The following is a 475,750-nucleotide window of genomic DNA, read 5'->3' on the forward strand; positions in this document are numbered from 1 at the left end:
TAGACTAAACAAAAAAGCTCCTTCGGATTCTTAAAAAAAATAATTAGAGACTCATCTCAACAATGGACCATATACAAATGACCCTTGACCATCAGATCTGCAAGAATAAAAAAGTCCCACCTTTCCGGCAAAGGGCCTACTTGGAAGTGTGTAAGAGACGTGAAATGTGAGATGTGTTATTTTGTGTACAGAAACGGTCCTGCTCACTAATTTTGTGGCGTAAAAGAAACCCAAGAAAGACTTCATTGTAATGTTGTCAGGTCCCATTACAGTGTGGCTCTGTGAGTGTTCTTCTCACACTAAGTGCACAGAGGTAGCAGGGACACATCTGACTTTCCCGGTGCCGTGGGACGCTGGTAGCCCGTGTCATAGGTATAGTAGGAGTTGAGGGTTTGAGGCGCAAGTGGGCATCCCAGCTGATGTCTCCAGTGCCGGGGATGGTCCATCCACTCGGGGATTAGCAGCTTTCCGGACTAATAGTGTGGGTTAAGTGAGGCCACGGCGAGGGCTTCTTGGGCAACGTGCTCTGTCTTTCCTCTCTGGCTTTGCTTCCTGTTAGAGAGGGAGCAGGAGAAGGAAACAACCAAAAAGTTATTTGTTACAAATCAAAGCTTCCCTGTCACAAAGACATAAATAAGTTCCATACAACAGCCGCTTTAAATTAAACAGAGCCTGGGGCACATAGGAGGAGCCTGAGGCTGCTCACAGAGCCGTCCCTGGTACCCATGGGTGCTTGACGCTGATTCCTCCCGGTGATCTGAGTCCTGAAGCCGAGTATCTCAGTATTGAGTGCAAGCTGCTGCTTCTGCCATTTTACCTGTCAGGTCCGTGTCTGGAACAGAGTGGGGGAGCGCTGCACCCCACTCACTGTGTGAATCAATTTGATTTAAGGCTCAGAATGTAATAAAACGCCAGCACCTTTGGAGATTTGTGGCTATAGGAGTCTGTTTCTCCCTCCCTCCCTCCCTCCCTCCCTCCCTCCCTCCCTCCCTCCCTCCCTCCCTCCCTCTCTCCCTCTCTCCCTCTCTCCTTTCCTCTCTTTCTTCCTCATGAAAGCTAGACTTGTAATACCTGCTTTTCGCACCAGGTTGTCAAGATTTCTCATGGGGTGGGATTGTCTCCAAGCTCGTTTTCAGATAGAAGTTGTGCAGTACTTCTCCAGGGTACCTGCTCCTCCAGAGGCTGTAGTCAAGCAACCCCATCAATATAGTCAACCCAAGGTTGTCTGTAGCCTGTGAGCAGTGAGCGTATGCGAACACTGTGGAGGCTCAGGAAAGAGAAGGCGTCACCATCTCTGAAGGGAGAATGTAAAACCCAGTGACCGGGGTACTTTTGTTTTGGTTCAATTAAGAAACCTGTCAGACATTTGCAGGCTTCAGTAGTAGGATGACCCTTCTCTTCCCAGCTCTTTCCCATTGGTGAACTGTCTTCACGATGCAGTCTCTTTGAATCTGTCTTGCTGTCTTTTATTATTTGTGAAATTTCTCACACTCAGTGCTTCGGACTTTGTTCTGTCCCACTTCTTCCCTTCTCTCCTCTGAGATCCCAGCTAGCATGCATTTCCCTCCTGTGAATTATGATAAATACATCCATTCGTGCTGCATTCCAGTTTGCAGATCCAGGACTAATCTGATCTTAAATTATTAAGTTATCACTTCTACAGTTTCTGTTGCCAACTTTTATATACTTCTGATTTTTGTTAATATTCTTCCTTATTATTTAAATTTTGAAATATACTAATTATTGTTGTTTTGTTTGCTTGTTTGTTTGAGACAGGGTCTCTCTACTTAGCCCTGACTGTCCTGGAACGCTCTATGTAGATCAGGATGGCCTCATACTCACAAAGATCCGCCTGCTTCTGCCCCTTGAGCTGACATGCAGATTAAAGGTGTGTGCCACCACACCTGACATATTATGGTTCTTTTAACAGTCTTGTGAGAACCTAAATGTTTTCTACAAAGGTCTGTTCCTCTGTGTGTGTTCCCTCTCTCTTGGTCTTCTGACAGTTGTCTTCTTGTGCACCTGGTTTGAGTTGTGCTGACTGCAGAATATCATACAGAGAAACCGAACAGACAGCTCGAGACTTAGATGATGCTGTGTCACTCACAGAAGCACATTTTTACTGCTAACAATCAAGATGAAACGGTATCACCTTAATTCAGACAAGGTTTGGATTAAGTGGTTCATTCTGGGTAGCGACGGCTCCATTTCTTGTCTACCACACTATTCCTAGGTCGCAGTCCTTTGGGAACCACTGATGGAAGTCTTATTGAGTCCTCAGTGTAGGTCACTGTGTGCCCTGTCGGTGAGGCCATCAGAGTCACTGTGCAGCTGATTGGTTTGCCCAGCCCTGGCTCTCTTCTCAAAGCTACAAGGAATAGCAGCTCTGCTCATCAGCCTCACCTCCCTAAGCTTCCAGTCCTTTCCACAACTGTGAGCCGTTAGGACCCTGCTGCTCCCCATGGTCTGGCTTACCTTCAAACAGGGCTTTAAAGATATTTTTACCACTTTTTTCTTGTTCGTAGCAGGAGTCGGTCTGAAGCAAGCTAATCCACCATTGCTGGGAAACGGGATTCTGCCGAAGATATTTAGATCACATCTCAGACATTACATCATTTAACACAAAACAGGTGGACGTTCCCTTAATGCTCAAATGCCATCGCTGCTCAGATTTCCTTCGATATCTGAGAAAGGCCTTCTAATCATTGCTCCGTTTGAATCGAGATACACCAGGCCTGCATATTACATATGCTCGTTACATCTCTTAAGTCTTTTTAAATCCCAACTGTTCTCCCCTGTCATCTCTTCCTTTTCCTTCCATGACCTGTTAAGGACCCTGCATTGAGTGCTGTGGGTTCCCACAGCCTCAGTGCAGCCAGCTGCTTCTATGCCCTCCTTTATCGCTTGTGTTTCCCATAAAATGGAATTTAACTTTATGGGCTCCATTAGATTCTGTTTGGGTTTGTTGGTTTCTGTTTGGTTTGGCAAAGATGCTGTATAGGTAATGCCAAATAATTTTAGCCGCGTCCCATCAGACAGCACCCCATGTCTGGCTGCCCCACGCCAGTGACTGATCAGTGGGTTCAGATTGCAGCAGTCTAACCCACCACTGGAAGATTCCCCCAGCATCCTTTCATCTAGCAGATTTATCTAGTGATACATTTTCTCCCTGAAGTGGATTTTCAGGAGTTGTAAGCTGGTCTTTCAAGCTCTATCACCAGTCCACATTTCTCAACTAAAACCCATACAACTAGATCTATATAGTCATGCAGATTCAACAGGCAGGTTAAGCTCTCCTCTAAGAACCAGCAAATGCTTTGCGTTCAGGTTTTAAAAGCAGGCTCCCTGTAAATGGCAAGCTCAGCCACTACTGAAGCTAGGTGAGTGTTGCTGTCTCACATGGAGAAAACCGGGTACGCAGCAAAGGCAATGCATGGGCTTCTTTTCTCTGTGTCCTTTGAATTCTCGGCTATGACCCTCGGCCATTGCTTAAACCTGAGAGCAAGACCTTGTGTGCCTACACTGGGAAACAACTGGAATTAAAGCTATTCATGTGTGTGGCCCCTTCCTTCTATCAGACCCATGCCCTCCGAGTACTTCCTCACAACAGTCCTGGGAACAGTTTTTGCATCATAGGCCCAGCCTTCTGGGGCATGGGATTGCTTGACACCTTCTTCTTCTTCTTCTTCTTCTTCTTCTTCTTCTTCTTCTTCTTCTTCTTCTTCTTCTTCTTCTTCTTCTTCTTCTTCTTCTTCTTCCTCCTCCTCCTCCTCCTCCTCCTCCTCCTCCTCCTCCTCCTCCTCCTCCTCCTCCTCTTCTTCCTCTTCCTCCTCATCCTCCTCCTTCTTCTTCTTTTTTGTTTTTGTTTTAGATTTTTCAAGACAGGGTTTCTTTGGAGCCTGTCCTGGAACTCTCTCTGTAGACCAGGCTGGCCTTGAACTCACAGATATCCCTCTGTGTCTGAGTGTTGGAATTAAAGGTGTGCAGCACCACCGCCTGGCCCACTTTTGCCTCGTTCTTATAAAAAGAAAATGTGTAATACTCAGGTGAACACAGTGCCTTGTAAGCTGACCATGGTGTTATATGCTTCTCACGTGCTTTTGTTGAGGTGTTTCGGAGTCTGGGGCTGTGTATCCCAGCAGGCCCCCAGGTCCTGTTGAATCAACTCTATGACCTTGTTTGTCTCAAATCCTTCTTTTTTTGAGACCAGTTTTAACCCTAGTGTCCCTGACATGAGGGCTTCTTTTCCAGTTCTCGGTCTTCCCTATCTGGTGAAGCTTTCTTCACACCCTCGAGAGAGTGCCATTGATAGAAGATGTGGGAGCTGGGCATGTCTGCAGTGGACAGCCTGGCCTCAGGCCCCTCCCTTCCAGATCTGCATCCAGCCTCCCAACCATGGGCAGAGTGGCTTGCCCTACCCCGTGCCCCACAGGCTGAACCCAACACCCCATCTTCTCAGTCTAAACTAGCTCCCTCTTGCCTGCTCCCCAAGTCACTGTAGTCCTTGCTGCTCCCCAAGCACCAACGTCTGTGATGTGTCTGGGGGAGGGAGGGATACTCATGCCCCTATCTATGTTGTGACGTAATCCTTACTTATCCAGCTTAGCTGTGTGTCCACCAAGGGTAAGAATGCAGAGGCCTGAAAGTCCTGGACCCAGAATCCGGCATCTCACAGCTGCGCTGCCCCCCTCACTTTCACACCCTCATTCCCTTTCCTCCCCAGCAAACCTTCAGGCTCTTTTTGTAGCCTTGATTGACATCTGATAGGCCTGTAGGTGACGACCAGCAGACTTCTTATCACTTCCCTGTGTGGGAGGTTCATGGAAAGCCCACAACTCAGGTGGGCCACCCAGCATGAGTGAGCCCCCCTCCGAGCTCCCCGGGGTGCTGCTCCAGCCAGTAATCAGGACTCCGGTTCCACATGTCAGCTGGGAGACCTCCAGGAACCAAAGTCCCTGGCAGACCCCAACTAAGAGCCAGCTCATTGAAATTTTGTGTAGGCACCCCCGCCGCCGCTCCCCACAGGAACCTCCCCTTCGCCCTCCCTTAAGAAACTCCACTCAGTTTTTAATCTTCCGGTGACCGAGGCAGGTACCTGTCACGGCGTAATTATGCGCCACTTTCTCCGCCACCGCCGAACTGAAAGATTTTCTTTCCTCCTGCTCTGTGACATGACAGACACCCACTTAGCGGAGAGATTATTAGTATAAAATTACTTTTTGGCCTTTAAATTTAACTATACCATATTCACAGCAATAAAATAAAATCCCAAATCCAGGTGTGCTTTCCGGGGAACGTGTCTGGGGCAATTACCTTCTGATAATGGCGTCCTGCACTTAAGCCTTTTGTCTGAGGCTCTCGAAATCATTTCCATACAACTCCATAATGATGCTCATTCTGGAAGGGACAAGAGGTGAAATGGGTGACCCCGTAGCATACACCGGAGATGAAGGTGATCAGGGACCCAGGTGTCTGCTTTGTTCCCATTCTCCTCCCTTTCTGGGTCTTTAAAGAGGCATGGGCCGCCTTCTGTGGCACCGTGCTTGCCCCGGGGTTGGCAATCTCCCTTTGTAAGAGCGTGAATGGATAGGTTTCTATATCCGATTTCATGGGGAGGGGCTGAAGCAAGTGGGGGAGGTGCAGAGGAGCTGTTACACAGGAGAGCTTTCTCGTGGATTGAGTGGGCTCACAGATGAAGGGCAGCTGAAGCAGAGGCACAAGGGGCCAGCACTGTCAACAGCTCCTGGACTGTGTGTGCCCGTGGGCTATAAAGACAGGTACCTCGGTCTCCACATTGGGAGTATGTCCTGCTTACTCATCCTGGTTCCCTAAATGCCCATCCTCATTCCTCTAGCACAGACATTTCAAGTTCTGGGTACCAGCTTACTGCACACGTCCTTCTCCAGTCCGCCCAGCTGCCAGTCACTTCTCTCCACTGGCCACTCTTATCATTTTCTCCCTCCACTCAGGCCAGCAAATTGGAACTGTGTATATGACTCGCAGGATTTGAGCACTAAATTACTCTCCTTCCTGTAATGTTGTTTTAACTCTCGTATAAATGTTTCTCTGTGTCTGGTGGGATCACTGGGCCTTGAGAAAAACACTCATGTCCGGCCAGAGTGGTATTTCCCCTAGAGGCCAGACATGATCCTTCATAGACATCAGAAACTTGGCGTTCACTTAGAGCAGTGGTTCTCAGCCTGTGGGGCCACAACCCCTTTGGTGAACCTCTGTCTGCCAGAAACTTATACATTACAGTTCATAACAGTAGCAAAATCGCAGGTATAAAGTAGCAATGAAAATAATTTTATGGTCGGGGGTCACCACACAAGGAACTATTTTGAAGGGTCGCAGTGTTAGGGATGTTGAGAACCACTGGCCTAGAGCCTGTTGGAGGCAGAGTAGAAAATACTGTGGGATCCAGTATGATACGACACAGTGCTGAGTCCTCAATCTTGATCCACCACGCCCATCCTATGCTGTGCTCTGTGCCTGTGACAGTCGGTATTAATTGCTAACTTGACAGCCAGGAGACATGCCCCTGGGCCCCTCTGTGCGGGGCTGTCGACAGGTCAGTCTCTGAGAAGGGCTGTAGGGAATTGTCTTGATTGTGCTGATGTGGCAGAGGGACCCCCTTAATGATGGGCAGGACCATTCCCTGGGCTCGAGCTCCCATGCTGTGTAGAATGGGGATGGCAAGCTGAATAGCATCATGGGTGCGTTTATTGCTATCCTCTTCTGAGTGTGGATGGGCTGTTGCTTGGAACTGTCAGTCAGTGAATCCTTCCTCCTTTAAGTTACTTTTGTCATGGCATTTTATTACAGAAACAGGAGAAGAAACTGAAACAATACAAAAGACCTTAAATATGAGTTGAGTTCTACATGTTGGGTGTGGTGACAACACATACAGACTGGGGTACCTTAACCAGTGGCGAGACAAAGTGAGCACGCAGGAGCTGGAGAAAGGTGGACCATGATGAGCGCCACAACTGAGACTCAGTCAAAGGGCTTTGTAGAGGAACTGTGGCAGCTTCTATTTGTTTTTGTTTTTTTTTGGGGGGGGGGCTTTTTTTTTTATTCTTTTTTACTTAAAATTTCCAACTGCTCCCCGTTTCCCATTTCCCTCCCCCTCCTCCCACATATTGCCCCCTCCCCCTGTTCCCCTCCCCCTATCCCCACTCCACTTCTCCTCCCCCTAGTCCACTCCCCCTCCCTCTCGATACTGAAGAGCAGTCCAAATTCCCTGCTCTACATGAAGACCAAGGTCCTCCCACTTCTATCTAGGTCCAGGAAGGTGAGCATCCAAACAGGCTACGCTCCCACAAAGCCAGTTCATGTATTAGGATCGAAACCTAGTGCCATTGTCCTTGGCTTCTCATCAGCCTTCATTGTCCGCCTTGTTCAGAGAGTCCAGTTTCAACCCATGCTTATTCAGTCCCAGTCCAGCTGGCCTTGGAGAGCTCCCAATAGATCAGTTCCACTGTCACAGTGGGTGGGTGCACCCCTCGTGGTCCTGATTTCCTTGCTCATGTTCTCCCTCCTTCTGCTCCTCATTTGGACCTTAAGAGCTCAGACGGTTGATCCAAATTGGGTCTCTGTCTCTCTCTCGATCCATCGCCAGATGAAAGTTCCTGTGCCATTCTCCTTGGCCTCTCGTCAGCTCTCATTGTCCACCACATTAAGAGAGTCCGGTTTTATCCCATGTTTTTTTCAGTAGCAGTCCAGCTGGCCTTGGTGAGCTCCCAATAGATCGGCCCCCCTGTCTCAGTGGTTGGGTGCACCCCTCATGGTCCTGACTTCCTTGTTCATGTTCTCTCTCCTTCTGCTCCTCATTATAACCTTGGGAGCTCAGTCCGGTGCTCCAGTGTGGGTCTCTGTCTCTATCTCCATCCATCGCTAGATGAAGGTTCTATGGCGATATGCAAGATATTCATCAGTATGATTATAGGATAGGTTCATTTCAGGTTCCCTATCCTCAGGTGCCCCAATGAGCTAACTGGGGACATTGCCCTGGGCTTCTGGTAGCCATTCCAGGTTCAAGTCTCTTGCCAACCCTTAGGTGGCTCCCTTAACTAAGGTATGAGTTTCCCTGCTCCCCCATCCAACCTTCCTTTACCCCCAATCACCCCGATTCCCCCAGTTCCTCTCATCCTCTCCTTCACACTTTTCTCTCCCCATCTCCCCTCATCCCCATCCCACCCCACCCCCCAAGATTCCCATTTTTTGCCCATCAATCTTGTCTATTTCCCATAGCTGGGAGGATATCTATATGTTTTTCCTTGGGTTTACCCTCTTGTTTAGCTTCTTTAGGATCACAAATTATAGACTCAGTGGCCCCTATCCATGGCTAGAAACCAATTATGAGTGAGTACATCCCATGATCTTCTTTTTGGGTCTGGGTTACCTCACTCAGGATCGTATTTTCTATTTCCATCCATTTGCATGCAAAATTCGAGAAGTCATTGTTTTTTACTGCAGAGTAGTACTCTAATGTATATATATTCCACACTTTCTTCATCCATTCTTCTATTGAAGGGCATCTAGGTTGCTTCCAGGTTCTGGCTATTACAAATAATGCTGCTATGAACATAGTTGGACAAATGCTTTTGTCATATGCTAGGGCATCTCTTGGGTATATTCCCAAGAGTGCTATTGCTGGGTCCAGGGGTAGGTTGATCCCAATTTTTCTGAGAAACCGCCACACTGATTTCCAAAGTGGTTGCACAAGTTTGCAGTCCCACCAGCAATGGATGAGGGTACCCCTTTCTCCACAACCTCTCCAGCAAAGGCTATCCTTGGTGTTTTTGATTTTAGCCATTCTGACAGGTGTAAAATGATATCTCAAAGTTGTTTTGATTTGCATTTCTCTGATCGCTAAGGAGGTTGAGCATGACCTTAAGTATCTTTTGGCCATTTTAACTTCTTCTGATGAGAATTCTCTGTTCAGTTCAGTGCCCCATTTTTTAATTGGGTTAATTATCCTTTTAAAGTCTAGTTTCTTGAGTTCTTTATATATTTTGGAGATCAGACCTTTGTCTGTAGCGGGGTTGGTGAAGATCTTCTCCCAGTCAGTAGGCTGCCTTTTTGTCTTAATGACAGTGTCCTTTGCTTTACAGAAGCTTCTCAGTTTCAGGAGGTCCCATTTATTCAATGTTGCCCTTAATGTCTGTGCTGCTGGGGTTATACATAGGAAGCGATCTCCAGTGCCCATATGTTGTAGGGTACTTCCCATTTTCTCTTCTATCAGGTTCAGTGTGTTCAGATTGATATTGAGGTCTTTGATCCATTTGGACTTGAGTTTTGTGCATGGTGATAGATATGGGTCTATTTTCATTCTTCTACAGGTTGACATCCAATTGTGCCAGCACCATTTGTTGAAGATGCTTTCTTTCTTCCATTGTATACTTTTAGCTCCTTTATTGAAAATTAGTTGTTCATAGGTTTGTGGGTTAAAATCCGGGTCTTCTATACGATTCCATTGGTCGACTTCTCTGTTTTTATGCCAGTACCCCGCTGTTTTCATTACTGTAGCTCTGTAATAGAGTTTGAAGTCAGGGATGGTAATGCCTCCAGAAGTTCCTTTATTATATAAGATTGTTTTGGCTATCCTGGGTTTTTTGTTTCTCCATATAAAGTTGATTATTGTCCTTTCAAGATCTGTGAAGAATTTTGATGGGATTTTAATGGGGATTGCATTGAATCTATAGATTGCCCTTGGTAGAATTGCCATTTTTACTATGTTGATCCTCCCAATCCAGGAGCAAGGGAGATCCTTCCATTTTCTGGTATCCTCTTCAATTTCTTTCTTCAATGCCTTAAAGTTCTTGTCAAATAGATCTTTCACTTCCTTGGTTAGAGTTACCCCAAGATAGTTTATGCTTTTTGTGGCTATCGTGAAAGGTGATGATTCTCTTATTTCCCTCTCTGCTTCCATATCCTTTGTGTATAAGAGGGCGACTGAGTTTTTGGAGTTGATCTTGTATCCTGCCACATTACTAAAGTCGTTTATCAGCTGTAGGAGTTCTTTGGTGGAGTTTTTGGGGTCGCTCATGTACACTATCATATCATCTGCAAATAATGCAAGTTTAACTTCTTCCTTTCCAATTTGAATCCCCTTTATCCCCTTATGTTGTCTTATTGCTATTGCTAAAACTTCGAGAACTATATTGAAGAGGTATGGAGAGAGTGGACAGCCTTGGCGTGTTCCTGATTTTAGTGGGATGGCTTTAAGTTTCTCTCCATTTAATTTGATATTAGCTGTCGGCTTGCTGTATATAGCTTTAATTAAATTTAGGTATGACCCTTGTATCCCTAATCTCTCCAAGACTTTTATCATAAAGGGATGTTGAATTTTGTCAAATGCTTTTTCAGCGTCTAATGAAACGATCATATGGTTTTTTTCTTTCAGTTTATTTATATGATGGATTACATTGATAGACTTGCGTATGTTAAACCAGCCCTGCATCTCTGGTATGAAGCCTACTTGATCATAATGGATAATTTTTCTAATGTGTTCTTGGATTCGGTTTGCCAGAATTTTGTTGAGGATTTTTGCATCGATGTTCATGAGTGAGATTGGCCTGTAATTTTCTTTCTTGGTTGGGTCCTTGTGTGGTTTTGGTATCAGAGTTACTGTAGCTTCATAAAAGGAATTTGGCAATGACTCTTCTGTTTCTATATTGTGAAATACCTTAAGGAGTATAGGTATTAGGTCTTCTTGGAAGTTCTGGTAGAATTCCGCATTGAAACCATCTGGTCCTGGACTTTTTTTGGAAGGGAGGTTTTTGATAACTGCTTCTAATTCTTCACGACTAACAGGTCTATTTAGGTTGTTCACCTGGTCCTGGTTTAACTTTGGTATATGGTATTTATCTAAAAAAGTGTCCATTTCTTTTACATTTTCCAGTTTTGTGGCATACAGGCTTTTGTAGTAAGATCTAATGATTCTCTGAATTTCCTCTGTGTCTGTGGTTATGTCTCCCTTTTCATTTCTGATCTTATTAATTTGCAAATTCTCTCTCTGCCATTTGATTAGTTTGGATAGGGGTTTATCAATCTTGTTGATTTTCTCCAGGAACCAGCTTTTTGATTTATTGATTCTTTCAATTGTTTTCTGTGTCTCTATTTTGTTGATTTCAGCCCTCAGTTTGATTATTTCCAGTCTTCTACCCCTTCTAGGTGAGTCTGCTTCTTTTTTTTCTAGAGCTTTCAGGTGGGCTGTTAAGTCTCCAATGTGTGCTTTCTCTGTTTTCTTTAAGTGGGCAGTTAGTGCTATGAACTTTCCTCTCAGGACTGCTTTCATAGTGTCCCATAGGTTTGAGTATGTTGTTTCTTTATTTTCATTGTCTTCAAGGAAGACTTTAATTTCTTTCTTTATTTCTTCCTTAATCCAGGTATGGTTCAGTAGTTGACTATTCAGTTTCCATGAGTTTGTAGGCTTTCTGGGGGTAGCATTGTTGCTGAATTCTAGCTTTAATCCATGGTGATCTGATAAGATACAGGTGGTTATTAATATTTTTTTGTGTGAATGTTTGCTTTGTTACCGAGTATGTGGTCGATTTTTGAGAAGGTTCCATGAGCTGCAGAGAAGAAGGTATATTCTTTCCTATTTGGGTGGAATATTCTATAGATGTCTGTTAAGTCCATTTGATTCATTACCTCCATTAATTCTCTTATTTCTCTGTTAGGTTTCTGTCTGATTGACCTGTCCATTGGTGAGAGAGGAGTATTAAAGTCTCCTACTATTAATGTGTGCGGTTTGATGGCTGCCTTGAGTTTTAACAATGTTTCTTTTACGTACGTGGGTGCTTTTATATTAGGGGCATAGATATTCAGGATTGAGATTTCATCCTGATGAATTGTTCCTGTTATGAGTAGAAAATGTCCCTCTCCATCTCTTCTGATTGATTTAAGTTTGAAGTCAACTTTGTTAGAAATTAGTATGGCCACACCTGCTTGTTTCCTAGGTCCATTTACTTGATAAGCCTTATCCCAGCCCTTTACTCTGAGTAGGTGCCTGTCTTTGTGGTTGAGGTGTGTTTCTTGTAAACAGCAGAATGTTGGATCCTGTTTTCGTATCCAATCTCTTAGTCTGTGCCTTTTTATAGGTGAGTTGAGTCCATTGACATTAAGTGATATTAATGACCAGTGGTTGTTAACTCCGGTCATTTTTTTTTTAGTAGTAGATTTTGTGTGTTTCCCTTCTTTGAGATGTGCTGGTAAAGGGTTTCTAGATGTCTGAGTTACTGTGGTCATTGTTGGACTCATTGATTAGTGATTTTCCTTCTATTACTTTCTGTAAGGCTGGATTTGTGGCTACGTATTGTTTAAATTTGTTTTTATCCTGGAAAATTTTGTTTTCTCCATTTATAGTGAATGAAAGCTTGGCTGGGTATAGTAGTCTGGGCTTGCATCCATGGTCTCTTAGTTTCTGCAGTACATCTATCCAGGACCTTCTGGCTTTCATGGTTTCCATAGAGAAGTCAGGTGTAAGTCTGATAGGTTTACCTTTATAAGTAACTTGGCCTTTTTCCTTTGCTGCTCTTAGTATTCTTTCTTTATTCTGTATGCTTTGTGTTTTGATTATTATATGGCGAGAGGATGTTTTTTTTTGATCCAGCCTATTCGGTGTTCTGTATGCTTCTTGAACCTTCATAGGTATATCTTTCTTTAGGTTGGGAAAGTTTTCTTCTATAATTTTAATAAATATATTTTCTGGACCGTTGAGCTGCGCTTCTTCTCCTTCTTCTATTCCTATTATTCTTAGGTTTGGTCTTTTTATTGTGTCCCATATTTCCTGAATGTTTTGTGATGAGAATTTGTTGGCCTTGCTGTTTTCTTTGATCAGCGTGTTTATTTTCTCTATGGTATCTTCAGAATCTGAGATTCTTTCTTCTATCTCTTGTATTCTGTTGGTTATGCTTGCTTCTGTAGTCTCTATTCGTTTACCTAGATTTTCCCTGTCCAGCTGGCCTTCTGTTTGTGTTTTCTTCTTTGCCTCCATTTCAGTTTTTAAGTCTTGAACTGTTTCCATTATCTGTTTGATTGTTTTTCCTTGGTTTCCTAGGGTATCATTCACTGATTTACTCAATTCTTCAAACTTTCTGTTATACTTCTCATCCATTTCTATAAGGGCATTTTTTACATGCTGTTTAAGGGCGTCAATCACTTTCATAAAGTCAATTTTATCTACTTCTTCATGAATAAGGTGTTCATGTCCTCCTGTTGTGAGGTCGCTGGGTTCTGGTGGTTTCATATAGTTTTTCAGATTGTTGGGTGAATTCTTGCATTGGCGCCTGCCCATCTCTTTCTCCGAATGCTCCCCTATGGATCTTCTTTTACCGGATCAGGGCTCCTTGCCTACTGATGTACTTTCCCAGTGATGGCACCCTGCAGTGATAGCTCTCCTGGTGCTCCAGTGATGTCTCTCCTGGTACCAATATCAGATCTCCGTGCCCAAAGACGGCAATCCTGGTACCCAGATTAGCTCTACCACTGATGGCTCTCCTGGTGCCAAGATCAGATCTCCGTGCAGGTTGGATAGTTCGTAAACAAAGGCCTTACCTTGTTTGGTGCAGGCAGGCCAGTGAACCAAAGGAAGTCTCGCCTGCCTACTTGCCCTGAGGATTTGCCCCCAGCGCCAGACAGACTGAGCTGGATGGTGTTATGTGCCCAAAGAGGAAAGGGGGCAGAAGGAAGAAGGGTTCTGGATGCAAGCTGGGTGGGACAAGAAGAGAGAGGCAGTATGCAGGGTGTAGAGCCCCTGCAGGGAGGCAAGGGAGTATATGGTGGGGGATGAGGAACTTCAGAGTTCCCTGTCCAGGGCTGCTTCTGCTGCCGCCGCCGGTCAGGTCACAAACTCACCCCGCTGCTGTCTCTCCTGGTGCCTAGATCAGATCTCCATGCAGGTTGGGTAGTTTGTAAACAAAGGCCTTACCTTGCTTGATGCAGGCTGGCTGGAGAGACAAAGGAAGTCGCGCCTGCCTACTTGCCCTGAGGATTTGCCCCCAGCGCCAGACAGACTGAGCTGGATGGTGTTATGTGCCCAAAGAGGAAAGGGGGCAGAAGGAAGAAGGGTTCTGGATGCAAGCTGGGTGGGACAAGAAGAGAGAGGCCGGCAGCTTCTATTTGGAATCAGAGAAATTTTCACTCATTTAGTCAGCAAATACATAGTGGTGGTATGTGGGAACACCCCCAGTGCTCTTCTCCAGAGGAGGGAGGCCCTGCCTGGATGGTCATGTGGCCATCTTTAGAGCCATCTCTTAGAAAATACTGGCCCTGTGCTCTCCCTGCTTCCGCCACTCCTCATCTGTGAGCCCATGCAGCCTGTGGTTAAATGCTCCTGTGTAGCAGATTCCTTTTATTTATTTTATATATAAATATATATTGGAGCCAGGCTAGTGTTGGAATTTCATGTAAAGAGGACCAGGATCAGATTCATATTCCAGAATGCAGTGCGGGTTCCTCTAGATGTAATTGCAAAGGTCCAGGTGGATTTCTCTTTTCTAGTGTTAACCATAAAGCCCTCCGGTTGTCTCACCCCACCCCATTCCCAGTGCATAAGGATTCTAGGGATCTGAGGAAAGATTGTTATGTATCAGTTCCTCTCAGCACTGGCTTCTGGATCACACACACTAGTTTCCCTTCAGGAGCTGATTAACAGCCACAGCCAGCTATTCCCTTGTTCCCCAGTCTTCCAATGCAGCACTGGCTGTGAAGGTGAGAGCTACTGACACTGTTTGCCCTTCTGATCTCTTGCAGGATCTTTTTCCCCGGAAGCCACCCCGTCCGAGGCGTGCAAGTGATGAAAGTTGGCAAGCTGCAGCTGCACCAAGGCATGTTCCCCCAAGCCATGAAGAATCTGAGGCTGGTGAGTGTGCCAAGACTCGGGTTCTGCCTGGTGGACCTTCCTCTAGCTGTTGCCAGGCCTCTGCTTGGTCATTGCCAAGCTCTGTTTTAGTGTGCTAAAACACACACGCGCTCACCCATGTGAGCTGGTAAATGTTTAACAACCATCTCTAAAAACATTTGTAACACTTGCCAATTTCCGTGGTAGGAATGTACCCAAATGTAATTCATTTTACACTCCAGTACAGAATCAATCTACTTGTGTATTATGTGTGCATGTGTACACACATGTGTGTAGGTGCTTGTATAAGTGTGCGTACATGCATATGGAGGCCGGAGGTCAACCATCTGTCTTTCCTCAAGAGCCACCCACCTTATATGGGGGAAACATAGGATCTTTCTGACTTGCAGCTCATTGATTGGACTAGGCTGACTGGCCAGTGAGCACCAGGGACTTGACTGTCTCCATTTCCCCAGCTAATTGGGATTACAAGTTCACTCATCTACACCCAGCTTCTAACATGGGCTCTAGGGCTCAAACTTAGGTCTTCATGCTTGCTTGACAGACACTTAACCTACTGAACCATCTCCCTGGGCTTCTAATTATGATTCTCATAGTCACTCTTATAAACTGGTGTGAGTCTCAGAACACCACAACACGTGTGCCCTTACCTACAAATCCCCCTTTTTCACATTCTCTGAACACGGTGTGTCTCTTCTTATGCTAGGCAGGACCTGGTCCTCTGTCTCTAGACTCTGCATCTCCCCTTTCCTCTCCCCACTGCTAGAACGGTTGCCCTGTGTCAACACTGACTCTACTAAATGTACCGCCTAGGCTCCAGGGCCCGGCAGGACCCTACTGGTCCTTCAGGGCTCAACTCCAGTGTCTTTGTTTCCTTGGTTCCTACAACTCTTTGCTGGCAGTGCGCATGGAGCACTTCCTACATTTCGTAGGGGGCCACTGTCCCAACCCCAGGAACCTGGAAGTCATTGTTTCTCATCCCTGTAACTAGCTCAGCATCAGGCAAAATACTAGAACTAAGAATGCATTTGTTGTTGGAGGAAAAGGAAGGGTAGGAGGGAGAAAGTTCATACAGTCTTAGCAGGAAGTGTTGGAAAATGCAGTGAAGACCTGGGTTATTGCTGGACCACATTGCTGGAGTCGCGTATTTTCACCCTCTTAAGGAGTTTCTCTACCCAGAACAGCCCCTGGCTCTCTAGACTTGGCCTTCCCATACTTCAGACTGCCTCTCCACAGTCCGTGGCAGTCAGTTGCTTCTCTGGTCCCTGCACTGTGGGTCGTAGGAGACCTGGACTATGGGCTTTCTTTGGGAGCCTTTGACACCTGAAGGGTCTTCTGGGACCCAGTACTCATGTGTCAGAAAAGCAGTGGTAGGAGGATTGAGCACCCCTGCAAGGATTCCCAGGGAGCGTCTACAGGTTGACTGAGCCCATGCCATGGCCTTTTTAGCCAAGAAAGCTGATAAATGCCTAAGGGATTATTAATGCCAACTTGTATTGCACGCCAGCCACCTTGTCTACTCCTGCTTCCTAACCAGCATCAGCCGTCAGCCAATAGGAACAGCACTGGGGCTCTTTGGTGGTTCTGCTCTTTTCCCCTCTTTCTTTGGCATCTTCCTGAGATGAATGCAAGGACAATCTCCTGTAGTCTTGGGGAGAACTTTTCTTCTCTTGTCTGGTCAAGTATGCATCAACCAGTCGATCCAGCTAGACAGAAAACACTTCCTTTAGTCTGCTGAATGAAGACTCCAATGGAAAACAATACGGAGTGAAAGCTTCCCACATATATCATGTACCCAACCCAGGGTTGCCACGCATGTAAGTATTTCATAAGTGATCAAACTGGCCCCTCAGTGTATATGGGACTTATCCATACATGGCTATACTTGGTCCTCATGACAGATGACAGCTGAAGGCAAGATGGGTGTTTCGGTTCATGTTTGGAAAATGAAACACTAAGTTGGAGATGTGCAAAAGCCCATTTAAATCTCTTTGAAGCACAGCCAATTCTGTGCATTCTGCTTAATTCAATGTGAGTTGCTGATTAAATAACACTGCTACTTAGAAAGAGACCCATTATGGTCCCCACAGTTTAATGGAGGAGACAGACATGTGAAAAGGTTTTAAGAATCCACACTAGAATGCAAGACTCCTCCCTTCTCTCAACTGCCCCTTTTAAGGAGATGATGCTTTCTGGAAACACTCAGTATTCAGAAATGCCTTCAAGCCTAGCTGAATTTCTGATGCCATTGTGGAGGCAAGCTGGGGAGACATGAGAGCATGTCTGGCCCTCTTCCGCTCTTCACCGGGGGCTGAATTCTTCCCATCATTGTAGAGCTTCCGCTGGGGGCATTAAAAACCCTCGGCTGTGAAGACAACCGTGAGCCATGCAGACAGCGGGGGGCGGGGGGGGGCTATGTGTGATATGGCTTGCGTGGAGGATTCTTGCAGGCCATGGCCAGATCCTTCTGATAGCCTTCCTGTTGCTGTAATACTTCTACCCTCTGTCATGCCTGTCCCCTTCTTGGGAGATTGCCACACCCTATCCAGAAGTTTCTGTTGGAAGTCTGCCTGGCATTCCCTGCTCTTAGCACCAGAATAAGCCCAAGCGCGAGTGCTGAGGAAGGCCAAGTGAAGGCTGTTCTGGGAGGGACCTGGGGTCATCGGCCATGCTTCTGATTTTAGAACACGGTCTCACCCAAGACAGCCTGTCTCACTCTAGACAGGCTCAGGCTTCTTCTGAACACTGTTTGACTTGAGATAAGTTTCCAAGCTTCTGGTATGTTCTTATGAGAATCCCAAGAGTAAATATGTTCCCTGGCAACTTGGCAGAGCACCAAGGGTGCCAGGTTTAGAGTCACGGGCTCAGGTTCTAGTGCGACCATGTAGCTTTATAACTTGAAGCGAGACACTTAGTCTCTCTGATTATGATTTTATTTTTTAGATGAGGATAACAACTCTTCTATGGAGTTGTTTAGATATGTGGTTGAGGCAGTGTTAAGGGTGGGCTTTCCAGTCTCAAGCATTTGAAGACTATGTTCCTGTTGTCTGGAACCTTTATTAATTGTGTTTACAGCTTGGGGTCACAACCGGTCTCCCTTTTGAACAACTACATCCTTCATCTTGGGGTGTTACCCCAAGGGGAATGAGGCTTCCTCAAGGGACTGATGTGTCTTATGTGTCCCCTGATGGTGTCAAATACAGACACATGTGCCGTCCACCCTGACAAATTTGTGCTGGAGTGAATGACTTTCTTAGTGAGCAGAAGCCCCAGCAGGGCCCTGCTCTTAAAGGGGAGTCTGTGTGTAGCAGCCCTCCTCTTGACTGTTTCTGAGCATTTCCTAGCAGATGAGCCAAACTTACACTGGCCCGTGAGAACATGCATGGCCTGCAAGTGTAGGTGCAGGTCAGGGGCTTCCAGAAGAAAGCCTTCCTCCCGAGTTCCTTCAGGCAGTCTGAAAAGCAGGAAGGAAGCCATCGGCTTCACCCTTTCAAACAGAGCCACCCTCTTCAGAGAGGCGCCCTGGCTAAATCCTGGGAATAATGAAACAGCTTCCATATGGCTTCAAAGCCCAAGCACGACACAGATCTGAGAGTGTCTTCAGAAACAAGAACACGAATGTGTCACAAGTTCAGCTTGGATCCAGCGCCCTGTAGGCGGAACCTGCTCGTCCAGCTCTGATGTCGTTTGCTGTCTGCTCATTGCTCAGCTGAAATCCACTCCTCGTGACTGCTCACAGCAGCCCTGCAGGCTCTGCACATTGCTCCCTCCGCCTTCTCTCCTCTCTACCACTCTGGTTTCTTCCCGTATGTTCCTCCAAAGGCTTTTATTACTAATCTGACTTCTTGGCCATCAAGGGCCACCTACCTTTTCCTAGACAACTTTTGCTACCCAGGTTCACTGTGTTTCTTCTCCTCTTGTTATGGGGATCTGTTTAGCTTTTCCTGGTCCTAAATAGGAAGTAGAGGCCTCAGGTCCCAGAAGTTGTTCCTAGGGCTCATAGAAGCCACACTTGTCAGTGGCACCCACTCATCCAGGACGATCCCACAGCACAGCCATGTTGGTCTCCGCTCCAGAATGCACCCTACTTTCCTGCCCAATCATGCCATTTTACTCTTCCTGTTTCTTAGCTCTCTGCAGTAGTTTTTAATCTCTGTGCTTATGGTCACATTCAGGAATCTGATGCAAGCCCCTGCCCTGCCGGAGGAGACTTGTATAGAAACCCACAAAGCCTTTCTAAGACTCTTTAAGCACTTTAGGCCCCTCTGCACATGTAAGGTCACAACTTGGCATGTGGTTAGGAGGGAAGAAAAGAAGACAAGAGGGAAAAGGACATGGTGCCATAAATGTTACCAGTGCCACAGATGACAGATTTTCTATGTTGAAAACGCACACGCACGTGTACACACACAGACACCCCCACACACATTATAACTAGTAAATTAGTATAATCTAAAGTCAGCATTCATAAGCCATTTGTGAAATATACTAACAAAAATGAAAATGAATATTTTCATTTATAATACCATAACATACTTTAAAAAATAACCTAAGTAATGAAGGAAAGATATTAAAATATAAACAGTGACATCCCATGCTTATGAATTGGGAAACTGAATATATTAATATTGCTCAAAATGATATACACATTTCTGTCAAGTGATCTATTTATTTTACAAAATAGAAAAATTAATCTTAAAATTCACATGGAAACTTAAAAGACACCCTCATCCCCAACAAAATAGCCAAAATAAATCTTTAAAAGGGAACCAAGTTGGAGAATGCCAATTCCTGATTTCAGAAAAAAAAAAACTTATTACAAAGCTATAGTAATCAAAACAGTATGTTACTGGTATAAAGATGGACACATAGACCACTATGTACACAATAAAAATGCAGAACAAGACCCTCACACATATGGAAAAGTAATTTTCATCAGCACCGCTCAATAAGGAAAGGACAGTCACTTCGACAGGTGGTGCTGGAGAAACGGATGACCACATGCAAAGGCATCAAGCAAGACTCACCTCACCACATGGAGAAAGTAACTTAAGTGGATCAAAATCCTAAACATAACAGCTAAAACTACAAACAGATTAAAAACAATAAAGAAAACCTCAAGACCTTGGATTTAGCAATGATTTCTTTACTATGAAAAAGGCCTGGGCAATTGAAGACCTAGTGGTCAACACAATGAACCTCATCAAAATTATAAATATTATACAGCAAAAGGCAATTCATCAATGGAGTAAGAATGTAACTATAGACACACAAAAGCATATTATTTGGCCCTAAAAAGAGTGATACTCTGTAAACAAAAGTTTATGTTTCACCCAGACCCACAGCCTTTCAGTCCCAAGTAAACATACAGAGACTTATATTAATTATAAAGTGTTTACCTATTGCTCAGGGTTAATACTAACTAGCTCTTACAACTTAAATTAGCCCATAATTCTTATCTATGTTTAGCCGCATTACTTTGTACCTATCCTCAGTAAGGCATTCTCATCTTGCTTCCTCTGTGTCTGGCTTGCAACTGTGTGTCTGCCTTCCCTCTTCCCAGAGTTCTCCTAGTCTGGTTGCCCCACCTGTACTTCCTACTTGTCTACTAATCAAACAGTGTTTTATTAAACATTACAAGTGATCTTTACAGTGTAAAGCATTATCCTACAGCAAAACTCTCACACATGCTATGCCATGATGAGACATGCATTGCTATATGATTCTGCATTTGTGAGGCATTTAGAACTGCTGCACACAGCGGCAGCAAACAGAGCAGTGCTTACCAGGGCCTAAGGGGAGCTCCTAGGGTAGGTGCTCACTATGTAACAGACACAGCCTTTCAGCATGGCATGGTGCAGATGTTCTGCACGTGAATTGCAAGCATGGTTGCCCAATAGTGTGAATGCACCTGTGCCACTAGCCAGTATACCTAAAGATGGCCAACATGGTGTCTTAGTTAGGGTTCCTATGGCTATGATAAATCACCATAACCAAAAGCAACTTGGTAAGGAATGGGTTTGTTTCTCTTTACAGTTTGTAAGTCTATCACTAAGAGAAGCCAGGGCAGGAATTTAGGGTGGGAACCTGGAGACATGTGCTGGAGCAGAAGCCATGGAGGGATGCTACTTACTGAATTGCTCTTTCTGGCTTGCTCAGTTTGCTTTCTCAGGATCACCTACTGAGGGTTGACACAGCCCACAGTGGCCCTTCTGCATCAATCATCACTTAAGAAAGTGCCCCACAGGCTTGCCTACAGCCCAATCTGGTGGAGGCATTTTTTCAATCGAGGTTCATTTTTCCCAAATGACTCGAACTTTTTACCAGGCTGACACAGCCGACAAGCCGGCTAACCTGATAAAGTTTGGGCTAGAACTTACATATTTTACTGCAATAGTTTTCTTAAATGATGGAGAACTACCTGAATTTGGCAAAAGTAAATCCCCCGAATTAGACCTAAAGACATTCACACCGAGATCCGTTACTCAAATAGAACTTAAATCCCAAGCCAATCCTCAGAGTAGCGAGAGAATAAAATGAGTCCTGTCGATAGGGGAAGAAGAACCTGAATCAGAGTGGTTCACCAGAAAGCCTTCAAAACGGCACTGTTTTCAAGTGTACTGGGAGGGAAGAATTGACAACCCCCAAACCCAGATTCAGTAATAGCCTCTGCCAAACGTTGAGAGGGAGATCAAGCAGTTCACAGTCGCAGGGAAATTAAAAGACCTCATTACCATCCGATCTCTCCTAAAAGAACTGACACCCAGATCCTCTAAAACAAAAGGAAAACAATAGAAGAAGGAATATCAAAGCATCGGGAAGAAGGACTGCAAGAAGCAAAAGTGTGAGTAAGCAGATTGGTCCTTCTTCCCTTCAGTTTTCTGTGCTGACAGTCAAAGCCAAACTTCTAGTGCCGTCTGAGGTGATTCTAGAAGTAAGTAGTGAAAACAGCTGGATAATTACACTCTAAGAGAGAGAAGAGGAAGGTCTCTGTACCAGATTCCAACTGCTAAAAGTGAGGACACCACTAGTCTGTAATGAGAAAGGAGGCGGGGGCTTAAAGCAACCGCTTCTTAAAATGCTGTGTAAAGGAATGTACTCAAAGACACTACGGACGGGTGCCGTAGCTCAGATGGTAGAGTGCTTGCCTAGCATGCATGAGCCTGGGGTTCGATCTCCAGCATCTCCTTACAGGAATGTGATGGTGCACCCATGTAACCTCAGCAGTAGACTGAGAAGTTCAAGGTCATTCTTACTATGCAGCAAGTTCAAGGCCAGCCTAGACTACTACGTGGGGATTTGTCGCTACATAAATAAATCTTTAAATGACAAGTTAAAAAATATGTATGGGAACACAGGGGGATTCAAAAAAGAAAACAAATACCAAAAAGGAAGAACAAACAAAAAATAAAATTATATATTTAAATTCTAATGTAGTAATAACTACATTGTGAATGATATAATCTCTGTAAGTTATCTAAATACTCTAAAAGACAAAGATTAATAGAACAGATGTATTCGAAAGTAACCCAAGTATGTACTGTCTATAAGAAACTCTTTTAAATATAATGATATGGACAGATTGAGAGTAAAAAGATAGAAAACACATCATGAAAACATAATCAAAAGATAGCTGGAGTAGCTATATTAATATTATATAAGTAGACTTCATGGCAAAGAAAACTTTTCTAGAGACCAAGGGCATCACATAATGGAAATGTAGTTATCTACTTAGAAGCTATAATAACACCAAACATGCCTGCCCCAAACCACATGGTTTCAAACAGTGAGGAAAAGCTCTGCTATGGAGCCCGAGACAGGAGGATTACTAGGTGGAGGCCAGCCTGTGCACCCTAGCAAGTTCAAGAGCAGTCTGGGTAGCACAACAGATTCTGTCTCAAACCCCAACCAAACCAAACCTATGGATCTGTCAGAAACGAGAAAGACACAAGGAGAGAAGCAGCATGAAGCCTCGCTGTCTACAGTTGACGGGAACGACTAGGCAGAAAACCGACAAAGACGGAGGAAAATTTATTACTCCCACTGGTCAGTCGGACCTTCGTGATGTTTATAAAATGCCCTCCTCAACAAGGGAGGGATAGACGTCCTTTGCAAGTGTGTAAAGAACTAGGTAGAGTAGAACACATGCCATCTTCCAGGTCATTAAACAAGTACCTATAAATGGAAAGGGTTCATAAGTGTGAGAGTCACACAAAGTAAACTCTCTAACCCCAGTGGAATCAAAATAGAAATTAAAACAATACTTGGAAACAGACCAAATATCTGCTTCCCCTTCTGTCTGAGGGAGTGTCTCACCACTACTGCAGTCTGAGTCGTGCCTTGAATGTATTCATTTGATGACACCAAGGTCCTGGGAATGTGTGTGACTCCTTCAGATCCCTCGGGGACTATGTTAATGCTTATTGAGTTGATTCTGGAGAGATTCAAGGGATCTCCGTTCAGTTCCCAGCACCCACATGGTATCTTACATCATCTGTAACTCCAACTCCAGGGGGTCCTTTGCCTTCTTCTGGCTTCTGAGGGGACTAGACAAGCATTCAGTGTACATACATGCATTCAGGCAAAACACTCAACTCATAAAATAGAAATAAGTAAGTCTTTTAAAACATTATTATATAAAGATAGTATGGCAACTCTGTGTATGTGTGCATGTGTATGTGTGTGTTTTGCCTGAATGTATGTGTATGTACCATATGCATGCAGTCCCCATGAAGGCCAGAAAAAGACATTAGATCTCTTGAATCTAGAGTTACAGACAGCTATGGGCTGATTTGTGGGTGCCAGGAACTGAACTCAGGTTCTCTGCAAAAGTAATGTCATTCAGTGTTCTTAACCACTGAACCATCCCTCCAGCCCCAACAATAGCACCTCTTCCTGGCATGTTCTTTCTGCTGCTGACGGGCAGCCCTGAGCTCACCACACCTGTAACCCTCTGTTCTGTGGACATCTGAGCACTTTGCCTTCACCGTGATGACCTCATAGGTCCAAACTGACAGGGCCACAGCCCCTCCCACCCCTCCACAGCAGGAACCCAGACTCACTGGAACTGCCTGCCAGTACAGGGTCAATAAGTAGACAGGTGGTCTCTCCGAGGATAGGCTGCCTCCCCCAGCGCATTCCCAGCAAGGGGAACGGACACTTGCAGTCAGTCTTTAAGGGGCAGAGTGGATTGGGGTCTGGAGGGAGGCTGCTGAGCTCGCGTGGGTCCTCAGAGACTTTGGGGTTTCTTGCTGCCCATTGCAAAGGGGCTCAGTGGCTCTGGTCTGGGGTGGCCTGTGGATGTAACTCCATTGCATGTCCGTTCCTGAATGCCCAGGCCACCTCCCCCGCACACACGGCTTTCTTCCCGGGATGGACAGAAGGGGAGAGCTCGCTTCAGTGTCCCCTGGGGTGACCTGATCTAAAGGCCCTTATCTTGCACATGTTTCTTTTCCTTCTGATTTTTATGTCCATATTTAAATCATGCTTGGGGAAGTCATTTATTGCATTCCCCAGGCTCACAGTAGAAAGCATATGAGCTCCTTGATGAGCTTGATATATTTATATTAAAAATTAATAAGAAAGCCATATTGTTTCCAACTTTAAATCATAATTTGATCTCATTCATTTTATTTAATACATGGCCACAGTTCTAAAATTACTTTAAAAAAAAATAGGATGAGATGGAAATCAGTTCTGGGGCCCTTTTCTTTATTTCTCAGCAGAGAGCCCTGTGCCTCTCATGTGGCAGACAATCTACATTGCCATTTCCGGTGTGACATTTAGAATCCGTGCGTGGGTGCAGCACATCCCACTGGAGGCTGCAAATGAATCCTCCGTGCCTGGTTGCATGCAGGCTCCCTTTAAATGCTGCCATTAAAAAATAAAATTTAATGGAAAGCGAGATGCTTTCCCCAAACCGAACCTGCTCCAATTTTATATTTCCTTAATCTGTTTTATACGCCACTGCAGGAAATTAAACTGGAATTGTTCTCTCTGATGCGCACATGTGTAGCATTTGGGAGGCACTGAGCGCAGGGAGACTCAGAGCTCCCGGCAACAGTTGCTCTGGCTTGCCCAAGATTTACGGCAGCTTCCTTTTGGGGGGCGAGGTGAGAGGAAGCAGTCTCCTTCCAGCTAGGCTGAAGAGGTGTCCCGAGCACTCAGGGCTGTCTTCTGTCCCAGGCAGGTGTTTGCCTGGGGACCGTGGTAGACACAAGTGGCATCCAGGACAAGGACCGGATGTTCTCCTCCATCATCAGGTCTTCCCTGCTCAGCATGTTACAGCGTTCACGCTGCAAATACGTGAAAGTCGCTGGCAGGCTTAGCATTCTGCTTTCTTTCCATTTCTCTTCCATATAAGACTACCCCTCAGGAAAATCTTGTTTATTTATTTATCTAAGCTCTGGTTTCTACACAAGTGATGCACTTTTGGCCTTTATCCCCCACCCACCCGCTACTATCACTGCGACCTTCACGTTAGTCCTCTGTCCCCTCCCTACACTCCTGTCCTCTGCTTTTAGTAATTGTGGTACAGAATCCTGGAACACTAGCGCCCCATTCCCATATGACCCTAGTGTTGAGGTCCCCAGAGCACAGCCAGCATCACTTGGCCTGGGCCGCGCCCAGGGTCCTCAGACTGTCTAAAAGTGGTATCCAGGACACTGTGTTTCTTCGTGGTCACTGCACTGTCCACAGCTAGAGGCTGTGCTGGACAGGAAGAGAGGACACTGGCAGGTTGCTGAGAGCTAGGCAATCCCACTCAGCCCCCAGTCAGGCCAAGTGAGTTGGAGTCGTTTCTTCTGATCAGGGCTTCTGGCTAGAGATTTTTGCCCTGCCTTCAGGAAGCTGTCTGGGCAGTGGGGCTGTGAGCTCAGGTGGTGGCAGCTTCCCTGTCTTCTGGGTCCTGCAGCCCCAGTGTGGTCATAGGTTCCCAAGTCTCCAGCAGAGCGTGGGCACCTGCCCTGCTACCAGATGGCAGCTCTGCCTCTTCAGTGGACAGGAACATTCTGGATAGGACTGGAACTGCAGGAGGGTAGTGAGGAAGGAAGACTGGAAGCAGAAAGATGCCTGTGAAAACACAGATCAGCCTTCCACTGTCGGGGAGACAAGAAGACAGCCTTGCCATTTGGCTGTCTCAAATCACAGAGAGGCCCAAACAACCCTGAGGCCAAGACTTTGGTCTGCTTAGGAGCTGTGAGAACATGCCAGCAGAGGGCACTGTGCCAGGGGAGCCCTCAAGTGGATGCAGGGCCAGGTCCTGTTTGCAGGGGGCTCTCCCAGAGAACAGTCACCCTCCCCTGTACAACACAACCATAGCCAGCCCCAGGTAAGCAAATGGGGGCAGGACAGCCACACTGGCTTTCGAGAATTCACCATGAAGGATCTGATCCAGGAGCCTCTGTAATGACACCAACATACAGGTCTCTGCCTCAGACCCCAGCATGTCCAACACAGCAGAGGGCCCAGGGCGGTGCAGAGAAAAGAGAATAAAACATGAGGCTCCAGATGTTGGCTTTTAATCTCTTAGAGTTGGTGGCCTGCAAGGTGGGACAGCTCCTCCCCTCCCCCTCCTCCAACAAGCCCTGCCTCAGGATATGTGTGCAGTAACTGCGGCAGGACAGACCTGTGCAGATTTTAACAAGAAACAAGTTCCCTCATCTGTCCCAGCCCCTCCTGTAGGCCTGACTGCTGCTGCAAGCCCCGAGCATCAGGACTTTCTTTCAGTTTTCCTTTTTCTTCCTACTTACATCTAAATGTAACCCACCTCCTTCCCCTCTAACACAGAGAGAGAGACAGAGAGAGAGAGACAGAGACAGACAGACAGACAGTGAGAGAGAGCCTACTTGTTTTCTGTTCTTTAACCCTAAAGGGAACACCCCTACAGAAACATGAAGAGAAGCCAGGAGCTCAGGCTGGCAGCAGCCATCAGTCAGAGAGCTTAGTTGCCCTGCCTTCGGTCTTCCCCTCTGTAGAGGCAAGAGTGTCTGTCTTGATGGATGTAGCGAGGACAGAGTGGTCCCACTGCGAGACCTACTCGGTGCTTTCCAGCCCCAAAATCTCTATGACTTTAAGGTGCGTGAACCCAAGAACTCCACCCCTAAGGATTTATCTCAACAAATACTTAACAAAGGGGGGGGAGGAAAGGGAAAATACATACACACACAACAATAACAACAGGAAACCCATAGCTGGAAGATCTGTGTCATGTCATCAAAAACAACTGGAAGTGACCTAAATTTTCAAGAGTAGTTTATGAAATAATGTCTGTAAACTAAACGTGGTGGAGTTATACATACCTGTGAAGTGGCAATCGTGCTGACTTTAGATTAACTCAGAGTGGTGGCCAGTGGCTGATTGCTGGGAGTCACGGCACTTGTGCCCAGTGGGATGCATGTGTGTTTCGCAGGGTGCTTTGGTTGTCCTGGAGCCCATTCCATGGTGCTTCCCAGCCACCAGCCATCTCGAAGGTCTTTAGAACACAGTCACACTGGATGCGGTAGCTTTGGATTTCCTTCCCCTATTCCCACCCTGCCTCCCATTGAACAGTGTGTAGTGCTGCTGTTTGAGCCATTCATTGCTCGTGCAAACCATCTAAAGACTCAGTAGAGCAAAGAACAATAAGATTATGTTCACAGTTCCGGGTCATGGAACTGAGCATGGTGGGAACGGTCCAGCCTTTCCTCGGTGCCTGCTCGGCTTCTGCCTGGATGCTGGAGTCAGCTGAAGCCTCACTGGACACAAACCCGGTGACTGGGCTCTTCTGTTAGTCATCCAGAGCCGCCACATGTGGCCACTGCATGCAGCGCGGGCATCCTTACAGCTTAGAAGCTGGTGTCTCAGGAGCAAGCACTAGAGACCAAGTTAGCCTTTAAGTTGCTAACTTTATTTCTTCTGGACTCTCATACTGGAGTAGCCACAAACTCAGCCCAATTTTCAAAGTAACCTAGGGGTGGAATGTCAAGATTTAGTAACAGACCGAACATGGAGGCTGAAGGAAGGGATCGTCCACGTGCTGCCACTGCGCTGGCACACACCAGGAAGAGAATGTAAAATGTGTGTGCACAGTACATAGTGACTCAGATTAAAAAGAAAAGTGTCACGGAGCAGCAGGATGGCACAGCAGATGGAAGAGCTTGCCACCCAAACCTGGCAACCTGAGTTCTATCCTGGGACCCACAGGGTAAAAGAGACCTGGCTCCCTCACATTGTCCTCTGACCCCCCCACAAGCACACTGTAGCACACACATAGCCCCCCCCCAAAAAAAAACAAAATACACGGAAGTTTTAAAACCTTTTGTTAGGAGGAAGCAACTTACCGTTTATTCTTTTGTGTGACTGACCTGTCTCAGTGAGAATTAATGAACCCCTACACTACCCACCTAAACCTGTGCATTCGTATAGTCACTGAAGATCATGGCTGCCCCAGGGTGCCCAGTGTGGAGCCCACTTTCTAAGCACCCAGGCAGCACCCATGCCACCTGTATTATGACTTAATGAGCCATGGTGTTGCCAGATTCTTAAAGACCACATGCCCACCTGTGGGCCACAGGGCCCCTAGATCGTTGGGAAACAGTGAGAAGCCAGGCAGGGGCTTGTCTGTTTTGAGATATTAATCTGTCACCGAAGCAGGGGCATGTCTCTTTTGAGATATTAACCTGTCACCCAGGCAGGGGCATGCTTGTTTTGAGATATTAACCTGTCACCTTTTCCTTTATCTTTAGGCCTTCGACATTATGAAAGTGACCCATGGCCGAGAGCACAGCCTGATTGAAGATTTAATTCTTCTCCTGGAAGAATGTGATGCCAACATAAGAGCCTCCTAAGGCGAGCCAGAGGGACAGGGGAGGTGGCGCACCCTCGTCGAACGCCTTATTGAGGTCACACACTCTTGTGATGTTTGCTATGTGAACCTCCTGTAGAAAATGCCATTCTGTGTTTGTGTGGGTAACTGTGTTTCTGTGGTGTGTTGTGAGAAGACCCATTCATGGTCAAGCAGAACCATTACAATGAATACAAAAGTTGAAAAGAGTTGAAAATGCCATCTGGCAGCTTGGCTTTGCCTACTCATGGGTGACTTTGATGTTTAAAATCTCAGCATTGGAAATAGGAACTTACCGAAAAATAGGATGAAAGGCTGGGTGGTGGTGGTGCACAACTTTAATCCCAGCATTCAAGAGTCAGAGGCAGGTGGATCTCTGTGAGTTCAAGGCCAGTTTGGTCTACGGAGTGAATTCAGGAACAGCCAGAGCTATGTAGAGAGAGCCTGTCTCAAAAGACAAAAGAAAACAGAAATAGGATGGAATAAGCTAAACCTTCCTCTTTGGATGAATATAGAGGCCGTTGGACTAAAGTAATCATTTCACCTCTACTCCTAACACAGTGTATGTCCATTTTGTCAAGAAGCAGATGTTTTATTACTGTTCTTTTGTTTTTATTGACATGTATTAATTGTACTAAATAATGTGATTCGCTGTGATATTGCAGTGCTTGAATACACGTGTCTAATGTGCACCTACCAGGACAAATCTGGCCTCCCTGTCTTTCCCCTGCCTCTACAGTTCACGATTCTCACATCACCCACCCTGACTTTCACACGCGAGGGAGAAAGGGTCACACTCATCTCCGTCCCCGGCTTACTTCACTTCGTACAATTTTCTCCCGTTCTGTTCATTCTGCTATAGATAACAGGATCTCACTCATCTTTACAGATTAATAATATTCTGCTATTTACCTGTTCTTCCTTTTTCCTTGTGCGTGTTGATGACGGCCTATGGTGATTACAGCCTCGGCTATGATGAGTAGCTTCACAGTAGACGTGGACAGACAAGTATGTTTGGGGGTTACAGAGTTCATTTCCTTTCGACATGTACCTGGAAGTAGGATGGCTAGATCCCATGGGGTCCTGTTTTCATAGGGCCATCTGTCATCCTGATTTCGGTTCCCACCAACAGTGTTCCTTTTCTCCATGGTCACACCAGCATTTGTTACCTGGGGGTCATGCTTGCTTTGTCGTTGGCTCTAGTGGCATTGTTAACTGCGCACCTGATATTTCACTGTAGCTTCAGTTTCCCCGATGACTGATGATATTATTGTGCCTCATGTGCTTGTGACTGCTCAAAGCAGCTGCTCATTGTGTAGTCAGAATCTTGTTTTTTAAATTCCCTATACACTATAAATATACTATGTATCATAGCTATGAACCAACCCTTCATTGGGAGGATAGTTGGCAAACAGTTCTCTCAGTCTATAGATTGACTTTTCCTCTGTTGTTTTGTGTGCTGTACAGAACTTCCATATAACCATTTGTCTGTCTTTGGTTTTGTTTTGTTCACTTTCATAATAATATAAAAAACCCATTGCTTATTACAGCATCTGAGCATTGCCCATACTGACATGTTTCCATGCGTGTTTCCAGTTCAGATCTTGCATTTGGTCTCTGATCCATCATGAACTGAGTGTTAGGCCAGAATGACAGATGAGAGTTCGGTTTCCATCTCTTGCATGTGGTGCCCACTTTCCCTGCATACCTTGCTGAAGGGGCGAGTCACTCAGCCTGCACAGTTTGGGCATCTTTGTCGAGAATAAACCAATTCTAGGTGTGCGAGCCGACTTCTGGGCTCCCTGTTCTGTCCCACTGGTCCTTGTATCTCTTATTACTCTATGACCACACTGCTTCTGCCATCACGGCTCTGTAGTACATCCTGAAGGGAGGCCCCGTGTTGCCTCTGGCCTCGTTCTTTTTGCCAAAGATGGTTTTTATCTGTTCTGAGTCCTTAGTGAAGAAGCAGAAGTTTGAGGTGTTGTATTTACTCCTCTGTGGTAAATAACTACACACGTTTCTTTCTTTCTGAATACCTTTGAGTCTTTATCTCAAAGCCCAGTTCTAGGTCATTTTAGACGTTACCAGAAAAGGGATGTAAGCCTCACACAAAAAGAAAAAGATACGGAACTCAGATCTTCGTGTAAACCTTGTGAGCATTTTATAATTCTTTATGTATGTTATTATTTTCTTGAACTTTGTTTTCTGTAATTGCTTGAATCTGTGGTTCGGTGTGTTAATGGGCAGAGCAGAAAGCTCTATTGCCCTCCAGTAAACTGTGTTCTCACCACTATTCAAATGGACTGGCTTCCTCTGTTATTGTTGTCTTTTCTATTTTCCAACCCTTTGGCCTGTGTCTCTGTCTTTCTGCTTTAGATGAATAACAAAAGTATTTTCCTTGTCACCCCCCCCCCCAAAAAAAGTTTGAGCCTTGTATGGTTCCCTGGTCCCGGAAGTGTGGTCCTTCATGTTTCAGTGAGAGTCTAGTAGTAAATCAGGCCGGTGGGTTGTTGCAGATGACCTGGTCCTTAGACAGCAGGCCTCCATCCACACCTTATGTTACAGACATACAGATGCAGGGGATGAATGCAGAACCCAGAATGGTGACCCTCAGAGGGAGGGAGGCGGGCCAACACTGTCAGAACGACACACGGTTGTCTTACTGAGCCTGAAGGAACAGACCATACTTTCATGACAGAGAAAACTGACAGCTTGAAGCCAGGGTCCACCTGCCAAACAACCACTGGCCGTGGAAATAATGAAGTGTGCAGGATGTCTTATGCTCACCCACGAGCTCCAAGGCCATTTTCTACAGGTGCTTCTGCTCATGCCCCAGCCTCTATGCACTCAGCACATCCATAAGGCACATGCAGTCTCTACTAACCACAGTAGCATGCAAGGTGGTTTCACGAGTGAGGAAACAAGCCTCAAGTCAGATGCACTGGAACCCCCACCCCCCCAGATTTATTAAGTAGCTCTGAGATGACCTTGACCTCAGCCTTTTTGGAAGGACCAGTTCTACCCAGTTCAACAAATATGTATTAAATGATTCTGATGTTTTCCAGGAAAAGCTAACACAAAGGCCAAATAAAACCCATATGACCGCAAAATGAACCCTGTCTAGGAGAACATGTATCAGTTAGATTTACTGTGTAACAAACAACCCCAAAACTTAGAGGCTCAACTTAATTTTGTTTAGCTCATACTGCTGTAGGTCAGCATTTTGAACTGGACATTTCTGATTTGTCCCAGGAATCATGGCTCCACATAGTTATTGGTAGGTTGCTTGGAGAATCGGAGGGGCTAGGTGATGTAGCTCCTCAGGTTGGCTAACCAGCTGTGCCCACTGCCAGGAAAGTTCCGAGAACTGTAAGTCTGTCGACCCCCAGTCGACCAGGGCTTTTCAAGCCTGCTGCCGTCACATTGGCTTTAGTCCCAGAGGTCAATGCCAACCTCAAGGCCAACCTCAAATCATGTTCCCTTCATTGCAGAAACAGCTACAGTCCCACTGCAGGGCACAGGCACAGGGATCGGGGGGGGGGGGGGAATAGAGCCATCTATGGCGTTCACCATAGCAACCCTGAAACCATCTTTATGTTACTGAACATTTAACGAATATGATGAAATCTACGCTCTATCCTTTCAGAAACAGACCAGAATAATTTGTTATTAGGATCCAGATTTTTAGAACATCCCAGAGCCCGTCAGTGAACTCTTTGTCATTCTCACCAAATAAAAAATAAACTTCCTACATTTTGGAAAAGAGAAAACCAGGAGAGAGTTGCACTATTTATTCCCTTTAAATTCGCTGGGGAAATGCAAAGGCCCCAAGAGAAAGTCAGGGGAATAGCTTACGTGACCCATGGGCAGAGTTCATGAATAGATTGCTGTACTTGCCAACATTCTGAGTGAAATTTGTCAGTCACTGATGATCCTGGATTAAGAGATTTGTCTTCACGCCTCCTAGAGAAAGTCTGATGGGCTTTGAAATCCCTCTCGGCCGGCTTGTAATGTGTGAGGATGAAGGCGCCCTGCATGCATCCAGTTTTAATAAAAAGCAAATATTTGAGCAGAGGTAAACATTTACCCAATAAAATTCTAGCAAAATAATTTTGGCAAAGAGGGAAATGGTCAAAGAACACAATTTAAAATCCGTGTCGCCAGTGGCTGAGGATTGATTGCGGCCCCAGCCTCCGCGAGACTGTTTCATTAATCCATAGTCATTGTAGCGGCCGGCTTTTTTCACATCAGTAACTTGACGCCATTAGTCGCTCCTCTGGGATGAGAACACATTCAAACTGAAAATGAACACGCCGGGCATAATTTATAGCCGTGCCACATGAATGCCAAGAGTGTGGGGAGGAAGCTGCTTGGGAACCCACTCGCAGTGGCTACTCAGACCTCACTTCCTCTGAGCAGCAGCTGGACAGCTGCAAACCACAGCCCCCAGTTAGACTAGCTGCAGGGAGGGCGGGAAATTCCATACAGGAGCCAGATGTCTTGAAAATTCCTTCTAGTCCAGTCAGGAGTGGATGTTAGGCTCCCACAGGGGAGCCCACTGGGATTCTGCAGGGAGAAGGTTCTGGACCTTGTCTGTGGAACACCGTGAAATCCTCATGACGAGCAGTCAATCACTGAAGAAAGCTTCTGGATGGCGATGACCCTCCTTTCCTCTGAGGTCCAGAAGCCATCAAGCTGATGGAGGAACAAGCAACGCCCCCAAATCAGGACACCTTCTCAGCTCTTCGGGCTTTGTAAACATCAAGTTGATGATGCATACAGCATGTTCACTACTAATCCAAAGCAGAGGGAGACACGGCTCTTCCTCCTCCATCTCTTCCTCCTCCATCACCACCTCAGGACTCCATCTTCCCTCCATTCAATTACTGACTCTCCCTTCTCCTCTACCGAGGGAATACATCCTATCCATCCCCTGAATTACCTTTGAAATCTCTTATCCATTCCCAGAAACTTCCCAGGCTCCAGCATCGTCCCTTAGCTGCTGGAAAGATGCCTCGTTCCTCTCCCCTGTTATCCTCCCCTTCCTCCTCCCTCAGAGCTGCAGAGGCGCCTCTCAGAGGAGCCTCCGGTCATCACTTGAAATTCTCTGCTCCTAAAGAGGCCCACCATTGCTGCCCTGGATCTAGTCTTCCTGTCCTTGAGAGAGAATTTTCTGTCCTTCTGGAGTCTTGTGCGAACGTAGCCTTCCACTCCAGCTCCCAGGCCCAGACCCCAGTCTTTGTGTGTGTGTGCGCGCGTGCACTGTAGAACATCACTGTGGGATCTGAAACTAGAAAGGAGGGGGGACATGGAGATCTGAGGGATTGTAAGGAGAGAGTAATAGAATATTTTTGACATACGAGTAAAAAGGGGAGAGAAGTAGAAGAGATGGGCCCGTCCACAAATGTATTAACCTAAATATAAAAATGCCACAACGAAGTCTGCTACTTTGCATGCTGATTGTAAGCAACTTTTAAGCAGTAAATATAGGGGCTGGAGAGATGGCTTAGAAGTTAAGAACACGGGCTGCTCTTTCAGAAAACCCAAGTTCAATTCCCAGAACTTATAATGGCAGCTCATAACCATCTGCAACTTCAATTCCAAAAGGTATATTTCCTGTTCTGACCTTGAAGGTGATGCACAGACGTGCATACAAGCAGATGCTTACACATATAAAATAAAAATAAATTGCTTTTTAAATTATTTTCCCTTTTAAAATAAATGTAGACTAAAAACTGTAAGTCAACTTTCATGCCTATTTATACTCCCAGATTAGGCAATTATGTGGCTTTATTTATTATAGAATATTATTTTAAGATGTGTTGCTTTTGTTTATGCTACATTTGTTTAACTCTGTGAAGCTGTGATTCTGTGCCTGTCTAAAACACCTGATGGTCCCAATAAAGAGCTGAATGGCCAATAGCGAGGCAGGAGCAAGGATAGGTGGGGCTGGCAGGCAGAGAGAATAAAAAGGAGAAACAAGGAAGAGGTGAGAGCAGGGCAAGGGCACATCGGGGCGGGTCTCCCAGCCAGCTGTGGAGTGAGAGTGAGGTGACATAAGGAAGAGAAGGAAAAAGCCCAGAGGCCAAAGGTAGTCGGGGATAATTTAAATTAAGCTGGCAAGAAGCAAGCCAATCTAAAGCTGAGCACTCCTAATCAAGAGTAAGCCTCTGTATGTGGTTTATTTGGGAGATGGATAAAGGCCCCCCCAAAAGCCAAAAGAATAAAACATCAACCAACGTTTAGTTCTCTAGTGTTCCTTGTGTCTATATTTTTGCTTAACTCTATGGTAGAGCATCTTTATTTTAACATTTTCCAGGACTCTTTCGGTTCCACTGCTGTTGCTGTGAATTTACAAGAATCCTTGCTTACCTTTTGTTCACTAAAGGATAAAACTAAAGGGGAAACACAGATTTTTTTTTAGTGTTTTTAAAAGGTGTTGTCCTAGTCTCTGATCTCAGTGTATTACCTCTCTGGGAATATTAAAGATGGGAGAGAATTAATTTTTCCTTGCTATGTATTTTTCTATCAGATTGTCTTATTTTTTCTTGTGCTAGGCTCCAGCTTCCACATCTGTCTTTTCCCATGTCTCTGTTCATAATTTAAGGTAGGATCCCATACACCTGCTCTGCACTTCATGGCTTCCTATTGTAGAGCAGGGTGTCCTGCAGCAAGGCTTTCCATCAAAACAGTGGAAAGGGAACCGTGAATTTTGAAACACTGGAGAAATTTAAGGGCAGTGGAGGAAAATCTGGGCTGATATAGAGATAGATGTCAGAGTGCCAAAACTGTCCCCAAAGGTGTTCGTCAGTGCCGCAGACTCGGACATCAGAAGCTTTCCTGGGAAGGAGTCAGTTTCTATGGCATCCCTGAGCCAGTCAGACCTAGAGGAGAGCCTGTTCCTATCTCACTGAGATCTCACGTGGCTCAACATTTACTGTAAGGGGAAATAGCCATGCTGGGACATGTGAGAAAGGAGTGGCAAAGAGCACCTGTGCCACCAGCACATAATGACAAGGCTGTGTGAGCTTGCTGTCTCGGCAGGCAAAGCTGGGTTGAGCAAAAGACATCACATTTCAAACCGATTCAAAGTTGTCTCCTAGCAGTGGGCTTCCCAGGGCTCTACGAGAAATGGATAGACGGCCTCACACACACAAGCCTGCCACCACCCAGACCTCAGGAATCCCAAAAATCATCATTCAAGGTCAGCAAATGACATTGACCATGGTAATCAGGAACTTGAGATCCAAAGCAGCTTGAATTCGAGCCAGGAGAAACAGACTTAGATTTCACATAAGGGGAATAAAGTAAATTAGAATTCTGGGAACTTGAGAATAACTTTATATCATGAAAGTGAGAAGGGGGGGCTCATGAGCACCCTCCCACACTTGAGGAACTACTGACAGTTAATGTCTGCTGTGCAGGGGGAGAGAGCTAGTTTGTGGTTCCTGTTAGGTCTACCATGCCACAGCCAAGTATCTGGGCAACACAAATTGGACCCAATGGGAAGGAGAAGGAGGCTTGAAATAGGGACCAGGTGGGGAAGGGGCAGAGGGAGATCTGTGGGGAGTTACACAGAGAAGTGGGGCTTATGAATATGATCAAAATACACCATGTGCATGCCTGGAATTCTCAAAGAATTAATAACTTTAAAATGACAGTCTGTATTTAAATAAGAGTCATGCAGAGTCCAGAGGTGAAAACATATTTCTGAAATCAAAGTGGCAATGGATATCCTTGTCAGAAGACTGATCATAGTGAAAAAAAAAAAAAAACAGGGTGAGCAGGAAGACAGCTAGAAGGTGTCCCTGACAGAGTTCAGAGAGAGGAACACATAAAAAAAACATAATAAACACAAAGATGTGGGAGATATTTAAACAAGAGTTATAGTTTGATCAAAGAACCAGAGAAGGGTGAGGATACAGAAGGCAACCTGAACACACAAGGTCACAGATTCCTCCAGCGTGACACAGGCATTGACACACAAATCAGAGGTCAGAGGTCTGGTGAACCCCAAGTGTTGGGGACTGTGGACCCCCAGATCTCGAATATCCTGTAAAAACTTGTTTTCCGGGGCTGGAGAGATGGCTCAGAGGTTAAGAGCACTGGTTGCTCTTCCAGAGGTCCTGAGTTCAATTCCCAGCAACCACATGGTGGCTCACAACCATCTGTACTGAGATCTGGCTCCCTCCTCTGGCGTGCGGGCATACATCAAGGCAGAATGTTGTATACATAATAAATAAATAAATCTTTAAAAAAACAAAAAAAAACAAAAACAAACAAACAAATAAAAAACTTGTTTTCCTATGCTTGTAGCTGCTCTGAGCAAACAATTTGTTTTCCTGTGTTTGCGGCTGCTCTGAGCACAAGACGGGAGTGGTTTTTGGTGGGCTTGCAGCTGAGAGTTATTAGTCAAGGAGGCCCTATATAAGCTGCCCTGGAACACAATACAGTGGCATTCTTGATTCAAGGGGGCATTCTTGGCGTTCTTGTTTCAAGGATGATCTCTCTCTCTCTCTCTCTCTCTCTCTCTCTCTCTCTCTCTTTCTCTCTGTGTGTGTGTGTGTGTGTGTGTGTGTGTGTTTCAATCTCCAGCCCCTTGCCTGGATCATAAACCATAGTGTGTAGAGCAGGTGTTGCACTCCACCAGAGCACAATGAGCAAAAAATAAAAAAATATATAACAACAGAAATATCATTATGATTTAGATAAAAGCTAGAAAAAAGAAAATCTTAAAGATTTCTAAGAGGGAACAAAGGCAGTCTGCCTTCGAGCAGTTGCCAGGTGGTGATTCTTATATTAACTTTATCTGTATTACAATGCAGAAGGAATGGTGTTTTTAGATAATGTAGGAGAAGAACTGGTTCCTGGACTATGATACCCAACAAAACTATCCTTCAGGAATGACGGTAGAATGGAAGCATTTTAAAGCACCACCTCAAGAGGAGTTATTACTCACAGACCACAACCTGAAGGATGTGTGCCAAGCCTGGGGGTGTAGCTCAGTGGTAGAGAGCTGCCCTAGCATGGGAAGGCCCTGGTTTCATCCTCACTACGGCAGTGCACACCCACCCTAAAGCACACACCATCATAGGATGGGAAAGGAACCACTAGTAAAAGGTCAGTATGGTAAGAGAAAGTGGAAAAGAAAGCAACCAACAGCTGGCATTCCAAGCCATGCAGAGGCTCCTGACCTTAGCAATGGCACTGACCTCTCCATATGCTTCTTTCACCATTAGAAGTGGTAGCTGCTTTCTATTGTTACTAAATTTGGGATTATTTTCCTGTTAAAAGCTTATTTGTTTTTATTTGTATGTATGTGTGTGCTTGTCTGTTTGTGCACCACACACATGTGAGTGCCACACAGGCCAGAAGAAGAAGGCATCAGAATTCTTTGAGCTGGAGTTATAGTGGTGTTGAGCTCCCTGGTGTGGCTCCTGGGAACTGAACTCAGGTCCTACGCAAGAGCGTGCTCTTAACCACTGAGCCATCTCTTCAGCTCTGGGTTGACTTCTTGGTCTTTCTGCTCATCCAGTGTTCAGTTCCCTTTCTGTTATCCAGAATGTACTTTAACATAGGGATTTAAAAACTCCAGTGTGGATGGGGAAGGGGCAATGGGGACCCCATCCCAGCTGAGGGGCTACCAGCTGATAGGGAAAGGGGAAGTCTCTTTCCTTTGGGTGTGTCTGCTGGCAGGTGGCACATTCCCCAGTGGATAATCCCATACCAATGTGCATATGGACAGCATCAACTGGACTCAGTGAGATAATTAATAATAATAATAATAATAATAATAATAATAATAATAATAATAATAGGGGTCTAAAGTTGGGAGGGAGATGCACTGGGGAAGTATTAAGAAACTTTGGAGGAGAAAGTTAGGAAATAAAATTAAATTGCATATGTGTGTGAAACTTTCAAAGGATAAGTAAAAAGTATTCTTTAATGATCATTTATTTTGTTCCCAACCATGTTGCCGCCATCCCCCAAACAGCTTCATCTTCCCAAGATGCAAACGCCCTATAAACAGCAAATGCCCACCACCCTGAACCAAAGCAACCTCTTTGTTTTACTGTGCACTGAGGACTCTGTTTTCTTACAAAGCGGACCCAGATGATGCTCATCTTTCTGGATTTGCCCGATTTTCACTTAGCACAATGTCTGTGGAGTCAGCCATGTTGTATCACATGGCAGAGTTTCATTTTCAGGCTGAATGTCACGTGTATGTCTACGTCATGTTTCCCAGGTCCATTCACTTGTCGGTGGATTTTTGAGCTGCTCCCAACTTTGGGCAGTTGTGAAGAGCCCTGCTGTGAGGTCTACTGAGTAAATATCCCAGGAAGCTTTCTGCTTCCTGTGTGCTTCCAAGTAGTCTCCAAGTTCTTTTGGTTGCACGCTCAGAGCTAGAATTGCTGGGTCACGTGGTCAAGCCAGGTTTATTTTCGGACGAATCTCTACGCTGCTTTGCACAGCAGTCAGACTGTTGGAGGTCTGTCCTTGCAATATACAAGGATTCTCATTTCTCCACACTATTGCCAACACTTGTCTTCCTTTGTTTCGTTTGAAGTGGGAGTCTTAACTATGTAGCCCCAACTTCCCAGGCAGCTAAGATTGTAGATACATGCCACCTACGGCACAGGGCTTATTGTTTTCTGGGGTCTTGTTTTGTTTATTCTGTTGTAGCCACCCTAATGGATGTGAAATGGAATTTATTGTGAATTCGATTTCCATAATCATTAGCTAGACTTGACATCTAAACTGCTTCTTAAAGATCTGGAATAAGTATAAAATATTTTTCTAGGATACTTAGGAAATTTTGTTTTAAAAGGTAAGACTCACCAAAATTCACCAGAGATGCTACCAGGAGTCTGAGCTAGAAGACTAATCTGTTTGAACCTAGGACTTCTGAAGCCAGCCTGGACAACATAGACTAAGTATCAAAAAATAAAATCCAATAGAGGGGATAATAGCTGAGCCGCTGTGCCGTGCAGTGCTGTGCAGTGCTGAGCCTCTGTGCTGGGTGTTCTTGCATCCACTGGGCAGGCCATGCTCTTGTGCCACGAGGCCCTGCAGGCGCTGTTCAAGGATGCAAGCAGAGGAATCTTCATCCCTCACATCTCTAAGGATGCAATGAGACCACATCAGACACAATGGCTAGTGCCTTTTTACAGTGGGGAACTGTCTGACACTCGCTCCCATCTTTCAGTTCAATGTGTTTCATGGGTCACATGATCTCCGATTATGAAGGTGACACTTAGGACAATTTCTATGGCAAATTGAGTCCCAAAGTACAACCCCCAAGGGGCCTGCATTAATAATGGCCCATAAGAGCATCAGCAGGGGGCCCGAGCTGGGTTCCAGCGCAATGAGATGCGGTTGCTAATGTAGCATTTCAGGAAGACACAGACAGGAATGTGTTATTAAGATGTGTGCAATGTATTCTCCTTTCAAAAAGGGATGCTCACATTACCATAGACACCACCGGATTACAGAATAATGAAGACAGAATTCTTTTTGCTTGAATTGAGATTTCCCTGTGGCTGAGTTAAGAAGCATGACCCAGCACCAGTGAATTGGAATGACTTTTCTTAAGGATCAACCACTCTGATTGCTTTGTTTATCCTCTAGGCATTCCTGGGCAGTTTACTTTGTCAACACAGGAGCCAGCGCCTCCAGTACATGTGTGTGTGTGTGTGGGGGGGGGGGTGCCTGGCTGGCTGGTGCATAAGTAAAACCTGTGACTATAGCAAGTCTGCCCAGCAGATACTTCCCTGAGATGTCAGGATCTGAGTAGGCCTGTGCAGGACATATCAGAAGACACTGCTAGCGTCTGGGCTAGGAGATCGCACGCTGGGTAGAGTCGCTTGCCACGTCAGCCTGACGACCTGAATTCCATCCCGGAAAACTATGGCTGGGATGAGAGAACTGGAAGGTGTCCTATTATGCGCCACTCACCGTGAGCCTGGGTTTGGGGGGCTCCATGTGTAGGCTTTACCATGTGATAGCCAGATTCTTAGGGTGATACGAGGAGTGCTGACTCAGCACATTGCAAACTCGCAGAAAGTGGAGAGAAATAAACAAGAAACTGCCCAAAGCAAACAAACAAAAAAGAAAGGAAGAAAGAAACATAAAAGCAGAGAAAACTAAGGGGAAAATGCATTGCATGCACACAGTCTCGGGACTTTGCTGTGGGTGGACTTCCGCCATGCAGGACATGAATTTTTAATTAACATTAATGATTAAATATTATCTAGCTCTTTGATTTTCTGGTTTGCTTTACTTGTAAACATTCTCTCTCTCTCTCTCTCTCTCTCTCTCTCTCTCTCTCTCTCTCTCTCGTGTGTGTGTGTGTGTGTGTGTGTGTGTGTGTATCAGAGGCCGCCCTGCAGGAATCGGTTCTTTCCCTTCATAGGTCCGGCAATCCGACTCAGATAGTCAGTCTTAGCAGCAAGTGCCACCCCACTGAACCATCTTCCCAGCCCCCTGGCAGCTGAATTCCACACCCACTGAAAGACTACATCGAAAATCTGTTCTATGCAAGCCTAGGTGCTGGGAACCAGGGAAGCAGACATTGTCCGCCCAACGAGAGCTTCCGGTCTATCTGTAGATACGCATCCTGGCATGAGAAAGCATCACTATGAATGGATGATGGATGGGTGTTTCCCATCCTCCAGGGCCTTGAGTTGCAGCTGTGCTAGTTGCTTTTCTATTGCTGAGCTAAAACGCCATGACTAAGGCAGCTCTCAGAAGGAAGGATTTATTTGGGGCTTATGGTTCCAGAGGGATAAGAGCCCCACCATCACGGTGGGAAAGCATGGCAGCCAGCAGCAAGCACCTCAGCAGGAACAGCTGAAAGCATCCAATCCCACATCACCCATCCCAACCACAAGCAGGAAACAGAATACTCAAAATGGCGCGAGCTTAAGCTCTCAAAGCCTGCCTGCAGTGACATACTTCCTCCAGCAGGGCCACACCTCATAAACTGCCCAAACAGGGCCACCAAGTGAGGACCAAGCATTCAAAAGCCAGAGGACAGCTATCATTCAAGCCACCACTGTTTCTTATAGAGAGTCCTCACTGAAGGCCCCACAAAAGGAAAGGGTACCAAGAGGCAAGTGAAGGACAACTGAAGGACTGGGTTGAACTCTGTCCCCTTCTCAACTCACCTGTTGAAGCCCTAACCGTAGGCGCCTCCAGACTTAACTCTGTTGGGAGAAGGGACTTTTAATTTGTAATTAAATGCAAACCAGGCCAATAGCATGGGCCCCACTCCAGTCTGACGGGTGTCCTTCTACGTAATGAAGGACACAGACACTGAATGTTGTGGGAAAGGACAGGGTGACAAGACAATGAGGAGGTGGCCTCTGCCAGCCAATGAGTGCAGCCTGAGAGGGTCCTGAGCCAGCCAGCACCTGATCTTGGGCTTCCAGCCCCCACACTGTAGGGAAATCCATTTCTACACTGCCTTCCTTCCTTCCTTCCTTTTTTAAATTTGAAGCCTAAATAAACTATATTAGAGTATATTATTTACTTCCCTGTAGCTGTGAAAAAAAAAAAACCAAACCACCTTAGAGAGGAAAAGATTTATTTTGACCTCTCCCTTTTAATTTTTTAATTTTTATTCCATAGTTCCCGCTCCTTCCTTGACTTGTTTCTCATAGTCCATCTTGAAGGAAAGTCATGGCAGGAACCTGGAGGCAGAACAGAAGCAGACACCGTGGAAGACGGCGTTTCGCTGGCCTTGCGTTCACCATGGTTTGCTCCGTGTCTTTTATTACACAGCTCAGAACCACTGTCCCAGGAGTGTCACTGCCCACAGCAAGCTGGGCCCCTCACATCAGTCATCAATCCAGAAAATAGCCCAAGCCCACAGGCCAGTCTAATGGAGGCATTTTCCCAATTAAAGGTCCCTCTTCCCAGATGACCCTGGCTTGTGTCAAACTGAAAAAAGAAAAATAAACTTAACCACGTACAAACTAATTCTGACTATAGACCACGATGTCTGTTTGACTTTTTTTAAATTTTTCAGGATTATAGAAAAGTTGAAAGTAAAGACCATTTTTTCCCCCGCAAGTTTCGAATTATGTTTCTGAGCTGCTACAAGTTCTTCAGTCTTTCCTACTGGTCAGGCGCAGACGCCATATGAGGCAAATGGTTTGGAACAGGGGATTGATGCAATTCTTTGGGAGGAAATGAAAGTACAGGCTCTGGAGAGTACAGGAGACACAGGAGGGGTGAGGAGGTGGGGGTGCGGGGGATACAGGAGGGGAGAGGAGGTGGGGTATGAGGGGATACAGGAGGGATGAGGAGTTGGGATGCGGGGGATACAAGAGGGGTGAGGAGGTGAGGGTGCGGGGTGATACAGGAGAGGAGAGGAGGTGATGTGATATGCAGTTTGGACAACTTGCTTTGTCTCTGCCAGACACTTGCAACCTTGGAGATATCACCTCCGTGTCTGGTGAAACTGGGTTTCTCCCAAATGGACCACTTGTGATTTTATGTCTGAGGGGTTTTTATCAATTTGTTTATTTATTTGAGACAAGGTCTCAGGCAGCTGAAGATGACCTTGAACTTACTATGACCTCAAACTTCTTCCTGCCTACACCAGGGGGGCTCCGGGGTTTCAGGCGTATGGCACCACACCTGGTTGATGTGGTGCTGGAGATGGAACTCAGGGTTTTGTGGATGCTAGGCCAGCGTCTACACTCCATCCTGTCTGCTTTAAGGACTGAGGACAAAACTTTTACAGTCTAATGGAAGGCTCCATGTTTACCGGCTTTCCTCTTCAACATAGCTCTGTCTCTTACCCTTGGTTGCCTCCTCCAGGTGTGTCAAGGCTGCAGGCCAGATCTAGTCCCTGCAGGCCTGTCTCTTCCTCCACACGCCTGGGACACATCATCCATTCTCCCAGATCTGTCCACCAGGCCGTCCTCTGTGCTGCTGGACATCTGCCCCATGCCCTGGAAGCTGAGCCCATTAAATTACTGTTCTTTTTAAATTACTGTTCTATCTCTATGGGCTCCAAGCCTCTGGGGAAGGAGCCTGGGTCTTGCCTCTCTGTCACCGCAGGCACTGACTGAGGGGCTCACAGTGGGTCGTCAGTGGATACACTTTTCTGCGGGTCAGATGAGGAATGCCTCTGAGGTGGCCTCAAGCCAGCAGGGGACAGGTGACACACAGTCCATACAACAGGAGGGGAGGCTGAGGGTGTAACCGAGTTCTCAGGAGGGGCAGCTTTCGAAATGGATTTCCATCCATGGAGCCAAGCATCACCACCGTGCCTTGGCCAGGGGCAGGGACTGAAAACATGTTGTAGCTCCACAGAGGTTTGCACAGTGTCTGTCTCGTCTGCTGTTGGTTCTTTGCTTCCAGAACCATGTGTGGCACGTTGCAGGGACCGCCAACACTTGAGCAGTGAGCACATGAGTAGCAGAAGCAAGTCCTGGAGTTTCCATGGCCCTCTCCAGCTATTCTTTCTCCCCCGCATCTCCCTACACTAAGCTCCCAGCTAACCCTCCTGCCAGTCCTCAGGATCAGACTGGGACAGGCAGAGCCTCCACCCCAGAGGTCTACTCTCAGCGGGCACAGGTCAGCTGAAGCCGGGCCAGGCGGGATGTGACCAGGGACCAGTTGCCCTCAGGACCTAGTTATGCTCTTGCCAGTGCAAACAAGACTCCTGTGTTTTCGTTTTGCCGTTCTTAGGAAGCTCCGTGTGTTTTTAATAAGGACCTTAGAGACGCCCTCCTTTGCAAGTGGAAGAATAATTCAGGTGCAGTAATTAGGGCCCGTGCAGTGGCCATCCAGGTGGAGGGTCTTAATGAGGGCTTCGCTTCCCCTCCACCCTCTTCTTTTCGGGGCTCTCCCACAGGGGGTTTTTACTAGAGAAAGAGCAGATCCACTGTCAGCGAAGGGAAGTCCTGTATTACTCAGGGTTCCCCAGAGAAGCAGAACCAATAGAATGTGTATGTACAGAGCAGGGAAACCATGGCCCTGCACTCAGTAATAGACTGGCCCAGGAATCAGCGGCAGACCATGGCACAGAGGCTGGGATGCCACTCGGTGGTCAAACAGATGCTGACCATGGACAAGGTGTAGGCCTGCATCTCCAGCACCACAAAAAAGTAAAGAAATAAAATGACGGCGGGGGGGGGGGCAGTCACCAACCCTCAAAGAGATGTCCCTGGAGGCTATGGAGAAGGGCATCCTACCATTGACAACGTCAAACATAGTACCATGGAAAGGGAAGTTCCTGCCTCTCCCAGGGCCCCCTGAGTTGTCTGGGGTCAGGACTGTCATGCATGGCCCTTCTGTGTTACGGAAAACCCTGAGGTTTCTGAAGTTGTGGCCTCTCTAGCCATTGTGGCTCTGACATACAAATTTCCTTTTCATACAGCTTCTCTGCTCCCCACATCAAGCCTGTAAACTTGAGTGGGTAGGTGGGCAAAGGGCAGGTGGTTAGGATGGGAGTGTGGCCTCTCTAGCCCTGACTAACGGTCATGCCCAAGGAGGGGGGAGTCAATTGAGAATGAGGAGTGCTACTTAAGTTAGCATTTCAGGATGTCAGAAAGGGAAAGTCATGGCACGGGAACCCAGGAGTGGTGGAAAACTTTGATGGTGGTAAATCCATAATTTTTCAGAGAATGTAAGTAAAGAATCAAGGCAGGCCGAGCCTCTTGGACAGGACTCCTCTGCTGCCGCTAGAGTCAAAACTTCCCTTCTCCGAAGCAGCTTCCCGAAGGACTGTCTTTCCTTAGCCAGCCATGCAAGATACTCAGACCAGGAGCGCTCATGCCTCTTGCTTCTCCCACTTAGAGTTGATTTGGAATTGCATGTGTATGGGTGGGACATTCTAGATGACACTGAGCCAGACCTCAGCAATATGTAGCTGGACTCAGCTATGTCCACTCAATGCCACAACATTCTTTTTTGGTGGAGACCCAGAGCTGAGGTCCCAAGCTGGGACAGAGCACAGCTTCCTTCTCTTTTCTTCCCTGGGAACTCTCAAGAAGTGAGCTCAGGAGCCCCGAGGTAGGCTCCAGTCTACAGGGCAAGAACCCATCTGTTCACTGACAGTAGAGCTGTCTGTCCTTCCATCCCCCAGACAGACAGGCAGATGTGCATTAGCACAGCAACTAAGGGGCACAGTTTCTCAAAGAGTATGAAGTAAAGACTCCCCAACTGGTTATTCAAAGTGAAGACAGTTCTGTAATGTGGGTGGGACTAGCCTTTAAGAACTCCTTGTGAGCAATGCTTTGTGTGTGTGAATGAGGGACACTGATCTTGAGATGTTCTGCAGGAACGGCTCTGCGGAAAGGAGCTGGAATCCAGGAGTCCTGAGTGTTAGTGTGGGTTCAATCTGCAGGTCTCTGAGCAGGGACTCACAACCAAACACTAAACCTAGCCCAAACCCAAATATTATCCCCAACATGAGCCCTAACACTAACCCTACCCTAAACAAATCCCTAACCCAAACTCTAACCCTATCCCTAACTAAAACTCTAACCCTAACCCTGAGCCTTAACCTACTGCTAACCCAAATCCTAACCCTAACACAAAACCTAACCTTAAGCCTAACCTAATCCTAACCTAAACACTCACACAAACCCTTACCCTTAACCTAACCCTAACTATACTCCAGAAGTCCCTACAGAAAAACCTTCAAGTTTTGTTACTGCTAAAGTTTAGATACTAAGTGCTCCCTGCCAGGTCTATGTGGTAAGGGGTTTGTCCCAAACCTGGCACTCTTGGGAGGCCTTTAAGAGGTGAGACCTAAGGGAAAGTTTCCATGTCATTAGGATGGCCCAGTGTCCTTTCTCAGGGTACCTGTCCTGCTCCTGTTCCCCTGCCCTCCCCCCTCCACCATATAATGACTGTGTAAGACTTTGGCACTGTGATTTTGGACATACAGGCTCCTGAACCATAAGCCAAATTGTTTCTCTTGCTGATAAACAACTCATATTCTGTCAAAAGGTCAGAAAATGAACAAAAACCACTGTTGTCTTAGGCCTGCTGAGCAAAGACCAGATCACAGCACACCCTGCCCACTGCCTACCTCTAACCACTGAAAAATCCCCAGGGGAAACCAGATGGGACAGACCATGCCTTGGCTCTGACACCTGAGAACCCAGACATGCCCTGCAACCTCCACTACAAGCCGTGGTTCTCAAATCAGTACCTGGCTTCAGGACTCCTCAGCCCAGCCCAGAGTCTAGGGAGAGAGAGAGAGAGGGAGAGAGGGAGAGAGAGGGTGGGGGTGCATGGCCTTTGTTAAGATGCGTAGAAGCATGGGCCAAGAACCTGGTTCATCTTCTAAGGGAAGTGCTGAGCCATGTGGAAACTCCTTTTTGTACATTTGTGGAATGAACGGGCAAGCATTTGTGGGATGAGGAGGCAAGTGAATCCAGGAAACAGGTAGAAGGAGGAAAAGCCAACTCTCTTTGGGGCCATCAGGGGATCTTTTATTCATTGTTCAAGTGGACAGATGAAAGTGTGGCTGCTTGATGTGTGAAAAACTCCTTGTAACAGTGTTTTATTCCTCTTGTTATGGCTAGTTCACAACTAGGAATTTATGCCCAGGGATGTGTCAGAGAGTAACAGAAGGGATTTACACTCAGTGTTTGTGACAGTGGGAAGTGAGCACAAGCTCAAGGTCTGTGGCTGGGAACCCGGCGTGTGGATGGGACCCGGCCCAGAGATGAAAGGCTCTGCAGCTGGCCCAGAGTTCTATTGTTAGGGCATGCGCTGTGCTGATTCAGGAAGTGCACAAGGTGGGACTGAGGAGGAAACAGACCTGACAGGGTCGTATTCAAGGTTATTTGGAAAGAGGCAGACACAAAGAGAGAAACAGGTGCACACGCATGCGCGCGCACACACACACGAGAGAGAGAGAGAGAGAGAGAGAGAGAGAGAGAGAGAGAGAGAGAGAGAGAGAGAACAAATTAATGGCAACAGCAGCATTTCTCATCGGTGTGAACTAAAAGGTGATTTTTATCTCTTGGCTCTAGCTTGTCCAGTCGTAAAAAATCAAAGATTAAAGGTGCTTAGTAGTAGCACACCTGTAATTCCAGCCCTTGGGAGGCTGAGGAGGGCAGGGTGCTGTGACTTCAAACCCAGCCTGCACGATCTAGCAAGTTCCAGACCAGTCTGGGCTACCGAGTGGGACTTGATCTCAAACCAAACCAAACAAAAAGTGAAAACATAAAAAGCAAACCGAGCTCCTGGGTCCCACCATGGAAGAAGGAACAGGGCAGTTCAAGCATTTTAGCCACGAGAAGTGTGTGCCCTGCAGGTAGACTGGCCCTACACAGCCGCTCCCCCAGGATGGCAGTCACCTCCTCCAGGCAGGTGGACAATGCTCGCTGTGCCATCGTCTCTCTCCTCCTCCCTCCTTGTGCTTCAGAACACTTCCCAGCTGAGACTTGGCCCTGGGCCCATGCTGGAGAAACAGGCAGAGGCCTTTGCTGTTAAGATAATGGTGTATATTCTCTTGTTCATCATGGGTAACTGTGTGTAGTCAGGCAGAACTCTGGAAGCCCAGGATTTATTTTGTCCCAGTGACCAGAGGGGGCATCCATAAAGGTTTATTCGATGCTTGCTTCTATAGAGATGCCACAAGACTCAGAAACACTATGCGCTTTCATGTCTTGGGGAGCATTGTTAGGAATTCAGAAGCCAGGGCTGGTCAGTGGTTGCAAGGTCTCGGCTGTGCTGTCTATAAAAGGCCCCAGGCCTAGGTTTGACATTGGCACCTAGCACTGCTGCCCTCTTCTGTGCACTATGGACTTTGTGTCAGCTAGGGGGTTCCAAATTCAGGCCTCAGGCACCTTCCTCAAAGGAGCCTGGAGTGTCTGCACCCCTATTCCTGGCTCTCCTGCTGCATCGTCTCCCTGAGATGGTGGGTTGACTCATTCATAGCTGGTGTTGGCTGAGTGTCAGTGAGCTACGGGACTGGTTCTGGAGGCTAGGAGAAGGGACTAGGAAAACCTCAAGCAGCAGCCTCCCAGCAACCAGCTAAGTCTTTGTGGCCACACTCCAAGTGTTCCACATGTTTATAAAGATTTTTAAGAAATGCCTTCTTCAGCATTAGGGTCAGGGTGAGGCTTAGACTCATACTCTGGCAGCCCCTATATAAAACACAAAGTTTCCCTGGTAACAGGGATAATCTGACCTGCCAAGTCAAGCTGAAGGGCCCTGGCATGGCTTTTCATGATGCCTTAGTCCTAAAGGCATCTAGCTGACCATGGGCATCACAGTACTGTGGTAGACAGAATAGTAACAGGCAGGTTGACGATGTCCTCCCTGAGATGAAGGTATAGAAAAGAATGATGTCATGGGTTGGACATGAAACATCCCCACAGGCTCTTGTGTTTGAATATTTGGTTGCCAGTTACTGGCATGATTTAAGGAGGTGGACTTGAGAACATAGAACCTGTGTACTCAAGGCCACCAATGGGCCTGGAGGGCTTCCTTTCTACTTCCCGGTAGGACCAGCGGCTGCCTCAGAACCACTGCGGATGAGCTACCCTACCTGGTGGGTCCACCATGATGGCCTGTATACCATGAAGTCATGACCTACAATGAATCTTTCTTATCTGAGGATGCTTCTGACAGATACGTGGTTACATGTCTGAAACACACGGAAGGAGACTAGAAAGACGGCCACTCAGCAAAGCGCTGGCCACACATTTTGATCCCCAGAACCAACCCATGCTTTTAAAAAGCCAGGTGTGATGGTGTGTAGTTGCAATGCCGGCACTGAGGAGGCCGAGAAAGGAGGATCTAGGCCAGTAAGAAATCCTGCCTCGAAAAATGTGGTGGACGGTGCCCAGAGAACAGCATCTGAGGTTGACCTCTGCCCCCACACTTAGGTCACACACATGTGTGCCCCATACATACATACAGACACACACACACACACACGGATAACAATCTAGAGACTGTGACTGTGCAAAAGACAAAACTGTTTCTCATGATGACACTCGTTGTCCTGGCCAGTGCTCATCAGTGGGCCGGTGTGAACTGAGGACAGGCTGAGCTGACAGGCCATGTCAGACCCCTGGAGAACGGAGGGATGGGGGTCTTCATGGAGGAGTGGGACGACTGGAAGCAAGCCCCTCCATACCAGGAGTTCCCTGTTCTCCCAAGGGACTGAGCTGTACACAGCAATCCTCGAGCGTCCGGAGAAGGTGTCACTACTACTAAGACCCCTGATTTGGTTTTTATTTGTGGTTTCTTTGGTGACCTTTGGGGGAGCCCAGGAAGGTCTTGTCTAGGATCTGAGGAGAAGAAAAATGAGGGGTCTTAGGGACCCACACTCCAGGCAAGGTTGTCAGAGCAGGCGTCCTGGGCAGGAGCTAGAGCATGCGTTTGTCTTGGTGGCCACCCTGCCTGTCCCCTAAGCACTGGCGCATCCGATGACTGGAGGTGCCCATTGCTATCTGTGCGGATGCCTGCCCTGGGAGGGCAGGGGCTGCTCTAGGAGATGTCTGTACAGTCCTGATCTTTTTTCTCCTCCTGGAATATGCTTAGACATAGTTGACACAAATTCCAGTGTAACGAGTAAGCCTGTGTCTCGGCTTAAGTTGTTCACAACCACTGCGTACACCCTGATTCTGTGTAACAACAGAGATGCTGAACTGAGGTGGACTCTATACCATGCCAGTTGACTCTGGGACAGAGGACCATTCCTGGGATTCGGTGGCTCACCTCCATCCATTCCTGCCTGAGTCTCTGATTCATTGGAGGACAGCCCCACAGTGGAACTAGACAGGGGAATCCCAGAGAACCCTCGCCCCACCCCAAACGGGCTAAGGTGACCCACCTTGGTCCTTGAATGGAATACCCTTGTGCACAAAAGAACCTGCTGGAAAAAGAAGGAGGCATGATTCTGGGGAGAATAAAAGTGAACATTTAATGCCACCATAGTTTGATTCTTTTAAACACCAGATTTTTTTTTTTTTTACAACATTTTATACCTCATATGCCACAAAGTCAGAGACCGTAGCCAGCAAACAACATCTTCACACCAGGAAATCGCACAGAGCTTAATGGTTTCGTGTCACCAGCTGATGAGACTATAGAATTCAATTCTTTTCTGGACTGTTCTCCAGACAGTCTGTTCATATTTACCATGATCAAGCCAACAGCTAACTTTTATATAGTTATGTAAAAGCCCACACACAAATCCCAGCCTGCATACAGATTGCTGGGGACCTGCCCAAAGCAGAAGAGTTAAAATTTTGACTATTGAACAAATGACCGTGTTTGAAAAATTAACAGCAAACACTCGAGAGCTAAGAACTTAATTTTTAAAACAGCACCAATCCTCTACCCAGTTAAAACAGTGACTCTGAAACATCTGACTTAAAATGAAGGCGTATGGACTTGCGAAGTCACCAATTCTGATACAATCGATGCACCTGGGCAGGTCTTGTCTCCAATTCCCCAATGGGCCCATTTCTACAGATAAGCATATTGATATATACATACATACATCACTCACGTGGACTCTCACAGCCAGAGCTGGAAGAACGGCAAAGATCCTGTACCACAATGTCCTCATTTTACAACTTAGAAAATCCGAGTTCTGGAAGCGTTGCTTGTGTGTCCCAGGCCATAGGTAAGTCTACTGTTGACAATGGAATTAGACTCGGGGCGTTTGTCTGAGGCCCCTCATCTGTGTTACATGTGCTTTGCACAAACACACCCATATTTACACATACTGGCACAGAGGAGCAGTGTGTGTTCATGTGCACACTCTGGGTGTAAGATGGTCTAACAGAGAGAGTCCAGGCGTCTGGGCTCACGTCCCAGGTCTGCTGTGAGTCCCTTCTGTGACCCGGGTCAGTTAGTGACTGTGGATGTCATTTTCTTCATCTATATATGTCCTTCCCCACGCTGGGGAGAGCTTCCAAACCATGTGCCACCAGCCACACCATCCCTTTCTTTCCCAACTATCCCAGGAGGGTAGCTTTTATGACTCCTACACACAGTGCCTAATACAGGGGGACCTGAGGCCCAGCAGAACGCAGCAGCCTACCCAAGGTTTATGGCTAGTGATGGCACCAGCTGTGGCCCTGGCTCCCCGCTTCCTAGCTCCATGCTTTTCCTGCCAGTTCTAGCTGCCTCTCAAATGAGACCACTGGCCCAAGCCCCTCTCTGCCTTTCAGAGATCCAGCGAGGGGACACATGCCATACGTTTTATGGGTTGTAAGACTCACTAAAGTGCTTTGGTTTCTTTAACAAATACATCGTTACAACATCTATCCAAGGCGAGGACCTCTTGGGGAAACAATACTGTCAGCACTTTCCTCAGGAGCTGTGTGGGGACCCAGTTGGAGGAGGCTCCTGCATCCTCTGCTACCGAGGCCCAGGGAACCTGCTTTCCAACTTCGTCACCACGCCAGCTTGAAAGGAAGAACTCGGTCTCAGTCCCTTTGGCTGCCTACTAGAGAGACAGCCAAGCAAAGCTCTGCGCTTGGAGGAGGAGATCCCACCCCTGGCCCTTCCCTGGCCCATGTCTCTGCTAATAGACTTTGCTGGAGTAAAGAAAACAGAAGAAGACAAATACAGACTGAGCAAGCACATGCTCCAACTCAGAACATGGAGGGCGTTCTTGACCGGGGTGCATACATAGATCCAGAAACACGAGCGGTGCTACGGACAATTCTGAGGAGACAAACCAAGGATGATGTCACTGCAAATCAAGCCTGGCGGTGCAGGAGGCTGGCAGTGTGGAGAGCAGAGACAAGACGACTCCTCCGGGGAAGGCCACTCTAAGTGTACCTAAAACGAATGCGTGACTCTGGGATCGGAACGCTCGCTCCCACAACTGTGACACCGGAAATTGCTGTATGTGGAGAATGTTAGGCCTGGGCCCTACCCACAGTGCCACACTGTGTCCAACACTGTGACGTCAGCTCAGGTTTTGCATACGTTCCCCCATCCCCACCCCAAGTAGAATGTGTTTGTTTAGGGATGGATAAATAACTCATAGGAATTTTCAAAAGGCTTTTTTTTTTTTTTGAGAGGATATGTAGGATTTAAGAGAGTTTCCTGGGTTAGAATTCTGCTTTTATTCTTATGGAAATGATGCAGAACTTGTCATTTCGAAATATGTTCTGTCTGACACACCAGGAAGATGTCTAAAGGATACAGTTTATACATTGTTTTACAAACAGCTTTGTAATGCCATAAAGTGGTTACAGATATTGTTCAGAAGACGAGAGAGGTATTCTGTGGGATGTAAAAGAACTGTGTTTCTGTCATTTAAAAAAAAAGTAGACCCATTCACCAATCATGTCTGTGAAACTCGCCCTCCACAGTTTAGCTTGGCATAGAGACCAGTGAGCTGGGCCAACCTCTCCCACTGTGGTGCTGTCCCACCTGTGTTAGCACTGAGGACATTTCTTTCAACATGGAAAGCTGGGCCAAGCTGGTGGGTGGTGGCAGGGATGTTCCAGGGGCAATGGCAGTGGACGGCTTTGTCAGCTTCAACTCCTAGAACACAGGGTTTTCAACCTGTTCCTAATGGGCCCCGGCTTTGGGTTTCAAAGATAAACTCCGCTAAAAGGGAGGAAATGTTTTTGCATTATGTCCAAGGAAAGAACAACATTTGGGAAATCTGTTTTCAATTCTGGAAGGAACTTGTTTTTAGTAATTTCTTTTACAGACCAGAATTCTTGATGGAATAAGGAGCCCCAAAAGGCAGTCACTTCGGGCTCAGGGCTCAGTTACAGATCAGCAAAGGTCATGTTTGCACTGGGCAAATTGTGGGCTCTTGCCAACCTCACCTTCGCTATGGGGAAGTCAAGGTCAGACAGCAGCTTCAAAATACAAATCTACCAGGGAGGCGTGTGAATGAGCTCAAATTAATGAGAATCTGAAGACCAGAGAAGGTGGCTGTTCCCTAGACCTGGCGTCCATGCCCAGATGCTTTTCTGGCTAGAATGGAAATCAAGCACTCCCTGAGTGTGTAGGTCCTTTTGAAGCAGCTCCCTACACAGTCTGAGTGCTTCTTCCTGGACACAAGGCCCCAAGCTTCAGGCTGAGTCCCGACAAATGGGACCTGCTTCCTGCCTGTTGAACATTTCTGTTGCCCACCCCCTGCCTCTTTCTTGGGGCTGTGTATGGCAGTCTTTACCCCAGGCTCTAGCTCAGGAGCCCTTCTCCTGCTTGGAGGTCATGGCTCGGGGTCATTGCTGCAGCACCAGGGGACCCACCTCTGCATTTGCTTCGTCTGCTCCCCGTGTTCAGAACATCATACCTGCCAGTTTCAACTCTGCCAAGATGAAAGTGAGAGACGGCTTCCTGGGGTGTCCGGGAGGGTTCAAGGAGGAGATCAAAGCCTCCAGCTCTGAGGGGAGCCTTGAAAGCCAAAACAAAGCAGCAAGGCAGGCTCCCTGGGAGCAGCAGTACTCCTCCCCACCCCCAGATGAGATGAACCAAGTGGTGGTTTCCCCCTGGGAGAATGATGCCCCCGTCTCAGATTTTTACTCAGCTATTTCGTTTTATTTTTTTCTTTCAGTTTTACCTGGCTGCAAACGCTTCTATCTCACATTAAATTCGTTGAAGCAGGGCTAGAGTTGGGGGGGGGGGCGCGGATGGACAGAATTTAAGTAAGGCCTATGTGCCTAAATATTCATTTTAAAGGAACAATTCCTGCCCTTCTATGGACAGATGATGAAACAGAAGTGAGTTTCTTGACGTCCTCTTTGCCCTCTTGTCCCCTCCCTTTGGCCTCCCAGTGGCACTGGCTTCAGATGGTAGGCCTACTTCTTTGCGCCTAAAGATTTGCATTCCCACAGGCAGCTCATAGGCAGGGTGGGAAGCAGGTGTATCATGGGAGACAGGGGTTCTCCACAAGTTATCAGTTAAGATAATGCAATGCCATGCGGTAGATTTGAGATGTTCACAGTTTACTTTGGAGGGGGACAGGATATGAGGACAAACAAGAGATACACACTATTTCACACAATATCTCCCCGCACCACACCCTGGTGGGTCCTGGGGGATGCCCTGCCACGTGGATGTGGCCTCCTAGGAGGCTTACCTGGCCCGGTGAAAGAAGCCTAGGGACACCGCCAACCCACCGGTGCTGTAACATGAAGTTGCTTGGAATGTATGCGAACAGGTCTTCATGGAGGCAGCTGAGGGCCTCTCCCCCAAGAGAACCTGCTGACTGCCAGTCTGCTCTCTGTGCATGAGTCAGCCTGGTCTCACTCCAGCAAAGGCACTGGGCTCTGTTGGCGGCCGGCTAAAGGATTCCCCGAGGCCTGGTGACCTCAGGGTTGAGGGAAAAAGCAGCAGGGACTAAAGCCAAGCTCATAGATGACTAACCAAACGAACCTGCTCTGGAGAAGGGAAAAGACATCCAGACGTGCTCACTTTTAAAATCTTTCCCAAACCAAGGCCTTTCATGAAAAACAAAACGCAGAAGTATGTTTGAAGCCAGCAATCAAAACAGATGTTCATAGTATTGGCATCCCTATGAGTCAAGAAGCTTCCAAGAACATTGCTGTTAAGCAGGCCCATGCACCCATGTGTTAGGAAGCTAAGCTCGGCCCTGAGCTCAGGACTCCTGGAGAATGGCACTGGGGAGGAGCTGTGGAAGATCTGGGGAGGCCCTGCTTCCCCAGGACACAGAGGGGGAAATGTGCTATTCCAGAGCTCAGGCCATTCAGCCAGCAGCTTGGGACCCCTCTTCATAAGAGTCAGCTCTTAGGAATGTGTGAAGGGGTACCTGTGACCCGTGGGGCTGTCTTTCGATCCACAGGGCTGACCTCTAGAACAGTCAAGCTGGTGGTCTCATCTGAGCCACGTTCTGGGTAGAGGATTAGGTGCCATGGCACTCACGTGACCGCAGCTTCTATGTGGTGTGTTCTGTTGACCACATACCATGCTGCGCTGGGATACATGTGTCCAGAGAAAGGGCTGGTCCAGAAATACAAAGTTCTTTCTCTTTGGGGAGCATCTGGGTTCGAGAAGTTGGTTAGCGGGAGGGCGTGGATGCAAAGTCCTCTTTCCAAAACCCCTGAGCATGTATATACACAGGCAGGCTGCGTAGGCTTCTGGAGAGAGAATTCTTGGTTCTCCTGGGATGCTCAGTTTTTCCGGCAGCCTATTGGCAGCCAATGCCTGGCTGTTCCATGCCTCAGTCCTACATCCCTAACATGGTCCAACAACCCTGAAGGCAGGGGAGTAATTTGAGAATGAAGTCCTCAGTTTTAGTGGGGAGCAAGACCTAGGTCTCCCCATTCATTCAGCTCTGACCTGCACATCTGGGGTCCTAGAATTTAGAGATGTGATTCCTCTCAGTGCCTCAGGACACCAAGGCCGCAGGGACAAGCTACAGAGGCTTTAGGATAGGTGAGAGCTGACCTCTTGCTAATGGACAGGATTTTGGGTGACAAAAAGCTATTCAACCCCAACCCCAAGCTTCCTTTTTCTAAATGGACGTCAAGTCCCTGAACCCGTGTAAGCCCAAGAGAGTCTCAACACAGACCACCTCCACCCTGTGTAATAATACCATATTACATGAAGACAAAGAAACAGGGTTCTGCTCAAGTTCTCCAAGCTTTCCATCCACAGGCTTTGGACTAGAAAGGAGCATGAACTTGTTTTGAGGGCCACAGATACATGAAACAAAGAACCGGTCACCCTGAACCCTTCCCCTTAAAGACATCCCTCTTCATCACTAATGCTCATGCGCACCCATTCCATGCCCGACCCTGGAGCTGACCTGCTGTTCATGGAAGGTGGCGTCTTCTGTCCCCTGCCCTCCTAAACTTCCCTGGGAAACACACTGGCTCATGCCAATGGAGTCTCCATGTTCTGAGTGGCCTTACCGGAACAACCATGAAAGACAGTTAACATTTATTCAGCTGCAATACTGATTAGGAAATAGCACAACAAACACAACTTCTTGGGAACAAACAGCAAGTCAGACCAAGAGAAAACAAGCTGCAAATGCATTTCAAAAACTGGGTTGAATTTTCGGGTTTTGTTGATTTCTTCTTGACTAGCACCATCTGGACACAAGAAAGAACGAACACAAATGTTTGGATAATCATAAAGATTTGCAAGGCACTTAATCCATCATTCTGGGTCGTCTTGTTGGTGTTCTGCTTTCAATGGCAATCCCGCGTCACCCTCCCCTTCCTCACGACTGCAAGGTAAGAATTTCTTGACTAGCAGTCCTTATGTACAGAGTTCTTCAAGGTTCCTCAAAGTGCTTTCTCAGTCCCACGGGTTTTCCCATCACTTCCTCCTTCCACGTGTTGGTGTCTTTACCTTTCTTCCCTACAGAAAGCAAAGGAAACATCACCTTTCGCTCCTCGCTCACTCCAGACTTGCCACCATCCTTCATCTGCATCCTAGTATCTTGAGCGTTGCCAGCACAGAGGGCCTGGGAGGGTGGTGTCCTGCTGAAGTCCTAGGGAGCGAGGGCCTGACGGCTTGGAGCCCGCTGGTCCTTATCGGCGCCTGGAGGTGATGTCAAAGCAGGTGATCATCATGAGATGGGCCTTGCAGAAGTTGACACGGCTCTCCAGGCGCTCTGTCACGCCCTCCAGCGCCTCCAGGTACTCCAGGGAATCCAGCTGCAGGACCTGCTCCAAGTCAACTGAAAGAGAAGGGAGCTCCTGGAGATGGGACAGCTACTCATAGGAAGGGCTACCTCCCCCTCCTCCCCCCGGGCTAAGGTCTCCTGAGGTGAGAACGTGAATATTCCCTCCTTCCTGCTCCTCAGCACCTGTCGGGGAATGGCACACACACCTATCGTGGTTTCTAGCTCCTAATATTCAGAGACGGTTCTGAGGAACAGGGAGGTGGTCTAGAACCTTCCTATGTTTGCCCCAGCTGCCTCCAGCACAGATCTGTTAACCAAGGCAAGCAACTCTAGGGTGCTATGGCAGCAAGAGTCTGCCTTTCAGGAGTGGTGTTACCTGAGTGACATGCACACCCCACCTCCCTAGAGAGAGCAGGCTCCCATTCCTGTACGATCTTACTCACTGGTCACTGGGGAGGGGGGGATATGATGTTTAAAACACATGTATTAATAATTAAAATTCCCTTGAGCTCAAAAAGTCAGGTTGAGTCATATAACCATGGTGCCTTGCACCCAAGGTCTTTGTCCATTCCCTTCCTCAGGGCAGAGGTCTGGGGTCCCTTTGCCCCATTATGACTTGGCGGAGTGGTAGACGGCCTGGTCCCTTGTTCTAGGGGTACTGTCAAAGGTCCACATGGGAATGAAGCATGGACAACAGTGTGGGTGGCCTGGCATGGGCCACATCACCTCAGCTGGCATCATTTCTTAAACAGGAACGCAAGGGGAGCAAGTGACAGGATTCCTGCCCTCTCCTCCTTGAGTTTCTGACAAGAATGGCACTACAGATGAGATGACGTGCAAACCTGCTACAGACACGTGTGGTCTGTGGTGGAGTGGGGTTCTCTCTACAGGGGCAGCCTCCATCTAATCAGAAAGGGTCCCTGTTAACGGTTATATTGCCAGTGCAGACTGCAGCTAGAAACGGACCCAGGGCCCTGCATCTCAGCCCAGGGTACTGAAATCAGAACCTCACCCTTCCGTAAACACATCAGGCGACATCACAGGCCCTGGGAAGAGGCAGCAGGAGGAAAAACTAAAACTGGAGGTGGATCTCCACACATGGCCGTTCTAGCACGGTCTGCAGCCCATCTGAGAGCATCAGCACGCAGTCTCCTTGATTTTTTTTCCAATTCCTGTTTTAAATTTATCTTTTTTTTAAAAAAAAAATCTGTATTTCCCCCTTTCATGTAAGCTTCTATCCATTGTTTTTCTCAACATCAAAAAAAAAAAAAAATTACTGACTCTTGACATGGACCAAGGCAGGAAGAGAGCAATCGCCCCCTCCAACCATCTGAGGCCCACGTGTACTGATAGGCAAACTCATTCACATCCCAGAAAAAAAGAGGAAGTTTGGAAAATGAAGATCATTTTCAAGCGTGCCTTGGGCATAAGCTGCTTTTGAAAAACAAAATTCTAAGAAGCTGTTGAAAATGTGGGTTCTGCCTAAGGGAAGCCCCTGTGGTTAGGAAGGACCCGGGGACCCATGGGAGAAGTGAGTGAGAGCAGAGAAGGGGAAAGAGGCATGGGGTGTGTGTTAATGTCTCAGTCACATTTTAGCTCATGTCCTTGTTCCTATGCTGGTCTCGTTCTACCTTAGATGAAGACACTGTTGTCGGGATGGTTGTGTCTTCGTCCAAATCCCCCACCAAGGAATTAACCATGTACCATGGAAGCAGGCATTGAAGCATCTACGGCCAGGAGCCGCCAGCTGACTGAACTCTGAGATAACTGCAGCTCTTCCCGCCAGATGCCAAATACCCTCTCTAGGCCATGCAGCCTAAGCACTCATTCCGGCTTAGAATCACCTTGTGAGACAGGCTTGGCCACTCTTCTTTTTTACACTAAGGAAACCAAGACCCAGAGAGTCAAACATTCCCCAAAGTCACACAGTCAGCATAAAGCAAAAAACAAAAACAAACAAAAAAAAACCAACCAGTATCCAAATCAGGTCTACGGGACCTTGAGCAGAGCCACAGATGCAATGACAAAAAGTAGGACTCTCTGTCCCATAGGCTACCCAGAAAGAGGCAGTGTGACAGTGGGTCATTGCTCTCAGTGGGTACCATCAGGAACTGGTAGAACCTGGCCCTTCTGTACCGCTCTCATTTCCACTCTGGTTTTAAACCAGCTCTTTGGGACCCAATCCTAAGCTGCTGGGCTCTACCTGTGAGTTGCCTGTGAGGGAGCACCAGGAGGGGGTGACCTTAGGAGAAGAGTGTTCCATAAGGGGTGCAGGTAGCTGAGGGTTGGTGGGAAGAGCTGAGCAGGAAAGTGGGGGAGAGAGTGTTTGTAATGCTGCTGACATATTTTACCCACGGACAAGTCTTCCAGGATTGGTCCCAAATCAATGTACTAGCCAGGGCAAAGTTAAGCCTTATTTTGCAGTAAATGGAATGGCGAGGAACAAGTAAATTAGAGATAATCCAGTCTAGCCCTCAACAGGAACAGTAGCATTGTGCAGAGTTACCAGGCGGTTAAGAGCACCTGGGCTTTTGGCTTAACGGACACAACTCCAGGGCCGGTCCCTCAGACTTACATTCACGAAGCCACTTGTTGGGGTCCAGCATCAGGTACTGTTTGGTTGCTTCCAGCTCCTTCATCAGCCACTCGTACTTGGCTCGGACCTCAGCGATTCTCTGCTGCCGATGCTCCAGGATTTTCAGCTTGGCGTTGAAGCACATGACCTCCTGCCCACAGAGGAAGTGGGGGTTGGAGAGGGAGAGAAGCAGAAGGCCATCCCTCTTCTCTGACTCTGTTCCACAGCCTCCTCCAGAAGGGAGGACTGGGAGAAGACCAATGACAAAAGCCCAGCTTCCCAGAAGCATGGCAGGGAGCCTTGTGGCCTCAACAGACAAGACACTCAACTCCCGGGAGACCAGCGAAGGCTGTTCTCACCTAGAAGGCACACGACCCCTCAAAATGTTGGTGTTCACTAGGGTGTAAAACCTCAAAACAAGAAACCAGAGAAGTCCCTGAGCCCATCAGGCCACAGCTCACTAACACTTAAGGTGTTCCAGAGAAGGAGCATATAGCGCCTATCCCACAACCCCCTGCTGCCACCCACTGCCCACACTGAGCCTCCCTGAGAAGGCTCTCGTGAAGTTCTACTCCTTAGGGCAGGAGCTGCCAGGAACTGGGACCCTTGGGAAGGAAGTGGCCTCACCTTGCTGGCGCCCCCTCTTCGTCGCTGAAGTCTCTCCACATCATCAATTTCATAGACTTTAATCTCAAAAGGTTCCCCAAGCCCCCTCTGGGTGCTCCTCAGGGGGCCATCCACCCAGCGGACCCCTGTGCTGCTGGCAGTTTTCCTCACAGGTGATGGGGTGTCGAGGGACAACGCCGGAATGAGCCTCCGCCTCTGAGAACCTAAGGCAAGAAGAGGAGATGCCGGTGAACTTGACCAGAAGGGAAAGCATAGGGTCATGATGAACATCCCTCATTAGCCACACTCAGAATGGACAACATCCTCCATCAGCTTTGGAGCCGTGTGTGAAGTCCTCCAGCCTCCCACTACCCCTTTGACCTCTTAACCCATCGTTTGCTTCATCCCCAGGTGAACAAAATCCTTGTTTGGCCTTTAGGGCCACCTCCTACCAGGCACTCCCAGCATCCCCCAGGGTATGCAGGGAAGGACATGAGCCAGGCTGGCACAACCCTGGCAGGGCTGGGTGTTCTGATGAAGTTATAGGTGTCCCGGCGACGGGAACAATGTCCTAGTGTTTGGTACTGTATCCGGAGGCCTGCTATAAGTGATGATGTCATAAACTACCCAAGAAGCCTTCTACTCTGTGGAGAAGACTGCAAGCTGCACCCCTCTCTCAGTTGTCCTTCTCTACGTGGGGGAGGTGATGGGGGAACCTCTGGCCTCACACACAACGGAAGAGAGCTCTGCCATCACACATGGAGCTCCTCCATGTGGAGAAGCCTAATCTGGTGTCTCAGATCCCTGCATGAGATGAGACAGGTACAAAGATGGCAGGCACTCTTCCTGAGTCTTCTCTTTGTGTGTGAAGGTTCATGTGTGAGCACAGGTGCTCACACGCATGTGGACAGGTGTGCGGTGGCCAGAGGTCACTCTTCAGCCATCATCCACCTTGGTTTTTGAGACATTGGCATGGATCTTGCAGAGTAGACTAGGCTGGCCAGCCAACAAGCCTCAGCGATCCACTTGTCTCTGTGACCCCAGCACTGAGATTACACACATCTGACTTTTTCTTTATTTTCTCTCCCTCTCCTCCATTCCTTCCACCCTCCCTCCCTTCCTTTTTTATCCCTTAATGTAGGTTCTGAAGACTGAATGCAGGTCCTCATACCTATGTGGCAAGCACTTTATTATGCCTGCTGCCTCCTTAGACCCAGAATTCCTTCACACAGATACATGAAGGGCATGTATTAATAGTCATTAATTGATTGCTGGGTTGTGGCGTGACAGAACCATTTCCAAGAGGTGACAGACCACTTTGAAGAGGTTGGTCCTAGTGGCAGAAACTTAGGTCACTGGGGAAAGTACCTTTGACATATCTCAAAACACAAACTATAAATTGCTAATAAATAGCTGGGTGATGGTGGTACACACCTCTAATCCCAGCACTCGGGAGGCAGAGGCAGGCGGATCTCTGTGAGTTCAAGGACGGCCTGGTCTACAGAGCTAGTTCCAGGACAGGTTCCAAAGCTACAGAGAAACCCTGTCTCGAAACAAAACAAAGCAAAGAAAAATTGCCAGGTTGCTGGTGGGATCTGGGGTAAGTGTCAGCAACAGAAAACCACAAGAAGTAGAAACCGCCAGCTAAGTAGATATCCTAAAGCATACTGCCCCTTCATCAGCCAGCACATGGTCAAGACAAGTAGACATTCGGTGCATAAACACAACACTTGGGTTGATAACTCTCTTTCTAAATTTGTATCATGAATGGGTCAGGTTTGGTTTAAGAAGTGCAGAACGGGCTGGGCAGACATTGTTCCCCACTAGGCCAGGTTATCTTCACTCTAATTCAGAGCTTGAGGCTACACAGTGGTGTGTTGCCTACCGCAGAGGGCTAGCTAGGAACTGTGAAGAATCAATGGAAATCTACTCACACAAGTTCCTCTTGAGAGTTTATAACGACTTTCCGTTGCTGACTACGCTCTATTGTGTGCTTTTAGTACAGTTCTAACTCTACAGAATGCACCTGTTCCCACGTGCTCAAGGGGTGATGCCACCTGGCTGTACCTTTTCCAGGCTCTCACTATGCTCACTGAGAATGTGCCCCTTGAATGCACCCCACTATGTTGCAGCAAGTGGGCCATACACTTGCTGCTCCAAACCGGGGCTCCCATGATTTATTTTCTCAGCCTCCAAAGCCATCCACTCTATCTGTCTGTGTAAGGACAGGCCCTTCCCCCATAGCCGTCTTCGCTTGCTTTGATTTGCAGGATCTTGCCTATGGCAGAAAGCTTCCTGCGCCGCTGGTCGGCAGGATGTGCCCAGCACGTGGCCGTATGTCTCTGTTCGCTGCTCCCTTTTACTATTTTGCTTACTCCTCTCTCTGAATATTTCACACCTCTCAGAGTTGTCTTACGCCCCACGAGGCTGCCCATCCTCCCACATCACCAGCTCTGCGATCAGTGTCTGGCAACTGCTGCAGGGCAGATCCCGGGTGCTCCAGAGGCCGGTGTCTTACAGGTGTGCTCTACAGAGCGACACTGTTAGGAAGAGATAGAGCATTTGGAAGATGGGGCAGAGTAGGAGGTCTTGGGTAGCTGGGGACATGACTTTGAATGGAATTGTGGGAATGCAGCTTCTTTCTCCCTTTTCACTCCCAACCACCATTGCGTCACTCTCTACTCCTTCTGGGATGTGCTGCCTCAGCACTGGCCCAAAACCAAGAAGGTCAACGGATCACGACTGAACCCAGAACATGAAATAGCCTCTCTCCTTTCTAAGACGATCATCTCAGACATCAGTTTGTAGTAACAAAAAACTGTCTAATGCAATAACTAAAAATGAAGTTCACTAACATATGGTTTTTCTATGGAAAGAATGTCAGACTATTGCTCTTAGTTTTATAATAATAATATGCCCAGCATTATTTATCAAACCCACCATTTTTCTTGTACATAAGAAAATTGAGGCCCAAGAAAGGCAAAGTAAAAGTCACTAAGCTTATGGCCCCAAGTTTAATCTTTTCCATACGCCGTGCTGTAAGCCCAACCTCACGTGCTGTTCGTCAGCGTGGGTCTCTAGGAAGGGCTTGAATGGTGGTGACACACGGCAATGCTGGATGAACTCTACTGCTACACACACATCACATGGAATTCAGAGGGCTCGTGGCTATTTCCCAGCAACACAATTCTAATTCTTTCCCAGTAAGAAAACAACTAAATCACCGCAGTTCTCCGGATGCAAAGGCTATCCCAGATAAAAGATAACTGCCTTCTTTGCAATTCTAAATCCCAGACATCGCCCGTGACTTAGGACTGGCCGTCTAGTTAGAAGTACCCTTTGAGGAATCTTATGGCTTCTCTTAAAGAAGTTGTTTGTGATTTATGTTGATCGTGTCTGACAGCCAGCATCTCTCTTAATAATAATCATAAATAAGCCAGACAAGGTCACCTAACCTGAAATGAGCCCATCTTCCCAGCCGTATCCATCACCGAGCCCTCAGTCCACGGTGGCTGAGCACAAAGGTCTAATGCTTGGGATACTCCGTATTAAATCCCATCTCCAGCCCCTTCCCTGGCATTTTTATGTCACCCCATTTTCCTTCAATAGCTTCTGAGAGGAGTCCCTCGGAGGGCAGCGGCTACGAAGGGAGTTGGCTCTGGGCAAGGAGAGATGCAGCGTCCACCGCCTTGCTCTGAGCAGTTACGTACACTTTGCTTCCTTTCGTTCGTTTGCTTCCCTGCTTCAGTCCAGTGTCACAGCCAAACCAATGTACTAAGAAGCCTTGATTAGAAAGTTTAAGGCAGTGGAAGAATAAAGTAACTGGGTTGCAAGGCACTAAATTAGAAAACAGAAACACAGTCCACCGGGAAAACACAGGTGAACCTTGAAGCGAGCCTTGCGCTGTTCTGCAGGCTTTGAAGACTAACACTGAGCAAGCAGTAATAACAATGCCTGTCAATCAAGTACTAGGAAGGCTAGCATGTTTATTTCCCATGAAGGCTGGTGTTTTTAAATATCTTGCTATTTTTAGCAACTAACACCAGTGCGTTTCAGGGTTCCTGACCCCGGGGATAGGCCACAGTGGCTGCCTTGTTTGCGCCAAGCGCTTGTCACTTGTCACCCCATCTTACATGGGGGTCGTCTGCAAAGCTGGAGACAGGGATGAAATAAGAGCTGAGTGTGAGCATAGCAGACTCAGAAACACACAGCCAGGAAATGCAGAAGCCACAGCGGCAGCAGCCACAACAGCGCCTGAGCATGCCCGAAATGGAGGGCCCTCACTGCTGCCTCGTGACATGATCTACAATGGCTGGACAGATAGATGGGCCTCTCTAGATCACGGCATATGGTAATGGGAAACCATAAGCTTACATTGTCCCTTGAGATGGAATTCTGTGATCCCAGGAAGACAAATGGTTTATGGTGGGCATTGATCTCAGCCCTTATGTGGACCAGTCCCTTGTAGAGCCTGGGGGTTACAGCTGGCAGGAAACAGGCAAAACCAATCCCATGGCCGGTCGTGGAAGCCCAGGGGCTGTTCCTGAAGCAGCTACCATCGAGAGAAGGCTCCGTTTATGCATGTCATCCCGTCTCTTAATCCCGGCCAGGCTGGTGGCACTGACACACAGGGCAAAGGATCAAGAAAGCTCTTGATTGCAGAGCCTGGCAGGGCATACAGGACAGTGAACAGGCAAGACAGGCCACGAGGACATTATACTCCACTGTCCTCACTCAGCAGAGGTTCAGGAGTATACACAGGGCAAATGATTTTATTTAGTTAAGAACAAAAATCAGAAGCTTCTGCACTGAGGACAATTTCTTTAGCATCCAGTGAGAGACGGATGGTTTCAGGAAAAACTCTCATGGTATCTATATTCTCAGTACCTTTGCCTTTGTCTCTGAATTTCCCTCCTGACTGTCCTCTGAGTTCATGAACTCCATGGCATCTGGGCCACCAGCTCTGACCTTGGTCTTTTTTTGTCCGACATAACTTGCTGTCCCATGTCCACCCCAAACTCCAAGGAACCCATCAGTAGCTCAGATGTAAGGTACCTTCTGACGGCATACTCTGGATATGGCAGAGAGTCACACTACAAGCAGGTGGGCAGGACAGCATGGACACCTACTGCCTATCACTTAGGGAGGGGTGTTGCAGGAAACCTGTGGTTGTTCTGTGTTTTGGGTGCAAGTGGAGACTAGCCCTCTCCCACCCCACTTTCGATGAACTGACGTGCCCCATATCTCCAGGAGGGGGATCTGTAGGGTCTTGGAGGCCACCAGACTCACATATGGGCTTCTATAGTCAGAAGGGCAGGGGCTCTGACCCCTCAGAAGGTTCTAGACTGCAGTAGTCTCAGCCTTTGAGTAGAAACACGTGCACGTGAAGGCAGAAGTGACGGAAAACAGAACAAGCAAGAATGAGCTCCCTCCTGACACCCCCACAGCTAGCATCCCCCAATACCCAGGCCCCCCACAGCCTGCATTTCCCAGTACTCAGGCCTTCAGGAAAGTCTCTGGGGATTGTGTCCTCAGTCAAGGTTCCAGGCAGCAGGATACTGAGGAAAGACTCCAGTTCCAGTACCTGGACACACTCCCACGGCTGGTCAAAAGCAAGGGAGACGAACCTTGCTTCCATCCCGGAAGCCTGATGCCTCTGTCCTTCTAGCCCATGTCTGGTGCCTACCTGAATTGGACCGCTTCTTTGGGGTCTTGAGGCTCCTGCACCTCCCTCCTACGGAGCTGCTGTTCTCACTCATGGAGTCCTGGGCCGAGGATGCGCTGCCGGTGGCCTCGCTGTCCCTCATCATACTCTCATAGCCACTGCTGCCGCCGCTGTGGTAGAACAAGGCTGTCTTCCCCATGGCGGGCGGCAGCTCCCCACTCAGGACGCTGCTGTTGTCACTGCCATGCCCGCTGCTGCAGCGGTGAGGCTTCCGGGGAGGGGTGATCTTGCTGTAGGGTGAGGGCAGAAGGTGGGCGGCTGCAGGCTTGTCCTCCGTGGGAGCTCCACTGCGCTCCTCTGCCTCTGCCCGCAGCTGTGCGCTCCTGGGGCCCACACTGCCCTGCAGCAGCTCGGAAATGCGCCCATTGACAGCTCTCAGGGGCAGTTTGGAAGCCAGCCCAGAGCCCCGGCTTCTGCTGAGCGACTGTGTGGACCAGGACATGTGCTTTCCGCTGGGTGGCAGGTTGGAGCTCTGGCCCACAGACTGTGGCAGGGACTTGGTAGAGAAGCTGAGGGTTTTGGTGGTCGAGGTGGACAGGCTGCGAGATTTGGGACTGGCCAGCAGGAGCTTGCTCACTGCAGAGATCTTAGACTGGCTGGCCTTGGGAGAGGCCCCTGCAGACTGGGTGATGCCACAGCTGGGTGGTGAGGCCCCTGTGCTGCGACCCAGGCTCCTGCCAGTGCGAGGCATGGTGCTATCTTTGCCGGCATGCATGCGGGAGCTGACGGATGACAGACTTTCCGCCCTTTCCAGGGACAAGCATTCATAGTGGCTGACTGTTGTCCTGCCAAGAGAGTTGGTTCTGCTGGCCAGCTGCTCCAGCTTGGCGCTGAAGAGCTTACTGCTGCTACTGGCATCCTTGGTCTTGCTGTTGGACTCATCAGGGAAGCAAGCCAAGAAGGTAGCCGGCTGGTTCAGTGGGCTGCCGGTGCTGCTGCTGCTGCTGCCACTGTGTTGAGGGCTGGCCCTGTTCTTCTGATCCAAGCTAGATTTGCGGACAGGAGGCAGAGGCGGTGTTCCTTTGGGCCGTGCCAAGACACAATGCTTGGGTGATGCCACCTTCCTCTCCAGTGTTGTCTTCGAGGACTGGATACCCAGAGCCCCGCTGAAGCCATTGCTGTCTGCCAGGCAATGGTAGAAGCTGTCCAACGCCTCATGCCTGTCAGCTTTCTGAAATGCCCTTGGGAGGCTGCTTGACTTGAGGTTTTTGTTGGAATGTATGGGACTTTGGGTCCCCAAGCCAGGCAGGGCCATCTCACAGCCATCCACAACTCTCCTGATGTTGTCAGTCACCTGCAAGGTAGACGCCTCTCCGCTGCTGATGCTGAGCCTGTCACTGGAGCTGGGCCTGCCATTTGGCTCCTGTTCTGACTTACCTTCAGTCGTCAGGGAGCTTGTGACTGCCTCGCCCCTCACCCCTTCCTCACCGGGGTAAGCGCTCTCCTTTTTCACCTCTTCTTCTCGTTTTAGCCAGGGATCCTCAAACTTCATCTCGCTTCTTGCATTGGCTTCCTTGCTTTCCTGGGACTGGACTGTTTTGGGGGCTTCCTTTGGGGTGGCAGTGGAGGACTCAGACTCTTGCACATTTCGGGGGCTCATGGCAATGCAGGGGTAGACTGTGATGTTGGTCTTCATGGGGATGTAGCCTTCACAGCTACTCAGGTTGGCCGTGTTGGAGATGGTGACCATGGCCTTGCCTAGTGTGGAGATTTTGCAGCCTTTGACGGGAGTGGCTTTGTTGACAGATTCTTCCCCCGTCTCAGACAAGATGAGTAGATTGTCAGGGCCCACCTCGGGCTTCTCTCTGCATACCACAGCGGTGTTCTGGATGGTGTTGACGAACTCTGCAGCTGGGGGTTCTGCCATGGCTTCCCCATGCCCGAAGCACGTCTGCGCTATGAAGCTGTGGCAGGACTGCTCCCCATCGCTGCCCGTGCTCATCTCACTTAGCCAGGAACTGATGGAAGAACGCCGGCTGCCTGCTTCCCGCGTCTTCTCATCCAGGCCCAGCTTGGGGAGTGGCAGGAACTGCGTGATGCTCACCTCTGAGACGGGGGCCATGCTGGAGTAACATTCCAGGTCTTCACTGATGCTGCTGATGATGCTGACGGGCCGGGAGCCTGAGGCCAGGGCCTGAACGGAGCAGTCGCTGTTGAAGCTGATGATGCTGGTGGGACGGCCACTGTCAAGCACCCCGCTGATGGTCAGCTCCTCCACCAGTGTAAACACCAGCTCATCCTCCCCGTTCAGTTCCAGTGGCTGCTGCACGGTCACCATCGTGGTGCTCAGAATCTCCTTCTTGGAGTCTGCAGGAGCACCTTCCTGGTGCCCATCTTCAACCAGGGTTCCTGAAAACCCTTCACTCCCAGCAGACATGGATTTCTTCAAAACCTGGGGACTCATTCCAACCGGGGGAGTACGGACGTCAGGCTGAAGCAAGGACTCGCTGGAGGCCATGCCAGAGTCCTTGCTCAGGGAAGGTGGTGGGGCAGAGGAAGGCAGGACCCCCTTCTGAGTATAGACTTTGCATCTCTGGGAGGGAGAGCTGGGGGGTTTGTACTCTGAGGTCTTGGACAGGCTGGCAACGCCTAGCCGTGGGGAGCCCATGGGTCTGGGCTTGCCCTCCACAAAGCCACATGAGTTCAGACTCTCCCGGCTGCTCTGGAGACTGGGACTCTGTGTGAGCTGGGAGGTACTGTGCTGGCTACTGCTGCCCGGGATGCTCCGAGGTGAGGCGGGACTAGGGCTTCCGCTCCTTGTCACAGTAGGCACAGGGGACCGTCTCTGCTGCACCCTGGAGGCTGGAAGCTCCGTGCTTTCCCTGTCGGTGGTCAGCTGGCCATTGTCTGACCCGTTATCTTCTTTATCAGACTCAGAGAGTGTATCTGGCCCTGCGCCTTGGCTTAAGGAAACACATCTACCTGCCTGCTCTGGCCCGAACTGGATGGGCAGCTCTTCAAAAGGAAACTTGTTGGGTTCTTCGCTGCCGTCAATGCAATCTAGTCTTTCTTGCAGCTCGGCAAAGGTATTGCACTTCAGACAGTCCCTTTCCGACTTGTTGGCTGCAGCTTCTGTTGCCTCCACAGGGCGGCTGTCACCCCTAGTCTTCTGTAGGGCCGGCACGATAGGCACAAAGTCTGGGGGGCCCTCGTTGTCAGTAAGCTCCTTGTCAGACAGGGCTGTGCCGTTGGGCCCGATGTAGATGACAGTGTCGCAGGACTGCTCACTGCTGGAGGAGTAGTCAGGGTCACTGGACAGTGGGGCGAGAGGGAATTCGGGATCCACCGAAGCCCGGGCATGGAAGGGTCTCAGCTGGGTAGGCCTGCGCATTCTGCCTTCCTCACAGGAGCTTTCTCCCCCGGAGGAACTCGATGTGTACTGCAGTGTGGGCAAGAGAATCATTAATGGGGGTTCTCTCGAGACAGCCCCCCCTCCTAGGCAGCCTGCGTCATATGGCAGGTGCAAGCTGCTAACTGGTCCTAGGCTCTTGAAGATCTGCCCGCGGAGGGGCCAGTATTCACTGGGCTGTGCCAGGACAACGTCCAGTTCCACGCCATGGCATGTGTTCCCATTTTACACCGGTGAATTAGCTTGAGAAAGGTGGTGACCTGTCCAGCACCACCTAGCTTCCTCAAGGCTATTCCCCTGCCTCAGACCACTGACCATGAAGACTCACTTGCCTTGTATATACATAAAAAGAATACACAAAGGAGAAGAAAGGATAAAGTCCCAAGCATCACTAGTTGGCCCATACATGTTTTTTTTAAGCTGTCCTAGCTTTGCTTCTGCCAAAGGAAGCGAACCTACCAACATCTATCAACTCAGCACAATGCAGAATCCAACAGATTAATGTGAGAACCCACAGCCCGAAGGCTCCTGAACATTCAAGGGTGGCAGAACCACATGAGTGGGCATTAACCATCCTCTCCGGAGCCAGCTCACTGAATGCAGCCCTCACCCCTGTAGGGCCACAGAGAGGACTGGTTCCTTCCTACCCCTAAAACAGTTTTCCTCTTGCAGTGGCAATCTATTAAAATAGTCCCTATCGGGCGTCAGGGCAGATAACTCAGGACAGCATCAACCATGAAAAGGAGACTCAACTGTCTCCTGTGTTGGTCAGAAGGCTTTTCTCTTCTGAGACTCTGGCTGCAGCTACCACACTTGCACAGTCCCTGGCGCTCAGAGAACAGCGATGCCGAAGGGCTTTCGCGATTCTCTTCTTATCCCCAGCGTATTCTCCCTCCCACAGAAGGGTCCCTTACCTTAGTCTTCTTCTTCTTCATCCTCAAGACCCTTGATGCAATCTGGATGGTGGACAGGGTCTCCGCGTAGCTGCTGGCTGCGGCCGAGATATGTGCTATCATGGTGGTGCGACAGTTCACGTTCCCCAGAGACTCCCTCAGGAGCATGGTGAGCTTGCTCTCCCTGCCAAGCAAAGTGGATTAAGGCTGCATTAGAGGGCCATGCCTCATGCTGGCTGTCAGGGCAGGACTTCAGGTTTGCGCGTGGCTATTTGGTTGTGGGTGGTGGTTTTCTTCCTTTTTTTTTTTTTAATGGCATACTAATTAGCATTGCTTTGCAGCATGGGGCTATTTGTAGTTGGCAGCTGAGCAAGTGCTTCTAACTCCAAGGATGGGATTCATGCAAACACCTCCCTTGGCACTTCTGTCCTGGCCATGATGGGCTGTTTTAGTGTGTCTGTTTGTGTGTATCTGACAGCGCACATAATGAGGCCTGGGAATAGAAACAAGGAGAGGGGATCAGGAGAAAATGGCTTTGTGACCAGTGATCTGGCATGCTATCTGCACACAAAGTCCTTTGTAGCAAGTTTCTGCACACTGGCAATCCCTATAATAGAAAACGATACTATGAACTTGCACTGAAGTCCCAAGTGTTTCTAATACGTACAAAATCCCCTTTATAGCATAGTGGCATGCTACAGTCATTGTCTCCCAACTCTGCTATTTGTACCCAGGATCACTGAAGGAAAAGACATCGGTATTCCCGATAAGTAGAGAAATGCAGACACAGTCCAAATAGTCACTTAGCAACAGCAGAACTTTCTAGAAAGGTTTCCTCTGGGAACTTGGCAGTTGCTATGTGGAATCACTATCTTGGTTAGTGATAACAAGGCCCAGGGCATTTCAGAGGCTTTCTAGGCTCTTTAAGAATTGACCCAAAAAAATGGCTTGTGTTTTTCCCTTCCCGAACTTTCCAGCGAGATCCTGCCCTGCTCCCTGAATCCTCCCCATGCATGAACTCTGACTAGGTGAAATGCCATTTCATCCCTGGAGCATCCCCTCTGGAAGGCCAGGGTGATCTCTGGGTTTCCTATGCTGTGTTTCCTATTCAGATGGGCGGGGTCCTCCTCAAGAGCATGTCCCTGCAGAATCCCCTAGAGAGGGACCATTCAGCTCAGCAGACTGTGTGGGAAGCTGGTCACTGTCAGCACAAAACATTTTATTTTATTTATTTTTCCATAGGACTTACGTCTGGCTTCAGGAAGAGAGTTGGTGGCACAATTGTTTCTTTTCATACCTGGGACCAATTAAGTTGTTCATTTGGGAATGATGGGCTGCCATGTTCCAGATCCAGACAATTTATAAATAAAACAGGGCAAAATGAACAGGGATAGGAGCTGTGAAAGGAAGGGATCGGGGGTATCTGATCATATTTGACTCCCTTCAAAGGATACCATGCAGGGATGTCGCAGGAGGAAGTTTGAGGCCCAGTCCTAACAGACACTTAGCCGAGATGATGTACCTGAGTGAACCACAGGAAGGGGAAGATGGATTCCATTTGGACTAGGCTGTGATCATATGCAATAAGCTCTGATAATTCATGGCAGTGACACACTATAAAATACCATGAACTGTGAATTTCGGGACACTGAGCCATGGCTGGTAGATGAAAATACAGTTTGTATTCCTGGGAACCTCTATGGGAATGACAATGTGGTCAACTGTCAATAGGTTACCTTGTTTTAAGCAAAGTTTCTATTGAAAAGCACCTTATTTAATATTTAAATTTTCATAAATAATGATGTTTATACAATATGTCTTTATGATAAAATACTACCAGGAGTGTTCAATAATTCCTCGGCTCTGAGAGATACGACAGTAGGTGTCTGATGGTCAGTCTCCCAGCGCACTGCCACTGTTCTCCTCTTTAACTGTTCATCAGCTGAGGAGTCTACAGATTCTACCTCTTCACCTTTTCATAGCTTCATCAGGACCTGTAGATGTGCCCTGCACCATCTCAGGAGAGGCTTCACATACAGTGAGCATGTTCTTCCTTCTCTCTGGCTGCATCATACTATTGATGCATTGACATTGGACTTGCAGCCAAAAGCATATTAACTCATACCTGAACGAAGCTTCTCTAAATCCCTTATTTTCTCCACGAGGCACCGTGCATCCTTTTGTTCTCTGTTCTATCAGAAAGCACTTCAGTGACAAGCTAGGGAATTATTTGAAACAGTGAAATCTAGCTGGAGAGATGCCTCAGTGGTTAAGGGCACTGACTGCTCTTCCAGAGGTTCTGAGTTCAATTGCCAGCAACCACATGGTGGTTCACAGCCATCTATAATGAGATCTGGTACCCTCTTCTGGCACGCAGGCACACACAGAGGCAGAGTGTTGTATGTATAATAAATACCTAAGTCTTTTAAACAAAAGTGAAATTATAAACAGAAATCATAAAACATTCAAAAGCACAGAAGGCAGCATTCACCCTGTGACATCTCAGTGGGGAACATATGCGTCAGTGTCTCAAAAATTTCCCCCACCCTGTGCATAGTTCTTAAGTCACCATGAAATACACCAGGAATATTGACTTGGAGATTGCGAAGAAATTTTATCAAGTAGGCAATGTGCAACTATGGAATCTACAAATGTCCCCCCAGATGACTAAACTATGAAGTTCCTCGTGGGAAGTCTTGCTAATCAATGCACACGGCCAAATGCACACACTCCCGGCTCTTCATAGACTCTGTGTCAGGGAAAGATCCCAAATCAAATAGCATGATACAGCATTCCACCCCCACTGTCCCTGCTCCACATCATCCACATGTGGGATACAGCTGTAGATAAATATCTGTGGCTTTTTAAAAAAAGAGTCCACATGGCTGGAGGAAGCCATGACGTGTGTGTTGCTTGGCAATCGATATCTTTGCAATCTTGTGGAAAGTCAGCAGAACTGCTAGCCAGACTGGCACAGGTCTCTAATCACGGGGGAGTGCAGCAGGCAGCTAGGAACTGTGGTCTGTTCAGCTTCAAAGTGATGCCTTGACTTGGAACAAAGACAACTGAGAAGGCAGGTGAAGAAGGAGTAGGTACCAACCATCACCAGCTACAGGCTAGGCAGAGCATTCTAGAGGGGACTCAGAAGGCTCTGAAGAGTTTTCAGGATGACAGTCACCACTAGGTCAAGACTGGAGTGACAAGAAAAGAAGCCTGGAGAAGCTTGCTGCCACGGCTCCAGCGTCAGGCTACCTGGACAGAGCAGCGGTATGGGGTCCCAAAGCCCTGGAGAACTGATTGGGTAGCAGCAGGAAGAGCCGGTGATGAGGCAGAGCTGAACACACCTGAGAAGGGACTGGATCACTTTTCCACGTAGTTATCTTTTATGAACACAGGTCCCAGCTCTTGCCTGTCCTGGCCATGCATATCTTTTCAAACGACTAAGAAAAACAGTCTTGTTTTCAAAAGAAGATAATCCTTTTATTAGATAAAAGGGTAGGAAGAGTGAGGAATAATTAACACATTGATGTTTTCCACTGCTGGTGATGGAACCCGTGGCCCTGAACATGTGGCAATCATTGAAATATGAACCCCAAGCCAAAGAACATATTTAATTATGAATAAGCTTTTTGAGCTGGAATCTCACTGTGAACCTCTGACGGTCTTCAAACTCACAGAGATCTACTTGCCTCTGCCTCATGATGTCTGAATTAAAGGCACGCGCCTCCACGCCTGGTCAGTAATTCTTCAAGAACACATACTTTAGAACAGGTGCAAACAAACCAGTGCTATGCAAGGCAAACTGGGTTCACTTCCTGTTCTCATAAGGAACTCTCATAGAGTGTTATCATCTAGTTGTTCATGGGTGCTATACAAAGCTCACAAGTATTTACCTCAGCTTTGTAGAAGAATGTGTCTGTTCCTACTGTGGAGTAATGACACATGGTAGCATCATTACTTAGACAGAATTATCAGCTACTGAATGTGCCTTGGGTTCCATAATATTCTATAATCTGTATTTGATAGATAGCAGTCTGTGTTGCCCCTGTATCTATCTAGATGTTCCATGGAGGAATAGCTAAAGTCAATTCCACAGAAATGGACAAAGAGAAAGTTCTACTTAGCTTTAGAAATCGCTGGAGCACTAGGCCCCAGCCATCATCACAGCTCAAACCGCTTCCTGCTCCGTGCAGAGGCGATCTGAGCTCTCTAAGGGACTGCTTGGCTCTTCGTGTCCAGTGAGCTAATCATCTCATTAGGAGTGTGGCTGCTCATTTAAGGAACATTTGTGGAGCCCCGACTGACTCAGGTAAGCGAGATTGACTGTACTTAAGGAACCCATGATTCAACCAGACAAATAGACATGTAAAACCTCGTTATGACAGTATTCAATAAAGGCTAACGACAACTGGTACCAGCAAGGTGGCTGACTAGATGTCCCTACTGTACCCTGAATGAAGTCAAGGCCACAAATAAACAACTATATTTTGATTTAAAAAAAAAAAACAGCTAAATGATGGTGCCAGAGCGTAAACATTCAGGGCAAACACATAGCGGGAGGAAGGGCTCACCTGGCCCCAGCATCGCTGCCTAGAACTCTAGTCAAAATTAGCTTAGACACACTCCTTCCCACAGGGACGGTAGTCAGGAGGGCTATGCTCACACCTTCACCATCCGGGTCAAATGAAGTCCTCACCACAGAGGACCCCTGCAGTCCTTACAGGCACTAGGCCATAAGTGGGGTCCCCTGCTGAGCTACTCCAGAGAAGTCAGCACTATGCACCCCATCCAGCACCTGAGCTGACTTGGTGCCCTGCCTCGCAGGGAACCAGTGTCTGGCTGAGCCAAGCATCTATATCACTTGGGGTTGAGCTGATGGTGCAGCTCAGTTAAGGAAACAGTGACCTCTCACTACCTGCCCTCCAGACCAAGCAGCTGCAGTGCTGTGCTCCCTTGGAACTGAACCCCTGAAATGTGAACTGTTGAAGCCGCCTGTTGTGCTGCATGATGGAGGAAACATTGTCCTGCTCCTTGGGCCCTGAGCTTCCAGCCACTGCTCTGTCCTTTCTGGGCATTGCCAGTGTACCATCACTCCAGGATCTAGTGACTACCACGTGGCCTCAACTCAGGGCCTGAATCACCGCTGTGTCCTGTTGACTCTGGATCCCCAGTTACACCCGTGAGCTGGAAGCAGGCTGTTGTGTGCTGTGCACCTCACCCCCAGCCCAGTCAGAGGCACAGACTACAGCCCACAGCTCTAGGTCTAAGAGATGCCTCGGTGCCATCAACAGCTTTGTAGCCAATATGTATTAAACTATGCCTTAGAGAGTGTGCTGTGCCCAATCCCAGTTACTATCGCAGGTCTGTGGGACCCGGAGTACAGAACTATGGCTCTAAGCCCCTCTGAACTCTCCTAGCCTGGAATCTCAAGCTATTGCAACCACTTGCAGGATGTATCAGACCTGATACCGCAACTCCTCATTTTAGGGTAAACAACAGCACAAAGACTCCAAAAGCAAAAGGGTGGACATTAATATGTGCCCAAACAACCAACAGGTCAAAGAAAACAAAATGAATGATAGAAAAATATCTTAAAACTGGTAACAGTGGGAAAACTTCCCACCAAAACTGAAAGCAGTTCCAAGCACAGATTTTAGAGCAATAGATGCCTACACTTAACAGAAGAAAGATCCCTGTCCCAGCAACAGCCTGACACAGTGCCTCAAGGATGAAGAGGAGGAAGAGGGGAGGAGGATGAGGGAGAGGAAGAGGAAGTGGAAAAGGAAAGGGAGGAGAAAAGAGAGGGGGAGGAGGAGGAATCTCCACAATTAGCAAAAAGAAGGAAAAAGTCAACTTCAGGACAGAAATTAGTTAGAAAAAGGCTATAAAAGTTACAGGGCAAAAAAAGACACATTGCTTTAATAATTATTAATTGTTAAAATTCTCAAGTATATTATGTGAGAGGAGAAGGGGAAAGAGAGATTAAAATAGTAATTAAAATCTCATAACAAAGGAGCCCCAGCATTGGGTGGTTCACAGCTGAATTCAAAGGTTTCAAAGAAACACAATGCTCACATGTCTTTAGCTCCTGCAAGAGTTTCAGCTACAAGGAACACCTTACACATATTTTACAGATTCTGTCACTTTAAGGTAGACAAACACATTGAAGAAAACAACAGGCTATCATCTCTGATCAATAATAATGTAAGAACCTTCAAGGAGACATTAGTAAACTGAATTCCACATAAAATTTATAAATTATGATCAAGAGAGATTTGTCTCTCGCATGCAAGGCTGTTTCAACCTCTGCAAGTCAATCAATAAGACATTCTATTAATAGACCAAAGGGGGAAATTCTCACCATCATCCTAATTAAATAATAAGAAGCATTCCATAAAATTCAACAGCATTTTTAATTATAAAAACTCTCCACAGTTTAGTTATAGCGTCCGTGGGAAATCCACAGCTAACATACTCAGGGGGGGGAAAGACAGTGTTTCCTCTAAACTCCATGATAGACAAGGGTGTCTGTCTTGCCATTTCTACTAAACACAGTCCTACAGGTACAAACATCAACTTTCAAGAATAAAAAATGAAAGAAAGAAATGAATAGAAATGATCCCAATCTGAATGGAAGAAGTAAAATTCTCTCCATCTGGAGTCGATGTGGTCCTGTATGTAGGAAGCCCAGACAACTCTGCCAAAGGAACTACCACTGAGTCCAGGGAGTTGAGAGATGAGATCAACACAGATCCCCCTTGACATCAGAGGGAAAGCAAAGGTGTCTCTTCCCACTACGGCTTTTTAACCCATGTAGGAAGCCTTAGACAAAATGCAGAAAGAAAGAAAATAGAAAGAAAAGTGGACTGGCTAGGGAGGAAGAAATAAAACTGTCTTTATTCATAAATGAGAAAATTGGTGAACAGAAACCGGTGGCATTTCTATACATAAATAATGAGGTATTTTAAAAGAAGTAAATCCACTTTAAGATGACAGGAAAATAAAAACTAATTTAGGGATAAATTTCACCAAGAAGATAAAAGACTTTTACACCAGAAATTTTAATAATCTATGAAAGAAATGAAAGAGGATTCAAATGAATGGGAAAGATACTCCAGAATCATGGGCAAAAATAATTAATACTGTTAAAATGTCTATATTACCCCAAATATTATACAGGGTTGATGAAATACCTATCAACATCTCAACAGAATCTTTACAGAAATAGAAAAAAAAATCCCCAAGCCCTAAGAAGCTAAGCAATTACAAGAAAGAAAAATAAAGTTGAAAAACTCATACTTCCTGATTTAAAATTCTATTGCAAAAGCATAAACAACAACAGTGTGGCCCTGGCATAAAACACACAGACACCAGCAGAACCGAATCTTGAGTGTAGAAATAAACCCAAGCATATATGGTCAACTGAGTTTTGTCAAAGGTGTGAAGAAGAGTCAATGAGGGGAAAGACGATGTCTTCAATAAATCATGGAGCTGAGAAAACTTGGTTGCCACATTTAAAAGGACAAAACGGGGTCTCACACCATATGCAAAAACAAACTAAAAATGGATAAAGACTTAAAACTGGGACGTTCTTCCCAGACACTGACCCAAAGCCTTTAGGCTGCTCAGTCATGGGCTGTAAATCCTGAGACTCTTAGCCCAAATAAAGCCTTTTTTCTTTCTCCGTTAGTTATCTCAGGCATTTTGCGATAGTGACGAAAAGCTAGCGTAGACAATAACTATGCACGTGGTGAGAACTTAAAGACTTCCCTGAGGGGTTTACTAAAACACCTATCTGGAAAGAGTTTATATAGCTATGATTTCACATTGCAGGTATAAGTCCGAGTCCATGAAATCTGAGCCACACTTCAGCAGTTTACCACTGTGTGTTAGGGAGACAAAGCCTGTGTGAAATTTGGGCCATGTGAATCCATTTGGTCCTAGACACTGCTATTAGACTTACTCGATTAGTTTATGCTAATCAAGCTTCTTACTGTAAAAGACTAGCTATAGATAGCGAACAGCCTCAACCAAAGAAGCAAATACAGTCTAACTCGAATGTATAACCAACAGAAGCTTTCGAGTTAAAAATGTACCCTACAGTGATGGTTTTCAATAAGATTTCTATCAACTAGTGTGTTTATCCAGCGTGGAGCTGCTCAACAGATTGCACACATTGCACAGAGACCTTCCACTGTTTATCTAGAAGGCCATTCCTTCTCACAGGTGCAAGAAAAGTCCGCTCAGTGACGGCAATGGCGTAGAACCTAAGTTACTCTACATATCGTAACTCTCCATTCTGCTCAGGGAACCATCCATTCCATAGCTCTAGCACCCAGGTGCCACATCAGAAATTTGAAAGAGAACCCACACACTCAGAATCAGTACATAAAGAGCCTACCAACTCCAGGATACAGTCCTGCATCGAGACTGAAAAATATTAATTGAACAATAAAGTGATAGAGTTGAAAAGATTCTTGGAGGGGAAGCCGTTGCCTTTCCTAAGGAAAGGATTGCCATGGTGATGGGTGAGAGGCTTCATGCGGTGATGTCTTTTAACTTGGGAAGACTTACTGCCTTCCCAGGGCAGTCTGGAGATTTTCAGACAGCCTTAATTATTAAAAATCTCTTCCTTATATCCTTATATTAAACTTCAATCTTTACAGCATCAACCGAGGGTCACTATCTCTGCCCTCTAGGATTGTACAGGATAAGAACAAACTCATTGTTCACACGGGCTCGCTTTTCACATTTTCAGAGGTATTTATCATGCCTTCCCTAAGGGTTCTGTTGCTTAGGAACATTCAGTTTTCTTTCTATTGCTCTTTCAAATGTTTAGTTGGTCACTGGAGCTCACAGAAATCCTCTCCCTATCACCCAAATGCGTGTGTGTGTGTGTGTGTTTACATGTGCAGTGAGTATAAAAGCCAGAGGTTCATGGTGTTTTCCTCAATTCTCCATCTTATTCTTAAGACAGTCTCTTGTTAAACCTGAATCTTACTGATTCATCTATACTAGATAGCCAGTGATATCCAGGGATCTGCTTGTCTCTGTTCCCCTTAGCTTGCGGCGGTGGTTCCAGATGTGTGCTGTACATGGGTGCTGGGGATCTGAACTCAAGTCTTCATGCCTTTGCAGCAAGCACTTTATTGACTGAGCCACACTCCCCTGCCTCCCAGCCACTCAGTTTATCACCTTTTCTCTGCTCAATCTTAAGTCAAATAATTTAGCCTTGCCCCTAAAGGAGCGTCCCTTTGCTGGAAGCTTTGGGAGACAAACTCTGTGGCAGTTGTTTGTTTAGGGTGGAGGGTGTCCACATTGATTTCAGTGGTGAATGAGCTGTACCTGCCATTCTTAAAAATCAACTATAGGGTTTAGAATCATGGCTTTGGGTTACAGGTATCAATCACTCTGGGACTGGGGTCTATCATGTGGGAAATTGCTCTATCTAGCCACAATAACAGTTGTAGATATCATGGTTTATGCCAGCATCACTGGTGGTGATATTCATTGCATATTGGCACATCAGGTGTTGGGACAGTGACATATCCTGAGGGAGCTGGAAGGCTTACATCTGGAACCTTCTCAGACACCGTCCCATAGGTCTCCTCTGAGAGCTGATTAGAGACTTCAGCCTTCCCATGAAGTGAGTGAGAACTATGAGCACTTTTACTGAATCTGGGAAGTTCTTCCCGTGAAAGTCGGTGGCTCATGGTGCATGCCAATCACACAGCTGGTGCCAGAAGTGAGGTGCAGACTCTTCCCTGTCTCTTGTGTACTCGAACCCAAATAACCAGAAACCTTGGGCAGAGCCGCATCCTGGGGACTGTGCCCTCAAACCTAGAGCTCTGTCTGACCTTTGCTGAATTTTATAAGAATACTCTAAGCACCTGCGTGATGGGAAGGAGCTGGACTTTCATTTGACCTGTATTCGCTCAGACAATGCATATAACTTAACAGCTTCAGGGCAGAATGGAAAAGATTATAATAATTCATTAATATTCACTTCAGCATAACCAGGAACTAGGAGTGTCAACACATTAAATAAATTGGTCCCAAAGAATAAAAAAGATAACCAATACAGCAAATTTGTAGACAAACAGGATAAGAGGTGCACAGCTATCTCTCGAGTCAACGGACTACCAGAAATTACATCCATTAACAAAGCAAGGACTGTCGCGAAGGTGTGCTTAGTGATTCAACAAGACCCGCGGCAGGCATCGAGCATGCGACCGGCTCTGACGTAGAGAAAAGACTGTCAATCAGCCCACCTTAGGACCAGATTAAAGGTTACCCCCCACACACACACACACACAGCTAAAGTGTAAATACAGCTTCCACACCAGCTCTTCACTCCCTTCAGAAACCTTATTTAGTCCAAGCCTTATTATCACTAATGGTCAAAGACTGGCTGCAGAGACTTTTATAGTCCCGACACTGTGGGCTAGCCTCTGCAGTGGTCAGCGGCAACTCTACCAAGGGGCAGGACTAGGAGGCATGTCACTCCTGCTGCAGTGTGGCTGTCGTAGCCTTCACAGTAAAGAGGACATCACTGTCCTCTATGGAAACTGTACTTTCTTCCCCCTCCCCGTCATCCTTAGGTCAGAAGTACACGCTCTTGATGTCAGAGACCTCTGATGGTACCCAAACTGGACTTAGGGATTGGCGAGGCATAGAGAGGGTGTCAAGAATCATGTTGTCATGGTAACCTAGAGGCACTTTTCTGATTCTATTCACCACTGACTTTGCCCTTGGTTGAATGCAACAAAATCCTATCCCACCCAGGGTCCTCTCCCAGGTGTCCTCACCATTTTGCTTGCTACCTTGCCTCATGATCTCCTAGGTCTCCTTAGTTCTAAACTTATGTATCTGGAGTATTTTTATTCTTATACTTTCCTTTGAGCTTCAGTGTGGGTTTCAGGTAGCAAAAGCATATGAAGTGTGTGTTGGAAGTGCATTTGCACTTCACTTGTGATCTTCCTTTTCAGGGTTGACATCAGGACTATGTGGAGTTGGTAGGGGGGCTGGGGAGATGACACTTGATCTAGTTGTTGCTGAACAAACACAAGGACCTGAGTTCAGACCCTCATCCCCACCTTCCTGGATAAAAATGCCAGGCACTGTGGTAATGCATCTGCAATCCCAGTCTTGGAGAGGCAGAAGCAGTGGATCCCTGAGCTCCCTGGCTGGCCAGTCCAGACTGATCAGTGAGCTCTGGGTTCAGTGAGAGATACCGTCTCAAGAGTAAGGTGGCCAGTGAGTGAGGAAGACAGCGAATTTTGACCTCTGCCCTCAACCCCCCCCCCCACACACAGAGGAAAACAAACAAACAAACATGAGACAGAGAATTCCAGGCTCTGTATGAATGGTGGCTGATTTACTTTGGAGTTCCAGGAACTCACGCCAGTCCCTTTCCTGGCATGTTCCTTATAAAAGGCTGACAGGAGGTTGATTTGGGATAAGCAGCAAGGCATGGGGGCTCCATTAGAGAAGGACCCTGACTCTCTTTAGTCTTCAGAGTCCACTTAGCCCATTCTGTGCTTCCTATGTATGGTTAGCAGAGAACACGTGAATGTGAATCCCCAGCTGTCTTCATTTGCAAATGCTTGGCCTGGTTCTGACCTCCCTGCACTAGCCACGCCCTCTCCTCTCTGCCCCCACCAGGCTGCACATCCCTGGGCTCCTGGCACATGGTCACTCACGGTGAGAGGCCAGTGGTCAGTGACACGTCTTGTCAGGAAGGGCTCAGCCAAGCCTGAAGAAGGGGTGATACAAAACTGTGTGTGCATTGTGTGTGTGTGTGTGAGAGAGAGTGAGTGTGTGAGTGTGTGTGAGAGTGTGTGAGTGAGTGTGTGTGTGAGTGTATGTATGTGAGTGTGTGAGTGTGTGTATGCATGAGTGTATGTGAGTGTGTGAGTGTGTATGTGTGAGTGTATGTGTGTGTATGTGTGAGTGTGCATGTATGAGTGTGTGTGAGTGTGTTAGTGTGGGGAGGGCGAGTGCCCGAGTGGTGCTGGGATGGAGCACACGCTACACAGGTACTAGCAAAGCATCCTCCACTGAACTAAGGCCCAAAGGCCCACAAATGCCTTTTCTATGAAGTCAGCCTTGGAAGGCTTTCAGGAGATCATATGACATTCAGGGTTGGAATGAGCCTTGTCTTGTTTCCCCAGCCTGGTTCCTGACCAATGTCCTTTGAAGCATTTAGTTTAGGGATGTGGTCACAGGGGACATCCTGCTGCCATAAAGCCCACCACTTTCTCCACATTTTTACCTACCATCTGCTTTCACTTTTTTCCCTAAGCAGTGTGGACTGGGGTCTTATTGAGGTTCCTAGCGACCAGTGCTGTGGGGTATGTTTTCACGCACTCACTGGCCATTTGCGCATCTTCCACGGAGAAGCTGCCATTAAAGTTCTTTGTCCATCGTTTAGTTGCTTTTGTTGTTGTGTTTTGGGATGGCTTTATAAGTTCTGAATATTAACAGGGCGTCTCTATGTAGTCATGGCTGGCCTGAAACCCGTTATGCAGACCAGGCTGGCCTTGAACTCATAGAGATCACCTGTTCTGCCTCCTGAGTGCTGGGATTAAAGGTGTGCACCACCATGCCTGGCCCTCCCGGAAAAATTTTTCTTCTCATTCTGTCCATTGTTTTCAACCTCTTGGCAGTATCTTCTGGTCTGTAAGCAACTCTTCATTGTTATGTAACATGTTTCCAGACTCAGATTTTAATTTTTGCATTTATGCCTCAAAATCCTTCCAATATGTGGTTTAATTTTGCTCAAGACACTTGTCCAGTATGGTCTGTGTTACTTGTAAGCCACTCCCAGACTCTAGCCGGGGAACGTGAAAGGCCATTTTCCACACATGCGCCATGGGGTTTCCTGGCTGCATCCCTTCTGAGATCAAATAGAACTTATTTCGGGAGGTAATGAGGACAGCGCTTGCTAGGATGCCTTCTGGGTATCACGTGTGGTTTAGAGAAACACGATCCCACGGTACTCACAAGATGGACCAGTTTCGCCGGCATGAAGAACAGGCTTCAGTAATTGGTAGGAAAAAGGAAATTGGGCTGCAGACTGGTTTCTGCCACAGGTACAAGTCTGAGGTAAGGTGACCACAGACGGCCATTCACACACTTTAATAACTTCGCGGAGAGCCTGTGAATCTTCAATGCGGAGTGACAGAAAGGAATGACACATCTAAAACATGTCTTGTATGGTAAGATTACATTTCCCTGGGGTTCTAGTTTTGTTCGGACATAAGGTAGGCTGTCGTTGCGTGAGTTTTACATTTTACTAAAATCAGGGAACAAGTAGTCATTGTTTCTGGGCTGGGACTCTATCTTAGCGGCAGAGAACTTGCCTAGCACACACGAGGCCCTGTTTCACGCACAGAACCAGAAGTTACTCGCTTTTACAGTACAGAATAAATGCGATCTGAGTTCAGGATGGCAGCCACTCTCTTTTCTTCTTTCCAGAGGCAGGAATAGAACCCAGGACCATACACATGCACAGCCAGGGCTCTGCCTCTACTCTTCCCTCCCAGACCCCATGAGAAAGCCTTAATGGGCCAGATGACAGGGGAGTCATAGGTTAGGGGTTAACCACCCCTTCCTTCCTTGGGCACTTTCTTTTGGGGGACAGGGGTTGGGCTGGAGAGAGGGAACTGCAAAGGGAGGTTGGCTTTTCTGTTCAAACTCAGTGCTTTCCCATAGGCCATGAAGGGCCCTCCATGGGCTGGCAGATGTCCCAAATACCATAGAGGATGCCAGATTCTGATAGAATGAGGGCAGAGGTCTATTTTTGCCACAACCAGACCCAGCATAGGGTCTAACAGAGTTCTTCCTATAAACATTCAAATAAGTATCTAATGGTTAAACTTATCCATCAGAAGAGGCCTTTGCCCCATGAAATTTCTTTCTTTTTTTCTTTTTTTTTTCTTTTTTTCTTTTTTTTTTTGGCTTTTCGAGACAGGGTTTCTCTGTAGCTACGGAGCCTGGCCTGGAACTACCTCTTGTAGACCAGGCTGGCCTCAAACTCACAAAGATCCGCCTGCCTCTGCCTCCCGAGTGCTGGGATTAAAGGCGTACACCACCAACGCCCGGCCCCATGAAATTTCTTAAGTCCACAATTTCTAAGACAGTGGGTCTCAGTCCGTGGGTATCCACCCCCACAGGAGTTGCATCTCAGATAGTTACATTATGATTCATAACATTAGCAAAATTCCAGTTGTGAAGTAGCGTGAAATTTTATGGTTGGGGGCCACCACAACATGAGGTATTAAAGGGTCGCAGCCTTAGGAAGGCTGAGAACCACTGATATAAGATATCTTTATGTCTTTTCTCCCCTTGTTGCCCACAGGAGCCAGCGTCACAACAAAACCAAAGAAGATATTCCCGAACTGGGACTCCAGGGAATGCCTCCCACAAAGCTCAGTCTCTCACATGCAGTGGCAGAGTGGCTCTTCCCGCCTCCAGAGCAAGCTGGCTGGCTCGGGTGCACACACGTCACAGTCCTTGATGGCATGTGGCAGGAGAGACATCTGCACCAAGGCTCTCCTCTTGAGGGGTGTGTGCAACAGTGTCCTCAGAGAGAAACCAACAGACCACTGTTGTGGCTTCAATCCGATAGCAAGATTCCAGTCAGCTCACCAAGCCCATTGTCAGGGGGTTATGTTATGATCATGCTATGACCACTAAAAAAGCTGGTTGGTATAGTCTAACACCTTTGGCATAGAGAATAGGTGTTTGTCCCAGAAAGGGTGACAAGTATCACCCTGGCTTTGAGTGAAGTATAAGCAAAGGGAACGGCCACCTGTGTGGTGGGATTTGGGATTTAAAAGTTTTTTAAAAAATTTACGCGGCTGTGTGAGTATATGCCATGCATGTGCAGCATCCACAGAGGCCAGATGAAGGCGCTGGACTCCTGGAGCTGGATTTACAGGAGGTTTTAAGCCACCTGATGTGGGTACTGGGAACTGAACTTGGGTCCTTTGGAAGAGCAGCAAGCAAGCACTCTTAACTGCTGAGCTATCTCTTCAGCCCCTGGTGGGATTTTGGAATACCTTGTTAAAAAGCTCCAAAGGGAGCTTAGTCCCTTGCACTGGCACACAAAATGCCGTGCTTAGACACATAGGTAATTTTGGAGACATTTGCTCAACAAACATGCAATGATAACTGGAGATACGGTAGACTCTCTATCTGTCCTGGAAAGACAAACATATGTGAGACAGACAGGACTCCATTAGGCAGCTCCTGTGTCCTGATATGCCAGAAGTCTTGGTTTTGTGATGATTATCCTGTATTTCATTTGCTTATGGGATCCTAGATTTCTTACTTGAAAAAATAAAATAAACCATTATAATTACCAGACTGTATGGCAGACCTTCTGGCCCACTCTTCTCAGCTTGGCAGACACACGTGAGAGGTGTATATTGTACAAGAGGTCGCCCTTTACAGTACCAGTCCTGCTAAACTAAGAAACGTCTTCTGGTGAATGTCTTCCTAACTGATACACTCAAGTAATGTGCTGAGATGCAGTTCTACACAGAGAACTATGAGTTTTAGTTGTGACAATTTATTAGATTCCATCAGAACACAACTGAATGGTAAAATGTCCATGAGGAAGCTTGGTTGGAGTTTGATGTCCCCATTTTATCAAGGGAGCACACAGTTCTTTTTTTGTTTCCTGTCATTGGTTGGATTTGAAAAAGTATTTGCGGTTTTAAAGAACAAAACGGAATAGCATAAAATTGCTGATAGCTATTTTATTTTGGTTGATAGCATCAACCAAACAAAGCAGTCTTCATGGCTCAATTTGAGTGTTCAAGTTTTGGAAACAAGTCATCTAAATTAGAATTGAATTTTGTCCAAACTGAATTGTAATCTGCAATCAAGCGCTCAATAATTGAAAGAGGAAAACCTCGGGTTTTGAGGCTGGTCATGAATTGCAATTATTAAAAACAAAACCTGTGAACAGAGGACCCTACCTTATGAAGGATGAGTGTTCAAGCTACATAAAATATTCAAAGTGAGAAAATCTGTAGTGTGTTTTTATTTTCTGGGAATTAATGTATATTTTTTCCTACTTGAAAAACATATCCTATTGAAACAAACATATCACAGATTATGGGGCACACAAATTCCTAATTACTTTTAGCTAAACTATGATAGTCTACCAAGAGAAAGGGAAGCTGCAGTTATCAAACTACACAGATAATTTTATATGTTATCACATTTTTTAAAAATCTATATTTTAAGGTCTTAAGGTAAGAGTTGAAAACACTCGGTGTTCAGGATAATACCACTGTCACGGATTTGCACTAGCTACCTTTGAGGGACAAAAGCAAAAGTACGGTAATCATCTCAGAGCAGAAAGGTTCATTTGAGCTCACAGTTTCAGAGCTTTCAGCCCATAGTCCGTTAATGTTGGTAAGGTCAAATATGGTGAAAAGGGTGTGTGGGTGAGCAAGGTTCATCACCCTTTGGGAGCCAGGAAGCAACAGATAGTGACAGGGGACAGAATCCCCAAACCCCCTTCAAAGGCACTCCCCAGTGACCTAACTTCCTCCCATTAGGCCCACCTGGGAAAGGTCCCACTACCTTAGCACTGTGGCCTGGGGCCAAGCCTTCCACACATGGATCTTTCAGGGACATGAGTTATCAGAATCATCACAAAATCCAAGCCAGATAAGATGAAGGCAGATCAAAGTACATAAAGCTATAGCTGGAATAATTCTTCTTATTTACTTTAACATTCAGCGAAGCAATCAAGAAGTTTGAACTGTTTTTCTTTAGTGTGCAGAGATATTTTTCATTTTGTAAGAATGTTTGAGAGTAAATTTTGCACTTCACTTTGGCCACCAGGCTGAGAAGTATAGCACAATTAATAAAAATCCAGAGACAGAAATTTGGGTTCAACCTGAAGGTCAGAAAAGCAAAACAGCCAGCCACTGGCTCTTACCTTGACCTCAGTCTGAACTGGCGATCCTGCCTCCAGGAATCTCAGAATGAGACTGTGTGTGAGCTGTTTCCTCCCATTTTATATTCCTCTCTAGGACTGGGATTAAAGGCATGCATCACTAGTGCCCGGTTTCTATGGCGAACTAGTGTAGTTACTGGGATTAAAGGTGTGTGTCACCACTGACTGGTCTGTAAGGCTGATCAGTGGGACTGTTTTATTCTCTGAACTTCAGGCAAGCTTTATTTACTAAAATACAAATGAAATATCATTACAGAGGAGTGGCGAGAGTAAATCCCGAGAGGATGGACTGTTTCAGTGGCTCACCAGGGTTCCTAAGTTTTTGAGAAAATACTTTAAAATGTTAAGTCGCACGGAACGTCCTTTTCATTCTGATAACAATCAATTACACGGTCCCTTTATTCAGAAGAGAGAGAGAGTGTGTAAGTGACAAAGACAAAGAAGGATGTGCTGCTTGGGTCCTACAGCGCCCTTTCCAAGCACAGGCACACAAGGCAGACAGCTGTTAAAACCATATTAAATGCATTGTTGAGCTTGCAAAAGAGTAAAGCAAGCTCAGTCAAAGGCGCAATTGAGGTTGGGGACTCGGGGGAAGCAGTGTAGCACCAGGGGCCATCACCAGGCTGCTGCTTGCCAGTCAGGTGCTCTCATAGGCTTTGGTGTTTATGTGGCCTGGGGTGTGGGTGGGGTTGGTATGGGAAGCAGGAGACGGAGCCCCAGACCTTCAGCAAATGGTCTTCTCACATATTGAGAACATGATTTTCTTGAAACAACAAACAAACGAAGAACCCAGCACTAGGGACAAGAAATTGCCCTAAGAATTCGGAACCTTGGTCTGAATCATAGGCAGCCTGCTCATCTGGACTCTCAGGTTCTGGGTGGTCCAAACTATTTCAAGCTGATAATACAATTTAGACTACCCTTAACTGGCACCTCGTAGAACTAGATACAAACACTCTGTAAAGTCCACCCTCCTTATCCAGGTCTCACGAATACAATGCCCATGCCATGGAGCAGTCCCCAGACAAAAATAAACACACGAAGATTGGAGGCGCCATGAAACAGAAGCAGCGGGAAACGCAGATGGCAGCCGAGATGCACACACGGATTTCAAGTAAACAACGAAGGGTTGATTAACGTCTTCAAGGCAATTAAGATGCTCAGAGAAATAAACAACAACAAATTGACCAGGAATGACCAATTTCTACTTTGGGCTATGTTTAAAAGGGCAGAGCTGGGTTTAGCCTTTAACTTTAAATAACTAGACAGCCCGACAAACTATAAGAAAAAAAGGGGGGCATGGGAATTGAATAACAGGTACCATCTATGTGAACAAAAGTTCTCAGAAAGGTTGCACCTTCCTACAGAAGCTCCTAAAAAGCTCGTTGACGGACCAGATCCTTAACGCTGGTGGAACGCTGCAGGTCCAGGGTCTGGTTATAATTTATCTCCGGCTATCTTTAGCTCCCTAAAGAGCCATCCCTAACCCACTTCTGTGTTGTAACTAACATCCCACAGCTAACAGATTCAAAACCTTTTGGAATGCACTAGCTAAAGAAAATCCTGGTTTTCACCATCCAAAAGGCCATGAGTTTTCAGATAGCATCCGAGGCCTCCAGCTGAGATTTCTCAACTTTTCTTTAAGTGCCTATTAAATGTTCCCACCCAAGTGTTTAGAAAGTGTTTTGATTTATGACTTTCTTTGAGCTGTTACTATAAAAACTTCATGAGACTGCATCCACATTGGAAAACAGATCTGTGTTCATGGTCATTCATATCTGGCTTCAGAATAAACTACCTCTTATCCTCCGAGTTGAGACTCGTGGCGTTTGTGTCGACATCTAAAAGTAGAGAACTCATACTGAGACAGCAGCAGCATCGAGCCATCACTGTAACACCCAGTTCACAGGCCATGGAGCATCCGTAACAATCTCCGGGACGCATCACCTCCCCTGATCCAGCCCTTGACTTTCTCTTCTGCTGGACCCAGGTCTGTGACAGGGTCCTTAAAGCCTTCGCTAACTACACGCAATGTCTCTCCTCACGTCTGTATCAGCTCCCAGCTCTCATCTTCAGGAAGGCCTCTTTGTTACCCTTCTGTCACCACTCTGTAACACACACATGTACACCATTGTGTGAAGAGTCATTGTGATCCAAAAGTTCATCACAATAATAAAGCCAGGAATAAGAGGACCTATGATTGCCAATGACCAGTCAATCAGGTAGAACAGTAGTATAAGTGAATAAAAGCCAAAGAAATCAGTTCAGCCTGAGAACTTGCTGTTGCCCACTAGATTCTGACCATGTGGAAAGTGGCAAGTGTGTCTAAGCTTCTGAGAGTGTGCTTGTTGCACGGAGTGACACTAATCACTATGTTACTGGGGAGCTTTTTGGTTCAGCCCTGATCTTCACACACAAGAAAAAGCCATCCAGGCCTCAGAAAGACATACAGTCAGGCATTCCTAGGAGCCAACTGGGCACGGATACATGTGTATAAGCAGGCAGAGTGGGAAGACCTGCTGATCCACGGGGCATCAGACAGAGAGGGCTTAACAGGGTGTTGCTTTGATCACGAGGCACATCTGTCTGGTTGGTTCACATCTGTTACTAAAAACAGAGTTTAAGATACAGTTTGGCCAAATGGGTCAAACCAATTGGGAACCCGAGGGAGAGGCTGTCGTTATCGTGATGAGTTCATAGGCTTGGGGACTGAGCAATGTCAACAAACAAGTGAAACACAGCACGAGTGACTGTGAGGTGCCTACAGAGACAACATGGCTGTGACAAGGTAGACAGATTGTTCTGGAACAACATACTGGGAGAGATGATCTTTGAGAAGGCTTTGTAGAGGAGATGGTTCCCAGGTAGGCCATGGGGAACATGAAGGAATATACATTAAAAAAAAAAATGTGCATGTGTTTGAGGGCATGTGTGTGGAGGCCAGTGAACAACCTCTATTGTCACACCTCAGGAGCTGTCAACCCCCCGTTCTGTGTGTGTGTGTGTGTGTGTGTGTGTGTGTAAAACACAGTCTCTCATTGGCCTGGAACTCACCAAGTAGGCGAATATACTAAACTCTCAAAAAGGCTGGCATGTCGGGGTACTAAGCTGGAGGATGTATGTTTACAAATGGTGACCACCAAACTGAGAAATCACTTCCTGAAAATTTATATTGACTCTGCTTGTCAGTAGCAATAAGAGAGACACAAAAGTGATAACACCTGAGGCCACAGCTCTAAAAGGTTGAATGGACATCATCAGGTGTCTTCAGGTACACTGCTCCTCAAACCTGTAATGGGTGCCCTGAACCCATCTCTGTCCCGTGAGGTCTCTATTGTGCCAGAAGGAAACTGGGCTTTGCTTTGGTTAAAGCACCACGAGCTACATTAGACAACTTAGTACTATTTAACTGTTCCCATGAATAAATCTATTTGAAGATTATTCAATTATACAACAGAATGAATTATCACCTCATTTGCATGGACCAAAAAAAATCTATTAATGCTCAATTGAGCCTGAACCAGTTGCGAAACAGGTGAGAATTTATGGTTGGATACTCTGATTGAAGCTCAATTAATGTTCAAGACAGTTTCTTAATGAATTAAGGCCTGACTCATTTGTATGCTCTGTCCCTTCCAATGCCTAATTGTGCCTAAATCAAGCTATCCTTGAGTAACCACAGAGCCCTCGGGGTGCCTAAGGGCATTTGGGGCTCCTCTGTGCACTGGCCCGGACTAACCCCAAGCCATCCTCCTTCAGCTGTTTGCCTTCTGTAACAAACAGGACTTGTGGTGTGACAATTCGTTATCATTAAAGAGAACAATAAGCTGTGGGTTTGGAGTCTCATTTAGCTCAGCAGTTTATCACGATGGGTACCAGCCAAACTCTCCATCAGTACAACACATGGCAGAACAGCTGTGGAGGGTGCAGGCTCTGACGGATGGGTGGTGGGAAGACAGGAAAACACGGTAAGCACCAGTAGCAGCAGTAGGTAGGTAAGGAGAGAGAGGGCGGCTTAGCCACCAACATCTGAGGCTACAGATTGCCATGGCTCCTTCTTCCCTCCTCCCTCCCTCTTTCCCTTTGTGCAGGCTAGGGGCTGGTGTGCACACGACTATCCTGTAGCGTACTCGGGGGTTTCATGTCTGGCCCCCCTGTACTTCTGAGTTCTCCGTGCCCCTCCTGTTTCCAAGGCCTGGTGAATACTTTTCAATGAAGAAGTGATTGAAATGAGTAAGTGGGTTAAAATAAAATTTGTACTTAGGCTCCACATTTCTCGGCATAGGGCATATGGGCTGGGGCTGAGGGCTCCAATGTAATGAAAGGAATTTATAATCTAGTTGGCCAAAAGAAAGGCCTGCTTTACCTGCTAGAGTGGATAGAATGGGGCCAACTGAACCCGGATCACTGCAGAATATGCTTACACAGTGGGTGGCCTTTCCAACGATAAAACAGACATTCTCAAAGGGCCTCTTAGACATCTTATCCATGGGATCTAATTTTGTTCCACAAGGGAAGAACACAAGAATGAAATCCTAGCTAGGTGCTGGTGACACACACCTTTGATCCCAGTACTAGGGAGGCAGAGGCAGGCGGATCTCTGAGAGTTTAAGGCCAGCCTGATCTACAGCGTGAGTTCCAGGGCAGCCAAAGGTACACAGAGAACCTGTTTCAAAAAACATTTTTTTTTTAAATAAAACATGAAATCCTGATTTCAAGGTGGAAGATGAGGATTGAAACGGTTCCTAAGTACCAGCAGTGGTGCTGGCATCTGTGTTCCCTGGCTCTGCCAGCCCAGGTGGCATCGTCTCTTTCGGAAACCACAGCTGGCCCCCTCTACCCCATTTCTTTGGGAGCTCAGAGTAAAGAAAGTTGACAAATTCCAGTAGTGAGAGTGACTGTCTGATTTGGCACCTGGAGCCGTTCCCAGAGCTGCTCCTGTCAGTCGGAGGCTTGAGAAAGCTCGTTAGTGTGGGCATGGCGAACCTGGCACCATACACACCTCCTGCCTATTCCTTCGTTACACAGCCAACATGCAGCCAGACTTCAGGATCCAGAGGATCATAACCTCGCCTACTGACCAGGGCCTGGGAACCTTTCAGGAATCCTCAGAGACACTGCCATCCCAGGGAAGGAAACCCACAGTTGTGGTCCCGTCTGTCAGCTGTGGGCAGCACCCAGCTCTCCAGTTTGAGAAGAGGACCCTCTTTTCTTGCTGAACCCCAAGGCAAGGCAGGAGGGCGGTGTGGTAGAGGTACCATGGAGTCATGCGGCTTTATTCCTGATGGGGATGAGAGAAGGCTGAAATTGGCTAAGTTCCTTCATAGCCAGTACTAAGTGGGACACTCAGGCCACTGGGCTCCACTGCAGAGTTTCAGAGCCTGTTTCCCTGCACACAAGCTCTAGGTCAAGGGCATCTTAGTGAATGTGGCTTTGTGTGTATGTGTGTGTGTGTGTGTTGTTGTTGTCGTCATCACTAGGGGTTGAGTTAGACCTGCTCGTGCTAATCAAGCCCTCTACCACTGAGCCACTAAACCTTAGCATTCCTCCCCCTCTGTCATTTTTACTCTTTATTTTGAGACAGCATCTAATCCCCCGCCTTTACCTCTAGAAAAGCTGGGATTACAGGCCTATACTATTAGGTTCATCTCTTAACACTGTCATGGGACATTGGATTGATCCTGGGTTTATGGCGTGGGTCTGGAATGAAGGACTTCTTTCCCTTTTTCTTCTGGATTTCGTGTTCTACCTCACCGCTGGCACCTTGCCACCAGTCTCAGCTCGGCCATCATAGAAGCAGGTGAGGTCAAGGAAGCCATATGGATGCACACACTGGACTCTCTAGCCCCTCCCCAGACCACAGCTCACTCATAAGCCTCTAAACTCAGGTTATATGAACACATGGACATCTCATATCTGTTGACAAATATTCACTGCGTATCAATAACCTTCCAGGCACATATTAGGCAGCAGGGACACACGGGGAGACAGTGACACGGCTGTATTACCTACCAGCCGTGCGAACTTGGATAAGGAACTCAATCTCACTGTGCCTCAGTTTCCCAGCTTTTGCCGTAAGATTGATGGTTGAGTCATAGTCATAAAATGACACCCGTGAAGCATTCGTAATAGCCTTAGCAGCGTAGTAAGAGGTATCATCACTGTGCTCCCATTTAGAAACACGGAGAGCCAATTTATTCGCCGTGCTAACTGCCTGCCACGTAGCTGAAAAGCCAGAAAATAAGTATTGGAAACAATTTTCTCCTCCTTCCTCTGATCCAGCAGTTCATAAATTAGTTTCTATTCCCTTGGAAAGGTTGGAGAGGGGGAAATCCTACTCTTGTTTCTGCCTCTTTACTCACGGAAGTGAGAGAGCCTGGCTATTGGGATAGTAAGTGTGAACTCAGGAATGAGCTGCTCAGCTCCATCTATCTGTCTCCTTCTACCTTAGACCTTCCTCTCTGGACTACCGTGGCTGTCTGGAGATGGGACCCAGTGCTTCTGACCTGAGTCTGAGTACCGGGGGGGGGGGGGCTCTGTAATGGGGGGGAGAGTTCCCTCTGTCCTGCTGGGACTGACAGGATATGGGGTTTCAATTCCTAGTCCACTCTTGAATCTATTGCCAGTTGACTCAGAATCTGGAAGGAAGAGACTTCCACTGGCAACTTCAGAAGTTAAGCTAAGGGAAGATAAGGTTGGAAATGAAGACATCTCCTGGCTCCCATCTGGTTCTCAAACCATCATGCTTCCGCATCTAGGAGCAGCTAGTGGCAGTGAGCAGAGAAAAAGATCACCGGTGATGGCTTTGCTGCCCAGAGGTTCTGGCCGCACTGGGGGCCCAACACTCTGCTCCTAGTTCAGGAGAGCAGTTCTCCAGAACAGGAAGGATGAGCCAAACTTGGGCCATAACAACTGATGATGGAATCCAGGCTGCAGTCTGGTACAGCCCCACATCACATCATTTCTCTCCTAACGACTTGCTCGCAACCGGCTGGGGGAGTTAATCAACAGACAATTGCTGCCTGGACTGTTAAGAAAATAATAACCGTCTCTGTAAATTCTGTAATGAACTATGAAAATACCGCCGGCCAGGGAAGAGGCAAGGAGGGAGGAATAAAAGAGAGTGGCATGCTGAAAAATCTCATAAAAAAAAAACAAAACAAACTTCTTTCTGTGTCCCAGAGATGCTCTGAACTCACTCTCCTTGCTTCCTAACAGTCATTAAAATGTATAAAAATGAATGTTTTTAAAGCAGCAATACTAAGAATTATCACTGCTGCGGTTGCCTGGCAACCTGAGACTTTGGTTATTTTATTTCTAAACAGGGAATGCTATAAACTGGTATCCGGAGTTTGTGCAAATAGTTCTAAATTGACGTTCTCCCCGTAAATCAGGAGGAGATAATCCAGCATTAATGTGCACTTAGAGGAGGTTAAAAACGCACATGTGCGCTGCTCTCAACACAAAGATCCTTACACGGAGCTTCTCCCCAATTTCATGCTATCTCGAGTCAATCTTCCAGCTGACATTCTTTTGCATTTTTTTCTCCTTGGCAAATATCTATTTAATTTTATGGTACCTGTAAGTAATCTACATTCAAATCCACGGGACCAGGACTGTGTGACACCAGGGGAACAGAATGTCACTGCTAACAGCAGTTCAGGACACTTCTCCCTGTTTCCCACACCACTTCCAGTTCTGAGAAAGCGGAGAGGCCCACATCTACCCAGACACTGGGAGGATGAGTGATGAGGATTTTAAGGCCAGGTGGGGAAACGTCTGTGCACAGCCATGGTGGTTCTGTGAGGCCCAAACTGCAGACCTGCAGCTGCACCTGGAGTCTCCAGGTATCTGCCCCCCACTGCCTTCCAAATGAGCAGACATTAACATTTTAGGAAAACTTGGCTCCCCCACTGCCTGAGTCACTGACTAGAGTTTGTTTCTAGTGTTGCCTGCTGGTCTGAGTGCAGAGCTGTGCTCAGGTGCTCCCGTGTCCTCAAGATAATGTTGATTCCTTACCCTACTAGAGCCTGAGGAGGCGAGTCTTCTCCCCACAGCCTGCGCAAGGAGGCTCTGGCACATCAGTAAGACGGAGGCTTCTGGAAGTAGATCCTGCCTGGGGGGTGTTTGCTTTATTTGATGTTTGAGATTAGAGACTGGCCCAGACGCAAGTCAAGCTTGGTGGAGCCCTTCAACCCTAAAGAGCGAAGAGGAGCAAGCCTGCTGCAGGAGCCCAGAGCTTACTAGTGACTGCCATGAATAAATGGGGATCGCAGGCCCACAGCAGCACAAAACAAACCTGCAATGAGGGGGCACGGGGACGTAAGCAGGGCTTACGCCACAGGTGGCTCTTACGCCACAGGTGGCTGTGTGGCACCATTTCCCAAGGTGCCAGAGAAGAGCAGCAGAAATAGGCACAGCCTGAGAGGGTCAGAACTCCAGAACCTCCCACACAGACTGTAACTCTCTCAGGACAGAGACAAGACTGCTGAGGATCCATAATGATCCTCTAGGCCTCTAGTGGTTTTCAACCTGTGGGTCACGACCCCTTTAAGGTTGACCGACCCTTTCACAGAGTCGACCAAGATCATCAGAAAACATAGATATTTTCATCGCAATTCATAATAGTAGCAACATTACGGTTATGGAGTAGCAACAAAAATAATTTTATGGTTGGGGTTCGCTACAACACGAGGAATTGTATGTAAGGGTCACAGCCTCAGTAAGGTGGTCTAGGCCCACACAGGAGTTCTCGCCAACATCCTACCCCCTTCTCACTATCCAATCAACAAGCACTTGGTCCTCCTTCCCTTCACAAATATTCCCAGTTGCCAAGTCATGAAGGAATTGTGAGAAAAAAAATCTCTTGTCTCTTTACCAGTCATTTCTCAATGAAAAGCTTCATCATTTTGAAGAAGCCCAAGTGCACAAGTTTGGCTTCTGCAAGGTCTATAACAAGCCCTTGCTCGTATCGGATTGTGAGGTTTATTAAAGAGATGGTTTCTCCAAATGCAGTACTACTCACAAAAGGAGTCAACAGGCTTTCTGGACTCGAAGGACCACTGTGTGAAGGATGTGCTAACTTGGGGCTGGTACCCACCCCAAGACAACATCAAAAAGGGACCAAGCTCCCTCCTAGGGAACTGGCTTGTGATTAGAGTTTCTGAGTTGCTAGAAAGTCTGGGATCCTCCAAAGGGCTGGGACATCCAAGAGTGAACACACAGGACACCGGGTTGCGGCATGAGAATTTATGCCGGATACCTCTGCTCCCCACCCCCCTCCATCCGTGGTGGAGATTCCTAGCAGCTCGCTGCACAGGAAGTGCTGAGGATTAGCAAACAAGTATAACGAATGAGCGTGCAAGGAAATTTGCAAATGTGCTGTCAGAAACCTCATCACGCGAACAGGTTTCCCTGGGTGTGAGACTCTCTGAAGTTAGGAGAGAGGAATTTGTTCTTTCTGTCATTGAGAAGCTGACTAGGGGGCTGGAGCCCCTGCTGATCTCCCTGCCGCCCCCACATGCTTTTCTCAAAGGTGACACAATTTAGGATTGATAAATGAACGGCAGGCACTGGGATTGGCCAGGCAGCCTGTGCTGAGTAGTGGCTGAGGCGGGGCACTGCCTCCACACCTGCCCTTGCCATCTGCAAAGGCAATAACATCTGCAGAGTCAGAACCACCCAGGGCACATCTAGGGTGCCTATGGGAGCACCCAGGATGGGTAATGAATCCCAGCTCACTTTCTGGCTTGCTCACATGACAAATGGTCCAGTCCAATGATGAAGAGAAATGGAGACAGGCTGTAGCCCCTCCGTGCACATTCCAGTTAATTTCCCAGAAGCCAGCACAAGTAATGCTACTTTTGAGCAGAGTTGTCTAGGGTGATAGATGAAGACCAGTGGTGTTTTGTGTTTTTGGAGAGATGGGGGAGGGCAAAGAATATGAAATTTGATTTTCTGGGATTTTTTCCCCTGCTGAAAGTGAACGGAATGCTAGGAAATCATGTAGCCAAGAAAGATCCCGTTGTCTGGGAAGCCAAGGCAAAGACAAGGATTGATGCCCAGAAAGGTTAGTCTGTTTACATAACGTGGCAAATCACAACTTAGGAGGGTGGTGGTCTGACGAAGGGAATGTGGACCGTCCCGCTGGGCTGAATGTGCCACTGTGCACAGGCAGCCTATAGATGTCAGGCAGAGCTGGGTGAGAGCAGGCACTGGCCATTCCTGTGGTCTCAACTGCCAGGGTCTCCCAAACTAGGAAAAGCCAGACAGTTTGATCTCGTCATCAGTTGCCTGGCAGATTTGAGTAAATCTTCATCTTACCTTTCTTTGTTCTGGGAGAGAATAGTAGCTAGTTGATTAATCAGTGTGCAGATGAGATTCACAGACACCAAACACTAAATCTATGCTGTGGTTGAGAATCCAAGAAAATGTCAGAGCAAAAGTCTTGCAAAGTTTATGCACAGAGACAGTCATTATGGACCAGAGGTTGGCAGCACAAATGCTCCAGTCCACAGACGGCTGGCCAAGCCACCATGCTTCCTGACATGGAGCAGTGGGCAGCCCAGCAAGCTCTTGGTGATTTGTGAGACAGAACCAGGGTCACTGAAGGAAGCTTGTGTTAGGCTGTTAGGGTCAGGGAAGAACTCCATGACAAGCTATCATGTAGACGCAACATTTATGTTAAGTCTGTGTTTACATACACTACAGAAACATTTTGTTCATCACCTGTGTGGCCGAAATGTTGGGAAGGAACTCCTGGAAGCAAGCAGGAGGAAGCCTGGAAAGGCTGGTAACATTCCATCACAGCCTATCAACTCTCCCAAGAGGGCAGGTGGTTGGCCATTAGGACCAACTGACGCTAACAATATGTTTAATCTAACAAGAGACCTTGAGCTAGTAATAAAAACAACTCGCTCTGCTTCCCTAGTTGTTTACAGTGGAACCAAACTGCAGACTGAAAGAAGTTACTTTACTTAATCAAAAAAATTTCATACGCTTACATTTATCCAGCCCTCCCACCATCAGCTCAACAGTGTGCACGGATAAATATTTATTGAAATCATAAAGGTATTCCACTCTTCAGGACTAAAACAGGAGTGATCTACTAGCCTGTCAGTGACCTCATAACAAGGTGGCATTTGGAACTGTATCTGCATGATGACCTAGGAAATTATCAGGTTCGAAGACATGATTCTCATTTAATGGAAGCCAATCAAGTCCTATATTCTTTTTGTCTTTGGAGGATCTTCCGCCTCAATTGTTTAAACCACAATAACCTTTTGCTTTGCCAACTCCTCAACCTCCTGTGCTATTTCACAGCAGAAAATATAGAGAATGAAACTTGATAAACCCTTACTTTGACATAGTTCTCTCACAGGAAATGTTCCTTTCAAGGGCGAAGAATGTTACTTTGGGGCTTATCTATCTGGGATACCAAATCTCAAGAAGGAATACAGCTAGGATCTAACTACCAGGTAAACCCCGGAAGACATCCAGAATGCTCCTCCTGGTGGGGAATGGTGCCTGGGGTCTGTGATCAACTTGGAGCAGAGGAATGGAGAAGGCAAGGACTTTCCTTGAACCTTAGGCACTATGAGGACACCCCAACTCTCCTCTTCCTCCCATAGCAGTAATTTGCATTTAAAGAATTTTTATTGATTGAAACAAGATATCTTCTACATATTTACTCATGGCAACTCTGTAAGACGAATCCTGTCTCCACTTTACTCTGATAACATGGAGCTAAACCATTGACCGATCGCCATTGGTCACTGGGGACAGCCTTGTTGATTCGATTTTCCCCCTCTTCTTTGTCTTATTGCCCTGTGGTGCATATAGAATACAGAGGCAGAACCCTCATTTTAAGATGAGTAGAGGTTCCTATGACTAGTAAGATACACAGCTATATCTATGTATGGTCGTGGGGGTAAGTAAGTAAGTCATGACATGGCATGTTTAGGGCTATACCAGAAATGGAAGAAGCTCTAACCTTATCTTCCTGGAGCGGTACTGGTGAAAAGGGAAGGATCGTGTATATGGAGTGAACATTTGCGCAAGATGAGGTATGGTAACTCCCCCAGGCTTTTAAATCTTTCCTAAGTAGGGCTATGGGATGATGTACAGGAAGCCTGTAGTACCCATGCAATAATAAATAGGCTCATACTTAAACTAAAAGGTGTGGTTTACCTGAAATACATATCTAATGAGTAAGCTGTATTCTTGTGTGTGGCTTTAGCCTGGCTGACCCATTCCTCTTTGGTCATTGCTTGCAACACCATGGGACAGACACACTGATGTGATGTTTCCAGAAACCCAGAAAGGGTAATTACAACTGGAGGCCTCCTTTGGAGTACTACGACTGTGCTGGAGTTGATCATTCGCCACGCTTTGCCATTTGGAAGACGACGCATGATGCCATCATTAGCTAAAGCAGGTCTCTGTCACTGGACTCAGAATTCCATCCAGGCTGCCCCTTAGCTGCCCCTCTCCCGGGGTATCCCTCCTGCACAGAGACCCACTCCGCTTCCACCACCTTGCTGCTCAATGAGAGAGCCACTTACTTGTACGGGATGTGTTTGCTGCCATTGACAAGAGCCAGGATGACGTTGCCCAGGGCAGACAGCGAGAGGCACAGCCCCGAGCCTCCTTCTCGGTTTTTGGTGAATGCTTTCACACAGCTGCCCAGATCGATGAGATGCAGGCGGCTGCGACCTCCAGACACTGGCACGAGGGAGGAGGCAAGAGGGAAAAGAGAGAGTGGGTAAGTTCAGGTCTGCACATTTTCTCTTCTTCGTGTAGCTCTTTGGGAATCTCGGAGAAGGGAAAGGATTAACATTTGGTGACAGGAACAATTCAAGCTGGGGTTTCAAACAGAACCAGTGCTCTTAAATTCTGTATACCACATCGCACAAACCTACTGTTACTTATTTGATCAATAAAGGAATGCGTTCTGTAGACTGGATGGGTCACTGAAGGAGGGTAAGGGCCTTACCCCACTGACCTCCGAATAACAGTTCTGAAAACTGTTTACCAAGTTAAAATCTGAGCAGCTCACGAGTGATTATTTACTCTAGTTTGTCATTGTCAGGTAGCCAACCTAAGGCTCAGCCAGGAATCAGGTTGGTAACCCCAGGAGAAATCTGGAAGATGTAAGATCCAGGTGCAGAGACAGGAAAGACCCAGCTATTTGCTGAGTGCCTGCCAACTGCCAGGTGCACAGACAATCCATCTCATTCAGTTCCTACACAAAGTCATCCAACACTATCATCCTCTTCTTGTAGATGAGAAAATTAAAGCTCAGAAGAGTTAAGAATTTCCCTCATGAATTCTGGCTGTGTTGAAGTAACCGGGACCAGGCTAGGTCTTGTATCCAAAGCAACCAAAAATCAACAGAATGTATAAAATAGTTGGTTTTAAGACACCAGACACTAAACGGGAAGAGTGACTCCCGAGACGCACGAAACAAACAAGGCGAACACTCCTGGTCTCACTAACTGTGCTGAGAGAGTTCCCAGGCTCAGGACAAAGAGCCCAGGTTGAACCTGATAGAGCCACCGAGCTCAAGAGAGATAGAATCCAACTTCTAGGGAAACCAAGACAGCAGCCATGCACAGGACAGAAAACTAGAAAGGCAAGGCCTGAGGGATTTGCAGTCTCTGGTTTCAGCTGAGTGCTCGGCAGCAGATACATGCGAGAAACAGCTAACGAAAGGCTGGGGTGCCTGCTCCCAATACCCAGAAAACCTGAAAGTTCATGTGCAAAGACAAATAAGCATAAAAAGAAGCAGGTAAACAATCCCCACCATGAAGAAGTATTTGGAATAAACTCCAAAGCATAGCTATTAGAATCCACAAAGACGGTGATGGAAAACAGTTACTGTGTCAATGTTCAAAGGCTTAAATACAGACATGGCCACCCTGGGTTGTATAACAAGATGTCTCCATTAAAATAAAAGTGTATATAATAATCTCTAAGAGATTAAAACAAATGTAAAATTGTGTCTGAGAGTTTATGGCAGGTTACACATTAACACAGGAAAGATTAATAAATTTGATAATATATCAATATAAATCTTCAAAATGAAATAGAGAAAAATATAAAAGCACACAACAAAAATAAACGAGAGAGAGAGAGAGAGAGAGAGAGAGAGAGAGAGAGAGAGAGAGCAATGTGTAGGAAATTAAAAGGGCTACCGAACAAGCTCAGCTGTCTAAAATAGACATGGTTGGATTTCCAAAGCATGGTACAGATGCAATATTTGAATAAATAACGGTCCAAACTTTCCCCAAATGATGGAAACTATCAACCCACAAATCTAAAAATTGTCAAATGAGCAGCCAACATCTGGGTTAAGCAAAGGGGGGAGAAATGACACTTTTTCCCCCTTGATGTGGGGCTGGAAAGGTGGCCCGTTGGGTAAGAACACTTGCCATGGAAACAGGAGGGCCAGAATTTGAATCCTTGGCAGTCACATAAGAAACCAGGCATGGCTATGAAAGCCTGTATGCACTGTAGGGTGGTGGGGTGCGGGGCAGGGGGAGAAGCTCTCTGATCAGCCAGACTAACAGTGAGCTCAGGGTCACTGAGAAAGACCCTATCTCAAAGGAGCAAGGCAAAGAGCAACAGAGGCAGAGGTGACATGTTCCTTTGGCACACATAAAAATATACATATACTCTCCACACCCACCCCGACATACTGGCTTCATGCAAGGGGTATTCAGGTAGCACCGGGGTATACACTTCTGGGTACCTCAACACCTGCAGGAAGAACTCAGAGACCACTCATGAGGGTAGCATATGGATTTGCTGTTGGATAAGAACTGGATGAAATCACCTTGGCGCCTTCCATTCGCATGCCTGCTGCTGGGGATGAACATTCCAGGAAGGGCAGCACAGCCCTTCAATGTATCCAGCTCGGTGCCACACTTTAGACACGAAGGAAGTTCCTTTTGCTTATTTTCAACTGTCCCCAGGGGCAACCCCTTAAAAGGAAGGCCGCATTACCTCTCCTATCTTGTTTCAGATCATGCAAGATTGGCTCATGGCAGTGATGTGCGAGGGGAATGGTTATTTTTAAACAAAACACCATCTGTATTTTTTGCAGCCTTATTATACAGACAAGAGCAGCTTAGGTATTCCTCACGCATCTCAGATGAAAGGGCAGAGACAGGGACCAATTTGGACTTCCAGACTTAATAGTCCATTTGATGTAATGGAATAAAATGTATAATGCACACGTAGTAACACAGAACACAGAGAACAAAAGGTGGCTTAGATGGTGCTGGAGAGCTTTATAAAACACCTGTAATTACCTGCATGAGTCAGGACGAGAGGCACCCTCACACAACGGAGAAGGCTGCTCTCCGACCTATACCCACTGGTGTTTGGGTGGTCAGAGAATCTGATTTGCACAAATGGTGCTTAATCTAAACCGGTGCGAAGTCAGTGGGCATGGGCTGTTTGGTAGCGTTGAGCATCTCCACCACTGCAAGTGGCCAGCGAGACAGGAATTTCGCAAGGACTAAGCAGAAGGGGTGATAGTACAGGCAAGAAGTAGGTTCCTTATCCGCTTCTCAGATTTCTGAGACCAAGGACACTGGAGTTAAAGGAACGTAGTTGAATCTGTCTTGAGCAACTTCATTTTTTTTTTTTTAAAAAAGAGAGTGTCTCATGTATCCCAGGCTAGCCTTGGACTCGCTATATTTCTGAGAATAATTCTGAACTTCCGAAGCCTCTGTCTTTGCCTCCTATGTGCTGGGATCACAGGCATGTGTCACCGCACACAGTTTATGTGCTGCTGGGGACCAAACTTCAGGCTTCGTGCATGCTAGGCAAACACTATTCCAACTCAGCGACAGCCTCAGCTCTAAATTCTTTATAGTTTAAGTCTAGAGTTGGACCAAACCAAGTTCCCCACACGCCTTATTTTCCCTATAGGGAGTAATTCTCCTATACCACTCAATGCCGACATTATGCATAAATTGCACTGAAATTATAGATGAGAAAATTGAGATTGAGATACACACATGCTAAAAAAAACATCCATGATTTCATTGAAAATTAATCCTGAGTCAGAGGGAAATCCAAAGTGAACTCTAAAGCATACATAGCCCCTTACTCATCTTGCGTCCAAGTGGCTTCCAGAGCAGCACTGGACTGGATGCACCCGGGACTCACATCAAAGTTCTCCAGACAACTGTCATGTGCTGCAAAGTCAAGGGACCACCATCTTCCCCCTGGCTGAGTTCGTCACCCTCTCCGTCGTCCAGTGAGACACTGACTGACAACCACAGCACAAATGTGTGCGGCTGCTTTGTTAAGCACTTTGGTTTCTAAAGGACACACTGTCTGTCAAAAGGTTGGATATTTTTGATGCTTGCATTTATTATAATTAAATATAAATAATACAGAAACCAATAAATATTATTTTGTAGGGAGTTTGAACATTTATATATAAATTAAGTTTAATGTTTTGGGAAGGCATTTTAAAGAAAAGATTCAAGTTAAATTAGATGTACGTAAGAAATTAGAGTTGGGAAAAAATGAAAAGGAGCCAGAAAAAGGCAGGATCCAGTTGGCAACAATGGATCTTTTAAGTTCTTGAATCTCTTTGAAGAAATTAAAGTAAAAAAAAATGATTAAAATCAGCATGGTTCATGAAGTTAGACCTTTAAGTGAAAAACTCATGTCTAAGCAAGTCCACATTGCCTGCCCCTGAGATCCGTGAATAAATACACATTTCTTATGTATCTTTTGATATGATTCCCTCTCCTTAGCGGACTATCTCTGTGAACTCATGTTCTGGGCTTTGAGGTGTCTTTAACCCAAGCTTCACTCAGTGTGACAATGAGACCACTTCCTGTTGCCTTCTGATCAAGATGTAGCCAGCACCGTGTCTGCCTGCATGCTGCTCACTGTGATGATAATGAACTGAACCTCTGAAACTGTAAGTGAGCCACCTCAATCAATTGCTTTCCTTATAAGAGTTGCCATGGTCATGGTTTCTCTTCACAGCAATAGAAACCCTGACTAAGACAGGGGCTCACCCCATTAGAAGCATGTTTACAAGACAGATGATGGATCTGTAGAACCGTGTAACTACACAGCTCTGGGTAGGGCATGGGTGATTGAGGTCATCATAACCTTGGTAAAGACAGTGTTTGACCCCTATCAGAAAGCCAAGATGATGGAAACTGTCTGATTATTCTGGTGTCCAGATGAGTGCAGGTGCAGGTGCCTGTGTAAGTACATTCATCCATTTTCATGTGGCCAGCCTTGCCCAAGGCGGTTTCCCAGGAGGAAGCAATGAGAATGAATATATCAGAGGCCCAGTGTTAGCTGTCAGTGGACACTAGATGTTTACAAGCTTGTTCGTCAAAATGTCATTACAGAGATGCTTTGGAATATTCTATTTTTATTATGTGTATGTATGGTACATGTTATGAGAACAGTTAGGTGCAGGCTGTGGCATGTGTGGAATCATTTCTCCCTTCCACCATCATTTCTGGGACAGGAATGCAGGTCATGTTTATGTGGTAAGCACTTTGACCTGCTGAACCATCCCACCAGCCCATACATGAATGCTTTTAAAGATCACGCTTACAAAGAAGACAAGGAAGACTGGTTTCACTGGCTCACTTGTGGAATATTTAACTATGCAAAGATGTGTTACATTTGTTTCTGGTGCTGAATATTTAACTCTGTGAAGGTGTGTTACATTTGTTTCTGCTGCCTTTGCTGGTGATGTAAAGGTGTGTTACATTTGTTTCTGCTGCCTTTGCTGGTGATGTAAAGGTGTGTTACATTTGTTTCTGCTGCCTTTGCTGGTGATGTAAAGGTGTGTTACATTTGTTTCTGCTGCCTTTGCTGGTGATGTAAAGGTGTGTTACATTTGTTTCTGCTGCCTTTGCTGGTGATGTAAAGGTGTGTTACATTTGTTTCTGCTGCCTTTGCTGGTGATGTAAAGGTGTGTTACATTTGTTTCTGCTGCCTTTGCTGGTGATGTAAAGGAGTGTTACATTTGTTTGTGCTGCATCTGTTTAGTTATGTGAGGATGTGTTGCATTTGTTTCACCTTGCCTGCCTAAAGCACCTGATTGGTCTAATGAAAAGCCCAACGGCCAATAGCTAGGCAGGAGAGGGATAGGCAGAGCTAGCAGGTGGGGAGAATAGGTAGGAGGAGAGATCTAGGCAGAAGAGATAGCAAGGGGGGAAGAGAAGAGTCCTGACCAGGGTCAGAAGACAGGCAGCTGCCAGCCAGTCAGTCATGGAGACAGCAGGAAAGTAAGATATACAGAAGGAAAGGTAAAAAACCCCAAGGCAAAACATAGAGAAAAAGAAACAGATTAAAATAAAAAATAAATAAAATAAAATAAATAAAAGATAAGGTTGAGCATTCATAACTAATAACAGGTCTCTGTGTCATGGTTTGGGAACTGGTTCGTGGTCCAAAAGAAAGCCTGCTACAGTTCACCACTCCGAAGTAACACGGTATCCGTTATGAGGAGTAGCACTTGCTTATTTGGGGCCTCTCACCAGTGCTGAATTTGCATGGAGCCTACAAGCCTTTATAGATTCAACAGTCAAGACTTATCGGTGGAGAGAACTAGCTCTGCTAATATTCCAAAAGCCTTGGCAGCTCGAGAGCTATTTTAAGCTCAACCTGATGCTATCTACAAAAGAGCTTTACATCGACAAAGAATACTCTTTTCTATCCTGACCAGACGGTTCAAGTCATCTACCTGTGTGTGTGTGTGTGTGTGTGTGTACATACACTGCAGAGATAGGTCTACGATGCTGAGCATATTCGCACACTATGTTTTTAGTTCTTGCAGCAGATATCGCCACTGAATCCATCATCAGGCTAAGCCTGTCCCAGTTGGTTAACAACCCTGCTTCCTGCTTCCCCGCAGGGTGACTAATTAATAAACCTTCCCTTAATTGAGTTCTGGCTGCCAAGTCCACAGGGATTATAACTTATATATATGTAAACAAAATTTCCATTTTAAACAACACTCCAAATCTTCTCATTATGGGTTAGCCACATAAATCCACTGAAATCCTGCCGGGACTGAAGGCAGGGTCTGATCCTTTGCCTCTGAGATGATGGGGCCCTGGCAGGTGGAAGGGGTTTGTTCTTGACCCGTTGCAACCTAGATCCTCCCCTTCTCTCACCTAGTTTTCTGCAACACTGGACAAGCCCCTGAGAGGTTTGGAAGCCATTAGTGGCATCTGCCTTTTCCTTTGGCCTGAATTTATTATTTAAAAGCAATTTTCGTGCACAGCTTAAAAATAAGAAGGTGAATTGGATGCTAAATATTTAATAAGTGCTTAGGATTTGGTAGGACCAATCTGGGAGCAAGTCTTCAGTTTTAGCAAATGTTCTTTTAAATCATTGTGGAGTCAGAAATTCAAATTTTTACATTTGAAGTACTTCAGGGAAATCTTTCTGCATGTTCATTGTTTGCTATAGCTTCCAGACTCTAAGTTGCAAACAAGACCAAGAAATAAAAACTGAAAGACCAAGAGAGTTGCTAGCTTGGTGTACAACTTAGAAGGACATTGTTCCACACCCTGGGTCCCTCTGCTTGGTACCTTTGGGAGCCCTGGTCTCGGGACCCAGAGCTGTTGGGAGTTCCCATTGCTGACCATCTAAGAACTCACTGAAGGCTATGATGATTCTTAGTATTGACAGCTGTTTAAATGGCTAAACTAGTAAGTGTTCCAACTCTCACATCAACTCTGCTAAGACATTACCCAGAACAAACAGCAAGGGCAGGATTTATAGCCAGCTCCCAGGACTGCTGGGAGAAATGCAGTTCAGCTGCTGACTTCTGAGCTCAGGGTCTCCCACCTCCTAATCCCTGTTTCCGGCCTCAAGAATGTTGTTCTGAATGGCAGTGCTTGACATGGTGCGAACTCCCCTTTGAGAATTAGTGTCCTTTAAAGGCTTCCCATTCAACACGTCCCTCTTGATTTAACCCCAAAATAGAGGGCATACCTGTGAGGGATTTCTGCTTATTTTGAAGAAGGGAGATCTATTTTTAATAGATCTAAAGATCTAACTTGGATCTTTGAGGTAGGAAGACAAAGCTTTAATGCAGATATTTAATCCAGATCTAATCCGAGCCACACCTTCCGCTGCAAGCCTATACAAAGACGTGGAAGAAGAAAGTTTTGCCCTTTGCCTGCTTGCTCTCACGTTGCTAACCAGTCTGTTCCTTCACTAGCATGGCAGCCTACTTCTCCAGGGTTCCAGCTTTAATGCAGCTGGGATATCTAGCCTTGCGGACTGAGCAACTACCGGACTCTTGGGCCTTCCTTCAGAGGCAGCCATTGTGGGATTAGCTGGACCACAGCCTGTAAGTCCCCATTTTCTCTTTCTCTTGCTATATGTATATATACACACACATATACATATATATTCATTCTATAAGGTCTGTTATTCTAGAGAACTCTGATTAATACAGGTTGTGACCCCTTTGCAACTGGTGAACAGAAAGATCCAGTAGACGTTTTTCTTTTTTAATTCCTTTTCGCACACATCCAAGGCAATGGCATTGGTAAATTATTATTGCCAAAGCCAACCTTTTGCCTCTATACAACTCAAAAGTGAACTTGAGCCTAGAATCTACAATTCTCTTGAATTCCAGACCACTGAGCTTCTGCAAGTGGGTGCCATACCCTCTGCTAGGGAAGAGTGTTGCTGCCTTAGGTGAGGGGTGCTGGCTGGCCAGAGCCAGGCATGGAGTCAGCTAAGAGGGACTTACTTCCGCCCTTCCCACTCTTCTCCATCCGGTACTGGTAGATGTGCAGGGTGAAGAGCATGTGGGAGTTCCGGTGGTCATCCTCATCACAGTCCTGTTGGTTGCTCCGTCGCGAGGCAATGGCAGCATCCAGGAAGAAGGCGGCCTTCTCTGCCGTGGGGGCCCGCAGCTCACTCTGGTTCTGCAGCTGGAGGACAGAAAGCAAGAGCTGAGACTTTCTATACACATGGGCGATTCTCAGCATAGCCATTTTTTCTTTCTCCATTTTCGTGTATGTGGTATACACGTGTACATATGCATGTTTGCATATATGTGGGCACACTTGTGTACATGTAGAAGCCTGAGGTCAACACTGGGAATTATCCTTGATTGTTTACTGTGGCAGGGTATCTCAACTAATTCCAGAATTCCAGATACAAATAGTCTCTTGGCTAGCCTGCTCTGTCTCGCTTTAGAAAAGTGGTTCTTAACCTGTGGGTCTTGACCCCTTGGGGCCGAATGACCCTTCCACAAGGTCGTTCTACGACCATTGGAAAACACAGATATTTTTACATTGTGATTCATAACAGTAGGAAAATTGTAGTTATGAAGTAGCAACAAAATAATGTTACGGTTTGAAGTCACAACAACATGAGGAACTGTATTAAAAGTCTGCAGCCTTAGGATGGTTGAGAAGCACTTTCGGGTTAGAATCAGAGGCAGGCTGCCACGCGCACCCAGTGTTTACATGGGTTCTGGGGATCCGAATGCTAATTCTCACGCTTTTGTTGCTAGCTCTTTAATGGCCAAGGCATCCCAGCTTAGTTGATTTGCTTCTGAAAATGAATATTGACCGCATTTATTGGCTGTAACCTGGTTTTAGTTATTTTACAGCTGGCAAGTGGCCATACGGGGCATTAGTGGCAGCACATGCCCATCTTTAGGGACTGCCATCCTAGGTCGTTCATCTACTAACAGAAGAGATGCAACTAGGTCTTGACCTTGGAGATTGGAGACAGGCGCTGCGAGATGTTTTTATATCTGACAGGGAAGAGACTTGCTTGGTGTTCATTGCTGACCTCTCGGTTATTTAACAAAAGCGAACTTGAGGTCACATTTACCAGCATAGTCCTGAACAAGAAGTACATTCTGATGTGTTTCTTGACAATTATGACAATCCTAATTGTCAACTTGACAGAATGTAGAATCACTTAAGAGATGGGTTTCTGGGTATGACTCTTAGGGCTATCTCAATCATCACATAACTGAGGTGGGAAGACCTGCCCGTATGACTGTGACCAGCTGCCCTGGTGATGGCCTTCATCTGGGAGTCATAATAAAGACTTTCTCTGTCAAGTTGCTTTTGTTAGGGTATTTTATCATAGCAACGGGACAATCTCTAAAAGGCATGCAGAAACACTTAGGTAACTTGAAGGTCTCATCTGTATTTAAGAGACATCTGTCTTTGTTTTAGTTCCTGATCCTGAATTTATGCTCAGGGCAAACTCACAAGTGATTATCAAAGACGTGGTGGGCGCTGTGTCAAAATCTTGTGAGAACCCTGGGTCTGAATCCCGGAACTCCCCTTTGTGGTGGAAAAGGAAATCCAGTTTTTGGTTTAGTTGAGACAAGCTCTTGTTCTCCCTCACACTCCCCATCTTCTCTCCATAGCAAGTCAAATGCTAGCATGGCAGGTGCACGCCTGATTTAGCTTGAAATTTTCAAGGAACTGATTTGCAACATGTCTTAGGATTGATACAAATTACGACAATTTTCTACTCCGACTTCAACCACACCTATAATTTCCAACTGTGAGAAGCCATATTTGGTGCTGGCAGGATTTGCAAGCTAAGACCATCTTTAAAAACTTTGAACTTCGAAGGGGTTTTTAGCAGATGTATGTGCTTTTGAACTTACTATCCAACCTAAACTAAAAAAAATCACAAACACTTTGAAGAAGAGTTTCAAGAGACCATTACTTTCATCTTATTTACCTTCTATTAAACAGATCTTTACTTAAGAGAACTCACAAATAAATCTAAATTAAAATGTGTTTGATTGCCCTGTCATGCTTGCAGCAGGAGCAGTAGCCAGGGTGCTCCTGCCTCCATCATGGGGCTGTGCATCAACATCTGGGTGCTCCTGCCTTCATCACAGAGGCTGTGCACCAACATCTGGGTGCTCTTGCCTCCATCATGGGGGCTGTGCATCAGCATCCGGGTGCTCCTGCCTTGACCATGGAGGCTGTGCGTCAACATCTGGGTGCTCCTGCCTTCATCATGGAGCTGTGCATCAACATCAGGGTGCTCCTGCATCCATTAGGGAGGCTGTGCATCAGCATCAATACATATGTTATGCTTCAGAGTAACAACTCACTGGATCATAGGGAATTCACTAGAAATGCGTATTGAGGGGCGATAAGCTTTACCACATATGGAATCAGACACTCTCTAGACAACTCTGGTGATACTGCAGGGGTTTCCAAAGGAGCCTAGAAGGTTCTGAGTACCTCTAACAGGGGCTGAGCAGGGCCAGGCTTGAAGAGATGAGTGTAATACTGGCTCTGGGGCATTCCCACCCACAGAAATGATCCACCTGAGAGGAGTGGGTATTTATCAAAGAGACACATTTCTGAAACAGGAAGCACTTGGGATGCCTACTGCAGGGGACTGGCAGAATTGACTTTCTGGATATGAACCATAGGAGCCATGAAGTCATCACATGTTACACAGCCAAAGACAGAGGCGCTCACTACAGGCCTGGCTTCCTGAAAAGGCGAACGAGAGCTTCTCTTGGCTTCCATGGTTCTTGCAATTATATCACGGTTCTAATTAGAAATCAGTTATTAGTTTTCCCACAGCACTGCTAATCCGGTTGTAAAACTGTGCCAGAAACACGGTTTATAGAGCCATAAACAGCCCCAGGAATGGCTGCAGCTATGTGTGCAGAGCAGTAAATATTTCAGTTTGTTGTTAAACAAAAGGAAGATTGTACTTCCCCCACCCCTTCTCAAAAGGCGTCAAGAAAGTGGAGGCGATTTCCCCCAAATGCTATGACAATTGTAGTTTCTGCTCATTGTCAATTAGATTCAAGGTACAAATATTTAGGTTGGGCGAGCAGATGGCCCCACAGCTGCAGGCCATAAAGTTCCAGTCCACTTAAAAGTAAACACTCATAAGCCTTTCCCAGTTTGCATGGTACGTGACTCCAGGGCTAAGATGTCCCATCCTCCAAAGGGGAGACGAACCACCCACACCTAAGCCAAGTTTCCAAAGTTGTCACCTGTGTGCCACAGATGGGGTCCTCACAGAGGTACACGCCCGGAGACTGTCCGTCCTGGAGGCTCCCCGTGGCCACCTCGGACAGCAGGTCCCGAAGGTTCTCCTCTTTGCCCCACACCTCAACAGCCGAGATCCGGACTGAGAATCGGGCCCCGGTCTTTTCTTTGCGCTCATTAATGAGCTTGAAGAGCCAAGAAATAGCACATGGAATGATGCCCAGGTTCTGCATCGAGTCGTCCCTTCCAATCATGGTGTAGGATTTCCCTGTGGGAGCCGGGGAAGAAAGTGACACAATTGGAGAGGCCAGACATCACTCTCTATAGCTGCAAGAAACAGATGCCAAGGACGCAGGAGGAGCGTGTGGGGAACTGGGAAGAAGGCAAGAGTGAAAAGACCAGAAAAACAGCCAACATTTCCTTGTTCTGGTGATGAAACAGCTATAGGAAAACGTGAGAGCCCAAACAAATGACAAGATGAAATCCCATGGTATCTCGCAGAGGACCTCAGACATGGCAGGCTATGTGCTTTCTCCATTGTTCCACACGAGGGAGGAAGCTAGGGCTTTCCATCACCGTTACAATCCTTTTTATAGCCACCCCACAGATTAAATCCACACACTCGGGCTTCATATCCTTTCTCAAGTTAAATGCTGTATTTTTTTTTTATAGTGTGAGCAAATTCCATTAAAATCAGGATCCCTGCTTTGATCTGTGATCAAGAAGTGAAGAAAAGAGAGGGGGGGGGGGCATGTAATAGGCTCTCTGATCACAGGGGATGGGTCCCTGTGCCCTCTGCAAGGCCTCTGGGATGATCCCTTCTACCGGGGACCACTTTTTTGAGCTTCCCAAATTGCTAACTCATTCTGCATGTCAGACAAGATCTGAAAGCAAACAGAGGGCTATAGGTGAGGACAGGGAAGAGGGTGTGGAGGGGATTTAAGTCAGTCCTATGCCGGGCTAGCTGGTGGCTCTCTTCCACATGCACAGACAGGGAGGACCCCTCGCAGTCTGAATGCTGGAGGCAAGGACAGCTTTGCTTCTCCCACTTGAGGCTCTGCTTGGAGATGCCTCCATTAGCTCCGCCCACCTAAAACCTGCTCCCCAGACACCCCTTGTTGAGGACATGCACACCTTTCCTGCTCACCTTCTGGGACTGCCTGTGACCTAGACCAAGCAGGAACACTTTTGCTACCCCGTTGTTTCCCCTCTTGGACTTGAAGCTGTCCTACATGGATAGGTGTCCACTCAGGACCGACCCACCCAAGTCAGGCGTGGTTGTTTGCTATCATTCTGTTTGGCACCAAAAGGGGACTTAGCCTTTCCTTTCATCGAAGACTCTAGACCCAACCCCGAAACACAGATGAGATGACAGAAAACAACGCGCCGCACAAGAAGTGGAGTTTTCACTCACCCAGCTTGGCGTGGCCAAAACAGAACACACAGCCATCTGCCCCATTCACCACCGACTGGATCACCTCAGCCACTGTTCCAGCACATACTTCAGCCTGGAAGATACAAGAGGAGGCACAGGTGGTAAATGCGCCATGCAGCACACTGAGGCGCCGTGATGACACAGAAGTGAGTCTACCTTTCCGAGGCTTAGAGTCTAAGTGCCACCATATTCCCAGATGGTCCAGCCTCTGCCACAGAATTCTGAGGGAACTCGGAAACCTTTGGGATCTTCCATTCTTTGCTAGCCTGCGTGTCAAGCACATTGGCTCTACGCCTCCCTTCCGCTAACTGACGGTGCTCTCCAGCCATAGCTAGATAAAGTAGGTATGGCTTGCAGGGGGAGAATGAGATGGTTCTGGATCCTATTCCCCTCTGTCACCTATCACTCTGAATTCCAGCCTCCTGGGCAAGGCACTCAACTCTCTACTAACCCTCTGCCAACTAGAATCTTACCCCACACACACACATGCATGCACACACATCTCTGAGACAAGCTAGTCATACTAGAGGGGAAAACATGACTGTCATTTCAGGATGGAAACCCCAAGGAACATTTGAATTGTAACAGATTTGAGAATTTCCAGACGTACATCTGCTTCCTCTCCCTCCCTCCTTTCTTTGCTCATGTGCCACGTTTGAAAACCTCTCTTCCTATCCAAACACTCACTGTAAACAGCATCAATTGCCCACACCGGTGTGTTATCTGAAGCACTCTTTAGCTGAGTGCGCCTCGTCTTCAGGGTGCTTATTACGCTCTTTACACAGAGACCAGGTTCTCCATCCCTTCTTTGCCCCCTCTCTCTCCTTTAAAGCCAGATGACAGTGCATGCAGCAAACTGGAGGCATCCGACCAGGTTCGTGGACCACCTCAGAGATTCGGAAAATCCCCAGTTAGCATCTGAGGCTTTCACAGCAGCAGGAGGACAGAATTATTTTCCCTGTCTCGGTGCCTCGCCTTCACTTCTGTCTCAGGGCTGGCGTCAGAGCCCACAGAGGCCCCGAGAGCCGTCAAACGCTGGGGCTCTGCAGCCATCAGAGCAATGTGCCTCCCAGTGGGAATCTGAAAAGCAACAGTCTGGGCCATGAATGTAGTTATTCAGCTCCGTGGCGCAGCTGCGCAATGAATCTAAGTATCTGGAAATCAATTTTCTCTCCCAAACTGAAATTGAAAAAAACCACACTCCCAACAATTGTCAATTGTTCAGGGGTGGTCGCCTCAGCAGCTCTTCAGCGGTCCCCCTCAGCCAAGGGGATGGAGGGATGGGGCTATGTGAGGACCATGAGATCTTATACAAGTCCCAGAACTGAGGCAACAAGAGCCAGGACAGCATTAAAGCCGAGACTGAAGCAGTAGAAGGAATTGGCCAGGGTTGTCTCCACAAGAGCAGGGAAAATCTACTGCTCAGGAACCTGCCTTTGAATATGAAAGGAGGTAGGGGTTGGGAGACTGTCAGTTGCTGGGCCACACATAATATGAACTATGAGAGTCTTCAGTCACCTAGGAGAATCTGGACTGTGTGTAGAACAAACTGACATTGGAGTCACCAGGTCAGAGGTCAAGGGACAGTGGAGACACAGGAATGGTCTCATAGAGGGCTGAAGGAGCAGAATGTCCGCACACTGCCCTGTAGGGCTTCTGCCTCGCTGTTCACAGAGAAGAGAATGATGAGAGATTTGCTTATGTTGGATGGTTAAGGGATGACAATGACCTATAGAAACTCCCTACTGTCCTTCCCCATACACCCAGAGAAGCAGAAGGCCTCCTGAGCACACAGCTATGACAGAGACAGCTCTGCCCAAGGCCCTGCTCACTCACCCACAGGTCTGAGTCCTCCCCACTTAACCCTAAGTCAGATCCAGCGAGGTTTGTACCAACCGTGAGTAACCATGCTGCCAAGGCTGTTTTGGGGGAAACAAGGATGGTTCCTAATGGCAAGAAGGAATAGGACCAAACTTATCGTTACTCAGTGCCAAGGAGATGGTGTTCTTAGAAAGAGGAGAATAGAGTTCATAGATGCCTGGGGTCACCACAGCGACAGCTGATGCACAGGCAAGGACCCGAGAGTAGCCCTTGATTCTTGACCAGTGGAATACAGTGCTAATGATGGTGCCTCCACTCTAAGTCAGCACAGCTAGGCCCTGGACACTGCCATGTCCTCAAACCCAGGCTAGCCCGCTGGACAGAGCAAGACAATACAGATACAAGAACAGGTGACCCAGACAAAGCTACTTCTCATACTTACTCATTTTGTGCCTTGAGGCTTACGGGTGCCGAACCTATGGGGCTGAGCTGGCTATAATGGCTATAACTAGTGGTATCAGATTAATGATTATGGTGTCGTCTTAATAAAGACAGACAACACCTACTGAGCGCCCGCTGTCCTAGTAGCCAATGAGGCATATATATTTGTCATATAAGGACACTGAGACCCAGTGAGTTGAGCGGCTCGCCCAGTGATACACTGCTAGAAAATGGTGGCTCACATGCTGACAGGTCAGAGACCTGGTGTACTGAGCAGATGAATACGGGTGAACGAGGAGGTGGAGGGACCCAGGGAGGAACTAAGGTGACAAGGGTCACTGGTGGAGTCTCAGTTTCCTTGTCTGTAGTGTGAAAAGAGTCAGAAACGCCCCTTTCTACCCAAAAGAATCCAAGGGAGAGTCCACGGCCTGGTGCACATGGAAGTTCTTGGAAAGCGCAGAATCTATACTGTTAGACTCCTGTGGAAAGCAGAACATTCTGAAGTCTTTGAAATTGCAGCTACGAGCATCCTGAGCCTGGGAACCAAGCGAGAAATGTAAACAAAGACTAGCAATAAAAATGGCTCCTTTTTTTTTTCCTGGAATAAATCTAAAACTCGTTAATAGTTCAGGTTTAATTTAGGGTGTGCTTTGGAATCCTTACAACTTCCCCAGATAGCTCTTCAAAAGTTTTACCCCTGTTAATTAAATTATTTGTAGGCCATTTATTAGCCCCGGTGTCAGGTTTAAATTACCCAACCCATTGGGTGGTACGACATAAAAAGTGAAATGAACAGAGAAACTGCAAAACTGAATCACCAAGGACTTTATCTTCCTGTGGGAAAACCTGAGAACCAGTCTTCAGCTTCCCAATGGATGGCGCCTGTGTGCCCTAGTGCCTGCTGGTGGAAGGCGGGAGTTATGTAAACACCAGTAGCCTTGTAATCACATACAACACTGACTAACAGGCTGCAAATGGGACGGCGGGAGCTAAGATCCTCGGTCAGCTACAGCCTTAACTCGCGTACTGTGAAGAGCGCTGCATAAATCTTGGGAAGTGCCTAAAAGTTTCTCAGAAAGGTACAGGTCCATGATGCCTATGCAGATGAAGAGGCCCCCATTGGTCTATACCATGGTTTATTCACATATGGGCCTATTCACTGATTTTTGGTATTGAGGACTAAACCCAAGGCTGGGTGTGCAGCAATATCTGATTGCTATCCCAAGCTCTCCAATTCCGTGTTTCTCCGCTGACCCTGGCTGCAGGATACACACCAGCTCCAGTTCCCCTACTGAGCACTCCACATCCTTACTGGGACTATCGTTCTGATTTCCACTCCCCGTGGGTATAAGACATTGCCTGCCTTTAATTCGGTTTCCTGAAACATTTCCCTTGTTACAACGCCAGGCAGGAGTACAGCTCTAATGAATCAGTCCCTAGAATTTTATTGCAGTTTCCCCCATGACATTCAACTTTTCCTGTTAGCTGCCTTGTTTCTTCTCCCCAGGCATGAATTTCAAGGTTTTGTGTGTGTGTGTGTGTGTGTGTGTGTCTATGTAAATGAGTATGTGTGCTTGTTAGAGGTTGGTATTGGTGTTCTCTCTCTGTCTCTGCCTCTCTTTGTCTCTGTCTATCTGTCTGCCTCTCTCTCCCCCTCTTCCTCTCCCTCTCTCTCTCTTCTCTCACTGACCTTGGAGCGCATCCATTTGGTAAGACTGATCGGTGAGCTTCAGAGACACTTTCTTTACCTCCCCTGCACTAGGATTAACCATGCCAGTAACTCAGAATATCTGGGGTATTCTGGGAAGCTCAGAATGACTTCCAAACATGGTGATATGGATGGAGAGCTTGTCCATCAGAGTATCCCAGGAAACACCCTCCCAGTTCACACTCCATTAACCAACACTACGTAGCCCAGAGGGGACTTTTGCCCACCTGAGAAGCATCTTGTGGGAAAACCGCATCAAAGGCAAACATCTTCGGAGGAACCTGGCTGCTTCTTTTCTGGAAGGCATTTTGGCCTCCACAGGTCAGGGGGTCATACAAGGTGATCTGCTTCTTCCGTGGATCCACCTTCAGGAAAGAGCTGGATTCTGAGGTCTCTCGAGCAGATGTGGGACAGATACGGAGCATGACTTTCACCTGTTAAAAACCAAACATGGCAACAACATGGATGAGAGAGCTGGTTATTTAACAGCGGAGTGGTCTTCTGCATGCGATGGTATACTTATTCATGGTAGTAGTGAACATTTTCATGATACATTATGATGAAATACACAATGAATCATCCACCTAATCCTCACTGGGTCAAGGGAAGGATGGTTTATTTATAATTACCGGGTAGAATATTTTGATATGTCCATTAATGCAGAGAAGGCACACTATGTTTTTTGTCTTCCTATTAATATATATTAAAAATTAACTGTGCCCTGGTGGCCCAATTACATAGATGAAAAGCTAATCTGGACTGTCAGGCTATAGGGGCTGGTGCAGTTCCCTTGAAGCTCAAAGATCAATAAACCATGCACATAAAAGTTAGCTTCGTAATTTACTCCCCAGCTCAGCTCATCAGGGCTCTGGGAGACAAAAATCCACAGTTATTAGTGTCATCATTAAAGCCCCATGAAACGGCCTGTTTTTAATGGCCAGCATTTGAAATGCATTCCAAGGGGCAAGTGTGATAAAAGATTTCGTTTGCAACACGTTATTTGGGATCCCATTACATGAGCAAGGAGAAGCTTCATTTGGGGGGGATGATAGCGTGTCTCCGTCGAAATCAGGAGTCAGTGCACGCTCACCCACCTTCAGAGTCACGGAACATAAGCATCTCTAGTGCTTATGACCAGTTCAGCTCCGCCCCATGGATGAGGGCAGCGGCAGTCACAGAAATGGACCACTGCTTTGTAGTCCTAAGATGGGCAGAAATCAAACAGAAGGCTAACAGCGATCTGGAAGCTACAGTCCTGGGAGATTGATTTAGCTCTGTTCTCTGCGATTTTTTTTTTTTGCTATGTTGTTTATTGAGTCCAGCATGTGAAAGGCACATAATGCAGATGTGTGGGGCAGACAGCTGCAGAGACAGGTGATTTTAGTAATTTAATGTGGCAAGTAGTGGATGCCCAAGGATGATGCGTCTGGTTAGCTGTTTGAACTGATGTAACTCCCATCATTCTTTGGGGGCAAGGCATGGTTATAATTTGTGCATGCGTGCGGGTGTGTGTGTGTGTGTGTGTGTATTGCAAACACACATGGGTTCCCGTGTGTGAGTACACATGTATGTGGTTGCACATGTGCATGCGTGCATGGCCAAAGGTTGATGTCTTAGAAGTCTTCCTTGATCACTCTCCACCATAGATATTGGTAAAGAGCCTAGCATTTGACCGCAGAGCTTGGCAATCAGGCTGGTGCAGCTAGGCTACTTGCTCCAGGGATCCCCTATCTCTGCCTTCCATGTGCTGGGTTACAGGCGGGCCTGCACGGCCCACCTAAAATTTAGCCGGATGCTGGGGATTCAAACTCTGTTTGTTCCAGCCATCTCCAAAGCCCCTGGCCATCCATGTTTTAATAAAACATTTCAAACATACAGGAATGTTCAGAGAATAGTGCACATCATGCGCACTGGAGTAAGGTCGTCCTCTTGCGCATCTCAGCCCCGTTTGCTGAGACCTGGGAACTAACCTTCAGTGTACAGAGTTCAAGCAGGAATAATTCCAAGGGTACCAGGCTCATCGGATGTCTAGTGCTATACCCTATCTATGATTCTCTTTATAGTCACCATATCCAGTGTGGAATGGAGGTCAGGGGTCATGATGAAAGGGTGCCGTTGGCCTCCCAGCGTTAAGACTGTGCTTCTCCTATGTGAGACCATAAAATACTCACTGCCATTTGGAGGTGAGGGTCTGTGTTATACACCCGGCCTGTGCCATCATCTGCGTGATCTTATTTAGTCCTCCTGGTGATGCAGAGCATTGGCACACTTACCCAGACTTTACGGTGGAGAAAATGGATACCACATACCGCTGTATTATAGCTACATTCTGTTGCTGTGATAAAACATTCTGCCTAAAAGCAACCTGGGGGAGGAGAGGATTTATTTGGCTTACACTTCCTGGTTGCCGTCCATTATTGAGGGAAGGAAAGGCAGGAAATTGAAGCAAGAACCTAGGAGCAACACTGCTGCCTTGCTTTCTGAATCACGTGTTGGCTCACTCTTAGCTAGCTTTCATACATAGGCCAGGACAACCTGCCTAGGGATGGTACCACCCACAATGCTAGGTCCCTTCTGCATCAGAAAATAAGACAAGCCCTCACAGACATGCCCACAGACCAACCTGACAAAGATATTCAATTGAGGACACTTTATTTGGGTTATTCTAGGCTGAATCAGGTTGACAGTTCATACTAACAAGGCCACACACCTTGGCCCATATTGCTGTAGCTGTAGAGGGTAGGGCTGAACCAGACTTATATCTAGGGCCCCATGCTTTCTCCAGCTGGCTTCTACCTCCCACGGTCAAACTTCTGGGAGCCTCACTTTCCCCACCTGTTTAACAATGCCTGCCAAACAAAACTGCCGCGGGACTTGTAAAAGTTGCTGTGTGAGGCACTGAATGTGGAGCAGAGAGCACAGAGAACTTGATTCCTGTTCTCTCCATGACTTACTCCCTTTACCTGCCTTCCTCTGGACCTGACAGACTATTAGTTTTCAATGACGATGCTGATGATAGAGCTACACAATGCCTTGACCTGGTTTGTGGGTACCATGTCACACAAAGAGGATCCCAGGACAGATACTATAAATATGGATAGTTACTAAGCACAAGATATGACTAGGATCCTACCAGGTCATCACCTTCAAGTGCCACAGCCACTGTGTGCTGGCCAATAGCCACGATGATTATCTATCTGCCATTGGGGCATGTCCTTGTTCCCCATCGCTCTCTATAACCTGATATTTTAACTCCACTCATGAATAGGTTTGTCCCCGTTATACCACAGTATGCTCCAAGCAGGTGTCCACAGAGCTGCTTCTGATAGGTGACTGGGTCCCCCATGCTTCCTGCGAGTGTCTCTCCCCATCCAGCTATGAACCACACAAGTCAAGGATGCTGCAACTCCAGGCAGAACTGATGGAGCCCCACGGCCCGTTGCTTTTTCTATTTTGCAATTTTGCATGTCATTCCTAGGTAACTAGAGGTGCTGAATGTGAAATGTGAGCTGGGCTAGGCAGAAGCCCACGTGGAGAAGGCAGGCAGGCAGGCACTGGCTCAGTCAGCTGTTTGAACGGGAAGCATATGCCTGCATCTTAATGAAGCACACGGCCCTTTTTCTGCAGATGAGCTAAAGTCCCAGCCTGAAGTCTAGCTAAGGAGATACACAGTTCCTTAAAATCCCATTGAACTCAGAGCTGGGGAAAACGCCACACTTCATTCTTTTCTCTGCAATTCATTTAAATAAATGGAGGGCTTTCCCCCTCCTAGGAAGGAAATTGGGTTTTTCTGCTTGGCCTCCTTTTTGTCATTATTCCTTTAGTCCTGCACTCCACTTCCTGCTTAATCCTCTGTAATTAAAGAGCTTAAGAGACACCACTTATGATCAAGAAAGTTCCTCGGACGGCTTGCCAGGAGCCCTTGCTTTTGTTGCAAACACTGTTAGATTCTTGGCAACATCTTCGACCCTGCCCTCTGCCCTGCTCCTCCTGGAGAGTAAGAGCCACCATGCACATTCAGAGATGAGCTCAGCTCTCAGGGTCAAGACCACAGTCACTTCCAAGAGTGGACCTGGGACAATGGGATCAGATAGCTAAAAGGACAGTCTGAGTGGTGGAAAGGAGGGGCAGACGCCCAGAGGGGAGACCGGCAGTGGGAATCAAAGCCCTCTCTGCCTGGGAGCCACTTTGCCTCATTTGTCTAATTACTCCGGGGCTGGTGCGAGACAGCTGTTGCTCAGGGCAGCCGTGGTCTTTATGTTTGTTCATTAATCTTTTCAACACTTCAGGTGAATGGCATCCTGAGGCCGGAGAGAAAGGGATTGTGAGATACACATTGAGCAGGACTTAGCGCCACTCTCCCAAGCTGCACACACATCAACGAGGAGGTGACAGCCGGCTACCACCCATTGTATAGAAGGCTGAGTGGGCCCTGTGATTGCTTGCTGCCGCCACCGGCACATATGGTCATGTTCAGCAGACACTGTTGTCGGTCGCTAGTTATCACGGCACAGACCTAGTAAGACTCTTTGTTGTCTGTTTCTCTCCCCAGAATCTGTTGACCTGGAGGACTGGGTTCAGCTATACACACAGGAGGGCTTTGGGCAGGCTGACAGATCAAAGGGTCTCTCACCAATCAGAAAGACTAGACAAGGCAATAAGGGGCAAAGAATTCTGTGTTTTCTCTCATGTAGGAGCTCACTGAAGCTCCTTCTGTGAACACCCACAGTGAACGCCCCTCAAGGACAAGTGCTAGACCAGGGACTGCTCAGCCAGTTGGCTGTCATCAACGCTGGGTAAGAAGGTGGCTTTCCTACTCAGAGTCATGGCGTACAGCATTAGATGAACCACTGCATCTTTCCAACCCTTCCTACCTCCGTATTCTAATTCCCTTAACACGGATGTTTAAGAATCAGCTAAGTAGAAACCGGTCAAGGTGTAGATGCAGCAACCGACTCAAATTGATGTTTAAAGTCATTTTGGTCTCATTCTGAGCAGGACTGTGGTTTTCCTTAAGACATCACCTCTGTGAGGTCCTGAGTCATGTGTGAAAACTTGCCAAAAAGGAAACAGAGGCAAACTGAACAGACTCATTACTAAGGTGTGGTGATACACGCTGGCGGTTCTAGTCCTCAGGGGAAGAGGCAGGAGAATGCTGGAAATCTGATGCCAGTCTGACTAAGATTGTATGGCTAAGACTGTGTAGTGAGACTCAGTCTCAATGAAGATAAGCTGCTCAAAAGCCACCACAGGAAGAACTGTGATGAAAAGAGGGAAGAACACTATATGAGGACCTAAAAGCAAAGGTTACTGGGTATTTCAATAGTTAAATGCTTGCCTAACATAAACAAGGGTCACAACACACATGTACGTGTATGCATGTGCATATGCATGCAGAAACACACACACCTGCATGCAAACACTCATATACACACTAAGAGGTCACCAATTTAGACAACACGACCAAACTACAGAGCTGAGCAGTAGCTAACGCCAACCAAGGATCCAGTTTCCTCTGCACTGGAACAAATGGCAGGGATGGGATGCTAGGTGACGGGAATACTGATTGTGCTACCCCCAGTCTCACTTGTGGGTTGAAGGCTGTGCTGAGGGGACCAGCTCCTCCCTAAAGGAAGGAGGTGGAGGGTGAAAGTCAGGACGATGGTGTCCTTGGAATAGATCGGGAGGCCTTTCCTGGGTACCTCCTATTTTAGGTAAGATCCTGATGTGTGGATAAAAACTTGGCATCGCAGAGGAGCTCACTGTCTTTAATGGACGCATGCATTCCTCACAGGTGTAGGCTTTGTGGGCACAGAGCAAAGCAAGGGTGGGCCTGGATTCTCACTCGGGCACCGCCATTGATACCTGCTGTGCGGGCCTTGGCGTCCTTATCCCTGAGATAGATCTGCCGTGCTACCTCCCTTGACAGACAGATGTGGAGATCAAAGACATAAAAGCTGAGTGTAAAGCAGCTCACGACACCAAATAGTTCAGCTGGCTCCTCATACCTGCAGTGTCCACCTGCACTTCACTAACCACAGACTGGGAAGACCCAGGGACACCACCACGTGTGCCCTAAACACCAAGGTTTCTTAGCATATAATCAATTCCCAAATGCCAAAGAACCACAGTTACACAGTAACCATCTACACAGCTGGTACAAGAGGCCATATGTTATAACCAATGCTACAGAACCACAGCTATACAGTAACCGTCTACACAGCGGGTACAAGAGGCCATATGTTATAACCAATGTTCAGGAGGATTGGGTAGGGTATGTGTAAATATTGTGCCATTTTATTTATGGGACTTGAACATCCATGCACTATAGAATATGCAGGGCTTCCCAGGCTCAGTCACCCAGAGATACTGAGGGATGACTGTATGCTCTTCAGAGAGGAAAGTAGAAATTCGGGGTTTGGGGGGGGAGGGAGGCAATAGGTTTTTTCCCCTCAGATCTACTGATGTAAAATAGACTGTGTATATCAAATTAGCCCCAGATGGGTTTGGGGCAACGGCTCAGTGAATAAAAGTACTTTTTCAAGTATGAGAACCTGGGTTCAAATCCCTGCCACATTGTTTAAAAAGTCAGGCATGATGGTTTGTCCCTCTATAACTCCAGTGTTAGCACACGTGGGGTGGGGGTGGAGTGGGGTGCCAGATCTGGAGAACTCCAGAGCTCACTGGCCAGGCTAGCCTGAGTCCACTTTTAGCCTCTATGTGCTTGTACACCTAACCCCATGGATACACCCCTCCACCACATTAAAACATTATAAAGCGAAATAAAGCACACACATAAATAGATACAATAAAAAGGATGTCTCTGCTTCCTCCTGTCAAAACTACTTATGTATACTTACATTATTTTTTTAAGGTGACTATGCAAACAAAGTTTGATCTGGGCACCTAAAGGCTCAATGAGTTATTTCTTAAACTTTATCCCTTTCTTCTCTGTCTTGATCAGGCAGAGGGATGGGTGTGCTCACCCCATCTGATCACAGCGCCTTTGTCACATTCTGGTGACAATCGAGAGAAGGAAGATCTAAACAGTGTGCACTTCCCAATGTGTTCTTCTCGGCTAGAAACCTAGCAACCTCCACACTCATCCACACTATGACAATCTGATAAACACATGGTCAGAGGCCTTGATGGAGTGCCCATTTCTGAAAACCCACGGCGAGGGTTTAAGGATGCAATTTTCCAGCCATCATTTAAAGAGCTCCCTTCTCTTTCAATATCATAATGTGGGATTATCTTGCTAGCCTGACAAGGGCTATCGTTCTTCACAAATAGGAGTTTCTTTCTTCATCTTATTTATTCGAGATGTCTCCTTAGCTTTACAGATGACAGTCAATAACATTAAAGCAAATCAAAGTCAGGTTTTACACAAGATGAAAGTTTATATACTTCCCTGATAAAATTTCTAAAAGGGAGATAAAATTTGTTCTTTATGTTCTGTGTGTGTGCGTGTGTGTCTGTCTGTCTGTTTGTAGTCATGACCACAGGGAACATGGGAGGACGTCAGATGTCCTCAATAACTCTCTACCTTGTTCTCTTGAGACAAGGTCTCTCACTGGACCCACAGCGATCATTTTTCAGCTAGCGTGGCAGTCATGAGACCCCAGAGATTCTTCTGTCTCTTGTTTCCCCCACCTCAGCACCTAGGTTACAGGCATGCGTGGCCATGCCCAGCTTTTCTACAGATTTCAGGGATCTGAACTCAGGGGCCCAGGCTTCTGCGGCCACCATTCTTGGACCCCGAAATGGCTTTCCCTGGAAGCAGATCTCTATGGTGTCCTGAGGCTGAAAGGATTGGAACGGAAGAGACCAGGATAGTCCTGTTGGACTTAGTTGTGCTTGTAGGTGTCTGATAACGCCAACACTAGGCAATGCGGAAGAGAACTGAGACAACCGTACTCCCCGGAGTCAGAGCTTTGAAGCAATATCTCACAAGGGCTCCACTGGAGCATGGCTACCATTGCAGGATCACAGAGCCACACCTGAAGAGACCTCGGAGATTGGAAGGAAGCACAGCTCAGTCGCATGCTACAGAACCCGTTGCATTTAATTTCTTTGCATAAAATGCAGTATCATCCTTCATGAAATGGCCAAGAGAGTGGGGGCTTTGTTTATCCACGGGGAGAAAGTCCAGATCTGGGCAACATCTTGGGAAGGTGGCGGCTGAGGTGAACTCGGGCTTGCTGTGGGACGGTCTGTTCTGTGTTAACAAGAGCACCTCAGTACCGTCACCCTGGCTGTGACTTCTTCACAAGTGTCTAGTGACCTTCCATGTGTTTTCCCCAAACAGCTCTGCCAAAGGAGTTACCACTGGCCTTATAACTACCATCCTCCTTAGCTCCGTGATGAGCTTCCTTGTCCGGGTACTCCAGTGACTGCCCAAAGCCAACCGCCTGGCTGTGCCCTTGATCTGCTTCTCTTCCGGGATGCAGGCAGAACTGAAGCATCCTTGAGGACACGGTGAGGAGCTGGCCAGTTCCTTCTCTGGGGAATCGGCTTTTCAGAGGTAAGTTCGTGTGACGGCAGACAGCAAGTATTAAGCCGCCATGTCATCAGAGGGGAGATTTACATTATTAAAAGCCAGGCTGGGGAAGGTGACAAGTGGAGGCACAATAAAGCTAAGTGTGAGGGAGAGTGTGAGAGACCAGAGAATTGAGTCTGCTAATGACATGTACTCCATAAAAAAGTGCTTCGGGGAGTGGAGGGGGCCTAGAAGATTCCATAAAGCTCTCCATCAGCAGGTATCTGTCACTAGGCAGGCCCAGCCAGAGACTGCGAAACGGGGGGGGGGGGGGTGCAGGGGGAGGAAAAGCCCCTCCTTGTGAAACACTGCTAATGGCTGGCAGCCTTGGGAACAGAGTCCCTCACACCAATTAGCAGACTTGGGCGAAAGCAGGCCATGCAGCTGAGGATGGAGACAGACACATCTCAGGGGCCAGTCTGTCAGAAAGGACTGGAACTCTGACAGTAGTCTATTTAGAAGACACTCCAACCCCTAGCTCATTCTGTTCAGAAAACTTATTTTAAATGCATGAGCCGGTGCTGACGCCCTGCGACAGGCATCTTTATGCCCGGTGGAGGTCGGCCGTGGGATGCCGAGTTTTCCCTGGAAGACTCGCTCCAATGTCAAAGGCATTCACTGTCAGTTTCCTCCCTGTGATGTACGTGGTGCAGAGCTGGGTGCCTGGTGCTGGAAAGGAGCTCGGGGTTTGAGATCGCGATTGTTTGCTGATATGTGCCTATGGACACGAGATTTAACCTCTTTGGTGCCTGGCATCTAAACTGGTCACAATAAGGATGCTAGCCTAGCAGGGCTCTGTGACTACTGTGGAGCCATGGCTACAGAGGACACACTTGGTACCATTAATCATTTCTGAGGTAACTGGGCCACTGACAAAACCATGAACTTTGAAGTCAGACAGATTCTGGCTCTCAGTAGCCATGTGTCTACCAATATATTGTTTAATAGTCTCCCCATCTCTAAATGAAGACAATAGTCCATTTTGAAACTAGTTAATGGCTGAACATATTTAGGCATAATGTCCCAAATAGCCAAGTTCTCAGATTGTTATATATATATATATAAAAAACTCTTCCATAATTTATTCAAGGATGCCTTAAAACTGGATTTTCAAGAATGGGCACAAGCAGAAGGAGCCAGACCCTTGAGTTTTGATAGTAAGGACTCAAATACCCTGTGCAGAATGTGATAACCGTACCGGAACATCCAATGGGAGGAGGCAAGAGGAGCAAGGACCCCTGAGCTGCTTCTCGACAGCCAATCCCAGGAGGCCCCTTTCCTCTCTGGTCTGCAGAAACTCTGAGTCAGCAGCAGATAGGGAGTTAGATCTCAAACTCCTTGTTGGATGACAACACACCAAAATTATCACTCTTTGCAAAAACCTGGTCCTGAAGCCATTGGCTTCTGTACACTTTGGGCTGCGAGCCCTTGCTCCATGTCACCTTCATACGAGTTTTCATGATTGTTAATCAAATCACCGTGCAAAACCCTGGGAACAAAGATCTCACCAAGTAGACACCATCCCGTAGAACTCCATCCATGATGTGGTGGAAGAGCCCGCCCCTTGCCTCAGGAACCTTGCAGGTACCCATCTCTTCTCCCTTCCCCTAGCTTATCTAGGCGTTCAGCAGGCCCAAGTCACTATCAACTAAATTGTTTGCCCAAGGTTACTATTTTTGGTTTTGCATACGGAATTTTAGTGAAAACTGAAGAGTTCTATGACATAGTGTATGGATCAATATTTACGCTTAAGTACATTGTTCTCAAAGGTGGTTTGTCTTTCTTTCCTCTTCGGCTTTCAGTCAGTTTTTAAGAAGTTTATTTTTATTAATTTTGAGAATTTCACATAGGAGTATTGTATTTACATCATTTCTCCCTTATTTCCTCTTCTCCAACTTACACTGTGTCCCTCTTCAACCTCATGGCCTCTTCTTTAGTATTATATATATATATATATGTGTATATATATATGTATATATGTGTGTGTATATATGTGTGTGTATATATGTGTGTGTGTGTACATACATATATACGTAATATAGCCTGCTGAGTTCATGCAGTGTTGCTCATGGTATATGAGATTAGGGCTGACCACTAGGATTGGACACCCTACAGGGGGTCACCCCTGGAGAAGACGGACTCTCCCTAAGTAACCATTAGTTTCCTGGACCTCTTTATCAGGAGCCGTGTGAGATTCCCCATCCACAGTGTGCTGTGATCATTATACAGCTCTTGTTTAGGAAACCATATTATTACGATTTCATGAACTCATCCAGTTTTTATAGAACAGAGACCTTCCAGCTCCACCTCCTCTGTCCCTTACCGGATTTTTAATAAATGGCTGGTAATCATTGGAAAAATTCTGAACATTAGGTAGAAAAGAGACCATTGCCAGAAATAAGAGATACCTGTGGTGTAAGTTTGTAATCTCAGCTCCTGGGAGGTTGAAGAGGGAGGACAGCAAATTCAAGGTCTCATTAGGCTACAGAGTGAGCTCACAGCCATTCTCCATAACTTGGTGAGGAAGACTCTGTCTCAAAATGAGAAGGAAAAAGTGGGGCATGGGTTGTGGCTCCATTGTACAGTGCTTACCTAGACGTGAAAGACACTGGTTTTAATCCCTAGCAATGTAACACACACATATACATATACACACACCTTACCACATGCACACACACACACGCACACTTACCACATGTACACACACACACCTTGCCACATGTATACACACACACATACACACCACATGTACACACACACTTACCACATGTACACATACACCTTACCACATGTACACACACACATACACCTTACCACATGCACACACACACTTACCACATGTACACACACACCTTACCACATGTACACACACACACCTTACCACATGTACACACACACACACCTTACCACATGTACACAAAACAGCACTGAAGAAATTTTTTGAGAGAGACAACAATCGCTACTTCTTAAAGACAGAATTCTTTCAGATGTACCCAGCTTGGGTTTTGGGCATTTGCTATCAATAAAGGGCTTGTTTCCACCAATGCTGATGTTACCTCTGAAGAGGTCAGTGGCGAATCTGTTGTTGCACAAACAGGACTTGAGAAGAACTATGTCTGCTAATACGGCCTGGGTTGTCACTAGAGAGCTGCTGTTCGGCTTGGACAACAATAGGCAGGACAATGGGAAGCCATTTTTCTTTTCAGAACCCTCCATAGAAATGGGAAACTTCAGTTGCTACAGGACACTTGCTTTGCTGTCTCTAATACCTCACTGCTGGGTTCTTCCGGATCCCAAGCATCTCAGTGTCTCATTGCTTCTGGCCTTTGACCTAGACAAACAAATTCTATTATAAATAACTTTATTTACCTAAAATAAAAATGTCAGCACACATGACCATGTATAAGTCAGTATAACTCTTCCTTGCAGGCATATCTTTAGTCCATTTCTCTTATGAATCCATCTTAGAACAATCTACTCACTCACTCCCAGGCTTTCTTACATGGGTAGCTTCCAGGAGACAATCTTGTTCCTGATAGTGACATGAATGAACCATAGCAGCACTGGATCTGGCGTCAGACCAGTGGGAAGGGGAAATTAGTCTGGCTTCTAAAGGCTGCCCGGGGACAAAGGGCAGCTAATTTAGCATGAAATTCACTTGATTCACCATCTCCAGCCTGGTGGCAGAGAATAGACTTCTTTCTCGGGGCTTGCTGGGAGACTGGGATCCAGAAGGGCTGGGGAACCTTCCCTTAAAAGGCCAGGGGTACGTGTGCTCACAGAGGCTCTGTCTCTGGAGCCTGGGACTCTCAGCTGTAGTCTGAGGGAGGAGACAAGAACCAGGACCCACCCCAGGAAGAAAGACATCAGAAGGAGCCTGAGGTCAAAGGGCAGAACCTAGAATTATCTAGCGAGAGCTTTGGGTTCCAGATAAATTTTCTTCCCACTGAAACCTGATATGCACTCAGTAGACCACTGAACAAAGTCTGCATTCACATCTCCAACACAGCTACAGAGAGAGGAGGTGGAGAACTAGGAGCAAGAAAGAAAGTACAGCATGTCCTGGTCCCAGATCCCTGTTCCTTGACAGGTCCTGGAGTTTCAGCAGTAAGGAAGAGTAAGAAAGTCTAGTAACTAGTCATGGGTCATAAGTACCCTAATTCTTTCTCCTGCAGTGCCTCACAGAGGGCCTCACATTGAGAAGGGCACGTGGTCCATCCACTAAAGCACAGGCTGGACACATGGTTCTCACAGCAGCAACGGCAGGGCTGTAAGAGAGAGGGGCATGGTCAAAAGGGAAGGGGACACTACCGCTTCTGTTTAGGGACTTTCTAGGTGTCATCTTGGATCTAAGGCATCTCCAGTTCTCAGTTTAGCTCCAGCAAGCCCCACACAGACTGCTGCCATCTTGTCTGAAGGGATCACATGGGGTGGGGGGAGGACATGCTGGTAAGAAGAACTGAGTGAAACCCCAACTGGAAGACAAGAGCATATTCCAGTGTGACTCTCCTGTCACCTCCCCTGGGGGCCAACTTCTGATCCCTGCAATTCCCTCATTGCCCTCTGCCTTGGCAGAGGGACCCTTGCTGGAAGCAGGAGACAGCAGGTTCTAATTTGCAGTGTGTTTCCTGATGTTCCTTTAACCATTCCTGTGAAAGATCTGCTTGAGACCAGGGAGGGAAGTCCCTAGGAAAAGGTGCCATTTGCCTCATCATGATCTGCTCCCTCTCCCCTTCCATGTTTGCTAAGGATTGAAGCTAACAGCAGCAACACCGAATTCAATTACCACCCTGCTTCCAACAGTGAGGATCCTCCACACCTGAGAGGCTGAGCCCATCGAGTTCTACCTTAGAACAAATGTAAGGTAGCTCATCAGAAGGCTGCCTCGTACTTTGAGAATTCAATAGCCTTCCTAGGACCCAGGTTTTGAAGGAAATGTCAGACGCAAATGTCCCCCGAGGGGATGGGTGGTCTGCAGCCACGATGGCATACCATGAGTGCTAACTTCTCTGGCAGGTTTGCTTACACCACACAGAATCAGCTTCTTCCGCAGCAGGATGTAGATGCGGATGGAGGCTTTGTTCATCCCCTTCTGCCAGGGAAACAGTGAGGCAGTGTGACCTGGTGGAGAGGGCAGGCCCTTCCTCTGGGTGCCAGTCCACACCTTCAGGTGTCATGATTTCTTCCTCTGTAAAGCAGCGCTTACAAGGCCATGGCTTTCCTTCCAGTTTGGGCAGTTATGCAGGTAAGCGTGAAAGTGTGCAACTTACACTTTTAAAGCCCAGGATTGGAGTGTGTGGACTGAGTGATGTGTGGATGCCTGCAAGGCTGTGGAGCTGGCACAGAGTCATGGGGTTGAGTCTTGTGGAGATGCATGTCTGGATGCTAGCAGCAGCCACATGTGACAAGGTATGGGGTGAAAAAGCAATCAACCGACAGATAAACAATTGGAAAATGCTGATGAGCTAGCCATTCTCCTTTACCTAGGAAAGCTAAGTATAACAAAATATTTAAGTTCGAGGAAGAAACCCGAGACAGATCTGCTTCAGGACACACAAGAAGAGAATGCTTGTCGTTCGTGAACAAACCCACAGGATGGTAGGTGGCTCTGCCCTAACCATGGCAACAGAAATGTTGATAGCTAACATGCAGGCTGATGCACATCTTTTTCTCCACTGGAGGGGACAGTGGCCCTGGCTCCTCCATCAAGGGGCACAAATAGGATGCTTTTCCACTTGGACTCTGATCCACTGGACTTGCATCCTGAATATGCAGTAAGCATATTCTTGACTTTGTCCATCTTTGGAAGGTAACGGCCTCAGGCCCTGAACTCCCTGGAGAGACATTTTTGTTTAAGTAAGCACAGGCTTCAGGGAACTGTTTTCGTAGATATACACAAAGGGGATTCAAGCTCCCTTGTTTAAGAAGGACTGTTTAAGGCTTCACCTCTGAGTTGAACTATTACTGGGTCCCCTCTCACAGTTTCTGATCCAGGCGATCTTAGGTGGAGCCCGACAATGGGCATTTCCAGGCCGTTTTCACCCAAGGTGAATTGTGTGGCCATAGAGACTGTTGTGAGAACCACTGTCCATGAGGCAGGCCAGCCTCATTCTGAAGGCCTCTGTGCCTCAAACTTCACTGTCAATCAAAACCACAAGGTCTGCGAGTGTTACATCCTTGGAAAGGACAATCTTACCAATGTTTAGGATCCAAGTAGCTAAGGAAAGAACTTCCCTAGTCAGGGCTGTGGGTGGCCTTAGAAGTAGGTAGCTTGTCTAGCACGCAGATGGCCCTGGGCTCCCCTAGTGTGGCAGAACAGCAGAGTTGTAGTGGCTTCTCTCTGCTCCTAGCTTTGTTTGAGGGAGACTGTGTGAAACTGGGGTCAAGTGTTAGCACTTGAAGGTATGGCCAGGTTCAGAAGCTTTCTGGTGAAGGTGGTGCAACCCCTACAACACACTTATTCTTTCACCTTTATTATTATCGTTGTTGTTTGTGTTGTTGTTGCTGCTGTTATTATTAATGAAGCATAAATGCCCTACAATAGAACCCAAACCAATTTCTCCTACAGAGTCTTGTCTTTTTCTCTTTCCTTAAATAGTTATTTAAAGTTCTTACTAAAATAATTCACAAAGGAAATCAATATTAAAAGAAACTAACAACTGTTTGAGACTATCCTTCCTCTTGGCATTGAAATAATGTGTGTGTGAGAGAGAGTATATGTGTATGAGGACACAAATTTGACTGTGTGCGTGTGTGCATATGTGCATAAAATGTACACAAATGTACAGTGAATGTATGTGTGTGTGTGAAGAGTGAGTATGTTTCAGACACTGTTTAATGATTTTATCTGACAATGTTTGGAATAAATATGCATACCTGGTTGAGTAGGAGTGGGTGAGGATTAATCTTGGTTGTCAACTTGATTGCATCGGACATTAACTAAGCCACAAGCCACTGGGCCGCTCCTGTGAGGTAGTTTCTCAGTCAGACCATTTGAAGCAGGAAGACCCACCCTAAATGTGGGTAGCACTCTCTGGCTGCAGCCTGGGTAAGAGGACATGGCAGAAGGAAACTGCTCGTGTCCGCTTGCTCTCCCTTCTGCTGGCCAAGTCCGCTGTCCTGCTGCACCGCCTTCCTTCACCGATAGCAGAGTCTACTTCTTCAGGCCTCCAACAGTGGTCAGAAGACCAACGGCTCTCAGGGGAGCCTCTAGACCTTCAGGGCCACATTGGAATTGCAGAGAAAAAACAATACAACTGGCTTCTCCACCTCTCCCATGGGAGACAGCCTACATGGATTGCATCCTGTAAGGCAACCTAATACATCCCTTCTAATATATCTGTCTGTCTGTCTGTCTTTAGATGTAGATATTCATTCTATCAGTTCTTTTTTTTTAGATTGATATGATATTCAATTCTTAGTCCATGTGGAATATAGATTTTAAAAGCAGGGGACTTGGGATAATTTCACTTGGTCATAATTCCTCCAGACTGGTGTGTGAGTTTGATGGAACCTGTCACTAAAAACATATGCTTCCCTGGATGAGGCTGAAGCAGACAAAATATTATGCAGTGTTGGATACATAAACTCTGGCAACCTGCCAGTGTGTCAACACTGAAAATAAAGACGATGTAACCCAGGTCTAGCTTGAGGCCCAATCAGGTATCAAGGATCTTATTATGATAGCAACCACCGATGACAAGATCCAGACAACAAAGAACCCCCAGGCAGCACGGAAGGGGCTTCTGGCGACCTCTACTCAGAGGGAACTGATTGAATAAACTCTCATTCGTGATAAGAAACATTTGTCTTTTAAAATGGAGTACCGCAGGCTATGATGAAGGTCAGGGTTAGAATGGAGGTGTGTAGGTGGGACCAGAGGCAGGTGGCTTAGGCTGGAAACGTATTCAGCGGGCTGAGCCCCGTGGCTAGGATTCATATTTGATGATTACATATGACAGTTGGGCTACAAGGGAAGCACCCATGTCCAAATTAGTAAAGGTTGGTTTGGGAGGGTACAGAAGCCTGCCACTTGGACATCTCTACAGCCTACTATCACGGATGGTGCCTTTCACACAGCAGGCATTCAGACCTGCAGCTCCAGAATGTTCTTAAGCTGGGGGTGAGAAAGCATGGGTGGAAGAGTCAGAAATGGATCTTTCCTGGAAAGGTTCTGGAGATGAAAAGAGGTGTGAGGGGTGAGCGCTCTGTCACTAACGACACCTTAGATCCAAGACTGGGGGCGTTGTGAAAGCAGCCTGTTCAGATGTAGCACTTCCATTCCTGGATCTCTACAGGTGGGTGACATGGGAAGGATGGGCATCTTCACTGGGTGAGCATGGGATAAGGAGCCCGAAATACAAGACATGAAGGGAAGCAACTTCTCATTGTGGCTCTCTCAGGGGTGCCTTGAAGCTCCTGGGGACTTTCACACTTGGTCTCAGCTCATGCCTGCGGTTCAGACACAACCCATATCCACAGATGGCTAATCTCCGCTTTGCTCACAGAGGGAGGCCCTTTCATGGAAGAGAGGCTAGAAAGGAGAACAAAATGGCTTCCTGAAATTTCAAGGAAGATGATTCAAGCCGAGCTGCAGCTCTATGATCTGTGCATTTGCCCTTCTGCCATACTGCCTACTTGCAAAGAAGAAGTAATACAGGAGCATAAATCCTCTCTCTCAAGCCAGCCAATTGCATATAAATTGTACACAAAACAGACCTCACCATGAATATATTTACGGCTGCCTTGGCAAGTTTTATGGAACGCTCTAGAGTCATTTTTTTACCCTCGTGCCCTTGTGGCTTAGCACGCTGAAACATATTTTAACCTAAAAAAAAAAAGCCTAGGCTCTAATTAAGTATAAACGACTTTTAATTTTAGACTAATGATCTGATAGGGTGTAAAACAACTCAAAGTTGTGTAAATTGGTATTTGGGGACTTTTTTTTCTAAAATTGTAAATTATCGACTTGATGGATTATAACAACTCCATTGAAACTGCTATGCTCTGTTACTCAAATCTTCACAGTGTAGTTCAGTGACAGGTTGACGCACACAATGACCCCCTTGGTGGCCACACCATAAACTCACAACTGGTGGAGCTCTCTGCAAGCAAGACCTCAGCAGACTGAGGCAGGCTAGCACTAGGTGACATGAAATTTGCTGCCCTTCTTCGTGTGTCTGATAGATTTGACTTCAGAAGGTCATGAAAATCCTTGTTCAAGTCTTAGTAGAACCAGCGTATAGCCGTGCCCACCGGTATCCTAGATTTGCCTCAAATTCACAATCCTCCTGCCTCCGTCTACTGGGTGCTGATGTAGCAGTGTAACAGGAACTCTTAAAACCACACTTGAAAGGATTCTAATTTCTCTAGAAATCCCATGGTGGTGTGAGTCCCATGTCTCTGGGCAGTGAATGTTCATCTCACGATTCTGGTAACTCGCCTCACAGTAAATCCACTCTGACCCTGGCCTTTGCTTCATTTTTTCTATAAGTTATCACTGCAGTCGGAACAGCAGAGAGAAACTGCACCATTTCCTCTCCCTGGTTCCCAAATTCCAAACAAGTGCCTTATTCTTTACTGATTCCTGACTTCCGGTTTTCCTTTGGAAGGCAGCAAGCAAAAACAAGAGTTTCTAGTATTGAGATCATAGAATCCTCTATCCATTTTCATCATTATGATGATTGATAATGATCCTTCAACAAAACCTAGTGCTATTCTGATCAAAGGCAAAGCCACCAACAGTTTCTGGTTTGAAGTTGGGTGTGGCCAGGCCAGGATGGGTAAAGAGCCTGGTGAATATTCTTCAGACAGACCTCACTCTTGCAGGTCTCCTGGGGTTGATGATGTGTCTGAAGAAACAAGGTTCTGAATGTTACTCAAGAGACCTACCCCCTTAACACATCGCCTCTGTGAGTTCGAGGCCAGCCTGGTCTACTTAGTAAGTTCCATACCAGACAGGGCTGCATAGTGAGTCCAAATCCCAAAAGGTTAACACTCAGAAGTATATAGCTGTTTCTCTTCTCATGTGGAATCGTATTTAAAACCCAGCTGGCAAGTGGGCCACAGTAATGACTATGTCACTGTGTCCCACACAGCCAGAACTGTCAGATGGGGGCTACGGAGAAAGATGGTGTGCACTGAGGAAAATAGAAGAAAATGAACCCAGGGATTTCCTCCTCCTGGGCCCATGTCACTCTAATGGCAGAACAAACCTCATGTTGTCAGTGGCAAAAGAGATTATTTGAAATAGCCTCGAGCCGCTCTGCCCATTATTACAGCATGGCAGAACGAGGAAGGAGGTCAGCGTGGAAAATGATGGTGAGGCTTCTCCCCAAAGGATGAGTGTGGCAAGGCTCCGACAAGGAGATCCGTGAGTCCCAGGGAGTGAGGAGGGCTGTGCTAAGAAACTGGCTTGGTCTGCAGTGGCCAATGTCTTCTATGCCCCCCAGATTCACTCTCTACTTTCCATCCCCCTTGGTACCTGGGGAGGCAGGGATTCTGGGCTCTGCTATTGCCAGCCCTGGAGTCCTAGCTTAGCCCATTTAGTTCTCTACCCTATCCATACATTTATAAATCGTCCCTTTACTAATCTTGGTGGGATACCACTTTCCTGTCCTGATCCTGGATGCTCTGCTTTATGCTTCTGGGGGTTGATGGGTAGTTATCCGAGCAGTGACCGCCCTTGGATGGGAGAGAGGAAAGGGAAGACTCTGTGGTCTAGCCCACTGGCAAGTGATGGGATGCAGGTTATGGAGCGGAGGGTGGGAGGTGTGCGACCCTGTTCAGCCTGTCAGAGCTTTTTCCTACTCTTAGTAGCTGTGCTCAGAGCATCGCTGTGGGCTGGGTGACTGAAGTCTGACACTGTTTTTATTCCCAGACCCCCCCCCCACTAGGACAAACATGGCGGAGGAAATGAGGGGCATATGTGTGAGGATGGGAGAAGCTTCTGTTACTATGGGAGCAGATGATGTGGAAACCCTGTTTTTTCATCAAATGGTTCAGGTTCTTCCCTCATTTGTGGCCATCCTCTGACAGGAATGGCACACAGAGGAGATCACCTCAGACTTCTTAGTGAACATCAAGATTCCTCTTGGACCCCACTTGATGCTTTCTCCTTATCCCCTACAACTTTCCAACTGTAGAGGTAAACACAGCTTATTTATTCAATTAATTAATCATCTGCTTATTTATTTTGTGCAAAGGTTCTAGAATGTTCTTCTCTAATCAGGTAGAAAATAGGGCATTATGATCCATGGGCCAATGGCAATGAATCAATCTAATTTGTTTTTCCCCTGTGGATTATGACCTGGTGCCTGGGAAAGAAATAAAAGTCAGAAACATAGACAATACTGTTCATTCAAAGAATTATAAAAATGAAGCGGGGTAGAAAAGGTTTATGTGAGTTCTTTCGAAAGAAGTGATTTATTAGAGTACAACCAGTTTCTGGTAACACAACCAGAAATTCTTTTTCTCTCAGTATGGTTTTTTTTTTTTTTTTTTTTTTTTGTCTAAGAGCTTCTATTTCCTACCCAAAGTAACTTGGTATAAAAGTTCAGTTTGCTTCAGTAGGGCTGGTGCCATGGGACAAAAGACACGGAGTTAAATATGACCAGGACAGTGGTGACCCAGTCACGGACAGGTCTGCAGACAAACGTTAGAGCAGCTCCACCTGGAGCCCCCAGATTTTTTTCTGCCATCACCCAAAGGGGACGTGGGTTCACACCTGGCGCCAGAGTCTGGCTTAGCTTTCAACTCTTGATGTCTCTGCTCTGAGGCCCCTGCTAACTCTGCTTTCCATGGTCCATCAGAAAGTACAACGGGCCAGGCACTGCTTGGCTTCTCACACTCAGCGGACTTCTATGACCTCTAAACTGGACACTGACAGGGGAGATACAGAAGGACCTTTGCATAAACTAGGGACTTCAGTTCGAATCAAGACTGAGGGGATTGAGTTCAGGGAGCTAATAACTATGAGGCAGGTGGAGCTTCTGCCCTGGAGCTGATACCGAGATGGTCAGCTTCCTCTGACCCTGGTATTCTCTTCCTCAATCTGCTCATCCTGAACACATGTGTCACAAGACTCCGAAGCACATCATAATGTAGATCACCCATAGATGTTGAGGCCATGTGACCTTGTGGTGACCTGTCCTGTGATCTAGACCTCTGCCCCAGAAGTATAGGGGATATGTGACAATGTCAGGGGATGCCTCTGATCCCAATTTGGTGGGTCCTACTGGCTTCTGGGGGACATATGTTAGACATGCTACTGAGCATTTCCCAAGACGCCAAGCACCCCTCCCCCGTCTCCACTCCCACCCCCACCCCGTCACACAGTTACTACCTGGCTCAAAGCATTAACAGTGCCATTATTGAAAAGCCATGCTTGGGACCTCTGTTTTCTCATATACTAAAATGAAACTTTGAAATTACGTCATTAAAAACCATTTCGAAGACGAGGATCTGGAATATAGATGAAGTATTTGGGAAAGTATATAATTTTACATTAAGCTGGATGATGTGAATCACATACCACACATGATTCTGAGAAGCAAAAATTAATTTTCTGAAATACATAAACAGGATCACAGTCACTCATGCTAACAGTAAGCGAATGTCCCGATGGCTCAGGCAGTCCCTTGTGTAATAAAGACACGAGGAACAGTACCGTGTTAACAAGGTATCCAGCAAGGCGTTCAGTTAACAGGCAGAAAAACAACCCCAGGTTCCAAATCCCAGGCTTCCACTTGAAAGAGTCTGGTGGGACATGATACATACAAAATCCCCTTTGTCTAAGCCATGTGCCAAAAAGAAAATGGCCAATGGTGATTCATGAGGAAATGGGTTTCTGGAAGAGCCCTTCCCCAGCCCTCCAGAAGATTCGGCTGTCCAGAAAACAAGGAGCCTGGGAGACCCCAGGGAAGCCTCTTGTCTGTCCATACACAGAGCGCAGACTTCAAGGTGGACAGCAGGTGACCAGTTCCCACCAGGATACACGACAACCAGAAGCTATTGTGTGGGCAGAGATCCCCACTGAGCCACCACATGGGTGGCAACATGTAAGGATGTAGGGGAAGCCACCCTGGCTCCCTGTCGTCCTGTGCTGGTCCCAGAAGGTGGTACCTCTTTGGCCTTTACAAACAGAGGCTGAAGAAATGAGAGCACCCAATGACCCCATCACAAACAAGAGGGACGAGTGACCAACCTCCAGTGAAATCCAGAACCTTCCAGGGGAGATGCCAACCCTAGTGTAAATGGGGGTAAGGTGGGCTCCTCTAGGGCAGCTCTGGGGCCGTTTGCACGCCCTCGCCCTCCTTGTTTGGGTACCTATTTGAGTTGAATGAGGTCTGATTTAAAACTGGCCAACGTAACATGTGCCGGCCTTCATTTCCCCAAAGAACACACAGGAGTGCCGTGTTTCCCCCTCAGCCAATGGCCAAAAGCACAGGACAGAGAGGACCAAACCCCACAAAGCAGAGCAGAGCAGTGAGGTGAGCAGAAGGAACTAATTTCGGGTGGAGACTAATCTCCATCCATTTACTTAAGAAACATTGTGGCTTATGCAAACTTTTAGGCTTTAATGCATAAAAACAGCATTCTACTATTCTACTTCAGATTAAATCTGCACCTAAGCATTTTGCACACACCATCAGGGGCCCTAGTCGGATGGATTCCATCATTTCCCATAAAGTCCTTGCAATTTCTTTCTTGTTCCTGCTCCTTATTCTGTGTGTGTTCCATTTCGGTGAGAAAGGTTTTCTTCCTCTTCGGGTCTGGGCAGAATGTCAAGAACTCTACCGACGTGTATATTTATAAAGAAATTCACACCACCGAACCGAAGCGTTCTGAGCAGGTGGCAGGAACCACGGGATCGATCCACTTTCTGCTTCTTGTCTAGCAAGGGCGCTTCCTGACGTAGAGACCTGGGCATCTGAGCTGCATGGGGGTGACTCAGTTAGCTTTCGTCCAGATGGGGGGTTTCATAGGTCATACTAAACAGAAAGAAACAACATGCTATATGGCAAGCCTTCTATCTTGAGATGAACTCGGGAATTAGCATGTGACAGACACAAAGAGCAAGGAGAAAAGATGCTGGATCAATTCCTCCCAGGAAAGAGGAACTGTGTGGTTAGGTTTGTATTTTTAGTTTACTTTTATTTTTTAATATTTTTGAGACAAAGCTTATACAACATGAAATCTCCCACTTTAAACAAAGTGTGTGTGTGTGTGTGTGTGTGTGTGTTGGGGTGTGTGGAGGACGGAGGACAATCTTGAGTGTCTTTCTTCAGGTACAATCTACCTTTTGTTTTGTTTGTTTGCTTTGAGTCCGTGGTCTCTCACAGGCCTGGAACAATCCAAGTAGCTTAGGTAACAATCCCCAGGGACCTACATGCCTCTGCCACTGAGAAAAGAGGCAAATGCCACCATGCCCAGCATTTTTACATGCATTCTGGTGACCTGAGCCAGGTCTTCACGCTTGTGCAGAGAGCACTTTCTCAGTTGAGCCACCTCCCAAGCCTCAAATCTTGTGTGTGTGTGTGTGTGTGCGCTTAAGTATATTTAAATATACAATCATCAATACAATGGAGATTCCACAATATTCCCATCAGCCCCCAAAGAAACTCCATGCCTCTGAGAGCGACTCATGATGTCTCTCCCCTAAAGCCTTGAGAACCTAATCTATTTTCTGTCTCTATGGTTATGGCTGAGTATGAACATTTAAATGGCTTCTAGACAGATGCCATGGCAACATTCCCACATGTTCTGGGACCAGCAGCAAGAGGGCACAAGGGCAGAGTCGGGTGGCCCAGTGGGAGGTGATGGCTGCAGTGCCAGCAGTATAGGTGCCTGTGCCCGAGAACAGCCCAGGAACAATGCTGGCAGGAACACTCCACCAAGCAGCTACCCCAATATGGTGGCATACCTATCCCCATGGAGAGTCGGGGTGAAACAATGATTCACCCAGGGTCTGAAATGTAAAGACATCATTTGCCTCCTCCACTTCCTGAGCTCGTGACCGCTGCAGCCAGGTCAAAAGACAGGAGGTAACTAAGTCCTGCCCAGTGGCCACCACACCAGGAGGCGCAATGGAGGAGTCTGCCCTGCCTCCCAGAGCAGAGTCCTAGGCCTCGCAGCACCTGAGAAGCACATCTACGCAATTCTGGATTGTGTGCATGGACCTCACTTGTCATCCTTAGCGGACAGAGCTATTCCCTGTGGATGTTGTTCCAACAGAATTCTCCATCGCAGGGCTGACAAGGCGCTCATCGGGGCTCGAGCAAGGCGGTGTAAAGATGGAAGCCGGCCATGCGTGTCTGTCGTTTGGATGATTAGCCCCTCTGACAGTTGTGCGTGCCTCTTTGAAAGTCTGGCTCTTCTTACGAGTGCCTGACTTCTCACCATGAAATCATTTTCCTGTTCCTCTCAAGGGCAGAGAAGGGCGAGTGTCCTCACAGTGTGTGAACTACAGGCTCACAGAAGAATCTGTGTCAATACACTGCAGACGCCTGGTGACCTCTGTGCAGCACAGACTGTGAAAGACAGGAGTCTCGGAATAGACTTCTCTGTATCAGGGAGCTGGTGTGGCAACTCCTCTTCCGAGCGACTGTGTAGCTTTCTAAACTCCAGAGAAGGGCCAGTCGTTCCGACTATAAATGAAGCAGCCACTTAGCCTAAGAAGAGCAAGGCCAAAGCCAATGGATACCTGCCTAGAAAAGCCACTCCGCAGGGAACTGTGAGACAGCTTACGCCTGGGAAGCAACAGTAGTCCTGGGACAAGGGGCTGGGTCTGTCTGGAAATCTGGCTCCTCTGCTCCTCTATCTAGGAGCCAAATAACTTTTATCGACTGGGCAGACGTCTTGTCAATTCACAACAGAAGCGTTGTGGGGTGTGTGGTAAAGTCACGGGTAAGAGTGAAGAGATGGAATGATGGGTAAAGTACTCAAGGACCTGAGTTAGGACCCCCAGGACCTATGTAAAAATGTGGATGCGACTGTACACGTCTGGAACCCCAGGGGTGGGAGGCAGTGACAGGCAGATCCCTAGGCTCTCTGATGGAGAAGCCACATCCACACCCTGGAAGCTCAGTGTGTTTATTACATATAGCAGAACAGGAAGTGGGGCTATTGAATACAGGTGAATAAAGAGGTAGGTTTAGCTAAGGTTTAGAACAGTCTCTGTAAGAGGCCAATCTTTAGACTGTAAACAAACATGGGGAAAAAGCTAGGTTGGACATTTTCTGTACACACTGTCAACACTAACACTAGGATCCAAAGAAGGCTTTGCTGTCCTCCTGAGCCTCCGCTGGGGAAGGCTTTGCCATTCCCATCGGTCTGAGGCATGTGGCTCCTTGACATGGCTGGGCTCATGTCAACAGCACATGCTCACTCAGGACTTGCCTTGCTCTCTCTAGCTCAAAGGGGGAGAAGGGATGAAAGTGCTATGGACCTGACAGAGGGAGAAGCATGGTCGGGTTCAGGACTGGACCTTGAGGATGTCTTCAAGAAGAGAAGCTAAGGGACATCAGCTGCTCATTTCTGCCTTTTATGCATTGCAGTATCATGTACTGATAACGTCAAAGCCGTCCCTGGGATGAATATGTTATTAAGAGCCAGGACCTGTGCTGAGGTAGTGGGACCGAGAGAGTGACAGGATGCGAAGATTCAATGTCAAATTCTCATGAGGAATTCTCTGTGCTGTGGAGGAGCTGGACCAGCGATGGCAAGACAACACAGTAGTGCCTGCAAAGGGCGGTCTGAGGGGGAGAAGAGAGTGATTCACTCTGTAACGGCGCAATGCAGTGCTTCTCAACCTGTGGGTTGCGACCTCTTTGGGGGCCACCTATCAGATAGCCTGCATATTAAATACTTACATTATGATTTATCATGAAGTAGCGATGAAACAATTTTATGGTTGGGGGGGGGCGTCACCACAGCATGAGGAACTGTATCAAAGGACCACAGCATTAGGAGACTTGAGAAGCACTGCTTTAGAGGCTCCCCTAGAATAGAGGGTGGTCACATGCAAGCAGGTCTATTGAGAAACTTTTATACAAAAGGTGACGGGCCAACACACCACAGGGACGACGTCGTATATAAAAGTCAGAACAGAAAGTCAGGACCCAAGGCCAGAGTCTGGAGTGAAAATGAAATAACACAGCAGGGTCACCCATAAGATCTTTGCTAAATCCTCTCTGAGACTTCCACGAAGAGATGTGAGGCTTCTACTAGGTAGAGGGTCTAATCTAAAAACTTACCCTTTTGTCATGAGGGTTTGCTTTCTGAAGAGTTTGTTTTCCACAGTAAATACAGTTACAAGTAAATTACACCACTGCCCTTGTGCTAGCTACCGATTTCTGCCCTTCCTCCCTTTCCTGGCTACTCTCTGTCCTTAGCACACCGTCCGCAGGCTGTTTAAGAAGCTCCTGGAATTTGCTACTGGGAGCGGGCACTTGGTACAGAGGAGAAGTGCTTTAAACCTGACCAGAGCCAATTAATTCAGAGGGACAGTGAGATCCTGGCCAACGGTTGTAGACTTGCACCATCCAGTGATGTCCAAACAGTGATGTGCAGTTGCCTGGAGACAGACACAGTTCTGAGAAGCTTCTACAGTAGGAGGGTGAGTTGCACAGGGTTGGGGGACTCTCGGGGCATGCCTACCGCTGGGCAGGAATCTGTGGACATCAGGTTGCCTGGTGAAATGACTAGTTAACCAGATCGACTTTCACACACTGGGGCTGTTAGGATGTCACAGGTGTACAAGGGACCTGAGTCAAGTCAACAGAGGCACCATGAAAAGCAAACAGGCTTAGGACTCTCATCTCTAAGAGACGTGATCCCAATAAGTTAAGATATGCAAAATGATCCAGTGTATATAAATGTAGTATGTATGGAAATGGGTTGGTGAGCAAAAGTATTATGGATGTAAATGAGTTGGCCTCTAGAACTGTACTCTGCGTATAGCAATAAGTGATTGTATAGTAATGTCTTATATGCTAAATTAGCGAGTTGTATTTGTAAATGTGTATGTAAACCATTGGTGTGTAAAAACATGCATATGTAATAAGTTGATATATGTAGATATGTTTTTATGTGTAAATTCACTGATGTATGTAAATCTACCATATAGAATGAGTTGTTGTGTGTAAATGTATTGTGTGTGTAAATGGGATGCTAGTATAGCTGTATTATGCATATAAATGGTTGGCATGGAAAGAATATATATATATATATATAAATAAGTTGGGGACATGTAAATGTTCTCTGTGTGTAAATTCACTGATGTATAAAAATGAAATGAATTAGTGTGTAAATGTATGTAAGTCAGCTGATACATGTAAATGTATTGTGTAGGTAAATGAGCTGATGTATGCAAATGTATCATGTATGTAAACAAATTGGTATATGACTATACTGTATTTGTAAATGAACTGATAAATAAATGTTCCATACATGTAAATGAGCAGGTATATATAAAGGTATTGTGCATGTAAATGGTTGTATGTAACACACTTTGAAGTATGCTTAGCTTCTAGGACTAGAGTAGCATTAGCTACTGATTGTCTCTATTGCACAAGAGATAGGTTGTACCTTCACCAACAGGAACTCAAATCCCAGTGCTGAGTCAGAGGCTCTCTTCACTGAGCAAACCAACCTGACCCCTCTGTGAGAACATTCACACCCTGTGCAGGTGCCTTGGCCCTTTCGGGCTGGCTCTTCACTGGGGACAGGAGGACTACACACACCACATGGCTTCCCTCTGTATCTGCAGCTGCCCAGACTGTTCCCCAAATGTCCTCCTCCCGGCTTCCGCCCACCCACTTACTGTTGAGTTCTGCCCACGCTACCGTGTTTTCATTGTGAACAAGCCAAGAGCAGGTTGGAAGCAGCCTTGAACTGCTGGGTTTCAGCACAGCCTCCTGTCTGCCTACTGCCCATCTTGACAAATGGCCACCTCTAAACTGCAAAAACTGACACTCATCAGAACACCCGGTGACACACTCATCCTGGTTCTAAGGCGCTTTTTTTTTTTTTTTTTTTTTTTATTTGCTTCTTCCAGAGGGGTGGGAGCTACCTACTTGCAGAATTCACACTGGCCGCTGACAGCCAGGTGTCCCCTCGGGCTAGTAGGATACAGCCACCACACAGCCACCACACAGCTGCCCTTAGGACCTGTGGCTTAGGAAGCAGCTCGGAGTCCAAACTTCTTTTCTCCAGGTCCAGGGGATTCTCTAGGGCACTGGCAACTGGCTGCTGCGGGGTGGGCACCAGAGTCTAAGGGAAATGCTGCAGGGGGTAGGGACTGATGGGTGATGACGGCCAGGACTGGAGGGAAGGCTGTCCTCAGGAAAGAGGGTGCAGTCGATAGTAGGTGTGACAACCTGTCATACAGCTGCAGTCAGATTGCCCCAGAGGGTGGAGGCTGATGGCCCGACAGCCCTAAACTTACACTTCTCCAGAAACTTTCAGGGTCCCTGAGAAACCTCTCAGGTTGAAGGAGATGTTTCCACTCAAAGTCTGAGTTTCCTCTCTGCTTTTGTAACATACTCAGGGGCAGGGAACCCTAAAATTAGCATCTCACAAACTTTAAGACAGCCCCCAAACAGGATGGCAGAATTAAAATGAAGCAATATCACAGCTAAGGTTTTACTCACAGGAGAAATCGTTGGGGGCAATGGCTATGTATGGCTTAGCAAGTGTCTCTCCTCTCCTAATGGTCTTTAAAAGCAGAACCTATCTATCTATCTATCTATCTATCTATCTATCTATCTATCTATCTATCTATCTATCTATTTATCTATCTCTATCTCTATATCTGTGTGTGTGTGTTTCCGGGGGCAAGTGGGTCTCCATCCTGGGAGGAAAAATCCCCTTGTAAATAGCAGGTGCTCAATACACTGAGTTGAATGAGTACCTGTGTTTTCCAAGGAATAAATAAAGTTGGTGAATACTTAGGGCCTTTTTCACAGACAACTCATGAGCTGGGGTGGGGGCAGGAGTCTCATGCACAGTACTCAGAGGTGGGACAAAGAGGAGGAATGGCAGGTGACATGGGAGCTAGTCCCTGTGACATAGGCAGTTTTTTGAAGGTCAACAGACACTGGGAAGACAGAAGAGGATTGTTAAGGGTGGGAGGTACAAAGGGGCCTGCCTGCCTGCCTGTATATAGTATCTGATGTGGCATTAAGTATTGTGGGATATTTGTGCACTGTGAAAATGTATTGCTGTGATTGGTGAAATAAAAAAACCAAACAGTCAATAGCTAGGCAGGAGAGATAGGTAGGTTTCTAGGGAGAGAGGAAGAGGAGAAGGGATCTCGATGCCAGAGAGATGTCATGAAGAGGTGGAACAAGTCAGACACACAAAATGGGAGAGAGGTAAGTCACATAGTGGAACATAGATTAATAAAAAAAAAATATGGGTTAATTTAAGTTATAAGAGCTAGTGGGACAAGCCTAAGCTCAGACCAAACTTTCATAATTAATAATAAGTTTCCATGTCATAATTTAGAGCTGGTGGCTCAAAAGAAAGTCCGATTACAATTAAGACTTCCTATCTGAACTAAAAAGTTGAAAATGCCAGTCGAAGGGCAAGAGCAAATCAAAACCCTTGTGACCCCATTGTAACAAAACCAGAATTTGGCAGGAAGGACAGAATTCCTTCAAACTGGAGTTCAGCACTACGAGCAGACACAGAGAAAGCACACGGAGGCTTCCTGCAAGCACACCTATAGGAAAGAGTCAGCATGGAAACTCTGCCTCCTACCCAGGATTTGAGAGTCTCTGCTCTCAAATGTCAAATTGCCCAGAAAGACACACTCATCAACCTTTATCCTTATCATCGCTTTCCAAGCCTGGGGTGGGGAGGCTGATGAGTGAGTGACACTTGGTACAGAGTCTCCCTTATGGCGGTACAGGTAAATGTCTTTCTCTAGTATTGCGTAGCTCGTCAAGTAAACAGGGATGCAGAGGTGATTTCAAGGGAGCATTCAGAGAAGAAAGGCAGGACAACGATCACATGGTGGATCCGTGTACTGCCAGCACGGGAGCCAAGTCTGTGTGAGCAAATGTTTATTCAGCACCTTCCATGTGTTGGGAGAGACCAGGGACACAGCACAGCCTGTTACAATCCCAGAATTCAAAGACTCAAGGGTAATGAGGAAAACGTAAGGTAGTAGAAGACATGTATCGTGGGCCAGCAAGAGACCACAGAGATTTGTGGGAAACTCCTTTAGGTAGAGGGAGGGGGTGACACCCAAACTAGGATGCGAGTTTGATACCCTGCTACAGTGGAAAAAGCTAGCTGTGGAGGCAAACGCTTGTCATATTAACACTGGAGAGGCAGAGACAAGAGGGACCTGGGGCTCCCTGACTAGCCAGCCTGTGGAATGGGTGAGCTTCAGGCCAGAGAGCACCCTTGTCTCATAAACCAGGGTGGACAGTTTCTGAGGAAGCACAAGCTGACCTCTGACCTCCACACACACATGCACACAGATGTTAGTTAGCAGTGGTTGTGTAAATGACTCCCCTTGACATTGGCACAGGGTTTAGGAGGGGTCTCACCTGAGTACGAGGCACAGTGACGTCACACCTGTTTAGGGTTTCCAGTCCTGATGTTTTTTAATGCTTTCTTGTTAACTGCCTGCTTGGACTGACATGTGCATCTCTAGCCAGCTTTCTCCAGGGTGGCGCCTTCAGGTCGACACTCACTCCCCATCCCTGCTGGCTTTCCATCCCCCACTCTGAGATGAGCCCTCGCTTGGGACTTCACTGCAAAGGTCTGTGCCAGAAAGGACAGGAACTTGCTGGTGGGCTGTGGGCTAGGACATCTCAGAACTGCCAGCGGTTGCTAGGGGACAGCGGTCAGAAGTGAGGAATGATGTCACCATGTGTAAAGACACACGGACAGAGACAGAGCCTGAATTCAGGTGTTCCTGGCCTTGCCACTGTCAGCGTGGCCCTCCAGTCATTCACAGGGCTAGACAGGTTTTCTGTTGCTTAAAACTAAGAAGAGTTCTAACTAACGCTGTTCCTTCCCCCCATACCGACTCATGTCTGCACCTCGTAGGACTTGACTATTCGAGACAACTTTAAGGTCTTGCTGTCCCTTAGAGGCATCCTCTATTAACAAACCAAACTCAAAAAGACTAGGAAACATTGGAATCTCAAAATGCATGCAGTTTGCCCCTCAGTCATCAAAGAAGAACAGAACGTGCAGGCGCTGCAGAGATGAAAGGCCATGACCAGGACCACAGAGGGCTATGATGTGACCTCAGATAAAGCCCCTCCCAGCATCCCCCCTCCGCAAAGGACCACTCCCTGTGGTATCATTCCAGAGGAGTCTTGCCTTAAGCAAGGGATGCTTGTGTGCTCTTTAGAGCTCCTGGAGGAACAAAACCGTTTGCGCGCCCCTGTGGCTCCTTCCCACCAACTAACTGCGGGACACTGAGTGCAGGAGGCACATGAAAGTGTTAAAGACAGGACGAATGCACACCTCCCCTGACTGCCGCGTGCCCGGCTGTCACCATGATATGATGAGCAGCTGCAGGAATACTATGCTATCCTCAGTAAAAAAAAGAACACGGGAGAAAACGCACAAGGAAGCCAATTATCCTGCATAAATTCCAGTCTTTTCTGCTACGATCAGGCAGAGTGGTGAGAACAATAATACATAGTTCTAGTTTGAGTTGTCTACCTAAAGCATGATTTAAAAAAAAAAATTCTTTAGAATAGCAATGCCTGGGCTCTGTACAGAAGTGGAAAAATTAATTTATTTGAGTGTCCCCTAAAGTAATTTGACACTTAGAAAACAAAGAATACAAAACCGTGAGAGAGTGAATGAATGATGGATGGACAGATGGATGGATGGAGGGAGGGAGGGTTGGATGGATGATGATTGGAGCATGAGAAGAGGATGGATGGTGGATGGGTTTACGTAGGCAAAGCAGAGGAATTATTACATATGACTGCTATGCTCTATATTTTGTATATTTTAATTTTGGAAGTTCTAGCTGCCTAGTTTAGTTTGTTTTCTGTTGCTATAAAATATCTGAGGCTGGGAACTTTATAAAGAAAATACATTTTCTTTAACTCAAAGCTTAGAGGTTTAGGATGGCGGCACCAACAGTGCCTTGTGTCTTAGGACTCCAGGTTATACCACAACATGGCAAATGTATCCTGGGAGCCTAAAAGGAGAAATTAAACAGTCAAATAGGACGCCAGATAGACTTGAAGTCCACGCGTCTATTTTAATAAAACATGGACTAAATGAGGTTCCAAGAGGACTCTACTAATCCGTCTCTGAAGTGACAGCCCCAACGACGTCATTATCTTTCATTAAGCCCTACCCCTTAGCCAGTCCATTAGCTCTCAACACGGTCAAGACTGTGGACATAGTTTCTAGCATGTGATCTTTAGCAAGCAAACTACAGCCAGAGCATAGGGCTGCCAAGCATAGCTAACGTGCAGCTAAGTATACGGATCATTGTTCTCAGAGACAGGGAAGAAATATCAGTCAACCAAGATCCCAAACCGTGAGGGGTTGTGAACAAGAAACCCGGTCAAGGTGTGTCTACGAATTCTGGTTAACAGGTTAGAACTTCAGTGAGGCAGAGACGCTGAAACATTGCCAGTCCAGAGTCAGATTCTCTTGGGCCTCGTCAGTCTTCTTCGGAGTCATTTATTGCCCTCCTCTGCAGGTGACCTGACATCTCTGTGACCCTTTGGTAAATTCATTGGAATATTTAAACAGAATTCTACCTTCCACTAGTCAGAAAGCTGGGGAGGCCATCAGACAGCATGTGAGGCCTATAGCTGAGATGTCCCTGCGTCTCTGTGGCACACCTACGTTATACACTCACGAGTTCACTGGAAAAGATTCCCCTGCTTCTCTGGGGCACAGCTACCTTACACACTCACCAATGCCCTGGAAAAGTGTCTCGATTCATGATTTTCTTTGTTCTGTTACTATAAAAACTTCATGGAATTGTTGCCATGTTAGAATGTGGTATCTAGGGAACCTGAAATTGTATTTTTTTTTTGACCAGGGTCACTATTAATTGGCTCCAGAATAAACTGTCTCTTTTGTTCTTTTGAGGTGAGAGCTGTTTGTATCAATATGGCCTAAAAAGACACTGGAAATGAACCACACCCATGCAGCAAACGACAAACAAACAATCAATCAAACAAAAAATAACAACAACAATAAAAATACATGGTGGCAGTACATAGAACAAAAGAGAAAAGGGTGGCCAATTGGAGAGATCGTTGAGATGATGCGGAAAATGGACACCTGGTCCTGTCTGGTGAAGCAGGTGGGTTGAGACTCAAAGGGCCCTTTGAGTCAAGAGGGAAAAATGTGAGCGAGGGTAGCTGAGCACAGGTAGACTGAGGCATGGTGACCTAGAAATGCTTCCCTTCCAGAAGTGTTTCCATAGACTGTGTTTTAGTTTGAGTCAGAAATGGCTTCCATAGGCTCATGTATTTTGAATACTTGGTCCCCTGTTAGTGGCATTATTTGGGAAATCTACAGCACCTTTAGGAGGCAGAGACTTGATTGAGGAAGTAGGCTTTGAGGGTTCACAACCTGGCTCCAATTCCTTTTCTCTATGTGTGTATCTGTCTATTCCTCCTGTCTGTCTGTCTTTCCCTCTCTTTCCTTCCTGACTACCAAGTTGTCTCTTGCTCTTGCTCTTATGCCTTCTGTGGCACGAGGACCTGTGGTCCATAGAAGCCCTTGTCTCCTCTAAGCTGTTTCTCCAGGCTAGCCTATCATGACAACAGGAAGGTGACAAATATACGGTGCTCATCCAACTCACAACGTGCACCTTTAAACGGATGTTGAGATTTTAACTTGTCTATCCGAGTTAAACACTGACCGAGTGTTCTCGACACTGAAATCTCAATGGAACTGAACACTGAAATCTCAATGGAACTGAACGCTGAAATCTCAATGGAACTGAACGCTGACCCTTCACCAGTACAACTTCCCCAATGGCACTTCCTCTGCTGGTGCCTGTTCTGCTCCGGGTACACACTCCTCTATCTGCTGAGCTAAACACACTACTTGGTCTCAGTCCCCTGCTCCTCATCTGCAACCAGTCTTTGCTACTAGCTGTAATAGTTGTGTGTGGATTTGCAAAGCAGGGTGAGGGCCCAAAATATAGTGTGGGTGGCACTGCTCGGGGAGGGGTGAACGTTCATCATGAGGCCCTGTTGACGAGCCAGGGTGGCCTAGGAGCCTGCCACATGCACGGGGCAGGAGCTCTTACTGTACAGCACAATGCTCTCATTTCACACACTGGACAAAATGAGCTGAAGCCACAACCAGCTCTCAGTTAAGAAACTAACATTGATTTTTACCATTCCTGGTTTCGGCAATGACACACAAAAAAATGCAAAAACACCCTTCCGATTAAGCTATAGCTAGCCCAGTGTTTCCAGTCCAATTAATAGTCATTGTTGGTAAAGAGAATGTCCCTGAGCTCCACCTGGCAATATTGCTCTCTGGATTGTTGGTTGTGGCACGGAACACAGATAACAAGGGAACAGGACAGCAACATCGATGGAAATCTGTGCTTAGCACTTCCAAAACTCTCCTGAATATCACTACTTTAGGATGCTTTATCTGGACAGCCAAATTCAACCACTGCTCATGTTTAGACGTCATCATTACAGAACAAGGCTCAAAGCCACAGGGAAGGATACACAGGGCTAATGTGGCTCTGAGCATAGAGGGAATTTTGATTTCAGTAACTATTTAACAACCTGAAGAAAATGCATCTTTCCTTTAAGAATGCACCCCAATGATTTCACATCCCTAATGATACATTTCAGCTCACTGAAGCATTAGGATGGTCTGAAGATATTTTCCATTTGATGCAAATCAGCAACAGGCAAGGACAGCGGCCACCAGCGGGTTAGGCGCCAAGACAAACTTGCTGACACAGGCAGCGTTGGACTTCCCATTCCTTTTATAAAGCCTTGCTATCAATCACTTTCAGATGTGATCATTATAGCAAGTCACGATTAACTTCAGCCACCAGGGAGGGAAAGACGAAGGAAAATAAGACACTGGAAATGCGAGCTTAAAACAGTGCTGCTATTCTCTTGACATGGGTGACTGTCTAATTGTCCTCAGACAGATAAAAGGTGGCTTTTGGACCAAGTCTGATAAAAAATTCTGTCCTGGCTTTATAATCCATCTTATTGTGCCCTTTGGTTAATTGAAACAGTGACATTTATTCCAGCGAGAATTCCTCATCGTAGCTCATGTTTTCATTTCACAAGTCACAGTGCTAATTGGGAATTACAGGTATTCCAAGATGCTCCAAGACCATCCCCGATAACAGCAAAAGTTGCTAGCTTTTTAGAAGCCCATTTATAAAAATCCTCTTTACACACACACACACAGAGAGAGAGAGAGAGAGAGAGAGAGAGAGCTAGTAGATTTGAGGTAAAAAAGTAACAATATGGGGGAAACAGATGAAGACTGTCCTCACTTGAATTCAAAACTCTGATTTAGTTTTCATACTGAAGCTTCAACTCCTGTCCTCTCTTGGCAGATAGGTACTCAGATTGCTTCCCCTTCCTATGTCTTAGTTCCATACATGCTATAGACATGTACAGGGTCACACCAGAGGTTTTTATGATGATGACAGATGTGAACAGCGTGTGTTATTTGATCGGGTGCCAGCCTTGGGCACTGCCACCTTTCTGACACAACTCCTCCAGGACAACTCACACCTAGGGAAGTGGGCGTGGCCAGGAATGCATTGCCAAGTTCTCATCATCTCAACCTCACTCCCTCAGCTCTGCTCCAGGGTGGCCCCCACAGCGCTCAGCACCCACCCGGGACTCACAGCACTAGAGGGAATTATGTAGAGCCTTTCAATGCAGTTTTTCTCCCAGGAAGCTTACACTCTACTGAAGGAAGCTGTGAAAAACAGTCTTCCTTTGCTGGAACACAGAATCTGAACTCTGGCTTCCCATGCTCGTTTCTTGGGAAGAAGGAAATGCCTGGAGGTCTTTGTACCCCTGAGACTTTTCAGAAGACTCAGCCCCTCGCCTGAAAAGCGGTACAGAAAGTTAAGGGAGTCTGAAAAGGTACAGTCTCCCATGAAGAAATTGGCTGGAGAGTTCTTTCTCTTCTTGTATCAGGAAAGCTATGGAAAGAGAGCTGGGGCACTGAGCTACTACTGCTCCAAAGTCTTGAGCTTTTCTTACCCAGTTTGCATTGTCGAAATATCCTAGAGCAGAAAATAAGGTCTTCGTAGGTAGTTGTGTCTGTCATAACAGAATTCAGTGGAAAGGTGCTGCCTACCCCTTGTAGCCCCCCTGATAAAGAAGATGATACCCACACAAGCCCACCAGCAGGATTCAAGGCGGCACTGAGGAAGTTGCTGAGGAAGAATATGAGTCCCTTCACACTTATTCACACATTATGCCTCTCCTCTCTAGTGGCCTTTAATGGAGAGCATCCTCCTTAGGGGTCGCCTCCCATTTGCAAGACTGAAGAATGCCGGGATGTAAGCGAGCATGGCTAGTCTATGGAAAGATCCTATGATTTGGATCTGACATGTTCCCTGAGGGTCCCTGGGCTCTGGACTCCTACCAGGGCTCAGCGACACCGCACCTGTGCAGCCCAGCGGTTGGTGCATCTGAGAACTGGGTTGGAAGCCCCAATCCATGTGAGAAAAAAAAATCCTGCAAAGGTTAAAGAGTCAGTACAACTTTTCCACATCTGCTTCCTCCGGAGATGGGTTTGAGAAAGGGTAAAACTCACAGAGGCAGAGAGAAGGAGGGGAAAAAAAAGTCCCTACCCAACGAGTCATAACTCTGTGTACTCGGCTGAAGCAACCCAAATCAACTTCACATGGAAAGGCGTAATTGCAATTAGGGAGCGGAGGTCACATGGGTTTATTTCCCGGAAGAGCTAACAATTTAATTTACAAAGCCATCAGGAGAGCCATAGTGATAACGGCCCTGTAGTTATGCAGCCAGGTCTACCTCAGCAGCACTCCAGGAAGGAGCAATGCATTTCTCCTGTCATTCATACTTAAGATGGAGCAGTGACGGTGAGTGACGGCTGGAAGCCAGAATTTTTCAGCCGACCTGAATTTTTTATTTCATATATACTTGAAATGAATTTTAAAGACGGATTCGAATCTTCGCTCTTCTCCCTGATAAAAGCTTTAGGATGGGGAGAAAGGGGGGGAAGAGGGGAGGGCAGGCATGGTAATGAATGGGATAATTTGCATGTGTTTATATGACCTGAACCTTCTCAGGCTGGAAGGCAGGAGATTTTTCTCCTTGATAAGACCTGAAATCACTTCCCCGAAACTGCGCTTGCCAGTTTTCCTTGTTAAATAAATGAATACTCACTACATTCGTACCTTTGAGAAAGTCTTCCTTTAAATAAATCTTATTGTTATCTTTTCTTTGTAATCAGAGCGGCAACCCGACAGGAATGTCTCTCCTATAGAGTGCCACAAAGATTTAGTAATTGAAGGACTTCTGCCCTGATGATGTCAGCAAATACACAAAGGACCAGAGTTCTAGCAAACACACTCATGGTGGTTCTTTACCATGCTATTAGTTTATACCCAACAACAAAAAAAAAGCTTTAAACTTTGAAAACTCTGTTGAGAATAAACAAGAGACAACGCAGGACCTGGTGACATAAGCTGCTCGTGTGTGTGTGTGTGTGTGTGTGTGTGTGTGTGTGTGTGTGTGTGTGATTAGAGGGCAGAGTGAGCCCTCATTGGGTGTGGATGGTGGGGAACAGAATATGGGCTCCTGCCTTTGTTGCCCTAGGAATCTCATAGTTCCACACCTCCACCAAATTGCCAGTGTTGGGTAGCACTGCTCAGAGAGGAAGACTCTCAGTGAGGCAGGCCCTAACAGCCAAGTGGCCCTTTATGGCAATGAATAGTCACCCTTAATGAACCCCGTACAGCCTATGGATACAGGAGGACATAGTATCCGGGGTGGACACACACATGGAGGCTGAAGCTGTGCACTAATCCTCCTTGTCACAGTACCTACACTGAGGTGGCCATTACTTTCCTTTCTCCTGCCGTACCTCCATCAGTGGCCCTACTTTGGAACCAAGAAAACAGGAAGTCTCTGTAGCCACTTGCTAAGTGAGTCCAGCAAGGTAAGGCCCCCGCCTCCATCAACCGTCATCTGTAACTGGGCTGTTTCCCACAATTCCCCCTCATGGGTGCTTCATCCCGTTTCTTCAGAATCCTTTCAGACCATGTACCATTTCTTTCCTTGCTTCTGGAATTCACTACAGGCAGCTTTCAACATTTGCGGAATGTGTTGGGGGGTGGGGACATGCTGGGTTAACCAAAGACTGCCACTTTTTTAAGACGTTTCTGGCGGTTGTAAGGGGAAAGAAACCCCATCTTCCTCTCATGCCTCATTCCCATTCAGTTAGTCACCTGGGAAAGGAAGAGTCCAGGTGGACTGTCATCGATCCAGAATGACAGCAGCCTTTGCATCCTTGCCTTTAACTGTGTCTACGGAGCCAGAAACCCCAAGAGTTACACAGATAACAGGCTTTTCTCTGGACTCTGGAAACCCCCAATGAAGAGCTCTGACATTACACCATGACACACTAACAAATGAACCTTAAACATGCCTGCTAATTAATTGTGCAAACAGATTTCACAGGGCGCATTTGCTGACTTACGAGAGAGGAAACCGTTTTCAAACAGATTACAAGTATCATTTACATATAAGCCAGATCAATGAAATAGAAATGGAGACTGAGCTGCTTTGATCTGCTAATCACTTGTATCTGACCATTAAGGATGTCTTCACAAAGCCAGCTAATGGCAGTTAGTTCTTTGGGCATTTACTCATGTTAAGTCAGTCATTTAAATTCCCTTGAGCCAGGGTCCCTCATATTGGCTTGAATCAGCGCCATTTCTTTGATTGCCTGGAAGAAGGCACAAAGTGTTAAGTGCTATGAGGATGGGCACCCATTTCTGCCCATCCATGCAGCCCCTGTGCACAGTAGGTGCACAGGAAATACTTGTTATGTGCCAGGAGCTGTTCTGAGAGCTGATGATCTTAATCTGACATCCCAGAGGCCCAAGGTAAGGCTTAGAGCATGAAGTGGTTTTAGGCAATTCAACCAAATCCATCTACTTCAACTGTATAAGTAGCATCATTATTTATGCTCTATATTAAACTCAACTATGTTTCTTTGAGATATTAAAATGTAAATGGGTATCTGGGAAGGGGGCCTTGCTGTGGTTTTAACACAGCAAATACATTCCTACAACTATCTCTCTGAGGACAGTTCCTCCCACTGCCTCGTCAAGGTTCCCCAAGGGTCGGCTCAAGAGGAGGGATGTCTCAGCGGCCGTGTGGCCACTGGTCGACAGAGGTCACACCATTTCTCATGAGATTCACAGGCTGATGCCTATGACATTTCCATGGCAAACTTGGGTCTTTGGCTGATTTCTGCATTGCAAATGGGCGAGATGGACAACACCTCTATTCTCAAATAAACGTATGATCTGCTAAGTATACTACCAGGTATGGGTGTGCATTGGATGTCCTTACACACAGATGCTAAATCTAGCAAAGTCCAGACTGTCCCCATGCTCTTGAACATCCATACAGTGCTCCGTCACTGCCGGTTACAAGAACTCTCTCCACTGTTATGGTCCCTGACCTTCGTGCCTTGTCACCTGGATCTTGGAATTCCCAGAGTCCTTTAGGGAAGCGGGCAAAGGACACAGGGGAACTTAGGCAGAGGCTTAGGCCTAAGCCCACCTGAAGAAACGCCCACAGAGACTGTCAGGCCAAAGTGAGGGATGACGGCAGCGTATCTGACAGGTTCTACTGAGCATGTCCTAGATAGGGCCACCTGGGGACAGCCAAGCATCTGACACCGGTCAGATGCCATATAAATGTTCGTAGTCAAGAAGAGTGGACTGTTAGTTAGAAACAGGAGCGCGAGGAGGTGACAGCGGGCTTTCACCTTGCCCCCATGACTTATCTCCAACACTCAATCCCAACACGTTAACAAAATAAATGTCCTCGCACACTTAAACACGTACGTCCTCGCACACTTAAACCTTGCACTGTGTGCATCTACCACAATTAAAGAAGCCCTGCAGTTACTTAGACCTACCTCTTAATAGCTCATCTCATAGCCACCATGTCCCCACTATGGTCCTTTCTCAGTGGTTCCCACCCCCATATGCCCAATCTGGAGGAGACATTCTGGGCCATTCTGCTACCTCCACTGGCTTCCACATGGTGTGCACATGGAGAAGTCCCTGCAGACTGTTGCCTAAGGTCTGCCTTAACCTCTGGACTGAAAGATTTCTCAGTTGACACTCGTCTGCTGAGGAACACCATAGAAAATTCCAGAACTGGGTGTTTTCTACTACAGTGACCGTTGCTCTATCTAACCTCATTCTAAAATCAATTCACTTTGGGGAATAGCATCATAAAGTAAAGGCTTCCCCGGGGGATGGTGGTACTGGGGGTGCCCACTGAAAAGAGGAGAAACAGTAAGAAGAGAATGAAGGAGACTGGACACAGGATACAAGGTCATTCTGTAGGGACTATAGTCACCTGGAGACCATAAATTGGAGTACAACCAAATTTTGGTGTCAAGAAGAAAAAGAATTAGTAAAATCACAATCTCCAGAGTGTGGTTCTGCTTTCTTCAGAATGACCGGCTACTTTCTGAGACAAAGCCCAAGGCCAAAGTCAGGTCCCACGTTCTCCATACATCTGTACTCTGATGAAAATAATGAATAGGATCACCATATCTCTTCAACTGCATATTTTTATAAGTCCCAGTTTATTTCCTCACTGAAGATTAAGCTGTAAATTGCTTCACCCAGACGTTTATCTTGGGAGAGAAAGAGTTAAGAGTTGACATTTAGAAATAAAGTTATCATCAATGTAGCCTGGCAATATCTTGTAACAGACTTCCCTTGCGTCTTTCTAAGTCCTTGTGACGACTCCAAAGTGCATTTCTTGGCTGGAAAGGCAAGGCTGAAACAGTTCCCAGAACTCACTCTGGTGGTCTGGTTCAAAGGCCGGAGTCACCGCTTCTTTGAAGGGGAGAGAGACTCGGAAACGACACGGGGAAATTAAGGAGTGGTTTCAACTTCAACTTGTTTCCCTGTGGCTCTGCTTCTGGCTTTTGTCTCTCTGTTTTTGAAAAGGCTATGGTCCTGTTCAACAATGCAAAGTCATTTTCCCTCCCTACCCAAATCAAATCAGATCCCCAACTTAATGTACAAGGCAATTTGTACGGCCAAAGAAAACTTGGCGGTCTCTGGTTGCCAAGACAGTCTATGACGGCAGAAACGGACACACCTCACAAATCTGTGTCACGTCCCCACATAAAATTCCATTGAAACATCAGACACAGTAAGAGAGGAACAGCAGTGAGCTCTAACTATAGCAATGCTCAGCAGTAAAAGTTATTATGAGCTTCTTTGATGTTTATTTCTAAACTTTTCTATGATTATTTTCAGTCCTGGATTGACCCTGAGCGAATAAAATGGCAGAAAGCGTGAACACTGCGACCCCCAAACCAACTTCATTGTATCAATTTTCATTCCTGGCCCCTCCTCATTTTGGCAAACGAGAGCTCACAGCTGTTCTCTTCTTTCCCAACCTGCCCAGAGTGCCATGCGCAGAAGCGACGGTAGAGGCAACAACTGGCACCTACCTTGCCCATGCCAGGAGTGTCCTTCACCTTGTTGACAGCCCTCAGGAGACAGGGTGGGGCCGGGGGAGGCGAAGTCTGCAGGACCCCACTGAAGCTGGTAGCAAAGAGGGGAGCCTCCGCAGCAGACGGTGTCGAGGGCCGGTGTTTCTTCTTCTTGGACGACAGGTTTAACTTCTGGGCAGCTCTGCATGGGGACAATAAGGAGGAGATGATGCGACAATCAGAAGAAGGGGACTGGCTACTTCCCTCCTTTCTCTTAAAGGTTCCCTTAATGATCCCTTCTGTCTTCATTCTTAGTGCCCTGCTGCACAGAGAACTTAATTAACAAACTATGTAATCACTGAGACAGGAGAAAGGAGCTATACAACCACATGGCTCTAAGATCACACGCTACAAGGACTGGCTTGTCCTCCACATCACTCAGACATGAATGAAGCCGGTCACGTTTGGAGGATACGGAGCACCTATTCCGTTAATCACCCCCACCCCAATTCCTCTGGCATAAGCCCAACTGTGAAGAACCACATGGGCTCATTTAAAAACTCTTACACCTTGTAAAGCCAGTCAGATGAAGAACCTGGTAGTGATCAATCAGGGCATGCTCTGGCTGTGGAAGTAAGATCCAACCCCCAGGGCACTGGAGAGATGTAAAACAACTGGCACGAGAAACAGTGAACCAGAAGATCCACTACAGTGAGGCGCAGGGCACAGACTATCGTCTCCTCAGCTGGACAGTGGACTCTTGTGCAGGGCAGGCGTTAAGGACAAAATGCTATCTATGGGCAAGTATAAGGAAGGAGGGGGTCAAGGTAACAAAGGGACACAGAAAGGTACAGATGGGGACAAGTATGGCTGTCAGCATCATCAATAACACTGGGTGGTCACACCACATCTTCCATCATTCAGGTGCAGTGCAACGCGTAAGATATGATAATCCTGCTATAGAAAAGACAGAAGCAAGGCAAACAGTGGTGTGAGACAAAGGCATCGCACACGTGCTGTTAGACTATTTCTGAGTTAATTCTTGGTGTAGCAAGCCATATCTTCCTATATAAGTATATGGATATATATGTGACTTTTATGGGGGCAGGAGAAGGAGACAGTCTTATTATATAGCCCTGACTGGCCTTAAACTCATGTGTGTGTGTGTGTATGTGTGGGTGGGTGTTTTGGGGTCACTGAGGTGGCACTTATTTCCTTATATCAAGGATTCTTTGCAGAGTGGGGAAAAGTCTGGCAACGATTGTGGCCACCCACCGGCCACCATCACCTGGGGCAGGACCGGTACCAAGGAACAGTTTAGAAGAGGCTGTGTCTCTGCTGTGTATGCCCATCTCATGCGAGCCACAGGTTAGAGAAACAGGCTCCCTTGTAACTAAGGCATGCACAAGGATGATGCGCAGGGGTGTCCCTCCTCCGTGCCCCACCTCCACTCTCTGCCAGATCCGTCCATCCAGCACACAAGCCCTCTGTTTTTGTCTCTTTTGGAAAACTAAAGCTCACGTGACACTTCCGCAGCTCACTGTGGTGCTGTCCTCACCCATCTGAGCCAAAATCCCAGCAAGTGCCACCTGTCAACCTCTCATCCTACCCCCTTCCTTCCATTCTCCGCAAGCCTTTTTCAGTTGGGCATCTGTCCCTAGCCCTCTGAAACTGCTCAGACGGATACCAAGAACTGCATAATGGCTGTCATGGCCTCAGCCCCCGCCTGGACCTGTCAGAGCCAAGGATGCTTGCATCCTTGCCCCCTAAGCTTCCAGGACACCCCATTCTCTTCCCGTGTCCTTTTCACAGGGGACATGGGGCTTGGTCCCTACTTCTGTGTGCAGCCACTGATCACTGATGTTGATTTCGGAGATCACATCTTCAGCCTGTGGCTCTCCTAGCGTTCTGCCCAGCTCAGCCCCAGAGGTTGCTATTTATTTATCCAAACATCTCTTCAGCACTTCCACTTGAGTTTTGAGTAATAAACGTCACTAACTTGCCATCCCTAAAACTACAGGGCTCATCACCTTCTGCATAGCTTATAGGCACTCACCCCTCCCTGTCTCGGAATAAAACAGCCCCCTCTCTAGGCACACACAGCACACCTAATTCCCCTCAAACTTTATCTGCTGTAACTAAAACTAAACCCAAGACCTTCTCACCACCTCAGACTCCCGTGCTCCCTCTCACTCACCACACACTCCTCCCTTTGATTTGTTAATGTTTATTGATTTGTTGATGTCTATTTGTTAGGCAGTAAATATTAAGATTAGGCCACCCCTACTAGTCTCCAAACACTCCCAGTATATTACCACCTCCCATTCCTAGCCCTGCCCCCAGGGACAGAAGCACCTGGTTGAAATGTCACTTTATCCACACATTCACCCTGCCCACTATAGAAGACTTAAAGATGGTTCTATCAATATGCTCTTAAACCATGGAACCTCCGCTGTTGAGGTGGGGTCCGTGTTCCTCCTCCTGGATCCTGAGAGGAAACTTGAAGTTGCCTTGGTCTGCAGGATGTAATGAATGAACTATTGTGTGACTTTCAAGGTTGAGTTACCAAAGGTGATGTGGGTTTTTTTTTTAAAAGGCTACATGGAAGCCTGGGTCACATGTGTGGACTCCAGAGGACAGACTCATGAGTAAATTGTCCTTTAGATGATTCCTGTCACATTTTCTGCCAGGGTCTCAGATATCAAGGCGTAGACAGAAACCTCACCCATCACCTCTTGTCTGAATTTCCAACCCCCAAAAACCACAAAAGCTAATAAATGATCATTGTCACTTTGAGCCACTGTTAGGGGTGATGCCTACTAACAGCCACAGAAAGGAATTGCTCAGTCTCTGCTGTGTGGCTCTTTCCTCAGGACTGAAGCCTTCCTCTTGTAGGGAGAGAGAGGCTCATAAAGCTCAGAGAACTCATATGACCCATTCCTGGGGTATCTAGGCAGTACACAGCTGCCGGGAGAGAAGACTTCATAATGCTAACTGCAAATCGTATGCATCCCAGGGATGCAGCTTTCAGAGTCACCACCCACACTTGGGCGGGCTTTGCAGCGATACAGCTCCCCGTCAGTCATGCTTCTCTAGTGACACCTTGCTAGTGCTCCTGTGAGTAATGTCGCACCATGTTCCCGTGAGTGACCTTCACTGTGCTCCCATGAGTGGCCCTCCACTATGATCCTGTGAGTGACCTCCACTGTGCTCCCGTGAGTGACCCTTCACTATGCTCCCGTGAGTGATCCTTCACTCTGCTCCCGTGAGTGATCCTTCACTCTGCTCCCGTGAGTGATCCTTCACTCTGCTCCCGTGAGTGATCCTTCACTATGCTCCCGTGAGTGATCCTTCACTATGCTCCCACGAGTGATCCTACACTATGTTCCCACGAATGACCCTTCACCATGCTCCGAAGAGTGACCCTTCACTGTGCTCCTATGAGTGACCCTTCACTATGCTCCCAGAAGTGACCCTTCACTATGCTCCCAGGAGTGATCCTTCACCATGCTCCCAGGAGTGACCCTTCACTATGCTCCCGCGAGTGACCCTTTACTGTGCTCCCAGGAGTGACCCTTCACCATGCAAGGTGTCACTGCAGGAGCATGGCTGACCCAGGAGCTGTATTATTTAGCTTCCTGCAAAAAGAGCAGTGGGCATGGTAGAAACAGAAGGGCCATCTCTAAAAGATACTAAGGAGAAATAAATGACAAACAGAAGAACGTGCCCATCAAGCAAGGGTGTTAACTATGTTCACTGGCTACCTTTTGAATCCTACCTAGATGAAGACTCCACTTAGCACAAAACAAAGCCAGCTCCAGAGGCCTTCAGACCTTAACCTCAGTTTGAACAAACAGCTTCTTCAGATAATGTGCTGGTTAATACGCTTGATAGCTTGGCCAGAACTAGATAGAGATCTAGACTCACTTTGGAGACGAGTCTCTAGGATGCCTGTGAGGGATTATCTAGTGTATTGAGGTGGGAAGACCCATCTTAACTGTGGATGACATCATACCATAAACCGGGGTCCTGAGCTGAATAAAAAGACAGTGTGCAGATGGCCAGCATTCATCTGCTTCCTGACGGTAGGAATGTCACCAGCTGTCTCACTCTTCTGGCACCATGACTCCTCCACCGTGACTGACATGCCATACCCTCTGTATCCCCCACGGTGATGGACACACCACACCCTCCATATCCCCCACCGTGATGGACGTGTCATACCCTCCATAAATTACCTTTGTCATGGTATTTTGTCACGGCAATGAGAAAAATGACTAACGTAGATACTAAGTAGGTAATAATAGGCAAACTGCATAAATTCTGACTATTGTGTTCACATAGTGCTTGGCAATCATTATCATTTTTATTATTATTATCATCATCACATTGACTGTTACCAATTTGGTTTGTCCCCAGTAAGATCCAGAAAAAAACACTATCTGCTTTTATAGGCTCTTTTAGAAAACTAAATAAAGATGTCATAAAGGGCTTAGTGTACCAACGAAGGCTACTTCAGTGAGATGCATAACAAGTACTGGAGCTAAGACTGAGTCTCGATGGAGGGCCCTGGCATTGAACCTCATCACCTTTAAATAGGGATTGGATTTGTGTGACAAAAATCTACCGGAGCAAAACACTAGGTGAAACATAAAGGCATGTTGACTTTATAATTAGAAGGGAATTTTCCTAAAAGTGAGAGAACCCATTCTTGATAAATCAGCCTCCTATTTTGTCACTGCAAGTGTCTAAGTGGTGGGTGGAAACCACTTAAAAGGAATATCAGAGAGGAAAACATGCAGGGAGGAGGCAGGCGATTTCCTGTGTCTTGCAGTACAGAGACTGAATGTAAAGACAATTAGAATTGCCAGTCCACTTAGGAAAGCCCCACTGGCTTCCACTAAGAAAAACTGGATTTGATTAAAAAGAACTGTTTTGAGTCAAATTTTAAGTTCTTTCATTTGTAAAATGTGTGTATAATTCATATTAGGAAAATTGATCCCTTCAAGCCACACATTCCTCAATGGCACTTTAATTCTGACATCATTATAACCAGCTCTCTGATCTGTCTTCTAGATTCCAATTCTGAGGAGACCAGCTGCTTCAGCTCTTTTTATATAGCACTTCAATGACACACAGATAGGAGAAGGTTAAAGTTTAGAAATCACTCATGTATAATGGCATTATGCGGGGACATAAAAGGAGAGGCAGTCACAAAAGAATCGAAAAGGTTCACATTCTGGAGAGAAGTGCATTCTGCAAAATTCATGCCCTGCAAGTCCTTTCCCCCATATCAGGGGAAACAGGTGAATTGGTTTTTAAACAAATTTTCAAATAGCAAATAAACCTAAAAGGCCATATTTACCTGTCTTGTTCCAACGAAAGACAGCGTGACATATTTCCTGAAGGTATTCACCTCAGTGCACCTCTTTAACTACCCATTAACTCATGAACTTCCCAGTGCTTATTTCGAGGAAAAAGATCATCTCCCTAGCAGGATGAAATGAATATTTACTGAACCTGTACCTAGAAAGTGGCTCCATGCTAGGCACTGTCGCTGTGAGGAAAGATGGTGGACGCTCACGCTGGATGTAGTTCTTCCCTCTGGGCTCTCCTTCCCTCCTCACCACCTCTTTGCTCTCCTCCCACATCAGTGTGGGGTCAGGAATCAGCTTAGAACTGATGTGAGCGATGTGACCATCATGCGATGGTCTCCTATCCTCAATGGCCAGGTCCACTGAGTTAAAAGTTGAAAAACGTTATCAATACTCATAGGGTGGATTTACCTGGTTCAAACAGGGAGGTCATTTTAGGCCTCAGCTGTCAATCAAAGTGGAAAGTTACGGATGGCTTTATTTCCTGTTTATTGCATTTGTACAATAGGCTATTTAATAGATGGCAATGTTGGATTTTCAGAAGTGTAGAACAATTAAATGGAAATCCTCAGTGTATCTCAAGAGAGTTAAATTGGAGCCTACCATACTTGATGTCCAATGATTGCTATAATATAGACTGTCATATTTGAAGAATTACTAGATTCAAAAACAGTAGAACTTTCCTTAAACGTTGGCCAGAAAAAAAAAAACAGGCAGTGCAGTTTTTTTTTAATTTAGAAACTTTTCTTTGTTATTTATTAATTTTTATTTTTCAGTGTAGCATACAGATACTAGATACTATTATGGCATTTTTCAAACAAAGTGTGTTTTAGAAGGTTCTCCCCCACATCTCCCTCCCACAACCTCCCATAATACTCTCCTTTCACACGATGATCGTTTTTAAGGACCTTTATTCATTTTGTGATTCTGCCCAGAACGTGTAAGCATGCCCTGAGAATATCTCATCTTATCTGAGGGGCGTTCAAGGGTGGAACGCTCAGAAAGGTGAAGAAAGCGTTTATACAAATTAAGAGGTCACTCGAGGTCTACTCAGCCCAATTCAGACAATGCATGGGTGGGGGATCAGCTGAAAAATGACAGAGCCTCACACAGCCACACCTGCTACCCAGACGGGGTCCTGACCTAGGAGTGAGACTGTGGCCGTCAAATCTCCTCCATCAGTGTGTGAAGGACAACCCAAGTTACAATTTACTGTGAAAATGGCTGACGCCATTAGGGCTCTTGTGCCCTTATAGAATATGTCAAGGCTCGGAGGATTAAGACTCTCTGATAATGAGCAATGACATGACAGATCACCAGCATTCCCAGGAAATCCACGGAGTCAATGACACAGGGAGAGAAGACAATAAAACAGATGACAAAGAGCAAGAAGAGGTGGCAAAAGCTCGTGGTTCGAGGCGGGCCCTCTGGAAACGGCATTGAAAATTATGAGTTACGCCATCCAGGTGTAGCAAACACCAGCGATGCCTCATGTCGAAATAACACAAATTTCAAAGCGTTCTGGCCTCGCTGTGAAATACAACATCATTACTTTGGAATTCCCACAGTCAGGAACAAAAGCGCCCACCCCATCCCATACCCCATCGACTTCCCGTTTCCTAACTGGTTGTTAGGAAAGGCTTTTCTATGTCACCCAGAGACTGCAATCTATCTATCTATCTATCATCTATCTATCTATCTATCTATCTATCTATCTATCTATCTATCTATCTATCTATCATCTATCTGTCTGTCTGTCTGTCTGTCTTGGAGTTGTTCTGATTTCTATGCAAGTGATCCATCTCATTAGAAATGATAATTCATGTCATGGCTTCAGATAAAACATTTACTGCTAGGAGGCAAAACATGGCTGACCATTTCTATCCAAAAATATCACCCTAAAATATTACAGGGAATGTTTTACAACTTGAAAATGGGTTTTGTGAGTGAATCTCGTTTGCAGCCCATGGTGAGAATGGTTGTGCATTTGTTCTTCTCTTAAGAATCGACCCCACCCACCTCGGTAGCCTTATACAGTCTTATTTAAGTGATATTTTAAAGCAACACATCTTAAAAAGATGATCAGGGTTCAGCACTGACCCAGACGCTCCTTTGCAGTGTGGTCTGTTTTGATGTCGTCTCCCTCACTGCACTGTGGACTCACTGAAGACGGACACCACGTGTTCACCTTCCTCTGCGGCCCCAGACCTGTCTGACAGCTTTGCATCCTGCTGTAGGAATAGCATAGAGCCACACTGGAGTTCTTTAGATTTTCCAGTGTGCGCGCGCACCTACAGAGTGGAGAAGAGGGTGTCGGAAACCCTGGAGGTAGAGTTACAGGTGTTCGTGACCTATTCGACACTGGTGCTGGGAACCGAGTTCTCAGGATGAGCAGTTAGTGTTCTTAATCGCTGAGGCACCTCTCCAGCCCCCACACTGTTATTAATCAATCCAGCCTTTGGACTTACAGCAGCACACGAAAGTCTCAAGGTTAAGCAGCCTGGAGTTCTAAGTAGTGCTGAAAGCGGAAGTTTTATGGTTTCCCATAGCATTGTCCTTACGTCACCACCTCCGTCTGACCTGGTGCCATGAGTCAATCAGAGCAAGGATTTGCATTGAAAATTATGAGTTATAAAATAAAGAAGAAGTGTTAGCAGTTACCTGATTTAACTGCCGGTCCCAGAAGCAGTGGTTGTCACGCCTGGGACTAACACTTAAGTCGCTTCTGTCAGAATATGATATCGTGGCAACAGCAATGAAACTAATACAGAGCCTTTCTGGTCAGAAGCCCACCCCGACGCCTGCAGATCTTTCTGTTCTATCTACCTAGACCCAAACATGCTTAGTACCAAGGAAACTGGACGTTCTCCTACCCCCTCCTGTGGCACATCCGTGTAAGCCTGGCTCGACACACAAGTGAGAGCGGTGATCACCAGACCTAAGTAACTGGAAATGAAGGTTATAGTTCCCACCCAGTGCCAGACAGAGATGGTTCTAGTTAATAAACGTTACTGCTAACTTCTCTGAAAAGGAGTAATAGGAAATTGGCTGGCCATATTAAATGGAATTGGTGAAACCATGTGTGGTGGTTTCATCGTAAGCTCATATATTTGAATGCTTGAACATTAGGGAGTGGCACTCCTTGGAAGGGGTTAGGAGGTGTGACTTGGTTGAAGTAGGTTGGCCTTGTTGGAGAAAGTATGTCACTAGGGGTGGTGGGTCTTGGGGTTTCAAAAGCTCAAGCCAGGCTCAGTGTCTCTCTCTTGCTGCTGCCTGCCGGTCCAGATAGAGAACTCTAACCTACTTCAATCTGCCTGTGTGTCACCACGCTGAGAATAACGGATCAAACCTCTGAAACTATAAGCCCCAATCAGATGTCTCCTTTTATAAGAACTGTCACGGTCATGGCGCCTCTTCCCAGCAATAGAACACTGACTAAGACACCCTATCTCTATGAGATTGCTATTTAGATTGTTTATAAATTACAGGCAGAGAAAGACAGACATAAGTGAATTTACAGCTGCTCCTTGGAGAATGGAGTACTTGACTTTTCTGCTGAGAAGTTGTTGTTCATAAAAGATGTATGTGTGTCTTATCAGCTTAAAGACTGCCCAACCAAAATTAAAATTCCTTCAAGGAATAAGCATATTCCATATAACCTGGCTTCAGGGTTCTGATGAGTTTAATGCTCTTTTCATTACATTGGCTAACTCACTTATCCGTACGCTAATGCAAAGTTAAAAGGAAGATGTTTCATAATCTGCCAGAACTGGGCCACCCACCCACCTCCTAGGGCAGCCATTCCCTTGGAAAGTGGTCATGTTGCTCACGCCTACAGTCTTCACGGTTGAAGCCATAGTGTGTCATGCCCATCCCTCTGTATGCTGATTTTGTGACATTTAAAGCTGACACGGGGTTGCACATTTTGGAGATAATATGTTTTCTGAAGCTGCAAACTGCCGTCAAGGCGTGAGAACTAGAAACAGGCAGTGTTGGCAGAGAAAAAAAAAGCCGAATCTAGAACTCTTTGCTCAATACCTGCAGTTTTTTTCAGAGCAAAACTAATTAATTGTCAATGCGAGGTGACATGCTAACTGGGTTTGAGGGTTTCTTGGTTAATTAAATTTGAATATAAGTTTCATTTGCTAAAGGAGGCCAATTTTCTTCCCTGCAGTATTTTTATTTTCAAAATTATTTACTGTAAGTTGAAATCTGAAGAAATAATTACCGAAGGTATTTCAAGTGCACACAGTCGGAATGGAGTCTCCACATGATAACTGTATGAATAGAACAAGAGGTGGGTCAGACTCAGCCCCGTCTCCACAGCAAGGCTGGACTGCCTTAGATGAACAGAACAAGAGGTGGGTCAGACTCAGCCCCGTCTCCGCAGCAAGGCTGGACTGCCCTAGATGAACAGAACAAGAGGTGGGTCAGACTCAGACCCGTCTCCGCAGCAAGGCTGGACTGCCCTAGATTCCTGACAGTTGTTACAGATTGCTGGTGCTTCAGCAGCCCTGCTGGAGTCTGAGAGGTTGAAATATATACTGTTCTTGCTATGGTTGTGTTATAAAATACCCCCCAACTCATGTGTTAGGGGCTTGGACCTCAGCTGGTGGTGATATCTTAGAGACACTGGGAGGTGGGACATAGCTGGAGGAAGTAGGTGTGTTGTGGTGGTTAGTCCTTGTGGGTACCTTGTTTCTGGACCTCCTTCACACACACACACACACACACACACACACACACACACACCTCCACGAAGTTCTGCCTCACTCTATTCCCAGAAACACAGGGCCAGGTGACCATAAACCCAACCCTATGAAACTAGGTACCGCAATGAATCTTTCTTCCTTTAAAGTACTCTCTTGTATATTTTGTTCACAACAGAGCAAGAACTACCACACAGCCTCCCTCAGCCTAGCCACTCTAAAGCAGGTTGGGACAGAGTTCATACTGATGGTTAAAACCTACGGCGGACGCATTGTGCACAGCCGTGCATGCATCAGATTATGTGCCGTGCTCTGCGACAAAGGCAAGGAAGCAGCCGTGTCTGGTTTTACCAAAGGGCTAACACAGTCCCCATGGAGCAGGAGGCACAGGTTAGATTACTGTAGAAATCAAGAAGAGTCTCCAGTGATCACGGCCCAACCAGAAAGACAACGGAAAATGTTTTCTGCACGTTTGTGTCAGCGCTGCTACAAAGACCTATAATTTGCTTTCTGTAACACATACTTGCTTATTTGATCGTTTCAGCGGGGGCTGGCAGTTAGGTGATGAAGTAGCCTGAGGAAGTGAGGTCTGGGTAGCATCTCCATCAATAGGAAGCAGAGGGAGCACTCACCACAGGCCCTTCCCACTGTTCCTGTCAGTCTCTCTACCGCTGCATCTGGCATTGTTGGGGTCCTGCTCACGTTGTTGGGGTCATGCTACGGCACAAGCCTGCATATGTGCACTTGGGAGATGGGCAGTGAGGGAGGGGGCAAGCCAAGAAATAAAGAATTTAAAAACAAGATTAAGCAGTGGAGTCCGCTCATGTATTATTTCATTGAACAACTAATTTTTCATGGTCTTCCATATTACTTCTTTGTCATATAAAATAGTTACTTAGTATTTTTGAGAAGAATTATCAAATGATTAAGAGAAGCTGTACAGAAAGAAAACCATTCAGAAACAAATAGTGAGAAATAGTGAAATCGATCAGAATAAAAGGAAGATTTATTGAAAATTCCCTAGTGAACCGGGCGGTGGTGGCACACGCCTTTAATCCCAGCACTTGGGAGGCAGAGGCAGGCAGATCTCTGTGAGTTCGAGACCAGCCTGGTCTACAAGAGCTAGTTCTAGGACAGGCTCCAAAAACCAGAGAAACCCTGTCTCAAAAAAAAAAAAGAAAAGAAAAGAAAGAAAGAAAGAAAAATGAAAATTCCCTAGTGAACTCCACCAAGTGACCCAGATTCCATTGATCTGTGTACTTGTTTGGCCTTTATCTTAGCAGACATACTATGTGTGGATGGGTGAAGTGTACAAACCGCAAAGTCAATTACTCTTCTGGGAACATTCTTAGATATTAGATTCCCAAGTTGAACAGTTCCTTTGTATGCTCCAGAATTGGAGCACAATTACACTATTTTATTTTTATGTTTATCTGTGTGATGTGTACATGCTTGTGTGTGTGTGTGTGTGTGTGTGTGTGTGTGTGTGTGCAGGGATGCGCGCACATGCCTGTGAAGATCAACACTGGGCACGCTCCCTAGATTTCTCTCCACCTCTGTCTTTTCAAACAGGGTCATCTGACTAGACTGGCAGGTGAGAGACCTTCAGGGTTCTATTTGTCTCTGTCCACTCCACAAAAGCTGGGGTCACACGTCTACCTAGCTTTTTATGTAGAGCCTCGGGGGAGGGGGTCAAACTCAGTTCCTCGTGCTTGGATGGTGAGAACTTTACCGACTGAACCATCCCCCAGCCCTAATTATGCTATTTTAAGTATCCATATAGATTTTAGAGTAGTATTTTAACTTTATTACCATGTTAATTATTCCTATAATTTTCTGACACCGAGTGCTTAGTTAAGAATGAATCACCAGGCCTGATATCATTGTGAGGAAATTAAACTGATGTCCTGATGGCACATCTAGGAACAAACTGTCAAAAACAGAACATGTCGGACAAGCCTGTTCTGACGTAAAGAGGGCAGATGTTGACACATGTGTGTGATCTCTGGACAGGTTCTAGCATTAGAAACACCCAGCAAACATTTGCAGTTGCTCTTCTTACAATAAACGGTTAATACGAAAGCTATAGCCTGAATGTGTTTCAGGAGATTCCTCCACAGAAACTTCTGGATACATGAGTTGTAATAAGAGCATCGCAAAAGAGGCCCTGGCTTTAATCCTTGCCCTAGTCATGGTTTCTAGTGCTGTAATGAATACCATGACCAAAGCAAGTTAGGAAGGAAAGGGTTTGTTTGGCTTACACTTCCACATCATAGTCCATTGCTCAAGGAAGTCAAGCAGGGCAGGAACCTGGAGGCAGGAGCCGATGTAGAGGTCAAGGAGGGGTGCTGCATACTGGCTTGCTCCCTATGGCTTTCCCAGGACCACAATGGGCTGAGCCCTTCCCCATCAATCACTGATTAAGAAAATGCTCTACAGCAGTGGTTCTCAACCTTCCTAACGCTGTGACCCCCTCATGTTGTAGTGATTCCCAACCATAAAGTTATTTTCATTGCTACTTCAGAGCCATAATTTTACTACTGTTATGGATTATAATATAAATATTTTTGGAGATAGAGGTTTGCCAAAGGGTCATGACCCACAGGTTGAGAACCACCACTTAACAGGCCTACAGCTCAATCTTATGGAGGTCTTTTCTTTTTTTTTTTTTTATTTATTTGTTTATTATGTTTACAATATTCCGTCTGTGTGTATGCCTGCAGGCCAGAAGAGGGCACCAGACCCCATTACAGATGGTTGTGAGCCACCATGTGGTTGCTGGGAATTGAACTCAGGACCTTTGGAAGAGCAGGCAATGCTCTTAACCTCTGAGCCATCTCTCCAGCCCCTGGAGGTCTTTTCTTAATTGGGCTAGTCCCTCCTCTCAGATGACCTGTATCAAACTGATATAAAATTAACCAACGCAATCCCTTTCTCTCCGAGTAAGCTCTTAGTTTACCAGCAGTCAAATAGACTATGACATTAATGCATGCCAATCTGGGTTCCTGGTCATCTTGAATCTGAGTTTGGTTACCTGATGGCTGGGCTGGTCAGAAAAGAAGACTCTTTTGTTTGAACTGGTAAACTGTGGTCATCTACAGCTTAAGTCAGATGTCAGGAAGATTTCTCCTTACTCCACTGTTACACTCTGAAAACCAGATCGCGAAATCAATGCTGTGTCCCTTGCCTTGGGTACTGGAGGAGATCACTTACTCGATCGAGTTTCTTCTCTGACAGTGCAATCCTCAGACAAGAATGACCAGGGAAAAGAAAACTGATTGTCCGCTTTAACTAATGTAAGCTGTGTCCTGGGGGCACTTAGAAAGAATGATTTGAGATCAATGGATACAGAAACAAAAGCCTGTGTTATGTAACCTGACAGAGCTGCCCCACGCTGAAGTTGAGTGTGGCCAGTATCGCTTCCATATTGCACTGGGGTTACGTTGTCCGTACTGGTCATGAAGGTGGTAAACCCTGACTACCATGCCTCTCATAGTCACCACAAGAAAGGGGACACAAGAGGGAGCTCATACCACTTCCTCCAATTGGCCAGAGCTCTACAAGGTCACAAGCCAGCTCTCATGTCCATAGTTGTGTTCCCCAATTTGCCTAGCCCACAATGCATACTACACATATGTGAACAAACAGACAGATGTATATATGGATGAGGGCGTGGATGAATGCATGAACTGCTGGGAGGATAAACAGAGTTGGCTCAAGACCTTGACATTACAGAAGACATGAATCTAGCTGCAATTCTTCTTGACGGGGTCAACCTTAGAGTCCCCCCATGCTCCTCATCCATGACAGAGTTTGGAAACACTGGTCCAGGTGGAATGATTTTTATCTAAGGATTGGTCCAATGCAGAGGCCCTGCAGGGCTGCTTTGGGATGCTCTTGTACATGATTCAAAACAAGCCTGTCGGGATACATTAATAGGATCTTCACTGTATGTGGGGGGAAATGATTGTTTGTATTGGGCAGGGAGATACGGTTCTGTTTCCTAGTTTTTAAGGTGGTCCTTTAAAACTGAGACTTCTCGGGTTATCCAGGATCTTTGTTTTTCCATCTCCCTATCCACATGCCCACTGATGCCATGGCGCTCCAAAGGAAGAGGCAGGTAGCCAGTGCTCATGTTCTGTGTAGTCTGGTCCAGTGGAGCTTTTGCCAGGGTAAGGACTTTGGCTGTGGTACCTACCGGTGTGGACCTACTACAGTTACTGTGCTAAATGGACACAGCCTCAAAGCTACCTTCGAAATTCATTTCCCTCCCATAGAAGAGTCCATCCCTCAGACCTCATCAGAGGAGTTTATGTGTGAGCGGATGATGGTTACCAGGGAAACTCACAACTCCTCAAAGCACAGAGAATCAGTGTTAGCTGAGTTACTCAACCCCAAACCGGACGTCTACATCATGCTCTCTCCCCAAGGCTCAGGAGTCAAAGATGAGGGGGTGGAGAGATTGTCAGAGCCAGTGAGGAAGAGGGTGGAACCGAGGATGTTTCTGGACATCGCAGGAAAGCTGAGTTAGTGAATTCACAGCAGCTGTGGCTGCTTCACAAGTTCAAGCCAGACAGCCTTTTAGAGCAGAGGGGAAGGGATTCATGAGCCACCACCCATAGCTGAGGAGCTACGGACAAATGATGGCTTCTGGGAGAAGGGGAGTCTACTCTTTAAGGGTGTTGTTCCTGGTAGGTCAATCACAGTGGAGTATGTATAAAAAGTGTACATGGACAACTCCAGTTGGAGTTGATGGGTTATCAAAAACCAAAAAACCCCACAAAACTGGAGAGGTGAGAGAGTAACTGGGGAGATTCAGTGGTAAATATGATGAAAATACATTGTATGAAATTCTCAAAGGATTAATGAATTTTTTTTAAAGAATGGTACCTGGTACCTAGTAGACATTAAACAAACATTTAAAAAATAAGTAAACTAATGTGTTTTTCATTTGTTTTTAACATTTACTAGCTTCTAGGCGATGGTGATACATAAACCGTTTTGTAATACGTTATCTTCCAGGCTATTACATTCGAAGAATGAATGTAACAGTTGTGTTCATTATAATTAATTTTCTGCATCATTATTAATCTGTGTCCAACATGTATTTTGCCAGGCCTTTGGGAGTGAGATTTTCTTTCTAAGTTGTCTGTTGACACAAATAACGCTGCTAGGCTCCCTGAGAAACAGAGGCTGTGGGTTTGTGCTTTGCAAAGTTAATTCTCAAAGTCAATTTGATTAGATGATTGGCTTTTTTTTTCCATTTCTGACCTTTAGAAAGGAAATCACTTGCTGCCAGGCAAGCTGAGAGGGCTGTTTCTCTTTTCTCCAGGGTACCTCCAAGTCCGTGTTTCCTTGGCTTCTTCCTGGGATAGTTCTCAGAGCAAAGTGTTGCCCTGAGGAATCCCTCATATTTGCATGGAAAAACAGACTTTTCCCTCAAGATTATATTTTGTCTGCACATGTTGTTGAGACAGAGTTTTACAAAATTAAGCTTCACCTGGTACACCCCATGCTCTAGCCCCTGTCTCCTGAGTTATGGGATTACGGACATGTACCACTATACTGAGATTACAGACATGCATCACTATACTGGGATTACAGACATGCATCACTATACTGAGATTACAGGCATGCATCACTATACTGGGATTACAGACATGCATCACTATACTGGGGTTACAGACATGCATCACTATACTGGGATTACAGACATGCATCACTATGCTGGGATTACAGACATGTATCACTATACTGGGATTACAGACATGCATTACTATACTGAGATTACAGGCATGCATCACTATACTGGGATTACAGACATGCATCACTATACTGAGATTACAGGCATGCATCACTATACTGGGATTACAGGCATGCATCACTATACTGGGATTACAGGCATGCATCACTATACTGGGATTACAGGCATGCATCACTATACTGGGATTACAGGCATGCATTACTATACTGGGATTACAGGCATGCATCACTATACTGGGATTACAGACATGCATCACTATACTGGGATTACAGGCATGCATCACTATGCTGGGATTGCAGCCCTGCATTGCTTTGATGCGATTTCAGGCAAGCACCATTCTTCTGGGATTACAGACGTACATGACTGTGCTAGAATTATAGGTGTTCATTACTATGCAGGAGTTACAGGAATGCATCACCACGCCTGTTTTTCAAAATTATATTCGTAAAGAAATTAAACCCATGATACTCTTGCATTTGAAGGTGTTCTTATGAGACAATCAATTAATGACAAAAATTTAACAATTTAGTTCCAATCTTATTCGGCATTCGCTGAGAATGAAGATGAGGAGTAAGCCAAATACCAATTTTTACCATTTTCTCCCACCGAATGCTGAGAACTTTGAAAACAAAACAAGTATGAATGGTCTAAGCTCCTACAATAAATCCCCTAGCATAGCCGGCATTGCCAGCGTTTCTTTGAAATAACTGTAGTTTGAAGGCTAAAAGCGTGCGTGCTCTTATCACATTGTTAGGCCTGTCCTTATTCCATACAGACACTGTCTGTACACGCTTCCTTTTTAAGCTTCTGGAAAGTAAAGCAAGATCTTTATCCAAGGGTTTTCCTGTGGGTGACAAGGGCTTAACGACTGTTGTTGAATGAAAGAGGGAATGAGGAGGCCTGGAGAGAGGTCTGCCAATAAAGTGCTCGCCACACAAGCATGAGTATTTGAGTTCAAATCCCAGAAGAGCCCATATAAAAAACGGAGTGTGGTTGCATACCCTTGTCACCTCAGCAAAGGTGAGATGGAACCGGGAGACAGGCTCGCTGGCCAGCTGGTCTAGCTTATTTGGACAATTGCAGGCCAGAGAACCCCTTAAACCCTTTCTTAAACAAAAGATGGGAGGTGCCTGAGGTTGTCCTATGATACTCTGATTTCCACCCACATATGCACACACCTGAACCTACACACACACACGAGGAGAGAGAGAGGGGGGAGAGAGAGAGAGAGAGAGAGAGAGAGAGAGAGAGAGAGAGAGAGAGAGAGAGAGAGAGAATGTATGAAGGGATTCAAGAATGTACTATATAGTTCCCTTCCCCTAGAATTCTGCTCTTCAGAATTGAAAAATCAGCCAAATGCATGCACTCTAAGGAGTTTCCCAGGGTTAAGAGGCCACTCCTCTGCCGTCAGCAGGATGCTCAGCTCACTGTAAAAGTATCCAAGTCATTATCCCACACTTCAGGAGCTTCAGAAGGCTCGTCAGGATCTTCCTCCCTGTCATGGGTTTCTCAAGTGCAGATTAATAACCAGCTAACAGAACGGAGGCAGAGAGAGCTTACAACACAGAGAAAAGACAGGTTGACCACAGACTGCTGTGAAATCCCGGACTCTTCCTACGGTCTCCTGGATACAACTCCAGGCTTTTCCAAGTAAGAAGAGGTGGGCTGAACTTGTTTTTCTGGTCTCTCTCCTATGCAGCTCTCTTCCCCACACCTTGTTTTCCAAGAAAGGACTTTTAGAAATGGCTATACTATCTTCAGCTATATCAGTATATTCAGATATATTAGTATAATCAATCTTCTTGTAATTGAAAATGTCCTCTGTCAGTCACAGAGCTGAGGTTATAACCACAGGCCAAGTCAGTTCTTATGCCTCCCCCTTTATGGATCCATGATTTACTGTTTCCAATCAGCTGTAAAAATGGGATGTGATTTTGAGTTCTATTTTTCGTATGTGATAATCTGGATCTTCTATGTTTCCCAAAGGTCATGTGTGAAAGACATGTGTGATGTGAGCTTTAGATGGAGGAAATAGGATAGTTGGGGTGTGCTCTGAAGGAGATTTTGGGATCCCGGCCCCTTTCTCTCCCTCCTTGTTTTGTAGCCACCATGAAGAGGGTGTATTTTTTTCTGTGTTGTATTCCCTGTGGTGATACTGTGTCTTGTCACAGGTCTATGGATTGAGACTCTGAAACCAGAAGTGAAAATAAACCTCTCTTTCTTTAAGCATATTTAATAAGAGATTTCTTTTCACAGTGGCAGACAGCTGCCATGATGAAATTGTTATTTTTTATTATGATGATATTCTGTTTAATTTATTTTGGTTTTCCAAGACAGGGATTCTCATTGTAGCTTTGGAGCCTGTCCTGGAACTTGCTCTGTAGACCAGTCTGGCCTTGAACTCACAGAGATCCGCCTGCCTCTGCCACCCGAGTGCTGGGATTAAAGCCGTGTGCCACCACCATCATTCTAAAACTCTTTATCAAATACCTTATTTAATTTTAGACTCTAAGCATTTTATAAAGGTTTATATCTTAGCTTCCATGATACGTGTCATTAAAAATGGGTGATCGTGAGATAAGCATATACTTGCACAACGCCATCTTCTTTCATGCTAGTGTGGGTAAACAGAAACTCAAGGTAATTCTACTCTAAATTCCCAGCCACACCCTCTGCCTCATCCTTCACCTCTACCCACAGAGAATTCATTCTCTCCTTCTGTAGGACCTGAGAGTGTTCTGCTTAAGATATACCTTAATGGGAAGAGGTACTTTGTGGCTTTCTGTTGTGGCAGAATCAGCTGCTGTCTTGGCCATTCTTTTCCTAGATTCATTTTCTGACCCCAGGACAAAATGCCTACAATGTGTTAGGTGCTCAGTTAGTGCCCTTACACTCCACATCTGCTTCCCAGCCTGCATCCGATCCACAGGGCTAGATTTTAATATCAAGTGATTGACAGGATTTGTATTAAGATTCTGAGAGCTTTAATCATGATGCAACCAAAACGGAAGTATCTATAGATTGAGTTGCTGCTGCCAAAAGCTAAATGCTGGCCACATTTTTTCCCTGCCTTTCTGTCCAGACTCATCCCCAACCCTTTTCCAAATGCCACACAGTTAATTTTTTGCACATACTAATTCAATACTGAGAGAAAGAGCCCACACAACGCACAGGGTAGGATGAAGCAGAGAGAGAGCAGTCTGGGCCATCAGCCTGGCCCTCCCCCAGCCCCCATTCTCCAGCTCCCTTTCTCAGTATCCAGGAACTATCTGGCACGGACATCTGTGTTCAACTGAAGAGAATGTGCAAATGACAGTTTGGGCGATCGGGCTTCTTTACCTAAGCGGAGACCTTACATATTTATGAACTGACGTCTTGGATTTGTGGCTTTGTGGGATTCCTCCACGTCCCTTTCGTGCACCAGAAAGCAGAGAAAGGCCTTGCAGCCTTGCCGCTGCACTCCACACCTTCACGCCGGCACCCAGATACGGCAGGTGGCTCATTTGTGGAAATATCCAGGGTCAAAAGAAAGTGAAACATGAGCCTCTCGGGCCTGCTGGTCTGAACTTGATCCACAGGGCACTGGCCCTACTGGTAAAAGCAGCTGCCATGGGCCTGCCTGTAGACAGATATGAACATCTGCACGCCCGTGAGTGACCCACTAACAAAGCACATGCATGTACTCAGTGCAGGGCTCCATGACACCCACATGTACTCAGTGCAGGTCTCCACGGCCCCCACATGTACACAGTGCAGGGCTCCACGGCATCCCCAGACCATCTCGTGGCTCTCTATCAGGACTGGCCACAGGAACCATCCATTCCTGTCAAACATGGTTTGAATTTCGCTTTGTCTTGAGAGAAAATTTCCCACCCGAAAACACATTCTTACAGCGAGGAAGGAGGCCACCTCCTCACCAACTTGAGCTCATATGGTGTTGCAGAAAGTCATAAGCCATTCTACAGGAAAAAATGGTGGCTCCCAAGGCTGGGCTCAAAGAGAGTGGACAATCAGGTGTCACTCTCAGTAGCTGTGGACAGTCCCACACAGAAAGAAACACCAGCAGAAGTGAGAAAGACCCCAAACTTCAGCAATGACCCACCAAGACTGGAATCCAGACCCAAAAGTCTTTGCTCCTCTACTGGCTATACTTCTCCCTGATGCGGATTCTGTGAAGCAGGCAAGGAATAGCTTTTGATACCCTGAGCCCCCTCCCTTGATTTTTTGTTCTAATTTAATTTTATGTGTCTGTATAGGTGTTTTACCCGCATTTATGCCTGGGTACCGTGTACTTGCAGAAGTGGGAAAAGGGCATGGGATTCCTTGGAACTGAAGCCACAGATGTTTGTGAGCCTCTGTATAGGTGCTGGGAATCGAACTCTGATCCTCTGGGAAAGTAGCCAGTGCTCTCAACTGTTGAGCCATCTCTTTATCCCCCCTCCCTTTTTTTTCTAGAAACCAATTTCAATTCTCCCTCCTCTCAGGGCAGAATATAGAATTGTTCTCCTATACTTGGGTAGACTAGATGACAGAAGGCTCCTCCCAGTTTCAGCTGTCCCTTTGAGATGGAAGTTGTATTGCTTCCAGGGACACAAACATCAAACTACTGGCCCACAGCATCTATCCTCCGTCTATGACAGAGAACTAGACACACCGCGAGAGCAGTAATAAAAAGGACGTTGTTTGGTCCAATAACATGGATTAATGTTAGTACTGAGCATATGAAGCAAAATATTAGTGCTAAACAGACATCATCATCATGCTACTTCACGCCGGAAGGCAGCTACTGATCCTTTTGCTCATCTGAGGCTTTTGGACACATTGCTGCATTCTCTGTTCACTGAAGACCTACCACTGAGGCAAAGCAAGACCTCTTCAGCCACCTCCCCTTTCCGCCACACAGCCAGGCAGCAAGGAGGGCTCTAGTCTAGACGCAGAATGCGAAGTTCAAGGAAAAGTACCATTCCCAGAGATTACAGTCTACCGAAAGGGGCGGATGACGACGACCCCTACATAGCAATGTGTGGGCTGGAGAGACACATGCGCCAAGCACTGAAGATGGACTATCATGAACTGGCCCTACGGGGTTAAAGGAGAATTACAGGAGAAACGGCAGAAAGGAATCAGCCAGGGGAAAGAGAAAACCCTGTGCAGGGGGACAGCAGAGGAACACCTTAGGAAGAAGCATCTCAGAATGTCAGCAGCTAGCCACGGGATTTCTGTTGTTGCTTGTTTAATCACCGTACCAGTGATTATTAACAGAACTCAGAGTAAACGCACAGACTCGACCACTGCCCCAGCTGAGACTAAACGCCTAGGCTTGACCACAGCCCAGCTGAGACTAAATGCCCAGGCTTGACCACAGCCCAACTGAGACTAAACTCCCAGGCTTGACCACCACCCCAGCTGAGACTAAATGCCCAGGCTTGACCACTGCCCCAGTTGAAACTAAACGCCCAGGCTTGATCATCGCCCCGGCTGAGACTAAGCACCCAGGCTTGACCACCACCCCAGCACTCTTCCCTTCTCATTGCCTTCCCCAGACCTCCAGCCACTTAAGAGCTTGGGCCTTTATTGAAAGTGTCGGACAGTCGGACAGTCGGCCATCACCACAGCAACACTGACAGAAAGACACAATGTGGCACAGAGCTAAGCCCCACACATTCTTTCATTTAATTCTTCCAGAGCCTAATGAGATGCCGTCCTTTGGATCTGGAATGCTCCTCAGAGTCATGTGTCCTAGGCTCGCTCACCAGCATGGTACAGTTGAGAGTGGTGGAAGCTTTGAGAGAAGCTACTAGGTTTTTAGATCAATGAGGTCATGATCTTGACGGGAACTTGGATTTTCTGGTCTTTCTTCTTCACTTTCAGACCATGAGGTGAAGGTCTACTACACACTCTTCAACATGATGTGACCCTTTACTTTAAGCCCTAAGTAAGGAGGCCAATAGCTCTAGACCTGTGGGCCAAAGTAAACCTTGTCTCTTCAGAACGTGATCATGTAGGGCACGTTTTACGGCACTGGAAAGCTAGCCCAGCAGTGAGCTCCGCAGACATTTCGTGGATGTGAAAATTAGGAGCTCAGAGATGCTCAGCGATTTACAGATTAGTAGCTCAAGGGGAGGCACTAAGTGCTGGTTACACAGTTTAGCTGCTACCAAAGAGCAGCTTCTCCCACTGACTCAGAGTGGGAAGGTCCGGCCTGCAACCTCAGGCTGTAGGTGGCTGAGGACAGCTGCAAACACAGCCCAGCACAAATTACGAACCTGTTTAAAACATTGTGTTTTTGCGATCTATTTCTGCCACTTTGTTGCACCTTTCTTAACTGTGACCCTAATAGATGACAATGTCTACTGTGATGGGAAAGGACTGGGCAGGTCTCTGAGGAAGAAACGCTCTAGGGAAAATGAGTTTTTCCTCTGACCAGGGAAACTTACACAGCCATTGTCCATAAGTCAAATTTCCTCTTGTTCTTCATCTTCTTTGAAAGATTTATTTTACAAGTGCTCTCTCTGCATGTACGCCTGCAGGCCAGAAGAGGGCATCAGATCCCATCACAGATGGTTGTGAGCCTCTATGTGGCTGCTGGGAACTGGTTTTATGACCTCTGTAAGGAAGGCCAGTGTTGTCAATCACTAAGTCATTTCTCCAGCCCCAAATTTTCTCTTCTTACAAGTCTAATGATAAGAATTTTTAAGATAACAAATGCAAATGTATAGATTTGCTGTAACATAGCATAATTCAAGATGTGTACACAGTGAAGGTTGTCTAAATTGGGATGATTGACATATCCATTATCTCTCACATCTTTTTAAGGGGATCACACTTCAAATCTACTGTTAGCAATTTTAAATGTGATGATCCTCCAAATCTATCAAAGACATGTTTCTTGCCTACCATCTCTCTGAGGGACTAGGTTGAAAGGTCAGGTTGAGGAAAGATGTATTCTCCGCCTAGATTGGCTCTGCAGCTAGACACACCAGGAACACAGAGTTTGCTGCAGTGCAGGTGGGATGAGGGTGAAACAGATGTCATGGGGAGAAGACCTGGAGGCTGTAAAAACGAGGACCAGTAGGAACAAAAGAGGGGACAACCCAGATCGCAAGTATGGTAAGAGAAACAAGGGGGTCTCCATGGTGACCCTGATCTTCAGAGATAAAGCTCTCAGGCGCACTTAGCGAGAACTTCTTCACAATGGAAGCCGTGGCCAAGGAGGATGGCTGGGCAGACAAATGTACTCACACAGCAAAGTAAGAGAGCAGGCAGTTCGTCTTGAACGAAGCTTTCCCTGCAGGACTTTGGACCCTAGAGCGAGCTTTGCCCCATCTATGAGGTTCTGGGAAGTGTGAGGCTTCTAACGAACCACCTGGCATGGCCCGTGTAGACCTTCTCGACTGTCACAGGACTTTACCTGAAGCGCCTCAGGAACACCCAGATCTTTTTCTCTCATCTTGATTCTGCTTTTTTATTGTTTTTCATTTTACTTTACTTTACTTTTCTGTTTTTTTATTGCTCAGCAGTTTTCCTGACACCAATCACTGCCTCTCAAAGACCTTTTGTAGGTATCAGCAAATCTGGCCATTTTCTTTCTCCTCATTCACCACTAAAGCTGCTCTCCACCCTCCATTAAAACCCTGTCCTTGGCCCCTTATCTTTCTCCCTTCATAGGGCAGAGAGGGTACAGGGGGACTTAAGGCCTTTGTACCAGGAACACTTTGAAGGCACCAAGAGGCATGGGCCAGGGGAAGGAGAGGCAGACAGGGATGTGTGCTCTGTTAAAATTAGCAGGCACATGGAAGGTCGCTCCTCCTGGTCTTTTCTATTATTTCTAGAGAAACCGAATCCTTAAGTGTTAGGAAACAATCCCTCTCCACTGGTCAGGGAGGTGGCAATTGACACCTGCCATAATGGGGGACCAAAAGCAAGCGCAGCGACAGGGAGCGTGGGTAAGAAAATTCTTTCAAGTCTGACTCTGATTATTTAATGTTTAATGATGTTCCCTTTCCCTGCATGCATTGCTCCAGGTTCTTCCCCTCCCCTCCAAACCTCTTCCAGATGCGTGAGTCTGCCAGAGTTCATATAAACCAGAAACCCAAACAAAACAGCTCCAGAGCTCACAGCCTTCTCCCTTGCGATACAACCGCTTCGTGTGCCGAGGCTCCCATGTGACACGGCCAACATGTGTTTTCTGTCACAGATCCCCCTTGATAACAAAGGACATATTGTAGAAGGTGTGGTCCTAGGTACATCTGACTGGCAAGAATCACAGAGCAGTCTGGGGATTCCATGTGGCTTTAGGCTGATTCCCCTCAGGACCTTGGAGACTCTTGATAATGTCAAGTGTCAGTTAATAAAGTTAGCACCGCTTTGGATCAGGTCTGATCTCATTCTGCTGCACATAGAACTGACTTAATGTTCGGGAATCTGCTTTGCTTGTTCAGTCCCCACTGTCAGGGTTGTGTGTTGCTTTATAGTATTCCCTCCGTCCAGGGCTGGGCTGGGTGTATTCACAGCGCATCCAGAGAATGGGCCTTCGTGATCTTTCAAGATTTGGAGGGAAGAAAGGGGGTGGGAGACAAGTCAGGGAGGGCAGGCAGGTGGGAGGGGCCTGGGGTTGAGATCCAGAAAGGCAAAGAACTTATGACAGCACCAGTTAGAAACCCTTTTCCAGATCAAAGCAGCTTCGGGCAGCCAGGAATGGTGAGTGCTACCAGAAAGGCTTTAAAGGGGAAGTTACAACTGTCTGTAAAACCAAATCATAAAATAAAACAAAAAATCCTTAGTGAAAGGTGTCCATACCTAGGGGATTTATGACGGTGAAAGTCTCCAGTAAAAGACTATTTGTTAATCTAGAAAGCTTAAACGGCTCTTCCTCTACAGAATGAACCTTGTTTCCCACGTGAAAGCAAAGGAAAATTGTATTTTTAACTTTCAGTTCCTGATCTTTTAGATAGCCTTTCTTTTTTTCTTCTGTGACATCGACCTGATTTGGGTTTTCATGCTACTTGGTAACTGAGGTGATTGAGTCAGATTCTCATCCACACAGAAAGATGGAGGACCTCTCACGACATGGCCAGCTCTCACCTCGCCAGTGTGCTGCCCCCCAGACCCAGTGTGCAAGAACAGGGAAGGATCTGTCTCCGGCAAAGCTGGAGCACAACGTGGGGATTCAGTCAACTCTGAGCCTCAGTTTAAAAAGAAATCAATCTCCCGTCTATGTAGCTAGAAAGAATCTGTTCTGAAAGCCACAGGCTAACTTCATTTCCATGATTCTGTGAAAAGAACACATTTCAATCCCACCTTTGATTCTAAAAAGGGTCAATGCCAAATATTTTTACAACACTGAGTAAGTCCCCTTACAGCGACGACTACCAGTTCAAAATCCTGATACACTTCCTTCCCATTTTATTCTCGCCCTCGGGAGAACACTAGCAGATTCCGTGCCAACAGTTTGTGTGTATTGAGAATGCCAATTACGTAAGGAGAAAGCACACACGAACTGGACCTCCTAACTTCTTAGCCACACTCCACACATCTGGGTTTCACTCTCTTCAAAGGAAATTCACTGAGAAAGTTAAAATTAAAAAAGCAAAAACACAAAGCACATCAGACAGAGCAAGGAACCAGAGGAACGTGTATAACTGTTACTCACACTGCTGTCCAATCCATCACCACTGAGAAAGCATGGCTAAAGAACCAAGCGCAGCAACCAGCTCTCCACATCTGCTAATAAATAGCTGCTCTCAAGTGTCTCCCGCAGATCTGGGGCCATCTCGGGAGGAAGGAAGGGTGTGCAGAGGTGCAGAAGAGGCTGGGAAATTCTAAAATCCATGGGGGTCTGGGAACTTTCGCAGCAGCCCCTGCTGCAGCATTCCTGTGATTCCAGCCTCTGGCTAAGCCAAGATCCTGGCCTCTCTGTACTCCTAGCCACCCTCCTGGTGCAGGTCAGTCCCTGCTTCAACATCGCATTGCCCTCCCAGAACACCGCATGGATGGGATGAAAGGGGAGCTGGCTGAAATGCTGCCAGTCCCTGCAAGCATGCTCACTCTTTTCCCAGAGCTTCACCAGCCTCTCTGTCTGCTGCTATCTCAGAGAGCCAGCAAGGGAGGGGCAAGCAGGGAGGGAGGGGCGGAGGGAGAATGGGGGGGGAGGAGAGATGGGAGAGAGAGAAGGGGGAGTGAGGGAAAGAGAGAGGAGCAGGGAGGGAGGAGGGGAGAGAGAGAGAGAGAGAGAGAGAGAGAGAGAGAGAGAGAGAGAGAGGAGCTTTACAGAAAGACCAGCAGAAAAACACTTGCTGCAACTCTCATTAACCCACAGTAGCTCAGGAATTTTCTGAACATGGCAGCTGGAACAGAGACCAGCAAAAGCAAGTGCTTGAAATCTTTAATTACATACCGAGCACATGTTGAGTCATATATGTGCAGACAGAGCCTACAGGACCAAGGTTCTGTGCATGTGTGTGAGACTCCATGAGAGAGCATTTGTAGACACACAGATGTCGGTCCCTAGGGGAGGAAGGGCTCCAGGCACAGCTTTCTTTAGCTGAGCAGAGGTATCCAAGCTCACACTGTACCTGTCTTAAAACTGTTCAGATGCTGTTGGTAACCAAAATGTATACAAGGAAGAACAGCCCCCTGCCTCAGACACTTGGACTCTGCTTTGCCCAGCTGGGTTTTGGGGGCACTCCTCAGAAACAGTTTCCAGAAGAAAGAAAGTACTGAAGCCAAGCAAATGTTACAGTGAGCCGCTCAACTTCACAAGCTCTTCACTGAGTGGGCGTGGCTACTCAGGATGCTACACACACTAGCAAGGCCCTGTGTGTGCCCAGAGCCCACAGGAGAGATTGGCCCTAAGTAGACACTTGAGATGTGTGTGGGGGGGCTCCTCAGTCAGGAGTACAGGAGGGAGAGAGGCTGACAAGGGGGTGGAGGTGGGAGGTTAGAGGGTGTGTCTTGATGGTCCAGCACAGGGATCGCAGCAGATTGATTTCTCAGGGATCTTTGCAACTCTCTCTTGCATTACAAAATATTCTGTTCCCGTGTTTCCATATAGTACTCGCCTTAGGGGCCCCTGGTGGCGATGTGTTAGAACTCCGAGTCCCTGGACTCTCGTCCCCAAATTCTGAATGGCTTTGAGAGACTATAATCTGTACTTTCGCAAGCTCCGAGATTAATCCACAGGCAGGCTAGAGTTATTGTTCAGAGAATGGATGAATGGAATGTTGAACAGGGCAGGCATGTAATGAGACTTCTGTGGGAATCCAGACATGGAGAAAGGTGTCGGCACCAAACCTGCGCAGGAGGGGTATAGACAGCGAGAGAGCGCCAGGAGAAGGGCAGCCTGGAGCAGAGGGAGTGACCGAAGCACTGATTGGCACCTGGGCCACTCAGAGGCGGCATGCTCCTTCTGTTCATGGTACGGACTGTGAGTGTCTTCACAGGCCCACACATTCCGAGCTTGGTTCTCAGCTTGGTTCTACTGGGAGGCAGCAGAAGCTTCAGGTGGGGTCTAGTGGGTTTTAATCGTGAAGGTGGAGCCTCAAGAGGCTCATGGGGTGAACAGACCTCCTCCACCATGCTGTCCCACCATGGTCTATCTGATGCCATGGGCCATGGAGCCACCTGATCACAGCCTGCCACCTCCACAGCGAGGAGCTAACTCAAACACTTCCTCTTTTTAAGTTAATTGATTTCAGGCGTTTGATACAGTAATGGAAAACTAATACACTGCCTAGAATGCTCTTGTTCCCCGAGCAAATCACTCCTGTTTAAGTCACAGTCTCTAGAATCTTCTCAATCATCCCAGAGGTAGCGGTTTTAATCTCTTCATGTTACATTTCTCACTGCAAATGACTTTTTGCACTGCAGTTACTTACAGGATAATAAATTTCATTCCTAATCAATGATGGTGAACTATTTATGTAGATCAGATGCTCTGTCAATCATCAATATAGGTCCCAAATTCTGGATACAAGTAGACCCCGAACAATAATTTGTACAGTATGACATAAGATAATATTAACTTGAGCCATTGGCACATGGATATTGGCTCTGTTATGAGTCTTTAAACAGGGTATCTTTCAATATTTCATTCTTTGCATGCCTGAAACCTTCCACAGTAAAGAAAACATTTCAAGTAAATTAGAATGTTCGGAGTTTGAGAGGGTTATGAAAATGAAGTGTAAAAGTTCATCTATGCAGGTGGTTAATAAAATAAAAAAAATACCAAAATGAGGTGAACTTAGCAGAGAAATACAGTACTGTCAACATGGTTTTTGACGGACTGGTGTATGGAAGCCCAAGAACCTACAATGACAAAGCAATGACCTAACTCTGCTTGAAGTTGAGGGAGACTTGAAATACGTCTCTGGAGAAGGTCTGCAAAAATAATTAGCAGAAAACAAAATCTCCCATTTGCTTGGTTTTAAGAGGCAGGCAGACCCACACATTAACAGTTAGGATGCACACCAATATGATAACTGAGTGAACGACTCTATGCCGTGGTGAAAAGAGAAAACTTCAAGTGCCATTTTACAGTTTCTAAAGTGTTCCATTTGGTACCAAGATCTCCCGGGGACCATGGATGGGTTGTGGTCCAGAAGAGTCAAAGTGCTTGTTCGTGATCCTACAGGAAGCGACAGGATCTGGAGCCCAGCTTTCCTCACACAATCTGCCATATTGTCTACTGTACCAAATTTAGACCTTAAATATGAAAACAGCTGTTAAGCTTGGTGAAATGGAAGGAACTGGACGATGCTGATAGAACTCGATCTGGAAGTCCATTGTTCTACTTGTCAAAACGTTGAGCAAGCAACACCTTCATAGCCTGAAACTTGAAATCTCCACCTTCCAGCTCCAGAAATGTGGAGTGGCCCATGAGATGCCACCAGCACTCTCCTCTTTTTTGTGGGCAGTGGAACTCCAAGGAACCACACGCAGGGGACATAGCAGGGTATCTTCCGGATCTTTCCTCAAGGGAGAGGACTTGTTACCCTATTGGTCACAAGTTACCCTATTGACTGGACAGTCAGCCTCCCTCTCTGAGCCCTTTCAAGATTTGCCTCAGCTGAAGAAAGCTACAGAGAGCTGTAGAAAACTGGCATCCTCAGGGTGGTCTTTGCACGGTGACCAGTGGCCACCAGCTAATCCAGTACAGAAGCTGCACTGGGCCATGCAAGCTCCAGAGAGTCCCTGGAGGGTTGAACAAGCTTTAGTAGAGCCTTCTTGGCAGCTTGACTCTCCCTCTGTTCAAACTTCCATCCCTTCCATCCCAGGTGCTTATCTCCAACAATCACAACCCACCACATGCACACGTACACGTGTGCGCACACACACAGATACACACACACACACACACACACATACACACATGTTCAACTTCATTTGAGTGTTGGCTTCCTGAGAATTCAACCTGCCACATCCCAGGTGTCCTGCACTGTTCAAGACTCATTACCAGCAATTTCCGGTTCCCATACACAAACTTCTGGTGCTATCAAAGAATCAAAGCCATGGAAATGGATTCTTCCTTCTTTATCAAAATGTTGGGCCACTGGGTTTTTTTTTTTTCATCTCCAAATACCTCTCTCATCTAGTGGAAATAAGAGGCCATGGAATCCTGAGGCCTTCAGAATTCATTCCTTCTGTCCATAGGGCTTCCTTTCGTTAAAAGCAGCCTTTCTTTTATTTAATGTGTATGTTGAAAACCTCGTAAGATTTTATTTGAATTTATAACTATTGTTTTTGTTGTTTTAAAGCACTGGCTCTGATGGCTCTTGGCTGCCTCCCACCTGTGACATCTTTTGGGGATCCTCAGAAGACACCAGAAAGGTAACTATATGCTAATTTTGGAAAATAGATCAACTCATATATAAAGATAAAATCATAATGTATATTAAACAAGAGATGCCTTTTGGGCTAACTTCTGCTTCATTGGACAGAGAGGGAGCTACAGATGATGGTGAAGCTGATAAGAGCTATTTCCTGGAGGAGTTCAGACAAACAATTAGTTTACAGGGCTATCCGGAGAATCTAAGATGGGTCGCCTTAGAAGACACAGCTTTCAGTCAAATTAATCAAATTCTTCCGCTGAAATTTTCTAGTCTCCCGTTCTCTTTGTCCCCAGTAGACAGCGATGAGTGAGGAAGGCAGGCCCGTTGACTACTAATGCTGACGGAGAGGAGGGTTTCCTTAGTCCTCCAGGTAAGGGGTTGTTCTAAGTGATGGTTAAAAGGAACAAACTGAAACTCTAGGGCACATTCTATGTGGAAAATATGTATTCATACACAAGGAAGAGGGCCTCGTGGTTACCAAATAGTCCTAAGTGATGAAAAGCCTCTAAAATAACCATATCTAAATTACCTACATGAGTTCCCTGTGGCAAGCACTGAGAGTGTAGAAAGCTTTGATCTTTTAAATATATCAACTAAAATGAATCATGTATATTCTGTAAAGATATCAGAAATATATAAAAAGAAGTTTGTATTACTGGCTATGCCAGCCTATCAGATCTAAATAATTTATTAGTGATTATATTTAGTGATCAGTTTTTAAGTCCTTGCTGTTCAGAACAGGGGTTTTAACTGAATGAATGATGGTATACTATAGGATATATTGGCAGTTGTACATAATAACATATGTAATTCTTCACATTTTCAAAACTTCTGTTGTTCATTAATACAGTTTTAAAGTCGGCTGATGAGGAAAGTATACCCTAGTCACTATATGCAGTCAGCAGACATTATATAGTCTCACTGTAGGCTTTTCCTTCCTTCCTTCTTCTCTTTCTTCTACAACATTGTGTGTTATTGTGATATAATTATCTTTCCAAGGTTCATTCATTGTGTAGTTTATCTTTCAGAAGGAAATCAAGGGTTTGTTCATATTAAATTTGACAGGTTCTATTATAGACTGTGTGCCCCATTTTCTAAACCTTACCATGAAATGGCACTAGGCCTGAACACCACAACAAGTTTAACTGAAAAGGGAAAGGGAAGAAAAGGAGGGAAGAAGGCCCAGAATAACACCATCTGTGCCTAGAGGTCAAAAGAGCATGGATGTAAATATGTCCCAGGCCCTAGCTTTCCCCTGGCTGCAGCCCTGACTTCCTGTCCTTGCCCTCCCTTGACCTACTTGCTAAGAAGATGCAACCATTTGGAGAACTGGGGAGGTGATGTTTTATCAAGCAGCTTCTAGAGATCTGAGAATATGGTCAGGGCAGAGTGGCTCTCTTCTCTTTGGCAAGCTCCTAACTTGATCTCTGGGCATGGAACACGACCTTCTACAGACATCCTTGGGTAATGCTACCTACAAAGTTCAAGACAAGCCTACCGGGATATCTGGGGTCACACAAAGGGACAGGCCTGGCCGAAATATGGGTCGTATGACTATCAAATCCCACAAGAAAGCCTGGTTGGCTTTGGAAGAGCCAGTATACCCTCACAAGAGACACATATTCAAACAGTCCCAAGGCAAGACGGTCACCCTGCAGACAGACCTGAATAAAATGCCAAGCTCTAGAGCATCCCCGCCACCACCCAGGCTCCTTTCATGGACACTGGTCATCCTTCAGAGACAGGCAAGGATGCCCTTGATCTCATGGACACTGGTCATCCTTCAGAGACAGGCAAGGATGCCCTTGATCTCATGGACACTGTTCATCCTTCAGAGACAGATGAGGATGCCCTTGATCTCCACTCAGGCAGGCTTAAGAGAGGGTTTTCATCTCTCTCAAAGGACCTGAGGAATTCTCTCCCTACATCACATTTGAGAACAGACCTCTTTTATTGAAAATAATCAGAACATCAAACACTTCTTCTATAAAAAATAAAAAACCTAAAAGGTCAAAATTTCTAATATTCAGTTAGATCTTTTTGGGGCAAGGAAGTGCTTTCAAGAGCATAAATGCTAAATTTGGGACATGTTAATATCTTAGAAACTCCCTCAGTAGGCAGGGTGGCTTGATGTCACACAAGGAATTGCCAGTCTTTGGCCTTTCAGATAACTATGAGCACCTCATTCCTAGTCTGTATGGACAAATATGTACAAAGCCTGCATGTTAGATATGTTCATGAGAAAACCTGATGCATGGCCATCTAGACAGAATTTTCAAAAGATAAATGGGAAACTGTTCATGCAATTTCTTAAAAAAATAGAATCCATAAACATTTTTTCTATTAATAAGGAGAGTTTTTCATGGTAATCTCTCAAGACAAGAGGGAGCTGGAACTCATCTGATGTTTTTTATCCTGTTTTATGTAAGACATATTCATATCTGGCAAATATCTATCTACAGCTATCTAAATCTCCAGTTGGGAGCTTTGATAAAAACCCTGTTAAACTGACCATTCCTAGAATGTAGTCATAAAGCAGCAGGCGGGACCTCTCTGATGAGAAAGGCAGAGTCTCGTGTGTCCTGGATGCTGGGTCTGGTGTTTGTTTCCTCTACGGTGCGGGTTGTCCTAGCTGGTTTATATGACAACTTTATATGGTCCACGGCCAAGTTCCTAGAGGACGATATAGATGTGTAGCTGGCGTGCTGTGAATGCACAGCACTGTGCTCGGTACCAAAATAGCAGGCAGCACGGGTGCATGATGAGGCGATTGCCTGGATCTAAAGACAGAAGCATCTTGGAGCCAGATTTAGCAAAAGGTTCAGCGATCCTCTGTGTGGTGAAGAAGGACTGGAGCTACCGCTAACTGCTGAATGCCTCTAAAGACGAGGCTAGTCTTGGCAAATATGCAACTGTTTGTTCTGCGGGTCACACAGTCTCATGACTAGCCTGAATAGCAAGCTTCCTCCACTTAAAAGGTGCTCTGTGGATCCAAACTATTTCCATATCGCGTTGGTGGTATAGTGGTGAGCATAGCTGCCTTCCAAACTATTTCCACGATACCTGTGCTCTCATGACACCCTGCTAGAGCAGACTTCTGGTCTCCTTTTACACGTAATCAAAGAAGGTAAAGAAATTTAACCCAGTGGCTTCTGGGAAGACATACAACAAAAAATGACAAAGAGCTCTCTCCCTACCATCAAGCTAAGCTAGCTTCAAAGCTCTTCCTTGGCTGAAAACAAATAACTACCACAAGAAAATAAATAGTTCTTAGGAACTTAGACCCAGCTGCAGGGGCTGCGTATATACCCACTTATTTCATCTGCATCCCAGCTTCATGACATATATACCATTATTTTCCTTATTGTAAAGACAAGCAAACAGGGATGAAAAGATATTAGGAGCCTTCCTCCAGGTCACATAAGTGGCAAAGTCAAGACTTAGTCCCAGGGTCCCAAACATTGCAGCAGACTGTACATCACTCCACACTGTCTGATACAAACCACAGAATCTGTCTTTGTCTCTGAAATGGAAAAATGGTGGTACCAATCTCATGAAGTTGTCAGGATGCCTAGAAGAGCATTTGGTAGTGCCTGAAGCATCACGGTGTCTTGTGTGTCTTGACTGTGTTATATCTCTCCCTCCCCAGCATCCTGCCTCCATGGGACTAATCTACACATCCTCTAAGAAGATCTGCAAATTGCTTTGCATGAGCTGCCTGCCTTCTGGTCTCTGACATTTGCACTCCTGAATCCTAAACTGGATTGAATGATGCCTCTTTGCTATCATGGATGGGACAACGCTTTCTATAACTCCATCATACTGCCCGTTTACAGGAAGCAGACCTCCTGAAGGAAGGAAGTTTCACCTTTATCCTCACTCTGACTCTGAAGTACAGCACAACACACAATCCATCATGTTCATATTCAGCATCTTGACATCCGAGGCCCCTGCTCAGCACTACAGAATTCCTCTTCCAATCCGGAGGTTATATTTTACATTGGCTGGGATCCAGGCCTTGCCCCGGTAGAGTCTGCGGACTACATGAGGTGCTGTGTCTTGGACCTTCTTCTGAGAGTTTGGAAGGAACTCTGTGTTGGAGTTTGACAAGTTTTTGGCAAGAGTTGAAGCAGTGTTTGCCAGTTTGCCCTAGGCACTGAGCGTGGTAACGCGCATTACACCAGGCGCTATTCATGTGTTCCTTAAACCCAGAGTTCATCCTATCATTTGGATTATACAGTGTCCCGAGTTTTGTGCGTTGCAAGGGTGCTGTATAATTTTTTTAACTGCAAAAACTTAGAATGTGTGAAGGGCTCAGGCCTGCAAAGGAACCTTGGAATTGGAATATGGGCTAAATGACCAATGTGACTGCTTCCAATCAAGGCAGAACTCTCTAAAGCTGCACAGCGGAATGGGCATCCTTCCCACAGTCCAGTCAACCAAGCACACAGGAACGAGATCAATGTCCTAGCAAGAAGCTCTTCTTGTACAGTTCTCCAAAGGAAAGCCAGCAACTTTCACCCTTAAGAATGTCAAACTGGAAGGAATACCTTTGCCTGCTCCACATACTCTGGGATGGATGTCTAAGACCCTGGAAACTCCTGGTGTTCCTAGCAAGAGTTGGATCTGTATTTCAGTTGATGGCAGGAACTGCTCAGCCTCACAGACAAGATGTGCTTCATTTATGTGTGTGTGGGGGGGTGGGGTGTGCCTGTGGGTGTGCTTACTAAAGACTGTATATGGACATTAGAGGACAGCTTGCAAGAGTTGGTTCTTTCCTTCCACTCTGTAGATCCAGGGAAGCAAACATAGTTCATCTGGCTTGGCAGTAGGCATCTTTACCCACTGAGCCTTGTCACCAGCCTCCAAGGTGTGCACCTGAAGTGTACAGGGTAGGAAAAAAAAAAAGCCTATGCAGAGGAGTGATGACCCTGACTCCGCCATGCCTAAGCCAAACCCGGAAAGAAGCATTCTCCACTTAGGAAAGTAATCCTTGTATCTTCTAGCTCATTTACTTTGTAACTTTGTATCTCCAAGACTTTAGCACCTGCTAGCCACCAGATCCACCAGCTAGAGACCACAGCAAACCAAACAAGACCTGAGTTCAGTTGCGCATCACAACCCCTTCCCCCAGATAAGGCAAATCTGAAAGCCCTGCGTGCTATATCCAATAAGAATGGAATTTCATAAGTAGCATTGCTGCTTTGAGTCCTGACCCCCTTATGTGTTATTCCTGAGTGAAAATAGAAAATCTGTAAATGGAAACCGTTTGGCTTCTCAAACTTTGCTATACAAATAAATCTATTTATCTATGCATTAAAGATCTTCCCACCAGGAATTTAAGCAAGTTTACTTGACTAGGGAAAATAAAATCAGATAATAATGCATACTTTTCTGCCCATAGACTATGGTAACAAAAGTTGTATCTGAAGTAGGGGTACTTAAATAGAGCCGTCCCTGCATTGCAAGCTGAATGTGGAGGTTGTCAACAATTTGGCAACAGTAAAGCATTTCTGAACATGAAATGACTAAAATGAATTTGATATATCATACGAGTAATGAATCCGAGGTGTCTAGTCACGCTCAACATATCACGTCACGTGGCTACACTGCAGCCATGGTTCTGAGCTCATAACATGCTTGCTTCACGGTGCGTGTGTCCTGCCATCTGTGCCAGTAAGCCTTGCCTAGAGCAATTCCGCTCAGGTTTGAGGCATCACGTGAGGAATTTCATCAGTGTCCTTCCTAGGCAGGTGAGTTCTCTGCTCTTATGGGAACATAACGGTTTAGTTACAGAAAACCAAGAGTGCTTTCCTGTATGCCTAGACTCCTCAGCTATGTGTGAAAGCAGGGTTGCGGATCTTCAAGTTGGACTGTGTTAGAATATAAGGTTTAAAAATGATGGTTGAATTTGGGCATGGAATTAGGACTGAAAGTCCAGCAACTTCTGAAATCATCCTAAACGCACTTCTGCCATTCTGTACTACGCATTTATATAAAGCATCGTTCGCAGCAGTGATTGACGACCAGAAAACCAAAGTATCAAGCAAGCTGAAAAGCATTAACCCTGTGCCTTGCAGCATCAAATACTCAGTCAAGATTTAACCTTATATTCAAAAACAAATAAGCAAATTCATCTCATTTGTATGTAAATTTGCTATCATATTTAGTTAATAATACTTCTAATGTACATCAAATATCTTACAATAAATGTGTTTATGAACTGTTATGCAGTAAACCTTTGATTTGCGTACCTGTTTTATACACCTATGAGTTAAGGGCTGTGTAGAAAGGTGTTAGGCAAGCTGTCATGATCAGAGAAGTGTGAGAGGCCTGACTTTAGCTCACCTGTTGTGAGTTAAGTCATATGGTATGATTTTTCTGGGCCAATAGTTAATCTCTTCATACTCGAGAGGGTTTGGATCAAGCCTGATGACATTTGTGCAGTGTGATTCTCTCCAAAGAGGAGCCCGTCACACGTGCACACGTGTGCACACACTATTCCTCTAGTGCTCTTGCACTTTTATTAATATTGGTCACTGCTGAGGACACTGAAAATCGTCCCCAAGCTTGGAGCCGCCACACATCTTCCTCCTTGAACAAGAGTAACATAAAGCATTGGCTGACATCAAAATAAAAGAGATTTGAAATTACAGCTGGTACGAGATGCATTCAAAGTTCTCTTGGGCAACCTGTAACCTCGCGACTGTAATGAAGTCTGGTTTTCTTAAAGGAAGTCTGCTGACAAACTGCTTCCCTTCCAACCCACGCAAGTACAACTTCACGCCCGAGCTTCATCAGCACATCACACCCTTTGCTACGAGTCACAAAAGGAGGGGCAGAGTCGGTGGAAGAAATATCGGCAGGTAGCTGAGGGGAAGGAGGGAAGAGCAGCCTCGCTCTCCTCTCCCCAGAGCATTTCAGATTTGCACCGTGGAAAAGGGGAACAAGGAGGTGGTGGGTTGAGACTAGCCTTTCTCAGAGGCAGCTTATAAAGGCAGCTAGTAAATTATTGAAAATCCCAGGCTAAAAGAAAGTGAAATATTAATGACTGTATTATTGTAAGGAAGAAAACCTGAAAGTCCATGGAGATTTAAACCATGTTTGCAAAGAGAAAGCTCAATATACAGGAGGGCCAAGTCTCATCACAGATAGCTCAAAGAAATTGTCCCCATGTGTGTGCACATGCATGCACGCACATGTGCACACACACAAAGTAATTAGGTTGTCACTGGCAGTATCTTTCTCCTGCCTCTTGCTTTTTCCAGCTTGATGTGGTCCACTAACTCTATTTTCAACTTACTGTTCCTTAACCCTGTGCCTTTCGGGGAAGCTTTCGACTAGCAGACTAAATGATAACATTCCACTAGCTTCTGGCTGAGCACAGGGAGCTAATAACCTTGACAACAAGGGCCTACCCCATCATTGGGGTTACTAAGAGGTCTCTGATTCCATTTCCAGGATCTCCAATGGCGCTGAAGTAAACTTGCTTGAACATATTAGAATATAATCGTCATGCTACAAAAGTCAAAGAAGCCAAACTCAGAAAATAAACCTTGAAGGTTTTCTCTCATATGCAGAACATATAATGTGTATATTACATGTGTATCTGTGTGTTCTACTTTCACATCACATGTATATGGTATACACAGAGAGGAAGAAAGTATCTAAAAGGGGTGAAGGGGAAACAATAATTAATAAAGGAGTAAAAAGGCAAACTATTATATGCTTTCTCTATGAGAATCTAAATTTATATACATATGTATATATACATATATTCAAAAACATGACATAAAACCAGAATAGGGACTAGTGAGGGTGGAGGAGAGATGAGAGACGGGAGTGATGAGGTAGATACGAGCGAAGTGCAACATATAGACACACATTGTATATGATGTGTGTGTATGAAAACATCACACTGAACCCCACCAGTTTTAACTACAAACTTAGCGAAAGAGCATTTATTAGAATATAGAGTGTAGCAGACAGGCTCTCAAGCCCCGCCCCTTTGTGCCCAGGAAGACCTCCATAGAGGAAGAGATCTACTTGGGAATGAAGAGATATGGTTTGTGGGTAATGATGATTTGGAAATGTTGAAGTTTCCGTAAATTACATGTGCAGTCACATTATTTTTTGAGATGTGGATAATATGACAAAATGACCGTTTTGAAAATAGCTTCACCTAAGTCCTGCATTTCATTCAGCAATTGAAAGCCACTCCCGAAACAATGCACCACTGTAATTACCCTCATTCTTGTTCCACAGCTGGCAACTGAAAATGCAATCCTTAGACACACAGAGTGTACGCCCACGGGTTAGCTGTTAATTCACACCAGAGAGTAGTTAACATGCAGATGCCTTGAGCAAGTGCGCGCACGCACGCACACACACACAGGGAGATTGGTTAGTCAGCCCTCGTGTGTAAAACTTTCAGGTTCACCAAATTCCAAAATATTATCAGAGATCTACTGGGATGTTTTCTTTAAACCAGGGAACATTGACTTCTCAGGAACTTTGCGGTCAGAGAGGACCCTCTCACATACAGTTAGCCCGTTGACATTTGTTGACACTTACTGGAAACGCCAACATGTGGTCCATTTCAGTGAATGTCGCAGTGTGAACTTGGAAAAGAACCACACTAATCATAACTGAGAAGAGCGCCCGGCATCAGGTCTCTTAGCCTTTCCCACTCCTGGCCCCTTCTCACCAAAGGGATTGCCATGTAAGCCCAGGTACATAGCATGCAAGACGGGTCTACAGCCAAACATCTCCAGGCAATAAGTCATAACAAAATTTATCTTAAAGCAATTATCTGGCTTAAGCGTACCATTTATTTAAGACAAAAGCAAATTTACATACTAACAGGATGGTTGCTGAGGTTGTTTATTTAAAGATACTATTTGATACTGTAGAGTGTAGAGCATACTCAATGCTTTTAGGCATTCATAAATATTTTGAGTTTAGAGTTGTCAACGCTAAGGACACTACCTCACATAAACATGTAATATAGAATGACAGAAGTATATTTAGTGACATTTCAGAAATTACTGGAACTTCCATCCTCATTTCATCCAGGCCAGCATTCATTTTAATGATTGTCAAGTCAGCAACTCAAACAGAAGATTTTATTTACTATTATTATTACTCTTATTGTGTGTGTGTGTGTGTGTGTGTGCACGTGCATGTGCTAATACTGTGGAAGTCAGCCGTCACCCTGGGTGTCTTTCTCCAAGCACCCTCCACCTTGTTCTCTGAGACAAATTTCCGCAGGGGACTTGGGACTCACTGACTAGGTTAGGCTGTTTGGCCAGCAAGCCCAGAAATCTGCCCGTCTAGGGCCCCTCATGCTGGGATTGCAAGTGCATGTACCACACCCACCATTTCCAGAAGTGAGCTCTGGCACCGTAAGCCAGATGGTGTGCACAGAAGGAAATGTGAACACCGTGTGAAGACCAAGGTGCGGGGAAGCTGTGCAGGTGAAGTGTGGTCAAGAGCAGTCAGAAACACCTCAGATTCATCTTGAATTTGATTCTGAGTTAATTTTAATGTCACTGTACTTTCGGAAATCTTTTATTTGCCAAGTTTTTGCAACATTTAATTGTTGGGCCCCATATGCAGTTGAACTAAATTTAAGAAGCTGTGGTCTAAATATCATCCCAGTAAAAATTGAATAATAGTGTTTGCTAAGGTTTGAATACGTGCCCTGAAGTTCACAGCTAGAAACATAGTTCCTAAGGCAACAACAGAGAGGCGGAGCCTGAAAGAGCGGGGTAGGTCATGAGGCATTTGCCTTTACAGGATGAGTCTGTCTGCCTCAAGGGCATTGTCTTGTTTTTCTGACTTCTGCCATGTTATGGCAAGAAGATCCTCTGTGGTAGAGCAGTCAGAGTTCTCTCGAGAAACGAAAGTGACAGAATGAATGTGTGTGTGTGCGTGTGTGTGTGTATATATATATGTGTGTGTGTGTGTGTGTGTGTGTGCGTGTGTCTATGTGTAATATACATATATATCCATCATTTTCCCTTGTCCTTTATATAGGTGTTAGCAGAAGGTGTGGCCCAGATTAAAGGTGGCCCTTCCCACCTCAAAAGATCTGGATTTAGGGTGGATCTTCCCACTTCAAATGATCTAATTAAGAAAAGTCCCTCACAGGTGTGCCCAGCCTCTTGCGTTTTAGTTAGTTCCAGGGGTAGTCAAGTTGACAACCAAAAATAGCCATCGCATGTGGGCCGCCTGACCTGAACCTAGCCAGTTTCCAGTAAGGAATAAATCTCTGCTCTGTATAAATTACCCAGTCCCAAGCAGTCTCTGATGGCTGGCACAAAGTGAACTGAGATGGTGTTCGGGGCTTGAGCCATGTTACTAGATGCATATAAATGTGAACTAGTTATACATTCCTTGTTAGCTGACCCTTTTATTGTTTGATCTTTATGATGGATCTGATCTTGCCTTGCAGTGATTTATTTTCATTAATTGCACTATACAGCTTATTGGGTGTTTACAGAGTGAATCTTCTTTCGGTTTTATTATTCTCAACTTCTCTGTGTTCTACACTTTAAACAGCACCATTTATGGAGAGTATGCAATCAGATTTTACTTTAAAGTATAAGCAGAAAATTATATTTTAATTGGAGTATTTAGTTGCTTTCCATTCAGTTAAATCCCTAATGTATTTGGGCACATACCTACCATTCTAGAGTTGCTTTTGGCTAGTCTACCTATTTTATTTTCTCTTTTCTCATCTTTGCAGCTTTTAGATTAATCAAGTATTTTTTATTTTATTTCACCTTCTACATATATTATGTTCTCATTACTCTAAAGTTTATGCTATGTACCCCAGAATTACTGCAGTCTAGCAGAAATACAACTTTAAGCGATGCTATGCCTTTATAACTCTTTAGTTCTATTCCATTCTCTTCTTTTTAATATGGCTTTGGTCCTACCTACAGCTAATGCTGTACAGACTTCTACAAGATACTATTTTTGTTCTATGTGATCAAAATTTATTTCTACTGGCCAGTATATTTTCTCAATATTTTATTTGATAAGTTTACAACCGTAATTTGAGAAAAACTCAACAGCGAATGCCCATAAATCTCATTTAAATTTCTTATGATACATTTTAAACTTAAATAGAATTCTATCACTCCTCTTCTCTCTGCTTCATCTCTCCAGCCCCTCAGAGCTACTTTCCCTCAAACCCCTCCTGTCCCCTCACTCTTAAGTAGATCGCCTCTTGTATTGTTCATTATTGTTACATAGATACATAGGCACAAATATATAAACACAAAGTGCCGAGTCCGCTTTTGTTGTTTCTATGTATATGATTTTAGGGCTGGACAGGGCTGACCACTCTGAATTGAACAACCAGACTAATTCTCCTTCCCCGGCAGTCATCAGTTGCCTGTAGTTCTTTGTCTAAGGGTGGGACTCTGCAAATTTTCCCCATTCCTGCTAATATGCCCATCGATATTGGCATTATTCCTGTCTTGTTTATACAGCCCTTTCAAAAAGAGATGGCTTCACTGTAGACTTCCTGGTGGTCCAATTCTTGCAGTCTTTCTTCTCCATCTTCTGGGATGTTCCCTGAGTCATAGGTGAGGAGCTGTGACGGGACCACATACAAGGAGCGTTTTCTGTTAGTTCTGCCGTCTATCCATCCATCCCTCTAAACGGCCATCAACACACATTTTATTCCCAATGTACCTCAGTCCGGCAAACATTCACCCTTTCTATCATTTGATTCCTTCTGAATGTGTGGGATAGCTTTTTTCTCCTGAGCACATTCCTTTAATACTTCATTTAGGGTTGCTCTATGATTAATGGATTCTTGAAATTGTTTGTTTAAAATGTCCTAATTCCACTTCAAATGTTGACAAAGACTTCCATCATATTTCTGTTTCCGTTGTCAGTGGAGTTCTTTGAGCACATGCATATGACATCCATTGTCTCCTAGCAGCCATCATTTCTACTGAAAAGTGAATAATTGGTTGCACTGCTGTTTCTTTGAAACAATGTTGCTGCTGTTTTCCTCGCCCTCATAATGACTGTTTTTCCTTTGGCTTCTGTCTACAGCAGTCTTACTAGTCATGCCTATTCTGTGTGTGGATCCTGGCTTGGACAAGCGGAGCTTCCTGAATCCATGTTCTGATGTTTTTCTTGTTTTGTTTTGCTTTTTACCATTGTTAGAGAATATTGTTTCTGTGTCGTTCTCTCCTTTTTCTTAGACTTTGGTTACATGTTTGAACGAGTGTAACCCATGTGTCTCTTATGCGTCTTGCTAAATTTTCATTCATTTGCTCGGTGCATGCACATGGATGTATTCTACTGGTCCATCTTCCATTTCAATGATTTTTATCTTATACTAAATTTAATATGCTATGGAATGTATCTAGTGAGGTTCCAATAATCAATATTTCAGGCTTTTTAAGTTCCAAAATTGTCAATTTGTATTTTCTCTTAAAAATATATTTCCAGAGAAATTCTCCATTGTACCATCTATTATCTTGAACATGTCATTCACAGATACTTTATGTTAGTTTATGTCTTCAACTGAGTAACATGTCATTCAACCGAGTAACTTATGTCATTCAACTGAGTAACTTATGTCATTCAACTGAGTAACTTACAGAACTTTTTCTGTTGCTTATTTTTCTGTCTTGGGATTCTTTCTTGGGATACTTACTAATTTTGTTGAAAATAAATTACAAAAAATACAGGATATTGATGGGCAGCCTACATGGGATTGACTGACTTAACCCAAACCAAGATTGACATAACAAGTCTAGGAACCAAACTCAAGTCTTTGGTCAGCAAGTGCCTTTATCTGCTAAGCCACCTCATAGACCCTGTAGTGTAACGTTTAATGCAAACCACCGTAGAAAAGCCTAGAAGGGCAGGGGATGGTTTCTCACTGGCTTTACAAAGTAAACTCTATCACTTTCTGTGAGAGGGTTAATACATGAGTTTGCATGGATTAACTTAATGTGCCTTAATTCTTACTTCATTCTACAGTCTGCAAAGAAGATTTTATAAGGAGAACCCAGAGTCCTGCCAGCCTCAAACTGCGAAGGCAGTCCCAGTTCCCCAGCATAACTGCAGCTAACCACACGGGGATAGGTCAGTTTGAAAACTGTTCTTTGCTTCCCAAGTCATTGTAAATATGTCCTGACCACATTTTCTCTGACTTTCCATCTTTGGTTTTCTTCTAAGAACACCATAGACAATGTTATAGCTTGTTCAGTTCTTGATCCAGGTCCCCTTATAAACTTACAAGCACACATAGAAGGACTGAGGCTGCTGAAGACACCTCCCACCCCCACGCCACCAAAGTGGACAAAGTGGACAACTGACAAACACTCTATTCAGGATAATAATTGCTAGTTGCTCTCTCTCTCTCTCTCTCTCTCTCTCTCACACACACACACACACACACACACAGAGAGAGAGAGAGAGAGAGAGAGAGAGAAGCTTTCAAAGCATGTTAATATCATCTTAACACACACACTAATAGTAGAGAATCCAAATTTTTCTTCAATGAAACATATGGAGAACCCAGAAAGACTGCTGCTGTGACATTTCTGGCCACTGGAAAGGGTTGAAGCTGAATTTAAGAAAAGAGCTGACCCCTTGAATTTGGAGACTCGGAGGAACAGTTCCCAGAGGCCCACAAGGTCCTGCATGGAGGTGACATCAGGAAGGGCCTGGTGAGGTCTCACATAGACCCCAAACTCTCAGGCTTGGAGATCTTCAAAGTCTATATACCGACGTTATGGTGAAGGAAACTGAGACGGTGAGAAATTTTTTAAGTAATAGCGAAAGGTACCAAAGAGGTACAGCCTTCTGTTTAACCCACCCAGCACGGCCTCCTTGTTTTCTCTCCTTCATTAGGATCCCCTCAAAGCCAGGGGCTCCCTCTCCATCTGTTATAGACCCTCAGGTTTACTCTCGTGCCCTAGACCAAGTTAGGTTGGGGGTAATGACGATCGTGAGGCTGGACACGGGTTGGCTGTGTCTACCTAGCCATCTTACAGGGGAGCAGGATGTTTCAAGCAAACAACATTTTTATATCAGAACAACAGAAAATAACAGCCACCAATAAAGTAGAGCGGCTTTAATTCTAAAATATCAATACTGAGCTGTTTTCTTTCTAGCTGAGAAATATGAAAATATTGATGCCAGCAAAACAAAGGCACCTATATGTCAGTTCTGACCTAAAAGTTGTAGGCCCTCCATCTCTGATGGAAACTCATTTCATTCTTTTGGATAATCTTGGCAGACAATAAATATGCTGTCTCAAAAGAAAGAATGTACGAAATTAAATCTGTGCAGTGATTTCTCATGGGATAAAGTCCAACCTAAGCAATAAATAAAATAAAACCTTAAGTCTGGAGTTAGAAATGTGTTCAGGTTTCTATAAAACACAAAGAATGTGAAGGCTCTGACCTACTTGAAAACATTATAGATATTTCCAGACGATGCTTACTTCCTCTGTTTGGGCTGATAAAAAAAAAAAAAAAACTACAATATTCAGTAGTCAGTCATGCAGACCTCAGGATCCGTGGTGGGGGTGTGCTCACACATACGTGTGTGTACACAAATGTGTGCATGGATGTAGAGGCCATAGGATAACCTCAGGTATCATTCCTCAACGCCCGTTCGCCATGTTTTTGGAAACAAGGTCCCTCACTAGTCTAAAACTCCGCTATTAGGCGAGGCTGGCCGGCTATGGAGTCCCAGGGAGGGCGGGGAAGCACTCACTGCTACACCTATGGGTTTTTATATGCAGGTTCTGAGGATTGAACTCAAGTCCTCATGCATGCAAGCTCTCTGCAACTGAGCTATCTCCACTGCCCCAGCAGATTCTTAACACAGAGGTTGACTTGCAGCAATAAATGCAGCGGGAAATAATTCTCATGTATTCCCAAATCTTTCCCATCATATAAATCATCTTCTAAGGATTCAATATTGATGAAGGAAACATCTGAAAGGCGGATTGATGGGTGACAGGTGCTGCTTTTTGATAAGACACTAATATGAAGCGCTCTCCTTTTTATTAGCCAGTAGCCCACAGACAGGCTGGAAACACAAATATGGCTCAGTAATAAAAACAGGTTCTGCTGAAGCCTCGGCCGTGGGGAGCCCCGTGGGCAGAATGAGAATAAGCTGATACAGCGCTGGTGAGTCCTATGCTTTTGTTCCTCCATACTGCATTGCTTACTGCATGGACCACAACTCATTCACACCATGGTTTCCCAGGAAGTCCATCACTCAGATTACAGGCCAAGATATGAGTGTAGCAGGCGAGGAAGTGACACTGGGTTACCATTCCGGGCTGTGAAACAAACAGGCACGGGGCAGTTTGGTGGATAGAGGATAGGCAGAGAGAGTCTTACACAGCCTAGGCATTTGCTTAAGTCTTACACACCCTGAGCATGGTGTTTAACTCTAAAAGTGCAGATTAACCATCCACCTTAAAATATGACTGTAAAAAAATTCTATAAGACAATCAGGATGAAGTTTTCAGCAGAAAGTACCGGGCATGTTACACACACTCCTTACCATCACAGACTTGTGGTGTAGTTGAACACTCAGATCTTGACACCTTCTGCCCAGCAAGTCTGCCTTTTCCTGCTGACCTCCTTAGACTTCACATATGAATAACCCAAAACAAAAACTCGATTCATGTTCTTGCTTTAAAATACAAAACAAAACAAACAAATAAACAAAAAGCCTTGCACTTTATGAAACACTAAAGCCTGTAGTCTCCGAGGAAGCCAGGGCTGTGTTTGAACCGTACCAGTTCTCTCTGACCGTCTTCAAGAAGGAAAGACTAGGCTCACTCTCGCTATCCCAGGGTCAGGGTAGCCAGCTGCATAATTTGGGACTCTTAGGTTTTTACCCCAAAACTTGACCAAGGATCTTCCAGCTTTGAAATGACAACACGAGTCCCCCCTGTTTATTTGCCTCATGCATCCAGCCCACGTTTATTTCTAACTACCGTGCAACTGCAATTTCAGCAATGTCGCTGCAGTCCAGGTTTAAAAAGGATGCAGGTCAAGTGGTTAGAAGGCTTACTGGGAAAAAGTGCTTGCTGTGCAAGGGTGAGGACATAAGTTCAAATCCTCAGAAAAAGCCACACAAAAGCCAGAGGCTTACCATGAGTGTCTGCAGTCCCAGCGCTCCTGTGGGAAGGTGGAAAGTGGAGACAGGAGAATCCTCGGCAGCTCATGGCTAGCCAGCCTGGCATAGGCGGCAGAAAAACAATGAGACCCATCTCAAGCAACATGGAAGGTGAGATCAACACCTAAAGTGTACTCTGACCTCCAAACCTGTGCCATGGCATGCACACACCTGCACTCACACATACAAATGTGCACACGTATGCACAAAAGAAAAGGATGCATAGACGTCTGGGTCTTCCTCAGACTGTGTTATATTACATTTGCTCAAGACATGAGGGATGCTAGGGTGTGCCCACCTGTTAAAGGCTTGGTCCCCAGCTTGGCACTATTGGGACATAGTGGATGGAGTCACTAGGAGGTAAGGTCTTCAGGTCACAGTGGCTATACCCTAGAAGGGGATTGTGGGATTCTGATCTCTTCACTCACTTCTTTAGTTCTTGCTTGTGAGATGAATGGTTTTGTGCTCTTTGCCATAAGCAAAATAAAATAACTAAGCACTGAAATAACAAACTGAAACCTCTGAAACTGTGAGCCCAAATCAACCTTTTCTCTTTACAAATTGTAACAGTAACAGAAAGCTAATAAAGTAGACGCGGTTATAACGATCAGAGTAGACACGTTTATAAGGATCAGTAAGTGGTCTATGCCTTGATCCTCAGTACAGAGACCCAGCTAGCTGCTCAAACATGAAGTGTTATGTCTCACAGTGAGCGGCTTTTAAAAGATGAGAGTTTGCCTTCCTGTCCTCTGAATTGACAGAATCCAGTTCAAGGGATTTGGGGTGCTGGCTCAGCGAGCCCTCTGAGCCACTTGCAAACAGCCTGACAGGGTAGCTTTATCTCATTGGCACACTGTGCTTCAGCAGGCTGCGGACCCAGCTGGAGGCATAAGGAGTCTGGTCTTCTCCCTGGTCCCTCCATTATTATTCTCTCCCAGAATTAACCTCTTCCAGTCTCCCTCTGAGTTTAGTGTGTGAAATGCAAATGCAGCAGCGCTTCAGAGCCTGGGATAATTACAATAGTCTCCTTAAAGCTGAGTTGCTGTGTAAGTCTCCACCTAAGCCCAGACCTCCGCTCAGTTCACCACAGGCCATTCAAGACGCAGGAGGAGATGGGCCACGGCAGAGCAAGGACAGCACTGTGGGGCAGATCGGATGGAGGGTTGAGCCCAGAATGGGAGACGCCCCTTTCCCCATATGCATCGCTGATTTATCCTCAAGGTCATCCTTCAGGAGCCAGACTGTGGTGTTGCTTAGACTTGAATGCAACAAGTACCCTGGCCAGTGTCCCCTCTGTCCTCACCTCTCACACAGAGCACATAGGATGTTCATGTGGTTAGACCCTCATGAGGAGCTTCAGGGGATCTATCTGTGGTGATGATCACAGCTTCTGGGACCCTATCTGTGTAGCCATCTGTTGGCAAAGTTGTAGGACAGATGCCAGGGGAATACAAAATGGTTTGTTCATGTTTTTCCCCCAATGTAGTTGGAGGATTCTTAGAAAAATAAACAGAGTCAAAAACTGATGAAGGGAAAAGTAGGAAGCACCAGCAGGAAGTTTTCTTGCTTTGAAAAGCAAAAGCCAAGGAAACACCCAATTAAAAGTAGAGAGGTTGTCCATATGGCTCTGTGGGTGTGGTGGTTTGAGAATGTCTCAAAACCATAGGCTCACAGGTTTGAATACTTAAACCCCAGTTGTCCAACGGTTTGGGAAGGATTAGGGGTATGGCCCTGTTGGAGGAGGTGTGTCCTAGGCGTAGGCTTTGAGGTTTCAAAAACCTCTCCCCATTCCCAGTGTGTGCTCTCTCTCTCTGCTTCATACATTCAGATTTAAGACATGCGTTCTTACCGGTTCCTACTGCCACGGACTCTAACCCGCTGAAACTCTAAACCCAATTAAACTTTTTCTTTTATAAGTGGCCTTGGCCATGGTGTTTTGTCACAGCAATAGAAAGAGTTACCATGTAACTGCCATCTATCAACCTATTATCTGACCAGTTTCAAGCAAAGGCCCCATTTTCATTTATTTCTAAACTAAACCATGGAAAGTGCATAGATGGTCCTTTCAAGGTGGGTATGAATCGCTAAATCCACCAATATCTGTCCATTTAAACCAAGTCATTTCAGAAAAATGTGACATATTATCTAGTATGCAAACAGCAGCATAATGTCAGCTACCTGGTGACCTGCTCTGAGGGCCTCAGAATGCTCCTGCTATCATTTCTCCACAATTAGAGAGTTAACCCATAGACCCAAGAATCCATGAAGGCTAACAATCCACAGCTAGCTGCTAGTAATAAGCCCAGGCCAAGGCCCAGGCCCAGACCCTTGGACTCTGGGACATGACACTTGTACAAGAAAGCAAATTCAGCTAGAATTCAAAACTGCTTCTTCCTGTTAAATGAGCCAATCTTTTTAGCTTGAAGGAAGGGTGGCCGCTTTGCTGCACTGTTGGGAGCATTCAATAAAATGCTGTGTATAACATTACTGTGTGTATTAAAAGTTCTATGTGAAAATAATTTCTACATTACCATATATGACATTCTCCCGTCTCCCTCTCATTTTGACTTACCTACTCTGTCTAATACTTTGCCAAAACTTATTCTCTAGAAATGATTCATTAAATCGATAGATGCCTTTCTTTTCTCCAAATATGAGCCTCTTTTAAAAACAAGAACCCTTGTGTGGAGTTTTTCAGTGGTTTTATAAAATGCACAACAACATGGTTTGAGCCTGAATGGATGGGAGAGACAAATGGGAAGAAGGCATTGCAAAAGAAGCCTTCAAACAGACAGACTTAAATGAGAACCACCGTCTCTGAGCTTTACTTATGTTCGCCCTGAGAGAGTGCACCGTTTTCTATTTTTAGCCAGTGCCTATAGATGGCTTGGAGTTCCACTGGGAAAGGTCAGGTCTTGTCTGAAAGGAGGCTGGCTGTCATAAATGCCGAGATATTTAAGAATGGCGGCTGCAGGGAGAGGAGGCCATCATGCAGAATGCCCCACCCAGACAGACTGACTATTGATCACAATGCAAAGCATCACTAGACGGCATCTGCATCCTTCCTTCATTTGTTCACTGAAGCAACAGAGCAAAAGTCAGCCGTGCTCACGTGAACAGACACAGGGCGCCACTGTGATTTCTTGCCCTGAGGATCTATGGTGACAGGATATGACTACACAGGGTCTCCCACCCATCGGTGCTTCCCTCCGAGTCCTGTACATGTAGAATTCACGTGGTAAGAGAGTGTGTAGACTCTCAGGGTGTGTCCACCTTTTTATTTTAAACTTGACAAGCAGGCTAGGTTGCTTGGCCAGTCAGCTTCAGGCAAGGGTCCACTTAGGTGTCTCTGCCTCCCCTCCCCAGTGCTGGGATTGCAAGGATGCCTCCATACCAACCATTTCTTACCTGGGCTCTGGGAACTGAATTCAGGCCCTTTGCTTGCAAGACACTTACCAACTGAGGCATCTCCCCAGACCTACATGGAGCCTTCTAAAAATTAATTTTCATTGTGATGTGTATGTAAATGTATCAGTACATATTCATCATGCCTTTTTCCACTAACTATTCCAAGTGTATGAGTCAATGGCATTAAAATCAGACACAATGTTATTCAATGATGTGGAATTCCCCCTTGTATGCTATGAATATATTTTATTACCATTGGTTAATAAAGAAGCTGCTTTGAGCCAGGTGGTGGTGATGCATGCCTTTAATCCTAGCACTTGGGAGGCAGAGGCACGCAGATCTCTGTGAGTTCAAGGCCAGCCTGGTCTACAAGAGCTAGTTCTAGGACAGGCTTCAAAGCTACAGAGAAACTCTGTCTCAACCCCCTCCCTCCAAAAGAAGCTGCTTCGGCCTATGGCAGGGCAGAATGGAGCTAGGCAGGAAAACAATTGCAGGGAGAAAGAAGGTGGAGTCAGGAGATGCCATGTAGCTGCCAAAGGAGAAAGACGCTGCTGGAACCTAACTGATAGGCCATAGCCTCGTGGTAATACATAGATTTAAACTTAAAATGTTAAGGGTTAACTTAACATGTAAGAGCTATCTAGAAAGATGCCTAAGCCATTGGCCAAACAGTGTTGTAATTAATATAGTTTCTGTGCGATTATTTAGGTATGGGTGGCTGGGAAACAAGTGAGCAGTCTCTGTTTACAATTCAACCTTCACCACTGTGAAGTCCCTAACCTTCTCACGGTTCCAGCCTCAAACTCTGTCTGCAAAAAGGGCTAACTCTCTATTCTCTCTACCTCCAATCTTTTTTTTTTTTTTTTTTTTTTTTTTTTTTTTTTGGTTTTTCAAGACAGGGTTTCTCTGTGGTTTTGGAGCCTGTCCTGGAACTAGCTCTTGTAGACCAGGCTAGTCTCGAACTCACAGAGATCCGCCTGCCTCTGCCTCCCGAGTGCTGGGATTAAAGGCGTGCGCCACCACCGCCCGGCTCTACCTCCAATCTTTGGAGATCACCATTCTGATTCTGATCTCAATGACTTGCTTGCTCTGGACACCTCATAAGAATAGAGTTATATTTACTCTCTCATACGCACCTACCTTTATCACTTAGCAGAATGTCTCCCCTGCTCAGCCACATCGAGCATACGCAAGGCCATCCCCCCCTTTCATTATTTACTCATAACACATTTTGTGTTTCCATTTATCTATTGATTAATGCTTAGTCGGGTCTATGTCAATTCCTCAGTTCCTATTGGAAAAATAGACAAAAAACTCCAAAATGTCCACTTTTTTTTTATCATTATACTTAATGTATACAAGAAAATAACTCCCAGGGCCCCAGTCCCAGGGCCTCTCACACAAATTTACTCTGTTGAAAGATTCTCCCAAGAGAAAAAAAATTAAAGTTAATGGCCCACAGTATTTAAAAATGTAAGAGACTCCACATTGCTGGAATGATTTTCAAATCTACTATTTGGAATAAATCCCAAATTTTAGTCTCTGAACAATGCTCCAAAATTGGTTCCATTTTCCTATAACATTTTTCCCATCAGTATAATTTATGAGTCTGGTATTCCAAAGAGGAATCCATTGCAGGAACTCCAGAGAGCACCAGAGTCTCTGGTCACCTTAGAATACACCCAGGGACTTACTCGGGGCCTGCTTACAGGGTTCTGATGTCTGTCTGACAATGGTTAAGATGTTTCACAGGACTTGAGTGGCCTATGCTTTCACTAGCTTCATATGAAAAGCCTCGTGTAGCTCCCTTGCTTCTGGACCTCATCTGCATTTCTAAGATACCACAGATGTGTATTAGGACCATTTCATTAGCTCTTTCTTTTGGTGAGATAAGATTTAGACCCAGAATGAAGAAAAAAACGCATCCAAGAATTATTAACACTTGGGAAGGTAGTGGAAGCAGAGGGATCAAAAATAAAACCAGAGAGAAAAGAAATGTGAAGGAGAAAAGAAAATCTGTGCAGTGAAAGCAGAAATAAATCTGGGAGAAAAAGGAAAGATCAAAGCCTCGTGCATGCTAAGCCAACATCAGCTACTGAGCTACGCCCTCGGTATGGCTGCAATTAGCGGGCATGGAGGCAAAAGCAGGAAGCTGAGAGACCACATCTTGCTGTGGGGCAATGGTTTTACGCTGTAAACATTTGTTTCTTGTACTTGTTTAATAAAATGCTGATTGGCTGGTAGCCTGCCAGGAAGTATAGGCGGGGCAATGAGAACAGGAGAATTCTGGGAAGAGGATTCTGCAGTCTGCAGTCGTGACCCAGACACAGAGCAAGCAAGAGGTGACTGCCTCACTGAATAAGGTACCAAGCCACATGGCTAAAATAGACAAGAATAATGGGCTAATCTAAGTTATAAGAGTTAATAAGAAGCCTGAGCTAATGGGCCAATCAGTTTGTAACTAATGTAGACCTCTGTGTGATCCTTTGAAACTTAAGGGCTGCAGGACTGGGCGGGACAGAAACCTCAGTCAACAACATCTACAACCATCAACACAAACTAGAGACAGAGAACTGGGAGTGGGATGAAGTTATGAACTCTCAAAGCCTCTCCCTAGGAGATATACCTCTAGGAAGACCACACCTCCTGAAGCATCACCAGCTGGGGACTAAGTGTCCCACTACCCAAGCCCAGAGGGCCATTTCTCATTCAAAGCACCACACACACCCTTTCCAAATTAGTTTTTTTGTTAATAACCTGTTATTCCTTCAGCCCACGACAGCTGCTCCCTCCAAGTCAAGTATAGGCAGCGGTGGTAAAATCAGCGTCCCCAAGACTGTGGTGCTCACAGACACAGTAATCCGTGTCAGAAAGGGGCTTCTGGGAACGGCCAACTTGGATTGCAGTTTGAGCTGGGTGACACTGGACGAGTCTTTTGATGTCTCTAAGGGTTACAGCTTACATCGTAACTGTTCTTCAGAGGCCCATGCGCTGTGGGTGGGTGCCCAGCTCACAGAATTATTGGAGTAACAGAACCTTTAAAGGGTGGGAACTTATGGGAAGACTTTAAGTCATTAGTGATTTGCCCTTGGAGGGGATGTTGAGACCCTGGCCAACGCTTTCCTTGCTTATTGGCTGCCAGAAGGTAAGCAGTTTTTTACACTACGCATTGCCTACTTGATGCTCCTCATCACAGGTCTAAAAGCTGTGAGGGCAACCATCTGTGGACCAAATCCTCCAAAACTGTGGACCAAAATAAACCTTCTCATCCTTATACATTTAATTATCTCAGGTGTTCCTTACAGTACTGGGAAACTGCTTTGGATTGGGGCGTTCTCTATGATACTGGGAAACTATGTTGGACCGACAATAAGCAATGTAGACGGGGGTGGATTTACTTTGTCCTGTGGTCTGAGAGGGTGCCAGTTTGCCATGGTAGGGAAGGAAGAGTGGCTGAAGTAGCTGGATTCATGGAGGCAGGAGCGTGAAGCTGCTTGCTTATATCATGGGGGATCAGGAAGCAAAGAGAATATGCTGAAAGCTAAATTGGGCTATTACCCATAAGATATATTTCCTCCAGTCTGACCCCACCTCCTAAAAGTTCCACAATCTCCCCAAACAACACACCAGCTGGTGACCAAAACACATAAGCCTATATGGAGAATGCATCACACTCAAACCACAACACCCGTAATATGCTAGGCTCCATTTCAGTGCCTTACTTGAGGGTACTATTAGGAGCTTGAGGACCAAAGGAGATGGTTGCCTTAACCTTTAGCTTGGGATGAAACACTCTATATTTATTTGTTATTAGTTATTCCTTTCATCATGCTCTGTTCTGAGATGCTGTCTCTTTACCAGCCGCGTGGATTAGACATCAAACAGTAGGTACCTAACACCCCGAAACTCCTGGGACATAGATATGGGGTAGCAGGGAAAGGTGGACTTGAGTTTTGACCAGCACCTCCTTCACTTTCTAGGCAATTACAACAGGAGGGTGAGAGCAAGAGGCCTAGCCTCTGCCCTGGGACTGTTGTACTTGAATGGTACATAGTCAGTTTGCTTGAACTGATGAAGGGTCACGTTCCTAGAAACCATCTAGTTCCCAATGAGTCCCCTCCCTGTGCTCCCATATAGCGGTGCCAACAACAGAGGCCATGTGTGTTCTCATAGCTCCACTGTGAATCATAATACATTTCTTCTGCTGACACACACACACACACACACACACACACCTCCAGTGAGTGAGAACATCCAGCCAGGCAGGAGGCAGGAGAGGAATACAGGAACTGGGCCTCCAAGGCAACCAGTGAAGCAGGTCCTTTGGGGTGTCCATCCAGCGCCCCCCTCTTCCCAGTCATGCCTTCTCATAGTCCAAAGGATGAGTTCTTAAAGTTCTATCTTTAAACTGAGTATTTTCCCACTAAATTGCCTGCTTAGTACCCCATTCTGCCGTTACTCACGGAATCAGACAGAGCTGGCCCATTTGCTTCTCCCCACCACCTACTCCCCTTCTGCCTCACTCTTGGCTCTGGGCTTTATTGGCAAGAATGGCAAAAACACACATGGTTCCCCAAAGAGTTCTATTTGGTCAGATGCTGCAGTGGCATTGGGGAGCAGGAAGAGGGCCACGTGATACCACAACAAACCAGAGCCTGCTCTAATAGCAGGGGACATTTGTCAAGGTCTGCAGGCCAGATTGCAGTCCAGGGTCCCTTGGGAATTCAGAAAGGCTACATTTTAGAACTGGGTAATGATAACATTGTATTCACCTCTTAAGACAATAATTGGCACTTGGTCATACCTGCAGTCACTTGTTGCAAGATCTTGTCCTTGTCTCTATAGGGAGTCGACAGGCAGTCTGATGTACCAGGGAAAGAGACACATTAGTTTCATGTGGAGATCAAAGGTCTGGGGACAGGAAGCAATGGTCAGCACACAGGTCTCTGCAGTGTGGGGACAGATGCGGGAGCCTTTCTGGAGAATCTGTTGTGATTCCCACTTCACTGAAGGGGCCCAGGTGGTGGTGCTGCTTTCCCAGGGTGGGGGAGGGGTGTGTGAAGGAGGGTGGAGGAAACAGTCCAAACATAGAAGCTTGAAACTGTATTTTATCCCTTTATGTGACAAGTGAGCATTTGAGTGTTTTGGGAGTACCACTGTTCCCTAGACAGATTGACTGAAACATGGGAACATAACCTGAAACGATTCCTGTGCCAGTCAGGCTGGTACTGTGGGCAGAGAGGTCCCTGCCAGCCGCTGCTCATGGAGAGATCCGTAGAGCAGGAAACACAAGAGACCATGTGGTTGAGTGCTGGCTCTAATAGCTGCTTCTTCTCAAGGGAGAAGTGTTCCAAAGATACCAAAGACAGGTGCTCTTTGGTTGTATTTCGTGGTTTTAAGAAATAAAAACTGTTACATATTTTCCACTGCTGGGTAGAAACGATGACTCCCAGTGTTCTCTGATGAGCACTGGCATCACGGTGACTTATCTATCGCACGATGGAGATGAGCCTCTCTTGTCCTGAGAGGTAGTTAGGTTCCTTTGGGAATAATTCAAAAAAGCCACGTTTTTGAACAGGGGCAGGGATCATTTCAGCCTGCCATCCTAGCTAACCTCTTTTATAGGTGTGTGTGTGTGTGTGCGCACTTGTTCATCTGTGAGTGTTTTTGTGTTCAAGTGCAAGCATGCCAGAGAATCTGTGTGGAGGTCAGAAGATCACCTCAGGTCTCATTTTTCAGGAGTTTTTTTTTTTTTGCTTTGTTTTAGTTTTAATAATTTTGTGTATAAGATGGGTGTATGTATGTTTACATGTATGTGAACACAGGTGCACACATGCCACGATGTGCATATAGCAGTCAGAGGACAATCCTGGGTATGAGTTCTGACCTTCCACCTTTTGAGACAAGGTCAGATGCTGCATGGCTGACCCGCAAGCTTCCTGTCTCAGCTCTAATCACTCCACATACATCTGCTGGGATCATAGATGCCCACGACCATGCTTGGATTTACATAGGATCTGAACTCTGGTCCTCATACTTGCAAAGAAAGTGCTTTACTCCCTGAGGTTTTCCCTCAACCTCTTTATTTTGATATGTGGAACCTAATAACATTCTTGTCTCAGCTCAAATTATCAAAATATACATTTGAACATTATCCAAAGATAATATTATTTTCACATTTCTTGTTATAAGGCTAATGATAATTGTAGAAAATTAAGAGGCTGTGCCTGTGCCCTTTATTCCTTTTTATTTTATTTTATTTTATTTTATTTTAATTATGTCTTATCTTTATTTTCCAGACAGGGTTTCTCTGTGTAGTCTTGATTTGAACTCACTTTGTAGACCAGGCTGACCTCAAACTAGAGACCCACCTGCCTCTGCCTCCAAAGTGCTGGGATTAAAGGTGTGTGCCACACTGCCCAGATATTTTTTTAAGGAAAGAGAAACAAGGGTCAGAGATTTTCAATAACTTCATTCAAATCAAAAGAGGGACAACAAGGAGCAGCGCTGGAAATAAAATCCTAGACACGTGACCACAACATTTTAAATAAGGAAAAGCATGTGGAGCTCCACAGTGCCTGGGGCACGGGAAAGACTCCTGTGCTGGCAGCCACTGGGTACCACAGTGAAGCTGTGGATGGGAGAGCACTGGGGCGAGAACACAAAGGGAAGGTGCGCCGCATGCCACTGGCCCTGAGTGAGCCACCAGCGGGGTCATCAGTCTCGTTCTCTATAAAATGACAACATTGGACCAGTCATTGTCTGGGCCCTTTCAACTGAGCGTGTTTAAATGCCCCATGGGTTTGTAGCCAAACTTTAAATCCTCCTGTCTTTCTTCTCAAGCTTCCTAAAAGTGTTAGGATTAAACTACTCTAAGACTTGGAACACATAAGATAAATACTCTAACATCTTCTGCAGAACCAGACCCACTCAAAGACCCACTCTGGTGTTTGGGGTGGGGGCGTTGTTTGCTTGTTTTCTGCTAAGCCAGCAGTGACTCTGCGTGTCTAACAGCTATCCCAGCTCCAACTCCTGGAGAGCACTGGTGTAACCAGGACCCATGCTGGTTAAACAGCACACTGGACTGTGGCCTTTCAGGGGAGAAAACCCACTTTACTGCAGAGGTCAAGACAGCCCTGACTGTCTGCCAGAAGCCCATCCCCTCTGTGTGCAGACACTGTCGGAGCCAGAGCCTGGCCCGGTCTACCGCCGAAGTCCTCAGGGCAGATCTTGCTGAGGATCTCTGAGAAAGGCCATGTGAATACAGCACCCCCTCTGCTGGCCCAATTCTTGTGTGTGTGTGTGTAGGTGTGCACATGCCACAATGCATGTGGGGAGACAGAGGATAATCTTGGGTATGGGTTCTTACCTTCCACCTTTTTAACAGGGTCTCTAGTGTCTGCCACTGTGTGCACCAGGGTAGCCGGCCCACGACCTGCCTATTTCTGCCCTGACCTTACCACGGGCAGGCTGGGATTAGAAAAACATACTACTGCTCTTGATTGTGTGGGGGTTCATGTTCAATAATTGTGTAACTGAGTTGAAAGAAGCAACAGTAACTAAACTCACCCCAGGTCATACTGCTCTAAGTACATTTACAACTTGGTGTTGAGACATGTTCATAGTCACTGATAGAGTATCACACAACTGAATCAAATTCCTGTATCTCTTGTCTTCAGTATTCCTTGGGCTAAGCCCTCTCACCTCTTCGGTTATTCCTACTGGACATAGTTTCTGAGCCAGGCAGGCTCCTTTTGTCTTGGTATGTGTTGTGTGTACGTGTTCATGTGAGAGTGTAGGAGGCCCGCCTTGGTCACTCACCTGCTTATATTTTGAGACAGGGTCTCTCATTGAACCTGGAGCTCACCAGTTCAGCTGGACTGACTGCCGGTCTCCATTCTCCCCTTCCTCCACCAGCGCTGGGGTTACAGATGGGGTTACCACTGCACTCAGCTCTTCACAGGTGAGTGCTGGGGACCAAGCAGGGCCTCAACGCCCCTTACCAACTGCACTATCGCCCCAGGACACTCTCTTTTGTCTTTGATTATTACTTTTCTTCATTTGTTAGTTTCTTATTTTTTCTCTATTCACAAGAGATCTTTTTCTTTCCCTCTCTACCCTCAGCTTCTGGTACTAGGAAATCCCATGTCTTACTAACGGTAGGCGAGGTTACTGCTCTTTTTATTGGTATCAGAGTCAAATATGATTCCTGTTCCTTTGTATCCCGATCACAAGCTGAGGTGTACGTGGAAGCAGAGAATGGTTAGAAAACATCATGAGATACTGAATCCAATAGCCCTGAGATATTAATGAATGAGTCTTCTAATTTATGCCCGGAGGACTAGTATTTTACCATGCTCAAACCCACATTCTCTAGAGGGAAGCTTATCTTCGATGTGTGTTTTCAGTTATAACATGAGGTCATTGTTGGAACTCGGTGTGGAAGAAAGGTTCGTACTCTAGCCACATGCAGTGTGCCGTCCCCTTAAAACAAATGGGAAGTCAATGACTGTTCCACCTTGTGGTTCTAAATACCATCAACATGCCAAAGAGCCCCAAATTTATATCGGCAGCCCAGACAACTTCCTGAACTCCAGACTCATTCATCCACCTGCCTGTCATCTCCCCACGGATGTCTGTGACCATCTTAACCTTGGTCTGTGTGAGCAGAGCTCCTGACCCTCGTGTGTGCCTCTCTCGCCCCACTCCACAGTTGCCCCATTCTTCTAGCAGACGGAGCCAAAGTTAAGGACAACTAAGGCCGTTTTCTGTCTGTACTCACTCCACTAAGCAGAAATTCTGGCTGTCCTTAAAATATGTCCCAAACCTGACACCGTCCATGTGTTCGCTGCTTCTTCCCTGGTCTGAGCCACCATTCTCTCTCACCTGAACCATGGCAGTTAGCTCCGCATTGACCTCATTTACACCCATGATTACCAACCCACCGTCTATTTCACTCAACAGGCAGCCAGAGGAGGCACCACCCAACGTGAAGGTCAGATCGCGTCAGGAATCTGCTACAGAGCCCTATTTCACATGAGGTAAGAGGTAAATCCTCCCATTCCCAGACACATGCTAAGTAAATGAAAATGTGCACTCACACAAAAACGTGTACAGTGCCTTTCACAGCTGCATTCTTAGGGGCAGAAAGTGTGACCACCTAAGGCTCAGTACAAGTAAATAGATAAACAATGTGCAGTGTGCACACACAGAATATTACAAAGACATAAAAGGGATGAAGCACTGTGTTTGCACACAGAATATTACAAAGACATAAAAGGGATGAAGCACTGTGTGTGCACACAGAATATTACAAGAACATACAAAGGGATGAAGCACTGAAATGTGCAGTGTGTGCATGCGATGAAATATTATAAAGAGGGCCACTGAGTCTATAGTTTGTGATCCTAAAGAAGCTAAATAAGAGGGTGAGCCCAAGGAAAAAAAGAGACCGGTTGGGGGGTTGGAGGAGGGAGAGGACGGAGTGACGTATTAGAAGGTAGGCCACTTCTTTTGGGAGTGATGAATATATTCTGAAATTAATATGATGTTTATACAAACCTGAACATCCTAAAGTCACTGAAGTCTAAACTTAAAGGGTAGATACAAGATTCGTGATATTTGTGGATGTGTAGTGTGTCTGTGTGTGTGTCCCTGTGTGTAGGTACATGTGTAGGTACATGCTCAAGGGTGTGTGGGTGCATGTGCTACTGTGTGTGTACGTGTACATGTCTGAGTGTGTGCATGTTTTTGTGTGCACATGTGTGTGTGCGTGCGTGCATGTATATGTGGAGAACAGAATTTGACCTCCAGTGTTGTTCCTTAGGAAACCTCCATCTTGTTTTATTGTTTTTTTGTACTTTGTTGTTGTTGTTGTTGTTGAGACAGTATTCCTCACAGGGTCTATAGCTCACCCATGACACTGAGCTCAGGGAGCCCCTGGAGTTCTCAGGTCTCTGCCTCCCCTGTGCTATTATTAGAGGTGGGCACTAGCATGCCCTGCCTTTTACACAGGTGCTCGGGACCAAACACAGGTCATCACACTTGTGCGGGAAGCACTTCACTCCTGAGCTTCTCCCAAACCCCAAGGCCTTTCTCGTAGCCTCCTAGCCTTGCTTAGCCCAAGTCTCCTGGGGCCGAGGGACTCTTCCACTGTGCCTTCAGCCTCTTTTCCAGCTACCATGGCTTCCTCGTTACTCTTTCACTAACCGCCCCTCTAGGTCTCCTCAGAAAGGTCCAAAAACCCTCCCTACCTCTGTCTTTGGGGAAATCAAAGCTGTATATAGGCCTTGCCACTTGCATTTTTCTTTCATTCATAGTATTTAATTTATCACCATTAATCTACCACATAATTGGTGTCTTCATTGTGTTTGAGGGTGCAGTCCATAGCCCCCTCTTCCTATCCCACCCCATGAGTGTGTCTACCATCTGAGAAATGTGTCATTAGACTCTATGTCCATGCAGTGGAATGTTTTCAGTAGGAAAAGGAATAAGGTACCAATGTATGCTACAACACGAGTGAGTCGTGTTGCTTCTACACTCTGGCTGTTAATAACACTACCATGAGCATGCATGTACAGGTTCCTGGGGGCACATGCTGTCATTGCTCTTGAGATCATATTCTAGAGGGCATTGCCAGGTCACTGGGTGGCTCTGTTTTAAACTGTTGAAGAAGCACAGCTCTGTTTTCACAGGGACTGTTTCACGTTACATTCCTATCAGTCATAAACAAAGGCTCCAGTTTCTCCGCATCCTTGCCAACCCTCAAACGCCTCCAACATTGTCTTTATATTATAGCCATCCCTGTGGGTTAAAGTGCCATCCCAACATCTGCATTTCCTATATAACAAATGAAGCTGAACATATTTTTATGTGGCTATTGGCCACTTATACATCTTTGGAAAAATAGTAAAATCCTCTACCCATTTGTAATTGGGCTGTGTTGTTGAGTTAGTTATAGTTTTAAATTCTAGACATTGAATGTTTTAAGATATGTGAGGCTGGGCGATGGTGGCACATGCCTTTAATCCTAGCACTCAGGAGGCAGAGGCAAGTGGATCTCTGTGAGTGCAAGGCCAGCCTGGTCTACAAGAGCTAGTTCCAGGACAGGCTCCAAAACCACAGAGAAACCCTGTCTCGAAAAGCCAAAAAATAAAAAAAAATAACCTCTCCTCCCAATCAACAAGAACAACAAGACCACAGGCAAGTGCTCATTTGTACCCTGGAGACCACGTGATCATAGCTTTGCCCTCAGTGGACTCCCCCACCTTTATTCCCTCTGTGTTTCTCCAGGTCTTGAACACACAGGCTTGTCAATGTTCTCTTATTGTCTACAGTTGCTCATTTTCCTTAAACAAAGGGTAAATTGTATCAGGGTGGCAACAAGAGCCCAAGGGAACAACACACGGCTTCCATCCGTGCACAGGAACACATGGCCAGCCTGGTGACTTCCATTTCACAGCAGATATTTCTTACGTGTGCCATGTTTGGCCACATCATGGAGACGTTATAACTTTCTGTTTTTCCATGGAGGAGGCTTCACTTAGACAAAGAAACAGACACTGAGCAACAATACCTGCAGAGTACGGAAGGCCTGCAAAAGGGACCCACGGGACACTCCTGGATGCACTATCACCTTGAAAGGGAAATTGGCCGCTGCCTTATCTGAGGCAGGAGGATCAAGGGGCATCAGAGAAAAAAAGGCCACCCAAGGCAGCCACTTGCTTATTTATCAAGCACTTTGAAGGAAAAATGCTGCATATATATAATCAATACTGATAGCGTGATAAGGCTGGAAGGGCCAGTGTCTACTGGCCAAGGCTTGACCAGCAGGACTGCATAGGCATCCAGCTGGCCATCAGTTCACTTAATGAGTTCACCATGAGCCCCGCCACAGCAAAGTGCTGATCACCATAGGACATCTTGCAGGACTAGAGGTGGGCCTGCAACACTCTCGCTGCAAATCTTTGTGTGGTTGGTTCCAGCACAGCTTTCTACATGTCGGGTGCTTTCTGGTGTGTTTGCTGTCTGTCTCCTGCTTTCATAGCTCAAGATCTATGCGAGCACGGGGCTTGCTGCTCGTGTTCCCCTACTCTCCAGCACCTGGAATCTTGCCAAACACAGAGGCACAGGCTCAATAAACACTTGTCTAATCAATTAATTAATCAATGTGAATATTACACATATACAGAGATAAAAGCCCCCACACTGCTGAGGCTAAAGGGGGGCTGCCAAGACAGGAAGTCACTAATAAATACAGGCTTTCATTCCTTGATAGAACATATTTCAGTACAGGAAAATAAAACTCATGTTAACAAAGTACACATTAAAAACATGGTAGTAATGTTTGTCAGCGTAACTGCCCCTTTTAATTTGACTTCTATTCCTTCCTAGGTGCCCACTGCCAACCAAGAGTCTAGAATGGCGAATAAGGACTGGCGCAATGACTCAGAGGATAAGGGCACTTGCTGTGCAAGTCTCCATATCTGAGTCCGACCCCTAGAATCCACATAAAGGACAGAGGAGGGAATGGGCTCCACAAAGATGTCCTCTGACTTCTACATCATGGCAAACTAAAAATAAAAATCAATAGAAACGCAGGGTATGGTGTGTGTGCCTGTAATCCCAGCACTGAGGAAGGGAACTCAGGGAGAATCTGTAGGGCTCCCGAACCAACAAGACAAGGCTACTCGGCAAGGTCCAGGCCAGTGACAGACGCTGTCTCAAAAACATAAAACGCTGCACGGCACCTAAGGATATGCCACTGAGATTGCTTCTGGCCTCCATACACACATGCACACACATGCTTGTATATCCACACACATGTGTGCTCCCATCCACACACAACATGCAATACTTGTGTACACACACATGAGTTTAAAACTAACAATGGAAAGTGGAATAGTCTTAATTTACTAATTATTTTTGTATGTCCTGAGAAAACAACATAAGGGCTCTGCCCTTTCTTTCTTCTCTCTCTCTCTCTCTCTCTCTCTCTCTCTCTCTCTCTCTCTCCCTTCCTTTCTTTCTTTTTTCTTTTTCCTTTTGCATGACTGGAGATGTAACTGAGGACCTCACATATGGTAAACAAGCTCATGACTACTGAGTAACACCTCCCATCCTTACAGTTAAGCAAGAACAAGTCCAGCTTAAAATTCCTGAGGCAGAGGCAGGCGGATCTCTGTGAGTTCGAGACCAGCCTGGTCTACAAGAGCTAGTTCCAGGACAGGCTCCAAAACCACAGAGAAACCCTGTCTCCAAAAAAAAAATTCCTGAGCCAGTTCTCAAATCTATCTGTCTGTCTGTCTGTCTGTCTGTGTATATAATTATATATGCATGTATGAATATATAATCTATATCACATCATATATTTAAGAGAAGAGATGCAGACAGAAGCTGTCAGGAAACTAGAATTTGAAAACAACATAGAGATGATTTCAAGGTATGAACAGATAGGCAGGAAATTATACAAGCTAGCAAGATAGTCATCTTGTCCTTTGGGAGATAAAGAGGAAAAACGAACCACAGTGACAAGGTTGCAGACCACAGTGGCTTTTACAAGTACTAACTCCCGATTCTTTGCATCTTAAATCCAGACCTTTCTTCCCATGTCCACATGACCCAGATGCTCAGCAGAGCCAAGCTCGGTCATTCTAGCATCCTAGCTTATCTCTCCTTTACCCAAACATCAACCCTACAAGGCTCTCCAAACTTAATGCCCTTTGGGAACACCTCATACTCACAGGTCTATGCCTGGTTGACAATGCCAGGGACATCAAGCCCACCATGATCTCCTGAACTGAGCAGCTCAAAGTCTGAATAAACAAAAGGTGTAGCCTGGTACACTCTCTTACTTCTTCAGCTCATCCAAACTCTACTGTTCTTGAAAGCATTAAGTCTTAGCCCATGTTTTCTGTGAAAAGACCCTTTCCCGTGATACACACACACACACACACACACACACACACACACGCTGAGACACGGACACTGTCACCTACTGGGCCAGCTAGTTGATTTGCATGCCCACAGAGTTCCCCCAGTGGCACTCACCTACCACATCCATAAACTACTTTTTGGCATCTGGGGCTGGCTTGCACCCCTCACTCAGGGCCCAGCACAGAGCCGTGCATACTCTAGGCATGTGGCGAAAGTTCCCTCTGATGTATAAATAAACTGGGGTTGGGGTGTGTCATCACGTGACTCTAGGTTTTTTCAAATCATTAAAATAAGCATTGTGATGATGAGTCCAGGTTAGCAAGATAAACACAGTCTATGCTTTTACAAGTCTGTGTGGCAGCTTTTAAAAGGTCTGGGAAATGAAAAGTCACTTTAAGACACTTCCAGATGCTCCGAGCCGTGCTTCAGCTCCACCTGGATTTCAGGTAATCAGGAAAAAAAAAAAACAACATGACTTTGCTACGGCACAGGGGACAACTAAGACTGAACCATGACAGCTCTCCGTGCAGGTAGGGAATATTAATAATACATGTGGATATTAATAATACATACTAAATGTCTGAAGATGCTGCCAATCAATTGTGCTACCCACCCCTGTTTTTAATGAATGCCACCAAAGAAAATTAAGCCACAAAACCTCCACATTAAAGGGAGTTAATGGCTTAATTTTAATAAGATGAAAGGCAAGACAGTTTCAAGTCCAGGCGGATCAGCCATGCCTGGCGCTCTCTGAGTAACATTCCCTGTAGGTCACAACACGGGAGGACAGGAGAGTCAGGAAATGTGCCTACACTGAGGTAAGGCATGGGTGCTAGGCAACAGCAGGGCTGATGAGGGCAAAGGGAGGTCACTTCAGCTGCAGTCATATCTCCTTCTCCCACAGTAGGGTGAGGAAGAAGCATCCTTAATCACCTTTCCTCCATCTATCCCAGGGATGAGCAAAACACAGCACATGTCTACACAATACAGTGTGTGTGTGCACATTGTATACCTCTAAAAAGAAGTGTAAATATCTTATCTATGCGTATATTTATATTTAAATAACTACTTTAGCAAGTAGTTTCATTTGCTGGAGAAATAAAGAGTATTTTCCTGCCCATAAATAAATAAATAAATAAATAAATAAATAAATAGTAAGCCTTCAATGGTCTAGATACAAACTGCAGAAAGTAAATAACTAATTAAAAAAAAAAAACCCTGAGCTTTTATTTGTACCTTTCTGCCAGGCTTCATAAGTTTTAATAAAGAGAAATGTCAGTCAATTCAGTTACAACAGCCTGGCACTCCCTCCTCCTTTGATATCTAAGGATTTCAGACAGGAAGTCTCTGAGCCCACTCCCAATTTTGACAAACTTGTTGGCAGGTCCTCTTCCTTTCCCATTCTCCCCTCCCTAAGCTCCTTGGGTTCTCATGCAGGGTACGGGACAGTCCTGGAGCCAATCATGATGTCCTCTGAAGAGCGTGGGTCTAGCTCCTGCCTCCTGCAGAGGAAGGAGGTAAGAAGTCGGGTGAGCATGCCTTCCCTGAGCAGCGTGAAGAGAAGCAAACCACAGGTGGTGTCTGGAACAGGGACCCAGATCTTGTCCTTCCTTGTCCTGCTCAAAACCAGTGAGCCCCTTCAGTGTAGCTTTCTGTCACTGACTAAGGGAGGTGGCTGTTTTCCATCCCTGAACTTCTGGAGGAAGGGCCATCTCTGCGGAAGGCTGGCAATGCTGTCCAGGTGCAGGATGAGCAAAGGCGAACGGTGAACAGGAAGTTGTTTAGGAGTTTCTTTAGAATTCCAATATTCAGAAAGAGTTAGCAAACTTCTACATTGGTGCTACTCTCCTCTACTCCTGCCTCATTTCCTGGGGAGTTTCAAAGGCGCCTCTACACGGACCTATAGGCTACAGGTCAATGGGCAGTTGCTTTAGGTGTGTTGGATCTGGTTCTCAATGGCATTTGGCGGAATCTGGAGCCACGCACCATTTAGACTCCAGGGAGGGCGGCTAGTGCAGAAACCATATCCCCCGGGTTTTAGGGCAAACTAAGATGAGAACCTGGTGTACTTCAGACCCAGTAGGTTCCATCTTGGCGTCAGCCAATACAGAAATGGGAAGCAGAGGGCTCTGGAAGTCATCCCTCATGGACCCAGCATGGGTGTGCTTCATTCATAAGAGACCATTCTTTTCTCATGGTCCGGTTTCCAAACCCCAAAGGCAACCAAAACCAGGATTTGTACAAATGAAGCAGAACAAGTGAATTGGAGGCTGCAAAAGACTCCACAAAGCCCCATCCTGCTCCAGACTCAAATGAGAGCGTAGACCCAGAGTAAACAAGCAGCTTGCGCCTTCCTCGGCCACCCCCTCTACTCTCCTATGATTCTATGATGTCATCACACAGCTATGCAAGTAGCTAACGTGTAAGTAGACATTTTAACCACAGGATGCTCGGAGATGCTAATGGTCTTGCCGGATTGTTAGGTCATACTGTCCAAAGCTAGAGGCTTCCTGGCTTTATTCCTGCCGCTTCTGAGCAGACAGGGCCATTGTCATCATCTTCAGCAGGACGGTGCATGTTTGTGCCCAAAACCTGGGTGCTTTCATTACATTTATACTAAAGCCATGGGATGTGAATTCCTTTCTCTCGGAGTGTCAATTATCTTAAAGAGAGGGAGAGAGCTTTCAAAGCGTTTATGGGGAAAGGCAGTCGTGTTTACATCAAGATCCTCACAAGGTCTGCCCCACAGCTCACCCTCCTCTACCTAAGCAAATGGAAGAGATGTCAGGGGCTGAAAGATCTTCCCTTTCCCTCCCATGGGTGATTTTGTTAACCTTGTAAATTCTAGGCATAAATCTTCCTTTAGATAATCATCACTTAAAATAGTTCCCTAAAACACTGTAGGACTGTAGTCTCCACGCCTTGATTCTTTCTCCTTCCAGCTTATTTGTTATCCTTTGTTGTATTGGAACAGGAAAAAAAAAACTGCACTGACGGGCCACGCCGCTGACCCAGGCAGACTGCAGCCGTTTATACTCTCAGCTGTTCTAGACTTCAAGGAGTCCATACGAAAAAAAATAAAAGGTCCCCACCAGTCCAAATCAGGACTCTACAGTGAAGTCTAGAGATTGGCTAAAGGAGTAGACAAGTGCCCTGAAAGTAGGCTTGGGCATCATTCTGATGGGCACACCTACTGTTCCCATGAGGAGGATGGGACGAGGGGGGTGCTCCATTGAAGTCACCTCAGCAGATGCTCCAAGTTTGGGTCTTAATTGTCTCCCCAAAGGCCCATTGTTAAAGGCTTGGTCCCCACTGTGGCACTATTAGGAAGTGGTGGACCACTGAGAGATGGGGCTACTGGGAGATCTTTAGGTCACTGTCCCTTGGAGGGGATAATGAGACTCCAGTCTTGTCCTCTTGGGCTTGGTCCTCCACACACCCCTTGCTCATGACATGCTGTCCCATAACAGGTCCTAAAACAATGGGGCCAAACTGATCAAGGACTTGGGGCATCTATAACTAGGAACAACACCAACAAGAGCAAAAACAAAACAAAACAACAACAAAAGACAACTGAGCCTTTTCCCGTCACAAACTGACTGCCTTGGGTATTTGTTACAGTAAAAAGAGCTAGCTTAAATTACAGATTTCCTGCCCTGACTGGCTATGGAGGAGCTTGGACATAGGAGACGGCAGGACTTCCACGCTGTGAAGAAGCCGAAACTGTCTGAAGTTACGGATCCCAGCCCTTCTGGGGTGGCCCTCCTGTGGGGTGCAGTCATGTCTCTTTTCTGCCTGTGAGTGGCAAAAGATTATGTTTCCAGGCTCAAGGACCTACCCCTGCCACGGCTCTATAAATAATTCTTTTTTTTTTTTTTTGGTTTTTTTTTTTTTTTTTCGAGACAGGGTTTCTCTGTAGCTTTGGTGCCTGTCCCAGAACTAGCTCTTGTAGACCAGGCTGGCCTCAAACTCCCAGAGATCCACCTGCCTCTGCCTCCCGAGTACTGGGATTAAAGGTGTGCGCCACCACCGACCAGCTTTAAATAATTCTTTTCAAAACTAATTCATTCTATAGAGTGTGCATCCACTTCTGCCAAGATCTCCCCAACTTACCCAGGGGTTGAAGAAATTCAGTGACACAGGCGGTCAACAGGCCTGGGGGTCCAGGGAATCTATAGCAGTGGGTGCACGGCTCAGATTAGTGTAATCCCTGTCCTGTTGCTCTGTGCCATGGCTTCTGGCTCCCTCTTGCTCGGTTTGGACTAGGTTTGAAGTTGGTGTCCTCTCTAGGACATAACATCAGTGTTTGTGCTCTGGGCATCAGCATGGAACTTCAGACCAGTAGGAATTCCTCTGCATGGCACAAGCATGTGAGCAGGCACATGTGATCAAGTCAAGAGAGTCAAACACATTTTACTTTGTCTGGCCCATCATTTCCTAGAGAATCTACACACACACACACACACACACACACACACACACACACACACACATTGCTATTAAAGTAACCTAGAGCAGGAAGGTCATGACTAACACAGGTTCGATAAGCATCTTAAGCTCTTTGCTTCCTAGTATTTGACTTATATCCCTCTTATCTTTGAGTTTGGATAGGGGATGTTCCCCAAAGGCCTTTGTGTTAGGGCTCCCCCTGTGGCACTTTTGGGAACGGGACCTTAAGGAGGTGAGGCCCAGGGATGTTAGGTTTTAGGAGTGTGCCCTTCAGTGAGAGCCTGGAATCCCAATCCTTACTGTCTCTTCCTCTTGGTGCCTCTTAGCCATCACCATGGGAACAGACCTAGAGCCCCCCAGGAAGTCCACTTTGATACACTGTTCCACCAAAAGCCAAACCACTGGGCCAAAGGAACAGGAACTGAAAACTGTGGAACCACGGGCGGGAAAACAAAACAAAAAATCCTTCACTACTTTTCAAAACTGACATGCATTGTCTAGTAACGCAATACATATTTCATATGCCAAAACCCCCACAAAACTGGAAGTTAAAGGCATATTGAAAGAGAATTCTTCATAAATTCAATTTAAAGTAAATTCATTTTCTGTATAAAGACAGTTGAAAATTATCATGTCATTTCTTATTGTCAACAATCCCCAGAAAACACAAAGCTAACTTACATTTTCCCATAGAGGAACGTTGCCAACACATGGGACCACACTCTCGATCAGTTCATCAAACGGCCAGTCCACTGCCAGCCCATGACAAACTCACAAAAACATTTTAACACTTCCAATAAAGGTTAAAAAACAAAACAAAACAAACAAACGAACAAACCCTTACTTAAAATGCAATTCATGGTTTTACCAAATGGTCAAAACACATGGACAATACTAATTGCAAAAGGGACTTTGTAGTTTACAAAGTCCATATGTTCAAAAAAAATTAAAATTAAAAAAAAACTATAAATAACCTCATCTCAAGAACATAAGCTGTGGTGTGCACAAATCGACCTTCTGAGGCCCTGGGCAAACATGTTCCAGATCCAAGAGTTTATGAGAACAGCTCCCCAGGTCAGGAAGGGTGCCGGCTGAGGAGAAAGCTCTGGTGCTAAGTGCCCTCCACTCAGAACAACCTGTCTATGCTCAGCCAGCCCGCAGAACGGGAAAGATGCATTCTGTGTTTCTCCTGCCAGAGCAACTGGTTGTCCGAGGATGCTCCCCAACCCCCACATCCTCTGGAGCTCACAGGGAGCCAAGCTACATGAGTCCTTCCCAGCGAACCCCATCTGTCCTTGCCCTCCAGGGGCCGGAGTTCTGCCTTTCTGTCCTCTAGAAGTGGTCAGCACCTCCCTCTCCATCCCACCTCTTCTTGCTCAGTGATCCACGTTCTTGGCACTGTTCCCAGTTGCCCCAGTCTTTGCCATTGACTCTCAATCTGAGTTTGGGGTCAAATAGAGAGATTGTCCAGGCAATGACAACTGGATCAGCATGGGGGGGAGGAGTCTCTCTAACTACCTGCGCTTATGTTGAGTAGGTTGGGGGAGAGGCCGGGAGGGAGAAAGATGGCAGTACCTGTGCCTCGGGGATTTACAGGTGGCCTCCAAAACTTTTGGTGTGCCTCTTGATGTTGGAGTACCTCTGTGCAGGTGACATGCAGGGGCAGCAGGGAGCTGGAAGGTCTAAGCTGTGGCTTGGAGACTTGCCATCAACCCTGGTTCCCTATTCTGGGAAGCTCCAGCCTTAGCCCGTGTCAGTTAATGTTTGCTGTGAGCCTGGGTGCAAAGCCTACTGCACAGTGTTGTCATTGTCTTAGTGATGGTACAGCTGCTGTGTAAAAGCTGAGGCTTGGGATTAACTCTAGAGGAGAATACAGCATAAGCACACAGGATTGGGGAAGAGGTATCAAAGTATTCTGTCTTGTGCACCTATTATGTTTTAAGTGTAGGCATCTAGCAAAAAACAGAGCCAACAAGTTCTGTCTTTCATGCAGTTCATATCTGAGTTAAGGAGACTGTAGTGGCTTGAACAGAAATGGCCACACTGGCTCATATATCTGAATCCCTAGTCATCAGGGAGTGGCACTACTTGAGAAGGATTAGGAGAAAAGGCCTAATTGGAGTAGTTGTGGTCTTGGTGGAGGAACTGTATCATTGGGGGTGGGCTTTGATGTTTTAAAAGCCCTTGTCAGCCCTAGTTTCTCTCTCTCTCTCTCTTTCTTTCTCTCTCTCCCCATCAGTATGTAGAACTCTCAGCTTCTTCTCCAGAAGCATGTCTACCTGCATGCTGCCATGCTCCCCATCATGATGACAATGGACTAACCTCTGAAACTGTAAGCCTTCAATTAAATGCTTTCTTTTCTAAGAGTTGCCTTGGTCATGGTGTCTCTTCATAGCAATAGAGCACTGACTAAGACAAAGATAAAGGGAAAACTCAGACATGCAAAGAAACAGTATGTAAGAAGATGATTGAGACCTTTCTCTTGTGGTGAAAGAAGATCTGGCATAAACAACCAGGGGTGAAGAGCAATCTATTTTGGCTCATGGTTTCAAAGATGTCACCCGTCAGGCTGGTAAGTGATGATGGAGCACAGTGGTTCACATCTTGAAAGCAAGAAAGCTGCCTTTCTTTCTTTTTTACATCAGGAATATTGCCACAGCAACAGAAGGCTGACTGGTACATAAAGGAACAGATAGAGATCCAAGGAAAGACTAGGAAGAGTAGGAATGGCGTGAGTAGATGTAGGTGAAGTCTACCCATTTTCCAGACAGAGAGGAGGGGGTAAGTGGGTAATTTATTTTTCAATCTCTGCAGCACAGCAGTAATAAAATATATTTCACAATGACTCATGAAAAAAATCATTAATGGAAAATCTTAGACAATGAAGCTTGCAACACAATATTCCCAGCTACAAAATAGGAGACGTGGATTTGTCCCTGAGCTATTAATACACAATGAAGTTTCACACTTACCCACCACAGTTTCCTGAAATTGAGTCAAAAGGAAAGACCACAGATCAATCTTATAACCTGCTACTTCCTTCCACACCTTGACTCACAATCCACACAAACTGTGGTGGCCCCAGAGTTAGACTAACAATAGCTGTACCAGGAGCAGGGGAAACACTGCACACACAGAGACTGGGACAATGGTGCCTCAAGAAACCTCCCCAACCAGTGCCTTCACGGTCCCCTGAAGTCTATGAGGCCCTTCATGTCCCTAGCTTTCCTTCTATCATGCATGCTCCAGAGCATTCTGGCTCTTAGGTGACCTTTCCAGTCAAGAAAAAAAAAAGGCAGACCCACCATAGTATTGATCCCTTGGAGACACACAATGCTGTGGGGATCTCAGGTTTGATAACTGCTTTACCACTGCATAAATTCTGGCCTCACTCTTACTTCTGAGTCCTGGGACATGGCGAGTTCCCTAACTTTCCTGAGCTTCAGTTTCTTCCCCTATATAAGAGGAATGACATATCTACTAGGAATGATGTCAAGACTATGAGACAACATAAGGGCATCTGGTGTCGTTCTTATTTTCTCAGGCTAACATACAAACATAGTGGCTGCTCTGCCTTCTAAGGTATTTGAAAAGGTAGGGTTTTTACCTATGATGATCCTAGGAAAGCATGATGGAAGACAGAAGGAATCTCAGCAATCCATCTCCTTTTGTGTGCCATCCACCCACCCACTGTGATGGACTTGTGTGTGTCTTATACCACACCTTGTCTCCAATCGGGCACAAACCACTAGGCAGGCAATGTCTCCCTGTGTCTTCCAGAGCCTGCTTGTAAGTAGGAGTCATGCATTCATTCATTCATTCATTCATTCATTTGTTCATTCCCATTGATATCTTTATAGAAGGCTGCACAAAAGAAAGACCTCTTAACTCAGAACACCAGGAGTTCAAAGCCCCAAGCCTAGTGGTTTTGGCAGCTCACATGCAGAGAACTAGGTCTCTGGAAATTTAGAAGGTCTGGGCATGGCTTAAGGAGTTTCTGTGCTCTGCTTTCTCATGTGGCTCTTATGAGTGGATACAAGATGGTGTCTATAATTGTTATGACCAGGGATGCCGATTAATGTTGGTATTTACCATGAATACTATGGTTATCCAGTGAAGATGTGAGTAAAGAAGATCATGGCCAAGACAGTCACTTTCTCCCACTTACTCCTTTAGAGTTAATAGCCTAGTTCTAGCTTGGACTGGATATCAACATGTAGAAGAATGAAAATAGATCCTTATCTATTGCCATGCACAAAACTCAAGTTCAAATGAATCAAAGATCTCAACATAATGCCAATCACACTGAACTTCAAAGAAGAGAAAGTAGGAAATACACTTGAACATATTGGCACAAGAGACCACTTCCTAAATATAACCCCATTAGCACAGACACTGAGAGAAACAATTAATAAATAGGACCTCCTGAAACTGAAAAGCTTCTGTAAAGCAAAGGACATGGTCAACAAGACAAAATGGCAGCCTACAGAATGGGAAAAGATCTTCACCAACCCCACATCGGACAGAGGGCTGATCTCCAAAATATACAAAGAACTCAAGAAAATGGTCATCAAAGGAACGAATAATCCAATAAAAAATGGGGTACAGACCTAAACAGAGACTCTCAACAGAGGAATCTAAAATGGCTGAAAGACACTTAAGGAAATGCTCAACATCCTTAGCCATCAGAGAAATGCAAATCAAAACAACTCTGAGATTCCATCTTATATCTGAAAGAATGGCCAAGATCAGAAACACTGATGAAAGCTTAAGTTGGAGAGGTTGTGGGGTAAAGGGAAAACTCCTGCATTGCTGATGGGAATGCAAGCTGGTACAGTCCCTTTGGATATCAGTATGGCGATTTCTCAGAAAATTAGGAAACAACCTTCCTCAAGACCCAGCAATACCACTTTCAGGTATATACCCAAAGGATGCTCAATTATACCATAAAGACATGTGCTCAACTACATTCATAGCAATGTTTTTTGTCATAGCCAGAACCTGGAAACAATGTAAATGCTTCTCAACCGAAGAATGGATAAGGAAAATGTGGTACATTTACATAATGGAGTACTACATAGTGTGTGTGTGGGGGGGGGATAATGACATCTTGAGATTTTCTGGCAAATGGCTGGATCTAGAACGCATCATATTAAGTGAAATAACTCAGACCCAGAAAGACAAATATCATATGTACTCACTTATAAGTGGCTTTTAGACATAAATCAAAGAAAACCAGCCTACAATTCACAATCCTAGAAAACCTAGACAACAAAGAGGACCCTAAGAGAGACATACATGGATCTAATGTACATGGGAAGTAGAAAAAGACAAAAGACAAGATCTCCTGAGTTAATTGGGAGCATGGGGACCATGGGAGAAGGTAGGAGTAGAGAGGAGAGAAAGGGAGGGGAGTGGAGAAAAACATATAGCTCAATTAAAAACAATTAAAAATTTTTTCAAAAACATTCAGTTGTACAAAATGTTAGACTCAATGTTGTAGAAAGTTAGCACAATAATGACCTTAAAATGTTGTAGATGGGCCTAGAGAGTCAGTTCATCAGCTAAGAGCACTGATCTTTCAGAGGACCCAGATGGGTTCAATTCTCAGCACCCACAGGGTGGCTCATGACCATCTGTAGCTCCAGTTCCCAGGGATCTGATGCCATCATCTGGTTTCTGCAGGCACTACATGCATAAGGTGCACATGCCTACATGTAAGCAAAACACCCATACGCATAAAATAAAAATAAATGTTTAATTCCTTTAAAAAAAATCTTTACAAACTAATTTTTGAAAAGCATTCTTTCTGTATGTCCTATAGCTGCCCCCATTTTATCATAATTCAAAGTAACTCTCCCAGTCTCTGTGATAAGTTCAGAAATAAGACTTTTAGAGTGTTAGATCAGTATCGAGAGGGAGGGGGAATGGTGTGGGGGGAGGAGAAGAGGAGTGGGGATAGGGGGAGGGGACTGGGGGAGGGGGCAATATTTGGGAGGAGGGGAGGGAAATGGGAAACGGGGAGCAGGTGGAAATTTTAATTAAAAAAGAATAAAAATAAAAAAAAATAAAAAAAATTTAAAAAAAGAATCCAAAAAAAAAAAAAAGAAAATTCTTACCATTTTTTAAAAAAGAGTTTCTCCCCTAGAAAAACTTAAACAATGCTTGCCCCTCCTCATAAAGTCCCAGTGACAAACCAAAACACAGTTCCACACTGTTCTCCCTAGGGAACAAATGAGGTTTATTTACAGAGCATTGAGGGGGTGCCTAGAGAAGCATGGGTGACCCCCAAACAGTCACATCGGGAAGTCTTCACCAGCATGGACAATGGTTTCCCCATAGTCATGAAGATGGAGTTCCCCCTCCGTCATCTTCCCTGAGCCTATGTATCTAGCCCTTCCCAGAATCCCCAACGTCACATGTACTCAGGAAAGTAATACACACAAATGGCCAGGACAGTGAGAATCTCTAGTGAGGGTCTTGTGCCATAATCAGAACATTAGGTTGTCCCCAGCTCAGACTTCGCCAGCTCCTGACCTAGACCCATTTTGCTTTAATAACATTCTTGAGATAACTGAGAGCCTTTCTAGGTTTCCTTAATCTTCCATCGGCTACAAGTGGAAAAAAATACTAGGGGAAGAGGAAGGGACCTTGGCCATGGATTCTGTACTCCACGTGCCCGAGCCTTGTGTTGTCCTTTTGTGCCACGGGAAAAACAAGTGCAGCCATTTCCTGATCTCTCATTCTGTCTCATTTTATGTTTGAATGTATGTTCTTTTTTATTAACATGTGTTACATGTACATATTATGGTGGTCTAGTGTGGTATTTCACGTCATAAATACCACCACCCGCTCGGACTAACTCAGACCTCCTTTCGGCTACTCCACCCCACCCCCACATTCTCCTTATGCCATAGTCACCTCTGTTTCCCATTCAAGTCAACACGAGTCGATTCTGGGTACTAGATGGGTGGTAAGGAGACTTGTCGTTTTGTTTGTCCTATTTTATTTAACACGATGTCCTCCATCTCCACCTGTTTTGCCAAAAATGACAGGATTGTATTCTTCTTTATGGTTGGGTGACGCTGCATTGTGTGGGGAGAGCACGCGCTCTCTCTCCATTCATCTGCTGACAGGTACCTAGCATCTACTGCCAACTGTTCCTCAGCAAAGGCGCCAAAACACACAACGGAGGAGGGACAGCCTGTTCCCAAACTGGTGCTGGGAAAGCTGGACCTGCATTTGTGAGACACAGCAAGGAGATAGAGCTCACTGTGGAAGAAAATATCCACCCAAAAGCCTAAATTTAAGACCTGATGAACTGTGACGGAACTCAGGAGCTGAGCGCTCACCTGTGTCAGCCTCTAGATTCAGTCTCCAGAACCAGAGAAAAGAGAAATCACAAATGAACAAACCTGACCCCGAACTCTGGAACTAATAGAAGAAAATACAGGGGACGCACTGAAGACACCAGTATGGGTAGCGACTTTAAATCTTTTGTTTCATTAATTTATTATATTTTGTCTTTTCAATTTGGGTCTTTGTGGGGGGTCTTTTTTGTTGGTTTTGTTTTTGTTTATGTTTAGACATGATCTTGCTCTATAGCCCTGGCTGGCTCTAATCTTACTATGTGGCCCAGGTTGACCTTGAACGTCATAGAAATCCTCCTTCCTCAGCCTTACAACTTTATGAAACCCTGCCATCTCAGGAAACAAAAGCAAAAATAGACAAGTGGGGTCTCACCAAATTACTTCCACCCTTCAAACAATTTCTATTTCTGCTTCTCCAGAAAATAGCTCGGTTTGGTAAAGAACTCAGTTCTTCTTCCATCTCAGATAACCACAAGGTGCCCACTCGGTCCTTCATTGACTCATCAATCCAAAGATTCTCTACGTCCAGGTCCTGCACTGCAGCTAGTCCAAGTGGTCCCAGAGTAAGCAACAGTGCCCTGTGCACAAACATGCCACGTGCCCAGGGGCATCAGTTCAGTGCGGTCTACACAGGCACAAGGCACTGGTTCTATATCCCCCAAAAGGCAAGGCTGAACTCCAGAAAGATGGGTATAGCCATGGAATCTCAACCGTTGGCCCACAGGCAAGCTAGATTAAAAAGAAACCAAGGGCCTGGAGAGGTGGTTCAGCAGTTAAAGCACTGGGTGCTCTTGCAGCAGGCCCAGGTTTGGGTCCTGGCACCCACATGGCCGCTCAAGACTGCAACTCAAGTCTGGAAGATTTGGCACCATCACCTGGCCTTTGTGGGTACTGCATGCACGTGGTATGCATACATACATGCAGGTAAAAACATCCCCACACATAAGATAGTAATAAATGAAGCTAAACAAATAACTAGATAGGGAAACAAGAAGATTTAGAAATCCAACCTGATAGGACGAAAAGCCACAACAGAGGAAACAGGTAAGAAGCCGGACTTACAGAAACTACTGATTAACTCGCTTGGATTTGCGATTTTTCTAGACCGCAGGATGGAAATAATTGGCTGTTTGCAAACAAAATGCAGAAAGAGGAAATGCTTGGTCTAAAGCTGTAATTAGCATGTCAGTGCCATCTATGATGTGTGCACACAAAGAGATACGTTTCTGCTGAAGTGGCTTCCTCTTCCACCTCTGCCTTCTCCTTCCAAAAATGGGCCTGAGCAACAGACAGAAGGCAATGGCAATCAGGCTGTAGACTGTTAGTGGTAAGATCTGCTCCTACCAACATGGTTTACCCATAGATGTGTGCTCGTGCCAACAGCTCCCCGTTGTTCTGAATGGTGGAGGTGATGGGCCTTGGGGAATTACTATGTGGGAGATGAAGCTTTGCTTTGCTTTTATTTGCAGGCTAAGGACGCTAACATTTCTCCTAACGGGGCTCACGTCATATTTGATGAATGCTCAAACATGATCGTACCAGTAGCATTTTCTCTGAAAATTGCAGCGATTACTCATTAGCAAAGGAGGCCCCTTGGGCAAAGAATCTGCTCAGAAGACTGAGTACCGTGTTACCAACACATACAACAAATTAATCCTGAAAGTTTGGCACTCAGAATGGGGATTAAAGTGTTGCAATTAAAATTCACATGTACAAGATTACATCCATTACTGCTTCTAAAAAATTTCTTTGCCCTTTCTATGGCAAGTTGTCTATCCTAGCCTAAAAGACATTAAAAAGTGCACGAAGATACAATGTGCCTCCATGATCAAACAGGTAGAAGAGACTAGGTTGAACATGCACATATACAGACCCCAGAAAGGACTCTGATAGACGCATCAGTTGAATACAGTCACCATCTGCTTGTTCTTCCAAACCACAGAGCAGGACTGCCCCACCCACCAAGGCTCTGCCCCTCTTCAGAGGCATTGGATGGTGTTTTCATCTCATGGTCTGGCTGGTTTCTTGCTCCCTCCTGAAGCTTGGATTATGTGAAAGGATAGGCTTGAAGACAGTTGGACGGGTCTCTGCTGTTTGCTACTAAGCCTTGGCAAGAGCCTCCATGTTTATATCTCATACTTCCCACCGCAGAAAAGACACGAGTAAGTGTCTCTTTTGGGGCATGGTCTGAGGTACTTTAAGTGCAGACAAAGAGAATGTGTGGCTCCCCTTTTTTCTGGATTTGGTTCCCAGCTTCCAGCGCCCACAGAGGACTGTAGATCTCTACCCTTACTGTGAGTTTTATCCCCAAATAAACAAACCTTTGTTATACTCCATTCCGGGCTATTGTGGAGCCCTTTAATACGCCTACAGGTGGGGTGTCAGTGCAGCCTGAGAGCAAGTCTGGCCCTCCAGAACTCAAAAATAATAACACGAATTCATTTATGCAAAATTTCCTCAGAGAAAACTCAAGGATGTCCCTACTACCTTAAAACACGAAAAGCAATTTGACAGCTTCTAGCAAAGGAGGAGGCACACATCCTTAGGACCGAGCAGCCTCGTCACTATTGGGCACACATTCCTAGGACCGAGCAGCCTCATCACTGCCAGACACACATCCCTAGGACTGAGCAGCCTCATCACTACCTTCCAAAACCAGCACGTGAATGCAGGGGAGGTGATGAAGGCATGTGCAAAGCACAAGACATTAGAACGATGATGAGCAGAATGGATAAGTAAGTTGTGATATTTCCATAGATTGACTCCTCCCCCAAATTATTAAGATGTATCAATCACAGAAGCATAATAGTGAACAGGAAATGTTGCAATAAAGACATAGATGGAAATATTCATACTAACTCTAAAACTGTGACCCACTTTCCATATTACTTAGTGTTGTGAGGAGGCAGTCGCTTGTTGGTTCCCAGCCACTTAGCCCTGAAATAACCACACAGATACTCTATTAATTAAATTACTGCTTGGCCCATTAGCTCTAGCTTCTTGTTGGCTAACTCATATTAATTTAACCCATTTCTATTAATCTGTATATCATCACGAGGTCATGGCCTTCCAGCAAAGTCTCAACACGTCTATCTCCAGCAGCTCCATGGTGTCTCTCTGACTCCGCCTTCTTCCTGCCAGCATTCAGTTTAGTTCTCCCAGCCTAACTCTGTTCTACCCCATCAGGACAAACCAGTTTCTTTATTCATTAACCAATAAAAGCAACACATAGACAAAAGGACCTCCCACACAAATTTAGAGAAACATGCATGCCACAGGTGTATAGACCACGCACTTCCAGAAGGGAAAAGTCGAGGGACGAATAAGGGTCTGCAGAGACTTCAACTACACTGATGTCTTACTTCCTTAAAGAGATGACCGATGGGGATATTATAACTTAGAAGCTTTCCTACATTAGTCAACTTGTACTTTGCATGCATGAAATATTTCTTGACTTGAAAATTGTTTCTTGGTCTGTTTTGAGGTGCCGTCCCAGTCCATAGCCACAGCCTCCCTGCCCCAACCTCCTGAGTTCTGAGGGTCAGGTGTGTACAGCACACTCAGTGTGTGCTTTTGGCTTTGGTTGATAACCACTAACATCCGTCCCCTGTGATAAGATGAACAGACGTGACAGGTTGCTTACTTTATCTCGTAGCTTCCCTTCCTAGAACAATTCATTATAAAAGCTTCCCTTATTATAACTCCTAATGGACAAGAAAAAGATCCTCATGTTCCTTTCCTAAGCAACACTGTACCTCAATGGTGTCTTTAGATAATGGATCATTCTCTCATTAAAAAGCATTTATGGAGCCCCTGGAGCATTCACAGCTCCGTGCCAGGGCCGGGAAATGATAATGCGGTTACATTGTGAAAGGAGTGGCCATCACAGCTTCATTAAAATTTAAAATACTTTGGTAATTCAGTTCATGCTTTAAAAATAACAATTTTAGAGTTCTTTAAAAAATTAGAAAACCCCAAATACTCTAACAGGAGGGTGTAAGAAAAGAAACTTTTGAACAGAAGAATTTAATGACTGATGAACACATGAAAACTTTTAACCAAAGGAATAAGAACAGGGAAATTTTCAAACGTTATATAATTTTAAGTTGTCAAAAGGTAACGGTAACATTCAGTCTTGGTAAAAGGCCAGGAAACTGGGTACTGAGATAGCAGCTGGGCAGAATCTGACCGTATGCACCGAACACCTTAACAATATCAACAACCTTTGCCGCAGTGATTCTCCTGCTAGACTTATGGATGAAGACAGCAAGCAGGGGTGTGCACAGAAAGTTTTGTACACGGCTACTCAGAGAATCAGCCTTTATCATAGCAAAGCACTTAGGTACACAACGGGTATTCATTAAACAAGATATAATCGTGCGATGAAATAATTGGCAGGTTCATATGTATTTATTCTTCAGTTCTTATAAAATGGCACAGGCAAGCATTCCATAAAAAAATTAGCTGAGACCATTCTGCATGCACAGAGAGATCTGATGCCGTAAAAGAAGCGCACTGTCACCCCGCCACACCCATGGGGTTCCAGGGCTCCCTGGCTTCTCCTGATCTACAGGTGCTCGAGTCCCTTGCAGAAAATGGGACACTTTTATAGAGGAGAAGTGACGTGACGGTCACACCAGCGCTGGGTGGCTACAGGGTGGATCCTGCAACCCTGTAGATCTGCTGGTCCAGCATTCCAGGTGCAAGGTACCCTCCCTCTCTCGCTGCTTCGTACCTGAGGGCCTAGTGAACTGATGCAGAACACTGTCCTGGAAACAGTATCCATCCTCTCTCTTATCCCACTGGGCTTCTCTCAGTGGCTGGGAGAAGGCACCTGGAGAGGTCTCCTCTCACCATCCCCCTTCAGGCACTTACCTGCCCTTGCAACCAAAGACACTGATGTCTGAACTTCTTACTTCAAGGGTTCAGGACTAATTCTAGTTAACTAAAACCAACCAATATATGCTATTGGGAAGTAGGAGATCAGCACAAAATATGATCTAGAACCAGCCTAGGGCAAGCAGTGTGAGCTGGGACAAAGTCTCCATAACAGCAGGATGATTGACAAGAGCTGCACCTTTGATCCCAGCTCTTGAGAAGCAAGCAGAAAAAGAAAAAGAAAAAAAAAAAAAAGATTGAGGCCAGAGGCCAGCCTGAACTAAAAACACCAGAAACGAGTACACAGGCCTAAATATCTAGCATCTGTTTCTTCTTGAACTCAAAGTTTCCAAATAAATGACTTATAATCTAGGAACCCAGGCTTTACCAAGAGAATGCGAGCTACCTAGGCTTTGGTCCTTGTTAGAAAGCCAAGCCCAGCTGAGAGCTATTTGCATTCAGAGAGGTCCCATAGTCCCTGTGGTAGAAAAGAGAAGGGAAGAGACCAGACAGACCTGAGAGGGTGCTTCTCTCCTGCAGAGGAGTCTGCCCGCTGAGAACTAGGGCAATGTCTGGGGCAGGGCAGGGCTTTCCCACTGAGGTCTCCTCAGTGCTTTCCTCGATGTTCACCTGGAGCGGCAGTTTGCTGACACCAGTGCTTTCAAAAGCATTGTGTGGAGGCTCCCAGTGGAAGGTATCAGGGGGAAATGCGAAGTTCTGGTCAGCCAGGGCTTTCCCACACTATTATCGATGCCTTTGAGCACCTCAGAAGGAGACAAAGGAAGGAGACGGACTGGGCCAAAATGTGCTTTTCTCTTTCCTATTCACCTCACTAGATGTGCGGAGAGAAACAGGAATGCATTGGGAAGGGGCGGCTGAGGCCAAACCCCAGGCGGATTTGATTTCCACCATTCTTCGGATTCACACCCCTAGATGCTCAGAGCCGCGTCCGAGTACTGGGGAGGAGAAAGCTAAGAAGGTAGCCTCAAATACTGCCTGACTGCGTGAATGTGCCGAGACAGATTTACACAGTGGTCCCTTTTATCCAGCTGCAGCACCCTGTGACCAATGGCAGCCCTTAAATAGGAAACAGAAAATTCCAGAACACAAACGTGCAAGTTTTAAATTGCATTCTGTGCTGAGCAGCATTATGAAACCCCATGTCATTTCCCATCATCCTTCCTGGGCTATGAATTTTATTGCTGTCCTGCATGTTCTTTCTCCATACGATACCCACAAGGCCTATACCATTCCTTTCCCTTCTTCATTATGTGGGCATTAGGTTATCACACATCACCCCAAGAAGGGCGAGTACAGCTCAGTAAGATACTTTGAGAAAGAGACCACATTCATGCAAGTTTTATTATAGTATACTGTAATAATTATATAATTATCAACTATTAGTAAACCTTTACTATGTTTAATTTTACTATGTTCCAGTTATAACAGTTTAAGTTAAACTGTTATAGTTTATGTGCATATAAGAAATAATGTGATCTATCCAGGGTTTCAGGCATCTTCAGTGAAAACTGGAATGTGTACCCAACAGATAAGGGGGAATTACTGTATGGAATTGTAGCGAGAATCACAGGAACAAACTGTGAAGAGACTCTATTCTTCACGGAGCAGGGAAACGACACCTTCATTCATAAAACTCACAGCAGTTACAAGGAGCCTGGGATCTTATTAAAGACATTCAAATTACGAGGAGACGTTGAATCCTCTACCAACCAACTGTCTTTCCTCCAACACACAGCTTCTAAAGCTGCGTGCGATGTCTTCACTCAAAAGCTGCGTGCGATGTCTTCAGTCAAAAGCTTCACCTACATCCTAGCAGGCAGTGTCATTTACCCAGAAGCTCACCTGGGCCTGATCATTTGAGCTCTTGGTTAAGTTTGTGGCCTCTCTCCCTACTTAAACATCTTGAGGTTATTTCTACAATTTAAAAATGTTTTACCACTCATGCACTGAAGCATACCAAGACTGTGACTATGGAGTCAGAACTAAGACATGCAAAAATCTATTTTTTTAACTTTGGGACCACAATAATTTTGACTGTTGCCAAAGCTCTTGAGCTTTGTACTCAACAAATGTAAACTAGAGAGTTGACAGGATCAGTTTTTCAACTATATTGTGTGATCCTTACAGCAAAGTAGAATCCAATCCCCAAAGCATCAAACAAAATATATTACAACACTGAAAATCACATTTCATAACAAAACTGCAGCACATTTTAAATGGCATATACAGTAGGCAATTAAAAAAGTAAAGGGAAAGAAAAAGAAAAACCATAGAGGCTGGGAAAAGAAATAGAGAGAAGTGTAGGCACAGCCTCTGACCCAGGGCTGGGGCTAGGATGAAAGGACCAGGCTTCCTTCTTCACAAACAACTTAAAGAAGTGTCAAAAGCTCAGTAAACACATCCTCTGATGCGATATTTAGTATGAAATCCTGTGTGAAGACACAATCAACATTACTGCTTTTTCCTTTCATCTCAGGATCTCAAGCAGCCTTGCATGGCCATAAGAGACCCAAGTATATCAAGATCAGTAAAAGGGATCTGGTGCTGTGATGTGGTTGCAGATGAAGAAGCCTGCCGTTGACTCCCTCCCTCACACCACGCACAGAAATTCATGTAGAATGACAGAGACCTAAGTGGACAAGCTGAGTCTGGCAAACTCTCAGGAGACAGACAGGATGGAGTCCTTGTGTGTAGAACAGGATTGAGTCCTTGAGTGTAGGATGCAGCATCGATTCTTAGGTGGGACATTCCAGGTATAAGCACAACAACTGAGAAGGCAGATCACTGGGCTTCATTGAGAGTCACAGCGTTTGCGACTCAGGGGATTATTAGAAAGGAAACAAGAGACAGCCTAGGGAATGGGGAAAGTATCTGAAAACCAGGCTTAATATTCAGAATTTCTACAGCGCTCCTGTAGAGCGCAGAAGACGGTTTAGAAAACAGGGAACTGGTGGTGATGGTGCACACTTTTAATCCCAGCACTCGGGCTGCAGAGACAGAAAGATCTCTGTGAGTTCAAGGCCAGGCTGGTCTACAAAGCAAGTTCCAGGACAGGACAGTCAGCACTGTTACACAGAGAAATCCTGTCAAAAAAAAAAAAAAGGAAAAGAAACCAGAATTGACACTTTTCCAAAGAAGATAATCAACTAACAAATACACAAAGGATGATCAACATCATTAATTATTAGGTAATGCAGATAAAAATCACAATGATATACACTCTCACACCCACTAGGATTATTCTAATTGTTCTAAAGGAAAACAAATGGTGAGGAAGGGAAAAAACAACCACCCTGCCCTCCTGCATGACTGGGAGAGATGCAAAGTTGCATAGCTGTGGTGGAAAACAGCAGTGCAGTTCCTCAAAAAGTGACACGTGACATTGCCTGCCATGGAGCTGAACAGTCCCACTCAGAGCTGTATATGCAAAAGAGATCATCCCAGAGACCCAAAGAGATACTTGCCTGGCAGTGCTCATAGTGGCTTCAGCAATGGTGCCAAAGGGAAACCAACCCCAACGTCCAGGCCCAGAAGAAAAGATAAAGGAAATGTGCTATATGCACACATGGGAGCGTTCTTCAGGCGGAAAGAGGGATTTAATTAATGCACACCACTGCGTGGCAAACCTTAAGAACATTGTGTCAACATAGTAGAAGAAGCCAGACATGAAAGGGGCAAATACTGTTTGACTCTGCTTACATGGCAAGCGCAGAACTGGCCAATCCTGGACATTAGATAGATAAAAGGATGAAGAGAAATGTGTGGATGAAGACTTGTTCCTTCTGGTTACAAAGTATCTCTCTGGAGTGATGAAGGGTTTGGAGGCAGGTAACGGTGACCACTGTACAGCAATGAGAATGGAATTAATGACACTGAGCTGCACACTTTCAAATGCTGAAATCATAAATTTTGTTTTATGTATCTGAGCATGATAAATTTGTTCCTTTAAAATAAAGAGGTCTAAATACACATCATACTTTGCAATCAGACGATGGAGCACGTGTATTCTCCACTGCAGTTCATAAACTCTTCCCATACATTAAATCACAGAGAAAACTGCTGCAAGATAATTGAGTAACTAATAAATAAAACAACTGGGCCCAAGGAGATTGCTCTGGGAATAAAAGCTCTCACTGCAGATGTGTGTGAACTTCAACCTGAACCCCCAGAACACACATTAAAGCTGGGGACACAGAGGGATATCTGTAACCCCATGCTCCTAGAGAGAGATGGGAGACAGAGCCAGCAAACTTCTAGAAACTCGCAGGCCAGATAGCCTAACAAATAAAATGGGAGACCCACCAAGAGGGCTTGTCTCAAACAAGGTATGTCACAAGGACTGGTATGTCCTCTGATCTCCCCACAGATACTACGGCACCTGTGTGTGTGCTTGCACGCACACACACATACACATGCATGCACAGGCATGCACATGCACACACACAAACTTATGCACAGACATAAACACGTGCATTGTGCACACGCACAAAGTAGTGAATAAATGAATGGAGTCAGTATTGTCTGATCACAATTCAATTATGCTGGAGAGACATTTAAATCAAAGGAACAAACAGAAAGGCTCTTCTGAGACAAACTTATAACTAACTAAAGAGAACCTGCCCTGACGTGAATGAGGCCCTAGAGTCTATCCTTAGGACTGGGGGACAGTGGGCCTCTTCCCCTGGAAATACAAATTGTTCTCAGTTTTAAAATACGGCTAATATTAAGTAAAAAAAATATTAATAAAACACCATGTATCAGAATATAAAACACAATTAATATGGTCAACAGCAAAAATTTATAACCTATGTATTTGCATCAATTTAAAGGATGCATTAAGTCTAAATGTTATGTAAAAAAACAATAGAAACTAAAAGAAAGTACAGAAAAGAAACAACAGACTGGAAACATAAGGCAGTAAGGTAATAAATAGGAAGGAAAGCCCACCCAAGCAGCCAAATCCAGCAAGACATTGATCAGAAGTCCATACTCTATCTCAAAATGTCTTTCAAACTTAATATCCTACATAATATTTCTTTGGGTTTTATTATTTTTAATAATCGTTCTCCTCTGTGTCCCCCGGGAAGATGTGACACATGGCTAAGTTTCTCGGAGTCTATGTCGGTATTAGCAGAGAGCCCACCCAGCTGGCAAGGCAGTATCTCTGGACTCCTTATTTTCCCAGTGAGAAGATTACATCAACTCGACGAAAGGCACCAAAGTCAAACAGTGGTGGCAATGGGGCAGCTCAGCACCTTGGCTCCCATCCCATCACTGTATCCTCTGGACACTGTGCTAAATGTTATGTAAACAGTTTTATAGAAAAGGATCCAGCTGAGTTGTTTTTGTTTTGTTTGTTTGTTTGTTTTGTAATGAGCATAACTCCTTTCTCCCTCCTGTATTAAGAGACTGAAAGCAATGGATTCTGCCCTTCGGAACTCCAAAAGCAAGAAGGAAACCCCTTAACCTCAGTCACCCAGTGTAGGAAGCAAGCACACTGCCTCAGCCTTGGAAACTCGGGAACTGGACGGAGGCGCGTGACTGCTTCCAAAGCTAGCCAGGGAGAGCAACTCACAGATGGACCCACGAAATCAACAGAAAACAATGAAAGAAAATGACCAGCCGAAATACCAACCACAGGAAGCAGCTGATGGCTCAGAGTGATCCAGCAGAAAGAGAAAGCAGTTGTGTTCTACCCAGACACACACTGGCTATATTCTGAACGGTACTACTGGTGTCACTCAAGGCAAAACACAGACCCGTAAAGATAACCTTGATACATTCCTCTCTCAGTAATAACACAGCCACCGTGGACAGACATCCTTTCTAGGTATGAGAATAAAAAACAAGTTCCATGTATGGTAAGCCCACTTGCAGTGAACCTACTAGCAGCAAGCACTGGCAACAGGCACATGAGGTAACAGACGGACGCTGGAATGTGCCTTATGGGAGGTGAATTTCCTCGGTGCAAACTGTCTCTGAACATGTATGGCTTTGTCTTGCGTTATAGATCTTGCCCTCCAGCAGATGCACAGCAAGGTTATTTCATTTGCTCATCAACCAGAGGTTTTAACATAATCTTCACAACAAAATTCCATAATCCTATATGATATGGAAAACTCTTATCATTTCCATCTCCCATATGTCAAATGGAGGAAAGGGCTTAGACTGGTCAGGTGTTGGATGCATATACTTCCCTGTTTCTAGTAATTCTTCCGGTGCACAGCACAGAGTAGAAATGTGTGTCAAACAGAGCAGAGATGGATCATGGGGACAGGGTCTGGGGGGAAAAAAGGTCTCCTGAAGGTAGAAGCCATTGCTGAGACTCCATAAACAAATATGATTCAAAAATCATCCAATGCCCCATGCAACCAAATTATTGAGGAAATGTATTTCCTTTTGAGGCGCATCCAGCTAGTCTCGGGCCTTATAAACAGCTCTCCTTGGTTTTTAGAAATGTAGTTTGGTTTGCTTTGTGTTCTTGTTGTGTTGAATTTTTTTGTTTTGTTTCATTTTTGATTTTGAGTTCTTTTTTCCACCGCACTGCCCTCAACCTGTGGAAATCACTCCCGTTTGACATCAATCTGCAGGCATGTAGACCTCACCCGCATCAATCCGCAGGGATGTAGACCTCATCCTGAGTGCCATCCCTGATGCTGACGGCAGCTGCGGATGCCAGTCCCTTCCTGGGAGCATGGCAGACGGTCTGCTGCTAGGCTCATTCAGCTTCGGAACCCACATGTTGCTACTCTGGACAAGCCCGAAACATCAGTGCAGAATCAATCCTTTGGTTTTAATGTTCTCAGCAGGCGTCTATTCTGGGCCCCCTGCATGTTCTCTACTTCAGGAATGCTCAGGTTGTACTCTGTATTGCTCTAAAGGTATAATTGCCATTGGATGCTACAGGCTTTAAGCATCACAAAGCTAGCCAGATGTGTTGGTACATGCCTATAACCCCAATATTTGGGAACTATAGGCAGGAGGATCAGGAGTTAAAGTAGAGAATTGAAGTTTTAAAATAGCCTTGGCTGTACTCTGAATTTCAGATCAGCCTGGGCTACAAGAAAACAAATGTAAAAACAAAACAAATCTCACAAGGTTCCCAAGTCTATCTAAAGACTGTCATACATATTTGGGCTCTAAAGGTATGATAATAATATTTTTAATAACTAGATAGCATGATTATTAAAATTCAATGTAACTCTATGTATATAATATAAAAGTCAATACTTTAGGTTGTGACTCCAAGTCTACAACTAAACTACAGCTATTAAATTCCAGACCAAACTAAGAAGAACGTGGAGTGTTTTTATGAGATCTACACCAAGAAAACTCCCAATCTCCTCCACTCTTTTGAGCACCGGCCATCTCAAGACCTACCTTAATGCCTTCCTAACATGATCTGTCTTTCTTATTCTACTCTTGATGCTATAGCAAAATACTTTAGGTAAGTTATTTATGAAGAACTGAAATCTTTGCTCACCTTTCTAGAGATCGGAAAGTCAGAGACTAAGACACCAGCAAGCCCAAAGCCAATGCATTGGTGGCACCTTCCGTACTTCCCCACGTGGTAGACTCAAGGGAGCCGTCCCTCAGGGCTCTTTTATAAGGGCCCAGTCCTACTGCTGTAGGTAGTGTCCTCCAAGTCTACTCGCCTCCTAAAGGCCTCGTGTTTGGGCACTATAGCTTTTGGGGTTGTGTCCGACATAAGACAAACAAAAACCCCCACTTGATTTTACCTGAATGGTTAAAACTAGACTATTCCCCATAGGATTCTCAGCACTGCTGGTCTTCAGTATCTTTTGCAGAGAGCAAAGAACAACGTAAGAGTGTCTAACTGGACAGGCCACACAACAGTAGCCCCGTCAGTAAGTATGCCAGGAAGGACATTGTCAAGACGCATCCTCCTCACAGTGACAAGCAAACAGGCAATGCTGAAGCAGAGTGACGTCGACAAAGCAGAGTACCCATCAACCAGCCAACCGGTCTAACTCTATCCCCAGAGTCTATAGACTTTGTGGAACACGGTCTCCAAATGTGAGGGAAACTGGTATTTTCTTCCCTGAGTACCAGAACTTTCTTTTCCATTTCCACTGCAGTGTTTGTGGGAACTCCACAGTGACAGCAGTAGCCATTTGTCTGTATGAAACTAGGGGGCTGGAGCTGTGGGATTCTCCACAGACTGGAAGAAGGCAGAACCTCCAATTACATCAGACACCTCTCCAGGGAGATTTCTGCCAGGAGACAAGCCGTTCATGCGAGTTTCTAGGTCATAGGTTTATGGTTGTTTTTTTTTTTCCATTTGTTTGTTTTTAGTATTTTTTAGGTTAATCTCAAGTGTAGCACTACAATCTGGACTCTTCTTATTGAACCTCCAGAGCCTCCATATTTAACAAAGGAGGAGACATTCATGGATAAAAATGTCCCTTGGGAGTTAGGAATCTGGGACCACCACAAGCCTAATGCTTTTCTGAGCCCATTCTTTAGCTAGTCACCCACATGGCCACTCCGCTTCCAAGGTCACACGTGATACTAAATCCTCACCTCTTAGCCTTTGCTCCCTTCTATTTACTTTTTCTGAGTAGCACTATAAAACCCAGGCACCTTCTGAGAAAACAAGCAAAGTCAGTGTGTACGCACACTGTGCGAGGCAATGTGATGAGGTCAGGGCAACAGAAACAAACGCTGTCCGCTCAAACGAACTCAGTCCCTCAAACTCGGATCACAGAGAGTTTTGCAAGAAGAAACGGAGAAAAACCCTGATGGGATTGCAATGCTCTGTGTTTGGAAGGTGGGAGGCTCTAGGACTGGAAGAGTGGGGTTCTGGGAAAATAGTGGAGTAGCAGCGGAGGTGGGGGCCACAGGCTGGATGTCATCTGTTATGATTTGACTGTGCTCCCAAGTCCATGAATTGGAGACTCATTCCAAGGCTAGAGTATTCAGAACCTTTAAGGAGTCATCAGTGCTCTGCCATAGTAAAGAGGCGAGCACTGTCATTGCAGGAGTGAGTTGTGAGCTAGCTGCTAGAAGCGTGGGCTCCTGATATCAGGAGCCTCTTGCCCCCTTCTGCCTGTTCCCAGTCCTAGACCCAGTGATGCTCTTGACATGCTGTGATGCTGTTGGTGTGCTATGATGCAGAAATGCGTGAGGTCTTCACGAGATGTAGGTCCCTGGACCTGAGACTTATTGACCCAGATCTATAAGAAATAAGTCTGTTCTTTGTAAACTGCTCTGGGGTATTTACTATAGCAGCACTAAGAGCCAAGCTCTGTGGCGGAAACATCACAGACAACAGAGAAAACATTGGGCAGGCAGGGACCAGTGGGCAAGGCTTCCAGACAGTCTTCTGAAGGGATCTTTCAAAACAAACTAGACTGATGATCTATCTTATTTTTATGGAAATTTTTAAATATACACAGAAATTGAAGTGTCTGTGCAGGTGTCTCCAGCTTCAGCAGTCACGTGTCCATGATAAGTCTGATTCCGAGTTCCCTCCACTTCTACTGCTGTTATTGCAAAGCAATTCCCATTATCATGGTGTTAAATCTCTCAGAACTTTCGTACCTAACCTTAAAGGACAAAAGTATTTTTAAAAGACTCTTAATTCTCTTATTATCAAGAAACATCTTAATATGATACACCTCTTTAATTTGTTATGCAGGCTTCCGTTGTATCATTCAGGCTGAGGATGCTGGAAGACACCCACTCTCTGTCCATCAGCTCAAAGCAGATAAATATCCATTCTTGTCTCTGGTAAGCCACAACATGAAGACCGATCACATGCTTCTTTCTAGAGTCCTGCATGTTGATGGACGAGACGATGTGCAATAAGCAAAGAACAGGCCACATCCTGCTGAAAATTACATTGGGACATGGTGCTTGGACCCATATAAAGTTGACATTAAAAAGAAAAAAAAGGCAAGATCTGTTTTCACTTAAAATGTTTCTATGGGTTCACATAGTATAGAATTCTGCGGCATGCCACTGCTCGCTTTGAAGGAAGATGCATATGGAGTCTGGAATCCGCAGTACTTCCCCACACAGCTTGGGTTCGTATTGCAAGGCTCCCTGTCCTGGGCAAACCCTCACCTTTCATTTTCCCGTTCGATTTTCCACTTTATAACAGAACATGGGAGTTCACCTAGAGACAATTTCCTTTGAATCTTAAGAAATGGAAGTCAGCTTTGTCCTATAATACCATGGGATGTAAAATAACTACATGGAGTCAAGGAGACACCATGTAGCTGCCTAAGGGGAAAGATGCCCAGGACCTTTACTGGGAGGCTTGCCTAAACTGTTTCAATCTTTGGCTTTCTTCTTTCTTTTCTTCCTTTCTTTCTTTCTTTCTTTCTTTCTTTCTTTCTTTTTCTTCCTTTCTTCCTTTCTTTCTTCCTGTCTTTTTCTTTTTTCCTCCTCCTTTCTGCTCTCACTCATTCCCTGGGGACATATCTTATTATACAGGAACCTCCATTTCTTAATGTATGTCTGGGGAACCCAGTGAAAATCAGCACATGCCTAGGACTCCCAATGCTGTGTCCAGTACTCAGGAAAAATATTATCTCAACACAACTGTGCAGAGATACCCAGGTCAGATAAGCAAACGCAGGATTATTTACCACATACCCTCCATCTTTGCAACAAGATTACAGATGAGAAAGGCCATCACATTTGGGACTCTAACCCGCCACAGTCAACAGTGTGGCCCATCAGAGTCCTTCAGCCAGCCTAGGGCTCTGTTCTCCCCAGAAGGTGAGAATGGCAACTGCACAGTCGAGAGGACACATGAGCACACAGCAGGTGACAGTGACCGCCCGCTGAATCTTAATCTGCGTTTTTATGATAATGCCCTTTCTGTCAGAAGCGACCCCAAACCCATCAAAGGAGCCAGATGCCTCTGCAGTCCAGCTCTGTCCCCAGCAGCAAGCCTGTAGATTCCTTGTACTGGTAGGGACAGGAACCAGATGCTATCATAACTGCATGGGGGAAAAATGATCCCTCACCAAGAAAAAAGGCCCTTGACGGACGTTACTGGGGCTTTATGAGCCATCAAGTGTAACAGCTGCATAGTTCCAGGGAATGTTTCCACCCAGCGATTGTTAAGCAGCGGGCGATATTTTATTATCCTTTCCCCTCTGTTTAATGTGTTGCTCACCTTCTGCCGGGATGGTTAGCCTTGCTTATCAATCTACACATAAAAATATAGGAATGTCCTATTCCTGTTCCTCTCTGGGGTCCCTCTGTTGCTCGTTACTGTTGGAATCACACACTTGTTAGCTGAGTGGACTGGAACCTTTGGTCCCAGGAAGTTGGTAGATGACGCGGGGGTGGGGGTGGGGGTGCAGGGGATGAGGGACAAAAAAGGAGAAGGATGTCTGGATGCTCACAGAGCATCAGAAAAGGCAGGATCACACCAAACCAGATGCCAGCAATAGACAAAGAGGCTTGTTTAGTTATGGCTGAGGTACACAGACATCTGGGGAAAGTATTGGTTTTTGTTGTTTTGTTTGTTTTTCTCAACTACATTCTTCTATTCCTTTTCCAACACAGACATTGTGTGTGTCATCCAAGAACAGCATTTTGGGATTCTACAGGAAGCCAGTGAGCAAATGCCAGACTTTACCTGTCTTCTTTGGAGTGACTACATTGATTTTTATTGTCACCTCCTTGTCTCGCCTCCTTTGGGGCATGAATCATGGCAGGTGCTGTGGGGGCTTACAGACATATGCCACACTGACAGTCATCCCTGAATCCTGGCATGTCAGAGTTTATTCTCCACCAACCTGCCCACCGCTCTGTCTCCTGAGAGGATTCAGCATGAGTATGACAAGCCCAAGGGCTTTCTCAATCCTTGTCTGTTTCTAGCCAACTTCAAGCATTTACCTCAAGAGATTTATCACTTGTGAAAAATGCCCAGGATAATGGAGTCATTTTGTGGACACTATAGAAGATGTTGGGACCAGGCAAGGATTGCCATCATACTGGACCGGAGTCCTAGCACACTTAGCTGAAAAGTCACTCTTTTACTAAGTCACCAAGTCACTCTGTGACGGTGCATACACTCAGCTGGGAACTTGCTCCCAAATGCCTCCTCTCTTTGTCCAGTAGCAGCCTATTAGCTGTTGTCTGTAAATTCAGCTGGGCCTACACATTTATATTCACAGTTGATACTACATCTTAAGGTGCGGAATATTGTTTGCTTTTTGTTTTTCCCTAGTGCTGCTTCTCCGGGGCTTAAGAGATAAACCCAAGATTTACTGGATAATCTATCCAACTGTCAAATGAGCTGCTCGGCTCCCTCCTAGATTCTGTCATCCAGACTGAGGAGTTAGTTTAACTGCCTGTTCCCCGCCCGACTCCTCTACCCAATGTGGACAAAAAAAAACATAGCTCTAACCTCTAAGGGAACAAGATGGTCTTTTCCTAACCCAAATACGAGGGACCATAGCCCAAGAACACAGCCCAAATAACAAGCTCTGATATGAAGATGGTTTCAGGAAGTTGTTTGTTTGTTTGTTTTTGAGACAAGTTTTCTCTGTGTAACAGTCCTGGCTGTCCTGGAACTCTCTCTGTAGACCAGGCTGGAAATCACAGAGATCCACCTGCCTCTGCTTCCCGAGTGTTGGGATTAAAGGTGTGTACCACCACCGCTGGCTCATGAGATTTTAAAGTTACAGAACAAAGAGTCAAAAGTCAAGGATTTTCCCAAACACATTGTTGGGAATCTCAGATCAGCAGTTAACAGCAAAGCAGGGAAATCTCTGGCAAAGGTCTCAGATGCTGTTCTCAGCTTCGGGATTGGTGGAAGTGGAAGCTAGCAGCCCACAAGGTCAGCACCTTCTGTGGGGTTCATTGTTACTGTTTTGTTTTGCCTGCTTACTTTGAAAGGATGTCAGACACAGGGGAAGAGGAAAATGGCAGTTAAGGGGACTAAAGATAGCGTAATACAACACGGTTCTCCATCCATAACATCCCAAGTCTGTACAATCACCAAGTTCTAATCAGTCACAAATATCTCTTGTAGAACCTTTAGCAGGGGTCTTTGTTCTTTCCATTCACACTCCTTAATGGTTTCTTTTTTCCTTTGTTATTTTAGTGATTTTCCAGTGTCGGTGACTGAACCGAGGGCCTCAGGCATGCTAGGCACATGCTCAACTACTAAGCTGCATTCAGAGCCCACAACAATTTATATTTTAAGATGACCTTTCTGATAATAACTAAGATCTTTCTTTGTCTCGGCTACTTTTCAATTGCTATAACAAAACACCATGACCATGGCAACTTATAGAATAAAGAGCTTCTTTGGGGCTTACTGTTGTAATTTAGAAAAAGCAGCACAAGAGAAAGACGCCCTGCTACAGAGCTCACATGGAGAGGATTTTATAAGGGAAAAGGAACGTAAAAAGAGCGAAGGGGAGGGGGAGAACAGCCTCTGGGGGCATGAGCAGCAACGAGAGAGAGAGAGAGAGAGAGAGAGAGAGAGAGAGAGAGAGAGCGAGCTGGGAGATGGACAGTGCCCTTTTAAAGGGAACATAGTGAACGTGCACAGAAGGTGCCCTTAGCGGCTACGGCTGAGGACAGAGCCTATCAGAACCCCAAGGGCAAGTCAGTACAGATAGCTGAATACTAACACAGTTTCAAAGGATGAGTCCAGGAGCATCATAGTGGAGAACATGGCAACCAGCAGACAAACAGGCATGGCGCTGGAGCAGGAGTAGTATCTGAGAGCTTAAATCTGATCCTTGGGATCTTACTATTCACACTCTCCTTTCTAAGGAATTGACCATTTATCCCAAAACTTTGTTCATGCTAAGACAATTTCCCCACCTTCTCAAATACTTGTCTAGTTTGTATGTGTGTGTCTATCTACACGTGTGTGTATTTGCCCATGATGGGACATGTGGAGGCCAGCAGTGGGCGCCAGCATTGGCCCATCACCTTATTTTTTTGAGACAGGCTCTCACTGAACCCAGAGCTTGCTGTTTTGGCTAGACTGGCTGGGAGTACCTGCCACCTAACTATAGCTTCTCCCCAGAACTGAGGTTACAGAATGGGGCTACATATGCTGAAGTGCTTTGTGTCACTAAATTAGTTTATATTGCTTATAATTTTATAACAAATAAAATCATGTATTGCAAAGTCTTCTGGTTTTGGCGTGGAGTCTGGCTTTCTTCACTCACTGTAATTATTCTGAGACCCACGCCTATTCTCGTTTGCAGCAGTGAGTATTTGCGGGGAATTCTTCTGTTGTGTAAAACATCTCACATTTCACTTACTCACTTATCTATTGGTGAACATTTATGCATCTTCTAGGTTTTGGCTTCTGTGACCTATTCCGCTATCAACATCCATGTGCAAGTCTTAATGTGAACATGCACCCTCGTGTGTCTCAGTTAATGCCAACCAGTGGCATGGTAGAAAAACTCAGTCACATTCCTTTTATCATAACAAGTTTAAAAGACTTGATGGAAATCCAAACCATATTCTCCCCTTTATGTGTCTTTCCCTGCAAAAAAAAAGTCAATATAGTTCTGAAAGGACAAGATGGAAAAGTACAGGTGAAGCTGTGTCTGTCCCCTTTGGACCATCTCAGTCTTATCTACTAAGGCTGAATAGAGCACAGTGATCCAGGTGATAGAGAATCCCTTAGGCAGGGGAGGAAACAGAGGTTCCCCAGACTCAGCCCTGGTACAGAGATGCTGAAAAAGAAGCCAACCAAAGTCCCACCACCAGCCCACCTGGAGCATAGCATCTGCAAACATGGAGGATGCAAACCCAGGTCAGGATAGCACGGAGCGTGAAGATGTTCCCCATGTTCTGTTTCTGCTGCTCTTAGACTGCTCTTAAATGTTATACCAAACTCCAAAAACACTGGAGAGGGACAGAAGAGTCATAAAAGAGGAATGAGGGAGAGAGGGAGGAAAGGAGAGAGAGACAGATTAAATTATTGGAGTCTTTGCTTCCTGTAAAAACTTTCCTTATCTTGCAGTAATTTTTTTTTAAAGCAAAGGTCAAAAGACCTGGAGTTGCTTGGATTTCAGGGCTGTGGGCAGAGACCATGTTTAGATTGTCACCCTCAAAGCCTCTTTTGTGAAGGGGGTGGGGGCATCACAGAATTAACGACTGGTAATTTTGAAGCACCAGGTGTAAAGGAAATACTCTTGTTATTTTTAATTTACGAGCTCCTGTAGCAATACACGCATCAGGATCCCCTCCAGATGTGTAAAGAAATACCAGCGATGCTTAAATTTACTGCAGCTGGAGGAGCCCTTTGCTTCCCTGCTCCCACCCTCAAGAGCGGGACTGCATAAATCAGCACCCCTCACATGCCTGTGTTGAACGGAAACAGAGAACATGCAAAGTAGTAAATCCACAACAGGTATCCGGGGCTGCGGTTGGCCGTCAGTGCCATAGAAAGACAGGAAGATTCATAGAATCTGGTCTTATGTTCTCTGTCTTTACTATAAAAGTTCAAACCAAATGTGTGGCACCTTAAGGAATGTGTGGTCCAACTTACTCAAAATGCCTGAGGGCTGGGCTGTGTCAAGGCCAGGCTGTGAGGAATGGGGTATGGAAGACCAGCTAAGCAGAGTGGGTATGGGACGAACTTCACCTGAGGGCCAGCAGGTGTCACCTCAACAGCCAGGAGTGACCTCTGCAGGCCTCATTAGGGGAGTGATGAACCACACCGAATGCTGGGCGTTTTCATCGGAAACTTGAAACCGAGTCATAATACAGTTAGTATTCTGTAGCAACTGGGTAGAGCCTCTGCTGTCACTCAAATGCCCAGCCCTGCGGATTTTATTGTCTTGTCATTATTTTGTGGTGGTAGACATACAAGGCTTTATATAGGCAGACCAGGACCACAGAGCCACAGCCCAACGTTACTAATAAGCAGTAGTTTTTTGCTGTGCTGGGGATGGAACCCAGGGCTTTGCACAGGGTAGACAAGCTCTCTACCACCACCCAGTCCTGCAGCATGCGGTGTCAGATCGTGCAACTGCACAAGTCCGCCATAATTCCACAAAGGAAAGGCAGCAGTGGCCAGGCACCTCTCTGAGCCTGCTCTCAGACATCTATGTTCCCAGGTGAGATGGGTCTTCCTAGTGACACTGTTGTCAATCAAAGGGACCGGAACCATGTTGTTATTTGAAGGAACCAGCACTGATCACCTTGCAGGCTCAAGAGGGAAGTGGCCCAACTTCCGGGTGAGAGGGTAGTCTTTAGTGGACAAAGAAAACAAAGAAAGGAACCCACCGTAAGTACACAGATGAGCAAAAGGAGTGTGTTTCAAAGAATCTGGGTCTAGAAGGGAGGTCTGCAGGCTTGGGTACAGCAGCCACGGTGGAGACAGGAGACAGATGCACTCCACAGTGCCCAAAGAGACACTGCTTCTGAAGTGAACGACAAACCTCTCCAGCAAGTAGGGGAGGAAGCTGCCAGTCTCTGTGGCATCCACCACAGCTGTCCTGAGATGCAGTCCCCAGATGCTGTCTGTGGCAGCCAGGAGCTCAGGCTTCTCACGAAAGCTGGACTGTGTAAAGATGGAATGAACTGGACATTCACCTCTCTCCACAGAGAGGAAAGGGATAGTAAGCAAATAAAGGAAGAGAATTTCTGACAATAGGGAGTGCTGGGAATACACCTTTCACTTCTAAACACCCGAAGTCACCAATACGGCAATACCAGATGATTTGGTGAACTCTGTCCTGCACATGTATTGTTTCTAACTGTCCTTGTTGGACTGAGATCTTCATAATGGGATTGGCTGTCCTATTTCTATTGTAGTATCTTAAGTGGCTAGTGCAGTATAATGTGGACTACCAGTTGGTAGATGACGGATAGATGGGTAAAGGATGGATGATGGATGATGGATGAGTAGGTGGATGGATGGATGGATGGATGGATGGATGGATGGATGGATGGGTAGGTGGTGGATGGATGATGAATGGATGGATGGATGGGTAGGTGGATGGATGAATGGATGGATGGATGGATGGTGGATGGATGGATGGATGGATGGATGAGTGGATGGATGGATGGGTGGGTGGATGGATGGATGGATGGATGAGTGGGTGGATTGTTGGGTGAGTGGATGGATGGATGGATGGATGGATGGATGGATGGATGGATGAATGAATGGGTTGATGGGTGGGTGGATGGATGAATGGGTGGATGGGTGGATAGATAACTGTTCCCAGGATCCTATACAGGGTTCCCTCAGAAGCATCTTTTGGATTGACAATTGGAGTGCCAGTCTATTTAGAAAACCTAAAAGACAGGAAGACCTTGTGTCAGAGTTATTCCAGGGCTGGAACAAGGGAGTAGGGCTATGCAGACTGGCCCCTGCCAATCTTGTCTGAAAGCTGCTCAGTTGTTCCCCACCCTGTGACTCTCTGGCTTCACAAACTAGATTATACTAAATGGGAGGGCTCTAGCAGTCAGTGAAAATCTTCAGGCATTGTTACAGGTGTTAGCCCATGAGAAATCTGAGGTTTTATGAAAAAGAATGAGCAGAAAAAAGCCTTTGCGTATGTGTAGGGGAGTTGAAGGGTGTTCTCAGGAGCTCCTAAAAGACCTTGGAGAAAGAGGCTTGAGGCAGGGCCAAGCAGCAGGGAGGGAAGGAGGACCCTGCAGCCAGCCTGGACACGGCCTGTTCAGGTTTTCAGGCATAAGGAAATTCTTGACTCTGTCTAGACCTTTCCCAGTGGCCGGCCTGATTCGTAGAAACGATGGCTTTAAACACTGGGTGTTCAGAGTATGGGTAGAGTAGCTGAAGTTTTCTTTCAACCCGAGACAATAACTCAAAGTCTGTATAACCAGGTTTCAAATCAGTCTGTTTCCCCCACAAATGCTGCCTCGGCACTTCAGCTTGGCACCAGAGAGACAGCTATAATAAAGCATGGAAAGTTATTTGAGAAAAATGAACAACATTTATTTTTCTGAAGTATCTAGAAGACTGGAGACAGGATCCTGAGCGATGGTTGATATCCCATCATTTTCTCTTTATCCACAAGAGCTCGCCTTGTGTTGATTTTCCCTTTTTTCACCACAGGCCCCGGGGACAAGTCCTTTCGTGTCCCTGCCAAGGCCTTTTCTTTCCTTCACTGGGCTTTAAAATGATAAACCATAGCCCAGGAAGACTTTGGTTCTGGAAGATGCCAAGAAAATGAGACAGGCCATTATTTCCAGGCTCACAAAACCTTCTTCCCCAAATTTTAATGTGCTTCGTGAACAAACAAGTCAGGTATCAGGGGACAAAAGCATCTAGGTCCAATATGACATCCCATCCACTCCCATCAGTTAGAGAAAATGATGGGCAATTATCAGAAGTAGCCAATGCTGAGCCGAACCACATGGAAAGCAACAATGAGAATTTTCCCACGTGCCTACCCATCTGAATCACCTCTATCAATAGCACTAATCTTCCAGCCCCATGATAAATTATCTTACAAGCACCACCCCACCGTTTCTTTTACATATTCTATTCTTCTGAGAAGCAAGAGAGACCTATGTTTTCAAGCCCACGTGATTCATTCTTTTGACATTTGTTCTCTGAGTGTCTGTCACCATGGGAGCACAGTCCTGGGGGTGTGGAAGCCAGGCTCCCACTCTCCTGTTCTCATGAGCTCCGGTAGAAGTAGTGGAAATGTTTGCCAGAGTCATGAGCTGGAAGAATCGGAAGCCAGAAAATACAAATGCCTTCCCAGAAGAGGAAGCAGAGATACCAAGCAGCCCCCCCCCCTCTCTCTCTCTCTGACTCCGTGTGACCTATTTCGAACCAAACCATCATGCCGATGTCCCTTAAACACCCTTTCCTACTTCCTGGGTAAGGCACAGAGATTGCCCTGGATGGATCTGTTTCCCTCAGCAATGCCATTCATCAGCCCGCTCAGCCTCCACCCTGCCCTGCGTGGTATAATACATCTTTAGTTTCTCTAACGTCTTCCCTATGATTTTATCCCCAAATGCTTTACATACCTCACAACGACAGCTTTAGAATTAAAATAATCAATCAGAGCGAGGAAGAGAAAGCAGGGAGGCTTGCTGAAAGAAGAAGACGGAGAGCCCTGATCAGCTGTGCTCCTTGGGTGACTGAAGTCCTCCTCCACTGTAACACCCTTCCTCAGGTTTATTGTCCAGGCTGCAGCCCCTCTCTGGTCCTTTAAATGCCTCCTCTTGGAAACACAGTTAGGTAACTGAGCTGCATAAGGTTTTCAGGTTCCTGACAATGACTTTTTCATACTGGGGGAGGATGCAGTTCCCCCAAAGCGCCATAGAGCAAAAGGAATAGTCACTTCTTAAACACACAGTTTGACCTATGTAGGGAACTTCTAAGCACTTCAGCAGAGGACAATCTGGAGACTCCCAAGATTCAAATGATTTTTTATTATCAAATCCTTTCCTAGAGGCTTTGTGTGGGAGTGCTGATGTAGGGTGGGGCTTTAGTCATCGTAAACTGGAAGGCCTGGGAAGGCTTTGTCAGAAAGCGGTATTTGCATAGAGATTCAAGGCTGGGAGAGCTGCACCAAGCAGACATAGGGAAAGGACAGCCAGAAATGAAAGAGCAAAGCTTAGGAGGAGGGTCCCTTGGGTACTGTACCCGGGAGGGGAGCCAGGTTAGTCCGCAAGGGATGTACAAGCAAGAGGGAACATAGGGAGGAGAATGGGACAGAGAATACAGAGAGACTATGTAAGGCCTCCAAAAATCTCTAGCTTTTGCTCTGTGGCATAGGAAGTATTATTTTACACCAAGCACTGGTGGCACATGTCTTTAATCCCAGCACTCAGGAGGCAGAGACAGGCGGATCCCAGCAAGTTCAAGGTCAGCCTGATTTACAAAACCAAAATCTGTCTAGAAAAAAACAATAAAAAAATATTATTTTACTAACTAATAAAAGAACAAAATCTATTGATCACAAGACCATATATCCCCCTGCATGCATGTGTGTGTGTGAGCAAGTGCATACACACACATACACACACATGTACACACACTCAGATTCTGAAGTGAGCTTGGTATTTACTATTGTTATTATTATTATTTATTATTATTGTGTATACATGTATATGTGTATGCTTCTGTATATTTGTGTATCTCTCTCTCTCTCTCTCTCTCTCTCTCTCTCTCTCTGTGTGTGTATTTGTGTGTATGTGTGTTGTACAGAAGCCAGAGACTGACATCAAGATCTCATCTTCACCTTATTTTAGAGACAAGGCCTCTCTAAAACCTGGAACTTGTGAATGAAGCTAGACACACTGGCCAGCAGAACCCTGGAATCTCCCTGCCATTCCTTCTAACACTGGGTTAAGTACACACCACCGTGCCCAGCTTTTAGGCCCCAGGGATTCGAACTCAGTTCCTTTTGTTTGCACAGCAAGTGCTTTACAAAGGGAGCCCTGGCCCAGCTCTGGCATTGTTCTTTATGTTGGTGATGCCATTTTTACATTGGATTGCCCACCCATCTTTGTCTTTGGAGGCAGAACATCATGGAGGCAGAGAGCAGTCAAAGATTCATTCATCAATCATTTCTTGGGAGCTCATTTTACCACAGGGCTTCTGCCATGAACAGAGACAACTTTTGGAGTTGACATTCTGGTTCACCAGCTCTGAATCTAGACCCTACACATCAGCTGTGTGACCTTGGACTATTTACCTCATCGTTCTGTGCTTTCATTTTCACGTCTGTGATGGCACACTAGCAGAGCCAACTCAGGGGCACTTTGGGAGCTAAATATGTGGCGATGAGGATGGTGCATGGAACTTGGGAATGCCGAGGACCAGGCAAGCCGTCATGATTTCCACACGGGTAAACACTGACGAGAGGGAACCAGCTGCAAGCATACTGCAGCAGGGTGGTAGCAGAGGTGCATCCTCCTCCTCATCCCCCCCTCCTTCCGCTCCTCTCTACTTGACCGTTGCTTCCACTCCTTTTCAGCATACTGTACGTCACCCCTAAATTCAAATCCTAAGCAAAAGAGCATCTTCCATCTTTCACTTTGATTTAATTTAACACTTTGGTTGGTTTACAAGGTCAATGTCATGAGAGTTTTGACTTGCGGCATTTGTGGCATGACTCACACTGAGCTCTAGGCTAACAGAATTCTTTTTTTCCACAGTCACGCAGCCCAGTCTGGCCTTAAACTTGAAATGTAGCTAAGGTTGGCCTTGAACTTTTGATCCTCTCCTCCTATTTCTACCTGGTGACAGAATTCTCTGTTGTTCTTCCTTTCTTTCTACTTGCCTGTATTAGAGCTCAACTTGTCTGGACTATAAAATCAAGAGCTGGGGACTGGGGCCAAGGTTCAGTCAGTAAAGTACTGGCCTTGCATGCAAGATGGGGATCTAGTTTCTATCACTCAGAACCCACAAGTAAAACCCAGGAACAGTGGTACTCAGTCATAATCCCAGTGCTGGGAAAGTGGGAAAGAGGCACATAAAGAAGTGAAATACCTTCAAAGCCAGGCATGGTGATGGATGCTTGCTTCACTTGGGAAGTAGAGGTGGGAGGATCCTAAGTTCAACACCAGCCTGAACTGCACAGTAAGTTCAAAGTCAACCTGATCTGATGGAGGTGGGTCTTGTATTTATCTGTTGCTTTCATTGGTTAATCAATAAAGAAAACTGCTTGGCCCTGATAGGACAGAAAATTAGGTAGGCGGAGTAGACAGAACAGAATGCTGGGAGAAAGAAGCCGAATCAGTGAGTCGCCATGATTCTCCCACTCCAGACAGATGCAGGTTAAGATCTTTCCTGGTAAGCCAGCTCGTGGTGCTACACAAAATATTAGAAATGGGTTAGATCAATATGTAAGAGCTAGCCAATAAGAGGCTGGAACTAATGGGCCAGGCAGTGATTAAAAGAATACAATTTGTGTGTTGTTATTTCGGGTAAAGCTAGCCGTGCGGGAGCTGAGCGGTGGGAAGCGGCCTGCCGCTCCTATTACAACACTGATCTACAAAGGAAGACCCTGACTCAGTCAACAGATCAAACAAACAAACCTTCAAAAATTTAGAATTATGAAGTAGACTAACTGAACCCACAAGAACATGGTCTCAGGGTGGGCTTTTCTCCACCAGTCTTTGGAGATCTCATTACCAAAGGGCTCTGACTCCTTATGGGTTTTAAGAGCTGTTAGTCTGTACTCCCTGTATAGGTGGCTTCCTTTCTAAGGCCTGAAGCTAGATCTTTGCAATGGCTCTAGAGACTTGGGTAGCTATCAGGCAGGATTACAAAGATCAGACAAAGGCAAGGGTCATGTGGGTGTTTACAGGGAGGGTTCACTGAGTTTTCCACCCAGGACAGGGATCTATCCTGCTGTGGCAGGTTCTGTGTTAATATCATCTCAAAGACTCAGATGATCACATGTTATCTTCACCATGACACTGTGAAGCAGACAGATGATATCCAGGAAAAATAGAAAATCAAAGATCGGAGAGGTCAAGTTATCTGTCTAGTATAGGGCTTGAGGTTAAGCCTTGAGCTGGACCATCTTCCCATTTGCATTCTTCAGTGTCCTTCCCAGTCTATCACCAACACCAGTAAGAAGACAATCAAAACTAGAGACTCAGATGCAGAAGGCAACTAACAGGGATTCCTGGGATGCTACAGGTTCACTGATGCTTTTTCCTCAAACATTCATACCACTGCATGCCCGGGGTTTGTTTCAAATGCTCTGTAGATGTTGCGAGATGATAGCCAATACCTCGACAAGATGGCAGTTAAACATAATTGCTGTGTAGGTGGAAATGCACATGGTGTGTGCTCTCCATAGCAGGAGCTGGTTAGGGAGGCGCTCAAGGGTGCAGGGTCTCACACTGGTATGTATCAAACAGGTAACACTTCTGCTCTGCTCTGCCCAAGTCAATACAAACTGTCTAGATGGATGCTTAGGACGACACATTAGGGCATTAGATCCCCTGAGCCTGGAGTCACAGACAACTGTGAGTCATTATCCAGGTGCTGAGACTCAAAGCCAGGTTCTCTAATAGAGCCACGAGTGCTCTTAATCGCTGATCCAAACTCCCAGCCCTTCAGATTCCTTTTAACACAGGGCTTCACAGTGTAGGGACTAAATGCAGCCACTTGTTTGAATTGCTTTTGCCATGTCTCGGGCAATCATGAGTTATTTCTTCATGCAACCTACACCTGATACTCTTTCCTGGGGCCTCGGAAATCCAAAGGCACCAGCTACTCACTCGGCTCCTTCTTATTGTCTTCCGCTCACACTGCCACTGAGGTGAGTCTAAGAGAAACTCCACTTCTACAACTAAAGCTCCTAAAAGTTCACATCATCCATATGCATGAGCGCAGTTCTTTCTTTTCCAAGAAGTGCTCAGAACCCTTTCTAAGAAGACTAAAGCTAAGCCTGCCAGGAATACATAAGCTGGAGATCCTGAGGCTGATAGTTTGGTCTTCCTAGATTCTTGCCTAGCTCGGCTTAGCTGCGAAGGGACAGGAAAGGTTGGAGCATCTGGAACCAAGGCCACTCCTGCAGGTGGTTAGGGAAAAGACGCCCCCACTGGAGCTCTGAGGGAGCCTCCCCACCAGCAGATGGTGCTTTGGCCTCACACTTAAGGTCTGTTCACAACTGGGTGTCCTGGGCCAGGACAAGTGACATGATTGCACGTTGGCCCTCACCAGTGCCCCATAGGAAGGGCCACAGTGGCCCTGCTTCCCTAGGAAGCTGTGGACTAGGCAGGGTTAGAATGGAGGAAAGACAAGCAATGTGGCGGACAAGGAGTGGAGGAAAGTCCATCTGAGTGAGACCTTCAAGAACAAGGAAGCAGGGTTAATACCATGTGCTTCTATGGGAACACGAGAAACTGGAAAGAATAATTACAGAGAATCCAATATAATATCTTAAAAGTTTTGACACAGCTCTTGTTTGTGTGTTCTGGGGTTCTTGATGTTTTTTTAAAAATCTGTTGAGGTGTAATTCTAATAATGAATTTAGCTGCTCCAGTCAGTAAAGTCAGAGGCAGAAATGAAGCCCTGGCTCTACTCCCTAAGTCATCAAGAGACGAATCTTGGCTCCATTTTTCTTCTCCTGCATCTCCCGAGACCAATCGTGGTGTTCAGGTGGCTTTTCCCAGTAATGGTTGTTGATGTGTTTTGCAAGCGTCCCTGCAGGGAACTGTATTTGATAGAGGACAAGAGCATCAACTCTGGGCAGTCCCATGATCCTCCTCATCCCTCTTGGACTTAATAAGTTCAGAGCACACGATCAAGTACCACTATTAAGTGTACAGTAGCCAGGGATGAAAGGAAACCTCCTCTATCTAAGATTACACATGCAAAGCCTTTGCTGTAGTCAGTGCAAACCAGGGACTATTTTTATTTGGCTATCAGTAGATGGAATAACAATAAGAATAGGGATAGTCCTAACTTCAGCCACGTGTGCATATGTGGTCCTAAGACTGGTCCACTGGGGGCTGACCAGAGAGGAAACATGGTCCTCACAGCAGTGTTAGGCATCAAAAGTCAGCCCCTACAATCAGCTTACCCTTGACCTAGTTTTAGTACAATGGCAATCTCCAGCCTCAGGAGCTACTGTTCAAATCAGTCATATAATAGTCAGGGACATGTTCGAGAAACTTGGAGAAAACTGTCAGGCGGTAGAGGAGCCACTTAAAGACAAAGATGGAAGGAACGGCAGGGAGGATTTGACAGATGCCAGCATAGCAACATCCCTAAGAAAAGAACAAGTTTGGACCAAAGACAAAAGGTGAGAGAAGTGGTGTGTGTGTGTGTGTGTACATGCACTAAGATCTGTCCCTGGGGGAGGCTGGTGAGAGGACTACCATGGCATGACAGTGACTTTATGAGAGGACAGGACAGTATGGCAGGCGAGAAGGCAGAGCACTTGGATCCTACAAAATGAACATAAGACGTGTTGGTCACTTGTCATCATTGTGACCAAAATCCTTGCCATAAACAATTCAAAGGAGACAAGATTTATCTTAGCTCACATTTCAGAGGGCTCTATCCATGGAGACTTGGCCCTATACTCTTGATAGAACATGGCAGTGGCAGTGTGTGGCTGATCTTCAATTACTAAGAGATAGGAAGCAAAGAGAGGGGGAAATACAGGAAGGAGTCCAGGCACCATGCAACCTGCAAGGACATGTTCACAGTGTCAACTTCTTTCAACTAAGTCTCAACTCCTACCCTTCCCCACATGACAACATCATATTATTTATGAATACACTGAGGGTTTGATGGATCCATCCATGATAGCAGAACCTTCATGGTCCTCTTGTCTCTGGGAATTCTTCCCAGACATATCCAGAGGTGGATTTTACTGATCTCCTATTTACTGCTCAGTCTTAGCCATCACAGTGGGCATTGAACACTAGAGTTTATCCAGAATATTTAAACCCAGGACAGCTATATGTTTAATCAACAGAAAAAAAAGTAGTGTGACCACATCTCCAAATGGTAAGCCATTAAGTATAAGACACAGAAGGAAGGAGACAGACAGAGACCACAGTTGTTTATGGTTTTTCAGGTTATTTGGGAATGAAAACTGTGTGAAGATATGAGGTCATCTGAAGGATTCATTTTCTTTTCCAAGGTTTGAGGCAATTCCATACATGATACAGGATCTACTCATTGTTTTTCGAATGACAGTGAAATTTCCATTTTCTCAACCCCCAATGACAGGGTTCCCCTCCATTGGGTTCTGTGTACTTTAAATGATAGAAAGCAAAGGACATAATATGTGAGCAGTCAACACATGGGGAACTCTAACCATTCCTCCTCTCTCATCATTTCTTCTCAGTGATGTAAAATGGATGTTATCGGATTCACACATTTGAAACGGCCTTCGGGCTCAATACCAACACATGACTGATCAATTTGAGGATAGATGTGCCAACTTCTTCTTTAGATCTACCATCATCACTTTTAGTCCTTCTTCTTTGAGACAGAGTGGCTGGCCTCCTCTAACTCACTATGTATCCAAGGATGACCTTAAACTTTCAAACTTCCTGTCTCCTAAGTGCTGAGATTACAGGCGTGTACCCCCATGTCTAATCTATGCAGGATTGACAGTCCAGCCAAACACCCTCTCCACCAAGCTACACTCATAGCCTGGGCTGTTGTTATTTTTAAAGTTTCTTTTCTCCTAAGAACTGTGGACTGAAATTACGAAGTACAGACAACTCCCAAGATGTTTATCCAAGATGTTTATGATCTAAAGAAGGAGAATTTTTTATTCTTAGTGATTTGAATGTGTCCCCTCTAAAGCTTATTTTGGAACTGTATCACTACTGCCCTCGTCTTAAGAGGTTAGGCCTTCAGAAGGCCACTAAACCATGGCAGCTCAGAAGAAATTTTGTCTCTCTTGCCCTTCTATCTTCCACCTCACAAGGGCAGAGCAGCAAGATGCCATGCTGGAAACATAGAGTAGCCCTTACACAGGTACTGGTACCCTGGTCATGGACTCCCCGGTCTCTAGAACAAAAAGAGATAATCTCAAATCACACCATCTTGAACATTGTATTACAGGAACAAGAGCAGACTAAGACAATGGGCCTTGAGTTACTGTGAACTTGATACAGAAATGTATGAATCCTTCTTCATGGATCTCTGGGGATCCAAAGAAGTGATGGAGCCCTGGTTCTGTTTCTTGGTACTGCAGATCCTGGATGGGTCTTCTCTATTTGCTGTAGGTACCTGATAATGACAGGCAGGTTGCCACCTAATTTACAGAAGGCCCAGTGACAAACCAAAGCAATGGGTAAGCGATGAGGGAAAAGTGTGTGCATGTGGTTTTGTGTAGCACTTTGCCCTGCTGTACACTTCAAAGACAAGCTCACACCATCTCCAGGTCCTATCATTTCTCGCGGCCAAGAAGATACAAAGGGGCCAGAAGGAGGACTTGGCACTTAAGGTGCTTGCCACCAAGCCTGATGTCCTAAGTTCAATCCCTGAATCAGTATGGTGAAAGAAATGAACCAACTCCCACAAGTTATCCTATGATCTATATGTACATGCATGTGCATGCACACACAAAGATAGATAGAGACTAGATAGATAGATAGATAGATAGATAGATAGATAGATAGGCATGCAGGCAATGCATGCACACAGACACAGACAGGCAGACAGAAAGACAGGTAGACACACACATTCATACATAATACATAATACATAATACATACATCATAATAAATAAAGTGAAGAATAGGTACTCAGGGAGAGGCAACCCCCTTGGATCTTTCTCACCGCTATGAAAGCTCAGCCCTGAAATCCCTGCATTCTGAAGAGACAGCTTTTGGCATCCTTGCTCACTGCTGGCATCACCTGCAGAGCCTCCTTCTGTTATCACCACCCCCATCCATCTTAGGTGCCCGGGACCTGTTCTCCCTAAACAGAGTCCACCAGGAGCTCCAGCCCCTAATGTCTTCCCAAGTCAAAACTTCCTTCGGTGTTATTTTGTGGGTCTGGCAGTTTTGTGTGAAATCCTCTGAAACACTGAATTTTCATTCTCAAAGAGTACCCTGTTAGAAGGTGAGAGGTCAACCCCACAGAACACTGAAGGAAGGCGTGCTCTGTCCAGCATGGGGACCAGTTAGCCACTCAGTACAATTTCACCCCACACCTCGGACAGGGACCTCACTTTCTAAGGGATATGGATGGTCAGCAAGTTCTCCTTCAACTCCAGAGAGCCAGGAGATGGCTCCCTCCCATTCTTAGGTTTCACTCAATTTTTACTCACACATGTGGGTACTTCACAGAGCCATCAAAATGGCCTTTTACACGGTGACCCAAAGATTTCTGCCTGCAGTGACTTCTCACTCCTTAGCCAACGTTCACCTGCCTGTGGCTATACTTTGATAAGTTTCTCAGGTCTCAGGATCATTTGGGCTTGTGACATGTCCTCCTAAACTCTTACATCTCTTCATTCCTGCTCTGCATGGCAGAATGTAACACCCCAGTGAGCTTGAGTTCTCTGCTAGTGGTCCAGACATCATTGAGATTCACATACAGACTGAGCTAACATGACCAGCATACATGTATGTTCTGTCATGTTCCCCATATCCAAGCCAGTCCAAATGTTCAGAGGAGAATAAACAGGGCACTTTGATACAAAGGGGCCCTCAAAGCTGGCCCCCAACAAGCCCTCCCTGACACCTAGTATGAATGGTATCTTATCCAGGACGCCGGCCTTCTCGAACTCCTCTCTGCATGCCACTGTGCCTATGGGTAAGAAAAGCCCCGTGGTATACTGGCCAGGCCCACATGAATTAAACTCTTGTGATATTCTTAATAATTTAACCTTCAAACTAGACATTACCCTCGTTTTATAGATGTGGAAACTGAGCCACGCAAGCCCTCAGACTTCATACCCAATGCTACTTATTCTAGATCCTACTTACTCCGGAGTCTGAGAATCCTAGACAGAAATTTTCTAAGGTCTAGCTCCAAGTATCAAGTAAAGAATGAGTTGTGAAGAGCGGGGAAGAGGTAGCAACCATCTGCTATTTCTGTCTCTGCTCTGAATTAACTCAGACGAATCTTCCTGATCCTCAGTTTCCTCCGTCATAAAACCATGAGATTGAATTAGACAACCCTGCCGCCCCGCTCAGCTGTCCTTCGTCTCCAGTCCCGTCTTGGCCTTGCTGCTAAAATTAGGCAGACAACATAGTTGAAATACCTTTCAATTTTGGTTCTCATGGCTTTAAACTCCCTAAGATCAGCTATATACCCAGTGTTTGATTAGTTATATATGCAGCTAGTGTGTCAAGAAGGAAGACACTCGCCATCTTTTATAGTCTCTTTTTGGCAGGTTCATGAGCAATTAAGTCTGGGGTCACTAGCCACAGGTCTGTACCTATGGCATCCATACCCCAAGGAAGACCATCTTTAGAGCCATACATTCTGACAACAGTGGTTCTCAACCCAGGTCACATCCAACTATTCCAGAACATAGGAAGGAGACAGGCACACTGCTTGTAGCAGACAGAGGCTGATGATGCCTCGGAGCACATTATAATGCACAGGATAGTTCTCTCAGCACAGAACTGTCTGACTCACAATGTCAACAGTCCTAAAATGCCCTCTACTGCTTCCAGCTGATCCAATCCACACAGGAGGTTCACCAGCCGGGTGTATCCAAAAGAACCAAAGATCTGAGCATCTCTTACCGTGCGAAGAAGGAAGCCGCCACTGAGGTACCTGTGGAAGTCTCACTGGCCACACAGGAGCCCTGGGAGGCAGGGACACTGTTGGCTGTAGGCTTGTCTGCATTGTAGCGGTTCAGCGCCGATTCCGTCAGTCCCTCTCGGCCGGTCTCTGTCATCAGCTGGGAGATCTGACAAAGAAAACGACATGAAGCTCATTACCTGGGGCTCACAGGATTTCTGCCCATTGCCAGCAGCTTGCTGTCTGGAGAACCGGTGGGTTTAATTCCACCCACACTCAGTAACCTGGGGAGCGCAGGGTTTCTCTGACCATTTGTCAGCACGTTAGCTAGGTCACTTCCTTGTTCCCATCTAAAATAATGGAGCAAAAGAACCCCCAACATTGTAGGTTGCATTACACCCACTTCTTCCCTTCCTGGGGAGGGGAAAGTGTCCCACATGCTCTTCACAGACCAGGACCAGAACTGTGACATGACCTGATGCTAGCTAGCTTCGCACCAGGAAGGCCCCAAGTGCTCACAAACCGAGGAACAGGCAGAGGTTCGGTTGATGAAGGCATGAGCAATTCTGCTAGTGAAGAATACAGGGATTCAGGTAAAGGGTTCTCAGGAGCAGTGCTTGAGCTCAGCTGTGAGAAGGCAGGTAGATTACAGAGGTGGACAAAAGCAGACACAGCTACCACATCTTCATGGAGTATGTAGAAATTTTGGACTTCATTTTCCTCTGGATCCATTAACAGGACCATGAAAGATTTCTGCTTTGTTTCTTCTTGTTTTTGCATTTGAGACAGGGTTTCTTAGAGCCTAGACTGGCCTAGAACTAGATATGTAGCTAGGACTAGCCTTGAACTCTTCAACATCCCGTTTCTACCTCTCAAGTATTGGGATTGCAGGAATGTACCTCCCCAGTATTAGTAAGGTGTTATGGCTGGTTTGGTCAGCTTGATACCATCTGTGGCCTAGATCAGGTTGGAAGAATCTGGGTGGTATTTCATAGGCTGGGCTCTGAACTGTATAAAAGTGAAAAATGTACAGATCAAGCAAACATGCAGAGATCCATTGTACTGTTCCCAGCTGACCAAGTGACATCACTAGCTAGCTGTCTCAGGCCCGGGATCCTTTGATTTCCCTGCCATGACGGACTGTAACCTGGAATAGTGCAGCAAAATAAATCATTCCTGGCTTGACTTACTCTCTGCCAGGGCATTTTATCACAGCAACAGAAATAAGACTAGAGCGTATCCTGGTTTTTGTTTGTTTCTTTGTTTGTTTGAGAGTAGGTCTCTTGCAGCGTAGACTGCCCTTGAACTTCCTATGTAGCAGAGACTGTTTCCAATTTTTTTTTAATCAGTGATTGCTTTTGTAACAGAAGTTCACATAGATAGTCTATTCTGTTTATCTCCCCCATAATCTGCTAAAAAGACCCATACTTCCAGGGAAAATGAGGATATGGTATAGAAACATATTCCTGTTCATCTCACATTAGTATGGTGGTTGGTGGTTGTGGAGTAAAGTGTGCGATGTCTGGAGATAGACGCTCGGGTCAGAACTTTACCTGGTAAGCCACAGCCACGTGGTGATACACAGATTAATGGAGATGGGCTAGTTTAGGATATAAGAGTTAGCCAGAAATATGCTTAAACTATTGACCAAACCGTATTGCAAATAATATGGTTTCTGTGTGATTATTTCGGGGCTGAGCAGCCAAGAACAAACAAGTGGCCTCCTACTATACAGGCAACTTTAGCCAAACAAAAATGTCTTCAGCCTGCCACAACCCTTAATGCTGAGGGGAAAATATTCCCATCACTTATAAAATACAGGTGCCATAAAGCCCAGGGCAGGGACCTTTTCCCTTGGTCACTGAGCAGGGTGGCTGGCCATGATGGAGCCAGGGACATACAATATATCTCAGTATTAGCATGACAGCCATTTGTCTGCTTCCTACTGACTGGAAATTTAGCTCTGTTTAAATTCCTGCTCTAACTTGGGGAGTTTGGCATTATTCGGTGGAAATTCTGCTAGACTGCACTTTCTTAACTCTCATTTCTACACACCAGAAAGAAATGTGACCCCAATCAGAGCAGCTGGAGAGATGGCAGCACAGAGAAGGCCCAAAGGATGGTGTCCCTGTATCCCACAGGGCTACTAACTCTCCATAGGCACAGGTCACCTCTAGGAGCTTCCTATGCTGCCAAACCTGCCACATCCCAGAGGGGACAATGAAGACACTGCCACATACACTGTTGTCCCTATCGATTGGCAATGATAAAGCCACAGGTGGTGCATGATATTCTTCGGGACAGCATCCAGGAACAAAACCAAACTCACAAATCCACGGCACCTTGTTCCTATCTAAAGCACACATCTGGTTCTCACTCACCATGACATCTGAGGAAAGTCAGCAGGTGAGTGCAGCATTGGGGACACCTTGCACAGCCTGGTGAGGTCACGGACCAAGTCTCACCCGATTCTCTGTGGATGTTTCCTTTCCCAATAGCTTATTTCTTTTTCAATGTATTCTGGGTGCTTTTTTATATTTAAGGAGTGCTTCCATTTTCCCTTCTACACTTTAGGTCATTCTCTGCAAGTTGCACGTCACATGATAATGGACCAGGACTGGCTTGTCCACTGGAAACCAAGGTCAACATAGCAGCATGCAGAGATAACAAAAGTGCATTAAAATAAAAGATGATTTTATTTTCTACTGCTCCCATCTGCCTGATCAAATCTTCTTTCCTACAGTCCTTTAAATAATCAAATGTATTTCTTTTCCAGGTTTCATTATCTTGCGGGGCATGCCCTCATTCGTGCTGGGCAGGCACTCTACCACCAAGTACTTTCCAGTCCTTCCTTTTCAGTTCATTTGGTCTTGGTGCTTAGCTGTACCAGGCACTTCGGTAGGCATATTTGCAAACACGACTTCACGACTCGGATGTCTTCAGTATTTACTTCAATATTTACCTTCTTTGCAATCTGTACTTGAGTCCCTGGCTGACAGTAGACAGGATAGCTGGCTGCATCCAGCTTCTGGGCCCTGTCCAGATACATCTTTATCACTGAAAGTCAGAGGAGCCAGGCACCCTCTTAGAAGTAGCTGTGTCTGTTTAAACACAGCAATCAAAATCATGTTGTTTCCAGATGATTCTGAGAGAGGAGCTTGCTTATCAGATGAGCCACCATTCACTGACTGTACTGGAAAGCAGGCTTCTGAGTGCTGGGGCTCAGTGGATAATGTCTCACAAAGGGGCTATCATGCATGTCACCAAGTCACTAACCCTCAAGAACTTACTCCCTTCAGCCTTGACAATTATCACAAGACAATATGGCCAGTCATGGATGAATTACCTCAGAGTCAAAGAGACAAATGCTTGCCTGCTGGATAAGATTGAGTTAGGAAAGGTCTGTCTAAGACAAATTCCTTCTCTGGCTTCCAACTGAAGATAGCCCATCCCAGAGCTGTACACATTAAGCAGAAAGGCTGAAGATACCAAGAGCATCAACATATCTGCTATCCCTCTAAGACTGACAGGTCCTATCCCTTCTCCAAGACCCAAGGGAGACAGACAACAAAAGGTATCTAGACAGCTTGGCTCTTGCTCCCCACTCACAGATGAGGAGAAAGCTGCGAAAAAGACACATGACTCACCCAGGTCACAAAGCACAATAGAAATGCAGGCCCTGCCTGATACCATTCTGTTTTCCTTCCTCAGCCCATCTGTTATCTGATGTGGGAGGTCCTTCTATATATGTGTTGTTTTTATTGGATAATAAATAAAGGTGTTTTGACCAATGGCTTAGCAGAGCAAAGCCAGGTGGAAAATCCCAACAGAGATAAAGAGAGAAAGTAGGTGGAGTCAAAGAGATGCCATGTAGCTGCTGAAGGAGAAGGATATGCTGGCAAGAGCCCTACCAATAGGCTACAGCCTCATGGTGATACACAGATTAATAGAAATGGGTTCATTTAAGATGTCAGAGCTAGCTAGAAATACACTTAAGCTATTGGCCAAATAGTATTGTAACTAACATAGTTTCTGTGTGATTACTTGGGTCTGAGCTGTTGGGAAATGAGCAAGCAGTCTCCTTTTACAAAATGGTGCCCAACGTGGGGCAACTACATCCACATAAAACCTGAGAGAGCTTGGGAAGAAATTCTAGACACAAAAGAACAGAGTTAAGCACGGCTTCTTGGTAGCAGCATTTTCTAGGGTGTGCTCTGTTTGCTAGAGACAAGAAGAGGTGTGAATCCTTTAAGAGAAGGCTTCCTGACTCAGCATTAACAGCAAAAAAGGAAGGGTTTCTTTAAGAGTCTGCTTCCTGGTTCATGCTGGTAGCATGAAACTCTGGCTCTTTCAGGAAGTCCTACACTTAAATGGGGTTTGTAAACAGCATGCTACTAGTTACTTAATGGTGACATAGACCTGCTGCATCCCTGGAGCTGGGGCAATGAGCATGGCTTGCAGAGATGGCAATGATCACACCTCCGCCATGTTGGACTGGGCAGGGCCAAAAGACAAAGCAGTCTTAGTCTAGCCATGCCGCTTAGCATTTTAAGAATCACTCTTGTTCAGAAAATAATTACAGATACACAAGAGAGACAGATTCAGACAAAAATAAACCTCTGAACAGGTATGTATAAAAAAAATGTATGTAGGCTTAGGAGAGGAAAAAGAGTATAGACAGAAAAAAGGTACAGACAGTCAAAGATTAAAGGAGTAAAGATAATAAAATAAATACTAAAAAGTAATAGAGTAAAAAAATAAGACACGTAAAGATAAAAATACACAGAGACTCTGGATTGTGAATATTATTGAGTTTTCTTCAAATTTTTGACTGCAGAAAGACATTTGTTTCTGGAGGCTGCTAAGTTAAACTAACATAAAGGTATCTTGACTTCAAAATTTGGGTCTAAGAATATGTTACTTTGGAAAAAGGGTTCTGCTTTTGTTTACACAGAAGATGAGAAGCTGTGGATTCTATCAGGCTAATGTGGTTTAATGACACAAGATCCCTTCTCCAAAAGGTCTTTATAAACCCTAAATACTTCACTCAACAAACAGCAGAAAGCAGTTTGGAGAAAACTATGCCCAAATTCCCAAAATAATTGCTTATAAATGTTTGTTTTCATGTAAGGGGGGATATGATATATAGAGATGAATACTTTGCATTGGTATGGATCTTGGTCTATTGACACAAATTTAAAGCTGATTTTGTTACACTGTGTATATGTATTTCTGCTCTTGTTTAAGGTATTGTGTTTGTACAGCTCATTTAAAAGTGTAATGTATAGTTAAGAAATACAGACTAATAGATAGTCATTTATAATAGTCAAACTTATAGTCATGTTAGTTAGATTTTTATAGATATAGAGAGATATATTTCAGTTAGATAGATCGTCAACACCAAAGACCTAAGGAATATGACACTTAAAATTTTTTAAGAACTTATATTTTTCTTGACAGTGAGACATGTCTGCTTCTGGCAGCACCAATTACTTCAGAGAAGTTAATGGGCATTGAAGAAACTTGTAATGGAACTTGCCTTCAATGTGACAAGGCTAGTCATTTGGGCAAGAAACTGCTCTTGCCTGGATTGCTTGATGGTATGCTGTGTGAACTGGACTTGTAGGACCCACAGAAAATGATTGGCCAACTTTTCTAAAGAAATTGAGACAGTCCCTTCAGGGTTCCTGCTTCATAAAAGAGTCTGCCAGACATTCTGCAGAATACAAAAGAAAGTGACTGCTAAACAGACCTTCAAATTTTCTGCTTTATGGAAAAGTCTGCTGGATACTATGGGCCTGTAGACTGAAGATGGTACAGACAAATGTTGGGTGACTGTCCAGGCAGTGAGATGTCTCTACCAATTCTAAAACTTCAGAATTTCCTTACAAGGCACTTCCTGTTTACTTAGGTAATATTATATCCTTCTGGGGTCTTTGAAAAGTTAAAGACATATAGTTATAGATTTCCTTAGTTATGATAAAAGATAAAATAAGTATAAAACTTTAGACTCACAAAAATAGGCTAGATGATAGAGTATTTTCCTTAATTTGCCAAATGTAAGTAGACTAAATATTGTAACTGCAATTCTTGCTTGGTAACTGTTTTGTATATGTAGTTGTGTATGTAATTTAACCATGTTAAAGCTAAAACCTTCCTTTCCATTTAGACAGAAAAGGGAGATGATGTGGGATGTCCTTTTGCATATGTGTTGTTTTTTATTGGATAATGAACAAAGCTTTTTTGACCAATGACTTGGCAGAGCAAAGCCAGGTGGAAAATTCCAACAAAGATACAGAGAGAAAGTAGGCAGAGTCAAAGAGATGCCATGGAGCTTCCAAAGGATAAGGATATGCCCACTGGAACCTTACCAGTTGGCCATAGCCTTGTGGTGATACATAGCTGAATAGAAATGGGTTCATTTAAGATGTCAGAGCTAGCTAGAAATACATTTACACTATTGGCCAAACAGTATGGTAATTAATATAGTTTCTGTGTGATGGGTCTGCACAGTTGGGAAAGGAGCAAGCAGTTTCCTTTCACAGTTACCCAAGTATTTGAACAAGCTAAAGAGCGAGTAGATTTGGCGGATTTTAGAAAGTAAACCTAAACCATGATAAGTGCCTCACCCTATGAGATTTGGGGGAATCATGAGGTTTGCGGGGAAAGAATCAAACCAGAAAACTAGACATAGACTAGAAATGTCTAGTGAGCCTAGAACATACCCTGTCTCAGAATAAAGCCACCCACATATATGCACTTATATGTTGCATATTTGTGTGTATAAGCTATCTCACTATCTATAACAGGCTAATAGAGACTTTAGAGACTTCCAGATGTGCTTTCAGACAAACTTCTAAGTGAAAGGAAGGGTCTGGCAGGCAGGAAGGAGAAGGGGGATCTCCTGTTTCCCTGCTGTAGGGCAGAGCAATGCAGCACCAGGCTGGGATGTGGAGACCCCAAGAAGAGGTTAGGTCATTTCCAGCATGTTTCTGAAGGAAGGAAAGGACCCCCTGGTACCCCGGCTTCCGTCCCCTTACACATCACCCATTAGTGGGGACTCCCTGCTTCTTCTGTCTCTCTACAGAGTCACTTGAAACAGGTTTCCCATGCTGTTCCGTTTTGTAGGTAGCCATCCTGCTCCTGGCTCCTGAGTTTCTGTCAGGGTGGTGGCCATTCCTCTCAGCTAGTAGGGAGGGCCTGTAAGAAGGGCCCCTTTTCCTGCTAGCTATAATCAGGGCTCTGTTTTTTGTGTCCTCAATAGAATCTTAGCTGCTGTGGCCCTGAGACCCTGAGACCTGTCCCTCCCTTACCTCTGTCCAACACTCCTCCCTCTGGCTTTTAGGTCAGATGCAGGTGGGAGGAGGCAGGGGGCACAGGAATGAGCAGCAGTGGGTGACTACAAGCCCTCCCTACAGTCTTGAGGGTGGTCCTGGAGAGACTGAATCCTAAGACAGCATGCCCACATCACTAAGAAGAAAAGGAAAGTTCAGAGAGCTTATAACTCCCTGGGAGAAAACAGGTAGGAAGTGAAGAAACCCAGACTGGTACCACACTGCTGTGACCCCCACAGTGATCTCTTATGCAGTCCACCCTTGGTCTAACTTACCCCCCTTCAGCTCTGAACCCCCAGCTGCCTCTAGTTCTGATCCCCAACCCCAGCTCTGGCCCCTCCATACTGCTTCATCCATCAGGAACTTCCTGATGCATTAGCATCACCTCCCAGTTCTGAACCAGGAGCTCAATTCTGAAGGACTCCATTTACCTTGCTCGTGCAGGCTGTTTCACACTTATTTTTTCTTCTCTCACCATACTGTGGAAAACACCCGATTATTCCTGAGAAAACTCAGATCCAAAGCCACGGGATATTAGTTTCTCACTGAAACCTACAATCTAGTAGAAAGGCTTTGCTGTCTGCACCATTGTTCCTCCTGTAAACCCAAAGCTCGGGACCACTTCTAATCACACACTCAGGAGGACTAGTTCTCCACCACAGGGTCGTGTTTGGATTGGTTCTGATGAAAACCCACACTTAGCCCTCCAGCTCAGTTACATGGGACCATGTCACCGCTTAAAAGTGTCTGTCTGCTTCCCAAACATCACCATTTTCTATGGGGAGGAGAGGATGGAGGAAGTGTGACACACAGTAACAGTGAAAAGAATGTGCCTGTGGGTGTGAGGGTGCACGTGTGCACACTGTGTGTGTGTGTGGGGGGGTTCCTCCCTGAAGGTAAGAATACATGTGCCATGATTGTGGTGTAGGTTGTTTTGCATATGCTACACACAAACATTGCCCCCTTCTATGTGAACTGCAAGGTAGGCACGTGTCTGTGAATCATAATGGGATTTTCATACTGACATTTCAGCAAAGATGTCATCTCCCCAAAGACACTGAGACTCTTACATTTTCTTATGCTCTTGAGCACAGAATTGGAACAAAAAGTGTCTGGCACTTGTCACCTTTCTTCCACACTGTAAGCTGCGATCTGTAGGCCACCAGTCTTAACTTTTCCCACTGAAAGAATGACTCGGAGCTATCAGTGGGTGTCAGCATGGGGTTTATCTTAGATGGCAAGCTTGACCCAGAAAGCTACCTCCCTTTGACTCTGTCAAGACAGCAGGGAGCTCCAAACAGCATCTATTCCCTATCTGGAGATAGCTGCAGACATTAATTGTTTCCTATTCAGTCTTCAATTAACTACATTTAATGATGCCGTAACACTCTCCCAAGTCCCAGAAAATAGCATCTAATAACACTTTCTCTTAATCGGTACCTGGCTGTCTTGGGACAATGTCTTTTGTTGTTATTTGTTACTTACAGTTGCCAACAGTAGCTGCCAACAGTTGTCAACTCCTTATCCAAACACTTTTGATCAGGATTAGCACAAATCAGTTCACATTCATCTGGATGAAGATGCGTAACAGTTCTTTTGTAATCCTGGAATAGTCCAGAAGTTTCTATACAGTCAGTGCTCCAGTTTTCAACCTCTAGAATTAACTGGGATTAAACTAGTTATCGAGAAGTATAAACTAGGGGAATGAACTTGCCATAGGGCAGAGCAAACAGCAGCCTTAGCCCAAAGATGAGCAACACTGAGCAGATGTGTGCAGGCTCCGGGGTAAACATTTGGGCAGTGGACAGTGGAGCAGAGGGCACGCAAAGGCATCTGCCCCAGGAGTGGTAAGGTGGAGGTATGGTCACATAAGCCTTCCACAGTCTGTGTTCCTACCAGAGACTGAAAAACATTTCTGTACTCTTTTCTAGTTATCAACAACAGTCCACTATAGTAATAGACAGTAGAATGGAGGTTATGGGGACCACGGTGGGAAGACTGGATCTCCAACGCCTGTTTTGGATGAAGAGCATCGCAGAGAAACGTCAGTGCAGCCGTACAATGCTGACCGTACACTTAACATAGAATGAAAAGTAATTCAGATGCAACCTTTTGGATTTTGGATTATATCTATTTTATCACCATGAAAAACATTCCCAAACACCGAAGAGTCTATGCCTTTCAACCTCCCCCGGGGACCATGCCCTGCTCTCTCATTTAGAGAAGATGATCCTGTGGAATAGCATTTGCTGACCAGAGTCCAAGAAGATAGCCAATAATGTTGGGGTTCTGCCCTCCGGTGATTTGATGTGTCTCTGCACAGAACATGTCCCATGTTTTATAGGATGGTCCTAGTAACAGAGTAACAAGACCCCCATCTAGACCAGTCTGCGCTCTCAGTGGAGGGAACTGGGAGAGAAGGGAATCAGAGGCCACAGGCTTGGGGCAAGGGATGGAGAAAGCCCTTCAACCCAGCTGTCGGGCGGTGGTGGCGCACGCCTTTAATCCCAGCACTCGGGAGGCAGAGGCAGGCGGATCTCTGTGAGTTCGAGACCAGCCTGGTCTACAAGAGCTAGTTCCAGAACAAGCTCCAAAACCACAGAGAAACCCTGTCTCGAAAAACAAAAAAAAAAAAAAAAATCTAATAAAATTGTCAGACTCTCTACCTTTATGTAAGAAAAATGCCACCCTCCTTCCCGTCCCTCACCCCTCCTTCCCGGACCCTCATCCCTCACCAACACTGCTGAGTGCTCACCTAACACTGCTCTCAGGATGTAGGATGCTAAAATCAGCATGGGTCAGATGACTTCTTAGGCTTAGGGCTCGTTTCAGGCATTCAAATATAGTGATTCATTGTCTTAGTGTTTTTGGTATGCTGTCCACAGAACTGCTCGCTACCTCATTTGAAACTTGCCCCAGGACTGGCCCCGTCCCCAAGGTTCCAAATCACACAAATCACCTCTGGGATTCCGGTGGCCTTGAGTCCCACAGATAAGTTCCTCCTTGTGCTGTCCAGCCTCCAGCTACCCTAAGCAGGCCAAGATGGCAATCTCCCATCCCGAGGCTGGACATTTTGATTACCCTTATTATCTTAGCTTGCTTTGGCTATAAATTTTATTAGTGGCCATAAAATTATCCATCCACAGCATTTGACTCAGTGACCTCTTGCAGAAGAGAATTCCACAACTGAGACACACGAGGCCTGCGAGGGCAGCTTTTTCTTCCCCTTTAATTTACAGCCTTACTTCCTTCACTGTCTTCCCTGTGTGATGAGACTCGGCAAACGGAGGTGACATCATGATAGCCATTATCATGGCTTACATCTGGCCCCTCAGCACCTGGGGACTGTTTGCTTTTATTCTCTGTGTTTCCAGAAGGTAAAGGGGCAGGGCCACCTGCCTGCTTTGTGAAAGACCCTGGGAGCTCGATAAAGCACAGGCCCAGCTGGGTTACTAGCTTGGATTTGTATCTTAAATTTTATACTTCCAACATGTGCAGCCTAAGGCGTGGTAGTTCAAGCGCATTTTTCAAAGGATTCTTAGGGAGAAGGATAAAACCTTCCCATCAAGATGGAGCTATTTCATATGTATATATGTCAGTCTTGCAGGCATGTTGAGTAACAACGCTTTAGTGTCTAACCTTCAGCCATGTGTCTCAAGGTGACTCCAGTGACATCCTGATCTCATTTAAGATGAGTGTGAGTCTAGTAGACGTGGGAAAGGGGCATCAGGCATCGTTAAAGAGCACGGTCACACATGGTCATTGTTGAGCGTCAGTAATAGAGTACTGTTTTCATGACCACGATTCATTAACAAAAGAGTGGGGTTTCCTGCTTTGTGTTTTCACTTCATTTTATGTGTGTGGGTGTTCTGCCTACATGTATGTCTGTGCACTAGATGTGTGCCTGGTGCCTGTGGAGTCCAGAAGAGTTACAGTCGATAATGAACAATCACGTGGGTGCTAGGAATCGAACCTAGGTCCTCTGGAAAAGTAGCCAGTGCTCTTAACCGCTGAGCTATGGCTCCAGCCTGAGAGCGCCATGTTTATCCTGTCAGCACCACCGTTATCAAAATAAGGGTACCGAGTGTACCACATGGGGAAACCCTGGAGCAAGGAATGCCGCTGTCCTTGATCACTCTCCATCCTTTGATTCTTCTTTTTTTTTAATATTGATTTATTTATTATATTATGTGTACAGCATTCCTTCCACATGTGCCTGCAAGCCAGAAGGGGGCGCCAGGTCTCATTATAGATGGCTGTAAGCCACCATGTGGTTGCTGGGAATTGAACTCAGGATCTCTGGAAGGGCAGTCAGTGCTCTTAATCTCTGAGCCATCTCTCCAGCCCTCCACCCTTTGATTCTATCGTGGATATCGCGTCCACCATCACCAAAGAATGTACACTTAGCCACGCCCACCTTTGTAGGTGACAGCTGGCCAGCAAAGGCTCAACAAAGAAAAGAGAAAGGAGGCCTTTGGGCAGGTGCCTCCAGATACCCTAAGTTTTCTATCCAGCACTGTGTCACTTTTTAAAAATAGTCAAATGAAGATGAAGTCAAATATATGAGGTTTGACGTAATTGGTTTCACTCTCAATTTACAGCCAAGCAAACTCACACTGAAGTCAGACTGCAATTCCAACCTGAATCACCAGCCTCCCATCACGGTTGAACCACAGACTGTCTATTCCTCCATCAGCTCCTAAGGCCTGTGACCAGGCATCCCTGTCCTCATGGCCCTCAGCAACCCAAGCGGCTCTTCCATTCATCACCACTGCTGTCTACTCTTAGATGCACAGCTGAGACCCAGTGCCCCAGAAAGCACTCGGAGACCGCCACACCCCTGCACCAAATGGCCAGGGCCGGTCCTCCCATACATTCACCAAATGGGGCATTCACAGATGCTACGGGAGCTCCTTCAGCTCCTTTAGCCAATAACTGCTGAGATACCAGCCCATTGGGGCGTGGTCTCTCTCTTTCTTTAAAAAAGCAGCGACTGCTCACTCTCTTGCTTCCGGCTGGCTCCTAGACTCCTTTCCTAATCGCGCAGAGGCAGGCCACACCCCTGCACCGAATGACCAAGGCCGGTCCTCCCACACATTCACCATATGGGGCATTCACAGGCCACACTCCTGCACCAAATGACCAGGACTAGTGCTGCCACATAGTCACCACACTTGTCCTCAGATAATCTCTCTAACCTTCTTGTCATTGATGTTTGTCATGGCAATGGCTCAGGTCTCACATAGTCCCAGCACACACTCCACCAACGAGCAGCCAACACACATCTTTCAATTCACTCTGCAGCTTCATGTTTCCAGGTCTCTCTCTCCTTAAGAAGCAGGCAACCCTTTGAGGGCTATCACTACGACTATTCTCAGTATATTCTCAGCATCACGGAGTTCTGTCTGCATACGGAATCCATATAACACATACAGTAGTGAGTACATTAATAAATCCATACAAGTAAAAGTAAGTTTCTTCTAATAGGTTTGGGGTTGCTGGGGTTTTGTTTGTTTTTCATCGATAAAAGGTTTCTGCCTATTTTTAAGCAATTGTGAGTAAGGTATAGAATAGTTCCATAAAAAGAAGGTATATGGGCATGATCTTAATTCAGTGTAGTGCTAAGAGACTGGACTAGAGGAAGAACGGAGAGCAAGGGATGCAGGGGAGCAAAGCAGAAACAAGAGAAAGTTAAGAGACAAACAAAAGTAAATCTTCATAAAGGGATGAAAACAGAGAGGGGAGAAGGTGAGCGTCCCTCCCCATCAGCTTGATGTTGGCACGTCGCAGCCACAGCTAGAAGCAGGAAGTCTCAGAAAACGGGATCAAGGACCACAGGAACTCAGAACCTAGGAGAGAAGCAATCAGCCCAGAGGCAGATCTCACCACCCTGCCCCACTTTTCCCTCTACCCGATGAACATTTCAGCTGAACTCAGAGCCCTGAAGTGCTAGACGATGCACAAACACAGCAAGCCAGAGACCCATTTCACAAATTGAGCCATTCTCCTCCCGTTAAAAAAGTAGTCCTAACCTTGAAAGACAAAGGCTTGCCATGTCTAGATGCTGGGATGCTGGTCCTATGTAACTCTTGCAAAATAGCACAGTTTGTTAGTTATGCTGCCAAGGGTAACCATAACAACATTAAGAGATTGTGCATTAGATTAGCTGGAACTGCGGTGGCATTTAATTCTAATACAGATCATGGCCTTTTCCATTTTTGTTTAATCGGCCATGTTTTCTTGTCTCTAGAGGTCATGAGGATGCATCTCACCCGCCCCACAGTCTGTCACTGTTTTTCATCTAAATCTGGGTCGATGCAAGAGATCATACCCTAGAATTGGAAAACATCCTATGAACTTCAGTACAGAGAGAGAGAGAGAAAGAGAGAGAGAGAGAGAGAGAGAGAGAGAGAGAGAGAACTATCAGCTTTTTATGAAAGGAGACAAATACTCAGTTGTAAGTGAAGAAGGGTCAGTAAGCTCAAAGCAAAAACAACCTTGCATTCTCTACACAAGCAAGGAAACAATGTCAGGCATGCATGTAGCCTTCAGGTATATGCACACATGCGCACTCCTCAGAATGCTACGAGTGGCAGATGGTAGAAAGGAGAGTCCATAGAAGGCACAGGAGTGAGGTCTGCAGTAGATGGAGCCATGACAGGAACCATGACAACTTTAGTCTTTAGAAATCAAACCAGTCTAGAAATGCGCTTTTCCTGATTGGGGGTCCTTCAAGGAAACTGACCGCACTGGAGCTGGCTTTAGATTGCATAATTTACCCTGTTTTGCCCAGATCAGTCCACACAATAGCTAGAAACAAGCCAGAGATGGAATGGACCAAACTGAATAGGTATTGCCATCCTAGTATGTGGGAAAGGGGTGGCAGGCCCAGGACCCTCAATAAATGTTGTATTGGCTAAGAAGAACTAATTGTCAGGCAGGTTCAGTTGGAACAAAATAGGAAGCTTTGAATAAGTCACTTCCTCAGTCTTGGTCCCAAATTTCCCAAGTGACAAGCTAGTACATCTGGAATGAAATGACATAATGTGGCTGAATGTGCCCTGTGGTTTAAGCCATAATGAAACACAAAGCAAGAACGTTTAGAAATATAATGACATCCTTAAGTTTGTTCATATTCAGCATTTCAGTGGCCTTTGTGCGAAACCTTACGAACATGTCTATGAAGACAACAGCAATAACATCACCCACGAGCACTGAAACCGTCGAGGTGAACCAGGACCAACTGACATCCAGTCAGCTGACTGTCCCATGATTCCCTGTCTTACGTGGTTCTAGTTCTGACTTCATCTCATATTTTTCTGTTTACCAACTGCAGAAATGGCAAACTCTATGCCAAAAACAAAAAGCAATAAAGTTGGGAAATCACTTAGATACATACTAGGCCAACATTTATGTGTCTACGGACACCTGTCAAAAAAAATCTACCCTAAAAGAGCAGAACTCTAAAATAATTGAAAATCTCAGAAATACAAAGGAGACGAATGGTGTCTATGGGTGAACATTAAAGCCAGGGCTCAGGTCTACACAAAGAACCAACTGTGGACCTCAGCAAAGTCAATTAACCTCTCCGGACCCTAACCGCCCAAATCAGAGACATGCCAGAAGGAATGTTAGCCAAAAGGACCCTCAGATATCTTTATTCTCAAAAGATGGCTTAAAACTCAAAACCACTATGCTAAACCTTTTCCCACAAACCTGCACACAAACAGGCAGGCTGGCAAGCTGAGCTCACACAATCCTCTGAGAGTTTGGGAGTTGTTCTTCTGTTTCTTCCTTCCTGAATTTAGGATCGCCTGCTGTATAAAGCCTTGGGGCCTTAAACGCTGACACCATTTCTATAGTCAGGGTTGTTTGCTCTGGAGCTCTAGGTCTCCCGTCCTAATTGGGACAGATCCTAATCTTGTCACTGTACCATGGACCTTTTGCCTCCGATGCTTTCTAAATTGGTCCCACCCATGAGGCCTAAATCATTAACTAAATATACTTGTGTGTGTCATGGCTTCATCCATCACTGAGAAAACTAACACTGAGGACTTCTTACAAGCGCAGTCATGTTTGAATAGTCTCTCTACTCTCTTAATTCTGAATCCTCATATCCAAAACATTTTTCTATTTTTAAACATTTTTTTAACATTTTTTTAAAATCCTGGACCTCATGACTTGTAAAATAAAATTCCAAAGTTAATATTTTGGGGCTTTTTCCAATGTATTCGAATATGTCCAATATCTCAGATCCTCCTGTCTGCATACAATTATCAAGGAGCTTTTCTGTGTGAGTCAGAAGTAAAACTTTGTATAATCTCACTGTGTCTTTAAATATTCTGCTCTTTGTCTCTTTTCCATTTTTCCACTGTGGCTGTCATATTCCATCCTGTGTCCTGGTTTCGTCGCTAGAGTTCTGCTCAAATTTCTTCCCTGTTCATTGAAGACGTAGCTTTTTCTGTCCCATTGTGTACCCTATGGTTTTTCCCAAGCTCGGCTGTGCTTTCCACTTGTATATGGGTCAGAGTCAACACCAACTAGCATTGTGAGCATATCTACCTAGACTCCCCTAGCTAACAAACCAGAGCCAACAAGATTGGCATTCCCCAACACCTCAGGGAGCCCGGCCAGCACATTCTATCCTCAGCGTTGGACCTGGGGTTCATCTCTGCTATATCTCTCCTTTTGTTATAAACCGTGGGTCCCTGGGGTAAGCTGTTTAAAACAGCTGATCTTTAGGGATTCTTGCCTTTCATACGCACTTGAAAAGCTATTCATTCGCTGCTCAGTTAAAAGACTCTACGCTTCATGTGAAACTCTGTCTTGCCACGGGTCTTCCAACACAGAGCTATTGCCTTAACAATCGTCTCCAAGAAGGCAACACTATCTCAACTAAGTCTACCCTCTATTTTCCCCTCCCTCCACCCCACAAAGTTGGCTCCATCCTCAACAGAGAGCAACTTTAGGATCTGTATTGCTTCCATGCATGTGGAGCAAGCATACGTACAGGCCTCGCTTCTCACACCCAAGGAGAGAATCAACCAGGCCATCTCAGAAAGAACCCTGTGCCAAAAGCTGTGGTTTTCGCCACAAAGGTTGTCCCACTTGTAATAACCTTTCTGCAGTGGGCAGTGACGTCTTCACTTTGGAAGGTCACGGCCGTGAACCCTGTGGAATAAACTTCATTACCCTATATAGGCTTCTTGGCAGAAGTGTTGAAAATGGAGCTACTTAAGTCTCTAGAGGGGACGTCACTAACAGAATCACAGAAATTGGGTAAGAATGAAATGCACACATTTTAGAGCTCATTATTTAATGAGTTTGGGCCAAAGCAAAGAGATACTCACCCACAATTCACACACGTGCACACCTCAGACGTTCTTGGTACAGGGAGGAAGCCCTAGCAATACCTCTGAGAAAGAACAGAAACTACACTCCTCGGTGGGGAGGACATTAAGAAACATCTTCAAAATACACAAAGACCTACGTGAGAGTCAGCTAACAGGTATACTGTGGAAACACAGAGAATAAAGGACCTCACAGATTAGTCCTTCAAGGGACCTAGCCATGCAACGAGGGTGCGGGTGATGTATAATATCCCCCATACACTCCTAAGAACAAGACAAGTGTCCTTCTGTCTGGAATGATTCTACTGTACAACAACCAGAATGGGAAGACAGACCAGTTGCTGTCTCAACCACGAGTTGACAGTGTTGGTATTTTGTGTATGTGTGCACATGTGTGCACACATGCGTGTTTGTGTACACGAGGGTTAGGCACCCACATGTGGAATCAGAGGACAATCTTAGCTGTCATTCCTCACGAGTCATCCACTTTGCTTTTGCTTGTTTGTTTGAGATAAGGGTCTCTGATGGCCTGGAGCTTGCCATGTGAGACTGACAGGCAGGCAAGTCCCCGGGATGTGCTTATCTCTGCCTGCCCAGCACTGGGATTTCAAATGTATACCTCCTAGGACATTTTTATGTGGGTTCTAGGGATCAAACTCAGGTGCACAAGCTTATAAAGAAGGCATGTACTTTACTGGTTAAACTAATGTGCTCTCTCTCTCTCTCTCTCTCTCTCTCTCTCTGTCTGTCTCTTTGTCTCTGTCTCTCTCTCTCTCTGTCTCTCTCTCTGTCTATATCACACATGTCTATCTCAGACCAGCCTTGAACTCACTATGTAACCAAGGATGACCCTGAATCTCTGGTCATTTGGCTTCTACCTCCCATATGCTTGAATTACACATGTGTGCCACCGTACCTATGTTATGTGATTTGTGCCACCGTACCTGTGTTATGTGATGTGTGCCGCCGTACCTATGTTATGTGATGTATGCCACCATACCTATGTCATGTGACGTGTGCCACCGTACCAGTGTTATGTGATGTATGCCACCGTACCTGTGTTATGTGATGTGTGCCGCCGTACCTGTATTATGTGATGTGTGCCACCGTACCTATGTCATGTGATGTGTGCCACCATACCTGTGTTATGCGACGTGTGCCACCATACCTGTGTTATGTGATGTGTGCAACCGTACCTATGTCATGTGATGTTGGAGACTGAGCACACAGTTTCTATATTCTAGACAAGCACTCTACTACATGTTCAGACTTCAACCATGAGTCTTCCAAGGTTGAAGAACTTCTAGAATCTAGACCACCACAGGTCCCTAACGATTGGGTTGTCCTTCAATTAATAGTTCTGAAAGACCTCAGCCCAGAATGAACTCAGCGTGTATCATGCTGGCCCAGTTTCCCAGCCGATTTCTAGGATAGCCTTCAGTGTTACAAGCCTACAATAATCCTTTGTCTTTCCTTTCCAAGTTAAAGCAACTTAAAATACATCTTGCTATTACCAAGTCCATTTCCACATGTCGAATCCTGTCCTTAAATGCTGGTGCAGGAATTGTGTTTGCTTGCAATTACGGACTAGCAATTTTCAACTAGTCATTAGGAAGGAACGGGCTGTGTTTATGAAAGATGCTTTATTTTCAAGTTCTAGAGGAATTTCCCTGTGATCCAGGTCACCACGGGGATCCTTTGCCACATTCAAGGGTCAAACATGAAAAGGCAGCAGTGGGAATGAGAGGCGTGGGCTCTCCATCCAGAGAGCCTGCCAAACCCTGCAGACAGGGAGTGAGATGAAGGCACCGGGTTAAAGGAACTTTGTTCTGTGCGGGCTTTGTTTAAATCCCAGAGTGGGAGAGGACCCACAAAAAGCCACTTGAACCCCTTTCTCTCTGCAGTTCTCCGGCTGAAATACAGTATGTGGGAGTTCTTTCAACAGCAGTTATGAAACCTTTTCAGAGACCAAATCTGAATGCTGCCCAGTTCCCAAGGAGGAGTGGAGCTACCCAACAACAACCTGTGATGAATGACTACCCTCTTCAGCCTCGCCTTTTGGAGACCCAAGGGGCTTCTGGGAGCCTCCCCACCTTCCTAGCCCACTGCCAGGAGCATGGACCCGGTGAGCCCCGTCCCTCTCCCCTGCAGACTGCTGCTGTTTACACTGTAGCTCGTCTATGGGAAGCTGGAGCAATAAGAGCAAACTCTGCTAAACTAAATTGCTCCTTTGTTCACCATTATCATAAAAATTTTATGTAGGAACTAATAAAAACATGTTTTACGTGCACAGTTACATGGGTTTACACAGGCAATAATATCCAGCAAGATATATCCATAAATTCAGTTATAGACACTTAGGAATAAATATTTTACCTTCCCCAATGGTTTCATTTATTGGAAGAAGGTGTGAGCACAGAGGCAGATGGCTGGCCTGAGACTTTTAAGAGCCCTTAAGTCCCCCTGCATGCCTCTCTGTGGGACCAGACAGGTTCTTTCAGAAGTTTCTGGATAATTGGCACAATTCGTTAGCCTTCTGAGAACTCTGTGACTCAGACCTCCCATCCATATAAATGCAACATTTTTCACAAAAGCTTTTTAAAAGTTAAGTCACTTTTGAAATGAAGATAAGGTTGTCTTGAAAATTATTTAAGCAGACAAAAAGATTCAATGCTCCTTCCAACCAGAACATTAGGGCAGACTGACATAAATTTGATTAAAGAAGCCTTAGTAGAACCCAAATCCAGCAACCATTCAAACGGGTGAGTGGCTGTCCTATTCATCCTTTAATCAAAAGTGTGCAGTACAAACTTCTTCTTTTGCACTAAATATTCTTTCCTCCTAGAGTGGAACTTTCCAACATAAAGACAGAGGTACCACAAACACATGCCCCATCTGTTGCTTTGGACAGTAACCAGATTTAAAAAGCACCAAAAAAGAAATGAGATCAATTTCAATGTCATTATCTCTCACCCAAGGGATACAACATACATTTGATATATAATTATTATGTAAAAACAAAACAAGCAAACAGACAAAAAACTTACTGCATTCTTTTCCAGGGACTATGTCTTTGAACTCTGACAAGCAGTTATCACTTAGAGCGCAAAGCAGTTTTGACTAGCTGGCCACACGTCAAATGTCAATAACGTCTATAGCTGTTGGCTACCATATTGGACAGCAGAGCCCTAAAGCAATCCTAAACTAGTCAAAGGAAAGTTCATTAAATAAAAAAGACTTTATGGAATAGGAAAGATGGCTCAGAAGCTGGGGGCTTTTGCTCTACTCACAGAAGACCCGAGTTTGTTCCTCAGCACCCAAATGGTGGTTCACAGCCATCATAACTTCAGCTTCAAGGGATCTGATACCCTCTTCTGACCTCTGTGGGCACCAGGAACACACATGGTACATATATGATGTGGGATTCCTATCTGTATGCTGTGAATATGTTTTATTACCATCGTTAATAAAGAAGCTGCTTTGGCCTATGGCAAGGCAAAATACAACAAGGCAGGAAATCCAAGCAGAGATAGAGGAGGAAAGAAGGTGGGATCAGGGAGATGCCATGTAGCTGCCCAAGAAGCAAGAGATAACAAACCACAAGCCTCATGGTAAAATATAAAATAATAGAAATGGGTTAATTTAAGATACAAGAGTTAGTTAATAAGAAGCCTGAGCTAATAGGTCAAAGAGTGTGTAATTAATAATTAGCTTTACAATGGTTATTTATTTTCTAAGCGGCTGCAGGAGCTAGTGAGCAGGATCCAGTGAATGGAGAGAAACCGGTCCAGGGGATCCGCAGAATGGAGACTATTTGTAGCTACAAATATTCACACATGCAGGTAAAACACTCATACATATAAAAATGAAGACGTTCTTAAAGACTTTATTATTCACAGTTCGTAAGACCGTTAGGCAAGTCCTTTACCACTGAGCTGTTCCTCGCCACAGGCCCTATTTGATAACTTTATACTCTATGAGCATAACTCGTTATGTTAAAACTGTGGGTTTAGAATACTATGGAGCCAGAAATCACTAAAATTACAGGTCTTTCTAAAAGTCTCCCTTTGTTTACCGTCTTCTCTCACCAGGACTGAGTAAGCAAAGGTAAAGCGAGCCACGAAAGAATGAAAAGAGATTACAAAGGGTCACCATTCCGACCCTGGACCAGCAGCACCCCAGGCCCCTGGAGGCTTACAAATGCAGCCCACCCGGAAGTCCCTTCTACAGAAACAGTTCACTTGCAGAATGAGGGCCTATTTTTTCTTACATTTAACTCCCTCTTCAAAGAACATACACCACGGATTTCTGTAACCTTTTCAGAAAAATGTCATCTTGTGTCATTTTCCCACCGCCACTCTGCACCTTAGACTAAGGAAGCCATTCAGTCAGGGCAGTTTGAAAGTGAGGGGCTGCGGTGTGAGAGTTAGGGACAGTTGGCTCAATGGCTTTGGCTTTTATTAAGTAGCTTCTGGCAATCTAATCAGCTTCTTGTACCTGAACGTCACTGTTCGTCTGAAAAATCATCTCAATAATTCTACCGTGCATCGTGTTTTGCAAGTGTTTTTATTTATGCGCTACTATATTTAATAATGCATATTGATGTGCATTAAGCAGGCTGCTGTGGACGACAGGGACCAGAACTGCTGAGTGACCCTTTTATTGAGCCTGCTAAAGCACTGCCTGCATAGAAATGCTCAATTATCATACAAGATGCTGCCTTTGACTCATCAGAAGCAGAAAAATGCTGAGATCGGAGCCTTGAATAAACACAAAGTATTTTCTATTTGTGGCTAGATCCTTGAGAACGTATTGTCTCTATATAAAACAAAGATTTTCAGAATAATCTGTTTCCTTCTTCTGGACTCAGGAAAGTCCTGACAGTTTTGCAATAGACGAGTTACAAAGATTTCACAGGAGCTAATGCTTCTGTGGTTTGGATCAAATAAACACTCGCGTGGAAGAAACGTGCAAGCCCGAACTCCTCACACATTAAAAAAAAAATCATACAAACAGATCTGGGCTTGACGATGCACGTCTGTAAATCCCAGCACTCAGGAAGCGGAGGCAGGAGGATCCCAAGTCCTAGGACAACCCAGGCTACTGAATGAAACCCTCTCTCCAAAAAAAAAAAAAAAATGCTGGGGCATGGTTCGATGGCACAGTGCTTGTCTGAGCACAAGCAAGGCTGTGGGTTCAAATCCAAGCACTGCCAACAAAACAGTAACAGAATACTTCCCACAGAACAGGGGTGATCTTAGGGCTCCAGGAAACAGAACCTCATCTTTCAAGGAACTGAGAGGCAGAGGCAGGCTGTGAACGAGATGTGTCCTATGATCAAAAATGCTCCTAAAAATTCAGAGTATGCTGTTCAAATGGCCAATAGCTATGATAATGCTACCGCTGAACGATCTTCTAAACAAAACAACACAGGGCAATTAAGTGCAGTCTGGTCCTAACACGCGGGCTGTATGGAGGAGGGAAGCAATGTCACAGAGGATGCCGGAAGACAGCTGGAATGTGGGTGATCTACCAGCAGACACTGACCGCAGCTGATCACACAGAAGGCTAGTCATGACTGAATGATCATTACATAAATGTAAGCCTCGGTACTAATTTTACCAAAGGCAATGACTGCATTCTGGCTACATGCGACAAAATATCATTCTCCAGAAGTACACATTGATGGATTTAGGTATAAAGGGTCATGGTGTCTACCTCTTACACAGGAAAGAAAGTGAGAAAAAAAAGCTGATAGTTAAGGAACTACAGGGAATAAGGGTAGCCTGTGTGCCATTTCTGGCCTTGTAACTTTTAAGTAAGTTAGAAGTTTTTCCCAGGAGGTACAATTATGTATGTACATTTATGTAGATGTACATACATGTATGTACTTTTACTTCTCTTAGGAGAGGACAAAATAATGGAAAAAATTCTTCCCAATCACACTTAAAGATCTCACGAGATAATCCTGTTCTCTCTGCCTAATTTCTATTGCAAGATCTGGGCTCTAACATAAAAGGTGAAGTATTGCTTTGTTCAGCTGTGGCAAGGCCTCACATCTCACTAACTCACCGCTCCCTGGAGAGCTTGTGTTCTTCCATCCGATACTCCATGGGAAGAGAGGTGAGGGTATAGGACCCAGGGGCAGCCCAGGGTTCTGCCTTCTGCTCTTATTTCCATAAGGAGACCCAGGAGTCTCTGGCAATGGTTAAAACAACCCTTACCATAACCGAAATGCTGATAGCACCCTCTGAGAGGAAATGACCTCAGGTGCCGTGACCTCCTGTTGCCTACCCTTTGGCGACCCACAGTTAGCTTTGCTTTACAGAAGATCAAGGCACCTAGTGGAACCAGCCGGCTCACACAGAAAGGGGACTAGTTCAAGAAAGCATTTTTACTGCCTTCCTCCTTCGAATGCCCAGAAATCCCGCTTACTTTGGAGCAACCAAGTTCTTCAGTTTAACATTGAAACTTCCATGTAAAGAAAATCATGGAAAAACAGCAGACTCGCACCTCAAAGGTCAACAGAACCACCTTCTCTCACAATACAGGAGTCTCGGGCACGGCTACGTTATGATCCTCCAGAGATGGAAAGTGCCCACTTTGGAGAGCTCTGCTAGAACAGCCTCTGCCTGTTAGCCCAAAACTGCTTCTTAAACTAGAAGGGGACAGGATTTGAAAGCAGGGAACTTGTCTCCAATAGAACCTTCTTTACAGTGTCTTCAAAATAACAGACACCGCCTTGAACACTGAGGATCTCCTGTCTCCTCTTATCTAGTTAAAAGTCCCCAGTCCTCAAACCATGTCTCATATTACAGAATTTTTAAACCCTGGTTAGTTATGTGATTGGTCTACCTTCAATCATTTGGAACCGTTCATTTCTTCATCTGTTTATGGATTTCTTTCCTGGTGGAATTTGAAGTTTTACAGGAGGGGCACATACAATGAAACAAGCACAGTGGACAAGAGCATGAGAGGAGAAACTGAGCACAGAAGAGAATTCCACGCTGTTGCTAAGATTGACTTGTACACTTGACTCTAAGGGTCCCAGCGTGGAAGTGAAGAGGCAAATGTGAGGAGTTCCCCACTCCCTACCCTAAAGATGAGACCGACCACCTCCTCAGGAGGGACAAAACAGTCCCTGGACCTCCCTGGGGAGGGCTGTAAGGTACGAGCACTGGGTCACATGACAGACAGACAGCAAGTGTCTGACTCAAGTTCACAGCGCACGCTGAAGCAAATTCTATTGTTTCTTATTCATTGTGGAGGCTGAGAGAGAGTGGATAGGAAGAAAATTCAGAGTGATTACGAAGAACGCTCAGTTAGACTGAGGATGACAACATACAATTGGAACCCCAGCACCTTGGGAGGCTGAGAACAGATGATCGAAGTGAGTTCTAGGCCAGCCTATCTAAAGAGAGTTCTAGGCAAGCCTCAAAAATACAGTGAGACCTTGGGGCTTGGGAGCAGCCAGTGCCCTGTCTTCTGCCCTCATTTCCATAGGAGACCCTGGAGTTTCTGTCAATTGCTTTGTCTCCAAAAAGGAAGAAAGTTAAGTTGATTTGAACCAAAGTATAAGCATTTCCTTCAACACTCTAACTCTATGTGTAGGCCACCTTAGATTAGTCACACAAATTTTTAGTAACTATTTCAGTGACTGTTCCTTAATTTGGTATTTGAGAGAAATGAGTAAGATTATACTCTTATTAGTGTGAGGTCTGTGGTCCTATATTCTTCATTAGTTTCATAAATTTTAGAGACCAGATTTTTAAAAAGCATGAAATTAGCATTTTACTGTAAAAATGTGGAAAAATAAAGGTCTCATGGTCCTGCTATCAAACAGAAAGGGGACTGAATAGTCCCCACCCATAAACCCTGAGAGATGCAGTTTGGGGAGGACCAACTGTCATCCTTATTAACATTTACAGAATCATTTCTGGGTGGAAAGTGACTCCCATTCTAAAGAGTAAAAAGCTGAGGCCCAGAGAACTTCGCTGAAGGGCACAGATCTGGACATGCCCAAGGAGGGATCTAAATTCCAGACTGTCCGGCAGCAAGCATGCTCTTTGCTCGTTTCACAACCTGCCTCCCTTAAATGCAGTTGGACAATGCCACGTTGGCACACTAATGGAGCACGGGGATCCATCAGGCTGTGTAAGGTATAAGCATTTCACACGGCTTTTGTGTGGGTCTTGCACAGCACCCAGCGTAGGTGACTGCCTCCAACACTATAAAGCCTGGGCTTTGACTGTCCCCATATGTTACAGGCTTGGTTCCCAAGCCGGAGCTGCTGCTGAGAGGCGATTCAGGGTGGAGTGTGATGGGAGAAAGTTTGGTTGCTGGAAATGGGTGGGGGGACCCTAGCCCCCTCTGTCTCTCTACACAACTCTCAAGCCATCCTGATGTAAGCAGCCTGCCCCACCATGACTCCTGGCTATGATGAGCTGCCTTATCACTGAGGCCAGATTTGACAGCGGGTCTTCATGACCATGGACTAAAACCTTCCCTCTGTATGCTGGCCACGTCAGGTGTGTTGTTACAGAAAGGCAAAGCTGACTAACATGGGAAGGACTGCGGGGAGTCTGCTTGGCACCCAGTTTACACCTGAAAGCAGTGGCGTGCCCTCAGTGGCCTCATACTGCATCTCCTCTGGCATGTCTTAATTTGTCATTTATATTCAATTCACTGTGGAGCCATTCCCAAAGAGAAGAGACCATATTATCCACGAACCAACTCAAGTGAATCAAGATCCCAGGATAGAACCAAGCACCAAGCTGTCCCAAAATCATCCTGGAAAATCAGAGCCTCTTTACAACACTCCAGCAATGACCTTATTTTCAACGTAAACACACCCCCAGATCTGCTTAACTCTGAATATAATAAGGTTGTATTACCAGCGCTCAGGGTTGACACTGAGGATCGAACTGCTAACCTTTGCAGTCTGTACTTTTGTAGCTATCGGTAAATAAAAGAGAAAAAGGTTTTCTTGAAGAACTAGTAGAGTTTGGAGAAGTTTTTCTTATTATTACAATTGCAGAGCTTTCTTTCGGTATATGTGGGTGTGGATGCATTTTCATCTGCATGTGCATCGTGTGTGCACAGGCGCTTGGAGAGCAGAGGTCAATCTTTAGAGCCCTGGTTCCACAGGACACATGTACCTTGTTTTCAACACAGGGACTCTACTGCCAAGTAGGCTAGACTAGGTGGTCAGCACTCCCCAGGGATCTCCCTGTCTCTGCCCCCTGCGATGAGGGTACAAATGTACACCACCACTTCAGCATTCTGGGGATCAAAGCCAGGTTGTCATGCCCATGTCAAGCTCTTCACCGACTGATCCACCTCCCTAGCCCACAACTGCATGCATTTCTTTGATGTACTGCTTATGGTGCGTTGGCTGTGTGACTTAGATGCGTTATTTCATTTGAAATACATGAAGAAAACCCAGCAAACCTGTTGGAAAATGAGGAACTAGCTTCATAGCCTTTAATATCATTGCTGACACTCTTTGATGTTACACTAAGTTTCAACAAGCGGCTGTTTCTTAAAGACTTACCGAAATGAACAATCTGAACTTATATCCAGAAACTGCATACTTGGGGTTGGAAGAGACGGCTCAACAGTGAAGAGGACTGGCTGCTCTTGGAAAGGACCCAGCTTCAGCTCCCAGCACACAATCAAGCATCACACAACCGCCTGTAACTTGAGTTCCTATGCCCTCGTCTAGCCTTTGAAGGAGCTGTGCATGCATGGTACACACAAAGGTAAGCAGGCACCCACACACACACACAAATAAAAATAAATGATTTAAAAAAAACTTTAGGTACTCTACTGCACTGAAAGCCATTAGATTCTCATGCACTTCAAACAATCTTATATTACAAGATCTGTAATATAACCCACAAGCCACATGTACGCTACTGGCTTGCTGGGTTGTAGACAGCTTCCAAGGTTGGCACTTTGATATGTGGCACCAGCAAGTCACGTGTGTTGCTGTCACCTCAAATTTTCACAGAGAAGTCTTTTAAGGTTGGGAAGCATCTGAGGGCTCCAGGTGGTGGGATCAAGTTTCTGAACTTGGATCTTTCAACTGCAAGTTCTAGTTTTACAATTGGCCTGTTCATTGTTTTCCTTTAAATATTCTACAATACAACTCATTCCTTTCATCCCATTGAAGACAATGTCTTCAAAATCCCCAATTCTGAGCAATTAGAGTTTGTCTGTCTAGTATTCTTGCAGGCAAAAATGTATTCCAGGAAGAAAAGAACAAGAATCTAGCAAAGATCACAACTATGTGTGCTTTTCCTTATGACACCCATCCCATGCTGGCCCAAATGCTGCATGTCGGTGGGTATTTCCAGGTTGGACAAAATTAATCCTCTCAATTCGTTCATCAAGGACATTACTAAGTGGAATCATGCTTTTAAAAGATAATTCTAGAACTAGCAAGATGACTTAGTGGGTAAAGACACTTGAAGCCAAGCCTAAATACATGAATCCCCTCCTCAGGACCAATGGAATGGAATGAGAAGACCCATTTCTGCAATTTGTCCTCTGACCTTGACAGGCACATTATGGGTCATATGTGTGCATGTACACATGCGGAGCAGTAGGACACAGATACACACACACAGAGAGAGAATAAATAAGCAAATGTTGAAGAGCATATTCTAAACGTGTGATGAATAATATCCTGACTGGCATAATTACTGCTTTGATTCACAATTAGACAAAAAAAAAAGCCAGCAACTTTACCCTCTGTCTCCTCTGCAGTGTCAGAACAAATGTCCACACAGCGAAGGGGCAAACACTGGCTAAACATGCTGGGGAAGCAGAGGGCTGTGCTGGAGTCTTGTTGTTACTGTTGCTTGTTTTGTATTGCTGAGGCTGTAACATGAGGCCTTGTATATGCTAGGCAAGGACTCCACCACTGAGCCACATCCCCAAGTCCATGGCAACAGCTTTCATATCATAAACCTCTTGACAAAACAAAATCTAAGCAAATCAAAGAGAGTCAACCCTAGAACAAGAAGCCAGGAAGATGAATATTGAGGTAACTTGAGAAAGCAGGAAACGCCCACTGTATTTCCAGTGGTGGTGGGGGTGTCTTACACCTCAAGACTCTCAAATGATGTCACTTTAAATTATGAACACATACAACTTTAATTTTAAACACTAGTAGAAACATATTTCAAGGGCAAATTTCATAAGTAATAACGATTCTCCTAAGATGCAGTTCACCACCTCAGCTGTGTGAAGGGTAGCACAGCTGCGCAGGAGATCCGAGACGAGCTTCCATCTAAGGTCATTTTTAGGCTGACGTCTTGTAAGCTCCAGCTGTCTGCCAGCCGAGTCTGGAGACGAAGGCGACTGACTTTGTGACTCACTCCTGCTCTGCTGGGGGCCCGTGTGCTAGTGTGCACATGTGAAAGTGTGTGTGAAAATGGGCTTTTCTGTGAGTGGGCCCGGTACACACCCACAGGTTATTAAGCAGCAGAGAGAGAAAGAATGGCACTCTGAGGAGGAAAGTGACTTACTGGCTGCAACGCTGGCTTTCAAGGGGACACTCCCAGTCTTTTTTTTAAAAAAAACCAATATTCATGGTTCCACAGTCAATCATGGGGGACAGGCGTAGGGACAGAGGCTCGGACATTCTGTTGAATCACAGTGACTCCTCAAAATATGTCTTGGGCGTGTTCAAGGCTCAAAAGCAATCTGTTGGTTGGATATCTTTACTCACACAACACACACAGACTCAGAGTGCCAGTCCTAGTTGGAATTCAGTCCTGGGAGAATTGCATTGCAAGATCAGCTCCCTCACAGGATAGATGGGTAGCCAGCACCACTTCCCCACAGGCATCGTTTTTGCCACTGTGACTCAGCTTCCCTTCCCTCTGGGGACAGCTGGAAGCAGATGTGGAAGGAAAGAGCTACATAGTTTGGCTCCCGTTTGTGGGGGAAAGCTATGAGGCCAGATTAATTAGCGTCGTCATTATCTTGGCACTTTTCGAACATGGTGATAAATGCTAACAGCATCATCTGTACAAGCCGAAGGGAGAAAAAGAGCAACTCTGGGCAAATTAGGATTGTGACATCAATGTGACTGCATTTAAAGTGGTCAGCTGTTTCTTCAGCAATTAAAAGTGCATCACCCCCCTTCAGTCTCGTTCTTCATCAGACGAACGTATTTTCAGTGTGAACTATTTATCCAACTGCTATTCATTCAAAAACATTCTTGATACAAGCTTTTAAAAAAAATGATTATGTAAGTCTTCTGCTTGGAAACCACTGCTGTGATCTCTGCGAGCCTCTCTCCAGGAGACCAGCTCTCACCAAACAACTACAGCCAAGACCCCAAGTCAGAAGTGGACTCAGGCGAGCACACACACAAAATAAACAAACAAATAAGTAAAAACAAACACTGGAAGAAACTTAATACCTCAACTTTGTGATGACTTAAGGGGAGGGCATGGAATCCTGGGACCTTTGAGTTACAGACTGGCCCTCCAACCCAAAACCGCATTAGATAAGGGTTGGTGGGTACTCCCAGCATGTGCTGGCTGGATGGCCAGAGATGGGAGAGGGGCATTAGAGGGGACATAAAGCTTCCCCTTGATGTTCCGCTATCCCACCAACCCCACAGCTTCCAGGGCCATCCAGTCACACTAGCACACATCTAAGGGAGGCAGAGCAGAGCTTTCATGGTAAGAGTGCAGCCCTGACTGGTCGCCATGGCCTCAAGATGACAGCGATGAGTTCTTTCGAGATTACTGCTCCTAGTCAGAAAGTCCCCCAAGACACGGCTTGCAGATAACTGCTGTTAGAAGTACATTTTCCGGATTTGAAGGTGGGATTCACACACAGCTCTACAAAATAGCCGTGCTTTGTCCACTGACACTGAGCCCACATCCCAGAGCTAAGACTCCTGGAGACAGGGTCTCGGCCTGACGCGTCTTGGTGTCCCCGGATCTGAACACCTGGTATCTTGTGGGTGTGAAATACTGAAGGAAAGAACCTGCTGAATGCCATCTTCAGAAGACCCATTTCCTCTCCCAGGATCAGAGATTGACAAAGTAAGCAGCGAGCTTACCACAGTTAGCTGGCCGGGTTGTTCATTGCCTAGCCTGTCAATAGATGGCCCTAAGAATGAGGTCGTTTCCAGGAAGACAATGCAGGTGGGATTTTGAAGCCAGGTCAGTAGGACACTATGGCCTTTGCTGTGTTTACTGATGACACACCGCAAGCGTGGGGCCAGGGAGGGCAGCATGAACCACACAATCAGGGATCAGAGTTCTCCGCAGAAACAACTCAGCTGGGCAGCAGGGATTCCTGACTCCTGGTCACACAAGCTGCCATGTCCCCCATTGGTCAGCAGCATCTAGGTTACGGTCTCTGTGCGCTATTGAGAGCAACAAATCACCCTGCCATCCTTAAAATATCACATGAGTGCAAACATATACACCACACCATACCACACACACACCACGGAAGAAATGAAGAATTTCCCTTTTCCCTCACTGATTTCCCACAGCCAAACGCACTTGAGGTGGTGTTTGCTCACTTCAAGTGTCTGAAGACAGTCTTTTGTGTTCCCGCTGTAACTGGCTCAACAAATGCTTGCTGAGGGATGGATGGATGTGCAAGCTTATGCGGTACAGTCAGAGAAGACCAGCATTATGTAGGTGTTGGTTCTGGTGTGAGGTGACTGACAATATGATGTGCATAACAACCAGATCCAGGACACAGCTTCCGGAGCTCTTCCGGGCCTTCCTTATCCACCTAGGAAGACCTGAATTCCAGAACCATCTTTACAGCTTTCTCTTGCTTGCCTAGGCTCACCTGTGCCCTTCTTCAGCACTCAAGGAAGCTTCATTCCTAACTAGACCCTCAGGGACATCTGTTTCCGAACCAGAGGGTTCCAGAGTAAGCAAGAGCTCACATGTTCTCACACGTCTGACCAGCAGCTCATGCTCACCACTCTGGGCTGCCTGTCTTCCCTGCATTTATGAATGGCCAAGTGCTTTTTCCACAACCAGCAGACACCAGGCAAGTAGCATTGTCCTCAGCTCTCCTATCCGTATCCCTCACACCATCAGTGCTCAAGGTCTCCAGCCTCTTCTTAAATATCCGTGGTACCCATAAGCCTGTGCGACTATCATCCTTCCAAATCCACAGTCAGTTCTTCCCTGGCTCTGTCTGCTCAAGCGACATGCTCCCCTGAACCCACCCGAGGCACAGCTACCTGCTACTTCACACTGCCTAGCCACCAGGAGCCTTGCACACAATACTAAGGGGGAATGTCGGGGACTTGCTACTCTGCCTTCTCCTCTGCATCTTCCCCAGCTCCCAACACCCCATTCTCATGATGGCTCCCCGTGTTTACAGATCTGCTCTTATCTCCATCTCCTTGAACCCTTGCCCCAGGTTTGCTTCCTAGTCTGGGGCCAAGTACAATTTGTCTATAATGTTTACAAGGAGATTATACTAGAAACTTACCTACCTTGGGAAATATTTATTGACCATAGACCAGTTGGTCCTCAATTGCTGCACTGACTCATTTTCCATTTACTTTACAACCGCTTTGGAGAGGAAAGGGGTTTGCAGTGTTTAAATAAGTACCTTGCTTTATTTCCCATTTTCTTTTTGGCCAAATCTTTCATATAAGTTCCTAATAAATAAGAGAATTAACTGATTTTCAACAAGAATTCTTTTACGTATTATTGACTCATCTTCAGAGATAGAAATAAACTATCCAGAGAATTCAAGCAATAGGGGTGAGTTGAGGGAGAGTTTGGACTCTTTATTACAAGCCTACACCAGTAGTCTTTGCAGCTGTCATGGTTGTATGCTTCAATGCAAAGAAAGGAAGGAAGCGAGGAGAATGAAGGCCAAGGGCTGGGCAGCTAAATAGGAATAATTCTGCACAGAACTTCCTTAGCACTTTCAGCCAGAAAAAAAAAACTGGACCAAGCTGATAACTAACATGAAACCTACATTATTGTTAGTGCGGAAATGTGCCCCCTTTCCCCTTCCCACCCTCTCTGCGTGGTGATGGGGACAGAACCCAGAGTCCCTCTGCCATGAGTCCACAATGCCGGCTCCTTTTTTTCCCCTTCCTAGTTTGAGACAGTGTCTCATTTGCTGACAAGTTTGGGGATTCCAGAAATGTGTCTCCCCTGCGCAGGTGGCATTTCCTTGTGTTAGCTCATTGCTCGTATTTTCACTCTCCCCTCTCTTAGGACGGCTGGGAAGCCTCTGGAAGTCATGCACACGAGGCATGCAGCTTACGGAACAGTGTGTCTGCTACATAGAATGAGCACGTGTGTGTCGGCTATAATTCTTATTCTAACCCTTCATTACTATGGTGCTAAATTAATGATATTTAAAGGTGGCTGCCAAGTTGAGAGATGGCGAACAAAACTGAACCTAGGTGTTGGGAGTGCCAAGTGCTGGATGGTCAGAGATGCCTGCATGGGCTGACGGAGCCAGGAGCAGAACAGGTCTTCACCTCTCAGCAGCTGAGCAAGCTGTCCCGGGTTGTGACATCGGCAGCAGAAAGGACAACAGCATTAAGACTTCAAAGCTTTGCTCTCTCCTTATTGTCACCAGGGTTTTCTCAGAGGGAAGGCTGAGCTGAAACATTTGGAAAGTTTGAGCCATTTTTGGGCTCAATTAAGAAGCTGCCACCTCCAAATTGCCAGTTTGTCACTAACCATGAAGGAGCATTGCTTTATTTTGTTGTTTATTAGTGCCTGGACAGAGGGGGCCCCCTATTCCAACAGTAGTAATTAATGCTTAAGGTACCCAATCCCATCACAATGCTGCTCGAATGAGAGAGCACAGGCTGTCTTCGGAGGAGAACCCTTGTCTTCCACAAAAGGTCTGAGACAGCCGCAGTTGCCTCTGAAGTGGGCAGCGACGGATTTCCCAAGCCTTGGAGCAGCTCTGCAGAGAGCCTGCATCCCAGGGACTAACCACAAGGCCACTGCTGAAGAATAGCTTGGGCCTGCTCAGGTGAGCAACGCTTGAGTTTTCTAAGCTCATCGTCTCTGCTGCTGCTCTTCAGGGGTGCGCTGGTGGCTTCCCATAAGTCCTCCTGGCCCCTAAGTATGCCACTGAAGGAGAGCGGAAAGCCGTGCTCAGTGAGCAGTCTGTATGGCTGACTCCACTCCGTAGACGCCCTCAATGTAGGGCCGCCATCTTTCTTTCTTTCTATAGCTACAACATAGGGATAGAGAGACTCTAGCTGCAGCTAGAGCTAGGTAGATTTTCTCATTTTCATTTGAAATTTTCTCAACAATCTTAGGAGAGTGATATTATTAACCTCACTCTATAGGCAAGGAAACTGAGACTTGAGTCAATAGAGTCTCCAAATCCTACAGATGGCCAAGAGGCCTGTGAAAAGAGGTTCAGGAGCACTGGTCACTGGGAGGGAGTTCCTACCTTGAACCTGTTGGGATGGACACCATTAGAAAAGATAAAGGGGGGGACTGAGAAGATATCTCAGTCAGGAAAAAAGCTTATGAAAGCTGGGTACAGTGGCCTACCCCTGAAATCCCAGCTTCGGGAAGACAGAAACAGGAGGATCCCTAGGTTTGCTACCAGGCACTCTGTCCGAACTTTAAGGTTTGGGTTCAGGGTGAGACATTGTCTTGGGGAAGACATCAATTTTTATCCTCCATACACACGCACACATAGCTACAGTCATGCACAAGTGCACACACACACACACACATGAATAATAGTTAAAAAGAAAAGGTATTAGAGAGATGTAGGTGACACTGGAACCAGTACATATCATTGACAAGAATGTAAGATGGTGAGGACACTATGGGGCATGGCGGTGGTGGCAGCTCCCCCAACAAATTAAAAACGGGATTATCATAGGAGACAGTAATTCTCCATCTATACCCAATAGAATAGGAAGCGAGTCTGTGGGAAAACTGTACATTCGTATTCACAGCAGCATTGGTCATAGAACCGGAAGCTATTCTAGCCCAGTGTCCGCTGATGGATGAAGGGATTAGCGAGAAGTGGTATATATTCAGAACATCACATAGCCTTTGAAAGGAAGGAACTGCTGGGGCTGGAGAAATGGCTCCGTGGTTAAGAGTACCTGCTGCTTACTCTCCCAGGTTCCAGATTCTAGTCCCAGCATCCACATAGTGGCTCACAACCTGTAATTCTAGTTTCAGGGGATCCAGTGCCCCCTTCTGTGAGCACCAGACCCACACATGGTATATAGACATACGTGCAGATCAAAAACACTCATCCATGTGAAAAAAATAGTAACAACCCTTTAAAAGAGTTTAAGAAGGCAATTCTAATATCTGACTCAACACAAACAAACCCTGGGGAAATGCTGAGTGAAATAAGCTATTCACAAGGGAACCAATACCGTGTGAGTCCATTTATTAGCATAAGCATAGGATAGGCAAATTCAGAGAGACAAGGCAGAATGACAGCAGCTGAGGATTGGGGAGAAGGGTGTGAGGTTATATTGTGTTCTTCATAATAGTTATAATGCTAAATTGTGGGATATATGTGTATTATATGTGATATATATATATCTTTATACATGCAAATATAGTGTATACACACACACACATGTTAGGGAAAAAGTAGCACAATCGATATTGTTCAGATCATAGATGAGCGAACCGAAGCATACATACCGATCCAGCTGCCTCTCCCACTGTGGTTAAACAGAGCTGTCTCCGGAAGGTTCCAGCAATGTCTTTTCCCAAAGACATGTGTTGGGAAAGCCAATTTAAACAAACCCTGACAAACCTCGATCTCCTTACCGGTGAGAGAAGGATCCTGCTCCCTCTCACTCTTCTTAGGAAGCTGAAACATTTGGACATGATTCTATTAAGTCTACCAAGCCCACCTTTCAGGAAAGCTGACATTTGTCTCACTAGGTGGCAGCATTGCTTACAAGGCCTCTCATTTCTGGGGTCCATCTCTGACTCCCCCTTTATCCCTTCCAGCCTCCCCACCTTGCAGTGAGGAGAAGCAGCACAGAGCATTGATTTCCACACCACTGTGCAGGGTGACAGAAGGAAAACCTCGGAAATTCTAGGCGCACAGAATCACCCCAGAGAAATCCCACAGCAGGGTGTGCTTGGGTCAGCCGTGTGGTCAGCCCAGGGAAGTGGCCCCCTTCCAGGACAGTGGCAGAAGAGCAAACAGATGATAGGCAACCTGCATCTGAGCCCACCTCTGCCATGTCCAAGTCCTAGGTAGGCCACCGTGGGCAGGTCACTTGACACACCTGGGGATGGGTCCTGCAATTGTAACTGACAAGGGCCTGTCTGCTTCCTGAGATGTCTGTCTCCTGAGATTTGCTGTAACCAAAGCGAGGTTATAAACCCACAAATGGGCCTGTTCTTCCATTTCATCCTGCTCTTCTCTGCTGGACCACAGTGGGAGCCAGCACTGGGATGATGATGGCAGTTATCAAGTTGGCCCAGACAGGTTTGTCATGAGACAAGCTCTCATGATGCCACAGCCATTGCTGCAGTTCTGGCTGCTTTTCCTAAGGTTTCCCCTACCCCAGAGTGCCTCCACCAGTCCAGCCTCTCACCTAAGCTATGCAGGGGATGGGTTAACTCTTTGAGACCAAGGGTGCTATAGTTAAGACACTGGATAGTCTCCCCAACCCCCAAAATGGTGCCTAACATACTTCCTAAACACCCAAATTACTCCCTGGGAGTGACTTAGGCATATGAAATACATGACTCATTAGTGGATCCTAACAAATAGCTTTCTAAGACAGAGGCAGGCTAATTTGTCATGCTAAAGCCTATTAGCGCGTGCCATCGCAATTTGATATTAATTAGCTGGATGCCCAGGGTGGGCTAGGTGGAGAGGAAGCTCTATGTTCTCCAATTTATTGAAAACTCTAAATCATAGAATACTGTAAAAAAATATAGATTTTATAAAAATTATGAATGACTGAGAAAGCAACAATATTAAAATCAGACTCAAGAGATAAAACACTGCATGTTCTAAGCAGCCTAGTTGATGACGATTTGTTATGAAAACCCTAAGAAGCTAATAGACTACTCCCTCCATTTTTCAATTTCCAATGCATTTAGGGTCTAGAACGTTCTCCCCAAAGTCATTCGCTAAAGGCTTGGACCTCATCTTAGCACTATGGGGAGGTGGCAGAACCTTTAAGAGGTGGAGCTTTGTGAGAAGAAGCTAAGTCACTGAGGACGTGCCCTTGAGGATGACCTTGGGACCTCATATTATTCTTCAGTTCTTTGCTTCCTGGCCAGCAGGAAGTGAGCAGCTTCCTCTACCACAAACTCCTTCCATTGCCCAGGGCAGGAAGGCCACAAGGTTGAGCAACCAGGGGCTGAAAACTCTGAAGCCATAAAACCAAAATTAACTTCTCTGATAATCTTCTCTCTCTCTCTCTCTCTCTCTCTCTCTCTCTCTCTCTCTCTCTCTCCATGTGGCATACATGTGAAAGTCAGAGGGCAGTCTTGGGTGTGAGGCCTCATTTTCCACCTTATTTGAGACGGGGTTATTTGCCACCATAAGCACCGGGCTAGCTGGTCTGCATATGCCCAGGGATCTCCTGTCTCTGTTGCCCATGCCACCGTAACAGGCTTGCAGACCAATACACAACCGCATCCAACTTTGCCTGTGTCCTGGAGACCTCAAGTCCTCGTGTTTGTATGGCCAGGTGAGACATCTGCTAGCCCCTCTTCCTTCTAAGTTGCTGGGCTCAGGCATTCTGCCATAGGGAACTACTCGCCTACATAAATTCACTGGTACCTTCTGTGGCGTTATTGGACCCGTGGTAAATGAATCATGCCTCAAGGCTGGGTTCTTGGCCTCAACAATTCAAGGTACAGCCTGGGTCTCAGCCTCAGATAGTCTCATATTATCGAACTGTGTTGTGAACTGGACTTTTAGAATTTCTTTTAAATCTCTCAAGAGGTGGCTGGAGAGATGGCTCAGAGGAATAGAGCACTGGCTGCTCTTCCAGAGGTCCTGAGTTCAATTCCCAGCAACCACATGGTGGCTCACAACCATCTGTAATAAGATCTGGTGTCCTCTTCTGTACTGCAGGATACATGAAGGAAGAAACCTATATACATAATAAATAAAAATCTTAAAAATAAATAAATAAATCTCTCAAGAAATTCTAGTGTGTAGCCAAAATTTGCAAACCCCAGTTTTAAAGAAGCAAACTGTCCATTCCTCTGCTTCAGATCTCCATTACCTGTCTTCAGCTTACTAAATAACAACCGATGTGAGCCAACCCTATGTTCAGGTCTACAATCCCCAGAGGACTTTCAAATACATTTGATTCTTGAGATACCAGAAAAGGCAAGAATTACTTTCTGGGGAATTCCCATGAGATCCTGCACTTGTGGTTCCAAAGGCCTGTCAGAAAAGGGAAGCATCCTTCTACGCATTCCATCAAGGCTCCCCTCCCCCAGTCTGCAGTGGTTTCTGTAGTTTCAACACTCTGAAAGGCTCACACAATGGTCATCCCTGCCAGCGGAGAGTGGCTGCGGCTTGTTGTCATTATGCCTCTGTAACAATAGGGAAACTTGAGACAACTGAAAAGCAATGGGAGCTGGGTGGGGGCGGGGGCAGTATGAGCAGCCTCTCATTCTGTAGAGGCAGCCAAATGAATAGCTCCACTTGCTAACGTGCTGGCCAAGCCACTGGGTAAGGTAGTTCCTGGGTGGGATGAGAAGCCCACTTACTCAATCATCCCGCAGGTCTGCAAACCTCACCTCACTAGCCCTTATCAAGGCTGTTAGCTACCAAACGCCTTCAGGTGCTTCCTTAAGGTCGCTGGGACAAACCCACACTAATCTATTATCTTAATGTTCTGGAGAAGTTTAAAGAGACCTGAAGAACTGGTTCCTTCAGAGGCTCTGAAGAAACTCTGCCTCCACGCCTCTTCCAGCCTCTGCAGAGGTCTGACGTTGACCTGTGGCCCCTTCCTCCAGGGCCAAGGCCAGTGGTGTAGCATCATCCCTGCTCTCCCTCTGGTTCTGCTCCTCCTGCCTCACTATTGTCAGGATACTTGAGACCCCATCAAATCCAGCTGGATAATCCCAGACAATCTCAAACTCCTTCATCACATCCACAAAGTCCTACACGGGGAACCCCAATCACAGACTGACCTGGACTTGAACTCCTTCCAGGGACTTCCTTAGCCTAATGCACAAAATGCGTGGCCAGATTTAAAGCACTATTTAATCTTCCTGATGCAATTACGGAGCTCCCTTAGAGCACGACCTTATCCACCACTCATTCAGAAGATGCACCCATTCCTTTGGACATTCACCCTGAATATCACATCCTTGAGAAATGTGTTGTACATAGCCAAATACACAAACACATGCTCTGTTCAGAGTTTGGGAGTGGGGGCCATAAACACAGCCTTTCACCCATCTAAAAACTGTGGCCTTCATGACAGCACTGCTTGTGATACTCTGGATCAGACCCCCTCCCCCCTTGGTACAGGAGCCAGATGCCAACCCACAGAAGTGGATTCTAATGCCAGCAACCCGGGATTAACAGTCTTTCCTGTGGTCATTTACCATCATGAGAGTGAGTCAGGCCAAAGGAGCTATCATTCAAAAGGAGATGAGCTATAGATGAGTATGAGAACTGGTATACGCATGTCCTTTTAGTGTCCAAACTCCCGTGGCCAAAAGATGGTTGGTGAGCAAGTCCTGACTTGTACATATTTCCATTACAGAGTGTCTGAAGTCAACAGAAGGAAGTCAGGCTTTGCAAGGGGTCCCCTCATCTTCTCTTACGACATCAATTCTCAAAGATATTGCACGAGGAATTGCATGTGTAGTTTGTTTCTCTTTCCTCAGGTAATCTCCGTGCCTCCTAAATTACCCTTTTCCTTCCCTCTAGTGAGGCAGGAGCTTCACAAAGAAGGCAGGCTCCCTGCTGGAAGACTGCCCTCATTTGTCATCCCTGCTGCATCTGAGGTGCAGAAGGACAGCCTCCCCTTCAATAACACCCCCACAGGCTCAGGTTCCTGGGAGTGGAGGGCTACCCCGGACACTCATTAAACTCTAGATACTTCCCTGATCAAGGAACACGTGTGGCTTAAGCCAGAGGCAATCTGCTCTGCAGAGGGAAGTGGGAGCCTGGGTGAGCAGGGAAAGTGGAGCTGGCTTTCAGAGCAGTGAACCATCTCTGACTTGCTGCCTAGACCGTGAACTACGGAATATTTACTGCAGGGAGATGTTCCTAACAGGAGACACTCAGTCTGCCAGACTGGGAGCCCATGCCCCAGGGCATCAGGGTGACATAGTCACAATGGGAGGGATACTGATTCATAGCCAGACCCCAAATCTCTTTATCCCGGAGAGATTTCCTCTGGTCCCTTTAATCATTACTCAGGGAAAAATACATGAGTTGGTCAGCTCCAGCGTTGCCAATAAAATGGATCCAGGATAATTCCAAGATGGGAATTAGTACGCATCCTCTTTGAATCTGATTTTAAGCCGCAGCAAGATCTGGATTTGAGTTCTTCCTCGCAGCCTCAGAAAGACCAAGGATCACTCCACCTTTGTACTCACCTGCCAGCCTCCCTTGCTGCCTGGCCCCTCCCTCACTGTGAAGACCACAGGACAGTAACCTGGGTTTCCCAAGGAGGCAGCCCCACCCAACACCTAGCACAGTGCCTACTCCTTGACAAAGGGCTTTTGAAAAAAAAAAAAAAAACAGCTGTTCTTGTACAAGGAACTCTCTTTACATTAAAGCTGTGGTCCTAACTCTTTGTCCTTGTGTCATCAGTTCTGATGCGCAGGTGAGACCATTGTATCCCTCAGATACTGGCTCTGCCGGCTTCTAGTGTGGAAGATGAAACGGGACTTGTCTGTGTAACATGAGTGTACAGTTAGCACTATCGGAGACATGGTAAAAATACTGCTCAACTGGGCACGTGATCCATATTCACAGAAGCTAAACTCTAACGCTACATCCATTAGAATGCCTTCGTAGAGTAAATATTCACCATTACAGAATATCACGTTCACACCAGACATCAGATCTTACTTCTTTCTGCGGTGCTAAGTATTAAAAAGGAGTCCTTGTAGGTGCCAAGCCAGCGTTCTTTCAGTGAGCTACTCTGTTAGACCCAAAGAACATATTTAAGAAAAAAACATTTAACAGCATAGAAAATATGCCCAGTCTACCAGAGAAAGTCAAAGCCCCGGATTTTATCACAATGTTACACATTGTGAGTGCATTTCTTGGAGAAAATATGACTAAATAACTTATTTCTATGTGATGTAGGCTTTGGAAAATCACAGTTAAACTTTATATAGTCTTCATTTTATTTTTAAAAAAATATGTTTTACTTCTTATAATGTAAAAAAATATTTTAAATGTACTGTATGTTTTTAAATGATAAACCATCTTTTAAAAGCATACCACTCCATAATAAAGACATTTTCTGCTCCTGACAGCTCTAGTTGGGTGTTGATTGCTGCCCAGGGACCCATATGATAAAGACTTGGCCCAGAACAGCAGCACTGGGAGATGGTAGGGCCCTTACAAGTCAGGACCTAATGCAAACTCTTTCCGTCTTTGGGGCCATGCTCCTGAGCAGGCTTTGGGCTCCTCCCTTACTTCCTAGCAATGAGGCTATCCATAGTTTGTCTTGCCCAGGCCCAAAAGCTATGAGGTTCTGATGGTCAGTCTCCATTGTCAACACAGCTGGGTTTAGGAACCCATGAGAAGCATGTCTCTGGGCATATTTGTGGGCTTGCTTTCAGGAGAGATGAACTGAGGAGCCAAGTTCAACCTTGCACATGGTTACATAATAGAGAAAGACAGATGAGCCCCAGGAGTCCCCTCTCTGCTTCTGCTCTGTGGAGGTGCGAGGAGGGAAGGGGTCTCAGCCGCATGCCATCATGGGGGCTCGCCTCCATACTTTCCTTGCCCTAATGGGGCTAAAATAAAACTTCCTCCCTTAAAGCTTTCAGTCAGGTGTTCTGTCAGAGAGGTAAGGAACGCAGCTATCACAGAGGCCGGCTGACCAAAAGCTGTAAGCGCAATAAGCTTTCTCCTCCACAGTGTCACCACTTCTTATCCCTGTTATAGGGGGAGAGAGAAAGCTATCACAGAGGCCAGGAAGGCGGCTCAGTGGTTAAGGGCACTTGTTGCTCTTGCAGAGGCCCCAGGTTCCTTCCCAACATTTCCATGGCGGCTCACATCAGTCTGTTGCTCTAGTTCTAGGGGATCTGGCATCCTTTTCTGGTTTTGGCTGGCACTAGGCACATCTTGGTACACAGACATATATGCAGCCAAGAAATTCATAAACACAAAATTTAAAAAGGAAAGAAGGAAAGAAAGAAAGAAAGGAAAGAAAGAAAGAAAGAAAGAAAGAAAGAAAGAAAGAAAGAAAGAAAGAAAGCTCACTCAGAGGCCTAGGCAGTGACTTTCAAGACTAGGCTATGCAGTCTCCTTAACGGCTTCCTTATTGGTTCCTTATCCTATTTATACAGTATATAAATATGGAGTTATACGATATAATGTGGTATATGTAGTTAAACCACACAGAACTTCATCTAAAAGTCAAATGATTGCTCAGCTCCTTCAGGTCAAAATTAGAATTGTTTTCTTTGCTGTTCTAGGTCTCACAGGAAGCCACGTGTGGGAAAGGCCAGGGAATTGCTCAGGGCCCAGGAAAACTAGTCTTGGTCCTTCACTGGCTGTGTGGTCATAAGTGATTCATTTTTCCTAAGCATCATGCTCCTTGACTCTACAAAGATCCAGCCATTTCCTTCTTGCCTTACGGGCCCATTGCAGGGTTAAATAAAATTATTTGGGGGAACTGTAAGGTACTCAGATTTTATCGGCCACGCTGAGTTCATTTCATGGTTCCCTGTATGTTTTCCTTCATGTCACAATACTGGTCTGTGCACCCTCACTTGGTTTGTTTTTCTTCTGAGCATGTTGGCTTCCCCAGTTTCTCCTGCAGGGAAGTGGGGCTGGAGCCCTGGATTCTTGACAGTAGAATATGAATGGAAACACTGTATGACCCAGGATAAGCCTCAAACCCACTGTGGGAGCCTCCGCACCTACCCCTCACTTCTTGGTTGGTTACAGAAGGTCTGGTAGATGACTCTTAAGGCCCCTGAAAGATGGGTATCCACCAGATGAAGGAAGTCTGAGTCCCTAGATGATAAGGGAAGGCCGCTCACCCTATATGACACAGCACAGAGGAGAAGTGACCTGGGGTGTTCAGGATTATCTGATACACCAGTTACCTTCCTAACACCCCATGACTATGGTCACCCCTCCACATCAGTGACAGTCAAGAGTCTGTGCTGGTCCCTACACAGCAGACACAGAGGACAGAGGACATGTATAGACTCTGACTTTCATCTGATAGAAAGCTCCCCTAGGAAAAATCAAGACAAATTATTTTTTCTATATTTTGGTTTGGTTGGTTTGGTTTGTGGTTATTTGGGGGGGATGTTGTTTTTGAGACGAGCTTCACTATGTACCTCAGACTGGCTCTGAACTGTCTCTGTAGTCCAGGCTGGCCTGAAACTCTAGATGCTTCTGTCTTCCTAGTGCTGGGACGTGCTACCATGTCTGGAACACAACATTTTTTTTTTCAGATTAGAAACCTGCTCTCTTACTTTCAGATAAAGAGACCTGAGGGTAGTGCTCATTTCGGTACCCAAAGAGGGAAAAGAAGAAAGGAGGAAACCATGGGAGGAAAGCTTCTGTGATCAGGTCCAACATAAAGATGCGTCTCAGACAGAAAAAAGTGAAGATCTGCCAAGGTACAAGAGTTCTCCACTCCTTTCAGAAGGTGCAGACAATGGGAACAGGAGGCCAACAAAAACCTTAATCTAAATTTTTAGTGATATATATCTTTATATCTAATAAATGTCTGTATTTAATCCTTACTACCGTTCTATCGACTCCAAATGGAGAGCTTGGGATAGGGCAATCCCTTTGTGCTAAGTTGTTTTACTAGCATGGGTACAGGTCAGGGTATTGGGCCAGTCTGAGCATTTCTGGGCCTTTTCTATATTTTAATCACTATACCACATAGTAAAGCTGGGGGCTACGAAGTCCTTGGCACTGCCCAAGCCAATAAGATCCTGCAGGGGTGGGGGCACAGATATCAGCTAAGCAAGAAGAGGTTAGGCATTGGGAGCTGACAGGTTCTCCCTCAAAGCATGATGGACTGAGTGGAGCTCCTTGGAGAGAACTCTGTGGGATTATATGGAAGCTCCCAGAAGGAGAAAGAAGAATCAGCCTATCTGCTGCCTTGATTCTTAACTTCTAGACAGAGAGCCGGAGTGTGTGCTCATTTCACTGAGGAGAAAACACCTGCATTTCTCTGCTTGCAGAGGTGCTTACCTGGTAGGGGTACAGAGTAACCCCATTGGTTCTTGAAAGGGACCAGGTGCCATCCAGATACTGGTGAGCCTGAATGGCCACCGAGTTAAGGATGTTCCCATTGTTGGGGCTGGTGGCCATCTGGAGGCTGACTTTGGCCTGGTGAGTTGGGGATCCACTCTTCTTTTCTGCGCCGTTGCTGACCCCAAGGCTGCTGGGTTTACCGCTGTGCTTGTTGACGAGGCCTGTGTAGGTAGAGGTGGCATAGGGGGCGGGCACAAAGGCCCACTCCCTGGGTTGCTGGAGCCCACCCATGTGCCGGGACCCCACCAGTGCGGGAATGCTGGAGATCGAAGGTGGTGAGCCCGGAGAGGCATCATAGTGCTCACTGCCGGCTGCCTGCTCCAAGGCGAGCACCATTTGGATGGCTTCCTGCTTTAGCTGGTTCAGGTGTGTGGCACAAATGTCACAGCGGTTGTCTCGGTCGTTCCATGACTTCCTGATGGTGTTAGGGACCTGGAGTTTGTCGTGGACCACAGCAGCGAACGCAGGGTCCTAGAGGACACACAAACAGAAGAAAGGAACAGGGCATCACTCAATGCTGGTGAGTCCAGTTTAGCTGTCTACAGCCCAAGGGTTCGACTGTTTGAGCAGCATCCACCAGGAAGAAGCCTGACCAGGAGGAGCCCTGAATGTGGACACGTGCATGAGTGCTGAAAACTTAAAAGATACTAAACAAAACACAACCTCTAAGTTCCCCCCGGTGCTCAGTCAAAGGAGGACATTTGAGACTCTCCTATGTTCACCGAAGAATTATGGACAAACTGCTCCTTTCCCTAGCCCAGCATGGTGGGAGTGAGTGTCCCATTCTGGGTGGCAGAGAGCTGGCAAGGGACGGAGGTGCCACTTGTGACTGGGAACGGAGCGTCGATAGATAGGATACTGTTAAACTTCGGCTTCAGCAACATGTGTGCTAAGTCAGTGCCATCGTGAAGAAAACCAATCAAATAGATTCTCGATGGAGGATCCGGCCCGTTCCAGCAGCCAGCACTCCTCTGCAGGCACCTGGGATCCATCACTGGCCTCGTGAGGAGCTGTCCTCTATACCTGCTTCCCCATTTCCTCCACAGGCTTTACCTAAAACCACTACAAAAAATCTCCACCCAGGTATAGCGGTTCACACCTGCACCTGCCTCCTGCCACCACTAGGGGAGCTGAGAAGGGTTGCTAGAACTTCCAGGCTAGCCTGGGCTACGTAGTAAGACCTGTTTCTCAATCCCCACTCCCATAGCTTATGCCCCAAGGTCATATCTAAAAGATAAGTGGGGGTACTGAAGATGCTAGCTCTCATTCACTTTGCTTTAGCTTCCACAGAAATAGCTCCGGGCATGTGACTGGGTGCCCAAACGTTTCCCACTTCTCTTCCTTGTGTCCCTGGAGTTCTGCATGACCTTAGACACCTTACTCATTGCACTGAACCTCTCCTCACTGTGCCCTGTCCTTGCTTAATGTCCTTCCAGATCCATGACTTTATTTGTGGGAAAGCAGGATTGGATACATGTCCATGCACGTATGAGCAGAACCACCTAGGTGTATTTTGGGCCTAGCAGAATTTGCAAAATTCAACAGTTATTGTGAGTAACAGATGAAGCTCATCTCAGGAGACGTTTTCCTCTAGGACACACACACAAAAAAAAATGCCCTTCAGAAAAGCGCTGTCAGCTTTTATGGAGAAGAGATCCATCTGGACTGAGCAGCATGCAGGGATGGTAGCGCAGGGCAGCCAGTGTGGGCAGGAAGACCGTCAGTGGGAGGCTGGTTCCTAACCACAACCTATCTGGGTGATGGGCCCCAGCATTTTGTTTTCCCTGTTTAACTACCCTGAGCAGCTCCTCAGCATACACTGATTAATTGATTAATAAATCAAGAGGCCTCTTCACAGAGCAGCAGCAAGGAAGGCACTAGAGGCAGAAACCCAAGGCGGCCTATAAAGTGGCTAAAGCAATAGGAGGTCGGGATGATCAGGTTCCACCTGGAGAAGCCCTACAAACCAGATGAGGGTCACTTGTGGCATCCTCCTGAGAGGCAGCTGCTTTGTCCAGACAGTCAATCAAAGCTCAAGAGCATGTGAGACCTGAATGAACTGCTGAGGGGGGAGGGGCATTCTAGAGCAGACGGCTGCCTCAGTTTACCAAACAAGCAGATCCAAAAGGATGAAAACTTTGGAGTTCCCACAGACATCTTGACCACTTACTTGTCCGTGATTTTTCAAGAGTCAAAGAGCATCCATAGCCAACCACAGATGCCTTCAAGCCACCACTAATGTCTTGGGTTTCAAGATGTCTTGATTTAATTGTATTTAAAATGTGTTTGCAGAGATGGGACCATAACTCAATTGGTAGAGAGCTTGGCTATCATGCCCAAAGCCTGGGTTTGATCCAGGGCACCATATAAACTTGATGTGATTGTGCAAGCTTTCTGTTCCAGAGCTCAAGAAATATAGGTGCAGGAAGATCAAAAGTTCAAGGTCATGCTCAGCTATAGAGTGAGCTCCAGGCCATGCTGGGTTACATAAGACCCTGTCTAAAATATTACCTTTTGTTATCTCAAATGTCAGGAAGAAAGACCATAGATAGTGGCTACAGGAGAAAGTGTGTACACACTTCCTGATATTTTGGATTTGGAGTGCGTGGCTTAGTTTCTGGATTCGATTTACATAGAGACACACCTGCTCTACAGAGCTCATGAGCTACCCCTGGTTCTGAGAACCTTTCACCCTTCTCTTATATTTTTATCCCCATCCCCAAAATAGTCCCTTCTTTATTCAGCCTGTTGTTGTCATAGCTCAATTTCCAACATTTAACAAATTAATATGTTAGCTTCACACCACGTTGGGGAGCTGGGGATAGCTCCTGTCCTATGTGAGTTCATATCCAGAAGGTCTTCTTGGCTCCTAGATTGTCAAATGCCTTGCTGCCCTTTTAGTCTGATCTGAAACGACTCCAGGATCCATCAACACAGACTCACCGTGGAGCTCTGAGGCTCTTTGGTCGGCTAGCCATCTTTGCAGGCTCTAGCTCCTCACCACTCCTTCCCACACACAACCTAGAAGTTGTCCGTTATCTCCAGCAGAGCAAGGCTAAGACAATTGAGGAATGGATTTCCGGATGATAGGCAGGAGATGTTTCTTCACTTAAGCAGCTCTTTTTTTTTTTTTTCTTTTGGTTTTTCGAGACAGGGTTTCTCTGTGGCTTTGGAGCTTGTCCTGGAACTAGCTCTGTAGACCAGGCTGGTCTCGAACTCACAGAGATCCGCCTGCCTCTGCCTCTTGAGTGCTGGGATTAAAGGCGTGTGCCACCATCGCCCGGCCCTTAAGCAGCTCTTGATGCAAATGCCCTATAGTAGCTCATACCACCCTGAGGTTCCAACAAGTAAAGAAAGACATCCATGGGGACCAAGATGTCTTTCTAGAGCTTTTCTACACATTATAAGTATTTTAGTTTGATTGTTGACTACCAAGAGGAATGGTCAACAGACACAGTTTTCTGTGTGTGCTAAGACAGAGGGGATTCAGTACCCATGGAGAGTGGAAGCGTTTGGAGACAGCAGACAGCACAGGCTGGGCATCCCTGATATGGGCACAGAGAGGACTGCAGGGCCCAGAAGATGCGCGTAGGAGGAACTCCTGCACCAGCAGACCCAGAGAAAGAGACGCAGGCACCCAGCCTGGCATCTGCCTTGAAATACTTGCCTTGTCTGCTTCTGATCCACCCTGTGACCTCAGGAAACAGACAAATTGGCGCAGCATAAACCACACCCAAAATTAGTTCTGTCTTCTCTCTCACATGAAGGGGAACTTGAGAAGATGTCTGAGTGCCTGGTAGCGGCCCTCAGAAGGAAGGGGGTGCTAAACTGTCACAATTAGTAACGGCTACAAAATGACAAAGAAAACCCCACAATGTGGCTTTCTGGTGCCATCATTGCTTTGGCACTTGTCCTAAGAGTATTTCGAAAAAGCGGGTCTCCTGCCACAACCCACAGGGCTCTCTCTCAGTCTAGTTCCCTTAGACTGGGTCACACATCTGAGAGACTCCAGTGTCCACCTGCACTGTTTATCGCGGTGCCTAGGAAGTCCCTCTTTCTGTCCCTACCTGACCATTCTCCTAAATCCTACCCCTTCAAAACCACCCTTCAAACTGACAGCGCCCAACTAAATTCATTTGCTCCAAAACCTTCCTCCATTCCAGTAATCACTACCTAAGCAGATAATATAATTAGTTGTCGAGGGGCCCAGGCTGGAAATCTAGAATCACCTTCTCTGCTTTACATTCATATCCAATCACCAAGCTCGCTAAACGGAGATTCCTAGAAGGCCTCAAACCTACCCTTCCTCTTCCTGCTGCTGCCTCCATGACCAGGGCCAGGTTAACCTACCCTCTGATGCCCACAGCCAATGAATTTAGCACCCCCCACTTCGCACGCTCTCCTCACCCCAGCCTTGACCTCCTTCTACACCTGTAATGGCTGTAATAAAATATATGATGGCACCGTCCCTTCTTTTTCAAACTTCAATTCTGGGCTCTATATTATTGTTATTTGTTAGTTATTTCTCCACCAGACTCTCCGCTGTGTAAGAGAAAAATATTCTTTTAAGTCCTTAAATGTTTAGCACAATGCCTATTACACAGGACTCTCACAAGAAGTCCTCATGAAATGAATGAATGAATGAGTGAATGAATGAATGAATGAATGATAAAGATTAAGGAACAGATGCATTCTATGCCCATCGCTCATTTGCTTTTTTATAAATGAATCTCTGCCAATATGCATCTTAAGTGTTCCCCCAAAGCCTCATGAACTAAGGGTGCTGCTATACCTTTAAAAGTTGGGCACCTAATGAGAGGTCTTTGGGAAACTTGAGCAGGCCTTTGAAAGGAACTGCAGGCCCCTTCCCACCTCTTTGACTTCCTGGTGGGAAAGTGATCAGTTTTACCCTGACAGGGGCTCCCCCCCATTGCCATCGGATACCCTCACCAGCCAGCTCAAAGCAGTTGTCCACCTGACTATGGACTGAAATCTGTGATCATGAGACCAAACAGCATTTTCCTTCTTTTAAGTTGGTCATCTCAGGTGTTTGCCCTGTCAGGTGAGAGCCAGCTGGCTGAAGGGGCACTGAACAGAAGGGGAATCTCAGGCTGAGACAGCTTCCCAGTCATACACAACCAATGTTTTCATCTTTTCCCTACATTTCTAAGACAATAACAATTACATAGGATGAACTAAAACCATTATTCCCTAATCATCTGTACAGCTGAGAAATTCTAGGGTACGATTCCATTCGTGGTTCACTGAGGATGCCCCCCTAGCAAGCAGGTGGTGGCAGACTCTCAATGAATGCGGAGGGAGACTGGTAATGAGGGCTGGGGAATCTGCAGGGCTCAGGCAAGAAAACACTGGCCAGGCAAACGGTTCTGCTTAGGATGCTCCTGGTTGCTTTCTGCTCCGTGTTTCAGCCTCCGAGGGGTGGGTTGCTTAGCAATCAACACTAATTCCACTGCTTCGCACAGGATGGTTTTGTGCACTATTTTAGCCAGAAGAGTGCTTCGCCTGTGTTCCTCCAAAGCCTCTGGGTCCGTGGTGAAGGAAACAGCTGGAGTCAGCATCCAGCATGTGTTGTACAAATTCCTGGTGATGTTTGCTCCAGGTTTATTATTCTAGAGGTCTCTGGCGACATGGGCTGCACAAGATTTAAACTGTTCTTCAAAGGCCCTTTCTTTCCACTTTGTTCCTAAAGTTTCTCCCTCCATAAACAACTTCCCCTGAGACCTGGGCTGGAAGATGGGGCCCTGAGAATAAAATGTTTTATTTTGCACAGCAGGCAGCATCCCAGATCAAGGGGATTTACCTTCACACTCTGGAGACTCCCCCCTGGCCTGGGGTTTGCATTCCCACCCTGTCATCTTTCCTGCTGAGTGTCCTTTCTCCCTGGGAGTTCTTTACAGCCACTCAGCTCCCTAAAGCAGGTGTCCTTATTAATGAATCTTCTGAAGGCAAATTGCAAAAATCAAGCTTATAAAATCAATAGTTAGCAAACTTTAGGTAGAGTACCCAGCAATCACTGCTTAATCCCATTGCAGCCTCTCAGAGAGGTGAGGTTTCAACTTCAAGAGTGTGGCCATTGCTTGCTCAGCCTTACAAGCAAGAACATTTTAAACACTGGTGGGGGACTCCCCACCCCCCCCCCACCAAGCACTTCTTCCCCAAGAAGATTCTGGTTTTTATGATCTTTTCTGCTTCGTGAGTTTCCATGTCATTTTCCTCAGGGGTTTGATGGTGGACATTTGAAAGCAGCGGCCTCATGAGATCTAAAGAGGACATCTCCCAGGGTCTCCTTCACCCCTCTAGCATGGTGGATCTACTGAGCAAGAACTAACGGGGAAGTTGAAGTTAGTATCCTTTATTCTGGCTGCTCGTGGAATTCCCAGACCACAGACAACAGCCGTGCCTACCTCTGGAGAGGAGCCAGGAAACAAATTAGAGTGTTGGACAAAATCATGATGCGCTGCTGTTCTTTGCAGCAAGGGGATGAGCCTCAAGGGCTCTGCCATCCTTACTGAAGCAATGTGTGAACTGGAGTTAGTCCCTGAGCGGGTCCCTCTGGTTGGCAGGGGACACGTACGCCTGTGTGAGAGAGTCTGCTCGCAGCTCTACTTCATTAGCGCACAACATCTATAGAAACGTCTGGCTGCCTCTCCTGGACCAGGGTTTGTCAGCACTATAAGTCTGTCCTGGGAGCCAGTAGCACCTCCTTAGTAATGAAGATCACACGTTGGTGTGCACATGAATGTGAATCCTGGTGTGAGAGAGAGAAAGGAAAAAAAAAAGGAAAGTAAAAGCATAAAGGCAAGCCAGGTAATGAGCTCAGAGAGACAAAGGGGGAGAAAACCCACCGCGGGGAGAGATGTTAAATGTCAGACCAGAGTTGTTTTACATAAGAAACCAAATTAGGTGGAGATGTCATGATTGTGCCCAGCCTGTGCGATTCCACTCTGGACCATGCAGAGAAGCTTAAGCAAGTGTTCTCGGCTTCTGAGCGCAGCAGCACCAGGGGCGGGTGGCAAGGAGCTAATGGGACATGAAAAGGTGCTGTACATAAAAGCTCTCTGCTCAGGGGCTGGAGAGATGGCTCAGAGGTTAAGAGCATTGCTTGCTCTTCCAAAGGACCTGAGTTCAATTCCCAGCAACCACATGGTGGCTCACAACCATCTGTAATGGGGTCTGGTGCCCTCTTTGGGCCTGCAGGCATACACATAGACAGAATATTGTATACATAATAAATAAATAAATATTTAAAAAAAAAAAAGCTCTCTGCTCAGACAGACAGACACACGCATCCTCTGCCTCTCACTATGGAACATCACGTGCCTCTCATGTTACTAGAACGGAGCCAATGCCAGCACCATGCTCTTGGATATCCCAAAGTGCACCCAGAGACAGGGGTGAGGAACACACACTGACAAAGTCAAATAAGCAAACAGAGCAGTTCTGTCGAAATATGAGGTAACCAGCAGAGTGCAGAAGATGAAGATGCAGGATGTGAGGATGCTCTGTCCTGAATCCGGGAAGCCAGATGACACAGGAAAAGCTGCCTTGAGCCTTCATTCTGTCAACAGTTAAGTGGGAAATACCACCCAGATTATAGACTTATATGGACCAAAAATAATTCACAAGCGTGACATGTAAGAGATTGAATAAATCGTATCTAAACTTCAGTAATAATAACAAAAAACCTTCCTACTTAAAAGAAAAGGGAGAATTTTATTTTTGCTTTCTTGTTATCATTACAGCATGTATGTTTGTGGTATAAGTCTGTGTGTGGTCACACATGCATGGGCACAGGTGGAGAGTGCTCATGTACATATGTGTACACGTAAGCAGAGGTGGATGATGGTTATCTTCCTGTTCACCTTTATAGTATATACTGAGGCAGAGCAGGGTCTCCCACAGACCCTGGAACACCCCAGTTCATCTGTCTATAGCCAGCTTACTCTACTGATCTCTGCCTCCCAAGCCTTGGGATACAGGCAGGGTACCCCATCTGCCATCATTCACGTAGCTGCTGTGGAAACAAACTCCAGTCCTCATGCTTGTGCAGCAAGCTGCTGAATCTCCTAAGTCCTCAAATATGGTTGTAAAAGTTCATGAATTAGTCAAAAGCTAGGTGTGGTATTTCTCATCAGGATCGACCACAAGGGATCTGTCAAAGTCACAGCCTTTCAGCCAGCCACCGTGGACAGTTCCACAGGTTCTTTCCAAAACTCATGGTGGAGTCTGGAGGTTCAGGCCCTGGCTCTACCACTCAGTATCCATAACCAGGAACCATTGCTTTTTTAAAGCCTAACCATACTTTAATCCCCTCAATATAGGAACGGGAACTTATGATCATACCTATTCTATTTGGCAAGGATACAATGTGATGTGTACGTAACATTTTAGCACAGTCCTTGACTTGCTAATAAGTGACAGTCGGTATTACTAGTGTTAGGTCAGCCGCAGCAGTCTTTCCATGGTAGTTACTCTCCTTATGGAACGCTGAACCTGGGGTGGGCTTCACACTTCAGATGGGGGCGGTGGCAGCGGCAGGGGTGGCGATAATGGTGGCAATCACCTTACAGCTTGCTTTATCCAGAAGAACTGAGCACGTCTTTTTCACACCAGAGACTCTTGCTTCCCAGTTTACACATTTCCCTGGGAAAACATCTTCGAATCCCAGCTAGGTTTGGAACTCCAGAGGAGAAAGCGTACTTATGCCACATTACCAAATAGCTCCCGTACCTACAAGTTCACAGTCACGGCACAAACCTGAACACTGAACTTTGCAAAGACAGGAATAATCAGGTTTCTAACATGGCATGCTAAGATTGCTTTCCAATTACTGACATCCACAAACACAAGCATGCCCCTGTGCAGGCTGCAGGCCACAACCAAGTGCAGGAACGGAGCATACTCATTCTGGGAGGAGCTCTAGCTGGAGAGGGCTGTTTAGAATCTATTAACTATCTATGAAATGCCCTTTAATTGCTTTTATATGTATGGAACACTGAGTCACTGTACTCACCTGCATTTTCCTAGATTTATTACAAAATGTGAAAGCCTTAAATTTTTTAGTTATGGGACTTTTAAAGACTAAGAGGCTGAAAAGTTCTGTTCTGAACATCTCCCGGAGCAAATCTTACTGGTTCAAAAGTTTCCCAAGATCAGATGCTTGTGGCCCAGTGCTCCAGGCCTCACCTAACTGCTCAGGCTGGCTGTCAGAACCTGCCCTGGTTGCTCAGGGATCTCCTTGCAGGGCCAGCATGGGCTCCCCTCTGTCCCACAGAAGTCCTTGTAACCCTCTTCCCCCACACCCTGTCTCTCTGTCTCTACTGGGGTGCCTGCTCTGGTAACAGTTCTTACCTGCTCTGGAGACCATGGGACACTTTGGGAGGGTAAAGAGTTTGCTATTATTGTCACTGGGGATGGCTTGGTGGGTTTGTGCCCTTCTGTCCGAATGTACCAAAATGTACATTTAAAATGTGTGCCACTTACATATCCATCAAGCAAAGCCACACACACACACACACACACACACACACACATCTTGCTCACTCATGCTAGGGCTCAGCGTCAGTCTATTCCAAGTCATGGGACTCAGCAAACACTTCCTTATGAGGGAGGTGCGTGTTCTATCGTCAGAATCACTGCAAATTCCCAGGAGGCAGAAAGCGTGTCGTGATGTTTCATCTAGAGGATAACCTTCATTCTTGCCTCCCGGAGTCTGTTCTCAAGATGGTGACCAGGTCAAGACATTTCAGTGTCCTGACAGGACAGGAGGGCTTGTCTGCCCCCACAGCTTTTTAGCCCCCTCTGTCAAGATGCCACTTTACCATGCCCCCTGTGAGAAACCCCTAAGCAGCCGGTCTGCCGTCCCTTAGATGCTCATGGGCATGTGGTGGAATCTCGGAAGAGGGGGCTCTGGAATCCATGAGGTAATGAGCCCTCCAGGAGGTCACAGAGGAAAGGGAAGACAGAAATGAGAAGAGAAGGGATTCCTGCCACGTTGCTTCGTGTGTGTGACCTTAGCTGTGGCCTGAACAAAGTAAGCAGATGAGAAACCCTCATCCTACTCAGTGACTGTGTCTCCTGTGAGAAACTTAGTGCTAGGTGGCCTCTCTTTACCATGAATGTTCCAGCTGTGATGAGTGCCCCTTGAGCTACAGTCCAAAAGCTAAGATAGAGCTACGAGATACAAGGCTCCCTCACTCAGTTCCCTCTGGCTGCCAATGGTGCTCAGACACTGCCAATTCAACCCCCTAGGATACATTTTAAAAAACCATTCAGTTGGTGTGTTTTGTTTTCTGTTACAACTTGGAGGGAGTAGTGACAGCTAATGGCTAGAGGCAAAGACGCTGTTAAGCATCTTCCATAGCAGAGGTTGCACCCTCTCCCTGCCCTTTAATAAATAGTTATGAACCCCAAATAACTCTATGCCACGGTAGAAACACTAACCTTTGCCCTCTCACGGGATCCCTCCTCATGACTCTCAATGGAGAAAGGCCCCTTGCATGGTGAAGGAGGCTGATATTTTACACCCAAACAGCCAGCTCTTCCCTTCCTTGGTTTTTCTTGGTCATCAACAAGAAACTCTAAACGGCTGTCCCCTTAATGCTCTACTCCGGCTGGAGCTGACAGTGGAACTGAGCTTGGAGGATGTGTGACATCCCTCACGCGACTTTAAAACAGCCTGTGCTGGCAGAGGTCCCATCCTGGACCACTCGTCCCAGTCTCCATCCTTCCCCGTAACTAGCATTGTAAACATCACCCTTCCTGGCGACAGTGGCATGGCTCAGAGAGTCACCAGCTGTTTCTAAGCAAGCATGCAATGGAAAGGACTTGTGGCCCAGGTTCTTGGTCACTTGAAAATGTGGATTTGGTGAGTGGCTTCAAGGACCGCTTTCTGGAGGCTGTCATTTACATCTGGGGTTGCAAATGGGGACAGCTGAGGTGGCTTTGTCTATAAAATCATGTCAAATCTCTGGGCAGACTTCACATCATGGTAACTGTGCAGTTTCCCTTCTGGAGAAAGAAAACCAGCGCCACGAGAAGACAAAGTCATCTGAAGATGTAATTTGGTGCAATTACAGAAGAGACCAAGGGTTTCTTTGTTCTTTCAAAAAACCACATTTACGTAGCTCAGACCATTTACCAGGCCTGCACTGGCTTTGGTTTGTTTGGTGAGGGAAGTTACAAAGACTTTGACCTAAATGTCCAAGGCTGGAAGAGACCTTCAGAGGTCAGGGCAAAGCTATATATTCGTGTGTTTGTGTGGGTGTGTGCACACGTGCATGAGTGATACACAGTTTATGTTTATGTGTTCAAGTGTCCCAGGCATGTGGGGACCCGCGGCATCTTTCTCAAAGCACTTTCTAACTTGTGTTTTTGAGAAAGTGTCTCACTGAACCTAATGCTCATCTCTTTGGCCAGTGAGCTCCAGAGATCTGCCCGTCTCTGCCTCCCAGGGACAGCAATTATAGATTGTGCTATTGCGTGGAAATCAGGTCCAGATGCTTGCATGGCAAGCACCTTACCCACTGTTCCATCTCCCCTTCCCTGATTGCACCTTCTTATTTCAATCCTGGACACACTAGAAGTGGTTCAGCACACCCTGGAGTAGAGATCCGACCACCAATCGAAATCTGGCTCAGGATGTCTATACTCAAACCAACAACTTCTAGACCTACGTATGATGCTCCAATTTAGCCCTTCATCACCAACGCTTGCTTACTTATTTGGGAAGGAAGAAATACATAATCCTGGGAACCTCCCATCCCTTACCCTCTGTGGGGAGGGGATGATGTCCTGAGTGAATGTGTTTTGCTGGCACGGACACAGCCATGTCAGGGACTCCAGTGTCTCAGACCATGGAAATGGCACAGACTCTCTCTGATCCAAGTGCTGTGTTAATGAACAACTGGGTAGTGGATGCAAAAACTAACAATCCCTGCTTCCTCCTCCTGGATGGCTGCGACCTGAGACTGCCCCTCCCCACAGAGAGGTCCCATTCAGACTAGCTGACCCCTCCTCCGGGCTGTATGTAAGGAATGCAGTGAGTTTCTGGGTTGCTCCCATCAAAGCAAGTGGGGCCCACCTGATACCAGCTTTTCTGAGTGTCTGGCAGCTGCCATTTCTTCATGCCTGTATTAGGCCAGTCAAGTTTGCAAAACCGAGCCACAATGGATTTAGTGACCTTTCTTCCTTCCTTTTTTTCCATAATGATCTTCAGAAAACAGGTTTGGCTGTAAGTTAAGATTTTCAAACATAGGAAGAAAATCTGTTGCTCTCCCATACCTGCCTCTATCACACTTCTGGTGTGATCTTGAAAAGAAGGGCTGTAAAATGTTTATAAAGTGATTTGTGTGGTCTAGTGAAAAATCTAGATCATAAAAGCTCAGCCCTGAGTATTTTCTAGGGAGCTGTAAGGGGGGGGGGGATAAGAGTAGGAAAATAATACTGGAGAAGACATTCTTCATTAGGTTTTGCTTTTGACTTTTGATTATGGATTTATCAATACCATCTGAGAATCTTGGAGTGAGTCTGATTTGACCTGTCCATGTTAACCATCAATCAGAAGAAAGGAAAAGCTTAGCGGTGACACCCTACACGTGGCCAAGGTCCTAAACAGTACCACAGCTTTTTACAATGCAGAGTGTTCCGATACAAACGTGGGTGGAGCTTTGTGACGGGGATCTAGTGGCTATCCAGTTTATTCGCCCATTTATCTCTTCAGCCAACAACGTCATTCATTCCTTGTTAATTTATTATAGACTTGTGAATTCCTTCAGTATATGTTAGACAGATAATGTGGCCCTGACCTTTAAAGATAGTGTAAAACATACCACAATTAAAGATTCAAGTGCGAAACAGTCTGTTCTCTTCCTGTGGGGACTTGGTGAACCGCTCTGGACTGCATTCCTAATACTCGGGTTTTAGTTTAAAGCCATAAGCTTTGCTCTTTTCTAATTTTACCACCATGGAAAATCACTCGATCTTTTTTTTTTCTTTTCCATTTTTCAAGTGTGTGTATGTAATGTGTATTTGTGACATGTGTGGAGGCATGCATGTGTACATGTGTGGAAGTCAGTGGTTGCTGTAAGAGTCTTCCCCAAATGCTCTTAAACCCTTTTAGTTGAAGCAGTCTCTCACTCAAATCTAGAGTTCAACAACATGGCTAGTCTCGTGAGCCAGTTTGTCCTGGGGATCCTGTTCCCCTTCTGAGAACGGGATTATATTTAGGCCACCACAGCTCCCTAACATTTACGTGAGTTCCCGGGATCTGAGTCCTAGCCCTCAGACTTGGACAGCAAGCACTTAAACTACTGAATTATCTCCCTGCCCCAACACCACTCAGTCTCTTGAGGCTAAATTTCCTTATCAAACAGGCAAGTAGACTATTTCTCCCTGGGTATTTACATGAGGATATAAGAGAATCACAGACAGACCAAAGCACTTTATGACAGGCCCTGAAAACACAGCGTGCAATTCTTAATGAATATCAAGTTTTTTTCCTGTGCTTAATATGTGAAAAAGCATAGCTGGGACGTAAGTCGGGCCCTGTCAGTGTGCATCTCAGTTCAGAGCTAGGGGGTCAAGGCCTAAGACTGGAAGGAGCTGACAGTAGAGAAGAATAAAGAGGAATATCCAGGTAAGTTCGAGGGGCCAAGAGGAAAATGCCAAGTCCAACCCAATGTCCCTCTCCATTTGCTGACCCTCGTCCAGACAGAGCAAACCTTCTGCTGAGTACCACAACAGGTGGGTCCAAACAAAGATCACCATGATGCGTGTTCTGCCTGGTCTTCATTAGTTCCCCCGTCATCAGGCTGTGCGAAAAGTCACTTCCTTGCCGTTGCTTCTCACTGCTGTGGTGGCCAGACAGACGAATGGAACTTTCCAGAAAAACAAACCAATAGTCTCCTGCCATCCAAATGTCTACAATAAGTCCACTTAAGAGTCAAGCCAAGAGAACAAATGGCTTAGAGATGGTTGTTGAGAGACTCTTTGCAGCTAGGAAGGACTCACTCGCAGATGCTCTGGAATCTTGGACTAGGCCAAAAGCTGCAGACTAGAAGAGATGTTCCCACTAAACAGAGGCCTGCCTAACCAGCAGTTTTTCTCAGAGCCCAGACCTGGGTTCCAAGAGTCAGGCCTGAGTGCCCTCTGGCCCATCTCTAGAGCACTGCATGTTCACATCTGGAAGAAAGCTCAGAGGAAGGCTTGACTGGTCTGATGGTTTCAGGACTTGCTTGTGGGTTGTTGTGGGTCTAACCATGGCCAACAGTCAAGAAAGCAGCAGCCATTCTTTCTGTAGAAATGCCAGCCCACAGACTGGATAAACACTACAGATTAGGATGACAATGTCATATTCTCATATTCTTGTAGGCTACTCGCAGTGTCTATGGTCTGAGACAAGACAGACTTCAGAGTGAATGCATCTTTACCAGTGTCTCCTGGATGCCGTGGAACCACCTAAGGGTATATTTCTCAATGCATGCTGGCCTTGTTTAGCCAGAGATGGCTGGGAATCTTTAGAAACCTCTTCAAAAAGAAAAAGACTCTCACTGTGGCAAGATCTTACAGTCAACAACTCTACAGTGCTTAGAATGTTCCCGGCACACAATACCTACCTCCGGACAGACTGAGTTGGCACCTGACTAGGATTTAGTGTGCCCACTGACCCAGCAGCAGCTGACTCCATGGTTGGTCACTGCCTGAATCCCCTATCCATTAAGGAAAGATTGTGGCAATTCTATCCATACTGCACTCAGGACTGTCTACCCACAATGGCAGGGCCAAGAGGTGCCCCACAAGACTTTAAAACTGTTCCCAGACAAAGCCTTTGGGAGTCTGACTCATGTAGTTCCCTACTGAATTTTCACAAAAGCTTATTCTCAAAGGACTTCATTTTGTATTCGTTAAACTTCAAATACAGTTATATTCAATATTAATTCTACTGTGTTTGAGAACTGAAAATACAGCCCAGCTGTGACAGCGACTTAACTCATTCCAGATCTTTCCCCCATTACTATTTACAAGCAGAATTCTAGATGCTGCCTCTGCAAACAGTGTAACCTGACTTATTAACTGAGCCAGGCCATTTTTCTGAAGAGCTAATTCATTAATCCAATATTATTGAGGCATTATTAAAAACCTTTAAACTCTTGGCAGTTACTATCACAGTGAATTTTTTGCTGTTTTCTTTTATTTCTATTAAATGACTCAACATTAATGAGCTCTGTGTATTTCAAAGGCTTGGGGAAGTAGTAAAATGGGATTATTGATGTTTTCCTCCTCAAAATACGTTGGTCCTGTAGCCAGACCATAACTTGTTAATGTTATTTAAACCATTTCTATTTACAACCATCAGCTGAAAACATGTTGCAAAATCTTCTGGAATCTTTGATTATGTTTACGTGCATTTATATGTGTCTGAAAATTTAAGAAGGGAGGAAATACGACTTACATATTATTTTATTCAGTCTCTAAGTGAGAATGAATTCACAAAGAAAAAAAAGACCTAACTAAGTGCATGGAGTTTTGGAAGCTATGACTACACATTCCTGTGGGAACAAATTTATGCAACAATATGCAAATGAATTTATCGAGCCCCCAAAAACAATGCTGGGTCAATAAACAAAAGCAAACATGCTACCACGGAGTAAATGAGCAGGAATGACCCAGCCCATGCGACATACGGGAAACAATAAGGCAGGGCCGAAGAAAGGGGGCTTTGGGAATCTGGAGTGAGGACTTTCTCACAATGGGGCACAGATGGCCTCTCGGCTGAGGGGTGCTTTGGGTGGGGGGGAAGGGGGAGACCTGAAGGAAGTGAGTGTGACCTACAGCAGTCACCTTGAAGATCACTCGGGCAGGGCAGTGGTACATTCCAAGGTCTCTGAGAAAGTCACTGTGATGAAGACCAGTGAGGAGTCAGCTGGGCTACAGTGGGGAGAAGAAAGAGGGAAATGGTGGAAAGGGGGGTCCCTGAGAGTGCTGTAGTAGAACAACTGTCCCTCAAATCCTTTAAGTTGACATGTAGGTGACGGCATTATAACCTTGGACTTTGTTTGCAAAGTGGTCAGGACCCAGGAGCACTAAGAAGCCAAGAGCAGCATTAAGACTAACCTTTACAAAAGAGGCCCTGGCGAGCTCCTGTGCTCTTCCATCATGGCAGAACACAATAAGAAGAGGACAAAATCTGCTTGTACCTTGATCTTCAACTTCCCAGTCTGCAGATCTATGAAAATAAACTTCTGTCTGTTTACAAGTCACCAGGGCTGTGGTGTTACATTAAAGCAGCACAGACAGACCAGCAGGGTATTACGTCAACTTCAGGAACAAAATCAATAGTAAGAAGTATTAAAATTATGGAACAGGGCGGAGTCACATAGAGTAAGTGTAGAGAAAAAAGTTGAAGAGCAAGACCTCCACTACTGGCTTAGGATACACACACAGCGATAGTGAAATGCGTTTTTTAAAAGAGAGCTTTTCATGTTGAAGCTGGGAGTTAACGACATCACTTTTCCATTGCAATGGAAAGACAGGTGCTGATCTGCTTGCTCCCAAATACATTTCATTTTTATCAAGAGTCGTGCTCTCTGTTCCTCTCAATGGACAGGACAATGGCGGAAAAGCAGACAGCACATTTAGTGGCCAAGGGCATGGGGGGAGCAGATGTGACCCGAGCAGCAAGAGAGTGAAGATCAAAGGCCCTTGCAGAAAAGAGGCCAAAGGCATGGAGACTTTCTCAGACAGTGGAACCTGCACTCCACACTAAGTCACAGTGAACAGCTAGGGTGTAGAGAGCAGACGAGGAATGACCCCATCCCCAGCTTCCTGTGACAAGAGGCACAAACAGGGATAAAAGGCTTGCTGTTCTGAGTTCTGACATTTCCCAGACAACTGTCAGGGGAGGCTAAGAGGTGGCGGGAGGGAGGAGAGGGGTCCCCAGCAGGAATGAGCTCTGGACTCCATCTTCACACATGCTGGAGATGGGTGGAGACAGAGTGGGGGTCCCAGACTACTAGCCCCATCTTTAATGTAAAAACAAAACCATGGTAATCACCTTGCACCTCTTTTCCCTTGAGTCAACCGTCAACAAGTGACATTCAGATAGATGTCAAGGGTCAAAGACTGAGGGTCCTAGTTTGCTTTTCCTCTTCCTGTGATAAAACATGTAGACTAGAAACACCTCAGAGGGGGGAAGGGTTTTTTGTCTTACATTTCCAGGTCACTCAATCCATCACTAGTGGAAGTCAGGTCAAGAACTCAAACAGAAGCCACGGAGGAATACTCTCTGGCTAGTTCACCTAGCTTTCTTTTTTATTTTCATTTTATTTGTTTATTCATTTATCTATCCATTTATTTATTTATTTGTTTGTTTGTTTTTCAAGACAGGATTTCTCTGTAGCTTTGGAATCTGTCCTGGAACTAGCTCTTATAGGCCAGGTTGGCCTTGAACTCACAAAGATCCGCCTGCCTCTGCCTTCCGAGTACTGGGATTAAAGGCATGCGCCACTACCGCCCGGCTTTCACCTAGCTTTCTTATATAGTGCAGGACTGTCTACCTAGGGACAGGACTGAAAAGTGGGTGGGAATATCCTCCATCAATTTATAATCAAAACAATGCCACCAACATGCCCAGAGACCAAGTTGATCTAGACAGTTCCTCAGTTAAGGTTCCCCCTTCCCTGATGACTTTAGGTTACATCAGGTTAACAATAAAAGCTAACTAGCATACTGCACCAAAAAGCCCAAGAGAGCATAAAACTTACTGTAGCTATTAGAGAAACACACACACATACACACACATACCACACAAACACATAAACACACACACATATACACCACACAAACACATAAACACACACACATACACACACATACATACACACACGCACACACACATACCACACACACACATAAAAACACACACAAACACATACATGCAAACGCACGTGCGCAACCATCTCCACGTTTGAAGATGCAGTGTGGTGGAGCATCTCTTCCAGAATTAGCCAGCAGTACATGGGATGGAGGTGAGGATGTGTAGGAAGGAGGTAGAAAACCCTGCTTCTTCTTATATGGAGTAACACAGACAGACATGAAGGTTGTAAGATGTGTCCAGCACATTGCGACCGCAGCAAACCTCAGACTACCATATGCAGCCTGTCCCGAAACTGACAGATTTGTATGCACTGCCAATCAGTACACCATCCGCAGGCCTACACTTGATCCTTAATGGGCTGGTTTTAAAGAGAGGAGCTCCCACAACAGGTGGGGAGGGGGAATATAAAGTTTAAGGACAAAGGAGAAGCCCAGAGGGATAGTTCAGTCGATAAAGCACTTGACACTCAAACATGAGGACCTGGGTTCAGATCCCCAGCACCCACTTAAAGGGCAGCCTCAGCAGCACACATCTGTATCCCAGACCTGGGGAGGTGCAAACAAGACAGGTCCCTGGAGCTCAGTGGCCCGTCACTCTAGCCTGGTTGATGAGCTCCAGGTTCAGTGGGACCTTCTCTCAGAAAAGAGAAAGGAAAGAGGTAGAGAAAGATGCCTAACGTCAACCTCTAGCCTCTGGCATGCAAGTACACATGTCTACACAAACATGTGTACATACACAGAGAGAGAAAGATTCCCGAAAATTCTCTACTCACTTCACACCAATTTTCACTTCACTGATTCGGACACAGACCTGAAACATTTTAGGGAATCTTCTCACACTCTCAGTTCAAACGCCACTCAGAGTCACTTCCCATGGGAGAGACAGAGCAGAGGGGAAGTCTCAAATATTTTAAACAGTTCTTATGTATGAAAGATATTAACCAGCTGCAGTCTTATGCCTCAGATCCCCTCCGTTGTTACTGTCCTCTGCAGAACATCACACCAAGTGACTAAGACCTTCAAGAGCCCCCAAGGAAGCTGATTTCACATTCCAGCATAAACAGGCTTAGAACAGAGACAGATGACTGGCACATGCATTTTTGGTTGTTTCTTTCCCAGAGGGACATTAATCAAAATGCCTCATCTCTGATCGCTCTTTCCAAGTCCTTCAGGTTAGCTCCTCCCTCACGTCCCCTCTCCTTCTCACCCCCCTCAGCTACCTAGCTGCTTGCTTGCCCACCCTCTCCTCCCCACCCATCAAGCCCATGGTGCCGAGTGCTAATTTTGACAGACTGGGATGGGTAGCTGAGAAACGGGATCAGTCACTTCACCTGCCTCCAGCCTTGAGTCCTTGGAGAAAAAAATAATTGTGGAAGAAGGAAGTATTGTTTTGAGTGATTTCAGAGGAAAAAAATATTGGAAGCAAAAAACTTAAAAAAAAATCATAGACTAAGGGCTCATCTTCGGGAGAACCCCATTTCTTCCCCATCCATATTACTCATTCTGTTTTCAAAGACAGCATAAATACTTTGAATCAAACAGCATGTTTGTTTGTTTGGGCTCTGAGGGTGGAACACAGGGCCTTGGATACGCCATGCAAGAAAGTCTACACAGAACTACATTGACCGCACTTACTCAACACAAGTTTTACAATAGCAAAACATCCAAAGACCTGTCTGCTTTTTGTGGTGGGGGGGGGGCTGGATTTAGGAAGTCAGCTAACTGACTCTGATGCCATGAAGTCTTGAATTTTGTCATCTTGGAGTGATGGCTGATGGCCTTGAAGAAAAACCCACAAGAGGCAGAGGCAGGAAGCCATTTACTTGGGTTAACCCTGTGAAAAGTCTTACATCATCAGAGGCAGAGGTGTGTTCTTTGCTCACACATACACAAAGGTCATATTTAGTCTCACTGCCCCCCCCCGGCCCCCCGGGGCTCAGAACTACATGATAACAAACAGCAAAGGCCCCTTTCCTCCCTGGCCACCTGGTGTGTCTCCCCAGCACAGATTCTTATTCGCCATTCAGCTGAAAACAAAGGCTGACTTTCAACTCAATCTGTAATCGGAGAACTTGAAAATCCAGAACCAACATAAAAAATAAAAAACCTCAGCATCCCGTGGTAAAACATCTGTGGCCTGTAATGGCATGAGGTGGGGCTCCAAGTACAGAGTAACCGGAAAACTTAACAACAAGGGACCATGTGCCCCCTTCTTTCTCTGCCCTAACTCCTGGGCCACTCTACACATCCATCCACTTAGTAAGTGATTCCCTTATCATTTAGTAAGTGATTCCCTTAGATTGGATCAGTATATAATATATGCATGTGTGGAATTATACTAAACTCCATTCCTACAGATAATAAAATGTCAATAAAAATAAGATAAAATAAAAATAAGATGCAAAAATGGAGAGCCCTCTCAACACGGCAACGGTAGTCTCCTGTGTTGAAACATGTTTGTTAACAAGTCTTTTTGCCCCAGTGATTCTGTTTACCTTCTCTGGAAGCCATTTTGTTGCCGTTGTTAAGCCCTCAGCTTTGCAGCTTAAAGTTCACAGGAATTATACATTAATTGCTTATCCTAATTTGTTTTCTGTTGCTGTGATAAGACCCTGACGAAAACCGACTTGGGCAGGCAGTGGTTTATTTGGCTTACAGGTTACAGTCTGCCTTTCAGGGAAGCCAAGGCAGGAACCTGGAAGCAGGAACTGAAGCAGACAGAGTCCATGGCAGAGCTCTGCTGCCTTGCCATTGTGGCTTGCTAACGCAGGATTACCTGCACAAGGGTGGTATCACCCACAATGGGTTGGGCTTGCCACCATCAATCACAGGAAATGCCCTACAGATTTGCCCCCCGCTCAATCTAATAGAAGCAACTCCTCAGTTGAAGTTCCCTCTTCCCGGTGACTAATTTGAGGCAAGACGACAGCAAAACCATACAAATGTCCTGGAAAAAGCTTCCCTCCGAGAGTCTGAAGGACCCCAAAAAACAGAGCCCCACTCAACTCTGGGAGCATCGTGGTTTGGGTTATAGATTAGCCAAACAGGAAAACAAGAACGTCTAAGAAAGGAAAGACAGACACACATATAGAATAAATCTAGAGTTCTAAAGGCCCATGTGTTAAAAGCTTGGTCCCCAACCCAGGGCCCCACTGGGGGATGGAGAATCTTTTAGGAAATGGGGCCTTGTTGGGGAGACTTAGAACACTGGGGCTGTGGTGTTGGGGTGAAATGTAGGGGTCTGGGTCCTGCTGCTGTCATTGCTGCACAGCCATCAGGCACGAGCAGCCTCTGCGGGCATAGAACCCCACAATGGAGTTGCTTCACACCAGGCCCCAAAGCAACAGGGCCACATCCTGCCACCTCCAAGTCTGTGAGCCGTAACAAACCTTTCTGGTTTGTTTTGTTTTGTTTTGTTTTTCGAGACAGGGTTTCTCTGTGGTTTTGGAGCCTGTCCTGGAACTCGCTCTTGTAGACCAGGCTGGTCTCGAACTCACAGAGATCCGCCTGCCTCTGCCTCCCGAGTGCTGGGATTAAAGGCATGCGAAACCTTTCTGTTTTATTAGTTGATTATTCCAGGTTATTTGTCACAACAACAGAAAACTGACAAATAAGACCCGAACAAAATAAATAAATCAGTGAGAGGAAGTGAGCCTTGCCCCTCCCACTTCCTGAGTGTTTCTCAAACCCACGTTGTGGACCCATTGCTGTCACTACTCTAGGCTGAAGCCACCGCCTCCGGTCCCCTGGGTAACCACACACGTCTCTGCACTCCAGCTTTCTTCTAACTATTAAATGTGTGCGGTCAGAGTGGAGCTTGAGAATGCCGAGGTTTCCACTGCTTAGCTTCGAAGCCTTCTGCTAGCACATTCTCTGTGGCGTAGCCATAGCCAGTCCCCTCGCCTCCCCGACACCGTTCTTCCATCACTGAGCAGATGCCTGCCTTTGCACACTCACGCCTTCCCAGTGGTTCTTTCCGTTCTCTGCTGGAATTTCCCACCTTCAGACCAGAACAGCCCCATGCCTCACATTTCCAGCAATAATGCTGAATACATCTTTTGTTGTTCACAACACAGTGGCGTCCATATGATTGATTGCGGGATCGGCTGCTAAATGTCTTCTATTCATTGGATATGAACTCTGTGGGGGCAGGACCTTCCCTTTCTCACTTCCTTACGCTCTCAGGACCTAGGGAAGAGCCCTACAGGACACAGAATCGTTCTATCTTACCTTAATGTAGTGGAATTGTAATGACTCTTGGGAGCCGATGAGAGAGCCAAGGAAGGCTCATTTGGATGGAACCATTCAGGATAAAGAGGCAGAGATGGATGAAGGCTAGAGAAAGGCTAGAAGGTGTGTTGACATTCAAGTGCACACTCTGCTGACATGTTTTTGTCACCCCCCAGTTCCCTGACAAGAACAGCATCAAAGAAGGGAAGACTCCTCTTAGCCTACAGCCAGTTAGAGGGAAAAGAATCGCAGAAGGTGGAGAAGCTGGTCACCCCTGGAGTCTGTGGTCAGGATAGAGGTCTGGGCATTGGGTCTCAGTGTTCTGGACCCTGCCCACTGACCAGAACAATTCCACATATCAGATAAACTCAAGGGCCTGGGACTGCCACAATCCATCCTCAGTAAGTCTGGCACACAACTAGTACCAACTAACAAATGTCAAGATAAAATTCCTCGAAATGAACCAATCTTCTCATATTAAAAAAGTTACTGTATGACTTTGTAACCTTACCAACAACTGCTGAGTTGTAAAGTCAATTTTGTGGCATATGAACTACATCCCAAAAGTAAAGGGGTGGGGCTGGAGAGGTGGCTCAGCCCTGGCACTCTTCCAGAGGACCTGGGTTTGATTCCCAACATCCATATACAGATTCACAACCAAACAGAACACCAGTTCCAAGGGATCTGATGCCTTCTTCTGTCTCCCACAGACACTATACACACACAGAACACAGACACTCCAGCAGGCAAAATACTCTAACACTTAAAACTTAAAAAATAAGATCAAAAATAGAAAGGTATGTCCTTCCCCACCCTCAATCCAAGTCTTGTCTTCATGCTTACATTGATGATAGCAGACACTTGTCCGCATTATAGTAGTCTCCAAAGTCTACTTTCCATCACAAATGCTAGCTCCCATTCCTTGAAAATTCAGAGGCTACAGTGAAGGATGATACTGGCTGAGCAAGGAGTCTACTGAAGCCAGGGCTATTATAACCTGACACGAAGTGGCACTGGCCACATTAGTATAGAATAAGACAGCACAGCGGCCATGGCTGAGGACACTTTCTCCACTAATGAAGAAGCCCACAAGAACAACCCGAAAACAAAATTCTACCCGATGAAGCAAGTAGTACTTTTCACCTTGGCAGTCAACTTCCAGCGCTATTTAAAATTCCCACCGGACCCTGTGTAGCCTGGGCTACGTGCTCACCGAAGCCTTTGCATTGATTCACGATGCAAGGCCATCCATCTTGTGCAAACGCAAGCTTTGAATACAATCGATATGGACACCCTTAAGATGCGACTGCGGGATGGCACCTGTGCACTGATGTCTCAGAGGAGCCGGAGTCCCTCCAGAACGTCTTTTTCAGAGGTTATATCAAGCTGCCCCTGTCATCAGCGGAGTGGCACAAGAAGAATGATAACTAATTTTACCCAGGCTCCCCAGAGCTATGCTTCAGAAATAAGAGAACGCAAGACCCAGCATTTAACTGTGCTTGCTGTATGACAGAACTGTGGATGAACATGTGGACAAGGAGCATTGGGTAATACATGCAGATGGATCAAAGGCACATGTATGTAAAAGCCAACATCCAAGGAACACCCAGCATCTACATCAACTTCAGACTGTCTATCTTTAGCCATGTAAGACCAGACAACAAACACTTTGCTTTGTTACAGTTACTGGACTCTGTTGGCAGGAAAGAGAAAGCTGCCATGGGTAAATATATAAATCAATGAGTATAGTTACATATATATATATATATATATATGTAATAAATAAATAAATATATAATAAAACTGTATTTATAAAAACAAGAAGTGGGCTAGGTTTGGCCTCCAGGACCATGGCCATAATTCTCTGCATCCTGCTGTATATAAAGTAAGTCTATGTTCTTCAAGAAGTAATTACTCAAAGCATGTCTTAAGAGTCTGCAGAACCTTCCTGAAGCATTAGAGGAGGCCTCATCTGATAAATTATAGAAGAGAACTTAAGCTGTATGATTCAGTGTCTACCATGTCACATGACATGGTTTCCAAGACACAGTAAAGCACCAAAGACTGTTTTTCCTGAACCAAGTGGTTCCAGATGGCTATCCTCCGAGGGGTCACGTCTGCTATTTTTTTTTTTCTCTTCCTGTGAAGCTAATAAAGGTCACTTTGTTAGTTTGTCTGGTTGATCATCTCTATCTTTATATGCCATTTCTGACCTGCTCTGGGACAAGAACAGCATCTAAAGTGACCAGACCGCAAATGATGACAAGAAACACCAATGTGAGACTTATCACTTTTATTGAGCTGTTTTGTAGACTTCATGTTCTAATTCCTCACTTACTTTACCTAGTTAAGGTCAATCCATCAATGACTAATGACTGGGGAGATAGCTGCTGGCTATGAAAGCAAGAGGACCTAAGTTCAAATCCCCAGAATGCATGAAAAGACGGGGGGGGGCATCGCCCATGCATGCCTGTAACCCTATCATTTCAGGGAGAAGACAGGAGGATTTCAGAGGCTCACTGTCTAGCTAGCCTGCCCAAAACAGAGAATTCAGGTTTAGTCAGAAATTCTGCCTCAAAAAATAAAGTGAAGACCAATAAAGAAAGACATTCAACATCCTCTTCTGGGCTCCACATGAGCACAAACTGGTGCATGCCCCAGCACACCCGTGCACACGTGTGGGCACACACACACACACACACTAAAGTTTTTAAAAGTTATTTACGTTTAAGAGACCACTGTATGGGCATGCGTGCACCTGCACACACAGTCATTTTCTCCTTCAGTAAATATTGAGTCCTTAAATATCAGTCACTGCTACAGGTACTTGCAACACATCAGTAAACACAGGATTAGAGAGAAAACCACAAACAAACAAACAAAGCAGCCAACACAGAGCTGACGTCATCACAAATGCACAGTTGAGCAAGCCTAATCATTTTTGCCCTGAAGGAGAAATGGACCTAAATTAGTAAACACAGCTCTTAACAAAGCTAATACGCGTGCACTCACATGTGTACACACATACACGCGCACACACACACACACACACACACACACCTCCCTAAGTACTTCCAGGTCACCAGGTTAAATGATAGGTTACAAAACCTCTAAAGCTGCCGTCTCCCCTGCACTTCCCCTCTCCTCCAATAAAAAGTTCTACTTAATAAATCAGGATGCCCACTCACGCCAGTTTTCTCTTTGTTTCTCATTTCCTGCCTTTCTTCCCCAGGATGACCCCCAGGGAAACAGAGGTAAGAGAGAGACCAGTCAGCAGGCAGGGGGCCTAGCAGGCTGCTGGGTTCCAAGTGGTCAGCTTGGGCCTCCAAGCTTTAAAACTGCCTATTCAACTGTTAATGAAGCTATAAACCCTGTGGTCTGGGAGGCGAAGCAAAAATCCTAGCCTGGGTTCCAGTTTCACTTAAAATGGACTCATTAACAAAATGCTGCCTTCCCAGTCAGTGAAGTTGGATTGGCAGTCCCTGAGTTCTTGGGGAGAAGACAGTAAGGACTCATGGGCTATCAGCAGTGTTCCAGAGAGAAAAGAACCAAAGTATGGAGAACTGGAAGGTGGTGAGGAGGACAGAAAAAAATCCAGAGAAGCCCAGGGACTCCCAAGAAGTGGACCCCATAAGGCTGCCACTGTAGGAGCTACAGAAAGGAGACCATGGTGACAAAGACAACATTTTCCATCCAATGCCCATTTGAGAGCAGGCAATACCACAGCCCTCCCAGAGCAAATGAATGGCACAGCGGCCTTCACCAGGTGACCTTCAGGATGGCAGTGCACACTAACAGCCGGGACTCGGCATCTGCCCAGTGTCCTTAGATACTCACAAATGTCTTTGGTTCCTAGGCATCCCTGTCTCTCTTCCTTCTGTTTTTGGAAACAGTAAATACGCTTCCTCCAGGGAAGATATGTATAGAACAAAGCCCAAGAGGCTGATGGGACAGCTCTCCCAGTGGAGAATGTTCTTGCCCACCACATCTAGGAACGGTGGATAGGGAGCTCCACTCTGATTCCCTTCTCCAGCCTCCTTCCTCAGAATCCAATTCCTTGGGATTCTAATGGTTCATCCCAGGATCCTACAGATGGCAATTCCTCGGGATAATACCAGCTTCTTGGTTCCACCTGTTCAACGGGGGAAGGAGGGAAGGGTTGCGGACACAGAGGAAGTAGAAATCTAAGATATGGATTGACTGCAGAGTATTATCGCGGAAACTCACCACTTCTGATGCTAAGTCACAAAGCCAATGATTGCTAGCAAGTATCAAGACACAAACGAGGTCGACAAGTAAGCCCGCTGGGCAAAAGGCAGGCAGGGATCTCATACCAGTTCTGGGCCCAAGGGTGTTTAACTGTTCCCTACTTTCTAAAGGTCATTAAAGTTGTAGGACTAGTGGAATATTCTGGAAGTTCAGATTCGCTCCAACTCTTTCCTCGTACAATCCCAGCTTCATTAGATCATCTCACATGAATGGGGTCTAGTGACCTAGACTCCCCTGTGCCTTCCTCATCTGCAACGCCATCCCCCTGGGCCTGCTTGGCAGAGGCAGCCTCACAGCACAGGCTCGGAAAACATCACCTTTCACGTAACTAAAACTGGTTCTGAGGCTCAGAAAACCTTAAGGCCTCTCAAGCAGCTTCTCTCTGAGCTTCCTCCCATCTCTCAGTCTCGGTATGCCCCAAACTGCACTATAGAAACTAGAATTCCTCTTCCCCGTGTGGGTCTTAGAAAGCTGAGCCCCTTTCCACTAAGCCAGCCATAAACCTAAAAATACCACTATTAATCCCCTCCACACACACTCCTATCTTGCCTTTCTGTGTACCTAAAGCCCTCTGGCCTATTTTATTTTATTGTAGGTTCTAATCCCCTCATTCCAGAGGCCTCCTGCCCCACATGTGTGACGAAAAAGAAACGCTTCACCAGAATGACCCAGCAGATTCTGCTTGCCTCCTCGGTCTGGAATATTAGCTCATGTCCTGTGCATCAAGCCATCTTCTACCCAGCTGCCAACGTTTGGTAGATTCTAAGCACAGACTGGGGTTTGGCCTGGGGCCTGGGATCTTCAGCCTCAACTCCAGTTCAAGTACAACTGAAGTTCAATAAACAAGTTGTGTTTTTCTATTGTCCACCAGTCTCATTAGGAGTGTGAGCCACGGGCTTTTGTGTGGGAGAAGGGTTAGTTACTTTCTTTTGCAAATTCGTACGCACTTCTTCCTATTTTCGGGTCGCTTGCCTGCCTGGCATGAACGTTCCTTTCTGGCAAATGGTCCTTGTTCTCTGCTGTTTCTTCAGGGAGCCCAGGCCTAACCCCAGAAGGAAGTCACTATTCACCAAGCACCTGAAAGGCTGGACCCCCTGCCACCCTTACTGGGCACCCTGGGGCTTCTCACCTCTGTGCTGCCAGAGAAGGGACTAACTGAGGAATTTCACTCTTCCACAGGACATCTGGCTTCAAGGGCAGTAAAGACCCAGGTGGCAATGTTTGGAAGACAAAGAAATGAAGGGCAATTGCCCCGCCGTCAATCAGCCAGGCTACAAGGACTGAACGGCCCTAGTTAGGACCAGGAAAGAACAGTTTAACAGCCTTCCTGGGTATCAGGAGTGAGCAAACCACAAACTGGGTCAGTGGGCAGCCAAGATGGCTGCAAACACATCTGGGGATGTGAATGCTGCTTTGGAGAATGACCAGATGCTCAGAGGATTTTCCTCAGCACAGGAAAAACAAACCAGCCATCACAGACACACAGACATACACACACAGACATACACACACAGACAGACAAACACAAAGAGAGACACACACACTGTTTCCAGTGCTTCACTATGTGGGTAACAAAGAATCTCTGCACTTTTCTACTCTCTATTAAATCCCAAACGAATCCCCCACTTCATATGAATTTATTGGGGCAATAGTTAAAGATCTGGAAAGTTAGATGTTAAGAATCTGTGGCAAAATATAGGGAGTCCCCGTTGTCTGAGTTGTTAAAACATAAATAACACAAAATTTTATATCTCGGTCATTTCCAACCATGGTCCAGTGGTGTTAGACTGTATATTCACATTACTGCATATTCGTCATCTCCATCCACCCCTGGGATTTTTCTATCCTCGCAAACCAGAGCCCTGAATTCATTAAACAATGGCTCTCCACCCTTCTCTTCCCCTAACTCATGAAACCCACCTTCCTCCATTCTGTCTGTACAGATCCGCCTACTCCAAGTCTCTCCTGTCACAAAAAGCATTGTGTTCGTTCATTCTGTGTTTGAGTTATTATACCAAGGTCAATGGCTTTGAGGTTCATCTGTGTCGTAGCATGTAAGGTTCCATCCCTCCTTGGGTGAACCCTTTGATGGACACTTGGTTGTTTCCGTTTTGCCTGCGACAATGCTGACGGGCACATGGGCTCACCAGTGTTCACTGGGAGCCCCTGTATTCCATCAATCCAGCCGTCCTGTCGCTTCTCGCTTTCGCTTGCAGGCTGTCTTTCTAATTCTCGCCAACTGTCTGATTATTGCTACCCAACCCACCTTTCAGCTCCCGTGAAGTTTCCTGTTGGCACCTTGCCCTACGTTTTGCCCTCATTCTGTTGGATTTGGTTTGGATAGGCACACACACTGGATGCACAGAGTCACCGGGAGAGTCCACGGACCAGAACACTCCCCTACAGCCTTACCTCCACTCTGGCCATGGGCCAACAAAGGCAGACCCTCCCTGTGCACAGAAGCCTTGATATGTTAAAAACAAAAGCCACAGACTCTTCCCAAAGAATAAGAAAATGATGAACCAGGAACAAAAGCAAGTTCCAGTGGGGAGCCGGCAAATCGGCAGCTCCCCTCCTCTGTGTTTGATAAGGAGCTCTCACTAGGGAGCTACCTGGTCACCAGTGTGACTCTAGACAGGCTGAGACTGCCAAAGACAAGGAAGGCATACTAGCAGTGGGGGCCAGAGGAGGTGTGCTGAGAGAACCAGGAAGAGAAATACTGATGGATGGAAGTCGACCAGGTGAAGGACAATTAGAGCAGACAGAGGCTCCTTCATTGCAGGATTTGTTTGGGTAAAATAAAAAGAAAGATCTTACCTCTGACTTCCAGGGACTAAACAAAAAATTTATTAATATTTCAATTTCTGCCTTCATTGAGGAGTGAACAGTCACGAACAGAGAGAACTCCCATTCCAACCACTGCTCATCTGAACCTCGAGAGATGGGCGTGGTAACTCTAAAAGTTTTAATTACATTTTCATTGATTGACTGGTATGGTACATGCTATGGCACATGAGCAGCAGTCAGAGAACAACTGTCATGGGTTGGTTCTCTCTTTCCACCATGTGTCTCCTAGGGATCAAATTCACATCATCAGGCTTGCATCTGCCAAGCTATCTCACTGCCCTCAGCTACGCCACTTCTAGTCATCTTTCAGAAAGGATGGTGATGGTTCAAAGAGCATTCAGATATATGTTTCCTACAACCACAAGCCCAAAGCAATGGGACCAGGTGGCCGTGGACTGAAACCAGAGACCAGGAGCGATAACAAACCTTTACATTGTTTGCCTTAGGTTCCATCACCGTAACAGAAAGCTAACGTGTCTGTGTTTTCTTAGGGTCTTCATTCAGGGAGGGTTTTCCTGAGCTCTCCTCGATGTTTTGGTCTTTCTGTTTCAACATTAGAAAAGAGAGGGGGCTGCTGTACTTCTCTAATTGTTTCTGCTCACCCTCAAAGCTGGCTTGCAAGACCCTTCTCACGTCACTCATCTTTGGGGTGCACTCATCTTTTGGGGTGTTCCATGATGGGACACGGTGGGCGTCACACATACGTATGTGTATCCTTCTGAAGCCGGACACCAGGTCTATCTATGCTCACCGCTTCACCATGCAAACACATACCAGGCTCTTGATCACCCACACCAGGAAGAAAAGCTTGGCCTTCAGAGCGATAGGTTCTACTCTCTACTCGGTCACCCTAAAGGCCTTGGCCTTTCCACTGCATTAGCACATGGCAGACTCACACCACCTTGGAGTCACATCTGCACTCCTTCTCTAAGGCATCCTGCTGAATATCACTACATCAAGGCCAGGGTTACCCACTTCCCTAGAATCCCAACATCCCCTTCTTCTCTGTCCTCTCTGCCTTTTCTGGAGTTCCCCCAGACTCCTTGGCGAGCATCTTTTGGGATCACCCACTTTGAAGCCATTAAGAGGACCAGTGAGTAAATCAAACCTCATCCCACACAGACATGCTCCCCACCCCACCCAGCAGTTCTCCCTGCTGCTCCTCTTCAGTGCCATGTGGCCGCCTGCTGTGGGTCTCTCGCCCGCTCGCCTGCCCAGCGGAGTCTTCCCAGAACTGTTGGCGGGGGAGTTAATGTGCAAGTCACACCACAGACAGAGCGTGCATTCAGGCAGACAATGCTGACAGCAGACACGGGAGTTTGATCCATCTCTCACACAGGTATCCAGGTAACTAACAAAGAAGGTCTCACCCATTAAAAATACAACTACCATCTCTGACGATCTGCTAGAGGTGTATGTTCAGAAAGAAAAGCAAGTAGGAAGAAGAGATCAAAGGAATGCTCAGTAGGTAGTATCGGTGCTTACTGCGCATAGTCACGAGGACCTCGGTTGGGATCTCCAGAACCCACAAAAACTGAATGTGGCTGCTGGCAACTATGACCTCAGCTCTGAGGGGCAAGGGGTAGAGACAGGAGAATTGCTGAGTTTGTGGGCCAGCCAGCCTAGATGAAAAACAGTGAGCTTCAGGGTCAGTGAGAGAGCCTATCTCAGAAGAATAAAGAGGGGAATAGCAGGGATGCACACCCCACGTCCTCCTCTGGCTTCCACATACAGGCATGTACACTCACACGTGTACACAATACAAACACAAGAAATGGGGGCTCAGTGGCAGAGCACTTGCCTAGCAAGTCTGAACTCCCAAGCTTGATCCACAGCCCTGAAAACAAACATACAATAACAACAAAAAATCAATAAACAGACTGAATTCTACAAGGGACCCCTAAGTCCTGACATAATCACTTATTTTCTTTTTCATTTGTTGAGCCTGAGAATCATCCTAAATGAGTAACTGACTTTCCCATTATGACATGTACCAAGTGACAAAAGAGTAAATAGCTAAGGTCCCCTGCGCCCAAGCAAGATCCCTCCCCTTGGGGCTTCTCGGCTAAATGTAGCTCTGTCATCAGTTTCTCACAGGACCCCTGCAGCTCTCACCTGTCACTCTCCAGGCCCTGACAGGGTCCAGACTCCTCACTGTCACTCTCCCTGCAAGTGTCCCTCGGCATGTCTAAGATAAAGATATCCCTCCCTTCGGTCCCAGGATAGACCATTACTGTTTGCTAAAAGTCACAAGCTCTTGAGGTCTGATAAGACCCATGTTACCACTGAAGATATTGCCCTTGAAAAAGTGTGTGATCATTTTTTGCACTGTTCTAAAGTCATAAGGTACAAGAAAACACATTTAATAGAAAAAGATGGCTTAAAGTCTGCTGATGTTCTGTAGTTGTTGTGGAAGATGTCAGTGACTGAATTCCCTCATGGTCACTGCGCAAGACAAGGACTCTTGATTCTCCTGGATCCAGGGTCCTCGGAGATCCTTACAAGGCAGAGCCACACAATGCCTGGCATCTAGGAGCTTTTCAACGCATGGGGGTTGTCACCATAATGGAAACAAGACCTTTTCTCAACACACACGTATTAGGAGTCAGGATTCCTTACTGTGTCCTTGGCCAAGCGGCGATTTCTAGAATGGCTCATAGCTAATAGTCAGGAGGAGAGGACAGACCAAAACCCAAGACAGGAAAATGTGAGAAGAGACACAAGTAAGACAAGTGATGTGATGAAATAATCAAGGCTTCTTCAAGAAGGGTTCAGGTTCAAATCCTCAAATGTGTTTAATACAGTGTAGGGCATGAATGGGGAGAGGAAGCCTGTGCTACAGACCCCTAGTCTGCCTGGGTCATTCCAAGGCCTAGAAAGCTGAACCCAGCAATATGGGCACAGGATCACAGGCACCCACCCCACCCGCCCCTACTGTATAAGGCTTCAGAGGCCACAAAATGTGCTTCTGTTGCTGGTCCCAACACCACTGTGTTTTCCCTTCAGACAGACTGCAGCTAGTGAGGAGAGAAAGGAGAGAGCTAAAAGAAAAAATGCCGACAGAAGGGTGACTAGCAAGGCCGAGAGGGCCCTGCAAATTGCCAGGCCTCTTGGGGCCTGTTCTTAATCTGCGAAGAGAGACTGGACTGAAATTGGTCAAAGATGATTTCAAAGTCACCTTCCGGTTCTAGGATACTTTGTGACCTCAGACCAACGTATCGATTTGTCAGATCCTGAATGTCATTGTGAAGATGGAGTAAGGCCTACTAAATCCATGGAAACCCAAAGGCCGTCCCAAATCATCTCTGTGAGGAGTGCATGCCCTGGAAGCCGATGGTCCCCGCCCCCACTGGCTGACCCTCTCAGTGCCAAGCCCACAGCTGCACATTCAGGCCTCCCTTGGCCTCTCCCTGAAAGTCAACATTTTCAAGCACTCCAGGGTCCCTTGAACAGAAAAGAAAATGGCCCAGAACCTGTGTTTGATGGCTCTGGAATAAACCTGACAGCCGTTGGCATGTGAGTCTCTGGGCTGAGGCAGGGGTAACTCCCTGGGTGGGAAGAAATAAAGGCCATTTCAGTGGATCTGAGAGAAGCGAAACAAATTCCCCACTGTCCACCAATGCTGCGTCTTTGCTAATGAACACTGAATTGCCCACCTACTAAATCATTTTAGTGGCATTTCTGCTGGAATATTCTAACGGCCTGTTTGCTTTCTAAACATAACACACTTGTGGCAATAAAAACGAAGTTGAGAGATAAAACTCTACTGCTTGGTGGCATTTGGGTTACCTTTGGAAAACATCAGTCAGATTTACTGCAAGCCAGCTAAATGTGCACGCCTCCCTCCTAGGGAAATCACACTCTGTAGATCTTGGCCGGCCTCTGTCATTTTTATTGAAACTGTTGAGGCTTCCGAGAGGGGAAAGGTGGTCTGTGCTCCAGGCCAGCTCAGCATGAAATCCTGCTTCCAACGTTGCTATATAACTTTAAATCTTTCTTTTGTCTCTGGTTAACTAAGAGAAGCAAGGGAAATGCAGCAGGGGCCCTGGGCTCCAGTGTTCTAAGACAGCAATGCTAGGTCACAAACCTCCACCAACCACCTGTATGGTGCACACACGCCCTGCCTGCCTGACACACGGGGAGTTGTGCAAACAGTCCCGGTGCTGATCTAAAGCTCATGTTGCTGTAATCAGAGACACAGATGAAATGATTCTCAATTGGATAACACGAGCAAGAAGAAGCATCAGCTGTTGGTAAATTCTTGGTTCTCTGTTCCTTGGGTATATTTTTGAACATCGTTCTTTGCTCTAGTTTAAAAAAATACAAAAGTTTAAAATGTTTAGATCATTTTTGTCACCTTAGGAGTTCCCGATGATTATAAGCGGCTGCCAGCCTAACAACAGAAAATACAATAACTAAATACAACGAGAAAGTGGGCCTCAGTGTTACACATCAGTTGCTACATGCATTCTTGGTTCCCTGACCATCCAGGTGCTCTCTGCAGAGTACAGCTTCTTGCATCCACTGACCCTAGTCTTGGCTCCTTCAAACACACACGCGGAACTGGTGTGCCGATCTGCCTTCCACAGGTGGTATGCGTTTGAGATGTTCTTGTCCTGGATTCGAAGTGAGAAAATGAGGTCTTACCTTGCTTTCTCGGTTCCCCTTGTAACGTAGAATACTGACAACTCCCACTGGTTACAGTGAATTCCCAGATAATGCTGATGTGCATGGGGCTGGAGCCCACGGCCATGGCTTCGGTGGCCAGGGCTGCTGGGTTGAATGGTTCGGATGTTACCATGCTGTGTCTTTTGGAAGACTGGCCATCGTCGTGGTAAGAGTTGGGGGACTCACCAACGGGATCAAGGAAACCTTCACTGTTATTTTCTGTTCTTAGCTTGGGCAAGCTCTTTCCTCCATCACAGTGGGTTGGCGTCTCTTCTGATAGCCATAGATTACAAGGGATGTAATCTATATCATGTGTAACTACACTAGAACTGAAAAGATATTTTTAAAGATCTATTGTATTATTTATGAGCATGTGTGTGTGTGTGTGTGTGTGTGAAAGTATGTACATGTATATACACATATAGAGGCCAGAGGTGGGTGTCAGACACCCCAGAGCTGGATTGAAGTTGAAAGGGAGTGGACGGGATATTTAGAACAATGGCACTCCATTGTGTGACACCTACATATGCCCAGTGACAGAATATGGTAGGGATCAGCACTCGATACCGGCTCGGCATGATACATGGCACTGTCTATATAATATACAATGTATAGTATATGTATATAATATACATGTCCAACCCACAGACTTCACATGAGGTCTGAGGCATGAGGACTAATGTCAGTTATGACCTTTAGCTAATATTAATGTATTGATCTTGGCTTACAAATGTACTGCACAAATACAAGATGTTGATAAAGGAGAGAGTGGGGAGAAATGAAGAAATGTAGAGAATCTTTTTGGTTCTTGCTCAGATTTTTTGTATGAACCCAAATGTCTATGGAATAAACATGGCAGAGAGGTTCTGGAGAAGTAGACCTGGACCAGGACTCTGGGGTCCTGGCCTTTAGCTAGCCTGCCCAGGCCACTGACACAGACTAGGGCACAGTACACACCACATCACAGCTGCTCCGAATCTCCTGGCCGTCATCTGGAGCCAAGAAGAATAGTGCAGTTAGTTGACCTCACAGGGCTGCCTGTCTAGTACAGCCATGACCATAAGTGCTCTGTAAACAACAGTGTCCTGCCCTAAACATGCTCAGCTTACACTTATTTCTAAAAACACAGTGTCTTCTGCCCAGCTGTTATGAAATGTTTGGGTAGGAGCAAGCACACGCTCTACGGGAACCGTAAACAGCAGGCGGTGTGATAGCATCGAGCTGGCCCCTCCAGGCGCTAAAACAGTTGCCTTTTGAGGAGCCCACATCTATGCTGCCACAGGAAAGCTCCACGGGATCATCACGAGTTGAACCCTCAAAACACTTCCATAAATAGATTCTGGAGGCCACAGGGCCACGCTTTCAGGTACATGCTTTTCTTCTCCAGCGCACTATAGAAACAGGCCAGCCCTTTATCTGTAAGTGATGAGACACAGCACTCATATAAACATGAGCTTCTATTTGGAAAATGACCTGCCGTTCTCAATGAGGTTCATTTCCCATGATTTGTAGATACAGCTTTTTTTTTTCCCCCAGGAAGGACAGAAATTCTGTAAGATAAAGATGCATGAGACAGAGCTCAGGCAGCACCAGACAGTCTGTATGATCCAGGGACAAGAAAAATATTCCACCAATATTCTCTTTTGAGAAGAATAGAAGAAGGAGGAGGAGGAGGAGGAGGAGGAGGAGGAGGAGGAAGAAGAAGAAGAAGAAGAAGAAGAAGAAGAAGAAGAAGAAGAAGAAGAAGAAGAAGAAGAAGAAGAAGAAGAAGAAGAAGAAGAAGGAAGAAGAACCATTATTTACGGGGATAATTATTTTGCCAAGCATAAAAGATGCAGTCATGGAGTGACCGCAACAGTAACTTTTAAAAAATGACTTTGTGACAAGTCACTTTCACGGTTGTTTGTCAGGCCTGGCGTGTGGCCAGTGGCAGGAGACTGCATGGGCCACGCTGAGGGAGATGCAGCAGAACGCCATACGCTCACCCGCTCTTCTGCATGCTGTTATTTACACTGAACGATGACAGCTGTGGAAAGCCCCGGGGTTGGAGAGTCCGGCAGATGAACGCACGAGGACTCGGGTCCCGGGAGGCCAAGTCAGTAAGTGGATATTATCGTAAAGCTTTGGTGATGCTTGGTCAGTGTTGTGCTTTCGTCAACTACACAGGGGTCCTAACTTAAGGGAAACAAATGGTCGTGGTGACCTCGCTGGATTAGATCCCTCGTACTGGGAGAAAACAAAAAGGAAGAGGATTGTTTATGGTTGTACTGAGTTCCAGCTCCACCTGCCTCCTCGGTCACAAAGGTGAAGGGTCATGAAACCTGGCCTGTGTGCCCTTTCACTCTAGAGAGTCAACACCATAGCTGCAGCTTCCTGCCAAGCGACATTTTCTCTCTGGATTTTTGCACATCACTTTTCCCTCAGGAAGAGAGCGGGCCTCTGCTGTCTTCCGACTCTGCAAAGGCAAAGCTTCATTCCTTCCCCAATCCTCCCCGGGCATCAGAATTTGTTCTCCCTCTTCAATGGTCACAGTGACTTGCATCTTTTTATTTATTGGATGTGCACTGACGTTTTGCCTGCATATCTGTGTGAGGATGCCAGATGCCCTGGAACTGGAATCACAGACAGCTGTGAGCTGCCATCTGGGTGCTGGGAATTGAACTCAGGTCCTCTGGAAGAGCAGTCAGTGCTCTTAATCCCTGAGTTATCTCTCCAGCCCTGTGGCTTAGATCTTATAGCACATCTCTCCCCTGCCTGTCAAGCCCCCAACTCTTTCCCCCATTGTGTGATGCTTTGGGAATCTTATATTTCCCCCTAAGCCAAAGCTGCTAACGAAGAGGGAAGAAAGATAACAGTTCCTACACAGTCCCAAGAGAGCCATGGCCAAGACAGTCTTTCATTCTCTCCGCTTCCAAAAGCCTCTCCCTCCTTCGCGGAATAAAATACAATCCATTGTTTTTCTCATCAGCCTTGGTCCAGGCTAATCCCTCCTTACTGAGAAATTCTTTACCTTGCTTGGTCAGGTCTCATCGCACAAGCTCATGTTGACCTCTTCTGGCCCCGGGAAATCTCAGGGATGACAGACACACAACAGGCAGGGGAATTAAGTCGTGTATCGTTTACACAGTTTTCACCCGAGGGCTCTAATGAATATGCCAGGCGCTCCCGAACTCATCCTTGCTGCTTTTCTGCCTTGGCCTTATGATCCCCAGGAGTCACAGGAACCCCCGCTGCTGCCTCCACATAGAACCAGAGCTGGGAAATCACAGCCCTCAGCTCTGGGATAATTGCTGCCCTGGTGTACCACCTGCAGAGGCTGGGGAGCAAGAAAGCCTCAGAAGTCTACTAGGCTGTTCACTATGATGCAGAACCCCTAGAGACACCACAAAGTGATTGGTCAAGCTCCCTGAGGGATGCTCCCATTGGTGCTGATTAAACCCTACCATTCCAGAACATTCCCGTTCCCTGCCTCGGTGGGGGAGGGGAGAGGGAACCGGACACCAGCTGAGTGGAATTCACACCTGTATTTGCCAGTCATTCATTAGATTGCCTTTTCCCCAGGCAATGACAAGCACTGGTGGCGATTAATGATTCATGTCCTGTCTTCTGTGTGCCCTTAATAAATATTTGCTGATCTGGCCCAGAGTTAAATCTTAATACCCAGGGATCTCTCTGCGTTCTTAATCCTGGAGACAGAGACAATCTGAGCTGGCAGAAACAGAATTTGTCCCGTTGCACTTGTAGGTAAAGACACCTCGAGAGAGTGGTCCGACGAGGGCCAGCCTGGAGATCAGTGGCGATGACCCCTCTGAGTCATCCGCGTGTGCACAAGTTCCAAGGAAACCCAGCAACCCTTCGGCTTCATCAAAGTCTTTTTCGGTTAGGCCCTGAGTCCGATTCATCTGAAAGTCTTCAACTTGTTACCAAGAAAGCTAAGATCTGAGGCTTCTGTGTCATAAGGCCCTGCCCAGCCCAGCTGCCCTGAACAGACCCCCAATCTGCACCAGAGGCTGGGGCTGCGCAGAGAACAGTCAGGATGAGGTCTTGCTCTAGACAAGGGAAGAAACCAAATTCCTACGGTGGCCGAGCTGTCACGCGGTGGCTGACTGCACCACGCACCTTTCCATGCTTCTCCGCGCCACTTCCAGGTCCTACTTCTGCCACACTCCCCTAAAAAGCACAGGCTCCTTCCGTTTCCTCCAGATCTACCTCACTCCCCAGATAGGTGATTAGTCTGTTTTCCTCAGTTGTGCCCAAAACAAGCGGCCTCCCTTCCAGCTCTGGCCTCAAGCTAAGAATAAACAGATCAATCAACCCTGGGAGAAAGCAGCAGCCTAGTGAAAACCCACAGACAATGAGCCCTCTGGGCTTGTCAGGCAGGAAAAAATGTGAGGGATTTTAGGTCCCGTTAATACTGCTATTTGTTAGATAGAATCTGAGAATCTGTACAGCAGGCAGGATCCTCAGCTCAACTCTCCTTATTACAGACAAGAAAATTAAGGCCTAGCTCTTCAGGGCTTTTAATAATGTAGAATTGAGCCCAGTATGTCCGTTTCTGGGCATGTTTCTAGATTCATTTTTCTCTTGTTGAATAGCAAGGCACAAACAACAGAGCCACAAAATTCTGGATAGGGAGGACAGAAAATCCAAATCAGCCCTGAAATGTAGGAATCATAGATCTCCGACAACAGCTCCAATATGTGCTCCTGACTGGGGGCATCCATCACTGGCCGCTGGAGCCCCAGCCAGGGCTCTTAAAGGAAACACACAAGGGAACGGGGAGAACTCAGACCTCTCGGCTTCCTCGACGGTGGTATGGGCAATCAAGTGGCTTTTGGTTTGCTAACACCCCTTCCAATCATGCTTTGCTTGGGTCATACTTAAGTATTACACCCAAAGCAGCGATGGTGGTGTGTCACCGTGAAGAAACAGCCGCCCTAGACAACCAATACAAGTCTAGCTATTTTGAAGCTTGGGGTAGAATAAAGGGGGAAGAGTTGAGCTTTGCTTTATAAATGCAGGGACAAAACAAACAAACAAAAAAAACTATCTTGAAATTACGTTTTAAAGCAAATCCTGTAAGAGAAAAAGGTAGCAAAAGGGGCCGAAGCCAGTTCAAAGAACAGAGCTGAGAATCACTAAGTCATTGAAGGAGCCAATACTAGTCTTGTTTCCCATTTCAATAAGCAGCGTCCGGGACACCAAAATGCTCCTGGGTCTCAGCAGCCATCCTAGTCTGGTGGCGTACAGTAGGCTGGGCCCAGTGAGGTGACACTGTGCTGTGTAGCTCATTGGCATAGTTTGAGAGCTTGGTTCAGCCAGTATTCTGTTTACATTTTTGGAGTTAATAATATACTTTTTTTAGTGAAAATCTACTTTTATTATGGTAATATAGCAGAAAATTGGCCATTTTGACTGCTTTTAAGTATACATTTCAGTGGTGCTGAGTTCATTTCCGTGCTGTGCAGACATCCTCACCATCCGATGACGGAACACTCATCTCACACTGGAACACCAGCATCCCTCAGATGACAGCTAATGGGGGTGGCAGACACAGAACCCGGGAACCTCCCGGCATTCCAGCATGAACTATGTATCAGCCAGTAAATTCAAACCCTAAGAGAGAAATGGAAAACGACTTAATGTGTAAGACATTTCTCCCACTTCTAAGAAACCTATGAGGCCACCACCCAGCTCAGCCCTGACACCGAGGAGCAGGGGATTGTCATCTAAACTCAGAAACCAGCGTCTTATCCTGAGCTCACAGTCCAGCCAGGGCATAAGAGAGACTTTTCGTCTCACACTGGTCCAGCACGAAGTTTTCTCAGCCCCATTTGCCCATTTGTCCATAACATTTATCAACTAAACAAACCTTACTCGGTGTTCCCTGGAACTAACCAGGCCCTGTATTGGGGGTAAGATTTTACAGGTAAGAGAAGCCGTTGATTCTTCTTACCCCAAAAGAGAGGGTTATGTGACCCTAACTATGTGGTTATGTGACCTAACTATGTGGTTAGGAATGGGCTACACAATCACGCCTTCTGGGACAAAACCCCAGTAGTTGACAAGAGTAAACAACTCTGACTGGCACAAAGCAGGAGACTTAACCCAGGCAGAAAACACCATTCAAACAGAGGAGGTGAAGGGCCACCAACATGGCAAGGGAGAGGCTTGTATTCTAACGACAGCTACAATCTCCGTGGTGACTCAGATGAGGACAAGGTTGGGTAATTTCAGGGGATGGGACCATCTGCCTGGCCCCTGCCACCTGGATCAGAATCAATGCTGACAGAGTGAGACGAGTCCCAGGCTGCAAAGGACGCCGCAGTGAAGCAGGGAACCCGTGCGATGCCAGAGCTAACACTGAGGCAGTCAGTGTTGAACCAGTTCCTGCAAGAATGGGTCCTACTCACGGCTGTGACCCCTCAGCCACGTGAACAAATCCCACTGACCCTGCAAGACCTGGTTTCTCCTATGGGGGTGGCAGTGGCGGTGTCTATAATACTTGCCACAGCTCCGGGCCTTCTGATATAAAATTACCCACACAAAAAGAGGGAAGCATGAAAGATCTGAATGCTATTCACACGAACGTTTTCCAGTAGCTGCTAATGGCAGAGTCCTGGGGACAGGAGGGAGGAAGGAATTAGAATTTTTTAATCTCCTTCTCAAAGGTGGGAGGAGGTGGGGGGCAAAAGATTTCTGTATTTATGCAGATTAAAAATCTCATTTTGTTGCTCGACTCATTTCGGGTTCCTTGAAAGCTCCTGTGAAAGTTGATTAGCACACACAGGCTCAGATAATTTCCCCAGAGAGCTAAATAAATTAAAATATATTTTTTAACTCTGAGCACCTGACACGGGCCATCAGTTGCTTCCTTGGAACAAGTTCCATCTTGTCACTTCAGTCTTAAGATGGGCACCTAAGCAAGATTTACCTGGCAGGAAGCAACAGTTCCAGAAGTGGATGAATGGAATTCCAAAGTTCCAGCTCCCACCCCTTCCAAGATCGCCACCTCTCACCCTCAGGCAGGCCTGCTCTGTGTAGTCTAGGCTCTATGCAGATGGACCAAATTATCAAGCACCCTCTCCCTAAGAGACCTCTAATCCAAATGCAATGTATCTGTAACCTTATGTCGATCCAGCGTGGTTGATTCTGCCTTAGGATGATTCTCCAACACGGCAGGCGACGCTAACAGCCACAGAGCTGCCTGTGAGGATGCCACAGGGGTCGCCAGGCTGAGTGGCACTCACAGCTTTATTAAGCACATACCATTGCGCTGTCATCATGAGAAACTCCAGACCCACTGAGGGTCACTCCATGTCACATGAGCATTTGCTTAGCAGGGGCTGGACTGAGAGAAGTGGGGTGCCCACAGGAGAGGGGTGGGCAAGGATGATTCGAAGCTGCTGCAAAGCCAGTCCAGTTCTCTGCTTCCCTTTGCTCTCAAAGGACACCTGCCTGCCCCAGGACCCCAGTTCTCATCTCCCTCTCTGGTTGCATGCTGGTGTTTAGACAACCGCTCGGTAGAAATTCCTGGGGTGCATATGGAACTGGAGAGAAAGGGAGGGGCGACGAGGGAAGCCAGAGTGGGGAGTCAAAGGACTGAGGCTTCTGCCCCTGCTCTGATACTTGCAAGCTATGCAAGACGCCAGGAGAGTGCTTTTTGTAAATTGCAACAGGCTGTGGGAAAATGAGAGGTTTGCTTGCAGCCACACTGCAGGCAGCTTCCCTGGCATGGATTCCCACACATCTTAAAGGCTCCTGCAGATATTCTGCTTCCTGTGAGCTTGCTCCCTATCCCTTTAGGTCAGCCACAACCTGCCTACAGCATAAACAGCCTCCACCCCACACAGACCTGTCACCCGTCCATACACACACGCACACGCACATGCACACACACACAGACACACAGACACACATACATCAAGGACAGAAGCCTTCCATACAAAGTAAAGCTGTCTGAATTACCTCCCAAGATGAGACCCTGCCCTATTTCTTCACCACAAATATCAACGGATGATCTGTTTTATTTATTCAGATCTGAGTCTTGAAAACAAAAATGATGTGACCTTAAACAAGGCTGGTTTGCTGACTTCTTTACCCCGTTCCCTTAGCATGTTGTTATGACGCTTAAGTGAACTTCTGTGTGCAACGTGCTTATTACCATTGATGTGTTATGATTACTTAAGGCTAACGGGTTAAGAGCCCTACAGGAGCCTCCCACCCCTCAACGCAGCAATTAGAACATCTTTGAACCCAATATTTGCCTCTGGAAAGACAAACTAGTTTTATTAGTAGTGTCTAAGACTCACACCTTCGTGCATATAGAATATTTATGTTAGAGTTCTCCTAAAAATCCAAACTAATAGAATGGACTACACGAGAGATGGCTTAGCCGTCAGGAGCGTATACTGTCTTTCAGAGGACTGGAATTCATTTCCTAACACCAAAGGACAGCTTACGACCTCCTATGATCTAGCTCTGAAGAATCCAAAACCCTCACCTGGCCTTTTTGGATAATTGCACGCATGTATTTGCATGCATGTGTGCGCACACACACTCAGGCACACACACCACACACACACACACACACACACACACAGGACAGCTCAAGTTTATATTTTAATAAGGCAGGTTTATTTGTAAATAAAACATTTGGTCAAGTTTCCATTACTGTAACCAAATACCTTGAAGCATAGCCAACTTAAAATCTATATTGGCTCACCATTCAGAAGTCTCAGCTCATGAACGCTCCTGTGGCTTTGAGGCACGTAGTGAAGCTACACGTCACAATGGAAACGCAGTAAAACAAGCTCCCCTCATAGCAGCCAAGAAGAACCCGGAGACCACTGTCGCCCAAAGCCCTTTCAGAGTATCCCCATAGTAGGCCAAGACAACCTGTCTAGGCCCCATCTGTTAAAGGGTTCACCTCCCTCCAGTATCACAAAGGTCGAGTCTGAGCCTCTAGGAAGTTTCCAGAGCCAACCAGAGTACCTGCCTGGGTCTCATGATCTTATCTTCCATCCATCCCTCAGTTCCCTGTCATTCCCGTCCAAACTGCCACTGGATTGATCGGCATTTTAAGGGTCTGTTATCTGCACACCACTCACCATGTCAGAATTGCCCTTGGAGTGTCACCAAATGTGTCTATTTAAAGGAGACCACACAGCCCTCCAGCTCTCCTCCTCAGAATGACAGGAATGTGGGGACAAACTGCCTATCCTCCTGGTCCACATGGCTCCCCCGTCCCAGAGCTGACATAAGTAGACTAGGTGGAGATGTCTGTGCTGTGGCCTTCAGGGTGGACTGCACAACACAGGCAGGTCGGACGGGTGGTCCCAAAGTGCAGCACAGACTCGGGAGTTAGCCCCTGCCTCAAGGCTGAGTTCCTGAAAGAAGTTAACTTTTAACTTTTGGGAGCCGGGGTGGGACAGGGGGTGGGTCTGGAGGAAGGAGATGGTTCAGTACACTGCCTTTGGGATGTTTGGAAGGAAGGAAGGAAGATTCAAAACAGATGGGGAAAAGACAGTATTTGTTTGATGTAGGAAGTAGGTGTGGTGCTAACATCAGCCCATACATTTCTATACATTGAAATATTTTTAATCGTACCAATATGCTTACTTAAAGAATTTAAGAGAATCCACCACTGCCACTTCACTAAACCATATAATTTCTAACCACATGATAAATTCTTATCCTTATTCCCAAAGGTAGGTGTGGCTTTAATTTATTCATTTTTTTCAGTAGCAGCAGCATAGGACAGAGACCAATATAGAAAGTCACAACTGATCAAAATGCAGAGAACACACTGTGGGAGTGCCCAGCCCCAACTGAGACATCTATAGCATAAACCCTACACCAGAAGCTCAGGGAACATCCAGGAAGCAGGCAGAAAGATTGTAAGAGCAAGAGGGCATTTGATGGGACAGCAGCTGCAAGATAGTGTCTTTTATATATGACTTAGAAGCTGCACTCGGGAAATCTCAACGATATGCTTGCCAAAACAAAACCTAAAAAATGACACCACCGACTGGCATGCCGAAGTGAACGGGGGAATTCTCACAAGGCTTCGCTCCTAGAAGAAGTGCTACAGGTAATTAAGGATTGTGGAGAAAGGGGAACCAGACTATGCAGGATGCTCTAGGGATGCGTTCCTTGACAGATGATTAGCCAATCCTAATAGGTCATCCCTAAACACATATGAGACACACTAAATGCTCTCAGCAGGTTGAATGTAGAAATTTATATGCATACTTCTATCACAATGATAATTAATGATAATTTGAACTGGGGTGGGGGTACAGGAGTAATTGGGGGGATGGCAGGGGAATAATGTAAATACAGTATTCATACATGAAATTCTCATTTTAAAAAACTTTTAATTAAAAATGTCAGCTTAAATCAAAGATTCCTACTGAAGATGAACTTTGACCTGAACCAGCCTGGATTGCAGGGACCAGTCTGCATGAAGAAGCTTCTCTGGCTCCATTCATTGGCAGAGCTGCAGGGAGCAGAGTGGGAAGCTAATTTACCCTCCAGATCACAGTTCCTCGGGGCTGAAAGGGATTCAAGTGTTTGCACAGACTTCTGGCCTCCTCATCCTTCTTTGTCATGGTCCCGTGTATGACAGCTTTGTTTACAACCAAGAAACACTGCCAATCTCTTCAAAGACAACTGTACCTAGCAAAAGCACATTACCTCATCCTGACAAACTAATGTCAAAGATAAGGAACCTGAAGGGTGCCTCCAGAAGTCAATTGACACTAATTTGAATAGTTACCACGGTTACAGATGATAATACCTTGTGTGGTTTTGATAGTTTTTTTTTCCCCAAAAAAGTCTTTATACATTTTCTCCTTAATTGCTTTCTAATGGCCTCTGTGAAGGAGGCAAGGAAAGGCAGTGTCACGCCTGGGATCATCCCTAATCAAATCCCATCCAGTCACTCTGTCAGGTGACAGAAACTTATTGTGTTCTCATCAGTTAGGGTAGGCCAGGTGCTGTGTAGGATGCTAACACAGCCAAGCAAGCTTCCTGGCCTTGAGGAGCCCTCAGTCCCACACAGATAAATAAAACAATAAACACAACGATAAAGACAGCATAGTGCTGCTCATGAAAAGGGCTGGAAGAGACGGAGGAGGGAGCTCCTGTCTGGAGGGAGAAGATGAACCCAGAAGGCGGGGGCCAGGATGTGACATTGAGTGATGTACAGGCTGATGTAGAAGGAAGTCCTATACAAACAAATGACCATCGGAGAAGACCAAGGGAAGTTGGGTCTCTTAGTGTTGTATTTCAAAGGCAATGAGCAGACGTTAGAGTTAAGACATACTATATTCCACACTGTAAAAACTTTATTGACATGTAATTCACATCTGTACAAGTCACCCACCTAAAATGCGCAATTCGACATTTTTAGCATGTTTATAGAGCTGCGTAACCATCATCAGCTTTAGAATATTTTCATTTTCCCTGTAAGAAACTCCAGATTTATGTGTCAGCTGTTCCCAAATCTGCCCAACAACCACTAATCTACTCCATGGCTATAGACTGGACTCTTCTAAACTCTATGCAACCAGAATCTTATGTCCAGCCCTTTGTGCCTGGCTTCCCTCACTTACCAAACATGCTCTGTAGATGAACTCACATGTAATTTCTTCTTATTGCCAAATAATATTCCACTGTGTGCCACATTTTGTTCAGCAGATAGACTTTCGGGTTAGACTTCCACTGGGGACGTCACAGGACGTGTCTGTAGTGTAGCGTGATGCCACCTTTCTGGAGGCGCTGGCTCAGCCCATAGTCAGGAGGAGCCCATTTCTACACAGGGACTGAGCGATCATTTAAGCCACAGAAACAGCTGAGATCCACATGCGCACAGTCCGTGAAAGGAAACTAAATGCCCCCAATCTAGAACGTCTGCTTAGTAAGAAATCAAAAATGCTCATAATTCCCCAAAGCCACCTGACCGGCGGGGAAGGATGAGGGAAGAGAGGCAGGATGTAAAACCAAGGGCAACTCTACAGCTCTCTTTCGAAACTTAGAGGACTTCTGTGACCTCTGGAACCTAAAGCAGATGTCCTGCATACCTTGGCAGCGGCCAGTGCTGGCAAGAGACTCGGAAGCTGCACCTGCAAGTCTACTCAATAGCTAAGCCATAGCGGGCACAATCTAAGAGAAAAGAGAGCTGAGAAAGAGGGACATGAGAGATGTCTGTGTTGAAGGAGGGGATAAAGCCAACATGAAAGAAGAAGGCAGGGAGCATAAACACAAGAAAGCGCCATGCTTCAAAAGGCAACAGCAGTTAGCATTCATAATGCATAGGGTTTCCATGTGAGGGGTTCGAAGTGCACATGTGACTGTCCCATTTCATCGGAGGCTCACCATATAACTATGAAGGATAGCCAAAGGAAGCTTTTCACAGAGTGGAAACAGAGCCCGCGGTACCAAGATGATCTCTTTTAAGCTCATGAAGGCTCACAAAAGAGTCTTTTAATTAGTAGTTGGCTTGGTAACAGCAAGTTGTTGGCCACATTTGGACAGGGAGGTCTCAACCAACTGCAGATGGCAAGAATAAGGAATTGGGTGTGGCAAAGTAGTGATCTCACTTTCAAAATGTTAGACATTGACGTAGGAAGATGGCTCAGTCATTAGAACATTTGCTGTGCAAGCAGCAAGCTTGGGAACCAGAGTTCTGATCCTCAGAACCCACAGCAATGCTGGGTGGGTGTGGTAGCCTCCCACTAATCCTGACACTTGTGAGGCTGAGACAGGGGATCCCTGGAGCGAGCAAGCTAGAGAGACTAATCATGTCCCAAAACTCTGGGTTCAATGGAGAGAGCATGTGTCAATAAATAAGGCAGAGACTAATTGAGCAAGACTCCAGATATCAACCTCAGATTTACACACATCCTCACATGCATGTGTACTTGTGTGAGCATGCACTCACACACACACATCACACACACACACACACACGCATACACACCGTACCACACACATGCACATGAAAAGAAAATCTGGAAAAAAAAAGGAGGGGGAGCAATGGATGGAGATCTAGGACCACAATGAGTAACTTGCAAGACGACCAAGGAACGCCAAGGTTTTATTCACATTTTGCTTGTCTGTGAGCTCCTGCCAGGCCAAGCAAACTCCTTAGAAAAAGCAGGGAGGTGAGGAGTGCCCAGTACCAAGGACAAGAATGGCCATTCAAATTCATCAGAGACAGGGTTGAACCAATGACACCAATTCCATCTTGTACCGTTGAGTGAGAAGTATCTTCCTGAATTATAACATCTACCTCCAGTCCCCAATGAAAGGGAACTCACAGTAATTTCTGCCAACGGCCATCAAGCCTTTCTCTAGTCTTGCTGAGCAGCTGGACTGACCAGAGAGAAGGGTGCCCTTGGGTGTTTGGGGGCCTCTGTGGCTAAAGCCTCCAGTGGGAATGTGTCAACGCTTTACTCTCTGCCCTTATGAACGAATGAGACTGGAATCACCTGTTAGTTATTATGTTTTGCTTCACTTCAAAAGGCAGTTGTGCTGATTCGTTTTAACTCTCACCTTGACACAACCCAGAGTCACCTGGAAAAGAGTGCCAACTGAGAAATTATCCAGATCAGGTTGGCCTGTAGGAATATCTTTGAGAGACCGTCTCTGTTGTTGTTGGAGATGGGTAACCACCCCGCCACCCCTGATTGCGGATAGCACTGTTTCCTGGGCTGCACCTGAGCTGGATAAGAATGAATGAGAGCCGAGTATAAGGAGCAAGTGGAGAGCGGGGTGCACTGTTCCTCTCTGCTCTTGACCCTAGAGGTGATGTGACCAGCTGCTTGAGTTCCTGCCTCAACTTTCCCTCAGTGATGAACTGTAATGTGAAGCTGGAACCCCTTCCTCCCCTAAACTGCTTTTAATTAGGATATTTTATCACAGCACCAGAGGTGAAACTACAGCAGCAGCGAAACATGCGACCCCCTGCGTGTGGCTTCTTTATCACTGGCAATGAAGCACTCCTTATTTGCACTCCCTGCGAGGTGACCTTGCTGCTCGGCTAGCTTCCCCACCCCCAGGCTCCTCATTTGAAGTGGGAAGCAGCAGAGTTGGAGAACTTTCTAGTAGTCATTGACCAGAAAAGTGCCACATTTGCTAGGGAGGGGACTTTACCTGCTGCAAGTGTCATACTTCCTGTGGTGTCGTGATGGAGGAAGGAGCATGTGACAATTTTAAATGCCCAGTGACCTGGAGAAGGGGGCAGAGATGCGGCGTAGCTCAAGTGGCAGTGGATCTGTTTTATTAGTGCTTTCTCTACGAAAGAAGTTTCTTCTGGCGTCAGTTTTAGCAGGTGCCCTGCTCTCTTCACAGTGCTTTGGGTAAGCAAGCAAGAATCATCCAGATGCAAACAATCAACAAACCCAAATAAATTCTGCTAAGACCGCAAAGTAAATATAAGTTGATAAACCAAATTCAATGTCCGGACCTTTTGTCTCTCCAGATGAGGGAATTCAGTTCTATCAAAGTAAAGCTGGCTCAAGGTCATTCAGTGTGTTAGAAGAAATGAGCCTAGGACACAGAATGCCCTAGTTTATCCCATCTTCTCATTCATCCAGTGTCTTAGGGTTTCTACTGCTGTGAAGAGGCACCATGACCACGGCAACTCTTATAAAGGAAAACATTTAATTGAGGCTCACTTATAGTTTCAGAGGTGCAGTCCATCATCATCATCATGGTGGGGAACACGGCAAACAGTGCTAGAGAAGGAGCTGAGAGTCCTACACCTTGCAGACAACAGGAAGTCAATGAAACCCTGGCTGATATCCTGAGTATAGGGAACCTCAAAGCCCATCCATCCCTGCAGTGACACACTTCCTCTAACAAGGCCACACCCACTCCAACAAAGCCACACCTCCTGACAGTGCCACTCTCTATGAGATTATGGGGGCCAACTTACAGTCAAACTACCATATCCTGTAATGACCATGTCCTGTCTCGACTGCCACATTGTCCTCCATGTTCTAGGGGGAAACAAAAACAGGAAAGTTTCCTGCTATGCTGGGAAATCCCATGTTTACCTATGTTGACCTTAAGAACAGGGATGCAATGCTGGGATGATTCTCCTTGGCACATGAGGATGGAAACTCTGCGTTCACAGCAGCTCAGCATTGTAGAAAGGTGTGTTGGTCAGAATCTTAACACTTACAGGTAAAAAATCGGACACAGGAAGGCAGAGAACAGATAGGGATTTATTTCTCTGCGATCTGATTCGGTTTTGTGGTTCACCCACAGGCTCTTGAATCTTCAACCACATTCATTTGAATGGTAAACAACAGAGACAATGTCGGTGATGTAATATTTCACCTCTGCTGCAGAGCACAGTGCTGTCTGGGGGGAAGAGAGGCCAAATAACACATGAAAAGTGCCTACGAGTTAGGATGCAGGGCAAGGGACCGTAACCTGGGACTCTAGCCCACGTCCAAAGACTCTGCTGTATCAAAACCTGGAGCGCAACCAGGCAGGATAGCCAGAGCGGCTGGGTGGTCATGCACTGTATGCCTGACTGCTGCTTAGACAAATACACAGCTGAAGAGAAGCCAGGAACATCTCCCAGCGAGAAAGCCCCACTTTTGTCTGGCAAAGCCCTGCTGACCCCAGAGGAACACACAATAGGCAAAGAAAGCTAGACAGAAGATTGATTCCAACAGGAAAGAGAATGATCCGTGCTGGAGCTCAGCTCCAGGAGAGAGCAGCTGGGCTGGGGAGCTCTGCTCTGCTACATGGTACGATGGGCAATGGGGAGCAGCCCAGAGGAACGTGAAGTGGGGGCACAGCTCAGCCATCCCTGTGGACACATCAATGCGATTTAAGTTCATGTGCAATTCTACCAGTGGAAGGCTGGCAGGTGCCTGGCAGAGGACCATAGATGAAAGACAGGAAAACTCTCCTTGACAGGAAGGTCTGGGCTGAAGAGAGAGCTGTCTCAATGCTAGGAGAGCTTGCTGGGCAAGCCTGAGGATGAGAACCCGCATTTGGATGTCGGTACCCACAGAATGCTGGTTAGAGCCCTGTAACCCCAGCACTGAGGGGTTGGGGGTCAAAGACAGAAGGTTCACTGAGGCTTGCTGGTTACCAGCCTAGCAATTCAATGCGCTCAGTGAGAGAAGCTGCCTGAAGGGAAAATCAGAGCATGGAGCAGGGCATTCGCTTCCTCCTCTGGTGTTCACTAGCACAGATGAGCCCATGCCCATATTCACACAAATGCATCACACTTGCAGGCATAAACCCCCAAAATTAAAAACAAAGAAAATATAAAAGCAAGGGTGGACAAGTTGGGCCTAAAATCTTCACCAAGTGAACTTGCACTGACACTATAAGGTCCTCCAGTAGCAGTTGCCAAGTTCCTGTGATGTTAGACAACGGACAAGGCCACAGAAGAGAACGGTAAGTGGTGAACACCCACTCACGGGTCAGACCAGAATTCTAGCACTGGGGGACAATATCTTCTTCTGGAAGTCTCTGGGGGACTTCACAGAAATGGGCATTGTGACATCTGCCGTCCCCGTGACAGTGACGACTGCAGTTCTAAGGTCACAGCAGGCATACGAGCATTTGGGGATCAAATCTCAGTCTCTCCTTGTAGCCTCTCTCTCACTTTGCCAGTTCATTAAAATGCGCCACGTGCAGTCACGAGAGAGCAGTTAGTAAAGCACTGACTGTGCACACTCGAGGACCCAAGTCCAGCCCTGCTGGCCAGACTATTCTACCAGGTAATTGAGAGACCCAAACAAAACCAAACAAGGTGGGACTAGAGAAATAACTCAGCAGATAAGAGCACTAGCCGCTCTTCCAGAGGACCCAGATTCTGTGCCCATCGCCCATAAGAAGGCTCACAACCATCTGTTACGCAAGTTCCAGGGGATCTGACACCAGCTTCTTACCTTCTCCACACCAGGCTTGCATGTGACGAACATACCTACAGGTAGAACAAACACCCATACACATAAAAATAATAAATAAATCTAAAAAAAATGAGGCAGATGATGGTATCTGAAAAAAGATGCCTAGCATTGATCTCTGGCTTCCATATGTACAGTCATACATATGCTCATATATTCATATACATGCACGCACGCACACAGGACCACCTATAAACTCTTGTTACCAAAACACAAAATGTAAAGGGGGTTCTTTTAAAGCCTAAATGGTCACTATGACATATCTAGGGAAGGACAATGGCCCTATGTGATGCTCAAAGTGATGGGTAAGGCTAAAACTGTTCACACTAGATTGAATTGTTCTTGTTACAGAAGGCATATTGGGGTGATAATAAGTATTCTGAATATGGATCCAGAAGATCCAGTCTCAGATCTGGCTTTATCCAATGTCTGCTGGGCAGTCTGGTGCTGGTAGCTTCACTTCTCTCTGTGTGCCTCTGCTTCCCCTGTGACGCAGCTGCTCAGCTCCTCCCCAGGACTGCTGTGAGGACGGAGAGAGGACTAGGATGTGGCCCAGTTGCTGTAGCACACTCCCAGCATGGAGGAAGCCCTGGGGGTTTGGTCCCCAGCGGCGCACAAACCAGGTGTGCTGGCACATTCTGCTCTCCTAGCTCTCAGGCAGCAGAAGCAGAAGATCAGAAGCAAGGTGATTCTCAGCAACTTGGGAAGTTCAAGGTCAGTCTGGGATGTTCAAGATCCTCTCAAGTATTTTTTCCTGATGGTATGTGTGCACATGCGTGTGCATGTATTTGTTAAGATCCATGTATGTGCAGAGATCAATATTGGGACTCTTTCTCAATCGTTATGCACCCTATCTTTTGAGACAAGACCTCGCTGAACTTGCAGCTCACCAATATGACCGGGCTGGGTGGTCAATGAGCCTCAAGGATCTGCCTGTCTCTCCAGGATTGGGACTGCAGGCACGTGCGGCGCAATCCAGCTCCTCTGCCGCCTCCATGCATGCTGGGAATTGAACTGGCATCTTCATGCTCTCCCGGCTATCACTTTACTAAGCATCTCTCCAGGTCCCAAAAGAAAACTTTTTTATATATAAAGAGTATTTTAAAAGTCCTTTTAAAAGTCAGTCTATATTTCTTTCCATGACGGCCTTCCTAGTGAAGTTTTTTTTGAATTCCACATAAAATTAATTTGATTCCTTATGACATTTCATCAGATGCTGGGATGCCAGGTGGGGAAGGAAAAGCCAGGGTAGCAGCAAAACTCATCCTATCGAAAGGCATCAAGTGGGTGATCCTAACTCAGGGGGGAAATCAGAACTGAATATAAACGCAGAAGGAATGCCATCCACAGGATCGGCCCTGCTGCAAAAACAAAAATATGGGTTTTCCTATGCCAGTGTCTGAGCAGGCATTAAGGGCTGGAGGTGGAGCTGGCTCTGCTGCAGAAATAAAGAGGAAAGGAAGGGGGGACACAGTGGCTATCCACACAGTGCCACAGGCATGAAAGTTAAGCTCAAAGGCAGGCGAGACAGGGAGCTCAGGAGGAATACAAACAGGTCTTATAATCAATCCAAACTCACAGTAGTGAAAACCACATAAAATGCCATCTGGCCTCCTGGATGGACTGGAACATTAAGCAGAAGCAGCCTTCCAATACGCATGTTCTCATTTCTCCACGAGAACAGTGCTTCTCCCTACCTGACTGGCTTGAAAGAGTCGCCCCATCCCGGTCCAGTGTTTGCCCTTGCCAGGACCGTTCTCAGCACCGGAGAGGCAACCAGAAGAACACAAGACACCTGCGTAGTCCTGGATGCCTCTGGCTGTGACTCCAGCCAGTACCATGGGGGCCTCTGCTGCTCTCTGAGCACTTCCATCCCCTCTCGCTTCTGAGGTTTTTATATGTACAGCTGACAATGTTCTATTCTATAAACTAATGTGAGTGTGTGAGATTAAAGAGATACATGCCATAGAATCTGCCAACATAACCATACTGCAGCACACGGTCCAGTAGCACTAATGCAGTTAATATCTTTAACTACCACCATGACACACACAACAGACACGCTTGTCTTCCCAACTTGAAACTCCACCCACTAAATCCTAGCCCCTCAGATCTGATAACCTCTGTTCTATCTTCCGTCTCTACAAAGAAGCCTGTCATCTAAGTAGAATCACACGGGGCTTAGTCTTTTGTGTCTGGCTTGTCTTACCAAGGTCTTCAAAGTTCATTAATGCCATAGGTGTCAGAATTTCCTCCTCTTACAAAAACAAATGGCATTCCTTTGTATGGCCCAATTGCATGCTGTGTGCCCACTCATCCGCTAGTGGACTAGCGAGACTAGATGAAGGCAAGATGGGCCAGTCCACCGGACCTTTTAGCAAATTCCCCAGCACACCAGAAGTCTGCCACAGTGTCTATCCCACCTTCCAGCCGCATGGGTTATGAGTTCAGGAAGAGCAGGAACCATGGCTTCTGTTAACCCTGTACCATTTTCCTTGGGGGGCACGATGCCATAACAGGCCAGGGATTCATAATGTTTAATAAAGGAGCAACTTGGGAGTAGAGTTCTTCTAAGTCAAAGTATTGTACAGCTGCTCAGAGGGTGTCATTTTGAAGATTTACTGTTATTGTTCCTATTATTATTACTACGGCTACCACTATTTCTATTACTACTGTTACTACTGTTATCTTCATTTTGAGTCTTATTTTTGAAACCAACATCTATTTAATCAGCCAGCCGAAGAGACAGTGTATAGTGGTAGGAAGGCACACACTTGTCACCCCAGTGCATGGGAAGGAAAGGCAAGAGAATAAATTCAAGGCTTGTCTTGGCTACATAGTGAATTTGAGGCCAGCCTAGGCAACATGAGACCTATCTTAAAACACACACACACACTCAGACACACACACACACAAAGCAAAAGAATGCACATGGAGTCAGAAGACAAGAACTCAGACCCTGTCCCTGCTTCATACCTGGTTTGTGACTTTTAAATTACATCATGCATCCTTTCTGAATTTACTTCATTTTTGTTAAGAATGGAAAGTTCCAGAACTGACAGTGCATACAGTGGCGTTCACACAATTTAGTCTGTGTAAGCCAGTTGTCTGCTCCCTTGTATACATATAAACAGAGTACACGTTACTCTGAAGTTCCTGGAAGACAAAGCAAGTGTGAATTCACTACACAGCACTCACAAGGCATGTGCAGAGCGACTAGAAAGTCACATGGCATGCAGTCCATACAAATAATATTTGCTGAGTCTATTGAGCTCCTCGGGAAAGTCATAGGTACAAGGGATGGAATTCTACACAACACTCGGCAAGTTTCTAAAGAAGACAAAGTGAAAGTCAGAGGCTGGACCAGGAAAGGCAAGGCTGCCCGTGCCAAACAAGCGCTTTGTCCCTGAAGGAACGACATTCAAGACTGAAAGCACAGGTTCCCATGGTGAAGTATTCCCAGGAAGGCCCTCCAGTCAGAAGTCCCTGGGACCCACGCAGTACAGAGCCACAAAGACACTTCTGGCTACGAGTTCTTGTGACCCTGGCTCAGACTCTAAGCATGCCCCTGAGCGGTTCTGTAGCGGATGATGTACACAGAGTTGTCATGTTGTGAGAGAGCTTGGGAGCTGTTACTAAAGCTTGTCAACTTCAGAGGCAGGAGAGAGATCCCTCACGGTAGAGGGCACACTGAGTAAGCACAGGACCTGAGTTTGGAGAAAAGGCAAACACAGCAGTGGAGAACACCTATAATCCCAGCTCCGGTGGCTCCTCAGACTCACTGACTGGCTGACCTCCCTTAATCTGTGCTCTGATCTAGCGAGAGACCCTGTCTCAGAGTGACTGAGGAGGACACCTGATCCTGACTTCTGACCTCCACATACATGCTCTACATATGTAATCATACCCGTTAAACACATAAAATGTGCTCACTGCGAAAGCAATCCTTTAACACGGGATTTCTGAGGAGAGAACATCTGTGAATGTGTGCCCCTGGCTGCCGGAAACATCCTGTAGATAACATACAAACCGCCGCAGACCCCTGGTCCTCTGAACTTCAGCTGCATTTCCCAGCCCAGGGCAGAGAGTAGTAGGGAGGGGATGCCACTGTTAAACAGTCAGGACCCAACAGCTTCTTCCCCAAAGCCATAGAAAGGTCCCACCTGCAAACAAAGCCCAACCCAAGGACTCAGTGCATGTGTCTTAGGCCAGTAAAAACCAAACTCTGAACATTTGAATATCTGCATGGGGGTGAAAATCATTCCAGACACAGGGTACAAAGATGAGTCACAGAAAAACAGTCTTTGCACACATTTCGTCTTGGGCAAAGCTATTCCAGGCAGATCTAAACCTTCAAGACAGTTCCATGTTCTTTGAGGCCATCAAGCCAGTCAATGTACTTTTGTGGTGAAATTAAAGTCAGAGTCTCAGACAAAACTAGATGGAACTGTTTTCCTGCCTGTACTTAGAGGGGGCTGGCCCAGTGGCTCTGCAGGTGAAGAGGCTTTCCACCAAGTGTGATGGCTTGAGTTTGGTCCCTGAGACCCACAGGGTGGGAAGAAGAAAACAGACACCTGCGAGCTGCCCCCTGCACACTCCACACACTAAACAAACAAACAAAGACGTTTAATGAATATATTCTTTTATGACTTAAAGTCACAGAAAAACAGTGTTTCCACAAACCATTAAAAAACACAAAATAGGGCCGGGCGGTGGTGGCTCACGCCTTTAATCCCAGCACTCGGGAGGCAGAGGCAGGCGGATCTTTGTGAGTTCAAGACCAGCCTGGTCTATAAGAGCTAGTTCCAGGACAGGCTCCAAAAAAACCACAGAGAAACCCTGTCTCGAAAAACCAAAAAAAAAAAAAAAATCACAAAATAGGATCATGTGTAATGTCCACGTTGTCTCTGGGGCTCACTTACTAACCCCTGCTACAGGGTCACTCTGGAGTCCAAATGCAACATCTGTCGTGTGCTTTTCAACATGGATGGAAAATATCATTGAAAGTGAGAGATGAGACCATGAGAGATGAAGCCAGTGATTCCGTTTTGCTCTTTGGGGAGCCATGGAGCTATGGGTAGAGTTCTCACATCTTCCTTAAGCCTGACCAGAAGTGTTTATCACTGAGCCGTTTGACTTCATTGCCCCAGCCTGGGCCTTTAGCACACAAATGGCCAGTTGATTCAAGCAGTTGTTGGTTTGGTTTTGTTAAAACTCAATTAAGAAGCTGGCCGATTCAACGATTTGTTTTAAGTGTCTAATTAATTCAGAGTTAAAATGTTAAACCAATGGTGTGTAGAAACATCTCCCTACATCTCCCTAGAATGTATGACACCGTGGTTGATACTTGGAAAGGGATAATTTCCATTCTAAAGCACGGTTTCTAACATGGCTACACTTCAATATTTACATTCTACTTTGGGCTCCCACTCTCTTCAATCTTTCTTCACGAGTTGAAGGAAATAAGAACACGCTTACAAAAATATCCCTATCTTCGAAAACTCACACCTCCCAGGAACCTACACCCAGCCTCATTACCAACGTTTCTTTCAAAAGCTGGCCTCAGCCCTTCATGACTTCACCTCTCCAAGTAAGGCTCTGCTCCCCACTCCAGATGTGGGTGGGCACATCAGAGAGCCATTAAACACAAGGAGGGGGTCACCGCAGAATTCCGAGGGGGAAGGAAGCTGCCCCGTGCCTTCAGAGAGCACAAGCGCAGCGGCGTGGAAGCGGCTCAGAAAGGAGTTTCAGGTGCAGGCTCTGACACTCAGTTCTTTGGGGGGGGGGGAGCCGGAGCAGATCTTTTCCCTTTATGACCTGGGTTGAAATGAGAGCCTGGAGACGAACGGCTTCCATTTCTATGGCTCCTTTCTCCGAGAAAACTTCAAGTGTTTTATGAACCTTGCCATAGACTTCCTGTCCACAGCCCCTCAGGATACAAAACAGGGCCGCCATTATGGTCTACGCTCCTGAAGGGAAGAACTCAAAACATTCTAACTGCCTTATTTCTCCAAGGGACTCTGCCCAAGGGAAATCGGAGTTCGATCATGAAAAGTCAAAGACTTATTCATCAGGCTGTTTCTAAGAAGACAAGCCAGAAGGAATGAACTACACTCCATGCAAGTTCCTAAGCAGGGAAATGTGTGTGTGTGTGTGTGTGTGTGTGTGTGTGTGTGTGTGTGTGTGTAGGGGGGTGGTGTTTCTTTACTGCCAAGGTCTCCCTGTATTCCCTTCCCTTACAAAGAAGTTATCTGCTGGAGGCTGACTTCCATCTGGACAAATATGGATGCTGCCAGGGTTGGACGTTGGTCCTGGAGACTTTGTTTATTTAAGTCAAGAACAAAGAGCTCACAGTAGTCATTTGTTCTCCTTACTAGAAGTGTTTACTATGCCAGACTCCAAGCCTATTTGCCCCAAACCGCTGGTCCCGGACTCCTCACTCCTGCAATATAGCCTCAGCTCAGTATCCCAGCCCTGCCAGCTCCCCACATTCTGGTACCAATGAAACAGGTCAATCAGGAGCTAGACAAGAAAATCAACAACAAAAATAAAGGAGACAAATCAAGTAGAAGACAGAGAGAAAACAAGATTTTTCTCAGCCTTAGGGACAAGATCATAAAAGATTTAAAAAGCACTCTCATAAAAGCCTTGAGTCTAAAGCCCTCTAAATTACATTTCTCAGATTTGATTATATTATGTTGGTGGCACAGTTATTAAACATTGAAGATAATGACTCCATTCTGCCAGTAACCTAATATTGAACTCGATTGATAAGCAGGTCCAGGCTTTCAAGGAACCCCGGATGTTGAAATTCAGGAGCCCGCCAGTGTCTGGGTATGCTTGACCCACTGGGTTAACGAACTGTTGGCCAGAAAGAGATGTGAACACCACATTAGGAAGAAGCTGGTCAGGGACCACACTGACTTCGTGGGCCTCTGAGGATTGAGGGCGGCCATGGGAAGGAAGACAGCTCTGCAGATACGAACCTGGCTGGCTCCACACACCTGATCTACCAGTCATTCCCAAGCAGAGCTCGAGAAGTGGCCCTTAAAGACGCTTCCAGAAGCTGAAGCTAAATAGGGTCTCTCTGCTGCACCCGAAGTAAAAGGTTTCAACAAGTTACACTTTTGAAAGCAGAACCCATTGCTGAGGAGTGGGGCGGGCGAGGCAGAGGCTGTAGTGAGTGAGCTGTCTGTGCCTGACCCCAGAAGGAGCCAGCTTCTCTCCACCCAAGGGAACCACTTCCAAGGCCTGTCTGGGATTTACGCAACAACACAGAGCACAGGACCCTTCCTTAGCAGGACAGCCTAGGTCAGAAGGTGAAGCGTCCCCAGGCAGCTGGCAATGATGGCCTCTCTCCTCATCTTCGTCGTGGGCACCCTGGGTTCCCCATGTTCAATGCGCTCTCAGGCTGAGAAGCCCCGTGGAACACAGGTTCAGAAGAACCAGCACTCTGAACAGGTCTCTCTGAACAGATGTCACCAAGCCAGCACTGAAGGCTTTAGTGTGACTCTTCTGGGCTGTATTACATTCTCCCTCACACTTCCTAGGAGGGTGGGGTCTTAGTGGCAGAGCCTGAAAGGGATTTCACGTCTAGTCTCACCTACCTCCAAATCTATTCTTTACACAAGCCAGAAAGATTCTTAAAGGAAATTGGGTCACATCTCCTCTTGGTTTAAAAACCCCTTTCACAGGCCTTTGTTTATCTCTGAGGAGAGAGACTTGGGCCCACCCTGATCTGGAAGGCACTGAGTTTACCTTCTTTGAAAGGTTTTTGGGTTTCTGACTAACTCTGATATTTTTTTGTTTTCAAACAGCTCAAGCGTTCTAACGCACTTGCAATCTGCTGAAGATCATGTTTTGGAGATCTGTACCCTCTGCAGGGTGGTTGGAGCACCTCCCCTCCAGAAACAGAGTCTAGTTCCCTCCCTTTAAATCTAGACCTGTCCTTGTGACTTCTTTAGCTGCTAAAATGCAGCAGAAGTGACACAGGGCTAGTGTGAGCTTGGGTCACAAGAGATCATGCATACTTCTGCTTGGATTTTGAAAATCCTGCCCTGAAGTCCAGGTTAGCCTTCTAGAAGACATATATGTTGTGTGTGTGTGTGTGTGTGTGTGTGTGTGTGTGTATCACATGGAATATAAAGGAGATCACTCAGTTGAGGCCAAGTTCACTTATCCCTCCTCTGCCCTAGAAGCTGATGAGGTTGAAATCAGAAATATGTGGCTGAGTAAGCTATAACTGCTAGCCCAGTCTGCAGAAACAAGACCCGTCGCTGATACTTGAAGATAGTGCTAGAGTTTTTGTTACACAGCAATGGGTGACTAATACACCAGGCAAGCAGAGGAGCGCAGAAGCGACTAAGGTGTGCAGAAGCCCGCCGGTTAACAAGACTTGCATTCATTCACCCAGTCCCTCACTCAGGGTTTCACTAAGCTCAGCTGAATGCTGGGCTCTCTATTAGATGCTGGAAATCTAGAAATACAAGACACAGTCCCTGATTCCAGGTAAAGGAGAATGTAGACAATACACAGGAGATGCTAACATAGAGTGTCTGAGGGACTAAGACGAGGAAGGCAGCCTAAGGGAGTCAGAGGAAGTGGGGTGGGTGAGGCAGTGTGGGAAGGCTTCTCAGAGAAAGGGTGAGGCACTTAGAAAAACCAGGAGGCATTTGTCTAGGCAGAGGGTTGTGACCGACACTTGCATCTACGCTGCTTGCTGTCCACAGGAGACCAACACTCATGGTTCCCATGCCATCTCTTGATGATCCTCCTTTCTTTGAAGGTCTTTCAAATAAACAAAGAAAAACCCAGGGAATAACCCCCAACTCTCCTACAGAATAACTACCAATTTGGAGCCTATCATGCCATAGAAAATTTTAATTGAATCTTGTCCTCCTTAAAACAACAACGAGAGAGAGAGAGAGAGACAGAGACAGAGACAGAGACAGAGAGAGAGAGACAGAGAGGAGAAGAAAATCCCATAGATGGGAAAGAGAAGCACGGAAGCTCTCACTATGTAGTTATTCAAGGGGAACAAAGACTTCAAGACTACAGAACCTCATCTGAGCCACGAAGTCACAATATAAGTTAGCAATTTTCACCCCTGATGTTGCATACCACTCCTGATTATGCCAATTAATTAAAGTGGATGCATCTGGCCCCTTCTAATTTTCTGCTATCAGGAAGAGTGGCTACTAACAAATGTTTATTGGATCATTTTTTTTCAAGCCCGAACACTTGCTAAGTAGAAAATCACAATAATAATAATAATAATAATAATCACTGACTGGGGTAATAGAAGGGCTCTATAATGCTTTCTTTTTTTATTCCTACAACTTGCCAGGAATTTCTTCAATGATAGTCTTCCACTCCAGGGACAGAAGCTGTGCTCTAAGCCCATCCTCCAACTGCATCTAAGACTCAAGCGAAAATATCCCATCTCCTTAGACCCTATGGGCAGGCTGACTTGATCAACCAGTAGGCAGTGGCTTAGAAGAAAAGGACACCAGTCCCTCCGCCTGTAAGTCACTGCATTAGTCACTGTCATGTCACTAGGAGGAAAACAACCGACAGAAACTACTTCAGATAAGAAAGATTTATTTTGGCTCTTGTTTCAGAGAATCAGTCCATCGCCATGGGGGGGGAGAGCAGGTGGAGGGGCTCAGTTCGCAGCAGCAGCAACAGGAGTAAGCAGCAGAGGCAACAGAAAAGCAGAAACCAGGGACCTGGGGTTAAATCCTCCAAAGTCCCCTAGTAGTCTGTTCCAGTCAGCTCGACTCCACCTTCTAAAAGTTCCAGATCCTTCCACGAGAATGAACTAGCTGAAGTTAAGCATTCTGTATATGAACCTATGGGGAGCATTTCAAATTCCAACCTCAAGTCACACAGTGGCACACATCTCAACAGGAAGCAAACACAGTCAGAGACCGTTATGTCGGTTTCCTGTGTGATACACATGGGAGGTACGAAAAATACTTGTTGAAACATTTGGATTAAATTTTTTTCTCCCCAATAAAAACTCCCTTCTGACCTCCTAAAGCTTCTGTAAAGCAAAGGACACAGTCAACAAGACAAAACAGCAGCCTACAGAATGGGAAAAGATCTTCACCAAGTCCACTTCGGACAGAGGGCTGATCTTCAAGATATACAAAGAACTCAAGAAATTGGTTATCAAAAGATCAAAAGATCCAATAGAAAAAAAAAATGGAGTACAGACCTAAACAGAGAACTCTCAACAGAGGAATCTAAAATGGCTGAAAGACACTTAAGGAAATGCTCAACATCCTTAGTCATCAGAGAAATGCAAATCAAAACAACTCTGAGATTCCATCTTACACCTGTAAGAATGGCCCAGATGTCCCAGCACTTGGGAGGCAGAGGCAGGCGGATCTCTGTGAGTTCAAGACCAGCCTGGTCTATAAGAGCTAGTTCCAGGACAGGCTCCAAAACCACAGAGAAACCCTGTCTCGAAAAACCAAAAAAAAAAAAAAAAAAATGGCCAAGATGAAAAACACTGATGACAACTTATGCTGGAGAGGCTGTGCGGGGAAAAGGGAATACTCATCCATTGCTGGTGGGAATGCAAGCTGGTACAACCCCTATGGATGTCAGTGTAGCAATTTCTTAGAAAATTAGGAAACAACCTTCCTCAAGACGGAGCAAGCAATACCAGTTTGCGGTATATAGCCAAAGGATGCTCAATCGTACCACAAGGACATGTTCTATGTTCATAGCAGCATTGTTTGTCATAGCCAGAACCTGGAAACAACCCAAATGTCCCTCGATTGAAGAATGGATAAGGAAAATGTGGTACATTCACACAATGGAGTACTACACAGCAGAAAAAAATAATGACATCTTGAAATTTGCAGGCAAATGGATGGACCTAGAAAACATCATATTGAGTGAGGTAACCCAGACCCAGAAAGACATTTATCATGTGTACTCACTCATAAGTGGTTTTTAAACACAAAGCAAAGAAAACCAGCCTACAAATCACAACCCCAGAGAACCTAGACAACAATGAGGACCCTAAGAGAGACATGCATGGCTCTAATCTACATGGAAAGTAGAAAAAGACACGATCTCCTGAATAAATTGGGAGCATGGGGACCATGGGAGAGGGATGAAGGAGAGGGGAGAAACAGGGAGGGGAGCAGAGAAAAATGTATAGTATAAAAATAGATAAGTAATGTATAAAATAAAAAGGAAAATATAACAAAAATTTACCTCAATTAATATTAAAATATTGGAGAATTCAAATAAATAGTCTGCCTTTGTACTTAATTTATTTTTCTAAATTAAAATAATTTAATTTTGTAATTTTGAAGAAATATCTATGATACATCTTCAAATTTCAAAGGAAAAATATTTTATATATATTTCATGTGTATTTTATGTATTATATATAATCAATGTATAATCAATGTGACATGTTTTATCTGTTTTCAGAACTTGTAACTAAAAATACAAAAAGAAGTCTCACTTAATACATATTGCCATGTATAATATCTCATTATTAAATAACAAAACACTGCGATTTCCAGGTTGTATCTATATTCATGTGTCTCAAAAAAATCACTGGTCATTGGATACTATGTATACCATGTTAGTCACATGAGGCTTTAATGGAGTTAAAAATTTTCTTTTAGGTAGTGTGGTTTTAGTTGTGATGTCATGGAACAATGAATTACATGTTCATTTTTATCCTGGCGGAACAAATCGAGCATGATGGCAGGTTATGAAAAATATATATAGTGCATGCATTAGAGTCCCCACAAACAGCCATACATGATCACCTTGCTAGTTAATGAACGTACTATAATGTGTACTTGATCACTATATTAAACTGTATTCTTTCTACTTAATAAAATAAAAACACTATAAATTTGCAACAACAACAAAAAAAAATCCTCGGGCTAGAGAGATGGCTCAGCAGTTAAGAGCATTGCGTGCTCTTCCAAAGGACCCAAGTTCGATTCCCAGCAACCACATGGTGGCTCACAACCATCTGTAATGAGGTCTGGTGTCCTCTTCTAGCAGGCATATATGCAAATAGAATATTGTATCCATAATAAATAAATAAATAATTTTTTTTTTAAAAAAATCCTCCCTTCTTTGATAACAGAAAACCCAAACTTGACTATTCAGCTTGCATGGCAGTGTGAGTCTTTTGGAAAGGATCCTAGACCTTTAAACTATTCTTTCTGCTGCCAATTTAAAAAAAAAAAAAAAGGTATGAGTGTTTTGTCTGCATGTATGTGTGTGCACCACAGGTGTACAAAGGAAAGAAAGGCATTGAATGCTTTGAGACTAGAGTTACAGACATTTGTGAGCCACGATATGTGCTCTGGGAACGGAATCCAGATCCTCTAGAAGGGCAGCAAGTGTTTTTAAGGGCTGGGCCAGCTCCCTAGCCTCTGCGGCTGCCGGTTTTAGGGAGGCTGTAAGTGTAACTCAGTCTCTGTTTTGACAGGTTTTCCTCTGAACCATGCAGAAAGTAGAAATCGTACATTTAGAATGCATGTGTTCAGAATGTTGCCATCTATCATGTGATAGTCCTACCGGCCCAAAGACTTCCCCCACATACATACACACGGAAAGGAAAGAAGACTGTCTACAACACACAATCCAGCGCCTTATTCGCGGGCACTCCCTTTTCCAACCAAAGGGGCTCAGTGCTCTCCAGTGTCAGCTATGATTTCCGATTAGAGGTGCGTTCTAGAGGCACTGAGAACAGATCATTACTGGGATGCTAGATTATCCTCAGCTCGTGCAGACTGTCCATTTTCCCATCTCCTGCTGGCTGCTAAGGAGATTAGAAAAAAGCTGGGTCCCTGTCCTAAGGGGTTAATCATTTCACACTGCTCACTCCGTGCGGAAGTCATATTATGCTGTGTGTGAAATCACATTTAGTTGCTGTGAAAATGATTATGACACTTGGAATAGAATATTATGGCTTCAGGTGGGAAGATAAGTAGTGAGAACAGATGAATCTACAGAAAATACACAAGTCCCTCTCGGGAGGAACGTTCACTACCAAGTCTCCAGCGATGAAGGGAAGACACGATAAAAGGAATCAGTCTGGGACACGAAAGCTGACTCTGTCAATGGATTGTTTTAGCCACATCCCTCTTTGTTCACTCGTTATTTTTTGAAACCTGTAGTAATACGATTAGAATAATTACCAAAACCTAGGAAGCAAGGAGAAAACAAGGATAAGGAGATTTAAAAAGCAGCGCATCACAGCAAAGTCCCTAGTTGCCACCAAAGCTGGGAATTTCCTCCTCTCTGGGGCATATGTTGGCATAGAAAAGAGCCTCAGACACCCTTGGGTGAAGGCCCTTAGAGGGTCTAGGGAGATGGACCAGTCGGTAAAGAGCTTGTCATGAAAGCAAGACAAGCAAGGGGAACTACGTTGATCCTCTGAACCCACATAAAAACGTCAGCCATGGCGGCTTGGGGTTATAATCTCAGGAGGCCAGTGGGAGACGTTGTCTCAAAGCCTAAGGAATGTCACCAGAGGTTGCCAGCCTCCCCCTCCCCATCCCACCTCCTTCCCGCACACACGGGCACATGTGCATTTGTGTGAACCCACACACACACACAAGTCCTTAACGGTGACACCAGAATCCGTAAATTGGCTCAGTGGGTAAAGAAAGGTACATGCAGGCGAGCCCACAACCTGAATTTGATCCCTGCAAATCACATGATAGAAGGAAAGGACAAGCTCCCACAAGTTGTCCCTGAACCACCATGTGCATGTCATGAGACACAGAGAGAGAGAGAAATAAATGAATTCTAAAAACTAAAAAAAAAATTATATTACCCTTGAGCATAGCATCAGTCCCCCATAGAGCAGGTCATGTGACCTTTTAATCAGTCTTGAAAATTTAGCAAGTCCCAATAATTTGGGAGAAAGAAGGAATATATTCATGTAGATTGCAAAACACTGACTATAACCAAATGACTATCCAAATGCACACAAATTTTACAGCACTGAAATTCTGCTTCCTATGAAAATTCAACAAGTAGAAGAAAGGAGCAAGTATACAAAATCAAACACATACAGTTCTCAGGTTTCAAAAACAAAACTGAAAGAGCTAAATAGCAACCATCATGGAAATAAAATTGTTCTAGAGCCACAAGCATTTTTCTGGTTATAGGTGACAGATTCTGAAAAGTTTTTAAATTTTTAACTACGCAGTAGAAAGGCTTATGACAACGTATCCACGCCTTCTGCAGCTCCTGGTACAAACGAGGAATCTATGTTTGGCACGTGCATGTGTGTTTGGTGTGCATATGCATGCTTGCATACTTGGAAGGGCATGTGCATATATATATGTGTGGACATGTGTGTGTGCGTGTGTGTGTGTGCGTGTGTGTGCGTGTGTGTGTGTGTGCGTGTGTGTGTGCGTGTGTGTTTGCTGACACCTGCAGTCTTCCTCAAATACTTTATGCACTGAGACAGGGTGTTTCAACTGAATCCAGAGCTCGCAGACAGGATAGGGGATAAAAATGGGGTGGAAGAAGAGATACAGGCAAAGAGGAAGGAAAAGAAGTGGAGAGGGAGAGAAAGAGAAAGAGACTACACAGGTATCACATTGTCAGCAGCAGGACATCACAGAGTCCAGCATGCCAGGCAGGCTACCAGACAGTCGGGACCCCAGGGAGTTCAGAGGAGAGGCGTTCGATGGCAGAAAGACTGGTCAGCTGTAGTTGGAAAAGAGTTACCCCAGCAAGAACGCAGATGTGGTCTGAGGACTGGACAGACATGAGGCTGCTCTCAGTGAGGACCCGTGCTGCCATCCATCCATCCATTCCTATGGACGGACTGAAGTACACAGCGCTAGCTCAAGCGATCAGACTGTACCAGAGGATAAGAATGCGCTCTGCTCTCTGACGACGGAGCCTGAAGCAAGCCAGCAGGAGGAAGAGTCCTTCCCTCCCAGGTTACGGCAAGTCTACCTGAGATGTCTTATTTCCCCAGCAGAGTTCCACCCGTGTGGCCAGCGGAGACATGCTGGTTCTTTCCCATCTCCGACCTTCTCTGGAAGGCACAGTCCTCTCCTGGAACTGAGCCAGAGGAGCCTGGGTGTGTGCCCAGTTGCTCTGAGATCCACTCCTTCCCTCTCCCTGCCCCAGCTGTGTCCCATGATGATCACAGTCTGTCGTCTAGCAAAGTATTCTCAAAGAGAACAGTGAGTCTCAATCTTACAGGGGTGAAAAAAGAAAAAAAAGCTCCGTGTCTAAGCGTTGCCCAGCAAGACGATGGCAGAGTTGTAGCTGGATTCGTTTTCAGGGCACCCTGGACCCAGAAACAGGTTCCCCTCTTTAGAGAAGTAAAACAGAATGAAAAAGGCATTGGCTACTGAGTGTGAAAGACAGAGGTGGGAGAGAGAGCTTCCTAGGTAAAGGGTTATTTGTTATTCGTATGCATGTGTGTACATGTGTGTGCACATGTATGCATATGTATGGAGAGGATGATGAATCACTTAGGATGTCATTCTCAGGAAAGCCAAGCACTTTCTTTGAGGCAGGGTCTCTGACTGGCCTGCAGCTCCCAGTTAGGTTAGACAGGCTGGCCAGTGAGCCCCAGGGATCCTGTCATCTCCACCTCCCCAGCACTGGCGTCAGATGTGCATGCCAGCAAGCCTGCATTTTCATGTGGGCTCTGGAGATCAGATGCAGGCCCTTGCACCTGTAAAGCAAGTGCTCTACCAACAGAGCCACCCCCTCCCCGCAAGTCCCATAGGGAGTCCATGCGCGCGCATGTGCACACACACACTTGTTTTCTTTTAAGACAGGATCTCCCTATGTAACCCAGACTGAACTCAAATGCATGTTCCTCCTGCCCCTGCCACATATGAAGATTGTAGACATATTGCCAACATGCTTGGCCCCACCCCCACTTTTTATATTCATCTTTCTCTCTAGCAAATTAAGTTCTCATATGCATACTAGCTATTCCCCACACTGGACTTCTGGAGAGAGAGAGAAGAACCCTGACTTGAGAAAGGAACCATCAGTGCCAAACAGAGAGCGTAGGGGCTTCCTTTGTGTCAAGTCAAGGCTATTGATTTCGGCCTGAAATTCCGAATGCAAAGTCATGAAATAAAGCAGCTCGGGAAGTGATAAGTGACGGGAAATAAAAAGTGGACTTAATGATGTCCGTGGCTTGAAAAGAGGACATTTTGGCAGCAAAATCAGTGCACGGCAACAAACACTCAACGGCACAGATAATAGTGTCTGAAATGAGTCTCGCTGACTAACGCGAGGAGGACACTGATGGCACAGAGAGAACAATGCAGCGAAATTGTTCTCAAATTTATGCATGGCGGGGAGAGTGAAGTGCGCTCTCTGCAGCGATGACTGTGGGGAAATCACAGCGCTCTAACGCACGTACACAGGTACGACGTTTCCTTTGGTAACCGCGCCGCTTCCTCCTCTAACCCTTTCAGAATCATTTGCCTGCCGGTCCACTATTCCCTTCCCTGGTATTTAATAATTTCACACACACACACACGCTCCTCCCAACTTCCCTTTCCTTCCGTGTTTTGCCAAGAGCCATTGGTCAAGGTGAGATGCCAGCCTCGGACAGAAGGACTGGTTGGATTCTGCTCTTCAGAGGGGCCTAAGATCTGTGATGGAGATTCGTGGGCAGAGATGAGGGTATTCACACTTTCCTGGGCTGTTTATATGAAAAGCTGGGGGATAGTCTTTAGGTTCCCATCTCACCACGGTCCTGAACCAAGCCGCTTCCCCCTTTCCCAGACACTGTCAGGAGTCACTGTGGCCAGAAGCCTCTGCACCTCAAACAGGATTGACCAGGAAACACTATGGAGGCAGGGAATAGCATAAAAAAGAAAGAATGGCGAGAGCAGACACTGACACAGACTCAGAGGGTTTCTTTTTCCTTTGTTAAGTGATGGAACCTTGGTGAGACTGAACTTTGACCGGTTTGACAGCAAGGGCCTTTACCCTCTGAGCCATCTCACCGGCCCCTGGCCATGCGTTGTTTTTGTTTCTTTGTTTTTATTTCCTTATTACCACCCTAAAAATAACTCATCTGAAACAGAGTTATGTTAGGTAGGCGGGCCAGGGAGCTGAAGTCCACGGCTCAGCCTTCACCTGACACACTCCCCACCTCCAGTTAGCGCCAGGACACTGAGGAATGCAGCTTGGTGCCACCAAATAGAAATGTCAACCAAAAGCACTGCATAGATTTCAGACCCAGACACAGGCAGGCTCCTGAGAAGAAAGACAGGTAGACTGGCAACTAAGCCAAGATTCAAACTCTTCTCCCAACCGTTAACAGTGAAATTCTCTATACTTCCCTGCCATGTTGGTTTTTCAGGGTTGCTATTGCAAATTACTGCAAGCCTGTTTAGTTACTCAACACAACTGCGCCCTGTCTCATTGCTAGAGGCCTGAAATATGAAATCAAAGTCATAAGAAAGATGATTACTTCTGGAGGCTCTGGGAATCTATCCCATGCCAACTGTCTAGCCTCTGGATGTCACCAATAATCCTGGCAGTTCCTTGATTTAGAGACACGTCACTTCCACTTCACACAGCCTTCTCTGTGTCTCGTCTTCAGCTTTTATGTCTCTTGTGAGGACACTCATCACGGGGTCCACCCTAAGCTAGGACAGGGTTCTGTCAAGAACATTAGCTCACTTAAACCTTATGGAGACCTTCCGCTGAGGTAATTCTGCAAGAAAGCAAATTCCCACATAAGGAAACACAGCCCTATCAAATGATCGAATTACATCTCTGGAAACTAGCTCTAAAGAAATGCGGATGTATTAATTACCTGACAATAGATTCAAAGACAACCATCACAACGATACCAACATGCTTGAAAAACATGATACATGAACCAAGTAAAATTATCAATGAAGGTGAGTATTTTGAAAATAATCAAATAGAAACTCTGGGGTTAAGAATACAAGTAAACTTAAATATTGACTGCATGGATTCAACAGTACCAAGAGCAAGCAGAAGCAAGAACCAACCCACTCAAGGACAGAACACTGAATATTATCCAATCAGAGAAACACAAAGGAAATGAACAAAGTCGAAGGAACCGTGAGACGTTGTCAAGTGAAGCAACACACATTCCAAGAGCCCCAAAGGAGCCAGGGAAGCTCAAAAGGCTATGAACACAGCCCAACAGAAAACTGTAATCTTACTTTAAAACTTTTTGAATTGTCTTAAGATTATTCTTGTAGTTCAATTGCACAGTCCTTGAGTAAAACGTTGTAAACAATAATGCCTTATGATTTTAAAAGTTTGAACAAGCCTGTAGACAGAGAGAAATAGGCAGAAATTTCTTGGAAGAAATAGTGTCAGGGAATGCCACAAATACGAGACAGAAAATGGACATCCAGACTGAAGAAGGGTAAACTCAAAGACGTTCACACCAAGGTACAGTCTGAACAAGTTGTCAAAAGGCAAGGGGAAGAGAAAGGCAACATGCGGTATCCAAGAGAGCCAAGAGAAGGCTGCCAGGGGACTTTCAGCAGACACTTTGTGTGGCAGAAGGGAGGAAGATGGTAGCTTCTGATGAAAGGGCTGGAAAAAGAAAACTGCCAAGCAAGAATAGGAAAGACCTCCCAGACAAGCAAAAGCAGTTCCTTACCGCTAGCTCAGAGGGAGGCCAGCGTATGAGCAATCAGAACAGCCACACGTCAATGGTGCTGCAGGTGGCACTTGTAATTCTTGCATAGAGATGTTAGAAGGTAGTTATAGTGAATAAGAACCTTTCAACAAAGAAAAGTCGAGGACCAGATGGCTTCAGTGGAGACTCCTAGCAAAAATTTGATAAAAGAATAGATTCAATCCTTCCCACACTTTCCCCCAAATGATTAAGAGAGTGGAACACTTCCTGACTCTTTTGAGTCCAGCACTACCCTGATAACAAAGCCAGACAAAGATAACACAAAGAAAGAAAAAAAAATACAAGCCAATATCCCTAATAAACATATGTGCAAGTATTACTCAATAAAATAGCAAAAAATGGAATTTGACAGCATATTGGAAAGATCACACACCATGATCAAGTAGGATTTAGCCTTTGATGCAAGGACGGCTCAATATGCTAAAACAATCAATGCAATATTCCACCTTAGCAGACAGATAAAATCACACGGTCAACACACACAGACACATCTTTGACTGAATTCAATACCCCTTTTGTGAAAAAGATACAACGTAAGAATAAGAGAAAATTATTTTGAGATCATAAATGCTACAAACAAAAATATATATTCTTGTACTTATATATGTTTGGATTAACTTTCTTTGCGTTTGTGGGGTTTTTGTTTATGGGTTCAATGTCTTCTAAATATGGTCATAAAAATATCTTCCCACATCTTTGCCTAAACTGTTTATAATCCCCTTTTCACACTTACGTGTTCGGTCTAATTTCAATTAGTTGTTTGTGTTTATTTTAGGCGGCGGCTGGCTCATCGCTGTCCTTCAGTATAGCCTCCTGCTGTCTCTGCACTGTTATCAAGGATGCTTTCCTTCTCTCTGGTGTCCCCAATGCCATCTGTAGTAAGTCAACCCTCCTCTCTGGGGTCTGACTCCAGCTAGTCTGTCCCCCGGAATACTTGTTTATCCCTGTGACAATATCACAGTGTTGGAAACTGTTTAGAGCCTATGTCACCTCTACTCTCATATAATCTAATAAACAATACATTGTAATTATGATCAGAATTGGGCTGAATCTCTAGATTGTTTTCTCAATTTTTTCTTAAAAAAATTTCTCACGTCTTTTAAAATTTTTATAATTTTCTCCATAGGTGTTTTACTTATTTTTGGTTGTATTCATTCCTGGGAACCATTCCATTTTTAAACTGTTGTTTATAATATGTAAAAATTATAGTGTGCTTGTGTGTATGTGTGTGTGTACATGCACACAAAATCTGGAACCAACTGGTATGAAACCAAAACCACTGGTTTCCATCTTCTCTGAGTAACATTTGCAGTGTCAACAATAATGGGGACCAGTGAACTTCAGCTCTCCGCTTCCCTCAAGGAAACAAAGTGGTGACAAGGACCATCACTGTTTAGCTGCAAATCACAGTTATGGTTTTAAAAAAAAAATAGTCATTACCACACACATTTCTGTACAATGTGGTGCATTTCCAACGGTCATTCAAACAATGCCAGCCACGGCGGGAGAAAGGAAAACTAAGTAGTATTATTGTTGTTGTATTATTATTGAGTTTTTGAGACAGTGTGTAGTCTTGGCTGTCCTGGACCAGGCTGACATTCAAGAATAAGTATTATTATTAAAATGTGATCAGCAGTTTAGAATTCTTCAGAGAAAGATATCACAATATAAAGGTTGGGCACTAACTGTTTTATAACACAAGTCAATCCTGGAATACATTTTCAATAAAGAAATAATACTCAATTGTGTCTCAAAAAGTTTGGCTCCAAATCTTCATTGTGCATGTGTTTGTTTTTATAGGAACTAAATCTGCCTTACCAATTCTTTAATCAGTTGGCATAAAAACAGAGACCCACCATCTGTGAGTCTAATGCTGCAGAATGGGTGGGGGCACTGACAAGAACCCAGAGTGGGCAAGCACAGATGTCAGAAACTCCGCCAGCCAGACGTAGACTGGCCACGATGACAGAGCTAGTGAGCTCATTCATTCGGCCCTACCAGCTCTCAGTATGTTGATATCTATTGAGTAATTTTTCTTTTTCTTTTGTCCCCAGATGATTTGGGGAGAATGCATCAGGACTGGATGGTTGACTCTTAATTCTCAGAGAATAACCTATGAGAATTAGTCTTCTGTTTTAAAAAGTGGGTCACATGTCTCCCAAGAGGTCTGAGGATTCTAAGGGTCTTTGAGTGTCTGGACCAATTAACCCAAGAGCAGGATACAAGAGACACCAAAGTGGGAACTGCCTTTTACGGCCTCCAATGTGCTATATCTTTGCTTTCTGTTGCTGCGACAAACAAAGCAAGTTGCAGAAGAGGGTTTGTCAGGCTATAGTCTTGTCCGTCGCCAAGGGAAGTCGAGGCAGGAACTAAAGGGGAGACCCTAGAAGAATGCTACTTCCTGACTTGCTCCACGGCTTGTTCAGCTGCGTTTCTAATATAACCCAGTCCCATCTGACCTGGCATGGCACCACTCACAGTGGGCTGACCCCTCCCACACTGATCAGCAACCAAGAAAATGCTCGACAGACATGCCAACGGGTCACTTTAACAAAACCAGTGTTTCAACGGAGGTTCTTTTCCCTCTCCCCAGGTAGGTCAAGCTCACAACCAAGATCAGCCTTCAAAGCATTCAATCAATGATTGAGAGATGACTCTGCACTTCTCCTTGAAGAGTTTGGGTATATTCCTGAGTGACGTATATCTGGATTGTTGATACATATCAGAGTTCGGGACGTATATCCAGGTATGTACATCTCACTGCACCTGTCAGCTCATCCACCGCACTAATGTTGTGGCTGTGGAGAGAAGGGAGTGTGCTAAAATGCAAAACCCAGGCGTAGATACAGCTCTCGTGATGCAGCGTGGCTTTGGGTACCAGGCTCTGCCTTCTCCCCAGCAAGGGGCAAGCAGGCCGGAAGATGCGGCAGATGCGGGATGCATCAGCAGTCCACACATCTGCACTAATGGGGATCCCGTCTCCTCACGAACACATCTCCTGCCATCTGAAGTCCTAAAATCCATGACCTGCAAGCCTGAAACCGTTGTCACGATCATCCCTGCCTGTAGGCTGCCACAAGCCACTGAGCACAAATAATACAGTGGCAGTGAGAACTGGAACACCCAAAAGGGGACTAGAGAGATGGCTCAGCAATAAGGGCACCGGCTGCTCTTATTGAGGATCTGGGTTCAACTTCCAGCACCTAACCATCTGTGTCTACAGTTCCAGTGGTTACAACATCCTCCTCTGGTCTCCCCAAGCACTATACGCATATGGTACACAGACCTAATGCAGTCAAAACATCCATACATGTAATAAAATGGGGAAAAAATTAAAGAACACCCCAAAATAATAGTAACAATAACAATGAACACTTAAGAATTTTTACTATGCACTATATATGGTTCTAAGCATGCACACGCGCACAGATATACACCACATGCATACACACATGCGCGTGCACACGTTCCTTCACAGTCTGCCTCTGAGTGGGGCTGGGAAGGTAAAAGGCAGGTGACACCCCACCGTGTCATTTGCAGTGGTGCCCTCAGAGAATTGAGAGTTAACTGGCCCAGGAATTCACAGACTCTTAGACTTCCTTTTCCCTTTGGGAAACATGTGATTTGTAAGATCTATTTCCAGGCAATCTAGGTAAAGCCAAAATAATAAAAGAGAGAGAATCGCAATTGACCCCAGGATCCCATGGATACCAAAGTCTTGTAGATTCTCAAGTTCCTTCTACAAAATGCTTTACGTGACCTACACACATGTGCTCATATGCTTTAAACCCTCTCTGGATTACTTGTAATACCTAATACAATATAAATTCCATGGATAGCTGTCCAGGGACCACGGGCCTGCATGTGTTCACTACATATGTAATTACTTTTCCAAATATTTTTCTCTGGTGATCACCTGAACTCACGTGTGGGCAACTCACAGACAAGGAGGGCCAAATACATACAGAGAACGAGTAAGCAAACCCTGAACACTAGCTGAGGTATTGTACATGCATGTGTGTGTGTCTGTGTGTGTCTGTGTGTGTCTGTGTGATTCTCCTGTGAAATGCCTCTCATCCTTCTAAACATTGTGTTCTACTACCAGAGACAGACTCCTGGGAGATCCCCCCTGGAAGTCACCCCATCACTGTAGACTCTACCTAGAAAAGAAATTAAAAGAAAATCACAGGCAGATGTCTGGAAGACCTCCCTATGCCATTCTTTGTCTCTCAGAGCCAGCTAGACGTTAAACAAGCAGCTGCCACAAGGGAAATCAAACTGTGTACCAAACTCTGTTTCAAGCCATTGGCCTCAGCAGTATCTGTTTTTTTTCTTCAGTCAGTAGAACACCTGCTTTGATAGGTAGCTGCCCCTCTGCTCTTTCCAACAGCAACATGGGCATGTGTTTTACCAGTGAGGAAAACAAGGCACAAGCATGCCCAATCTGCCTGTCAGCATGGGAGTCCGAGCTAATGCTGGACCCACCTGGAGGAGTTCATGCCCCAGTGCAGATAGGATATTTCAAAAATGTTGATGGCACTTCTCAGAGAGCAAAGGAACACAAGCCAAGCTACTGTGGCAAGGGGGATACACTTGCCCCACACAGGCCCAAGACAAGGGGAATTGAGATGATTAAGACACAGACACCAGCAAGACATTTACATTTGGCAAAAGAAAGTCAGTGTGTGAAGAGCTTCTCTCTTCCTACCACCCGGATATGTGTGTGTGTGTGTGTGTGTGTGTGTGTGTGTGTGTGTGTGTGTATCACAAAGAAAAAGAGATCAAATTTTTGAATGACAGCAAAGGTGAGGAACGGGAGGAAGTGGGGGGAGGCAAAAGAAGGGGAAAATGATATAATCTCAAAAAAATTAGAAATTATTTTTTAAAACACACTACTGCCTGTAAAGAATCACAGCTCCATGGGGTACTTCTTCCAGGTCCCCAGAGAGGACAGGCGAAGAGACTTACGTCCTGCACACAGGAAGTAAGGACTAGAGCTCATAAAACCCCAGCATCTGCCCTGGAAGTCATCACCTCAGCATCGCGCTGGCCCAGATCCCATCCCGCTCCTCAGCAACAGAAGGGAGCAAGAGTCCTGCACATTTACTGACTGCCTACGGAGACGAATGGTCTGGATCCTGACCGGCTATGGCCTCCCATGGGAAGCATTAAAGGGGCGGCAGGAAGGGTCCAGTGAGGGGGTCTCCTGTCTCACAGGCAGCTCAGCAAGAATGTACCCCACTTCTCACCTAACCGACCTCTGGATCTTCAACCCCCTACCCCACCAGACCAGACCAGACCAGACCAGACCAGACCAGACCAGACCACAGCTCTGCTACCCTCTAAGGACACTCAGCAGAGAAGCCTCTCTTAAAGGGCTGGTTTTCAGCTATAACTAGAACGAGCAAATGTTTCTCAGCGGATAGAGAGGTTTATTACCAGGTTCCCAGGGATAAGAGATGGAGAGCTATCTCCCACCCCCACCACCACTGTTACTGACCAATCACAACCAGACCCCTCCCCCATTCTTATAGCTCAAACATACTCACTTTCTTTGACTTCATGACAGCTGACCTGATGAGGGTATTGATATTCAAAGAACAGACCCCCAACAACCCTGCCGGTGAAGAACACCCGTGTGTCCTGGTGATGGAGCACTGGCGCTCACTGTCTGGCGGAAATGATGGCGGCATAGAGAGTGAGGCCATAGAGAGTGAGGTTTATACCATCCAGGCAGGCAGCAACAAAAGCAGACATGAGCTGAAGGACTGGGGGCTACGGTTCAACAGCAGCGTACTCGCCAGCATGTACAAGTCCCAGTTTAAAAACATAATTTTTTTTTTAAAGGTAACGATCTTAAGAAATTATCTTTTTCAACAAATCTTTCAGAGGCAGGCAGGCAAACAGAATGTGGTTCGGGGCAACTGTGTAATGTCAGTGTGCCTGGCACAGCCTGAGGTCTCATGATCCCTTACAGATTCTGTAACTTCATGGGCTGCCTTCGTCCCCAGGCTGAGCCGGTTATGTACCCAGGGACTGTCACAGCAACGTGATGGGAGCTTACGTGTTGCATAAGGCAAAGGGCACCTGCGAGTCCCAGGTGGCTTGGCTTGGCTTCTGTGCCAATTGGCTAAGCAGGGTGCCAAGTGGGAAAAAGCGGGTTCACACACAGGGAAACAGGAGCACAGACAGGTTAGGTAACCTCCCAGACTCGGGGTGAGTCAGCAGCCGGCACCCCTGGCCTGTGCAGCGTGGCCGCTTGTCATCACCCCTACCAACAGGCTCTGCTTGCTGTGATCTCATGCTCTCCCTAATGGCCTGCCACTGGGGCCGCTGAGCAGCGACTGTTATCCTTGGCCCATAACAGCGTATTGTTACCCAAGGCCCCAGGTCAGATGCCATGAGAAGACACTTGGAATGAGAGAGACACCACGGTGCCAAAAGAGCAGGTGGAATCGGGCAAGTGGCCAGCTGCTAATCGCATCAGACAAACTTTCATTGTAGCTCCTCTCTATTTTACGGTTCCCGTTTGTTTGCTGGCCCTTTTCTGTGGGCTAGTGAAGAAAGCTTTGATCCTGATCCAAAACCAATACCATGGTTTGCCCATGGGGCTGAGCGCAGGAAGCCGGGTGAGCAGTTCAGGTTAGGATGGGGCCCAGGCTTCAGTTCCCCAAATGCCCAGACGCCTCTCCTCTGAACGTTGATCTTGGAAGCTATTCCTTGCCACAATGGGTATCTGATTTCTCTTATGGTGGTCACGCTTCTGAGGGTGGCGGGACAAGTAGTCCCTGGGTGTCGGGCTGTGTTACAGCTCTTGGAGCTGGGACTTGTGTGTGGGTGTTCTATAAACACCACGGATCATGATCATGGTGAGAAAATAGCCAGAGGAAGAAGGGTGGCAGACACGAAATAAGCTAGAACATTGTGCCCTGTCAATCTCCCTGGGACCACTAGGTCAAGGGGAGAAGATGACTTGACTTACCTCCAGAGACACTGACCCCTGCTCTCTGAGACGCTTTCAGATGCCAGGCAGTCCATTTCTCACACATTCCCAGGGAGAAACTCAGACAGAACAAGAATTCTAAGGAAAACTCTGCAGGCTCTCCCCACTCTCTGAAACGCACCCCGAAATAGTTCAGAGGCTCCCCGTCTACACACTGGAGACGACGGATGCAATGCCAATCCCACACTGGTACTGTTCAAAGTCAACCAGCTTCCCAAAGGTGCTGAAAGTGAGAGAGGCACCCCAGCCCGTGACGATGCAATGGCTGGACGCCGAGGCTCCTGGACCCGTGGGAGATGAAGTTCCCTTCAGATCGTCGCATCCAGTGTCTGCCTCCGAGTGTCCTGAGATGATGTATGTGTCAGTTTCAAGCTTGCTATGGGAGGGGCCATTCCCAGTCCTGCAGGCTTTCTAGATCAATGGAGCAGGAAGGACAATCTCCTCTTCCTGTACTTCAAGTACGGCAACCATTCGCCAGTTCAGAGTTGCATGAACGAACATGTGTGCCTAACAATTTCTTTACTTCAATTAAATTTTTTTTTCATACAATTTATTTTGACCATGGGTTTCCCCTCCCCCAACTCTTTCCAAAACTACCATCCCACAGCCCTACCCTATCCATCCAACTTTACATTCTCTCTCTCTCTCTCTCTCTCTCTCTCTCTCTCTCTCTCACACACACACACACACACACACACAAAACCAAAAGTCAAACAGACAAAAATCCAATAAAACAAAAAACATCAAAACAAAACAAATGGTACAAAAAGCCTCCTCCGCACACACGCATAAATGGAGTCCATTTTGTATTGGTCAGCTACTTCTTGGCATGGGGCCTGCCCCGCAGTGTGGTTGATTACCCACTGACACTCCACTGGAGAAGATTGATTTTCCTTTTGCTAGCAGGTTATATGGCTAACAATTTCAAAATTACTGTCTGCAAGGTAGAAGAGGAGGAGGAGGAAAGGGGAGGAGAGGGAAGAGGGGGAGGAAGAAGAGGAGGAGGAGGAAGGGGAGGAGGGGAAAGAAGAGAAGGAAAAAGTAAACAGTGGTAGCATTTTGCTAGGGGAAAGAATTATTTTTAAAGAAATCATTTGCTACATAAAGCTTTAGAGATGAGCTCTGTGAGAGCTGCCTTCAAGGGCTTCTCTTGTTTCAACTGTTGGAATAGAGATATCTCAACAGAAGACAAATTGTTGTTCCTAAGAGAGGCAGTGCTGTTTCTAGGTCCAGAATCATAGGGTCTGTCAGTAGGTATGGGCAGGGGCTGGTAACAGACCACATAGTCAGACTGAGCTGAAAACACATGTGTGATATGTGGGGGCTCAATGTGCTTCTGAGAAGCAGTAGGCAGAGATCATGGAGAGTCATTACTGCTGTCATCATCACCATCACTGGGGACTGAGCTCAGAGCCTTGTACATACCAAAACATGCTCTACCCCTGAGCCACATCCTTGAGCCTGGGGACCACCTTTTAAGGTGACAGCTCACAAGCCTCACCACATGTCTGAAGTGTAAGAGAGTTTCACACTGCTCCAATCAGAAAACTCAATGGGAGATTCTAGACACTTCTCCAAAGGACACTGGTTACAGAAAAGCTGGGCACAATGAATTCAGGCAGGCGGGAAGAGACAGAGGGAATGTTTGGACCATTTATATAATGTATAAATGGGAGTGGAGTGTAGCCCAGTGGAAGAGCATGCAAGGATGTCTGGGTCCATTCCCCAGTACTGAAGGGGAGAAGGAAGAGCAGAAGAAGGAAGAAGAGGAGAAGGAGAGAAGGGGAGAGGAGGGAATCCAGAGGAGGGAGAGAGGAGATACTGATGCTGTTGTTGAAAATATACATTGGGGTGTGTGTGTGTGTGTGTGTGTGTGTGTGTGTGTGTGTTTGCCAATCTCTTGGAGAGTCCAGAATTCAAAGCCTGGAGCTCATGTGACAAACTGACAAGGGACAGCCCTCCATGCTTCCCCTACACAGCACCAAGAACACAAGGGCAATCAGGAGCCTGACCTCTACGGACATCAAGAACAGGTCCACAGCTGGGTGGTGGCGCATGCCTTTAATCCCAGCACTCAGGAGCCAGAGGCAGGCAGATCTCTGAGCTTGAGGCCAGCCTGGTACAGAGAGCAAGATTCAGGACTGCAGGATAACCAGAGCTGTTGGAGAGAAACCCTGTCTCAAACAACCAAAACAAACAAACAAACAAACAACAACAACAACAAAAACCCAGGTCCACAAAACGTTATACCCTGAGATATGGGACCTGAGCCCCACGAGGGGCAGGATGGACTTCCATCTTTGTGTGCCTTCAGAAATCTGTACAAACATCTCTCAACAGAAATCACTCTGGCCCAAAACTCTGAGCTCATCCATTCAGGCAGGATGTGCTTCAGAATAAGCCAGCATTCAAAAAAAAAGTGTTATTCTTCCGTTAGCAAAAATGAAAGCCTCTGCTTTGTTCATTTTCACGGCGGCCTTTACCCTCGACCTGTCAAGCATGAGGAAATTCCAGTTTTCTGGGAAATGACAGTGCCTGGTCAGATTTGAACACGATGTCAGCAGAAATCATTGTGTATCTACTCTGACCCCCTGGTGCTAATTGTGCTACGTACATTACACACGTTACCTTCCGCAATCGGAGAAGTGAAGTTAGCTGCAAGTGGAAGCCCTTACTATTGCCAGTTTCCTCAGTTTAAATGATAGCTATGAAAATAAGCAAACACACAAAGCAAGCTCTCTGAAGAGCTGTCTTCTTGAGCCAGGTGTGGTGACACACGCCTTTAATCCTGGTATGCAGGAGACAGAAGCAGGTGGATCTCAGTGGTTCGAGGCCAGCCTGGTCCAGGGAGTTCCAGAAAAGGCCAAGGCTATGTAGAGAGCCTTGCCTCAAAAAACAAAACAAAACACAACAAAAACTGCATAAATGATGTCAAGAATACCCATAACACTAAAGAGAAAAGGCATGACCAAAAATTCTACATGCATAATAAAAATGCTTACTCTATATATGACTTAAAAATAAGTAGGAAAGGTGCTGGGGAGGTGACTTGGCAGTTAAGAGCACTGGTTGATCTTTCAGAGAATACAGGTTCAATTCCCAGCACTTACATGTGCTCACAACTATCTATAACTCCAGTTCCATGGAATCCAACACCCTCTTCCGACCTCCTTGGGGACCATGCACATACATGGTACATGTACACACAGGCACACAGGCAAATACTCATAGAGATAAAATAATAAAATAAAAAATGTTAATTTAAGTAGAAAAAGTGAACAATTCTCTAGTCGTTTTAAAAATTTAAATTAGTGGCCTAAAACTGACACACACAATTCTCCCGACTACTGAATGTGGCGGTACAAGCTACGGTCCCAGCGCTCAAGAGGTAGAGAAAAGAGGGTCATGAATTTGAAGCCAGGTTGAGATCCACAGTGAGGCCCTGTCTTGAAGATTAATTAAGTAATTAATTCTCCATATCCAAATGGTTTTACAGATAAAAAATCTGACAAACTTCATCAATACAAGTTGTGGTAAGCTTCCTAAGAGAGCAGAAGAGGAGGAGGAAACATTCCCAAACTCGTTTGATGATATTAGGATAATTCTAAAATCAAACCAAGCAAGGACAAGGAGACTACAAAGAGCACAGGCCACATTCACTCACAAAAACAGACGTGAGACTCTTAAGCTGGGAAGCTTTTCCTTCACTCCACACAAGCTGGAGTCATCAACTGAGGGGATTGTCTCCATCAGATTAGCCTGTAGGCAAGCCTATGGGGCATTTTTTTGATGATTGATATGGGGGGCCCAACCCACTGTGGGCAGTGCCATGCTGAAGATAGTAGCCCTGTGTTGTATAAGAAAGCAGTCTGAGCAAGTCATGGGGAGCAAGCAAGTAAGCGGCATTCCTCCACGGCCTCTGCTTCAGTTCCTGCCTCGAGTCCCTGCCTTGACTTCTCTCAATGATGGATTGTGACCTGTAAGCTAAAATAAACTCATCTCTCCCCAAGTTGCTTGTGGTCATGGTCTTTATCACACTAGTAGGAAGCAAACTACAACACTTCTAAATAAAACTTAACATTTTTTTTTCTTGACATACAGACTTGCTACAGGTTGACCCTCATCTCAGAAACCTTCTGCCTCAGGCTCCCAGCTTGAACCCCAGGTGCGTGTTACCACGATCAGCCCCAGAGTTTCTTCAGTGCAAACAGCAAAAGAACAGTGTAAACATTAAGAAGTTTGCTTATAGTGATTACTATTAAGGACAAAAATTATCTCCTTGATGGCTATAGAGAAAACATTTCAACTTCCATTCATAAAAATTTTGAAATACAGTCGAGCAGTGGTGGTGCATGCGTTTAATCCCAGCACTTGGGAGGCAGAGGCAGGCAGATTTCTGTGAGTTCGAGGCCAGCCTGGTTTACAATAGTTACTAGTTCCAGCACAGGCTTCAAAGCTACAGAGAAATCCTGTCTTGAAAAAAAAAAAAATTGAAATACTAGTGAGCTTAAACTAAAAGTTTTATACTCTCACAAAAATTAACATAGTATAACTGCAAACCAAACATCATATTTAATAAAAATAACAGAGGTTTCTCTTTAAAAACTTAGGATTATCCTAAACCATCACAATTCCAATCAACATGCTATAAGAGATACTAGCTAGAAGAGTATGGCAAGAAAAATCAATAGGAAAATTAGAATTAAGGGGGCTGATAAGATGGCTCAGCAGTTAAGAACACTTGGTGTTCTTCCAAAAGACCCAAGTTAGGTTCCCAGCGCGTATGTCCATCCAGCAGATTACAACTGTCTGTCTGTAAGTCCATCTTCAGGGAAATCCAATGTCTCTGGTCTCCAAGGGCACTGGTACTCACATATGCAGACACACGACACACACACACACATACACATAGTTAAAAGTAGTAAAAATAAATCTTAAAAAGAATAAAACAAAAATAAATACCTTTATTGAAGATTAAAGCATTTTTACAACAGGGGACTCTTTAAACAAGGCCAAAAAGATGGTGCCAACACAAACAGTACTGTGTAGTGTGGAAGGCCCTCTAGATTAACAAGCATAAAACAAGCACCTGCCAGACAGAATATGCAAAGTTATGTAAACAGGCACCTCACAGAAGGGAGAGCCCTGGACATCTCTGCAACTGACACCCATCTCAGAAGGGATCAAGGAAATGCGATCCACACAGTGAGCTTCCTGGACACTCCCCTTTGATTGGTTCAAGTTTGGTGAGAGCAAGTTCTGGCACAGCGGAAACGGGATGAGCAGCCACTCACACAAACACTTTAGAGAGCGATTTGGCAATAAAGGGAAAAGTTGAAAACATGTGCAGTCTATGACCTGGTACTACACACCCTGCTAGTATTTCACAGGGAACCGCCATGGATGCCAAAGAAGGCAAACAAAAGCATCCTAAGTAACAAAGGCCATCCTCAATGTCAGCCAACACAAGTACAGAAGGCACAGACATACACAATGAGACACAAATTTTAAACATTAATAAAGGTATTTTAGCTTTTGTTTTCAAGATTTATTCTTGTTACTTTAAATTATGTGCATGTATATGTGTGTTGTGAGTCTGCATGTGGGTATATGCACATATGTCTATAGCAACTTGAATACACTCCGCTAGCATATGCTGGAGAAAGATACTAACTCCAGAGTGATGTGTGTACTGCAACATTTGCATTCAACTTTTTAATGGCTCAACCTAGCATATGTGTGGTCATAAATCTAAAATAGGAGCACCGCCCACTGGGGGAGCGTGTGATTAATAAGCATAAGGCCCTAGATTTTAACCCTTGGGACATATACAAAATGACAAATAGTCAAAATAAGAATAGGGCTGGGAGGTGGCTCAGTGAGTAAGATGCTTGCCAAGGATAAGACCCTAACCCGGGTTTAAGCAGGGCATGGCAGTGCAATCTTGCAACCCTAGCACTGGGGAGGTAGAGAACAGGAGAATCCCTAGAGCTTGCTGGTCAGCCAATCAGTAAACTCTGAGCTCAGTGAGAAACATTGCCTCGAAATGTGAGGTGGAAGGTGAGTGAGGTTGACCTCTGACCTTCGTATATGTGTGCACATACGTGTCTGAATACCCACACACATGTGCATACACAGAAAACATGTTCACGTGCATATACCACACACACACACACACACACACAAATAACTATAAGATTAATGATGTTATTTCAAACCCAGCAGTGTGGCAATTTTTGCTTGCTTCCTGAACAAAGAAAGGCATGTAGGACCCAGGGAGTGCCAGGAAGAAAGGCACAGAGATTCTAGGACACACAGGAAACTCACTCCTGCCATCTGGAGTGACTGGCTAGGTCAGGGATGAGTCTCCAAAGTGAGCCAAGGAATGTGGTCTGAGTATATGCCACAGACAAAGTTGAGCCACCAAGGCCTAGTCCCCAAACCAAGCGCCACCGAGGAGGCACTGCTCATTCTCCTCGGCTGCTGGTGTCACCTGCTCACGAGGGTGTGACCTGCCCGATGCCCCCAGTTGCTGCTCCATTCATTCCACACATGGCATCAGTCCCCGGTGTTACCTCGTGGACACAGGACAGGACACTATTGCCTTGGGCCATCAAACTACAACATAAGGGAGCTGTGGACCCACTGTTATCAAGGCCCGAGAGTGTGCACTATAAGGGCCCAGGATCCCTCCCTGTTTTGTGCTAGTCAGTTTATACTGTTAACCCAACGCAGAGTAGTCACCAGAAAGGGAAGCTCAACTAAAGAGTTACCTGAATCACCCTGGCCTCCTGCCATGTCTGTGAGAGATTGTCGTGATTGATGACTGATGTGGCAGGGCCCAGTTCATTGTGGGCAGCGCCGCCCTTAGGCAAGTAGGTCTGGGCTACAGAAGAAAGCAGCAGAGTCCATCAGAGAGCAAGCTAGTGAGCAGCCTTCCTACACGGTTCCCGTCTTGAGTTCTGGCCCATTCCTCAATGGTAGACTGTGACCTGGAAGCTAGAACAGGCTTTCTCATGGAAAGTGAGAGAGAAAAAGGGAACTCGAGTGTTAGTGCAGAAGGAAGTCAGAATTCTGTAAGAAACCTGACCGCACCAACTTCTACTCTGTGAGTCAAATTTGACTCAGAGTGGATTGCTAACGTTCCACGTTTAGAAAGGACTGCATTTCAAGATTCTTTCCGAGGATGAAAACATTGTGTGGTTGGGGGCTGTGGGTGCAGCTCAGAAGGAGAGGGCATGCTGTCCCTGTGCGAAGCCCTGGGTTTGAGCCCAAGCATAACCCCTCGGAAATCCCCATAGTCACAACATGTGACGGTTATATTAACATGATGATTATGATATCGATGGAGTAGCAGCTGTGTTGGTGGCACACAGGTTTCAATGCAATATCCTTTCATTTGCACAAGTCTGTGGTGTGCAAGACAGTTCATTTCCATTTCACCAGTGAAAATGTGCATGCCAAAGACTATACTGCTAAGACTGGATGGAGCCCTCAGCGGAGAGCGACAGAAACTTAGTACTTAGCGCCATCGGCTTCTGTTCCCATACAGACCTCGTTCACCAAAACCTGAGTGACACAGCAGTCTGGGTGCTGCTCATCCACCTACTCGGAACTTACCCAGATGACAGACCATCTTGTTCCTCCATCTTAAAATCAAATATATAAGAAAACAAAGGTCATGCAAACGGTCCCAATGGTCCCTGCTTGAAGGTCTTTGAAACTGTAGTCCAGTTGCCTCTAATAAGCTTGCCAGCACGGAGCCGTTCAGTATTCTGTGGACTCCTCCTGACTGCGTTTTGAACTTGTTCTAACAGACACTAAAAGGCACATCCTGTTGAACTATCCTACAGTTTCACTTGGCGAAGGACGCGTATGCTTAACTGTGGCCTTAGGAGGTGTAATCTTGAAGTATGATCTAATTAATCCCTTTAAACCAAACATCTACCGGTATGTTTCTGAAGACATCAACTGCTCTAAAGAAAGGCCAGGGGTGCCCTTTCACAGGCACCTGACCCAAAAGAGTAAGAAGTGGGGGACTCCAGGAGCAGTGTCCACTGGCACCAGGAGGCTGTGTTACCCAGCAGGAGTGTGGCGGCGTGAATGAAAATGGAGGTGGGTCATCTTTCTATTTGTTGTTTCATTGGTTAAGTAATAAAGAAACTGCCTTGGCCCCTTTAATAGGACAGAAAATTAGGTAGGCGGAGTAGACAGAACAGAATGCTGGGAGAAAGAAGCCGAGTCAGGAGTCGCCATGATTCGCCCACCAGACACAGACGCAGGTTAAGATCTCCCTGGTAAGCCACCAGATCATGGTGCTACACAGAATATTAGAAATGGGTTAATATAGATATGAGAGCTAGCCAATAAGAGGCTGGAGCTAATGGGCTAAGCAGTGTTTAAAAAAATACAGTTTCCGTATAATTATTTCAGGGCATAAGCTAGCCATGCGGGCGGCCGGGTGCCAGAGACGCAGCCCTGCCGCTCTTATTTCAACACAGGAGTGTGGGAAGCAGCTCAGCAGGCCAGGGCCTCCTACAGAGCTGGCTTCTGGGCCACCCACCCAATATCCAGCAGACTGGTTCAGGAACCCAGGGCTGCCGAAGGAGGCACTGTGTTTTGACACAGGAAGCCCTCATTCTCTTAGAAGTAGTTCATGGCAGGCCCCTTCGCAAGGACTGTAAAAGGACCTCCCCAACTGAGCTCACACTGCAAAAGCCTCCTCATCAATCTAAGCGATTGACAGCTGAATACACCAGAGCCCTATCCTGTCTGTCACACCTTTACAAGAACCCAAGAAAAATGTCTTCCTTCTTGGAGACTCAGGCTCCCCTAGCCAAGAGGTCAAAGCACCTGCCTGTCACCAATGCAGATCTGGATCTGTTCCCCAGAGCCCAAGAGATACTACAGCCTTAGAGATCCACTGGCCATGCCGGGGTACTCCTCTATAGGGTCTTCTGGGATCTGTGCACCTCTAGGGGAAGGGAATGTGTCTTGACCAATTTACTGCACCCGGCGCCTCACATGGGGTTTGTCAATTAGTACAGGACTCACAGTCCTTGTTGAGATGTTATTACTTTCTACAAATGAGATGACAATAACACATAATAAGGCCACAGACCTGAGCAGTCAGAGTAAGGATAGCAAACATGTTTCCACTTAGCAACAAATGCAGACGGACAGATGATAGTTTCCTCAGTGTGCTATGTTGAGCATAATCCTGAGGTTTATTTATGGGGCTCAGTGAAAAAGAAAAATTGCCAAGATCAATTGCAGATATCCAGCAGAACTTCAGAGAGAAAAGTGAGGGGCGTCCATGCCAATTTCTGGCAACCGTCTCTAGGCTAGGATCCTCCCCAAGCATCAAAAGCCAAAGGAGAGAAGAGTGTCCATCCACGTCCCCCAATGAAATTAAATTACAAGGACTGTGAGTCTTTAATACCGTTAAGACCAATCTTGTATTTGTAAGATCTATAAACTTGAATACATTTGGGAGTTACTCATTAAAATTTACCAAATACAATATTTTTTTCCTTAGAAAGTCCCATGATTGGCCTGCAGGGTGTGGCTCAGTGGCAGAGCTTTTGTTTAGAATGTCCAAGCATCTGGGTTTGATCCCAGAGCCACGTGTGCACACACGAACATGCTCACACACACATGCACAGTTCTCGTTCTCTCTCTCTCTCTCTCTCTCTCTCTCTCTCTCTCTCTCTCTCTCTCTCTCTCTCTCTCCCCCCCCACTTTCCGACTCCAGTGAGGCAAGGCTTTTTAACACTCTACTCCCTGCTTCTGTGGTTCCCTCCCTGTCTTTAGTGCTACCAATATCATGTGAATTTGGTGAGAACACTGAAACCTGGCTTGACTGTGTCGCTATTAACCCTTTCTTAGCAAGAATCCTATGGATGAAGGTGTCCAATTAATCTCAAAGACATAACAGCTTCTTTCAAAATAGCTTTGCACCCTGGTTTGTTCGAGTTATGTTATTTTGACAATTTGGCTTGTCCAGCTGGTCAGCTTGTATCAGGACTTCCCTGTCTCTGTCCAGGTGCTGGGATTTTGGACAGGCCACCACATCCACCCAGCTTTTACATGGGTTCTGGGATCCAAACTCCAGCCCCAGACTCACACAACCAGTCATCTCCCCAGCCTAAGGTTTCTCTTTTCGTTTATTTTTTTAATTTATTTATTACGTATACAGTGTTTTACCTGGGTGTACACTTGTACACCAGAAGAGGGCACCAGATCTCATTACAGATGGTTGTGAGCCACCATGTGGTTGCTGGGAATTGAACTCAGGACCTCTAGAAGAGCAGTCAGAGGTCTTAACCTCTGAGCCATCTCTCCAGCCCCCCTCTTTTCGTTTATGTATAGGTGAACGAATGGCAATTTGTCCACCACCAGGACACCTTTCCTGTCTTTCTGACTGGTCCATGACACAGTTCAACCAGAAGTACAAGGATTTCACCAATGGGATCTTAAAAGTAATGTTGCCAGGTACTAAAGAGGCAGTTTTCTTAGAGCATGCTCCCTTATGACACGGATCTGACTGGTTTGTGCCAAGGGTGGGACTGGGCACCCAGCCTGCCAGTGTTCCCGATGTCCTTTCTGAACAAGCATCATTTGGTATGGAGGTGACAGGGTCATGGATGTCTGTGACGGAGCTCAGGGAAAGCAGAAGCACACGGGGTTTCCTTGGGCCACATTCACGGCCTACAGAGCTTCTTCGGGATGTTTTAGAAGCTTAGATCCATGAGTGAAATTATGTCAAAGCAAAGTCATTGGCAGAACGTGGCTCTGTAGGATTGCCCTGCTGAGGGTCCCAAGCAAACATGGAGATGCCCTGACCCTGTGATGATCAGCAGACATGGCTCCAGCCAAGAAGAGAAGGTGCCACTGGTACTCAGCCACCTGAGCTGGTCAGCAGATCTGCAGGCCTCAAGTTCATGTCCCATCTTGTTTCAACAACTATCACTGTGGGACAAAGCCTAGATTCCAGCTCGTCCCCCCCACGTTTCCCAGATTCCTGTGTTCCTCAGGGCTCGGCCCCCATGCTGTTTCTGCGCCCCTCCCCAGCCGACTATTGGGATGCCAACAGGATTAGGTGAAGTCATGGGTGTGAATCACTAGACACAGTTTCTTGCACACGACAAACACTCAGCAATCATGGGACTACCAAGCACCCTCGTTGTATTTCCTGAAATACAAAATGAATTTGCCAAGTGCCTGTTGCCTTAATCCTGAACCCCTTGTGTGTTTTAAGAGAATCTAGACCATATGGTTCTGCTCCCACTCACAGATAAATCAGCATAATGTTTGTCATTAAAAGCTGTTTTATGTCCTCCTTTTTATGAGTCTTCTTATCCAATTTCCTAAAATAAGAAGAGTAGAGTTTGTTGTGTTTGTTAGGGGTAAATAAACTTGGGCTTAAAACCCACCCAAGAACTAGAGAAGGACTATTGCCTCCGCCACCTGCACAGACCTGGAATCTGGCGGACTGAATCCCTAGCAAGAGAGCCATAAATCAGGTGGGTAAGAGTAACCAGACCGAAAAGCAGCTGCTGATTCCCAAGGGGAACTACCAAGCTGTAGGAGCAATGGGTTCACCCTGGGCTCAGATGCCGCCAGCATAAACCCCCAAAGCAGGCTGCTATCAGCCCTCCTGTGGAGGCTGGAGGGTCAGGAGGCTCTCCACAGGGAGCAGGCACCTGTTGCCACCTGGGGAGTCACAGGTATGGACACTGAGCATTTTCTGCAGAGAAGACAAACCGCCAGAGTCCCTCCCCTTGGCACAGTGCCTTTGTTGACCTTCAGAAGACAGAACAAGGAGCTTAGCAACCTTCCCCAGTCCAAGGTCACCGCCAGCACTAACCCTGCGCCTGCCATACCCTTGCTTCCTTTGTGATTTCCTTTGCTTTGCTTTGCTTTGTTTGTAGTTCTGAGGGCAGAACCCAGAGCCTGGCACCCCTAAGGCTAAATTGAGCTACATCTGCAGTCTCCATTCTTACACAGTGGTACCTCAACCCTACAAATTCTGGAACCACACGCATGAGAGCATGGTTGCATGCGTGCGTATGTGTGTATGCTTCTGTTTTAATTTCATTAAAATTGCTATTAAATCCTCATACACTGTAGGGACATGTAAAATGGCAAACAGCTTTGGTAGATGGTAAAACACCTAGAAATTTCTTACACAATAAATCTGAACACTTGCAATCTGACTAATCCAATTTTCCTCTTCAGTATTTACCCTTCAGGAAGAAAAGCTTGTTCAACAAACATTTATACAAGACTGGACATAATTTTATTCATAGTAACCCAAATCTGGAAGCAGCCCAGATGTCTATCAAGGGAAGAATAAACAACCATGATAAACATGCATGATGGAACACAACCCACAATTAAAAAGAACAAACTTCTGACATCCAAAATAACATGGAAATGCCTACAGTGGAATATGGAAGTCAGCAATCTAAAATTTGGGGGACTTGGTACCTCTTTACATTCTAAAATATTGATAACCCCCAATACTTACTGATGAGCTGTATTTTATAATAGAAGGTAAAGTGGAAAATTTCAAAATATGTATTCATTTACTCACTACAAATTAACATATTTGAGAAAATTAACTATTTCACCAAGTTAAAAAAAAAAACAATGAACAAGGAAAATGATGCCTCTTTTCAAAGATTTTTGCAAATCTTTTGACTGATCTCATATTTCCCCTGCACACACTCCGCTGTAGCAAATTCTTGTGGGCAATGTGTGTACAATAAGCAGCACCACAGAAATGTATAATTGGAAAATCACGGGCTGTGTTAGTAGCCTTCGAGATAATGATGGCTGTTCGCTTTTGATACAAACCAAAAGTCCACAAATGGGGGTTCCCTAAAGGTTAGTTGCAATGTAAAACTAGAAACCATATCAATAACCATTTGTGCTCTGTTCCATAGAAACTCGTAACTGTGTTATGGTGGGAATGGAGCTTAGAATACAACCATGCATAAGTCACCAGTGGTCACCCGAGTTAAGCAGATCTTAGGAATGTTTGTGCAGGCACGCCTTGTATAAAACTTCTAAAATCACATCTGTTAATACCATTACTACTCTTTTAGCAAAAAGGAAACCATCAAGCTCTAGTAACAAATACTAATTTTACAATATTCTAATGTTTGCTTGCCGGTGAAGTTCTATCAAGAGTAACAATGTTTCTAGTTAGTTTCTCTGAAGCACTAGATCCACTCTGCTACACTAAAGTCTAAATACCTGTAGTAGGTAGGTCAGCTGGTTCCTCCCCCCCCCCTCATTGTTTGCTAATTTAAAGAGTCCTGCAGGTGTTTTTCCTGGGGCCAGCCAGGGCCAGCCAGGGCCAGCCACCACACACCCAAAGTAGCCACAGGCTTGACATCTCCTTCCTGGTGTCTCCAGCACACAGAATGTCAGGAGACTTGGGCTGGGGCCTGAGATTTAACATGGATACTCCACTGACCCTGATCATCTTCCCACAGTGAATGTTAGTGAAGCAAATAACAGCAAACACACAGCGGGGTGTCAGGGGCTCTTCATTCCAGGCAGTGGCACTTTGACCAGCAATCGCCTTCACACCTTCAACGCCAATGTCAGCACAGGGTAATGGGCAAAAAGACAATCTGTATTATTAGGAAAGCAACTGCTACACTGGAGACTCCTTTTGCAGTCTCTGAAGATGCCCAGAGTCACGCAGAGCACCCTGGGAGGACTGCCTGGCTGTGTTCATTAGCAGCTTCACGGAAAGAGATGACATCCTGTTCTTCAGCCTGCGGGTTCCATGTCTACAGATTCAACAAACCCTGCTGGAGCCTTTGGAAAAAGTCCTAAGTAAAAGGAAAACGAGTGTATTGAACACGTAGAGATTTCTTTGCTGTCATTCCCTGGATAATACAGTGTAAGGATTATTTGTAGTTCTACTGTGGGGCTGCGGAGATGGCTAGGCAGGTAAGAACCTGGACTGCTCTCCCAGAGGACTTGAGTCTTCCATGCCCAGGGCTTCCTTGGGCATGCTCACACACATACACATTCTCTCCCTCTCCATTTCCCTCGGCCTCAGAGGAAAGTCTGGCCACCTCTGACCCCACTCCCTGGCCTCGTCCAAACGCTGTCTGCAGCATCTGAGGAAGTACAGAGGCCATTTTTCTTTGCCTCTGACTCCTCTCTCTTCGACTTGACTCCACCCATCTTTATAGTAAAGTCAGCAGCCCTGACCTGACTCCACCCATCTTCTTTGTAATGTCAGCAGCCCTTGAATGGCTGTGGCTGCTATTTCAGAAATATTTGGAGAGAGGCTGCATTTCTTAAGACTGGAGGGAAAAAATCAATTTCTCATTAACATAATTCTCTCAAAGTCACTTTGGGACTTAACCACCACCATGTGCTTTCTGACACCAGCTGACAGACGGCCAGCCATCAGAGGTCACACCAAATGGGGCTGTCTCGGGCTGGTGTTTGGCTTTTATGGCCACCATAGTCCCCTGAGGCCTGTTGTACCCCAATCTCCATTTTCCCAGGCTTAAACTGGAGCCTCCTGCAGACAGACTGAGGGCAGTGGAGCAGTATGAAAACCCTTCCCGAGGGTGGTAAGGCTGGAGGCCTCCACCCCCACCCAGGCCCCCCGGGTGCACACCCCCGACTCATGTAATTTCTATTCTGTTTTGAATTCTGCGGTTTTTCTAGAACAATGCTGGTGTTAAAGAAAACCAGCTGCAGATGAACTCAGCCTCTCTTCGAAAGAGGTGGAATTTCATGCCTCGAAGAGCACTTCTCAGCCTCGGCTACCACCCCCTGCACACACACACACACACACACACCCCGCGGGGTCCGTCAGCCATTCAGGCCATCCCTCTGTATCTTGACTCCCTGCCACCACTACAGATGACCAAGGTTCTGAAACTCTGCACCTCCCACCTCATCTCTTACTACCCACCACTCCCTCCTGTGCTACTGGAGAAGTGTGGCTTGCCAAACTGAAGCACTCAATGAAGGCATAGGGACTAGGGTGGCAACAGACCTTGGGTCACTTGGCCCCTCTGAGCCTCAGAGAAAAATGGAGTCAGAACTAATTTGCACCTTAAGAATCCCGCAGCAGGAATGTGGACATGACTCTGGGGGCAGAGTGTTTTCTGCACAAGCGTGAGGACTTGAGTTCGGATGCCCAGCACCATAGACAAGCTGGGCAGAGTGGCATGAATCTGTAACCCTGGTGCTAGGGCACAAGAGGACAGGTGGATCTTCAGAGCTCGCTGGCCTGTCAGTCTAGATGAATGGTGAGATTCGGGTTCACTAAAGGACTCTGTCTCAAAAGGGATAAGTAAGATGGAGAGGGATAGAGGAAGCCATCAGAAGTCAACTGTGGGGCTCTGCACACCCACCTGCACACGTGAATGCCCTCCATAGTCTCAGATATTTGAATACTTGGTCATTAGGGGGGCGTCGCTACTTAAAAGGGATTAGGAGATGTGGCCTTGATGGAGTAGGTGTGGCCTTGTTGGAGAAAGTGTGTCACTGAGGGTGAGCTTTGAGTTTCAAATGCTCAAGCCAGGCCCTGTGTCACTCTCTTCCTGCTGCCTGGTGATACAGATGTAGAACTCTCAGCTACCTCCCCAGCACCGCATCTGCCTGTGTGCCACCATGCTTCCCACCATGATGATAATGGACTAAGCCTTTGAACTGTAAACCAGCCCCAATTAAATCTTTACTTTATACGAGCTGCTGTGGGCATGGTGCCTCTTGACAGCAAATGGAACTTTGACTTATGACACACACACACACGTGCACACACACTCACACACACACCCTTCAGGGTCTCTACAAGAATAATAGTTGAGTGTGCACCGATGATCTCAGAACGCCAGTCAATGCTTCTGGCTCTCATCATTGTTCCTCTGAATAAGGTGGAGATGTCTAATTCTCAGACGGGTGAGTAATAGCCTGCTCTTCTGTTTCCTATTCCCAAGCCTCCTGCTTGCTCACTGCTCACGGTATTTTGACTGATTCATTGACTGGTTGGTTGGTTGATTGATGGAGACAGGGTCTCATGTAACCTGAGTTGGCCTATGAACTTTCTATATAGCTAAAAGTGACCTTGAACTTATGATCCTCCCACAAATACCTCCCAAATTCTGGGATTAGAAACAGGCACTCCCCTGCCCAGTTCATGCAGTGTCAGAGGTTGAACCCAGATCCTCCCGCATGTTAGGTCTGCACACTACTGTTGGGGAATACTATTTTCAGGTGTGTGACTTTTGTTGATGCTGCATCTGTGATTGTGCCTATCTAAAACACCTGATGGTCTTAATAAAGAGCTGAACAGCCCATAGCAAGGCAGGAGCAAGGATAAGGTGGGGCTGGCAGGCAGAGAGGATAAATAGAAGAAACAAGGAGCAGCAAGAGAATGAGGAGAGAAGATCGGCAGGGAGCAGCCACCCAGCTACACAGCAAGCCACAGAGAAAGAAAGAAAGAAAGAAAGAAAGAAAGAAAGAAAGAAAGAAAGAAAGAAAGAAAGAAAGAAAGGTATACAGAAATAGAGAAAGATAAAAGCCCAGAGGCAAAAAATAGTCTGGTAGTTGGGATAAAAGATATATATACTATATACTATAGATATATATAGTATATAGTATATATATCATTTTTTTAAAGCCAAGCTATGTCTAGGCATTCATTCATAAGTAATAATAAGCCTCTGTATGATTTATTTGGGAGCTGGGTGGTGGGCCCCTGAAAAAGCCAAAAGAAAAAAATATAACACAACACACTACCAACTGAGCAGCACCCCTAGCCCCGCCTATCAGTCTTCAATGCTATATTGGCAATATGCTCCTTGGAGATGCCACCAACTCTCCCAGGAGAAATGGGCAGTGGCTTTTGTGTCTGGGCACCCCCCTCCAGCCTTCTAGCAATCCTCCCACAAGAAACAGTACCAGTCCTAGGAGTCAGACAAGGTAGAGTCTTCCAGCAACCCTGAAAGCCTCAGAGACTTCCATGGGGCAAGGCCAGCAACCTGGAAACAGACTGCTGGTCTCCCCCGCCACAGACACCTCTACCCAAAAGCACCAACCCAGGTAAAGCTTAATGAGGACCCACGTGACATGCTAGCCTTTGTTGGTTCCTCCCAGACAGATGCAGATTCAAATTCCCAGGACAGAGAGATCTGCTCCAAGGGCAGCATGAGCAGATGCCCCCCACCATTGGTATCAGAACCATCCACACCAGCCAGAACGGCCCATCAGAGACACTGGTGGGAGCTCAGTAGTCTTTCAGACATCACATACAGGGAGCAGGACTTACGAGCCAAGCACTGTCGGTGGCTCACTCTGTCCCCAAATTCCTCTTTCAAAGAGACTTGCCCGGTTTATTAATTCACAGGTTTGGAATTATAAAGCACACCCATGGCAGAGACAGTGTACATACTTGTCCACTGAAATTCTTGCCTGGAGGGCTGGAGATGTGGTTTGGTATCAGAGCCCTTGCCCTAACACAGACGCCACCCCGGGGTTCCATCCCCATCGCAGCAAGGAAACAAACAAAAGAATAAAATTCTGAGCCAGAATGCACAGATGGAAATCAGAGGGAAGGCTCCCTTGTCCTAAGCAATCCGTTCGGAGATTTAATGCCGTGTTACAGTTATTGCTCCTGCAGAGCCCCTGAGTCACTATGCTGACTTGGAGCATCCAGGAAGGGTGCGTTCTGCCCAAGGTGGAGAACGGTCAGATCTCCCAAAGGAAGGAGCAAAACACCATCATTAGGTCCATCACCAATGCCTCCAACATGTTCCTTCATGTTCCTTCATGTTCCTGTTCTCTTTCCGTGCCTTAGATGGGGAGAGGGGAACAAGGAGGAGGGACAGAGGGAGTCCCTTGGGTCCTCACCTGAGTTCCACCCACTTCCTTCAGGGAGATAGCTGCTAATGCTATTCCTGCTCACCCTGTGCAAATCTGACTCAGGGGATGGAACCCCTCTGTTGAGGGAACCCTAAGTTGCCCCAATGAGAAGTCACAGGCATGATCTGTCCCTAGGGATCTGGATCTCACTGTTCATAAGACACAAGCCAATAGACAGAAAGCCAGATGATCACCACTGGGACTCCCAACCTCCAGCATCTAGGTTTTCTACCTCTGCCCTCTACCTGCTACAAAGGGTCTTCATGATCAGGCCTGGGGGCGAGCCCCCTTCAGGGTCACCACGTGTAAAGGACAAAGATAAACAGACATGTGTTGCCTCACCATCTGAGGACTTGTTATGAGTGATGGAGCCTTAGAGCCGGGGCTGTAGCTCAGCTGGTAGATTGCTTACCCAGCATGTGCAAAGCTCAGTCCCCAGCACCACACACCAGGTATGGGGGTGCCTGCTACGAGCCTAGCACTATCCAGCCTGGGCAGTACGAGACTCTCTCTAGAAGAAAAGATGATGTTCGGCCTATGGACTGCTGTCAGGCAACTCCCTCCACCCTGAGCTCACTTTGTAAGATGAGAAGGATGTTAAAACCAAGCTAGCAAGGAGGTAATGACCAATCAACAGAGTGTGCAACCGACTGATAGCATTGGCTGTCATTACTGCTCAAGCCATGTCCTTGAGCAAGCTTTAATTTCCTCATCTGAAAAATAGGGTTAATTGTTGTTAACAGACAACCACCCAAAACCAGAAATAATGTGTGTGGGATGCCAAACAGAACTCACCACCTGAAGGAAGGTAGGTGTCATCTGGTATCTAGATTCTAAAAGGAAACTACAAGGCTTCCCGTGTCATTTGAGGAGGGGGAGGTGGAATTTACTGGAGTGGGTGGGGTTTATCGAAGTGGGCGTGGTTTATATTGAAGTGGGTGTGGTTTATTGGAGGGGGTGTTGGAGTGGGTGGAGTTTATTGGTGTTTCAGTTGTTTATATCTCTTTCTTCTTCCAAGCTCTACCATGTTAGAGCAAACAGGGCTTAGATCAGCCTGCGTCTCCAGAGGAAAGAGCTGCCAGCCCCATCTTAACAAATGCAGTCGGACAGTGTCTCAAACATGAGGTTAGATAACAGGGGAGCACTTCCTATTAAACAGTAAAAACTGCAGCGGAGGAAGGAAGGTAGTCTGCCTCCTTGGACTTCTGGCTACAGCTCAGGGAGACAATCTGACAGAGATACAAGATCAATCCGGATACCACTCAAGGCATGGCCACCCAAGGCAGAGCCCAGCCATTTCCAGGGGTGGGGGGAGGACAGCGCTTCTTATTTCAAATCGAGATATTAATTCCAGAGAACACAAAGCCTGCTTTCCAAAAGGCTACGAGAAATCAATTTTTCTTGCCTGTGCCCCCTCTAAATGTAGCCACTCAGTTAGTCTTAATAAACAAGTTAGTCATTCAAAGGAAAATAAATGAAATGGTTTGCCTTCGAGGGACGGTTTTATTTTTAATAGTTTGGTGCTATGGCGAGAGAAGTAATAATCTATGATCTGAACTGTCTTTTGTTCCTGGGGACCACTGGGATATAGTGGGGGGTAGGGTGGGAGCCTTGTTCAGGAACACAGGCAGGAGTGAGCCTCCTCCTCTCCAGCATGCCTACATCTGCTCTATAGGGGCTGCATTGAAAGACGCGGCCATTTGTCTTCAGGAAATGTCAACACCGCATGGGGTGATTCGTCATTTTTTTCTTTTTGTTTTCTTAGGTCAGTCATTCCAATGGAAATGCAGTTCCGGGGATGGGGTGTGAGTTACAGAGAGGGCGCTCACCTAGTATGAGGAAGATGCTGAGTTCCGTCCATGGCACTCAAAGAAGGGGAAGCACGCCAGCCGGAGTTCGTCTTGAGGAAATAATGGGTGACATCATGATGAGGCTGGACCCCCTTTCATAAGAAATCTCAGAAGATTAGCTCGTGCCAAAATTCTGTCTTTCTAAAGGGAAGGACAGGGCACGTTTTCAAGTTACAAAAAGCTATCTCCTTGAGAAACACCGAACAAGACTCCACCGGATCCCCGATATCACAACCCTAAGGTTCCCGTGAGAGCCTTTGATGTACCCTGCTACCCACCATGCTATTGGGAGGTGGTGGCAGCTTTCGGAGTTGAGGCCCAGTGGGAGGAAGTTAAGTCACTGAAGTGTGCCCTTGGAGGAGCTGCTGGGGCCCTGTTTCTCAGCTTCTCTTTGCTTCCCAACTGCCAGGAGATGGCTGCGTCTTCCCCGCTCCACACATCTACGGCCTATGCCTTGATATGTGCCAGCAAAGCCAGTCAATCACGGTTTGAAACCTCCAACAGAGTGCCCAAGTTAACCTGTCTTCTTATTAAGTTGATTTATTCAGGCACTGTTACGGTAAGAGAAAAACTGGATATCATACATAAACAATCTCAAACCTTAGGTATATAATATGTTTGCTCATATGTGTGTGTTCTTTGTGTTCTTATGATGAAGGGGAGAACATGGGTCTGGGAAGGAAGAGAAGCCTAAGAGAATGGCAATAAGGAAAATATTTAGGCAACATGGGAGATGGTTTGATCAGTAAAGTTTGTGCTATTCAAGATTCAAGCATGAAGACCTGAGTTCGAGACTCCAGCACCTACATAGAAAGTTGGGCCCTCGGGTGGGCATCTATTATCTGTGCCTTTAATCTGAGTGATGGGGAGGCAGAGGTGGGGATTCCTGGAGCTTATTGGCCAGTCAGCCAATCTAATCAGATTGGTGAGGTTCAGATTCAGTGAGTACCTACTTGAACAAAAGAACACTAAGAAGAACAGAGGAGGATACTCACCATTGGCCTCCACATGTACCTGCACACATGTACACACACACTGACATCCACATGTACCTATATACACATATACACACACATATTGACCTCCACATGTACCTGCATGTACATGTACACACGCATTGGCCTTCTCACGTATCTGCACATATGTACACACACACTGGCCTCCACATGTACCTACACACACATGTGCACACACATGTACACACACATTGACCTCCACATGTACCTGCACACAAACATATACAACACACACACACATTGACCTCTACATGTACCTGCACACAAACATATACAACACACACACATTGACCTCTACATGTACCTACACATATGTACACATGCATATAAAGATTTAAGCCAGAAGGAGGCAGTGACTAGATCTCAGTGGCCACACTCACAGCCATTTTGAGTGAGTTGGCTGGCAATGAACTCTGGATCCTCCTGCCTCTGCCTCCCAAGTGCTGGGGTCACTCACATGTGCCACCACACTCTGCAGATTCGTCCCTCATTCCAAACTCCCCCCATTCTCATTTTGTTGCTCAGCACTTGCTCTTGCCCCCTCCACCAGTCCTGCCTTCTAGTAGACTTCTATAAGCCTTGCTCTACTCCCCACCCTCCCAGCAGACTTGCCCTTCCCAGGGAAGGGTACATATCACTACACTTGCTCATCTCACATCTGAGGGAGTCCTCGTCCAGTGAAAGAATATGATTGGCATTTAAAAAATGGTTGCTGACTTGAGTCAACTTCCAGCCCGAAAACGACATTAAAGTCTATTGCAAATGGCTAAGGAGTCTGGAAAGTTCTGGAAAACTGAGTTAAAGCTCTAAGTCACAAACTTAAAAGAAAAGAATAAAAGATAGAGTGACCTAAATAAATAGAACGTTGAGGTAAGACAGACCCAAAGAAATGTACACGACAAAGGCCAAACAAATTAAAATCATTTTCATGTAAAAACATATTACAGTCAATTCTCCACACACCAGTATCAAAGGGCTTGACCACATTTGGCCTCAGAGACTGGAGAAGAGAGCCTTGAAGTGCCCTCTGAACTCAACTAGCCCCACGTGTCAACTTTCCACTAAATCACAACCTTGGATATTTAGTTTCTAGATATGTGTCCATCTTCCGCAAGGAACAGCTTTCCCGATCAACCAACTCTCAGTTCCCTCCAGAAATGAAGCATCTTGAACGGGGCGGTGGAATAGTTGCTTTTGTTTTTGATGTCATAGAACATGTGACCAAAACAACATAGGGAGAGGGGTTTATTTTGGCTCACAGGACGAGAGGTGACAGTCCATCAGGAAAGGGAAGGCATGATGCGATTCACGGAGACTGATGCCTGCCCGGGGGAACATGAGGCTGCCTGGTCAGAGCACAATGCCTTTCCACACTTCAGGAAGGCTCCTCATGGTGATAGAAAGGTCTGTGACTCAGGAACCGTTTGTGTCCCTTACATTCAGGGGTCCACTGGATGATAAGGAAGAGCATAGCCTGACCAAACCGTCAGCCCCGGACCCCGTCTTTGACCCGAGTTTCCCCATCTACAATCCTCCATCCCAGCTTCAGTTATGTCCTACATCTGTGTTCTGTGGAGGGTTAAAGTTTGCTGGCCCTCGTCCCAGGAAGAGAACATAGCCTGTTCTGCGGGTGAGCTGTAGAAGGTAACACAGGAAGAGCGGGAGGAACAGGAACATGCAGTGTCCAGGGTTTCCCACGTGCCAGTCAGGGGCTCTCACACACAGGAGCACATCCCCAATTATCGGCAGCCACCTAACTAGTCAGGAAGCAGAAAAGGCCGTGAGGGTCTGCACGTGAGGTGGTGGCCTCAAGTGGTCATGAGGTCCTGTCCCAGCTTCATCAGCCTGAGGGTCAGTCTCTGGGGGCTAAGTATAGCAACCAGACCCCCTAAAGTCCTGGTTAATGTCCTCTTTCTACAGAAGTTCATTCTTTAAAAGCTGGAGATGACCTAAATTGTTCGGAATCAAAAATGAACGAGCTTAACCTGGGGGTAGGGGCCCAGCCTCATTGGAGTTCTACCCCCACCGTGGAAGCCACGCTGAACCAAAGGGCATCAGTCAATAGCCCTAAAAATGGGTTAAGGCTGTTTATTAACTTGAGCTTTAGAGGAAGTAGGTCAGCTTCTCATTCAGCGCTAGCTCCGGGGAGGACACCCACAAGCAACAGCTAGAATCTTCTGGTAATTACAGTCATGGCAAACGTCAGCCACAGAACAATTTCATTCGACCCACTGGTGTTAAATGCTCATTAAGTGGACGGTAGCCGTGCTAAAGAGTGGTCTGTGATGGGCGGCAGCAGGGCGGAGGAAGGCGGGCACACGACAGACTCCCGCATCACCACCCTCTCTAGGCCATGCCACAGAGACGCACCGGCGCTCATGCTCTGGCTTAGAGTCGAGGGGGAAAGTGGTGGGGTTCGCGTGAGCTGAGCCGTGGAACTGCCATTGTGTAGCAGTGTGGAGGGTGTTGAGAAAGAGCAGACGATGCACTGGGGCCGCCTGAGGGTCCGCACCCATCCCAAGTGACGGCTAGGTTGGGAGGTAGTAAGTATCCTGCAAGGGAAGGAACATCTGACCCCAACTTCCATGGCTTCTAATTGGCCACCAGCGAACATCTAGACCTCCAGCTACTAAAGCTGACAGTGGGTGTGAACAGGGGCGGCAGTGTGGCCCAGTCAGCCCTGTCCCCACCCACTCAGAGCATCATGGACGAGTTGTCCTGGGAATGTTGCTTTCTTTTCTTCTTGTTGTGATAAAAATGCTTGACAAAGCAAAAAAAGAAAAGAAAAAACCAAATCAGAAACAAAGGGAGGCTGGAGAGATGGCTCAGCGGCTATTAGCACACACCGCTCTTAAGAGGACCCAAGCACCCATTTCAAGAGGCTCACGACCACCTGTAACTGTAGATCTAGGGAATTAGATTCCCTCCTCTAATTTTCAAGGGCATCTGCACTCGCGCGTGTGCGCACACACACACACACACACACACACACACACCTGCCTGCCCGCACATGGTCATAAAAGAGAACTTAAGGACGGAAGGGCTTACACAGGCTCACAGCTCAAGGGTATACTCAGTCCGTCACAGCAGGGTCATCATAGCAGCGAGAGTGGGAGGTAGCTGCACGCACCCACAGTCAAGAAGCAGAGAGAAACAAATGCTGGTACTCGGCTGAGACCTCAGCACAGGGAAAGGTGCTGCCCACATTTATTGGGGGGGGGGGCTTTCCACCTCAACCAGCCTAAGCTAGAAGCATACCTCACCCAGGCTTGTTTACTAAGGGATTCTAGAACCTGTGAAACTGACAGTCACTATTAAACACCACAGTAGGTATGGCTAAGGGGCTCTTCTGTGGACCCCAAGCACTGTGTTGGAGACAAGAGCTTCTTTTCCAGCCCCTCAGCACCCCACCCTACCTGCCCACTTCTGTGGGTACACAACTAAGCGCTTGACCAAGTGTGGTGCCAACAAAGCTAGCTTCATTTTCCAAGCAACGGAGAGGTGACATGAATGTCCCCAGAGGGGCTGAATGGCCCCGACAGGAAGTCTTCCCTTGGGTGGTTGCAGTTAGAGAAGGCAAGGGCCAGAGAGGATTTCATCTCTTTATAAAATTAAATAATTCTGAGGTATTTGGGAAATGGGAAGGAACTTCACGCAGTGGCACCACATCTGGAGTTTCTGTCAGGGAGCAAGGCTCTGGGCAGCACACATGGGTGATTGCACCAGGAAGAGACCCAGGCAAGGCCCTAACTTGGGATGATCCTGGATCTGAAGGCATCTCGGTTCACCAGCCTGCCATGACCAGGCTTCTTCACTCAGTTCACCAACCTGCTGTGGCCACACATCTTCACTAGGCTCCCCAGCCTGCTGTGACCACCATCTTCACTCAGCTCTCCTGCTTGCTGTGTCCACCATCTTCAGCTGCCTTGAGTTTTCAAAGCTAGAGCCAGACCGCTGGGGTCTGTCAAGAGGCAGGTAGTTGCAGAGTCGGTCTTGCAAGCATAAGAAACTGAATTTAGATTCCCAGCATCACGTGAGAACCAAGGGAATGGGGACCTGGAGACAGCCAGGTCTCCAGCGTCCCTTTAACATGAGTCTAGCCAAATCAATGAGCTCCGGGTTCAGCGAGAGATCCTACCTCAAAAACTACTGCGGTAAGTGATGAGGAGGGCCTTTGGCATTGACCTCTGCCTCCATATATACGCACATGCACACCTGCATGTATACCCACATGTAGACATGCATATATACACACAACACATCTATACTACACATATAAAAAAATGTCTAGGAAAGCAGATGACTGTGGTGGTGGCAAGGACAACTCCAGCTCTTTGGATGGTGGGTCACTCACAGAGAGCATCTTTCGGCCATTACTAATTGGGAGCACCTCAGAGCCGCATAGGAGTTTGGGAAGATGTCTGGCGATCCTGTGGCAAAGGCTCAGGTCCACGCCCAGCCAAGGCAGAGCCTGGCTTGGCTGTAACTGTACGTGCTTAGGCACACGGGAATACTACATTCAGCAACAGCTGATAAGGCTTTCTCTTCAGACTCCTCAGCGCTGGGACCCACGCTGGCAGACACAAAGCCAGCACAGACATTCCCTTGGTGTGAGTGTAAAAGCTGCCTGCTTCCTCGGGATATATTTTTGGACTGGAAAAAGTAACGTGACTGTGGTGTCCCAAGAAGAAAAGAACACTCCCGGTGGAAAGAACAGAGGGGCACACGATGTATCCGCGAATGATTTCCTATGCCTGGAACTTCCCCGGAGGAAGAAAGAAAAAATGGAGAGGCCTGGGCTATCGTCCGTTTTCTGTGGCTATTACTGAATACCTGAAGCCATGCAGTTTATAAAGAACAGAAGGTTTCTAGAAGCGGGGAAGCTCAAGGACAGTGCTGGCATCTGGTAGGCGCCTCATAACAAGGGGAAAGTATCACACAGTGAGACAGAGCAGGCATGCCAGGCCAGATCTCTTGTGAAGTTCCTGAAGTCATCATGGGGGACCCCACCCTCAGGAACTCATCTGATCCTAATTAACTCCCAAGTCCCTACAGTCTAACAGCAGGAATTTGGGGTTTCAATTTCTAACATGTGAGCTTTGAGGGGTCCATACTCAAACCACAGGTCCCTGGATGCTCCACAGGAAGGAAGGTGGGGAAGGAAGGGCCTGGGAACACCCTCCTCCCCTGTGCTGCCAACAGTTGAGCTCTTCTATCGAGGAACTCCTGGGCTGCAGGATCCAAGCACTAGTCTCTCACCCGGGAGCAATCCCTCACCCCCTTGGCTACTAGAGACAGTGTCTCCTGAAGCTCAGATTGACTGAGGGCCAAAATGACCTTGAACTCATCCTTCTTCCCAAATCTGAGACTGTAGTGTGGCCACTACACCTGGCTCTGAAAACTCATTTCACCTCTGTGCTTCCATTTTGGTTCTGCAAGAATGGCTACCCTCCCCACTGCGATGAGATCACAGGGAACTCTGCTGAGAGAGAGAATGAAATTCCCCAGAGAAACGTGAATTTCCCTTCGGATGTGACTCTCCTACCATTCGAAAGGATGGTCCTCCCTCCTGGGTCATCCAGGCTGCCTTACACACTGCCCAGAGGCCATGAGGAACAGAAATGCTTCTCCTCTCCCCTTCATCTTTTCTGTGCCCTAAGACCCCACAAGAGCTAGTACCAGTGCACGACCAATTCCAGCCCATTTTCACTGAAGTCCAGCCAGCATCACCATGGAACGGTCACATTGCCTGGCACTCACCAACCTTTAACGACTTTTCGCTGCCAGGCAACAAAGCCCATGCTGGACCCCATGTCCGCCTTCAGCCTGTGCTCCCTCCTCCAGCCATCGCCCTGCTCCGCATTCTCCACTCAAAGCCACAGGGTTCGCGCAGTGACCCCCGTGAGAGTACAGTCTAAGCGCCCTGCTGGAGGGCTCAACCTGTCAGAACCTCTCTCAGCGTCCTTCCCTGAAGGCCTCCTGGCTCCTGCAGGATGAAGGGGTCACCTGCTCGGCTTGAGTCTCCCAGCTCTTCCTGGGGCCCAACAGGGCTCTCCTGTTTCTCTCGTCCCTCCCCATACACACCTCTGTGCTTTTCCCACAGCTGCGTTTTGGTTGTGTGTTCTGCAAAGGCCCATGTGTTCCAAGCCCAGTCCTCAGCCACAGTTATCAGCTGAAAGAGTGTATACTGTCTTTCTCCCTCAGCCTGCATGAGGAAAAGTTAGGACCCATGAGACACTGTTTCGAAAAGGTGTGTTTGTAAGGAGACTGAAGAAAAGAGAGGCGGGGCCTAGAGAAAGAAGTTAGCTCACTGTAGACAAGCAGGGTTAGTATGAATCCTTCCCCTTCTCTTTGCAGTTTCTCCCCAGGGGTCCAAGGCAACACATCAAGATACATAGACTGAAACTTCCAAAACTATGGGCCAAAGCAAAACGTTTCTTTCCTAATGTTGACAGTCTCAAGTGTCTTTTCACAATAACCATCTCTATCATCTGTTCCTTAACATTTCTTAAGTATCTGGTATATTCTAGGCTGTACACAGGGTACAAGGACTGAGCAGGGACAATAAGGTCCTTGACCCCCAAGGGGCTTACACTCTGCCAGGTATATAGTGGCATCCAGTAAATGCCCACAGGGAGTTAAGTGCTTTCTCCCTCCCAAGTGCCCTACAGAGCAGACAGTGGGACAGACAGAAAATCAACACTAGGCAGGCAACCACACAGGGTAGCGGCAGGCATTCTGGGAAACAGAAAGTGGGCTAGCTGAGGTCCCCCTGGTTACACTTGCCCTGTTCTCAGACTACACTGAGGGCAGCATCCTGCAGCCATTCCATCAATCTTAACTCCCAGGCTTGCATCCACTCCTCCTCGGAAGCACTGCTGTGCACCCTACAACTGGGCCCATTGTAGAGATGATGGAGCCAGGGTAGCAAGAAGGTAACAAAAGGCAAAGGAAACATTCCCAGACAACAGGGACCTGGGCTTGGCATCTCTAACCTCAGGACTCCCCACACCTGGGGAAGAAAAGTAAAACCCCCACACCGAGGTAGCCCATGGTTGGCTGGATGAGGCTAAGGGCATGTGTCTCTCCAGCAAGCCTGCTTATTTTAAAAGCTTGGGAAAACACCCCTGAAAATGACCAGCCGTGTTGAAGCCCGAGGGCCTGGTGCTGTCGTGGGAAGAGGGGTGTGAACCCCAGCACACCGAACCTTGGGGAATTAGCTGCTAAGTGAGACAAAGGGCCAAAAGATGCTGTTTAGACCACCTCGTTAATAAAATTCAAAATTGTTTTCTGCAATTATGTGCAATCATTGGTTATTTCACCCCCAGTCAAGTAGAATTCCCACAGCCAATCCATAGCTTTAGTTTCAAATGCCAAGAAAAATTCCCTGGTACATATGGGAGAATAGAAGAGGAGGCTGAGGCTTAGAGACCAGAAGCCCTTGATTAGCTAATAGAGAATAATCCCCTGGGAAAAGGAGCCTGCCAAAAAAGAAGAAAAAAGAAAGGAAGAAAGAAACCAATGAGTGACCTTCCACGGGGAGATATGGCTGCACAGACCGCTTCCACATGGGCTTCCTCATTGATCTTGCAGCAAGACGGCAAACGGGAGGGCTGCCCTCTCCTCTGATACTCTATCCTGCTGTGGCCCCCACTCACTGCACACACTTCAAGAACCCTATTAATATCTTCAATAGTCTAGTAAGGAACGGGAGAACTCATCCCATCACCTTCCCTCAGGAAAGTCCTACCTCAGCCCCAGGAAACCTACACTCGTGTCACCCATTCAGTAGGTCAGTCAACATTCATAGCAGATAACATCACTCAAAACAAAGAGAAAAGTCTTTGTTTCTTACTGAAGTTTAACCTGTTACACACTAGTTTCAGGGGTTCGCAATTTGGAGGGAGATGAGGCATATCTAATGGTAGCTAATATCTAGAAATTTTTCTCTACAGACAATCCGTATGTGACTTAGGAAACAGTTAAACTTCACTCCGCTCTACTTTTCTGCTGGGGTAGCAGCTGCTTAATCTGTCAGCTGGCTTCAGTGTTTTGAAACCGGTTTCTAAGAAACTCGCAGGGGCGGGAGTTAGTCACACCAAAGAGACTGAGAGTAATCTAAGGGGGGGGGGCAGTGGCTGCAAAGTAATTCAGGGGGCGAAACTGCAAAGGAGGTGCCTCAGTTCTTTAGTCTTCAAAAGTCTGTATTTAAATACATATTAGATTTTCTTAAAGGGAAAAGCCAAAAGAAGCAGAAGTAGCCCAAGGTCAGAGGCATCATGGGAGTCCGTCGCCTGACCCTCCGAAGAGGTACTACACATCCGTAGCTCACAGTGGCATGAGGACCACATCCGGCTACCGTGTAGGTAGTGGTCTCCTCCAGCAGCGTCGCAAGGTGCCCCTCAAAGCAGTCATTGAGGTCGGTGTTCCAGATCAAAAACCACCCATGTAGCTTTGAGCAAACGTGCCCGGGGCTACTCTGCAGCTTGCCCTTGTGCTCTCAAAGCCAAGCGCTCACTAACTATGGCGTGTAGCAAACACCTAACTTGATTTCGGCAACTGTCTACGATTCCCACTTCCTTTCCAGACCCAGGACACCTCACACAAACACATCCTCCTCTGAGGAAAGATAACGGGCCAGGGGAGATGCAAACACTGGAAGAAGGGAGCACCATTCTGGGGGCAGGTACCGGAAGGACTCCAGGCATCCCATCCCACTCCGGATTTCCGTACCCAGCTGTCCAATTACTTCCCGCAGGAGTGAAAGACTTTTGCCTGAGTTACACTTCCAGCCTTTATGGGAACTTGGAGGCCATTTAAAAAATGGTCACTGCCTCTGAGCTTACGTGCGAGAGCCTAAGCACGAATTCACAGAGAAAAGTCAGGGCGTCTCACATGGGTTCAGCAAGCTCCCCAGGCAGAAGGCTTCCCGGGGAAGGATTTTCTGTCACCAGCCCAGCACCCATGGCAGAAGGGGAGTCTCAGAGAGACATGGCGGCACCCCAGCAAGGCCACGAGGCTGTTTTGCTTTCTCCGGGCAATGGAGTAGCTATGCCATTACCATGCAAATGTCATCCCCACAGTATTCTGACGGCTGTCAGTGCTACCAGTTTTGATTGTCACTATGCATTTCGAGCAGCTCTCCTGGATTCCTATGAGAAGGTCCAATACGGACATCATTTCTCCACCCTAATGGCTTTTTCCTGCAGAATGGGGACTTGTTTGCCTTCCACAGGCCTAAACGAAGGCGCTGCGGTGAATCCCAGAAACTGTTCCAGCAAATGCTCGGAAGAAACTGCACCTACAAACAACAATCAAGCATACTAATGGTCCTTTTAATAGAACCTGGTACCCTGGTGTGCACAAACTCCAGCGCTGAAGGAGGCCTTGCTGGAAGGATGCTGGAAACACACAGATGTTCCTTTATAGCCCCAATCAGGGTTGGTAAACAAGCAGTTAAGAAACAAAGGACCACAGGCTGCAGGAGGGAAAAGGCTAACCCTTGAGTCTTTGAAGAGGGTTATTTGTTCTGAGGTAGATACCGAGCTATAGAGGAATTTTCCAGGACCTTAAAACATAGGTATATTTCACTACAGTTTCAAGTTCCAGGGTACAGGGGAGTCCAAGAAGCATGTATGCCCCTTGCCTCTGTATTTTAAAACATGAACTTTACTCTTTTGACTTCTTCCCAGGGCTCATATCTGAATCTGTCTCAAACCTTCGGAGAATTTGGGCAGGAGCTTTACAGAAATTCTGAACCAGTGAAGACGTAAGGAATGCTTGCAATCAGCTGCGTGCATTTTGCTCTGTGCAGTGGAGATGTGCCTTTGTGAGCTGGGAGGACAATGCTAATAGTTTGGACCTGGGCTGCCCCGAAGCTCCAGGGGCTTGTGCCCAGCCTGTGGAGAACGGTGAAACCCTCAGGAGGAAATGGGCTTGAGCAAGGCATGCCCTCCCTCGTCTTCCTGCTTCCTGAACTCTGGTCCTCTTCCCTCACTCTTCCTTGATATGCTCCCTCATGACAGGCCCAAAGCGACAGGGCCAGGCAAGTTAGGATGGAACCATGAACCAAAATAAACCGCTGGGGAGGCTGAGATGGAGAGGCAGTGTGAACCAGGGGCCCGGAGCCAGCCTGAGCAATATCACAAACCCCCACGATGAGAAAATAAAACGGTTCACTTCTTAGCACAACATAAAAGCTAAGAGGGGACAAATGCCGACTCCATGTTAACTCCGGGGACTCTGCAATGTCGCTGACACACAAGCTCTAGCATCGACCCCATCTGTCTGCCTAGGTGGAAAGCTACAAGGTTAGGGCCTTTGCCGAAAGAGGGAGGGATCAATCTGCTTATCCTGAAATACCTGGGATGACTAGCAAGTTTGCTGAGTGAAAATCCATAGAGAAAGAGGCAGAGGGGGAAATGCGCACCATCCTGAATCCCCGAGACTCAGAAACCATCCTCAGGGTGCCCACACACACACAGAAACTACCCATTGTCCAGTTTCTTACGAAGCCAAAATCAGTTTCCTTACAGCTTCGATTCATTGTCATATGGAGAGATTGAGATTGAGAACATGTAATCAGTTAGCCAGATGTTCTCCAGAGGCTGAGGAAGAAATATCACGATTCATGGGACAGCCTGAGCAGCTTCGTGCGACTTTGTCCAGAAACAGAATGAAAAGCCAGGCCTGTCACTTCAGGACTTGAGAGACAGAGACAGGAAGATCAACAGTTCAAGTCAACCTCGGCTGTGTAACAAGTTTGGGGCCAGCCTGGCTTACATGAGACCCTGTCTCAAAAATAAATAAATAACTAAACAAACAAACAAATAGAATTAGAAAGGTCTTAGTTGAGTACTTGCCAGGCATGAATTAAATTGTGGGTACCACCCCCAAGATTACTGATGTGGGGGCTAATTAGGTGTCCTGAATTGAGACAACTAGACCTGGATAGGACCTTATGTCTGTCCTTGTCTGATGTCCACAGTCTCTCCACTAACCCTTGGCCTGTGTCCTCCAGTGTAGACAAATTTTGTGGTCTTTTCCTACCCTGGGAACAGCAGAGTTAATACTGAGGGCGCCCAAGACAGAAGGAGGACAGAGGCCAGTGTTATAAAGTGCACGTACATTTCAGCTTTCCTCCCTTCACATCCCTGGGTCTTTCTGAATGACAGCAGGAGGCCCTCACGGCAGGACGGGGGAGGGGTGGGACAAAGGGCCCAGTCGCTCCAAATGGGATAATTGAGGACACATGTCTGCCCGGCAACTCCAAAGAAAGCTGCCCTGTAATTCTTATGCCCCAAAGCCATAACATGGACTAACAAGCCTCTCCTCCAACATCCAGGCCGACTTATAAAAACGGAGACAACCGAAACAAGGGCAACTTTAAAACCCCAACAGGAAATAAAAGGCCTCTCCCGGAAAGCATGAAGTTAGGGCCGCCCCCTCAGATACAATCAGACTCCTGTGGTGCAGAATAGCTGGGGTTGAAAAGTTACCCCCATTAAAAAAAATTCCTAAGAAGCATGGCAAAATTAGAAATGGCTTCCTTGCCCCACCAGCCCCTAAAAGGGAAGCTTGTTTCCATCTGAGGGCGGGGTGTGAGTGGTGGAAAAAGGCTTCTGCTAACAGCTTTGATTTCCCTGGGTTGTGGGCAGGAGGAAGCAGCGAGCTGACTTTATGTTACAGCAGAGATCTCAAGCCTAGAGCTACAGTCTCTTGTGTCCTCTGCCTGGCTGTCTTCAGGGTAGTAAGGAGCAGTTAGCTGAGTGGCCGCTGGCCTTTCCGAGTGCAGAATCCAGAGGTCCTAGGCATTGTTGTGCAGGACTGTGGGGTGGGGAGCAAAGGTGGTGGACATGGAAACGCAGAGACCAGACTCCCCAGCGACACCTTCCTGGGAGTGAAAGAACCCCAGGTACGGTTTCCACTGTATCTAAACCCTGGGCGCAACCCTGTTCACTCCACTGCTGGGATGGCGTGAGCAAGCGCACACACACACGCACACACACACACCTTACCACACCTTAGTCCCACACATGGATACCACAACTGTTGCATAACTGCAGAATAGAACATGGCTCGGCAGGTAAATGTACTTGCTGAAGGAGTCCGTCCACCTGAGTAAACAACAGAGAAAGTACAGAAACAAAACAAACAAAAAACAGAAGATTCCCCAGAACCTAAGTAAAGGTAAAAGGACAAAACTGATTCCACAAAGTTGTCCCCTGACCTCTACATGTTTGACATGCATGTGCACTCACATGTACTCTTCATACACACACACACACATACACGATAATAAATTTGAACTAAATTCGAAAAGGAACCAACTTGGCCAGTGTGTTGTATTGCAGCAGTTCAGAAGCAGGAGGTGAGGGCAGTGTGAATACTGAACTAGTTCCTTACCCCCACAGGAGAGCTAGAGCCAAGAGCCAGATCTCACACCAACTCCAGCTCCGGGCTGTGAGGCCAGGAGAAAGTCCATGGTCTGCTGTCATACACGGCTGACGTGTAAGATGAAAGAGACAGGACCTCCCTTTCAGGATTGCTAATGATGCCCTGCACACAGTTCTGTAGAAGAAAAAAATCTTGCTGCCTTTTACACAAGACAAGGAAAGAGAAACATCAACAGGTCACACAGGGGCCTTTGTCCCTTCTGGAAAGCACCGAACACTGAAGCTTACCACACAGCTAGAGCTGTACCTGTTCCCCCACATCATGATGGGGCGTGGAGAATGTTTGGGGAAACTGTTAATCCCAAGTCAGCCTACATCTGAAATTCAGCGGTTATGAGAGTGGTGTTTTAGGCATAAAGCTTTGGTCTCCAGAAAAAGGCAATCCTTCTCTGCCCAGAAAATATAACTGTAACAATCCTAGCCTCTGTCCCTCATTTTTTACCCTTTTCTAAGAGAAAAAGAGAGAGCGAGAGAATGGCCAGAGGAAGATGGAGGAGAAGGGGAGCTAGGCTCAAAGGAGAAAGAATACGGAGTGAAGAAGCTGGAGAAACTGATGAGTATTCACGGACCTTTCCAAAAACAGAAACACCGACACATTCTCTGGGGATGGAGGCTGCGCATCTGCTGGGCAACCCTCCCATTAATGATATTCAAAAATATTTAGGATTTCAGCCACAATATTCTGCCTCAAAGCCGCTCGAGCTGCAGAAGATTTAAATATTTTGTCTAGGAGATTATCAGGGCTCTAGACAAGATCAACCAGACTCAAGAGACCAAGGAGGAAATAAGAAACGGTTTTTAAAACCAGTTCCTCGCTGCACACAAGGTTTGGCAGCCATAGTCTCCCTCTCCTTCACTGAGCATCTGTGAGAATGAGACTTAGGAGAGAAATGAGATGTGGGAATATCACAGGCCCCATTTTGGAAATTAAAAATAAATAAGCTAGTGAAGAAACAGTCTTCGGGGACCAGCGTCACTATGCATTCCTTGTGGGCTTTCTCCTAATCCCATAACACATTAACATCATATATCAAGCGCGGACACATAGATTCCTATTGATTTATCGCTGACAGACCATCAGACCACAACATACACGAAAGCCCAGGCTGAGTTTATTTGACTGACTGACTCTAAGGAAGACCTGGCAAAAATGCTCGACTCATTGTAATCCTTTTTTTTTTTTTTTTTTTTTTTGGTTTTTCGAGACAGGGTTTCTCTGTAGCTTTGGTGCCCATTTCAGAACTAGCTCTTGTAGACCAGGCTGGCCTCGAACTCACAGAGATCCGCCTGCCTCTGCCTCCCGAGTGCTGGGATTAAAGGCGTGCGCCACCACCACCCAGCTTCGACTCATTGTAATTCTTGATAAACACTTTTAGATTGCATAAATGAATGAATGTTTAAGTGATTGCGTGGGATGGATGAGTGGAAGGATGAATAGATGGATGGATAAAATGGGGAGATGAATGGATGGGGGTGGATGAGTTAATAGATGGGGGAGTGGGGAAGCGGATGGGGGATGGATGGATCGATGGTTGTGTGAATGGACAGGTTGATGGCTGGGTAGGTGAATGACTGGGTAAGTCGATGGGTGTGTGAACACACGATGCGTGGGGACAAACGGATTAAGAAACACACGGTTTCAGCAGGACAGAGGTGGCACATGCCTTTAATCCCAGCACTCGGGAGGCAGAGGCAGGTAGATTTCTGTAAGATTGAGGCCAGCCTGATCTACAAGAGCTAGTTACAGGACAGGTTCCAAAGCTACAGAGAAACCCTATCTCGAAAAACAAAAAACAAAAAAGAAAAACACATAGTTTCAATTATCTTAATTGATAGACAAAAGGCAGCATGAATTCTCCCCTCTCCAGCCACTCCTATCACCCAATATATACCTCTGAGTCCTCCCCGCCCTAACGGAGGGAGCATCCCTATGCATGCATGTGATGCGGGCGCAGTCTGTGCACTGGCACTGTGTCCTCTCGGCTCTACCTTCATGTGTAAGTGAAAGGACAGGTAAACTACATTCAGGGGAAACTAAAACTGACGAAAGTCTGGGGTTAAAATACAGGCAGGGCAGTGTACACTGTGATGTCAGTATTAGAGATTATAATACAGGCAGGGCAGTGTACACTGTGATGTCAGTATTAGAGATTACAACACAGACACAGCAGTGTACACTGTGATGTCGGTATTAGAGATCACAGCAGTGTACACTGTGATGTCAGTATTAGAGATTACAATACAGGCACAGCAGTGTACACTGTGATGTCAGTATTAGAGATCACAGCAGTGTACACTGTGATGTCAGTATTAGAGATTACAATACAGACACAGCAGTGTACACTGTGATGTCAGTATTAGAGATTATAATACAAACATGGCAGTGTACACTGTGATGTCAGTATTAGAGATTACAACACAGGCACAGAAGTGTACACTGTGATGTCAGTATTAGAGATTACAATACAGGCACAGCAGTGTACACTGTGATGTCAGAATTAGAGATTACAATACAGGCACAGCAGTGTACACTGTGATGTCAGTATTAGAGAAGTCAGGAGCAGGAGGGTTACAAGTTGAAGGCCAGCCTGGACTGCATAATCAGAACCTACCTAGAACCTAAAGAAAAAGAAGGGAGAGAGGGGAGAGGGAAGGAGAGGAGAAGGTTGAGGGTTAAAGATTCCTGCTGGTCCATTAACAATAGAGACCTTCTTGCCATAGCTTGGGTACCAGCCTCCCCAACAGCCTTGTCACGTGGATGAAATCTTTCTGGACTTGAGGCCCCGTCTGAAATAAATCGATATGCTTCACACTCTTGGGTTCTGCTCGGCCTGAAGCCTGCTTGGGACTCCAGCCTCAGTGGGGCTCATGACTTCCCATCTCACCCCCAGACTGCTGCAGGTCCCCTTCCACCACCCGCTGCTCACGTGGCCTCCCGGTCTACCTCAGGACCCCTATTATACCTGCCCACAGCGCCTCCTCTCTGTTCACTGCACAACTCACCGCAGGGCATACTTCATGCTGGTCTGTGATTTATTTAACATCTGTTCCCATGTTTATTTGTGATTTCTTTAATGCCTGTCCCCACCCTGGTTATAAATGACTAATATTAATGTGTACTTACTAAGCATTCGGCTTGCTTTAATCATCCTGCGTGAATTATTTACTTTAAATCCTACACTAGCCACTGGAATAAAGACTCTCATTCTCACTTCATAGGGAGAAAATTGGGCCTCTGAGACACAGGGTACACACCTTAGTGAGTACTGACCTGGCTCCATAGATCACATTGACTACAGCATCAGGATTTGACCCACCCAGAAGCCAGGTATGAGTCTGCTCTGATCACCACTGCACAGCCCTGGTGCTGAGTAAGGCAGCCTGCACGGAGCCACAGCATCTAGTGCAGGGAAGAGGGAACGGAGAGTGGAAATCCCATAGCTTTTGGATGTTTTCTTTGTTCTGTTCGATTCTGTATTGGTACTGCCTTGGCCCCCAGGGTCTTGTGCATGCTGGGAAAACACTCTACTCCTAAGCCGCCCCCTCCAACCTCATCCCATGGCCGTTTCTGCCCCGTAGGTTGATTAAAGCCATCCAATTAGGAAGGTGCAGGGGTGGGCTGGAAACCACGGGGAAATGAACACATACTGAGTTGAGTCATCCGTGTGAAATTTGGGACCACGTGGGTGTGCTGAGAGCTCCGGGGTCCTCAGAAATCCATCGCTGAGTACCCTGAGCACCGGTCACCTCCCACATCGTGCCTTTACTTTACCCAGGGGGATTAAAATGTCTAAATATTTCTACATATCACTTTAGCTTATATAAATACACTGCCCAGCGGTACGTTCGCTTTGGGCTCCAGCTCACCTTGTTTACACTGAGCGGGTATTGCTCATTCACACACAGGTACACAGTTCCTTCTCTTCTCTGTGCTCAACTCAGACTCAGGGAGCTGCGCCTGCCAAGCCAGCGCTTTGCCACCGAGCCCCATTCCCATCTTTATACATCTCTAAATTGGGTACTGAAAATAAATGCTCAAGACAAGACGCCTTGGATCTGGCCAATTGGTAAAGTGGTTACCATATAAACACAAGAACCCGTGGGGGACTGGGAGATGTCTCAGTGATTAAAACTCTTGCCACACAGCAGGAGGACCAGAGTTCAGATCCCCTATGAGCCATTCCAGGTGGGCATGGTGACCTGTCTATAATTCCCATTATCACCTTGGGGCTATATACACAAACACACGCGCAAGCACACACACGCACATACACACAACACACACACATGCATGCACACATACACACACTCACACACATACATGCGCACACATGCATGCACACATACAATATGCATACATTTTACGTGCATGTAGATATGAAAAAGAGAAGGAGAAAAAGCATAGTGGGGCATGGGGGAAGAGAGGATGTGGACAGTGGTGGGAGAGGAAGAAAGGTGGATCACTAAGTAGGGAGCCTCGCCTACTTGGTGAGTTTCAGGCCAGGAACCCCTCTCTCAAAATACAGGGGGACAGATCCCAAGGAAAGACACCCAGGGTTGCCTTCTGGCCAGTACTATTTTTGTAGACAAAGTCTCATATAGGCCAGGCTGGCCTCAAAACTCTCTACACAGCTGAATATGATCTTGAATTTCAAATCCTCCTGCCTTTCCCTCCCAAATGCTGGGATTATAAGCACACTCTAGCACACCTGAACCACACAGGGCTGGGGCTGGAACCCAGGGCTTCTTGTGTGCACAGCGAACACTTTATCAGCTGAGATGTATTCCCAGCCCCCTAGGTTGCTTTTCTTAAAGAGAAGAAATAATAAGATGGACTTCGATGAAAGAAAGGCAGGGCTTTGGCCAGTCGGGGTAGGGGTATGCAGAACCACTGAGCAGGAATGACAGTCACACCTTAAGAAGGTGGGTGGCTGGGGAAGGGGAGGATCTCTAATAATGGAGAAAGTAAGGCCTGGAGAGGGTCAGAGCAAAGCAAGATGCACTGGCATGAGCGTGGCTCAATGAGAGAGGGTTGATTGGCAGTAGGAGGCTAGGGAGGCGTCCTCCATCGCCTTGCCACAAAGGAAAATGGAAAAAGAAGGGAGAGACTGGTGTCTCGAAGGGCAGAAGTGTCTGATCTGGCCATGGCAGTGCTCAGGTACTGGGGAACCTGTCAAGAATGCAGGTCTCAGGTCTACCCCAGAACTGCTCTGAGGGTAGCAATCTGTTTCCCATGAGATTCCAGAGAGAGTTAGAGTCTAAAAATTGTCAAAGCCCCTCCCACATGCAGGAGGTGCGTTGGGAAAGGCAGGTTAGCTTCACCTCAGATGGGGAGACAGAGGACTTGGAGCGACCAGGGAGGCCAACTAGAGGCCTAAATTTTAAATCTTGCTGAAGAGACAATGACCATTTCATTAGACAGAAGCATCCTATGGGGAGAATATCCTATCATCTCTTTGTACCTAGGACATAAAACCCTAAAGTCAGATGAAAGGCGGCAGAAACAAGGAGTTCTGCAGTTCTCTGATCACGGGTCGACACCATGAAAGACCTGGAAGGCACAGCAGAACCCCAGGCAAGGACTCATATCCTTCTCCTTCCCACAGACTACCACGACAGCAATGACATTTCCCCAGACTACACAGTCCTTCCTCCTCCCCCACACCGAAGAGTAACCCAGTGGGACAAGAAGACCCGCTCAGGCTTAAGGAGGATCAAAGCCAGATTCAGGAAGTACAAACAAGATGGCCCTCCCTAGAATCCTAAAAGAATGCTACAATCCTAAACTCAACCTGATATGAACCATTTTCAGAAAGAAATTGGTATAACACGTAGTTCCAAGACTAACCCACTGGGCACACTCCATAAGGCCAGCTGGGAACAAGACTGTCCGTCACCATGGACACATTTCCCAATGACGTGGTGATGAAACTAAGCAAGCACACAGTGCCATTTCCAGCTCATAGAGATGCCCCCCTGCCAGAATTTTAAGACCCTGACAAATGCTAAAGTTCTTCTTTCCCTCAGCCAGCCATACCAGCATCAGTCAGTTCGTGACCATCTCCCAATACAATTGAGTTGATTCTAAATCCTCCCTCTGACAGTAGTCTTCCAGTGAGTATCGCCTGACTCGGACTCGCTTCCGAGGAAGGGTTTGATCACAGGATTTCTTGATTTTTATCCTCATCCGTGTTGAAAGATAAAGTCTTCTCTACTTCTGAATCTTGGTGGTACCTGATCACATAAAAAGTCAAATCGCAAATAAACAAATGAGGGCTGGAGACAGCCCTCTCCAGGACTATCAGTGAGAAAAATACACAGTGTGCAAGGGTGAAGCCCTGGGTTCAGATCCCCAGCACCCACGTCTGGTCCGACAGCAAACATCTGAAACCCTAGTGCTAGGAGACGGACACAGGCAGATCCTAGGGCTTCTTGGCCAGTCAGTCTAGTCAAATTGATGATCAACAGGAGCAGAGAGAGACCCTGCCTCAAAAGGGAAGAAGGAGGGCGGCAAAGACACCCAGTGTCCCCTACAGCCCAAATATACATACAAACAAACCAAGGCCGTCTTCACACTCACACATGCACACATCAAATAACGATAAATAAACAAATGATACACATACATATGTGCATATCTACAAACATAAATATTTGTGTTTACTGTGAGACTGAGGCATTATGAGACTAAGGCATAAAACACTTTCTTCAAATCAAAGAAAGCCTAATGAAGATGCTGAGATTTCAATGGTTTTATGAATAAATGTCAGACCATCACTTACGGAGAGCTAGGACAAAAGACATCATCTTCATGAAAGGAAAATGGGTATATGGGGGCAGGGGTTGACATTCTCCCCCCGTCACTCAAACAGGAACCTCAAGTTGTCTCCTATGTAACCACAGGGCCTGCAATAATTACAGGTTGTGCTCCTGAAGCTACAGCCCTGCATCCTCCAATCCAGAACACAGAGGATCCTGGTGACACTCCAGTCTTCATGGAAGATTGCAAACCAAAAGGCCTGGCTTTGATGATATCTGGCACCAAAGGAGGAAGGGCTTGGACAAACAAGTCTGTGTGGTCAAGCACCCAGCAGGCTGCCCCTTCAATGGAAGAGTCCCCAGGCTGCCTTCAACCCTCCATCAACGGCCACAGGAGGATGTCCTGCACAGAGGACAGTCCTCACCCTGCCACAGAAGGAGCACAGTTTTTATTTCCCAGCTTTGACACAGGCAGAGGGGTGCCTCACTCAGGGGCTACTTAAGAAAGACAATTTGGTGGCTGTCACCACCACCTTCACAGGAAAAGGGTCACGGCCCTGGGTGAGCCCAGGTACAATGGAAAGGAGTCTGTCGGCATAAGACCTTTTGTAGACACAGCTCCCCTGTGCCTAACAACACAGAAACTTTAGATCCCAGCCTACTGTTTGGTTGTGGAAATGTTAACAAGGTGTATTTGGCCAAGGAAACGTGACTAGAATGTTTTCTTGAAGGAAAACCATAGTAGCTGGGTGGTGGTGATGCATGCCTTTAAACCCAGCACTCAGAGGCAGATGGGTCTCAGTGAGTTTGAGGTCAACCTGGTCTACGAGAGTGAGTTTCAAGACAGCCAGGGCTACACAAATTCTATCTCAAAAATCCTGAACCATGGCTATGTAAGGAGATAATCAAATACCCTATGCAACACATATATTTGCTCAAGGTAAAAGTCCATAATTTTTATTATGGTAAAATATACATGGCATTGGCCATCTTGACCATGACCATTTTTCAGTGTGCAATTCAGCAGCATAGAGAACATCCACATCCCTGTGCAGCCGTAGCCATAATCCGCTCCTGAGACATACCCCTGCAGCAGGCACTGTGCCCTTACACAGCTCTCACCTTCCCTCCACGGCACTTTCTGAGTCTCAGGACTTACTGCATCTCACTAAAGCAGAATCACACACACTTGTCCTTTTGTGCCTGGGTTCTTCACTTAGAATGAATTCTTCAAAGTATACAAAGTCATGGAAACCAAATAAAAAAAAATAGACCAAGACAGAAATCAAGAAGGATTTTTAAACTTTTAGAATTGAACAAAAATGAAAACATTGGATACGTAAGCCTCTAGGGCATAATGAAGTCAGTTCTAAGAAACAAAAAGGACCTACATAAAAAAAGTGGAAAACCTGCTGCCATTATTACTACCATGATCCTGCTAACGGATGCTAACAATGACTCCTGATGACGTACTGTACACTCAGAGATGAAGGCGTCACTCACTCATCATCAGAGAAGCCTCTTCCTGCAGTAGATAATAATTAATACACAGACCCACAACTGGACAACATGAAGGGAGTGGGAGGCTGTGGGGCACCCAGTACTACGTGGTTTATCTAATCAAACTGCTCCCTATGGTGTAGGGAATCTAAGAGACAAAGGTGGTGATGTCTCCAAGGACACAGCATCTTCCAGACACATGACTGATACAGTATGAACTCACAGAGACAGTGACAACAAGCACAAAACCTGAAGAAGTTCAAGCCAGACGAGTGGATGGAGAAAGAGAAATAGACTAAAGTCCCATCCTACCTTTCCCAGGCTGGAGACATGGCTCAGAGGTTAAGAGCACTTGTTGCTCCTGCAGAGGACCTGAGCTCGGCTTCCAGCACCCACATGGTGGCCCACAACCTTCTATAACTCCAGTTCCAAGGGATTTGATGCCCTTCTCTGGCCTCTGCAGCTATTGAAGCATGTAATACACAGGTATATATACAGGCAAGCACTCATATCCATAAAAAACCAAATCTTTTTATGTATTTTCTAAACCAAGCAACTAAACAAAACCCAAACATGCAAGGATAAAATGGGGACGTTAGGACTTCATGGTAGGGAGAAGAAAGGAGAGGGGGAGATGAAGAAGAGGAGAGAAGAGAGGGGAGGAGAGGAGGGGGGAGGGAAAGGGGAAGGGAGTGGAGGGAAGTGGAGGGGAGGAGAGGAGAGACAGAGAGGGGAGAAAAGACAGAGGGGGGAGAAGGGAGGAGAGACAGAGGGGAGGGGGAGGAGAGACAGAGATGGGAGAGGGGGAGAGGGGAGGAGATACAGAGAGGGGAGAGGGGAGGAGATACAGAGAGGGGAGAGGGGAGGAGAGACAGAGAGGGGGCGGGGAGAGGGGAGGAGATACAGAGAGGGGAGAGGGGAGGAAAGACAGAGAGGGGAGAGAGGGAGAGGGGAGGAGATACAGAGAGGGGAGAGGGGAGGAGAGACAGAGAGGGGAGGGGGAGGAGAGACAGAGAGGGGAGAGAGGGGAGGAGATACAGAGAGGGGAGGAGAGACAGAGAGGGGAGAGGGGAGGAGATACAGAGAGGTGAGAGGGGAGGAGAAACAGAGAGGGGAGAGAGGGAAGAGGGGAGGAGAGACAGAGAGGGGAGAGAGGGAGAGGGGAGGAGAGACAGAGAGGGGAGGGGGAGGAGAGACAGAGAGGGGAGAGAGGGAGAGGGGAGGAGAGACAGAGAGGGGAGGGGGAGGAGAGACAGAGATGGGAGAGGGGGAGAGGGGAGGAGATACAGAGGGGGAGAGGGGAGGAGATACAGAGGGGGAGAGGGGAGGAGATACGGGGGGCGGGGAGAGGGGAGGAGATACAGAGAGAGGAGAGGGGAGGAGAGACAGAGAGGGGAGAGGGGAGGAGAGACAGAGAGGGGAGAGAGGGAGAGGGGAGGAGAGACAGAGAGGGGAGAGGGGAGGAGAGACAGAGAGGGGAGGGGGAGGAGAGACAGAGAGGGGAGAGGGGAGGAGAGACAGAGAGGGGAGAGGGGGAGAGGGGAGGAGAGACAGAGGGGAGATTTTGCTTGTTCCTGCGGTGGCCCCACTCCCCATCCCCTCACCTTGCTTCCCAGCCACACCTCCCTCACGGTGCCTTCCATCCTCCCATGGCTCCTACCCCAGCCCTTATGGTGCTCATTAGTGCTCATCCTGCACCATCCCCTAGACCAAAGGAATAGTCTGCAGCCACAGCTGTGGTCATCAAAGCTAGGGCTGAAAACCATGAGTAATTCCACATCCTTTGCCTCTTTTAAGGCCTTATTCAACCTACCAGGTGATGGGTCTGACAAATTTCCTAATAACTCTTGGTGCTGGTCAACTTTCCATTGCTATGGCAACATCCCTGAAACAATGAAGTTAGTAAGGAAAAAGGCTATTGTGGGCTCCTGGGTTCAGGGTTTCACTTCATGGACGCACGGCCCTGCCATCACTTGTCTAGAGGTAGAAAGGAGTGGTGTTAGGATTCCTGCTTCCAAAGAGACCAAGTGGAATCTAACTTGGTGAAGGAAGTTAAGGCTAGAACCTCAGGCGCACTGACTCCCTCATGGCTTTTAGCGGCTGGCTCACAGTGGCTTTCAAGTTTACTCTCCCCAAACAAGTCCTGCTGACATTAGTTTCTTATATTCCTTTGCATCCCAGACAGGGAGTTTGCTTTGCTGTGGGGAAAATCAAATGACAGCCCCAGAAAATGATGAAAAAGTCAGGGAGCTGCTGGTGGGATGACATTCAACAGGAGGCAGAGGAAGCCAGGCCCATTCTTTGCCGGAGTAGCTGCCACGCTCAGGGATGTGGCTAGCTAACACCTCCGATGTGTCTGTGGCCATTGATGCAGGAATCCTGTGCTTGCTGCTGTTACTTAACACATGTGGGAGAGCGGACCACTTATAAAGATTAGAAACAAGTGAGCAAACTGGTGACAAACACAATTCTATACAATGGTCATTAAGTTGCCAGATGACTCCTCAGCATTGAGACGGATTTGCAGGGCATTTTCAACCCCACTGCAGGGAAGAGACAGGAGAGACCACAGCACCTGCTGCCTGCAAACAAGGTGATCACACAGCTCACATCCCCGCCTAGCTTCACTTAGTAACAACACGAGGATCTTTGCATTCTGTCCACCCTCTTTCCTTAGTTGACAGTCTCGGGCTATGGAGCCATATCTGACTCAGTATCTGCACCACCTACACACGCAACAGAGTCTCAATAGCGTGGGTTGAATACATTTTGAGTTGAATAATTAATGCAATCTTAGAAAAGCAATAAAAAGTTCAGCTCTGGAAAACTATAGGTCTGAACAACTTGGATTCCAAACTGAAATCTCTTGGTTTCCTACCACGGAGGACTGAACGCCCAGAGAGGCAGGGAAATGAGGGATTCGTGAGGCCTATTGGTGCAAATAAAACACAGCCCTATGAGCGGCAGTGACAACAACTTTGTACCAACCATCTTCGATGGGGAGACCCACCATCAGTCACAGTAGCTGGGAACAGTCCTGGTGCCAATCACACAGTCTGTGCCTCAGGGAGAGCAAATACCTGATAAGGAATTCCTGAGAGATTCATCTCAAAGTGTGTCTTACTGTCCTTCTTCTGGGAAGAAGCACCATAACCAAGACACCTTATAAAAGAAAGTATTCATTGGGGGGCAAGAGAGTGAGATCATGACCATCATGGCAGGGAACATGGGGGTGGACAGGCAGGCGTGGTGCTGTGGAAGTGCCTGAGAGCTTACATCTGATCCACAAGGGCGTGGCAGAGGGAGACAAAGCTAACTGAGAATGATGTGGGCTTTTAAAAGTTCAAAGACCATGCCTGGTGACACTCCTCCTCCAACAAGGCCACACCCCCATCCTTCCTAGCTGAGGTCCAAGCACTCAAATAGCTGAGCCCAGGAGAGCTATGGCCACTTAATGCACCACAAAAGGTAAACAACTCGTAAATCAGAGGCTAAGACTCTGTAACCTGAAAATCTGAAATCCAAAATACTCCAAAATCCAAAACCTTCTGAACACTATGCTATGATGCGACACACGGCAACGTCCACGCCTGACTTCACTCGTGTAACAGGATGCAAGGCAGAATGCAAGAAGATGCATACAAATCCCCTCAGGCTGTGTGTACAATATGTGCATGAAATCTGGATTAAGTTGGTGTTCAGACTTGAGTCTTGCTATAGTATGGAATGTCCCCAAAGGCTTATATGCTCAAGGATTAGTCCCCAGCCTACGGCACTACAGGCAGGTTATGGACCATAAAGATACAAAACCTGGTAGGAGGCCTTCAGCCACTGGCGTCATGGGCCTGAAGGGGACGATGGGACCCCCATGATGTTAAAAGAGTGCCTTCATCTCCTTTCACGTCCCACCTGTGAGGGAAAAGGTCACCATGCACCCTTGCCATATCTCCACAACCACAGTAACATGAAGCTAAGACAAAGCACTGCCAAGAAAAGTGGAGTCCTTTTCTTTACTGTGTGCTAGAGATGACGTGGGAAAGCCTTGGGAAGGGGTTTTCATGAGGAATTTAGAGAAACAGGCAAGACGGAGACAGACCTGAGAATATTGTAAGTAGAATGTAATGGAAAACTCCGGCGTGGGCTCAAAAGAACAGAATGTAGAAGGAAGTGTGGAGAACAAGGTCAGGACAAGAGACTTCAAGAGAAAAAGAGAACTCAAGGTGGGAACCGTTATCCGGTTAGCTGCTCATGTGACACCGTGGCAAAGAATTTGCATGCATGTTGTCCACTCCCTAAGACTCCGAAGGTGGCTGAGCTTCAATATGGCACAATGGCCTGTCTCACTGAAAATTTCAAGGTAGAACAGAACTCAATCAGTGGCAGGGGTGTCACGAGAGCAGTGGGAAATTGTGGGAAACCTGAAATTCGATTAGAAAAGCAACCACAAACAGATGTCATCAAGGACCGCAGGTTCCAGCTCTGCTATAAAGAAGCCAACTAAAGCCAACTGTGGTAGCACATGCTTGTGGGATTCCACACTCGGGATCAGGAGTTCAAGGCCAACCTGGGCTACACAGAGAGTTGGGGACCAGCCTAGGTTACATGAGACCTTTTCAAAACAAAAACAAAGGGCCAGTCCTTTGCACTAGAACAACAGTAACCGGCTACAGATAACAAGCTTCATTTCAAAGACTTGAATTGAGAGGATAGTCGCTGCAAAAGCCTGCAAAGAATCCTTTGCTGTGTTCCTCTGCCCAAGCCCTCCAAGACTGCCACAACCACGGTTCAAGCTAAATCATATACAGCTTGTACCAGCAGGACATCCTGGCATCTTTGTGTGATACAGGCCTTTCAGGGATGAAGAATGTAAGTCACGGGGTCACGGAGGCTTCCTCTGAGATTTCAAAGCAAAGCCATGCGTAGATGGGTCAGGACCTCAACAGGTAGCCCCTGGGAGGTGATATCAAAGAATTAGAATGAAGTAGAAGCCACAGTGGAGACCCTGGGAAGTGAGAGATGCCAGGAATGTTAAAAGTCTGCCCAGGGAAGGCACATCAGAGAGCAGAGCAAACCCAAGATCAAGGTTATGTGGACTGCAGCTGGCAGGGTCACAGAGCTGGGGCTGCCCAAGCCCTTGGGACTTCACATCACACTGCTGTGTGACCTGTGTCCTGGACACAGAGCTATGAAACGTAGCAGTCACCAGGTGAGTTTCAGTCTTCTTTGGTCTCTCTCCACCCCTTGTCGTTTTCCTGTTCCTCTCTTTTTAAATGGGAAACATGTCGTCGTGTATTAGAACCAAGAAGCATGTTATTGTTTTTGTTTGTTTGTTTTCAAGGTGTTTGCTTCCACAAGAACTCAGTTGACTGTGCCTTGGATTTGGGCTTTTGAACAATGCTGGAATAGGTGAGCCCTTGGTCTCGGATGTAGACTAAATAATATTTTACATTTGTGAAATGAACACAAGTCTTTGGGAACCAAGAGTGGAATGTCTTAGTACACATCTGGACTCTCGCCCAGCGTCCTGAATGCTAAAGACTGAATCCCTGGCCTATGGAGTTCTGAGGGGTGACGGATCCTAAGAAGTGGGACCTCGTGGGTCTCATGTCACTGGAAGTGTTTCCTCAAAGGGGACTGTGGGACCTCTTGCTCTCTCTCTTTAGTATCCCAACCACAAGGCGAACAGTCTTCCTATGAGAACCTGCCATGGCACGCTGTCCCAGCATGGGCCCAGATTGACAGGACTTCTCAATCCTGAGCCGAGACCTTGGAAGACACAAGATAAAATAAACCTTTCTTCTCTAAAAGTTGGTTATGTCAATTATTGTGTCAGTAACAGAAAGCAAACACGGGCCCCATTTCCATTCATATCATTTGTGAGTGTGTGTGTGTGTGTGTGTGTGTGTGTGGCACACAAATATTTCAAAGTCTAAAAACAAAACCTAAAATCTAAGACAAACTTAGTTGCAGCATTTACGATAAGGGATACTCAACCTAAATTTTGTAATAACAGACACTCCATGTTTAAGTTACTACATGGATTCAAATTTTTAAATACACCGACTCTTATTTTTACCCAGAAGAGATGAAAAATATTTTTATCTCAAGGTTTTAGAATCAAATAGCAGCTGGCAGTTAACATGAAGCAGCTTCCCTGGAGAGACTAGCAGGCACATGTATGTGTGTACGAACGATGGCATGCATGTCCGGGTACCAACACCAAGACCCAAGACCCATGTCCCCACTGTACTCTGTCAGTCAGTTCACTCTAGAGCTGACCTGTCTCTGCCAATGTGCCTAAAATGTTCTGGGCCCAGGCTGGATGCTCAGCTTACAAAGTACTAAGGGTTCCTCTGACAGACTACCACTTATTTAATTTCCTTTGGTGACTAATGCCTCAAGAGAGAGTGGTATGGGGACATCCTATAATGCCATGCCATCCAGTGATTGTTGTCTTGCACCAGCTAGATTAGTTTTGATAAAACTAAGCCTGGTACCTCACCTCCTCCCATGAATTATATCTATTGGGGGGGGCAGTTCTGTTTTGTGGGGGGCAGACCTTAAGAGATGGACCTAAGAAACTTATATACCTATCACAGGAAATTGAATGTGGCATGTAAAATAAAATCTGCTAAAACAAAGAGTGGATTTAAAACAAAGAGACGGCTTTATCAAATAACTACAAGACAGCCACCAGCAAAAATGTGATCACTCTGTCTGCCCCTCTGACAGTTCACTTGGCAGCCTGCCCTGCCCATCATGACTTAATTCTGCCAGGTCTCCCTGATGACTCACTTGCTGGGTCCTATCTGATGCTGGTGAAAAGGCCAAGCCCTCTCCAGACGAGAGTCAGGGTCTCAAAGACCACCTCTGAGACATTCCTGCCACCCTGCTCAGGGTCTCAAAGACCACCTCTATGACATTCCTGCCACCCTGCTCAGGGTCTCAAAGACCACCTCTGTGACATTCCTGCCACCATGCTCAGGGGCCCACCCTGTCAGCTGGGTAGATCTTGACCCTTAGTTGGTTTTTTTATTTGTTTGTCTGTTGTTTTTCTTTAAGAGGAAGGAAGGAAGGATGATCTTAACTCTGAATGGATCTTGAACCTAGAAGTTGAAGGCAAGTGGCTAAGGTGATGGCTCAGTCAGGAGAATGCGTGCCTTGAAAATATGAGGACCTGAACCCAATCCCTAGAACCCACATAAAATCAAGTTGGTCACGTGTCTTGCACTTACAGTGGTGGCTCTGAGGTAGGGAAAAGGGTGGTCCCAAGGCTCACCCGCCAAACAGCCTAATCAATGCGGCAAGTTCCAGGACAGGACAGTGAGGGACCTTCTCTAAAGGAAGGGGAGGAAAGGGTACAGAGAAGAAGGGAAAGAGACAGAGAGAGAAGGTAGACACATAGGAATGATAGTGGAGGTTGCCTTCTGGCCTCCACCTATACTCACAACACACACACAAATTGAAGCCAAGCCTACAAAATTCTTACATAAATAAGCTCTCATGACCTTGGGTTAGACAATGATATCTTTTTTTTTTTTAATTCTGGGTTGACTTCTAATGAGACAGTGTTGGGATTCAAGAAAGTACAGCTGGCCACTTGCGAGGACTCTTAGCCTCATTCCAATCAGACAATGATTTATTTAAACATGACACCAAAATCGGGTGATAAAAGAAAAATGAATAAATTGGACTTCATCAAAAATAAAAGTTCTGTGCTTCAAAAATATCACCTAGAAAGCAATAAGATGACTCATGAACCATGAGACAGTGGTACTTGATAAAGAGCTTTTCATTCACAAAATTCTACAACAGCAACAGCGACTGCCAAACAAGCCAGTCTTAAATAGGATGGGAACTCTGAAGCCTTATTTTATCTTCCAGAGAAATCATGAATGGTCTAAGCACATGAAAAGATGCTCAAGGCTCATGGCTATTAGAGAAACAAAAACCAAAATACCACACTCTGATGATGTCCCTACTCAACCACTCGAGTAGAAGGGCAGTCTGCCGGGCCAAGAGGAAGGACGAGCAGATGTTAAATGGTGCGGCCACTTTGGCAAACAGTTCAGAAGTCTCTCAGAAGGCTGAACATGAATGATCACATCAGCTCGCCGTTCCACTCATAGGCACCCACCCACCCCACCGGAGGCAAAAGAGCCCACCGGACTCGCCAAGATTTGCATGCAGGATGCTTATAGCTGCTACACAGGGTGCATTATTCCTAACATTGATGAGTGGATAGAAACCAAGTCCAGTGTGATCAGGTGGTAAACAGAAGTGAAATACTGACAGAAACCACAACACACCGAGCCTTAAGAACACTGCGGTGAGTGAAGGAAACCAGACCCAAGAGACCACACAGCGCATGCGTCCATCGATCGGGAACCCCTGAGAACAGGGAGAGCCGAAGAGACAGGAAGCAGCTCACTGATAGCATTGTCAGTAGTGACCACAAATGTATGGAAATCTACTAAAACCCACTGGATTACCCACTTAAGGGGCTGGATCTTATAACATCTCAACTGAATCTCAGTAAAGATAGCAGAAAAAGAAAGGTGACCTCTAATTCTTACTCAGGGTCAGGCCTGCACACACATCTGGCCCCACAAATGAGCCTCGGCCAGCCCACAGTGGCCAACATCTCCTCACCACCCGGGGCCCCTTCTTTCTCTTCTTTTCACAAAACACACTAGGAGAACCCTGCGGTAGCAAACACACCCATAGTCAGGTGTTGCTTGCTCTCCTCTCCTGCATATGAAACCAGTTCAGAGAGACCACGCCTGACGGAGACAGGAAGAGAGGCATTACTCCAGAAAACACTGCTTGGGACACATTCCTTTTCACCTGGGAAATAACAGAACGGGAGCAATAACCCGTTTTCTTATGCACTCGGTTACATTTTTCACTCCTGAACTCTTCTGAGCTAATGTAATACAATCTGGAAAATTTACACCGTAATGTGAACAAGAGGGGCTGTCAAGAGTCCCACCTAGTAAACTGGCAGCCCCGCTAATCAATAACCTACTTTCAAATGAAAAGAGTCTGGCCAATCCCTGCTCTCTGCCCCGGGGCTGCCAAGCAACGGAGCAATCGCCTTCTGGGGTGAACACTAATTGGTGCTCTTGAGGAGCCAGGGGCAATCTTATCCTGGTGACCCATTAGCTGGAAACTACCACGAAAAGCTGCAGAAGGGGTTGCAGGGAGCAGGGTAAAGAGGTTAAACAGCACGAAAGTGACGTAAAGGGGAGAAAGGCAGCTTAGATTTGTATGCGAAAGGGGTAAAGGGAAGAAAATTTAATACGGAAAAATGGCTGAGCGCTCGGAGAGATTTCCTTGGGACACTCCTCACAGCTCTCAGGCCTCTCTGCGGCCAACAGGGTCTTTCAAAGGCTGGAGTGGGGGAAGATGAAGTGGGCTGGCCCTCACCCCTCTGACCCCCAGGGTAGCCCCCACTCTGTCCAGAGGCAAGTGTGTGACTGCTCTTGAGGTTTGGCATCTTCCAGAATTTTCTCCTATCATTTCCACAGGCTCATGAACACATACCTACTGCAGGGGTAAGAATTAACCCCGCTGTGTGGACTGCATGAACAGATGTGAGCAGTTTAAAAAGTGGTTGCAAATACCCTCCTCAAGTCCTAGGTCACATTTGGCAAAGGACACAGTTTAGGAACTACAGATCTCAGTGATTGCCACCACACACAGAACACGAACTCCAGCTGAGTCTTATAGGGGAGACTGCCTGGCTCACTTTGCCTGCTCTACAGAGGTGGAAGCTGAAGCAAGGACAGCATGAGGAAGGAGCTCCCTCAGGTGTTGCAGAAGCTCCTTCCGCTCCTTCAGCCAATAGCCGCTGAGATACCAGCCCATTGGGGCGTGGTCTCTCTTTAAAAAAGCAGCGCCTGCCCTCCCCACGCTCTCTCTTGCTTCCAGGCTCAGCTTCCGGTCAGTAGGCTCCTTTCCTGATTGCTCAGAGAGCTGTTGTCTGGGACGGTGATCTGTAAGTTTTTTCCCCTTTAAATAAATAAGCATTCTATTAATCATAATTCCGAACCAGTGTGGGATGGTTTGTGACTTATGCCTTCACACAGGTAACCGGAAGGGGGCCAGGATGAGATGAATGGCCTGGACACCAACACCCATCTCTGAGTTGCTCACTCAATATACATCCAGTGAGAGAGAAATTTGAGTTTCTCCCACAGTTGGAGTGATAGTTTTGGCTCTTGAATGGCTCCTGAAGGCCAATGTGTTGAAGAACTAGTCTCTCGCTATTAGGATGTAGTAGAGCCTTCAGGAGGTATAGCCTAGAGGGAAGACATTAGGTCACTGATGACATGCCCTAGGAGAGAATATTGAAAACTCAAGATACCCTCCCCTCCCCGCTTCCCTCTCTCTCTCTCCCCCTCTCTCTCTCCCTCCCTTCACAGTCACCAAGAGCACAGCAATGTCACACCACCACACATTTCCACCACCATGTGCCACCTCACCACAGTCTCCAAAGCAATGGCCATAGGACCAGCCATGCATCACCTGCAACTCCTGGGACCTGAGGCAGAAATCAACACTGAAACCAGCACTGAAGCTGACGTCCCCAGGCATTTTATCAGTGATGAAGTGCTGACTTTCCAACACAGGCCTGGGAGGATCTGACCTCAAAACAGCTTGTGGTTCCAAGGACCCAAGCACAGTCCTTTAAAAGGGCTGCCACAGTCCTTTCTACCTCCAGCAGAGGTGTTCCCTTCTTCCAGTTCCCACAGCTCTGGGCTGTGCTTTATCCTCCTCTTCTCTCCCTCCCTCCCTCCCTCCCTCTCCCTCCCTCTCTATCTCTGGGCCAGGCCCACAAGCCCAAATGTCACCTGCACTGTCTCTGGCCCAGACACCTTGGCCTACCCATGCAACTTTCCAGGTGCCCACGGCTCACTGCCTCCATCTCTTGTAATCCTCTGTTGTCGGACAGACACCCATTTGTCCTCTGCCGCTCCAGTGCAGGGTCACTTTGATTTTCTGGGGCTACCTTAAGCACTCTCCTTTTACGTGCCCACACCTTGCTGCAACCTATTGTCACACAGATGGGGACTTTCATTTGCACAGCTATCGCCCTTGCTACTCTTCAGACCAAAGTCTGTACTTCATCTGGTTTCATATCTGCAGTGAGTTAACACACAGATGTACCAGGGGCTCACGCACTAGTGTGGAGACAGATGACTCCATGGGGTCACTCAGGGCTCTCTCTTTAGCACACTCAACAGGCTGGGAGCAGGGAGAGGGTTCAGAATAACCATGTAACAGGAGCAGAGTTTGGGGAAGGTGACAGCATCCTAGAGATGACAGTCACAGGATGTGACCATGTTTAAGGTCACACGAAGGGTTGGGCCACAGAGCTGTAGGCTACCACAGCTAAAAAGGACAAAACCTAAGCTAGGGAATGGCTCAGTCAGTAAAGCACTTGCCTTGCATGCATGAGGACCTGGGTTCAACCATATTTAAAAACAATAATAAGTTACCTGCCTGTAATCTCAGTTCTGGTGGGAAGTAGAAGGGAGTGCTTACTGACTGGCTAGCCTAGGCTAATGTGAGATTCAGGCCAGTGAGTGACCAAAACAAAGGAGATGTCACCAGAGGAACATTCACGGTTGACCTCTGGTCTACATAAATACACACACACACACATGCACACAACACAGAGAATTAGCATAAAGGCCCCAGCAGACAAATGCTGAAACTTGCAAACCAAGAGCCTGCTCACAGACAAGACCAAAAGGAAGGCTCTGTAGTAACTCAGACTGAGAACACTCGTGTTTGAAGACTCGGCCCCAAAGCCATGAGGACTCTGTGCTTCTCTACTGGAAACTCTGTCCTTCTAGCCCAGAGTCTGGCCCATTGTGGGCTCCCTGGACGTCTCCAAACAAATCTAGTGCAATTCCTATACCTCCCTCCAAACACAAACAAAAAGCAGCAACCTCCTGCCCATATGAGCCTTTCATTTTCTCTGCTGAAATCACAGGACCCGGGCCCAATAAACTTCTATGGGAAAAGCCAGGGCCCCAGAGGCTCAAGAGGGTATTTCCTCCTACTCTCATTTAAGGGTCATTTTGCTAATGAGAAACAGACCTATACTGCCAACTCCATTATCCATCACCAGGGGCCACGGGAAACGTGCACCCCAAGAACCAGAAAATCAAAACCAAAAGGCCTTAGATCCCACCCCTTCGTTTCATGAGAAGAGGGGTAAATAATGACTCCATTGAGACTTCACACGCAGACTCGAGGCTGCTGGGAAGTCACTTCACTCCTGAGATCTGCTCTGTGAGCGAGCGTGGCTGGGCTCTTCATCAGTGTGTACCCTGTGTGACTGTCACATGAAAGTCTCCCACCCAAACCTGTGTCCTTCTGAAGTCTGGCACTATGCAACCCATTCCTATGAAGAGACTAACAACGAAGACTCCTTGGCAATGTTCACCAACAGATAAGTGTTATCCTAAAAGGAATTGGGGGGTCAATAAAGATAGTTGTCTTTTTTTAAAAAAATTGAGGGAACAGCCCCCCTCGGTGTCTGGGGGTAAGGAGCTGATGGCAAGTCCCACTCACTGAAGTACCAGATGTTAAGTGCTGTATGGCAGGTTATCTTCAGAAGTAAACCATCCCTAAAATCATTACATGAAAGCCAGAGGCCCCCGTCCTGCCAGCCCACCAGGTCAGCCACATCCTTCCTCCTAAAGCTGAAGTCCCAGACCACAGAAAACACTGCCCTGCCCCCATGTCCTCGAAGTCTTTATCATGATGGACTCTGACGCCTATCTGATAACTTGTGGGGGGGGCAAGACATGAGGTAACATACCACAGCTCTTGGAACACACGAAGCTTCCTAATCTTTCAAGTCCAGGCTCACTGCCAAGGGCACAATGTCACTAGGCAGAAATCCTACAACAGGCTGCAGGGCCACATCTTCCTAGGACATCTGTGGTTCCCTTCCATGACTATGATAGTCTACTTCCAAGTTCTAGTGTAATCGCCACAGTACTGACACTGGTGATTCCTCCTCCAGTGACGAGGCTTTGACAAAGAATGCCAACAGCTCACAGGGGAGATCCCCGAGGAACAAGATCTCAGAGTAAAATGTAAGAGCTCAACAGAGTCGTCCTCCCTAGCCCTGGCTTCCCTCCCCTGACTCTACACGGAGAAAACTGGGCAAAGAGCATTTCCATAAATGTTTATACAATAAAGGAGATGGTGGAGCTTGCATCACAGCCTCTTCGTTTCGTCTTAATCACGGCCGCTTTCAGATACATCTCCCCAAAAGTTCTATCTAATTGTTTTGTACTTGTTTCTACTCCTTCCTTCCTTCTTTCCTTGTGCTGAGATAAGACCCATGACTTTGTACATTCCAGGAAAGTGCCCTCTTGCAAGTCATAACACACAGCTGTCTTATTTCTCAACCTTGATAGACTCTCAAGGATCTCCGTCTCTTGGCGGGCAGCTATAGGGAAAGTCACCTGCCGAATCCATATACACAGGCAGCCCTGGTTCCACTTTCCTTCCATCTTCCGCATTCCCTATTCTGACCCTCTATGTCCATGGCGCCATCTCACCTGAGCAACCCACCATAACCATGCTCACAGTGCAGGGGTTCCCAACTGTCCCCCCCAGAATGGTCAAGGCTGAACACCCGACCTCACGCTCTGGGAAGGAGGTGAGTTTTAACTAAGAATCCTGTCACTGACTTGAGCTTGTGTTTGAAGGAGCTAAGGCATGCAAGAAAGATTTTTTTTCATCTTTTAACAAAGAAAAAAAAAAACACGGGTGTGCACTTAGCACCATGCTACCCAAAGGCAACTCCACAGTGTGTCTCTGTATAGAACAGAGTCTAGTCCTACCCTAGGAACACGTGACAACAATATTGATGCCATCACCAAGGTCCACAGAGATGATGCATTTCACAAAAGCATCCCTGGGAACCGAAGCACCACCCTTGGATTTTCCCATGGCTACTTCTGGCTGCTGCCTCTCCTGTGTGGCGCCATCTTTGCTCCTTTCTCTGCTGTGATGCGCTGGAGACTGGAGGCCGCAGTCGTAAAGGAGTATGAAGGCTTTCACCCCGATCACAGCTATGCATTTGGGTTACCTTGGCAGCCTGTGAAAGCAGCTGCTTTGCCATCTAATGCCCTGATTAAGACAAAAGCCACTGTTCTAGCTTTTCACACTGGTGGGGAGTCTCAGCCAGGAATGGGCAAGGAGCCCTCGAGGAAACTCTCAGTTAGCCACACCGTCCAGGCAAACAGTCTGAGGGAGCCTGCTTTTGCAAGGAAAACATGGGAGTTGGACAGTTTGATGACAATGTCGCTTCAGCTGCAGGCAGAGCTTTGGCCACGTCACATGATGGCAAAGCTCCTATCTCTTTGGTTTGAATTGAAAATACGCCCCCCCCCCCCGCCATGGGCTCGTGTTGTGAACACTCAGTCCCCAGCTTGTGGCACTATTTTGAAGGGTATGAAGCCTTTAGGAGGCAGAACCTAGCTGACAGAAACAGGTCACTAGAAGCGAACGTTGAAGGCAATCTCCCTGGCGCTAGCCTATCTCCCTCTCATCCTAGTCGGTCACCTCATCAAGTCTCTCCTACAAGCTCTGACCTCGTTAAATGTTCTGTGTCTTCCTCCTGTGATGGACTGAAACCACGAGCCAAAACAAATGTTTCCTCCCTCAAGCTGTTTCTCTCCAGCGTTGAGTCCACAGCCACACAAACACAGCTAACACACTTGGGAAGTGTCAGACAACAGTGAAAGATGGGTGTTTCAATACCCCGGGAAACTCCACCAGCGCAGAAAGTTTCTTCTCTAGGAAAAGGCAGGCAGGAGTGAATCCAGAGGGCAGGTGGGAGCCTTGGCTCTAACCTGGCTCACTGGTGACGCTGATCAAGTGTGCAGAGCCCGGAATAGTGAGCTACCGCACCAAAGGTGATGCCGTGTTAGCAGTGTTTGATGGGGGAAGTGTTTCTTGGCTCCTGTTCCCTTTCTTTCTTCTAAGATATATATAAAACCACTCCATATCCAGCCTTGATAATCCTTAAAGGGGTACTGGGAGAAACAAAATGGGGGAGTGGCCACCTCCCTGTGGGGTAACCTAGACACCAGCTGCATAAATACAAGGTGGTTTTAACTAATCGGAGCTTTTAAAAGGCCTATTTGGTTGAACTCCAAAAAAGTCATATGCACAAAATGTGCTGGCAAATTTGAAAAAGTTGTCCTGCCATTGAACATATTGCTGTCAAGGACCCAAGAGTTTAATAAATCATTTTTTGGAGTTTACAGCAAAATGTGCAATGTAATTATAGCAATGTATTAGTGACTGTTATTCAGGGAGCCATTTAATGTGCGATGCTCACACAGATTTATTTACCAGTTCTCGTGTTTACTCAGTGATGGCGGCTGCCTGAGTGAAACCCTTCCCAGTGTTATAGGCACACATGAAACACAAGGCATAAGCCCCCGAGGGCCAGGGAAGCTGGGGTCCCAGGCAGAGGAAGGAAGTGTCTAGCACTTTCTAGAAGGTAAATGAGAAATCAGCGGCTGAAAATCCCGAGTCTGATGGTATGAAACGCCAAAAACTTAAAAGTGTTCATTCAAATTAACATGACACAATGACTCTGCCTGCGTGAAAAAAGATAAAAGAGGCTTAAGAAGTCCATGGTCTGCTGAGAACATGCCAACATGTGTTTCTGAGCAGAGCCCAGGGTACCATTCTCTTCCTTTAATGCCTGTGGGTCAATTGTCCTGCCTGCTTCATATCAGCACTGAAAAACACAAAGCCAGCTGTGGTGTGGTATTCTCCTCTGCCCTCCAGACTCCAAGGGAGTGGAAGAGAGGGCTCCTTGCTCTTCCAGAATCCTCACCACCATCTAGGATGCAATTGTGTTGCCATATCGCCACAAGACATAGACATTGGTGGGAAAATGACAGCAGTGACGAGCATGGCAGGTGGGGTCTGTGTCCATGCAGTCTGTGTCTATGCAGGTGATTCCTGCTGGATGCCGTGGGCTGGGTGTTCATGCTCTCCCAAAAGTCATATATGGAAACCAACCCTCCCCATCTCTCAAATGACGCTATAAAAGCAAAAAGATTGGGTCAAGAGGATGGTGAAACTGTCTTAGCCAGTGTTCTACTGCTATGAGGAGACACCAGGATCAAGACAACACACAGAAGAAAGCATTTCACTGGAGACTTGCTTACAGTTTCAGAGATGTCACCATGTAGAGGACACAGACACGGTGCTGGAGAAGCAGCTGAGAGCTGCATCTTGATCAGAAAGATGCAGGAAGATAAAGTGACAGTGGGCTGGCTTGGGACTTTGAAAACTCAAAGCCCACTCCCACTGACACACTTCCTCCAGCATGACCGGGTCTATTCCAACAAGACCATACCTCCTCGTCCTTCTCAAGTAGTGCCTCTCCTGATGAGTGAGCATTCAAGTGTATGAGCCTACGGTGGCCATTCCTACTCAAACCACAGCACGCTCACAGAGGGAATTCAGGCCCTCACAAAAGGCAAAACAGCAAACTGGTTCTTTCCACCATAGCAAAAGACAAGGGAGAAGGCAAAATAAAAAAGACTGAAGTAAAGAGCAGCCCTGAGCAGGCAAGGTTCCACCAGGGTCTGGACCTCAAGTGAACTGAGAACTGAAGGAAATGGGTGGTCCTGCTCACTGTCAGCCACCCAGCTCACAGGTTCCACTGTAACCTGAGATAATTGTCCTGCCCCCACCCCCCACACACACCCATCACCACCTACTTCTGGCTAGTGATGACAACTTTGCTCTTTGGAATACTTAGGAGCCATTTCTGAAAGCCCCCAGCAAGCATCCCTGCATCCTTGCATCCCTTTCCTCTGCAAGTGGCACAATGATGATGAAAGCAGATGCCTGAGCCAAACCAAGAACACGTCGACCAACAACTCGTGAAGGACCTCCAGAGAACCAGCTCACAGATACCTGACTCTGCCATGGAGAAAGGGACCTCCTGAAGCTGCAGCCTTCTCTTTGCACACCAGGACGTCATGTCAACAGGTCAGCACTACTGCCCCAGATATCCACTCCCTAGATAACCAGCCAGTCACTTGCCCTCACCCAGCAATGGCTTCATGACCCAGCAGTGGGAAGGAATTATTTGTTTTGTTTTGCCTTTTCTTTATCAAGAATCTTTTGAGAATTCAAATATCCACAGAAGAATTACCATCTACCACATGCTGAGAACGCCAAGCAAAGCAAGGAGCTGGAAGGTCGCTAGTGACATGCATGGGTGCAGGTCAGGAGACAGACCCACATGGGCAGAAAGTCAGCAGAAACACATTCTGTGGAAACTACCGTGGGGACTCAGAAGCCTGTGGGCCTCCACATGGCCATGTGAGCCTCCTAGGCTTCCATCAGGCTACCAGACGCTTCCCGACAGCCATAAAGGGCATGACTGGAGTCGCTAGAAACTACAAGCATCCTATAAAACAATAAATGAACCTAAACTCCCCATACAAATCCCACAACCTCTGTTTCTTTCCCCCAGTGTGTGCACCATACAGGAAGCAGAAGGCCCAATCACGCATATTAAAACCAGTCCTTTGAATTGAGGCTGCACACACACACACACACACACACACACACACACAAAGAAAAAATGCTCATAAAGTCATCACTGGCCAACCTGCAGCTGCCACTGGCTTCCCCTTCAGCCTGTGTGACAGCCGTCCTCAGGTGAATGCTCCTTTAACTGCACGGCTCACTTTATTAGCTGCCTTGACCTCCAATAACAGCTTCAGCCTTACAATATCTGAAACCTGAGCCAGGATGTCCACTGAGTCATCAGCTCCTATGCTCCCTTCAGGGCTCTCAAAGCACACACACATCCGCACACACTACACACATCCACACCCATATCACACACACACACACATCTCATATCAATACCACATACGCCACACACATCTATACACATATCTATATGGACACAACTCACATCCATACCACACCACATATACCACACACACACATCTATACACACACACACACATATACACACACATCTCATACCCATACCACAAATATTATACACACATACACATATTATACACACATATCTCATATCCATACCACATACACTACACACATCTACACACACACAGCTCACATTCACACCACATATACTGCACACACATCTACACCCACACACATCTCACACCACATACACCACATACCCATCTACACACACACATCTACACACATATCTCATACACATCACATCCATACCACATACACCACACACACCTCACATCCACACCATATGCACCACCACCACCGCACAAACACACATATGCTTATCTCACATCCATACCACATACATTACAGACACCTCAAAGACATACCACATATGCCACACAAACATCTCCTATTACATATGACATGCACACATCTCACATACATGACCTGTACACATACACAACACATACATGACACGCACATACCAAATACACATGCACAGGCACACACACACACACACACCACACCCAAGCACACGCCCCACATACAGCCTGTCACAAAGCACCTGCAGACCTGACCACACCAATAAATTTAGGGTCAAAGGAGAAGGGAGTAACTCAGAGTACGGCAGCTAAGGGCAGAATCAACAAAGGTGCGGGGTCAGCAGCACGTAGGCCAAAGCACTGAGTGAGGGTCTGTGCCTGGATGTGCAGAGAACACCAGGAAAGATGAGTGACAAGGGGTGTCTTCCCAGAATGCTCCCAGCTCTGCTCTTAATATCACGCCCCCTCTGTTGTGTCTGGATGAAAATGCAGAATGTTGTATTTGAAATAAAAAGTTAGGAAAACAGTCCTCAGGAAGCAGGTTGCTTAAAGAGACATCCTGGGCTAGTAATAAAGGAGAAAGACCAGATCAATAGTAACTGAATGGACCGTGTTGACCCAGCAGGCAGCTGACTGAACTGTTCTTTCCCTAGAAGGCAGGGTCAAATGTGACAGGAGTCTTAGAGGCAGGACCTGGGTGCAGGGTGCACACATTGGCCTGAACTGTGCTGGGGTGTCTAGACGTTTGAAGATGCAAAGAAAAAAAGGGATCAAAGGGTGGGAAGGTCCTGGGCAAAAACACTTTTAATTTAATGATAATTTTAACATTTAGAGTTCATTCCTGAATTACCAAGGAAAAGAAAAAAAAAAAAAAACTTGCCCCAAATGATTCCTACATCCTAATTTATAGGGCAAATTTTTTTTTTTTTTTTTTTTTGATTTTCGAGACAGGGTTTCTCCGTAGCTTTTGGTTCCTGTCCTGGAACTAGCTCTTGTAGACCAGGCTGGCCTCGAACTCACAGAGATCCGCCTGCCTCTGCCTCCCGAGTGCTGGGATTAAAGGCGTGTGCCACCACTGCCCGGGTTAGGGCAAATATTCTTAACATAAATGATAAAGTGGCCCTTTCACAGCCACGAAGGCTGTACTTTCCCTCTGACAACCCTTACCAAATTGATCTCTTAAAGTCAACTATCTTTTTGTTTGTCTAAGTTGATTTTGTTTACAAACACAGAGGACACAGCCAACAGCTTTATTAAAACACAGGAGGACCAAATAGGACAGTTCACGTCTGTAATCCAAGGCGGTGGCAGGAGAATCACCAGGCCTGGTCTACATAGCAAGTTCTGGGCCAGTCAGGGCTACATAGCGAGACCCTGGGGTGGGGGTCAGGGTAGGGTGAGTGGCGCAGGTGAGGCAGCCTGGGGACAAGTTCAATGGTACTCAGCACATGTGAGCCCTGGGTTCTAAGCGCAGCACCGAAAGAAACAGGAGAACTCTATCACCTTCACCGACAGTAACTACTGGACCCGAGTCCCACAGCACGGCAGCCTACCAAGCAGTTTTAGGCTCTTGGCTCAGCTAACACCCATCTAAGATTGTGTCAAGCCTATCGTCTGGAATTTGAGGGCCAGCATGGACTTCCTAAAGTCTGATGGTCTCTATCTAGGTTTAAAGAGACTCGTGGACTTGGGAGGAACTTAGGAGCAAATACTGCTGACTCCCATCCTCAGTCTACAGGAGAAATCTGCCCAACATTTGGAGGTCCTGGATTTGATGCCCAACACCAAAAGAGAGAGGAGGAGAAGAAAAAGGAGAAAGAAAGCAAAGAAAAGAGAGGCATGGAAAGAGTATGTGAGACCGAGAGAGAGACAGAGAGACATTGGACTGTCCTAAGACCCAGATGCTGACTATGCTGGAGGCCACACTGTACCTTAGTCACCAGACAGTCCCATTCACCCAACTATCTGGGATGGCACCAACCTCAGGAACTTATCCCACTCACTCCCAGCACACAACTGAACCAGCAAATTATTTTTCTTGAACAGTGGTGATTGGTAGTGGGTCTCCCAAGTTCCACAGTTTATACTCTGAATAACAGGTTAGAGCAATAACCCAACAGCTCTTGGCCACAGCTCTTCTCATGTTTGACTTCTTGTTACTTAGTGAAGAGGTCTCCCATTGCTGCATAGGGTCATTCTGTTGCATGGAGTCGGGGGAGAGGGGAACGACACTGAATATCCCTCAAAAGCAGCCACTAGAAATAAATGCACGGTACTTCTAAGGAGTGCATAGCGGCTCATCGCTGCTGATTAAAAGACAGAATCACACACACACACACACACACACGCACGCACGCACGCACGCACGCACGCACGCACATGCACCTCAATACCCTATGCTACTGTGTTAGCCTAGAAAAAAACATTCTTCCATTATGCAATTACAAATCCCAGACATCACTCAAATGAGATGAAAGAATCATTAACCTGAAATCTATATTTTGAAGAGCAGGTTTCGGCTTTGCTATTCGCAGTTCATGGTTTCACACAAAACCATCTGCAGACAGAAATCTGTGTGTGTGCGCCGTCAAAGATCTGAGGAGCATGCTATGTGGGGAGTTAAAACAGCTTCCAGAACCTTGGTGGTCAGCAACAGTACTGAGCAGCAATCAGGAACAATGAATGAAAATAGCGGGGCTTCAACCTAGCCCGGGACGTGCTAGACACCCTGAGACACAGTTCCAGCCGCCTCTTGCTCTGCCCAGAACCCTCCAGTTGGTGACATTTGGAGCATGCCTTCCCTTTATAGTAGGGTTTGTGAGCGCCCTGCCCTCCACGTCCACTCCGACTCCCAGCTGCCACCGGTGCAGAAAATGCTGCCAACTGGGGGGAGGGTATCGTCTCTATTTCCAGCCGTCTTCACAGAGTCTGGCTGGAATCGATGTGACATCAGCACGGTAGAACTGCAGAGAAAACTGTCTGAGAAAGATAAAACTGGATTGGAAAGCAGAGAAGCCGAATTCTGGGTGCTGCATAGATCTGCTCGCAGCATGCACGGTCACCGAAGGAAAATCTGCCCTCCTTCATTCACCTGGATCTGAAATGCCAGAAGCCACTCTTGCTCTGCTCCCTGGGGGGGCTCAGAGCAGGGAGCTCTCATGGAAGGGATTTCCATCTGTGACAATGATTCCCAATCCATACATATTCATGGGAACGGGGCTAAAAGGAGTAGCCACCTTCATCAACCTGAAATGTTTTGGAGAGAAGGACACCTACGGAATGATGAATACATATGAGTTATTTTATTGACTCGGAGATGAAGAAACGCAAAAGGAGATGAATGGCTCCATTTTCTCCAAGGCTGTTTCTCTTTTCTCCATTTTGGTATCAGACCATTAGGAACAGAAGGGAAGGAGGGATGGATGGTGGAAGGAAATTGGTTCTTATTGAATTCAACTCTTCCTTGAAAGTCACTGGAACAACCTCAGTCACTTGACCCACACTACCGCCCTGACAGAGAACTACCAAGTTCAAAACACCAAACAGCTCGCCCCCGGTCACAACCAAGGAGTCTGGCTTTGTGCCAAGCCTATTGATCCCAGGATGTCATTTTAATGTATAAGAACATCAAGAAAACCCCACAAAACCTCCAGGGGAGTTGCCTCAGATATCCCCACTGTTGAACACGCTGACACTGACGACCTTTTTCCAAGAGGCCAGAAACTCTTCAAGCCAAAATTTCCAGTAACCTCCTGATGGCCAACTTCATGGACACTTCAGTCTTTGCCTCCGAGATTCCTTCAAAGTTCTGGGCTCACCATCATCCTGGTCCCCCAAACTCCTACTGTTCGGTTTCCATGGTGCCATATGTCCTTCATTTTTCTTAACTCTTACATGGAGTCATCCCATCTGTCAGTCATGGAGTCACCCCATCTGTCAGTCATGGAGTCACACCATCTGTCATGGAGTCACCCCATCTGTCATGGAGTCACCCCATCTGTCATGGAGTCACCCCATCTGTCAGTCATGGAGTCACCCCATCTGTCAGTCATGGAGTCACACCATCTGTGCATTCCATTGCCTTTTTCATGGTGCCAGCTCTCAAATCCATGTCTCCACCTCCAAACCCCTGCCAGAGACCCTAGCTAGGTCCACTGGACCACTGAATCTCAGGCTCTAAAGAACTCAAATAATTTTGTTGCACATAGTCACTCCCACCCCCATTAACATGATCCCTATGCCCATCTAATCCATCTGATGAATGGAGAATGAGTATTTCCTGTCCATTACATTAGCGCCCATCCATCATGGATTTCTACATAGGATCTACATTGTCTTTCCTAACATTTCATTCATTTTGCTACCACTTCAATTCAGTCCACATGATGTCACTCACGCCACTGTGAGGGACTCCCTAATGGGACTCCAGGATACTGTCTTAATCCACCCTTTCTCACAACACACAAATGATGGTTCAGTCCCCTCCTGTCACCTTCCAATGAGTGCCACTGCCTACCGAGAAAGTCCTGGCTCTTTTTCACACAGGCCCCCATTCCCTGTCTAACACTTCCCCAACCTGTTCACACACACAGGCACACACACACGCCTGCATGCACACACACGCACACACACATATACACACACGCGCGCATGCACACACATACATGCTCACACACATGCACACACACACATACATGCTCACACACATATAGTGATAGTTAACAATGCACCACTTAAATCCTCCAGTGTTCTCGGCATGCATAGCCCCCTCACGCCCTTCTTTCTACCTGGAACATCTCTGCTTCAGTATGCCCATAGTCAACTCATTTCTCTACAGCCATCTCCACCTCATCCCCTAAGCTCCCTGCACAACTCAAGTTCCGCTCTTGATGTGCTGCAGTGTGACTCTCGCAGTGTCTGTCTCTACCACAAACTGTGTATTGCCCCAGGCTGGAATTTTAATATTTTTCATATTTTATTTATAATATGTTCTAATCCTATACTGGTACATGAATAAGAATCAGAAATTATTATTGGTACATGCACATCAAAGAAAAAACAATAAATAATAAATTACCAAGTTGAATCCACTGGCATTTTTTAGTGTACTACGATCAGACGTTATAACAGGAATTCAAGGAGAGCTCATCACCAAGCAATCAATGATGATAATTTGCATTAAAAGCACTTGGTAGATTATGATACCTGTTCCTTAGTTTTAAAAAACAATGTGGTGGAGCTAGGAGATGGCTCAGTCAGGAGAATGCTGTCATACAGCACCCAGAGCCGAGTTTGATCCCAGCACCCCTATAAAACATGCAGGCCCAGTGGCATGTCCTGTTATCCCAGGCCTGGAGAGGCAGAGTCAGAAGGGTCCTTGGGGTTTGCTGGCCAGTGTCAGCCGAGAACTTATAAGATTTGGATTGAGAGACCCTGACTCGGAAATGAAGTAGAATGGAAGCTAAGGAAGACACCCAACACGACCTCTGGCCCTCAACCACGCCCACACATGGACACAACACAAGACAAAACGGACACTACCGAAGGACGTTTGTTTGTAGAGCGCTGAGACAATAGGTCTATGTACAGTTATACGGTATTTAGCGTTTAGTTCTCTGGCCCATTGCGTGATCTTCTGGGTATATAATGAACAGCATAGTTCAATTTTATGTTTGCCCAAATATTTATCTATTGAGTTGTTCCCAGACTTTTATCAAAACACCCATCTTCCTATAAACCAAATTTTCAGTTGCACTGAGATTCATTCCTGGACTTTCTATTGCTTATTTTTCTGTTTCCTGTGCACCAATTTTACACCATTTTAAGCATTAAAAAAAGGAAAAGCTTTGCCACGTCTTACTGTTTGGTAGGGATATCCCTTAGCTATATAGTGAGTTCAAGACCAACCTGGGCTAAATGAAGCACTTTTTAAAAAACAAAAAGAATAAAAATTAATTAAGGAAGTAAAGCAAATTCCCTCATGACAGATACCTTTCTACTCAGGATTTAAAGGCCATTTTTCTCCAGAGAGGTTCTGGAGAAAGTCCAAAGACAATAGCCAGGTGCAGGCTGACACGGTATTCTGATAAATACCCAAATGTAACTCAGGAACACAGATGTATCCCACCCTTCAGCACCTCCACCAGCGTACATAAAGATGGGCTCCTTCAAATGGGTGCCCAGAAGAGAGAAAGAGCAACTGGGCACTCTTATAGAGAGTACTCCTCTACCCAATGGGGCCACTCAACAGGGTAGACGGGAAGAAAGGGTGCCTACGACCAGACAAGGGTAAATGACACCGAAAGGGGAAAGGAGGCCCTACCTGGCTAGCTGGCTTGCATCTCTGAGGATCAGGCAGAGAAAGCTAGTGCTCCACATCTGTGGCCGAGCGTCCAGCTATAGGCTCCTTCCCTTGGAGGATGGAGCCTCAGCAGATCAGCAAGGCGAAGGTAGACGAGCGGCCATGGCCTCCCCAAGTGCTCCAACATCACTCCCCTACGCCCATTAGGCCACAGCTCAAATAGTTCCTCGGGATTGTGACAACGTTTATTTCCAGCTTCCTGATCCCCAAGGATTAAAGCTGCCATCTGAAAACCCAGGAAACTTGAACGTGCTCAAACAGCAAACCCTCACTGGGTATTCACCCGAGAGCAATGGATACGACCTAAACTTTGATTGCCCTAATCATTCCAAAAACTGCCAAACGGCCAGCCTTCGCCATTTAAAAATCACTCATTTCTAATGCAATCGTCTTGTCTATGAAGAGTAGGGAAGAAATGATTACTGGTCAGGGAGTTTTTCAGACAAATTAAATCCCTACAAAAACTGGCCAGTTAGTTCCATACTTAAAAGTCCAGCAAAACAAAATGCAGTTGAGGAAGAAATTGTCGCTCATCTGTCTCCACTGGGAATGCTTTTATAAACTCTGGAGATAGCTCAGTTTTTAAATGATAAACGCTGTAGGATTTTTGTTCATTACCGCTGTTATATATCAGCTGTTGTTTTATTTCAAAGAGTCTGAAGATGAGGAAGGGCACTGTGAAATGCTGTCTTCCAGAGATGGCGTGCTGTCCCAATCATGAACTCACAGCTGTGGTCACTTGCACAAGACCAAGACACTTGACACCCAGGTATCAGCTGGGATAGACACTCTGGAGGCTCCACCACACACTGAGCATCTGTCGGCAGCGGGTAGCTGCTGGGAGAGGGAGAACCATTCTTCGCTTTCTTTCAAGAATGTGGCAGCTGGTAGGTTCCCGAGGCTCTGGTGGAGGGCCACCCCCACTACACACATAAGGGTAGTGCTGACTGAACTTAGTGGTGGTCAGAAAACTAAAGAGGACATGAATTTGGGATGGGATTACGTTGGGGGAGGCAGAGAGTTGGAGGGTAATGGGAGGTAAGTAAGGTCGTATTATACAGTACACATATATGAAATTCTTGAAAACAAGAAAAATGTTTGCACGTATGTCTGTGCACCACTTGCATGCCTTGTGCCTACAGGGGTCGGAAGAGGCTGGGGACCCTGGAACTGGCGTTACAGACAGTGGTGAGTCATCATGAGGGTCCTGAGAACTGAAGCCCCATCCTGTGGAAGGGCAGCCGGTGCTCTTAAACACTGGGTCATCTTTCCAGCCCCCAATACGGGAACTTTTTTTTTTTTTTTTTTTTTTTTTGGTTTTTCGAGACAGGGTTTCTCTGTGGTTTTGGAGCCTGTCCTGGAACTAGCTCTTGTAGACCAGGCTGGTCTCGAACTCACAGAGATCCGCCTGCCTCTGCCTCCCGAGTGCTGGGATTAAAGGCGTGCGCCACCACCGCCCGGCCGGGAACATTTTTAAAATACTTTCAAAATGAACAGTATTCTAAAGATGCTTTTTAAAGATGTGTTCTTAGAGTAAGGGAATGTTGCCCATAATTCCTTCAAAATTTAGTAAATATTTTAAATGTAAAGTCTATTTTATCTATACAGTATACTACAATGGCTTTGGGGGGGGACTTTGGAATAGAGTTATTTTTTTCATACTCCTCCTTCCTCTTTTGGAACTGGCAAAATACAGAAATATTTATTTATGTCTCCTCAAGTCTAGACTTCCACGGGCTCTGGCTATTTAGAGCCCACGGTTGGTGTTTGTAACCCCTGACACACATTCTTTTCTTTCATCTCTGTGATTCCTGATCACTCTCCTCAGGGCGTCTGGCTAATCTTGCTGATATTTCTAGGGCATAGATGGACTCAGAACATGCGACTGAGGAAAACAGTCAGGTAGGACCACAGCTCCGGACCTTCCCTTTACCTAGGAGGAGATTTTCTTTTATTGGTATGGAAATGAGCAGATACCCGATAACCTTCGCCCAACCTGGAGCATTCGCGCTTACTCCAGGGAATTTCTTCAGGCTGATGTTTCGTGGGCTCTCCACAGTAGATTCAAAAGTTCTGTCACCGCTATCAGAATGATCTAGGTTAGCTCAAAAAAGGGAGAGATTCATTCCTTGGCCCCTCTGCCTGGCTCAGTGCCTTGACTGTCTATAAAACAGGAAAGGTACTCTCACCACGACTGAGGAAATGTTTTATATTTACACAGTGAAACATGGCAGTGGGGGAAGGGACCATCCTCACTTAAAGTCCCAACTCCTTTCCACAACCTCACTCTTGTTTTATCTGAGCACTTCCACTTAAGAACGCTAAACTGCTAAACCGGCAAGCACTTTCCTCCTGCGGTAATAAAAGTCAATCAGAAGGCTTTACGACCTTGCCCAGGTAAGTTGCTGTAGAGAAGATGAATTCAGAGCACAGTTTTCACTCCCAGGGTCTTGAAATAACCAGCAACAATCTGCCGCTGCTCTTGATCTCCTCTCTAGAAAGCTCAGACCATCACCCACCACATTCTTTCTCTCCACACTTCTCACCTCTGTCAACATTGCCACCACTTACCCGGTTACCCAGTTACATGCCAGTCACTTAATGGTCTACCATGAAACCCAGTCCTTCAGTGGCCACCTAAACTGGTCTACCCTGAAGCCCCATCCTCCAGTGGTCATACAACTGGTCTACCCTGAAGCCCAGTCCTCCAGCGGCCACACAACTCTCAAGAATGCTCAGACTCAGGCAGGAACTCTTGAAGCACCAAAGCCAGTCTTCAATATGGGGGACAACTATATGCTCCTGCAGAGACTATCTAATGCTTCATCACTTCTCCTCACCCAGATGTCACCAAAATAAACTGAGAGAGACTCAATAGAGCTTATTACCTGGAAATGAACACAGGGAGGGAAGTCACGTGACAGCACAGTGTTTAAGAAGTGAACTCATCAAATTAGAACCTGAACATGGGCAACACCTTTGAACCAAAACCTCAAGTTGTATAAACCATAAATCTCAAGGATAGGGTCACTTAGGTGAATGTCAACCTTGTATCTTTCTCTGAAGAATGGGTGCACTTTTCAAACCTTGCCTTGTGACATCCAACAATCTGAATCACTGTTTTTCATTGCTGTGTCAATGGGAAAGCTAAAAATAAGATGACATCCTAAAGAATTATGAAAACATTATATTTTTAAAATGAGAAAACTGATTCACTAATACTGCAAAATAAAACTAGAGGTGCAAAAAAAAACCCAGGCCAAATCCATCCTGAAGTAGCAGATCCCAGGCAGGCTCTTCTGCCTCCGACTTCTGAATGGTTATGTATAAAGATTTTCACCACCCAACACAGTTCAATACTCTGTGAAAATATCTCCCAAATACAGTTGAGAATCTCACGTGAATTATGAATATGAGTTTTACTAATTACCCCTCAAAAATAAGTCTTTATCTTCCCAGACTCTTGTTCTCTAGGGGGAATTACGTTGGGGTGGGGGTCACACTGACATCCCTTGTTCTACTGAAACTTAACCCCTTCAGTACCTCTAGGTAGAGGTCCACAGTTTGCTCAGGAACCTTGCACTGAGAAGAAGAAATGCCTTGTCTCCAACGAACAGGACCCACCATGCAGAGGGCCCCAGAGAACACGGCATTTGTTTGACGAACATGCTGCAAAGACATTAAAGACTTTGCACCTAATTAGAGGGAGACAATGCCTAACATATGTCACCCCTAAAGCTATCCTTCTCAAACACAATCCATGGGCACTCAATATTAAGAGTCCATATCTCACTTACTAGCAGCGAGCTAACCCCAAAGAATCCTATCCCTGGCTAAATCCTGCAAGCTCTCTTGGACCTCCTGCTATCTGTGTCTTGATGCAACTCAGGCAATCGTGTGTGATGTTCAGGCTCCTCTCAATACCCCCGGGTCAGAACACCGAGGTTTGGCATGCCCAAGACTGCATCTGGAGCATCACCTCCCTCTGCTATGACCGGTTTCTCAACATCACTTTTATTTCAACCAATAAATAAAATCAGCGCTTAAAATTGCACTCCCTCCTAAGCAGTGTTAAGTGACTTTTTCAGGAGGCTTCAGTAAAACCAGAGGCCAAGTCTATCACACAACCCCATAAATCACCAAGCATGCAGTTACGCTTCAATCTTTGTTTCTTCCTGTCTGTGCCCCTTCACCCTTTCCCTTTTCAGGACAAGAGCTGGTGCTTCTTTGCTTTGCCCAAGAGGAGCTTTCGAACAGCACAAAGAGCCCCTTGTGAGCATGCACCCTCAAGAATGCTCAGATAATTTTGGTGGCCTGTGACTTACTAGGATTACAAATATCAGACACCGTCACCTCAAGCACCAGAGTCTCTCCCACCCTGTTCTACACCCCGTTCTTCACAACGCTCAGCACAGATGTGAACAGACGGTGGGCTGAGAGTCCGTCAGAGGATGATGGCCTCCGCGTGGACCTGCTGTCTTCAACTTTGAAGTGAGCAGGAAATCAAGGAATATTGATGAAATAGCAAATAAGTCTGTGGATGGGGAAAGGCATTAAATCGGGGCAGTGTGGCATGCAAGACTGAGAAAGGCACCTCATCCTGAGATTTACTCTTGGGGTGTCCTGGAAGATTAACGGCGGAACTACAAAAATGCCAAATAACCCAGAGTTAATTATTCTTGAGATAATTTCTAGATTCAGAAAACCAATTCTCCCGGTGGTGATTTTTCACATTTTAAATTTTACAACAGTCTGTGGGTGTCTGTGTAATTGAACCCTGGTGTAGAAAACATCCATGTGTGTATCTGGATAAGCAGATGAAGCAAGCAGATGCGGTTACTCCTAAACTCCGCTATTCGAAATCACACAATATTTCATTTCAGAAAGTCACAGGAAAAAAAAACTGAAAATGCCATTAAGCAGTGTTGGCAGCCTCCACAGCAATCCACTGTTTTCTTGATGTGTCTCTCTAACCACTGATAAAACCCTTTGAAGTGGAAGAGTAAATATTATCAGTGATAGTACTTGGACCCAACTGTGCAAATACAACTGCATTGTGTTCCACTCTGGGGGCTCCGGGCCCGTCACACCACGCAGACAGGGTTGCTATGGAAGAACCAATGTGCTTATTAAATGAGCCCAGGAGCGGTCAGGATACATCTTGGCTCTTACAGCGAGCCACTTCTTAATCCTCCTCACGTAGACACATGGAGTGTTAAGGGAGAAATGCCGGCTTTGGAAAAAGTGTTTCTGTGGTGCTTAGAAAGTAGAGCCACCACAAACAGGCCACCACGGGAACCCTCAACTCTCGCAGTTGGCTCTTACCGCCCTCTTTGACAAGCTGCTGCAGGATGGCAGAGGAGGGTAGGGAGAACAGCAGGGCAAACCCGCTGGGGGCATCCCCCTGCGCCACCAGGCCAGGTGCGGAGCCTTACACCCGGACACCCCGAGGCAGCATCCTAGAGTGGGGCGCAGCTCCCCGCAAAGCACCCCTCAGTGGCTCACCTTGCCCGGGAGGGGTCCCGGCAGCAGCAGCTTGAGAGCCTGCCTCTTCAGCTCCACCAAGCGGGCGTTGCAGTTCTCGCACCAGACGCCGCGGTCGGAGCCGGGGGAGGAGCCGCCGCCGCTGCCCGAGCCTGGAGATCCAGTGCCGAAGCCCGGTGAGCCGCCCAGGGAGCCCGGCGAGCTGGTACCGATGCCCGGAGATGCGGGGCCCGGGGAGCCAGTGAAGGAGCTCGGGGACGAGGTGCCCGAGCCCGGGGACGGGGTACCGGATGAGCCGAGCGCAGAACCCGCGCCCTCGGGGGTGGGCCGGCTCCCTGCGCGAGACTCCTCATATGCCTTGCGGTACCAGCTCTCGGGGGAGAAGGGCGCGGCGGGCTTGGTGGGCGAGCACACTTCATTCACCTGCCGGAGAGACAGGCAGCGTCAGACCCTGCAGGGTCACCGGTCCCCGAGTTGAGCCTGTAGGGCTGGGGGCAGCCGTCCTGGCTGCACTGCTGTGAACCTGCCCTCCATCTAGCTCCATCCCTCAAGTGACCTGTCCTTAGGCGAGTCCTGCCCCACGCACCCTCCACAGGGTGACCGCGCGCAGGTTCCCCTCCATTCCTCCTGGGGTCATTAGAAGGGCTTGGGGTGTTTAGGTGTCCTTCGGTTTCTGCGAGAACACCCAGAAATCCAAAGCCCCGCTCTTTCAAATCCGGTACCCGCCCCCAGCAAGTCCTAGATGCACGGTCCTGAAACACCATATCCAAGGGGTGGGTGACTGTGACTTCTAGGTATTTACTCATTCGGAGAATAGCCCTCCGGGTCCTGCAGGTAAATAAAAAGGGCTCCCCGCTCCCGGGCAGCGAGCCCAGGGAACCGCAGAGGGATTCCTGGGAAACGCTTCCCTTCGGTTTAACTCTGCTTCCAATACTACAAAAGTTACCGGTGCAGGGAAAGGGAGGAACCGGCACCAAAGAAATTCCCAGAGCCAGGCGAACTGCTGACCCACCTCCACGCATGCACGGCCCCACCGGTGGAGACGCCAGTGCCACCCGAGAGCTGGGAACCGTGAGCCCGCCGCCGGTTCTCGGGCAGCGGAGGACACCCGCCCCAATGGGTCCCTGGGAACGCATCTCCGCGTGGACGCCGCCACAACTTACCCCGTATTTCTTGCCCCTGGTGGAGACCGCAAGCCTCTCTTTATTTCCAGCTACCGAATTCATGGTGGCTCTTCCAGAGGAAAGGGTCTAAATGTTCCCACAAGGCTACATCCAAAAGGTTTGCCAACCCAGAAAGCGTCCCCCCTCGTGGTTGGTCCTCAAGTCAAGATTTCTTAATGGGGGGTTGGGAAGAGAAAAAGCAAATGGACCCCAGAAGTGATAGCACCAATTTGCAGGAAGGGTTGGAGCGCCTGGTGGTTCTCAAATAATGGGTTTCCTCATCTCTCTGCCTCCTCTAGCCACGCGTCCTCTCTTCACCGCCACATCCAGATCGCTGGCATTTTCCTCCGCCCGGCCAGCGCGTTCTCCTCCAGCGGGGCCGAGAGGGAGGACGACGGCGGGGGCTCAAGGCTGCTGCAGGGAAGGTGGGCGAGCCCTCGCCGAGCCGAGCAGGCGGTGGGAACTTGCCTCCTTCCCCGAGCTCGCTAACTGAGTTCAAAGAAATTCTCCCAAAATATAAGGATCCAGACTCGGGGAGGAGCCTCGGCGTGTCGCCGAGCCAATATGCGCCGGCCCGTTTTCTCCTGACAGTTGCGCGCAGGGCAGGGAGAGGGCGGCTGTGCGCGGCCGACGAGCAGCCCGCGATCAGGACGCGTGTGTGCACCCGGGCTCAGCGCGGAGCCTAGGGGACCGCGACCCTGCCGCCTCGGAGCCCGCCCGACCGCCGCCGCCGCGCCCGCCGCGATCCATTTACGGCGAGGCGCTCGGGCCTGGCATCGCCAGGCGCAGCCGGGGCGGGGGTGGGGTCATAAATCTGGCTCCGGGCGGGGAAGTTGCTGGCGAGGGGCCCGCGGCCGGGGGCTCCGGTGCTACCCGCCGTGCGAGCCTGCAGCTCCAAGCCGGTCGAGCTGCGCGGAAATGCGGCGCGGGAGCCTCCCCGCCTCCCCGCCCCCCCGGGGGCTGGTCTCTCCTAGCAAGGCGTGCAGGTCTGCCTTTGAAACGCCGTGCAAACGGATTGAGTCACAAACAAGTCCTCAAACAGGCCGGGGCCAACCCCCCGCCCTTTGTTCTCCCAGACCTGCTTGGCAAACCTTTCCTTGAATCGCCCTCTCAGCCCCAGCCGGCCAGGGGTTCCTTCTTCCCCCGGACCCCGGCCTGGGCACCGGGAGCCTTCAGCCCCCGCCCGCCCTCCGGCCCAAACCCCTGTTAGTGATGGGGGAAACCTCCCGAGACCCGCACAGGTGAACCAGGGACCCAGCGCGCAGCTGCCGGGCTAGGGAAACTGAGGGATTGGCGGCGCCGCACACGCGCGGGAGGACTGTGCCGGCCTGGAGAGGGGGTGTGGCACGAACTGCCCGGGCCTCCGGGTTGGGATCTGTCCCCCTCGTCCCCTTGCGCGTTAGCCTGCGAGCATCGGGACCTGTAAGATTTCCAGAGCACCCAGCTGTCGCCCTCGGCCTGATTCCCGCCCCCCACCCCGTGTAGCGCCCCGGAGCTCAGGAAGCCGGTGTACGCCGGGCTCCACACGTGGCTGCTCCGGGGTGTCATTTTTCATTTCCCGGGAGGACATTTCTTCTGGTGAGCCGGCAGGTCTATTTTGTTGTGACCTTTAATTAACACCCCGCGAGACGCCTCCTGCAGGACCAGCCGGGCGCGGAGATCACGTGTGGTGTAATGGCATCCCGGCACCCCGGAAAGACCTGGCCTTGGGCTAGGTGGGGGCAGGGGGACATTTCGGGCTTTCCTAGTCTGTCTTCCTTCTGAAACATGGATAAGCAAGGAAAGGGGGACAGAAGACAGCAATTGGGGTGCTGGGACTTTGGGGCAACGCCCCCATCTTATCTTCCTACTGGAATCTTCGGTGCCTCCACGGTGCAGCCACCCCCGCCCCTCACCCTCTGCAGCCAGTGCGCCCGGGATATTTCACAGCCTTCAAAGCAAGGCGAAAAGGTCAAAATGAAGATGTTGAGAACACTGTGGAAGTTTCCATTACGTTCCTACTTCCAATTTCAACGCGATCATATCTGCAGAGAACCTTAGGGGGACAGGTAGCCTCCAGGCAGCACATGCCGGCTGAACCCACATCTGTATTCTGCCTGGGTGCCGCGGAAAATATCGTCGCCATTAGCTACGCGCGGCTTATCAGCCCCAAAGCAGCATGTGGCCAGGTGAAATGGACGAGCCCGTGAAGCCCCGAGTGGGAAAGGTGGGGTATCGACGGGGGCGGGGGGTGAGAGCCATCGCGGAGCAGCGCGGTTCGCCCTGAAGAATGATGAGCCCAGTGTAGATCTGATGTGTGTCCCAAAGTATCTGCGGCCCACCACGTGTTTGATGGGCTCGGAGCGCCCTCTGTTGGTGAAATTTTAAAGCTGGCGGTCCCCTCAAGAGAGTTGATATAAAATCTACATACAGTGAAATGCGTAAATTTTTAGTGTAAAATTTCATGAGTACCCAATTAAGATGTAAATTCTTCTCAATGAAAAAAATTCACCCCTTCCCAGGCAGTCCCCCACCCCCGTTAACCATTAGCAATCGCTGTACCGATTTCCCATCACCACAGATCAGTTTTGATTGATCTTGAATTTTTTGTCTACAGAATATGTATGTCTTTTGTGTTTGGCTTAACATGGGTTTTGGGTTTCCTGTTACTGTTCGAATGGATTTGTTTCCTATTTTGCTGTCTTACATTCCTCCCTTCCGCTTGCCTTTCTTGTTAATTGAATAATGTCTTCATTTTCTCTCATCCCTCGACTGGGTTTCTAGCTCTAATGACTCTCATATGAATTCCTGACTTAGCACGGGCTGTTCGGGGGTAACATTGCAGAATTCACTAAAATGTACACTTCAGCCCATTTCCATTTTTCCTCTGTCCTTTGAGCTAATGATTTAAATGTACACATTGTAAAATCCACAATATGATCGCTTATATTATGTTTTGACAAATGTCTTTCCATGAAACTAAGGAAAATATGGGGTTTTTTAATGTATTTACCTAGTTTTTGTATGTCTGGATTCTCCCCACCCCACAAACTAAAATTCCAATTGAATTCCTTTCTTTTAGCCTGGAGAACGAACTTCCCTTAGCATTTCTTTCTTTCTTTTTTTAAAATTTACTTGTTTTCATCTTCTGTGTAGAAGTGGTTGTGCCAGTAGAGGGGTGGGGGCAGTGTGGGTGTGGCCAGGATGCGTGTGTGTGCATGCACATGTGGGCCAGTGTGTGTGTATGTGTGTGCGTGTGTATGTGTGCATGTGGGCCAGTGTGTGTGTGTGTTTGTGTGTGGAGGGGTGTGGCTAGGATGGGGACGGGATGAGAAGGTAGGTGGGTGGCGTGTGTGTGTGTGTGGCGTGCACAGCTGGTACCTGCTGAGACCACAGTTACCAGAACTGCAGCTGCGGATTGTGAATTGCCCTGTGGGTGCTGGGAACTAGACCAAGGACCTCTGCAAGAGCAGCCAGCAACCCATCTCTCCAGCCCCTCCTCTAGCAATTCTTGTAGCAAAGAACTTGTGGCAACAAATTGTCTCCAGGTCTACTTATCTGCCTTACCTCTCTGTTTAAGGACTTGATTAACTGGATATAGAATTCTCTCCGGGGCTTTTCTTTTGGCCCTTTAGAATGGTCCTCTGTCTTCTTTCTGGTTAGAGGTGAGCTGCCACTGTCATGAGTGGCATCAGTTGCTTTTTCTTTCTATCTTCCTGTCTCAGGACACCCTGGATATGATCTGTGTTCCTCCTGCTCGGGGTCTGCTGGATTTCTGGAACCTGACAGTCAGTATTAGTCACTTTTCTGCTGCTGTGATAGAATATCCCACAAAGGCGACTTTAGGAAGAAGGGGAATCATGTCGGCTCATTGTTCCAGAGGCTTACAGTACATCCTCAGGGGGAAGGCTGGCGACAGGCAGGGGAGACAGGTGGCATGATACTGACAACCCACATTTCATTCACACACAGGAAGCAGAGAAAGAGAGAAAATAGTCTAGCCGGCTATAAGCTCTCAAAGCCCACCCCAGTGAAATCCTGTCTCCAGCAAGGTTCACCTCCTAAAGGCTCTGTAACCTTCCCAAAGGGTGCCACCAACTGGGGATCAAGTACTCAAATACATGAGCCTTTGGGGGACATTTTTCATTCAACTGGTCACAAAGTTGATCTACAAAAATTTCCACCCAATTTGGGACATTTCAATTTCAGCCACTTTTTATTCAAATCCTTTTACTGCCCCATTCTGTATCTTTCTGTTCTTCTTGGACTCCAATAGTGTGTGTGTTGTTGTTATGCTCCTTAGCTAACTTTAGATCACATTGTCTCAGTTGTTCTCTCATTAAGTTCATTAGCTCTTGCTTCCACTGTTCAGCAACTCTGGTGGACATGTCCTCTGTGCGTGTTCATGCGCATGCGTGCGTGTGCGTTCATGTGCATTCGTGCGTGTGCGTATGTATGTATGTATGTATGTATGTATGCATGCATGCATAGTCATTTAAATTTGTGTGTTTTGTTTAAATACTGTAACAGAATAATTCCATTCTACCCCTCCTTCGTTAGGGTAGTTCTATTTCATTGTTTCTCTTACACCTAATGAAAACAGCTCTTTGTACCGCTGCTTGTTCTTCGTCCCTAAAATGTGATCCTTCTGGGGTTTCCTCAGAAAGCCCTACAAGCTTTCCAAGCGTCTTGAACTTGACCCTGAGCTCAACTTCCCTGTAGCAGGTAAAACCTCTGCCCAGCTCTGTCACCATCTGCATGTCACTTTTTCTAGACCTCTTGGAGACCTTCTCTGTCTCAGGGTTCAAGGATGCTTTAACCCAGTTAAAGATCATAAGGAAACTTAATGCAGTCTCCGAGGGAGCCTCCCATGGCTGGCTCCCCAAGGGGGCCTCCCCGTGGCTGGCTCCCCGAGGCGGCCTCCCCGTGGCTGACTCCCCGCAGCTGGCTCCCCGAGGGGATCTCCCCATGGCTGGCTCCCCGAGGCATCCTCCCCGTGGCTGGCTCCCCCCCCCCCCCCCGTGGCTGACTCCCTGTGGCTGGCTCCCCGAGGCGGCCTCCCCGTGACTGGCTCTGTTCCCCGTTTCCATGCTCCCCCATCCCCTGTGCTGGAAGTGAAACCGAGGCCTCACACACACCCGACAAGGGCTCTATCACTGAGCCACACACCAGCCAAGACTGTTATATAGTTTCAAGGGGTTTCTCTATGATGTGCAGCCTGTGGAGATTAGCTATAATTTTATTTTCTATTAAATTAAAGAATCCCAATGAACACAAATAAACCTTTGCAAAGGAGAAGAGTTGAAGTGGATGGGATGTTTCTCACTTCTTCACAGTCAAGGACGTTGGTAGTATTTCTTCAGGACTTGACTTGTTTTTAAACACCCTTATTTTAGGGATAAAATCACATATTGGCTTATATCAGCCCCAAACTTCTATGAATAATTATTAATTGATTCCATTGCTACCTTTGGGTGAGAAGCAGTGTCTCTGGTCCCTCTGTGACCACAAAATACAAATACAAGAATTCAAGTCCACTCTCTGAATGAGAATGAAGTTCGTAATCCACCTTCCTTCCCGTTTAATTATCATATGCACATAACTTCTTTGGGAATGCTTCATGGGCTTTTATATTTCAGAGCATCCAATTTAGCTTCTCCTTTGTTTATATCTCAAAGATGAATGGCTCATAAAATTTATAGCCAAAATATATGATGCTATTGCATTTTTGAGAGTCTAAAAGTACAAGTCAGAAATAAAAACCCCAAATCAGCCCTGCAACTCCTAATTGCTACACAGCACACAGACTATAACAGATTCCACTCCTTTTTAATATCTTCCTTTGAACTAATTTCCATATCAGTTCAGGCAGCAAGATGCCAGCAGAGCCAGCAGAGTGCGTGTGCCAGAGGCGGCTGGGTTTCTCCTTGAAAGATAATTAAAGCAGCTTCCACTGTCCGTGTGGCATCTTGATGAATATGCGGACAATATTTGCATATGATCGACTGGTGTTCTGGGACCACATGATCATGTGTGGGCTGCCAAGCTGATTTTAATTTGTGTGTTTGGTCACTACTGTAGTGGAAGAGAAGAATTGCTATCTTGTGAGCCTAAGAAGGCTTTCCACTATTAGAATATTGTTTCAATAATTAATCATTTTATTCTTAGAAGTTTCTTTTGTGCTAAATTCCAAATCTTTTCATTTCCTCCAGTGCTTGGGATGGAACCTAGGTTTTCCTGAGCTAAGCAAGTGTCCTACCCCTGAGGTATACTCCCAGCCCAATTCCAAGCCTTGACTTCAGCCCCAAATTCAGATTCAGGAGAGGAAGAAGGTCTATGAGCAAATGCCGTATGGCTGTCTAAAAGAGTAAAGAGAGGTGGGGCAGTGAGGGCTCAGCCTGCCAACCTCGGGTGCTGGAATCTGGCAACCTCGGGCTGTGCCACTGAGGAGCACAGGAAGTCACCTGCTTTGAGAAAGTACCACAGCATCCCATGTGTCGCTGTTTACAGTAAGGAAGAAGAGGCCCGCCCTGACGTCAGTGTGGGGTGTGCTTGCAACAGCTGCACTTGGAAGGCGATGGCAGGAGGACCAGGGGTTCAGGGTCATCCTTGGCTACATAATGAACCTGAGGCCATGTAAGAAGAAAGCAGAAGTGCAAAAGGGAGGAAGATAGAGAAGGAGGGAGGGAAGGAGGGAGGGAGGAAGGAAGGAAGGAGGGAAAGAAACAGAAAAGTCTGCAGAAGTTCAAGATACAGAATAAAATGAACTCACTATGCGGCTGACAGACCAGAACATCCTCCTGTAGAACAAACAAATCTCATTTAAGATAGAGGATATCAGAGGAAGTGCATTCTCAGTGAAGGGGGTCTTGAAAATGGATGGGGATGGTGGCTTTCAGCTGAGCCTTGTAAGCTCGGGGATTAAGAAATCCACAGTGAAGACTTCAGGCAAGAAACCAACACCCAGAAGGAAATAAAAGGGAGACCCCAGCCAAGCCATTTTCCCATATACCCATGGGAGTATAGAGGGACAAGATGGAGCCCATATTTCAAACATTGAGTTCAGCAGTTTTAACTTTAGGCAATGGAAAACTAAGGGGGCTTGAGTAAGTGAGAGTCTATGCTGAGGACACAGCGTCCCTTTGAGCTGGTAGTGTTTTAAAAGGCACTTTGGATTGGGAAATAATAGGGAATGAAAGTGGGGAGGTTCCAATTTGGTGATAGAAAACAACCTAACCCAAAGACGGGCTCCTAAGCATGTGGAGACCTCAGCATTGTTGCCACTCAGAAAATGAGACACCAAAGCCACCATGAGCTGGGCTTCACATTAAAGCAACCATTATCCAAGAGACAGTTAGGAGCAGCATGGGCGAGACTGTGGACCGACGAGAACACTTGGGCTGTCTGGTGGGGATTAAATAGTGAGACCACTTTGGAAAACAGCTTGACCATTTTTCAAGAAGCTAGATGCAAAATTATTAGATGTCCATCAGTTCCACTAAGTATCCACTCCAGTACCTGCCCACCAAAAGTTGGTCTTTAGGTATTTGTCCACAGAAGTTCTGGGCAGTATTGTGCATGAGTAACCAAAGATGGAAACACCTGCAATGCCCTCACCTGATGAACAGACCGTGACACAGCCACACAATGGAATATCAATCTGGCAATTAAAATGAATGAAGAATCGTAGATGCTATAACACTGGTGAACCATAAGATTGTGGAGTCTAGTGAATGCAACCACGAAGAAGAGGTCACATGCTGTATGACTCCATTGGCTAAAACGTTCAGAGAGGGCTAACTTACAAAGTCAGAGTAGCATGGTGTTGCTTGGGACTTGGGATGGGAATGGAGACCGACTGTAAAGTAGGCATGAGATGTCAAACCGGGACAATGGAGGGGTTCCAGGACCTATTTGTCACAATGGCAGCATCACTCAGTACATTAACCAAAGAAAATGTTGCAGGGGGCACATGAAAGAGAATGAACTTCACATGCAAACATAGCCTAAGAAAGCTGGCTTTTCTAGTTTTGTTGTGATGCTGTTTTTAGTGAGGTGGGAAAGGAAGAAAGAACTAGGAAGAAGGAACAGTTTAAGAGCTCCCTACACTCCATCACACGAAAGGGATGAACAGAGGGGCCTGAATGATTTCCAGATTCTTAAAATAATAAGTAAGAAAGATGAGGGAGGTGGTGTGTCTCATTCAGGAAAGATAACAATCCAGTTGCTTGTTCCTCTGAAGCAAGAGTGTCAGAGTTGACCTGTGTGGCCAGGAACTTCAGAGTGTCCAGCCCCAGTCCCAAGGATGTTATCTTTATTGGGATCTTTGGAGTCTAAACCTCAGTTCTGGGAAAGGTGTCAAGACACTGGCTGGCTTCTGTTAAGAATAGAAGAGTCCTTTTGGAAAAAAAAACTGAGAATGTGTGATTAATTAAAAGTTGTGATTTCTATAAGGAATTGCAGAATAAGCTCCTTGTGGTCAGGTGGCCGAGGGGAGGGGTGCAGCTGTCTACAGCTTGGCCATGTGAGTCTCAGCAGATGTAAGAGTGGGAGATCAGGCTGTGCAAATGAGAACCAGGAGAGCCAGCCATAGGGAACTGGACAGAAACACAGGCAAGCAGGCAGGAAATGTCGCCCAAGGACATGAGAAAGGAGGATGTGTAAACAGGCAGTAGATAGCTTCCAGGACCACAAGGAAGGAGGAGGGAGTCACCTGAGGACCTGCTAGGGACCTAGAGGGACGTGCAGGGAGTAGCAGAGCCTAGGAATTGCTCCAAGTAGGGCTTAGGACCAAGGTCAGTGCTTCTAAATAATGCTGTTGTTGCTCACCCCCTTTATTGTGTGCTCCGTGAGCCAGGAACCAGCAGAAGGGGCCTGTGGTACTCTCACCACAGCAAGCACACCTATGATCACACCCCACCTATCTCAGAGCCACACACATCTGCCGTCACATCTCAGTCTGCTGTGACATCTCCTCCACCACCAAGTCTTCTCTACTCAGACTCTGCCCATGATCAACTCTCATGTGCCCCACTCAACCGGTGAGTTAAAACTGTGTGTGTAGGGGTGGGTGAGTGGGTGGATGAATGGGTAGAGCAAAGGAGGGAGGGGAGAACAGAAAAAGTCAGTGATTGCTATATGTGTTCATGGATGGATGAGAGACATCCAGGAGAGAGAGAGAGAGAGAGAGAGAGAGAGAGAGAATAACTGGATGCTCCTGGGTGGGGGAACACTGGCAATTCTTACAAGTTTCTTCCTTCCTTTTTACACTTATTTATTTACTTGGACTGTGCGTGGGAGGGGGGAATGTGTGTGAGAGTATTTGTGTGTGTGTTATGTGTGTGAGAGAGTGTTCGTAAGGGTGTGTTATATGTGTGTGAGTGTTCATGAGTGTGTGTGAATGTGTATGTGTGTACATGGAGGTGAGTGTGCACATGTGCAATGAGCAAAGCACAGTTTCTTTGAGAAGGCCAAGAAGGCTGAGGTGTGTCAGCTAAGGCTGCTTGTTTGTTCCTGGCTGCCCAGACCTGAAAGAATCACACAGAAACTGTATTAATTACAACACTGCTTGGTCAATCATTTAAGCATATTGCTAGCTAGCTCTTATATCTTAAATTAACGCCTTTCCTATTATTTTGTATTTTACCACGAGGCTTGTGGTTTACTGGTCTTCCTCCTTCGGCAGCTACATGGCTCTCCCTGACTCCACCTACTTTCTCCAGCACTGTTTGGTTTCCCACCTAGCCCTGTTCTGCTCTGCTGTAGGCCAAAGCAACTTTATTCATTAACCAATAAAAGCAACACATATACAGAAGGACTTTCCATACCAGAGGTGGATCAAGTTCTAGTTCTTGTTATTACTTTTCCAACATTAAAAGGTCAAAATTATCCAGGCATGGTAGGACCTACCTTTAATCCTAGCACTTGGGAGGCACAGACAGACAGATATCTTCAGACTCAAAGCCAACCTGGTCTACATAACCAGCTCCAGGCCACCTAAGACTATGTAGTTAGATCCTGTTTCAAGGGGAAAAAATTTCACAGGTTTAAATGTAAAATTTCATTTTAAAACAATAACATTGGTAAGTGTCAAGAAATTCAGGAGTTATGGTTTCCACAGCAACATCATACAGCCACTGAACTACTACTAAAATAAATGAAATTAAGCATTTATATTACCCTTGACATTCAACCATATGCTAAGCAATCACTTTATTGATTTATAATTCCTTGCAGCCACCTGTAAGGGAGGAGATACTCTCATTCCTACATTGAGGATGAAGAAACCTAGTCCCAGGAGAACCATGGTCCTACTGTGTGCTTTCCAGACAGCCAAGTCTCCAGGAAAACACTGCAGCAGGGTGAGATGTCACAGTCACTGCTAAACGCCTCCCAGGTCCTGCTACTGCCCAAGGACAGCTGAAGAGGGCCTGGAAGAAATACTGTGGTCCCACTCAGCCGTGTTCTCTCATGGCCAAGCTCACCAGCTACACAGAACAATGGCCGTATACTGAGAAGAGAAGAAACAGAAGAAGAGAAGGATGCAGAAGAGGGAGGAGGAGGCAGGGAGATGAGGAGGATGGAGGAGAAGAGGACAGCGTCCCCTAGTGTCCAGAAGGAGGAGGAGCAATAAATACTGGGTCCCGCAGCAAAGCAGCCAGGCCTGGCGTCCCGGGTACCTCACCGTAGTCTCTCTTTTAGGCAGCCACAAGACTTCACTGGATGCTAGCAATAGTTATTTTGGTAAGGCTTTGTAGTGAATATTAGGGAATCTCAGCTAAGATGAATGCAGGTGCACAGATTCAAAGCACGACCAGAGCATCTAAGCCATGGTTCTAATGCAGGCCTGTGGCAGAATGAAGCCTGCAGCCAGCACTGGCTCTGGGCTTAGTTGGCAATTTTATTCTCCCTTTTTTTCTTTTTCTTTTTGTGATGGGTAGGTGTGGGGGGGTCCTCATTGTGTTGAAATCCTTGGCTCAAGCAATTCTCCTGCCTCAGCCTTCTAAGCAGCTGGGATCACAGGTGTGTCCCAGAGCCTAGTTTTAGTTGCCATCTTCCTAAATAATCTTTAAGAAGAAATAATCACAGTGGGGGAGAAGCAGAGACAAGCAATCTGAGAAGCCTACCACCCTCTCAATGTGAATTTCAGTGTGAAAACAAAGAATGCCAAAGGATGAGAAAGCCAAAAGCAGGAAGGCTGGCCAGGGTGCCACACCTCCCACATCAAAGAGCTGGCTCTGAACTCCCTGTCTTTGAGCAGACATTTAGAAAGTGGTTCTCCCAAAAGAGAAACAAGAAGTAATGGGGTTAGACCACTGACATGACTATTTAGAGTCCATGTTTAGGTAAAGGCATGAATTTGATCCCAGGGCCCATAAGGTAAGAGAGAACCAACTATTACAAGTTGTCTTTAGTAGAGAGAAGTTTCTGTCCCACCCAGTCCTGCAGCAGTTCACTCCCAAAGAAACACACAGAGGCTTATGTTAATTATAAATTGTTTGTCCTATTAGCTCAGGCTTATTACTAACTAGCTCTTACAACTTAAATTAACCCATAGTTCTTGTCTGTGTTTAGCCATGTGACTTGGTACCTTTTCTCAGTGAGGCATTCTCCTCTTGCTTCCTCTGTGTTTGACTGGTGACTGTGTCTCTGCCTTTCCACTTCCCAGAATTCTCCTAGTCTGGTTGCCCCACCTATGCTTCCTACCTGACTACTGGTCAGTCAGCATTTTATGAAACCAATATGAGTGACAAATCTTTACAGTGTACAAGAGCATCACCCCACAGCAGTCCTCTGACCGCCACACAAATGGGGGGGCATGCTAAGCGACTGCAGTGTCCCCACCTCTACTTTCTCCTCGCATAGTTGTTTCACTTTTAGCTATGAGAGATCCCCAAAAACAATAAGGTTAAATGATGTGCCCAACATCACAAAGAAAACAAGGTGTTCTGGGGTGGTTAGTGCTAAATGTCAAGTTGACATAATTTAGACTCGTCTGGGAGAAGAGATTTCTGTGGGAGATTTTCTTGAGTGCACTAGTTGGAGTAAGAAGACCCGCCCACTGTGGGCGGGAGACTGTGTAATTGGAGAAGTCAGCTGCGCATGCGCTCATTGCTCTTCTTCCTGACTGTGGGTATAATTTGACCAGCTGCTTCAAGCTCCCACTGGCTTTACCTCCCTGCCATGATGGGAGGCATCTCGAGCTGTCAACCAAAACAAGCCATTCCTTCTGGGCAGAGTATTATTATCACAGCAACAGAAGAGTACCTAAGTCAGACTCAAATTCCAGATCACAAAACCATCTTCTCTCTGCCTACCTTTCTACTCGCTCCACAGACCCCAGGCAGGCTTTACTACGGTCACTTCGGGGAAGCGGAATCAGGAAGCATCTGTCATTCTGTGGTGTCTTATCACACATAACACAGTCTTCCTGGTTCAACCAGGGTGGCTGGTCATTTGTGGGTAGGATTTGGGAGGCCAGATGAGGAATGAGAGTGAGAGAGAAATCCCTACAAGTGAAGATTTCCCCAAAACCCAGGGCCTGAGCCAGACAGTTGACAGTCCTATGGATATCAGTCCATGTGATGCCCCACTTCCAGTACGGTTTTTCCATGCCCTCTGACAGCCCCACCGCTTCCCAGCACTTAAAGGGCTGGGAATCTTTGGCCCTCACTGAGGCTCAGGTATCTCCATTGCCCAAAAGGAAAGGGGATCTGGGTTCTCACCCTCCTTCCTCCAGAGGAAGGGAAACAGAAAGCATCCAGAGGGCAAAGCTGTGAGAGAACACAGGAGTTGTCCTGTGCCCTGCAGCACACACCAAGGAATACCTGGAGCCATTCCTATGCAGAGGGTAGGAGAGATCCTCCCTGACTCCAGAAACATCATGGTTCCTGCGGACACCTGAGGCTTGATTTTCTGGCTACAGACTGTGAGACAGGAATTTTTTTTTTTTACTCTTAAGGTTTCAAGCTCATGAGCATCTCTTCTGGAAGCTGTGGGATGCCGACTTATTGGCCCATTATACCACCTCACAGAATAAAGCCAAACCTGGCTTGGCCAGCTTCTCCCCCACACACCTATTATGCCCTGTCCCCTTCTGTCGCTTCAGTTGTGGGTGACTGTTTGGCTCTCCTCTCTCCTCTCACCCACCTCTGTCCTCGCCCTTTCAGCTTTCCTAACCAGTCTCTCTTCATCACACCAGGGACTCTCTGCACCCCTTGCCACCATCACCCTGGGGGCCTCCATTATGAATGCTGGATTTATACTTTGCCCTGCACTGTGTGACAGCCAGAACTGCTCATTTGGAGTAAAAGCCAGGAAAAAAAAATAAGTAAACATCTCCGCATCATGTCATTACTGAGTCGCAGACACTTTTACCCAGTCCTCCCCCCACATCTTCTTTCTCGCCCAGGTCATCATCTCCCCTGATACCCAGTAATTTCAGTCATTTTCCACCCGCATTTCTGTTCGTCTCCTGGGAATTCTCATTTTCTAATGCAGGAAGGTCACTTGGGCTTTTCTGAGCCTGGTGGCACAAAGGACCTTGTACTTGGAGATGATGGGGTGGTGGGGCTGCGTAGGACTATGGCAGCTCATTTGCTACCCAATTCCAGCAGCAGGGGAAAGCGGAAGAAACAGCCTGGAAGAAGCGATCTAATTACTTCCTTTCTCTACAACCTCTTTCTTCCCGCACAGCCTGGGTCGTTCCTAGTCTTCCCAGGTCAGGGCTCCTGTCACTGAGCCAGCAAAGAGCCTAGCGAGTAAGAACGAGATGCCCTGGGCTCAGGCAGGATACGTACAAGTTCAAGGACAGCCAGGGCACCCTAGAGACTCCCTGTCTCAAAATCAAAAAGTAAAAAGAAGTGGGGGAAGGGCTGTAGCTCAGTTAAAAAAAAAAGAAAGAAAGAAAGAAAGAAAGAAAGAAAGAAAGAAAGAAAGAAAGAAAGAAAGAAAAGAAAAGAAAAGAAAAGATGCTTGCCGACCGTGTGTAAGGCCCATGGCTTTATTCCTCAGCATGGCAAGCAGCAGCAAAAACAGCAGCCTACGACTACCTGCACTAGAGCAGGAGCCCTTGCACAGGAGACCAGCAGCGTGCTTGTCAGCCCCACAACCACGCAGGGCTCTGCAACACCCCGTCACCCTGTCACTGTGGTGTGTGCCCAAGCACACAAGCCCTTGCAGTGTCATTTTCTTTACAAAAGAACAACCTCCATGATAGTTTAAAACTCAAAATAATAGCCAAGGCTCGTTTCTGAAATCCCCTGTCCTCGCTGTGCACCTCTCCTCCGGGCCACTGCTTGGCGCTTCGGGAGATTCTTTCCTGAGCTGGATGTGCTTAGCCAGCAGTTCAGTGATTTACCGTTGGAGAATCAGCTCTTTACTCCGTGTGATGAAGCATGAAGGCTTAGCGCCTTCCTCCCTCCTCGTGGGGGTGACGTTTATAAAAATAAGAATGGGCGCGTGTTTACTGGGCTGTTGAAGGTACCAGATGTTGGCACTCTCTGACGTGGTTAGCCATCCTTCTATCCTTGACGCTTGTTCCTCCCTGAACTCCTAGGACACCTCCTCTAACCTCTCCTGCCCCCCCATCACTTTTTTTTGCAACCTTTATTGCTGCCTGCCCCTCTTCCTGCCTGTGACAGGTAGGACACTGATCTGTCAGCCATGTGTCCTTCTGTCCTCCACCTCTTGGTGGCTTTCCCTATCTCACGGTTTCAAGTATCTGTGGGTGGCCCCCAGGTCCTATCTCTGCCCCTTAGTACCCCCCACCATGACCAACTTTCTACCTGCTATCTGTACCCGGCTGCTAAACAGTTGTCTTCAGCTCACCTCACCTCCCACCCAGCTCTTGATGTGAAACCCTGAAAGCCATCCCTGCAGTCTTTGTAGCACACCCCCCCCCATGGAACTTCTGCCCGTCCACTTACAGTTCTGATGTCAAGGGTCATTTCTGGTTCCTTTTTCTTTCCTTCACAGCATCTAGAAACCCACTGGTTCTACTCCCAGACCAATCCCTCCGTCTGAGCATTTCCCAGCACCCGCTACCACAGCATCCGTAGGTGGATCTATGGCTCCATCGCTCTTCTCATGAAACTCAGGTCCCAGTCAGAGGCCAACCAAAGCTTTCTCAAACATAAGGCACTTCACTCTTTTCTCACGGGGGGGTGGGGGGAGTGGCCCAGGCTAGTCTCCAACTCCTCAGTCTTCCAAGCAGCTAGGATTCTAGGTGTGTTGCAACATGCATGACCTCGAGTGATCTCTAACTTCTGCCACCAAGTTCTAGGATGACAGGTATGTACACTAGAGTAAATGCTCGGGGTAAAGCCCAAGGCTCACGTATGCTAGGCAAGCATTCTTCCACTGCGGATAACGTGAGGGAAGAACTTGGGCAATCCAAAGTAACAGAGCAAGAGCTGGATGGTGATGCCCTCCAACCCTGGCTCAGACTGCTGCGTGGAAACAGTGTCAGCTGTTCAGTCAGAAACCCATTCTCAGGATGAGCCTCTTCCTATGCCTCTGACTTACAGTAACAATGATTACACTTGTAGTTCATAAAGCCCGAAAGTACAAAGACTGCAAAATTCTGCATGTCATAAAAATGCATGAGACTTTCTGAAAATATGCTAAAAATATGTCTTCATCAATAAAATATGCAGCTTTTCAAAACTAAAGAAAAATGTAGGTGCTAGAGAGATGGCTCTATGGTTGAGAGCACTTGTTGCTCTTCCAGGGGACGTGAGTTTGTTCAGGTGACTCACAGCCACCTGACACTCCAGCTTCACAGGCTCCAACACCCTTTTCTGGCACTGGATACAGGTAGTACACACATAAACAACATACCTTTGCATACAATAAATAAATACATCTTTAAGAAAAATGCAATTGATGCCGGGCGATGGTAGCACATGTCTTTAATCCCAGTGCTCGGGAGGCAGAGGCAGGTGGATCTCTGTGAGTTTGAGGCCAGCCTGGCTTACAAGAGCTAGTTCCAGGACAGGCTCCAAAGCTACAGAGAAACCCTGTCTCAAAAAGCCAAAAAAGAAAAATGTTGTAATGGAAAGATTAGTTCTGAATTCTATCTTCTCTAAATATTTTGGAAGCAGAAGTCTGTGCTTGACAAACTCATGTGTGACCAGGATTAAC

General features: G+C 46.3%; 2 protein-coding genes across 3 annotated transcripts in view; one reads left to right on the forward strand and one right to left on the reverse strand.

Moving 5' to 3' along the window:
• The window catches only part of Smyd3 (SET and MYND domain containing 3), a 553,720-nt gene extending 522,728 nt beyond the window's left edge, over positions 1 to 30,992 (forward strand). The window contains exons 11-12 of the mRNA XM_057770627.1: positions 14,761 to 14,869; positions 28,594 to 30,992. Of these exons, the coding sequence (XP_057626610.1) occupies positions 14,761 to 14,869; positions 28,594 to 28,695 (211 nt within the window). The 3' untranslated portion in view covers positions 28,696 to 30,992. The remainder of the gene's footprint in view (positions 1 to 14,760; positions 14,870 to 28,593) is intronic.
• A 19,630-nt stretch (positions 30,993 to 50,622) lies between these two features.
• Positions 50,623 to 460,211, reverse strand: Kif26b (kinesin family member 26B). Of its 2 annotated transcripts, XM_057770142.1 has the most exons (15): positions 459,629 to 460,211; positions 458,487 to 458,888; positions 310,187 to 310,720; positions 267,120 to 267,286; positions 158,067 to 158,250; positions 117,043 to 117,249; positions 112,825 to 112,918; positions 111,416 to 111,678; positions 108,158 to 108,341; positions 99,951 to 100,110; positions 70,428 to 70,590; positions 66,126 to 69,543; positions 60,461 to 60,663; positions 59,834 to 59,984; positions 50,623 to 57,312 (listed from the first exon to the last, which is right to left on the reverse strand). In XM_057770142.1, the coding sequence occupies exons 1-15, from the start codon at positions 459,689 to 459,691 to the stop codon at positions 57,164 to 57,166; spliced, it is 6,342 nt and encodes a 2,113-aa protein (XP_057626125.1). In that variant the 5' UTR covers positions 459,692 to 460,211; the 3' UTR covers positions 50,623 to 57,163. The 2 variants fall into 2 exon arrangements, with proteins under 2 accessions (XP_057626125.1, XP_057626126.1); XM_057770143.1 differs by lacking the exons at positions 267,120 to 267,286; positions 310,187 to 310,720; positions 458,487 to 458,888; positions 459,629 to 460,211 and adding an exon at positions 183,549 to 183,701.
• Positions 460,212 to 475,750: the final 15,539 nt, after the last annotated feature.

Source organism: Chionomys nivalis, chromosome 5 (genome assembly GCF_950005125.1).
Source record: "Chionomys nivalis chromosome 5, mChiNiv1.1, whole genome shotgun sequence".
Classification (NCBI taxonomy): domain Eukaryota; kingdom Metazoa; phylum Chordata; class Mammalia; order Rodentia; family Cricetidae; genus Chionomys; species Chionomys nivalis.

Coding starts and splice junctions, on each gene's coding strand:
- Kif26b (XM_057770142.1), bottom strand. CDS start 459,691: ATGAATTCGGTAGCTGGAAATAAAGAGAGGCTTGCGGTCTCCACCAGG. Junction 112,919..117,042: donor TCCCACAAGATGCTTCTCAG/GTGGGCAAAAGT, acceptor TGTATCTTCCAG/GCTGAAGTATGTGCTGGAAC. Junction 70,591..99,950: donor AGCAAACACATCCCGTACAA/GTAAGTGGCTCT, acceptor TTTGCTTGGCAG/GGAGAGCAAGCTCACCATGC.